Here is a 551,306-nt window from a genome sequence, read left to right as displayed (position 1 = left end):
CAATTGATGTCCCCATGAGAAAACATTTTAAAACGATTTCTTTCCATATCATTTAATAAATTCATGACTGTTAGGTTGTAAGGAGACCTCATTTCAGAAGAAAATTCAACATGTACTAGATTTATTTTTGTACCTCTCTGTTAATTCTTGTTTTGTTCTGATTAACTGATTGCAATTAAAGTCCACTCAGTGTATAAGCTTGAGTTTTATTGCCCTATGTGAGTTTATTTATGTCAGAAAACCATTTTAAAACTTGAAGAAAATCCATTAAACTACTGAACCCAAACAAAAACAAATTCACTACATTTGAGTGGATTCTGACCCTAAAGGACAGGGTAGAACTGCCCTGTGAGTTTCTGAGGCTGTAATTCTCTATGGGAATAGAAAGCCCCATTTTCCTGGTAATGAACGGTCAAGAAGAACTAGAGGAAGCTATTATATAGCATTGATACTACTCAAGGTTTAGAAAGGTGGGTAGATTCTATTTCCTAAAGCTGGTAGCTAGTTCACTCTGAGAGAGATCATATAAAAGGTCGCTGGAATGATTTTAGGAAATATTCACTTGGCTGGTAATGGTTGATGCGTGTAACTTGAGTGTGTCACTGATGTGGCCTGAGCTTCAGTTTATATGTCTGAAAAGTAGGGAAGTTGACTTAGGAGCTAAGATATCTTTTGAGTTCTCTCATTGTACCATTTTGTGTATAAAAATGTGAGTATCTATTTAAACACAGTCCAAAAAGCTAAATGCCAAACAGGACACTTCACCTTCAACCTGGATTTTCAGAGACATGCATGTGTTCACTATGTTATTCTCTCCACATAACTGCTTTCTCTATATGCACTTAGTCTGGTTTTATATCTTCAGAGTATTAAGCATGTCTTCTAAGGATAAGAGGGAAGATGATTCCAGAAGTAAATCAGTACTCATTCTGACCCTGAGAGATAAAACGTCTGCCTTCTTTTAACAATTCTGTGGCGTTGATGATCCCCTCAACAGGAGTACCCACATCTCCTCTCTTTCCCTCAGCTGTACATTACCACACAGTGTGAAGTTCATGAGAAATAGAAATCAGATCAGCAGGATCTAGAGAGAGAGAGAGAGAGAGAGAGCAGCAAGCAAAACCGACCCGACAGTTGCCAAGAATTGACCTCAGAGGCGCCATGGGAGAATCTTGCCGGGTGAATGTGAAAGGTAAAAACAATGGAGTCCATTAGTTGGTGTTTGGAATCCACCCACCCCCCCACCCCCCACCAGCAAAGGCCAGGCTTTTCCATGGCTGCTGGCCCAGTGACGCACTCAAGTGAGAGGTAGCTGTGAGCACGGGAACCCCGGTGTGTGGTGGTTACGCACTGGGCTGCTAACCTCAAAGCCAGTAGTTCAAAACCACCAACCGCCCCACACAAGAAAGATGAGGCTTTCTACTCCCGGAAAGAGTTACAGACTGCAAACCCTGCAGAGGCAGTTCCACTCTGTCTATGAGTAGACAGTCCTGGGGTGCCTGTGAGTCGTATCAGAATTAACTTGGTGCTGTGTTTGGTTCTGGTTTGGTTCTGATTTGGTCAGCCTGGGCACTGGGAGGGCAATTCTTGGTGCAGAGCCCACTGCTGGGTTGAAATCAGCGTTTAATACGCTACTATGTCATGGAGCTCCCTCTCAAGAACCCTGAGAACCCCTCACCTGTTGTGTCAAACATGAGTCCCCGGTATCATGAGGCTCGAGAGTCTATGGGGTGCAAGCATGTGGAGGGGACCTCGAGAAAAGCAGGGATCCCTTAGGAGCCAACACAGCTCCGATGTTTATGGAGAGTAGTAATTGCTGTTACCTCGACAAGTTCACTTCCAACCTCTGGGTGATATAAATGGAAAATGATCTCTGCTAAAAGGTTTGTGGGTTGAGTCTACCTCAGGTGACTAAGAAACCGAACAAGCTCATGGCCATCGAGTCAATTCAGACTCAGAAGCGACCCTACAGACAGAGTAGAACTGCCCGAGAGGGTTCTGAGACTGCAATTCTTTACTGGAGGAGAAAGCCTCATCTTTCTCCCAGGAAGCAGCTGGTGGTGTTGAACTGCTGACCTTGGAGTTAGCAGCCATCACTTAATCATGGCGCTTGTAGCACTGCTTAGAAAAGCCTAGACACACAGCCATTTAACACCGAACGGAGCACAGTTCCATGCTGGTACCCATGGTGTCACCAGGAGTGGTAATCACCTGGCCCAATGGCAACTAGTCACTTAACCTTTGAACCTGCAGTTAGTGCGGAGCATAGCTTTCAAATTTTGGTAATTGTGAGGTGGTGTGTGTGTGTGTGTGTGTGTGTGTGTGAGAGAGAGAGAGAGAGAGAGAGAGAGAGATTGTGTGTGTGAATAGTGCTTGGTGCTGCAGGTTATTGTTTTTGCTGATAGGAAAGTATTTGGATGTAAGAAGGCCATTTTCTTGTCAGAAATTATTCCAAGTCAGTCCTCCAAACAGAAAATATTTTACTAGCGCTTTTCCACATTAGAGGAAAATCGGTTTGTACTTACGAGGTGACTGTTGTCCTTTCTTTTTCCTGTCCACAAAAGCGCTCAGAAATTGCTAACATAGTTGTGGCTTTCATTCTTATTCTTCCAAATAATTCCCAATTTACTTGGATTTTTTTTTCCCTCCAAAGAATGTTTCCTCTGATATCTACTCTGCTATTTTCTATTTTATTTGCTTAATAAAAGCTCTTAGAAGATAAAAGCATTCCTTCCTTTCAGCTTGGAGGTAAGCTGTGTCCACTCTTCACAGATGAGTCCGCCATCCTACCCACTGACTGTTTGTCCTTGCCCTTTTACACCCCCGAACCAGCTGTGTGAGGGCAGCTTCCAGAGCCTCGACCTGTCCTGGTAACATAAAAATCTACAGAGTCCACTCTCTTTACCATTACAGCCAAAAAGAAATAGCAAGATAACCCTGCTGCCTCCCGATCTTCGCCTCTCAACTCTTGCTAACACAACAGCTGTGAAGCCAGAGTGCCGTGGGGTCAGAACCAAAATGTGATGTTTCTTAAGTTATTATAGTGTTCTTTCCTAAAACTTATGAAAATAAGCTCTTTGGTTTCACAGAATACTCCTTTTCTTAGAAGTTGCTCCACGTGGTTCAGGAAAATGAAAATGCTCTCCTTGAGGGCCTAGAAGCCAAATTTCCATATCACACACACACACACACACGCACACACGCACACACACATTACAAGGACCCACAGCAGTGCTGTGGGTTAGGGAGGGCCTGCAGTTTAAACATACCAGCTGCCCTTCAGGAGAAAGATAAGATTAGCTCCTCCAGAAAAAGATTCACAGTCTCAGAAACCCGACACTGGGTCATTCTGAGTTGGAAAAGGTCCAGGTGGTATCATGGAATATGCCGTGAGCTGCTAACTGCAAGGCCAACAGTGGGAAGTCATCACCCACCTTGTGTGGGGTGCTTCCATCCTGTCCTTTAGCATTGGAATTGACTCTATGTCAGTGAGTTAACTGTTTGAGTTTTTTATGAGTCAGAATTGCCTCGATGGTAATGGGTTTGGCATTTGGACGCACATGAAACATAACAGATGTGCTATACAACATATTTCCAAATAGATAGATGCACATGAACCCAACAGTGGAATCGTGAGTGGTGTAAACAGTTAACATCCTGGACAACTACATTGGTTCAGAGAAGAGCTCATGACACACAGAATCCAGGACAGATCAATCCCTCAGGAATAATAATGGGAGTGGTGAGACCATGAGGGTAGGGAGAAGATGGGGGAAGAAAGGGGAAGAAGGAGGAACTGATCTCAATGATCTACGTATAACACACACACCCCCATCCTGAGGGGGGAGGAACAACAGAAACATGGGAAACAGCAAATGGTGCAAGAGATGGAAATAATAATAATTTATAATTTATCAAGGGGTCATAAGGGTGGGGAGGGAGGGAAGAAAAGAGGAGCTGATACCAAGGGTACAAGTAGAAAGAAAATGTTTTGAAAATGATGATGGGAACATTTGCAGAAATGTGCTTGATAAAATTGGTATATGGATTGTTAATAAGAGCTATCAGAACCCCCAATAAAATGATTTATATATTAAAAAAAAATAAGAGTTTCAAGTTCACTCAAAGGCGAAGAAAGGTCTCATCATCTACTTAGGAAAAACCAGCTATTAAACATCCCATGTACCCATGTACCGCAGTTCTGCTGGTGCCTGGATCACCGTGAATGTGACTGGGCAACACTGACATTGTGCAAGGCACATTCCAGGATGGAGTATGATTAACCACTTCATATATGTCTCTTTCTATGCTTGACTCCACCTGGAGTTGGGATCCCTTGATAGGCAAATACTTTTATTAGCATTTCTTAAGGCTTACAAATGAGTCCTGGTGGTGCCATGGAATAAGCATTGGACTGTCAATCACAGATCAGCTGTTCAAATTCACTAGTCACTCTATGGGAGAAAGATGGGGCTGCTATAGACTGAGCATGTCCTAGTGGGCAGTAGGTGGAAAGGGTATCTGGTGGCCATGCAGCGGTGGGTAGAGCGAACCTAGGGTGTGTGGGGTGTCCCAGGAGCCCAGACTGGGTGCAGTAGAATGCTGGGACACTGAGCCCAGTGTCTTGGAGACGTGCAGCATGCTCCAGAGGCTGCACAGGGAGCCCTCATGGGGAAAGACCACTAGTGAACTGGACTCTACCACAGCCCGAAGACTTAAACCAGAAAACACCTGGGGGCTGAAGAGACAGACAGTACCTGTGCTGGAAGTGGTGTGCTGTTGGTTGGTGGACAGACAAGATCGTGCTACATCAGTGCCCTGTGAGCCATATTGAGATGTGTACTATTCTAGCGATCCCATGGCAGCCATTCTGCTATGTTTTGCTTATGCTTGTGTATGTTGGGGTGTGTTACCAAAGCATGCTGCCATTGGGGCGAACCCTCTTAAAACTATGTTATTTGTTTCTCTGTTCTCCAGAGGCATGGGACCTATAGGGAAAGAAAACATAGCAAGGGGTCGGGGGAAGGTGTGACATACAGGGGAAGGGGAGATAAGAAGGAAACGACATCAAGAAGCCCAAGAAGAATAAATATGTTCAAAGACTGGTTATGGAAGCAATGGTACATACAATTAGGTTTGTTATGATTGGACTATAGAATGATATAACATATGTATTAAGGCCCAAGATATAGCAAATTAATAAAAATTAAATAAGCATAGATCCAGGATGGAGCTCTGGGCTGCCATTACATCCTAACTCCGACTTAAGAACAGTTCGTTCTTATATCATGACCCTGCTCAATAATCACTTTCATGAAATGGTCACTGAAGATAAGGGTGCTGTAGTCAAGTGTGGTGAAGAAAGTAGATGGTCCCAGGCTATCAATCAGAATAGCAACTGGGGTCTTAAAGGCTTGTTTTCAAGCAAGCAGCCATGTAAGCGAGGAATCAACTAAGTCCACACAGAAGAAGCACACCAGCTATAGTGTGATCCAAAGATGCCAATTACAAATTTAAATATGGTGAAGAGAAAAGTATCAGAGTTAAAATGACGACTACCCAATTGGTGGACGGCTATGGAGGACACTGGGAGCCCAAAAACACATCTGCAAAGTATATAGTCAGACTCAGCCGCTGGCAGATCTGCTACCGCCATGGCAAGAGTCTTGAACAGCCAGCCCCACTCAGAGCCAGAGACCCTTGTCGCTTTGATTATGCTGGATGGAACTCAATACTTGGCCAATTGATATCCCTGCAATCACATCCTGAATTTGTTCTGGGGGCAATTTTCTCTTAGATGTTCCATGACAAAAACGTCTCCTCTGGCTTCTTGAATGTTGATGGGGTCTTCTCCATCTCATGGATTGTCTTTTTGCCATTCCTACTAACGTTATTGTATCTTTACCACCTTAGTGCTATTTGGTTTTCTTTGTTTTCTGTGAGGTTCCCCAGCCATGAGGCACAGAAGGAGTGGATGTACAATGATAATAACTGATGCAGTGTGTGACAGGAAATGTAAGGGGGGGTGGGGAGGGGAAGGGGAGGAGTTCAGGAGTAAATCATGAATGTGGGAGGGGTGAGGGAGCACCAGAGCCAAAGGTTATGAAACAGCTCACCTAGGGGGCCAGTCAACCATTGGGAGAGGGAATGCCCTAGGACAGATGTGGTGGTGATTGTATAATTCCCCTAGATATGTTTGAATGATTGAACTATTCAATTCTATGATATGTAAATTAAGAGCTAATAAAACTGTTGGGGGAAAATGTATAGTCTTAGCAACTGTACATAGGAATTGAATGGATGGAAATGGGTGAGGCTTAAAAGAGCCAGTGCTACTTTATAGTTTGGGGAGCTAGCTCAACAAGGGCGTATCATGAGAATAGAAGGAAGCCATATGGCCCTGCCACCAAATCCTAACTTCTCTGGACCATGCAACAGGCTTCAGAAAGTTTGTGGGAAAATTAAACTAAAATACAATGGAATTTTCCCATAAAATGTTGAAGCCCTTTTATATTTCTTCTTTATCTTTCCCATCATCATCACAGAGAACTTTCCTTAAGTCAAGAAAATGAATATCAAAATGCCACTAATTTAAAATAAAACCATTAGTAATATCGATGGTCTTCTCTGTGGGATATCCATAATTCAGAGGATGATAGGATGATGTGGAAACAGCAAGGGATTTATTTTTCATAGAAATTTTTGACCATCAAAAATGTATTTTAAGGCTTTCCACAGTCACTGGAAAGCATATTAATCTAAACTTCAGATTTCTTCTCCGTAAAATGAGGCTGAAAATTATGATGACAATTGATGAGTTAACTCACATGAGTGTCAAGATCAATCAAAATACTGCACTTAACATCCACCATACAATCTGTGGAAGAGCATTATGTGATGTGGACGTTGTGTGAACACCACATTATATACAGGCAATCCCTGTATGATGAATGAGCTCTGTTCTTAAATTTTCCTTAAGTCCAATTTACATGTCAATCAGCAGTGACGTGCAATTGAGATCCAATGTCACGCAAATGCTTGTCTTAGTATATACTATACAGTGAACTTTCCACATAAAAAACATTAAGAAGATTCTAAAAAGATAAAATATCTTTAACATAATATAATAATGATAATAATACTATTTTTATGCATGTTGCAACCTGGTACCATTTTGTTGTTACCCACCATTTTAGGTACCTCAGAATTTTTATACAATTGCTTTTAGGGAAGGGGTGGGGCTATGGGCACATATTCGGGTCAGACATTGCCCAAGTCTTCATTAATGCAGCTCATGACGCTCTTTTATCAATGATTAAGCATGATGGCCTGGATTAGCATTGCCATTTTCCTTAGCACAAGTTCTCTATTATAGAATCATGGTCCACACTCTGACCGTGCCTGTTGCCAATGTGACTCTTCAAGACAGTGTCACTCGGGTCTATGTGACGTTATTAGCTTTTCATACAAAAATTTGAACTTAATCTTGGTGAATCTGTAGTTCTAACAAACAAATATTGTCTTTTGGAAACACACTGAAGTTCACCTGGGCGAATAGTTTCTGTTTCAGGCCAAACACACCCTTTGGTTTCCTTCCAAATCCGAGTAAGTCCACTCTCTCTGTTTGCGGCAGCACTCTCAGGAAATTGTTCGGTTTTACCTTCTGTCTGCTTTGGTGGAACTGAAAGAAGAAACGTGTGGTTTGATCAGTGTAGTTTCCTGTTCCTGCTCAAAACCAGTGTCCATGATGCCAGAGACCATCTGGTGCCCTGTGATAGATAGGTGTATTGTACCAACCTGGCCAATAGGAACATATGGGATTAATCAGGTCACAGTTTGATTGGAAGGCAAAGAGATAAATGACTCTGCAAGGCCCGCCCCCTCTCTCTTGCTCTCTGGTGACTGGAGCGTGCTGGAGCATGTGTGCTGCTGCTGCTGTAGCTATTCTCTGCCTCAACCTGTGAGCTACACTACCTGTCTGCCAGGCCAACCCATGGATCATGTTGCTAGAGCTTGAGGCTCCTTTGAGATCTGCTTCACCATGCTTCTGTTGCGTACATCTCTTGAGCTTGAAGGTGGTGGATCCTGTCGTCTTGCTTGCAATATCCAGCTTTGCTAAGCTCCTGAGCTACTGACTGTTGTTGACCCATCTTGCTATTTGCTGCCTGTGAGCAGACCCTGCTTGTCTTGCTAAGGGAAGACTCTGCTGTCTGCTTCCTTGACCCTGGACCACACCCAGCAGCGCATGTGAGTTGAAGGACTTACAGTATATTAACTGTTCCATGGAAGTGAGTTGAAATGAGCCCTCTGCACTGCTTTGTGGACTAATTAGGTGTTATATTCCTTTTTCAATATATATATATATATATATATATATATATATATATATATATATATATATCACAAGTGTCCTAGTTTTGTTTCTCTAGAGAGCACTGCCTAATACATGCCCTCAAAGCCCAGGCTCTCGAACACTAAAGGAAACACGAAATCCCTGCAAAATTCTGTTTCAAAGTGTTAGAGACAAAAACCTAAGTGCATGCTGTCTCCAAGGTTTAGGTTGGATTTTCTTTCAGAAAATGAATTTATAGCTTAAGTTAAAATCATTCAGCATTTCATTTTTGCTCATGGCTGGTTCCTAAGAAGCATTTTAATTGTACTATTTTCAGTGGGATTTCCACATGTCAATAAGATTCACTACCCTGCTCTACCCTGAATCCATCTTTCAATCATTTTAAAAATCACTTTTAAAAATAGTAATCAACTAAAATATGAGAATAACCACAATAATTGTAGAAAAGAGTCTCAACTTAACCCACATAGAACTTTCTATTCGTTTGTAAAATCCTTCTCATCCTGTCAGTCTCACTAGCAAGTACCATAAGCACTAAGCCTGACAAGGACTAGGAGCTTGCTAGAAGCATAACAAGTACTGAGAATTCCTGAAACTGTTGATGTCAGGCAGCTGGAGTGGAACAATATTTTGCATTTTCTTTCTTCTTTGTTTTAGACTTCTGAAGAAACAAAATCCTGTCCTCTGAAAATTATTCAACCAATTTTTATTGAGTATTCCATATCATGTATGCACCAATCCATCCATCACTTATACACCAACTAGATGGTGTCCTAATTCTCAGCTCTAGCTATACCGTATATGCTCGTGTATAAGTCAAGTTTTTCAGCACATTTTTAATGCGGTGTTTGTGGTAAAAATTGTGCCCTGGCTGATATTTGGGTCAGCTTATATGGTACATACTCCCCACTGTCTAGTAAAATGAGTTCTCAAATTTTCTCCCTAGAATTCAAGTTCTCCATAATACACAAATGGCATGATCCAGGGGGGCTGTTTCCTGGACTCCGTCTCATAGTCTCCCTATCTTATCCATCAACGGGAGGTACACTCTCTGGTCTGCTCTACAATGTTCTTTCTCATGCTCTCCCCATTCCAAAGGATCCCTGCTTGGAGTTAAATGTGTGGCTCCATAGTAAACTAGTGGCAATCCTAAACCCTCTACTGAAAACATGACTCTGGAAACAGGGGTTCACTTTTATTTCCCCCTAGTGGGTTGGGTGCTAACGCCAGTTACACCTGCATTCTAAAATGGAGCACCACACAGGACAGAATCTATGTGAAGATGGTAAGCCAGAAACCAAGGGCCACCCATGGCTACCAACAAGGAAGGAATCAACATGACTGAAGTGCGGGTTTGAACTGTGAGCCTTCTGGCCATAAGAAAATAAATTTCTATTTAGCCATCCTCTTGTGGAATTTCCTACTCAGTGAAGTCTTCCTGTCACCAAGCTAATGTCTTAGCGCCACTCATGATACATTAATAGCCTTTTAAAAAGCTTCACCCTTGGTCCTTTTTATTTCACCCTGTATAATAGTAATTTTATGAGCTCATTTGCGCTCATCTATGCAGACTATAAATATCTGCCATGCAGGAACTGAATTTTATGCTTTCATCCACTGAATGTCCAGCTCAGATGCATGTATAATTGTGTATAGAACAGGAACCAGACATGTGGAACCCTGTGCCTGCTTCAGAACTCTAGTTCTATTCCAGATGTGTTTTTGCCTGGTTTGGAACTCTATATAATCTATGATGTGCAACTGAGACACCGTGTAAGAGAAACAGCAGGTGTTTAAGTCAAGAAATCAGCAAATTATCTAACCTACAGCTTAGTTTCTCTTTTCAAAAATCATAATACAATTTGTGTGACGAGCAAGATATATATATGTATATATATGGATGATCCCTGTTTCCAGTAATTACTATTACCATCTCTCATTATCATTTGTTTCCTCATTGACCCACCCATTTTTTATTTGCTCTTGTTTCTATTATCTTCTGTATTCTTGGGGATGGAGGCTTATATGTGTTTTACTTTGTCATTGTTGGAGTTTTGGGTACGTGTTCCTTTATATTAAATCCAGGATAGATCATTCCATAGAGACAGTAGCTAAATTAAAATACCTTAGGGTTGTGGCAGGGGTAGTTTGAGGTGTAAAAGGGAGCTAATCCAAGAATGAAGAAAATACAAATCTGATTAGGCCAGAACATGCACACTGCTACAGATAAGAGTCCGTGACACAGGGAATCCAGGATAGATAAACCCCTCAAGGCCAACAACAAGGAAAGTAGAGAATCCAGGAGGATTAGGGGAGGGGAGGGGAAGAAAAGGGGAATTGATCACAAGAATCAATCTAGAACCCCCTTCCAGGGGGACGAATAATGGAAAAGTGGGTGAGGGGCGACAGAGGACGATGTAAGACATGGAAAAAAATAATCTTCAACTTGTCAAGGATTTGTGAGGGAGGGCAGGCAGGGGAGGGAAGGGGAGGAAATGGGGATCTGATATCAGGGGCTCAAGTGGGAAGAGAATGCTTTGAAAATGATGATGGCGGCATATGTGCAAATGTGCTTGACACACTGGAGGAATGTATGGATGGTGATAAGTAAGAGCCCCCCAATAAAAGTATTTTTAAAAGAGAGAGAGATTTTAAATTATTGCATATTATGGTGTGTGAATTATATGTCAATAAAACTTTTTAAATTAAAAGATTTTTTAATAGTTGCATTAAATAAACTAGAAAAGAAGCAAGGCAAAGTCACTTCGTCCTCCCTTCTGAGAAGCATCCTGGTTGCACTTCTACTAAGGCAGAGCGACGTCGTCTCCGGCGTCCACCGCGTGTCCAGTCTTCTGGGCCAGCATGCAACGGAAATGCGCCAGTTCCTTGGTCTTCTCTTTTCACTTGCATCTGGACAAACGCCTCAAACTACAGCTCTGCCAAGTCGAAGCAACTAAAGCAATTGCCACCAGGCCAGAGAAAATGAACTGAAGAAGGAATAGGTGAGAATACTACACCAGAAAACAGGTTTTAAAATCAATAGCGAAGCACTGTCAACTGTGGAGACTGAACGTGGGCCATGCTTCTTGGCACAAGAAAATTGAGGTGACCAGACCACATTTAATTGACAGCGTTCCTTTCCTCTGGAATGGCACCAATAATCCAAAGGAGGCACTGCCTTCATGCTGCCTCCAAGAGACATATTTCTATTGGGCTAAGTAGAAATACTTGCTACAAGCAGTTTAAAGATTTAAGCAAATATTAGAAATTGGTTGTGTTTGGATAATTACACACAGCCAGAGATAATTCATAGCAATTTCCACTCATTATGCAGAAACGAACTTAGGCACGTTTAAGAAATAATACTCCTACTATGCTGCTGGCCAGGAAGCAATCAAAGCACTTTCATAACTCGCATTTGCCAAACTTAGCCACCTACTCCCTGCTTAATAGCTATTTTGTTCACTGACATTTTGAATTGATGAATTTTGAAAGAATTCTCAAGCACTGTCTCAGATGGCTTGGGGCTCCACTCAGAGCCAGACCAGGGGCTCCCTGTGCACAAACAGATAACAAGGGACACAGCTACACTGCCATAGGAGGCCATCTCTCTCTCATCTGTGATCCCTCTGCCTCACCTTGGAGGGTGCCAGATGGTGGTAGGATAAAGGGAAGAGGCCAGGTGAGGGCCCCAGGTTACTTAAAGGTCAGTGGAGGAAGCAGGAAGAGGGAATGAGGGCAGGGACCATGAAGGGCTACAGCAATGACCAAACTGAGAATGAACGTGGTTCTTGCCCAGGGTGGGAACTGGGAGGTGGCAAGCTACATTCCACCACAACCACCACCACCCATCCCACTCCCCACTCCCACAGGTTCCGTGATTGTGAGAATACAGGGTAGGAAATGGGGGTCCTGCTGTATCAGAAGCATCACAAGACACATCGGGGTTATGTGGTAGGCAGTAGACAGTCTGTGGGGGAGGGAACACCAGGCCTGAAGACCAGGAGTATCCCCTGACTCTCCCATCAGGTTGCCATATGGCTGACTTCACTTAATGGCCTGGTCTTTGGAAACCATAGCCACGTCAATAAATAAGGAGTGGGTATCTCAGTAAAGCTTATCAGAAAATAAGTACATGTGCTAAACTATTACTAGTGATGGTATATGATTAAGTATTAAGTAATAAATAATAAGAATTTTGGATTTCCTTCCTCTAGTAAATGAATATATTTTGTTGAATGATATATGGTAAGTTTCTTACCTCCTTCTTATGACTTATTACAAACCCCCTTGATACTGAAAACCAGTAACTTATACAAAGGGTTATAAGTGAACAGAAGAAGCAGTCAAGGATCTGAGAATCACACACTATCCTGTTAATAAATATCAAACAGACCCTTTAGGACATTGTTTTTAAACGACCAGTATGTTCGCCGCATGGACTACAACGCACAGTCATTGCGTCAATTCTGACTCACAGCGATACCGTAGCACAGGGAAGAACCCTCCCTGTGGATTCCAAGACTGTACTGTTGGTGGGAGAAGAAGACCTCACCTTCCTCCCACCAAAGGACTGGTCACTGTTCAAAACTGACCTTGAGGTTCTAGTTGGTAATTCCCTAAATCTATCTACAAATGTGTTTGTGTAATTATCTTTTAGGAAAGGAAGTGCTTAGACTTTTGCCTATCTTTCATAGAATTGGGTGGTCCTCCCCCAAATTAAGAAAACATTACCTCATCCAATCAATTCGTTTAGTTTTGAATCATACCCATAACACACAGCCTTGTATTGGGGACCTTGTCCTGAGTACATTCCTGGAGAGATTCTGAAGTCAATAAGCGCTAGTTTTCTTTTTTTACAATTTTTCATAATACTACGTGATTATATTGTATCTCAATTGGTTCTGTTTATTTTTTAAATCATATTATCGGGGGCTTGTACAGCTCTTATCACAATCCATCAATCCATCCTCTGTGTCAAGCACATTGGTGCATTTCAAGGAAGCTGTTGGTTCCTAGGAGATGCAGCACTCGATTTTGAACCTCAATTTTGCATGGTTTGGCATATGCTGTTGAAGTATTTAAAGTTCAGGAGGAGTGAGTCATCTGAGCTTGTTTAACAATGTAGCTTTCTTTGTGGTTGTAGGTAGAGAGCAGTTGTGATAGACCCTGTTTCTCTTACATCAGTGCTAACAGATATCTGAAAACTCCAAAAACAAAACTCACTCAGACTCTGAGTTTCTGAGACTGTACATTTTAACGGGAGTCAAAAGCCTCCTCTTTCCCTCACAGACCAACTGGTGGTTTTGAACAGCTGACCTTGTGGTTGACAGCTCAACTCAAAACCCACTACATCACCAGGGCTCATGGACAAATTTCTAAGGAGACCCATCTTCCAAGACAATACCCATAAAATTCAGCTCTGATAAAAAAAAAATAACCCAGTTTAGGATTGCTAAATTTCAATAGCAACCAGATTCCAACTTTAAAGAAATGGACAAACTAATTATTGACTTCACATAGAGAGGAAAGAAACCCAAAATAAGCAAAGAACTTCTTAAGAAGAACAATGTAGAAGGCCTCTCACTTTCTGAACTCAAAACCTATCACAAAACCATGGTAGTTAAACCAGCCTGGAACTGGTACAATGATAGATATGTAAACCAGTGGGCTCAAATCAAACACGTACAAACCACCAATTATCAACAAAAGTCAAAAAATCAAAAGGCAAAACTAGAGTTTCTATCTGAAGAAAAATGAAACAGGACCTGTAGCTCACCTCAAGCACAAAAAATAACTAACAACCTAAATGTAAATCCAAGAACTATAAAGATCATCGATGAGAAAATAGGAACCAACTTCAGGGCCCTAATGGAGGCTACAAACACACTGTAAATATAATGAGGGAAGGACGCTCGGGGGGTGATAAATAGATGGCTGAGACCTACCCAAAACAAGCCACTTCTGTGCATCAAACAGCCTTCATCAAGAGAGTGAAAAAAGAACCCCAGAAGCGAGGGGGGAAAGTGCTGACAACACAGTGGACAAAGGACTAACCTCTAAAATCAATAGAAAACTGCAAAGCTCAGTAAGAGAAAAAATTAGTAACCCAGTGCAGAAGTGGGTAAAGAGCAGAAACAGACAGTGCACCAAAGGAGAGGCCAGGGTGCCAGCAAACGCGTGAGAGCATCTCACCATGCACAGCCATCGGGGCGCAACAATAAAGCACCACCTCACCCGGACAGCAGTGACCGGGTTCCAAACACAGGAACACACTGAGGCTGGAGAGGCCGCTGAGACTGGAACCCTTGGACATTGCCAGTGGGAAGGTGATTGTGTACGACCACTGCACAGTTATTGCTGGGCCTCACCCGACGGGAAATAGACATTCCTGATACCCAGCACTCTCTCAAGAACTAAGATTCTTAACACAGACAGACACGCACTCCTGTGTTCATCACAGTATTGCTCCCGATAGCAAAGAGATGGAAATAGCGTAGACTCCCATGAGAAGAATGGATAAAGGAACGTTGATACATACATGCAGTGGACACACGAAACAACAGGAGAAGCAGTGAAGGAACCACAAAGCACCTGACACCATGCATGGACCTGGAGAGCATTATGCTGAGAGAGGTTATGAAAGAGCATGTGCCATATGAGACCACTGTTATCGGGGTAGAAACAAGTTAAAGACCTCTATCCCCAAGTTTTCCAGGGCAGGGGGGTCGGAGGAAGGACAAGGGAGGGAAGATAATCTATGGGCTGCTGTCACCAGGTGTTAACTGTTACAGGGTGTGAATTGGACAGTGGGGTCTGCAAGAGGGAGGAGAGAGAGAAAGGAGCAGCTCTGTAACAGGTGTGAACTGCTGACTACAAAGTGGATGATCTGAAATGTAAACCCTCACCCAAAGTCAGTAATTTTTAAAAATCCAGTTGCAGAGCCTTTTTGTAAGCCTGACCCCTACTAGTAGATCACTTGTGATGAGAATGTACATTCTTTTTTTTCCAGCCTATAATATTTTATTGTTTGGGGTGAAAATTTGCACATCAAATTAGGTTCCTCCTTTAAGGATTTTTACACAAATTGTTTTGTGCCATTGGTTACAATTTTAATAATATGTTGCATGCTCATTATTTCCATTTCTGTTTCTTCTGTTTCCATTGATCTAGCTTCCCTTCCTCTCTTTGCTTTCCTGTCTTTGCTTTGAGTTAACTGTTGCGTGTTTGATCTCAGATAGTTACTTATTTAAGGAAGCACGTTATTCTTGGATGATATTGCTGGTTTTACAAGTCAATCGATTGGCTGAATGTTAACCTGCAGACATGGTGTCAGTTGCAAGTTCAGAAGATATCTTAGTGCAATAGTCTCAGGAATTCCTTTGGTTTCTATGGGTCTAATTTGTTGTTTTTTTGAAGAATTTGAGTTTTGTTTTACATTATTCTCCCATTCTGAGGCCTTCTATTGTGTCTCTGGTCAGAACAACAGGTAGTGGTAGCAGGGCACCATCTAGTTCTTCTGGTCTCAGTTAGAAACGGAAATACTGCTTCCATTTCTAATTCTTCTCCACAAAATTCTGTGCTTTTTTACTTGCACATCAGAATGGCAGTTTGGGTATTTTGAAGGACTCAGATTGTGTTTCTTTTCAATGTTCTTTAACATTGGGGAGATAAAAACATCTAAAGGGGCAAGATCAGACTGTAAGGTAGATGGAGTAAAGCTTCACAATGACATTCTTGGGGGACATCCTTTGATACCTGTGATGAAAAGACATGTGAATTATGATGGGGATGCGAGGAATTCCTCGATGTAACTCTCCTGGCCTTTTCCTCACCAATGTACATTCTTAAAGGTGTTTCTCCGTTTTTTGATCACCCATTAATGATGCATCCACCCTATAAGACAGAGTAGAACTGCCTCATAGGATTTCCAAAGCCATTGTTTTAATATAACAAGGAGATACTGCATGCTTTAAAGTCACGATAGAAATGCATCAGGGTTGTATTACTTCAGCATACTTATTCAATCAGTATGCTAAGCAAATGGCCCAAGAAATGGGATTATATAAGACAATGGCATTAGGATTGGAGGAAGACTCATCCTCAGTCTTTGATGTATATAAATGACACTTTCCTTGCTGAAAGTAAAGAGCACTTTTAATAGTTGCTAATGAAGATAAATCTTTAGCATGAGTTCACTTCAACATAAAGAACATAAAATTTCTCACAAGAACCAATAAGCAATATCATGATAAACAGTGCGTCAAGCTCCTTATTTTTGGACATTTTTTAGGTGCCTTCAGTCCAGGTCTGACTCAAAATGATCCAATGAACAACAAGACTGTCCAGTCCTGCTGTTCTCTCAGGTATCCCTGTGTTTCAGCCCATCACTGTCTTGCAATCACTGTCTCAAGCCATCTCACTGAGGAAGGATTTAATAGTCTTAAATTTTATATTAGCATAACTATATTACAGCTCTCCTTTCTGCTTCTTATATCCATTTTTCTTAATTTTCATGAATCAATTTCAATGATTAAATCCGTGTTTCCCAAAGTGGACAATATGACCCCCCACCCTCACCCCAGTGAGCACGGGAACAGACCGAAAAACCACACTCAGCTGCCATTGAGTTTGCCGCTGATGCTGATTCAGAGTCATCCTGTAGGACAGGGCAGAACTATTCCATGAGTTTCCAAGACTGAACACTTTTCACGGTGTAGAAAGGCTCGTCTTTCTCCCTGGGAGTGGCTCTTGGTTTCCAGCTGCTGACTTTGTGGTTAGCCTCCCAACTTGTAACCACTACATCCCCAGGGTCCCAGACAACCCAAGTGAGCTGTAAAAGCAGATACCTACGTTTTTCCCATAGGAGAAAGACGGGGCTTTCTACTCAGGTAAATAGTTACAGTCTCGAAAACTCACAGGGGCAGTTCTACCCTGTTTAAGAGGGTCGCTATGGGCTGGCCTTGACTTGTTGACACTGAGTTTGTTTTTTTGGTTTTGATGAGTTATGGTACAGAAGTTTTTAATTGCTTGGTGGGTACTGAGTAGTATCTTTTGTGCAAAAGAGAGAAGTAGGCCCAATAAGTTTGAGAACGTACGCATTCCATCTATTTGAAGGGCAAAGTTCAATGGTATTTGACAAAAATATAAGCCTATGTAGCCACCATCACCAGGATGCCGAACATCACCACGAGCCATCTCACAAGCAGAAGGGAGGAGGGACTCTCACTGCCACCCAGAAAGAAGAGCCACGAGCCACCCCACCCAGCACCCTCCTAGATCCCTGTGCATTGAGCCTCCTGGATCCAGAGAGAGAAAGCTGGGACACCTAGGAGCAGTGGCCCTAGAGCGCCAGACAGAGCTTCCGACCCACAGACTGAGTAAATCTGCCTGCCTTCAGGAAGGAGGCTTGCTTGCAGACTGAGGTGCCTCTGGCATCTAATTAGCCATGGATCGACAGAGCTAAAGGAGCTCTGTAACATTATCAAGGGCTCTGTGCCTGAAAAGTGAAGGACCAAAGAGGAATTTCCCTGTGGACATGGCTGAGAAGAGCCTGTCCTGACCAGAAGAATTGTAGCCTGAGGATTTCTGATCCTAAGTTGTAGCCTGTTAACTCCCCTAATGAACCTTATGGTTGTATGTAATTGGGTTCAGGTGAATTAGTGAACCCAGCTGAGAATTGGAGGGCTGGTGTAAGATTTGACATTAGAGGGCAGGGCCGCCGATGCTGATGATGGTGATCTCTCCACTTTGTGAAACCAGAGAGGGCCAGACCTTGTCCCCCCCCTTCTTAAAAAACAAACAAACCCAGGTATGGATTGTGGATCCAAGTAAATTGTAATCCAACAATGTCAGTGTTTCCTCTGTGTATCATGATACTGCTTACTGATCCAGTGAGGAGGATCTATATTGAAGGCTGAGGGATAGAATTCATACCCAAGGCTTTGATCTTTATCAACAAAGTACTTCAAGTCCTCTTCGCTTTCAATATGTTCTTCAGACTCTCTTAATCTGACTATATAGTCTTAGTAAACAAATACCTCACAGTAGAACGAGATGACCAGTGGGTAAAATGTAAAGTTCATGATGTGTAACACTCGGGCTTTTAAGCCCTGACAGGCCTATTGCCTTCTTTGGCATCATGAAGACAAGATCCTTATATTTTAAGGCCCAAATTGGTGCTGCATGATGGGTGGGAAAATCAGGGCAAATTTATATTAAGTTTTCTTCTTCCGGAGCCTCGAGTAAGATTCTTCCTGGGTCTGTGCTCAAGGGAATGTCAAGTAACCGCATCCTGCCTGGGAAAGACGGCTTGGAAGGTCTTTGATCAGAACCACCGCTGAAATGCTTATCTGATTTCATGCTTTTTGGAGCTCTAGGTTGTCTTGGAGTTGCTCGAGAAAATGCACACTTCTTCGGAGAAAACGGGTTTGTGTGGCAGCACATACCTCACTCCTAAGAAGACAGATTTGCCTACAATAGTTAAGCAATGCATATTTTATCAAACCCCATGGAAAGAAACTGGACATATGAAAGGAGCGCTTACTTTAAAAGGACCAGGCCCCATAGTATATGACAATTGGGATTTTTCACCCCGCCTCTGACTATAGAAGGAACTCCACCAAAGAAAAAGACCTTTACCTCATCTTCAGAGCAAAGTCTCTGAAGTTCCACAAGGAGGCGCCCTGCACCACAGTCTGTTCCTCCAGGTGCACCTAAATTCACCTTCCAGCTTGGCTCTGGTTCTTTTCCAATTCTTTTTTTAAATCATTTTATTGGGGGCTCCTACAATGCTTATCACAATCCACATATACATCCATTGTGTCAAGCACATGTGTACATTTGTTACCCTCATCAGTCTCAAAACATTTTCTTTCTACTTCAGTCATTGGTATCAGCTACTCAATTTTTCCCTCCAGTCCCCACCTACCCTCCCCCATGAACCCTTGATAATTTATAAATTATTATTATTTTTCAAGTCCTACACTGACCGATGTCTCCCTTCACCCACTTTTCTGTTGTCCATCCCTCAGGGAGGGGGTTGTATGTACATCATTGTGATCGGTTCCCCTTTTGTCCCCCACCTTCCCCTTCCCCTCCTGGTATCACTACTCTCATTCTTTGTCCTGAGGGGTTTGTCTGTCTTGGATTCCCTGTGTTCCCAACTCTGATCCGTACCCTTGCACATGCTCTGGTCTAGCCGATTTGTAAGGTAGAATTGGGGTCACAATACTGCCTTGGGGGTGTAGTGATGACCCACTGAGCTGCTACCGCCAATCCTGTCTTTTTACCTGTGGGTGAAGGTACAGGTTCATTTCATTACACACACACCTTAATATAAATGATAGCAGATTAAACACTGTGGAAGCAATGTGAACAAAAAGAATTCGTTTGCCAAAATACAACTGCAATTATTCATGTTGCCAGCAGATGGCGATGCAACATTTATAATGGTTCAGTGGGCTATTCCTGCAGGTTGCATCAGGTACTCCTTCTTTCAGGGTTGATAGACCCATGTCAGAGTGCCTGGAAGGAACAGTTTTGTGCTCACCTGCTAGCCACAATGTGGAGGATCCAACCCATTCAGAGGCACCTCTGAAGACACATCTGTTCATCGACTTCTGAAGATTCCTTGCCTTGAAAACACTATGGAGCAAGTCCCCCAAGTTCCAGAGCTGGAATTTATTTGGAAAACATCAGGTCTATGGACTAAATGCTCATGGAGCTCCTGCTATGTCCCAGTACCTGATTTAGACTCTGAGGTGCATTGTTCAGCAAAACAGACACCAGCTCCACTTGCAGGAAGTCTGCTTCAGGCAAAGTGATGTGGACAAGCAAGAAAAGAGCCTTGTCTCCACCTCTTCGCTTTCCATTTCTTCTCACCCCTCCTGGCTTCCTTGAAAGAGACACGTCGAAGAGAAGACCGCGATGTGACAATGAAGTCAACTAAGAAAGACAAAGCAAACTTTCTTCTCATAAATGAGGAGACTTAAGATAGGTAAAATCATTTGCTCAAGGCACAGCTAGTCATGGTGAGATCCAAATCAGTTGGCCCCACACTGTCTCTCTCCAATATGGGAATGCCTGGATGCTCAAGGTGACAAATCCAGACATGGAGAGTTCTAGACCCTGCTCTGTAACAGACCCTTTATGGTTTCTTAAAGAAGTCATTAGGAGTTCTGGTGATGCTCAGCTGCTGGCCCAAAGGTTGGCGGTCCTAAGTCACCCAGTGGTTCCAAGGGACTAAGACCAGGCAGTCTGCCTTCATGAAAGATGCCACCCCAGAAAACCTGGACGGGCAGTTCTACTCTGTCACCAACAACATAAAACCCACACTCCCTGCAGCAAGTTGATAGCGACCCCATAAGACAGGAAAGGATAGAACTGCCCCCTCGGAATTTCAGAGACTGTAATTGTTGACAGGAGTAGAAACCCCTGTTTTTCTCCCTCAGAGCTGGCTGGGGGTTCTGAACTGCAGACCTTGTGGATCTGGATGGCAGCCCAATGGGTCAGGGCTCCTCAGTCACTATGAGTCAGAATCAACTTGATTACAACTAACCCAACAACAACAGGCCCACGGTTAAGTTTCTTTTAGAAATTAAAGCATTGGACTAGGTAAGTAGGCACAAATATTTTTGCCAGTGGATTCTGTCCCCCACAGATAAAACCTCCCCCAGAAGTTGAAAACATCAGTAAAATGACCTCCTCCACTTGAAGGAATATTGTTCCTCCTGGGGTTCCCCCTTTCTTCCCCTTGAATCTCAGGCCTCCTCAGGGGACAGTTTGGAAACTGCCAGTCTGGGTGTGGCTACAAAGGCCTTCCAGTTCTAAATACTCACTAGCCTTCTAATGCTCTGAGGAGCCCCGGTGGCATAATGGTTATAGCTGCTAATGGCAAAGTCAGCGGTTCAAAACCACTAGCACTTCCTAGGGAGAAACAAGAGGCTGTGTGCTCCCATGAAGGTTGCAGTGGTAGAAACCCACTCAGTAATTCTATGCTATCCTATAGGGTCGCCATGAGTCGGCATCAACTCGATGGCAATGAGTGAATTCTAAGGCATTAAACCAATGGTGAAATAGTTATAACCACCATAGGGCAGCGTTTCTCAACCTGTGGGTTGTGATCCCTTTGGGGGTCGAATAACCCTTTCACAGGGGTCACCCGATTCATAACAGTAGAAAAATTACAGGAATGAAGTAGCAACAAAAACAATTGTATGGTTGGGGCTCACCACACCATGAGGACCTGTATGAGGGGTTGTCGCATGAGGAAGGTTGAGAACCACTGATGTAAAATATTTGGTGGTTGGTAAGTCTAATTTCTGGATGTGGTGGAACTTGGGGTGGCACTCAGGGGCAGCCTGTGGTTAAGAGTTACTGACACTTAAAGTATTTCAACGCACTGTCTATGTTAGGCATATCTTCCTGCCTTACTGTGCACATGAATCCAATCTCTGCTGTGACCTTCCTCTGGCAAATGCTCAGCGACCAGAAGGTTGTCCACCTGAAACACCACCTTCCTTGCATTTAGCAGCAAGCATAGGCTTTGGGTTCCAATCAGCACTCAAAGCCAAGCTCCTGAACCGTGGTGGGCTGGCCCAAAGCGTGCCAGAAAGCACCCCACCATGCAGCCATTGTGGGGGGGGGGGGAGGGAGTGTAACAGGGATGGGGCTTCAGGTCACAGGAACACAGGAGAGGAACTTAGAGGCTAGTCTTCCTGGGTATACCTTCATCTCCTGAGTATCCCTCCTCTTGGAGAAGTCGCTCAGGCTGCTAACTTTTAATTCCGGATAATAATTACCTCCTTCATAAAGATGATAGGGCAGCTAGCCCATCTCTTCCACGGGAATCCTGACTCACCGCCACTCCGTGTGCGTCGGCGCAGAGCTGTGCTTCCACGGGTCTGCACTTGCTAATTTCTCAGATAGAACACTCCAGACCTTCCTCTGGGTGGAGACGACTGTCCACCCTTTAGGGTGATGGCACCGGGAGTCCATCCACTGCACCACCCAGGAAAGGGCAAACAATAGTCCTCCAGTAATAGCATATAGGAATGCCTTCCTGAGCGCCACGATACAGTCTACTGAAAATGGACGTAATGGGATTTGGACGTTGTGCCACCGCGGGCTAAAACTTACAGTCCAGTCATCCTTGTCACTGCTGCTAACGCTGCTGCTGACAGAAACCAGAACTCTAAGTGGCCGTAGCAGACAGAACTGAAGGAAAGGCAGCCAGCAGGGAGGGAGTGGAGGGCCCCCTGCCCAGCCCACTGTTTCCCCCAGCTGAGCAGCGAGCACTGGCCACTACTGCCCTGGTCCAACTACTGAATGGAGCCATGGAGTCTGCGCTCAAAGTCATGTGCTCTAGCTCAGCTGCCTGAATTCCACCAGGGCCCAGTGCTTCAGGAGCGTCTCCCTAACATGCATGCACACACACACACACACATACACAAGCCCATGCCCACGCACGTGCACATGCACACACACATACATGAACACTCACACATATACATGTCCACTCACGCACGCACATGCACATGCAGGCACACATACACACGCACGCATATGCATACTCATGCACGTGCACACACATGCTTGCACATACACACATGTGCACATACATGTACACATGCATACTCTCACACATGCATGCATATGCACACACACATGCACACTCACACAACATACCTTATGGAAAAATGCATGTTTATGTGGTCGGACCCATACATGTACAAAGGTGAGTCTAAAATATTGTTAATCCTAGAAGCATTTAGTAAACAAAATTATCAAAACCTGAAGCTATTGTTTCTTGATTCTTGGTCTATACACTTCTGACGGCAGTGTTTGCACTATCTAACCCCTCCCTGTAGCATTGTATATTACTTTTAATTATTCTATATTAATCTCTATATTAGTGCATGTTACATCGCCAGAATGGACACTTTGGCATCCTTGGGGGACTGCAGCCATGTTCCTTTGGGATGGTCTTTGAGTTTGGAGAACAGAACGTCTGAAGGGATGGGTTTGGGGCTGTAGAGTGGGTTTCCCAGTGGAACTTTCTCAGGAAGGTCCCTTTCTACCCTGAAGAATGACCAGGGGACTGTCTGATAGGAAAATAAATCCTTAGTGCCGCTTTTTGGACCTTTTCTCACTAATGTCATTTCCACTTTTCTTAAAATTTCTCTTTAATAAACCATCATGACTGGCACATCTTATTCAAGAAAACTTAAATTAATCCCATCTCCTAAACACTTTAACTTTCTAAACTGAATTATCTGCCTTGAATTATTATTTGAGGTCCTCTTTACACTCCTTGATACTTTTGATCGATCTACAAATGAGTGCTTTCTGTGGGGCAGCATACCTGTAAGCTTGTTACAAAGTTTCGATGATTTGGGAAGATGTCCACTATAGGGCTTTGACATTAGCCTCGACATGTGATGACAGCTTGGCATTCAGGTGCATGTCTAGAAGCAATGCCCCTTGACTTACCCTCGTCGATGAATGCTGAGTGAAAATCACAAGCATCTCGTGCAGGATTCCTGCAGAAAGAGAAAGGTGTCCTCGCGGCTCCTCTCATAACCTTTCAATCCCTTCTCCACACAATAGACTGAATAGATCAATCAGATCTCATCCCTCTATTATTAAAACCCTTCGGTGGCTGTCTTTTGCCCTGACCTACTCTCCTGGCCTACTCTCCATGCTTAATCTGTCACAGGAACCACCCTGGCCTTGTGACCGCTGTGGCACCGGCCCAGGCCTCCCTGCTCTTCAGAAGGCTGCTGGTAACTCCTTCGTTGCCCAGGATACGAGCATCGCTGTGTATGTCAGTCTCAGCAGACAGTTTTCTTCGCAGAGAGGCTTTCTCTAATGACCGAAGGCAATGTGTAGAGGATGGCATGGGCATTGCTTGGAAATCTTAGGCCTATGGGCCACAACTGGCTCGCCATTTTTTTGTAAATAACGTTTTATGAGAACACAGCTATGCTCATTTTTTGTGATGTGTTGTCCATACCTGCTTTGGTATCGTGATGGCTGAATCAAATAGCTTCACAGCCTAAACTATCTGGTCCCTTACAGGAAGTCTGGCAAGGATATATATATATATATATCCTTGCCAGACTTCCTGTTAGTTCCTGTCCATTTGGTTTCGACTCACAGTGACCCTATGGCATTTGCTGATGATTTACCTAGTAGTTCTACTACTTGTATGGATTCGTTCAACCTTTTCTGTCTTTATCTATTATACCCCAGCTCTTGGTACAGTACTGAGAATAATTTCTGTATATCTTGATGTTGTGAGTTACAGTGTATGCAGAAAAGAAAGAAAAGAATAGAGTGTCTCCATGAGGTACAATATCTAGGATACAATCTTCATTTATGATGCTCTTGTGTGAAGTCACGACTCCAATGACTGACTGCCTGAAATGCAGCTTGTAGGAAAATGGAAATTGAGAAAGCAGCATGACCTCTGAGTAATTGAAGTCATGTCCCCCAAGTCAATAAAACATCTTTGGAGCCAGTCTCTGATGGAGAGGACAAAGTCCCTGCACTGAAAGCCGTTTCTTGAGGGGCAGCCCTGCTTGTGATTCGGAGCACTGCTTTTGACTGAACTGTGTTGAGTCTGGTTTCCAGGCAGGGGCAAAGGTCAGTCGGAGCTGTGAGGAGATGTCCAGGTTTGGAGATGTCCTCTCTGGCTCTTTTTTGTTCTAGGAGCCCCTAACTCTCTTCAGAAGTCATGCTTCCCCCATTTCACTTCTCTGGGTTTTCGCCCCAGAGAGACTCCAGATTTTTCCACTTCCCTACCACTAGCACCCCACCACCATCTCATAATTGGTATTTCCCTTGTTGGTGTCTACTGCTGACCCATGGCAGCACCATGTGCAACAGGGAAACTTATGTCTTCCTACACCTTCTCCACAGTCTGCTATAGACCACCGTGGTCCAAGGGCTTTCACTGGCTGACTTGCCAAAGTCAGTAGATGATCAGGCCTCTCTTCCCATTCCATCTTAGTCTTGAATTTCCAGTGCAATCTGTTTCAGCAGCATAGCAACGCACAAACCTCTACAGGTGGTTGTGCATGAGGTACATTGGCCAGGAATAGAATCCTGGTCTCCTGCATTGAAAGCATTAACTTACCAATGCCAGGTGTGGTTGTTACATAATTTCATGACAACTGAAGATATGAAAGTGAAGGGGTGGAGTTTAGTCTGTCCATCAAAGTGTAGTTTGACCTCATTTGGAGGTGCCACTGAGATAAATGGCTTTCGGGAGGCAGGTTTCTCTCTCTATCTCTATCTATCTCTATCTCTATCTCTACCTTCAGCTTTCTGCTGCTGAGTCACTTGAAAAGCTGCCAGAGTCCTGTGATGCTTCCACTGCCAGTGGATCCACAAGACTTTGTACCCAGCGGCCTGTGAACTTCCTGTGTTCTGCATCATTGCATGTGGCTGCGTGAGGCTGTAGAGGGATGCATGGACTAGAATCAGACTTACCAAGTAGTATTGGACTTATCGACTTGATCTGGACTAGCCTGGGATATTTTCTTGACATTCAATTACTTATAAAGCTCTTTCCTATACATATATGAGTGTCACTGAATTTGTTTCTCTAGTCCACCCCATCTAGCACACCGGGCTAAAGGCTATACAGGTGTTCATTTGTGTTTTGATCTTTCCTTCAAGCAAGGGCGGACTTGCAGCGGAGTCTCGGTTCACCATCCACTACCTCCAGGTGCTTGCTTTTTGTATTGATCGTAAGTCTCATGATGATTTTCATCAGGGAAGGTTATTTCTAGAGACTTAAACCATCATACCCAATAGCTAATCATATTTACCTTAAAAGCTGTCTGATCGTTCCAACATCTGACTCATCTCTACATCTTAGGCTATCCTTTGTTCACTTCTTAACAATGAGACATGTTCTTGGGTTTTTGATAACGAGTTACATAACATAAATATATATTTAGTGTAGCTATAGACCATGGTGTAAAAAAATACTGGAGATGGCATCAGATATCTTCTGCCTTTATAAGATGGGGAGAGCATCAGCATCAGCTGCCCAAGGTCAATTCCTAGGAGACTGAACATACCTCCACCTTCCAACCTTCTTTCCAGCACTGACACTGATACCAACTCTCACCCACAGTGTGCTTTAGCCTTTGAGCTGAGTTTTAGAATTCATTGCAATGGCTGACAGGCCCTCAGACAATGCAATGGTAGAAGTTATTTCAGAAGTTAACAGTTTACAATTTTTGGACAGGACAGCCTCTTTTCTGCCATGGCTACAAGCAAACCTCTCTTCCGCCTGTTAGTCGCACAACCTATTGGGCTCTGCAATCCTATGAAGCTCTTTAAGACTGCCAATAAATGCCCACAGGGTATACTCCCCGACCAAAATCCTCAGTCAGGAAGCACTTGGTGCTAGCCCAGCAGCTCCGCAGATCTAGTTCTTTAAATTGTGGGCCAGAAAGGGCTTCGCTCCACAAGTCAGCCTCCAGCCGGCTTTGCTGGCTCATCCACTGGGAGACCCACGACTCTGTCTTCTTCTCTGGCTTGGTTCTGCTGCCATTCCTGCGCCTCCTGCGGCCTCCCTGCTGTATCTGTTACCCAGGATGTTCAGTGGGCAGAGATATCTTGTTGAGGTTCCAAAACGTGCTCCATTCCTGGTTCTTCTCCCTGGCTCATAGTAAGAGTCCCCACTTCCTGCTTCTGTGATAGCTCCACTTGTACCCAGGAAGCTGGCACTCACAAGTATCCACCTTACAATCACCCACAGGGGAGTCTGCTCCCGCTTTCTCCAACCCAGACCTTTTGGGGAAAACGCGGTGTAGTGAAAGTAGCAAAGAGTGGGGCTGGAAGAACCACGTTAGTTAATATCAAATACTTCACTGCGCTGCTGTCGTTTCTTTTTCTCTTCTTTGGTGTGTGTGTATATGTGTGTGTGTGGTTGTTGTTGTTAATTTTTAATAGCAAATATCGCGTGTAACAGAATTGCAAAAACTAAGGTAATCACCATTTACATTTAGTATGGCCAAAGTGTGGTAGGTTGAGTCAATGTCATTCGTTCTGTACTCCGATTTGTATCTTATGTGACAGCTTAGGTTTCAGACATCTAAGACCCGAACAAAATCATACCCACTGTGAATGGGAGGGAGTGGCATGGGGTGGAGACCCAATGTCCATCCATAGACAATTGAACATCCCCTCACAGAAGGGTCAAAAGAAAGAGATGGACCAGTCAGGGTGCAGTATAGCACCGATGAAACACACAACTTTCCTCTGGTTCTTTAATGCTTCCTTCCCCCCACTATCAAAACCTCAATTCTAATTTACAAATCGGATTAGACCAGAACATGCACACTGCTACAGATAAGAGTTTGCAACACAGGGAATCCAGGATAGATAAACCCCTCAGGGTAAACAGGGAGAGTAGATATACCAGGAGAATTAGGGGAGGGTGGGGGAGAAATGGGGAATATGTCACAAGGATCAACCTTTAACCCCCTCCCTGGGGGACGAATAATGGAAAAGTCAGTGACGGGCAACGGAGTATGGTCTAAGATATAAAAATAATAATCTATAACTTCTCAAGGATTTGTAAGGGGGGAGGGCAGGGGAGGGAAGGGAAAGAAATCGGGAGCTAATATCAGGGGCTCAAGTGGGAAGAGAATGCTTTGAAAATGATGATGGCGGCAAATGTGCTTGACACACTGGAGGAATGTAGGGTTTGTGATAACAAAAGTACGAGCCCCCAACAAAAGTATTTAATAAAAATAAACAAATAATAAAAACCTTCATGAACCACTGTCTTAAGAGTCCTTGGCAGTGAACGTTTGTTACCGTATGTCTCCTAAGAATGGGAACTTGGGAAATGAGCTTCTCTGGGAGTATGGATTTACTTTGTGTGGGGTTTGGTTTAGCGTAATTGTAGCTCATTTAATCTTAGCCTCTTTTATGGCGACTCCTTTTTCCTCCCATGTTCTGGGAGGACGAATGAAAAAAAAATGTTTGTCTCTTTCAAAGGATCTTACCTGATAGGCTTAATAAGTGATTTTGTTCATAAACTGCCTTTTCTCATCCATAGAGTCAGAAGGAGCTCCCAGAAGCAGAGCCCAGAAGCCCACAGCTGACCCCTATAGAGAACTCTGCCCAAGGCACATTGAGAGCTGAAGGGGAGGCAGCTGTTCAACAATGGGGCTTGACGAGGCTTGGGGTCAGCGTCCAGTCCCGTGGCTAACTGCAGTTCCATTCCTCAGCCCTCGGGACTTCCAGCACAAAGACCATCAGGCCAGGGCAAGATGCTGCCATTGCCAACTGCTGCCTGGGACTACAAGGAATGTGTCAAGAAGTAATACCAGCACAATTCTGGACCACTGGCAAATGAGCCCGTGTACGCTGCTAAAAGCCTTCAGATAGGAAATGCCCTTTCAGATGCAAACCTCCGAACACACGCTAAGGACCACGGAGCTCACAATTTATGGGTTGCAGACATTTATCGACACAATCACACCAGTGATAAGCTGAGATCAAGAACTGATCCATTAGGGTTTTGACTTCTCACTTTCTGTGGAGAGTGGGGGTGGGGGGAGGGGTGGGGGGAAGCTCTTTAAATGCACATAAAAAAGTTTCTTCCTCCATGCCTGTCGCCAGCTCTTGCAGATAGATTTACACCCCACACCTGGAGCTGCTAAACACATTACAGCGCTGCATGGCCCCATTAACAAAACCATGTGTGAGGGGGGCAGGGAGTGTGGGTGAGGGAATGTCACCCGGTTTAATGACTTGGTGGTGGGAAAAACTCAAAGTGCTCTGGTCTAAAAGGATCTTCAGGATGTATGGTTGAGAGATGCCTGGGCCCATTGCCTGCTGAGCTTCCCAAGCCTTGACATGCCACAAAGCACCTGTTGTGAAGATGTTTTATAGACTGAGGGGGGCCATTACATCATTGCTGGAAGGTCACTCTGCTTTCTCAGTTTCCACTTTCCTTCAAGTTACATTTCACTCATTCACTTAATGGCCAGTTGGCCACATGACTTTAAGCACGGGCACATCTTAAAGATTCTTTTGCCCCTCAGCTCACGTGGACAAAGAAGCCAGTATGCAGCACTTCCTTAGCTTGTTACGTTTACTGCTTCAGGGGAAAGAAACATTAAATAGTCCTAGCTAACAGCACTCCGTTTTCAACACGGAATTTATACCAAGCCAAGTGGTCAGGGAAAACGGCATGAAATCGAGGTTAGAACATGGATTTTATCTCCATGTGTGCCTCCCTTCCCATTCAAGCTCTGCTGCTTGCAGGGCTGCCCATTCCAGAGCCAATGAGAGGTGCCACCGCCTGCGGGGGTGGGTGGGGGGGGGAGGAGGGTGGAGCTGCAAAGCCACACCCACCCTCATTGCATTGATTTCACCTCCCACAACCCTGTAGACCTGATGACCCTATCGGCCCAATAGAACTGTCTCTTCGGGTTTGTGAACCCCTAAATACAGTGGAACCCCTGGTACTCAGTATTCGACCACATCAGTGCCCCACATAATTGGATTTCAATGCCGAATGTCAAGAAAACTTTGCATCGGAGCTAGAACAAAACATCAGAATCCGACCCAACACACGTGATTTTCATAAGCAAAGGCAATTCGTGTTTCGGTCACTGTGTGTGTGTTGGCGTTGTTAACACGTGTTGTTTAAGCCTTTTGCGGCTGCGTTTCAAGCGTTTTGCTATAATTTTCGTGGCTTTTTGTACTGTTTTTAGATAAAAAAAACAAGGGTCCTAAAAAAGAATATTTTGAAAAGAACCATCATGATAAGGAACTGGCCAACCGTGTTCTCGATGTTGTTGATGGTAATTTGGTAAACCCTTTTAGAAAACAGTTAAGGAGACGCCAACAGCAGACCACGGTAGACAGATTTTTTTATAGAGAAAGCCAGCCAGGTCTTAGTGAAGGAAAGGAAAGAAAAAACTCCTGGAAAGCAGCTGCCAGTTGATTTTATGGAAGAGAATTCCCCTTCCAGACAATGACTCTCTCCGTACCTCCTCTCCACATCCACGTCCACAGAACCAGATCCTCATCAGTCTCAAGGTATGTGCCAAACTGTTGTTATTAAACACTTTTGAATGTTGTGTTTCTTATTTAAATTGTATGATTTGACTCTGAACTTATTTACTTTGAAATTTCTGTGTAATGTTTTGTATAAAAAGGCAAGGTTAGAAGGTAAAAACTTGGTTGAGAATGGATTAATCCATTTTCAGTTAGTTCTTACGGGAAAAAAATGATTCGGAACTGGTCTGCATCACATCTCAATGCTCCTTCTAGAAAGGATTAGCGCCGAGGTCCGGGGTTCTAGTGTAATTACACGAGCACATTTTTATCTTTCTCATGCAGAGGGGCTGGTAGAGTTGAACCTCCGATCTAATGATTCCCATCCCAGCACTTAATCTACTGAGCCACCTATGGTTTTGCTGACTCTTGAGTCACCATGAGTCATAATGAACTAGGGGCAGTGCGTTTGGGGGTAATGTTTTTGTTGAGAACTATGACCCTGAGCAACTTCCTTATCCCTGAAACTTCACTCTCCTCATCTGTATAAGGAGGTTAACTATCTCTCCAACTTGAAGTATTTTTATTGGTTTTTAGAAATAATGTACATAATATTATCAACCTGCCAACGGCTGCATGATGCGTAAGAAATCAAGACAAAGGTTAGATGGACGTGAAAGGGGAAAGCTTGACTCTGTTTGACCAGAGAACATGTTCCACCACCACCACCCCAAAAGGGGGGGAGCATTTCCAATTGTATACTTGTACACCAGGAAACAAGTTGAGGGGATTATGAATGTGTAACATAGTTTTGTGGAGTGGTCATGAATATGCATTGGGGTACATTTATGTTCTTGGCCAGGAAAAGGCACGTCTGTCGGAACCCGCCTTTCTTAATGTCATCTGAGTTGGTTTGGCGACTTATCTCTGGCAACTTTTTGCTCTTGATGAAAGTTACTTTTCCCAGTGTGCACTCCATGTCGACTGCATCAGTCCTTTCTATGTCTGTTTATCAGGCCAGGCCTGGTTATAACTCATATGCACTTGCTGTGGTGGCATCCTGTCCCAGGATGAGAGGGCTCAAAACAAAGGTTACCAGGAAGAAAAGAACTTAATTCTTGTGGATTATATACAGAAGAATATTCTATTTCAATGTCTTTATATCGTTTATATATTAAGGGAGTTTCATCGGACAAGCTGTGGAATTTATAGTGTTATGCAGAGTTGAGTAGGTTGGGAAGTGGTCTCCTGACGTGTCTTGCATGGATGAGGTCCAGGATGGTACAAATGGCTTGAAGGTATGGCTGCTAAACAAAAGGTTGGAAGTTTGAGTCCACCCAGAGGTGCCTTGGAAGAAAGGCGGGGCAATCTACTTCTCCAAAGTCAGATATTGAAACCTTAATGGAACCCAGTGTCACTCTGACACACATGGTGCTGCCATGAGATGGGCTTTAATGGACAGCTACCAGCTATCATTCCAAGAGACCTAGTGGCAGAGTGGTTACATGTTGGGCTGCTAAGCACAGGTCAGCAGTTTGAAACTACCCACAGTGTTAGAAATTCAATATCACCAGTGGCTCTGTGGGAGAAGGCTGAGGCTTTCTGTTCCCCAAAAGAATTACTGTCTCAGAAATTCACGGGGACAGTTCCACCTTGCCCTACAGGGTCTCTATGAGACAGAATCAACTTGATAGCAGTGATTTTCAGTTACTATTATTACTATAACTATTTTGGGGGACGGGAAATGTAGTTTGTCCTTTGATACTTTCCCAAATAAGAATGTTTTAAATATTTGTCAAACCAAGTAGCAAAGGAGGTAGAAGAATTGAGAGGAAATGTTGCAGAAAGATAGAACGCACTGGCATGTTGGAGACCCTGGGTGTACCCCAGTGTAGCCAATTTCAGTGGGAACTGAAAGAGAGAGTCCTGGGCTCTCAGTTTCTTTCTCTGCCAAATGGGGGCACCGTGGACTAGAACTTCAGCTGGGAGGTAGCAGTTCTCTGTTTCCTGGAAGAGGAAGACATCTTGTTGTTTAGGGTCTAATGGTCATCAACTCACCCTTCCCTGTCCCCAAGTGGAAACTTTTTCCCCCTGAAGTCACTTCTCAGCCTGAGGTTTCTCCCACAGGGATTTCTAATCAAGAAGTCCACTCCCAAAGCACCTCCACCTGCAGCAGTCCCTGCATCCAACCTGCACCAATCCAATATGTGTCCCTTGGTTTTGGATATTTTAAAGGAAATGGTGGTGTTTTTGTGCTGTTGGGTTTTAGTCTAGGCTGGTGGAACTTTATTCTTTTTTCTTGTTTTCCTAATTAAGGTGTGTTTAGATTATTGTATTTCCTATCTATTTTAACCCAAAACAAACCAAACTTACTGCTATTGAATCAGTTCCACCTCACGGCAACCTTAGAGGGCAGGGTAGAAATGGCCCTGGGGGTTCTGAGACTACAGAGGGAGTAGGAAGCCTCATTTTCCTTCCACATGAATTTTAACCAGGGTCTGGGCCATGGCTGGCATGAAATAGTGGCTATGCGAGTTGGGCTGCGAATTAGTATCAGCAGTTCAAAACTATCGGCCAGGAGACAGTGGTTTTGGAAGGGCATGACTGCTCATGCGCTCATCTTGTCAATTTTGACTCACAAAGACCCTCTATCACAGGCTGCGCCTTCCCGTCTTTTCTCCTCTGGGTCATTTTATGGGTTTGAACTGCTGATCTTACGGTTAAGTAGCCCAATGCATAATTAACTCCCTAAGCTGCCAGAGCCCTGCACAAAAATGGCTGCAGGGAGCATATAAATCTGGATAAGGGCTGAGACTTCCGTCTGGATGGTTTTCAAACATGCCTATCCAGACGGCAAAGCAGCACCGCGATGCCCACCTTAGGAACCTTTTACGGCGATTTCAGGAGTAAATAACGTGTCACTCTGTAAGGAGGATCGTGCCATCGACTGCAAAGAGAGAACCGGGCTAGAACAGGGAAGTTGTTTTCTGTTTCCAGAACTCAGGGAACAGAACTGAAGTTTCATGCTATGGTCTTTGAGGTCAGCAGCTCTATTTGAATTCCAAGCAATGTGACTTTAATTTTATGCACTTCAGTAACCTCTTCTGTGAAATAATACGACCTCCAACATTTGGAGTGTTTGACATAATGGCTTATAAAATATCGGACCTGCACTCCGTTTTGTCCCTAGCTATGGCTTGTGTCTTTAAGAAGGTGACCCATGATTAATGCTTACCCATGGGCAAGCAAAGGAGCAAGGATGGCAGGACCTCGTCTTACACTTTGGACACGTTGTTGGGAGAGAGCAGTCCCTGGAGGAGGGAGACAGGCTTCATCAAGTGGGAGGGAAGGGAAAAAGAGGAAAGCTCTCAACAAGCTGGGTGGACCCCATGACTGCCACAGTGGGTTCAAAGAGGAACGATGTTGAGGATGGTGGACACGGGCCCGGGCAGTATTTCATTCTGTTGACATAATGTGGCTATGAGTTGGAACCAACTCGATGACACCTAATGAAAAACAACAATAGGCAATGGAGGGGAGTCCCAGTGGTGCAGTTGTTACATTTGGGGCAACTAACCACAAGGTCAGCTGTTCAGAACCACTAGCCACTCCAAGGGAGACAGATGAGGCTTTCTACTCCTGTAAAGAGTTACAGTCTCAGAACCCCAAAGGGGCAATTCTATCTTGCCTTATGGGGTTTCTACGAGTCGCAATTGACTCAATGACAGGGTTTTTTGCAGCCAAAGGAGAGGCAGCTTATTTGGGGGATAAAGGTTGTTCAAAGCAGACTAACTAGGAAACAGCAAAGCGCATCGAAAAAGCGGGTCCGCCATGTTGTTCGTGATTTACCAACAGTAAGCGACCCAACACAACTTGTGCTCATCAGTCAGAAGGACCTTTGTGGTTAACGCTCGATTCTTGCCTGGACCCATGCGCAGGACACAGCCACCCCTTGGTTTCACTGTCGCCACGTACCAGAAATCTATAATTAGGCCACTCAAATGTTCTTTTCCTCTCACTAAACCGTTCAGCTGTGCTTTTACGGAGGAGGAAATCCTTTCTTCTAGGGCACATATTTAGACTAAATATGAGAAAACAGTCACTGTGTCGATCGGTCTCACAGAGTAGCTGCCACAGTGGACACAAGCAGACCGATACTTGTGAGCCTGGCGCAGGACCATGCAGTGTTTCACTCTAGGTACACACAGGGTCGCTGTGATAGAAGCCGACGTGATAGAAGCTAACAACAGCCACGGCATGAGTCAGCTGATTCACCTGGAAGGTAGAGATGAAAAGACGCCCTGTACTATTGCCCCCAAACATGCGAGCTAAAATGTTTTCCCTGTGGCTGGAGGTGGTAGGGCAGCGGCAACAACACCTGCCATTACAGATATGTCCAAATGTTCCCCAGTGAAAAACCCTGCAATATTTTCTCCTGCGGATCATGCTACAAAGGAAACAGTTTTAATTCCCTAACAGGCCAAACCTGGTTCCTAGCAAACAGCTCTGAGAGCACATGGAGAGAGCCCAGGGTTTCTGTGTGGATAATTCAGAAGCCTACAACCGACCATAAAAGGGCCTCAGGAACTGAACTACTCATTCAGTCCAATAATTGCATTCACATGAATTCTAAGCATGAATCCCAAAGCAGAATGCTTCACACGTTTACCCCTGTTCAGGTCACACACCTAACACCTTACAGGTGCTGAGAGTTAGCCGTTTCCCTTATTATTATTATTATTATTTTGGTCTGGACAGTATCTTAATGCTCTTCTTGCCTTTGGAGATCTTTCAGGTATGGGAGAAGCTGACTCCCATTTAGTTGCTGGTTGTTGCTGCTGTTGTTTTATCCCCAGATTCACCACGCTCGAACTATAAATGGATTTAGGGACAAGGAAGGGAAGGGTATGGAGGGAAAGAAGGAAGGAGGGATAAGAGGAATGAGAACTACTCTAGGACTCTGGAGATCTGTGGCAACTCAGCCAGTAACTAGCAGAGAGAGGCCATTGGGCTCTTAAATTTCCTTATTGCAAAACGAGAGCACCCTGGGCTACGCTGGTTGGGAGGCAGTCATCTTTGGGTGTTTAAGTAAAGGAGGATGTTACATTTTCGGCGACACCAATAAGTAGGCAGAGGGCGAGCTCATTAGTTCTTGCAATAGTGACTACAACGCAGGCCATTTCGAGCGTGAGAAAGCCTGGCTTCTCGGGCTGCTTCTGGTATGAAATGCAGTGACATCACCAGGCAGATGCTGGACAGTGATTGTAAACCTCTGTGCCTGTGCTTCCTTGCTAGCCTGCAAGCTGGCAATTAGACCCACTTAGAAGACACCACTCACCAACTGTTTGTTGTAATGTGGTGATTCAAGTGTTGCGGTGAGGCCACACGGATGCACAGCGATTTCAAAAGCCAAAAGGGCCATCAGATGGTGGACAGAGTTTAGTGGCACTTACAGATGACAACACACTGGCAAGGACTTGGTGATATACTTATAAATTTACTGGTTATTGAAAACGTTATGACTCGCAACAGAACTTTGCTACCCGACCAGAGGATGGGCCCCTCAGACTTGAAGGTACACAGAAGCAACTGGGAAAGAGCTGCCTCCTTGATGTAGTGAACATTTTAATGGCATGGGTGGAGTAAAACATTCAAGATCCTCGTATGTGGCCTGACTCAACATGAAAAAAAAAACAAGCCATCAGCTAACAATACCTATTAATAACCATAAGGTAGTATGTATGTAGTATGAGTTTAGGAAAATGACAAGTCATCAAAAATGAAATAGAAAGCATGAGGAAATAAGTCCTAGGCCTTGGTGACTTGCAAAATTATTCAATCTGTATATGGAGCAAACAATCAGAGAAGCTGGATTATCTAAAGAAGAAGGTGGCATCAGGATAAGAGGAAGGCTTATTAACAACCTACCATATGCAGATGCTATAACCTTCTTGCTCAAAGTGAGGAGGATTTAAAACACTTGCTGATGAAGATCAAGGATTACAGCATTCAGTATAGATTATAACTCAATGTAAAGAAGACCAAAATGCTTATAACTGGTCCAATAGTTAACATCATGATATGTGAAAAACAGTGTGGAAATAGTCGAGCATTTTGTTTTGCCTAGATCAATAATCAATGCTCGTGAAACCAATAGTGAAGTGAACCAACAATTCATCACATTGGGTAAATCTGCTGCACAAAACCTCTGTAGATTGCTGAGAAGTAGAGAGGTTGCTTTGAAGACTAAGAAGTGCCATGGTATTTTCAAACACCTCATATGCCTGTCACTGTTGTAAGTTGAATAAGAAAGACAGAAGAAGAATCGATGTGTCTGAATTATGGTGCAGGTGAAGAACACTGAAAGCGCTGTGGAACGCCAAAGGAATAAACATGCCTGTCTTCGAAAAAGTACAGCCAGAGTCCACCTTAAAGGCAGGGATGATAAGACTCTGTCTCAAGTGCTTTGGACATGTTGGCAAGAGAGATCAATCCCTAGAGAAAGACATCGTGCTTGGTAAAGTAGAGGGCCAAAGAAAAAGAGGATGCCCCCCAACAAGATGTATCGACCCAGTGGCTGTAACAATGGACTTGAGCCTGGGAACAATTGTAAGGATGGTGCTGCACCAGGCAGTGTTTCCTTCGGCTGTGCATTGGATTGCCATGGGTCGGAACTGACGTCAGAGAATATAACTACAACAACAACAAAGCAACACTGACTTGCGCTAGATTAGCATTGGCCATTTGAGCCATTCCTAATGGTCTCCTTTGCTGGGAATGACAAATTGAAAAGGAAAGGAAGGGACTACATTAATCCTCAAAAATTACATGTCAAAATCTATCCTGAAGTTTCAACACTGCCAGTGATAAGACACCATCCATATACCTGCAAGAAAGACCTGTTAATATGACTATTCATATTTACTTACCAACCACAATTGTCAAAGATCAAGAAATTGAAGTTTTTCCCTAACTTCTGCAGTGTGACATTGATGAAGCTGACAATCAAGATGCATTGGTAATTGCTGGTGGTTGGAATGCTGTGTTAGTCCCATGGGACTAGAGAAACAAATTCTGGGAGACTAATCTGTATAAGAAAGAGTTTTATATAAAAGAGCAGTTGTATATTGAGAAAACCTTTCAGCCCAGTCCAGATGAAGTCCATAAGTTCAATATTAGTCCATATGTCTGATACTAGTTTATAAATTGATCTTCAGACTTCTTTAACATGTGAAATGGAAGATCACAGGCCTGAGGGTGGAAAGCCTTGTGGATCCAGTGGTAGTGGAAGCATCTTAGCACTGGTGTGTGTCTCCACATGGCTCCTCCATAGCTCCATGTGTCTTGTCAACAGGAAGACGAAGCAAAGAGAGAGAGAGAGAGAGAGAGAGAGACCTCTAATGAGCGATTTATCTCCTTCACAACTCCAAATGAGGCCATGAAGCTGTGACCTGATTGACAGGCTAGACCCCACTCCTTCGCATGTCTTACTTTCAAAATACAACTCTCCTGGCTAAGCTCAATGAAGACCTCCTAGTTGCCAAGGCGAATGGTTGCTTTCATCTTCCTGTGATAGTTACAGGTTGACCACTCTCTCAAGGACGCTCTTCTCCGTGGCTCCTGTGACATCTCATCCTTCATACTTTCTCCTCCGCTGTATGGCCACATTTCTTTCTGTCTTTTAAAAAAATGTTTTATTATGAATTAAGTGAAATACCTTCTAAATCTCTTTTCTCTGGCTTAAAACATTTTTTTATTGTGAATGATGTGCAGATTTGTAGAGCAGATCATGAGCTTGACATTCATCAGCTCATCCAACCTCCCACCATTTCTTGCCCATCATCTTCTTGTTGTGCATTGTCTTTACCTTCACGTACGTTAGCATCTGCCTACGCTCTAGCCTGTGACTTCCCCTCCTTTCTCCTCCCACCCGGTTACTATCAAAGTCAGTTTCTTTTCATGTGAAATCATAGATTTTTAAATTTATTAGCAGTGATCTCATACAATAGCCATCCTTTTGTGTTTGACTAATTTCTCTCAGCACAGTGTCCTTCAGGTTCATCCATGTCATGAGGTGTTTCACAGTCAGGTGGGGTGAGAAAGGGAAGAAAACAAAAGTCAAATAAACAAGCAAGCAAACAGAAGTCGGGGGAGGGGAGGTGGGATTAGGAAAAACAGACCAGAACAAGCAGCTGCTTTCTCTTTGTTAGCCATCAAACCAAAAAACCACACTCACTGCCATCTAGTTGATGCATGCTGACTTACAGCCCATGACTCTAAAGAGCAGGGTAGAATTGCCACTCTGGATTTCCAAGACTGACTCTTTTCAGGAGTGGGACAGTCCTGTCTTTCTCAACAGCTGGTGGTTTCCAATTTCTACCCTTACTGTTAACAACCCATCTCATAATCACTGTGTGTTAGTATCGCTGCATTAAGACAGTTTGCTTCCAAATGATGTGCAGTTTCTCTCAGTCCCAGGGGTCTGTGGGGGAGTGTAGCCACTCCTGTGTATGTGAGCATGGGGGCTGGCAACTTCTCGGATCACCAAGGGTTGTGGGGAACTAGAAATGCTCTAGCTCTTCTTGCATCAGCCTATGGTTGGTCAGTGCTGTGCTCATCAGGTTGGTCTCAACTGATACATCTTTCCATAAGAGTAGGAAGGGGTACCCCCAAAACTGGACTTGTTATGGGCATAGTGGACCTTGTCTCAACTGATACATCTTTCCCTAAGAGTAGGAAGGGGTACCCCCAAAACTGGACTTGTTATGGGCGGAGTGGACCTTGTCTCAACTGATACATCTTTCCCTAAGAGTAGGAAGGGGCACCTCCAAAACTGGACTTTGTATGGGCGGGGTGGACCTTGTCTCAACTGATACATCTTTCCCTAAGAGTATGAAGGGGTACCCCCAAAACTGGACTTGTTATGGGTGGAGTGGACCTTTCAAAGCACGCATTATTCCTGCTAGGTGAGTATCAAGCAACTCACTCTGAGTTAGTACACCCAGTGACATCACCTGGGAAGGTTCTCTCTGGTCGCAGTGAATTGTTTCATAAAAGCAGTTTCACTTGAACCTTGTTTTGTGATGGCTGATTTAAGAGAACAGCATGCAGAACAGCATGTGATGTTGAACACAGCTTACAAGGACAATGCTATGGGAAAAACTCAAGCGCAATGAATGGTTTTCTCATTTCAAAAAAGGTGAAATGTCAATTGATGACAGACCTCATTCTGGATGGCCATCAACCTCCCTAATGGATGAAAATGTCTACTCGTAGTGCATTTGGAGTTCGTTCCACCAGGTCAGACCATTAATCAAGCTTTCTACTTAGCCCTATAACACCTGAATTTTTAATTTCAGGGAAAAATGTTTTGTTTTTATTCTTTACTTTCATAATTATCAATATATTGTGTGTGTGTGTGTGTGTGATGAAAACATCACACTCAGCGTTACAGGGTTAGAGGTTCTGAAAGATAACAGTGTACAACAAAAAAGGCCTAATTTCTGGCAGGATGCTAAATTTAGTGCCTTATTAGTTATGTTTTGGACTACTAACCAGAAGGTCAGTAGTTTAAAACCACGAGCCACTCCAAGAGAGAAAGACAGGAGTTTCTATCCCATAAACAGTCATGGTCTCAGGAACCCAGAGGGGCAGTTTTTTCCTTGTCCTATAGGGTCTCTATGAGTTGACATAAACTCAATGGCAGTGACTTTGAATTTTTTCTGTTTTCTCACATTGTTGTTAAAGAGGTTCTGTGCACTGGATCCAACTTGCTGGAAGAGGAGTTGCATCTTTTCACCATTCTTAATCTCTTAGCTGAGAAAATCATCAGAGAAACTAGCTGATGAACAACATGGCATTAGGATTGGAGGAAAGCTAATTAACAACCTATAATACGTAGATAATATAACCTTGCTTGCTGAAAGCAGAGAGGACGTGACGCACTTAATGGATGAAAGTCAAGGACTAGAGCCTTCAGTATGAATTAACCCTCAACCTTAATAAAAGACAAATCCTCACAACTGGGCCAGTAGGCAATGCCATGATAAATGCAGAAAAGATTGAAGTTTCCAAGGACTTCATTTCAGTTGGATATACAATGACCACCCATGGAAGCAGTAGTCAGGAAATCAAATGAAGTATTGCATCGGGCAAATCTGCTGCACAAGATTTTGTTAAAGATGTCATTTGAGGACCAAAGTATGCCTGAGACAAGTCTTGACTATTTTTTCATTATTAAATACTTTTATTGGGGGCTCTAACATCTCTATCACAATCCATACATTCCTCCATGGTGTCAAGCACATTTGTACATTTGTTGCCATCATCATTTTCAAAGCATTTTCTTTCTACTTGAGCCGTTGATATCAGCTCATCATTTTCCCCTCCCTGCCTCTCCTTCCCTCATGAACCCTTGAAAAGTTATAGATTATTATTTTCATATCTTGCATTGTCTTCTGTCACCCTTCACTCACTTTTCTGTGTTTTGTCCCCCTGGGAGGGGGTTGTATTTGATCCTTGTTATTGATTCCCCCTTTCTCCCCGTACCTTCCCCTTATCCTCCTGGGATCTCTATTCTCATTGTTGGCCCCGAGGGGTTTATCTATCCCTGTGTTCAGGCTCTTATCTGTAGCAGTGTGCATGCTCTGGTTTAATCCGATTTGTAAGGTAGAATTGAGGTCATGATAGTGAGGGGAAGGAAGCATTAAAGAACTAGAGGAAAGTTGTGTGTTTCTTTGGTGCTGTACTGTACCCTAGCTGGTTCATCTCTTCCTTGTGACCCTTCTGTGAGGGGATGTCCAATTGTCTACAGATGGGCTTTGGGTCTCCATTCAACACATCCCCATCCCCCTCTACATTGGGTATGATTTTATTCTGAGTCTTAGATGCCTGATACCTGATCCCATTGACACCTCATGATCACACAGGCTGGTGTGCTTCTTCCATGTGGGCCTTGTTGCTTCTCAGCTAGGTGGCCACTTGTTTATCTTCAAGCCTTTAAACCCCCAGATGCTATATATTTTGATAGCTGGGCACCATCAGTTTTCTTAACCTCGCTTGATTACGTACCCGTTTTGTCTTCAGCAATCATGTCGGGAAGGTGAGCATCACAAAGTGCCAGATTAGTAGAACTAAGTGTTCTTGTGTTGAGGGAGTACTTGAGTCAAGGCCCAATTCTGCAACCTTAATTCTTAACATATAAATACATAGATCTATCCCCCTATCATTATATATAAATATATTTGCCTATGTACATGTCTGTATTTAGACCTCTATAAGTGCCCTTTGCCTCCTACTTCTTTCCTCTATTTCCTTTCACTTTCCTCTTGTCCCACCATCATGTTCAGCCTTCATAAACTAATATGCATGTGAAAACTGGGCAATGAATGAACACAACAATAGAAGTGTTGTCTGTGAGTTTTGGTGTTGGTGAAGACTTTTGTAGATACTGCCAGAGGACTGCCAGAAGAATAAACACTTCTCTCTTGGAAGAAGTACAACCAGAATTCTCCTTCAAAGCTTGTCACATATGTTTTTGGACATGTTATCAGGAAAGATAAGTCCTTGGAGGTGGGCATTGTGTTTGATAGAGGGCCAGAAAATATGAGAATGATGCTTAATAGTAGGGATTGACACATTGCCTACAACAGTGAGCTCAAACACCATGATTATCGTGCTGGTGGTATAAGGCTAAGCAATGTTTCTGTTGTACATAGGGTTGCTATGAATCAGAAAGAATTATATAGCATCTAACAACAAAAAAGATCCCTGGTGGTGTAGTGGGTACCCATTAGACTGTTAACGTCAAGGTCACCAATTCCAAACCATTAGCCGCCCCTGGGGAGAAAGATAGGGCTTTCTACTCTTGTAAAGAGTCACAGTCTTGGAAATTGTCTGGGATGGTTCTAACAAGTCCTATAGGGTCATTGTGAGTCAGAATTGACTCGATGGCAATGAGTTTTGAGTTTTAACAATCAACAGAGACACCTTGGAAGACAGGTCTGGTGGACCCTCTTGGAAAATAACAAAACCTGTTGATCAGTTCAATTCTGCATCCATGGGACTACCATGGTAATAATAGAACAACAGCTTGGGTTCCCATGCCCCTGCATACTTGTAAACTCGTTAACTCAATGAGCTCTATTAGCCAGTATCACTTTCCGGCACATTCTTAGTGGACGGGTTAATTAACATTTCCCACTCCTTGTTTGTCTGGTTTACTCCCACACCTCTTCTTGTCACCTTGACCTCACTTGTACCTCATCAACCATAATTCTAATAACCTGAGTCAAGATAAAATTTGACCCTTTGCAAAGGGATGATTCCTTCTTTCCTTAGAAACCATGTGAATCTCACCTACATGAGGAACAGTAATAATAATAGCCAATATTTATAGAGGATATACCACTTTCTACATATTTTCAAACATATAGGTCTTAAGAAAAAATCTTTATGCTCTACCTGCTCTCATGCCAGTTTTGCTGATTAGGAAATATGCTTAGCGTGGTTACATAACTGTTCTGTGTCACTGGGCCAGTATTTGGTAGAGATAGTGACTGAATCAAATTCAAGTCAGTCTGACTCTAGTTTGAACTCAAACCACTTTACTCCATAGCCTCTTAGGGACTTGGTGAACTGAATTCCACTTCATCCAGAAAATGGGGTCAGGTTAACTAGCCGATCACTATAGAAACATTTCATTTAAGTTTCAGAAGGTGAATAAGCAGAAATTATCGGTACCTAAGGGATTCCTGGAATCATATTCTACAATGATCAAACTATTTATTCTCAAAGAGAATGTGAAAGGCTGAGACACTTAAGTTGCTTTTGTAATTTTAGAAGTAACTCACTTTTTTTTTCTCACACCAACAGCCTTACATCATTTATTGTTAAACTTGATTAGGAAGCAAAAAACCAAGGAATAAACCAGATTATTTGCCAATAGAAGTTCAAGTCATCAGATGGGGACAAAATTTGAGCCTGGGAAAATGCAGCCATGCGTGCCACCCTTCAGGGGGCTCCTTACAGCCCCAGCTTGGTTCTTCTCCAATGTCTTCTCTTGGAGTTGTACCTGATTTTATTACCGGTTTTCATTCGAATCCATTGGGGAATGGGCCGATTCTGCTTCTGTTTCTTGGCCAGGAATCTCTTGATCCTGAAAGTCTTATGAGACGACATGGTGAAGTCGGAGCACCACCGCACTCGGGGTGGCAGAGAAACGGAGAGAATAACTCACTTTTTAAAGATGAGAATATATAGGAAAAAATTGCCCTCTTGTTCAAGGTGACAAGTCCTCTTTCAATAGGTTCACTGGGCAATAAGATTTTGCCAGAACTTGGGGCAGCCTGCTCACAGCATATTCTACCAATTCAAACACTAAAATTCTTCTAATCAACACATTTTCAGTGCCTTAGCAAGTTGTGTTAGCCTGGGTAAACAGGGAAAACAAATCCACAGAAACTTGTATATGTATGAGAGAGTTTTTTTTATATATAGGATAAGAGTACATTAAGAAAGCATCCCAACCCAGTGCTGTCCAAGCCCATAAATCCAACAATAGATCCTATGTCTGACACCAATCTACAAGGTCCTCCTCAATTTCACAAAACACATGCAGTGACGCTGATTGCATGAGGAAAGCTGAATCAGTGAATGTGTAAGCATCTCAGCACTGGCAGGGTTCTCCACATGGGTGCTCCAGCACCCAGGGCTGCATCAGGGTAGGTCCATGTGGCTTCTCCTCAGGGATGTCTTGCAGGAAGTGAGCCTTGCCAGCTAAATCAGGGAACTGGCTAAGGGAGTTTCACTCTGGTACAACTATCGGAAAGCAAGAGACCCGAGAACTAGAAAGGCGAGGATCACTGAGCCATTTCTCTCTCCACCCTTCAATTCACCCCACATGTGTTTATCGGCTAGGTTGGCACAATAAACCGGAACTATCTCACAGGTATTAGGAGTAAGACATGTTTATCTAAAAGCTTATTTCTGATAGAATTGACCTGAATAGCAGAACTGTACTTCTTCCCTATTCAATGATAAGACAGACATGGTAACTCTTATTGTCAAAACCTCTTCCTGGCAATGAGCATACCGGCAGACTCCTATTTCCTCCTTTATAGTAATTTAAAGACTAAATACTGAGGGAATCCTGTAGTAGACATGAGAAATCACCACCAGGATCTGAAGTGATAGTGCTTGAGGAGGTTATTCACCACCTTAAAGACAGTCTGTAAATTTGTGTATCGCGACTCTCTCCAGGGTCTTTGGTGACAGCAAGAAGTCAGAACAATGATGACATTGTGCCCAGGAATGGCCAAGTGCTGTAAATCACAGTAGACTGTCCAGCCATTTCTAGCAGGAGAGAAACCTACTAAGTCCAACTAGTAACTAACAGCCAGTATCTGAGGATGGGGATTTAGGTTCCTATCATCGGTGCATATAAGACTTTGACTAACTCTAGTCAAATTTTCTGAATTTTCCCACTCAGAAACTCTTTATAGTACTCTTGTGTCCAAAACTCAAAAGGATTGCTCAAAATTAATCTACCATATCATGTATTGGAAATATCTTTTATAAAAGAGAATTTGTATAAGCCCCTCAATGATTTTTTCTCAGATCATTAAGGTTTATTTGCCAATCTGGCCGATAAACACATTTGGGGTTAATTGAAGGGGGAAGGATAAATGGCTTCGTGAGCCTCGCCTTTCTAGTTCTTGGGTCTCTTGCTTTCTAATGGTTGGACCAGGGTGGAACTGCCTTAGCAGTTCCCCTGCTTCAGCTGGCAAGGCTCACTTCCTACAAGACATCCCTGAGCAGAAGCCACATGGACCTGCCCCAATGCAGCCCTGGGTGCTGGAGCAGCTGTGTGGAGAACCCTGCCAGTGCTGAGATGCTTACACATTCACTGATTCAGCTTTCCTCATGCAATCAGCATCATTGCATGTGTTTTGTGAAATTGAGGAGGACTTTGTAGATTGGTGTCGGACATAGGGGCTATTGTTGGACTTAAGAGTTTGGAGAACACTGATTAGAATGTTTTCTTAATGTATGCTTACCTTATATCTAAAACTCTCTTATATAATGAGTTTCCATGGATTTGTTTCCCTGCATTACCCAGACTAACACAGTTTCACAGGTTGTTCAGTCAATTCCACATCGGCTGTTCTAGCAGAGCAAGTTTTTAATGCATTCTGCAAGGATAATAGGCCCATCCACGTTGTCTATAAACAGTCTTAGGGCAAACTAATCCATATTCCATTAGAGGAGGTATTTAAACATATCATTGACCTCTAACATTTATGGTCTCTGCATTTTCCTTTGTTAACTTTATCTTTAAAAAGTACTATCATTTTTATTTTTAATGGTCTCTACTGACAATCACTCTTTGCACTCTGCCTTTCCCTATAAGCCCAAAAGGGCTTCTAAGAGGCAACCAAGGCACTTTCATCCCAGAGAGACCTTACCAATGTGCCCCACCCTGGGCTGCTCCAACATCTCCTAGAGCTTTGCTGTGAGAAACAACGGGTGATGACAATGAGGTGACTCGGCTCTCTTGTTAAGGTCAATATTGTTTGACAACCAACCTCGACTCTTTAAAACTAGGTTGACTCCTGATTTTGAAGAAAGGCTCTCAAGTGGCACCGTGGGTTATGCACAAGCTGTTAATCACAAGGTCGGAAATTTGAACCTACCAGGTACTCCTTGGAGGCTGTCTACTCCGGTGATGATGTAAAGCCTCAGAAACCCGAAGGGACGGATCCTCTTGATTTACAGGCTAGTTATGGGTCAGGAATTGACTCACCAAGAGTGAGTTTGATTTGGTTCTTTTAACATTGAAGGTCATAGAAGAATTCAAGTTAGGAAGAACGTTAAGATCAGAAAGTAGCAACTTCCCTAGGATAAGGGGAAAAAATTCTTTTTACTCCTATAATTCTAGTGCCAAACATTAAAATGGTGATAACTAGGGTCAAAAAATCCTGAGCGTGCCATTTATAATGTGACCAAGTCCTTAATTTCTCTGACCTTCAATTTGTATGTTACTTTTCACAGGCTTTCATACATCATATACAATTTTAACACAGGGCTTTAGAAACAGTAGGCATTCACAATGCTGTGTTTAGCTCCAAAAAAAACTCTCCTCAAATTAGATTTTTAAAAATTATTATACCTCTATGTCAAGGGAGAATCTTTGTGGAATAGGCACAGATCACTATCCTCCCCCACCCACCCCCCACACACCATAGGCATATTTACCACGGACAAAGCCATCCCTGTGGGGAAGATAAAGTTTAGTTACATATCACATGCAGCACTTTTTCATTATTTCTCTGGAGTAGGGGCTAGGTTGGTGACTCCTAGGGAGAGCACAGAACAAGGGTCTGATCTTTTTGAAAGGCAAATGTAAACACACTGGTGTTTTTCAGGCTAAGGACTCCAGCCGGAAATAAAGCAATGGTTCTCGGCACCCAGCAGATTCGGTATTGTTTGGATCTTAAAGGAATAAATATGAGTCCCAATTGACCAATTAATATCATGCAGAATACAACAACTGAACAAGTCTAAATCAAAGAAAGAGCACCTGGCTTTTGGGCAATGGAAGGAGGCCAATGCAGTGGGAAATCATTCAGGAAGCCGCAGAGGCATGCCGCTGCATTGCCCTTTGCGAAGGAGGTAATATGCAAGGTCATGCTACCACGCTTAAAAAAAAACTACTGGAGTAAAACCCTCTTTCTACCAACAGTCACAAATCTATTCAATTGAACGCCTACTGTGTGTCTGCCACCTTGGGTGACATTCGCGGGAGTGTACATCAGAATAGTGACAAACACTATTCATGTTAGGTGAACAAAAAATTTAACTGAATTTTATCATTTACCAGTTGTTTGTTTTTACCTTGGGCACCTTTGTTAGTTCAATCCCAACCTCATTCTTTGTCTTCCTTCCTCCTTCCCTGTCTTTTTTCCTCCCCCCTACTGTTCCTACTCCTTTCCTTTCTTCCTCCATAGGAAATGAGCTACAATTTTCATATCAAAAGCTGCAAATATAAGATTGATACATTTTTACATATCGATCAGAGCAATAGATAAAGCACACGCAGCATCCACCCAGTTCCCGATGTCCTTTCCCAAGAAATACTTCCCAGCTGTACTCAGCATTAAAGCTTCAATCTAAGGCGCTTTGTTTGTGGGCAGGTAGAGCCGGCAGCAGGAGCCCCGACTCCATTTTGTCTTGACATAAGGCCAGACACCTTCTGAATTTTTTATGTTACTTCCCCAATCCTTGCTGACCCTTCAAGCTAATAATGTGGCTAGCTTTAAACAAGTCTGGGACAAGCCCAGGAAGGGGCTGTTCCACCTCTGGGGAAAAGTGTGGTTAAAAATAGATTAACTAGTAGAGAGAAAGTACTCAGACAGAATTAGGAAACTTACAGCAACAGTAACTCAAAGTAGCCTGCCAGGCACGTTTTATCCAATTTCAGATCAAGATCGGGGTCTTGATATTTTCTTGTGACCACCTCTAGTTATGGTCCTGGTTGCCTGAATACAAGTCAGACCCGGCCTGACCCATAGCCACTACCCAGATGGTCAAAGCCCCAGAACCAATCATGTAACCTATCCCAGTCATCATGTATACATATGACCATATCCAAAGCATGGCTTTTTCCCTTCTCTCTCACTTGCAATGTCTTTTGTTTTCTGTCGTACATCATTAACATCATTGTTGTGATTCAGCAGATTCTGTAAGCCTCTGTACGTGGTACATGCTTATACAATTTTCCTCATCTGGGCTGATTTTTTGTTCAGAGACTGTACACCTTCAGTGGGGAAGACTATCTCTTTTCTCCTATGGGATGGCAGGTGGCTTTGAACCATGTACCTGGTGGGGAGCAGTCCAACCCCTAACCCAGAGCACCTTTTGTCTTGCTAAGTGCTTACCAGAAGGATCTCCATGCAACATGTTTGTATCTGGGGTCCTCTTTAGACCTATTACAACACTCACTAAGGGAAAATATGATTCTACATTCCTGTCCCTATAAATTAGTTTCACCTATTACTGAATGTCATATAAATGGCTCTCGATCTGGCTCTGCTACTAAACATTATTTTTTGAGGTGAACCTATGTTAGGTAAATAGTGGGGTGGGGGGAGTTGGTTGCTAGTATGCTGTATTATGTTGTTATTATACTACAAATATGTTACAATGTATTTATGCATTGTGTTGCTCATTCACATTTGTGGTTTCCAGTTTGGGATATTATCCAGTTTTTGCCATAATAGACATTCATGCTTAAAGCTCTTGTATTTATAATATCTTACCATAAAGAAACTACAATAAAATGTAGAGTTCTTTTTAAGTTATTAGCAATAAAGTAAGAATCTTTACTGACCCATAGTATGAACTCTTGTCACTGGCTTTACTTGACTCTGAAGAGAGTTTTAGGAAGCAATACAAGTTCCACAAGAATCAGAGGTGAATAAAATGAATAGCTATCAAGCTTTCTACAATATGTGGGAGTGTATGAGGCGTTGGCCTACATGCTAGTGATTGTGAATAAGCCATGGAGGTGTATGCTTGGCTTCAACTACCTTAGAAGGTAAAATCATTAACACAGGAATCAGTGGGAGGGCCTGCTTTTCTTGGATTTTTCTTTTAATAAAGGCATTTAAACAAAAATTATTTCTTATTAGTGTATAAGAAAAAGTAATATATGATCATAACATTATAAAATAGGCATTTTTGCAGTCCTTTTTGCATTTAAAATTCAACATGAATTATTACAGTCTTTAGTCTTCCTTCTCTTCAGAGAAGGAACAGGCTGTCCGTTCCAGAGGAATTAGCCACTGAAAACCTCCGCAGAGCAGCAAAGTATTGTCCGAGACTGAATTCCTCTTAAGTAACCACAAAACATTGTCAGAGATGGTGCCAGAAGATGCTAATAGGACAAGACTCAAATTGAGAAGACATAGTTGCAAATCTATTAATAATGGGAACTTGGGATATACAACGTATGAATCTAGGAAAACTAGAAATTGTCAAAATGAACTGGGGCCCATAAAGATTGATATCCTATGCAAAATGATACTGGGCGGATTCTCCCAGTGATTGTCTAAGTAATGTGTTTTTCCACAAGAGCAGGCCACCCCTCCTTGGCTTACCCACCAACGAAGTAAAATCACCTTCTCAGAGGCAGACATAGCTCTCTCCTCTGGTCAAAAACTCCTCTTGACATTCAGTGATCACCATTATAGAAAGGTCTATTAGTTTGGGGTGACCGTGGAACACTGTTATATGGTAGAATCTCTTCAGTACTGTTCCTCTCCCCCATAAAAAAACCTGATGTATTACAAATTCTTTGTGTTGTATATTATAAATTCTAACCTCTATTTCTGTGGTTATAATTTCATTTGGGGGGGAGCACTCTTCTGCCGGATTAAGGTGGGGTATAATATAAGTCTCCACTTTCAGAGGAAGTGACTCAAGTCATTATCTTTGTTACTTGGGGGTACAGTCTGCTGAAAGACAAACACACCTACCTCTGTGCCCATGCCACTTCTCTGTGCATCGGAGCCATATCAGAAGCACGGAGAGAAGGTCCAGGGACCGTAAAAGAAGACAGCCATCAATGGGGCACATTTGGAGCGGTGAAGGCCCAAACCAGAGAGAAAAGAGGATGCAGTGCAGAAACCATAGGAAAGCGCACAGGAGCCAGGCGGAGACCAGAGGCCAAGGCAAGGAGACTGTGAGACTGCGAGGCAGAACAGTGGGCTGCTTCTTGGCCCATGAAGGCAGAAGTCCAGGAAACACAGGACTGAGCGTCAGGACTAAAGAGAGACTTGGCTACTGGCTGCAGAGAGGTTGCAAATCTATTAGTAATGGGAACTTGGGGTGTACAAAGTATGACTCCTTAATGTTTCATGATCCTGGCTTCTGGTAACAAGTTAATTTCCCTAATGTAGTTATTCAGTGCCAATGAATAGAATTTGATCTGCAGCAGCCTTGTGAACAACAGAATGCAACACTGCCTGGTCCTGTGCCATCCGCACGATTGATCCTATGCTTGTGTCCATTGCTGTGACCAGGGCCTTCCTCTTCTTTGTTCCTCCTTGACGCTTGACCAAGCAGGATGTCCTTTTCCAGGGACTGGTCTCTCCTGATCACATATGCAAAGTATGTAAGACAAAGTCTTGCCATCCTTACTTTGAAGGAGGCAGGTTGATCAAAAGCCTTCCTCTAATCCTGAGGTTGCTCTGCTTCATATACGCCAACTTCCTTCCATTGTAAGTATTCTCTGGAAATTCCGGGTCGTCATTGAAATGACTGATCAAAACCAGCATAGGAGTAGAGTACTGTTGGAGGAATAGGATAAACAAGGATGGAGAGCGGAGGCAGGTCTGAATTCTGCCTCATGGCAGTAGGGAAGCCAGAGGGGTCAGATATGTCCGCCATGTCATTTTCACACCTGTACACTCCAAAATTTCCTCCGCCCCTTTAGCAGCCATTCCTCTGACTTCTTCCCATCCTGGCCAAACATTTTCTGTTAAGACAGAATTGTATGCATCTTCTAGAGTGTTATATAAATGAAAAAAGATATCTTTTATGCCTGCCTTCCTTTACTTAACATAATTCTTTTTGACATTCCCAGTCTTGTGATATGTGCTGATAATTCATTCCTTTTTACTGCTGGATAGTTTTCCACTGTAGGGCTAATAATGATCTGCTTATCTATTCATCAGCAGATGGACATTTGGGTTGCTTCCAGTTTCAGCCTATCATAAATAGGGCTGCTATGAACATCTGTTTATAACACTTTCTATGGGAAAATTCCTTCATTTTCGTATGGGAAAATAATTATCAATCAAATGGATGGATCATATATAATATGTATATATAACTTTTCATAAAATGATTAACTATTTTACAAATGATTAAACCACATTATATTCTCAGCAGCAGTGTGGGCAATTTCCCATCCTCCCATATACAACCTCAACATACCGTGGGATAGTCAGTCTTTTCAATGTAGCCATTCCAAAAGGCATGTAGGCCTGCCAAATTCTGGTTTCAATTTTTATTTCCCTATTGGACACAGGTGCTTTTCAAATATAACGCCAACCTTGCATTCCTCTGCTAAACCACACTTGGTCCTTATAGACATGTATCATCCTTTTTGTTAGAATAATACATATTGCTTAGAAGTCTTCTATCTCGGTTTTTGAGGAATATTGACCTGTAGTTTTGTGATATTTTTCTTCATTTTGTTATCATTTGTTATCACTTTATTAATACTGAGTTCATAGAATAAACTTTCCCTTGTCTCATTTTTATCCAGTGCTGCATTTCACAACTGCTACAAGCAGCTGGCTTTAACAAACAGAAATTTATGTTCTCTCCTTTTTGGAGGCTTGAATTTCAAAGTCGTGGCATTATTTCTGTACAAAGGCTTTCTCCTTCTGTTTAGGAAAAAAAGGTCCTTGTCTTCTGTCAGCATCTGTAGACCTGGAATTCCTTGTCTATCTCCATGTCTCTTCGTATCCATCTTTTCTTATATCTAGAATGTTCTCAGAGCAAGGACCTGAATCCGAAAAACCGCTCCACTCCTCTTGCTTCTTTCTTAGTGATGGTAGGCCCTTCCTCTTTACTCACAACCACCTTGGAAATACGCCTCTGAGAACTTCCCCAATCTAAAATTGAGGGATGGGAGGACAACGGTCACTAAACAGAGTGCTTGGGAGAGACGAGTCTAGAAGATCAAAGTCATACATCTGGCCTGGACAGTTACAACTTTGTCAGTAGATCTCCCCTATGATGAGGGCTGGACCTGATCTGGTTTCTAAAATTTGCTGCATTTTTAGTTTGTATTGTTTTCTTCGATGTTTGCTTCTTCATATTAGAGTCTATCTCAAAGGTTTTATGTCAATGGAGGGCACCTTCTTGAAGTTGTGTAATATGCTTTTCCATTTTTCCGTATATGAAACCCAGGATTGATGAACCTATAGGGACAGCAAGTAGACTAAGGTGGGAAGAGACTACAGTGATGGGGGGAATTAAGAGGGAGTCCAGGGGTTCATGTAGGTAAAGAATGGTTGGAAACTGTGGTAGCATTTGTACAATCCTACTTGATGTGATTGAAATATGGGATGATACGATATATGTATTAAATCCCAGCTAATTAAAAAATTGGTTAACAAAAGTTGCAAGTCACACTTCCAGGAAACTTCCCTTAAATAGGATCAGGGATATGATGGGATTAAGAATTTGCATCCCACCTTTAATCCTTATACAACTGATTGACTTATCACACCAGATCACATTTATAGGAGATTGTTACTAAATCACTGTGAACCAAGTGGTGGTTCCTAGAAGCCATCAAGTAGGTTCTGATCTGTAACAGAATAAAACACTGCCCTGGCCTGTGCCATCCGCACAATCGTTCCTATGTCTGAGCCCTTTGTTGCAGCCACCGGGTCATTCCATCCCACTGAGGATCTTTCGTTTTTTGCTGCCCCTTCACTGTAACAAGCATGGTGTCCTTCTCCAAGGACTAGACTGTCCTGACAGCATATCTAAAGTATGTAAGACAAATCCTGCCATCCTTGCTGCTAAGGAGCACTCTGGCTGTACTTCTAAGACAGATTTGTGTGTCTTTTATCAGTCCATTTTACTGATAATATTTTTCTTAATATTCTTCTCCAGCAGCAAAATTCAAATATAGTTATTCTTCTTTGGTTTTCTTTATTCGGTGTCCAACTTTCACACTGTGAATTATGGCCCAGCCACATTGACACATATTTTATTGAAAACATAATTCAATCCAAGGCATCCTTTTAAATAAGCCAGGATATAAGCAAAAGACAGAGACCACATAGTAATTTGAAAAGGGAAAATTAAATATAGGGCAGGATTAACCATAGGAGATAAAAAGAAAGAGTTGTTTGTTGGAGTCTGTAGCACAAAATGATTAAAAATGAGACTACGTACTAACCAAAAGGTTGCAGTTTTGCTGACCCAGAAGCACCTGGAAGTCAAGTCTGAAGCTCTGCTTGGAAAGGTCCCCATCCTTTAAAACCCTAGAGAGCAGTTCCACTCTGCATACACGAAGCTGTTGCGAATTGTAATCAACGTGAGAGTAACTATTGGCAGCAACACTTAGTCTACAAGGAGTGAAAATCGCAGACAGAAGAAGCAGCCACTGTGCACAGGACACTCACCGAAGCAGTTTGACTTAGAGATTTTAGAGCTTGTGAAATTTCAGAAGAGCGGAAGTAAAAACTAGCTGGAGAAGGCTTACTTTGGCTCCCTGCTGGATAGAGAAGTCACTGTGGTGTTGCACTGGAGAACTGGGTTGAACCTCCAGGGTGCTGGCAAAGCCCTTTAAGGGGAGATATTGCTGAAGCCATTCCTCCCTGAACCACGAGGGGTTTTCAGGGCAAATGGCCAGCTCCTGGATGCTGCTTGCCTAGTGCTTGCAGGATGCTGGTATCACTGAATGCTAGAAACTATCGGTGCTGCAGAAGTGTGGAGACAAAGAAGCCCTTCACATTGTTGGATGAGGGTCTTTTAAAAATATCTACCAAATCACTACTTTACTTTTTGAACATATGACATTCTGTTATCATGATTCATGTCCTTACCTGCTAATTCTAATACCTACATCAACTACGAGGAACCTTGGTGAATTAGTGGTTATGCGTAGGCCTGCAATCACAAGGTTCAAAGTTCAAAATCACCAGCCACTCCTTGGGAGAAAGATATGACTTTCTACTCCTGTTAAGAGTCACAGTCTCAGAAAGTCGCAAGGGCAGTTCTACCCTGTGTAATAGGATCACTGTGAGTTGAGTTGACGTGAACTCAAGGGCAGTAATTCTGAAATCTAAGTGGCCCTGGTGGCGTTAGCAGAAATCAAAGCTGCAGGATCTGACAGAATAGCAATGGAAATATTTCAACAAGCTAAGGAAACATTGGAAGCACTCACTCAGCTGTCAAGAAGTTGTAAAAAAACTACTGGTCAACTGGCTAGTAGAGATCTGTATTTGTATTCATTCCAAAGAAAGGTGACCGAGCAGAATGGAAAAGATTACCAAACAATATGAATGTGACACACAGGAAGATGTTACTGAGGAGCATTCAACAGTAGTTGCAGTGGAACATGCACAGCCGACTTCAAGAAATGCAAGCCAGATTCAGAAGAGGACATGGAAAAAGGGATGTCATTGGCAGTCAGGTAGATCTTGACTGAAAGCAAAGGAAGCAGAGAAAGCCAGAAAGATATTTACTTATATTTTAACACTATGCAAAGACACTTGACTGTTTGGATCATAACCAACAATGATGTTATTGAGAAGAATGAGAAATCCAGAATAGTTAATTATGCTCATGCAGAACTTGTCCATATAGCAGTCGTTGAAACAGAACAAGGGATATTACAGGGCTTAAAATCAGGAAAGCTGTACATCAGACCTGTATCCTTTCACCATATGTATTCAGCCTGAATGCTGAGCAAATAATCTGAGAAAATGGATTATATAAAGAAAGACATCATCAGAATTGGAGGCAGGGTTATTAACAATTTGCTCTATTTAGATGATGCAGTCTTTCTTGCTGCAAGTGGAGACAGCCTGAAGTACTTCCTGGTGAAGGTCAAGGACAGAAGCCTTCACTGTGGATTACAGCTTAATGTAAATAACCCCCAAATCTTCACAATTATATATAACATCAAAATAAACGGAGGAAAAGGTTGTCGTTAAGGGGTTCATCTTGCTTGGATCCACAATCAATGTTCCTGGGAGAAGCAATCAAATCATTGGGCACATCTGCTGCATACGACTTCTTTAAAGTGTTGAAGAGCAAGGATATCACACTGTATACTGAAGATGTACCTGACCCAAGCCGTGGTATTTTCACTGGCCTCATATGGAAGTTGAACACTGAGTGAAGAAGACCAAGGAAACACCAATGCATCTGAGTCATGGTGTTGCTGAAGACTATGAAAGTACTATGGTCAGGGCGGCCCCAATCCCAACTATGTGGACAGCCCCCTCCCCCCGAAGAATTCACTTCAGAGGACAGCGCTGAAGCTACAGCTCAGAGCAGGGGCACATCTGACCAGAGCACATAGGAGCAAATGAAGAGGGAAGGAGAGAGAGAGGAACACATCTTGGCCCACCAAGCACTGAGGACGATATTCCTGCTCAGAGCACTGGATGCACAGAGAGGACCATAGGGCTTGCCCCACCATGAGACAAGACATCCCTCACTGACCCACATCACTATGACGGACAACATTGGGGGCACAGTATAGGAATTGTGCCTAATCTGACCCCACCACACCGGGGTGAAATGCTAAGGGTATGCAACAGAGCAGCACAATGAAGTCCCGGGGAATACCAAAAATAGATTTGGGGGCCAGGGCATGGCACCCCACCAGACTCGACTGGAAAACACTCCTGAAGTTCAACACACAGACCTGGGACTGTTTATAGACATTTCTCTTTTTCTGTCATTGGGTATTTTTGTTGTTTGGTTTTCTTTTGTTGGTTTGTTTTGCTCTACCTAATTTTTGTGCTTATTATTGTCTCTGCATGTTTATCGAGATAATATAGGTGGGACAAACAATCTGGAGGAAAAAAGAATGGAACTGATGATTCAGGAGAGGCGGGGACACTGGAGGGGGGTGCGGGGAAAGGAAGTGGGTGTTAACAAACCCAGGGACAAGACAACAACAAGTGATCTGAAATCAATGACAAGGATGACGCAGGATGCCTGGTAGGGCTTGAACGAGGGCAATGTAACCGAGAGGAATTACTGAAACCCAAATGAAGGCTGAACATGATAGTGGGACAAGAGCAAAGTAAAAGGAAATAGAGCAAAGAACTAGAAGACAAAGGGCATTTATAGAGATCTAAATACAGGCATGTACATATGTAAATATATTTATATATAATGAGGGGAATAGATTTATGTGCATATATGTATACGTATAGTATTAAGGTAGCAGATGGACATTGGGCCTCTACTCAAGTACTTCCTCGCTGCAAGAACACTTTTTTCTATTAAATTGGCATTCCATGATAGTCACCTCCCCAATATGATCACTGAAGACAAAGCTGGTGCATAAGCTAATGTGGTGAAGAAAGCTGTACCCAGCTATCAAAAGATATAGCATCTGGGGTCTTAAAGCTCGAAGATAAACAAGTGGCCATCTGGCTGAGAAGCAACAAAATCCACATGAAAGAAGCACACCAGCCTATGTGATCATGAGATGTCCATAGGATCAGTTATCAGGCATCAAAGACTCAGAACAAAAAAATCATATCAATGTGAATGAGGGGGAGTGCAGAGTAGAGACTCAAAACCCATCTGTAGACAATTGGACATCCCCTTACAGAAGGGTAACAAGGAAAAGACGAGTCAGTCAGGGAGTAGTGTAGCACAGTTAAATCATACAACTTTCCTCTAGTTCTTTAATGCTTTCCCCGCCTCCCCCATTATCATGACTCTAATTCTATCTTACAAATCTGGCTAGACCAGAGCATGTGCAGGGGGACAGATAAGAGCTGGAAACACAGGGAAGCCAGGACAGATAACCCTCTGAGGACCAATAATGAGAGTAGCAAACCAGGAGGGGAAGGGGAAGGTGGGGTAGAAAGGGGGAACTGATCACAATGATCTACAAATAACCCCCTCCCAGGAGAATGGACAACAAAAAAGTGGGTGAAGGGAGACATCAATCAATGTAAGACATGAAGAAATAATAGTTTATGAATTATCAAGAGTTTTTGATGGAAGGTGGAGGAGGGCGGGAGTGAAAAATAAATGAGCTGATTCTAAGGGCTCAAGTAGAAGAAAATGTTTTGAAAATAATTATGGCAACAAAAATTAAAATGTGCTGGACACAATGGATGTATGTTCGGATTATGAAGAGCTATATGAGCCCCCAATAAAATGATTTTTAAAAATTCAGAGACCACCAATAAGGTACCATGGACTGCCAAAGGAACAAATCTGTACAAAGAAGTACACTTAAAGGTGAAGTTGTTCAGACTTCATCTCACATACTTTAGGCATTATCAGGAGAGGCTGGTCCCTAGAAAAGGCCGTTCTGCTTGGTGAAGTAGAGGGGGAGCAAAAAGAGGACGAGCCTGAAGGACTGACACAGTGGCTGCCACAGTAGACTCAAACATAACAATGGTGAGGCTGGTGCACGATCAGGTGGCTCTTCACTCTGCTCAACAGCAGGTCACTGTGAGTCAGAACTGACTGACACCTAACAATCACAAGTCTGTGTATGCTTGGGGTCTTTGTAAGATTCTTATTTATCAACTAAAAGAATGAAGTATCCTGGTGGGTGAAAGACTGTAGGACTGAGTATTTGATTTGTAATTCTCTTAAAGATACTAGATTTCAAGTCCCCAAGTTAGATCATCTATGGGAGGCCTGGTGGTCTCGTGGTTATAAATTGGGCTGCGATCTGCATGGTTGGCTCAGAACCCCCCAGCAGCTCCATGGGAAAAAGACTGGGCTTTGTACTCTCATAAAGTGCTACAGGCTCAGAAACCCAGAGGGGTGCACTATGAGTCTGCATTGACTCAATGGCAGTGAGTTTGGTTTGGGTTTACAGGTGGTATTTAACTTGTTCTGAAATACTGAACAAATGTTGAATGTATTCATCATTTGTGGTATGATATAAAGAAAGAGTGGAAATAAATTTGTTTATACTTTCTCTTGTGACTTCCTCATAAGACACCACTATGAGATACTTTTTTCCATCCCTCTTCTTTTAGAAATTAAGTTCAAAATTCACAGCTAGAAAGTGAACCTAGAATTATGCTGAAGTTTGAACCTAGAATTTCTTGATACCAAAGTCCAGACTCTATATCTAAAAATGAAAATAGGGCTGGTTCTTTAAATCTTCACTGCTTGTTTCCATTTTTAAAGACAGCTAAAACATTGAAACACCCTCTTCATTACAGCATCTTATTAGACTTTCTACAACTTCTTTTGTTCCCAGTTCTCAATTGATGAACTGTCCTCCTACTTCATTTTCAAAATATAAACCAACAGAGAGGAACCCCTTCAGCTTTCCACCAACAAATCTACAAGCCAGCCTGAATCTGTATCTTTATTCCCATTCAAAGATATCAGCAGGAGTGTATGTGATCCCATACTCGGTTACCCCTTCCACTTGTGTTTTCAATCCCATTTCTTTCCCCTACCACTACTCCTTCTCCCCAGTATTGCCTACTTCATCCCTATTATGAAAGTATTCACTTCCGTTTACAGAAATTCTCACTTGACATCTATTAGTAAGTGGTACCATTTGTAACCCAAGACAGTTAAGACATTTACGCCTGCCCTTTCCCTTGTTTCATGTTCTCTTCTGAATCTGGCCTGAACTTCTGGCAGTTCCCCGTCAATGCACTGCTGCAACCATTGTTGGATGATTTTCAGCAAAACAGACTTGCATGTGATATTAAGGATGTTGTTCTATGTTTTTAAAATTCTGTTGGGTCACCATTCTTTGGCATGTGTCCAAATATAGACTTCCTCCAGTCAGCTTGACCAAGTAGCTGTCTTCCAGATTTCCTGGGACAGACAAGTATGCGCTTCCAGTGCTTCATCAGTTTGCTGAAACGTTTCCATTGGTATCCCATCAATTCCTGGAGCCTTGTTTTCAGCTCATTCTTTCAGTGCAACTTCATCTTCCTTCAGCACCACTGGTTCTAGCACAGATGCTACCTCCTAGTTCTTTGGGGGTTGTATCCTCTCACCACACTTGTTCAATCTGGCTACTGAGAAAATGATCAGAGATGCTGCTTCTCTGAAGAAGAAGGTGGCATTAAGAATGGAGGAAAGAAAGAAAAGATCAAAGGGTATGTCACAAGAGACTCTGGAATTTTCTCTTAAGTGTAATGCAGCTAACTTAGCCACATGGAGGAAAGGATGAAGTCAAAGAGTCAAACCAAAAAAAAATTTCAAAGGCCAGCTCGAGAAGACAAAGTGAAATATTATCATGAAATGTGCAAAGACCTAGAGTTAGGAAAACAAGAAGGAAACCACACTCAGCATATCTTAAATGAAAAGACCTGGAGAAAGATTCAAGCCTGGAGCTGCCGTATTATAAGACTCTTTGGGCAAAAGATTGAACGATGTACGAAGCATCAGAAGGAGCTGAAAGAACACGCAGAGTCACTGCACTGGAAAGACCTAGTCAACGTTCAACCTTTCAAGAGATAGCTTATGAGCAGGAACCAATGGTACTGAAGGATGAAGTTCAAGTTGCCCCGAAACTATTAGCCCAAAACGAGGCCGGCTTGAGAAGAGAAGCAAACTCTTCTGATGAAATGGGCAAAGACCTAGAGTTAGGAAACCTAAAGTAACCTTTAGCACCGGGGTATTAAAATTTTCATTTGGATCCTGCCATTCCCTTCTAAATGTTTTTCCAGAAGCTCATTTCCAAGTCAAATCCCATACACTGCAAAACCCCACAAGATGGGCCTCCGGTTCCCCTGTTCCCCACTCTTCCTCCTGTTTGCACTGCCCAGCTGCACTATCTCCTCCGACCATACAAAACGAAAACTCAGTGTCATGGCGCCAACTCCAGCATGCAGAGCTGTCCCTCTGAGACAGGACAACTGCCCTGTATGGATTCCAAGATGATGCTCGGTTTTTCAAACGACTGCCCTTTGGGTTAGCATCTGAGTGATGAATCACCGTGTCACTAATAAAGTCTTTATAATACGGTGTTTTCCTCAGGACCTGTCACAGGACTCTTTCCTTCAAATGTCTTCTCAGATCAGCACATTCTAGCCATGATAGTGAAGTGGTACTCCGTTTTTCTGATCCCCCTGGTCAATAGTTACGTTCTCTGTTTGAATCCAGTCCCCCTCACCCCCATCCCCGTTACATTTCTCCTGTTTGAAATGATTGTGTTCATGGCTCTGTTTCCTTCCTACTTTAACTTTGAAGTCAAGAAGCTTCTTGGGACACATTCTTATTTTCACTCTCTAATCTCCATCATCTGGGAAGGGAGATATAATTAGAACTTTATATTTCTTTTTCTAATGTACTTTGTTCTTATTTTAATTTCAAATCTGCAATAAGGTTAGGTAGTAGAGTACTAAAGTGGAATTTAAATGCCTGATGATTAATGTGTCATCCATGACCAAAGCAGTCACTATCCCTGTTGTCATAACATTTTGGTTTTGCTGAATCCTCCAGAGACAGATCCTCTCAGTGTCATGAAGGCAATTCTCACACGCACCTGCTAGGATAGAATAGAACGGCCCTCTGGGTTTCACGGCTTTCAGTCTTCAAGGGAACAGAAAGCCTAATCTTTGTAGCACAGAGAGACGAGTGGCTTTGAACTCCTGTCCTTGCTGTAGCTGTAGCCCTATTCATACACAACTCACGAGGCCACCACATAGCGTTTGGTCATGAAAATAAGACCGCTTTGAGCAGCAGTTACTGTCCACAGTTATATTGATTTCCTCAGGACTCAGACTAGTGAGGATGTTGATTTTCTCACGATTCCTTATTGACTATAAAGAGCAATACATTTTGATCCTCCTTTTCTGGATATAAGCAAGCCTCCTACTCACTCTCTGACTCCTTATTACTTTAATTAGATTGGGAGCAATGGTAGTTTAGTAGCAGAATTCCACACAGGAGATCAGATTAGATTCTGAGATGCTGTGATTTGCATAATATGACCCTTCTTGCTATTGAACAAAAGACAAATCCAATGCCATTGAGTCAATTATAACTCACGGGAACGTTATAGAACCCTTAGAAACCCTTTAGGTTTTTAAGACTTTAAATGGTTACAGGCGTAGATGGCCTCATCTGTCTTCCTTGGAGCAGCTGCTGGGTTTGAACTTCTGACCTTGTGATTAGCAGCTTAATTCATAACCTACTGTGCCACCTGGGCTCCCTTCCAGCTCTAGTACTCCATTTTGTGATGTGACAAATCCTAGCCTCTGTGGCCATGATACTATTTTGGAGAGTTGTCTGTGGGGTAACTGAGGCAGGATCAGAGTGGAATGCATTTTGGGTCGCCACCATACTAGCGCACATGCATCAAGTCATCACCATTAACCCTGCTTCACATTCTTGACCCACTTCACTCCACTCCAGTGAGGAGAGTTCTCTTGAAAGCATTATCTGCATCCAACATAGATGTGGGGCTTTAAAAATTTGTGGAAATAAATTCACTATGCTTTGGCTGTATTTGTCCACGAGCCTTTTAAAGCCCCTCATACAAATATTCCTCGAGTGTACCTCCTGTATTGCCACGATGTCCATCAGTAGAGGCTTGTACGTTTCGATGGTGCTGAATGGGTTGATTATGTGTCACAAACAGGTCACCAAGAGTTGAGACCTGATTGGATGGCAGTTAACCATAACAACCCTCTGTCGAGAGTTTGAGAGAGAATACAGAACAACAACGTGAGGATATTAGAAAACATCTGATTGTACTCATCCGGGAATTATATACTTAATGAAATGGAGGTCTCGCTCAGCTGCTAATAGATATGATAAAGTTTGGAAATGTATTTAGAATTAGAAATTCCAAAAGATTATGTCCAAATTGTTCATTTAGGAAAAGTAGAGAGATCTGCTTTAAAATATCTATTCCATGAAAATGTTCTTTAATTCAGATTCTCCCCTGTGCCTTCATTTTTCATCACTTTATCCACTTATTTTCTAAAATCACCAAATAAACTGCCCAGCACTATGAGGTACTCGTGTGTCCCTCACAACATTTCTCATTTATGGTTATATATAAATTGTTATCTGTGGAAGAAAATTGAACCCAAGTGCTGCCTAAAAATCATTGAGCTCCAGGACAGCGATTCTTCACTCACTCACTGAAATGCAAGGCTGTTGCAAATATCTCTTTAAAAGGTGCTTAGACGATGCCAACTGCTCTTTTAAACTTGTACACGTATTTCTAAGACTCTTTTTTAAACCTCCATAGACAAAAATAAAGGTAACTTCCTGCCCCCCCCCACCTACCCCCATCTTCATGACTCAATAATTCAATCAAATTTTATTGGCTGTATTCTATTTTATAGACATAAGACATAAATCATGTCATGGTTAAATTTAGAGTCCAAAAGGGATTTCACCCTTATACGCAACATGGCGAAACTTATAATAGGAGCCAGAACACACTGAGCCTTACTGAGGCTGGGGAGGAAGGAAAATCTCTGCAAAAGAGGGAATTTTGAAGGTGCACTGTAAAGGAATTGTGTAAGTTCATCAGAAGGGAATGTAAAATGAGAATAGTTTTGGAGGAGAGAACTCATGAAAACAAAGAAATGGGAAGGACCCCCTGCTGATCATATAGGCATAACAGGGGTAATAAGATGAAGAACGCGAGCCAAGTCTGTTAATCTCCAAATCCTTATTGAATATCCTCTAATTGGATAACTGAGCTCTGTATTATTAGGGGCAAGGTGTCGGCATAAACAGTATCAGTCCTCGAGTGTACATTGTAATGTAATTGAGGAAATGAAACTTAAACACATTCAACATAATCAGTGATTCCAACCAGTAAGACCAAGAAAAGACTTAGTAACTTTCTTGACTACAGAAATTGGTTCTCCATCACTTCATTACTCATTCCTATCAGTAAAAAGTTGTATGGATCCTTCTGTATCTACATTACTCATTCCTATCAGTAAAAAGTTGTATGGATCCTTCTGTATTCTATAAAAAATGAAATTAAAAGATAATGGATTGTCCCATGAACTTGTTGAAGGCCTCGTGTATTGATTAATGCACATGTATTGTTATAGAAATACATTGAAATTAAAACAATAAAAAGTGACCAGATCAGTTGCTGTTGAGTTGAATCTAATTCCTGGCAACCCCATGTGTGTCAGAATAGACCTGTGCTCCATACAGTTTTCAATGGCTGATTTTTTTCAGAAGTGGATCACCAGGTCTCTCTTCTGAGTCCTCTGGGTGGACTCAAGACTCCCAAGTTGTGGTTACACTGGAGGACCTTAATCATTTTTATGACGTTGGGACTCCACGTTAAAATTACTAAAGCTTAATTCTTTGATTGGTGTACAAACAAACAGATATAAATGTTTGATATTTTCCTTTTTCCCAGTGAGTAATATTATAATCCTTATGAGTTCACACATATACTTAGAAGGCCACTAATTTAGAGAGAGTTTCACAGAATATTTTTCTCTTTCACAGCCTGACTTACTGTTATCTCAGAAATAAATGGCATTTTCAAGAAATATCAAAAAGACTACCATATGTAAAACATTTACTAACTAATGGGAATATAAGGTGCTCTAGAAACTGCAAGAAGAAAATAGCTACTATACTTTTAATGAAATGGCCATTATATGAAATTTGGTAGCTCATGTGCTCTGAAGTTGGTTCCAGTAGAGAATGTCTCGAAATCTATTTCAATCCCTATAAGAAGACCAGTCGATAAGACTATTATTCAAATATTCTCCCCCCGCCCACTTTAAAAATCATTTTCTTGGGGGCTCGTACAACTCTTATCACAATCCATAAATACATCAATTGTGTCGAGCACATTTGTACATTCGTTGCCCTCATCATTCTCAAAACATTTGCTCTCCACTTAAGCTCAGGCGTCAGCTCCTCATTTTCCCCACTCCCTTCTCTTCAGTTTCTCACATGTGTGAGACCATGTGATCCTTCCATTGAAAACTTCCTATGATGGTCCTTTGCAACTCACTCATGTTCAGGATATTCGTTCCATTTCATTTTTCACACCTTCCAGTTCTCATTGATGCTTATTTCAAGCATTCCAACTTTTGATGATCAACAAAAGTTTTCAGTGGTTTCGTCTCACTTTGAGATGGTTTTAGAGTGCAAAAGAGACCACAACTCTCATATGCAATTCACAGAGAATATTTGCTAAGTTTTGAACAGGGCAAAGAAGAGACTAAGACACAGGCACATCAACCAGACAAGGTAGACCAGAGCACAAATCATAATAGTACTCAAGGATCCATAGTCACCCAGTCACTGAAACAGGACAGGGAGTATAAAGGAAACTGTAACAAAATCATTCATGGTGGTGGACCAATACATCACACACAGGTGGCATTAGAGACGCAAGAAAGGACCATGATTGGGACACGTGATTTATGTTAGAAGATCTTACAACAGTGTTCTTGGGCCTTCCAAGCATGGCAACCAGGGAGTGGCTCATAAGGCCTTACTTGTGACTGTGTGACTCCTACCACAGGGACACAATCAGGCAAGCCCTTAAGGGAGACCGCCCCTTTCTGGGCTGGCTTCAGGAAGTGGAGCTAATTCACCCTTCAGTGCATTCTGCCTAAGGACGAGACTGTTCACCTCAGCAGTCAATGCCAAAAGGAGTTCACTGGTGTCCTGAGCCACCTGAAGACTCTGCAAGCAGCTGTTGAGCGGTCACTGTCGTCCATCGGCTTTTACAACCCAGGTCCTCAGAATTTTAGCTCAAATACAGAATGTAGCAAATTAGCAGGCGGGAGTCCTAAACGCTTTGTCCTACCCCTGTGGTTAGGTTAAAGTATATGTCATTGGTATTTCAAAGACCAGCACGATCACCCAACGTGAGTAGGTTTCACCAGAGATTCCAGACTGAGCACAAACTATGAAGGAGGAAGAGACTGCTCACTCACCCCTGACAACATACAGAACAGCAGCAGAACATTGTCAGATACAGCAAACCTCATGAATAGCAATGAGCGATATGGCAGCTGTCAGAAAGCGTGACAGAGGAGGAGCCCCTCCAATGGAAGGCAGTCCAACCATGATTGAGGAAGAGCAGCCTGCTGCAAGTCGAGTTGAACATAACGATGTGGACGGAGCCAAGCTCTCAAGACCTTTATGTGCTTGCTGTTGGAGCGGGGCTCAAAGTGAGTCAGAAGTAGTGGGAAATAGCTGTTAGTGATTGTAACCTGGGATGTAGGAAGTATGAATCTAGTAAAACTGGAAATCATTAAAAATAAAATGGGTCACATAAATATTGATGTCCTATGTATTGGTGAGCTGAAATGGACTGGCATTGGCCATTTTCAATCAGACAATCTCACAGTGTACTGTGCAAAGAATGACAAATTCAAGAGGAATGGCATCACTTTTATCAACCAAAAGAACATTTAAAAATACACCTTTTTAAAAATGTTATCTCTGATAGAATGATTTCGATATCCATACAAGAAAATCAAGTCAATACAACTCCTATAACTACTATTCAAATTTATGCACCAATAAACCTGGTGATGAAAAAATTGAAGAATCCTACTAACATACGCAGTCTGAAATTGAACAAAAATACAATCAAAATGCTATGATAGCTATTGTTGATTGGAATGCAAATGTTGGGAACAAAGAAAAAAGAACAGGGTGTGGGAAATATGACTGTGGAGTAGAAACAAAACTGTAGATCGAATGAAAGAGTTCTGCAAAACCATTAACTTCTTCACCTCAAATTCCTTCGTTCACCCACACAAAAGGCAGCTATACACATGAACTTCTCCAGATGGAATACATAGAAATCAAGTTGACAATATCTGTGAGAAAAGACAGAGTTAAATATCACCAGCCAAAATGAGGCCAAGTGCAGACAATTGCTCATGTGAATGTTCAGGTTGAAGTTAAAGAAAATTAAAACAAGTCCACACGAGCCAAAATATGACCTTGAGTGTATTCTACCAGAATTTTAAAACAAGAATATATTTGTTTTAAAGAACTCTAACGGCACTGTGGGAGGACATCAAGAACACTATTCATGAAGAAAGCAAAAGGTGAAAGAGACAAGAAAGAAAAAAGATCAAAATGCATGTCAAAAGAGACTGAAACTTGCTCGCAATCATCGAGTAGCTAAACACGTGGAAGAAATGATGAAGGGAAACAGCTGAACACAAAATTTCGAAAGACAGTTCAGGAAGACACAGTAAAGTGTTATAATGAAATGTGCAAAGGTCTGGAGTTAGAAAACCAAAAATGAAGGGTGTACTCTGTACAGAGCAAGCTGAAGTAACTGGAAAAACAATGAAGACTTCCTTTCATTGTTATGTGTTGCTCAGTTGAGAAGATCGTGCTACCTTCCTCTGCATCCATATATGAAATGCATTCTCTGAGGCAGCCTACATAAAATTATAGTCATCGGTCCTTTTCCCAACAGACTGTGTGCCATGTCTTGTATGAAAGTGGTTTTGAGTCCCTGGGGAAGCTGGTCTTTAGGCACATGAAGATACACTAATAGAGATGCCTGACTAATCGTCTTCTGTAATCATCGTTCATAAGCCTTAATCTGTGGTTGGAAGCATTAGACACATTTTAGAAATTCTGGTACTATTAGATCATTCTTCTATTGAGGCCAACAAAAAGAGATAACTGAAATAGAACCAACATTTCAGATTGTCTTGTTCCATCAGTAGATTTTGTCACGCATTGGAACGTCTAGCTGGTGCAAACATATTCTTTTAGCTTCAGTCTAAAAGAAACCAGATAATGGTTTAGGGTGCTATTCATGATATGGGTTCAATTTATATCCAAATTTCTCCTAACTAAATTGGAACATAGAACTTGCTGGTGTCTCACCTGTTCCATATATTGAAATAACAATTCCTTGAGTAAACAAAACAACTAAATAAGGAATAACAAATTAAAGATATATGTTCTGTTCGGATGGAAATAATATGCTGAACTTCCATAGCATTTTATCTGTCTCTCTCTTGTGGAACCGATCACTTCTCACATGTATCAATGTACCCTTGGACATATGATGGTGCTTCCCAAAGGTCTTATGTGAGTTTATTCATCTTTATAGACTTTGTCATGCCTAATAGGAACTTTAAAAAATAATTCTCAATACATATGTACTTCATAGTACATACGTTTTCAACCCCTAGTCAAGATCGCCCAAGAAAAGCTAGGTTTATAACTCAAAATGAAATGCCAATTTTTATGCCCATTATGACCCTCCAAATTATCCTAAACATGTAACTCTACATCAGTCAAGGTAAACACTCTTCTCCAGTACCTTTCTACTCTTGGTCATCCATTAATACCTTCATTACTATTAATAATATCTAATATTTATTATGCTTCTTTACACCTTTGAAGAAAACTGAGTCTTGATAAGTTTTTAAAAGTACCCAGATGTGTAAGTGGGAAAAGCTAGTGTTTCAAGCTGCACTTGTTGGCTACGAAAGCCCAAGTTGAAGACCATGTGCCCCACTGTTGTTCTTTACCCAGGTAATGCTGGTCTCTGTCTAGTTCCTAAATTTATGTAACAAAAAAATAAATATTTGAACAAAACTGAACTACATTTAGCACGAAGTCATGGTGGGAAAACACATTTGTCAGTTAACCTGTGTATTACATTCGCTGGGAGCGCTGGTGGCCCAGTGGATGATCATTTATTTGGCTGCAAACTGAAAGGTTGGTAGTTTAAACCCGCCAGCTATTGCATGGGAGAAAGATGTAGCAGTCTGCTACCAAAAGATACCATTTTGAAAATCTGATGGGGGCAGTTTTCCTTTGTCCTAGATGATTACTCTGAGTGGGAATTGGTTAGAGAACGATGGGTTTGTTATGTGGGTTTATGAATAAAAGGAGTCGTGCATATTGGCTATATTAGTCAGACATGTGGAAGCATCACTGAATTATTCCACAAACTGAGTACTGAAAATCTCACAAACAATGATCTTTCAAAGTTTGTAAATTCTATGGAGTATAGGTCCAGTATATTTAACCTCAATCATACGTCAGCCATTGCACCATCTTATTTCAGAGATAATAAAACTCTAACTATCTAGGGGCTGATAAGTCTATTTTACATAAGGAAATGCCAAGCCTCAGGGCAGGAGGGTAGATTTCTAGCCAAGTGTCATGATTTGAAGTGATTCTCAAATGTTCCTCCTTTGGAAACCTTACTCTCTCCAGTTCACTCCATTTCTTCCCAAATGCATTCCTTCCTATGTTCAAACTCTTTAAGTTCTCCGGTGCAGAGTACATAAAGATGTTAGAGTGGAACATTTTCTCAGTGAGTTTCCGTTGGAGCTCTTTATTTGTTTCCTTTGAAGAAGCTTGCTAAACCTTGTTTGTACTTTTTCCACTGTAGTTACATCAGCTGCTAAAGACTTCATTCTGACTCATGTTCTATGGAGAACTTTGCCCCATGGGATTTTCAGTGGCTGATTTTTCATAAAGAAACTACCGAGTCTTTCTTCTGAGATACCCCTGGCTGGACTTGAACTGCCCATCTGTTGGTTCGCAGCTGAGCATATTAATCATTTGCACCATCAAGGGACTCCTCGTTTTCTCAAATAGCTATGCATCCAATATCCATGCGAGCACAGTATTCTTGTTCTATTTCATCTTTTTTCCTCTCTGACAGTCTCCGAATATTTATAATTTCATGTTCCTTCATGAATATGCAAATTATTCTATCTTTTATTTTATTTGAAAAAAAAATCCCTTGGCTGCTGAGCCTTTCCTTATTGCATCTCCCTCCCCCAGCCCACCCGTTATTATAAACACATTGAATTCCCTTCAGCACCAATAGCTATAAAACCCGACAGCATGAAATTCATTGATGTGTTTCTCTCCATCACCTGGCTTCTAGAGATGCCCACATTTAACCAAAGTTCACTCTAGGGCTGAAGGAATAGTGATCGAATAAAATCGTAGGTAAACTCCTGCTAGCTCAACATCTTGAGGGAGTTCTAATTTTCCCAAAGGAATTCAAATGTTGTTCAACATGCTCCTCACGGCGAAGAATTTTACTGAATTCTCTTTTCTCTGATTGTGACCAAGAAGAAATGGGGGGGGGGGTTTCTATTTTAGTGCTGATAGAAGCTAAATTGAGAGAGGAAGCTTGTGCTCTAATGGAGTCTAATTTTGGAGATGATTACAGTGGAAACCAAGGAGAGCAAAGATGGAGGACATTAAGTACATAAAATTGAAGATGTTACTTTTATCTGTATGTCAAACAGGGAAACGTGAATGGCAGTGACTGAACACTTCTTCAATGTGGAATTCATTTGGGGAATAGATGACTTCTATACGACAGGCATACAGCACTTGCCTGCTTAAATCCCCCTTCCTACAACAGAAAAAAAAGTGAAGTCTATTTTTTAAACCCATGCTTGCCTTGGAGAAAATGATATATTCTGAGAACATGAATGAACAATAATTCACCACCTGAAAAAACACAGCCACATTGCCACTAAGCCATTTTCAGGAAAGACGCACCCATTGGTCATAAATATTTGTTCCTGACGTGCCTAGAACACCTGTAAATTTCCTAGTCCGGGATGGAAAATAAAAAATGTTTGCCACAGACAGACATTGGGCCACCACTCAAGTACTCCATCAATGCAAGAACACTTTGTTCTAATAACCTGGCATTCCATTATGCTCACCTTCCCTACACAATCACTGAAGAAAAAATGGGTGCATAAGCAAATGTGGTGAAGAAAGCAGATGACTTTCAAAAGATATAGCATCTTGGGTCTTAAAGGTTTGAAGATAAACAAGCGGCCATCTAGCTGAGAAGCAACAAAATCCACATGGAAGAAACACACCAGCCTGTGTGATCACGAGGTGTCTATAGCATCAGGTACCAGGCATCAAAGACTCAGAACAAAAAACTCATATCAATGTGAATGAAGAGGGAAGTGCAGAGTGGAGACCCAAAGTCCCTCTGTAGACAATTGGAGATCCCCTTACAGAAGGGTCACAAGGAAGAGACGAGGCCAGTCAGGGTGCAGTATAGCACAGTTGAAACATACAACTTTCCTCTAGTTCTTTAATGATTCCTCCCCCTCCACTATCCTGACCCCAATTCTGCCTTACAAATCCAGCTAGACCAGAATCTGTACATGGGTACAGAGAAGAGCTGGAAACACAGGGAAGCCAGGACAGATAAATCCTCCAGGACCAATAATGAGAGTAGTTATACTAGGAGAGGAAGAGGAGAGTGAGGGGAGAAAGAGAAAAGTGATCACAGTGATTGATATATAACCCCTCCCAGGGGGACAGACAACAGAAAAGTGGGTGAAAGGAGACACCAGACAGAGTGAGACATGAAAAGAATAATAATAATTTATAAATTATCAAGGATTCAGGAAGGAGGGAGGGTAGGAGATAGAGGGGGGAAATGAGGAACTGATACCAAGGGCTCAAGTAGAAAGAAAATATTTTGAAAATGATGATGGCAACAAATGTATAAATATGCTTGACACAATGGACGGATGTATGGATTGTGATAAGAGTTGTATGAGCCCCAATAAAATGATTTAAAAAAAGAAGAAAATAAAAATGTTTGCCACACCATTGCATATCCCACAAGAAGGATGCTAAGACTGCAGGAACAGCCCTTTATCTATCGAAGAGATTTAACTGTTTTTTTGCCTGTGAAAGGGTGGAGGAATATCCTCTGTGGAAGGTGTTGATGTTGGAGAATTGGATACAAGCAGCTAAAATGCCGGCTGTGTGAGTTCACGGAATGCTTAGCAATTCTTTGTCAATTAGTAGCAGCATTTGTCCTCATCACAAGTGATTTATCTTCACTGTAGATAACTAGAAAACTCAAATATGCAAAAAGGACAAGACTAATCTTCAAGCCTTGCTTTTCAATTCATAACTATCTTCCCCACAAAAAAATATTGGACAGATGATTTATAAGCTGTCTTTTTAAATTAAAATTATTTCATGAACAGCCTTTTACATCTTAGCTATGTAAATTCTGCTAGTCGCTAATTTCAATGGCGATAGAGTATTTGATACACATTGTAATCTCGTCTTGCGGGTTTTATTTCCAGTTTTTCATTATTATAAACAAAGCCATGTGATTATACATTTACCTTTCTATATAAAGGAGATTATAAAATAATAATACCATCATCATCATCATCATCATAAAGGAGATTATCCTCAGTGGAATTGTTCATAAAAAATACTCAACAAACGTCCAGAATTTGAGGCTTCTTTGCATGACATGAAAGCCTCAGTTTGAAATGGACAGTTTTTATGAGCACCCTGTGTAACCTTCCCAAAAGTTTCCACATTGTTTGAATATATTTAATTTTTTAAGGCATAAAGCAGATCTTGGCTTCTGAATATACCTGCCCCAAAGAGGGATTTGTAATTCAGTTATTATTCCCTGGACACCCATGATTTGTGTTTTAGGCTTACACGTGGTGATGCAATCTCTAGGCCAGCAGTTCTCAACCTGTGGGGGGCCGAATGACCCTTTCAGAGGGGTCACCCAATTCATAACAGCAACAAAATGACAGTGATGAAGTAGCAACAAAAATAATTTTATGGTAGGGGTCTTCACCACATGAGGAATTCTATTAAAGGGCCATGTCATTAGGAAGGTTGAGAACTGCTCTAGATCGTACATCATTTCTTATTCTGCTTGCATGGGTATGGCGATAGCTCCTTCTCAGCAGAGGCAATGGTAATAAGGGTTTTTCAAGAGATGGTAACACATGAGGTGGAAAGGCAGACGTGAGTTACTCTAAGTATATCCTGTCCCCATGGCCCAAGCTCTGGCCAAGCGCTCCCCATGGGCACTGGATCCTGTCTTCTCCGATTCTCTCCAACGTGGCATTCTGCTGCTGTTGCTCGCTTGCCACTGTCAATTATTGCTCCTTAACTGCTCATTCCCAGCAACACAAAAACATGCTTTTCCTTCTTTGACCACAAAACAAAAATCCTCTTAGACCCAGTTCTTCTAAGAGCTAACACCCAGGCAGCAGCAGGTCCGGGCTCCTCTACACAGCAATGTCCCTCACAAGTATCAATCATCCTCTCTAACTCCTTTCCTTTAAGTTTTATCTAAACTTCTTTGGCCTACTATTTCCTTTACAAGAAAAAAAAAGTAGTCAGCACCCTCTTGGCAATGAAAAACATTTGTACTATAGCCTATCTAGGAAAGGTGGGTATCCATTTTTGCAGCCCCCGAGATCATTCCAGGACCCCTGAGAGGTGGTATTACCCACTTTGGGAACCACTGATCTGGGCCTTTAAAAATAAACTCAGCATAGCCTCAATTCAGAAAACTCTTTGTGGGCTCTCTGAATCTTGAGGTAGACTTCCTTCTCTGCTTTTTCCCAACTCATAGAGTCTTTGTCCACACCTCTAAGCACTTGGTATGCAATGATCTGCTTTACTGATGGATTCTTATTAAACTGTCAAGACTCCCCTGGACAGATACAATTTCTTATAGGATACTGCGTCTCCAGTTGCTAGCAATGTCTGGAAAAATCCAAATATCCAATAAGTGTTGTGGAATGGACTGAGCCTTCAAATATGAGCAGGCCACTGGGAGTCAAAACATTTCAGGCACAAGGTACAGGATATCCAAGAGTCCAGAGGCTGAAAGGAATGCAGCAGACTGCAGGAACGACACTTCATTCTGTAGAGCAGGAACACAGGGCTCAGATAAAGGAGAGCTAATTAAGCCTGTCCTGAGTCATTAAGAGACTGGACATAATTTTATACATAGCGAGGATTCACTGGAGTTGAGGCTACACATACTCTTTGACCCAGCAATTCTGTTCCTAGGAATAGATATACCTGGAACTTTATTTCTTAACTTGGTGTTATGGAATCAATTTAGTATACCAATCCCAGAAGTTAACAAGAAATATAATAGGATAGGATAACGTAGACAAAAAAGAACAATCTTAGCATACATCTCACTTTTGCTTGAGTTAAATGTGTGGATATATATAATTTTAGTGTGTGCTCGAACAACTCTTATCACAATCCAAGCATACAACATTGTGTCAAGCACTTTTGTACATTTGTTTTCCTCATCCTCAAAATAATTGCTTTCTACTTGAGCCCTTTGTATCAGCTCCTCATTTTCCCCCTCACTCCCCACTCCCCACTCCTCCATGAACCCTTGATAACTTATAAATTGTTATTATTTTGCCATATCTTACACCATCTGATGTCGCCCTTCACCCACTTCTCCGCTGTCCCCGGGGAGGAGGTTATGTGTAGATCCTTGTAATCTGTTCCCCCTTTCTCCCTCACCTTCCTTCCACCCTCCCAGTATCGCCACTCTCACCACTGGTCCTGAGGAGTTCATCTGTCCAGGATTCCCTGGATTTCCAGTTCCAATCTGTACCAGTCTTCATCCTTCAGTCCAGCCAAATTTGTAAGGTAGAATTGCGATCATTATAATGATGGGGGAGGAAACATTCAAGAACAAGAGGAAAATTGTATGTTTCATCATTGCTACACTGTACCGTGATTGGCTCATCTCCCCACTGCGGCTCTTCTGCAAGGGGATGTCCAATTTCCCACAGATGGACCCTGGGTCCCCACTCCGTACTCCCCCTCATTCACAATGCTATGATATTTTTGGTCTTTGATGCCTGATACCTGATCCCTTTGACACAGGCTGGTGTGCTTTTTCCATGTGGGCTTTGTTGTTACTCAGTTAGATGGCCACTTGTTTATCTTCCAGCCTATAGGACCCAACCCCCCAATGCTATATCGTTTGATAGCCAGGCACCATCAGCTTTCCTCACCACATTTGCTTATGCATCTACTTTGTCTTCAGCAATCGTGTTGGGGTAGGCTGGTGCAGCTTCTTCCATGTGGACTTGGTTATTTCTCAGCTAGAAGACTGCCTGTTTATCTTTAAGCCTTTAAGACCCCCAACTCTATATCTTTTGATAGCTGGGCACCATCAGCTTTCTTCAACACATTTGCTTGTGCACCCATTGTCTTCATCGATCATGCCAGGAAGGTGAGCATCTTAGACTGCTGAATTGTTAGAACAAAGTGTTCTTGTGTAAGAGAGTGCTTGAGTAGGGGTTGTGGGCACATATTTATATCTGTTTGCACCTGGGTTTTTAAGTTGTAATGTAATCGTTTTTCATTTAGCCACAGATCTTTGTTAAAACAAGACTGACAACTCGATCCTCACCTTCATGAAATGATCACTGAAGATAAGCATGCTACAGCAAAATGTGGTGAAGAAAGTAGATGGTGCCTCGCTATCAGTCAGAATTATGTCTGGGGTATTAGCAGTTTGTATTTAAGCAAGCACCCATCTACGCGAGGAGACAAATAAGTCCACACAGAAGAAGCACACCAGCTTGTGTGATCCAAAGATGACAATTACAAAATTCAAATATGGTGGGGAAAAAATATCAGAGCTGAAAGTATGAACACTCAGTTGGTGGAAGGCTAGGGAGGACAGTGCAAGTCCAAAACCCATCTGCAGAGTGCCTCGGCAGGCAGCTGCTGGCGGACCTGCTGTAGCAAAAGGCAAGTGTCCCGAGCAGCCTTCCTGTCTGCCAGAGACCATTGATGTCTTGATTATGCTGGCTTTAATTTGGCCAGTTGACCTCTGTGTTAGTCCGGATTGAATTAGAGAAACAAATCCAATGACACTTGTGGGTGTATAAGAATGAGCTTTAGATAAAGAGTAATCTTAAGAAAATAGCCCAGCCCTGTCCAGATCAAGATGAAGTCCATGAATCTGATATTAGCCCACATGTCCAATACCAATCTATAAATTCCTCTTCTGACTCACGCAAAACATGCGATGACTCCAAATGCAGGAAGATCACAGGCCAGTGGGTGGAAAGTCTTGTGGATCCCATGGCGGCAGAAGCATCTTAGTGCTGGCAGGGGTCTCCATGTGGCTTTTCCAGCTCCAGGGCCCTGGCTCCATCAGAGTATCCCCATGTGGCTTGTCAACAGGAATGTCTCACAGGGAGACAAGCAAAGAGTCTGTGTGTATCTGACCTCCTGTGAACTATTTATCTCCATGGCACTTCTAAATGAAGTCATCAATCTATGGCCGAGTGACAGACTAGACTCCACCCCTTCGCAAGTTGACACCAGATTATGTAACTACCACAACCTCCCTCTAAACACAATCTGAATTTGGGTGCAAGTATCTCTTAGATGTTCCATGACTTCTTGAATGTTGATGGGGTCTTCTCCCTTTTAGGCATGATTTGATTTTTGTGTTTATGATCCTATCCATGCTACCTTAGTATGATGTTATCCATACTACCTTAGTGCAATTTGTGCTTTGTGGTCTTCTGTTGCCTTTCCCAGCTGTGGAGTGCAGGAGGAGTGGATATTTAATGATACTAACTGATACAAGGTGTTATGGTGAATGCAGGGGTGGGGGTGAGCGATAGGGACAGAAAGGGGATTTGGGGAATAAATAATGAAGGTGGGCAGGGAGCGGGAACATTAGAACTGATCGAGATTGCACAACTCATTTTAAAGGCAATTTAACCCTGGGGGTTGGGGGGGGGGTTGGAGGAGAAGGAGACTCTCTACGATAGACGTGGAGCTGATTATACAATTCCCCTTGATATGATTAAATGATTGAACTATTATAGTGGTATGATATGTAAATTGTGTGCCTTTAAAACTGTTGGGGAAAATATGATGGTTAAAAAACAAGTCTGAAAACTGTTACCATAGAGCAATTTTCATACACATGATTAAGCAGGTATATATATACAAGAATGTTCATGGAATAATGGTATTTAATAAAGAAAAAAATGGAATGCATATTCATCAAAAATAGAAAAGATAAACATGGCAAATTCATAAGAGTAATATTCAACTAGAAAATATTGAACTTTATTGAATGTATTACATGGATCAACTGGATAAATATTTTTAAAAATACATTGAGTGGAAGACTCAATATCCAAGATGATTTATAAAGCTTTATACCATTTTGTTACATTTTAAAAGTCAAATTAGTGCTTTTCCCAAACATATGACTATTAGTTTCCTTTGGGATGGGACAGAGGGAGGGAAGGAGGGAAGTAGAAGCAGTAGGAGAGTTCAGACTTCTCAGACAACGGATACCAGAAAGAGATGAGAAGAATGGAGCTATCTCTCCTTTAACCAAGGACAATCAGAACCAGACAGGGATGTGCATTGCTCGGTAGATGATTTTCATCAGTCTCAAGAATCTCTGGGACGCTATGCCGTTTCCAAAAGACAGAGCTAAGGGAAGGAGGAGAGCCCAGGGACCACCCAATGTGCTTCAGCTGTGAAGGAGCTGGTGTTCAGCGGAAGGTGGGTGGGAAGAGGCAGAGGTAAGGGAGTCTCTTGGGTTAAGGGAAATGGCTGAATCACAACCCTGGACAGCTAGGCGCTGTAAATTCCTCTTCCCAACTCCTGGTGCTGAGAGGGAGGCAGCTGTTTGTACTCAGGGCACTTCCCCTTCCAGGCTGCAGCTGTGCTGTATTCTGCTGCTCTGAGACACAGGCCAGAAATAGGTTACTGAAGGCATATAATTCTAGGGGGGGGGGGGGGCCGGGGGTAATTTAACTGAGAGGAAAGATGTTCCACTTCCATTCACCCTGTCTGAGACTGTGCAGTTCCAACCAGTTTGAAGTTGCTTAGAAGTGAAGGTCCATAGAGCAGTAGATAACAGAGCTAAGGAATCAATTTGCTCCAAATTATATTTAAGTGCATGTTGTCGACCAGCCCTGGTTCCTGATTAGGGGTGGTAGGGGGAAGAGGGCAGTTTATTAGGTAGAATTTTATAACCTCCTTGGATTGTCATCTTTTAAGAGAGGACTATGTCTGCTTCCGACCAGGAAGAAGACTATTCTGATCTTGTTTTCTCTGGCAGTGGATTGCTGAGGTGGGGGGTGCAGAGAGGTGGGGGGTGCAGAGAGAGGTGGGGGGTGCAGAGAGGTGGGGGTGCAGAGAGGTGGGGGTGCAGAGAGGTGGGGGTGCAGAGAGGTGGGGGGTGCAGAGAGTTGGGGCTCCTTGAAGAGAGGTTGCATTAGCGAACCAGAAGAAAGCACAGGCCAGCAGCACCACCACCACGGCACAAAGGAAGAACTCAAGAAGATGTTTAAGGGGTATTCTTTGGCATCAGCTAATAATTGACTGCTATGACATTGAACTCCCAGTTCATTTCTGTCACAGGGGATTTCTTTTTTTTCTAAAGCTGATGCTTTACAATATTGAATTTTTGTTTTAAGTATTTTATCCTGAACAGGCAAGTACATCTATAAGCAACAGTATCTATATTGATTCAATTTGCCACATTTGGGCACCCTAAAGTTTAGTTCTTGTTGACATATACTGTCAGTGGAAATTATGTTAGGGTGTCATTGAGGGACAGTAAAAAACCCTGTGGGCATAGGAAGAAGTGAAGTGTCGAGAGTGGTTAAGTGTGAAGGAATGACACATACCTCCCCACGATTTCATGGATTTATATTTTTTTTCACAAAGAAAATAAAAACTCCCTTCACACCCCCCAAGAGTCTGCCTACATCTCCCCCTCATCTCTCACTACCTCCTCCTTTTCTTAACCCATCATTCAGGCTCAGGGACACATTGCGTTTCCTCAAATGTGCCATCATTTCTTTCACTTTCCAGCCTCAAGTGTGAATTTCTCCTTCGCAGAACATGCTCTCATGTTTCCAACTCCCACGTGCCCTTCAGAGGCGCTGGTTGGAGCAGTTAATACGCTCGGAGGCACCGTGAAAAGATTGAGGGGGGAGTTCATCCACAAGTGCCTTCAAAGAAGTGTCAGGTAATCTCCCAAAAATAATCTATTGAAAGTCCTATGTAGGCCAGATCGGCTGGGACATGCACGGCGTCACCTGGAGTTGGAGTCAATTCAATAAAAGGAGGCTACTTGCCTTTGCACTTTCCTCTCTGGACAAGAAAAGCCCTAGCAGCCCTACAGTAATGAATTAATGGATGAATGACTGAATGAATGAATGAGTGGATGGATGAATGAACGAATAAATGGATGGATGGATGGATGAGTGTGTGTGTGTGTGTGTGTGTGTGTGGTGGGGGAGGGGTCGGGGGAGAATGCAGGACTGAAAGCAAGACATCATGTTGGAGATGATATGGTTCAAACTAAAGAGCCCTGGTGGTCTAGTGTGTTACAAGTTGGTCTGCTAACCCACGAGGTCAGCTGTTTGAAACCACCCACTGGTCTGCTGGAAAAGATGAGGCTTTCTGCTCCCATAAAGGTGTACAGCTTTGGTCCCTAAAGGGGCAGTTATACCCTGTCCTTTAGGGTCGCTGTGAGTCCGAATTGATTTGAAGGCATTGATGTGCTACAAACTAAAGCGAGTGAAAGAGAAACAGAGAGAAATACTGGATAGGAAGAGAACTACCGGTGGCATAATGGTTAAGTGTTGACTGTTGCTAATGGAAAGGTTGCAGATGAAACCCACCAGCTGCTTTGCTGGATAAAGATGTGGCGGTCTACTTCGGCAGAGAGGTACAACTTTCTAAACACTCCGGGGCAGTTCTACTCTGTGCTGTAGGGTTGCTTTGAGGGTGAGTGGGAAACAACAAGACCACTGATTTGGCTTCTTTGATTTATTGGGCAGTGGGAGTCATGGAGTCAGAGTCCCATGGTGTATCGGTTACATGTTGGACTACTAACCACAAGACCAGCAGTTTGAAACCACCAGCCTCTCTGAGGGATGAAGACAGGGCTTTCTACTCCCATAAAGAGATTACAGTCTGAGAAACGTATAGGGGTAGTTCTACCCTGCCCCAAAGGGTCGCTGTGCATTGGCATACACTCTATGGCAGGGAGTTGGGTTGTGGGGTTGGGAATCATGAGTCCCTACCAAGGATGTGGGTGTTATCTAATCAATAGGTATCTTGTACATGTTTTATCTTTTCTTTCTTACCATATTAGAAATCCCTTAAGGGTACAAACATCATGGCCATGGATTCTCATTCCACAAAGTTCCTTTCATATGACTTCATAAGAATGCAGTAGATAATACACAACTGTTAAAATAATAAAATATATTCATTGGAAAGATGTTTTCACTATCTTTCACTATATATGATCTTACTATCAATTAAATTTGAATTTTGGTGAAGGTTAAGACTACTCCAAGTATCATGGACTGCCAGAAGAGCAGCCAGCATCTTCCTTAGAATTAAGGATGGCAAGACTTCATCTCATGTACTTTGGATATGATACCAAGGAAGATCAGACTTTGGAAAATGGTGTCATGCTTTGGAAAATATAAGTTCCATAAGGAAAAGGAAGATGAATTGACCCGGTGACTGTGGCAATGGACTCAAGCCTAACAATGATTCTGAGGTTGGTACAAGACCTGTCAGGGTTCTGCTGTTGTGCACAGGGTCACATTGAGTCAGAATCAATTGGATGGCACCTAATAATAACAAGAACAACAACAAGTAATGATATTCAGCCTGGATTGGGTTTGGATTTTCCTTGGGAAGGGGGCTTGTTGTTGATGTTTATTTAGTCTTACTTTGAAAATTATTGTTTTGTAATTCGATGCTTTTAGCTCTCCTTTCCATCTTTTATTTTTCTCTTTTATTGTGTCTTGATGTGGGACCTCAGAGAAAGAGCCTGCTCATTCCATGTGCCACTAAGAGCTTAGCATATTTTTGGCACTCATTAACGTTAACATCAACAAGAGCATCATGAATAATGATTGCACAAGAGGGAAGTAAACAGAGAGGCAAGAGTTGGCAAGCATCTAATAGATACACCCACTTCTCCCGAACTCATGATTATAGAAGGTATTTATTTTCTCAGCATATTTAACTCTTTCACTTCTGGGAACAGAGTTAAGCAAACTGCAGGAATCAGTCTTCTAAATGAAGACATGGCACAGAGTCATGTTTTACCTCCTGTAACTAAAGTAGGGAAAAGGAAAATCCAGCACCTTATTTGCCCAAGGATGATTCCAACGAGGCAGAAGTCAGACATGACAACCCACCCGTCAGCCATCTTTACCCCCTTCTGACATCAACTGTCCTTTGCACTATCCTCTCCTTACCTGTTGGGGTCGATGATACATTGCAATGGTCACAAGATTCACAGATAAGACTCGAGAGTTTATTAGGTAAGCTATAAGGCAAAAAATATTAAGGGCATACCGTATGTACTAGTGTAAAAGCTGAGTTTTTCAGCACATTTTAATGCAGTTTTTGAGGTAAAATTAGGTGCCTTGGCTGATATTCAGGTTGGCTTATACTCGAGTATATACGGTAGTTCTTTCATCTTCTACCCACCATTTCTGAGCCATAAAAGCAGGCAAATTTTTCTCTCTGGTCCTGAGCCTCTCAGCCACATAGCCACGGAATCCCTTTGCCACTTCTTTTTTCAGGCAAATAAACCCTTGAAAAAACAACTCTGATAAATACCCTGAAAGCACACAACTCTGCAAGCCAGCCTTCTGTCCAAAGACACTCAGATTTTCAGTGATGTGGAATGCTGGTCTGGCTCACAATCTTGATGCTATTCTTCTGTACCGTTTCATAGTCTGGTCACTGTTCCTCTGCTGCCTCTCCACCCAAGGGGCTCGTACTCCCTTCACTTCTAGTTATTTCTTGCTGTTTGTGGGATTCTGAAATGTGTGCTTCTGAAATGGCTCATTCTATACCCAGCCAAAGGCTAAACGTGACAAACCCTTTCTGCTAGAGTTTCACATCTACTATTTGCATGGTTCCACCCAATAATTCCACCACTTGACTGCCAGTGGGATCCTGGAAACTATATCTCTGGTATTCCAAATACCAGGAGGGTTGCACAGGTGAACAGGTACACCTAGCCACCAGACTCCAAGAGCTCCATATTTCTTCATTCCAAATAAAGATGACCTAACAGAATGTGGAAATCATGGAGCATTATCATTAATATCCCAGGCAAGTAAAAAGTTGCTGAAGATTATCCAATAACAATTCAAGCAGTACATCGACAAGTTGCTGCCAGAAATTTAAGGCAGATTCAGAAGAGGATGTGGTACAAGGGATATAATTGCTGATGTCAGATGGATCTTGGCTAAGAGCAGAGACCACAAAAAGGTGTTTACTTGTTTTTCTTGTCTATAAAAAGGCATTTGACTGTGTACATCATGACAAAATATGAATCTACTTGAAAAGAATGGGAATCCTGGAACACTATTATGCTTATGTGGAATCTATATATGCAAATGGAAGAAATGATGAAGTAAAAGAACTGAACTGAAATTTTCATAGGGCAGCTCTAGAAAAGAAAGTAACGCGTTCTAATGAAATGTACAAATGCACGAGTACAGCTAAGCAGTTTCAACACAGGGAACCCAGGACAGATAAACTCCTCAGGATAAAGGGAGTAGCAATACTAGGAGGGTAAAGGAAGTGGAGGAAGTAAGGAGGAACCAATCACAATGTTCCACATATGGCCCCTCCCAGGGGGATGGACAATAGAAAAGTGGGTAAAGGGAGACATCATCAGTCAGTGTAAGACATGATAATATATATATTATCAAGGGTTCATGGTGGAAGGAGGAGCGGAGAGAGGGAAAAAATGAACTGATACCAAAGGCTCAAGTATAAAGAAAATGTTTTGAAAATGATGGCTGCATATGTACCGATGTGCTTGACACATGGATATATGTATGGATTGTAATAAGAGCTGTACGAGCCCCAATAAAATGATTTTTAAAGGAAAAAAATTACAAATGGATGGAGTTGGAAAACCAAGAGAAAACCATATTGAGCATTTCTCAAGCTGAAAAAAGACCCTGAAGAACAAATTCAAGCATCAAGTTGCAATGTTGCAAGCTCTTGTTTTTCTGAGGTGCCATTGAGTCACGTCTGACTCTTAGTGACCCTCTGTACAACAGAAGTCCCTGTGCAGTCGCTCCTATTGTGTTGTTGAAATCTAAATGATCGAATAACACTATTGATGTATGCATGTAAAATTTTGCTATGCCAGCAATAGACACAAGGAACATCCAGAGATCCAAGCCAGATGCAGAAGTTACATGCAACAAGAAATATAATTGCTGAGGTCTGAAAGCAGTAAATACTACAACTAGGTTATCATGTGGTGTATGGCCTATGCAAAGACCCTTGATTGTGTGGATCAGAACAAAATGTGGACTACATTTTGAAGAGTGGAAATTCCAAATCATTTCATTGTATTTCTATGCAATTTGTAATAGGACAACAAGGCAGTTATTCAAAAAGAATAGGAAACTATGCAGTTTATAAATAGCAAAGGTGTGTGCCCTTCTTTCTGCCATCCTTATCCAATATGTTTTCTGGGAAAACAATCAAAGAATCTGCACTATACGTAAAACACTATAATGCATCAGGATCGGAAGACCTGCTTATTAATAACCTGAGATATGCAAATGTCATAAGCTTGCTTGTTGAAAGCAAAGAAGACTTTAAGCATTTGCTGATGAAGGTCAAATTCTACTATCTTCAATAATTACACTTCAGCATACGCAGAGGAAAACAAACCCACTGTCAATAAGCCCACTCTATCTCACGTCGTCATTGCTGGGTGCTGTCAAGTCGATGCTAACTCGTCGTGAGCTTATATACCACAGGACAAAACACAGCGGTCCCATGCTGTGTTGTAGGCAAACCCACTTGTGTGGTCACTGTTTCAATCTATCTTGTTGAGAGTCTCCCTGTTTTTCACTGACTTCTACTTTACCAAGCATGATGTCTTCTTCCAGGGATTGGTCTCTCCTGACGATCTGACCAACATATGTGAGATGAAGTTTTACCATCCTTGTTTCTTAAAGAGCATAATGGCTGTACTTCTAAGAAAGATTTGTTTGTTCTATTCGTAATCCATGCTACAATATTCTTCCCCAGTGCTCTCACCCAAATGCATCAAATCTTCTTCAGTCTTCCATACTCATGGTCCAACTTACACATGCCTATAGGCCACTGAAAGGACTTGGGTCAGGCACATCTTACGCCTCAAAGTAATATCCTTTTTCTTCAACACTTTAAAGAGAATTTGGGCATCAGATTTATCCAGTGCAACTGTTCTTTGATCTCTTGATTGCTGCTTCCATGATGATTCACTGTGGGTCCAAGTAAGACACAAGTCTCAACAACTTCAATCTTTTCTCTTTTCATGATGCAACCTACTGGTTCAATTGTGAGAACTTTGGTCTTGTTTATACTGAGTCCTCTTGTGAATCAGGCCTGAATTTCTGGTGAATCTGTATACGATCCACTGCAATGCTGTTGTATGATCTTCAGCAAAATTTTACTTGTATGTGATATTAATTTTATTCTATTATTTGTGCATTCTGTTGGGTCATCTTCCATCATGTAGCAAATATGTTCCTGGGATGTTCTTAAAATTCAGGTGGGATAGAATTAAAAGTCATATTTTGGCTCTCATGGACTTGTTTTGAATTTTCTTCACCTTCAACCTGAACTTACATGTGCTCAATTGATGATCTGAACCACAGTTGGTCCAGGGCTGGGTTTAAGGTGCTCATATTGAGCTTGTCCATCTTCTCTTCCCATAGATGTGGTCAATTTGATTTCCTTGTATTTCATCTCAGGAAGCCCATGTGTATAGTAGCCTTTTGTGTTGTTAAAAAACATATTTGTGATGAAGAAGACATTGTACTTGTAAAATTCTGTGTGCTCTCCAGCTTCAATTCTTTCACCAAGTCCATATTTTCCAATGACTGTTCGTCCTTAGTTTCCAATTTTTGCATTCCAATTGTCAATAATTATCAAGGTATCTTGATTGCATGTGTGATCACTTTCAGCCTGAAGACATTGGTAAAAATTCTTTAAATTCTTCACCACTAGTTTTGGAGGTTAGTGCCTACATTTTAATAATTGTATTTATTGGAATTTGTTATATGTGGATAGATATTACCATATCACAAATATCATTGTGCTCCAACATTGATTTTGAAATGTGCTTTTTTTGATGATGACTGCCACTCCATTCCTCTTGATTTCGTCATTCCTGGAAAAGTAGCCCATATTATCGTCTCATGCAAAACTCCCAACTCCAGTTCATTTCAGCTCAATCTATCTTTATGTGGTCCATTTCATTTTTGATGACTTGTAATATTCCTAGATTCGTACCTTATACATTCCAAGTTCCAATTGTTCAGATATGCGTACAGCTGTTTCTTCTCATTTTAAGTCAGCTCCATTGCCAAACGAAGTCTGGTTTTACGCCGTCTGTGGCATGACAATTCACTCTGCTTTGAGAAGGCAGTGTTTCCTCAGTTATCTTTTGATGGTGAGACTTTGTTTCATGTTTTTTAAACATGTTGTCAGGAGAGAATAGTCCCTGCAAAAGACATCATGCTTGATGAAGTTGGGGGTCGGTGAAAAAGAGGAAGACCTTCCAAGAGATGGCTTGGTACACGGGCTGCAACAATGGGTGGAAACAGCGCAAGGATTTTTGAGAATGGTGCTGACCTAGGCGATGTTTCATTCTGTTGTACACAGGGTCCTTCTGAATGGAAACTGACTCAGAGGCACCTAATAACAATCAGGAATTCTTTTTTTTTTTCCATTGCAGAAGCTATTCCAAGAATCATAAAACAAAGTGTGTTCTTTTGAGTGCTCCAAGGTCAGCAACCAACCATCTTGGAGAAAATAGTCCATGCCGCTCCGGTTTTCATTTTCCTTAATAGTGAAAGAACTCCAGAGTGCAGAAGAGCTCTTTGGGGCCAAAGGATTATACCGCTTCTGCTCCATGTGTAACAAAACCTGGGAAATTCCCAAAGTAAGCTCCAACTACCTTATACCTTGTTTCCATCAACAGTTCTGGCCAGATCTGATTCTAATTACGTTTTTTTTTTTTTTTAAATTATATGTCAGCAGAAGTGAGAGCAATGAAGGAAGCATTTTTTTTTTCTTGGCAACAGAGATACTGTTCAGTGGCCAAAAAATATGTGAATGAAGTAAGTTTTTAAGACCTTATGGTCTCTTTGTCGATATGAACCTAACAAATTAAAATTGGAAATATTTTCTGTCATCCCTCTAAGTACTCATCAATCAAAACATGCTTCATTTCTCTTTCCTTCAATTCAAACCCAATGAAGACAGACAGTTGGCCCGCTCTGGGGGTTAAAGTAAGACTCCTGATTCGTTAAGAAGCAGGGCTCTTGCTAAAGGAAGTTTGAAGTGCTAGCTTCAGGTTTCCTTTTTAAATGTGCAAAAGGAAGAGAGATGTTTTTGAAGAGAGGAAGGGGGGCAGGAAGTAAGAAAAACAAAGGCTTTCTGAGTCTTCAAAGTTGGTGTTTGTTGGCATCACAGCTAAGTGTTAGCACAAAAGCCCCAAAGACATGGAAATGGGAGGAATGAATTACAGATTATCCTGAAATCTGCATCCTTCAGTTTGAGTGGCATACAGCACTACCCAGGCATAGAAGGAGATGTTCTCTAAGGATAGAAACGTTTCTGTCTTCCTCAGGAACCTCCCTGGTCTCCAGTGTTGTGAACTCATCTACGTCAACTCTAAATAGCCTCCAGACGCGAAGCCTGGGCTCTGTTTCTGATGGTAGTTTTAAAAGACTAAGGAAATGAAAGATGGTACAAGGCTTTCTATTTCACGTAAAGTTTCCAAGCGCCAACTTGAGGCCAACTAACAATAACCCTAAAAAATAAAGAAAATGAAGAGACTTTCCCATTTGATCATCAAACGATCGGGCATTGAAATCATGAAACTTGCAACATCGTAAGATATTATTACGAGACCTAGGCTAGAGATCATACACTTAACTATTTAGAGATCTTAAAGGAGAGCTGTAGTGTAGTTCCTGGACAACAGTCAGGAATGTGGCAAGGTATAGAGTTGAATTTTTATATCAACGGGGAGCCAAGTTAGAGGTAGCCCCAACTAATATGCCTCTCCTAGGTAGCCAGGTTTCCAGGAATTTCCAGGATATGATGCAGACCTGTAAAAATAAATTCTGATCAATTAGTGTATCAAATGATTAACAATATTTATAAGATAATCTGAGAGACAAATAAAAACAAAGCATTGACTTTCCAATTTACATCCTGTGGCCAGGACAAATAGTTCCTACTCTTTACTCTGAGCCAGCTGGCCTGGCCACTTCTATCGTGCGTGCGTGTGTGTGTGTGTGTGTGTGTGTGTGTGTGTGTGTGTGTGTGAGAGAGAGAGAGAGAGAGAGAGAGAGAGAGAGAGGGTGGGAGGGAGAGAGAAGGTGGGTGTTGGGGGGGAGTTTGTAGATTATAAATCTTAATTTTTTAAGTTATTTTTTATGTCAACTTTTTAAAAAAATACATCATTTTATTGGGGGCTCTTGCAGCTCTTAGAACAATCCATACATCAATTATATCAAACAAATTTGTACATATGTTGCCATCATCATTTACAAAAGATTTTCTTTCTACCTGAACCCTTGATATCAGCTCCTCTTTTTTCCCCTCCCTTCCTCACCCTCCTCCCCTCATGAACTCTTGATAATTTATAAATTTTTATTTTTGTAGTTGACACCTTCTGTTGTCTCCCTTCACCCATGTTTCTGTTGTTTGTCCCTCTTGGAGGGGGGGCTGTGACAATCATTGTGATCAGTTTCCCCTTTCTCCCCCTTATCCTCCCACCTTCCCCTGACCCTCATGGTATCACTACTCTCAATATTGGTCCTGAGGTGTTTATCTGTCTTGGATTCTGTGTGTTGAGAGCTCTTATCTGTAGCAGTCTAGCCAGATTTGCAAGGTAGAACTGAGGTCATGATAGTGTGTGGGGGGAGGGGCAGTAAAGAACTAGAGGAATGGTGTGTGTTTTGTCAGTGCTATGCTGCACCCTGACTGGCCACTCTCTGATTTCCAACAGGAAGGCCATTCTCTAGAAGACCCAGATATAGAATCTGACACGAAGCTGGCATTCACAGCCACAGTAGCATGGCTTTACATCTCACATACAGGTGTGCGTTGAGACGGACAAATCAATGAACATAGGAGGATCTGTTTATTCTTTTGTCTAAAGTAAATCCTCTACCCTCACCTATAAGAAACTCAGAACTGTTTAGATACTGAAGAGAAACAATCGTGTGTGTGTGTTTTAAAAACTCTGCAATGGCCCCATAGGCAACTAGAACTCAAAATCTGGAGTACCTGTATTAGGTAGTCAGAGAGGGGCAGGAGGTTGTCCCTCCCATGGCTCTGTGAGCCCCCTGGAGCAGGTTGGAAGAGAACCAGGCAAGCATCAGTCACCATGAAGACTTTAACAGTTAAAATTTAACTGGTCAGGATCCCATGCAGGCCCTCCACCACCACCCCAAGCCAGATGGGAGTGTCACCTGGGCGGCCCAAACTAGGCCCAGGCTCATGATCCCACCCAGGTGGGCTGAAGACAGGCAATGGGGTTGACCAAGACTGCCAACCACGCCTTCCCACCAGAAGTTCTAAATATCCTGGCAGCAGGAAGGCCGCTCTCATTTTACTCTGCTCCTGGTCAGAGGCAGGGAGGTGGCATTGCCACCTGGGCAGCCCACCTCCGCACCTGCACTGGGTCGATTCGGGGCCCACAGCCTCTCTTCTCCCTTACTCTGCTTGAACCCCACTCCCGGTCAGTAGCAGATTGGAGAGGCTCGCTCCTGCAGCCACTGGGCCGTGCTGTATCTCTCTGTATGCAGGTCACCACGTGCGGGTGTGCAGTCCCACAAGGTTGCCTGTGTTCCGTGGTGGCCCCTGCACAGCTTTCCCTGAGTTTGGCCCACATCCCTTACAGTGTGTACTCTTGTGAGACTGTAAAACCTGAAACTTCTCCTATCCCTTTATAAAAACCCACTTGCGTTACAAACCAGGCTTCTTCGGTGTGAATTCTTTCCTGTGCATAGCCAAAAGCCAAAGTATATCCACTCGAGAAACCAAACACCTAGATGAGCTCTGAACTTGACATTCCATGTCCCAAAGACATCTCTGTTTGGTACATATGTGTGGTGCTCACATAATTTTATGTCAACTTGAGGATACCTAAAGGTGTAGGGGTGGTACCCAACCTGTCAGTCAAGTCACAGTCTGATGGTGACTCCTGGCATTCTCAAAAGGAGGATCCTGGGGCCCTCCCTCCTTGTGCTGCCTTTCCCTTTTCCTACTTGCTGCTGGAGCCTGCAATGTGTCCACTGACCTGAGATCCAAGCAACGTCGCACCCACTGCCCTTTAATTGCCCTGCATTCGGCTTCGTTGCATGTTGGTGCTTGAGGCTGAAGACGGAGTTACACACTTGTACTGGACTTACGGACTTGAGTTGGCCTGGGCTGGATTGCTTTCTTGATATAGAATTACTCCCTATACTGATACATAATTGTTCTTTCTTTCACACATGTGAGTGTCACTGGATTTGTTTTCCTAATCAAGTTGACTTAACACAATATGTCAGCTAGCCAGTGGCGTAATATTGAAGAATTGATGATGAGTAGTTGGTAGAAAGAACATTGGCTGTCGATGAGATTGATATGGATTCAAATTCTGATTCTGCTTTCATGCACCTGTTCTTTTGTCTGCGTTTCGGTTTCCTCGTCTGTAAGATGGAGAAAACAATACTTCACTCCCAGGGTTGTTGGCAGAATAAGCCGGGGAAACAGGCATTCAAAGCCTTGGCCATAACCAACATAACTCACCTTTATATAAGCATCATTACCAAATGGCTACCAAAAAGAAGATCCTTTAAAATTAAAATATACTCATGCAATTTAGTTATGTTCCATGAATCTCAAAAACATGTTTCCAAACTTGCCCTGGCAATCAAAAGTTATTATAGTACAGCTCATAATACAAGATCAAGTGCAAGTATCTGCTTTTACAGAATCCCCCGCCCCACCCCCACCCCCAATCATTCCAGCGCCCCCCGGAAGCAGTATTGCTCACTTTGGGAAGCACTGCTGGAAGCCATCCTCCACATTGTTGCCATATGAGTGTGTGACTTTCTAACACTGCATGTTATTCTCCCCAGCAGCTCTCCACTACATAATGTAGAATGTCCAATCTCCCTAGCGGGACAAAGTCCTGGCTCCACGGTCTTGCCCTTTCCAGCATCCCAGGCTTACTCTCTGCCTTCTTTATTAAGAACCTCCACCCTAACCAACCTGAGCCACATGCTAGTTATTTACATTACCCCTTAAGTGCTGCTGCTTCTCCACTTACCCTCATGGTTTCTGTTGCTGGAGGGACTGGGAGATTCAGGACCCACTTCTTTCAGTCCTCACAAGAAAGTATTCAGACAAGAAAAAAGACGAAGTTTCAAAAGGAACAAGCAACTTTATTTGAGGATTATTTAAGCATGGATTGTACAGACCAGCACCTCGGCTAGTCACGTGTGCTCTACAGGGTGGAAATTTGGATATTTAGACTGCTAATGGCCAGCTCTTTGTGACATAGGTCTCCTTCACAAATGTTGCATACGTATCCAAACGGCATGCTGTCTGCGCTCAGTCAGCCAGGACCCTGGCTATATTCTTCATGGCACTTTTGGGGGTGTTAGGGACATATCCAGTCTACACTGATCTTTTACTGCCTTCTCCTAATTTTGGAAATTCTTTACTTTTGGAAAACTATTGATAAAGCAAATATGTTCTTTTGACCCTTCACTCTGTCGGTGCTGGGATTCCTTCCAGTGTTTCCACTCTCCCCTTGCCCTAGATCTGATCACCTAGCAATTTGGATGACACTGTTCCCAAGGTCCACCTTTTTTAACTCTTTAATGTCAATCTTGTATGACTCTGTTTAAAAACTTCTCTAATGAAGTCATTCCCAACAGCAAGCTGTATAACTGGCTAATCCTTCCTTTGTGGGATTTGTGTGCCTGCCTTATTTACAGAGTGAACCTGTGCTCTGTTTCCCACTGTGCAATTCTGTTTTGTGCACTTGTTACTGTTGTTAAAATCCCTCGCTGGCATGGAGTTGAGGCCGACTCATAGGGTTTATTGTTGTTGGCGGCCATCAAGTTGTTTCTGACTCATAGGGGGCCTTTGTACAGCAGAACCAAGACTGGCCGATCCTGTACGGTCCTCACAGTAGCTGCTGTGTTTGAGCTCATTTTTGTCACCACTGGGTCAACTTGCCTTAGTGAGGTCCTTCATCTTCCTCTCTGACCTAATACTTTCCTAATCAAAATGTCCTTCTCCAGGAGCCCAAGGCCCCTAATGCCATGTTCAAGGTGTGTGAGGCACAGTCTCACTCCTCACCTACAAGGAGCATTAGGTCTGGACTTCTTCCAAGACAGATTGGTTCTTCTGGCACTCTGTGATATAGTCAGTAGTCTTTGCCAATACCATAATTCAAAAGAAATAATTCCTTCTTTCGTCCTCCTTATTCCTACTCGGTGTTCACATGCATAGAAAATGATTACAAATGCCCTGGTCAGGCACACCTTAGTCTTCAAAGTGACATTTTTGCTTATTAACTCTGTAAAGTGATATTTTGCAGCAAATTTAAAGAGATATTTTGCAGCAGATTTAAAGAGATATTTTGCAGCAGATTTGTGCAAACTAGCATCATTTTCTAGGCTACTCCTTCCGTAGATATTGATTGTGGATTCAAACGAAATGAAATTCATGACAACTTCAATCTTTTCTCTGCTGATCATGACCTTAATTATCAGTTCAGTTCTAAGTTTTGGGTTTTCCCCCCCTCTATGTTTGATGTAATCTATATGAAGTGTGCAGTCTTTGATTTTCACAGCAAGTGATCCAAGACCTCTTAGTTTCCGCTAGCAAAGTTGTGTTATCTGTATATCACAAGTTGTTAATGAGTCTTCCTCCAATTTTGATGACAGTGATTATTCAAATGAGAAGCCACACTCTCCCTGTTAGGAGGGAGTATAATTTATGTTCCCCCCCCCCCATACATGATATCTTTAATCTGTGCCAGCAAATCTGTTCTCTAACCTTTTCTACCAAGTGTTTTACCCCCAGGAGACTGACCTATATGGAGTGAACAGAAGACTGTTTACCTCAAGCTTCCAGGTTGGGTGTTTTGATGGAAATATGATAATTAAATTTATGTGTTAGCTTGCCGAGACCCTGAAGCCCAGTGTTTGGTCAAATATGAATCTATATAACTCATCTATATGTCATTAAGAAATATTTACATATGAAAAAATCAATTGGTCTAAAGTAAATAGGTTACTCTCCATAATGTGAGTGGATTCATCCAATCAGCTGAATGCCGTTGAGCAAATACAGAGGCTTCCTGTGGAATTATTCTTGCCTGGACTATCAATAGACATTTTGCCAGAATTCCTCTCACTTCCTTAATGCCTAATTTACCAATTTTGTGGCATAAGATTGCCAGAATGTTCAATCTGTTGTCTGACCTAAAATTTTGAACTTGCCAGCCTCATATCACATAAGACAGTTTCAAAAACAAACAAAAACCTATCTTTTATGCCTGACCTCCTTTCACGTCATTAGGGCGATTCCGTTCATGGCCCCTTGTTTGAGCATTGGCCTCTGACGGAAAGGGCTAGTCCTCCTGGCTGAGCTACTCTGTCTGGTAGTTTCATAGTGTCTGTCCTTTTTAGTGGGTGATTTCTAGTGGGAAGTAACATGCAATACAAATATCTTCACATTTCCATTTTGCTCTAGTAAATCCATACAAAGATGTATGATCTAGAACTTCTTAATCTTGACCACATGGCTACCAATAATTTCCAGTATTTTCTATGATTTTTAAATCTGTATATATTCACACCTACAGTGGAGAATCTTTAGAGATTTTTGTTTGATTTTGAAACCATCTTATGTGTTAGAAAGATTCTGTAGGCAAAATACTGAATGACGGAGGGAACATCAAGAGAGGATGGAAAGAAGATGGAGTCATTGTACAAAAAAGAACTAGTTGACATTCAACATTTCAGGAAGTAGCATATGTTCAAATTGCACTGAATCCATTATCCAGAAAATGAGACTCCAGGAACCGACAGAATACCCAGTGAAATGTTTCAGGAAGCCGAAGAAGCACTGAAAGTACCCCTCGCCTATGCCAGGAAATGTGGAAGACATCTACGTGACTCCCTGACTGGGAGAGTTCCATATGTATGCTGAAGAAAGAAATGCTTATTTGTGGCCAACAGAGTGCTCAAATTATAGAACGATCTCATTGATAACATTGCACACAAATGAAATCTTGCTGAAGATCATCCAACAATGGCTGGAGCACCACGTTGACAGGGCACTGCCAGAGGTTCAGGCCAGATTCTGAAGAGAATGTGGAACAAGGGGTATCGTTGCTCACATCTGATGGATCTTGACTCAAAGAAGAGAATACCAGAAAGATGTTTACGTGTGTCTGTTGACTGTGCAAAGGTCTTGGACTGTGTGAACCATAATAAACTGTGGATAACCTTAAGAACAACAGAAAGTTTAGGGGACGTCATTGTTCTCATAAGGAACTTGTATGAAGATCAAGGGGCAGTGGTGTGAAAAGAGCAAGGGAATGGTGCATGGTTTAAAACCAGGAAATGTGTGCATGAGGGTTGTGTCGTCTCACCACACTTGTTCGTCTGTGTGCTGAGCAAATCCTCAGAGAAGCTGGATTATACGATGAAGAATGCGGCATCGGGATTGGAGGAAGGCTTCTGAACAGTCTGTGGTATGCAGATGACACAGCCTTGCTTGCTGAAAGTGAAGAGGACTTGGAGCATTTGCTGATGAAGATCAAGGATTGTAGTCTACAGTGTGGATTACAACTCTGTGTAAGAAAGACCAAATCCTTTCAACTGAATCCTTACAAAGACCAAAATCCTTACAACTGAATCAACAGGTAGCATCATGATAAATGGGGAAAAGTTTGAAGTTGTTAAGGATTTTGTCTTACTTGGATCCACAATCAATGCTCGTGGAAGCAGCAGCCAAAAGAGCAAAAGATGGTATTATAGAAATCTAATGTACAAGTCCTCTTTAGAGTAGTGGAAAGCAAAGATTACCTTGACAAGTAAGGTGTCCCTGACCCAAACCCTGGTAGTCTCCGCTGCAGCATATGCATGTGGGAGTTGGACATTGAATAAGGAAGATGGCTGAATAGAGGCGTTTGAATTGTAGTGCTGGGGAAGAATATTGAAAGTGCATGAACTGCTAATAGCACAAGCCAATCTGTACTGGAAGAAGTAAGGCTAGAGAGTCCCTCAGGCAAGGTGGCAAAACTTCATCTCATGTGCTATACGCATTGGCAGGAAAGACCAGTCTCTAGAGAATGGCATCATGTTTGGTAAGGTGGAAGGGCAGCCAAAAAGAGGAAAGGTCCTCGACAAGATGATTGCCACAGTGGCTGCAGCAATGGGCTCAGGCCTAGGAACCATTGTGAGGATGGCATAGGATCCTCCAGTGTCTTGTTCTAGTGTGTATAGGGTTGCTATGGGTCAGGGCGGACTCCAGGGTACCTCACAGCAACAGCAGCAGTGGAGGAAGAAGGGCAACAGGGAAAGTAAGAGCGATAGGAGAGGAAAAGGGTAAACTATTGGTTAGTCATAGTAACATTTGATGAATCAGAATTCTGTACCAGGTAAGAATGCCAGACTACTGCACAGTTTCTACTGAAAGTACTGAAAACAGGGGTGTGAAGGGTTTGCAGTTGGCTTCTAACTCCCAGGCTGATGGTTTAGGACCAACCAGAAGAAGAAAGGACATGCCAGTGTGCTTCAGTTGAGATTACAACCAAGAAAATTCTAAGGAGCAGTTGTGCTTTTCAACATAGGGGATGAGCAAGAGGCAGAACTGACCGGAGGGCTATTAACAATAGTGCTCAGAAGAATCTAGAGACACACACAAAATGTTTTACATTTGAAATATTCTGTGGGGTGAATAAATCTGAGATTGAAATTATTTCAAACATTTACATAGCTACGCGCCATTTCTTTTATTTAAATTTCCAGCAACTTAAAAACAGGAAAATAAGAAACAACTTTCTAAGCGGGGGGGAGGGGGGGGAGGGCGCGCGGGCGGGGAGGGAGTAAGTTCCAACAAATTTACATGAATTCAAGAAAAGAAAGATGTTTTCCTTTTCTGTTAATTCCAAGGCAGACAGCCAGAGAGGGGAGTGCCCAGGGAATAGATAAGACTTCCATGCAAGTTGGACACACCTTGACCCTCACTTTTGAGCTCATATTTTAACACAGAATTAGAATCCAGGGAATTCCCACATCCTTAACAAATCCAAGCATTCTAAACAGTTCAGGGTTTTCTTTGAAAAAACTCTCTGGCATTTCCAGCCTTTTCCCCCATTTCAATCACAGCTGCACCTCCTAAATCAAAGTTTTCATCCCTATTAAAAAGCAAAGCTCGGTACAGAGCTAATGAAACTTCCATTTTTTTTTTCAGTAATTTTTACCCTTCACATTCTTAACATTTGTTTGAACACAAAATGCTGGGCCCAGGGACTGGGAGGATGTGTAGCACATCCTCCTGTGAGGGTGTGGCAGACATCCCCCACCTGTTTGAGTCACAAAGTTCATGGACAAATGAATAAAAAGATGGTGGAATTTTGTTCATGAACATTTTCCTCTCCTTGGATAGTAACATCTCCTACTTTTAATGATAACAGGTAAAGGGAATAATGGAAGCATGTCTCAGGGTCAAAGACTCATCCCAGTGTAATGGGAGCATCGGGGTGAGCTCGGAGACTTGACATTTAAACTGAAATCTAAAGAGTACTCAGGAGTAAAGCCCAATGAAAGAGTCAGCCAAGCTGGGAGGGAGGGAGGAGCGGTTTGGAGAGCAGCATAGGGGCAAGTACCAAGAGACTTGGGATCTATCCCAAGGCCAGTAGGAAGCCAATGAAGGGTTTTAACAAGTATTTATTTTTTTTATCTGCTTACTTACAAATTGAGCTGCTAAGCACGTGGTGAGAGGTTTAAACCCAACAGCTGCTCCGAGGCAGGCTTTCTGTTCCCATAAAAAATCTACAGTTTGGGAAAATGAAAGATGCAGTTCTCCTCTGTTCTGTAGGGTCACGGTAAGTTGGGATCAACTCAATGACCACGAATCTTAGAATTTTCTGACTTCCTGCCTCCCTCTCTCCTTTCTCCCCTCCCTTCTTCTCCGTTATTTTTTAAAAGAAAGAAAAACATTAACTGTCCTCTGGAAAATGATTGCATTCAAGAGCTACTTAAAAGGTGGAATTAATAGAACTTGGCCACAATAGATATTGAGCAAGAAGCAGACAAGAAGAAAGGAAAACAGAAAGCCCAGGCTTCTCACATTGTCTATTATAGATTGAATTGTTATTACACACACACACACACAAAAGTTGTGTTGAAATTATAACAACACGCCCTATGAATATGACCCTGTTGGAAAATAGGGTATTTTCTTTGGTTCTGCTGATATAATCAACTCTGAGTAGCATCTAAACCTATGGTAAGCATTTTGCATAGTGTCTTATACAAAGAACAAATTAGACACAGAGACACAGGAGAAATTTACCATGTGAAATTCAAAAACTCACTGCCATCAAATTAGTTCCAACTCACGGTGACCCTGTAAGACAGGTTGGAACCACACCTACTGATTTTTCTCTCTCTCCCCGCCCCCCTCATTTTTAGTTAGCTACCAAATGTATCCCTGGATTTGGTCTGACCCCTGCCATACTACCTGGACCTCACCCCAGGAATGTTTGTGTACGGTAGCTTTATTCCTATGCCCATTTTGCATTTTTTTAAGCTAACCTCAGCGGACTTACGTTGTACTTGTCCTTTTGTGCTTGGCTTACTTCACTTAGCATAATTTCCTCCAGTTCTTCCCATGCAGCAATGTGCTTCATACATACATCACAATTTTTTAGTGATGAATACACCATTGTATGTATGTACCACACTTTTTTAATCCATTTGTCTGTTGATGGAGATTTGGTTTGTTTCCAACCCCGTGCAATTGTGAACTGTGCTGCAGTGAATATTGGAGCGCAGATGTCTGGCCGTGGTTTGTTTCTTGCCTCTTCTGGGTATATGCCCAGTAGGGGGATTGCTGGGTCGTATGGTAGCTCAACGTCTATCTGTTTTAGATATTGCCAGATCGATTTCCATAGTGGTTGTACATGCCAAGAGGTCCGCCAGCAGTGGATGAAAGTTCCTATCCTACCACAGCCCATCCCACAATTGTTGCTTTCTGAGTTTTTGAATTGGGCTATCTTTGAGGGTATTGGGTGGTATCTCGTTGTTGTTTTAATTTGCATTTCTCTGATGATTAATGATCACAAACATTTCCTCATATGTTTATTGGACATTCAGATTTCTGCCCCTGTGAAACCTCTGTTCCAGTCCTTTTCCCACTGCCTCAGTGGGAAATTAGTTTTTTCCTTTTTGGAAGCTAGCAGAGTATTGTGAATTTTGTCTGATGTGTCATTGCGAAAGATGTTTTCCCAGTCTGAGGACTCTCTTATTACTCTCTGAGGGGAATTCTTTCGAAGTACACAGGTGTTTTATCCTCAGCATAGCCCACGTGTCAATTTGTGACTCATCTTATTTGTGTCCTTCCCTATTTCTGATAGCCTATGTAGTCCCTGTACCAAAATTCTGAGGTTTGTCCCAATTCCCTCATTGATGATCCTAGTTGTTTGGGTTTTACCTTGAGTTCTGTGATCCACCTTGAGTTTATTCTTGTGCATGGAGTGAGATAAGGATTGTGCTTAATTGTTCTGCAGGTAGATATCCATTTTTTCCAGCACCATTTGATATTTTGGGGGCCCTTATAAAAGATCAGTTGTCTGCATGCTGATTATTTTATTTCTGGGTTTTCAGTTCTTTTCTGTTAGAGTATCTGTCGTTATACAAATACCATGTGGCTGTATTATATGTGCTAAAGTCAGGTAAAGCAGGCCCTCCTACTGTGTCCTTCTTATTGAGGAGTTCTCTGCTAATTTGGGGCTTCTTCCCTCTCCATATGAAGTTGATAATCAGTGTTTCTATTTCTTTGAAGAAAAATGAGGGTAATTATATTGGGATTGCATTCAATTTATATAGTGCCCTGGGCAGAACTGGCATCTTTACTATGTTGAGTCTTCCAATCCATAAACATGGGATATTCTACCATTTGTTGAGGTCATTCTTGATTTCTTGTGATAGTGTTCTGTAGTTTTACTCATACAATTCTTTTGTTCTTTAAGTCAGGTATATCACTAGATATTTCAATTTGTGCTTGGCTATTGTGAAGGGTACCACTTTTTTATCTCCTCTTCTGTGGTCTTATCCGATGTGTATAGCAGTCTGAGAGACTTCTGTTTGTTGATCTTGTATCCTGCCACTCTGTCATATTCCTCTATTGCTTCCAGTACTGCCCTTGTGGAGCTTTTAGGGTTTTCCATATATAAAATCATATAATCTGCAAATAACAATGGTTTCACTTCTTCCTTCCCCAAATGAATACCTTTGATGTCTTCTCTTTGCCTTGTGTTGTTAGTTAAAACCTCCAGGAGGATGTTAAGTAAGAGTGGGGAAAAGGGGCATCGTTGTCTCGTTCCCTTTTTCAGTGGGATTGTGTTCATCTTTTCTCCATTGACTATCATGTTGACTGTTGGTTTTTCATATACAGCTTTTATTATCTTGAGGAATTTTCCTTCCATTCCTATCTCCTTGAATGTCTTAAACAGGAATTGGTGTTGGTTGTTGTCAAATGCTTTTCCCACATCTATCAATATTATCATGTGGGTCTTATAGTTTTTCATACCAATGTGGCGAATGACACTAATGACCTTTAATATGTTGTACCATCCCTGCATCCCTGATATGAATCCAACTTGGTCAAGGTGAATTATTTGTTTTATATACTTTTGTATTCTATTGACCAGTATTGTGTTAAGGATTTTTGCATTGATGTTCATTAGGGAAATTGGTCTGTAGTTCTCCATTCTTGTGGGATCCTGGCCCAGCTTAAGTATCAGAGTTATACTAGCTTCATAGAAGGCGTTTGGAAGTATATTATCTTTTTCTATGTTCTGGAAGAGTTTGTGTAGGATTGGTGTCAGTTCTTCCCTGAATGCTTGGTAGAATTCTCCTGTGAAGCCATCTGGTCCAGGAGATTTTTTTTGTTGGTAATCCCTTGATAACCTTGTTTATATCTTCTATTGCTATGGGTCTGTTGAAATTTTTTACGTCCATCAAGGATAGTCTAGGGAGGAATTATTGTTTTTCCAAGAATTTGTCCATGTTTTCCAAGTTGTTGAATTCATTGGAGTGCAGTCCTTTGTAGTACTATGTAATTATCCTTTTGATCTCATTAAGTTCTGTTGTAATGTTCCATCTTTCATCCCTCATCCTTGCTATTGAAATTTGTTCCCTCCTTTCTTTGGTGAGGTTTGCCAGCAGTCTGTCGATTCTGTTTATCTTTTCAAAGAACCAACTTTTAGCTGCCTTAATTTTTCCCCATATTTTTCTTAAATTGTTAAAGTTTGCTTGGCTGTCCTCTAGGTCACTGGTGAATTTCTCTGCTTATTCTAGTCGATTGGCGAAGTCCTTGTGTCTGCCACTGGTTTCTGTTATTTCATCCCTAAGCTCTTTTGTTTCCCTTTAGTGTATGGACTTTATCTCCTCTATCATTTCATCCTTTTTTTCTGTATTGTTTCCTTCATATCCTGTATGACTCCAAGCAGAGTTCTGAAAATTTCTTTCTGTGCCAGATCAATGTCTGCTTCTTCTATACATGTCATTGGGTTCAGGATATCTTCTGCAATTGCCTTTTGTTTCTACTGTTTTTTCATTGAGGTCGTTGGGGTGATTGCTGTTTGCGTTGTGTTGCTCTAGAGAAGCCAAATGCCATTTTCCAGGGACTCGATGACCACTAGCTTTCTCTGGGAAACTCATAGGAATGCTTCTTTGAACTGCCTGCAACTAATTTGACTATAGAATTGGCCTACCAATTAATCCTCCTCTGTCTTCACTCTTTCCCTAGTCAACTAGTATTCTGTTATTTGTAGGGCAAGTTGGACGGTGTCGCGCGCTCAGTCTCGCCAGCAAGAAGGACGCGCCACAACAGGATTCTTCCACAGGCGTTTAATGCGGGTTCGATTTGCAGATGCGGAAAAAGACCCCGAAGCCCCAAACTACTGCTGCTTATATGCGCTCTATGGGGACGTGCTGTGCATTGATTGGTGCGTTCGCCAGAACCCTTATTAGCATACTCCAGGGTGGAGTTATGACTACGTCATCTAAGCAGTGCGCATGCTCTAAGTGGTTGTTTACCACTTAACTGGGCCACCGCCCTGACTGCCCGGCGCCATCTTGTAATGGCGGCGAGAGCTACGGCTTCCCACAGGACAGACCTTTCAGGGGATGCTGGTTGGGTAGTGTAGACCCACAAGGATGGTGCTGTACTGGGTGATCTCACAAGAAGCCTTGCTAGTGTGGCCCACAGCAGCTTAGGGCACGACAGAGGGCGTGTGCAGGTGCCTGCTGCAACGGGAGTGCCACAACTGGCTGGTGGCTTTCCCGCTTTGTTGTAGAGCACTGTGAATGGTGTGTGGAACTGCTCTGGTCAGGAAGATCATCGCGGATGTTAGGCAGAGGTTCCCGCAGCAGAGTGGAACCTTGGCGAGTGTTAGCCAAGCTGCCTTAGGCCATGTGAGGCACTATGGCACGTGGGAACAAGTTCCCTCAATCACATGGGACCACAGAGGATGGGTTGGAGTTCCCCCAGCCATGCTGGCAGGATTTCTCTTGGTGGAGGGTGGATGGGCTTGCCCCAACCCTGGGTTATGCTGCAGAAGGTATAGCTCTCTCAGCTGGGTGGAGGGCAGGCATTAGTGCCGTAGGCTAAGGGGAGTGGTTTGGAGGTTGGCAGTGGTGTGTGGGAGAAAAGGGAACAGAAAAAGAAAAAAAACTAAGCCCACTGAGACTGTGGGGTTCAGAGAGAAGGGACGGAAACAAAAATAACAAAATAGCTGAGCCCCAATCCCTAACCATGGGGCTGGAGGGTTTGAATCCCTACCCAGAGGTCTTGGGAAGCTGTGGCTGTGTTGAGATAAAGCCCCGGTGCCAGCTCCAATGATCCCGGCTCCAGCTGAGACAGTAGTGGGGCTAAGATCAAACCCTGGCGAGCCTCCCCTGTGGTAAGCCCAAAAACCCCCAGCTCCTCCAAACCTGGTGGATCTGTGCCTACTTATCCTTATGATGCTCCTCCTGCGACTCGGCAGTGTGGACTTTCCCTCTCAGTAACTCACCTCCACTGATTTCTGCGGAGTCCCTCTGGTATATGATACTCAGTCATCACGCTCCTGGAAGTCCACCTTCTAGTTCTGAACTCAAGATTGTGAATATTGAGGTCTACTAAGAGCTGGTGGTCCATTAGTTCTTAGGACTAATTATTTTCCTTTTTCAGTACTCTTCTTTCCTCTGGATGGTGAGAGCCAAATAACTGCACCTTGCATGGCTATTCATGAGCTTTTAAGACCCTACTCACTTCTCCCCCCTTGTGGGATGCAGGACATTGACTTTGTCTATTATCTCATGTCAGTTGACTTTTGTGTCCCTCAAGACTATGTCCTGATCCCCCAGCCCCAGGAACTCATATCCTCAAGGTATTTGGCTATGTCTAAGAAGTTTTTATAATTTTGCCACTGTGTGCTGTGCTACTTAAGTGGACATATTTGTAGCAAAGTTAAATGCACAATATACAAATCAAAGCAACCAAATGCATGGCCATCAAGCCAGTTCTGACTCACAGTTAGCCTACAGGACAGGGTAGAACGTCCCCTGTATATTTCTGAGACTGTAACTCTTTACAGTAGTAGAAATCCTCATTTAATCCCATGGTGCAGCTGGTGGCTTTCGCCTGGTGGTTTCAACCTCTAGGTTATCAGCCCAACACATAACCACTACACCATAAAAGCTCCTAATATACAAATACGCTCTGTCAAATCAATGTATTTGTGGACATACTCCTACGCTTCCTCTCACACCTGTTCAGCCTGCATTAATATCAAGCTTCTACTCTGAGATAACCACTATGTCAGATTGTGTATATCAGTATTTGCCTCTGTTGCCACTGACTTTTGCCACCTTCTCAGTGTATTATTCCCTGATTCCATCATATTTTTTGTCTTTCTCTTCACCCAGATTAACCCTTGGCTACTTTCGAGCCTGAGACTTTACCTCCCTCCTTCTCTTACCAGACCTGGTAGCCATCAGAATATTTCTTTCAGTATGAAATCTTTTCTTCACTTCTTTGTGATAGTAGTCTCATAAAATATTTGTCCTGTGATTAACTCATTTCACTCAGCATAATGTATTCCAGGATGATCCATATTATGAGGTGTTTTTCAGGTGTATTATTATTCCTTAACATTGCATGGTATTCCATATTGTGTATGTGCTGAAGTTTATCCATTCTTCCACTAATGGGCATTTAGGTAGTTTCTGGGTGCTATTGTGAACAATATTGTGATGAACATAGTGTTCACATATCTGTTCGTATTACAGCTCTCATTTCTCTAGGACAAATACCAAGTAGGGGAATGGCTGGGTCATATGGTTTCTCTGTTCCCTACTTTTGGAGGAACCATACTGAGTTCCATAATGATTGTACCATTTCACAGTGCTAACACAGTGTATGACAGTTCCAGTCTCTCCACACTCTTACCACCATTTGCTGATTCTGGTTTTATTATAATTTTGCTCTTCATGCTGAAATAGAGTATTTTATCATTTACATTTTCTTCTCTTGAATGGCTAATGATCATGAGCATATCTCTATATATTTTTTGGTCTAAATGACTTCTTAATTAAAGTGTTTGTCCATATTTTTGAGTCGTTTTAAAATTAGATTATCTTTTTCTTTTTGAAGGGTTGAAGTTAATATAAATTTTATAGATTAATCCCTCACCCGATATGCCAATCCCTACCTCTACCCCTCACCCCACCAACCTGTAGGTTCTCTTTTTACTCTTCGGTGCACATGGGGTCTAATTATTAGGAGGTCCTGGTCATCAATTTTGTCTTCGGCTGTGTATGTTTTTCATGATATCTGATAGTATATTTCTGCTATGTATCAGGACCTCCAAGTCTGTTCCTCTTATTTCATTGATTATCTTTATAGTTCTAGGTTTTACATTTGGGTTTTTAAAAATAAATTTTCAGTATATATTTGTGTATGATTGGTGTGTTAGTCTGGACAGGCTAGAGAAACAAAGTCAGGGAAACTCATGTGTGTAAGAAAAAGCTTTATATACTCTAGCAGTTGAATATTGAGGAAACATCTTAGCCCCATCCAGATCAAGTCCATAAGTCCAATATCAGCCCATATGTCCAATACCAATCTATAAAATCCCCTTCAGACTCATGAAACACATGCAATGATGCCGAATTCAGGAAGATCACAGGCCAGTGGGTGAGAAATCTTGTGGATGCAGTGGCAGTAGAAGCATCGCAGTACTGGTGTGGTTCTCCATGTGGCCCCTCAAGGTCCAGAGCTCTGCTGCCCTCAGCATAGCCTCCTGTGTCTTGTCAATAAAGAGTCTCTCAGGGAGTGAGCCTAGAGACAGTTTTTTCTGCCTCCAAGGAGGAAATACAGGAGTTCCCAGAATTCTCAGGAGAAGGCCATGGCCACACAGAGGCCTCATTGTCTATGACCCAATTGACAGACTAGACTCCACCCCTTCACTCTTCATCCCCTCAAGTCCCAAATTGATACCAGATTATGTAACTACTACAGTTGGACATATGGATCTTTTTTCATTCTTGTGCAAATGACTATCTAGGTTTAGCAACATGACAGTGAATGGCAGTGATGTTAAAGGACATTCTTTACTGATGCTCTTTCCCAAAAGGAATGCTCTTGTTTTCTCTCCTGGAGGGTATTCGCAGTCATTGATTTTCTTGGACAGTTCGTCAGTGAAGCAGACAGAGCCTGGACTTTTGGGTTGGGAGGTTTTAGTTACGCTATCCATTTCTTCTTTTGCAATGAGGTTGTTCAGATTTTCTACTTTACTCCATGTTAGTTTAGGTGTTTGCCAGGTTAGGTAGGTGGTATATCTCTAGAAATTTGTTCATATTCCAGGTTTTTTAATTTGTTGGACTACAGTTCTTCATAGTATCATGTTATTATTCTTTTTATCTCCATGATTCTGTTGTGCGAGCACCCATTTAATTTTTTATTTGTATTATTTGCTTCTCCTTTCTTGTTATCTTTGATAGTACTGTGTCCATTTGTTAATCCTTTTAAAGAATCAACTTCTTATCCTGATTCTTACTGTTTTTCTGTTTCACTTATTTCTCCCCTACTCTTTACTACTTCCTTCCTTAAGGTGATTGTAGGCTTCTTTTAATGTTCTTTTAGTTATTTTGGCTAGGTGTAGATTTTGGTTTCTTCTTTTTTTGATGTATGCATTTATTGTTTTAAATTGCACTGAAATGACTTCTTTTGCTGTGTTCCAAAGATTTGAGAATATTTTTTTTGATTCAAGGAATTTTAAATTTTCACTTTTTATTTCTTCCATTACCAAATAGTTTTTAAGCATAGTGTTAATCAATTTACAGGCAATTGATCTTTTTTTCCTTCTTGATCTTCATATTATTGAATTCAAATTTTTATAGCATTGTGCTCTGAAAAGATGTTCTGTAATATCTTGATGTTTTAAATTGTGTTGCATCTTGCTTTATGGCCTAACATATGATCTATTCTGGAGAATGTTCTATATGTACTGGGAAGGAATGTATATTGTACTATTGGGTGAAGTGTTGTAGACATATCTGTAAGGCCAAGTTGGTTTTGCTTTTATGTGTTGTTTTCTTCCTGTCTTTGTTGACTTTCTTTCTAGTTTTCTACCAGTGGGGTTTTTTATTAGTGTTTTCTATCTTACCTCTCTGGATTCTGATATTCATTGTGATGGGTACACAGAACTCTAAGACGGTATTCATGTACAAGCTCCTCATGGGCACAATGAGCTGCTGTGGAAGGCCCATTCTTCTGCTCTGTCACGTAGGGATGCTGTGAATTGGAATTTTCTTGATAGGAAAGAAAGACATCTGGGAATCACTCACCTTTGAAAATAAGAGAGAGCTTAATATGGATATTTAAAAGCGTTACATACACGTATTATCTCTTGAAACACCTCGATGTAGCAAGAAGCTATGAAGCTAGAACAGTGATTCACAAAGTGGGTGATGCCACCTTTTGGGAGGATGTAAAACAAGGAAGGGAGCTGCAAAACGGATGCTTATACTTTATCCTCGGTTATGGGCTGTAGTACAAAAGTTTTTAAATGCCAGGAAGTTGCTGGGTAATATTTTTAATGATCTGAAAAGGGGGTGGTAGGACAAGTAAGTGCAACGATTCTTAAGTATTTTCCACTCGTGACCACTTTTCATCCAAGAAATTTGCAACATGGGCAAACACTGTCAAATGCCTCAAATTTGTTGCTATTTGATTTTGCATTACTTTTTCATCATCACATGTTCAGCAACTATTTACCCAAATATTTAATTTGGTCCCTCACCCCCATGTAAAGGGTCCTGACCCACAAGGTTTAAGAAGCTTTGTCTGGAGAAATTACTGTGGTGGGCCAGCTCATTTCCAGACTAGAGGCAAGGAGCCTAGAGCAGCTGGAGAGGTCAGTCAGATTTGGCAGATAGGCAATCACAGTGCAAATATAAGCCTCACTTAGAAGGGATCATCTAGTTAGTGGAGCTGCCTTTATAATGACCCAGAGCATTGTACCCAGATCTTCATTCTACAGCGTACAGATAGATGGAAGAGGAATTCTGGTGATTCACAAAGGCATTTATGGCCAGGTCTTCCATTTTTCTGCAAGGAATGAAGAGTTTCTGAAAGCCCATGTCAGTAGGCGATTGTGGTGCACATACTGTGTGCCTGGCATTGTGTTAGATACTAGACATGTAAATTAGCACCGAGTTAATGACCTCCCTAAAAGAAAATAGAATGGAGGTGGGAGATTTGTGAAATGCTACTGATTTTTCCCCTGCTCATGGTGATAGAATAGGCTTGCTTTTCTCGATGGACCGGTGCCTCCAATAATGCCGTGGAATAGCGGCTATGTGCCTTGTCTGGCATGTGAAAGGAAAGCCTTGTATAGGGGTGGGAAAGGGCGGCAACGTGTCTGCCTCTTGCTGGAGCCAGGGCTCAAGCCAAGTGCACAGGACAGCCATTTACTTCTGGGTCAAATCTAACCAGCCAGAAATACTTCTCGAGCTCCCTCGGGGCTACATTTGGTGCAAGGGGTATCTGGAGGTCCTCCCTTTATTCTTCCTCTTGCTCACATTTCTATTCTGTAATATTACTTTTTCCCCCTCTTTTGCAGACACAGTAGCTTATGGTGAATTTCTTAAGCTTCAAGATTCACTATTTTAACACTGCATTTTTATTTTGGGATGTAAGATTTGTTCAAGGATTGTCCATTAAAGATAGTTTCTTAAAATATTCTGTATACTTTATAGGGCTTTGTACATATTCTTTTATAGCATATTTATAGGGACACAAACTTCCAGTCTTCTTGGGAGACAATATTCTGGGTGGGGAGGGGTTTGGGTGGTGTCTGTGGTAACTGTCACCCATTCCACTACCCCTTGTTGACCGTCATCTGTACTCTGGTACTGGCAGGAGGCTGAAAGAACTGTTCTACACACACACACACACATGCAGCACTCGAGCACGCGCATACACACACGCGCACACATACACGCCCAGGGTGATTTAAGGATAATGTAGCCTTTTTAGTTTGTAGCACCACATCTGAATTCAAAGCATATGGGAGTACGTTCAGATCTTTTTTAAAATAGCCACTTTGTATGCTCATTGTGCACCAAACTGACTTGACTTGACTTTTCAGCTGAAAACGCTGTTTAGTTGTTGCCATCGAGGGACTAAAAGAGAGGAGTTTCAGATGAACACTTGAAGCCCTCTCTCCAAAGGAGGGAAGGAGAACAGGAGGACTCTGCCCTAGCTGGCTGTCATCAATCAACAACTTCACACGCCTGCCTTCTCAACAGACCTTCAACTTGTGCGCAGAATGGGCTGGATGATGAAAAAGGGATCCTTCAGGGTCACCTCGTTTACAGGAACACAATTATGTTTTTATGCATAAATTATCCATGTGTCTTTAGATTAAATGCACCTTCCAAAAAAGAAAAAGAAAATTCCACATCATTATTGAATCACCGTTTCATACACTTAGTCTGAAATTTCCATTCTGTCAGAATCACTCATGTTACCCACAGTTTTAAAAGACTAAAATCATTTTACTGTAACTTTTTTTCCCCTTCCAATTGTGGGCCAAGGATAAATGTGGTTACATCGATTTCTCACAAATGAATCGCAAACCCCTGATTTAAAATGAGAAAAACACTGCCCAGGATCATTTTCAATCTGAGGTAGGCTTCTTGGCATAAAGAAGCATGGCTGGCTCATTTGCAAAGAACTTTTGAGCTCACTTTTGTTTGTGCTACCCAAGAAGCTTGAAAGTACCATAGCCTTTCGTTCCTCTAAGTCTCTCACCCTCGGGGGCTTCTCTTAGAAAGTGGAAGCTACTGGCCTCCTGTTGGTTTCCCCTCTGGGTGCTTCCTCATCTTTGCAGGAGGTTGGTTAGTGATAAGTCATGCCTGGAATGGTCCCGGGTCTGCCACCAGATGAGTGACGTTGGTGTCTCCTCTTCAGATTCAGAAGTGGTTATTAACAGCAGACCTCTTCTCTCTAGAGCCTTCCATTTAGGGAATACTTCTTATGAAGCATTTGTCAATCAGAACCAGTTTTGGTCCACAAAAACATTTCTCTGCCTGAACACCTTTCAAAGTGATCATCTTCTCTGGATCCTTTCTGTTTGTCTGTGAGGGACAATGAAATCTGTGTCCACATCAAAGGGATCATCTCATCTTCCAACTTCTGCTTGGCTTCAGCCAAGAGGCAGTGGCAGGGTAAGAGCTGGCAAGAAGGGTGTGTGGAGGGCCTGTTTCCCAGGATATCACTAGGGAAGCTTGAGAGTTGGTTTGTTTCTTTTCCCTGAATGCCAAGGCACCCTCTGGAAGGCCTCTTTCACAACTATCTTCACTTCCTTTGATGGCCCTGGGTGTTGCCAATGGCTGAGCACTCAAATATCAACTGAAAAATTGGTGGTTCCCATGTACTCTAAGGCACCTCTGAAGATAGGCCTGGCAATGAGCTGTCACAGCCTTGAAAGCCCTAGGGAGTAGTTCATCTTTATGCCCAAGAAATCACCATCCTCTTGATGGCAACGAGCAGTAACCTCCTTCCTCCGTGGGATCCTTGGACTTTTCCCTCCATTGTCTCTTATGGTTGTTGCTGTTAACTCTGTCCCAGTTCCTGCTCCCACTCACTGTGACCCAACAGTTGGCACTATAAGGCCAGTATACTTCACCACCATGTCTTGTTTTCCCTCCAATTAAAACAGAAAATTCACTTAAATTACTTTTGTTTGGTGGGGGTCAACTATCTGTTGGGACGGTGGCTGGAACCTTGTTGTTGTTAGTTGCGCTTGACTCATACCCCCCTGATGGGTGTCGAGTAGAACATAAGGTCTTCAAGTTATGACTTTTTTTTGGAGGCAGATCGCTAGACGTGTCTTCTGAGGTGACAATCTTGGGCTTCTCGTCAAGCACTCTTGTATTTACATAATCTGGTGCTCACTGGAGACTATTAACAGTGAAGGGGTGGGGTTTAGTCTGTCAATCAAGTCACTGCTTGATGACCTCCTTTGGAGGCACTCCAGACATAAATAGCTCACTGGCGGTGGGACAGACACACTCTCTGCTTTGTAGTCCTGATGACAAAACACGTATGGAGCTGTGCTAGAGCCCTGGAGCTGGAGGAGTCATGTGGCGACCCATGTCAGTGCTGAGATCCTTCTACCACCACTGGATCCACAAGACTTTCCACTCACTTGCCTGTGATCTTCCTGCATTCAACATTATTGCATGACTGTGAGTCCAAAGAGGAATTTATGGACATATGGCTAATATTGGACATATGGGCTTGATCTGGATTGGGCTGGGTTTTTCTCAATGTACAATTTCTCTTTTATATAAAGGTCTTTCTTATACGCCTATGAGTGAGTGTCCATGAATTTGTTTCTCTAGTCTACCCAGACTAACACAAAAGCTTAAATTTTTACACTACAAGGGAATCTCAGTGGAACATTACAACAATAGAATGCGTTTTCCTTTACTTATACCTTCCAAGAATAGAGAAGGAATCTAGTATTCACTGAAAGCGGAATCCATTAGTCACTGATAAATACAAGGGTACCTGAGCTGTACGTAAGCAGAGGTGAAGCCAACCATTTCATGTGTGCCTGCTGCTACACTTCCATTCATGCTAATTCCTGATTTTCCATTTAGCCCCAGGCTCTGGGAATAAACCTATCTGTCTGTCTAGATTAGCCTTTCTTCTAAGAAGATTGGGAGATCAATTATTAATGTATGAAAAGTACTCACAATAGAGTTTGAAATTAAAATTTTGAATAAATATAGCTCTTTCAAGAGGCATAAGCATGGATGAGGGGGATATAAAATACCACAAATATCTGCTTTGAGAGATTAGAAAAATTGTATTCATTTTAATGTGGATGTTTCAAGGTAATCCACGAAGTGAGCATTGGAGCAAAAATTGATTTTGATGTTTCATACTCAGAAATCTAGTCAGATCCTAACTTTGACTTGTCATAACTATGCTAATTTGAGCAAATTAGTCTTATAATGAGGACATTAGAATGTAGATTCCTATGATATAGTACAGCTGCCCTGTGTTCTGCTAGAAATTTGCTTCCCTTTATTGAAATCCTAGCTACTCTGACTGTTTGGTGCCCTATCTACATCATAGCTACTAAAATATATGTCCTGGTACCTATCATTTAATATACTTAAGTAATATTTTTTTCTCCTTGAATTAAAAAAAAGTTGCTCAAGAATCGATTCCAGTTCATGCTAATCCTATGGGTGTTAGGCTAGAAGTGAGGTCCATATGGTTTTCAAAGGCTGAGTTTTCAGAAGTAGATCCCCAGGCCTTCCTTTCAAGGTGCCTCTGGGTGAATTCAAATCTCCAATATTTGAATAGAATCTTAGCATGCCCATTTTTTGTTCCATCCAGAAATTTCTCTTCTAGAATGAACCTAAACCTGTTGCCATCAAATTCGTTCTGATTCATGGTAACCCAATGGGAAAGAGAAGAACTGAGCTTCATGGGGTCTTCAAAAGCACTTCACCAAGCCTTTCATCCAAAGAGGCTCAGGATGAATTCAAACTTCCAATGTTTGTTATGAACCAAGCATGTTTGCACTACCCCAAAATCTCTTTTCTGTAAAAAAGAAACAAAACAGAACTCAAACTTGTTGCAGTCAAGTCGATTCTGACTCACAGTGACCCTGTAACAGAGTAGAACTGCCCCATAGGGTTTCCAAGGTTGAAATCTTTACTGAAGCATTACTGCCACATCTTTCTCCCAGGAAACAAACAGTTGGTTAGCAGTTCACAGTTGGTGGCACTTAACCATTGTGTCACCAGGGTTCCATAAATTCAACATTCCTTTTCAAAATCATACCTAAATATCAATTTTCCTGCGTTGATATTTCATCTATTTTCCTCACCAGATCAAGCATCCTTAAATGTGTTAGACAGGGTTCTCGAGAGAGATAAAACCAGATTGCTGATAATTATATATATATATGATAGATATATAACACAATAAATGAACAGTTAAATTGTAAAGCAGCACAAATGGCTCAGTGTAACTCACTTCCATGAGAGAGTTGTGAGACACTGGCAGTCCTTCAAGTCTGGAGGGCCTCCAAGTAGTCCTCTGTAGAGAGAACTAGGCTATCCCAGTACAGGCAGCAAACAGCAAGGCAGGTCACCAACCGTCACCAACTTTATCAGTCCCCAGCTCCAGAGATGTACATTCCAATTCTCTGGCGAGGCAAGTCTTAAAGGGACCTCAAATTACAGTGACACAGTTCACAGGTTAGGTGTCCCACGGGTAGTGTAGCTTGCAAATTGAGGCACAGACAAGCAAGGCAGCCACACACTGGTCCCATGATCAAAGAGCGAGAGACAAGAAAGGCAAGGCTCACAGAGTCATTTATCTCTCCACCCTTCAATTAATCCCACATGTTTTTATCGGCCAGGCTGGCACAATAAACTAACTATCTCAATCTGCCCCTTGCCAACCTGACACCTGTACACAATAAATTCCGGACATTGATGAAATCACACTTATCACCAATCATCTAGCATACATATAAATGAAAACACATTGAGTTCGATTGTATCTGATATATCATACCTGAACAAAGGAAATATATGCAATAAGCACATAAAAAGAAAATACATCGACAATTACAAACCTCACTTTTGCAATTGATCACATGGTCGTAATTGATAGGTAGAACTTCCTTCTTCTACTACCCATTCTGTATTGCCTTTGTCCTCAGCAAGCACCAGCACCTCAGCTGGTTGTGGTTCTTTGTCTGATGGGGTGACCCAGACCTTCATTCCTGAGGGGTCTGGGTCATTATAAGTCCTGTCAGGATTGGGTTGCTGTACTTTACCATTTACTTTAATCACAGGGCATGGTAACACTAAGAGTCGGCCTATGGGATCTCCTGGATTCCAGACATATTCTTCTTTGCCTCCATTATGTAGTACCAATCCAATTTCTCCTTGGTAATCAGGCATACTTCTTCTCTCACACAAATACATTGAGAGTGCATTAAGAGGAGGCAAAACCCAGAGTCTATCAGTGCTCTGAAAATTCAGATTCTCTGTGCTTCTAATAATGATTTATTCCATTCTATGATACACTTTGTCAAAATTATAAGAAAAGATATTCTTTGCAATGAAGAATATGTGAGTGTGGCTCAAACCATTACTTTCCTTCATGAATGCCCATTCAATCCCTTTGAGGACTTTGGAGAAATTATTTTTCTTTTAAAAATCATTTTATTGGGGCTTATACAACTCTTTTGTGGCCTGTCACTGTTTAAGAGCAACTCACATCCTCCTTGAAAGTTTTTGAGAAATGAACTGTTCCATGAGATCCTAGTGTGATTCCCTCTTAAATCAAGATGTGCAGATTACACAATACTGTTGTCATTTTATTAAGGTAGCAATAAAAAGGTGATTTTATTGATTTTTACCATTGAGCAGCATACTGTGTAGAGACAATAAGTTAGCCCATTGTGTAATATGGATATATTTCTTTATAAGCAAGCAAACAAATAAATATAAATGTACATGCTTGGGTGTATAATAGCTAAAGCAAATGGAAGAAATGACCAATAAGAAGAGCTGAGCAGAAGCTTTTAAAGAGCAACTTAAGAAGACAAGGAAAAGTGTTTGGGTGAAAGGTCCAAAGATCTGGAGTCAGAAAACCAAAAGGAAGGAACTTGCTCTGCATTTCTCAAACCAGAATCACCATCACCGAAGAGAATATTCAAGCAAATGGCCCTACCCTGTGTAGCTGGAAGAGGCACCAGTCCCCCCCCCCCCCGTCCCCCCACCTAATCACAGGTTCTATTGGCACAGTTGTATGCTTGAGATATAAAAGTATTATATTAAAGTCACAGAGAGCAAGAGAGATAGAAGAGATAATGAAATAAAGGAGTCAGACACATTTCATGGTAGCAATGTTCACCTCAGCCCTGCTTGGTGGTCCACGTGGAGAGAGGAGGAAGAGCAGGAGGACAAGGGGAAAGGGAACAGGGGAGCGAGGACTGGAGAGGAGAGGGGAACAGACAGAGGTCAAGGGCGATGACCGAAAGATCTTTATTAACCCCTGCCTATATACCTTTGGGGGGCATGCAAGCCCACTAATTACAGGTCAAGACATACGTCACAGGAAGGGGTTGCACTATAGGTTATACAGCAGTGAGAGGGGGACAATCTAGGGACATACATGCAATAGGAAGAGGAGGGCTTGGGGGTATACATGTGACAAGATGGGCTGATCCTAGATTCAGGATGGCAGCCTAATTTTGAATGCCTAAATTTAGATGACCTGTTCCCTGACACCATTATCAGTAGGTTGTAAACTCCATGTACAGGAACCAAATCAATGACTGCAGGCCTCCAGAGAGAAGTAGCCCATTGTCCTTAACAGCAGGGGACAGGCCCACCCATGGTGGGAGGAGACAACAGTCTGGCAGCTGATTGCCTCAAGGGAAGTAGCTTTTACCATTAGCTACAAGCAGTGTCCTAAGTCTGACATATTTGGGGGAGATGACTTGGGAGAACTCTTTGGGTTTCCCATGAAGAAAGACTGCAAACCCCAGTATGGATTACTCTCAAACACGAAGAAAACAAACCTCCTCCCAAGTGGACCAAGAGCAGCAAGCCTCCGCATAGGAAATGGAGAAAGGATCGAATTTGTCAAGAACCTACAATTTACTTGAGTCTGCATCCACACCCATGGAAGCAGCGGTCAAGAAATGAAACATGTTGTGTCTGGAACACCTGCCGCGTAAGGCCTCTTTAAAGTGTTTCAGAGCAAGGAGGTCACGCCGAGGCAGAGGGACCCTGACCCAAGCCAGGATCGTTCCAATCGTCCAACACTGGACACAGAAGATTGGAGGGGAACTGGTGCTTCTGTGACCGGGAGGAGGCTCAGAGTTTTAAGGCTCGCCACTCCTCCGTTGTTGCCCCGTGCCCAAGAAAGACTTTAGGTGAGGAGCAAAATTCAGAGCAGAGTCAGAGAAGAGGTGTGAACTGAGTGAGTTTATTGAAGGGGATACTTCAGAAAGGAAATTGAAAATGGGCCTTAACTGGTCTAAAAGACCTGGAAGAATGGCTTTTGGGCACATCTTCTGATATTGCCTGGTCCGCTGTAAATTAGCTCTCCCTCTCAGGCTTATTGATCCAGTACTACAGAGGTCATGCGGTGCCCTTGTATTAGACCCCAGCTGCACGAATCCATTGAGTCATTGTGAGGGTGTGGGGGACAGTGATGAGATTCAAATAATTTAGCAACCAGTTCACTGACCTAATGATCATTTTAAGCATAAAAAATGATATACTGAAAGGTAGTTTATTATTCCATGCAGTTAATAGTTAAATAAGAACAATACGACTAGATTGTTATAAGAAAGTTTTGAAATATTAATGAAAACATAGTAATACCTGACAAAAACAATAAAACTGCTATTGACAATATTTCCATATTCCTTCTTGATTGGCATCCTTCCTTGCAATATTCTTCGCTTTCATCTGAGCCTCACGGCCTGTGTGACTTCTCGTCAGCCATCTTTTCACTGTAGGGGTAGCCTCTTGTTCCTTTAGCGGTGGGCCAGTGAGGCAATCCTGGTGTTTTATAGACTGGACACAGTTAGGTGACTTCTCTTCTCTGAACATTTTATGTTCAGCTTTGAAAAACCTCTTTCCATTTCTTCGGAACTTACAGCACTTGTTCTGACAGTATTTGTGAGCTCTTTGAACACTTTCTGGAACGGTACAGCCCACTTTTAATATCTCGTGGGGATTTGGGGTGTAACACAAAGCTGAAACGAATGACAACATGGCACCCTCTGGTTGTTTAGCACCTTTTCTCTTTAAGTTACAGGTTTGTTTAGTGATGTAACAAACACAAAGGAATAAAAATATAGTATTTTGTCAAAGATATCATGAGTTTTGTGAAGTGAATAAACAAACGAATAAATAAATGTTACAAGTTAGTTCCATCTAATTTTTTACACCTGTGAATGAAATGAATGTGATTATAGGACTACCCTGCTGTGCAGATGAACGTAAGGGATTTTGTGATTTTCACAGAGAGAAATCTATTTACAAGTGGCCCACTGAAACTCAACAAAAACATTAGATTGTAGTTCTGCCAAGCTGGTGGGAAACAACTAAATCCCACCACTGAATGGGTGGTGTGTGTGGGGAGGGCTGTGTGACTATCCTGTTTTTCTCTACACAGCCGTCACAATTTCCAGTCTCTCCCAGGGATAAGGAAATACATCTTATCTGCCCTTCACCTTCTTTTGTGCTGGAGCGATCAATCTAGATATATGTGGGAGTCTGGCTCTGCCTCTCCTTTGTGTTGGAGTGGTGTCTATGGGTCTCCAGTTCCACCCTCTTTGGTTACAATTTCTCCCAGATTCCTGCCATCACCACCTCTTCTCCCTTTGCCATCAGTGTCTATCTGCCTAACACTTTTGCATTATGATGTTGGTGAAAAATATTAAATATACCGAACAATGGATTGTCAGAAGAATGGACTAATTTGTATAGAAGTGAGGTGGTGGGACTTCTCATCTCCGTTGGACATGTCATCAAGCGTGACCAGTCTTTGGAGAAGAACATCATGTTTTTCTATGAAGAAAAGGATTAGTGGGAAAAAGGGGAAGATTTTTAATGAGATGGATTGATACAGCAGCTGAAAAAAATGGGTTCAAAGATAGCATTTATTGGATGCTTTGATAATGAAAAATAACATAACTCACTATAACTATGTAAAGTAGCCCCTTCTTACCCTCCTTGTTCTATCTTTTCCAAAACCATTTGTATCGTGACCATAATTGAGTTATATATCCATCAAGAAAACTTGTAGAGGAAAGTATTTTTAAAATCCTTATTAGATAGAAGCAATCATTGGGATAAAAATCTCATTTTCTTGTAAATCTGGACCACAAAATAATCTCTGGGCTTTTCCAAGCCATGGATTCATATTGGTTGGATTCAGTTATTAAAATAATGTTCAACACAGATGCTTAAGTCTGAGGAGCCCTGGGGTGCTGCCAGGTAGACACTGGACTGGTCACCTCAAGGTGTGAGTTGGACCCTACAAGCCCCTGCTCAAGAATGAATGAAGCCACTTGCTCCTGGGAAGATTTACAGCCTGGCGAACCCCAAAGGGAAGCTCTACGTCAGAATCGACTCAATAGCAGCAGGTTCGTGAGTTGTACACCATGAATGTGGGCCTTCTAGGCCTGGGTTCCGTAGCTGCTATATATTGTTTCCGCCTTTACAAGCTCATAGCTACGGAACCATTTTGCATGTGAAAGTTGGACATTAAAAGAAATAAAAGAAAAGAGAGACATTGAAGAAGAGGACCAAAGAAGAGTCTTTGCATTTGAATTATGGCGCTGAAGATAATAATGAAAGTTCTGTGCACGGTTAAAAGGACAAACCCGCCTGGAAGCACCTGGAAGAAGTAAGGTCAGAGCGCCCCTGAGAGGCCAGGATGACAAGATTTCACTTGTATACTATGGACACGGTGTCAAGAGAGACCCATCTCTGGGGAAGGGTATCATGTTTGGTAAAGAGGAGGGCAGTGAAAGAGAGGTAGGCCCTCAATGAGATACAGGGTTGACACTGTGGCTGTAACAATGGGCTGGTCCATGGGAACTGTGGTAAGGATGGGGACCCTGCAACATTTTCTTGTGAGGTGCAGAGGGTTGCAATGGTTCAGAACTGACTTGATGGCACCTAACAAACAATAGCCCCTGTTAGAGGGCATTGTCCACTGTGCTGATAGACATGAGTGGGGCTGGATTGAGATCTGACCCTGGTGGAGGGGCTGGGCCGAGGTACTTCCTTTGTTTCCTTGACGGTATGTCTAAGATTCCACCCCAGTACTGGCTGTGAATCAGGTCACACTCTGTTTCCGTCATGATGTCCTTAGGACTCCACCTTAATACCGGATGTGAACCAGGTCACACACTTTGTTTTCCTTGGCTATATAATGTTGCACCATACAGTTCTACATACATGGCTTCACCTGGATAGCCAGACCTCTATTTTCCTGACTTAGCTTTGATAGGAGCAGGAGGACTTGCTGTGGCTGTTGGTCCATTTTGGTTTGGCGCTCTGAACTTGGCACTTGCCTTTCCTCTACCTGACCCTGGGATCGTGGACCGAACAGCATCTGCCACCATGTGAGGCATTTCCTCGAAGTTTCCTAAGTGTGGGTAGGGCATTGTAGAACATGGTAGAACCCAGGGATGGGAAGGAATGCATTCAAGGGAGAAGTAGGAAAGAAATGGGGCAAAGTAGTATCTTTGAAGAATTTGAAAGCTGGAATATTCCCAATCTCCAACTCCTTGGACCTAGTCTCATATTAATTTTTTACAAAAGAAATTATTACCATAGTTTTTTTATTGGCATATGATTCACATATGTAATTCAATAAACAACAACAACAAAAAGCTCACTGCCACTGAGTTGGTGCCAACTCCTAGGGACATTATAGGACAAGGTCGAACTGCCCCTGTGAGTTTCTGAGATGGTAACTCTGTGCAGGAATAGAAAGTTCCCTCTCTCCTGAATCCAATTCAAGAATTCAATCATATTAAGAGGTGTTATGCAATCATCACTACAGTCAATTTGAGAATATTTTGTTTTTTTCTTGTAGTTATTATTGTTTTCCCCCAAATTCCCCACCCCCCAAACTCCCCTGTCATGTCCCTAGGTAATTAATAAAAGAGTTACCGGTTCTATAAATTTGACAACCCTGAATTTCCTACAAAACAAAATCAAGCAACAGACAAACAGCACTGCCAAAATAAAATAGAGAAAAACCTCACTCAAAAATAAAGCAGAAAATATTAAAAACCGGAACAAATCTAAAATGGGTTGAAAACAGCACGTGCCATAATCAGCCTCACAATGCTCTCTGAGCATCACGTCGAGTCATATCTCTGGACTGTGGTCAGAGGCTGAATCCTCGTGGGGACCTGCACATAGATATTGGCTTTCACTGCCATTCGTAGCCTTCCGCAAACTCAAGATTCAGAATTTAAACTCTGACACCACTCCTTCCAAATCTTCCAGATTTGGATTTGATTATTCATAATCTTAGGATCACTCAAACTGGTGTGCTTGTATCATGTGCATGTAGTTGACCCCTCCCTTAGATGACTGCTTGTTTTGAAACAGGCCTGTAAGATCCTACGTGCTATTCGAAATGATAGGTGGGCACCGACACATTTCTTCACCACGCTTTGCTATAGCACTCACATCTCCTTGAGAGCAAGTATCAAGTAAAGTACAGTCATGCCATAAGAATGAATTATTCTGAGATTAGGGCTCTCATAAGTGTGAGTCCAACGTCCTTTCCGGTAGCTATGGTTTATCTGTGTGCCTGGTTCGTTTTAGAGACAGCATTATAATTTTATAATTTTATTGGTGAACCTTATAAATCATGCCCATGGGACAGATGGAGAGTCTATTGATGGTACTAGTGTAGCCAGTGGTATATAATTTAGGACACTGTTGAGTAAAGGAAATTATGCCTGCTCTAGCCAGCTTTTCTACGCCCTAATAAGTAATTGTTGACTTGTACCGATTAAAAGCGTAAGAGACTGGACACTATTACACAAATAGTGAAGGCTGGGGATGGGGCAAACACTCATTCACAAAGGCAGAACCCCACCTACTAGACTAATACATGTCATAAAAGAGCAAAGTGAGCATGGGCATACTAAAGAGGTGGTCGTCCAGGTCACCATACGCGGGGCTCCTTCAGAGGAAGATACTCAAACCCCAATCCGACAAGCACCAGTTCCCAGACCGTGGGGCCGTGCTCATCGGCTCTTTTGACACGCAGCTGCTTCAGCCTGAAGTTGAAGGGAGCATTTCCGTTCCTTCAATCTGCTACAGGGAGGTTGACGGAAAATCCAGCTTTCCGAGTGGAACTTCCAAACTAGACCCTTCTGGTGTGGCTTGTGAAGGGTGTCGTGCACCACAAAAGGGAGAGTCTTATGTCCTAACAACTCAAGTTAAATTCCTGCTGCCTGGTTGGTAAGGCCTTACGTAATCTGGACTCAGGCTAATGCGTATTCAATCTTATTTTCTATCACTTTCTGGTATATGTTTGTCAGGGAGTTCTCCTAATTGTGCGACTCACCACATACATTTTGGTCTTTATTTTATTCTTTTCTTCCCCTCCATGGCCCCCCTCCTTTCCTTCTCCTATTTAACCCCTCTTGGCCCCAACAGGGACTGCCCTTCATGGACCAGTGTCAAGCCCACCTCCTTAGTTTTCTCATACTTCCCTGTTCTCCTTGGTTACTTATTGACAGTATCATGTGATTTAGCACCTCGTTTAGCACCCTCATATTGTTCCTTCATTGTGTCCTACTCTTTGCCTTCTCCAAGTTTAGCACCCTCATATTGTTCCTTGATTGTGTCCTAGTCTTTGCCTTCTCAACCAGACTGTAGTCAGGTACTGTGAAGAAAGTTATTTGTTTATCCATATTCTATGTGTGAGATTACATTTGCTTTAACATATGTTATGCATAAAAATAACTCTGATCTTTAAAAAAAAAAAAGGAAAAGCTAAGCCAGGCGATGAAATCATTCATCTAGTATCAAATGTGAAGATGTCTAAGACTGAAATCAGCGGATGTTGTTAAGCACAGGCATCTGCTAAATAAACTACTTCAGAGTTGAAGAGGAGGGTTTGGTTGCTGGGTACGGCACAAATGATATGAGCTCCACGGCTAGTCAAAACTTGGCAGTTCTAACCCACTGCCAAGGAGCCCTGAGACAGCACTGGGAATCTGCTCCCCACAGATCACAGCCTTGAACACCCTGTGGGTCAATCCTACGCTACATAGATGGATGGCTCTGAGCTGGTACCCTGTTGACAACCACTCACAAGAACAACGAGAGTCATGGACAAAAGCAAGACACTGAGAGTAAGGAAGACTTCTTTTAAAAGAGAAATCATCCATGTAGAAACGTAGTTTTGAGCTAGTAAGATAGGTTACAGGAAAGGGAAACTGCCTACGTCAACAACTAAGCAATAAACACAAGAAGTGGATCTGTGATTGCTGTCATCGTTATGATCCCTAGTGTCAGTTCCGAGTTCTACCACTCCTGTGTACAAGCAGATACTGCCCAGTCCTGTACGATCCACATCGTGCTGTTATGCTTCAGGCCATTGCTCCAGCAGCTGAGTCAATCCCTCTCCCTGAGCGCCGTCAGTTCAATGCTCTGCCCTTCTCATATGCCAAGTGCGATGTCCCTTTTTAGGAACTGGTTCCACCTCACAACATATCCAAAGTACTTGAAATGAAGCTTCACCAGCCTCACTTCAGAAGAGCATTCTGGCTATATCTCTTCCAAATCAGATTTACTCTTGCTCCTTGTAGTCAGGGTACTTTCCTTAAGCACCCATACTTAAAGGGCATCATTCTTATTCTTCAGCTTTTGTGTGCATATGAGGAGATTGAAAGGACCATGGCTTTGGGTCAGGCACACTGTAATCCTAGGACTCTCAGTGGTCTAGCAGTTGAAGCATAGTAATTCCCTATTATATAAACTAACATGATAAAAGTAACTCTCTCATAGGATCTGTTTTGAACAGGCAAGCAGTGTAATAATATTAAGGTAGAGTGAGCATACCCCTTACTTAAGACACAGCCCTGATGCAATAGAAAGGAAACTTCCTTGGGGGGTGGGGGTGGATCTGCTTCCTGTATAAGAAGACATGGTGGGAAAACATGCTTGCTTTTTACTGGGTCTGGTTCTTCATCTAGCTCATCAGCCTCTGAGTTTGGGGACTTCAGTCAATGATGGGCTAAAGTGCCTGCCATCAGCAGGCCATCCAACCTGAAATCTGGCCTGCTGACCGTTGGATTTATTTGCCCCTCCAATTAAAAGTCTTACCTGTTAACCTTAGATCCATTTTCTTCTGCAGCCCGATATCAGCCTATGGTATTCCTGCTGATCTTGGTTTCCTCAGCCCTCCAGTGAGCATCTAACCCTCAGAACTCAGACTGGACATGTGTGTTTCGGCAACAGCATGAGCTATGTCTTGACATGAATTTCTCTCTCTGTTTACATATACTCGTATGTATAAACATATATATACATATACATATATATAGACACACACATTTCTAGACAGCCCAGCCTAACACACACAGACCTTCGTCATTAAAGTGACATCTTTGTTCCTTAACACTGTATAAAGGTGCTGCACAACACATCTGTCCAGTACAATATGTCCTCTGGTTCCTTGCCAGCTGCTCTCCTGAGCATTAATTGTGGATCCAAGTAAAATGAAACTGTTGGCAACTTCAGTCTTTTCTCCATTTATCAAGAAGCTGCTTACTGGTCCGGTGGTGTGGATTTTTGTTTTCTTTATGTTGAGATGTAATCTGTAGTGAAGGCTTTGTCTTTGAACTTCATCAGTTAAATGTTTCAAGTCCTCTTTACTTTTAGCAAATAAATTTGTGTCATCTGCCTGTTGCAGGTTGTGCATGAACCAGCCCTCCAGTCTTGACACCACTTCCTTCTTCATATAGTCCCGCGTCTCTGATTATTTGCTAAGCACATAGATTGAATAATTATGGTGGAAGGATACAAAACTGACGCACACCATCCCTAATTTATACCTAATTAATAAACCTTGTATTATTTCCTTGTTCTGTTTGAACAACTGCATCTTTGTGTGTGTATGGATTTCCCATGAGCACAATTAAGTGTCCTGGAATTTCCATTCTCAGTGTTATCCAAGTTTTTTATGATCCACAGCCTCAGGCATTGGCATAGTCAATAAAACCCAGGTGAGCATCTTCTGGTGTCCTGTGCTTTCCCTCAGAACACTTTTAGCCTGACATCAAAGATAGATATCCTTTGTTCCATGTCTTCTTCTGAATCTAGCTTGGATCTGGCAACTCCTGTCAATGTATTGCTTCAATTGTTTTTGAATTACCTTTAGAAATTTCTACTTTCCTTTTATTTTAATGACATTGTCCAATAATTTTTGCACTTCTGTTGGGTAACCTTTCTCTGCACAAATATGTCTCTCCACCAGTCAGTTGGCCAGAGAGTGGTCTTCCAAATTTCTTGACATCTGCTAGCAAATGCTTTCAGGGTTTCATTAATTTATTGAAGCCTTTCAGCTGTCATCCTCTCAATTCCTTAAGCCTCATTTTTTCCTAATGGTGTCAGTGCTGCTTGTATTTCTCCTTTCAATCGCTGGTGTTATCCACCATATATTTTCTTTTGAAATGGTTGAATGTTGACCAGTTCATTTTGGTGTAGTGACTGTATTTCTTCCATCTTCTTTGAAGCTTCCTGTATTGTACAGATTTTGCCCAAGGAATCATTCAGTATTGAAGCTGTAGGCTCGAAGTTTTTCTTCAGCTTTGGAAATGCTGAGCATGCTCTTCTTTTGGGCTTTCTAACGCCAGGTCTTTGCAAATTTTATCAAAATGTTTTACCTTGTGAGGCAGAAGCTAAGTTCACAAGAAGAAGCACACTGCCTGTGTGACCCAAGCATTATAAATAGTACAACCCACATCTGGAGAAGGGAACAACACTAGAGCGCACATTGTGAATACCCAGTTTGCAGAAGGTGATGCAAGACAGTGAAAGTCCAAAATTCATTTTCAGGTCCCCACATAGAGGAAGCCGTGGGTGAATCCCCACTGACCATAGACCGGTGAGGTAAATAGCTGTCCTATCAGATTGAGTGCATTTTGAGTACAGGTAAACAGATAACACCTTATCATTTGATCTCCCTTTTGATTCATTTTAAATTTGTTCCAGTTTTTAATATTTTCTGCTTTCATTTCTATTGAGATTTTTCTCTGCTTTATTTTTTTCATTGTTGCTGGATTTTGTGTTTTGTCTATTTTTCTGTGTATGAAATCCAGGAAGGTAAATCTATAGAAACAGTGATAGGATTAATAGTTTATTAGGAATATGGCTGGCAGGTTGAGGGAGAATGGGGCAAGAATGAATGGGGAGCTGGTAATAACAATGAGTACAGAAAGAAGAAAATGTTCTAAAATCAGTTGTATGTTTGATTTTACACTCTTTCTAATAAGATGGAATGCTTGACCTGTATGATATAGTATGCCAATACAACTGTTAACAATGTTTCACTTTGTCTTCCTGAGCTGCCATTGGAAAATATCTATTCAGCTTATTGACACCATCATTTCTTCCATTTTATATATAAAAAAAGTAACTAGAAAGTCAAGTCCTCACAAGCTATTGGCAGAAGGGAAACGGGGACAGATGAATAGATGTTGAACACATCATGTGCAGAGTGGCAAAGAAAGAACGGGTCTTCTCTGCGGGAGGCCACACTTCCCTTCAAATCGTGAGCAATACAAAGGGGAGAAATGGAATCATTGTAGATCATCGGGGCTCTCTTTGAGTACAGATTTCAACAGTGGTGTAGGTCAGTTATCAGGTAGGCAAGAAGTCAGACAACCATGTTCATTCCAAAGGCATTTGGGGAGGGTTGATCTCTGGGATGGGGGATAATTCAAGTAGATTATCCTGAAACTCTAAGAGAAAATGAACTGCGGAGCCAGTGGAGAGGGTTTGTCAGTCCTGAAAAAGAAAATATTGCCAGCTCAAAGGAAACAGTGTTGTGTTTCCCATTTCTCAGGATATTACAGCCACGTCTTTACACACAAACAGACTGCCTCCACTAAGAAGCCAGGATCTTGAATAAAATGAACAGTCATACGCACACATTACAATTTCAAAAGGCTTCGGGAAAACTCCATTATCTTTTAATTACATTTTCCCCACAAATTATTTGAAGCATATGCACACACATACATTCAATCATTAAGGGCTATCAGGCAAGAGTTTTAAAAACAGAAATCCCATTGCCACTGAGTCATCTGAATCATGGTGAACCTGTACGACCTAGCAGAACTGTCTCAAATGGTTTCAGAGGTTGATTTAGAAAAAAAAAATGTTTAGACAAGAAAGATGGAATTGTTTTATTTTGTCCCCTCTAAAATATCCATTACATCATGGTCTCACCTATCAAAGAGGAGGAGGAGGAGGAAAAAGCCCTGCCTTATGCCACCGGGCACGTGTATCATGTACCTGTTAGGTAGAGATGGCAGGCTATTTGTTTCTGCAGCTTGTTTGGCTCCGTGTAGGGAGGAACCACTGGGAAAGTGCCGGAAATGGCTTCTGGCTCCATCAGTACACTGTCAGGTAAGCGATAGACGACCAAATGCCATCAGCTCCAAAGGAGAAAGATGAGTAGTCTATTCCTGCAGATTCACAAAGTCTCAGGAACCTGAGACAAGGTCGCAACAGGTTGGAATCCACTTTATGGCTCGAAAGGCCCCAACTCGTTTCCATTGAGTCAATTTTGACTCATGGTGACTTACTGGGCAGACTAGATCTGCCACTGTGCGGCTCCAGGATGAACCCTTTATGGGAATAGAAAGCTTCATCTTCCTCCCGGGGAGAGGTTGGTGCTTTTGGACTACTGACTTTGACGTGAGCGTCTAAATGCATAACCACTAGGCCACCCAGACTCTGGCCATATGGCCAAACCAAAAACCAAACTCACTGCCATCTAGCCAATGGTGCCTCATAGTGACCCCATAGGACAGGATAGACCTGCCCCGATGAGTTTCTGAGACTGTCACTCTTTATGGGAGTAGAAAACCCAGTCTTTCTCCCAAGGAGTAGCTGGTGGTTTCAAAGTGCTGACTTTTATGGATCACAACACAATGTGCAAACACTACACCGCCAGGCATAGTGTTGGTGGAGGGGAAATTAAGATTGTCCATGGAGTTCTAGTATCTCTGAAAAGTTGGGAAATGTGATTAACATATAAATAGCAGCTGAGATATTTTTCTTATTCTGATCATCGCTGAGCACCAGCATGCCATTAAATGCTGGAGCAGCAAGATCGAATATGCAGAACACACTGACTGCTGACAGAGCATGAGTGAGACAGGAAGGGGAAGAGGGTGGGGGAGTCTGAGCAGCTGAATGATAAGCAAAGAACCCCTTTGTTCTTTTCACTCTATGGAATCAAAGGTACTTCAGCTCACTTCCCACACCTGAGATGTTTGTCACTAAATCACTTCCTTCACTCTGAAGTGGTTTTTGACAGTCATTTTGCTGTTCTGAAACTCTTGTCTTATTCTTTTTCTCAAACCCCATCCATGCTTCTCCTAAACCCAAACCCTGTTGCTGAGGAGTAGATTCTGAGTCATGGCGACCCCATGTGTTCTCTATGGTGTTTGGGTCTGGGAAGGATCCTTGGTGGCTCGGTAGTTAAGCAATTGATTGCTAATTCAATAATTGGAAGTTCACACTCAGCTTCCCTGAGGAGCAATCTTGCAGTCTGCTGCCTTAAAGATTACAGCCTAGAAGACTCTCTGGGCATAGTTCTACGCTGTCACCTGTAGTTTCCAGGAGTTGAAACTTGACTGGATGGCCCCTACTGATCAAAACTTTATGGGAACAGATCTGCAGGTGATTCTTCCTGTGAGTGGGATTCAATTGTCAGACTTGCAGGTACTAACTCCACACCCTCGCTGCCACTCCCTCGAGTTGATTCTGACTCACAGCAACCTTGCAGGACACAGTAGAACTGCCCCGGGGGGTGTCCCAGAGTGTAAGACTTTATGGGAGGGGAAAGCCTCATTTTTCCCCAGACGAGATGCTAGTAGTTTCAAACTGCTGGACCTTGTGGTTAGCAGCCCAGTGGATAAGCACTAGGCCATCAGGTAGTAGTCTAACACAAGCCATTTGCACCGCCCAGGGACCTCAAATTCCCAGCTTCCCCCCTCCAGAAATGTCTGTTTTCAGGAGGGCTTGGCCTCTCCCACTGTGTGTCCTTGCACCACAGACCAAAAAAAACAAGGTGGAAAAAAAGTATCTTTCCAATGAAAATGCATAACCTATTTTGCCAGATTTCTGATTTTCACCAGCATAAAGGCAACCAAAGTAAAATGTGTTGTGATTAATGTTGTCGATCCAATTGAGTTTTCCTTAAAGGAAGTCTGTTAATGGAAGCAGACAATGCGGCCGTGCTTTACTGGGATGCTTACCTGACATTTCAGTCACCGGAGGGCATGGCAAGTCAGTGGCTTGTTCATAGTTTCGTCCTCACTTATGATGAGCAGAAGCCTGGTACTTACCTTGGTGCTTTCCCAGTATCTCGATTTCTCTTTCTGTTTCAGCGATGGCAATTCCAATGCTAAGAATGATGGAAAGAATTCTTGCTCATTTTGAAAGTGTTAGGAAATTCTTTTTTAAAAGAATGACTCCTTGTGTTATATAGGAAAGTATGCAGTTTAGTTCAAACAAACACCAGTTTCCACAGAGCAGTTAGTCAAAGGCGCATACTGTTCTGTATCTTGGAACTTACCAGATTGGTGTTATGAGAAGTAGACAATTCAATTAATAAATAATAGCCAAATGAGCTGATAGCATGGGTAATTGCATAACTCCCTTCTGTGGGGTTGAGCAACAGGACTGTATGTGAATGGATAGATTAGACTGTGTAAGATATGTCAATAAACTACTATAACAAATAATAGCAAAGGAGTGCATTAAGGAATTCAAATGATAGATGAGTTTTTTAGAAAATACCCCATTTATTTCCTTAACTTCAAACAAACAGTTCAATTCTTAACCATCTGCTCAGTATGCTTCTATTGTGTTTGGAAATATTTTTATAGGGAAAGAAGTGGATTTTAAATTACTTAAAATAGGAAAAGTGTCAATCCTCACTAAGTAGGTCTAACATTATTGACTTCATGGATCTGAGATTTTAAGGTATCTCTTTACATTCAAATGTATGTAAACAGACAAAATTTTAGTGAGCTGATACTAAATTGTTAAGGGATATAAACACAATTCCAAAAATGCAGAGAAAGGCATATCTTTGAAAAACAACTTCAGGCAAGAGAGTAAAGCTGAGAGATGAGATTGTCTTGATGTCCTTCAAAGACAAAGGACTCCAAAACTGAGAGAAAGAGAGAGAAAGAGAGGGGAAATTACAAACTAAAAATCAACAAGATAAAGGCCGGTGTAAAATAGTCAACGATTTTAAAACAGCGAGAGAGAAGATGAGCAACATAGAGGGAAAAGGGTACAGTCATCAACAAATAGATGCTCCAGAACAAAAGGAAGGTAGTTGATACAAATAGGGAGAAGCATGCAGCTTTCTGTACCCTTGAAGAGTTCATTTCTGGACCCACAAGGCTAATGCTACCCGGTCTTATAGTGTTGCTATGAGATGGAATCAACTATGTAGCAGTGAGTGAGTGAGTGGAATAAACAAAAAATCAAATCCATATTAAAGCTTGCATAAACTTAAAAATTAACTAGAGTCACAAAAATGAAAAGAAAAAAAGGACTCATTATTTTAAAGGCAAATTTACTACCCCCTCAAATTTTTTTAAAATGAAGAACCATGCATACATACCCTGGCTTTTCCTGTTGTTGTTGTTTTTCTAGTTAAACCTGGGGAACAGTGTTACTGAATTTCCCAGGTAAAATGGCTAATATGACAAAGAGAGAGAGAGAGCAAGCTTTATGATACACAGAAACTTGAAAAAATAATTAATTTCAAGAAAAAATTGTAGGTTATCAAAAATGAATAGAAATCAGATTTATCTCCTATTTTTATGCTTCATCATAAAACAGAAATTAATGAAGAAATGAAACATACCATATTGACACATTTGGCAGTTACATACTCTGTCAACTTGAGAAGGGGTGGAGTCTAACCTGTCAATCAGATCACAGCTTGATGACCTCATTTGGAGACAAGAAAGAGATAGCTCCCTGGAGGCCAGACACCCTCTGCTTCATATTCCTGATGACAAGCCACATGGAGTTATGCTGATGGAGCCAGAGCCGTGAAGCTGGAGGAGCCATGTGGAAACCCACACCAGCACTGAGATGCTTCCACTGCCACAGGATCCACAAGAACTTTCCACCCTCTGACCTGTGATCTTCCTGCATTCATCAGCATTGCATGGCTGCATGAGTCTGAAGAGGAATTTGTGAACTAGTATCGACATATGCAGTAATATTAGACTTATGGACTTGATCTGGACTGAGCTTGAGTTATTTCTTAATGTACAATTGCTCTTTGATATAAAGTTCTCTCTTACACACATGAGTGCCTCTGGATTTGTTTCTCTAGTCAACTGGATGAACACAACACATAAATGTTACATGAAGCTCACTGCCATCAAGTTGCTTCTGACTCAGAGTGACCCAACTCCCCTGTGTGTTTACCACTGTACCTCTTTCAGGGAATAGAAAGCCTCGTCTTTCTCCTGGTTTTGAACTGCTGACTTTATGGTTAACAGCCAAACAAATAAACTATTACCCCATGAGTATTAGGGTGCTAAAGCTTCAAGTTCAGCAGTTCAAAACCACTGCAGAGTTACAATTGCAGAAATTCACAGTGGCAGGTCTGTTCTACCCTGTCCTATCATGTCGCTGTGAGTTGTCATGGACTTTATGGCAGTGAGGTTTTAAAATGTTGTATGCATGAATACACCATTTATGCATGTTGTGAGATGTCATCAAGTCACTCCCAATTCATAGTGAAAGTACATACAACAAATATAACATTGCCAGGAACTGTGCCAGCCTCACAATTGTCATGTTAGCCCATCGTAGTCAACCCATCTTATTGAGGATCTTCCTCTTCCTCACTGGCCCTATACCTTGCCAAGCATAGTATCCGTTCCCAGGAATGTTTTCCTTCTGATAAACGCCCAAAGTATGAGAGACAAAGTCTTGCCACCTTCAGTTCTAAGGAGAATTCTAGCTATATTTCTTTCTAGACAGATTTGATTGCTTTTCTGGCAGTCCATGGTACTTTCAATATTCTTTGCCAACATCATAACTCAAATGCATCAATTATTCTTTAGTCTTCTTCATTCAATGTCCAATTTTCATTTGCATACAAGGCAACATAAAACATGGCTTGGGTCAGGAGCAAGTTAATCTTCTAAGTGAACTCCTGGTTCTTCAACACTTTAAAGAGGTCTTGCATAGCTGATTTTCCCAAGGCAATATATCATTTGGTTTCTTGCTGGCTGCTGCCATGAATGTGTTAGGCGGCGTTCTCTAGAGAAACAAAACCAGGACACTTATAATCATATATACATAATATATGAGGTATATATAAAATATATATGTTTATATAGTGAGAAGGAATTTAACAGCTAATTAGTTCACACAGCAGTACAGAGCGCTCATTTCAACACACTTCATGAAACAGTTAATAAACTGGAAGTTGTTCAACTCACATGGGCTGACAGGTCCAAAGTCAAGGAAGAAGACAGCAGAGTCTTCCCCGAAGCAAGGCAGGCAGAGTCTGTCTCCAGGCCGACACCAGGGACAGTCAGTAGCTTGAGAGCTTAACAAAGCAGACCCTAAGGGGATGTTGAACTCAAGCAGGGAGACAGGATCCACCAGCCTCAAGCTCTAGCAATGTACACGCTAGCAGCATGGTTAAGCAGGTCTCAAAGGAGCCTCAAACGCTAGCAACCCGGTCCACAGGTTGGGTTGGCCTATAGGTAGTATAGCACACAGGTTGAGGCAAAGAACTAGCTAAAGCAGCCGCATGTTGTTCTGATCACTAGGAAGCAAGAGGGAGATGGATGCCAGCTGTCTTAATTTATTTTGGTCGTCCTCCAGTGAAGCCACCTGATTAAACTCTGTTCACATGTTCCTACTGGTCTAGTTGTCACAATGAACCTAGCACAAGGAGCATGGACTGTGGAACTCAGCAAGTTGAAATCCTTGACAATTTCAATCTTCTCTCATGCTGCTTTCTCTTGGTCCAGTTGTGAAGAGTTTTGCTCTCTTTACAGTGAGTCATAACCCATATTGAATGACTATGGACTCCTGCAATGTTGCTTGACTATTTCTCAAGGCTTGGATTATATTTTCTAATTTCTACTTGAAATATACTGAGTATGGTCTTTCCAATTCCAGGTGTTTACCTACTTTGTTTTAATCTTTGTCTCCTAGGGCTGCCCATTGAAGACTTCTGATCAGCTCTTTTACTTTATAAGTACTTAGCTACTCTCTGTTCAAGAATAAGTTTCAGTGTCCTCTGACTTCCATTTTGGTCCCTTCTCTCTCGCTCGTGTCTTCATGAATGTTATGCTTTGATGTGATACTAAATTTTACTTCTGTAGATTGTGTCAATATATACTATATATGGAGAAATCATATATTTATAATATTTTATTCCTGAGAAAAAATTAGAGAATTTATATACCCCTGCGCACTAAAATTTGAGTAAAAGTAAAATGCTATATCTGTGAGGTAGCCAATTATGAGGGCCTTCCTAATTCCTTATGTGATGAATGAGAAGGACAAACTGATTTGTCTTGGAAGAAGGCCAGAGTGCTCCTTGGAGGCAAGGATGGCGAGACCTCATCTCACATACTTTGGACACGCTGTCAGGAGAGAGCCGTCCCTGGAGAAGGACGTCATGTTTGGTGAAGAGGAAGGGCAGGGAAAGAGGAAGGCCCTCAAGAAGGTGGATTGACACTTGGGTGCAACAATGGGCTCAAGCCTAAGAACCATTGTGAGAATGACACAGAACCAGGCAGTGTTTGGTTCTGTTGTGCATATGGTTCTAATGGGTCAGAACTGACTCAATGGCACTTATTAATAACAAATCAGTTGCATATCATGGTTTCTTATTCTTTTTGCAGCTTCTTTGATTTTCCAAGATCACTTTCATCATTTTAATTAAGAAGGAACTCATAGCTCTTTTAGTGGGCAGATGCTTGGAAAAGAGGCAGAAAAAAAAAGGATACGTATTCAAGCACAATTCCGAACTGAAATGGAACATCGAGCTTGGGTAGCTTGAATCAGTCTCAGGGCACTAGATGTACAAGAGGGTATAAAAGGTAACTCACATTCCGTTTGGCCAATTTGAGGACATTCCAGTCACTTTTAAAACCAATAGTTGAATTTTCTATTCTCAAATGAATAGACTTATACAGTATTTAATTGCTCTGTTTATGACAAAACTTATTGAAAAGCAATCAGTAATTTAGTTTCTTAAACTGCTAGCCAAAATGAAGTCACTTTCATGTCTGACACCTCTTTTTTATGAATTTAGGAAATGAGATGTAGTGAGAGGAGACTAGTCTCTAAGTTACAGAGAGTTCACAGCTCTAGAGGGAGCGAATAGGAGCCAACTTCCCCTACCTTGAAAAGGAAATGCTTCCCAACACCTACATAAAAAAGAAAAGAAGCTGTACTTTGAGCACTTGAAATAAAAACAACTTGTCAAAATCTGTAGTGTCATGTACTCTCGTTTATTTTCCTATCCTTTCCACATTTTATTTTCTGATAACCAAGGACTTAGTAATTCCCCTGTTCCATCTTCAACTCTGTATTTACTTTGAGTAAGAGTAGTGACTTACCTTTATAAAAATATTATACAAAAAGCTGCTCAAACATTTTCAGAGCCACAAAATGGTCAAGGCTTTTTTCTTTAGTTCAAGAATCAGGATCAAGTGACATAGTTACCTAGTGCTGCTGGTAACAGAAGATATTACCAGTGTGTCGCCTTAAAGAAGAATATTTTCTTTACTGTGTCACGTTAGGATATAAGTGTGATATATCACATTCAGCCTGCGACTCTCGGGTGGAGGTTCTTCCTTGTCCATTTCAATTTCGGCCAGTAATCCTTTGCATTCCTGAACTGCATCTAGGTCGGTCCTCTGTCTGCCTCTTCTTCCTGCCGGGTCACTTGTCTATTGTGCTTTTTTTTTTTTACAGCTCGGAATTTATTAGATACAGGACCTGTTTTATTTTGGTGCAATGTCATTAACAAAACAAAATAACTCCTCTATTTCTAAACCCTCTTGTAAGTTCGGGGTTTAGGTTTTTAAAGTCTTGGCATTCTCCATCCAAAGGGGCATTCGGGCTGTACTTCTTCCAAGACATAGTTATTCTTCTGGCTTCCCATGGTACTTTCAGTATTTTTTTTGCCAGCACTATAATTCATGCATGAATTCTTCAGTCTCCATCAGAGAAGGTGGATTACGAGGGGCATCCCCCCCAAACTGGAATTGTGCTGGGCAGAACAGAGCTTTCATAATGCGCATTGTTCCCACTAGGTGGTCATTGAGCAACTTGCTCTGAGTTAGTGCCCATTGGGTTGAAGTCTGGTCTCTCTTTCCCTGTGGAAACACAAACAATACCTTCCCTGTGGGTGGGTTAGTGCCCTGTGCCCCCCTACCCTTTTCTTTTTTGTTTTAAAGCCCCCTTCCTTTTTAGTTGATTACCATAAGTATCCCTGGATTTGGTCTGGCCCTGGCCACACTACCTGTTCCTCACCTCAGGACACAGTATATTAGATAACCCTCCAACACCATAATTCAAATCCCAGGTCTTCCTTATTAGTTGTCCCGCTTTCACACGCTTAAGCGGTGAGTGAAAATACTATTACTTGGGTCTGGTGCATCTTCGTCAACAAAGTGACATGTTTTGCTTGTAATATTGGAAGAACACTTAAAAGGAACACAATTTGAATCCCTTAAGAATGATAAAACTTTGTTCAGGGTTCATGAGGGTGGGTGATGGGGAAGGGAGGAGAACAAATGAGGAGCTGATACCAAGGGCGCAAGTAGAAAGCAAATGTTTTGAGAATGATGATGGCAACAAATGTACAAATGTGTTTGACACAATGTATGGATGTATGGATTGTGATAAGAGTTGTATGAGCCCCCAATAAAATGATTTTTTTAAATGCTAAAACTACCATTTTGTCATGGTAGAAATCAAAGGATGCAGTAGGTTTGTTTTCTTTGTTGTTATTATTTTATTTGTTAAAAGATCATTTTATTGGGGACTCTTACAACCATGTGGGTGTTGCATACATTGCTTGCATCAGGTGTGTTTATACAAATGTTGCCATCATTCTTTTCTAGACATTTACTTTCTATTGAGCCCTTGGTATCACCTCCTCTTTTCCCCCCATCCACCGCCCCACCATCATAACCACTTGATAGATTATAAATTGGTATTATTTTCATATCGCACAGGACCACTGTCTCCCTTCCCCCTATGTTTTCTGTTGTTCTTCCCCCCTGGAGAGAGGTGTATGATTATGTGTCACTCATTACAACCAGTTCCCCTTTCTTCCTTCCTCTTCAACTTCTTCTGGTATCACTATTCCCACTTCGGTTCCTGGATTCTGTGTGTCATGAGCACCCATCTCTTTCTATGCCTTGTACATGTTCCAGTCTAGTCGGAGTTGAGAAGTAGCCTGGGAGTCAAGGTGAGGAATCCTCAAGAAGCCAAGGAAATAAAGTGTGTTTAATGGATGTTTTGCTGCATCCTGGTTGGCATATCCCTTCCCTGTGGTCCCTCTGTGGGGGGATTGTTCCATTGTTTATAGATGGGCTTCAGATCTCTGCTCCAGCCCCCTTTGTTCTCAACAATATGCTTTTGTTTGTTTGTTTTTTACGTGTCTTCTGATGCCTATTACCCAGGCCCGTTGACTCCTCACGATGTTGTTATGAGATCCCATGTGCTTAGTTCCTATTCTTCGGGACATTACATACAAGAGAATGAGATTTTAGCCCATCCTGCACCATCCTCTGAAGTTTTATCCTTGAGCCCGTTGTTCCAGTCGCTCCATCCTTCTCCTTGAGAGTGTTCCTCCTTGTCACTGCCTTTACTACACCAAACAGGGACTGGTTCCTCTTGATAACATATCCAAATAGAGGGCAGCATTCTAGTCACCCTCCCTTTTAAGAAGCTTTCTGGTTGTGCTTCTTTCGAGACAGATGTAGCAAGTCATGGCCCTTCCAATATCCTTTTCATCACCATAATTCTAAGGACCACTTATTCTTTGGTCACTTTTGCTCATTGTCCAGCTTTCATATGCTTCTGAGATGAACGAAAGTACCATGCTTTGGGTTAAGCACAACCTCATCTCCAAACTGACATCTTTACTCTTTAACATTTCGAGAGTCTTTTGCATTAGATAATCATTTGATTTCTTGACTGCTGCTCCCATGACTATTCTTTGTGGATCCAAGTAAAATGAAGCCCTGGCTAATCTCAATATGACTCGTTTGTCAGGATGCTGCCCACAGCTCCAGTTGTGAGGATTGGAGGACGTTCCCAACCCAACATCCACTGCCATCTAACTGGTTCTGACTTGTAGTGACACTGTAGGTTTCCCAACGGTCACTCTTTATGGACCAGATAGGCTCATCTTTCTTCCCCTGAAGGACTGGTGGGTTTGAACTGCCAACATTCAGTTAGTGGTCCATCGTTTACCTGACAGGGCTACCAGGTTGACTTCGGAGGATTAGAAAGATGGAAATCATCAGAAGTTTATATATCTAGATCGGGGATATCTTGGGGAAATCAGCTTTATATGAATTTGTTGTTGTTCATTAAGGTTTCTAAAACATTTTAGCAATAGTTTTTGACTCACCTTGTATACCAGTTTTATGCAAGTTTACCTGTATGCATGCGTGTGCACTTCCATGTGATCCACACATTATCATGCTTGCAGCAAAACCAGCTGGCTTAAATGAAGAGGATCAATAACTTCTGCAACCTAGTGGTTCAAGCTCAAGAGAATGTCAAGTGAAAACCATTGGATTGCTTGGTTATCATGGAAACAAAACAAAAATAATTAATTCAATTCAAAGTATTAAAGAACCCGAGGTATCCATTTTCAGAACTGAGACCTGAAAATCCAAATTACTTAGCATTCTAGTTGAAGTTTGCCCAAAAGTTTGTCGCCAGATTTGGAAAGAAAATTTTTAACCCCTTACTCATCAATTACTTAGCTCCCGAGGGATTAGTTCTCTCTCTCTCTCTCTCTCTCTCTCTCTCTCTCTCTCTCTCTCTCTCTGTCTCACACACACACACACACACACACACACAATCATATACAGTTATTTCCTACTTAGAATTACCACCTGCTCTCTCTTATTCATGTGTGATCCATGCTTCCTGCTTCAGAAGGTCTCCTCTTCATAAGATCAACACAGCCTCATATTTCTCCTCTTTTTCATTCTTAGAAATATGTAACAGTTATAACAGTGATATAATGCTTTCTTGATGGTTCAGTTTGTCATGGTTTCGAGGAATAGCATTTCTATTTCTCCCCCACTAAATAACAAGCTCCTTAAGATCAGGAAGAGAGAATGTCTTTGACAGCTCTGTCGCTCCCACTTTGTCTTGTATGCAGCAGTCAACGGATGCCAATTTTATGGCCCTCTAGATGCTAAAGGAATCTAAATTCTACAGGAAACAGATCTCTTAGGAAAACAGTCTGTATATCATCCAGAGAAATTAATTTCTTCATGAAAACTTAAGAGAAAATGGTAACGTCTTGTTAGATAACTTTTTTTAGAGATTGTAAACTAATTTTTACAGACATGTTTTACTTGACCCTCAAATATTGTTATTGTTGCTTTTGTTGTATTGAACTTAATTTGCTACCAATCATTGAAAACCAAAAGAATTACTATTACAATACAAACCTACTTTCTCTCAAAAGCAGAAGTTTTGTCAGACCAGGTTCCTATGGTTCAGCATGCCAGTGATTGTCCAGAGTCTAGAGTAACTGCCCCCTTTAGTTTAACACTGACCTTCATTTTACCAAATTCTTTCTATGGCCCCCTGATCCAGTTTGCTTTTACTTACCTGACTTATCTAGAAATCCCTAAGTGGATGGTTTTAAAAAATCATTTCTTTTCTCAAAATTAGGGGGATGAATTCATGGTGCCAGTTATGGGGATAGGCCTTTTCTCTGTGTCAATTCTGAAGGCAAGTCCTTACTTCTGATTACCGGTTCCTTAGAGATTCTGATTACCTGGTTCCTTACCAGTTCCATAGCGTCCTGGCTTCACTCCTCCCCTAGATCTAGAAGAATCTTAGCAGAGGGACCCAGAGTCCAAAGGATATACTCTAATTTCAGCTCTTTTTTCTGGGTGACAGTGAGGCCCATCTCCTCACTGCTGGCTTCCCTTTGCTTTTATCTCTTAGAAGGTAAAGGATAGGACTCTGCATAAGGGTGGGACTTGAATCCCATACTGTTTTAAGGCTATGTTCTGAGGCATGTTCCAAATGGATCCTGCCCCATTCATATATACAGGTTGTAAATTACAACACATTAAATTACTTCTGAGGACAACTCCACAATCCTGGAAATCAAGCTTATCCAAGTTGACACATATTTGGGGGAGGGGAGGGCACAATTCAAGCCAGGACACTACTGCAAATGCTCCTTGGGGTCATTCTGATACAAAGATGATCATTATAGTTAATTTGAGAATAGTTTATTCTCCTTAAAAGCATCTTTCCCACTACAAATCCACCTCTTCTTTCTCATTCTCAGGGCAAGTAAATCATGACTCACATCCCAGTCTACTTATGTTTGAGGTGATCCAAATAAAGGCTAGCATTCCAAGTATCCAAGGAAAGAAACCAAGCTCCCATTTATGCAATGAAATCATAGGATGGCTCAACACAAAAGAGAATATATCATTAGTCAGCTAGACAGAATGCAGGATCCTCAGGAACTGGCAGAAAGTTCACTGAAATTAGAGCGGAGAGGGGAGCACTCACTCACCAAGAGACCCGTAGGGGTTTGGATCCAGCAGGCAGGATTCTAGCCTTGTTCTGAGAACAACTGTTTTTGTTCTCACACTCTGGATACCTAATTTAGAATGCTGTAACGAACCCCAAGTGTCACGTAACTTCTCAGAAACACGGTACTGCATAATGCACTCCAAATGATGCCAGGATTTCAGGAGTTTCTAAAAAGTTGGTTGATTTATCATAAGAATACACCGAAGCTGGGCTCCAAAAAGGCAGAAAGGGAAACAGTGTTCAACCAAGAGAGAAAGGAGAAAAATAATATATTTTAATATCAAAGTAGGAGAGTATATTTCAGGCATTGTGATACATCACGGAGCCCTAGTGGCATGGTGGCTTTATAGTGGACTGCTAACTTCAAGGTCAGCAATTCAAAACCACCAGCCACTCCTGGGAAGAAAGGTGGGGCTTTCTCCTCTTGTAAAGAGTTACAGTCTCAGAAATTCACAGGGGCAGTTCTATTCTGACCTATATGGTCACTACGGGTCAGCATTGACTCAATAATAATGCGGCTTGTTTTGTTTGGGGTTTGGGTACCCATCAAATCCAAGAGACACTTGTCTGCTTACCACTGGAGAAATTGCAAAGATCCGCAGTAAGAATATATTACTAAAGGGTGCATAATCCATTTACTCTAACATCTATCCCCAAACTATGAAGGCATGGCGCTTTAACAAGTTGTTAAGTGAAAGGCTTTACCTGAAAGGATTTTAAAGGCTCTAATTTTCGCATTTTGTAAATCAAGTCCATGAATCCAAACAGGGTCAATGAGATACTGAGGTCATGCAATCAGCCAAGGTTGAACTCTGCCTCTTAATCTGAAAAAGACAAATTAGCCCATCGCTGTACCCAGGACAGAACAGCTTCATAGGAAGAAGCACAAGAAGCAAAACTCAATGTGCGTTAATCAGGTAATTGGAATAAAGCCAGTAGTAGCTATCAGCTCCTTTCTACTGCAGTGTGGCCGATACGGCATGAGGCATTTCGGTCACCTCATTTCTTTCCCCAAGTCTGTAGGTAGACTTGTCTGGACGCAACCGATGCAGTGGCCAAGGTTCAGGAATCAAATAGCTTCGCTCAAGTCAGACATCCGGTGAGTGCAGAGTTTGGTTTTAAATTCAGATCTGACTCCAAAGTCTCAAAGACGAACCCCCAGGAATGTCACCCTCTGTCTTTTGTGTAATCAAATGCAAAGGAAGGTAAAAGGAAAGAAAGCAATCATTTCTATTACAATGATTACATCAAGACTTGTGGTGAGATGACTTTGCAGGTGGCTTTCAGCAGGTACAACTGTGGGTTGAGTTGAGTGCCCGTGGGTGGTGCACTTTGTTGCTCACCAAAAGGTTGGCAATTCCAACCTACCAGATGCACCCTTGGAGAAAATTCTAATCATCTGCTTCTGAAAGGTCACACTGCATGGAGTAAAGCCACTCTCTGGTAAGCACGAGGTGGGCACAGATTGGAAGGGACTCCATGGCATCTAACTGGTTAAAATGAAGAGGCGGGAATGAACAAAAGCAGAGAGGTGATGAAACCTAGGGAACAGGCATTTGCAGGGTGGTGGGAATTCCAGCACACCTGAGTCTGAAGTTTCAGTGTAGAAGTGTAGGGTGAAGCCAAGCAATAGATGCAGATGTTTCCGACTTAAGAGTGGAGACTGTCTTATGGCAATATGGCATTGTGGAAGAGTTTAAGCACTCCAGGTCATAGCTTTTGAAGATCAGTCTGATTGTAAGCAGCCTGGATAAGGGGATAATTGGAGACTAAGAGATAGACGAGGCTGTTGCTGTTGTGAGGTGCCGTCCACTCAGCTCCAAATCATAGCAACCTCTCCTCCAACAGATGGAAACACCGCCCAGTCCTGTGCCTCCCTCACAACTTTTCTTCTGTTTGAACACCTTGCTGCGGTCACTGTGCCAACCCATCTCATTGAGGGATTTCCTCTTCCCCCTGCTCTTCCATGATATCTTCTTCCTGATAACACAGTCAAAGAGCCTGAGACAAAGTCTCCCCATCTTTGCCTCTAGTTATATTTCCTCCAAGACAGATCTGTTTGTTCTTTGAACAATCCATGTTGCTTTCAATATTCTTCACCTATCCATAGTTCAAAGGAATCAATTTTTCTTTGGTCTTCCCAATTCATTGTCGAACTTACACATGCATATGAGCCATTGAAAATACCACAGTTTGTGTCCAGCCCACCTTAGTTCTCAAAGTAATATCCTGGCTTTTCAGGCCTCCGAAGAGATCTTGTGCAGCAAATTTACCTAATGTGACACATCTTTTGATCTCTTGACTGCTGCTTCCATGAGCATTAATTGGGGGCGTAAGCAAGATGAAGTCCTGGACATCAATCTTTACTCCAGTTATCATGATGTTACCAGTTGTGAGGAGTCTGGTCTTCTTTACATTGAGTCCTAATCCACACTGAAGGCTGCAGTCTTTGATCTTCATCAGCAAGGCTTCAAGTCCTACTCACTTTCGCCAAGCAAGGTTCTTTTATTTGCATATTTCAGGTTGTTAATAAGCCTTTCTCCAATCCTGATGCCACATTCTTCTTCATAAAATCTAGCTTTTCTACTAAGTATGGTGAAAGAATACTACCCTGATGCACATCTTTCCTGATTTATACCATGCAGTATTGCCTTGCTCTGCTGGCACAACTGCTTCTTCATATATGTACAAGTTCCCCATGAGCACATGGAAGTGTTCTGGAAATCCCATTCTTCTCAAGGTTCTCCATGGTTCATTATGATTCACACAGACAAATTCCTTTGTAAAATCAATAAAGCACAAGTAAACACCTCTTTGGTATTCTCTGCTTTGAGCCCGGATCCATCTGACATCAGCAATTACATCCTTTGTTCCATGTCCTCATCTGAATCTGGCCTGAACCTCTGTCAGTGTACAGTTGCTACTGTTGTTGGATGATTGTCAGCAAAATTGTACTTATATGTGATATCAATGATATTGTTCTATAATTTGAGCATTCAATTGCGTTTCCTTTGTTTGTAATGGGTATAAATATGAATCTCTTCCCCGCAGTTGGCTAAGTAACTTCCAAATTGTTTGACATAGTCAAATGAGTGCTTCCAATGCTTCAGCTTGGTGAAATATTTGTTGGCATTCCATCAATGCCTGGAATCCTGTTTTTGAACTTCTTCCTTCAGTACCACTGGTTCTTGATCATATACTAACTTTTGAAATGGTGGAATGTTGACTGATGCTTTTGGTACAGCGACTCTGTGTATTCATTCCATCATCTTTGGATGCTTCCTGCATCATTGAAAATTTCTCTCATCTCACTGCCATCAAGTCAGTACTGACTCATAGCAACCCCTCTGTGGGTTTCTGAGACTGTAACTGTTTATGGGAGTAGAAAGCCCCATCTTTCTCCTTCAGATACACAGGTGGTTTCTTTCTTTTTTTTTAAAGATTGTTTTATTGGGGGCTATTACAACTCTTATAACAATCCATACATTAATTGTATCAAGCATATTTTTCTAAACATTTACTTTCTATTTGAGCTCTTAGTATTGGCTCCTCTTTTTTCCCTCCCTTCCCTAACCTTCTACTCTCATGACGCATTGATAAATTATTATTATTTTCATATCTTACACTGACCACTGTCTCCCTTTACCCACATTTCTGTTGTTCATCCCCCTCGGTGGGGAAGGGGTGTATGCATCAATCATTGTGATCAGTTCCCTCTTTATCCCTTCCTCCCCCCACCTTCCTGCTACTCTACTGCATGGCTACTCCAATTTCTATTCCTGAAGGGTTCTACATGTCCTGAGCTCTTATCTGTACCACGGCACATGCTCTGGTCTAGCCAGAACTCAAGGCAGGACGGGGTCATGAGACTAGGGGGTGAGGAAGCCTGAGAGAATCAGAGGAATATTGTGTGTTTCTTTGGTACTATATTGTGCCCTGGTTGACTCATCCCATCCTTGTGACCCTTCTGTGAGGAGATGCCCTAGTGTCTACAGATGGGTTTTGGGTCTCTGCGCTGACACACACACCCCTCAACAATATGTTTTTTGTTTGTTTGTTTGTGGTATTCTGATGCTATTACCTGATCCTGTTGACACCTCATGCTTGCACAGGCTGGTGTACTTCTTCCATATGGGCTTGTTGCTCATCTGCTAGATGGTCGCTGGTTTAACTTCAAGCCTTTAAGACCCCAGATGCTATATCTTTTCATTGCCGGGCACCATCAGCTTTCTCCACTACATTTGTTTATGTACTCATTTTGTCTTCAGCGATTATTCCAGGAAGGTGGGCATCACAGAATATCGGGTTGTTAAAACAAAGTGTTCTTGTGTTGAGGGACAACTTGAGCAGAGGGTCAAAGTCAGTCTACTTTCTCAATGTATTGCCATATAAATATATGTACATAGGCCAATACCTCTATTACACATCTATGTTTGTACCTCTATCCATAGCTTTGCTTCCTAGATGATTCCTCTGTTTCCTTTTACCTTCCTTCTGCCCCACCATCAGGCTCGCCCTACTTCTGCCTCATAGTACTTCCTCTCAGCTAGATTGCTGGTGCTCCAGCACCCTCAGGACCTCTATAATCTCCTCGTTATTGATTTTTATTCCCTAATTGTTCCCCTGTCTATGCCGATGTTTGCCCACCACCCCCTTCTCCCACCTCCTTCTCCTCTCATGTGCCCCCCCCCAGGACCATTGGTCCCATTGCTTTCTCCTCGAGCTTGCTTCCCATGTCTGTCTTATGTAAGTAGGCATGCCAGCAATGGCATAGACCAGACAAAAAACAAACAATTGAAAAAAAAGAAAAGGAGACCAAAAAAATACGTAATTCCAAGTCTGTCGGCTAACTTTTATGATTACATCCCCACTGGTCCTAGGGGAATTCCAGATACTGTACCTCTTAGCTTGAAATCTATTTGGGAGGCTCTTTAGGGGCTTTGTGGCTTGGCTTTGCTCCCATTGCTGATCTATTATGTCCCCTTCTTGGTTTGCCCTGCTGCGGGGGGTTCAGACCGTACTTCGTCCCGGCTGTGTGTCCCCAATATTGTCCTCTGTCACAGTGTGCTCCAGTGAGGGGACATCATGTCATGAGCTGTTGTTGGCCCTACAGCCCTCTCTGTGCCTTACCAGTTCCATGCAGGGACATCGTCCTCCAGGCTTGGTGTGCTGATATGGGGTCTAGGCTGGCCATCCTTTTCTCTTTTTCCTTCTTCACTTGCTTCCGTGTGGGCATGATATACCAGCCCCTTACTCTAACCTGTAGGTTTAGTGTTGTTCTCTGCCTCATGGACTCCTAGGGAGGGGGTCAGTTTCGTTCTGATTGGGGCCAGCCCTGTAGCCCAACCTGTTCATACATTCCTCCTCGTGGTTATGTTGCTCTTATGGTTTGGGCATATGAGCATGGGTCCCCTCAGGAGACTTATGTTGTACTGGGCCTTTTGTGATCGGCTGACTTCACTTAGCATCATTGCCTCCAACTGTTTCCATGAAGTAACATGTTTCATGTGATCATTGGTGCTTTTTAGTGAGGCATAGTGCTCCATTGTGTGTATGTGCCAGAGTTTACTAATCCACTTGTCCATTGATGGAAATTTAGCTTGTTTCCAGCTCTTTGCAATTGTGAATTGTAATTCAATATACATTGGAGTGCAGATGACTGGTTGTGGTCTATTTCTTACCTCTTCTGGATATATGCCCAATAGAGGGATAGTTGGGTCATACAGTAAATCAATTTCCATTTGTTTTAGATAATGCCAGATCGCTTTCCAGAGAAGCTGTATATAACTACACAACCAACAGCAGTGGAAAAGAGTGTTCCTGTCTCACCATAACCCCTCCAACATTTGTTGCTCTCTGATTTAGACTAACCTCAAGGGCATTAGGTGGTATCTCATGGTTGTTTAAATTTGCATCTTTCTGATAGCTAATGATTAGGAGCATTCTCTCATGTTTATTGCCCATAAAGGTCTCCTCCCTAGTGAAGTTTCTTTTCAGTTCCTTTGCCAACTTTCTCAGGAGATTAACTGTTTATCTCCTTTTTTAGGCCATGAGGATATTGTAGATTTTAGTAATAAGCCCTTTGTCCGTTGTGTCATTGATAAAAATCCTCTCCCACTCTGTGGGTTGCCTTGTTACCCTCATGGTGAAATCTTTCGATGCACACAGGTATTTTATCCTTAGTAGATCCCACTTGTCGATATCAGGTTTACCTGTCTGTGTACCTTACCCTATTACAGTCTATGTATTCCCTGGGCCAAGGTTCTTAGGCTTGTCCTGACTCATTCATTGATGATCCTGATAGTTTGGAGTTTTACTTCTAGGTCTGTGATCCACCTTGAGTTTGTTCTTGTGCATGGGGGGAGGTAAACATCTTGTTTCATTTTTCTACATGTGGATATCCATTGTTTCTAGCACCACTTGTGAAACAGGGCATCCACCTCCCACTTGATGCTTTTGGGCCCTTGTCAAAGATCAATTGTCTATATGCTAGTGATTTTATTTCAGGCTTTTCTGTTCTTTTCAATTCATCTAAGTATCTGCCATTATGCCATCACCATGCTATTTTGACCACTGTAGCTGTATTGTGGGTGTGAAAGTCAAGTAAGGTGAGCCATCCAACTTTGTCCTTCTTCTTGAGGACTTCTCTGCTAATTCTGGCCGCCTTCTCTCTTCATATGTAATTGGTTGTCAGTTTTCCTTTGAGGAAGATTGTTGGTATTTAAATTGGGATTACGTTAAACTTATAAAGTGCCTTGGGTAAGATTGACATCTTTACTATGTTGAGTCTTCTAACACATGAGTATGGGATATTTGTGAAGGTTGCTTTTGGTTTCCTATAGTAGGGTTTTGTAGTTTTCCTTGTATAAATCCTTTGGTCTTTTGGTTAAATATATTCCAGAAATGTAATTTGTCTTTGCTATTGTGAAGTGTACTGCCTTCTTGATCTCCTTTCCTGTGGTCTTGTCCGATGTATATAGCAAACCAATTGACTTCTGTTTGCTGATCTTGTATCCTGACACTCTTCCATATTTCTTTATCACTGCCAGTACTCTTGTTGTGGAGCTTTTGGGATTTTCAATGTGCAGAACCATGTCGTCTGCAAATAGTGATAGGTTCACCTCTTCTTTACCCAGTTGGACACCATTAATGTCCTTCCACTGTCTTGTTGTTAGCTAGGATGTCCAGCATGATATTGAATAGAAGTGGGGACAAGGAGAAACCTTATCTGGTCTGCTTTTTCAGTGGGATTGTTTTTGTCCTGTCTCCATTGACTATGATGTTTGCTGTTTACTTTTCATAGATAGCTTGTATTAACTTGAGAATTTTTCATTACATTCCTATCTTCTTAAGAGTCTTAATTAGGAATGGGTATTGGATGTTGTCAAATGTTTTTTTTCTGCATCTATGGATATTATCATGATTCCTATACGTTTTCTTATCAATGTGGTATATAATAATGATGCATTTTTGGATGTTAAACCATATATGCATCCCTAGAATGAATCTTACCTGATCATGATAGATGATATGTTTTATATCCTTTTGTATTTTATTGGCCAATATCTTGTTAAGGACTTTTGCATCTAAGTTCATTAGAGATAGTCTGTAGCGGATCCTTGCCCTGTTGAGTATCAAAGTTACACTGGCTTTATAGAGTGAGTTTGGGAGTTTGCCATCCTTTTCTACACTATGGAATAATTTGTGTAGGATTGGTGTCAGCTCTTCCCTGAATGCTTTGTAAAATTCTCCTGTGAAGCCATCTGGCCCAGGAGTCTTTTTTTGTTGGTAGCTTCTGGATAATGATATCTATTCTTTTACTATGGGTCTGTCAAAGTTCTTGACCTCTATCTGGGATAATTTAGGGAGGATTGTTTTTCCAAGTGTTTTTCCATGTCTTCCGCATTGTTGAATTCATTAGAATACAGACTTTTACTGTACTCTGATTATCCTTTTAATATCAATGGGGTCTGTTGTGATTTCCCTTGTTTCATCCCTCATCCTTGCTATTAATCTAAGTTCCTTCATTTCCTTGGTTAGGTTTTCCAGCGGTCTGTCAATTCTATTGATCCTTTTATAGAACCAGCTTTTTGCTGCATTAATCTTTTTCGTCGTTCTTTTGTCTTCCCACTGGTTTAACTCTAACCTGGTTTTTATTATTTCTTTTCTTTTAGTATTGTGGGGGGAGGGGTTGTTCGGTTGACTCTATCCTATTTGCTGGAGGTTTTGTGATACCGTACCAATCATAAGTCTCTCTTCCTTTTTCATATATGTGCCCATTGCTATCAAGCTACCTCTGAAGATCGCTTTCGCCATATCCCATAAGTTTTGATATGTTGTCTTCTTATTCTCATTAGTTCCTAGAAATTTCCTAAACTCCTCTCTAATCTGGGCCAGTACCCATTCATGTGACAGAAGAACATTATTCATCCTCCAATTGTTCGCCCTTGTTTTTCTGGTCCTCCTTTTATTAATCTCCAGTTTTATGGCATGGAAATCTGAAAAGCTAATCTGAGTAATCACTATCTGTTTGAATTTACTCAGACTTGGCTTTGTCCCAGCATGTAGTCTATTTTCAAAAGTGAGCCATGAGCACTTGAAAAGTGTGAATTGGCCAGGGGGGCGGGGGGATGGAAAACTCTATAGATGTCTGTCAGGACCAGTTGCCTAATTGTGGTGTTCAGCTCCGTAGCCTCCTTGCTGAGCTTCTTCCCAGTGATCTATCTTTCTCTGATAGTAGTGTATTAAAAGCTCCTACTATGATTGTTGACTCTGTGATTTCTTTTTTCATCTTTTGAATAATTTGTTTGACAAATTTCATGGGTCTCTAACTAGGGGTGGATACATTTATTATGCTCACTGGTTCTTGGTTTATTGATACGTTGAGCATTATATAGTGCCCTTTCTTGTCTCTTTTTATGATTTGAACCTTGAGGTCAATTTTGTCAGAGAGTAGGATTGTGACCCCTGTTTTATTTAGGTTGCTACTTGACTGATATATTTTCTGCCTGCCTTTTATTTTTAGTCTGCTTTTGTCTGCACATTTAAAATGTGTCTCCTTCAGACAACAGATTGATGAGTTATGTTTTCTAAGCCCATCTGATAGCCTTTTTATTTTAATGTATGAATTGAAACCATTGCCATTCAGAGTTATTAACAGGATCTGTGGATTCATTACTGTCATCTCTTGTCTTTGTGTTGGGTGTTTTCCTATCTCCCTTCATAGAAGTGTGCTATGTTTGTGTGTGGGGCTTCAGTCTTGCCTTCTTTTCCCTCTGAGGCCATGTTATCTTGGTAATTGTTATAGTGCATTGGCTTCTGGGTGAAGTTAGACTATAGGGTGGTCTCCTGCTTGTGCTTGTTGGATGTTGGTCTTCAGACCATCGTGAGTCAGCAAGGATCTTCTACAGGGTTGGGTGTCTGTGGCATATTCTTTTAGTTTTTCCATGTCCTGGAAGACCCTTATCTCTCCTTCTATCTTAATAATTTTATATGCCACCTCTTAAAACGATTGAATATTGACCCCTTTTTCCAAGGGACCAAAAGTTATTCAGTGTATTCCCTTCATTTTCTTTCAATACTTCATGCATTGTTTATTTTTCTGTCCATAGAATCCTTCAATATTATAACACAATGTTTGAACTTTTTCCTCAGTTATTCCAGTTTGAGCAATGCTGACCATGATCTTCCATTTGGTTTTCTAACTCTAGGTGTTTGTGCATTTCATTTTAAGACTTTGCTATGTCTCCTCAAGCCACCCTTAGAAATCTTCTGTTCCGCTCTTTTACTTCATCAATACTTTCATTTTCTTTAGCTACTCAGTGTTGAGCAAGTTTCAGAGACTTTTTTGATATTCATTTTGAGTCTTTTAATTATTTCATGTCTTTGTAATGGTCTTTTGTTTTCATCATAAACTGTGCTTCAGTATCATCTCATCTAATCATTATTAGTGTTTAGTGTGTCAAATCTATTGTTGAGATGCTTTCTAAATTCAGGAGGGATATACTCAGGTGGGTCTTACTTTGAGTCTAGAAGACTTATTTCAATTTTCTTTAGCTTCAATTTGAACCTGCCTATGAGGTTCAAATGATGATGCATTAGGAGGAAGTCACTGACTTTGCTTAGGCTCATAAAAATGACTTTCTCTATTATCCCATCAAGTCATTTTGCTTGCTAAAAATGTGGAGAACTTCACACCTAACTGATGGAGATAAAAGATTTCAGTCTTCAGTGTGGATTACAACTCAGTGTAAAGAAGACCCAAATCCTCCCAACTGGCCAAAGAGGTAGCATCATGAAAAATGGAACTAAAGTGTCAAGGATTTTGTCTGGCTTATATTTACAACTAAGGTTCATAGAACAACAATCAAGAGATCAAAGGATTTGTTGCATTGGGCAAATCTGCTACACAAAACCTCTTGATAGTGCTAGAAATCAAGGATGTTGCCTTGAAGACCCAAGTCCACCAAACCCAAGTCATGGCATTTTCAAGTGCTTCATGTGCACTTGAAAGTTGGACATTGCATAAGAGAGACTGAGGAAGAATTGATGCACTTGAATAATGGTGCTTGAGAAGAATATTGAAAGGACCATGGACTGCTAAAAGAAGAAAGAAATCTGTCTTAGAAGAAGTACAGCCAGAATGCTCTTTAGAGCAACAGTTCTCAACTTTGGGCTCGCGACCCCTTCGGGGGTCAAATGACCCTTTCGCAGGGGTTGCCTGATTTATAACAGTAGCAAAATTACAGTTATGAAGTAGCAACAAAAATATTTTTATGGTTGTGGGGTCACCACAACATGAACTGTATTAAAGGGTCACAGCATTAGGAAAGTTGAGAACCCGTGATCTAGAGACAAGGATCACAAGACATCATGTCATTTACTATGGATGCGTTGTCAAAAAACTGTCCCTGGAGGACATCATGCTTGGTAAATTGGAGAGGCAATGAAAAAGAGGATAAGTCCCTAAATGATTCTCAATAGTTTGTCAGTCAGGTAATGATGTAGTCACAATGATGTATTGTGATCTGATGTGGTAACTCTTCATTCTGCATGATGCCAGTTTTTGCATAATAACCTAATGATCCCAACAAGTAAAAACTGAGTGTATAGTTGAAGAATATAATTGTATAAAATTCAAATAGCTTGGCTCTCTTATTTGCTCATACGCTGATTAGAAGTTTTAAGCAATGGTCTTAATATGTTACCGGTATTATATTAGTCTATGAATCCATCCATTAGAAAAGAAAGACTTTATAATAGCAGAATAATAGGGGATGTCTTAAAAAAGGAAATATTGGGGAAATAGCATCAGGAAAGAAATTAGTACATAAAGTGTATGCTGGGAACCTCAATTCAGGTGGCTCAAATTTTGGCCTTTTATCTGATGGCATAAAGAGAGGGGAAATGTTTATGTTTCCATAAAATATCAGCAAGTTTGTGATAGAAAATTATAATTTTCCTGATACTGATGGATGGCAAAACTGCTCCAGTGAGTCTTCATGAAAAGAAAACATCGTTGTACTGCACATTTCCTTGACTGTAGACTTCAGTTACGTCTATAAGGAGCTTCTCAGGACAACTTTCTCGGACTTCACTCAAAAAAAGAAACCACCATTGAGTGGATGCTGACTTATAGATGCCCGATAGGCCAGGTGTGAACTGCCCCTGTGGGCTTTTGAGACTGTAGTTCTTTACTGGAGTAGAAAATGGAGCTGGTGGTGGTTTTGAACTACCGACCATAACAGTCCAATGCTTAACCACTTCACTAGCAGGGCTCCAGAAAACATCCCTCAGTGCATTCATATGATCAAAACCAAAATGCATCTCAGTAAAAGCAACGCTAAAGGAGTTAACACTAGTGAACCTAGATCTCTAGTGAATAAATTTAATCAAACTACACAGGTGAACATATATTATGCAAAAAGGCAGAGAGAAAAGAGGAATATTAGACTCAAATAATCAGTGACACTCCAGATTAATAAACAAAACAAAATGTAATAAAATGTTTATTGTTGTAATACTTTTGTAGTCTTTAGTTCTTATTGTGGATTTTAAGTTTGTATTTCTCATATTAACAAACTAATTTTCCTACTTAATTTTTGTTTGCCAAATTAGTTTCCAGCAAGTATTTTTTTGAAGTATACCGTTTATAATTGTGTATAAGCCGAATTTTTCAGCACATTTTTAATGCAGTGTTTGTGGTAAAATTAGGCACCCTGGCATATATTCGGGTCAGCTTGTACTCGAGTATATACAGTATGTAGGGACTAGTGTTTTGCTGAGGATATTTTAATTGAAGCTAGGCTAGAGATATACATCTATGTCAGATTTTTGCCCAAAGCAGAGAAGACCAGAAAGCTGCTTACCAGTGTTTTATCAACTACACACAAAGGCATTCAGAACAAATTATGAATAACGCTGTGAAGAATGGGAACTGCAGAACACATGATTATGTTCGTGTAGGATCTGGCACAGTCATTCAAAGGAAAAGAGGGTGCTGCATGGTTCAAACTTTGAAAACTTGTGTGGTTGAGTTGGATCATTTCGCTTGATTTATTCAGTCTATAAACTGAATGAGTCATCTAAGAGACTGCACAATATAAAGAAGAAGCAAGATTGGAGGAAGACTGATTCTCAATCAGCTCTTTCCAGATAGTACAACTTGCTTGCCAAACATAAGGATGTCACAAATCACTTATTGGTGAAGGTAAAAGACTGCAGTTACAGCAGAATGTGAAACACACAAGTTTGCACATGCTCAAGATAGAGAAAATTGAAGTTGTCGATGATTTCCTTTGATAGCCATGAAAGCATCGGTCAAGAAATAAAATGTCATCTTTTATTGAGCAAATCTTCTACAAAAGACCGCTTTACATTCTAAAAAGCAGTGATAATTTGTATGTATATTTCATCCCCCCCATGGTCATTTCAATTGCCTTGTATGCATGAGAAAGTTGGATGGTGAAGAACAAATAAAGAATAAGAACTGATGCAGTTGAACTGTGGTACTGGCAAAGAATACCATTTATAACAAAAGAGCATATAAATCGGTCTTATAAAAAAATACAACCACAATAGTATGCAGATGAGAGGAGAGCAAGACCTCTGTTTGCTTATAGCCATCAGGAAAAGATCAATTTTTCGAAAGTAGTGAACCAATGAAAACAAGAGAACCCCTGATGATGTGAGTTGACAAATAGCCATGACAATGGACTTAAACATACCAAAAGTCACATGGATGTACAAACCAGAAAACATCCCATTCTATTATATATATGGCAGCCGTGAGTCCAAATCAACTTATGGCAACAAGCCACACAATGTGGTAGGATTCTTGCTAAATTGGGGATTGGGAATGAACTATAGAGGTTCAAGGATAAGAGAAGGTCAAGACCTTTTCCTCCACCAATCACTTTCCTGCATGGGAGGGCTACCTTCATATTGGCTCTACATCAGAAGACCTATATAATTTCTGGTGTGTGTGCTCAGGCAATTAAGTTTCATCCTGGAAAACTAGACTAGTAGATATGTCTGTCTGAAGAAAACCAGGGGAGTTTGAATAAATGTCCATAAATGTGAAGCATTTTTCTCCATGTTAGGAAAAGTTAAAGAATTAGAGACTTTTAAGTGGTTTAAATAAAAAAACATTTTCAATCAGCACCTAACAACAACAAAAGGCTTTAAAAAAAAGACAAATTCAAGACAAACACACTTATCACAGGATAGAAAATTAATTCCAGTGAAAGCAAAGTAACTAACTATGAATATGCACAGTAATCTTGCAGATTCTCAAACTTCAGTGCCCTAAAGCCTTTTGCTTCAAACCAGCTGTCTCAAACAGTAAGAACTGTGAACTCTGTGTTCCTGAATGCCTATTAGGGGTCTCCTGCTTGGCTGCAAAGTTAGTCTGCCAGACTGTCAGTGTGCAGAATGCCCTCGCTCCTCATTTTGATATGCACACATTCTATTACAAGGGGACAGCACACATTAAAGCTTCCCACGATTTTCCACTGCCTGACATATTTTATCCCCGTGTTCAAGGGAAGGGCATCAAGATTAAGCAGCGATTTTCAAAGAAAGAGAAATCATCCATGAGCGTCTTATTAGACATTCTGAGTCACTATTTCTTATCAAGAACATTCCTGTAAGGCTTATTCTTTGTTGTTCCTGGGCGGTGCAAAGAGCGACTGAAAGGTTGAAGATGGGAGCCCGCCCACAGTTGTTTGGGAAGAAAGACGTCAAATGCTATTTTGGGAAATGGGGAGATTCAGTCCATAAAAACTGTAGGGAACCTTCTGAGCTTTGTTTTGGTATAAATGTTGCTATTTTGGTCTCGTATTTTAAATTTTACTCAGGCTTGAACTAGTGTTTCCTGTTACTCTCTCTCTTACAAAAAAAAGAAAGAAAGAGAAAAGAAAGACCTCAAAAACTCACTGTCATCAGGTCAATGCCGACTAAGAGTGACCCTTGTGGGTTTCCAGTTTTCTAACTCTTTGGGGAAGTAGAGTCCAGTCTTTCTCCTGTGGAGAAACCGCTGACACAGCTCAAGCCCACCGCACCACTGCGGCTCCATTATTTATCTCTAGGTGGTCTGTTGTTTGGCGGAAAGTTGATCCTACAGGGGTGAACTTAGTTCCAGACTTGAAGGGCACCTGATCTCTAAAATCTCAGTGGTTCTACCAGACCAGGAAACCTCTACCAGACCAATAAGACTGGTCATTCTAGTTTTCAATTTTGTTCGTTTTTTTACCTCCCTCTCTGTCCGAGACTTTCTATTGTGATCCTGATCAGAGCCATAGGTAGGTAGGCATAGCTAGGTAGCATCTAGTTCTTCTGGTTCTCTAGGTTGGGGAGGTTGTAGTTCAGGTGGCCCAGGAGTCCTTAGGACTAATTGTCCCTTGACATCTTTTGTTTTCTTTACTCCAGAATCGGAACAATCAAGAGTTGTATCTTAGATGGCCCCTTACAAGCTGTTAAGACCCTACTCACTACTCAGAGAACTAGACCATCAACCAATGTCCTTGTGTACTATGTTCTGCCAGAGGACCAAATTTTCCTGAGGTTGTCAGCCTAAGCCACCAAGCCCAGTGACTCTTCCCTTCAAGATGTTTGGTTGTGACTAGAAAGTTCTCAGATGTTTGCAGCCTTTATGTTGTACAATATATATAAGATTGTAGTGCCTACCCTTGTAGAAATATCCTCTGCCAACTCTACATATATTCATAGTTATACGTTCATTCATCGTTATATGCCAATTTGCCTTCTCACATCTGTTCAACTTGCACCCTTACCTATGTATCTACTTGTCGATATTGTTTGTTATGACTATTGTTGTAAAGTTGTGTAAATAATAGTATTTATCTCCACTATCTTTTAAGCTTGATTTCGTTTTAAGTACTGATTTCGTTTGCCATTTGTCATGCTGAGCTGCCTTACCCTTTACTGTATAGTGGTTTCCTTTCATGCCTCTTAAAACACATTTCTCTCTAGTGAACAATAGACTCCCCTTCCCCCTCCCAACCCTGGTAACCATCCAAGAATGTTTCTTTCTCTGTATAAATCTTTTCTTATCATAATACTGGCCTTACTCATACAAGATTTATCCTTCTGTGATGGACTAATTTCATTCAGCTTAATGTCCTCTAAGTTCAGCAATATTAGAAGGTGTTTGGCAAGTTCTTCATTGTCCTTTAACTCTGAGTAGTATCTAGTCATCTGCTGACCAAGTTGCTATCATTTTATTTTGTGAATAAAACTACAATGGGCATAGATGTCCATATGCTCATTCATATTGTGGCTCCTTATTTCTCTGGGATATATGTACATCTTTTGGTGGAATCGCTGGATCAAATGGTGTTTCTATGTCTAACTTTCTAAGGATGTATCATATTATTTTCCTACAGTGGTTGTGCCTTTTAAAATCCCACCAGCAGTGTAAGAGAGTTACAGCGTTCCCACACCTCAGCAGCGTGTATTGTTTTCTGTCTTTTGAACTCTATGGGTATGGCTCTGGTGGCACAGTGGTTACTGGTTGGGCTGTTAGCCTCAAGGTCAACAGTTCGAAACAGCTGCTCCTTGGGAGAAAGATGAGGCTTTCTACTCCCATAAAGATTTACCATCTCAGAAACTCATGAGGGCAATTCTACCCTGTCCTACAGGTCACTGTGAGTTGGAATCCACTCAATGGAAGGAGTTTTGTTTTGTTTTGTTTTGTTTTGTTTTGTTATGACTGACATGGGGAACCTAGGGAAGAGTAAGGATCTTACACTGAGGAGATTGCAACCAGTATCATGAAAGCGAAAGAAAGAAAGAAAGAAAGAAAGAAAGAAAGAAAGAAAGAAAGAAAGAAAGAAAGAAAGAAAGAAAATACTATTTTAAATTATAAGCATAATTAACTTTGTAAACTTTCATGTAAACTACAATCAAAAAGAGAATATCTATAATGGACAACCAAACAAATAAATAAATAGAAAGAAAGATAGATAAAATTAATTATATTAAAAGAAACCCCCAAAAATCTATGGAACACAGTTGCACTCTGATAAGCATGCTGTTGCCATGGTCAGAGTTAATTCCATGGCAACAGAGGCTAATCAGGTTACCTAGGCGAATCCGGTCCCTGTTCTGAAAAGCAGAGGCAGATCCGGCCTACTTCTCACTCACACAGTTCAGAGCTGTTATTTAAAGGCCTCAGGAGAGCTTCATCTGCCCTAAAACGCTTACCCCACTTCCAGTGCCACAATCACCGTACTTGTAGATTGATAATTTCTTTTTGTCAATTGTTGCATTCTATTTTCTTAATAATTTTATTGGGAGCTCTTATAGCTCTTATTACAATCCTTCCATCCATCCATCGTGTCAGCACATTTGTACACATGTTGCTAGATTAATATTTCCCTTAGGGCCTGTCTGAGATAAATTTAAATAAAGTGGATTCCAACTCGATAGTGTGGACTCATTTCTTAGATTTTTTTTTCCCCCCAAAACACAATGGGAAGAGCAGATACTGGTGGAAGAGGTGCCGGAGAGATGCTCTGCCAGCTTTTGGGAAACTAATGGAGTTGACTCAGAGAAAGAGAAACCTAATATTTAGCTAAACCAAAAGCATTGAAATTCTATAAGGGCAGGGAGTATACTATAGGGCAGAAATTAAAATGACCCAAATATATAAAGGGTCAAAGTTAAGACATCAGATATCCATAATCTGACAGGGGAAGATATGTGAGTTGTTTGTAAATATTGATATTGGGTTCGGTGTATAATTGTCGAAGCAGAACTAAAGCGATCTCAAATTCTACACCCACAGTCTTTCTGGCCTCTTCCAAATACAGTAGGTTTAGAGAGGAGTGTAGGATGTGCTGCTTCTTAACAGGCGCTCAGAGCCTGCCACAAATGGCCACATTTGTGTAAGAGGCACGATTAACACATGACTATGGAATCTAGGTCAGTGACCTATAGTGTTTAAGATGACCTGATGTGGACTAGAATCCATCCTTTAACCCTTTACCTGTGGTGGAGACAGGAACCTCAAAGAGAAGTCAGAAAAATCTTGCAACTGCAATACTTGCACTTTGTCAAAGAATACATGAGCGCATTTGCCCTTTATTCATGTTCTAAAGTCGTCCATTGTAAAATATTTCATTATGAGGCTATGTGTTCAAATGCTAGTACATAGAACATCCAACTCTCTGGCCCACTTATTTCTCCGATTGACTATGCTTCCACACCTAAGGACCTTCATTTTTCCATCTCAGACCTTCTGGTTTTACTTACCTCCCTACATACATGAACCAACATCATCTTTGCAATCTTGTCAGAACCTCACGTATCTGATCCCACTTAACCTAGTAAATCCCCTCCTATGAATCAATTGGAGTATGTGTTTTCATTTCGCTTTCTTTGTTGGTTTAGTCTGCACCCTGAACACTCAAATTCCATTACTCAGCTGGTTGTTTATAATACAGAGTAATCATTTATAGTCTTAGTTCATGTCTCAGAAACACACTAATTCATTTTTTTAAAAAAAGAAGCCTATGATTGATTACTATTTTCCCAATCTGTGTGAGGCTGTCAAGTGTGTGTCTAAAGTGCCAAATATTTATTCAAATATGAAAACTAAAGTGTGCTTATGAGATGCTTGAAGTGATTAAGATGCAGTAATTACCTTTTAACCTTTCATTTTACTGTAAGGATGATTACATCTTAGATTCCCTAAGGACACCCCCCAAAACACAAATGTGAACCAGTGCAGAGACTACGTGGCAACAGCCATGAGAGCAACACCAGCGACCCCAAAACTTAAAGAAGGAGCCACTGATTCCCCTTAGGAAGCCTGGGGTCTCCAGCCCCCTTTGGGCTGCCCAGTTTCTGCTGTGATACCAGACTTGCCCTCACCTTTTAACAATACTCTGAGCTAGAAATCCATCCTCCAACTTAATTCCATTTATGATCATGAACAACCACTGTATATTTACTTTATTCCAGGGTGAATATGACACCATTAACAAAATCACTGGCTGTTCTTTTGAATTTCTATCAAACTGGAACTTTATGAGCTCCCTCATTTTACTTTTTAGAATTATCATAAACTTATAAGCAATTTATATAGCCACTGGCCTTGGAAATAAGTGGGTATATTTTTCCTTGGGAAAAAGTAGGAAAATCAGAATAGTGGTACCTTTCCTCAAAAGGATGGGCAAACCTCTAGAGAAATAGAGAGGTGGATATTAACCAAAAATTGAGATTATTATGTAATGTTATCCAGTATTTCTCAGGAAAGAGGACAATGAGTATGTAGTAAGAGGGCGTGCAAGACAGATGGAGACGAGAACTGAAAGGCTTAGGGTTCCACCATCGATGAGGGGAAGGACCAGCTACCAGGAGTGCAGTTTTCAAAGCCTGTCCTGATAACTTAAGCTATTTAACGCACCCTTTCCCAAGATCTGAAAAATAGGTTACCCAAGCTTCAAGCTTGGTCTGTTACCCTCTATTTTTATGCATTAAGAGGATTTTCGTGAAAATATTTGACATTAACAAAAGTATTGACTAATTTTCTTGTCCTTTAAACAGTTTTTGAATCAGGAAATTAGGAAGTCAAAATGAGACTCTCAGACTTACCCTTCATAAAATATCATCATGGGCAAAGTTCTACACAGTACATAGACAGCTGGTGAACAGTGATTAGGGTATTAAAAGTTTGTAATTAGCGATCTCAGTTGTAACTATTGGTCTGTCCTCATCCAGGAAAAGCAAAAGTGAGGTAGTTAGTTTATTGTGCCAACCTGGCTGACATGTGGGTTAATTGAAGGGTGGAGAGATAAATGGCTCGGTGAGACGTGCCTTTCTAGTTCTCTGGTCTCTTGCTTTCTTCTGCTGGTCGGACCAAGGTGCAGCTGCCTTAGTCAGTTCCTGCTTCACCTGGCAAGGCCTACTTCTTGCAAGACATCCCTGAGGAGAAGCCACATGGATCTACCCTGATGCAGCCCTGGATCCTTAAGAAGCTGTATGGGGACCCCTGCCAGCGCTTAGATGCTTACACACTCACCGATTTTGATTTCCTCCTGCAGTTGGCATCATAGTGTGTGTTTTGTGAGATGGAGGAGAACTTTCTGGATTGGTGTCAGACATATGGGTAATGTTGGACTTGCGGGCTTGGGCAGCACTGGGTTGGGATGTTTTCTTGATATGCACTTAATATATATATATATATAAACCCTCTCTCTTACACATATGAGTTTCTGTGGATTTGTTTCTCTAAAGTACCTAGACTAACACCAACGTGAAGAGAATGAAAAACACAAGGAAACAATTAGCCTAAAGAACTAACAGACCATACAAACCGCAACCTCCAGTACTCTGAGGCCCAAAGAACTGGATGTGTCCATCCATCACTACCAACTGCTCTGATAGGATCACAGTAGAAAGTTTTTGGCTGAGTGGTAGAAAAAATGTAGAACCAAATTCAAAATATAAAAGACCAGACTTACTGACCTGATAAAGACTGGTAGAACCGTTGAGACTGTAGCCCTTAGGTACCATTTAAGCCCACCATCAGGGATCAATTCTCAAGCAATATTCCGAGCTATAAAGTAAACCAGAACACCATGAAGAAAATAGTCTACTGAACAATAAACCACAGGGGACCAATAGGAAAACTGCTCAAAAGCCAAGCTCAGAAGGCAGTGCAGAAGAACAAAGGGAAATGGGGAAGCCAGGAGGAAGTGGGAGAATGCTGTTACATCGAGGGGATTGTAACTAACCTATCCAAACAGTGGACCTTCGATCTGTAAGCTTTCACCCAAACAATAATAAAAAGTTAAAATTACAACAATTAGGACTAGGGGGCAGTATGGTGCAATGGCTGCGACCACAGTCTGACATCAGATGATCACCCTATGAATTCCCAATCTGCCATTTTTCAGTTATTTCGTGTTCTATAAATCACTTAACTTTACAATCTGTTTCCTTGCATATAATACCAAATAATTATTGTCCTTACCTTGTAAAATTATTTTGAATAGTAGGTGAAATAACACGTATAAACATTGCTCAATATAATATCCAGTACAATGAAACTCAGAACACAGTGCCAGAGAGTCAATGCTGACTCATAATGACCCTCCAGACGGTAACTGGTCATGAGAGTCGAAAGTCTAGCTTTTCTCCCTTCGATCTGCTGGTGGTTTCAAACTGTTGACCACGAGGAGCTCAACCCAACGCACAATCACTACACCGCCCGAGCTCCTGCGACAGAGAAAGTGTAATGTAAATGGTAGTCATCATTGTTAGACCCGGGACACCCGTGCAGTGTGAGTGAATGCTGTTGTGGACACAAGCAGAATGTTCTCCTCCTTTCAAATTTACAACCATTATGACCAGGCCTTTTTTCCCCCAAGGGAGTCAAAAGTGTTTGTATTTGAGAAAGTGACACCAAGATCTAAACTCGGGGACCAGATGAAACAATTCTGCCTCTTCTGAACACACACACAATGATTTAGCTCTTGGTCCTTTTAAAGCACATCTCTGTTTCACTCCTCCCCCGGTAATCTCATCAATTGTAATAACTTCAGCTATTATCTTTAGAAAACTGCCCTTACATATTTTTCCTTCTGCTCCAGATCTGTAATTCCAATTTTCTGGAAAAACATTTCAGACTAGATGTTCTGCCATGTTAGGCCACTCAATTTCTGTTCTCTTCTTCTTAGTGTCTAATTATTAAACATAATATATTTAAAATATTTGGTTTAAATAGACTGATGTAAATATGCAGACTTGAATAAACATATAAAATTTTAAACAATTCTGCAATTTAGAGTCCTGAGGGATGCAAAGGGTAAACATTCTGGGCTGCTAGCAAAATGGAAGGCGTTTGAGTCTACCCAGAGACATTTGCAGAAGAAAAGCCAGGGATACCAGGGAGTACTCTCCCCTCCAACAGAATATTTATCTTAAAGCTATATATTTTTTAAAATTTTACAAAACAACCTTATTACATTCAAAGTACGCTCCATTACACTTAATACCGGTGATTCCATTTTTGGAAACATTTTTCAAACTTATCTGTTTGGATGGCTGACAGCACCCCCCCTAATTTTTTTCTTCACCTCTAATATGCTGTCAAATCACTGCCCTTTAATGTCCGTCTTCATTCGTGAAAGCATAAAGAAGTCACATGGAGCGAGGTCAGGTGAGTAAGTACATGGGCCACTGAGATGGCTGTGTGAGCAGGTGCATTGTTGTGGTGGCAAACCCAGTCCCCCGTCTGCCACAAATCGGGCCTTTTTTGTCACACACGTATGTTATCTTTTGAAAATCTCTAAATAGAAAACTTGATTAACAGTCTGACCTGGTGGAACAAACTGCAAATGCATCACGAGTCTACATTTTTGTCCGTTTGGGACGTTGACGTATCGATATCTAAAGCAAGGTTTGTCACTAATCGATATTTCACCTTTTTTGAAATGAGAAAACCACTCATACACTGGAGTTTTTCCCATAGCGTTGTCTCTGTAAGCTGTGTTCAACATCACGGCAGTTTCTGCAGCATTTTTCCTGAGCAAGAAACAAAATTTCACAGTTGCATACTGTCCTCTTAAATCGGCCATCACCAACAATGAGGTTTCAGTGACACTGCTTTTACAAAAAAATTCACGATGACCAGAGAGAACCTTCCCAGGAGCTGCCACTGGGTGCACTAACTCAGAGCAAGTTGCTTGACACTCAGCCTGGTGGGAAAAATGAGTGCTAGAACAACTCTGCTTCACCCAGCACAATTCTGTTTTTTTTTTTCCAAAAAAACTATCATTGAAAACCTACCAAGTAAAGTTCTACTCTTGACATACATAGTGTGTTGGTCTGGGTACTTTAGAGAAACAAATCCACAGAAACTCATGTATAAGAGAGAGTTTTATGCAAAGGTTAAGTACACATCAAGAAAACATTCCAACCCAGTGCTGCCCAAGCCCACAAATCCAACATTAACCCATATGTCCAACACCAATCCACAAAGTCCTCCTCCATCTCACAAAACACACACTATGATGCCAACTGCAGGAGGAAATCAAAATCAGTAAGTATGTAAACATCTCAGCGCTGGCAGGGGTCTCCATACAGCTGCTCCAGCACCCAGGGCTACATCAGGGTAGATCCATGTGGCTTCTCCTTGGGGATGTCTTGCAGGAAATGGGCCCTGCCAGCTGACACAGGGAACTGGCTAAGGCAGGTGCACCTTGGTCCAACCATCAGAAAGCAAGAGACCCGAGAACTAGAAAGGCGAGTTTCACCAAGCCATTTATCCCTCTGCCCTTCAGTTAACCCCCATGTGTTTATCAGCCAGGTTGGCACAATAAACTAACTACCTCACATAGTCATCATGACTCAGAATACACTCCACAGCAACTGAAACTTGAAAAATGTTTGATGGTAAATAACCTTTCATTGTTTCAGATCCATAAATTGAAACAAAATGGAGGAAAATAGAATGCTGACTTCTTCCATTTGGATTTTATGTCCAAAGGTGGGATTTAGTGAAGAATCTATCCATCCTGAAAAATCTCAAAGGTTTAGGCAACAAAGGGTAGAATGCAAAGCAAGTCATCAATCTCAGCCACAGGAGATCACAACATGCACCTGTTTAGTGACTTGGCCTAAATGAGAGGAATTTCAGTGATAGAGCATCTAAGTTTAGTACAGATTCAACGCGCTGCAGGCCTAGACTCTTTTCATTAAAAGAAAATAATCTGTGGGCTGTTGTTTTTAGGTGCCATTGAGTTGATTCCACCTCGTGGAGACCCAATGCACAGTAGAACAAAACAATTGTTGGTCTTGTGCCATCGTCATCATTGTTGCTGTGTTTGAACCCATTGTTGCAGCCACTATGACAATCTATCTCATTTCGGGCCGCTGTCCTTTCCATTGACTCTTTGTTTTACTAAGCATGTTGTCCTTTCCCAGAAACTATTCCATCCGGATAGCATGTCCTCTTCAGATTCTAGTTTCCATTTCTGGCAGATCCCTGTCAATATCCTGCTGCAACTGTTTTTGGTTTGTCTTTAGAAAAATTTTACTTTTATGTTATAGTAATGATATTGCTCAACCATTTCTGCATGCTCTTGGGTCAGCTTCCTTTGGAATGGGCACAAAATTCCAGGCAGTGACCAGGTAGCTGTCATTCACTTTTGTTGGCATAGGTGAGTGAGGACCTTAAGTGCTCCACCTGGTGGTTGAAATGTTTCAATTAGTGTTCTGTCAATTCCGGAAACCAGGGCCTTCAGTGTAGCTTGGACTTGATGTTCCATACCATTAATTCTCGAGTTTGTGCTACCTTCTGAAATGGTTGGACATCAACCAGTTCTTATTGGTACAGTGACTCAATGAATTTTTCCTTCATCTTTCGATTCCCTCATTGTTCGTTATTTTGTCTGTAGAATTCAAGTGGAGGCTTGATTTTTTTCCTTCAGGCCTTTTAACTTTATAAATGTCATGTGTGTTCTTCATTTTTTATTTTATAACTCCAAGCCTTTGCATATTTCATGATAATACTTTGTCTTCTTGAGCTACCCTTTGAAATCATCTGTTTAGCTTTCTGCACTTCATTATTTCATCCTTTTGCTTTGACTATTTTGTTTTCAAGAGCAAGTTTCCGACATTCATTTGAGTCTTCTTCATTGTACTTTTAGTGACCTTTTGGTTTCTTCGTGCATGATATATTTTATGTCATCTGACAACTTGCCTTACCTGTTATTAGTGTTCACCTTGCCAAACCTGTTCTTGAGATGATCTCTACAGTCTACAGGCTGTATGTTGTCTCCTTTGGACTGGTTTTAATTTCTTCAGGTTCATCTTGAACCAGCTGATTATATATTTGACCAATTAATAGTGTGGTTCTCAGTTTGCCCCTGTTCTTATTCTGATTGATGAGATTGAGCATATCGGTTGTTTCATTTTGCCTGGACTCACAGTCAATATTCATGGAAGTTAAAGTCAAGAGATCAAATGACGCATTGTGTTGGGCAAATCTGCTCACAAAACCTCTTTAAAGTATTGAAGAGCAAGGTTGTCACTTTGAGAAGTAAATTGAGCCTGACATAAGTCATGGTACTCTCAATCATCCCATATGCATGTGAAAGCTGAACACTGAATTAGGAAGACCCAAAAAGAATGGATGGATTTGAATTATGGTACCGACAAAGAATGTTGAAAGTGACCACAGTTTGCTGATATGAGCAAACAAATTTGGTATAGAAGGAGTATGACTAGAATTCTCCTGGGAGGGAGGATGGAGAGACTTCATTTCATGGACCTTCCACATGTTATCAGAAGAGACAAGTCCCTGGAAAAGAGCATCATGCTTGGTAAAGTGGAAGGAAAGTGTGTGGCAGTTACATAAGGGTGGAGTCTGGCCTGTTAATCAGGTCACTGCTTGGTGACCTCATTTGGAGGTGCGATGGAGATAAATAGCTCACCGGAGGCGGGACACACTCACTCCCTGCAAGGTATTCCTGTTGACAAGTCACATAGAGCTACGCTGAGGGCCACCAGATAAGATGCTTCCACTGACACTGGATCCATAAGACTTTCCACCCTGTGATCTTCCTGCATTCAGCGTCATTGCATGTGTTGTGTGAATCTAAAGAGGAATTTATAGACTGGTATTGGACATGAAGGCTAATGGACTTGATCTGGACTGGGTTGGGATATTTACTTAATGTACAATTGCTCTTTGATATAAAGTTCGCTCTTACGCACATGTGAATGTCTATGAATTTGTTTCTCTAGTGTACCCGGACTAGCACAGGAAGTGAAAAAGAGGAAGACGGAATCAATCAAGGAGATGGCTGCAACCACGGGTTCAAACATAATAACAATTGTGCAGATGGTGCAGGACTGGCCGTGCTTCCTTCTGTTGTACAAAGGTTGGTGTGAGTCATAAGTGACTAGACATTACCAAACAACAACCAAACTGTTTCTTTCCTCAGATGTAGCCAGTTTGATTCCTGAGTATTCTGTTCAGTGAGTTCTATGCATGAAGTCACTATTTGTGTTGCTGGGGGAAAATTACTCGCAATGAATAGGTCACCGACTGTCCAGTTTCTATGATGTGACCCCCAGTGTGCTTTCTATCACTAGGCCCATGTTTTCCAACTGCCTGTGTTTCTTCTTTGCTTCTAACTTTTACATTGCAAGCACCAGTAATTATGAATGTGTCCTTTTGCATATTTAATAAATTTCAGTCTAAAGAAACTGGTAAAACCTTTATTTTCCTCATTTTTAGCATTAGTGTTTTGTGAGTAAACTTGAATAATAACCAGTAGAGTCATTCATGATAGAGAGATTTCAGCTGAGCTTTCAGACTAAGTCAAATTAGGAAGAAAGAAGCTATTCATTTCTGAAAAGATTAACCCCTGAAAACCTTACAAATAGAAATGTAACATTGTTTGATACACTCATAGCGCCCTAAGGTGAGCTCCCAGGTTGGAATGTACCCAAGAGATGATTGGAGGGGGGCTGGATCCTCAAAACAGAGATGACCTTAGTGATATGATGGAAGCTAAGTTGTTGGACCTTTATTTGTTTCCCCATGTTGATGGCTCAAAATGTGGGGTAAACAGGTGCAAGTATCTGCTAATAACTGGAATGTGGAATGTACAAAATAGGATTATAGAAAAAGTTGAAATCATTAACAATGAAAAGGACTGCATAGAGATAGATAGTCTAGGAATGATTGAACAGAAATGGACTGGTATTGGCCATTTTGATGTGCTCTTACTATGCAGAAAAGCATCAATTGAGGACAAATGATATTGCACTTATCATGAGAAACCACACTTGGAGAGCGCTCCTGCAGTACAAAGCTATCAGTGATAGGGTAATCACCACATGCTGAAGGAAACTGGGGGCAAAAATTATGAAGATGGCAGGGGACCAGGACCTAAGCCTTTTCTTTTAAATTCCTCTTTTCTATGTGTATGGCCTTGACCTGGAGAGAAGCATCAGAAACGAATTGAGAAGATGGTTTACAAAAGCGAAAGTTTGGACTAGGAAACTAGAGTCTCCACACTTTCATTTCATTGATTGATTCAAGAAAAAAATTACGAATGCTCACCATATCTTATGCACAATGCTATTTCTTAGATACAAAGCAAGGAATGTGGTAAATATAAATAACCCTGAACATTCCTCTGGGTCAGAATTGACTGGTTCTGACTCAGAGTAACCCAGTAGGATAGAGTCCAACTGTTCCTGTGGGTTCTGAGACTGTAAATCTGTATCAGATCAGAAAGCCTCATTTTTCTCCAGGGAAGTGAATGGTGGCTTTGAACTGCCCACCAAGTGGTTAGTAGCCCAATATATAAACCCACCACTCCACTATGGCTCTTAAGGGGTGTAATAGGAGTGGTGTGTCGGTATCCACACAAATCTACTTTCCTCTGGGGGCAAGTCCCTCTAAAACTTTTAATTTATTTTTAAATCATTTTATTAGGGGCTCATACAACTCTTATCACAATCCATACATACATCAGTTGTATAAAGCACATTTGAACATGCATTGCCCTCATCATTCTCAAAACATTTGCTCTTCACTTAAGCCCCTGGCATCAGCTCCTCATTTTCCCCTTCCCTCCCCTTCCCCCCACCTCATGAACCCTTGATAATTTATAAATTATTATTTTGTTATGTCTTACACTGTCCGACATCTCCCTTCACCCACTTTTCTGCTGTCCATCCCCCAGGGAGGAGGTTATATGTAGATCCTTGTAATCGATTCCTCTTTCCAACCCACCCTCTCTCCACCCTCCTAGTATCGCTACTCTCACCACTGGTCCTGAAGGGATCATCTGCCCCGAATTCTCTCTAACTTTTTTTTTCTCTCTAACTTTTTAAAGTACTATTTTCTCTCTTGCGAATATGCACATGGATCTTGAGGGGACTGAAATCATGGCAAAAGTATGGCAATCATGTGTTCTTTCAAACCATGAAAATTAAGCCACCTGTGAACAGACTGTGACACTATTGCAGAGTACTAAGTACTCTGGATGACACAATGGGTGAGGGGCTGGCGGCCAATGAAAGAGCAGCAGGTGATGTAACTTGTAGGTGCAGGTGTGCACAACCTCGTCTCCGCTCCTACGGAGGGCACTCATGATTCCATAGCTCAGCACAGGACCACCGACGGGCAACTTTGTGTACATTAATATTTACTATGGAATTTTGGTTAAGGAAAGTTCTTACATGAAATGGAAACTATTTGAACAAGGCTTCCTTATTGCCTTGTTCTAGGCTTATAATCACCATCATTAAGATCTGGAACACGAAACATGAGTATAGTGAGGCATTGTGAGTGAGAAGCTAAGAGAACAAATTCTAACCTAGGTTTAGTCAGGGCCTGGCGCAGAGTAGAAATGCAGAGCCTATCATTAAAAGCAAGCAGCAGACATGCCCTTAAAAGTAATGAAACGGAAGCTACTGTGTTTCGTCTGCATCATAATTGTTTTCCATGTTCTATTAACTATCCTGTTTAGTAACTAAATGTTTAAAATGTGAACGATTAGTATGACTTTCAGCATTTATCTTTATACTGGGCTAGGAGAGTTCTAAATGAAAATACAATAGCACTTCACACATATACAGAATCACTGACATAAAAAAATTCCTATGTGTCCTTTTTGTGTTTTGTGCATATGCAGTTATGCAGAAGAATTTTGCTCTTACCAAAACAGTGGAGCTAATGCACCTACCAAACACACGCACTTGTTTCCACATTGGTTCTTCCCTTCATGCTCGCACAGTATGCCAGGACGCTCCGTCTCTGGGCAGGTTAGTCCTGAAAGGGAATGGGTTGCAGATTTTTTCCTCCTGTGCTGTTCTTTTCAGCCACTGGCTAACACAGTGAGAATGGGTATGAGAGAATTCCTTGGTGACTTGTGTTTCTAAGAATGCTATTGCCATTTCTCTTCGCTCAAAGCAAGTTCACCTTGGAACAGAATCGGTAGCTTCCTAGGGCTGTCAGCACTTCCCCACAAATGACCAGGGTGACAGATAACCAGTTGACCTGATCCCCACTCTGAGTCTTGTCGGACTCCCTTATGCCATCAGAATCATGTCTGGACTCATGAACGCCGCACACGCTCTCGGCAAAGAAACTGGCAAGAAACAAGTCACTGCATTCGCCAGCATGCACTTATAAATTCCCAGTTCCAAGTAAAATTACTAATAATTTACAGACAATGGCCACACACTATTGTACAAAGCACGGCCCAGTGTGATTCCTGCGCTCCCATCTGGGCTCTGCTCCTAAGTACCTACATCTTCGAACAAGGGGCTAATCTCCGTGGAAGTTGTTTATCTGGTTTGTGAAAGGAGGAAGCACACATCCACTTAAGCAAGCAAACCTGCCCCCAAAAGTCTGTGCTGTGGAATGAGTTCCGACTCACAGCAACGATATAAGACAGAGGGGAAATGCCCCCGTGCAGTTTCCAAATCTGTCAATCTTTACAGAAATAGTCATCTGATGGTCTCAAAACACTGGCCATTTGGTCACCAGCTGAGTGCTTGTTCACTGCACAAGGACTCTGTACAAGTCCTCATCCCACCTCCCCCCCCCCCATGGATCAGTTCTTTGCAAGACCTTTACTTTCAATATTTTTCATCAAGTACTTATCACCCAGGCCCACTCACAAGTATATAAACTCTCTGAAGGCAATTATTGTTCCCAACTCCATCCACAATGAATACAATTGGACTTAGCATATCATTCTTGTTAGATTCCATTGAGTCAGCCCACAACTCAGGAGGACACCATGCACAATGCAATCGGACAATTGTGGTCCATGAGGTGGTTGTCAGTTGATATTTAGAAGTAGATCACCATGTTTGCCTAGTCAGTCTCTGCCTGGAAACCGCTAACAGATGGGTGATGACTGCACCTCGAACCCCAGTCTCTTACATGAAGGTGGAAATTCTATCTATGCCGAATGTATAGATCGTAATGTATAGAATGTACAGATGGTAATAAACACGTCCTCCCACCACGATGTCTGGTCTTGTCCTCCTTTTCATCTCACCAGATCTAGACACCAGTATTTTAGAGACGTAGTTTGGCTGACCTGTTAAATTAATAGAAATATAGTCAATTGACTTCTATTTTAAATTTGGGTGATATTATAGTGTGATCTAGAGTTCCATTTTCTTGTTTGTTTGTTTTATTAAATCTTCATGAATAGGGTGGTATGTGCGCTCTGGTTTGTCACTGCCGCACTAGGGTGGATTTACATATGTATGTCACTGGCGCAGCCTTCCATCTCGAAATTGGTGATCCTGCTTGAGACAAGCTGGGAAGAAACAAAATTGATGATATTTGTGAGTTCAATTCATAGATACGGCTATGCAGTTTAGAGACAGTTTTTTGTGCTGTTTTGTTTTGTTTGTTGTTGCTGTTGTTTTTTATTTCCTTTATCTCTTATATTTAGAGTTCTCATGCTACCACATTCACCATCAATAGACTTGACTTGATCTCCAGTCTATTCTGATTCACAGACACTCAGTCTGTATGACCGGAACTGTTCTATGTACATATGAAAAGGAAAGGAAAGAGTGGTCACTAAAGAAATACAGGAAGAAATTTTGGACTCATAGTAATTTTTGCATATACATATAACTGAATATACAACAGAGGTGATATTATAAATGAAAAATAAATTTTTCATTTGATAGTCTCTATAGGTTAAGCTCATGCAATAATTTCCATTAAAATGTCAAGATGCCCAATACAAAACCAAACCAAATGCCTCAAAATATATTTTTTTCCAATGGGTGGAAGAGTCAAATTGCTTCATTTGTTTCCCTCCTAAGAAGGCTGCTTATGCCAAGTCCCACATCTTGAGGATTTTACCATTCGTTTTGGAAATCCACTTTAAAATGCAGTCTTTTTCAAACTGCACAAGTAAAAAGGGAAACTGTCTCTCCATATAAAATGAAATTTACATGGGAAAATTAATTTAAAATATAACGCAAAATTAGATCTTTAAAAATATGTTCCAAAGCCCATGCCAAGAAATGGGTGCTTAAATAATTTTATGCCTCACACTTAATTTCTCCTTAAATAAAGAAATTGAAATTTTCATTACTTTTTTTGACTATTAACATAAAAATTCTCATGTCATGAGCCCATCAATTAATGTTATTTTTTCCTGATGGTTGCCTCAGGTTAAATCTCTATTACACGTGTCAGCACTTGCTATTGTTCAGACTAAATTTTTATTTGCTGACTTGTTTTTGTGAAGAGACACAGAGCTCTTGTATCCTTGGCATGGTAATTTCTTTAACTTTCCTCCGAAATCCGGTGAGCCTTTTGGTCCCCACGACTAGTGTGAATACTTGTTCAGAAAACAGCCTTCAAGTTTTGCCAACCTCTTTCTGGGAATGGATCTAGGGACAGGGTGGAGATACACAGCTTTTAGGCCCTTTTGCATCCAATTTTCCCTACCGTAGAGCCTTCTCTTATTTTATGTAGGGCCCCTGCTGACACAAGCAGTCTGAGCTTTAAAACAAACCCAGAGGTTGGGGGCTCAAACCTACCCAGCAGCAGCACGGAAGATCTGCTTCTATAAAGTTTACCCAAGAAACTCCTCTTGGACAATGCTGTGCTGTAATACACGGAGTCACCGTAAGTCAGAATTAGGACAGCATTAGGTCGCAACTAGGAAAATGGCTCTTAGTTGCTGTTTACATGGCTCACAGCATGGAAGAAAGAGTCCTCGTGGCACAGAGATTACAGTGCTTGACTGCTGAAACAAAGGTGTGTGTTTCAAACCCACCAGGTGCTTTGCTGAAGAAAGGTGTGGCAATCGGCTTGTGTGATGGTTGACAATTTTGGAAGTCCGATGGTGAAGTTCTACTCTCTTCTATAGAGTTGCTAGGGATTAGAATCAACTGATAGCAGTGGATTTGGAAGTCCTGCAACTGACACCCATTTCGCACTGGAATGTTAAGTACAGAGCACTGACTTGTGCTCCTGTGGAACATGAACACGACTCAAGAGGCAGTCGCTCAGCTAGAACAAGAGGACACTGTGTGGTTTTAAAGTGGAAAAAGTGTGCAGGAAGACTGTATTGTTTCACCATATGTATTCCATTTATAAGCTGCACAAATAGGCCCCAAAGCGGGACTACACAAAGACGTATGCGGCATCAGGATTAGAGGAAAACTCATTAACCACTTGATTTATACAGAGAACACGATCTTGTCTGCAACAAAAGTGAAGACGGCTTCAAGCACATCTAATGTAAGCAAACACTACAACTTTCAGTGTGTGTTACACTTACACGTGAAGAAAATAAAAACCCTCACAACTAGACTAATAAACAACATTGGATTAAATGGGAACTAAATTGAAGTTGTTATCGATTTCATTCTTCTTGGATCAATCACCAATGCCCAAAGCAACAGCAGTCGCGAAATCAAATGCTATTTTGCAATGGGAAAACCGGCTGCAACAAAACTCTTCAAACTTTTAAAAAGCAGGGCTGTCACCTTGAGGGCTCAGGTGTACCTTGACCTTGACCATGGTCTTTTTAATCGGTCCACATGCGTGTGAAATCTGGACGATGCAGAGGAAAGACTGGAGAAGAATTGACCCACCCCATGTTGATGTCGACAAAGGAAATCAACTATACCACGGAGTACCAGAAGAGGAAAGACAAGATGAGACTGGTGTCTTGCTTACTTTAGACGTGTCTTCAGGATTGCTGGCGAAAGACACTCTGGGTCAACAAAAAGTCTCAGGGAGACGGATTGACACAGGGACTGCACCAATTAGCTCAGACACAGCAATTATCCTGAAGCTAGTGTGGATCGAGCAATGCTTCGTTCTGTTCAATTAAGGTCACCCTGGCTCGGAGCCAACTGACCAGCACCGAGCAGTGGCAGGAACAGCCTCCCCAAAATCCCATTACTACACTAAGTTTTAAGATTACTATCCCTTGAAATAAGCACTTCGGTGATTATGGTGAGAAATTCTTTCCACATTACTTCTTATTATAGGAGTCTTTTGTTTTTGTTTTTTAAAGAAAAACCAAGCACCAAATTCACTGCTATTGAGTGAGTGCCAACTCGCAGCCTCCCTCTAAGACTGGCTAGAACTGCCCCTGTGAGTTTTGGAGACTGGAATTGTTTCTAGGAAGAGAAAGCCCCATCTTTCTCCCCTGTTTTAAGCTAAAGGGGGTATAAATTTATTTTTTCATTTTGCAGAGAGTAAGTTACAAGAGATTAAAACACTGTGCAAAGAAAATGGTCCAGAATTTTATCTTTTAGTTTTAAGCCAAATAATATATACTCTGTCCCATTTTGACCATTGACTCCTTCTATGTAAACCTCTTCCATCCTTTCCTTGCTGACTCACTTGATGCTAGCAGCCAAAGACTGACAGAGAAGACACCCTTTTGACCCAGTCTGGTCTGAGTTTGAATTTGCCGATCTTCCTGACTGTGTGACTAAGACCAGCTAAATGTATCCATCAATTTCCACTGACCTAGTGCTCGGATTGAAGGAGAAAATGCATGCTAGACTGTAAAGTAGGTTTCACAAAAATTACTGCTACTCATTATTATTATTCCTCTTTGTGGACTTTGCTGCTAATAAATAGCTTTTATAAAAGCGCTTTCTGAATTTTCTAAAGCAATTTGAAATTGTCACCTACATAATGTGGATAGAGAATACACACATGATATATATGATCTAAAAGGATATCATATCATATGATTTAATCCTCCTGTTAACCATATGAGATCTATATTTGTGCCCATTCCAGAGAAAGGTGACATAACAGAATGAGGAACTTCTTGAACAGTATCATTAATATCACATACAAGAAAAATTTTGTTGAAGATAATTTAAATATGCTTCTAGCAATACATTGACAAAAGAGCTGCCAGAAGCTCAAGCTGGATTCAGGGATTGGCGTGAGGGATTACACTGCTGATGTCAGATGGATCTTGGCTGAAAGCAAAAAAATACCAAAAAGATGGTTGTGTAAAGTCATTCCTCTGTGTGGATCACAGCAAACTCAGGTAACATTGGGAAGAAGGGGAACTGCAGAACACTTGATTGACTTATTAACAACCTGTAACAGGCAGAAGGCATGGTCCTGCTTGCTGAAAGCAGAGTACTTGAAGCACTGGTTGACTTGACAGCCTTCAGCTTGGACGACAACCCGTTGTTGAGAGAACCCAAATATTCACAAGTGGAATGACAGGCCGCCTCATGATAAACAAGCAGAGAGGGAAGTGCTACAGGATTGAGTTTTCTTTGAATGCACAATCAATACTCATGCACGCAGCATTCACCTAATCACAGAACATATGATATCGGGCATAAGGCCTCCTTGACGTGTTGAAGAGCAGGGATGTCACTGAGTGGACGGAAGGGAGCCTGACGGGAGCCGGTGCTTTCTCTTGCCTCGGGCATCCGAAAGCAGCAATGACCCAGGAAACCTGCAGAAGATCTGGTGCACTGGCATTCTCGTGCTGGGTGGGGAAGAATCCCGAAGGTACGATGGGCTTCCTTAAATAAAACCGATCCCCTTGGGAGAAACACAACCACCACGCCCCTTAGAAGCAAGAATGGCAAGACTTCAGAATCCCACGTCCTTTGGACATGTTATCTGGGGGAACTAAGGTTTCATTCCCTCGGTAAGGTAACAGGAGAAAGCTCTCCAGAGAGACACATTGACACATGACTGGAACCTGGAATGAAAACAACACTTGGGAGGCCAGCCCGGGACCAAGCAGTGAACCATCGCTTCACATCGGCTCTCCGACTCAGAACCAACTGCAAATCAACTAATAACAATAACCACATGAACCTCAGGAGGTAGGTAAATTAGGAAAGACTCTCGTGATATTAAAATGCTAAGGTAGGGAGTTTTTCATTTCTCTAATCCTGGTTTCTTCACTTACAATGTATAAATTATAAACTGTTATATATGAGGAAGCATATGATAGATGAAGAAACCATGGTGAGAGGAATGCAGGAACCACATTTCTTAATTAAAATCACTGATTTCAGAGATGCAGTTGGAGCCAGTGGTTCAGCTGAATGCTCGGTTCTGTGTGCGCACACATTTCTACGACACTAATTTCCTGCTTCTCATGTGATGGATGAGCATATGTTGGGTAACTATAACATGTGGACAGAGTCGACTGGTACATTGTCACATTTCCAAAGAAAAGGGTGTAAGTTAAGAAATAGCCTGTTCTGATTGGATTCCCAGCTCTGCTATATTTCATTTTTTAACAATTTTTTTCACTGTGACTTAGGCGGGGGCACCATTTATGCTTTGAACGCAGCTTCTTGCATCACGGAAGAGGGGTAGAGCCAGTTGAAGCTCTTTTCCTGGAGTAAGTTTTTGACATCAGCAGTCTGAAATTCTGAGCGACTCCCATTTGGTTTGGCTGGTTTTCTTCGGAAATTCAAGCAATTGTAGATTTTTTTTAAAGCTGGAAGACCTTAAAAACGGAGGTCAAGGAAAGCACAAGATGCTGCAAGGAATATTCTGCCTGGCTCAGCCATTTCAAATTATGAATTGGGTCATTGTCTTTCAGAGCAACATTGCTGGGAGTGTAATTATACTTTATAGATGGCATGTCTCATTTAATTGATATCTCCCGGGAGCACTAAAGTGCCCTGTAACTGGCTGGGCCTCCAGTCCCCACCTGGATGATGACAGACATATTAGTGGTTGTCACTTTTGCAACTAACCTGTTTGCACATAGGTGTTCAGTGCACCTCTAGAAAATTAGAATGAATGACTAGATATTGCATGGTTGTCACACTTGTTCTTCATAATCCATGTGAGAAAATGAATATACAGATATAGCTCAACCTTGGAATATAAAGTCCTGGTACCCTAATCATTTAAAATGTCAATTTCCCAAATAAAACACCACCTTTACCTCTGATTTCTGGGTGGTTCCCAGGTAATAGCACTGCCAGGCCTGTTTTCTGGGAGAATCCCACAAAGTTTGGCACTCAGCCTTCACAAGGATTTAATGAAGCATGTATTGAGTGCTTACTGAATGCTCAGAGATGATGGTGCAGTTCCTTCCTTAGGAAGAAAACTGCAGGGCAAGGCAGGAGAGAGAGTCACACCAGCAGTAGCTCTTCCCAGACACATGGCCCTTCCGTTTAGAACCGTATCTTGTGAATAATAAATTCTGTCTCGTTGCTCCAGAGCTCTCCCCAACACTCAAGCATCAGGTCAAAGAGGGGTTCAGAGAGAATCTGTATAGCCAGGTCATTTCTGCCCTGGGTTAGATGGAATTCTTGGGGTGCCTCTATCCTCTTGTCGTTACCTTGACCACTTAAAACGCATTTCTCACTTTCTTTAAAAGTGTGATAACTTCTGCCTCAAGAGATGTAAAAACGCTTATATGGCTTATCTTATTTTTCATCAACTCCCTGAGGAGAGTGAACTGAGAGAAAACTATTGGCCTGTAAAATTTCATTAGAGGTGTGCACGTTTAATGTGAGCGTGACGACGGGGCTCGCCAGTGTGTTCTAAATATTTTTAGACATCCACAGGTATGCATTGCAAACCCGATGTTCAAGCCCTTTGAAGGCATATATCTAGGGAAGAAAATAAAAGCATAAAAATCACACAAACCTATTAACCAGTGAAGCAAAGACAAACGAATCTGGGCAGACCGGGGTGCGCGTGTCCTCAGTTCCCAGGTAAGCAGCTCTAACAGCACCTTAGTGCTCCAGAAAACATCACTTTATGCTACCGAGTCCTCCTGTGTCTCATCTTGACCGTCACCACCTGTTTATAATCACCAAATCACTGGACTTCCACTTCCACTCCGCGAGAGAGAGCGAGCGAGCAGAGTGGTTCTCCTCCTGCCTCCAATTGGAAAAGAGCATGGGATTGGTTAAAGAATTGCTCTTTGATGTCAGACAAAAGACGGTGCAAGGCAGTCCTCTCTGAGAGCACAGAAACAAGTGAGAGGAATCCTATCGCTGCCTCCAACTTCTTGCCTGGAGGAATTTTCCAGATCACAGTACAAGCAGAAGGAGACTGGTGATCTCACTGAGTTTATCATCTAGAGCAGCAGTTCTCAAGCTGTGGGTCGTGACCCCTTTGGGGGTTCACACAACTCTTTCACAGGGCTCGCCTGATTCATAACAGTAGCAAAATGACAGGAAGTAGCAATGAAAATAATTTGATGGTGGGGGTTACCACAACATGAGGAATTGTATTAAAGGGTCACAGCATGAGGAAGGTTGAGAACCACTGGTCTAGAGGACTATTGACAGGCAGGGATGTAGAGGACTTGTGATAAGAGAGGAGTAAGTTATGCAGAGAAAGCAGCCTAGAAATTTGCATGAGGTTCCTGCATGTCTTCTTTCGAATAAACGGTACAGGCATACTTTGAGGCTCCATAATTTGGGGCACAAAACAGCATCTAAATAGAAGCAAATGAACAAAATGAAGCAAGCAAAACAAGGAAGCAGCCAACAAAACATTCCGAGCGTTTACACCGGACTGTGAGCCTTGGGAATCTCACTCAGCCAAAGTAAAGAGCAGTCTTTGAACAGCCAGGATGTTCTGAAGAGACTCAAGAAATTCCAGCTTTGGTAAAAAGACTAATTTTTTTTAGTAGTCCTAGAATGAAGACTACTCTAAACCCAACTAAAAATTTTAAAACTAAGCACTGAAGTGCTGGCGCTTTTCTACAAATAATTTGATTGCCCGCCGCAAGGTTTAAGGACTCCTGACACCAAGGCCAACATTCTGACTCGCAGCAATCCCATGAACGACAGCACAAACCACTGTGCGTGGCCCTGGGCCAGCCTCGCAAGTGAGCCCATTATGGCCGCCACAGGTCCATCCGTCTTACCAGGGGTCTTCCTCTTTCCTGCTGCCCCTCTATGTCACCAAGCATGGCGTCCTTTTCCAGGGACTGGTCTCTACTGGAGATGAAGGCTCTCCACCCTCACTTCTAAGGAGCATCGGGCTGGCTGTTTTTCACTACAGATTTGTTTGTTATTCTAGCCGACCCAAGGACGTTCCATATGGGTCACCAGCACCACAGTTGGAAAGCATCCATTCTTCTTTGCGCATCCTTATTCACTGTCCAACGTTCACATGCTTAGGAGACGAGAGAAAATAAGGTGAACCTTACACCTCAAAGGGACTTCCTTGCTCTTCTCTGCGTTAAAGAGTTCTGCATTTCTTGACTGCTGCTTCCGTAAAGCTTCATGGGAGCAGAAAATAACATCTATTTCCTGTGGAGTGGTGAGTGGATTTGAGGTGCTGACCACGTGGTTAGCATTCCATTGTGTAACCAATGCCACCACTTGGGCTCTAGTACTCCTTGTAAGACAAACCCTGGCATACAATGTAACGATGCGTCATCAGCTACACGACATACAATGTCCAGCAGCTACTCAAAAATCACTACACATATGGAGAAGCATGAAGAAAATGTGACGCACAACCCCCAGAGTAACCAGTCAATGGATACATACCCAGGACAACAAAAACCCAGTCATTGAGGTGATTCCAACCTGAGCTTCTGAAACGCTATGATAAATATATCCCCAAAGTTCTAGCGAAACATAAACATGATCAGAGTACCATGTCAGACAGGAAGGGCTGAAGAAGACACATTTGATGTAAAAAATGTACTGTTGAGGCAGACTAGATGCAGGAGGAAGAAAATGAGTTACCTCAGGATAACAGAAGGGTGCCCAGGGGAGCCATTTGGCAGTATCTAATGATCGTGGTTGCCACAATTGGGGGATAGGTACTAACAATTGGGGGATAGGTACTAACAATTGGTGGGTAGATACTAACAATTGGGGGATAGGTACTAACAATTGGGGGATAGGTACTAACAATTGGGGGATAGGTACTAACATCTAGTGAAAGAAGGTAGGAATGGTTCTAAATACTTACTGTGCACAACACACACATACACACATGCACACAGAGAGAATAGTTATCTAAATAGTTACATAAATAGTTCTGGGGCTTAGAAACTGTCTTAGAATTCTTACAATACAAACTATATAAACTCATACAACACAAACTATTGAAAGAAAAAGGAAAGAATTTCTTTAATGGGCCAAAGATCATGGACTAAGTGGACTCTGAAATAGCATCAAGCAGTCCGACACGTGAGTATTTAGAGACACAGATGGAAAAGGAGTTGAAGATGGTTGCAAAATTAATTAGAATTATAATGACTTCCAAGTTTGATGAAAGTTATAAACTAACAGAGCCAAGAAATCTGATGAACACCAAGCAGGATAAACATAAAGAAAATCCTACCAAGTTCTGTCAAAATTGAATTATTAAAAAGCACTTACAAGGAGCAAAGCATAAAAGCAGCCAAAGAAATAAAATGTATTATATGCAGATGAACCAAGATAAGAATGACCAATCAACAGGATAATACAAGCCAGGAGGAAATCTTTTAAGTATTGAAATTTAAGTAAAGAATGTCAACCTAGAAATAAATATTGAGTCGACAAATAACCGTATGTACTAGAGGTTAAAAAAAAAAAAGAAAAGAAAGTAAGGGTTAAATGGAGAAACGTCCAAACAGGAAAAGCCAAAAAACTTTGTCATCTGGAAACCTGCCCATCCTTTAAGAAATGTTTAAGGAACTTCCTCAGACTGAAGGAAAGTGATACCAAATGGAAACTGCGTTGTAGACAAAGAGCGGAGAGGGAGCGGTGAGTCCGAGGGGGCTCTAAAACGTTTGTGGGAAAATCCCATTATCTTTTCATCACTCTTTTTCACGAGTTTTTTGGAAGACCGGATATCGATAGGAACCCTGGTGGCACAACAATAAAGTCCTCGCCTGTTCACAGAAGGTTAGTAGTTCGAAATCACCCAGAAGCTCCCCGAGAGAAACACCTGGTGGTTTCCCCCGTGAAGATTCCCCTCAAACAGCTGCATGAGCAGTTCTGCTCTCCCTGGATGTCCCCCAACAACAGCTAGGAAGCCTTTTGTTTGCATTTACTGGAGAATGAACTAACTTTCCTGAGCAAAATAATAGTACATCATGAGATTTATAACATACACAGCTGTATACCACATAGCAACAATGTCACAAAAACAAGAAGGGGCCCAGAGAAGTATAATCATTTAGTTTATTGCATTATAAAATACAAGTATTATAAAATGCTAGTAGTAAACTGTGAGACATTAAAGATACATATTGTACACCCAAGGACATCCCCTCTAGAAGAAAGAACAAAGGACAGCTAATCGTCCCCTGGGGGTGATGAAATATTTGGTTAAGTGGAGAGGCGGGAAAGAGAGAGAGGCCCTCAATGGGATGGTTGGACACACTGGCAGCCACAATGGGCTCAAGCATAGGAACGGCTGCAGGGCCTGGCAGTATCCTGTTCTGTTGCACATGGGGTCACTATGGGTCAGAACCAACTCATGGGCACCCGACAACGACAGAGCTCAAATGAAACATTCAGCAAGGCCTGAATCATCCAAAGAAGGCAAGAAAAATGCTAAAAGAGAACAAAGACCAGATGGGGCCTAGAGAACACAGGGCTTTAAATCCTTGAAGATGGTAGATTTAAAACCACACTCTTTAATACATACTCCTGTCACCTCCCATGGCCAAGATTGTCATAGTTACTATAGGGTCCCTGGGGTTTCAGTGGGTTCAGCATTAGGCTACCCATCAGGCTCTCTTGAGGGAGAAAGAGGAAAGTGTTTCAGCAACATATATAGTCCTGGAAACCCTACGGAGCAGCTCTACTCTGGCCTATCTGGTCTTTATGAGTTGGAATGGACTCTGCAGTGGGTTGGGTTGGTTTCTAATCTTTGCCAAAGCAGTTTGCCACCACTTTCCTCTGGAGCAGGAAGTGATTTGACTGGCGACCCTTGGATTAATAGCCATGCCTTTGGCCAGCATGCCACCTCACTCAAACTCATGGCCATCAAGTTGTTACTGACTTTTAGTGACCATACAGGACAGGGTAGAACTGCCCCTGTGGGTTTCCTAGACTGTAACGGTTAATGGGAGTCAAAAGCCTGCCTTTGTTCCACAAAGCACTGCTGGTTTCAAACCACTGACCTGGCAGGTAGCAACCTGCGGAGTAACTATTCTACCACCAGGGCTCCTGAGGTGCCACAGGGCGGCTTCTTTTAATATTTATATTATATGTAATAGCCATGGCTCTTGGCTTCTTATTAGGGGCCATGGAGTTAGTTCACACTGCAAGCAGTCCAATGTGCAACAGAACACAACAATGCCCAGCACTGTACCGTCCTCACAATTGTTTGAGACCCTTGTGGCAGGCACAGTGTCAATTCATCTCACTGAAGATCCTGCTCAGTTTCACTGGCCCTCTGCCTTACCAAAGATGGTGTTCTTGTCCACAGACTGGTCCCTCCTAATATCCTCTCCGAAGCATGCTCTAAAGAGCATTCTGGCTATACTTCTTCAAGACAGATTTGCTTATTTGTGGATGAGCAGGTGACAGTTTGTTCCGGAGTGTGCGTTGGTCTTGTTTTGGCTGAAGACCCTGGGCTTCCTTAGCAGCTCTCTCACAGGTGGAATTGATTCCTATGTATTCCATCTGATGGGCTTCACATAGAGAGTTGCCAATTTTGTTGTTGAAAAAGTTAATTTCTGTAAGTCATCGACCTTGCAAACTTCTCTCCCAGCTTTGTTTCTGTCCCAGCCAGATTTTCCAACCACCGAACCTTCCTTTTGGGTTCCAACTTGTGCATCCCAATCACTAATAAATCTCAATAAAATTTGATTGTACGTTGGCTCAGCTTCAGACTTAAGAAGTGGGTAGAATTCTTCATTGTCTCCATCACTTGCTTGAGCAAGTGGGCGTACATTTGAGTAGTGGCTGTATTAACTCATCTTCCTTGTAGGCACGTGGGTATTTGGCTAACAGGCAGCAGATGCTGCAAGGGAGGTCTTGGAAAGGTCTTTTCCATGATGAACGCGACTCAGTTCATCTCCAACTTTCCCTTCTTGGCCTAGTCAATCATGTAACTATCTGATTCAAAATGGCTAATTCCAATGCACCTCGTCTCTCTGAGACCTGGGATACTGATCTTTCTGTGTTCCAATTCATGCTTGACAATTTCTAATTCGATTAGATTCATACTTCATACCTTCTATACTCTGATTATTCATCCGTGTTTTCAGCTTCTCATTTTGAGTCCTGCCCACTCAGCAAATGAGGGTCTCACAGGCTTTGCTGCATCTGCATCATTCAGGTTACTCTACACTGAGCATCGAGCCCTCACAGTTACGTTCTGAGTCGCTTCCAAATCGATGGACTAAGTTCCTGGCACTATATCAGACAGCCTAGCTCCACCATTGGTAGAATTTTCCATGGCTGATCCGTCAACAGTAGATTGCTGTTTCCTCTTTCCTAGTTTCTTCTTAGTCTGGAAGCTCCTTTGAAGCCTGTCCACCACAGGTGACCCTGATGGTATTTGAATTACCAACGGCATATCTACCTGAATTACTGTGACACACAAGCCACCACACTATGAAAAACGGACCGATGCATCGTAGGGCTTCCACAGAGGATGGAGAAATCTGGCCAGAGTCAAAGACCCACCTTCTAACAAGAAAAATCCAGACAATGTACAAAATCTTATTAGTTACCAAAGCCACACTAATTAACCCGAAATATAAGGCAAGACAAGCACAGGTACTTTCAGAAAAGATGAATGCACGTGTTTACGCATACACCCACATTGACTGTTGTTAACAGCCAGAGTCTAGCAGTCCCCATAGACACCAACACGGAGCGGGTTCACGTTTATTCCCAGTTCACATTTATTCTTCCCAGTTCACATTTATTCTTCTTCACAGACTTCGCTGGGACCTGAAAATAAAGATGGATACAGGGCATCTCCCCTTCTCGGTGCAGGCCTGAGAAGTGTGAACAGTTTTCCAGACCTTATTCGAGTCTCCCCTAGAGACTAAAACCTTAAGTCATTGGGGGAAGGACAATCAAACCTGACTCTTGTATCACCAATTGTCCCCAGCTGTTGGAGCATCAGGAAATGTCAGAGGGAAGTAAGTGATAAAGTTAAGATGGCTGTTTACAGCCAGATTATGAGCTACAAACATGAGATACACATACACACACACTTAGTACACACATGCAAGAATGACTGGATGTCTGTATAGTGAAGTTTGATCGGCATAGAAATCCTGCAGCTGGTCTGCAGTGGATGCCACCCTCCAACTTCACCACACACCTCTATGTTACCTTGTTACGTTCTTGGAACACACCAGGCCTGGCTTTCTGCTATGATGAGCAAGGACAGTATTGCCCAGTACGCGTGCTATTGGTGACTGGGTTAACGCCAACAAGATGCTACACAAGTGTTCGTGTGTGTGTGTGTGTGTGTGTGTGTGATTAGTCTGCCTTTGGTTTGGTTTCTGGCTGTAAACCCTGTGGGGTGTAGTCCGTGGGAAGTCACTGCTTCCTACTGAAGATTGAAGCCAGCAAGTCTCTGTCCGAGCACCGCACATATGACTTCCCCGTGCTCTGGTTTTGGCACATATGACTTCCCCGTTCTCTGGTTTTGGCACATATGACTTCCCCGTTCTCTGGTTTTGGCACATATGACTTCCCCGTTCTCTGGTTTTGGCACATATGACTTCCCCGTGCTCTGGTTTTGGCACATATGACTTCCTTGTTCTCTGGTTTTGGCACATATGACTTCCCGGTTCTCTGGTTTGGGCACATATGCGTGCAGAAAGTCAGCCTGATAATTATCGCCTCTTCCCTCCATCCGTCCAATTCTAAATAGAACCATATGAGTATTATAAAATCTCAACCTTGAACCACCTTCTAATGCAGCCAGGGGCTCAGGCTTATTTGAGCTTTTGAACTTGTCTGAATAAGGAGGGTTTCTCTATCAATATTTAAAAGTGAATAAAAAATAACCCTGAATATAGTTAAATAGTTTTCTGTATCAGCTCATCTCTGGTTTGGCTCCAGTGAAGCTTAAGGAAGTAATTTGATTACAGAAAGATCTGAGAGTCTAGTGACAACTCATGGTTAGTCTTAGTTGAGGTATTTTTTCATTGTGTTTAATATATACCTTGTGTCTAATCTTTTAGGAAGAGTTTTATCATGTGTAACAATCAGGGCTCAACCAGAGAACTATTAGTATATTTGGATCAGTGTATATGTTTTAAGGGATTTATTACAGGGAGTTGACCTTATACAATTATGGAACCTGTCTGTGTCTTCCCAATAGATGCAGAAATTGAAGCCCAAAGAACAGGAAGGTGGAGGTAAAGTGGGGAACACGGAAACAAACTGGACCCCATGTACAGCCTAGAGTACAGTCAACTCGGACAGACCGAAGCCCACGTTAATTTTTCTTGCTGCGGGCAGCTGAAGTGCGAGTCTCCCCCAGAAGTCAGGTCCTTCTTTGTGGAGATAGGTGGACTCTCCTGGCCCAGGAGTTAGAGATGGCGAGGGCAGAAAGGAATAGCAGTTTTAAACTCAATGTTTACTTCACTCAATAAGGTTAATCAGCAACAGTGAATCTGAGCTACAACATAGATTCTGCTTCTCTCTGCCCTACAAATCTCTTGAGAAAACCCCTTGTCACCTATGGGAAACATACAAACAAAGGAATTCTGGGATGTGTGGTTTGCCTAGCCAAGGCGACACAGTGCAAAGCCAACTCATCGTGCAAATAGCTTTAGCTAATTATAAAGCTTTCCTTTATTTAATTAGCATGATCTTGCATGTTATAAACATCAATATCTTTATTTCCTTACATAAAATGATTTTTTTATTATAGTTGAAATAGGTGGAAAATAGAACATTTCTTGATACTATTCTAGAGTTATATCTCTTAAGCTATTTTCTAAAGAGAATTATTTTTATTATGTGGGATGGAACTCAGCACCTCGTGTTAAGAGAATCTCCGAGGTATTTAATCCAGTCTTCTATGTCCAGGCAGGTTTCATTGAGACCCTTTCACACTATACCTCAGCCTTCTCTCTGGGGAAAATGTCCTCACATCGGCTTAGTAACCACTGCATTATTTAACGCCAGGATGAACTCAGTTTCAGTGGGTTATAGTTGGAACACTGAAATAACATAGAGAATCCAGACCTAGTACTCATTACGACTACTCACTGCCATTGAGTCAAAGCGACCATGTAGCACAGCCTAGAACTGTCACTGTGGGTTTATAACTCTTTACAGGAGTAGAGAGTCCCAACGTTCTCCCACTGTATCCACTACTGACATTTCTGGAAGACGGGAACACAGATAGGATGTAGCAATTTCTGAGATTATAGCTGTAATTCTCAGTGTTCACAGAGGTTACTTTTACATTTGGCCAATCGTCACTTTTTTTATTCATCAGTTTATTTGGGGGGGAGGGGCTCTTACAAATCTTACAACAACCCACCATTTAATAGTATTAAGCACACTTGTAAATATGTTGTCATCAACATTTCCCAAACACTTTCTACTTGAGCCCGTGGAAACAGGTTCTCTCGCACGCCCGCCTCCCCCCGCCCCCCTGAACCCTCTTCCTCTCATGAATCCTTGATCAATTATATATTATTGCTGTTATTTCCTGGCTTACACTATCCATTGTTTTCCTTCATCCATCTGTTATTCATCCCTCGAGGCGGTGGTGGGGGCTATATATCCAACCTTTCTTTCCCCTTACCACTCCCCCATCCCGCCTAGTCCCCACCATCCCCCTACCCTCATGATATCGTAACACCCACTACTCTTCCTGAATTCCAAGTGTCCCATGTGTCGAGAGCTCTTATCTGTACCAATGTGTGTACTCCGGTCTAGCTGGATTGGTAAGGTAGAGCTGAATCATGGTAGTGGAGGGGCGGGCGTGGAAACATTCAGGAACTAGAGGAACGATGTGTGTTTCGTTGGTGCTAGACTGCACCCGATTGTCACAGTTACTGGGAACTCCAGAGCTTCTTGACTGCTCTGGTTCCTGGAAGTCTCATCAACCCTCCTTGAGGAACTCTCTTTTATGTTTTGGTGACTCCGGAGACCCTGCCTTTAAGGTGTGGCAGTATATTACCACACTCAACAAAGTCCCTTTCTCTTGCACCTAACCTGAATCCTTTCAACTTCCATGGGTGCCGCTTTGTTTTTCAGTAGAATACAGGGCAGGCTGTCTAGGGCCTCACCCAACTAGTCCTTAGCATCCATGAGGATATTTTGCTACCATGCGGATTTGTCTTCCCTTAACCTCCTCTCCTCCATTTTCAAGCTTTCAAACCTAATTTCCCATTGCCTCTTAAAATATTAGCAAATCCTCTTCCTATGTAGTTGGCTCTCAGATTGAAAGTGGATAAAGGACATTGTGGAAGCTTAACAATGTAAAGATTTGGAGAGAAAACTTGTGCCGTATAATTTTCTTATTTCATACAGCATGAATACCTTCTAAACTGAATTTGGGATAGGAAATAAGCAGTCCTTCAAGTGATTCTCAGCTCTGCAGCTGGCCTCATCCCTTTGTGTTCCCCGGGTCCATGAGCAATTGCAAAAGGCTTACCTACAGAGCACAAATGTAGTTAGGAGACAAGACATCCAGGGAAAGCCCTTCAAAGACAAGTTGGGTTTTCATTCGGCTCACAGCTGCTGTAAACCACAGGCCTTCAAGCGAAGGGACAGTGGACTGTCTCCAGGTGGGTGAGTGGTGTTTGCTAAGCCGTCTGAGACAAGAGTTGTGCAATGGGTTTATGAGAGTACATTCTCACTTGCAGGAGAGAAGACCAAGACTGGGCAATATGTACCATGGTTTTAACCCAGGAAGCCTTATAGGCCAATTCTCCTCTGTTTTTATGGGGTCATTGGGAGGCAGAGCTCATTCAAAAGCACCCGACAACATCAACAGATTACTTCTAAACTTCTCCTATTGTCATTGCTGAAGTTTTAAAACAGGATTAGAGTCTTTTGAGGGAGCCTACACCAGACACTGATTATGCTCATTGCTAACTTATTATGCCTATAATTTTCACAGTTTCTCTGAAGAGCCATTTCCTTCATTTTATTTTCATAACTAGTCTGATTGGTTGATAGGCTAAAATTTTAATATGTGTTTCATTGCCTCCTCCCATAAATGTACAAGCTATTATTATGTGTATCTTCCAGTTTGTCATATTCTAATGGCTTGCATGCTGCTAAAAAATTATGCCACTAGTGTTTCAAATACCAGCAGGGTCAGCAATATGGTAGTCAGGTTTCAGCATAGTTTCCAGACGAAGGCAGATTGGAGGGAAAAGGCACAGGGATCTACAGACCGACTTCAGCGTTATTGTGAGTTTGACCACCACATTAAGGCCAATATGACAATAAAGCCAGTCATTGAAAACTTTGTGTATATGTTTATACTATACTGTAGTGTTCCATTCAGTGTGCAATCGTGAAACATTAAATAAATTGAGAATTATTAAATGTGTCAACATAGGCATAAAGTGAGCCCATGCTATTGGGAAAAAATGGCACTAATTGACATGCTCCAAGTAGAGCTGCCACAACCACAAACCCTTAATTTAGATTTTAAAAAATACATCTGCAGAGCACAAGAAGACAAAGCTCAATAGAAGGATGTGAAGAACCGACAAAAAACCTCAGTTACAACAAGACATTGTCTGACTACCTTGGTTTGGCCCTATCTTTCGGAGAGATCAATTGCTGGGGGAGGACAGGATGTCTGGTGAAGATAGGACAGCGCGAGTGGGCAAGAGCCACCATGTGATGGACTGTGACTGCAAAGATGGCCCAAGCATGCGGCCAATCATGATGGGGATTCGAGGCTGAGCTACCATTTCTTCTGTTGCGCATAAGTCAGAGCTGATTATTTCCACTGACAGTAACCTGCCCACCTGTCTGCGTACCGTCCCGCCTTTCTGTTATGTATGGAGAGGTATGCTTCCACGCACACATTCTGTACACAATGTTCCTCAGAGCAAGTCTTTAGTATCTTTTCACAAACTATTTTTACAGAGAAAGGACTGATTGCGTCATCATTTTCTTTAAGAAAAATAGATGTTGGAGAAAACGCCATTCTGCTCAGGAGACAGTGCCAGCAACTGACAATGGTGATGTTTTTCTTTCAAACACTGTTTAATCCCTTGAAACTATAGCCATGTTCCAACAGGAAGGGAGTGAGGGCAGAAATGACCTCTCACTGCAAATTGGTGCAGGACCTCTGAGGGCCTCAGCCTACCTGTCCAGAGAAGGGTCAGCTCCCCCAGGCCGTCGAACCCAAGGCCTCTCATGCTGGGGAGTCAGCATCACCAGGGTCATCCAGGAGGACAATTTTATGCAAGTCCTTCTCCAAGGATCACTGGATAGCTACCATTCTTGACCTCTTCCTGGTTTTGCTAGATTGATGTCAAAACAGACAAAATGTCTTGATCCAGAAATTGTAGTAGCTGTACAGGTGACATGGTCATTTTGAGGCCCTATTTAAATGAGGACCAAGCACAATAATGTCTAACGACGGTGAGATCGTTGTGGCCACACACTGCATGGGTTTGGCGGAGGATGTGCCTCCAGAACACTTCCTTTACACGTCTTAGGGCCCATTGGGCAGCACAAGTACTATGCTAATATTTCCATTTTAGTGGAAGCCTGGCAGAGTAGTGGGCCATGCATTGGGCTGCTAAACTCAAACCCCAGATGTTTCATGGAAAAACATGAGGCTGCCTGCTCTCATAAAGATGTTAAAGGCTTGTCTTCAAACAAACAACCATGGGTGAAGGTAGATAATGGACAGTGTAAGACACGAAATAATAATATATAATTGATCAAGAATTCACAAGGGTGGGAGGATGGAGGAGAGATGGGCAAAAAAGAGGAGCTGATACCAAGGACCCATGTAGAAAGAAAATGTTTTAGAAATGCTGATGGCAACATATGTACAAGTGTGCTTAATACAGTTGAATGATGGATTGTTAAAAGATTTGTAAGAGCATCCCAATTAAATGATTAATAAAAATAAATAAATGAGATACCAATTAAGTTCACATGAAGAAAGCATATCAGCCTGTGTGATCCAAGGATGGTAAATAATAAAATCCAAATCAAAAGGAGGGGATGGTACCAGAGCTTGAATTCTGAACACCTGTTTTGTGAAAGGCTATGAATGATTGGGGAGCCCAAAATCTATTTGCAGGGTTCCCACATTGATTAAGCCACCAATGAATCCCCTCTGACTATAGTTCATGAGTGTGAACAGCCTTAACATCAGACAGAGAGCATCGTAAGTCAATTCTGGAAGATGTAGTTGGGTTAAAATGGAGCACTTTTCCCACTGATCTCTCTTTCGACCTACGAGGGGGTAAAAAAAAAAGAATTTTTTTTCAAAGTTATATATTTAAAAATTAAAAAAAACCAACCTTATTACTTTCAAAGGGCTCTCCATTACATTTTATACATTTGTCAAATCTGTAATTCTATTCTTGAAAACATTTTTCAAACTCATCTGTTGGGATGGTTGACAGCACCTCCCTCGTTTGTTTTTTCCCTTCACCTCTTCTACCTTGTGAAATCACCATCCTTTCATGCCCATCTTCATTTTTGGAAACATAAAGAAGTCACAAGGAGTGAGGTCATGTGAGTAAGGTACATGGCGCAAGAGAGGCATGCTGGTTTTTGCCAAAAACTGGCACACTGAGATGGCTGCGTGAGCAGGTGCATTGTCATGGTGGCAAAAAGAGTCCCCTGTTTGCCACAAATCAGGCCTTTTTGGTCACACCCTGCTATACAATATTTTCAGGACCTCCAAATAGAAAGTTTTATTAATAGTCAAACCTGGGAGAATGAACTCCAAATACACCATGAGTCGACATTTTCATCTGCTTGGAAAGTTGATGTATGCCCAGAATAAGGTTTGTCATCAATAGACATTTCACCTTTTGTGAAATGAGAAAACCCTTCTTACACTTGAGTTTTCCCCAAAGCGCTATCCTCGTAAGCTGTGTTCAACATCACAGCAGTTTTTGTGGCATTTCTCCCAAGCAGGAAACAAAATTTCACAGCTGCATGCTGCTCTCTTAAATTGGCCATCACAAAAAAATAAAGTTCCAGCAAAACTGCTTTTGTGAAAAAATTCGCTGTGAACCAAGAGAATCTTCCTGAGTGGTGCCACTGAATGCACTGATTCAGAGTGAGTTGCTCAATGCTCGCCTAGCCGGACCAATGCATATGGTGAAAGCTCCACTCCATCCAGCACAATTATGGTTTATTTGGGGCACCCCCTCGTATTTTATAGTTCTTTCAGTTTTTCATCGATAAAGAGAGTAACTGGATTAGAGGCATGACCGGGGAGGTTGAGGAGTAATGGGGAGCTAATAAAAGAAACTGTTCTGAAATTGATTGTGGTAATGATTGCATAACTTCTTAATATGATTAAATGATTCATTGACCTCATATGCGAATTGTATGTCAGTAAAACTATTAAAAATTATAAATACAATGCAAAATAGAAGATTTACATTCACAGAAACTAAGGAGCAATTCTTTCTACTCTGTCCTGTAGGCTGGCTGTGGGTGTTAGAATCAACTCAATGACAGTAGATATAATAAATGTAAGAGTCATTGAAGTTTTAATAAAAAGTAGCTTTGTGAAGGGAAAAAAGTGCCCTCGTTCAGTGCATGGCTGCCAACCAAATGACTGGCTCTCTGACACCACTTAGCCACTCTTTGGCAGAAAGATCTTCAGATCTGCCCCAGTAAAAAGTCACAGGCTAGGAATTCTAAGGGGCAGAGGTACGCTTTCTAATAGATAGCTCTAAATCAGATCAACTCCATGGCACCCAACAAGAGGGAGCAATGTTAGTTTCTTAACACACGTAACAGGGTTCTGTGAGAGTAAGAACATTCATAGGTAAAGGAGACCTCCGTAAATATCATCTGAACATCTAAAAGCTTTCAAAAGTGTTTGCTCAACTATCTATAATGAAAATTGAGTCAGGAGGTGACAATGCCTAAAATTGCCCAGTGATTAAAAGAGATGGATTGATCCAGAGCAGAGAAATGCCTTGAGTAGAGATACACGACCATTCGAGAAGATGACGGACTTCAAACAAGGCACACAGAATACTTTTTATCTTATGTAATATACGGGCATCATGGAGAAGGAAGAGGGGCGGGCATTAAAAACTAAAGGAGGCATCAAACCAACCCTTTGGAATAAATAAAACATCAAATTAATGAAGATTACAAGCAGATTTAACTTAAGTCAATCGATGGGGACAAAATTGCAGGCAAGTTTCACTGTGGGAAAATGACAACTACAGTAACTGCACATGAAACTTGATGGACGTTGGGCTATAATTTATAGCCTCGGTGAAGTTTCATGAGTGCTTGAAGAGTATTCCGACGACATGGTGTTTAAAAATCTTTAATCAACAGGAAGGAACCAAATAAATGCATATATTCCCTAGAGATATTTACCAGGGCTCTGATTTCTATGACACATCTATTAACCTGCATTGCATTTAGACAGGTTTCATATTAATACAGAATGAAGCTGTATATTAATACAGAATGAAGCTGTATATTAATGCGCAAGAAGTAATCAGACTAAACTTTCCATTGAAAATATCTAAAAGTGCCTGAATATATATTTAATGTATTGCTAATGAGCACTTAAAAGCTAGGAATATAGAAAATGAAATCAGAAAGTGAAAGACTTAAAAGAAGCATATTTTCCCACCTGTGAGAAGCTGATATTTAATACTGATGGTTTTACAGATGGTGGACATGAGTCAGAATTTTCGGGTAAACATTGGACTTCTAACCTTGAGGTTGACAGTGCAAACTCAGCAGCTATTCCTCAGGAGAAAATTGAGACTATCTACTCCTGTAAAGGTTTACAGCCTTGGAAAACCTACAAAGGGTTACTTTGAATCAGAGTCAGCTCAGCAAAATGGGAATATAGCAGGTCAACACTGACTCCTCGAGACCTAACATGAATTTCTGAGACTGTAAGTGTTCACAAGAGTAGAAAGTCCAGTCTTTCTCCTATGGAGTGGCTGGTCATTTCAAATTAGCCGTCACGCAGACCTCAGCCCAACGTGTGTGTGTGTGTGTGTGTGTGTGTGTGTGTGACACTCATGGTTTATGGTCAACTACTAATCTGGAAGTTGGCTGTTTTTACCCACTCAGTGGTACAGTGGAAGAAAGCCCCAGTGATCCTACAAACTACAGCCTTGAAAACTCTATGGAGCTCAGGTCTACGCGGCAACACATGTGGTTGCTATGAGTCACGACTAACCCAAAGATGACAGATTTTTTTTTGGCATCGAGGGTGGGGGTCAGGAGTGGCAGCTTAAGAGACGGCATCAATTTCCCAAAACCCTGTATATTCTCTGGGAGAGCAATTTAGGAGTCGAGGATAGCCACTACCAGCACCCTCATAGCACAGCACAAATCTCAGCACTTGAGGGTCAAAAACTCAAATTGAGAATTTAAAGTTTTAGAGAGAGACAATAGAATAGTTTAAAACTCTCCAAAAGCTGAATGTAGAACTGGTTGCCTGGACTTAAATGCTGACAGTGCACTTGCCCTTGGGCAAGTCACTTGCCTCTCTGAGCCTTTATTTTCTCCACTATACAAAGGATGATAATGACATGTCTCTTGGCATTGGCTGAAGGGTTACATACAGCACTTAGGGTAGTGTCTGTCACGGAGTGACATGTACATAACTGGAAATGAGTTTTGGAATGTATTTGAGAATAGGCCCAGGTGTGGGAGCGATTGTGAGGATGGCGCAGGACTATGAAGGGTGTCGTTCTGTTGTGCACACTTAAGGTTTCTATGGGTCAGAACTGACTCGATGGCACCTGACAGCATGTAAGAATGAAAAACTGAAAGGGAGGAGGGGAGTGTGATCAGAGGGACAGGTTGCCAGCAGGCTCTGGGGAGGCTTGATCACAGTGGAAGTTATGTGAAGGCAAACTTTTCTATTTTTTTTAAATTGTGTTTCTGTATGTAAAGAACTTTTCTGTATATGGCTGTATCGAATTTTTAAAATGGGATAAAGCCTATTGTATTTCTCAAACTTTTTCGTCTCGGACACTCTTTATACTCTAAATTTTTTGAGAAATAGTTTCTATTTGTAGATCTATAAATAGAAGAGTATTTATGTTTTATAATTTTGAAACTATAAATGGAAAAATTCAATATTTCCATATCAAAAAGAAAACCCCTTCCCGCTTCAGCTGAACTTACAGCAATTGTTCTAACAACAATTTTAGCTCTTGGAACACTTTCAGGAATTATATAATCCACTCACAATATCTCGTGGGGGTTTGGGGCCTGACGCAAAGCTGAAACAAATGACACTGTGCCAACCTCCGGTTGTTTGGCACTTTTTCTCTTTGTGTTTGTTTACTGAAGTAATAAATGCAAGGAAATAAAATGTAGTATTTCATCAAATGTATAAAAACTTGTATGAAATGAATAAACCAATATTATAAGCATAAAAAAGAAATTCAAAACTCCCCGGCCAAAAAAATAAAACTCCCAAACATGCTAATATAAGTAATAATAATAATAGACTATAAACCCATTACATGTGAATGAGATTAATGTGTTTTGATGAAACTTTGCCACGTTTTCTAAAATTATTGCATTGAATGGCATTTAAAGGTAGAGTAACATTTTAAAGTCTTTTTGGCAAGTCACTTTAATATCTGGCTAATAAAAGCCGGCTGGAGTCTCATATATTCCTATTCACTCAAACTGCTGTTTATGCAGTATGTTGCTTTGGCTAAAATAGTTGAAGAAAACCCCGTCTTACACAGATATCCTTTTGGAAGGAGGCCTTTTCAGAAAACTTTGAATACGTTTCCTAAACCCTGAGTTGTTGATCTATCTACTATAGTTCTGGCACCAGAATGCTGACTAGCCAGCCAGAGAGCAGCCCAGTGTACAAAAGATCAAGCTGCCATCTGTAGACACTGATCTATTTCTTGAACAAATTTTGAAAGGATTTGAGTCTGTATTCTGAAGAATGCCTTCTCTACACATTCTTCCAAGCCTGCACTGAATTCTCACTTGAATTGTACAATAGCATTATGAAAAAGCTTGAAATATTGGGATCACGGAACTGTGGCACAGAGAGACGAAGTGAACACATGTTGTTGGAAGAATGGCACCAATAGAGCTGCTCGACACTGGTTTGTCACAAATCTCAATTTGTTTAAAAAAAAGAAAGAAGGAAACACAGTCTGGGCAGCGCAATACAACACACACCAACTGGGTGTGTCTGTGAGCAATCAAGTCTACAGAAGAGTCATGGGATCTTGGTAATGGTCTTTGGTTCTTCATTCACAAAGGAACTGAGGGAAAGTTGCCTTGTTCTCCATGTGTGTATTGCAGCCAGTCCTTGTTCCCTCAACCCTGCTCGGCAATGAGATCCCAGCACCCCACTTAGCTTCAGTCTGTGCTCCTGGACAAGGAAGGACAGAGCTGCGACTCTCAAGCCTTCTCAGGCGAAGAATGAAGGCTCCAGGTTTCCTTCACAGCCGCAGTGGTCAAGGCCATGTGGCTCAAGAGCAGCTTCTTGCTTAGTGAGAATGTTGGAATAGATCCCACGTTGAGAGTGTACTGACATACCTCCACGGCAGTTAAAATGTCCCCTGGCAACCCTTGAACATTAATGTTTAATCCTTTCACACCCATCAATGTGCAGGCTGCCTTCACTTTTTCTTGATAGCTAAAATTATCATTGAAATTAATGTGAAATACAGGAGAAATCAACTTAAGAATGACCAGAGTCCGGCATATTTATTTATTAAGCTTTTGGGGTTTTGTTTTGTTTTCTTAATAGCTCTGAATCACTCTCATCCCATGATTTTCACCGTAGCTTTAATCCCTTTGGCTCTTTTTCTCAGGCAAAAACAAACACAAACCTCTACACTGTGTGCTTTCCAGTGAGGTAAAGGAGTAGGTGGGAAGAGGGGCAGCTTATCAGAGGCCCCATCGTGCTAAGAAAGGAGAGAAGGGAAGACTCCAAGTTGGATGGAAATGCACCCGTATACACACACAAAGCATTGTGACATCTTCTCTCAGAAGGTCATTGTTAGTTACACCTTTGGTTGAAATCAACCTTGCAAACTGCCTGTCTTGGAATGAACAGATCTCGGTGCGTTTGTCTGACCTGCATTTGGTATTGTTAGCCAAGAGACAGAAAGGAGGAAAAGTCAGAGCCACTGATGCTAGTGTTTGTAATGGGGAGGAGAACTCATCTGAGCTGTGCTGACAGGTGTGGGGTAAGGGGCACTTCCAAAGACTGGGAGAGGGAGCTGGGAGGGAGGGGACAAATGAGGAACTGATTCCAGGCCCTTAGGTGGAGAGCAAATGTTTTGAGAATGATGAGGGCAATGAATGTACAAATGTGCTTTACACAATTGATGTATGTATAGGTTGTGATAAGAGTTGTATGAGCCCCTAATAAAATGATTTAAAAAAAAACTAGAAGAATGGACACGACAAGGACTGTCTGGGCTCTTTACCTCAATGGCAACTCTCTTGAATGAAAAGACTGCTTTCCTTATCTTTATATCCTCAAAACTGAAAGCTGTTACCTCCCAAATGGACTCACTGTTTTGTAACAACACATTTTTTGCTAGTTTTGTGACGAACGTTCTTAAGGGATGATGCGTGGATAGAGATGGCAGTGTTGGTAGTTATAAAAAAAAAAAGAAAAAGTTGGAGAAAGAAAGAAAGAAGAGAAGATCCAGCGCCTAGGTATGGCCCTGAGTCAGGAGAACATTAGGGGGTAAGAGATTTTGTTTTGTAGACTAAAGAGGGAAGACGGGAATTTGCTTATGCCTCTTTAAATGGCTCAAAAGATGAGTGACATTTAATGAAAACAAAAACCACAACCAAGCTAGTTGTCAGCAAGTCAATTCCAACTCATAGACACCCTACTGCTTCAGAGTCGAACTGAAAACTGTAGGGTTTTCAACTGCTCGGAAGATCAACATTACTAGTAGCGGAGCCCTGAAATGTCTGTGCCCCCCAATGGGCCCTCGGTTAGAACAAGAACTCAGAGGATTCTCAAGCATTGAATTCTCCAATTGCCCAATGGCCCAAGTAGTTTACACAATTTTTAACGTGACATTTTGTTCTGAGGATGTTGACATTTCCTGAGGCCATTTTTTTAATTTAAATCATTTTATTAGGGCTCATACAACTCACAATCCATACATACATCAATTGTGTAAAGTACACTTAGACATTCTTAGAATTAGAGCGTGGAGTTTGTGCCTGGGTCTTTTGTTCCAGAGCTCATGCCACTACCCCCTCCCCGCCCCCTGGTGCCCCCCCTGCCCCCAGCTGCTGAATCGCCCCCTGATGGAATACATCTGATGTTCTTTCAGAGGAGCCAGAGACCAAGCGGGATTTATTTAAGACAGGAATCCAGATTTCTCTTGTCTCCTTTCCCCCAAAAGAACAATATCATCTTCAGCCAGTTGTGTGCAGACATCTTCCCTGCCATCCAGAATTCTGAGGAAACAGTCTCCTGCCCATAGCTAATGCTTCCCTTTCTTGGCAAAAGATGGCAGGCAGCCCACAGGAGAGATTTCTCCGGCACAATTCTCCGTTCCTCCTCTCTCAGGTCCCAGAGAAACCACTGGACCATGGAGCCGGCCATCCGGCCTCTGGGAAATGCTGCTCTTGAACCAAACCAGAAAGATTGTTGTAGGCTTTTTTCTTGACCGTCAGATAAGGAAATGCGACTGATCCCTTCAGAGATTCCTCCTGGTCAATCAGGAAGTTGTTCCCAAATGGCACCAGCAGCAAAAATAGAAAGGATAATTATTAACCTTCACATAGGGATTCCAGATGGCAATCTGGCTTTTCATCTCCACTGAAGGGAAATGACAGAGACAGAATTCAAGAGATTAAAAAAATAAAATGGAAGAGGTACCGCCTGTGGGTGCATCAACTTAGCATTTTGATAGCTTGAGAGATGATCGCTATCAGAGAAAATTGAGGCCTCTTCTGGGAAGGTGAACTACATTCCCCACACCCTACCTCCCCATCTCTTAAGCACATGTATGCCAAACGCAGCTCATTACATGAGAAGAATAAGGCAAATAAAATTGCTTCCAATATTTTCTGGATGAATGCTAAGGGAGGCCATTGTGAAACAGAAGCCAGATTTCACACTTCTTTAATTAAAAAAACTAAATGGTATTAAGCCTTTCCACATAATCATATTGACTTAAAATTCATAATGCTATGATTCAAAGTACTTCTTTAAAAACTTTGCAATTGTTAATTTATACTTATTAAAGGAGATGTATTATGCACTGACCTTCTGTGCTTTTTTCCAACTCTCTTGGATTTTAATCGCTGAAAAATAACTAGTGGGCAAAACTTTTGTCCAAGAATCAAAAGCCCAAGGAGTGAGACTCAGCTCCTTGACCATAAGACTTAACTGGGTCAAACTCAATGCTGCACTGCCCTGGACTCACGAGCACTCACCCAGCTAGTCACTCTGACTCCTGCAGGCTTCTTGAACACTGCTTCTACTTTCCCTTCTCCACTAACAATCTTTGGATTTATATAACAATCTCAATAGCTGACGTTTCAGAATCAAGCAGAGATGAGATCCAACTATATGCTAGCCTCTATATACTTGAGCACGTTAACACCCAGCCTCAGTTTACTCATTTGTTAAATAATTGTGCAAGTAATAAACAGGAATACCTCAAAAGAGTTTCACCAGGAATTTATTAGGAATATGATAAATCTAGAGGGTCAGCGCAAAGGAAGACCCTCAACAAGATGGGTGGACACAGTGGTTGCAGCCAAGGACTCAAATAAGAGGGCCCTTGTGAAGACGATGCAGGGCCCGCAGGTGTTGTGTTGCATTGTACATGGGGACACTATTCGAACCAACCCAAAGGTGCCTATCAACAACAACTACAAGTCATATAGTATTTGTTCAACAAATAGTTTGCTTGCATTGCCTTTGTAACCATTATTAATCATTTCCTCATGTTATAAACTTCTTTTACCAAGAGATAAATCATCTTGGCTCTTTTTCCATCTAATATTTTCATTGAAATTCCTTTTATAAGTTGACATTCATGGTATTGTCTCTGGTCCCCTCAGTTGGAAGTGAATTCTCCACAATCTCTAGTCCTATGCTGTGCTTGTATACTTGTTTATAGTATTTGTTTCTTTGAGAATAATCTTATGCTATGATCTTATGCTATAGTTTCTTTTGTTGCTCATGTCAGATCATACTAATTAGAAAAATATCTTCTGGAGGGTAGAAGCAAGATTCCCCCTCCCCCCCACTGAAATGTGTATTGAATGGATGTACTTGCACTCTGGATTCATGCCCAGTATAGTTTTGAATTACTTCATTGAATCTAAATAAAAATGATTAAATTTTCATTTCCCTTTGTCTTGAAATGACGAATCATTAAAATCAAGATGGAAAAATGTTTTTCTGAAAAGTCTCCAGGGCCCTGCAGCTAACAGTCCCTAAAGTGCTCAGGTAGGTATAATTCTTCCCAGCAGGTCAGGGTGGCTGTTGCTAGCTATGGTCAAATTGATCCCAACGCATGGTGACCTTGTCCACAAAAGAACGAAATCCTGCCCCATCCCGTGCCTCCCCCGGGATTGCTGGCAAACTGGATTGTTGTGAGTTTCCTTCGCTGAACTTTAGAGCCTCACACGGTGCTTCCGAGCCTGCCAGACTCTAAGGTTCCCTGAAACCTTTTCAGTGTTTATATGCAAGCCTCCAAGGAGGAACAGCGGGCGCTGCGCATGAGAGGAGTTGTTCAGGAATTGAATCTGAGCTCCCGCTCCTCCTGTTGAGTCACCGAGACCAGGAGAGAGGTGATGTTTTAAAAATAACTAGCAGTACATCCATGTATCCTCAAACAGAGCACATTTTTCTGCTTCCGTTTTCTTTCCTGAAAAAAGGGGGGAACATGAACAGATGGTTTTTAAGAAAATCTCCTTCCCTAAAAGATTTCTCGTTTGTCATTTTTTAAAAACATTTTATTAGGGACTCATACAACTCTTATCACAATCCATACATATATCATTTGTGTAAAGCACATCCATACATTCTTTGCCCTCATCAATTTCAAAACATTTGCTCTCCGTGTAGGCCCTTTGCATCAGGTCCTCTTTTTTCCCCATCCCTCCTCCCTCCCCCCTCCCTCGTGAGCCTTTGATAATTTATAAATTATTATTTTGTCATAACTTTCCCTGTCTGATGTCTCCCTTCACCCCCTTTTCTGTTGTCCATCGCTTTGTAACCGGTTCCCTCTTTCCAACCCACTCACCCTCTACCTTCCCAGTATCACCCCTCATACCCCTGGTCCTGGAGATATCATCCACCCTGGATTCCCTGTGTCTCCAGCTCCTATCTTCACCAGTGTACATCCTCTGCTCTATCCAGACTTGCAAGGTAGAATTCGGATCATGATAGTTGGGTGAGAGAAGCATTTAGGAACTGGTGGAGAGCTGTATTCTTCATCGGTGCTATATCGCACCCTGACTGACTCATCTCCTCCCCTAGACCCCTCTGCAAAGGGATCTCCAGTGGCCAACAAATGGGCTTTGGGTCTCCACTCGGCATTTCCCCCTTCATTCACTATGGTAAGATTTTTTTTTCTGATGATGATGCCTTATACCTGATCTCTTCGACACCTCGTGATTGCTCAGGCTGGTGTGCTCCTTCCATGTGGGCTTTGTTGCTTCTGAGCTAGATGGCTGCTTGTTTACCTTCAAGCCTTTGAGACCCCAGATGCCATCTCTTTTGATAGCCGGGCACCATCAGCTTTCTTCGCCACATTTGCTTATGCACCCATTTGTTTTCAGCGATCGTATCATGGAAGTGTGCACCAATGATATGATTTTTGATGCCTGATAACTGATCCCTTCGGAACTACGTGATCACACAGGTTGATGTGTTCTTCCATGTGGCCTTTGTTCCTTCTGAGCTAGATGGCCACTTGTTTATCTTCACGCCTTTAAGACCCCAGACATTATATCTTTTGATAGCCGGGCACCATCAGCTTTCTTCACCACATTTGCTTGTTCACCTGCTTTGTTGTCAGCGGTTGTGTAGATTTCCTTTCTAAGGTGTGATTCTTTGTTACCTCGCTCTGTCCACCCCCCAACCCCCACTCCCCACAGACTACATAGCATCCCATTAAGAACAGCAAAAGTTAATGTACTAGAAATTTACTAGCTATTTGTGAGTATCCTGGGAGTTCTTGTACATCTGAGAAACATCTTATGGATTCAAAAACAAGCTTTTCTCAACCCCCAAGAATTCCATCACTGCCCTCTATTCTTGCCACGCATGGAGTGGTGCCTGCTTCCAGGCAGCGGACTGTGCTGCTGGATCCTCTGTTTGTAGAACAGGTGTTGTGGTGGTCGTGATTTTCTCATATTTTAAATATGTGATACTCCTCTATCTACTCCGAAGGTCTTATGCAAAGCTGGAGTATCTGAATTTCAGGACGAAGCCCTCCCCCAGGTAGAACTCTCATTCTGTTTAGATGCACAAGATAGTTTATCATGAGAAATCAACTTAACTGAGCAGTTGGCCTAAAAGACATGCTTTTTTGGATTCCCTAAATACAACCAGGGCTGAAGTGAATTGGTCAGTAACTACCGTTACATCAGTCCCTATCATTTCATTAATTGACTGGCATTTGGTATAATCCTTGTTGCAGGATGATGCCTTATATACTGGGAAGCTCTGTGGGGACAGGACCCCAGCTTGTCCTCATTAACCTTGCTTTAGAAGCATATTCTGCCCTCCAGATAAAGACTCGTAGTGACCAAACTCTTACACCAACTGCTTATATCACATTGGGACAATTTTGCATAAAACTCAAATATTTGGGGAAAAATGTTCAGCCAGGTTACCAATGAGAGGAACACTCGGGGATAGAAACAAAAAAGTTATGATGGGTTATTTCGCTTCTCTGTGGAATCCAACTTTACAGAGTTCTGTTTGGGATTTTTCCAGATACAAATTGCCAATAACTGCAAGCATCTTCTTACACTAGGAAAATCATGTTGTTGATGTGTGGGGAAAGGGGTCCTCTTGCCCGCCGAGTGATAAGACCTTACAACTTATGGTTCAAAAGAGGTCCAGTGGGGATGAAGGTATGATCAGTGGAGAGGACAGACCTCTCCAGGTTCTAATCTGGGAGGGAGCTCACTGTTACCTGGAATGCGACTCTTGATCTGTGAGCGGAGGCTGGAGCCCGTAGTACTACCTAGACAATGGTAGCACTAACTCTCTGCTTAATGAACCTGCTGTACTCCTAGGAAAGAAAGAATGATTTCCTTAGATTCCAAAGGAAGAACAAAACAAAAATCAAACTCACCACCATTGACTCGATGCCCACCCATGTCGATCCTACAGGAGAAGGTCGATCAGCCCCTGTGAATTTCCAAGACTGGACCTCTTTAGAGAAATAGAAGGCTCTTTCAAGGAATGGCTGATGGTTCCATTCACAACCCAACACGTAACCACTACGCCACCAACATGCCAGCACAAAGGAAGACCACTTATTTAAAATATGCCCATGCTTTGTGACATCTCTTGGTGGTGACAATGGTGTAGTACTCAACAACTAATCAAAATATTGACAGACCCCAGCCAGCGATGCCTCAAAGGAGGCCTAGCCATGTTGTTTTGAAAGGTCATAGCTTTGAAACAACTATAAAGCACAATTTTAGTTTGCTCCAGATAGGGTTGTGATGAGTCGCAATGACCTCATGGCATCTAGCTTGGGGTTTGGGTGATGTTTTACACAGCTGGCCTTCAGGAAAGTGGATCTCTGCCTTCTTTTGGTAGACCCACTAGTCTTCCATTGGTTTTAAACGAGTCTTTTGGAAGAACAACCTCTCACCACGAAAGCTCTGTGTACTTCTACTCTTGTGTCAAGACAGCCTGAGCAGCTAGCAAGACAGCTTGTTCAGTTTTGAGAGAGATTTAAAATAACAGAGAAATTGCATAAGAAAAGATGAAGCGTTGTGATAGGTAGGTTTGTTGTGCCAACCCGGCCAATGAACACATGTGAGATTCATTGAAGGGCGGAGAGATAAATAGCTGGGCGAGCCTCGCCTCTCTCTTGCTCTTGCTTTTTGATCATCGGATGGGTGTGCGGCTTCTTTGCTTGTTCTGTGCCTCTATTTGCAAGCTACACTACCTGTGGGACACCTAACCCGTGGACTGTGTCGCTGTAACTTGAGGTTCCTTCAAGACCTGCTTCGCCACGCTACTGGAAGGTACATCTCTTGAGCTGAGAACTGTCGGACCCTGTCATCTGGCTGACTCTTGGTGACCTGCTTGCTGTTTGCTGCCTGAACTGCTCCACGGAGGACTACCCTGCGGCCCTCAAGACTTGAAGGACTGCCAGTGGACTAGCTGTTTCATGGAAGTGAGTTGCGCTGAGCCATTTGTACTGCTTTATAGATTAACTATTTATTTCATATATTATCTATCTAAATATATAGATAGATATATTTGGTTTTGTTTTTCTAGAGAACCCTGTCTAACACATTGGTACCAGGAGTGCTTCTGGAGAAATAAAATCATAAATATGGGCTTCTTAAATTGGCTCTCCAGCCTCATTAATCTTAACAGCACTAATAATGCTATTTCTACACCTAAAGGCATTGATAAGTCCGCCACTCTTACTAATCCATAGTGTGAAATTACAAAGCTATATGTACAGTATCACCACCGATAGATGAGGTGCTGGTTAAAGGAAAGGCTCTGAGTGATCATATGTTTGATATTTTCCAGGAGTTTTGTCAGGATGACAAGTATAGGGAAGTTGGTTGGCTGGTCCTTCTTACAATGGAAAGGGTGATTAAGGAGAAGGATGGTCTCAGAGCCTCTGAAGCGTGCTTCAGGTGCAGACTAACGGATTTGAAAACTTCCATCTGTGCTACAAAGAGGAGCCTTCTCTCCTCTGGTAAAAGAGCTGACATTGCTGAGAACCAGGTCCAGGGTCTGTCTCATTATGCGAGTGGCTGAATTACAATATCAGCTGAATTGTAGATTTAGATCAGTGTCTGATACCAAAGTGAGGGCATTGATCAGAAAAAGTTGGGACCCTGAAACATGGGATGGGAACGTGAGCCCTTAGAAACAATTGACCCACCCCAGTCAATAGATCCACCCCTCCCAGCTGAAAGTATTAATTCACAATCCACACCTGAGCAGATTAGCCAAACTATTTAAGTTGATATGCCAGGTGGGGCTACATCAGTAACATTGTCTGAGGGAGATGCCTTACAAGATATTGCTGAGAGCACCCAGGAAACACCCTCACCACCCATTATTTCCGCTAGACCTGTCACAAAATTAAGTCTCAGAAAGCTCGTAAAGGTGAGGTTGAGATGATTACCCAAGGAGAAGCTCACTATACTCACAAAGATCTTGAGTTTGTGAATATGTACAAGCAGAAGCCTGGGGAATATCCCTGGGAATTGTTACTAAGGGTGTGGGATATTGGTGCAAGCAATATCTGAATTCCTGAATATGGGACCCCTAAGCACAGATTCTTCTTTCAGTGTCTCAGTGAAAGAGGCTAAGAGGCTAAGAGAGGATCTGATTCCTAATTTGGTTGGCTCACTGAAGCATGGACTGCCAGATGGCCTAAATTAGACCAATTTGAGGTGCTTGACTTACCTTGGTACACAATAGAAGGCATCCCAAAACTTAGGGAAATTGGTATGTTGGAATGGATCTATCAGCATTCTCCCATAGACCCAAAAAGAGGGTGTCCTGAGGACAATACCCTTCACTACAACCATAAGGAACAAGTTTGTGAAGTGGGCCCTAGCATCTCTGAAGACTCCTGTAATTGCTATTTTATGTGCACCAGGATTAACAGTGGGAACTTCCCTAAGCGAACTCTGACATTTGCCCGCAGTGGGCCTGATTAGGCCTCATGACAGTAGAGGGCAGGTGTCAGCACTGAATCAACAGAGACAGCGTGGACGTGGTTATAATAGACAGCAAGGTTTCTTATGTTATCTATCTATATATCAGTATATGCAAAATTATTAGTGTCCTGGTTTTGTTTCTCTAGAGAACCCTGTCTAACACAAGTATGATGGCCAGCAATTCTGATAGAGTAATTCTAGGAAGTAAGGGGGGGGAATTTAATACCAAGTTGGAAAGATAACTCAGTGATAGAGAAATGGGAGGGACCAGTCCCTGGAGAAGGACATCATGCTTGGTTCTGTAGTGCGGCAGGGGAAACAAGAGGGAGCCCTTTGACACAGTGGATTGACACAGTGGCTGCATCACTAGGTTCAAGCAGAAGAACAAGTGTGCCACAGGGCCAGTAGCATTTTATTCTGTGGTACACAGGGTCGCTAGAAGGCAGAACTGACTCCACAGCACCTTACCAACCACAGCAGAGGAATGTCTGTCCCTCACCTAACTCCTCCCCCCTGTTGCTTCCTATAAGCATTCCTGCTGTGCCCTTCTTCCAGCTTGAAGAGGAAACATCACACTTCAGTCAGTCAAACATTCTTTGAGTCTGCACGGTTGTAGATGTGCTGATAAACGCTGTCCTTGTTCCTTTGAATCATTTCCCCAGGGCATTTGTCATTTGTACACTGAGACCTTCTGACAGCCGCTTGGCACTTGCATTTTGTCATGTTGTAAGGGAGTACATTTCCCTTGCATTCAGTGTTTTTTTTTCTCCAATTACATGCAGTGAATTAAAGCCTTGCTATAGTGAGATCTGTCTGAAACCCTCCCCAGGGCCAACATCTACTAGAGAAACCTACTTTTCTATCTGCCAGTGGGGTCTGCACAGCGCCTGCCTCCTGATTTGAAGAGGAGCTGATTTGATTTGTTCTCTTATTTGAGAGGGAACCAGATCATTTGCATTGTAAATAAAATCCTTTCTTGTCTTTATTTCCATCATTTTTGATTGCTTTTGGCTGCTGAACGTGGATAATTTAATCATAGGCCGTATGAAAGAGAGCAGAGAAAGGTTTTTAAATAAGTTTAGGAATGAGCTCAAAGGAAATCGAAGGCAGTAACAGATGACTAAAGCATTCCTGATTTCAGACTGTGTGAGCAGAATGGGACATGTGAGTTATCATCTCTACTTGTAGCGGTCATGCATTAGGAAATAAAACCTAATGGAGCAGCCTCCTACATCTTCTATGCGAAATGTCTGGGTTGGTATGCTGAGCAAATCATCCCGGAAGCTGACCTGTATGAAGTCGCACACGACATTAGGATTAGAGAGAGATTCGCCGAAAACCTGCAACATGCAGACAACACAGCCTTCCTTGCTAAAACAGAAAAGAACTCGAAACAGCTACTGCTGAAGATCAAAGTCTGCACCTTTCAGTATGGACTACGTCTAAATATAAAGAAAACAAAATCCTCACAACTAAACCAATAAGCAACATCCAGGTAAACAGAGAAAAGGTCTTATTTTACTTAAATCCACAACCAACCCCCTAGAAGAGGGGGAAATCTGTGGAAAAACACCTCTTTATAGTGTTACAGACACAGACACAAATTTCACTTGGAGGACTAAGGCTTGACCCAGGCCAGGGTATTTTCAGTAATATTTGCTGCATGAGAAGCCTGAAGAAAGAAGAAGAAGGAGCCTGAAAAATGGATACCTTTGAATTAGGATGTTAGAGAAGCACGTTAGATATCCACGGACTGCCAGAACCACAAGCAAGCCTTGTCTTGGGAGAAGTACAGCCCGAATGCTCCTTAGATATTTGTCTTCAGCACCTTGACCATGCCATCAGGAAGACCGGTCACTGGGAGAGGGCACCACACGCGTAAAGGTCAAAAGTCAAGAAAAAGGACCCGAAGTGACAGGGATTGGCATGGTAGCTGCCACAGGGGGCTTCAATATAGCATTGACTGAGATGGTGCAGGATCGGGCTTTGTTCTGTTGTACATAGGATCCCTCTGAGTCCTGGCCAACCTGACAAGGCCCATCCACAGCAACCCAAACTCATTGCCGTTCAGTTAATTCTGGTTTACAATGACCCTATAAGGTAAAATAGATCTGCTCCATAGGTTTTCCAAAGCAATCAATCTTCATGGGAGCAGAAGTCCATCGATTTTCCCCATGGAACAGCTAGACGGATTTGAACTGCTGACCTTTGGTTTAGCAGCCAAGTGTGTTAGCCACTGCTTACCCAGGATGGGGGCACAGTGACACCAGTCGGCCAAGGCACCAGATTGTGTGATGCTATGATCCTGAAAGCTTTTCTACTGATATTGCAGGTACCAGCAGGGTTAGTCATCCTACACTGATTTTAAAGGAGCTTTTAGAGGAAGACAGACTAGGAAGAGCCGTTGGACAATTTACCTTCCAAAAATCAGCCAATGGAGATCCCACGGATCACAATTGAAGCTCATCTAGTAGGTGGTGGAAGAAGAGCGCCCAAGGTTGGAAGGCTCCCCAAATACATAATAGCCACAACGATGTGCAAGCACCCCAAGGGGGGTGAAGATGGCACGCAACTGTGTTATTTCATCTTCTTCTGCGTTTTTCTCCATGACATGGATCTGACTCTGGGACAGCTCACAATAACAACTATATATCCGGCAGCATTTCAGAATCCCCTGGTGTTTTTTTTTATTCTTATTACAATCATATCATCTGTCATTGTGAAAGGAAGAGTAGTCTTTTGCATGGTAGTCGGGGGTCTGTTGTGGATTGCACTGTGTCCTCTAAAATATATGTATTGATCCCTCATTTGGGTCCTTGATGTAAGTATGCAATAGGTTGTAAATCCTAACCTCCATAATGCTAATGAGGCAGGACTAGTGACCGTGATGCTAACGAGGTGGCATGTGACCCTCCGGGTTAGATTGTATCCTGAGTAGCTTTCTTTTGAAATATAAGAGATTAACTATGTAAACAGGGATCTGAGTGGCCTCAGAGAGAATAGTGACTGCCAAGAGAGAACAGCTGGGAGCAAATTGTGTCCTTTGGCCCCAGGGTCCGGATGCTGAGAACCTGCTAGACCCAGGGAAAGACTGATGTCAGAACATGTGGAAATCTCCAAGGAATGCCAAGTCCATGGATGGTGAAAGGGCTCAAGGACCTTCGCCAATGCCAACCCAAACAGAAAGCCTTCCCCTACAGACAGCATTGTGAATTTGGACTTCTAAACGGTGGGAAGATACATTTCTATTTGTTAAAGTCCTCCGCTTACAGAATTTCTCTTATATAAGCACTGTGTAAGTAAGACAGGAGAAAGACAAGGCTTTCTACCCCTGTAATGGGTGACCGGCTCAGAAATCCTTGGGGGCTAGTGGTTCTCAACCTGTGGGTTGCAACCCCTTTGGGGGTTGAACGACCCTTTCACAGGGCTCGCCCGGTTCATAACAGTAGCAAAATTGCAGTTATGAAGTAGCAACAAAAATCATTTTATGGTTGAGGGGTCACCACAACATGAGAAACTAACTGTATGAAAGGGTCGCGGCATGAGGAACGTTGAGGAACACTGTATGGGGCAGTTCTACCCTGGTCTATGGGGGGCCCTGTGAGTCAACATTGACATACAGCAGAGTTTGGTTTGTGGTTTTGTGTAAGACAGGCTCTGATGTGAGGGCACCTTCGCTCCCACTCAGAACTTATGTAAGCAGACCCACTGAGCATGACTTATTTCTCACAATAATCTTTATTGGGTCAAGAATGGAAGGAGCAATCCTAATAAATATTTACCTTTTTGTTATAATTCACCAATTTTGAGCGGGCATTCATTTCCCAGAATAGTGAAAAGGAAATTAACTTAAAATAGCCATGAAGATAATTTTGAAGCCTAAATTATTTCTGCTGTGCTTAGTCATTCGATCTGATATTCCCAAGAGCTACAATTATTTCTCCAGAGGATGGGCCTGGAGGATGGGGCCTTCTTAGTGCCCAGCTATGTCTCAGAGAGGACAGAAAAGTTCTTGCCACGTTTTTTGGTTTTGTTTTTAACCCCTTACTTGTTTTGTGTGTGGTGATGGTGAGGGTAGTGAGTAGCAGGTGCTGGGTCAAATACATCTCCCAATCAGAGCAGGGCGGAGACTCACATCCATCTTAGGATGGAAATCTCACCGAGACCCAGCCTATCTCCGGAACATGCAGAGTCCCACCTGCCTCAGCTCACTCCTTCTAGAGACAGCGGATTGCTGCCACCCCGGGAGACTTGCTCTTCTTAGGAAGTGCCAGCACGTCAGGCATAGCGGATGCCTGCCCACACTGGGAGCTGCACCCATGGCATCTACCAGGGGCATCTTGGGTCTAGCCTTCTTGGCAGTTTGTGTCCGGCTAACCGCATCATGACAACCCCCTGTGTTACGGAGTAGAATTGTATCCTGGGGTTTCCTTAGCTGCAGTCTTTATGGAAGCAGATACTCATGCCTTTCGAGAGCAAACTGTTTTCGCCACCCAGACACTGGTAAGAAAGGACTCCAAGGCAGGCTGTTTGGTTTTGTTTGTTTAATCAAACCATGGCACGCCTCTCTTGGCATTAGTGCTCTCATGCTCTCCTCTTTCAACATTTTCTCCTCCTATTGCTTGAACAGCTTCTTTGCTTAGCTCTTATGGATTGATTTGCGTCCCCTACAAACATGTATGGAAGTCCAAACCAGCACTGCAGCGACACTCCAGACTCCGTAGCATGACAAGCTGGCAGACAAGTTGTAGCCATGAAGTCTTAGCCTTGACCAAAGCCCATCATTTCTCTGAGGCTGTCACGTCTCCAGCCAACTCGTAAGTGGAGGTGCCTGACACGTCCAAAGGAAAACATAATTGTTATTATGTAGAAGTTTTATAAAATGTACATTTTATTTCCTCGTTCAATTGTTCAGCTCTCATATTCGGAGATATGTACATATGTGATCGAAGGCTAGCACCACGTCGTTTAAGCAAGTGCATTTAGTGAGTCATAGTAATACCAATCAATTTCATAAAATACGGCCTCTCTGAAGGGAAACAGAAAATAAAATACATCTATATCATTGTATTTTCTAAATTTGATTAAATTATTTTTTAAAGAAACATTTCAACTTCCTTACACGGAAATATGCAAAAATTATGACACGATATAAAAGTAATGTCCTGATAATGTCCCTTGTGGCACTCTTGGCAGATTAATTCAGAAGCACATTTGTTGTTGCAAAACAGAGGCATAGTTTACACAGAAAGTGAATATTTTGATTTTTGTGTTCTCTTAATCTGCCTAAGCTCTCATTTATTAACATATATGGAGTAATATCAAGTACTGAGTCCCACACAGCAGACAATTAAAAAATGAAACTCACTTGATACATGAAAACTTTTCATGTTACATAAATATTTATATTCCCAGTTCTTTTGACCATTTGCTGTGTTAGTATTAAAACCAACAAAACCAAACCAATTGTTCTTGAGTTGATTCTGTCTCATAGCAACCCTCAAGGCCAGAGGCGAGCTGTCCCACTGAGTTTCCGAGGCTGTAACCCTTATGGAAGCTAACTGCCTCATTTGGATCCCCTGAAGCACTTCGGGGTTCCAACCACTGATCTCTGGTTAGTATCACCAAGGCTCCCATGTTAGTAGTATAGTAAATTAAGACTTACATTGGTATTAATGTAGAGGTACTCTAGATTTTGTTTCCAGGTATTCCAAACATATTTTAACGCTAATGTTATATATAGGATTTTTTTTCAAAACAAGACATAACACTATACATAAATGCACTACAGTTAAAAAGTAATTTGAGTGAATGCCTCCCCGTGGTCTGCTAATCCATTTCCCTTGCTTCCGTGCATCATCGGACATTGGAGTTCTTCGTTGTTTACCAGGACGTTCGCAGGAGCATACCCGTGTGTTTGCATCCTGGCAAGAGCACCGCTGGCCCTCCTAGCTGGCAGAGCTGAATCAGCCTATGGTGGTCAATATATGGGATAGTTCTGCCAAAATGGATCAGAGACGTGCTATTGATTGATGCAGGCTGTCCTTGCCTAGTTACCATGGATGTTTGGTCTACTTAAATACTGGGTGACAATAGCAAGAGTTGGGGTCAACAGCCCATGTCCCCACTCATGTTTATTAGGCAAAAAAAATCGTATACTCCCGAGAGACCCAACCATTACTTGAGAAAGATGTCAATGAGCATATTGAGATGCTTAGGGTCTTAGACCTTAGACGGTTTTGTACATGGTTGTCCTTGTGTCTCTGCATGAACTTTATTTCTAGCCAGCAGGTTCCCACCCACTGGTGGTTTTTAGGTGCCATCAAGTCAGCTATGGCCCATAGTGACCCCATGCACCACTGGCGGGCACAGTGCCTGGTCCCGCTCCATCCTCACCTTGCTCCTAGCCTGAGCCCATTGTGTCAGCCACCTATTGTGTCAGAAAAGACGGTCTTCCTCCTTTTCTCTGTCCCGCCACTTCACCAAGCATGATGTCCTTCTCTAGGGACTGGTGTCTCCTGACAACATATGGAAAACATTTGAGATGCACCTTTGCCATCCTTGCCTGTAAGGAGCACTCTGGCTGTAATTCTTCCAAGATCGATCCGTTTGTCCTTTAAACAGTCTACGGCATTTTCAATCTTCTTCCCCACCATCACAAGTTCAGTGCTTTGCTCCTCCTTTGGTCTATGCACACACGGGAGCGGGTATCGGTTTCACTGAGGGACCTGCCAGTTCTGTCCCATGGTGGCATTCTCGCTCCCTGGTGTTAAGCCCTCTTTCCCTGTCTACTGGCTGCTTGGCATTTACAGGTCTTTCCTGTCGACAATCAGTGCCCTAGTTTCATGAGGCCCAGGCATGCGCTTACCTTGCTTATTGGATAATCCATCCCTGTCACCAACGATGAGCATGCTCACTTCGTTCTTATTACAATACTGTATTTTAATCAATACTTGCCCCATATGTAGCATCTCCAGGGCTGTAGACTATTAAGCAGTTTCTTCTTGGCATATAAATTCCTTAAATAATGTTTGAGTTACTCTGCACCAGTCCTCACTCAAAAGCTGCTAATATTGCTTTCAAGACCACATTGCATCTCTCTATATAAATTATAAGACTTCCATGGATGAAGATAACAACCCTCTTCTCACTCACAGAGTCCAGCATTTTGCTCTCTGTTACCCACACTGAGAGGTGGGTAATGGATGTAACCCACTGGTTAGTTTAATTAGCATGAATATTTAGTCACTTTACAAAGCGAATAACATGACATTGACTTTTCTCTTCTTCTCAAAACACAATTTTTTAAAGTTGACAAGCTTGATACTTAAATACATATATAATGCTCATGTGTTCAATTTTAGTTTAACTAATTCACGGGATAACAAGTAGTGTGGTAATATTTATTCCAGGAGCATTTGAGGAACTGAACTTTAAATGTTGTTGTTGCTGCCGTTGAGTGCTGTCAGATCGGCCATGACTCACGGGAGCCCTGTGCTCCACAGAGGAGACGCACCATAGAACACAAGTAAACATCGTCTGGCATTCTCTGCTTTGGGCCAATAGCCACCTGGCATCAGCGATGATAGCCCTTGTTCCATGTCCTCTTCTGAATCCCTCCTGTCTTTCAGGGAGCTCCCTGCCAATGCTCCACTACAACCAGTGTCGAATGTGGACTGATTATTTTTGATACTAGTGTGTTCTCTCCCTCTTTTTTTTTGATGCTTCCTGTGTTCTTTAATATTGAGACTTGAGGCTTGGGTTTTCTTTTCTCTAGTTCGTTCAGTTTAAGACATGCTAAGCATTTTCTTCCCTTTTGGTTTTCTAATTCTGAGTTTTTAACATTTCATTATAACATTTTACTTTGTCATCTAAAACTGATGTTTGAAGTTTCTGTTTAGCTTTTACTTTGTTATTTCTTCCATTTGCCTTAGCTATTCTAAGATTAGAATTTCTTCCAGAAGAGAATCATTTACATCTGTAGCTGTATACAAAATTATTCACACCTATCTGTATACAAAAGTGTACAGAGAAGGTAATAAATAACTTTTAATATTTGGGCTTTGATACGTAGTATATTGAAGGTTAAATAAAGGTGCATTCTCTGCTGGATAATTAAACAACCCTGAGGTAGACCAGTATGATACTGGAAGGACATTCCCCACGCTGAGAGTTCCATACTATGGATATAGTTCCTTAAGAATCTCCCCCTTCAGTATGGATCACAGCTCAAAGTAAAGGAGATTAACATCCTCACAAATAGACCGAGAGTTAGCAGCTTGATCAATGGCAAAAATGTGGAAGTTGTCTAGGATTCTGTCTTGCTTGGATCCACAATCAAGCCTCATGGACACAGCCGTCAAGAGATCAGCAGATAGATTTCATTAGGTAAACATGCTGCACAGGACCTCTTTTGAGTACTGGAAAGCAGGAATGTTATTTTGTGGACTACGGTGTGTGTGCCTGACCCAGCCATCGTATTTCCCATTGCCTCATGCAAGTGGGACATTTAATAAGGAAGACCGAAGAAGAATCATTGCATTGGAATTGTGATGCTGGAGAGGAATATTTAAAATATCATGGACTGCTAAAGGACAAACTGATCTGTCTTGGCAGAAGTATGACCAGCGTGTTCCTTAGTGGCAAGGAAGGAAAGGCTTACTCTTACATACTTTGGACTTGAGATCAGGAGAGACCAGTTTCTGCAGAAAGACCTTGTGCTTGGTAAAGTGGAGGGGCAGTGAAAACAGAGAAAGCCCCTCAAAGCGATGGCTGTACCCCTGGACTTAGGCATAGGAACAATGGTAAGGATGGCACAGGACCGGGCACTGTTTCCTTCTGTGTGCACAGGCTCCTGATAACAACAATCCTCCCTAATCACCAAAGGCTGATTTTATCATGTATTTGGCTTGATTATCTTACATAATTGAAACAAGCTATGCTATTTACCATATACAGTTCTTTATGACCATCAAACCCAGAGTTAGTTTTAGGAATGAACTTATACCCAGAGATGTCATAAATGGACTGGGCGGCTTCAAAATACTCTCTTCACACATTGGTTTTTTGTTCTATGTTCTATTCAGAGGCGATAAGACCAAGTTCTAAAATTTCCTCCACCAGGTTAGGACTCACAGTTAACCTATAGAGGATTTTGACCTCACAGTGACCCGATGCAGGGTTTCCAGCCGCAGATAAATTCGCCTGTCTCACAAGGAGCAGCTGGGGGATTTGAACCAACAACTATGCACTTAACAGTCCAACACTTAGCAACAGCAGCACCAGTAACCCTTTTACCAATGAATATGAATAAATCCTTCTCTTCTAGGGCATCACCAATAACTCTAATGCATTGGATTTACAAAAGAACAACCTCTTAACTATCTGTAGTGCTGACTTCCTGTACGCACAGGGCAGGAATCCATAGAGTTTTCTGGGAAAGATTTATAGAACCCTTGTGGCTTAATTGTCTTGTGAACATAAATGGATTGAGTAAGGTATATTCTAATATATGACATTTCAGGAATGACTTTAATCAATTTACCCAGTTACAATAAGAGGTTGGCATATTACTGAACCTATGCAAATAAGAGCATCACCAGGAAAAATAAAAACACATAGTGTGTCAGACTGGGTTACCTAGAGAAACAAAACCAATTACATTTATATGAAAATATTTTTTGGTTTTGTTTTTAACTTAAATAATTTTATTGGGGCTCTTACAACTCTTATCACATCCATCCATCCATCCATTGTGTCAAGCACATTTGTACATTTGTTGTCATCATCATTCTCAAAACATTTGCTTTCTACTGGAGCCCTTGGTATCAGCTCCATGTTTTCCCCCTCCGTCCCCCAGCCCTTCCCTCATGAACCCTTGATAATTTATAAACTATTATTATTTTATCATATCTTACACTGCCTGACTTCTTACTTCCCCCACTTTTCTGTTGTCCATCCCCAGGGAGGAGGTTGTGTGTAGATCCTTGCAATCAGTTCCCCCTTTCTACCCCACCTTCCCTCCACCCTCCAGGTATCACCACTCTCACTACTGGACCTGAAGGGATCATCTGTCCTGGATTCCCTGTGTTTCCAGTTCATACCTTCTGTACCAGTGTACATCCTCTTGTCTAGCCATATTTTGAAGGTAGAATTGGAATCATCATAGTGGGGTGGGAGGAAGCATTTAAGAACTAGAGAAAAGTTGTAGGTTTGATCATTGCTACACTACACTGACTGGCTCGTCTCCTCCGCATAACCCTTCTGTAAGGGGATGCCCAGCTTGCCTACAGATGAACCTTGGGTCCCCAATCTGCACTCCCCCTCATTCACAATGATATGATTTTTTGTTCTTCAATGTCTGATACCTGATCCCTTCGACACCTCGTGATCACACATATATGAAAAGATTTATATCAAGAAGATTTGGGGGGGTTGATTTTCAAGAATGCATCTAACTTAAATCCATGGATGCTATGCTGGCTGGCACCCTCTTCAGCCTTATGTACCTGCAGGTGAATAACTCAGAAAAGTGTACTGGGATGCAGGCAGATCACAGGCTGGGTGGTACAGAATCAAATGAATCTAAGATCAACGGAAATATGGCAAGGCACCAACAGTTCTCAGGTTTGGACAGGCCACATGGGCTGTCCCTGGAGGCAGGCACAGAGTCCCAGCAAGCAGGAAGGTGAAGGGGCAGAGAAGAAGGTATCCTCAGAGCTCCCTCTTACAAAAAGTCCACACCTCCCAGAAGGCATCATCAAGCTGTGTCCTGATTGACAGTGTGGACTCTACCCTGATGCTTTCAGACAAATTCATACTAAGTAAAACGTTTATTGCTGTATTCTGAGGGTCAGGAAGAAAAGAACATATTTTAAAATGAAGCAAAATAAATAATTGGAGAGTTAGATCATTCACAAATAAGGAGGAAGGGCTTTCTGGAATGCCAGTAAAACACCAAAATCAAAAACTATATTAATATTTCATCATCAACCACAATTCTTTTAACTCCTTATCAATTCTAATTAATTATTTCTTCAATAGATTTCAGATCAGCCATTGCTTTCCTAAAATCATCTCATTCTGGATGGAGAAGACAGCTGGCAAGCGTGAATTTGTCCCCAAGGGCAGTCACAGCTATCTAAGTCATGTCTGTTTGAAGGCCTATTCTCATGGACAAGTTTATCTGGTTCCATCTTTCCCAAGAGATTTTGAAGAAATCTGTCTGTCCTTAGGCAAGCTGGAGGGAAACGTGTAGCTATTTTGCTGATGTTCCGACTGAATGACTATTATTTAACTACAGCAATCCAACATTATCATAGCGTAGGAGATTGAAATCCTAGAAGCAAATAAAATGTAACACTCTCTCATGAGGAGTTGAACTATGTTTCTGCTGAGGGTCAATCCATATCACACGCAGCAAAGGCAGTGACAAATTCCCAGAGCCTTCCAATTCCGCTTGGAAAGTGAAAAATCATTAAAGCCCATTTAGAGTAATAACTTTTTCCCTGTACAAAACTAACCTAGAGAAGGCTGAACTTCTTTATTGGAGAAACGTTCTGATAAAACTCTTACAACGTGGAGCTAGTGAAGAGAGATGGAGCCCAGGAAGAAAGCATCATTGTTTTCATCACTTCTCTTCTGAGAAGGTGAAGGCAAAATCTTTATGATTTTCTAATATATATTTGGAGAGGCTCAAGGAGAGTTTTAGGTGTAAGAGATATCCTGGAATTTATAGTTTCCATTTTTTAAATGTAAGGGGAAGTAAAAATAAAATGTTATTAGAAGATACAGCATCGTTTGGTACAGATTGGACACAAGTGCATAAGAAGTAAGAATGGCTGTGCAGGGACCGGTGGACATTAACTACATGTTAATTTAAGGAACACTATAATATTTTCAAATAAGTATGGAGTAAGAAGCCATGAAATTAGAAGTATTGACAGTTTAGAAGTGAGAAACTTGGATTTGTTGTTTAACCCCAATCAAGGGCATAACAAAGTCATTAGAAAGGACAGAAAGCTATAATTTTGGTGACCTATAAAATCTGCTAGTTGGCAAAATGATCCACGGAGCACAGACTATCTTTTCATGAGTTCTTGTTAAGATCATCGGGATATGCCAAAATTAATTTTTCCTTTTAAGATTGAGAAAATTAAATTTTTGTTGTTTTAACAAAATGTTTATATGAATGAACACTATAGAATTAAATATATTATCCATAACCATTCACTGCCATCGAGTTGATACTGACTCATAGTGACCCTATAGGACAGGGTAGATCTGCCTCTGTGGGTTTCCCAGTCTGCAACTCTTTACAGGAATATAAAGTCCCATCTTTCTGAAACATACAACTTTCCTCTAGTTCCTAAGTGCTTCCTACCCCCCTCTCCCTATTATGATCCTAATTCTACCTTACAAATCTGGCTGGACCATAGGATGTACACTGGTACAGATAGGAACAGGAAACAGGGAATCCAGGGCAGATGATACCTTCAGGACCAGTGGTGTGAGTAGCAATACTGGTAGTGTGGAGGGAGGGTGGGTTGGAAAGGGGGAACCAATTACAACAGATGGGTAGGTGAGGGGAGATGTCGGACAGTGCAAGATATGACAAAATAATTTATAAATTACCAAGGGTTCATGAGGGAGGGGGAAGTGGGGAGGAAGGGGGAAATGAGGAGCTGATGCCAGGGGCTTAAGTGGAAAGCAACTGCTTTGAGAATGATGAAGGCAATGAATGCACAAACGTTCTTTACACGATTAATGTATGCATAGATTGCGATAAGAGTTGTATGAACCCCCAATAAAATGATTAACAGAAAAAGAAAGTCCCATCTTTCTCCTTTAGAGTGGCTGGTGACTTTGAGATGCTGACCTAGCAGTTAGCAGCCCAAGGGGTTATCGTGTCACCATCAGGGATTTATTAAATCATAACGGGCAAAGGCAAAAACAAATCATCTAGAGGCCCTATTACCATCCAAAGGACTCACAGCCACACAGCTAGGTATAGAGCATGACAATTTGTCCAAACAGCGTGATGAATTCATCACAAACAGCAGCAAGAAAGTGGCCGTGATTAGAATGTCTGGGGCCCTCTTCACGTTGGTTAGGGTGTGACTCAAGACTAGAAGACCCTCAAGCTCACTGTCTCCGAGTGACCCTATCCCACAGGGCAGAACGAGTCATAACCACCATTTCTCTGAACGAGATCGACCGGCGGGATCAAGTGGGGTACTAGCTCTTGCTTGCCCGGCCCTTCCACATGCCCGTTCGACCTTAGAGGTCCCTGTGCAGCCCCACTGGCCCTCAAGGACTCTGTGGAGCATGTGTGAAAAGCAGTTATGAAGGTCAGCATTCTTATTTTGAAGATAATAAAATAGAAGGAGTAAAAGTGGCAACGTGGCTGGACTGCTGACAGAAACACGGGTGGCTCGCAAGCACCGGTTTCTCCACGGGAGTCCGCATCCTCAAAGATGACCGCTTTGAAAACCGTTTGAGGCAATTCTGCTCTTACAGGGTCACCCTGAGTTGGGAGCCACTAGATGGCAGTGGGTTTAGGGTTAAGCACCTCCTATGACCCTGAGATTTACTTGTTCTTTTTGAACAGTTATAGCGGCTCCTTAGTCCACTCCTATTAAGAAAACGTGTGCAATCATCGCCACGATCCATTTGAGACCATTGCCTTCTTTTGTGGACTCACTGCTATTAGCTCTTCACTTTCCTCCAAGCGCTCCTGCCATCCCCACGAGAAACCACTGATCCAGTTCCTGCCCCTCTAGATTTACCTCTTTACCTCAAACTCACTTTGCATTTCACATACAAAGAAAAACATAAAGACTCAACAAAATGAAGCAGAGCAAAACCTCAATAGGAAATAGTGAAAACTGTAACAAATTTAAAATGGATTAAAAAGGAGATCAAATAAGAAGGTGTTAAATGTTAACCTCGCTGCATCTGCGATAATCCACTTTGCAGTGTACTCTGCACAAGCATGCTGCACATCCCTAGTCTACAGCCAGGAGGGAGTCACTGAAGGCTTAATCCAAGTGTGTTTCTCCTTCGTTTTTGTTTTCCTTTGTAAACGGAAACAACTTTAAAATGGGTCAAAAGTAAGATCAAATGATAAGGTATTACATCTGAGCATAACTGTATCTGTTGTCATCGACTTTACAATGCCATCTGTCTAATAACAAAGCTCTTCACGTGTCTCAACTGTGGTCAGAGGGGATTCACTGTAGGCTTAGTCTATATGCAGAACTCAGACATGACGTCTGGGCTTCCACTGTCATAACCTTCTGCAAGCCAGAAGTCTCAACTTAAGCTCTGATATCATTCCCTCTTTCCGATTTGGATTTTATTGTTTTCGATCCCTGGATCACACAGTCTGTCGTGCTTCTTTCTGGTGGACTTAGCTGATGCCTCATTTAGATGGCTGCTTGTTTGATGACAAACTTTTAAAACTCAAGCTACTATACTTTCTGGTAGCTGGGCACCACCAGACTACTATACTTTCTCGTTGCTGGGCACCATCTAGCTTCTTCACCACACTTTGCTGTGGCACTCATATCTTCCGTGATCTCTTCATGAGGATAAGCATCAAGCAGGGCCATGTCATAACAACTAAGTGCTCTCAGATTGTGGCTAAAATTAAGTGCTAGTCCCCCAAACCATCGACCTATGGTTTATATTGGCGTTTGGTTCATTTTTGAAACATCATTATCATTTTATGTCAGTGACCATTATCAATCATCCCCCTGGGGCAGAAAGTAATTCTACTGATAATGCCATTAATTTAGCCATTTCTTTTAAGGTACACAACATCCTTCTAGGCCACACTAAAAAGACTCAATGTGGAAACCCCACTAAATGAGTAGAACTTGACCTCAAACTCACCTGTAGCCCTCGGACTTAAGGCTGAAACTCCCTAGTGTGAGAAGAAGCAGATGGCTGCTATCTCAAGGGTACAGAACTGATAGTCGCTGGACTTTAGTTTGGATCTATTGCCTTAAGGGTGCCCAATACTTACTGTTTTAATGCCCTCCTTATTTTATTATGGCATAGATCAATCTGGTAGATATGGTTCTACCATTATGAATGAATATTATTAGAACTTCTGCCCTATCACCAACCCCCACTATTATATAAATAATACACAATTATTTACAAATACATATCAGTCACTTGGGATCTTATATATTATTAATAAATTATTTTATTGGGGCCTCTTACAGCTCTAATTACAATTCATACGTTTGTACATATGTTGCCACCATCATTTTCAAAATATTCTCTTTCTGCTTGAGCCCTTGGTATTAGCCCCTCTTTTTCCCCTTCCTTCCACCCTCATGGATCCCTGATAAGTTATAAATTATTATTTTCATGTCTTATACTTTCCACTGTCTCCCTTTACCTACATTTCTGTTGTCTGTCCCCCTTGGGATGGGGTGTTATATAGCCATCATTGTATTTGGTTCCCCATTTCTCCCTCTTCTCCTCCCACCTTCCCCCTACCCTCATGGTATCACTGTACCTAGGGGTTTATCTGTCTTGGATTCTGTGTGGCTAGATCACTTATCTTTACTGATGGACTTGCTCAGGTCAAGCATCTAATACGACCACCACATCAGTCATCCTCTCTTGCTCACAGACGCTCCTCGAAATGCAGGGAGAGCCCTATTTTCATGTAAATCTATCACAGGTTCTTATGTTTCAAGCCTTGAAAAAGCATACAGAGGGGGCTTTATGTATGTGACTCAAGCCATGGTGTTTTGAAGAGCCTCATGCATGTGAAAGTTGGACATTAAATAAAGATGACTGAAGAAGAATCGATGTTTTTGAATTGTGGCGCTGGAGAGTATTGCAAGGAACATCGTGCTTGGTAAAGTGGAGGCTTCAAAAAGGAAGGCCTTCAAAGAGATGGATGGACACAGTGGCTGCGACTGTGGACTCAGGCACAGGAACACTTGTGAGGATGGAGCAGGACCAGGCAGTGTTTCCTTCTGTCATGCACGGGGTTGCTGTGGGTCGAACAGACTCGGTAGTACCTAAGAACAACTACAACATATGCGTATATCTGTTTGTATGTGAACAAATATGTTCATGTGAGTTTTCTAGTAAATGAAAAAAGCAAAGATGTCGTGGGCGCATAAGACCGAAGGCTTGGATATATTTGCCTCCGTGGCACATTCTGCAGATGTTTCAGGTTCGTTTTGAACATACTGAAGGGGCCCCTTGAAGTTTTTCCTGGAGCTTCAAAGGTCCTTTTTACATCTTTCCATATTCCGTCACTTGATTCCACATCTTGCTCCTTTATCAGTTTATATATTATGTCACCATGCTTCACAGGAAGACAGGTTTTCATCGCCCTTTCAGTGCTTGTCAGCTACGTGAGTAGTGTACTGAGTTGGGCCCAAGCACTGGGGCTCTGGTCTCCGCGAAAAGCAAAGAGCGGGGGGATGCCAGCTAAAGGAAGAAACAGAACCATACTGGTATTGCCTTTGAAAATCCCACACTGATTTCCCCCCAATCAGAGAACTTGCTGGCCTTATCCGATGCTACATCTGATTGCAATTACTTCCGTTTGTTCAGCTGACCAATTTTAGAAACTTGGACAACGTACTTTGTTGCAATCAGATCCGCATTAAAACCCTCAAATGAAACATAAATCAGTTGTTGCCATTGAAATTGTCTGGGTGTATTTTTCCCCAAAAAAGAAATACACTTACTTTGGCAGACCTGAACTTTGATTTGTCCAACTAACTAACAAATCTCCAGGAAAGGAACTCTGGTAGCCTCTCTGGAATGAGGGCATCAGCTCATGAAACTCCAAAGACATGGTGTTCCCACTGTCCTCCCTGATTGCTTTCTGCACTTCTCCCCTGTTGATGTGATACTGTCAGCAGACAGAACATCTTAAAGTGTAAATGACACAGAGAGGGAAAGACGTGGAAGAGCCATAAAGATCTCAGCTTTAGAAAGCAGCCCCCCCCCCACCTGTTCACTGATAAATAGCCAGTTATCATTCCACCAGCCATCCCTGTCCAAGAGGTGGAGTGATTTGGCTGCCTCTTAAAATAATGTGATTCCAGGGGGACAAAAGAGGGATTCTGTGATAGAAAAATCTCCCCTGAAAACTGCCACCGCATCCAAATCCCCACCCTCGCCTTCTGGAGGACTGATCTCAAGAGAGAGGGCTCATTAAAGCGCAGGTGAGTCACCTGGGAATGCAGAATTTAATCCAGGACCTGCTCTCCGGTAGTGTAATTTCCCAAACAGAGCAGCGCCGCAAGGTGCAAGATGGGGCTTTGGGCGGGGAGAGTGAGTCAGGACAGGGTGCACAGCCTCAAGGGAAGCTAATCAAATACTCTTTGGATCCTAAAGGTATATATTTGGGGTTAACAGGAAAGAGCAGGACCAGGAGAAAGACTTTGGCAGGAGCACCCACAGCCCTGTGATGAGAGCCTGCTTTGGAGATGTGGTTTTGTTTCCTTTAACCCTCAAGACAAGCTTGAGAATCGAGACTAGGCTGCGAACAGACAGTTGGAGCCCACCGTCAGCTCTTCAAGAGAAAGAGGCAGGCAGCAGTCTGCTTCTGTAAAGAGTCAGTCCACCAACCTCACGGCCATCGTGTCGATGCTGACTCTTAGTGACCTTACAGTAGGTAAACTTTTATGGGAACCGACAGCCTCCGCTTTATCCTATGGAGCAGCCAGTAGCTTTGAACCAACAACTTTGCACAGAGCAGATTAAACAAACAAAAACCTCACTGTCTTCCAGTGGATGCCGACTCATGGTGACCCCACAGGATAGGGTAAAACTGCCCCTGTGACTTTCTGAGACTGTAACCCTTTATGGGAGTAGGAAGCCCTTTCTCCCTCAGAGCTGCTGGTGGTTTTGAACTGCTGACCTTGTGGATCGCAACTGAACGGTAACCACTCTGCCACCAGGACTCCTCACACTTAGTGGATTACAGCCTAGGAAATCCTATGGCAGCATTCTCAACCTGTGGGTCGTAACCCCTTTTGGGATCAAACGACCTATTCACAGGGATCACCCGATTCATCACAGTAGCAAAATGACAGTGATGAAGCAGCAGGGAAAATAATTCTATGGCTGGGCGGTCACCACCATGTGAGGAACTGTATGAAAGGGTCGCGGCATCAGGAAGGTTGAGAACCACTATGGGGTAGTTCTACCCTGTCCTACACCAAATGGTTTGGTACACCGTTAGAGAAGAGGTCCTGATGGTGCAACTAAGCATTCAGCTATGAATTAGATAGTTAGTGGTTCAAACCCACTAGTGGATCTGCAGGGCAAAGACGAGGCAAGTTGTCGACAAAAAGATGACAACCAAAAACGTCCTGTGGAACCGTCTACTCTGTAAGACATGGGGGCACAATGAGTTGAAACGGACTCAACAGCACCTAGCAACAACATGCCCACTGGGGCATCCCGGGCACCACCATCCGGATCTCCATTGTTAACCAAAAATCTGGGATCTGAGTTCATCGAAAGCCTTAGAAAATACCTGGGTTCTATGTCTCTAAAGTCCCACCACTGAAAACCCTGTGGCGCACAGTTCCACGCTGGCATGGGCGTCGGGGAGTGTGGTCGGGGGCAAGGCCACCATCAGCTGCAATCAGCTGGAAAGCTCCATTTCCATGCTCGCTGCTATCAGGTCACTGCTGACTCGTCGTGATCCAGAAAACCAGGGTAGCCCTGCCCCGGTGGGCTTTTGAGGTGGTAACTGTTTACGAGAATAGAAAGTGGCATTTTTCTCCTGAGGAATGGAGGGTGGTTTGAACTGCTGACCTTATGGTTGGCAGTCTAGTGGGTAACCCGCTCCACCGCCAGGGCAGCTGGGTCTTTAGAATAATTTTTAAAAGCAAATGAAGTACATAGTGCAAATTCACAGAACTATTGACCATTGTTGTCTGGATTTGAAATCACCATCCAAAAGCTTTGTTCTTTCACTGAGGAAAGGAGAAAGGAAAATGGGTGCAGCATGTCAACCTCCCACCAGCGAGGGCGACTGAGAGGCAACGTGCCCACCCCACAGCCCTGCCGCTCGTCCTGTCTGCTGTGGGAAACCGAAGTGGCACCTGATACCAAAACCTTATGCCTCGTGACAGGATCTGATCAATTCCTCATGCTTAGGAAGAGAAGCGGGCATATGACCCTGGGAAGAACCTTCTTATGAAAGTGCTGGGGGGCAGGAGGAAGGTCAACTCTCGAATGGTTTCCTTGGGCTGTGCTACAGCAGGGCGAACACCCCCGTCTGGGGAGAAATGTCCTTCCCACCCGCCCCTGTGCATTCATGACTGGCCTCCATAGTTCACAGGTCTCTTCATTTGCAGTTGTCCTTTCAGCCTTAGCAATATTTAGGTACAAGATCCCGAGCTGTTTTATCTGTCTATGCTGCAGTGTTTCATCGCTCATATAGAAATAATCATTTTACTGTATCCATCCTCACCAATCGACTCACTGATTACAGCTTGCTTTCCGTGGCACGACTTTATATATCTGCTTCCTGGTTGTGCTCTTGGGTGAGCATTGGGCCGCTAACCCAAGGTCAGAGGTTCTAACCCACCCACTCCCCTGCAGGAGAAAGGCAAGGCTGTCGGCTCCGATAAAGATTTACAGCCTCTGAAACCATATACAGGGTCATCTGGGTCAAAATCAATTGATGGTGGTAGTTTGGTTTGCTTAAGGTTTTGAGCCTCTATATTTTGTCTAAACTATCCACCCTTGCAAGCATCTACTCACATGCCTCTCTGGTGGCCAGTGGCAGATGACTAACTGTTCCCTTTTCTTTCTGTTTCCCACGGCAACTTAGCTCTGTTGTTGCCAAGTTGGAATCAACCCCATGGCAATGAGTTGGATTTTTTTTTTTAACTGGGAAACCCAGTTTAGGACTGAACCCAATATTCTTTGGAGCTCAGTGTGGCCATATGGATAAGGGCTGGCCCATGGGAAGCAAGTTTAATTGTAGTAGACAGGGTATAACATGCTGAGTTAGCTAGTTTATTGTGCCAGCCTGGCCGATAAACACATGTAGGGTTAATTGAAGGGCGGAGGGAAAATGGCTCAGTGAGCCTCCCCTTTCCAGTTCTCAGGTCCCTTGCTTTGTGATGGTCGGACCAGGGTACAGCTGCCTTAGCAGTTCCCTTCTTCAGCTTGCAAGGCTGACTTCCTACAAGACATCCCCAAGGAAAAGCCACATGGACCTACCCCGATGCAGCCCTGGGTGCTGGGGCACTGGTGTGGAGACCCCTGCCAGCGCTGAGATGCTTACACATTCACTGACTCAGCTATCCTCCTACAGTCAGCATCATAGGGTGTTTTGTGAAATGGAGGAGGATCTTGTGGACTGTGTTGGACATATGGGTTAAGGTTGGACTTGTGGGCTTGGGCATCACTGGGTTGGGATGTTTTCTTGGTGCGCAGATAACCTTCATACAAAACCCTCTCTTATGATGAGTTTCTGTGTATTTGTTTCTCTAAAGTACCCAGAGTAATACACATGCCATTACGAAAGAAAGGGTATGCCTCTACTCTGTTGACTGATGTGTGATGTGCAGACACCCTGGGAAGAAGTACAATGTCCATCTGAGACCACAGGATGGAAGCCCAGTGGTGAGGATCACAGGAAGATGACAGAATGAGGCTGAGTCTGCAGACGAATTCATAGAGCAAAGCCATCACATTTGAACCAAAGCCGCAGGCTGGCTGTGCTCTCTCACAAAGTATCCTTTCCCATTGGATACCTTTGCTGTTAGTGATCCATTAGAACTTGTACGAGGCACCAGCATAGCTATGCAAATAATTAGTCCGCAGTTTACAAAACTTACCATATTGAAAGGTCTTAATGTAAAATCTTATCAAATCCTTCCTCAAATCAATGGAAAACAAATATATTCAGGCAGGCTGTGTCCCTTTCCTTTGTTGTTCTCTTGCTAATGAATATTAAATCCTATTTCCTTTGCTTGATAATCAGCACAAATAGAAAAAATTTTAGCTCCCTAGACTAAATCATTTTTATAAAAATCTATTAGTTAAATTTTGCCATGACTTATCTATTGTTCCAAAGATTCATAGGGCCAGTTTATGTCTGTTGGGCCACAGAATCGTCTTCCCTCTTTTCTGAATGTCTGTTACCACATATCTGAACTTCTGTGTATAAAACTTTGTCTCGTGAATCCCAGATTCGACAGAATCAATTTTGTGTCATTTTTCAAACAGTGTTAATTTAGTTTAAACATACTTCTCTCATTATCTTATTGCCAGGGTCCGCTTCTTTTATCCCATCTCATGTTCTAGTCTATCCTAGATCTAATTCTTATTTAATTACTTATCTAATGCTTATTTAATTTACTATTGGGGAGACTGTTTCAAAAAAATTGGATGTCACTTCTTTCCTTCTGTCAAGTCTTATAGTGGGCTGCGGAAGAAAAAGGGTATTTATTTCAATAGATAACAAAATGCCTACTGCTTGGAAAATATCTTTCCTGCACTCCTTTTTATCTGTAGAACAGTTTCCTTTGTAGCAGATTTCACAATGCAAGTTTACTTATCCCCAAGTCCAGAAAAATTGCATCACAGAGCAAAAATTTCATAACCACCTCCACTCTTCCTCATGTTGAGAATATGGAAAAAAGGAATATGGAAATCTTTACAATGTATCCCTTTTTGCAAAGCTCTTAGGAATTCCCCTTAGAGCCAGTTTTCATGAGGGAAGCCATCTCTAATCTAGTTTTTGTTGTTTCATGAACTGTAATCATGGTTACCACTTTACATCTCTTCATTTAGTTCGTGTGATAGGTTTTGTGTCAACTTGGCTTATAGTTTAGCAGTTGAAGCCTGCCCCAAGATGTTATTTTCTTAATGTAGACAGACAGTTGCATGATGGAATCCTCTGTGAGCGGCACTTTGTAAAAGGATGAGGGAGTCATGCGGCTTCCTTTCTGAGGTCACAGACCTACTGCAATTGAAAGCAAATTTCTCTGGGTTGTGGCCAACTCCTATGTAACCAGACTCGGTGGGAAGGCCTGTCCCTCTATCTTTGCTGGTCTTGACTCTGAATCTGGCTCATAGACACGCCGCATTGCCTGCCAGCCCTGGGAGCTATCAGTGGTCTGCCTTATTACCTACTGCCTCTGTGGCCACAGCCTTGCTGGCTACTTGACCTTCCTGCTTCCCAGTCCATCAGTCCCCCCAGCTACGTAAGTCAGGGAAAGCTTCCACCTCTGCAACGATGTGAGCGACTTTCTGGCATAAAATCCTTTCTTTAAATAAATATGAGTGTCGCTGGTTTTGCATTTTTAGAGAATCCAGTCCAACACAGTATGTATTTTGCAGTATCACTCAATCAACAACATATATTTATTGATTTGCAGTTAAAAGAAAGGTTTGATCTTGATAAGACATAGAAGAACAGGCATAATTTATGCCCTTAAGGAGTTGCCAGTCTAATAACAGAAACTAACACAAATCCCTAGGTTTTCAGTAGGTAAGGGGTGACAGAGGATGATGTTAAGATAGGAATAATCTATAACTTATCAAGGGTTCGTGAGGGAGGGAAGCGGGGGAGGGAGGGGAAAGAAATGGGGAGCTGATATCAGGGGCTCAAGTGGGAAGAGAACGCCTTGAAGATGATGATGGCGGCACATGTGCAACTGTGCTTGACACACTGGATGATGCATGGATTGCGATAGAAGGTGTAAGAGCCCCCAATAAAAGCATTTAATTTTTTTTAAAAAAGAAAAGCAGTCATCCTCCCTGGTGTATTGTAAATGTGTCCCGGGGGGAAATAGCATTCGTCCTTGAATGTTCAAGTCTATTGTGGTTGTAATTATCTCAATTGAGTCTGAAAAAAAAATCCTCTGAACCAAATTCACTGCTGTTACATTGATTCCAAATCAAAGTGACCCCTAGGACACAGTAGTGCTGCCCCTGTGGATTTCCAAGGCGATAAACCATTATGGGAGCAGCCAGCCCCATCGTTCTCTTTTTGAATCGTTGGTGGGTTGGAGCTGATGAACTCTCAGTTATGAGTCCAATACATATGTGATTGTACAACCAGGGGTTTGTACAGGTTTTTAAAATCTTCAGGAAATTGAAATATAAGAGGAAAATGTTTCTTATAAATTATATTTTATCATTGCTAACTTTACACACAAAATACACTCATGAGTGAATGAGTAAACTTTTCATATGAGCACGATCTTACACTGCATTCTCTAGACCAGGGGTCCTCAAGCTATGGCCCATGGACCACAGGCGGCCCACCAAGGACATTTATCCGGCCCACTGGGTGTTTTTACCCTGTCTGTTTTTTAACTTCAGAATAAAATATGTGCAGTATGCATAGGAATTTGTTCATCGTTTTTTTTAAACTATAATCCAGCCCTCCAACGGATCTGAGGGACAGTGAACTGGCCCCCTGTTTAAAAAGTTTGAGGACCCCTGCTCTAGACAAACAGAACAAGAAATAGCTGATGTTGTGGAGGTTGTGAAATCCTAAGTCAGTGGTTCAGCTGTCAGGCTGCAGGGTTCTCTTGACTCCCAGAGCTTCAGATACTGACAAGCCCCAGATTGGCAGATCAGAAGGCAGGCGGCTGACTCACCTGTCGTAGAGGCTAAGGATTCGCAGGACCAGAAGGAAATGCAGTCAGGCTCCTGGCTCAAATTTAAGAAATTGGAAGTCAGATGATGAGGAGCCAGATGCAGGATCCAGATCCAGCAAAAAGCAAGTGAGCTTTGCTAGAACATCTATCTATCTCTCTCTCTATCTATCTATTTCTCGATCGATCAATCGATCGATTGGTCAACTGTATCTCTGTCTCTCTATCAAGTAGTTCGCACTCCTGGGGAAACTCAATTGATTGCTCACAGGAGATATCATGTAGGAGATGATTACATCGCCTCACTTCTTACTGTGAATAATTACATCATATTTGCTAAACTACTGAAAACCATGTCCCAGTCAAATTGACATACAACCTTAGCCACAAATCACAAGTATAGATGCAGTTTACAACCTTATCTAATTTGTTTACAGGTCTACATCAGGGCCTTGTGGCAGAGTAATTTTATATGCCCAACAGTCTGAATATCTCGTTCACTTATGCATACAAATCTTCAATAAATATGTATTGAGATCTCAGCACATTATTTTAGGTGCTGAGAATAATAGTAGAATCAATATTTTTAATTCCCTAATGCAGCTTTCATTTTAGGATGAGAGTAATATCAAGGAAATGATTTATAGTAAATGAAGAGCCCATGAGAGAAAGACAGGAGAGTGTGCCAATTTCTGTTTGGGCTTCCAGCTAAATAGAACGTGTTTACTCACACTTTATAAAATGCACAACTGCAAAACAATGGCTTTCATTTTACAAGTGGATGAAACTTTAAAAGTAGAAATTGAAAACTATTACAGTTCTAATTTACCTAATTTTTACATAGATCAGATAGACATTTTAAAAATAAACTAAAATGAAAATGTACCCCCCAAAAGAAATAGCTTTCTGTAAGTTGAACAAAATTATGCCGTGAGCTTTAGCTATTCTTTCTCTAATTAATGTGCTATCCTCTCCTTAATTCCTCCTGTCTCTTTAACACTCTTTACCGATGCATTAATTTCTTCATTAAAATTCTCATAAGCGGGAGAAAACTGACAAGATGCCCAATTTTAAAAAGTACTCATTATGTAATCTTACATAGACTACATAAGAAATGAGTCTTTTTTTTAAAGTTAACATTTTTTCATTTTAAGTATTTACAGCATCATAATTGTGAATATCTGAATCATAGATTCAACCTGTTGCGCTGGAAACAACTAGATATCTATAATGGTAATTTCAAAGTTTGTTCATCTTGCTGGAGAAGAGAAATATATCCACCTACATCAGAGTTCCTTAGTTTTTAGAAAGTTTGACTCTTAAGATTTTTCTTGTGCATTCGTCACTAGAATCATCATCAGCAACAAAAACCCTGAATGAAGAACTAAGTGAAGCAAAGATAAAAAGTCGGAAGTCATTCAGAATCTTGAGGTCAGTTAGCAGCAATCCAGCGCTGACCCCAGAGAGAATTAGGCGTTACAGCTACTTGGAACTACTCCCTAGTTAGTCATTTGATGAGCTGATAAACAGTTGGAAGTAAAGCCTTTGGTGGTGGGTTAGGGGGGATGGGGGGGAACGGACCAGAAAGGCTATTCTCAAAGGTATCAGAGACATATTATACTTAAATATAGCATGAAAAAAAACATACAGAACAAATGTCTAGTTATATCAGTTAGAATATTCTTTTTTTTTGCCTTTTATTTTTTACTTTCTTTTTTTTAAATTTTTTTTTATTTTAACAATTTATTGGGGCTGATACAATTCTTTTCACAGTTCATACATATACATACATCAATTGTATAAAGCACATCTGTACAGTCTTTGCCCTAATCATTTTTTTCTCTTTTCTTCTTTTACATTTTATTAGGGACTCAAACAACTCTTACCACAATCCATACATATACATACATCAATTGTATAAAGCACATCCATACATTCCCTGCCCCAATCATTCTCAAGGCATTTGCTCTCCACTTAAGCCCCTTGCATCAGGTCCTCTTTTTTTTTCCCCCTCCCTCCCCATTCCCCCCTCCCTCATATGCCCTTGGTAATTTATACATCGTTATTTTGTCATATCTTGCCCTATCCGGAGTCTCCCTTCCCCCCTTCTCTGCTGTCCCTCTCCCAGGGAAGAGGTCACATGTGGATCCTTGTAATCAGTTCCCCCTTTCCAACCCACTCACCCTCCACTCTCCCAGCATCGTCCCTCACACCCTTGGTCCTGAAGGTGTCATCCACCCTGGATTCCCTGTACCTCCAACCCTCATATGTACCAGTGTACAGCCTCTGTCCTATCCAGCCCTGCAAGGTAGAATTCGGATCATGGTAGTTGGGGGGAGGAAGCATCCAGGATCTGGGGGAAAGCTGTGTTCTTCATCGGTACTACCTCACACCCTAATTAACCCATCTCCTCTCCTAAACCCCTCTATGAGGGGATCTCCATTGGCCGACACTTGGGCCTTGGGTCTCCACTCTGCACTTCTCCCTTCATTTAATATGATATATATACATATATACACATACATATATACATATACACATATATACACATACATACACACACTTATATCTTTTTTTTTTTGCATGATGCCTTATACCTGGTCCCTTGGGCACCTCGTGATCGCACTGGCCGGTGTGCTTCTTCCATGTGGGCTTTTTTGCTTCTGAGCTAGATGGCCGCTTGTTCACCTTCAAGCCTTTAAGACCCCAGACACTATCTCTTTTGATAGCCGGGCACCATCAGCTTTCTTCACCACATTTGCTTATGCACCCATTTGTCTTCAGCGATCCTATCATGGAGGTGTGCAGTCAATGATATGATTTTTTGTTCTTTGATGCCTGGTAACTGATCCCTTTGGGACCACTCGATCACACAGGCTGGTGTGTTCTTCCATGTGGACTTTGTTGCTTCTGAGCTAGATGGCCGCTTGTTTATCTTCAAGCCTTTAAGACCCCAGTCACGATCTCTTTTGATAGCCGGGCACCATCAGCTTTCTTCACCACATTTACTTGTTCACCCACTTTGGTTCCAGCCGTTGTGTCGGGAGAGTGAGCATCATAGAGTTCCAATTTAATAAAAGAAGGTATTCATGCATTGAGGGAGTGTTTGAGTAGAGGCCCAAGGTCCTTCCGCCACCTTAATACTTGACCTATAAATATAGACACATAGATCTATTTCCCCATCCTCCTATATATATTTGCATGTACATGTCTTTGTCTAGACCTCCATGAATGCCCTTTGACTCCTAGCTCTTTCCTCCATCTCCCTTGACTTTCCTCCTGCCCTACTACCATGCTTCATCGCCACCTGGGCTAGAGTATACCTCTTCTCTAAGCAACCTTACCCTTGATCATTTCCCACCAGGCCTGCCACTCCCCCTTCTCTACCATTTGGGGTCCCATGTTTTTCCCTTGTCCCTGGGTTTGTTAACACCATTTCCTTACCCCCCTACCCCCCCACCCCAAGTCCCCCCGGAACTGTCGGTCCCGTTGTTTTTCCTCCAGATAGTTCATCCAGCCTGTCCTATTCAGACAGACCTGTGGAGTCACTAACATGCACGAAAACAAGACAGAGGAAAACAAAGCAACAGTATACAACCAGACAACAAAACAACAAAAACAAACCACTGAAAAAGAACAGAACAAAACAGTTCACAAGAGAAAAGTTTGTAGTTAGTTCAGGGATCGTTTGCTGGCCCTTAGGAGCGTTTTCCAGTCCAGTCTGTTGGGGCACCACAGTCAGGCACAAAAGGACAAGTACAACATGAGTCCGCTGAGGTAAGAATTTAAAAAAAAAATTTTTTTTTAAAGCAAAAGTGGCATAGGGAAAAAAGCTACTGTATACAAACATTTTAGGGGTGAAGACGGTGTAGTATGGAAGAGACCAGACCAAAACCAGGGATGTACATGGTAGACAATGGTGGAGGAGGTGGGGAAAGGAAAACAAAAGGAAGAATACAAGGAAGAAAAGGGTAGTGGGGTCATGGGGCATTAATCCACCCAAGGGGAGGGTATTGTTTAGAATATTCTTTTAAGAGCGAACGCTTACAAAAAACCTGAATATCTACAGTTTAAAATGAGATGAAATAATTATGAAACATCCAAACATGAAACTAATCTGTCTCTCCTCATAAAGAGATAGACTTGGATTTTAGACAAATACATTCAACTTTACTATAATCCTTTGGGTCTGCTTTTTGTAATGCCCTGTGTCAAGTGCTGAACCTACAAACGCCTTGTCCTAAGGCCCTCACAGTCCCACGAAGACTGCTTAGAGTGGCCAGGTTGAACTGAGCAGAGGACTCGGAGAGGGAGACCAAGTCCCCTTCTCCCTAGACAACATAGGCCCTGCTGCACAGCTAGAGAAATAAATATATTTGTGCATAAGGGGAAGTCCGAGTTTGGATTTGCAGTGTAAAATACCAAGGAAATTAAAATGTAAACTGCTGTTACATAATGGAGGTAAAGTAGGACACTATGTCTATAATACAGAAGATCTTGTTGTGTGTCTCTTTACACTTGCATACTCTCAGATTACAGTCAACCCAGTTTATAAAGGGCTACTAATGGTCCAGACCTTCAGAAATAATCATGTGGGTCACCCCAAAAGGCAAAGAACCACAGCCAATTGAGGTGCCTATTGACAGGTACCTACTAGCATGGAGTGTGGAGTGCAAGAAAGAATCCCAGCTCCAACTACTGTGTGCCTAGTTGAAGAAACAAACACCATAATTATCAGTATTTCCTCATATTGTTATAAATATGTTTTGGGTGTGTGTGCATGTGTTCATTTGTGTAGAGTTATCTTTATTTTCTTCTCTCTCGTCCTATTAAAGCAAAACGGAAAAGCAGCAGCACTTACCTATATACTCGAGTATAAGCTGACCCGAATATCAGCTGAGGCACCTAATTTTACCACAAAAACTGCATTAAAAATGCTGAAGAAACGTGGCTTATACATGACTGTATATGGAATGTAGATTCTATCTTGACACTTACAGGAAGAGCAGAGTTGCCCGCAGGGCTTCCAAGGGTGACATCCTCATGGAACAGAGCCGCAGTTTTCACCCACAGAAAGGCTGGGGGGTTTGAAGCACTGATCCTTTGATGAGCAGCTTCCCAAAGCTCCTTTCTTCTCCTATTACTTTCATGAAACATAAGCCATGAAAAGGATTAGTACATTGTCAGTTGTGCTCACATTTAGCTGTGTTATGCTAGGCAGATGCATGACTTTGTTACTGTTGTTATTTGGAGCTTACATCTAATTCAAGGATGTGTACATGTATGCAAACATTGGGGAAGATAGACTGAACAAGAATCAATACCTTTGAATTATGTTGCTGACAAAATATGAAATATGCCATGGGTTACCAGAAGAGTGTACACATCTGTCTTGGAAGAAGTACAGCTAGAATGCTCCTGGAAATGAGAAATATGAAACTTGATCACACATATGCTATCCCCAGGAACTAGCTCCGGAAATGGACATCATGCTTGGGAGGAGGTCAGGAAAAAAAAGGATGCTCTATGAGATGACTTGACAGTGGATTCAACAATGGACTCAAATATAACGGTTGTGAGCCTGCTGCAGGCGTGTGCAGTATTTCTTTCCATTGTGCTCATGGGCTCGCTTTGAATCCACTGGATGACATGGAGCAACAGCAATGATATGGGTGCCCAGTTGACACATAAAAATAACCATCACAAACCATGTTGTATATTTCATAGCTTTTCTTTTGAAAATAATACATGTATACATAATGTATATATACAATATACATATACATAAATATAGGTATATATACATATAATATGTGTATAATATACACATAATTACATACACATAAATGTCAGTTATAGTTTTATTCATGCCTACACATCTTAATGGTTAAGACATTTGAAATTAAGTTTCCCCATTTCCTTCAGATCCCCTATTCGACCCTGTGTTAGGCTTCTCAGTGCTGAAATCCTAGGCCAGTTCGAGAGGCTATCGTAAGCAGGGGTGAAGATGGCATTCCTCCAGCCACACACCAAGCGCTAGGCCCACTCGGAAGGAATGAGTGGGAGGGGGAGGAATGAAAGAGAAGAAGACTGGTATCTGTGGCAGCAGAGCCTGAGGCTCACACATTTCTTTTTTGTTCTTCTCGATTGAGAAATCAGCCCATTCCCTAGCTGCTGCTTAGTTCAGAGGGGCCAAGACACTCATTTGTGATCAATGAGATCAACCATATATACTTGTGTATCAGCCAAATTTTTCAGCACATTTTTAATGAAATTTTTTTTGGTGAAATTAGGTGGCTCAATTGATATTTGGGTTTCAGGTTATACTCAAGTATATACAGTAAGTATGGCTAGGTGATGTTTATCACCACTGGGCTTAACTCAACAAACCTGCACCAGTGAAACATCCCTAACTCTGCCCTCCCAAGCAGAGGATTGCGCAAAAAAGACTGACTTGGGCCCTAAGGGACACAGAGCTGAAAGATGGCATGAGCCCAGGCCCCTGAATGACAAAAGAGCAGGAGACCATTTGCTTTGATCAGAAGATGAGAGTAAGAACTAAGTTCTTGTACTGCTCCACTAGGGGTTTCTAGGCAGTGCAAACCGTTAATGTGCTCAGCTGCTGATTAAAAAAAAAAAAAGTTGAAAGTTTGAATCTATCCCAAAGTGTCTAGTAAGAAAGACTTGGTGAGCTATGTCTGAAAGAAAGACAAAACAAAACCCCTAAAAACCCCAGGGAACACAGTTCTTCACTGACACCCAAAGGGTTGCCATGCCTTAGAATTGACTCAACAGCAACTGGTCAACTGGTTAGTCGGTTGGTCAGTTGGTTGGTTGGTTGGTTAGTTATTACATCAATGAGGTTCAGGCTTGTTCCTTATAGTAGTAGCCTTCTATGACTAATAGAGTCTTTAAAGAAATGAAATGCTAATGACAAGATTAATTTCTTCCTCTAACCCTGTGAAGCTTTTACCCTCACCAACCAAGCTGGTGTGCAGTTATGGCTTCTCTTATGAGGAAAAGAGCCATTAGAAGCAGCTCTAAGGCCACTGGACAAGAGGTGCGCCCTGTGTGGTAAACCCCCCAAGGGAAACACTGTTGCCTAGAAGCGAATGTGAATGTTTTGCTGTGCCCTCTTGATGGTGAACGGGGTCTTTATTCCTTGTGGCGAGAGGGGAAGAATCCCGGAGCAGGAATGTTCAAGTTCACTGGCATGTGAAGCAAATTTGGCAAATCTAGTGAGCCTTTTGGTGGTGATTTATACCCAGTCAGGGAGAAATGACATCTGCGTTGTCTGATTTATTCACTAGCAGAAATGCTGGCTGAACCTAAAATAAGAAAATCGAGATTTCTATAACAGATTGTAGAGCCTTCATCTGAGAGTGGTGTGGAAACCAGCAGTCCCTCCACAGCACAGCTCTGCTTGGAATCACATGCTGCAAGTTAATATTACCTTTCTCAGAGTTTGCAGCCACATGTTGAGAACTGGGACATTCAATACCTGAATCTTTTCAAGATGACTGTTTTCATACCCAAATAAGCTCTGGCATTGAGTTCCATGTCGATTGCCATAAAGAAGCAAATGACCGAAAAGGAATTTTACAGACAGTTACAGTCTATTGTAATTCCACTTAGAAACTCACAAGCTACTTTCTGTTTATCTTCATGCCAAGGGAGCATGGAAAATCCTGGTTCTTAATAAGTAAGGGATTCTGCTCCCTCTATTAGACTCCATCTGAAATCAGTATCAGAATTATTTCCTGTTTAAAACCTGACAACGTTTTTCTAAGATATACTCAAGGTTGTGAGTTCCAATTTCTCGCTGGTCTCGGGCCCCACCCAGGATGTACTTCTCCTGAGCCACCAGTTTCATCCTGGGGATACAAAGTCATGTAATAAGATCCTGCTTCCTGCTAGGCATTGGCTAGAAGAATACTCAGAGGCAAAACCGGTCCCTTCTTGAGCATGCTGAGAACTCCCAGCAGAAGTGAGGTTTACTCGCGCGATTCTCCACTCCTGTCTGTCAGCCCGCTGTTGCTCTCGTGTTGCTGTGATGTTGGAATCTACAGCACCGCTATCTCAAATACCAGCAGGGTCACACAAAGTAGGCAGGTTTCAGTGGAGCTTCTTCACAAAGCCTCACTAGGATCACAGGCCTGGTGTTTCACTTCTGAAAATTAGCCACTGAAAAGCCTATGGATGATAATGGAATAATTTGTGACACAGTACCAGAAGATGGGTTTCCGCGGTTGGAAGGCACTACAATTACCAGGAAGATGGATTCAAACACACGGCAATCATGAAGGTGACACATCCCCAGGAAGCAGTCTGCCCTGTTATGTGTGAGCTGACCGGGAGATGGAGCTCATTGGGTCTCAATTCACCATCACAACCCCCTACTTTTGGCGTCTCCTTACACGACTCTTTTCCCTGCCATGGTGTCCCATGTTCTCATCTATGTACCAGCAACATAGTTATCATGCAATCTGGCTGAAATTCTTTCTGAACGAGGTGTGGCTATCTAGAGAAAGAACAATGATAACAAATGAGAGAAGCATGGGGGTGGGGGGTGAAAGGGGAAAGGAAACACGGAGAACAAGGACTCCCAGAGGAAAAGGGTTACATAATCACACCGCTGGCTCAGAGAAGGACCAATGGAATAGAGGGAGAAAAGGATAGAGGGGTTCCAGCTATGTTTGCATCTGGGTGCACGTGGGAAGGGAACGGTGATTACTTGGATGAAAGATCACTGTTGTTAAGAGGCATCCAGGCCGAGCCCCCAGAAAGCAAAGGAGAACCATTCCCAGAGTGTTTTAAGCTTAAACAAGTGTCCTGAGCAAGCTTAACCTTGGCTAACCTTGGTAAACCAGCCAGCCTGATTCATTGCCTGCTAGAGATTCTGCCTTCTGTTGGAGGCAGACCATCAAGAATTTCTACAAACCATAGTTTCCTATCTTTACACCCTTCACTCTGGGCAGCATTGGCCCTGGATAAATGAGGGAATAATGGATGCCCATCTCCCTCTTCTCTCTCTGAACTTGGCCCTTTAGCAGGGCAGGGAGGTCCCACCTTTCGCTTGGCCATTTTCCTCTGTTAAGGCCCATGATCAGGACTTAATTGCCTCTCTCACCAAAATCCAATGTTTTCTTCTCTTTGCTTGCAAAGAATTTAATAAGTGACTTCCCACTTTCATTCCAAGTTAAGTGACAGATGGGTAGACCTTTGAACTACAGAACTGGCCCATAGTTAGTCTTAAAAGAAATCATGACCTAAACTGCCAGGCAGGTGAGCAGAAAGCAGAGCCTTCCAGTGTATATGCCAGTGAAGATGAACTGTGTGCAGTCCTTGGGGGTCTTTTCCTTGGGAATTTGAATCATAGTGGAATAACTTCTTCCAGGGATATTGTGCAAATAACAAAAATAACATATTTTGCTAAAAGAGTGTGGGTCTCTCGAGAAACAAAACCAGTGACACACACACACACACACACACACATTCACTTATATGTAATGTATATAGAAGAAATTTATAACTAAAAACGCGCTCACATGTTTGTAAAAGTTGGCACATCTAGTCTAAAGTACATTGGTCAGATGTTAAGCTAGACTTGTTAAGTTACCCTGATGGGCATTTTCAGGGGTTGATGAACTCGGGATTGGCAAGAACCCCATAGGCTACCGAGGCAAATTAATCCAAGGTCAAAAGGTCAGATGGTGAGCTGTTGATGGCTTCTGGATTGAGCAGGCAATATGATAAACCATTGGCTCAAGTCCAAAGAACTAGGGAAACCATCAAACAGATGCAAGATCCAGACCCAACCAAAAGCAGCAACCTTTCCACAGTGACTACAGATAGAGGAAGTAGGCTACCTCGAAAGAAAATCCTTCTCAGTTGCATCAGAGCTGTGCTCTGAATAAGAGGGTTGATTATACATCACCATAATATTGTTACAACTGTGTGGCTGCTCACAGCAGATCTTATTATGGATGGAGTTTATTATATTCGGTAACACCACAGGGTTTACTAGCCCTTAACTGTCAAACCACTGAGAACCTTGGCCCTGCCTAGTTAACACAAAGCTGATGGAATCTATGATGGCTATGACATGTAGTCCAAAAAGCTAAAGTAATAAAAAATAATAATTGTTTTCAAATAGCACATGTATTTCTTTGCCTGTCTGCTCCTAGTTCACCTTTCTCCAAGACCAAAGTAGTAAAGAATTCAATCGTTATCATTTCTTGTTGTGTTTAGTTGCCATTGACTTCTTTCTGACTCGTGAGAAACCGACGCATACACGATAGCGCTGCTGTGTAAGGGCTTTCAAGGCTGCGATCTTTCAGAGGTTGATCAACAGACCTGTCTGCTGAGGCTTCTCTGGTAGGTTCAGCCCACCAGGGTTTGTCTAGCATCCGAGTGGCCGACATTTTGCACCATGCATTGTTAGAACCCTGTCCCCACCTCCCAGCCATGTAACATTTGCATGTACCTGACTTTGTTGGGAGAGGATCTCTGTTCATATGTGGTCATCACTGGTCCATTAGTTACCTAAATCTGCCAGGTCCCTTGAAGGCAGGGAACTCCTCACTACCATGTCAGACTTGGTTTCCCAGGCACTCAACTTGATGCACAGCCCACTCTCCATCCTCCTGAACAACCTCATTCTAGAATTCTGTGATTAGCTATGGAGTGGGAGGCAGTAGCTGATGCTCTCTTGGGCTTCTTCCTTTTCAGCCTTGTCTCTTCTATCTCTTGAACTTCAAGCAGTGTAACTCATCAGTCACTGCTCTGCCAGGACCATTCAATGTAACAAGGTCATTTCATAAATGGACAATAAACATGGAAAAAGCAGAGCCTTCTCCAGCTGGCAGCTCTTGTTTTTCCTTGTGCCATGCACGCTCCCAATATAACAAAGGGCAGAGACCAGGACATAGGATCTAATCAAATTAAATCAAAAATCCCTCCGCAAATTATCATAGATGGAGTTAGGAACATCCTGTGAAGCTAAAGTAGGAGGAAAGTTCTCTCCTTGTCCCACCACTGGGGAAGTCGCACCGACCACACATACTTGGGGAGAAAGGAAGAAAGCTGGCACTGAGAAGACCCTAGTCAGAAAGAGAACAGAACTTAAGGGAAAATTGGGTTGGTTTGAATATGGGGGTCTATCCTTTAGAGCAGTGGTTCTCAACCTTCCTAATGCCCCGACCCTTTAATACAGTTCCTCATGTTGTGGTGATGCCCCAACCATAAAATTATTTTCTTCGCTACTTTATCACTGTAATTTTGCCGCTGTTATGAATCAGGTGACTCCAGTGAAAGGGTCATTCAAACCCCACCCCCAAAGGGGTCGCAACCCACAGGTTGAGAACCGCTGCTTTAGAGCTTAGGTGACATTGTGCAAATTAATTCTCTAGTGTGTGTCTTATGTTTATATGGTTGTCTTCATTGTCTCCCCAAGAAAAAACATTAAAATAATTTAATTAGTGATTTTAATTTAATAATTGTGAATGTGACCTTCTTTAGAATTAAGGTCTTTGAGAAAGCCAAGATAACCAGTAAGTGAGCTTATTAAAAGAAGAGGAGAGAGAGAGAGAGAGATTGACACCATAGCTCACCCCTATGGAGACAAAGGCAGGGCCTGATGCAATTCATCTATAAACCATGAAGCACTATGAAGCTGGGAAGAGGTCAGGAGCATCTACTTCTAGAGCATGGCCCTGTGGATAGCTTGATTTTGAACTTCCTAACTTTCAGAACTCGGAGACAATTAACTGATCGTGTTTGAAGCCCTCCGCTTGGCTGGGGCGCTCCTAGGAAATGACGCAGTAGGGCTGCATTTCATTGTTTTCACTTGTATACAACAGCATAGGAACACCTTCCCTGAAAACTACCCACGAGGAGGCTCTGGTAGGTTCCCAGCCTTCTCAACCTCTCTTCGAATTACGAGGGCTGGTTAATGGCTGAACCCCAGCAGAAACATCGCCACAAATCTTCAAAGACTTGCTTCTCCAACCAAATTCATTCTCTGGAAGGTCCGCATGCTGGATCGTGGAGGGAGGCAGAGATATCCTGGGAATGCTACTTCTCTTTTTCTAAGCCATTTCTTTGTCCTCCCATGAGCCAGTTGGTGATCCTGTCCCATAGAGTGTCATGGATAAACTCTTCTGCCTTTGGTTTAGAATCTGGATTTTAATCCCAACTTCATCATGTGTGGGTTGAGTGAACCTCCTGATGTATGAAATGGGACAACCTTACTTATACTACATAGCTAATAACGGGGGGAATGAGATAAAGTACAAAAAGTTTGTCCCAGTACCTGGCAATAATCGTATTGCTCCTATTAGTTTCATTACCATTACTGCTAATTTCTCTAATCCACTCATTAAATAACCATTCAAGAAACATCCCAGTTACTCAGCATCTTCCTCTTCCCGCTTGCTTTGTGGATTTTTGTCCCCAAACCAGTGACTCCACCTCTTTCGTATTGCCTTGATTCTGTACGGATGTCCTTAGTCCACGTGTTTGCAACCCTGAAAATTATCAGCCGGTCCCAAACTGCTGCAACTGGCAAGCGCCCGCTACCAGACCGCCGCTTCCATGAGGGGAGGAGTGCGCATCCTAACCGCATGGCAAAGCAAAGCGCAAGCGCACGCCTGTACACAGTTGCCCCTTCACCCAGGATACCACCCTTCGTCCTATGATCCCTCTCAGTTTCCCTCTGGAGTCCAGACTCGTTGTACCAGGTGTTTCCTTCTCACATACCAAAACAAAGCCTCTTCCAAACGTCCGTCTTTTGCGCTCCTGTGCCAGGCTGCTGGAGCCAGCCACCATGTCACGCACTCCGATGAAAGCCAGGCTGAGGGTGGTGGCTCTTGTTTCAGGAACTGGGGTTCCCTTCCTGGAGAATAATCACTGTATTTAATCCCAATAAATAGACTAGGCAGGAGGCAGCCACCAAAAAGAGATGTTACCTTCAGGTACGATGGTAGTAAAATGTGATGTTATGATTGTTGTTGTTAGTTGCCATTGGGTAAGCGCTGACTAATGGCTGCCCCTGTGTGGAACAGGACACAGTGCTGCCTGATCCTGCCCTGCCGTCGTGATCATTGGTATGTTTTGAGTCCATTGTTGGGGCTGGAGATAAAATGTATCATCAAATTAAGCATAGCTATCAGGCGTTTTCGTGACATAGTAGGTTATGCCTTGAACTGCTAACTAAAAAGTCAGTGGTTCGAACCCACCAGCCGCTCTGTGGGAGAAAGATGAGGCTGTCTACTTCTGTAAAGACTTAAAGTCTCAGAAATCCACAGGGACAATTCTACACTGTCCTGTAGGGTCACTATGAGTCTAAATCAACTCAGTGGCAATGAGGTGTTTGGGTTTGGTTTGGTTTTGATACAGCAGAATGTATCTCTATGTTCAAAACCAAACTCTGCCATTGAATGGATGGGGACTCTGGTCAGAGCTGCAGGGACTGATGTCTGCATAACGCAGACTAGAAGGAAAGATCATTTTCTTAAAGGTACAGTCATTTGTTTAGTTGTATTTTTGTATTGTTTTTCAAGTAAGTGTCCCAAGCAGTTCTTAATCAGGGCTGCTGAGTCATAGTTTTTATTGAATTCATTGAAGTTCATAACACATATTAAGTAATATTTTTAAAAATAACTTTATTGGGGGCTCATACAACTCTTATCACAATCCATACATATATCCATTGTGTCACGTAAATTTGTACATTTGTTGCCATGATCATTTTCAAAACAGTTTCTTACTACTTTAACCCTTGTTATCAGCTCCTCATTTTTCCCCTCCCTCTTCCTTTCTCCTTCATGAATCCTTGATAATTTAGAAATTATTATTATTTCTCCATGTCTTTCACTATCCGATCTCTCCTTTTACCCCCTTATCTGTTGTGCATCCCCTGGGAGGGGGTTATAGATAGGTCATTGTGATCAGTTTCCCCTTTCTCCCCCAACTTTCCCCATATCCTCCAGGTATGGCTACTCTCAATATTGATTCCGAGGAGTTTATCTGTCCTGTATCCCCTGCATTTCCAACTCATTTCTGTACCCATGTATAGGCTCTGATCTAACCAGATTTGTAAGGTATAATTAGGATCATGATAGCAGGGGTGAGGAAGTATTAAAGAACCAGAGGAGATACGTATGTTTCGATGTTATACTGCACCTGCCTGACCTGTCTTATCCCCATGACCCTTCAGTAATGAGATGTCCAATTGCCTACAGATTGGCTTTGGGCCTCCGCTCTGCACTTCCTTCCCCCCCACCCCCATTCACATTGACATATTTTGTTGTGTGTCTTTGATGACTGATGCCTGATCCCATCAACACCTCATGATCAAACAGGCTGGTGTGCTTCTTCCATGTGGGGTTTATTGCTTCTCAGCTAGATGGTCACTTGTTTATCTTCAAGCCTTTAAGATCCCAGATGTTGCATCTTTTGATAGCCAGACACCATCCACTTTCTTCACCACATTTGCTTTTGCACCCATTTGTCTTCAGTGATCATATCAGGAAGGTGAGCATCTCAGAGTGTGGGATTATTAGAACAAAGTATTCTTGTGTTGAGGGAATACTTGAGTAGAGGCCCAATGTCCATCTGCTTCCTTAATATTAAACCTGTGAATATATGCACATAGATCTATTTCACCATCGTCATATATAAATATATTTACATATGCACATGCCTGTATTTAGATCTCTGTAAATGCCCTTTGCCTCCTACTTCTTTCTTCTATTTCCTTTAACTCTCCTCTTGTCCCACTGTTATGCTCAGCCTTCGTTTGAGTTTCAGTAATTCCTCTCTGCTACCTTGCCCTTGACTAATTCCTGCCAGACTTCCTACACCCTTCTCACCATCAATTTTTTTCAGTCACTTGTTATTTCCTTGTCCCTGGGTTTGTTAACACCCACTTCCTTTCCCTTGCCTCCCCTTCTCCCATGTCCCCCCAGAACTGTTGCCCCGTTGTTTTCTCCTGCAGCTTATTTATCCTGTCTGTCTTATCCAGATAGACATGCAGAGATAATCATATGCACAAACACAAGGCTAAGTCATATTTTTTATTTAATCCATTGAGTGACTGTTTACAAGCACCTTCTACAGTCCAGATGCTGGGCATACATGAGAGAGAAAACAATGAAGTACGCTAATGTTATGGAGTTGATGTTCTAGGAAAGACCAACCATAAACAAGGGGCACCCAAAGTTGATGAACAGTTAGGACCCTGGAACTTTGTCCTTTGTCACCTTTCACCAGATACCTCAAGAGGACATCCCTGGTCCTATGTCAGAGATTTGCTGGAGGGCAGTAAATGACTAGTCGTGACGAGGCTCCGCGCAATGACTGGGGCAGGGAAGCCTTAGCTAAGTGCTCTTGTACTTGGTACTTAGTGCTTCTAGTGCTTCCTGCTGCGCTGGTTTCACCTGTGCGTTGGGTCACTGTGGGTCCGAACAGACCTGATGCCACCTAACACCAACACCAACTGAAATGAGAGTTCGAAAAATAGGACTTTCCTGTCAATTTTGTTACTACCTTATGCCCAGTACCTTAACTAAATAGGTACTCGGTACATGCTTTTAATGACCGAGACGTGGGTAAATCGTAGGCTGAGGTCCATGCTGTGGGAGAAATGACCAGGGCTTCTGAAAGAGGGCAGGAGGCGGGGAGATCTTGGGACAGGCTGCCCGGTTGTGGGCAGAAAGGCTCGCGGTGTTTGTTCAGAATGGACTGTTTCCTAGTACTCCGTCCTGGCTGAGGTTGCCCAGGTTGTACCCTGCAGTGTCTCTATTGTTTATTGTCTGCCATTTCCCCCTCCTTTTCTCTTGGGGACGTATTCCATTGCATTATGAGTTCTCTGTATTTGACACATACCTCCCTTGATTTAATCATTTCTTATTTTGAATATAACAGTGTTGAGACATGGGGGAAGGATGAAAAGAAGGAACAAGTATGTCTCAAATATTTCAGCTCCCTGTAGCCTCTGGAGAACCTGGCTAGCTGCCTTGTGATCCCCTGGAGTTCCAGACACCCTCACTATTTATTTCCATATTTTGAACCTGTACCTGGGGACACTTGACATCTCAGAATAGCCATGATTTATCCTTGGGCGCTTCGGTGGACAGGTTGGGTACGTCTGATAAACCTGTACTCCCGTAAGGGGTTTCCATCACCTGTGTTTTCACACTTAGGGCATCAAAAGTCTTCTCGAAAAGACCTGTCGCTGTGGCTTAAGAAATGCTTGTCTTGGTTCAAAAGAGAAAGTGGTATTATTGTCTCATAATAAATAACAAAGGAGATGCCTGGTCTGACAGTGAGATCTCATGTAACCTGGAAGGCTTTGCCTCTGACCAGAAAGAAATGGAGGAAAGAGAACCTTGGATTACTCCTCCAATGTATCCATCCAGACAGTGGGGCGCCCCAGCTTCCATCAAACTGCCTCCATACGCGCATTGTCAGCCTACTTGTGTTGGCTGCTTTCCACCATGTCAAGGGAAGGAACAAGGACTGGGTGAAAGGATGCAGTTGCTTTGCCTCAAGTCGCTAGTTTAGAGGCAGGAGTACAAGAACATCCAAACACGTTTGCTGCTGCTGCTGCTTGTGGTTCTGTGATATCCAGGATGCGTCAGCCGAATGTTTACGCTACACAGTATTTTACTAACCCAAAATTCAATTGAGTTCTCCCTTGCTTTTTGTATCAGGGGCCATCTGGCATCCTTGTAAGGGCATATGCACAGGGGCTGAAGCCCAGGATTCTGGGCCTAGGAGTGACTGGCAGTCCCCTTGGGCCTACAGCCTTCTCACCTGTAACATGGAAAGGTTCGGTGCCATCGATTCCAGCCTTCAGTGGCTCGACTGCACAAACGGGGACTGGCGGAGGGTCACATGGCACGGCCAAGGTGGAACTTGTCTCGTGGAGGCACCATTAACTAAGAAGCACTGCTTCTCTCGTCTCGGCCCAGTGCAAACCCCAATAGTTTGCTTACAAATATCACTGAGACATAGCTACCTAGATTGGGGATTTTTCTTGCAGTAAACTGCTACAGGTAGGATTCGTTTTGCTTTTGATTTTCTATATCTATAGTTATGCATCTATGTCTGCATTCAATTTGCCAAACTGATCTATAGAACCAAGTATGTACGTTTTAGCAGCATGATGTTTATACATTAAAATCAAGTGTGATTGCAACTGACATCCAGATATAGCCACAGGACGGTTTGTTGTATGGCTGCCCATCTCCCCTCACAAAGGTAGTGACAAAAAGCTTTAGCCAGATACCTCCACGGTCAATAGTTCCATCGTGGTCCTGTTCTTATCTTCCTTTTGTAAGGCACGTTCAGATCAGAGCAGGGATCCCCTTGTGTGTGACCTTCTTTATGTATCGGCTTTAAAGAATTCTTGGTGTCTTCTATGATTTCACAGCATTCACACGTTGAAGTTCAAAGTCTTCATCAGTTGTCTTTATATAACTCTAGTAATTTCTGTTCCTACTTGTGAATGCACAGGTTCATGCAAGGGCAAGGACTATGGGAAGCATAGTGTGTCCCCAAGGTCCCCTCTACAACATAAAAGTGCTGCCGAGCACTAGCTACAAACTACCGCCTTGGCCCTGTTCCACAGGCACGGGAGGCCTTTTGGAGCCCACCTGACTCTTGGCAAGCAAAAAATGTTTAAAGGGAGAGTCCCCTGTAAAATTCTGCCCCCACTGTGAGGAAGCCATGACCTCAAGGTTATGTGCTGAGTCTCACCAAATTATGTCCTCCAAAGTTAGCAGGTGTGAATAAAGGCCTGAATGTTCTGGTCACAGAGGTCTTGCTGTTTGATCCCACATCTACCACCCACTGCCACCTTCCCTTATGATGGCAGCTTGTGTGGTGCTACGCCACTGGCGCTTCTAATGTCAGCAGGGCCACCGACGTGGGACGGAATTCAACAGCGCTCCTAGACTAAGATGGACTAAGGAGAAAGGACTGATTCTCTACTTTCACAAGTGCACAATGGAAGTCCAGTGAAGCACGGTGGAACCTGAGAGATTGCTAGATGAACTCCCTAGCTCAGAACGCTCTCAAAAGCCAGTGGCCACACCATGAATGCAGGCACGCCAGGGAGAGTGAAGACAGCACTGAGGCAGACCACAGTCCACTCTGTGCCATGTGGGTGACTACACATTGCAGTCAACTCAGGGTCAGCGGTGCCAACCTAGTCTCCATCGGTTGGCATGGATTTCCCCCCTTGAGCTTCATGTCTTCAGAGCTCACGGTTCATGTCCTGCCGTCGGTGATGGGCATTTATTGAGAACTACAGGATAGGAAGCTCAGTAAAGCTTCCTTCCAAAAGTTGGCCCACGATTATGTGAGTGGGTTGCGATGAATAGTGGAAACAGATGATGTTAATGCGTCTCATCTGTCCATTACCTACAATGCAGATGCATGTGTTTGTGAAAGATGTTGCACACATTCCATGTGCCTTGGACCGTATTACGTGACCCCTTTAGAGAAGCAGGGCGCCTGGCATTCCCATTCACAGAAAACCGTCCATGAGGGCCAATCAAAAAGTATTGTTATAAAAACCATCGAACCCAAACTATCAACGTGTCTAGTGGTCGGTTCTCAACAGATCCTCTCTCTAGGACTATACACTTGTCAACACAATAGTGACTGTCCTCCAGTCCTTCCCCCAAAGAAGTTGGGGCTTTTTGGCTTTGCACAAAATCAGAATGGCAGGTTTGGTTCCTCAGCAGTTCCTTTTCAATGTTCTTTGGGATTTAGGAACAGAAAGAAGTCTGAAGAGGTGACATCAGACCTGAAAGTTGAGTGAGAAAAAGGTTTCTCAATGAGGGTTTCATATTAACTATCGTCAAAGAATGAGAAAGCGCATTGTTGCAATGGGGAAACAGTCCTCTGGACAAGTCCTTCGGGGGAGAGGGGGGACAGGAGGCTGAGGTCAGTGGTCCCCATCGCCTTCAGAAATAACTTCTCTTCATTGAATTCAGCAGATGCTCCTAAGGCACTGTTTTGATGGGATAGTCTTTAGGAGGTCCCTAAGGTAAGACAAGTGAGTTACTTAGAGAACTGTCTCCAGGCGGCCACTGATATTTAGAATCATGATTCAGCACGTTTTGTTTGGGATAAGACCACGCAGGTAGGAACTGGATCACATGTAGCAATACTTTTTGACTTGTCCACATAACATCTCAGCATCCCTGAAATCCATTCCTGGGCTTTTCATGTAAACACCAAATATACAGACATTATCCTAAAACTTTGAAAGCCACTTCTCATTCCTATGAAGAAACTAACTTAAGGAACTGGGCTTTCTTCTCAGCACCTCCTTGCAATGCCTCCCCGGGCCCACTCCCCTCAAAGTGTGTGAACGTTCAAGAAGCAAAAGCCAAATGCGCTTTGAACAATTCATGAGTTGCATCCTCTTGATTGGTCAGAGTTTGTTTCCCTGCCCAGATTGTCCCACACGAGTAAAACCCTCCCCACCGTGCGTAAGAGACACAGAGCCACTGCTTAGTAGCAAACAGAATCTAGCACTGCACACTGGAAACGTGGCCTGGAAACTGCTGTGAGTTTCGGCGTCACACGCTCGGAGGCATGCAGAAGTGTTCAAACAGAGATTCCTCCGTGTTTGCTTGCTCCAAGAACAATATCAAAAGCACCAGAGGGGGAAAATGTTGCTAAATGTGAACACCTGACAGCCTGTGTTGACTCCTGCTGATGGTTGGCCTGCGTGTCTGATATCTGGGAGAGGTGTTTTCTTTACACCATCAAAGTTCCCGGTGGTTATCGAAGTGGACTTTCACCTTGTCTGAGACCCACGACAAGACACCCCTCTGTCTGGTTCCTCTGTGATCTCTGCCAAAGTGCTCACCTCAAACATCACACCAGCCAGTCTTCCCACTGCTATTTCCAAGTGCAACCCACATGTGAGAAGGGGCCGGTGGCAAGCCGTTCAGAGTATTAAAACCTGACTCACTGCCAGACGGGGAAAAAGTGTTCTCTACACAGAAATTCAGCAGCATGGTATTGCTAAAATTAAAAATGAAAAAAAAGCTCTCAAAACAGCCCTGCTAGAAATTTTTGTACCAATGATGAAATTACAACATCAATTGGGGGGGGGGTGGATCTCTAAGTTTCCAGTGAATTCATGGAAGAAGATAAGATAATACCAACTGGCAGCAGAGAAATGGAGATACTCCATTAAAAATACCTCTTGAAATGAATGAAGTCATCGAGTTATAAGGGGAAGGAAAGGCTGGCTTCCCTGGCAAAATACAAGAGAGCATTTAAACGAAGTTTGGAAGTAATTTCAAAAAGAATTACCATCCCACCAAAAAATGCATCCATCATATAATTTTCAACCACAGTTATTTTGTATCCAAGATGGAGATTCCCACCCCCACCCACACCACCACCACCCTCTCTGCTGGCATTACATGGTCACTCACAGTAATCACAGGCCCTGCGTTGCATGTGGTTCACAGACAAAAGAAATCCATCTGATGGGTAGAAAACGCCAGATCCATTTGTGTTTCCATAATGTCAAAACAGGTTAGGAAGTGAAGGTTTCATTTCGTCTCGGTTCTTTGTATCTGTGGTGCAGATACTTGACTATTTGGGAGCTCAGGTGGTCCCTTTGGGTGCTTCAGAGCCAGAGTGGGACATTGGAAGAACGATGAGCAAACACTTACTTAAAGGAGTATAAACACTTGAGAAAGATCTATAGAAGCCTCAGGGTGGAGGCTGCAATACAGGGGGGGAAAGATTTTAAGCAGCTCCATATTCTGGGAGCATTTGTAAGGACACCACTCAGAGTCAAGGAACTCTGACAGATGTTTGCTTCCGAAGTCACAGCTAGTGACAGGCAGCCCACTTCCAGAGAGTCAGGAGCTCGTGTGAAGTGTTATAGCCATACATAGCCCAGGTGTATGTGTGTGTGTGGGGGAGCCCTTTGGAAGCTTTAAGATTATGCATAATTTAAGCACAGGATAATTAAACAATTGATGTTAACCACATTCTTTGCTTGGCAGGTTCATAGGGAAAAAGCTTCTTGATAAAGCACAACGAGATGGGTCTGACAAAGGTGGGAAGTCGGTGTTGGGTTTGTGTTTTGGGTCTTGTTGAAGTCGTCATCCCGCTATACTTTCTATGATAATGTAGATGCTTTTCATATTGTTCACAAATAAAAATCAGGAGGGGGGATTAGACATGACACAGGAAATTATCTCCACAGACTGGGACAATGATCTAGATGTCGTCTTTCAGGTTTTACGCCAAATTTATTCATCAAGTTCTCCCCCCGGCCTTGTGACGTAAGGTTCTGTATGTCCTTCTCTGCTCCGCGTCCTCTCTTTTTTGCAGATTGTAAGTTTGTCGAGGGCCTGGAAATGGCTGTTGTGTCCTTTCCTCGTTGTAACCCATAGCAGGTCCCCGCATGTCTCGGGGGCTCAGTAACGCTTGTTGGATTAGGGAAAGAATATACAAAAGGTGTGTGCTCAGGCTCGGTGCAGCGCGGTGGCGGGCGTCAAGGTGGTGAATGCACCTAAGCAGGAGAAGGCGTGAGAGCGAGATAGTGAAGACTTGATATGTCAGACATCCGTCCAACAGTGAATACAATCTCAAAGATCACATCAGGCCAGAACACCACCCAACGAACATGATAACTTTGTTCTGATCCTCCCCGGAATGTTGCATCTAGTTCTGGGAATGATGACACACACCCAAAACAAAAGATCCTGATTCAAAGGAGCTCCGTGGTGATAGGAGGGCCTCAGAGCTGTGACAGGAGCGTAGAGAGCTGACGCAGACCAACGCTAACCAACAATAAGGTCACGAAAGCCCGCGTATTTGAGAAGCCTTCTGAAAAAGAAGGTTGAGAGCGTGTAAAGAATGTAGCTCCACGGGGAAGAGAAAGGACTAATGAAGGGAAATGAGGAAGACGTAAGTTTTGACTTGCAGAGAAACCCGAACAATTATCGATTGAAATGAGATATGCAAATCAGATATGCTTATTCCACCTTTCACGTGGAAAAATACGCTATGCCAAAGGATGACACCAGCTAGTTCTAAAATGTGGATTGTATCTTTAAACGTGTTCATACTATTGAATTGTATGATATAGAAATTACATGTGAACGAAACTGTTGGGGAAAAGTGTTCGTATGCACACACACGCGCACGGCAGGAAAATTCGAGGTCCCTTGTATGACTATTAAATCAGAAGGCTATTGGGTGCTTTTGTATGTTGTTTGCTAAACTTGATGGCGTAAACATGAATTGCTTTACTCGTGACAGTAGGAAGATAGTTGCTGGCGACGTGCGAGCAATGCAGCACTGCTGTTGGTGAAATCCACAGTCATGCCAAAGAAGAGAGCCCAGAGCACCAAAGAAGACGCCTGCTGCCATTCCTCACTTGTCTCCTGCCTTCGGATTCTGAGAGTTTATTGTACTAACGGTTCATTTTTAAAAGCTCAGAGATGCTCAACTATGTCAATACAAACAGTTGTTTTAAAACCCTGTAAGCAAAACAAACAAACAAACAAAATTATAGGCTGAAAACAGAAAAGGAAGGTCCTCAATTAGATGGCTTTCCAGAGTGGCAGCAACAAGGGGCCGAAGCTTGGGCACAGTGTGAGGATGGTGTGGGAGGAGGCAGTGTTTTGTTCAGGGAGGTTGGAACCAACACGACAGCCCCTAACAGCAACCTAGCAGTTACATGCGAGTAGGTGATTCCCTGTGCCCCAGAACACACGTTTCCACACTGCCTACTTCAATGTGATCTACGTTGGTAGGTAAGAGACATACCCGGCCTCAAAATGTCCAGCGTGCTGTTACAGGAAGCCAGCATCCTATCTTCTTTTCTGTAAATGTGAGATGATGACGTGTACTCAGTCCTGTGGCATTTTAACTCCTCTCTGATTTTTTTAAATAAATCTTTTTATTGGGGCTCATACAACTCTTATCACAATCCATACATACATCGATTGAGTAAAGCACCCTTATACATTCGTTGCCCTCATCATTCTCAAAATTCGCCTTCCACTTGGGTTCCTGGAATCAGCTCGGTTTCCTTTTTTCCCCTCCCTCTCCCTCACCACTCCCCCCTTCCCCCTGCTCCCTTAATAGTTTCTAAATAATTATTTTATCTTACACTGCCCGGCGTCTCCCCTCACCCACCTTCCCATTGCCCATCTCCCAGAGAGGAGGTTACACATACATCTACAAGATCGGTTCTCCCTTTCTACACCCCGTTGCCTCCTGGTGTCGCCACTCCCACCGCTGGTGTTGAGGGGTTCATCCGTCCTAGATTCCCTGTGTTTCCAGATCCCTACTGCAGCGCTGTACATCCTCTGGTATAACCAGGTCTGCAAGGTAGAATTGGGGTCATGATAATTGGGAGGGGAAGAAGCGTTCAAGAACTAGAGGAAGGTTTTGAGTTTCATTGTTGCGACACTGAACCCTGAGTGATTCATCTCCTCCCCACTACCCCTCTGCAAGGGATGTCCAGCTGTCTACAGATGGGCATTGGGTCCCCATCACGCACTCCCCCTCATTCTCGGTGATGTGATTCCCCCCCGCCCCTGCCTTTGTTGTTTGAGACCTGGTCTCCTCTGCCCTTCACGATCACCCATGTTGGTGTGCTGCTTCCGTGTGGGCTTTGTTGCTTCTGGGCTAGATGGCCACTTGTTTGCTTTCAAGCCTTTAAGTCCCCAGACGCTATATCTCTCAGTAGCCGGGAACCATCAGCCTTCTTCACCACACTTGCTTATGCACACCTTCGTCTTCAGCATTTATGTGAGGACGGTGATCATACAATGATTGTTTTTGTTCCTTCATGTCTGCTACCTGGTCCATTCAACACCTTGTATTCACTTAGGCTGTGTGCTTCTTCTCTGTGGGCTTTGTTGCTTCTGAGCTAGATGGTTGCTTGTTTGCCTTCAAGCCTTTAAGACCCCAGACACTCTATCTTTTTGATAGCCGGGCACCATCAGCTTTCTTCACCACGTTTGCTTACACACACGTCTGTCTTCAGTGATCATGTCGGGAAGGTGGGTATCATGCAATGACCGTTTAGCTGGGCGAGGTGCTATTGTATTGAGGGAGTGTGCGTGAGGAGGCCCAATGTCCATCTGCTACCCTACTAGTGAACCTGTAAATATATGCACATAAGTCTATTTTCCCCAGAATCATAAATATGTTTACATATGTACATGTCTGTATTTAGGCTTCTCTGTATGCACTTTGCCTCCTACTCCTTTTCTCTATTTCCTTTCGCTTTCCTCCTGTCCCACTACCATGTTCAGCCTTCATTCTGGTTTCAGTAATTCCTCTCAGTTATCTTGCCCTTGGTCACTCCCTACCAGTCCTTCCAGCCCCTCCCTCCTCTGGTTTTGAACCACCCGCTGTTCCCTTGTCCCTGTGTTGGCCAACACCTCCTCCCTTCCCCTACTTCTCACGCTCTCATGTCACTCCAGGACCATTGGTCCCGTTATTTTCTTCTCTCATTGTTTGTCCAGCCTATCTTGTCTAAGTGGACCTGCTGATATAGTAATATGTGCATACAAATGCAGATGACTTTGACAGCACCCAAGTGGCACATAAGAACATGGCTTTGACAGCAGCAACACCAACACGCTGATAAGCAGAAAAGTCACTAACTACATACAAAGAGGCTGGACCATACGCTGGCCCAATCCAGAATTAGGCCGACCCCCACACTCGAAGGTAATACCACAGAAAATGAAAATAGATCGTCTGTTGTGGGAAAGGAACTGACCCACCACACCACATCCAGAAGGAAGCTGAAGGAGAAAGGACGTAGTGAAGTACACCTGGGCCCACCAAGCTCAAAAGACGATAGCCCAGCTCGGAGGGCCCATGGTACAGAGGGGACCATACAGTTGGTCACACTGCGAGATGTGACATCCTGCACCAACCCAAGGCCCTACACGGGACAGCACTTGAGACACAGTGGGGGATGTGTGACTGAGCTGACTCCACCACACTGAGGCAAACACTGGGGGTGTGCAATGGAGCAGCAGGGGAAGCAGGGCAAAGAGATCCGGAGGGAGTATAAAGGATGGACTTTGGGGCCAGGACGTGGCACCACACACATTTCATCTGGAAAACACTCCTAAAGGCCAACAATTTTTTTTCTTTTTGCTATCTTTTTGTTTTGTCTTTTTTTTTAACCTTGTAAATTTTATATGTTAGGGCTTTTCTCCTCTCTGATCTTTGAGAAGTAAAATCAAGATGAGTCCTTGCTTGCTCTTTTATCATCTTTTTCTTGGCCTGTCAATATGATCCTTGATTTACTTCAGTGTATGCCTCTAGCTCTGTCTGCTCTTTCCTCGGGCTCTGTTAACAGGGCCTTCATTTTGCTGTTTCTGTGCTCGAAATGCCTATCCATTTTTATGTGGTGTGATTTTAAAATCTAAACCTAAGTAGAATTCAAAGCAGGATGTAGCACAAGGATTACAACCCACTTGTCAATCTGTCTTACTGTGGTCGCGTGTTCTCCTAGGGTGCTGGCAGCTGTGCCCCCAGCCTGTCAAATATCATCAGGGTCACCGGAATGGACAAAAGGATCCAGTCAGGTTTCCAGATTCAGTTAGACTAGACAGGAAGGCTTGGCAACATGCTTCTGAGAATGATGTTGATGACAACTCTGTCAATCAGAATAGAACATTGTCCACCTCCTCTTAAATGTGCCCGGAAGCATGAAGCTGTTGACGGCCCAGGCAAGATTCCATTTGGTTATGCATAAGGTGGGGATGAGTAGAAGGCAGTCACTGTACACCAACCAACAATAACAACTCCACGGAAAGCTTTGGGTAAAAATTTGAAGTCTCGCATCAATTTGTTTCCCTGCTCTTGGAGGTCCAGATTCACCTTGATTTCCTCTCAGTACTGCTTTCAGGTCCCACTGCCTCTCCAGCCTCTCTTTTCTCTGTGACCCCAGAATCAAAATTCCATTTCAGGAAAGGGAAGCTGATATTTTTTCAAACCACCGTCTACCTAAAGAATCTGATGAAAGTCATTTCTCCAGTGTCTCTGATCTGACCCGAATGTCAAAGAGCCCCGTGGAAGATACAAAGTGTCATAAGGCAGCCCTGTCAAGACCCCGCTGAGAATTTAGTTGGAAAATAAAACAAACTCATAAAAGCTCAGGGACCATGTAGCCATGAACAATCCAGGGCGGTACACCTTATATGCTGTTGGCCAATGCTGTTTAAATTCGGGGGAGACATGGTTTTGTGCCGACACAGGGGCAGTGCTACCAAATGAATGCAGAGTGATTACACCGGGTGGCAGCAGGGGTAATGGGAGAGCTGGTGGACACAAGAGCACTTCAGAGCACCGCAGAACAGCCAGGCTAGGAGGGAGGACCAATCTGCCCATCAGACTCCTCAAAGTGCGAGTAAACGTGTCCGCTGGGTCGGCGCACGTCCATGCCCTTGGGAGCTGGTTAGAAACGCAGCATCAGGAACCTCACCCAGCCCCATGGAAATCATCCGTCTATATTTGGACGAGATCCCCAGATGATTCATGTGCATATTAAAGTTTGAGCTGCCTGATGTAACAAGTGGCGACTCTGCTCAATTACGTTGCACTTTTGTCCTGGGTGTGACAGCAACACTGCCTCTGTGTTAAAAACAAGAACTTATGTGTAGACTGCAGTTGTTGCCCTTTCAAACCTAGCTCCCTACCTAACCTTCCTCCTCCTCGCGTCTATTTCCCCATCAAGAGCTCCTTATTCTTACTCCGCAAAGAGTGATTAAGAATGGCTGACACATTTTCCACCTCAACCCGGTACCAAGGAACTACCCCGTGTCCTACACTAGGGGGTGCATGAGGACTAAAGATTCAGGAGCCTCTCCCGGGCATCTTCTCCAGGGCCATTCCTGGCAGCTACTGCCCCCTTTCCTCAGAACTGGGTTTCCAGGGGCATTCGTTGGTAGAATAAATAGTTACTAGAAATCTCCTGCAAACTGCCCATTTCCTCACCAACCACTGTGTCCCCCCTCTCCACTGCGAAGCCCGGGCGGAGGAGCACACGGGCCCCGGCCCAGGAAGGTGGCAGCACAGGGAGAAGCAGGGATTGCTTCCACCTCAAGGTCGAAGCAGAGCCTTTGGGCCCATATTGCCACTTGCTTTTCGAATGTGTTGCTTGCTTGTTCGATCGGGTCATTTGGACTGACCACCTTGGACCGCTCTGCTTTCTTCAAACTCTCATATTCTGAATATTTCAGAAGGCCAGGGCTTTTTATGGTCTCATTTGGTAAAACCTCCTTTCCATTCTGTTCTTTTAGTGAAAGATGTTAAGAGCCCTCCAGACAGAAAGTAGCTACCACTTAGTGAGGATGAGGAATTGAAAATGGTGCTGTGAATTCTCTGGTGAGGTCCTCACGGGCTCCTTGCCACAAAACATCACTGAAATAACTAATGTTTCATCCCTTTAAGAAGTCCCTGCCCTTCTCCAGTGCAACCCAACACACTCTCTCTCTCTCTCTCTCTCTCTCTCTCTCTCTCTCTCTCTCTCTCTCACTCACTCACTCACTCACTCTCTGGGGGTCTATTTTAGAAGGCATTGAGGGGAGCTCATTCAGGGAATCCACTGCTCATCATTGCATATACAAAGTGCTCCCAGCACTTTGGCGGCACCTAGCTCACACGTGTGTTTGGGAAATGACAATGAACTTTTCAGGGTTGTGGGAGTCCTTTGCCTTCTAAAATATGTTTTGTCCTAGCAAAACACCTTTTTAAAACATCTTTTAATTCTTACTTTTACATGATGCTCTGAAGTCCTTGGGTGGTGGAAGGAGTTCGTTCCGGACTGTGAACCTGAAGGACGGGGATTCGAACTCACCCAGTGGTCCCATGAAAGAAAGGCCCGGAAATCGACTTCTACAAGGATGACAGCCATGGAGAACCTCTGGAGCAGTGAGACTACATCACAGGTGGGTCCAAATCAGTCAGGATTGACGTACGGAGGTAAGGATTGGGCTTGGGTTTCGGTGAAGAGTGTATTTCAGACTTCACAACTTATGACCATTTGCATCAATATGCCATCTCACATGGAAACAAAGTGGAGCCCACTCCCAACATAAAATTAAAATGCTTTCAAGTAATGACAGGAAAAAAAATCATTTTCTTGGCAGAGTATTACAGGAAAGCAGAAGGAATCGACAAGAAATCCAGGGGAGAGAGAAAGCAATGAAAGACCTTCTCCATATGTGTGGCCCATTAAAAAAAAGAAAGTTATGAAGCTTCCTGATGGTGCTTGTGCAGGATAGGACACGAGACCGCAATAAAAATTCTCTTTGACATCCCTAGGGTTATGAGAAAACACTATCTTATAAAGCAAAAATAAACTAAAGGGAAGTTAAAAAAAAAAAGACCCAGGGCTAAACAGGACACCCAGTTGACACTAAGTCAGTTCAAGTTCATGAACATGATGGCTGTAAATACTTCGGCGGCACAGGATAGGGCGTGTGCTTCTTTGGCAAAGGTTTAGAAAGGCAGAGGTTGCTTTCTTAGGCTTGTGGTTATAAATTACATGTGAAATGCTTTTTGGCAAGGCCCTGTGGGTCTGACAATTCTCTGTCCTTTTCCACATGTAGCTAGCCTTTTCCTTGCCGCTTTAGACCAGCACCAAGGGGAACTAGCATTTCCAAAGTTACCTTTTCTCTAGATGGGTAAGCAGCCGTTTGTTGGGCCCTTCCCCCTATTAATATGCTCTCATTTCATCGTATCGCTTACTGGTATTGAGAAAGAAATTAGACGTGTATTCATCTTTGAGAGAACCCTGGCACTATATTAACTCCCCTGGACTCCTCGACACCCCTCATCTTTGTCATGGTTCCATCGAGATAGAGAACCAATGATGTACACATGCATACGTACAGAGAGAGGAAGAGACGAAGATTTACGTCAAAAGATTAGCTCGTGCAGTTATAGGACTGGCAAATCCAGACTCCATTGGTCAAATGACGGGCAAACTTGCACCCCAAGAATCGGTAGGTCAGCCGATGAAAACCGTAGAGCCTAGAGAGGGAGCTCTGCCAAAATATCTACCATATATTCTCGAGTATAAGCCGATCCGAATATCAGCCGAGGCACCTAATTTTACCTCAAAAACTGCATTAAAAGTGTGCTGGAAAACTCGGCTCAGACTCGAGTATATACGGTATTTATCATCTGAGGGCAGATTACACCCTGCGGAAACTCCCCTTTCAAGGGACTGCTTTTAACCTCCTAGGTTACATTATGGAAGGCATTACATTGTAAAGCGAGTCTCGTATTGGACGACTGGAAACCGAAGCCTAGCGAAGTTGACACATAACCTCAATCATCACGCCCCTTCAGTCTTCTTTGGGATCTCTTCCCGTGTGTGCAAAGACACAAGCACACTCACATTTAGTGTGCTCGCTTCCTCGGGCATTTAGATCTGTTTCATGGACTGTAATTTATAGCTGTATGTTGCACCCACATTTTGTTTAGCTGATTATTTTTAAACTATAATATAAATATTGGCCGAGATCAGATACGGAGCTGGTCACAGCAAAGGCATGCAGTTATCAGTGATGTGCTTCACCAATAGTCGCTTTGGAGACTGTAACCATTTCCCTCTCTGCCCCATAAAGTAGTGGTCAGAAATCCTCCTTTTCAGCAAAACCAGCCCAAAATGCATCTAGTGTCTTATTTAGATGTCTCCTTGGTCGAGAGGAGAAGAAAGCATACAGAGCTTCGGAACAACCCCGGTCAAAGCAGGAGGTAGAGGGTTGAGTAAGAATTTCAGAACATGGTTACAGCATCCTGCTTGTAGCCTGCTGGTATATTTCAATCCTTAATGACATCATCTTGATAGCAGGAAGAAACGGGGGAGGGGGTGAATACAGGGAATTTCGGTCTTGCTCCTAGGGATGGGGACAGTGTAGGGGACACCTAGGATGGCCACTGTGGGGATGGCACCAGAGAAGGGTGGTCTGGGCGAGGAGGAACAGGAAGAGGTCTTGACACAGATCTGGCCACGGCAGCTTGAACTGGATCAAGTTTCAGAGCCTTCAGAGACCCGTGTGGGATTGCTCTTTAGAGCAGCTCCGAACCTCACAGGTGTGCTGACTTTCACTTCAGCTTGAAGCCGGGTGTGGGGTTTGAAAGAGCTAAGCAACCCCCGAAACATGGAAGGAAGCATTTGTGTTCAGATCTCCCCATTCACCAAAGATGTCCCAGGGACTGAAGTGATGCTTAGGACGGGGCTTCCTGTCTAGAGGCAGAATGGCCATCCCTCCCTCCGCTGTGCCAGGAATCTGAGCCTGGTCCGGCGGAAAGTCCCTGCTGGGATCTTGGGGGGAGTTCGATGCCAGGAAGCTCTTCAGGCTCGCCACAGCCTCTTTTCCACCACCCCAAGGAACACCAACTCCCCCCGCCCTCTCCCTGCCTGCCAGAGTCTCCAGATTTGTTCTGTTTTGCAGTTGGTTGCATGAAGCCACGCTCAGTCCCCGGCCTAGCAGAAGGCATACATTAGCATTTCATTATGTGTACTTGTGAGGGTCTCTGAAAGTAGACATGCAAATTGGAGGCACTCCGAGTAAATCTGGGCATACCCAGAGCAACTGAAAAGAAACCAGGTGGCCCTGGCCAGACCCTTGGAAAGCAGGCCCTCACTCAGCTGTCGCGGGACAGGTCCTCACCTAGCTCCGGCCCCCAGTTGCTGACCATGGCCCGCGGCCATTTCCTGCCCCACTTGACACCCTCATTCACCCTGCCCACTGCCATCCACTCACAGGAGTCCTGGTCAACATGCATTTACAAGGAACCAATCCCACCCGCAGCTGTGGGTGCGCCTTTTATGGGCCTCTGGGCTTCCTCCAGGGAGCAGCTGGACAAACACCTTTGCTGTGGTCCTTCCACGGGGACCTGGCTATTTTGAGACTGTCCTTTCGTCAACTCTTCCTATCCCTGTGCCTTTAATTCCAGTTTATAGCCCTTAAAACCTTATATAACAGGGTCTCTGCCCTAGAGGACAGCTTGATGTGGCATGGCTATCAGGGAGGAATCGTGCAAAAGTGGGAGGAAGTCCTTGATATGTCACTCCAGCGCTAACTGGTTAAATCGACCCATTGTCCTGAGATATTTCTATCCATCGATTGCTGCGAAATGCATTTGCATATGTCTCTGGAGATGGACGGTGACAGGTAGATGGAGGAAAGAGGAAGAAGCCCTCTTCCCCGTTGCCGCTGGACCATTTGCATTTCCCTGAGGTTTCCCTTGTCATGTCCATCAGGATATGTGTCTCCCTTCTCGCGAGCTGGGGTGGACAGTCCCACACCACCAGAGAAGGCAGTGAAGGAAACCACCGAGTCTGTCCATCGACATGGAGGTGGTCTTGTGCTATCTTTGTGCGCAGCCGGTGTTGACCAGGTTTTAGGCTGGCGTCTCCCTGCATTACAAGTTGGGGGCCTCCTTGGCGGAGTTCTCACCTTCCAGGGGGGAGTCCCCGGTGTCCTTCCTGGCCTGTGTCACTCACACAGTCCCCTGGGCTGTGAGCGGTCGTTGTGGGTGGCTGCGCTGCCAGGCAAGTTTCAGCAGAGCTTTCAGAGTCGGGCGGAATAGGCAGAAGGCCTGGGGATCTCCTTTCCCACAAGCAGCCGCTGAAATGCTCTAGGTATAATGGTTTGATACAGCACCGATGGTGGGGATGGCGCCGAGGCGTAGCCGTGGTTTGCTCCATTGTGCAGGAGGTTGTCCGGAGTTGGGGCTTATTCAACAAGTAGCTAAAAGCAGCATTCTGAGAGGTTAAATCCACAGGCAAATTCAAGTCCGTCTTGCATTGTGAGAGTGCCTAGAGATGGCTCAGAGATTCCGGTAGCTGTGCTTCCAGGTGAAGCCTACCTGGCTCCCCCTAACCCTGTGGCACTCATGTAGCTGATGTGCTTTTTTTGCATGCTACACCCCCCTAGGGCTCCAGCCTTGCTTGTGACTTTGATGCCTGAATCTTACGCTTTTTAACCTGCCTCCTGTCTTCTCCCACCTCTGCTCCAGCTTCCCAGCTCCCCTGCTTCCTTCCCCTTCCTGTTTCGCTCCGTTTCTCTTCTTAGCATCTCATTTCACCTTCCTGCTCTGCAGAGAGCTATGTGTGGTTCTTACCAACCCCACCTCCCTCCCCACGCACCCCCCCATGGCATTTAAAGTGTTTCTTAGTGCAAAACATCCTATTCATTGCCATAGAAACAGGAAGCTCAGTGTGGAAAAAAAAGAAGTCTCAGACTCTGAGGCTTTGCAATTCTGTTATTTTGCCCAAATCCATAAATGGCAACATGCTGGGAGTTCTGCAGAAGCCTACCCACGGCTGGAACGAGAGATGGAAGGGCCTCCCATTCCCAGGAGACGGTTCACAGGTTGTGAGCTAGCCCTTCAAAGAACCAGTGCTCGGTGAAAAGGCTCTCAACTGAGTCCGGGGAAGTCAGATCATCAGACTCCTAACCCAAGAGAGAGACAAGCCTGAATTCTATGTTCTATTCTGCTTCTTAGATCTTAGAACACTTTGGATCCTTCGCTTATCCCCTCCCCACCTCCTCAGCTGTAGACTAAGCACACCAGCCTTGCATGTGCCTCGCCGGCTCCTGTAAGGAGCCGATGAAATTATGAAGAACGGTGGCTTCCCTGCACCCCTTAGTGGGATGCCCGTCTACTCATCACACCCTTGAACAGTATGGCAATTGTGTTATAGTCCTCACCTGGAAATGCCACCCAATCACCACCCCAGAACATAAAGCCAAGAACTTTGCATTTACATAATTCCTAAGATGAGGGAGCCAACCAATAACAGCTCAGTAACATGTGCTTAAATTTTACATCATCCGGCCAAACCTCGCATGCAGTCTGTCTATTCCCAAACATTAAGTCTGAACTGTTATCTGCTTATTCTCAAGAATGCCCTGTTTTCTATGTGCCCCCGCCTCATAGAGGCCATTGTGCTTAAAGCGAGAATGGGCAAGTCCAATATCTAGATTTGGGCCTCAAGCTCTAAGGAGAAGTTTGATACTTCTATCTCCATGGAGATCGGTGTGTTTCCTGAGGCTGTCTGTATTCCATTTCCAGAAGCACACTGTGCTGCAAACAGCTCGGTGCTGGGACAATGGTCACATCAGCTTCAAGGGAGCGAGACTTTCATTCCATGCACGTCACCTCTACGGAAGAACGTCCTGGGGCTGATTTGTTGGTGCTGGTTCAAGAGCCTCTTTGTCTATAAAGAGGGTGTCATATGTCCCATTGTGCCTCAGTGTCCCACTTTAAACCCGTCAACCCGATGGCGATTATAAATAGTGCCCTTGTTCACTCTCAAAGAAGTCCTAGTTTGGGATATATCAGTCATATAGTTACCCTAATATAAAAGATAGCAAATGAATTCCTAATTAAAGAAGTGAATGTTTTCAGTACTAAACACTTATTGCAACTTAATCATTTGGATCCATATTTCTTTTCTGAGGAAAGGTCTAAATGGAAGATAGAGGGTTTCTAAAGATGCAACTGTTTGTCTTCACACAATAGGTAGAAGGTTAACGAGGAAATGCTACAGACTGAAGTGTGTATACAGGTCAGAGCAATGACTCATGGGAATTGAGAAGATGGTAGCATAGCTTTGTTCGCCTTGACTGAAACACCACTCAAGGGGAGGAGTCACTAAGCAATTCAGTTCTTCTAACACGTCTACGTTTTTAATATTTGGTTTTTTAGATGAGATATAGGCATTCAGTACAATGACACATATATTAATTTTGTCTCTAATATATACTGGACACCTTACTAAGTGCTAGGAGCCCTGGTGGCATAGTGGGTACCCATTGGGCTGTGATCCGCAAGGTCAGCAGTTTGAAACCACCAGCTGAGAAAGGGCTTTCTAGTCCTGTGAAGAGTTGTAGTCTCAGAAACCCACAGAGGCAGTTGACCCTGTCCTATAGGGTCGCGATGAGTCAGCATCGACTCCAGAGCCATGAGTTTGGGGTTTGCTTAGTTTACTAAGTGCTGGGGATAATAATCAGCTTTAGTCCTTGCCTTCACACATGGGAGTTCTTCAGAAGGTACAAACATGGGTTGATAAAGGCTTCTCTAAGAGCATCCAGGAACCCTGGCGGCATGGTGGCCAAGTAGTTCAAACCCACCAGCTGGTTGGAGGGAGAGCTGAGGCTGCTTTCATTAAAATTTTAGCTCTGGGCACCCCGTGGGGAAGTTCTCTGTCCTATGGGGTCATTATGACTTGGAATCAACTTACCCCCACTTGGATTTTTGGTATCTAAGAGCAGTGGGGCTTACTCTAGTCCTGAGGGCTACAAACGAGCTCCACAACTGAAACCTGAGTTGACTTGTTAGGAGATAAGAGAAGAAGGCATTCTAGGACGGTGGGAGTTGGAGCCCAGTGGTGTGCTGTAAGGTACTCAGCGGATTAACCCCCAGTTGCTATGAACTCACTCAATAGTTCCTAGGGAAAAGGCTTGTTGATAGGTCGATGTAGCACTTGCAGCCTGGACAGCCACATGGTGTTGCTGTTAGTTGAAAGTTGACTCTACAGTATCTGATGACAAGAAGTACTAGTTGAGTCAAGAGGCCTCCTCATTGGTGCAAGTGCTACTTCTGAAAGGTTGCAACCATTGATAACCCCATGAAACAGTTACATTTGGACACATGTTGGGTTGGCATAAGTCAATCAACTGATGTAAACTGGCTTGGTTTAGCTTTGGTTTAAGGTTCAGTAGTTGCACCAGGGAGGGAGAAAATCATTGCCTGAAATCCTGGGAGCTAAAGGGCAGAGTCTGAGGTGAATTAAACATTGTAAATAAACCTATTGCAATTGAGTCGGTTCTGACTCATATTGACCCTGCAGGGCACAGTGGAAGTGTCCCCTAGGGTGACTGTAAATCTTTACAAAAGCACACTGTTACACCTTTCTGCTCTACAGTGGCTGGTGGGTTCAAACCACTGACCTTTAGGGTGGCAGCTGAACACTCACCACTGCATCACCCTTTTACACATCATCTCATGTTGCCATGGAAACAACTCACCAAGAGAAGGATCATATTACCCCTCCGCCCCTCTGTTTCATGCTGAAAATGATGCTTGGGAAGGCTGTCTGATGACAGTCTGTATCAAGCAGGAGAGAGAGGAGAGAGAGAGAGAGAACTAGTGATTACTTCAATGCTAAAGAACATCTGGATTTAAGTCCTTGCATTTCTTGACTTGGAGAAATGAGGAACATTATGGACAGCCAGTAAGAAAAATTACTAAAATTGAAATATGAGAGAAGTGATTATGAATGCTCGTAATTTTCAACCCATCCCTGGACCACCCACATTCTTCCTCGGGTGCCAAGACTGATATTTGCCCTTACAATTGCCAGCCTCTGTTGCCGAGAGGAAAAGGCTCAGCTGCCTCCCAGGGACAACCTCATCACCATTCTCCCAGGGAAGTCTGTTGGAGGTTGTTTTTAATCAAGTCCTTAGCAAATCTGTGACATGCAGCTGCACTGTCTGTGATGGCATGTACGTCAATGAGAAAAACTCATGATTTAGGAATGCATTTGAAATATGCTTTGCTTTCCTATTCCCTGCTCAGATGTAGGGGTGTTTTGGTCCTCAACCTAGTTATAAATAAAGAGCCAACTTTGAAGTTTTGCTGAAGAAACCCAAGGCTGAAGGAGCAAATCTTCTTAGTTGTCTGACTCACACAACGTTTTTGGCATGAAATCTCATTCTCTCCAGGCAAAGAGGGCTCTTCTGAAAGGAACTGTATGATATTAGCCTGTGCTTTGTTTACAAAATGTAAAGGCAAAGTATATTCACATTTATTTTGCCCTATAAAGTCACCTTATGGAGAGAAGAGGGGATTTTAGTGGGATTCCACAACTAAGCTTTTCCTTTTTTATTTCATAGATAAACACAATTAAAATACCGTAAGCATCTTGTAAATCAGAATCGCGGTCTCTTAGACACAGCAAAAGAGTCGAGGGAACAGTGCCTGGCACTAAGGAATAAATGCCTTGCACAGCCTTCAGGAGCCATGCATGGGAGCCTCAGCATGGTGTTGGAATAGCGTCCCTTATTTGGGATCGATTTCTGTACAATTACCTAGCACTAAACACATTTTTCTATTATGTTGCTTATTATCCTGGCACTGACATGTGAATGCCATTTTCATAAACACATTGGTATTAAAGGTATACATAAAAGATATCTTAGTGATAGTTAATTGGCAAAATATTTACCCACTGAGACCCATTAGAGCTTTTTGCGCACTTGAGATCCTGCATCTAGTTCATCACCCTCTGACCTTGAGTTCTTGGTACTTGAGCCAGCAGCCTGCTGGTGTTGGGTTCATCAGTGTCCACAGCCAATAAGCCAAAAGACTGTCATCTGACTTGCTGATCTTGAGTTTGCTAACCCCTGCAGCTACCTGAATCTGGAGAGGCTTTGAGACACTGGCCGGGGAATTAGGAATTGCCAGTTGCACCAATCATGAAGCCCCATAAATTTGTAAGGTTCTTATACTGTTGTGTCGTATGTGGTACTGTAATCCTGAAGGTATTCCACCAGTATTTCAAATACCAGTAGGTATTTGAAATGGTGGATAGGTTTCAGCTACCCTTCCAGATGAAAAAGAAAGAGGCATTCTTGTGAACAATGAGCCATTGAAAAAAATCTCATGAAACACAGCAGAACATTGTTGGAAATACCATAGAAGACAAGCTTTTCATGTTGAAAGATTTTCAAAATATGACTGGGCGCCTCAAAGTAAAGTCAATCTGAATGGAAATGGATAGTCTGACATGGATAGAGTAAAGCTTTCACAGCCTTCGGTTATTGAGGGTACACGACTCAAAATGAGGATAAACAGCTACAAACATGCATTGATATTCAGAACGTGGGATGTAAATTAACCTAGGAACATTGGAAGATGTCAAAGTGAAATAAAACACATAAAGGTCAATATCCTAGGCATTAGAGAGCTGAAATGGACTGGTGTTGGAGACCTTTAATCTAGTACGCATATGGCTTACTATGTCAGGAATGACAGCTTGAAGAGGAATGGTGTCATATTTGTCATTCGAAAGAACATTTCATGGTCTATTCTGAGAGATAAAGCTGTCGTGATAGGAAAATATCTATATGCCTCAAAGAAGACTGATTTGTACAAATATTCTAATGTACACATTAACCACTAAACCTACAAATGAATCAATTGAAATTTCTGCCTTCTTCTAAATTTGAATGTGAAAATCTAAAATTGAATGTGAAAGTTGGAACAAGAAGATGAATTGGAAACTACAGCCTTAGTGACAGAAATCATGCCAGATCTTACATGATGCATTTTGCAAAACCAATGGTTCATTCAGCACAAGTACCTTTTTTCAATAACAGATAGAAACTACACAACTGAGAAGGATGGGCCAATATGCTTCTGCAAAGATCAATACTCTCAGAAACCCAAAGGGTCACTTTTGCTTTTCCTACAAGGCCACTAAGACTCAGAATGGACCCAGTGAGGCTCTGAGCTTGCATATGGACCTCTCTAAATGAAGTACACAGGAAGCAAAGTCACTGCATCTGTGAAAGAGGTGAGGGAGAAGCCCAATACCACCAGTCAGAACAAGGAAGGGGGCACCTGTGGGAAAGGCCATCAATATTTACATCCAATTTCAAGGTGACGTTAAAGAAAGTGAAAGCAAATCCACAAGAGGCAAAAATGCAAGCTGAGTATCTTTCATCTGCATCTCAAGAATAGCCTGAACACTAATGACTGACCACCAGACATGAAGAAATTAAAAGGTCATTAAAAAGAGGGGAAGGAAAAAATTGCCACTAAAAAGACAGAAGAGACTATGAAACCTGTCCTATGGACAGATTTCACATAGAATATAAAGTGAAAGGAAGAAAGGAAGTAACATGCTGAACAGAAGCTTTCAAAGCACAGATAAAGAAGACAAAGCCAAGCTTTACCATGGCATGTATGCAAAGACCTGGAGTTAGAAAACCAAAGGGGAAGAACCTGTTGGGCATTTTCTCAAGCTGAAGAAGTGGAAGAAAAAAGGCACGCGCTAGTTGCAATCTCGGATTCTATGAGGAAATACTGCAAAACGTAGGAGACATCACGAGAAGATGGAAGGAATACGCAATCACTACACCGAAAAGAATGGGTTGATGTTCAACCATTTAAAACCCAGCGGTGGTGAAGGAAGAAGTCCAAGCCACATTTAAGGCACTGGCACAAAATAAGACGCATGGAGTTGACAGAATACTGGTTGAAATACTTCAACACATGGAGGCAATGCTGGAGGGACTTACTTATCTTCCATGAAATTTGGAAGACAGATACCTGGACAACTGACTGGAAGAAATACATAGTTGTGCCCATTCAAAAGATAGGTGATTCAATCAAACCCAGAAACTATTGAAAAATGTCATTAATGTCACATGCTTAAAATTTTGCTGCAAATAATTTTTTAAAAGGATGAAGCAATGCAGAGACATGGAATTGCAAGAAATTCAAACCAGATTTAGAAGAGGGAGGTTATGGCGTATGTGATACCACTGTTGATATCAGATCAATTGTGTCTTATAACAGAAAGTACCAGAAAGATATTTACCTCTGTTGCATTGACTGCGCAAAGGCATTTGACTATGTGGATCATAACAAATGATGGGTAACTTTTCAAAGAACGTAAATTCCAGAACACTTCCTCATGCTCACAGACCAAGGCAGTTGTTCAAACAGAATAAGGTTTAAAGTCAGAACAGGTATGCTGTATCCTTTCACAATACATAGACAATCTGTATGCTGAGCAAATCATCCAAAATGCCAGACTCGATGTGAAAAGAACAAGGTGTAATATGCAAATGACATGACTGTGCTGGCTGAAAGGGAAGAGGAGTTGCAGCCCATCTTGAAGAGTAAACCCCACAACCATCCGCACAGGTTACACCTCGGCCCAAAGAGGGGTGGGGGAGTCCTCACAAACCGACCAATAAGCATCATCAGGAAAAATGGAGAGAAGACTCAAGGTACCTAGGATTCTCTTTATTTTACTTGAATGCACAATCGACTTGCATGCAGGTAGCAATCAGGAAAGCAAACAATATGTTTCATTGTGCAAATCACTGCCAAAGAACCCAGACTAATACATGGATTCTTTACCCTGTCCATAATGAATAGATCACTTTGAAGGTTAAGATTCCCATGACCCAACTCATAGCACCTCCCATCGCCTTACAGGCATGTGGAAGGTAGACAATGAATGAGGAACACTGACGACTTGGTGCCTTTGACTTCTAGTGCTGCAAAAGCATATTCAAATAGACATGGACTGAAGGACAACAGAGTGCTTTGGAAGTGAGGAAGGGGAGATTTCAGCTCAGCTACGTTGGACACATTATCAGAAGAGACCAGTCCTTGAATCGGGACATTGTGCTTGGTAAAGCAGAGAGTCCTGGAAAAAGAGGAAGGTTCTTCAGGAGGTGTACTGATACAGCGGCTTCAGCAGTGGCCTTAAGCATAACAATGGCAAGCCGCATGTTTTCCTGTTGCCCCAGGGTCGCCATGAGTCTGGGCTGACCAAACAGCACCTACCCGCCACCATGAAGAGCCAAAAGGATGAACAAACCTGCATTTGAAGAAGCAGAGCCAGAATGCTCCTAGAAAGTGAGGAGGATGAGCCTTCAACTCACTTACCAATTCTTGGAGAAAGATGTCTTGCTTGGTCTAGTAGAATGTGGGCGAAAAAGAGGGCACACTCAAGGAGCTGTACTGCACAGTGAGTGACAAATTGAGCCCAAATGTTGTTTCTGTCTTTAGGTACCATTGAGTCAGTTCCGACCCATAGAGAACTTATGCACAAGAGGAGCAAACGCTGCCCAGTCTTGTGGGATTTCTTACAGTCAGTCATTCCTGTGCTTGAGCCCAGTGTCACAGCCACGGGGTCAATCACTCTCCTTAAGACTTCCTTTTATTTGCTGCCCCTCTACTTTACCAAGCAGGATGCCCTTCTCCTGGGCCTGGATTCTCTTGACAGCATGTCCAAAGTATGTAAGATGAAGCCTCACCATCCTTACCTGGGGATACTCTACATACAAATTGGGCTGCTAAAAGCAAGGTTGGCAGTTCAAAACCACCAACTACTCCATGGGAGAAAGACAAGGCTTTCTACTCCTGTAAAGAGCTACAGTCTCAGCAACTTACAGAGGCAGTTCTCCCCTGTCCTAGAGGGTTCCTGTGAGGCTGCATTGAGTCAGGGGGAGTTTGTGTTTGTTTGTGTGTGTGTTTGTATTTGGTGTGGCCTTCCAGAATCAGAAAAACCACCAGACCTCGCCTCTGTGGCACCTCTGGGTGAATGCAAATAGCCATCCTTTTTGTCAGTGGTGGAGAACCTATCATTTGTGTCACTCAGTGATTTCAAAGGTCATCAGGAGGGTGTAACACACAAATGCTGAGTTCTCTGTCCACAAGGCTCTAAGAGGGACTCCTGTGGCGGTCACTGTCCAAACCACCCCACACTCTTCTCTAGGGGAAGCTCAACAGAGCTGGACAAAAGCAATGAAATAGAGACACTGATTAGTAGTTCTCTGTAAAACTTATGCAAAAAAAAACAAGTTTCATTTCACTTTTTCTCTCAAGAACTTTTATCATTTTTTTCCCAGTGCAAGGCAGACAGAATTTTAGTCAGTGGAATCTATGAATATACCACCTACCATGGCCAATGGGACTGTGAGATATGATTAAGTTTAAATATCTGGAAATAGAATGATTATCATGGCTTATAAAAGGTGGAAGCAATCTAATCACATGAGTCCTGAAAAGTAGAAAACTTGTCCTCGCTGGTCTAAGAGGAATAGGTAATCCAGGTGCAACATGACTGGTTTGGGAAATGGAGAAAAGAGGCCAATGACCAAGAAATGCAGGAAGCCTCTAGAACAGGGGTGGAGAATGGTCAGCCCATGGGGCCATCGGTGGCCTACAAGATCATCAGTATCAACTAACACCACACACCTCTCCCAAGAGAAGCAGTCCCAGCCATCACATTAGGGGTGAGCTAATGAACTGTTGACCAGTTTGGCCTACAAATGATGTTAAAGACACCCAAATGCCCATCGGCAGACAAAAGTTTCCTCACCCTGCAAATGCAAGAAGATGGATTTTCCCCAGGAGCCTCCATAAGGAAGCGGTCCTGTTGGCATATTGATCTCCAGCCCCAGAGAACCTTTGTCAGACCGCTGGCCTCCAGAGCCGGGAGAAAATATGTTTGTGTTGTTTTAAACCGCTAAGTCTTGGTGATTTGTTGAGGCTGAAAAAAGGGAGAATAAACAATCTGAGGCCCTTGCCTTCTCAGAGCCACGTTAGACTGGACACCATGGAAGGGCTCCCTCTCTATGGGCAGTTGCCTCTCAGCAGGCTATCGTTAGAGCAAAGGGGAAACAACAACAAGGTCTCTTGTTGGCAAACTGGATTTGCTGTCTTTCTCCAGGAGACTCGGCATGAGAAATTTGGGGGTTAGAGTTGGAAGAAACAAACAACGTAAAAGCCAGTACTATTCAGGCTACCTAGTAATATAGGTTGCTGCCCTTTGGGAAGGAGCTATGCTGTTCTTGTGCTTTTTCCTTAATCATTTTATTAGGGGCTCATACAACTCTTATCACAATCCATGCATGCATCAATTGTGTAAAGCACATTTGTACATTCATTGCTCTCATAATTTCTCAAAACTTTTGCTCTCCATGTAAGCCCCTCACATCAGGTCCTCATTTTTTCCCCTCCCTCCCCACTCCTCCTTCCCTCATGAACCCTTGATAAATTATACATTATTATTTTGTCATATCTTGCCCTGTTCGACGTCTCCCTTCACCCACTTTTCTGTTGTCCATCCCCCAGGGAGGAGGTCACATGTAGATCCTTGTAATCGGTTCCCCCTTTCCAACCCACCCTCCCTCTCTGCTCCCAGTATTGCCACTCACACCACTGGTCCTGAAGGGTCATCCGCCCTGGATTCCCTGTTTCCAGCTCCTATCTGTACCAGTGTACATCCTCTGGTCTAGCCAGACTTGCAAGGAAGAATTTGGAACATGATAGTGGGGTTGGCGGCGGGGTGAGTGAGCATTTAGGAACTAGAGGAAAGTTGTATGTTTCATTGTTGCTGCACTGCACTCTGACTGGCTCCTCTCCTCCCCACGACCCTTCCGTAAGGGGATGTCCAGTTGCCTACAGATGTGCATTAGGTCCCCACTCTGCACTCCCCTCATTCACAATGATGTGATTTTTAGTTCTTTGATGCCTGATATCTCATCCCTTCGACACCTCATGATCGCACAGGCTGCTGTGCTTCTTCCATGTGGGCTCTCTTGCTTCTGAGCTAGATGGCCGCTTGTTTACCTTCAAGCCTTTAAGACCCCATAAACTATATCTTTTGATAGCCAGACACCATCAGCTTTCTTCACCACATTTGCTTATGCACCCATTTATCTTCAGCGATTGTATCATGGAGGTGAGCACACAATGATATGATTTTTTTGTTCTTTGATGCCTGATAACTGATCCCTTCAGCACCTTGTGATCACACAGACTGGTGTGCTTCTTCCATGTGGGCTTTGTTGCTATTCTATATTAGCACCTGAGTTAAACTTTTAATGGAACCTTCTTTTTGATGGCAAAGTGAGCACTTTGCAGAGTTCCATATTTTGCTGTCTCATGTTAGGAAGATGATTAGAGCCTCTGAGATACTCTGGAGTCAGGGCTTCCTGGTTATTCTCAACTCACTGTCGAGGCCAAAGAACTTGCCTGCAGATCAGACAGCATCCAGTTGAAATTGTGCAAGCCCCAGTCAACAAACCCTTCAGGCCAAGAACATTTCAAGCAAGTTTCAAGGTAATTGATACTTGCCATCATAGTATATGCTTTATCGTGTGATCTTTCCCAATATGAAAAAACGTGAAATTCCTTCCATACACATCCCCTACTTCAACCTTGAACTTAATCTTGGAAAAGGGCATCAATTTCTTCTTGCTACTTCCTTATTTTTGGAGGGGGAAGGGACTTAAGGAAAATAGAATGAGTAATATTACCATTTACTGGATACGTCTAGGGTGCCATGCATTGTCATTTACCATCTCTAGTAATCTCTCAATCAAAGACTATTATTCCCATTCTTTAGATGAAGAACCTGAGCCTCGAAATGCTTTAAAGGATTAGTTCAGCTTCAAGAGGCAAGGGATGCCAAATGCCAGAACACTTGCCCTACTCCAGGGCCCGCTTGCTTACGTTTATTATTCACTCTGCTTTTTGAGTGTGAAAAGTCTTGAAAGATAACAAGATGAGCCAAATACAACAGCTACAGAGGTAGCAAGTCCAAGGGTGAGCATGAGCCCATCCTCCTCAACCTAACCTTGAGTTAGTTCAGTTGGTAATTGAATTAGAATCTCAGGCTACATGTCAAAGGAAAGGGTGAGCCTTTCTGAGGGGGGATTAGAGAAGTCATCGCCACAACCATTCTTCAACCACAATGCTCTGAATTCAGTCAAAAATTACATTCATATTAATAGAAAGGACAATCTGGGGGGGGATGTGTGTTTATCCTAACAGATATGTTTGATATATACGATAGGCAGATACGCCAGCTCTAGAAATTTTAAGTGAAACAATTATATGATCAACAAAACATAATTAGTTATCTCTATAATACCAGGGATCCCTCACAATATAAGATACAATCATAGGCACCCAGACACCAAGAGTGGTGCCAACACCACTGTCACCTCAGAAAGGAACAGCAGACAAAGAGGTTCCACGGGAGCTTGTACACTAGAAACCCATCATTGTTTCCATATGCTTCTCCATCAGCTTACCCAAATCATCCCATCTTGTTTGTAGTTTCTTTCTTTTTTCTTCCTTTTCAAACATCTTTCAGCAAATTTTCAGGGAAAAGGCCCAGGCCCTTCCTAGGAATTGGCATAAAGATGGCCTGAGATTGTCTTCTACCCTACCCAGCATTCCTTTGTCTGACTCATGCCTCTCGTCAGCCCCACCGACCTCTCGCCTGCTCACCCGCAGCATTCCACTGTAGTGCCTGGATGTATGGTTGTTTCTGCTGCGAGCTATCAAGTCAATTCCAACCCATGGTGAATCTCAAGGACAAAGTAAAACTCACTGCCCCGTAGAGTTCCCCCGGCTGCAATGATAACAGGTGCAGTGTGTCACATCTCTCTCCCTCCAAGTGGCGGGTGGTTTCAAACCACCCCTCTTCGGTTAGCAGCCGAGAGCACAACCCTTGTGCTTCAGAGCTTCCTGGCCACAGTTGAATACCACTAATTTCTCAGCAGGAGAAGGCTGCTGCTTGCTTTAAAACTTCTCAGAGTAGGCACACTCAAATATAGCGCCGTCCCTGCTCTGCACGTCCACCAGTGAGTATCCTGAATCAAGAAACGTGGGCCCCTGGGTGCAGTAGACAAGCCTAGACACCAGTGCGTTGGAAAATGAGGGCCTTTCAAGACACATTCATAAGTGCCCCCCTGATTGCTTCTTTACTTTGCCTCAATCATTTAGGTCCTCACTAAAGCAAGCCTCCGAGGGAGTAATTAATGGCTTGAACGCTGTTGGTTTGTTTAATTGTTGTTTTTATGGGGTGCCGGGCACTGTATTGGACACCGGTGACTAATTTCTCACTTATTTTAACGACACTAATTTTCATTGGTTTCGTAAGGTGAATGGCACGGGTCACCTACAAACAACAAAGTATGATTAATATAAAGCTTCTTAACGAAAGAGTTCTGGGGTTGACTTTGATTTTATTTAAAAGCATAGCATGAAAGGCAAGCCTTTTTTTTCACCCCCCTTTCACAGAGAAGAGAGATTATCAGCCTCTTCATTTGGGATTAGAGGAACGCCAAGAGCTTTAAAATAAGATCTAAGATTCAGCATTTTTTTTTGCTCCTTAAAGTTATCCATGTCTGCTTTACAGTAATGGGCTTCTTTAACTCAAGAAACACCTTTATTTTCTGAAACCCTTTCTGAGTTGAGTGTGGACTTTGTGCTTGGCTAAGAGAGACCAATATCTTAGTGAATAACTAGCGACCGACCCTCAGGGAAATGGAGATTGAGTCAAAATACCAAACCAAACTCACTGCCATAAAAAAATGTGGCAAACTATTTTATTCCCGATTATAAATGATTTCTAATGACTTGTTTGGGAATTACCAAAGGGATATGACAATAACTGGATTACATAAGCAAAAGATCTCTTTTGGACCAATCGGTTTGAAGCTTCTATCCAAGATAAGTAAATAACTCTGGATCCAATCTTTATTTGCATAGCAAGTTCTGCCTTCGAACATGTTTTACAGGGAAACAGAATGAAGCCCTTAGTTAGAGGGTTTTCATTCAATGATCAAACTTAACTAATGAACAAAGGTCAAAGGAAGAACAGATCTATGATGTCTTTTTGGCATAGAGAGAAGTGCTTTGGCTTGCTATTTGAAAGGTCAGCAGGTCAAATCCAGCAAGCTTTTCTCAGGAGAAAAAGCAGGTTCTCTGCTTTGGTGAAGACTCCCAGCCTTGGAAACCCTCGGGGGCAGTTCCTCTCCGCTCTGTGCGAGTGAGGATTTGAGTTGGAATGCACCGAATGACAGTGAGTTGGATGTTTGGGTCTTGGTCTGTGTTATAGCAGGTTTTATGTCAACTTGACTGGGCCTGGATTCCAGACTTGGCAGTTGAGCATAGTAGTCCCCAGGATGTGACCCAGCGTAGTATAATCAACTCCACGATGGGATCTACTGTGAGCAACCAAGCAGTTGTGGAAAGTTTCCTCAGGGCGTGTCTACTGATATACATCCTGTATAGTCACTGTGGAAAAGCTTGCTTGTTTTTTTCTGGATCTAGATCCCGCATCTGGCTTATCAACCTCTCGGGGTTTTTTTTGGAATTAAACCAAGGGCCTACCATATTGCCTGCCATCTGACCTGCTGACCTTGAATTAGTTTGCCTCTGCAGCCTGTAGTGTTCCTGCCAATCCTAGGTCCAACAACCCCTGAAGCGACTAAAGTTAAGGGAGCCTCCATCTTAGCACCTGACCCATAAACTTGACTAGACTGGATTTACCTACTGTAATAACTGCGTTAGCCATTTCTACAATTCAAATGTCCCCCTTTCTATAAAAAAGCATGAGTTGTTTGACTTCTCCATAGAACCAAACCTAACATACATTCCTTTGGTGAACACAGTTCATTTGAAATGTGAAACCTAACACTTGAAGATATCATATCCCTCATTATTTGAATCTGTCCTACTTGACTTCTGGCTTCCCATAACAAGAGAGGAGGGAGAGGAACTGTCAGTAGCCTGGATTCTAGCTAACAAACGGCATCATGACTATCCAGAATCCTTCAGTTTTATATAATGTATAACAAAACTAATCATCGATGAGGTAATCTATGAAAATTACAGCTAAGGAAAATTACAGCTAACCTGGGATAGCCTGGTGTTATATTATTCGAGTCAGTATAATGTACCAAATCCATTGCTATCAAGACCATACATGTTTACGGGAGTAGAAAGCCACATCTTTCTCCCTCAGTGTGACTGGTGAGTTCAAATTGCGGACATCGCAGTCAACAGCCCAACCCACAACCCACTAGAATGCAGCACTCCTTGTGCTAATGTACAATTGATGAAAATGAGTCTGTTCTCGACATCCCCTGAGTGATTCTGACTCATAACAAACGTGTAGGCCAGATTAGACTGTCCTATAGATTGTCTATGGTGATAATCTTTACAGAAGCAAATGGTCATATCTTTATTCCACAGAATGACTGGTGGGTTCAAATCACCAAATAGTCTGCTCACACCCCTGCACTTTAACCTCGGTTCCACTAGGATGCTTTCACCTGGATATATTAGTAATAAAACAATTTGAATATTTATATACCGATTTATAGTCACAGCTCAGAACCCCCGAGATACCACCACCTCCACCACTTACCCTGCCCTGGCAGTTGTAGCCCTTCACTGGGCTTCCCCAAACAACCTTCCTGAAATGCAACCATCGAACATTTAAAAGCTAGCATATCAGCTGCCTCCAAAATCTCCCGAGAACCCTAAGTCTCGAAAAAAGCAAACCAAGCCTTCGCCTTCCACTACATCTGACTCAGAGTGATTGTGAGGATTGTGCCGAGTTATAAGAATGGCCTTATGGGTCTGTCTAGATGATTCCTGGCCAGTTTCTCTCTCCTCTTTCCTCTCATCCTTTCCCCACTTCCCGGTCTACCCCCACCCCAACACGCACACACACACACCACACCCCCCACACCCCCACTAGGCTTCTCCCTGGTCCAGACTCTGAGATCATCTTGTCCTGAATCAGCGCCACATCAGGCTCATTGCTTATGTCCCACTGACTTTGCCCATCTTCTGTGATTTGGCTGCTCATTCATTTCTGCGCGTCAGTCTTACCTTGCTCCCCAGTTAAAAGGATGGCATCATAATTTCCATTCACTGTGTAGTGGGTGAACACTGTATGCAGAGTCCCTGGTGATACAAACGGTTAACTCACTTGGCTACTAACTAGAAGGTTGAAGGTTCAAATCTACCCACAAGTACCTTGAAAGAAAGATCTAGCAAACCAGCCATTGTAAGCTCACCGTCCTACGGTGACACGCATCGGGCGGATCTACTCAATGGCAACTGGTGGCTATCCCACCCTGGATCTGTGCCGGTGTTGGGGACCGCTGCCTGGGGGCTGAGATGATAAGGAATTTGGAATCTGCTGCATACAGTTCTGATTTGAAAATTTCTCAACACCTTAATATTCTTCTTTGATTGTATGTGTTCTTTTAAGTTCTAACCTTTCCACCTGACTCTCAGTCAAGTTGTTGTTGTTGTTAGTTGCTGTCAAGTCCATTCTGACTCCTTGAAACCCTCTGCTCAGGAGAATGAAAGCCTGCTGGTCCTGGGCCATCCTCAAAACTGTTGCTAAGTATGATTCCGTTGCTGCAGCCACTGCGTTAATGCATCTCCTCGAAGTTGTCCTCTGTTTCACTGATCTTCTACTTTACCAAGCAGGATGCCCTCCTCCAGGGACCAGTTTCTCTTCATAACGTGTCCAAAGTACTGGAGACAGAGTCCCATCATCCCCACTTCCAAGAAGTAGGCTGGGTATATTTCTTTCAAGACAGATTTGTTTGTCCTTCTGGAAATCTATCCATTATGTTTTCAACATTCTTTTCCAGTACCAGAATTCAAATTAATCAATTCTTCTTAGGTCTTCCTCTCATCCAAGTACTAACCAGGCACAGCTCTGTTTAGCTTCTGAGACCAGGCAAGATCAGGCATGTTCAGGGTGGTATGGCCATAGACAAGTCTTCCTTATCATTGTCCAAATTTCACATGCATGTGAGACAATTGAACATACCATGGCTTACATGAGACCAACCTTAGTCTTCAAAGTGATACCCTTGCTCTTCAACGTTTTAAAGAGTTCTTGTACAGTAGATTTTCCCAATGCAATGTATAATTTAGGATGGGGATTTTTTTGACAGTTGCTTCCAGGAGCACCCATTGTGGACCTAAATGAGATTAAATAGTTGACAACGTCAGGATCTATCATCTTGTGGTTGGTTCGTTTGTGAAGTTTGGGTTTTCTTTTCCCTGAGTTGCAATCGTCCTGCTGGCAGCCATGCCTCATCTTCATCGGCAAGGGCTTCGAGTCCTCGCCTCCAGCCGGCCACATCGTGCCACCTGCATTCCACAGTTGGCACCACTGACTTTTTATAATCCTGCTTTGTTTTGTATGTAGCTTCTTGATAAGTTATGAATTTATGCGGCCTAAGGGTAAAATTTATAAGTGAAGAAGTTATGGGATAAAAGGAGGATACATTTTTAAGAGAAAGTGTAAGAACCTAGAAAACTGTCAAAGACTCCTCCTGATGGGGGATTCCTTCTGACATGAAATTACCCATGAAACAGTACTCTGGCAACTCATCCAAAAAATAAAAATAAACGATTAAAAATGGAAGCCTACAGGAATCAAATTATATTCAGAAACTTTCCAGGTTGCAGTTCAACTCATTAGAAGATGAAAGGTTGCAGGGCTATGTTTAGTAGGACAGAAATTTAGAATATATAGGCCAGAAGTTCTGTGGCGAATACCTTATTCTTCTTTTACCTGGTAAACTCGAAACAACAGCCTGTCTGGAAGAGGGATCCTGGGCTCTGGGGATTTCCAATAAGTAGATTTCCTAAGGAGCCCCTGCTGTCTCCATTCCGATCCTCAGGGATTTCTTTCCAGACTCCTATCACAAAGTAACCACAATTAAGCTGCCAACTAGCCACCAGATGCTAAACACCCAGACCACATAGAAGCCAGGTCAAACACCATGGACGGTCCCAAAGCAGATACAGTGCCCCGCTGGTCCCTATTGCCTGGAATTGTGTTTAGTTTCTGAGTCCTGATCCCTCCAAGCCTGGTCCTGATGATCAACCTTGGTGTGCTTGAAGATAGATGGACACAAATTTTACATACAGACTTTTAGCATAAGCTTGCTTTGGGGGGAAAAAGGTGCTCTCCTAAAAGGCGGGGAGGGATCAAAACCAACAGATATAGTGTAACCCTTTTTGTTTTGCAAATGAACCAATCAAGGGGGACAACAGGGTGATGGTTCCACAGTCGCATGGCTATGTACACAGTTGGGGCTAGAAAGGAAGAGCTTGATTTCCCACTTGTGTTGTGTTCCCTGCACCACACCACGGGGGAAGAAAAACAAATGTGCGTGTGTTTGTCACATGCCTCGATAAGTAGGCTATGGACGGGAACATGGGGTTTAAATGGCAACCAGACTGCGAAACTGGAATCCTATAATGTGTCTCTAGAAATCCTCAGCAAATCAGAGGAGAGCCAAGGGGTGAAACGTGGATGAAGGACAATTTGGAAATAGATGTGGTCCCCCCACAGCCTGCATTTGCATAGCATGTCATGGCACCGCAACTTCTGCATAGTCCTTCTGAGACACTTTCTGTCGGGAACACCATGATGGAAATGCCCCCCACAGAATAGTCGCTTGCATTTCGGGCATTGGGAGCGGTGTTCAGAGCATTCTGCTGAGGCTCCTGAGCCGAATACTAACTGCATCTTATCAAGAAGACTCTAGAGGCTGAGGCTGCTGATTAGAATGGTCTTTTTATATCTATATATACACATGCACCTTTGGAATTAAATTTGGAAGATTCTGCTGCATTTCATTTAAATCTCCATTTGGGCTACAGCAGGGGTTGTCAATCAGGGGTTCACATTTGAATCACATGCAGGACCTTAAACAGAGCAATGCCAGACTCACTCCCAGAAGAGGAAAGAATCTGTACGGGCAAAGCCTGGCAGCAGAATTATTATTGTTATATTCGGGTGTCGTGGTTTATGCGTTGGGCTGCTCACCACCAGGTCAGCAGTTCAAATCTGCCAGCCATTTCTTGAGAGAGAAATGAGACTTTCTACTGCTGTAAAGAGGTACAGGGGAAGTTCGACTCTGGCATATAGCGCCACTATGCGTTGGAATCGACTCAATAACAGAGTTTCTGAAGTGAGTTTAATACATAACCAAGATCAAAAGCACTGAATCAGAGGATGCCAAAGGACCCAAAGAGGAAGAGGAAGAAGCAGAGAAAAAGGAAGGTCTGGTGTCTCCTCTGCTCTCAGGGGCCGATGCCACAGAGGCACGCTGGGGGCACATGTGGCTACCACACTGCCCCCTGGAAGTCTCCCTCACCCAGTGCTGGGCTCTCTGAGGAGTGAAGCGGCCTCTGAACTCTGCCGGAAGTACAACCCTTCAACTCGCAGTCTGGACTTTCCAGAACTGCTGCCTTTGCCTCCCAGCTCCCGGGAACCATCCGCGTCTCATGCGCTACACGCATCACCCTTCCCGCTCTGTGGAGCCGAGATGCCGCCCAGTGAGCTTCGTGGTGGTGGTGGTGGGGTTATGTTTTTGTTTGGGGGAGTCCTTATGGATCAGTTAGTCTGGGTGGACTAGAGAAACAAATTCCTAGACACACATATGTGTATAAAGAAGAGGTTTATATACAAGAGCAATTGTACTTTAAGAAAACTTCCCAACCCAGTCCAGTCCAAGGCCATAAGTCTCATATTAGCCCATGTGTCCAATACCAATCTATAAAGTCCTCTTCTGACTTACAAAACACATGCAATGAAGCCAAAGGCAGGACGATCACAAGCCAGTGGGCAGAAAGTCTTTGGGTCCAATGGTGTTGTAAATATCTCTGCGCTGGCAGGGGTCTCTCTGTGGCTTCTCTGGCTTCCGAGGTCTGGTTGCGTCCATGTGGCTTGTCTTCTGCAATGTCTCCCAGGGAGTGGCAGAGAGAGAGAAGTGCCTTCCACCTTCAAGGAAGCAGTACCAGATTCCCCAGAATTCTCAGGAGAAGGCCATGCCCACACAGAGGTCTCATTGGCTATCTCCAGATTGACAGCCTAGACTCCACCCCTTCACTCTTACTCCTTAAATTGACACCGGAGGAGGTGACTGCCACATGGATGTTTGGGCTCATCCCACAGCCTCTTTCCTTTCGAAAAGAGAAGGAAAATCCTTCTAACAACAAACTTGCTTCCTCACCGAGTCCACTTCCCCCCAGTTTTACCGGCATCTAACTCACACATCCTACCAGTCAGTCGCTCAGTCACATCGAAGCACGTGTACAATCATCACCACAATCCGTTTCACACACGGTCTTCATTCCTGTGCTCTTCCTTATTAACACCCCATGTGCCCACACCTCACTGCCAGACGCCCAAGGAACCATGCATCGTTACTGCCTCTGCCAATTGATCTATCCTGGATTTCATATACCAAAAAATTTTAAACAAAACAAGAGTAAAACAGATTAAAAACCTCAATCGAAAAGAAAGAAAATGTCAAAAACTAGAGCAAATTTAAGTGGATCATAAGAAAGATCAAATAATACGGTGCTAAAGTTTACCAATCTAGTTTCCCATGCATTCTGGGTGTGAGCAAGGGCATTCTATTCCCACGCCGGGTCTGTGGTCAGAGGGGCTAAATCCATTTTTAACCCTTGCTTTACCCCAAAGATGTAGCTGCTCAAAAAAGCTCCCACAGTCGAGATGCTCCCCAAAGACCTCTGCCAGCTCCAAGGAGTGCCCAGTGCTGCTGCCCATCCCCTGGGCAGTCTCAGGATCCGCGTCTGCACACAGCCCCCAAAGCAACTCCTGTGCAAGCATGCTCCTCGTGTTCTTGGAAGAGCCCGCCGCTGCCTGCAGCCCCCAGGTTCCAAGAGCTCCTTGGGTCTCTGGGGGGCACAAAAGACTTGCCACTGGAATCCGCTCAGCAGTGCCAAAGACTAAACGCCTGGAGATCTGCTTACACAAGATCGCAGCCATTCCACATCACATGGAGCCAGGGGTTGGAGTCCACTCAGAACAACCAAGACATTGAGTAATCCAGAGGCAGCCCTCCACCCAGCCTCCATATGTTCGAGGCTAACAGGTCTCAATAATCTTGGTATGTAGGGTCCACGTAGTCATGACGACTCCGAGGTCCTGGGGTGCAGGATTGTTTTGTCAGTGAAGGAACATGACTCACATTACTTAGAGAAGCAACAAAGTCAGTCTCTCTCCTCTCTTTCTTGCTCATTCCTGGAGCTTAACTTGGTTCTATCAGGGACTGCTTAACCTTCTGTTTCCAGAGATGCTCTCTGGGGTTGAAATTCTGGTTCTAAAAGGGAGGCTGTGGTGTTCTGATGGAGGAGAATGTGAAATGGAGCTGTTCCTTTATGGATATTCTGTCCTTGACACCTGTGTTGTCAGGATCCTCTGCCTCTGTCTTCCTCCCTCCCTGCCTCCCTCCTGCCCTCCTTCTTTGCAGGGGGGAGGCCAGTGGAGCACTGTTTAAACATCAGTCATTATGGCCTCTGCTATCTGCGTCATCACGAGCGTGCAGGCCCAAGGGCACACAGTTCACTGGAAGGCATGGCCACATTGCCAACGCAGCGTGACCACTGAGGATGGCACCATGGAAGTGACAAGGCCGTGACATTTCCAGGACTGGAAATGTGATTACAAGACTAAATGGAGCACGGAGGAAATGGCTTACAATGAATTACAGACTAGTCTATACAAAATAAGGAAGCGTCGTCTTTGACACCAATTAAAAGAGGGGCTTACGAGTCTAAGAGTCAGGGTTGCCCAAGTTCATGAGGAAACCACTCTGATAACCATGGGGGTCAGTCGATGCAGCCATCAGAATTGGACGGGCCCCATTATCGGAACAGGCTGAGCCTCCGCTCCCATATGCTGTATCTGTGCGCTGTGCATCGCCTCCCCCCAGCCTTCTTGTCAGAATTACTCAGAATGCCCCGATCTTGGAGAACCGAGCTGATTTGCATCTAACAACTTGGCTCCTAGTTTGGATCCCAGAGGAAATGAAATTCCAAAGGGAGCGTGAGGCCAAATGAAGCCCCCGCAGGAAAAGCGTGTGGGGTGCCAGCTCCTGCTTTGCTGAGCACCCACTGTGACGCTGAGAACGGCAGGCAACCATCAAGAGGAGACAGGGAGCCAAATGCATTTCACAGATAAATTCACACTGTGAACGGGCTGCGAAAGTCTGAAGACACCGCTGACAGCCCAGCCTGCTTCTCCGCAGCCCAGGAAGCCCGATCAACCGGCCGGAGAGGAGACATCCTCCGCGTCCCGCTCGGCGCAGACAGGGAAACCCACAATGTGTCCTCATTCCAAATGTCTTTTCCTCCTCGGGGAACTGGGGACCGGCACGCGGGGAGCTTTCCTGGGACGGACAGAAGGACGGGGTCTGTTCGTGTTCACACCTCTCGTTCCATTCACGCACACTTCAGAAGGCTGCAACTTCTGTTCACATTTTTAGCTCTTTTCTTCTCAAATCCACACTGAGGCTGGCACCAGCCCGCCCGCGTCCCAGGTACGATCTCTAGCTCCTCGCAGCTGCCCACTTCCAAGTCTTGCTACCAAGCACGCCACTCACATTCTCCTACTTTCCACCCCATCCTCAGGTCCCCCCCCCCACGCGTGACATGGGTGTTGGCTGCGCTAAACTTGGAGAGAGTCCCCAACCCCGGCTCTTCCTTTTGAATGTCCCACTTCTCACGCCACTGCCTTCTCTGGTTCCCATGAAGCCGCTTCCTTCCTGTTGTGTATCAAGCAGGTGCCCATCAGAGGGGCCCACCACCCTTCTGCCGGCTTGTCTTCCTGTGGTGACTTGTGTGTTGCTAGGCGAGCAGATGCCAGGCGACCAGTATTTTAAAGAGCGCAGTCACCCCCGAGTGGTTGTCAGCAGTTTCCCAACTAAAACAGACGCTGAAGAAAGGTTACCTCCAAAGTTAACCCATGAAAATCCGATGTATCACGCTAGACTGTTGTCCAATGTAGTGCTGGAGGATGGATCCCGTGGGTAGGAAGACACTCCGCATGCATTTCAATGAGTGCCTCCAATCGCGGACTAGAGCGGCCGAAGGTCCTCAAGTTGGCACACATCATGCGGCATTACCTTTTCTTGTACGTGGTGGAGCCAGGGGCTAGACCCAACTCGAAAAGCAGCTCACAGCAACGTGGTTGAGGTCTTGGAGATCAACAGTTAGACTCCATGTCCTAGGTCTATTTGGGAATCTAAAGAGTGTTTCTGTTGACCTTTCCTTTCCCATGAAGATGAAGTAACCCATAGGGGCATTTCAAGTTCCTTGAAATGAGGAATACCTGTTGGTCTGTGGCCACTCTGTGAGATAAAGGGCCAGTTGTGAAAATGACTGAGTTAGTTAAAGTTTATTGTGCCAACCTGGCTGATAAACGCATGCGGGTTAATTGAAGGATGGGGGGATAAATGGTTCGGTGAGCCGCGCCTTTCTAGTTCTTGGGTCTTTTGCTTTGTGATGGTCGGACCAGGGTGCAGCTTCCTTAGCCAGTGCCCTGCTTCAGCTGGCGAGGCTTACTTCCTGTAAGACATCCCCAAGGAGAAGCCACAGGGACCTACCCTGATGTAGCCCTGGGTGCTGTAGCAGCTGTCTGGAGACCCCTGCCTGCGCTGAGATGCTTACACATTCACTGACTCAGCTTTCATCCTTCATGTGTTTGTGTGAGATGGAGGAGGACTTTGTGGATTGGTGTTGGACATATGAGCTAATGTTGGACTTGTGCGCTTGGGCAGCACGGGATTGGGGTGTTTTCTTGATGTGTACTTATCCTTTGTATCAAACTCTCTTATACATATGAGTTTCCATGGATTTGTTTCTCTAAGGTACCCAGACTAACACAATGACGTTCTCGGAAGACTGCTGTTTCAATTTCTCCCCTAACATTTTACTGCTTACAGAACATTCCAAGGCCAGGCATTGGTGAGCACATTCAGCTTAGACGTGTGCTTCCATCTCTCACTACTTTGGGAGTTTGACCAGCTGTTCATACTTGGAGAGGCTGTTTCCCAATAGAGCGTTCTTCCACTTGAACACCATACTCTTTTGGTTTACTTAAACATGGAACAACCTCCCAGCCTTTTAAAACGTTTTTTTTTTACTTTGACATCTTTGCAGAATCCAGTTACCTTAGAGAATAGCCAACATTCTGAATTTGTCTTTTGTTTCCTAATTATAATGCTAGATCTCAAATCCTTGGTCAAAATATTACAAAGGTGATATACCCTCGTCATTTTATTTCATCAGGTGACGTGTAGTGCTTTTTACAGGAGTCTCGGAAACCAACAACCACAGTGAAATTTTATGTTCTCTAGTGCTGTGTTTCCTTATATTTCTTAAAATACTGTTGAGACTTATGCTGGTGCACATCTAAAGTACATGGTACCAGTTGAATCTTCTGAGGTTTTCTATTAAATGCTCTTGGGGTGAGTCAAAACTAGCATTTCTTCTAAGACTAAGTTGTCCTCATTATAAAGATAATATCCTTATACGGCCTCTACCCAATGTCTCATGTGTGATGAAGTTTCTCCTTACTGGCTGGTAACACATAAACTCCTCCCAGTCCCGCGTGAGCTGTAGGAATCAGGCAGACCCTGCTTCCAGAGGGTCATCCTGAACTCTGGGCATTTGCTTCTCAAGCATGCAGAGACCATACTCTGCAAAGCCACAGCCAGGAAGAGAGGACTGGCAAAGCTCTGAAGCCCCCTCTCTGTGCAGTTGAGTCCTGTTTTCTGACCTAAAACCTGGGACTACCTTGCCTCCCCAATTCTGATTTCCTTTGATGATAGAGTAATGTCCATCTAATTAAAAAAACACCTTTTATTGGCACCTCTTACAACTCTTATCACAATCCATACATTCATCCAGTGTATCAAGCACATTTGCCCATATGCTGCCATCATTTTCAAAGCATTCACTTGAGCCCCTAATACCTGCTCCCCATTTTCCCCCCTTCCCAGCCCTCCCTCCCTCCTGAACCCTTGATAAGTTATAGATTATTATTTTCATATCTTCCATCATCCTCCATCACCCCTCACCCACTTTTCCATTGATCTCCCCCCCTGGGAGGGGGTTCTAGGTTGATCCTTGTGATGGGTTCTCCCTTTCTCCCTCCATCCTCCCCTAATCCTCTTGGTATCTGTAATCTCCTTGTTGGCCCTGAGGGGTTTATCTATCCTGGATTCCCTGGGTTGAGGGCTCTTACCTGTAGCAGTGTGCCTGTTCTTGTCTACTCCGATTTGAAGGTAGAATTGAGGCCATGATAGTGGGGGGAAGAAAGCGCCAAACAACTAAAGGAGAGCTGTGTGTTTCATCGGTGCTGTACTGCACCCTGACTGGCTCATCTATTCCCTGTGACCCCTCTGTGAGGGGATGTCCAATTGTCTATAGATGAGCTTTGGGTCTCTACTCCATGCCATCCCACCAACCATTCATCTTGGGAATGGTTTTATTCTGGGTCGTAGATGCCTGATACCTAAACCCATTGACACCTCATGATCACACAGGCTGGTGTGCTTCTTCTATGTGGACGTTGTTGCTTCTCAGCTAAATGGCTGCTACTTAATCTTCAAGCCTTTAAGACCCCAGATGCTATAACTTTTGATACCTGGCCACCATCAACTTTCTTCACCACTTTTGCTTATGCATCTATTTTGTCTTCAGTTATCATGTCAGGAAGGTGAGCATCACAGAATGTCAGATTATTAGAACAAAGTGTTCTTGTATTGAGGGAGCACTTGAGTCGAGGTCCAATGTCCATCTGCAACCTTAATTCATAACATATAGCTATGAGTACATAGTTCTATTCCCCTCTCATTTTATATATATTTACATATGTGCATACCTGTATTTAAACCTCTATGAATGTCCTTTGCCTCCTGGTTCCTTCCTCTATTTCCTTTTTTATCCCCTGGGAACCATTGGTCCCATTCTTTTCATCTCTGAATAATTTATCCCACCCATCTTATCTAGATAGACATGCAGATACATTAATAAGCACAAAAACCAGGCAAAGCTAAACGAAACAACTAAGGAAGTCAAGACCAACAAAACAATAAAACAACAACCATAAAAAAGCCACTGACAAAAATGGAAACGCCTATAAATAGTTCAAGGTCTCTTTGTTGGCCTTTATGAGTGTTTTCCAGTTGAGTCTGATGAGGTGCCACATTCTGTATCCAAGTCTATTTTTGGTATTCCCTGGGGATTTCATCATTTTGCTGTCCTTGCTGCTCTGTTGCATGCCCTCAGTGTTTAGCCCCAGCATGATGGGGTCAGATTGTGCACAATTCCTGCACTGTCTCCAGTGTTGTCCCCCACAGCACTATGGTTTAGTGAGGGACATTGTGTCTCATGCGGAGCTGGCCCCATGGTCCTCTCTGTGCATTGTCTGATCCGAGCAGGAATATCATCCGGTGGGCCAGGATGTCTTCCCCTCCTTCTCCATCCCTCTTCATTTCTCCCATGTGCTGTAATCAGATATGGCCCTCCCCCAAGCTGTAGCCCCAGTGCTGTCCTCTGAAGTGCATTCTTCTGAGGGGCTGGGGGTGTCCACATAGTTGGGATTGGGGCTGGCCCCACAGACCTCTCTATTGGTTTCCTGGTACATGCTGGTTTGTTTTGTTCACATCCTGGTATATCAGTTTGAAGCCTAGTCTCGCTCTCTCTCTCCTGTAGAGAGAGAAACAATACCCTCCCCTTGGGTGGGTTAGTCTCTGCTCCATCCTACCCATGTCTTTTTTTTCTCTCTCCCCCCTTCTTATTTAGTTGTCTGCTGTATGTATCCCTGGATTGGTTTGGCCCCTGCCATAGTTGCTGGACCTCACCCCAGGGATATATGTATATAGTAGCTTTTCCCCTATGCCCCATTTGTTTGTTTTTTTTAAGATTACCTCAGTGGACTCATGTTGTACTTGTTCTTTTGTGCTTGGCTTACTTCAGTTAGCCTGATTTCCTCCAGTTCTTCCCATACGGCAATGGCAATGCGTCCATCGCTGCTTTTTAGGGAAGCGTCGCATTCCATGGTATGCATGTACCACAGTTTTTTGATCCATTCATCAGTCGATGGAAATTTGCGCTGTTTCTAACTCCTTGCAGTTTGAACTGTGCCGCAATGAACATTGGAGCACAGATGTCTGGCCTTGGTTTGATTCTTGCCTCTTCTGGGTATATGCCCAGTAGGGGGATTGCTATATCATATAGTAGCTCAATTTCCATCTGTTTTAGATATCACCAAATTTATTTGCATAATGGCTGTACATACCTACAGGTCCACCAGCAGTGGATGAGAGTTCCTATCTCACCACAGCCCTTCCAACACTTGTTACTTTCTGATTTTTTGAATTGGGCTATCTTTGAGAGTGTTAGGTGGTATCTCATAGTTGTTTTAATTTGTATTTCTCTTATGGCTAATGATTGGGAACATTTTCTCATATGTTTATTGGACATTCAGATTTCTGCTCCTGTGAAACTTCTGTGCAGGACCTTTTTCCACCTCCTTAGTGGGCAGTTAGTTTTTTCGTATTGTAAGCTTGCAAAGTATTGTAGATTTTAGTAATAAAGCCTTTGTCTGATGTGTCATTGCTAAAGATGTTTTCCCCATCTGTGGGCTCTCTTAATACTCCCTTGGTGAGTTCTTTTGATGTACACAGGTGACTTATCTTCAGTATATCCCACTTGTCAATTTGTGACTCCTCTGTATTTGTGTCCTTCCCTATTTCCGATAGCCTATGTGTTCCCTGTGCCAAGGTTCTGAGGTTTGTCCCAATTCCCTCATTAATGGAATGGCCGTCTAATTTATCATGTTCTTAAATGACTATAAAACTGGGAAGGAATGCATGATATAACAGTGTTTAGACAGTGAGCAATACACATTGCAGGATTATGATTCCTGAGAAAAGACAACAAATAAAATTAACCCTACAATTGATCCAGTTTGTTACCTAAAGAAAGGTTCTAGGCTGCACGATAGAAAAGATGAATCCAAACAGAGACAGGGACAGAGATAGAGACAGGGGTAGAGATCGATGAAGATATATCCCTGTCCATGCATGTATATCCCTGTGTGTGTGTGTATATATATATATATATATATATATATATATATATATATATATATATATATATATATATATATATATCCCTGTACATGAGTATATATACTGCACATAAATATATCTCTGCATATACATAGATATGCATTCATATATATTTGTATACACACATGTAAAAATACATATAATTGGAAAAGTAGAAGCGTGGCTAAAAGGAGGAATGCCCTATGATTTGGAACCAGCTTGAGCACACCTCACAGCAATATAGGCTCACTGACAGTCAGAATGAACTCAATGGCAGTGAGCTTGTTGGTTTTTACATTAATATGTACATACACCAAGGGGACTTCAAAAAGTCCATGGGAAACAGAATTGAAGGGTCTATAATTTATGAAACCCTCACACTCATACATGTGAAAGTAAGTAACAAAGTATTGCTACTGAGGTTCCAGTATTTGTGTGCACAAGTTTATTCTCAATAAAACATGTCTCTGTGATCAGTAGATGCTGTAAACAAGGCCTCTCTTCATCTCATTAACCCACCCACCAAACCCATGGCCCTCAAGTGTTTTCCAACGTACAGTGACCTTATGCAGGGTTTCTGAGGCTGTAACTCCTGATGGTGGAAGAAAGTCTAATCTTTCTCCCCTCGAGTGGTTGTGTGTTCAAACCGACGGCCATGAGGCTGGCAGCACTGTGTGTAACTAACTACGTCACCAGGGCTCCTGTTAGTCTCACCAGGGCGCATGGAAATGGATTGTTCGGGGTCATGGGAAAAACGTTTGAGGTCAGAGCTAGTTTCGACTTTGCAGCAAGACTCAGTGGACTCCTCAGATCACTGAAGCCTTACGACAAGTAGCCGTGCGACAGGTGTCTGGAAATGAGGTCCCGGGTGAAACAACTCTGAGATGACTCAAGTATTTTAAGAAAGGTCAAGAATGCCTCAGATTAGCAAGACTGAGAGGTCAGCTCAGAAGATCAATGAAAGCGGTTGGTGGGGGGGTGGTCCAAAGGGATCACTGTGATAGATGTTCTCTAGGGACACAGAACAATCACTGGAGCTTATCATGAAAACATTCTAAGAAAATTGAAAACTGTATTGTTGAGGAAAAGGTCAGAAATGCCCTGGCGAGCGATGTTTTCTTACGTCAGGATGCTTGACCCGCTCATTCTTCGAGGGCTACAAGAGCTGTCTTGCTGCGATTCCACTGGGAAATCTTACCCCAGGCACGCTCCCACTCTACTCTTGCCCCTTCACACTTCTTTTTGTTCCCCAACTCCAAGGACGTGTCAGAAGAACACAATTTGAGTCCCCTGGGGATGCACAAAGTGGCATTTTGTCTGGTGTAAATCAGAGCGAATTCTTTAAGGACAGGCTAGAGGGATGGAAACACCACTCTCAGAAAGGTGTAGATCTAGGTGAAAGATAAATCAGGAAACAGCAGTTTCAAATTTAGAGACTTCATTTGATAAAAGTTTCTATGATTTTGTAGTACTGCTCTTTGACTTACCCTTGCGTGTGTATGTGTGTACACATAAGAGGGCTTCAAGAAATTTGTGAGAAAAATAATCCCATTGTCTTTTTGTTTTTTAACATTTTGTTGTGAACTAGGTAAAGGTTTACAGAACAGGTCATTGGTTTTACATTCAGCAATTCATGTGTCTTCTGCTTCATCTCCTACGCTGAAATGCCTTCAGTGTAACATCACCGAACCCACCTCCTCTCTCTGTTTTCCAGTTCTGAGCCCCGCTTTTCCTAAGCTTTCTGAGCTTTGCCCTTGGAAACATGCCCCTTAGATCCTAAATAGTCACTTATCCTCCAGTTTGTGCACCTTGGTGGTGCTATCGGTCCCCTTACAGACATGCCTATGGTTTGGCTGAAAACTGAGCCACAGACACAAGTTCAGTTCAAGGCCCAAAGAGTGGCTGAGGGCTTCAGTGGTCTCTTTTGTGATTTTATTCCACATTGTCCTTTTACTCAATTTAAGACAATCCTTCAAATACAAACCTTTATGGAGAAGTGGCAACAGGGCACCATTTACTTCTTCTGGTTTTGGGTGGTTCGTGAGTCCATTGGACTGCTCATTTAATGTGTCTTTGATTTTTCCCCCACTCTCCTTTCCTTCAGACACAGATAGACCAATAGTTGCATGTTAGATGTCTGTTCACGAGCTTTAAAAACTCTGGAGGCTGGTCACCGAAATAGGAAGTAGACTTTGTGAACTATATTACACACTCCATTCTCATTTCATCATGAACTTTTTCGAAATTCCCTCGTATATACTTATTCCTTTGTCCATTTGTACTTAGCAATAAAGAATGTGATACATGTGTAATGTATTGATGGGCACTGTGTTTTATGCAAATAATGCACACTGTCTACATTGTTTGCATACTATGTGCAATCTCTATGAATTATCTTTATAAACATGCTAAATCAAAAATTTTTACATGCTGATTTCTTCAACTTAACTCTCTCCACTCGTCCACCTGATGTACTATGAAGCCTTGTCTCGTCTTGGTGCCTGTTCCCAGGGAAGTTTGGATCTAGAAGCAGGCCCTCGCCATCCTACCCTCGAGTTTCTAAACAGTCCCTCTCCCAGTTGGACCCTTCTCTGCACACCACTTTCTCCCAAGCAGGAAGAGCTCACCTTTCTGCCTCAGAGCGAGCCCTGACGAGAGTGGCTGACCCCCGCCGAGGGCTGCCTTACTGGGGGCCCTTTGAGTCTCCTGCTCACAGTGATGCTGCAGGACAGACACGCGTGCTGTGGAACAGAAGGGCCTCGTGCGCCTCATGTGCACTAAACAGGTTGAACTGACCACCTGGGGGCCCTGTGGGGCAGTCGTGGTACTCACCCACACCCACACCTTCCTGCCAATTAGCTTCACAAAGAGCAGCATCCAGAGGCCTGGTCACATGTGTACAGTAGCCCCCACCCACCACAGGACCAGCCTCAAGTGCAGCCCGCTACCTGGCCCTCCCCACATTCTGGTGCAACCTACCGACCTGGGATTGGCAAGGAGCTCCACCCAGCTAGCAACTGCCCCAAGGCAAACAGAGTTTATTTTCCAGTTGCCAGGATACGACCAAACTCAATCCATAACTTTTGGCCACAACATCCTTTTACTGCACAAAAACAATCAAATGAACCATTTGGGGACTATTAAATAAGGGTGAACGAGGCCAAAACTGACCCCCCCGCTTTTTAAACATAAATTCATCGTGTCCTCCAGTTATACATGTGTACGCTCTAGTTATCCGGGTGCATTATTTAGGGGGAAATATTGGAATCCAATTGTAAATATCAAGTAGGTACATTGGACCTGTAAATAGGGAAGGATAGAGTATTCAAGATTTCTTCCTAATAATATTTTTAGTCAATTGTTTACACATGCTTTCTTTTCTTTTTACCCTGCCAGTTATCCAGTGATATTTGGTTCTGGTTTTGTTCAAATTAACTTCCCTTGAAATCTCTTGTAGTCAACTTGAAGACAAAAATCCACGTTCTCTAAAGCTTATGTGTAGAAAATACACTTTATCCTGGCATATCGGAAGCTATTACCCTCTGAGCCTTGACCCCACTTCTAAACCTCAGTTTTCTCCTTTGGGAACTTTCCTTGTTAAGAAGAGTCTGCTTCTTTGGGGGAGGTTCCTGAATATAATGTCCATTCAGATTCAGGTTCCTTGGTTCCTTCCCAAAGGCCCGGTCACTTTGAATTCTCTATTGACTCTACAGGCAGATTATCATGGAAGCCAACCTCATACTGCGGGCAAGGAAAGGTTTCTGGTGTTTTATTCATTAGAATGGTCTTAGTGCAAAAGCAATATTTGCTGAAGAATGGACACGAAAATATATTTCTGGCATGAAACGTTAGGTATACAGATATTAATAAATCTAATAGACTGAGAGCACTTCTGGGCCATAACCTTTCCAGTCTTTCAAAAATGCAATACTACTGAGTGGAAGGCACTACTCAAGGTGGGGAGCAATAATTATACTTAACTGAATCAGGACTAGAGAGAAACCTTGGATGACCAGCTCCCATAAAGATTTCAGAAAGTCAAGCCCACGCTCATCCAGTCAATTCCACCGGAAACAACCCTATGTACCAGAGCAGAACTTCGCCTTTGGGTTTTCAAGACTGTAACTCATGGGAACAGACAGTCTTGCTTTTTTCCAGTAGAGGGACTGGTGGGTTTGAATTACTGACCTATGTTCATGTTAGCAGGCTGACCCAAGACACCTACCACCTAGAAAAGCATGTGGGGCAAGTCACATGGGATCACTGTGAGTCCAGAATCAACTTGACAATCAAACAGAAAAACAAACTCACTGCCATTGAGTCAATGAGCACTCATGCTACCCTGCAGGATGGGATTGAGCCACCTTGTACCAAGACATAACCACCACACCACCATGAGGTTTTTACAGGTGAACAGATGGGTCTATTTTTATGACAGTATGGCATACTCTGTGTTATCACAAAAAGAGCTCGAAGAAAAAGCAGTGAGAGTTCAGTAACAGGAACATGGATTCTGATGGAGGAATTGGATAAACTTCTTTCAAGAGGTAGAATTTCATCTGATCTGTTGAAGGCTGAGCAGGCCAATGAATAAGAGTTGGTTTGGATGCGGGTTAAAGAGACCTCCTATTGCAGGTCGCTTTAAGGGTTGAAAGAGCGAATGTCATAAACTTGAACCAATGTTTTCAGTGGGGTTGGTGGGGACAAAAAGATCCTTTAAACGGGATTTGGAAAATGTTATGATCTCACTTTCTACATATGGTGGGGAGGTGGTTCAAATAAAGATTCATACCTTGAAGGAGCTCAGAAACAAAATGAATTTTCTGATGGATCTGTTCCACTTTCCTCCCAGTGCTGTCTTGCTAGCTACTGATAGAGTGGATGCGTGCGTGTGTGTATGTGTGTGATGCGTCCTTGTTGTTTTTACTAACAGAAAGAACAACAATAATTAGGCTATTTCAGGATTTCTTTTCTCCTTTTGAGTCCAGGATTCCTGGAAGGAAAGAGAAGCCACAGGTTGTAGAAAATCATTGTGCTACAGGTTTCAAATTAAACTATTTGTAGTCGTTGGAGTTTGATTTGGCTTCTACAATGGCAGAAATTCCAACAGGGCTTCCAAGCTAATTTTTTTAAAGCAGGAAAAAGACTTGTTTGTTTTTGTTTCTTAATGAGAAAGGAATGTGTCAGACAGTTGTGCTCACTCCAAGATTGCAGAGTGGTGGTTGTAATCTGAAAGTGTCAGGGCTCTCCACGCCCCTCCTCCTCAGGGGCAAGTGCAAAGTAGCTGGGATGTGAAGAGCCTAATCCCATGACCCCCTCCAGCCTCTTCTGCCCTGTGCAGGGCAGATGGTCTCAGTGGGCAAATCTGTCTCTTCCTGCTTCTGAGATGGCTCACTTGCAGGGCAATGGCAAAACTGACCAATCCTCTCTCTTAGTGTTCCACACACTATTTCCATGGCCTCTCCCCACTGTTTAGAAGGAGTTACAAAGACATGGCTAGAAGACACAGACTAAGCAACTTCCCTTCATCACAATAACCTAGCATAGTCACTTTTTTTTTTAACGAATGTATGTATCAAATCACCACTTGAGGTTTTATGATTATCCCCATCATACTGGTGGTAAACTGAGGCAGAGATGATTAAGTTCTCCAAAATTAAGTAGATAACATGTGGTATGACTAAGATTTAAAAACAGGTTATGAGCCCTGGGGACACGGGCTTTAAGAGCTCAGCTGCTGACTGAAAGGTCAGTGCTTTGAAACCTGCAGCCACTTCCCAGGAGGAGGGTCTGGCAGTCTGCTTCTGTGAAGATCTACAACCTCAAAGACCCCCTGCAGCAGTTCCACTCTACCCCTTAGGGTCCTGGTAAGTTGGAATTCACTTCATGGGAAGGGGTAACAGGTAAAGTGGCTTTGAGCTTCTGAGTTTTAACCAGCATGTACTTGGCCACCCACAGTCCATTTTTAGAAAAACAATGTTCGTGGATGAACTTTCTGGTGAACGTTGACACAGCAAGTTGGGACCGCAGATAACAGTTGTGGAATGGCACTCGTTACACTTGTAACAATGTCTCTGCATTCCCTTTCTTTGCGAGCCCTCTGTTCCATTTCCAGTCCTCTAGTTTCCCTGTCTCCTGACCTTCCCATGTGTGGGCCTGAATCAGTGTTGACCCTTTGGTCTCATACGGGTGACTCTTACGTGGAACACCAATCTTACAAGCAGCATTCTCTATTTTGTGTATGGCTCTGCTGTTTCACTAAAAGGGGCTCTCAGGGCAGTGTACGGAGTGTCTCAACGTGTCAGTCTCAGAGAGTCATTTGTCTTTCCTGTTATCACTTGTCTGGTTTATTTTATTTTAGTTTAGTTTGAGTTCTGCTCCTTAGTTTTCTCCCACTCTGTTCAGGACCATCCACTGGGAGCCAAGTTAGGACAAAGCAGAGGCGGTAGGCTGGCACCACTAGTTCTTCTAGTTTCTAGATACATGACGTCTTGGCTCATATAGACTTTCTTCTCTCAGCTCTTGATTGCCTTCTGACTACTGTGCTCCTGGTGAGTAGCGATCAATAATTTTGTCTTAGATGGTCGTGCATAAGTCACGAAGAGCCCAGGTGTTGCTCACTCCACAGTCTAGACCATGAGTTTTTGAAATATGTTTTGCCGGTTGACTGAGATATTCCATCGTTGTCCCCCTATGGTCCAAAGATTTGAAATCCAGAAAGCCAACCTTGGAAGGCGTTTTCTTGCACCTACATATTTGTCTTTACAGGTACCTATAGATACTTCTATCTGTTCTCACCTATATAGCTCTCCCTACCCCTGTACTACCACTTGTCTGTCAGTCTGCCTTACTGCAGTGGCTGGCATGTTGCTGTGATGCTGAAAGGTATGTCACTTGTATTTTCAAGTACCCAACATGAACAGGGTTTCCATAAGTGGAGAGATTTTAGTGAGCTTCCAGACCAAGCACAACTACAAGAAGAAACAAGCTTTATCCTTCCGAGGAATTAAGCACTGACAAATCTTATGGAGAGCATGAAAACATTGTCAGATACTGAGAGCTTCACAAGTGACACCAGAGCAGTGTCTAATGCAGTGCCCGAAGATGAGCTCCTCCCGTCAGAAAGCACTCAGACAATGGTGGAAGAGGAGCTCCCTTCTCAAAGAAAGTGTTGTTGTTAAGTGCTGTCGAGTCCGTTCCGACCCATAGTGACCCTAGGTGCAGCAGAACAGAACACTGCCCGGTCCTAAGCCGTGCTTACAACCATTCCTTTGCTTGAGTCCATTGTGAAGCCACTGTGTTCCTCCGTCTCACTGAGAGCCTTCCTCTGGTTCATTGGTCCTCCACTTTACGAAGCTTGGTGTCCTTCTCTAGGAATTGGTCTTTCTTGACAATATGTCCAAAGTATGTAAGACGAAGTCTCACTATCCTTGCCTCTAAGGAGCATTCTTGGCAAAATAGAGAAGCTTGTCCTTGTAGTAGTCCATGGTACTTTCAATATTCTTCCCCAGCACTACAATTGAAAGGCACCTATTCTTCTAAGAATCTCAAAATAGACTTGACCATAATTACATGAATGGAGTAATGCCTACATGATTAAGGCCTTCAATATCATCAGTTGCTGATGTGGCATGACTCAAAATGAGAAGAAATGGCTACATACATCTATGAATAATTAGAACTTGGAATGTATGAAGTATGAATCTAGAAAAATTGGAAGTTGTCAAATAAGAAATGGAATGTACAAAGATGGATATCCTAGTCATTAGTGAACTGACATGGACTGGTTTGGGCTACTTTGGATCAGAAAATCATATGGTTGACTATCACACGAATGACAGATTTGGGAAGAATTGTGTTGCAGACATCATCAAAAAGGACATTTCATGATATATCTTGACATAAAATACTAATAGGATTATATCGATCCTCAATCAAGGAAATCTAGGCAATGCAACTATTATTCAAATGTATGCACTAACCACTAAAGCTAGTGATGAAAGCAGAATAGAGAGTGAGCATGACAGTGGGATAGGAGGAAGGTGAAAGGAAATAAAGGAAAGAAATAGAAGGTAAAAGTTATTTATAGAAGTATAGCTATAAGCATGTATATATGTAAATGTATCAATTTATAGTGAAAGGGATACAGGCTAATGTACCTATATTTATGTGTTAAGTATTAAGATAGCAGACCAATTTTGGACCTCTACTCAAGGCCTTCCTTAGCACAAGAACACTTTGTTCTGATAATTCAGCATTCTTTGATCCTCACCTTCCCGACATGGGCGCTGAAGACAAAATGGGTACATAAGCAAATGTGGTGAAGAGAGAAGATGGTGCTCAGCTATCAAAAGATATAGCATGTGGGGTCTTAAAGGCTTGAGGATACACAAGTAGCCATCAAGCAGGGATGCAAATAAGTCCACATGAAAGAAGGACACCAGTCTGTGTGATCATGAGATGTTAACAGGATCAGGGATCAGGTATGAAAAGATCCAAAACAAACAATTATATCAAGGTGAACGAGGAGCATTGAAGTGGACACTCAAAGCCCATCTGTATACAATTGAATATCCCTCCACAAAAGGGTTATAAGGAGGGAATGATTCAACCGAGGTGTAGTCTAGCACCGATGAATCACACATCATTCCTCTAGTTTAGCAGTTCTCGACTTGTGGGTCGCGGCCCTTTCACAGGGGTTACCCGATTCATAACAGTAGCAAAATTACAGTTATTAAGTAGCAACAAAAATTATTTTATGGTTGGGGGTCACCACAACATGAGGAATTGTATTAAAAGGATGCGGTATTAGGAAGGTTGAGAACCACTGCTCTAGTTCCTGAATGCTTCCTCCCCACCACTACCATGACTCAATTCTACCTTACAAATCTGTATAGACCGGAGAACACACATTGGTACAGATAAGGGCTCTTGACACATGGAATTCAGGACAGATAAATCCCTTAGGAATAGTAGTGGGAGTAGCAGTATCATGAGGGGAGGGGGATAATTGGGGAGGGGAAGGGAGAGAAAGGGGGAACACATCACAAGGTTGAATATATAGTGCTTCCCCAAGGAGACTAATAGCAGAAATCTGGGTGAAGGAAGACAACATACAGTTAAGATACAAAATAATAATAACAATATATAACTGATCAAGGATTCAAGAGGAGGGGAGAGGTGGAGGGAGGGGAATAAAGAGGAGCTTATACCAAGGATTCAAGTCAAAAATGTTTTGGAAATGATGCTGGCAACATATGTACAATTATGCTTGATACAATCGATGTATGGAATATTATAAGAACTGTAAGAGCCCCCAATAAAAATGATTTTTTAAAAAGTTGCCACTGTATGAATTAAAAAAGGGAATTGTGAATGGTTTAAAATCTATAAAGTTGTGTGTCAGGGTTGTAGCCTCTCACCATACTAGTTAATCTGTATACTGAGAAAATAATCTGAGATGCCTGGTTATATAAAGAAGAATGCAATAACAGGATTAGAGAAATGCGTATTAAAAACCTACAATGTGCAGATGACGCAGCTGTAAAAAGCCTTGTCTTTCTCCTGTGGTGGCTTCAAATGCCTGATCTTGTGGTTATCACTCAATGAGGAACCGCTGTGCCACTCGGGCTCCTTACAGGTACATACCCTAGAGTCCTAAAACTAATGGCACAAGCTGGGATAAGGTACACAAGCAGGTACCCCTCCACCCCCCCCCAAAAAAAAAACCCAAAGCAAAACCAGAACACATTTTTCATGCAAGGCAAACATCAAGCAACCTCTCTGCTTTAGGGCACTCAGTGGCGTCACCTGGAAAGGTTCTCTTTCGACCCAGTGCATTTTTTTGGTAAAAGCAATTTTGCTTGATCCTCATTTTTTTGTGATGGCTGATTTAAGAGAATAGAGTGAGGCTGTGAAATTTTGTTTCCTGCTTGGGAAAAATGCCGCAGAAACTGTTGTGATATTGAACACAGGTTACACGGACAGCACTGTGGGGAAAACTCAAGTGTACGAGTGGTTTTCTCATTTCAAAAAAGGTGCAATGTTGATGGACGACAACCTTTTTCTGGATGCCTGTTTGTCAACTTCCCAAGCCGATGAAAACATCCATTCACAGTGAATTTGGAATTCATTCCACCAGGTCAGACTGTTAATCAGGCTTTCTATTTAGAGGTTCTGAAAAGACTGCATTCAGTATGTGACCAAAAAAATGCCTGATTCATGGAAGACAGGGGACTGGTTTTGCCACCACGGCAATGCACCTGCTCAAAAACCATCATGCCTCTCTTACCCCATACATCTTACTCATCTGACCTCACCCCATGTGACTTCATTTTGTTTCCACAAATGAAGAGGGACATGAAAGGAGAGTGATTTGACAACCATAGATGAGTTTGAAACATGTTTCCAAGAATGGAATGGCTGATTTGGCAAAGGTATCAAGTGTAATGGAGAGGATTTTGAAGGTGACCAGGTTGTTTTATAAAAAAAAACTAAATAAATACATAGTTTTTGGAAATAAATCTGTTTTGGGGGGTGTACACCCTCATTTGTGCACCTATAATCGTTACTGTTTTATTCACAATAGCAAATACATGGAAGCAACAAAAATAACTATCAAGAGATAAATGGGTAAGGAAATCATGGGACATATATACAATGAAGTATTACCCAATCCTATCAAACAATTGTGAGTCCCTGAAACACATTATAACATAGATAGATGGGTCTGGAGTGAAATAAGTGCAGCCTGTAAGGAGAAAGATGCTAGGCAAATGCTTACTGAAAGTGAGGGGGACTTGAAGTACTGCTGTTGAAGACCAAGGAGCGCAGCCTTCAATATGGATTGCCTCTCAATTAAAAAAAGCCACAGTGCTCACCACAAGACCAGTGATAACATCCTAATCAATGGAGAGAAGATGGAAGTTGTCACAGACGTTGAGGTCATCTCTGCTCCCAGGCCTCCTCTTGCCGCCGTGGAGTACAGTTGACTGATGGAGAGACTTCCTTCTCCTCGCTTCTCACAGGCGCAGCCGTGGTGCCCTGCTGCAGACTGTGAGCCAGCCATTCTCTTCGGTGTTCCTGTCCCTTGGCCTGCTCTTCTTACCATCCCTGCCAGTCCTAGTGCCCTTCTGTCCCTGGTCTCAGTGAGATTAAGAGCACTCTCTTATAGCGCCCAGTCTTCCCCCTCCCCCTCTTAACTAGGAGGTCTCTGAATTCCCATAGCCAATCCGTGCTGCCTTGTTAATTCAAGCTCCGGCTCCCTTAGGTTAGTTCTCCTGTATGGTCCTTGTTTCGAGTCCTCTCCAGCTCTATCTCGAAATGGTTGTGAGGATCTTGTGCTTCATATGATAACAAGTAGGTTTGCCCAGGCTCTCTGCTGTCCGCCACCCCGCTTCTACTCTTCTGAACTCACCCTTGACTCTCCAGCACCTTGAGTCCCCCCAGCTCTGCCCATGATGATTTGTTTTCATTGTCCGGTGGATTCGTTGCTCAGGGAGTCAGTGGGAACATCCACTCATGTTGCTCTTTTATGTGGCTCTCCTTCTGCAGTACATTTTAAGAGTTAAAAATAGAAGGCGTCTACAACTGATTAGAGCATACCTAGATATGGGGTAAAGCGAGAAGGACAACTGTCTTGGCCAGAGGAGAACGCAAGGTGGGTGACCTGTGTTTGAGTGACAGCTCTGTCCCTGACTCAGGTTGTGACTCGAGGTGAGCCACGTTGCATTTGCTTGCCTTAGTTTCTTCATCTGCAAAATGGGAATGAAAGAAACCCAGCCCCTGCGGTTGTGACGAGGCCCACTGAAACCACGACATATGAAAAACCCACAGTTCGTGTTGGGCACAAAAACATACTAAATTATTACTACATGTAAAAGTTTACCTACCAGGCGGCTCCTCTGAAGTATAGTTTGGATGCTCAGGAGGGATTAATTATTCACGGGTGACAGATAGTTCTCTCCCAGCAAGTGAACGATTTGAATATAAGAGGAATTAGGGGGTGGAGGGTTGAGGAATTGAAGGCCCACCTCAGAGGAGACTCAAGCCTCCCTTATGGGTTCACCAGCCATGGCTTTGAAGTGGCTTCCTTTCTGCTTGGCCTCCACCATCACTTCTTGCCGCCCTGGGATCAAATCTCCAGACTGAGGTTCATTCTCAGCCACAGAGCATCGTAGCTGCATGAGGCTTCCTCATGGCCCATTCCTCCCTCTTAGGAAAGGGTCCAGAGACCAGTCCCTGGAGAAAGAGGTCGTGTTTGGTAGAGAAGGGGGGCAGTGAAAAAAGAAGGTGGCCTTCGACAAGCTGCACTGACACAGCGGCTGCAACAATGGGCTGAGCTTGGGAAGGAACGATTGTGAGGACGGCGCAGGACTTGGCCGTGTTTGGTTCTGTGGTCCGTGGGGCATGGTGGGTTGGAACCGATTTGGTGGCACAGAAGAACAACAAGAGAAAGAAGAGACTAGCTGAGCGTGTTTATAACTGAGAACAGGAACGTCTAACCAGATCTGGTTCCAACTCCTCACATAATAAGAGGAATCTGAGAAACTGGGGAAGTGAATGAGGAAATTGAAAACTGAACAAGTGATTTGCCAATGATCACTACTCGGTGTTGAGTAGAACCAGGAAGGGGCAGATTCTGGTGCAATGGTCTTTTTGCTTTTCCCCACTGTGCTTCTGAAACACCAGGGATTCTCTTACGCCCTACAACAACTTTTGAGGGCAAAGAGAGTAAGGAGACTTCAGGACACGTCCCGAAACAGGGCGTCTCTAGTGATATGGTTTCCATGTGGACTTTGTAACTAAGAGTAGTTTTAGAAGGTTCTGTAGAAGAACATGCAGGACCCAGTCTTAGGTGCTGTTCTTTCACAAAACATTCATTCAATAACTTCCAGAACGCAAAGTGGGCGTTTTCCTCAAATGTCTAATCTGTCGGTAAACATGACAGGAAACCCCGAGACTAAACAGTCATGCAAAAGGCTATTTGTAGATGTTCAGCTTGTCCTGGAATAAAGGAAAGGAAAACAAGCTTTATGTTTTCTGTGCTGCGTTTTTCATAAATTATATTATGTTTTCAAATTTATTGTAAAATATATTTCTGGATTGATAACTGGTTTTAAGTTCCATCAAGTTGCTCCCACCCCACAGGGAGCCTGTGCACAACAGAAGGAAGCCCTGCTCGGCCCTGCACCATCCTCACACACGTTCCTGTGCTGAGCCCATTGTTTCGGCCACTGTGTCCATCCATCTCCTTCAGGGCTTTCCTCTTTTTTTGCTGTCCCTCAACTTTCCCAAACAGGATGTCCTTCTCCAGGGACTGGTCTTTCCTGACAACATGTCCAAAGTGTGTGAGACAAAGTCTCCCCATCCCTAGTTTCTAAAAGAAGCATTCTGGCTGTACTTCTTCCAAGATGGACTGGTGTGTCCTTTTGGCAGTCCGTGGTATTTTGAATATTCTTCACCAGCGCCACAACTCAACTGCATCAATTCTTCCTTCATCTTCCTCATTCACCATCCAATTTCCACATGCATGTTAAGTAAGTTAAAATACCAAGCTTTGGGTCAGGTTACAACTGAGTTCTCAAAGTAGCATCCTTGCTTTACAACACTCTAAAGAGGTCTTGTGCAGCAGGTTGACCCAATGCAACATACTTTTGATCTCTGGACTGCTGCTTCCATGAGCATGATTGTGATTTTTCTGGGCAGGACACATATTTTAATAGCAATGAAGATCATCTCTCAAACACATGTTTTTCAAGCGCCTGTTCTGTTTGCCTCAAGCTTTGCTTGAAGCCTCAATAAAGGGATCATCCATATGTGCTATTGTTTTCAAAATACATCCAGATGTTTTTATTTTAAAACACTTTCATACATTATTAATTTATCACAACTTTCAGTTATTGTAATTTTGTCATTCAATATTTACCTCATTAAAAGATCAACACATATTTTTACATGAACAAGGCATTTTCACATGCGAAAAAATTAAGAACACTGGTTAGATCACAAGACAGGAATTATCACTGAGTAATACATTCTGTTGTGCCATCAATGTAAGTCTAGAGAAAACGTTCTGAGAATTTCTAGATTATTTCAAGTCCTCACATGTTTTCTCTTAGTTTTGCAATACCGCTGTGACACAAATACCACAAGTGGGTGAGTTTAAAGAATATACATTTTATTGTCTCACAGTTCTAGAGGCTAAATGTTCACATCAGGGTCTGGGCCATGTGGATTCCTTCTTTGTAGGAAATACCAGGGGATTCTTGGTCTCTTGGTTCATAGATTATCTCCGTCTGACATAGTGCTCCCCCCACCAACCCGCCCTCACCATGTATGAGCATGTGCATCTGTAGGGCGCACCTGCTCTTTTCCTCATTCAGAAATGATTCATTTTAGAACCTTTCCTCCTTGAGTATGACCTAATTGGTATGTTAAAGACAGTATTCTTTCCAAACAGTATAACATTCACAAGTAAAGGGGTTAGTGAAAGTTGGACATTGAAAACGGAAGAGAATTGGATGTATTTGAATTATAGGGTTGGTGAAGACTGCCAAAGAATAAGCAGATCTTCCTTGGAAGATGTACCTCCAGAATGCCCTGAGAGGCAAGGATGGGGACCCTTTCTCTCATGGACTTTAGATATGGCATCAGGAGAGACCAGTCCCTGGAGAAGGACATCGTGCTCCGGAGAGTAGAAGGAGAAAGGCCTTCAACCAAATGAATTCACACTGTGGCTGCCATGAGCGGCTCGGACATAAGACCGATTGTCAGGGCGGCACAGGGCCAGGCAGTGTTTTGTTCTGTTGTGCACACGGTTGCTAAGAGGAGGAAGCAGCTCTATGGCACCGAACAACAACCACAGCAACTTCTGACACATTTTGGAGGGGGCCCAATTAAGTCCACAACATTACATATAACTGCCAGTCGTGAATTATGGCTCGGATTCGACAAAATCTCACGAGAAGGAAATAGAAGAAGCTTGAATGAGATGGTGACATGTGTGTGGGCTTTTTAAAATAAGATCTTTGGGGGAAAAGGAAGCAAGGAGAAGTGCAATGTAACTTTTCATTTCTCCCTGAGCTGAACAGCCCGACAGAGAAAAGAGATCACTTCTTTTAAGATAAAAGCTGATGACCAAAAAAAAAGGCAATCACAGCAGAAAAACCAGCTAATCATTTCTCATAATTACTAGCAAGACGGGGCAGTGGGGTGGAGCAGGCTGAGAAAACTAGATGAAAGGCAAACTGCCTACTCAATGTTCATTTGGTGACTGGAGAAAAACCACAGCTGGCTTGGTTGTGATGACATCCGAAATAGCAAGGACATTGCTATAGAGCAACCTCAGAAATAGCGTGAAGACTGGGCAAGCAATATACGTGTGTGTGTGGGGGGGGGGCGTTACAATATACACAGCAAAACACTCTTCATACCACCTCACAACAGCACTGACAGCAACATAGAGAACAGCAAATGCTGGCGAGGATGTGAAGAGGCACCGCTGCTGGGCTTACGAAAGTGTGCAAAGGTATCTAAAGCTGTATGGTGCTTGCTTTGATCATAGTGCATAGGGTCCCATATAACCCAGCAGTCCCTCTACTCCGGATGCACCCCAAGGAAGAAAGAACAAACCTGAGCAGACATATACACACCCCCACGTTCCTCTTGGCGCTATCGACACTAGTCAAAAGATGGATATGTCTGTAGAGCAAAGGATACATAAACTCTGGTGCGCCCTTACTAAAGACACAGCCCTAAAGAACAAGGACAAAACGGTCAAACATCTCATGATGTGGATGGCTGTGGAAGACACGTTGCTCAGCAAAGGTTTTCAATCCTATAAAGGCAAATGCCGTGTGACACCACTATTGGTTTAAAAAAATCAAGGAAAATGAATTTCATAACCAAATAAGCAGATGTTGAGGGGTACGTTGAGGGTGGGAGTGGAGAGAAGAAAATGTGTGTGGGGGGAGGGCAATAAATAAAATGTTTAAAAAGAGACATACAGTGAGTGGAGGGTACCCTTGTTAGGTGCCGTCAAGTAGATTCCAACCCATAGCGACCCTGTGTACAACAGAATGAACCTTGCCTGGTCCTGTCTTCACCTAATCCTTATTCCTGAGCCCACTGTTACAGTCATGGAGTCAGTCTATCTGGTTGGGGGTCGTCCTCCTGCCCCCCCCACCCCACATAAGAAAATGAAATAGTAACACACATAGATAGATAGATACATCAAAAGTAACAGCAACACAGATATATCGATAACCATATAGTAACAGAGACATAGTATGCACACATACAAAACAGTTACAGTAGATAACAGTAGATACACACACACCACTAGATACATAGTATTGAAAATAATCTCCCAGAAAAAAAGGGCTGGTCTTTTGTAAATGGCCTTAATAACACAGAAATACCAGGGCTGAGTGTTTTTACCATCTTCATTTTCCCCAGTGTGGTTTTATTATTATTATCTCTTAGCTTCAGTGAATCTAATATGTATAGACATATTGTATGTGTGTATATGTATACATGTGTGCATATACATATACATATACAAACATTATATTAGTTGTACAACCATTTTAGATTTCCTTTTCCAAATCATTCCACCACCACACATGCCAACTCAATGGCCCTAAACAAAATCTTCCTTTTCCCTCTACTCTCCACCATTAGTGATTATTAATAATTAGGACACAAGTAATAATAAAGACATTTCAAAAGTGATCTTAAAGTACAATGTTGTCTGTGATAGGATAATGTTGAACTGCATACAAACAAATCCAATCAATACAACGATTATCCAGATGCATGTACCCACCACTAAAGCTAGTGATGAAGAAATTGAAGATTTTACCAACACCTTCAATCTGAAATTTAACTTTGATCAAACATGCAATAAAAATACATCGATAACACAACCCCTTGCCCCCCCTCAAATTTATGTCTGGGTGTCTTTGTTTTTAGGTTGTTTCGTGGGGTTATTTCAAGTTCGTATGCAGAAGACTGCATTGGAGAGACTACATCAGCTCCGTTTTCTTAAATATGGTTGAATTTATAACATTTTAGGCTGTTCTTTAAAAGCTCTCCTCTGCAGAATTGGGATGTTAAAACACACTTTCTTATTTGAACGGGAAATTTATGTATTGAAAATACCCACATTTGGGGGTGTGAATGAAGATCATTGTTTCACAACTATTCATCGACTTCTTTCCCCATAATGCTCTCTGTCTTGTACCCATTCCTCTGTCTGTGAACGACTGAAGCTCTTGGAGGATCAGTCATGTATGTCTGCTGTTGCAGAAGATAAAGTGTGGGCAGTGACAAGGATTTCCAAACAGCTACACGCAGTGAAAGTTTTGACCAGAAGAAATGGAGTGACTTGGGCAGGGGCTTAAATCTGTCAAAGGGGTCTTCTGAATGGCTTGCTTCCAGACTAAAGGAAGAGAATGTGCTTCGTCCTGGAACAAAACTTACACTCTATCCAGGGAGAGAAAAGGTCTTGCTGCTATTCTCTACTGAAGACAACCACTCGGTATTCCGCACTGACTTCAGAAGACTCTGCAAGAAAATGAGTCTTTCAAATATAACCCAAGTCAGTGGCATCCTTTCATCGCCAGTTCAAAATGTAGTTTGAAATGTGTTCTTTTACATAATAGCAGCAAATTTAGTTCTCCAATCGGTCACTCCACCAGGATGAAAGATGAGTACAAGGCCATCTCTTTAGTCTGGGCAAAGATAATTGACCAAGAACACCAATGGGTAGTTTGTGTAAATTTGAAGATGGTTAATTTCTTCTTGGTCAACAAAATGGTACACAAGGGATCTTTGATTTTTACGTCTTTGGGATAGTAGAACCAAACCTAAATGCCAGGCAAGAAAAGATTGACCTCTGGGGGAATATATGATGGTTGAAACAAAATGTAATCAATGAATCTTTGGTAGCATGCAATAGAATCATACTTCTACCATTACATATAAAGGTAGGCTTGATTAAATAATTTGTAGATTGAATAAAGTCTTTAAAAATACATTGATGACATAATTAGTTACTTGGATTTACCATAGAAAAACTGAAGGCAAGAATTTTCAATAGTCCACAGATAAGACAACTTGTATGTGACCCACATTTCGGAGTATCAATGAATGAAATCAAATCGTGAGTGGTGTATGGCATGTGTTCTGTGTCTCAAAAGCTGGAGCTGGTAGGGAAAACGTTTTTTGGAATTAGCAGATCAACTATATCCAGAAACAAGCCCAACATTTGAGGCACCAAAACATGTGTTGGCTACATAATCTTAAGTTTTGATATACTTCCTCATTTCATTTACGTGACATCACACCATAGGTGTCTTTTGTGGTGACTGGATTTTTTTTAGCATGATTTTTTCAAGGTTCATTTATGCTGTGACAGGCACCAGTACTTCATATCTCTCTATGACTGAGTTATGAGTTGGGCTACCATTCGCAAGGTTTGCTGTTCAAAACTGTGAGGCGCTCTGAGGGAGCTTTCCACTGTGTAAAGAGTCTGGGAAGCCCACAGGGGCCGTTCGACCCTGCCCTTTAGGGTCTCCGGGAGCCAGAATTGACTAGATGGCAGTGAGATTGGTGTGGGTGTGTGTAGTCTATTGTGAAAGCAATATTGTCCCTTGGTGATTCTTGCCCTTCCCAAGTTTCCTTCAGACTCTGGATACTGACGCTGAGGCCAGCTGCAGCTCAGAGGACCCCCGTCCTAGGGGTAGGTACAGCGGTCCTGGAGTAAAGGTAGTCAGCCTCCATTGTGAGATGATAAAAGAATAGCCTGTGATGTGGCGTGAGGGACAAAGGCACCGCAGAAACGCTGTGTGTCAGCACAGGGCATCCCCTCTGCCTCTGGATTCCCCACTCGTGAAACAACACACACCTGCAGACTGAGCTTCCTAGAGAGTGAGTCACACACTCTGCTTCTTCTATTGGATTTTGAACAAACACCACGATGTCAGGGACGTGCCCAACTCTTCTCACCGAGAGCAACTAAACTATTCTACTGATCTTGACCTCTGCGTCATCCTAGCTGCTCTGGGTGTTTCGGTTCCCCAGGAACAGATGCTTATTTGTCGTGCTATTGAATTCAACGCTCCGCACAGCTCCTTCCAGGATTTGCTCGACTGGCACAGCACAGGGGCAGGGCACGGGACTCTTGATGATACGATGGTATCTATTACTCTTTATTTATTTTCCCTGTTACCTTGAAAGGGCTTCTTGAAAATAGATGGAGATATGTGAAAAGCTCTCAAAAGAGTCCCACAGCTCTTGGAAATCAAGGGCTAAGCACGGTGGGGATTGGAGGGTGTGAGCTCATGCTAGCTCATTTCTCTCGGTCAGGGAGTGTATAAAGGGATCTTCGAAAACTCAACAGAAAAGAATTGTACCCAGCTGGATTAACTGGGTCTTCTCAAGTGAGGGCAAGCCCGGAACAAGGAAGGATTGTGGCCTCCAGTCCTTGTAACAAATTGCAGAAGACGGATTTAGCAGCATTGCCAGTCAGCACCTCACTCTGAACAGCTACTAGGGAATGGCGAGCAAAATCCCATGGAAAGAATAAATCAATTAATGGAGCAGTGAAAGGAGCCGAGCTTCAAGTTAGGGACCCCTGGTGGCACCATGGGCGAGGCCATGGTCTGCTAACTGCACAGTTGGTAGTTCAAACTCACCAGCTGCTCTGTAGGAGAAAGACGAGGCAGTCTGCTTCCATAATGATAGACAGCCTCAGAAGCCCCAGGGAGAAATTCTGGGTATAGGACCTCTCTGAGCTGAATTCACTGGCTAGAAGTGGGAGGGAGGATGGACTTACAAGGTGAAGCCCACTTCCCCAGTGTACAGATTTACTTTTGATTCCGAGATGTATGCTCTCTGCCGAACTTGGAGGTTCACACTTTGATCTTTCATGTCACCCGGGGGGGGGGGGGGGGAGGATGCACCTGGGCAGAGAACAGAGCTGTAATGGGAACGTGGACTTGAAGTCACATTCTTGCCACAGAGGTGGCTGTGTTCAAACAGTTGGCCCTGAGGTTTTGTGCGGTTTCCTTTGCCCCACCTCCCGCCTTCTATTAGCAGCCCCCAGTCATGTTTCTCAAGTGAGCGAAAGCCAATACCTTCAGGAGCTCCTCCCTGTCAAAAGCGTTGGTCTTTCCGTTGCCTTGGGGAGTGCCTGAGGACCCGAACATCTCGGCGAACAGAGGCAGGGAGGAGCCACGCAGGCTGTAGAGACTGAATGACCTGTAAGCTATAGTATGAAGCGTCTTAAATAAATGGTATTCGCTGTGTTTCCTCCTCATGCCATGCAGGAAGTGCCGTTTCCCCAGGCTCCTGTGCTCTCAGAGATAAGGAAGGTTCAGCCCTGCTCGAGTTTCCAGAGAGGCCACTGGAATTTTACACAAGATACGGAGAACACCGTACTAGACATTCCAGATGGGACCCTGCTCTTAAGGTGTCGTCACCCACTGGAATTGTCGATCAGGGCCTGGGAATCTCAGATAGCTGGGATTCCTCTGTCTACTCCATGTAGGCTGCTGTACATGTGTGTAGATAAAATGTTATCCAAGTGCAGATCTAGATCTTGCCGTGGCATATCATTCATGCGAGCCACGGGCACAGGAGATGTATATGAAACTGCTCGGCAGGTCTGCATACAAAAGCAACTATAGTTTGACAGCCCAGTGTCTGGTCAGAGGACCCAATGAAACCAGTGGTAAGTGATTAATCATTTTGCTTTGTGTGGCTGGAAACAATGTTCCCACCCCCAAAGCAAGCCAGGGAATCCGCCATGAGGAAAAGCATGATCAGGAGACGAGTGATGTCTACATCCCAGAGGCCTTTGTGTGGAGGGCTATTGTGTGTCTGTCTGTGCCTGGGTGGAAAGAGTCAGTATCTACATTTTGAAAAGACAGCATGAATAATCCCAAGCAAGAGACAGTCAGAAATGTCAAAATGCTTCAGTTGTCATTTTCAAGAGGAATACAAGAAAAATACAGGATGAAAAAACTTTGTCAATTTTGCCACGATGACTTCAAAGAAACTGTGTCTATTAACCTGGCTTGGAAGAAATATACAGTGATGAAGACAGTTACCATCTGGATAGAGTGAGCCCCCGCCCCTGCCTCCACCCCATCCCCACCCCCACCCCCATCCCCACCCATCACTAACATGCTCGCCTCCAGGTCCCAGTGGGTCTGTGCTCTTGGGAAGTATCTCAGCAATGTCACTCAAAGTTCTGCCTCGTGAGTCAGACCCATTGCTCACATTAAATCTTTAGGAATAATAGGTAGCTTATTTCTTTTTCTTACCTACCTTTTTCTGTCTTCACAGTCAAATCTAGATCTTAAAAAAATTATTTTGAGGTGACTATTGCTCATTCATGATTCCTCTCATCATCATCTGAGTCTGTGCCCCCATCTCCTTTCCTGGACGGCCAGTGAACAATGGCCCCCGAGCGGTGTCTCTGCTGCTACAGTTGGCCGGATTAGAGTGCATTCTCTGGAGAATAGGCAGAATGATCTTTTCAAATATTATTATTTTTGCTAAAGAAAAGAGAGACTCTTGAAAAGAAGAATGGAAATGGGGGATATTGATGTAGACTCATGCTTACTAAAATGTATGTATATGTTTATATGCACATTTGTGTGTGTGTCCATAATCATGTAGGTCTAGATGTGTTGCACATCCACCCACACTCCAAAGCTCTGTCTGTGGAAAGAACCAGAAGCAATACCACGCTCAGTAAGTGAGCAAGCACATCTTGCACTCAGACCTTGACCTCTGACACCATCCTCCACAAAGGGAGCCAGAGCTCCTCAGAGGAAGGACAGCATCCAGGACTGGGGGAAGTGCAATGTAGTACTGTGAATGTTTTATACAAAAAGGTAGAGCAGGGGATAAACACGCCATTGCCAGTTATGAGAGTTTGTCATCAAAACAGAGGAAACAACACTAGGGGCCCTCTGCTGACCAAATCTGGGACAGTCTGAGCAAATACATGAATCGCAGTCACTAATGCATGCTACTGAAAGTCAGGCACTCAGAAGTCCACGTGGATGCTCTGCTACAAAGTAAAGACCAGAGAAGACAGGAAGGGCCTCCCACTTACATCATCTAAATGTAGTGGGAACCCCGCAGATGAAAAGCATCTTCAAGAGATGCTCACAATTGGGGCTGTAGGCAAGAGTCATCAGAGATGACCCGTAAGAGCAGAGTACAGCTGCTCCCCGGTGACTTCTAAGACCACGACAGTTTGCAGGAGTGGGACACCACATCTTTCTCCCAAGGGGCAGCTGGTGGTTTTGAACTGCTGACCTTGCAGTTAGCAGCCCAACAAGTAACCACTACACCACTAGGACTCCTAATGAGTTGGTATCGACTCGATGGCAGTGAGTATTTGGGGGGTGTAGGTACGAAAATATGCATGATTTCTTATTACATAAAACAAGAAATACAAAAACATTTGCCATCCTGTTGACTCTCTGGTTGTCAAGGAGATTCTTGCTCCACCAGGTTTTCACTGGCTGACTTGGGGGAGGTAGATCACCAGGCCTTTCTTCCAAGATGCCCCCAGGTGGCCTGGCTCCTCCAGCATCACTCTCATGAGGTGAACCCATTGATCGTTTGTACCACCTTGGGATTGCATTGTTTTACTTACAAGGATTAAACAGTAGCTGTGCAGTAAAAGAAGAAGAAGAATTTAAGTCAGACATCTTATCCAGGTGATGAAAATTCATATTTCAAGCCAAGAGCAGATGCCCACCACATGCCTCCAGAGGTGATGTCCCGAGAAAAGCAACCATAGCTTTTGTTTCACTCCTAACAAGAATGTATAACCAAAATCTAATTGTGCGGAAACGTCAAGCTGCAAGTGAGCAATCTTGGTCTAAAGCGGGTGGAAGGGAGGTATATTTCAAAGTCGATAACCATAAAATCAAAAGCAATAGCACAAAAAGGCTGAGGAATTGTTCCAGAATAAATGGAAGAGGCAACGCAGCATGCGACCTTAGCCTGAATTTTGTATGTAAGAGAAAAGCAAAATGTTATACAAGGCTTTATTCAAGTAATTGGAATACAGCGAGTAAATTGGATACAAGTTTCAAATTAATGTTAATTTCATGTTAAATTTTACTTAAGATAATAACTCCTCAGTGGTTATGTAAGGAGAGAGCTTGAGTCATGAATACACCTGGAACTAGCTGGAGAGTTAAAAACATCAATGTGCAACACTCACTATAAAAGAGTTCAGGTACGTTTTAGGTATAAATACAGATGTAGCAAATGAGAAAGCATATTGGAAAAAATGTGCACTGTGGGTGAACCTGGGAAAAGGTTCTTCGGCTATTATTTGTTCTTATCACTTATCTTTTGTGAAAATTATTTCCTTTACAGTTTTGCCAAATTTTCTCCCTGCCCCCAACTAGCTTCCCTTGGTTTGCAGGCTGTGAATACATTGACCTTTTCCTACTTTTCCCATCCCCTGCCCGAGTCATCTGTCCACACAGAACCCCAGTCTCCTGGCCCTGTTCTGGTCCAGTTCATCTCCACCAAGGAAATTACATGCTTGCTGTGTCCTTGGGCTCAATCCCCTTCCCCAGGTCTTCACCAAGACCCCCTTTCTCATTGCTCAGCCTGCTTGTCAACGTCACTGCCCCCAAGAAGCCTCCATAAACCTCAGTCTAAAGAAGCGCAGCTTTGGTACTTTCTAAGATTACTTCCTGGACTCGCTCCCTTCTTTATTTCTCCCATTCCTTACTGGCATCCCCCTTTCGGAGCGTGTTCTTATCGTGATATCGCCGTTAGTCGAAGTTCTATCCGAGTTTTTCAAACTGTTGTCATTGGGCGGAAACTGGGCAAAAGATAGGCCAGCGTGTCTCTTTACACCTTCCTGTGAATCCAGAATGGTCTCAATAAACATCTTAAGGAAGAAACGCCAAAGAACACCTTTCTTGGAATTTGGCGTGTTCTGATGAAGAACTGTTTTTAAACAAAGGGACGAAGTTGCTCTAGCTCCTAAATCTTTAACATTAAAAGTTAATCAAATGATCAGTGAGTTGTCTTACATTCACATCGATGGGCTCGTTTAGCCAGAGCAAAGGCGTCCTGTCGGTGTAAGAATAAAGAGCCTGGCTACTCAATGAAAGGATAGTGGTTCAAACCCACCCAGGAGCTCTGTGGGACAAAGACTTGGTGGGTGGGTTCCACAGTCAAGAAAGCCCTGTGGGGCAGGGTCTCTTCTGGGGGGATTCTGCACACAGGGCACCAGGAGTCAAAACACACGCCAAAGCACAACAATGGTTGTGGCAAGAATCTTTACCCTCAATATTATAAGGTTACCGGAGGTTACAGGGAACCGCTTTTCATGGAGAAGCTACGAGGCCAGTGTGGTGGAGTGAATTTTATTTGTTTCCAAGGAGTTCTGATGGCCTGAAAATGTAACAAGGTTGACCTAGATAGTAAGGAAAAACAACAACAACAACAACACCCCGGCATCATACTAACAAGAAAAGCCACTAGGAAAAACCTTGCATTGAAAACCTGGAAAAGTATCTGAAAAACCATAAAGGATTGGTACATGCTTAATAAACAGCGGAAATAACCTATCAATAGTTCACATTCAGGTCACTCCAGGCAAAGTGGAAAGAATTGACGAGGCGTGCAGATTCTTCTTGGCTCAAACTAGAAACGGAGCTCATTAGAGTCCCAGAAAAAGGTCTCTGAGACAGGAGAGGAACCACATTCAAAATAACAATCTCAGCATCAGCCTCGGGAGAGTTGCCACCTTCTTAACATGCGTGTTGTGTTTCCTGGTTTGTTTTTTTGCACCTCTGCTTCGATCGGTGACTCACGCGTCCCAAGAAGCCATATGTTGCTGCAGACGGCCTTTAGCTCGCGGCATTCACTGTGGCTGAGAGCCAAGCAAGTATAATAAAACCACTTTCTAACCCCTCCAAAATAAAAATGGCATTCCATTTGCAGCCAGATTTAATTAGCAGGCTAGAAGTCACATCGGCGTTGAAAGCCTCCTCTCCCCTAAGTTGTTCTAGACGGATTTTCACCTTCAAACTCCATTGTGATGTTGGACTTGTCATACCGTTTACTGGCTTTCTCTTCACATTTTCAGAAAACGTGCATTGTTTTTCTCTGTGCGGGGCTTTGGGCCGTCTCTGGGAGATTCTTTTTGGATGAATTCTCTGGCCCGTCTGCCTCCCGTTTGTCCCGCTCTTTGGCATGCATACCGTGCCTCTTGGAGAAGGACAATGTTTGCTGCAGGGGTAACTAAGCTTGTTTGCAATTCGTGTTTAAACTTGAAGTTGTCGTTTGAATATAGTCATGTGCAGTCAATGGCTGTGGGGCCATATCTGACCTCCTCTGGCTTCCCTATGGCCATGAGGCGGGGGTCAGCTAGGCCTTTGTCCTCTATCCTCTTTTATCCTCTTTCAACACTAGCCATTCCTCCCAGGGCACTCTGTTCAGTGATTCATTACAATAATTCAGACAAGACTCATGATTAAGGGGGTCTGTTAGGGAAGTTAACAGGGTAGGATCAGTAAACAGGAAGGATACAGTAAGGATCATTGGGCCACAGCCCCATCTCTCCTCAGCAAGTAACCAAGTCGCTCTCTGGTCCTCAGCCTCTCACCCATGTGGACCCTTAACTTTGGACATGCTACCTCGTAGTCCCAAAGTCTTGGTGCTTCTCTATTATAACATCTCCATGACCCCGTCTCTGGTGCCACTGGCCTTGAACTCCATCACATCAGACTGAAATCTGGGACCAACGCTTCCTGTGATCCTGAGATTTCTCTCTGGGTCCAAGATGGTTCTAGTACACCAAGGAATGGCTTTGATGGAGGTGTGGTTTTTGTCTTTTAGTCAACCATACCCCCAAGGAAAATAAAAGATGATGCCTTAAGTCACATCCTGTAGTAAAGTAATTTAAAAGATGCATTCCACCCTACTCCTAAAACAGACACCAAACTCAAAGCTCACTGCCACTGAGTTGATTCTGACTCATAGCAACCCTATAGGACAGGATGGGACTGAAGAAAAAAAATTCAAATCTCAAATATGTCGTATTGAGGGGTTCTGTGGCTAGTCTATTGAATTACGTGGGAAGCATCAAAAGATGATAGAAGGACCACACGGTCACTGCACCAAAGAGATCAGTATTCTACCACTTCAAGAGATAGCACGTAACCAAGAGACAGTAATATAAAGGGAAGAAGTCTTAACTGTTCTGGTGGCATTCGCAGAAGCACAAGCGTACCACTGGAAGGGCTCATCTGCAGCCATCCGCTGATTGCGGGGACATGTTTGAACACATTTTATTTGGGATACACCCTGTTAGGTATTGACTTATCAAGGGATACACCCTGTTACATATTGACTTATCTTTAAAAAAAAGTAGGCCTCATTTGCATATCATAAATGTTATTGCCTTAATATACACTTCTCTGAGTTTTGACAAAAGCATACAGTGTGTAACCACTGACACAATCACAATATAGGGCGGTTTCAACACCTCTCCTCCCAATGATAAATGTCCCTGTGTCAAGTTCTCCCTGCCCTCCCCCGCCCCACCCCCCCAACCCCCCCAGTCACTAGCAAGCATTGATCAATCCATTCTTTGCACACGAGCACCTTCATTCTGTTCATGACGCCTCACTCCCTTGCTTGACTAAAGGTAGCACTTAATAGAAAGGATTAAAAACCCCAAAGGAAATGTTATTTTCAGCAAGGGGAAAAAAGAAAATTAATAATGATGCCTTTACATTTGTTTCCATCCTACCTGATTTTAGATCTTGTTCTCGGTCTCCAGTTACCGATATGGAGGACTCTTTTGGTAATACATAAGGAAAATGGCATATGCCATTACAGACACTTTGTAATAAGGGTAAGATTGCTACACAGACCCTCTCCAACTAGAACACGAGAGATTCAATGAAGCAAACACGGAAGATAATCCTGGAAAACAGAGCTTTAAATGAATGGATAGAACAGTCATTTGAATATTAACTAGGAGAACAACTTGAACGAAAGTGGCCAGAGAATGGACAGATGTGGTGAATGTCAGCTGGCCTGACAGCCCAGCCACCTTGAAAGCGAAGCATTCGAGAGCCATTTGTGACCTCCTCTGACTTCTCTATCGCCACTCCATCTCTCCCCCCACGCCACGCAACACCTACACGGAGTTTGATAATTCCTCGCAACAGTCACACCCAGAACTCACGGCCAATGCGCATCAGTAAGGGGGTTCATAAAGGAAGGTAACGCTCTTGTTGGTTGCCTTTGTGCTGGCTCCATGTCATAGTGGCCTTATTTATGTACAACGGAATGAAACAACTCTGATCCCACACCATCCTCACTCTTGTGCTTATGCTTTAGTCCTATGTCTAATGGACTCGTCCATAAAGGGATATTAATAGATTATCAAAAGTTAGGACCAGCAAACAGTAAAGACACAGTCATTGGTGTCTTCAGCCAGCAACCAGTCTCTCTGGTTCTTAGCCTCTCAGCCAGGTTGTAGCCTAGTCCCTCACTAGTTCTCAGCCTGCAAGCCATGCAATAGACCAATCTCTCTCTAGCTTTTTGTCTCTCAGCCACGTGGTCCCTTTCTCTTTGCCTCCACCAGCCAAGAACTCTTCCCACCTGCCATTCTGTCCCATAATTCTATCACCTTGGGTCAGATAAGGAAAATATCACCCATAGTTTCAGCTCTGAGTCTGACAAGCATCTCGTCTCAGCTGCCTCCACCACTTCAGACAGAGATCTAGAATGTGCAATTCCAAGGTCCTCTGGGTTTCTCTTTTGTCTTCAAAGATGGCTCATCCCTTGTACACTGGTACAGATAGAAAGTGGAAACAGGGAATCCAGGACAGATGATCCCTTCAGGATCAGTGCTGAGAGTGGCAATATCGGGAGGGTGGAGGAAGGGTAGAGTGGAAAGGGAGAACCCTATCGGAAGGGTGGAGGGAGGGTAAAGTGGAAAGGGGGAACTGATTACAAGGATCTACATATAACCTCCTCCCTGGGGGATGGCCAACAGAAAATTGGGTGAAGGGAGATGTTGGACAGTGTAAGATATGACAAAATAACTAATTTATAAATTATCAAGGGTTCATGAGAAGGGGGGAGAAGTGAAGGAAAAGGAAAAAATGAGGAGCTGATCCCAAGGGCTGAAGCAGAAAGCAAATGTTTTGAGAATGATGATGGCAACAAATGTGCAAATGTGCTTGACACAATGGATGTATGCATGGATTCTGATAAGAGTTGTACAAGCCCCCAATAAAAGGATAGATATATAAAAAATAGATGGCTCATTCTTAAAGCCAAGGGAATGGTAATGAAAACTTACAAATCCCCTCTCCTAGTGTTACACACACCCTATAGTCCCTCCCAGTCAACTAGTGGGTGTTACTGAGTTGTGGGTAGAAGAGCTAGATTAAGAAATTTCATTCCAGCACAGTAGTGACCTGACAGTACAACCACACACTGGTGGCTGAAAATGAGAAAGGTGGGATAGTCCCTTGTTTCCCATGTCCTCCTGAGGATCAGAAGCATGCCTAGCTCTCATCCCCACTCACCCAGTGGTTGGCAGCATCCCCCTACACAGCCTCCCCTCTACTTGAGGTTGAGACTCTGCCCACGTGGATCAGGCACCAGGTGCACCATGCCAACAGAACTCCTCAGTGCTAGACGAGAAGCCTGTCTCCAGCCATCATCTTCCGTAAGCAGCTACCCTGTCCCTGGCTGCTCTAGGACCAAAACACCCTGACCACAAACATTCTCTAAGTCTACTTGAACTGATTCCAGATCAGGTCCCCTGATCTCAGATGTCTGAGCCTGACCCCACCCATAGAGTTTTGTCCGTTCTCGGTTCTGCCCTTGCCCTACTTACACCTTTCCTTTTCCCCCCTTATTCACTATTTCCCCCTCGTAGTTCCTTTTTAAAACTTATTAGCTGCTTTCTCTTCTAATTATCTCTGCTTCTACATTATTCATTTTCTTTTTCATGAGAGGGGTAGGAAATAATAATCAGTCACATCATTAATGAAAAAAATGCAGAGATCACCACAAAATGTCTTTTTTACATTCTTGAAATGGGAGAGATCTCAGAATTAAAATATCTACTTTGGGGCTGAACAGTAACTATAAACACCCATATAAACAAACCCTATCGTGTGGGGCAGAAAGACAAGCAAAAGCAGAAGTGGTAGTTTAGAATGCCAATTTATTTCTTACCACATTTGTGCCAGGAGACCTGCCAATGTTTCAGGTACACTGTACCAACGATTATGAAGCTGGCAGAGAACCAGGCTCCATCTCTGGGTAGAAGGTCCCCTTGAGTTGGACTCAAATTCAAGGTAACTAACAACAACTTCAATAACACACAAGCCAACACTCCGGACTTGGGCATGAACAGAATAATCTGCACTATGCTCTTCTCCCTTCAATTTTCACGTTCAGTATAGTTTCCTTGGTCATGTTAAATTATATATAAAACAATTTTAGTCCAATATAGATCCTGGAAAGTAAAACCATAGCCAGGTTTTAGATGTCTCTCCGTGCCAATGCTCCCAGCAGGAGTACAGTATGCTTCAGGAGCTACATGGACTTGGACATTAGTATATATAAATATTATATATATGCAAATTATATATATATCGATGACATTTCCTTACTAGGATCACCCAAATGATTTTTAAAAAATTATTTATTGGACCAATGGGATCCATAGAGCTTTTTGTTCTTTCTTTACTTATTTTTACATTATGAAGATTTAAAACATTAAACTGCCTATATTTTGAAGTGTAAAAATTGGTCAGTTTTCTAAAAACTTCTGTGAGAACATAATCTGTTGATCAGTTTTACCTTCGACAAATCATACACAGTTGTTTCTCTCATTCATTGCATTCCCCTCGATGTAACATAATTTATCCCACTTCCTCCCTGTGATTCCTGCTTCCAGTCCTTCTTGTTTCCCTACCCTTCAGAACTCTGTTCTTGGGTAAATGTAGGCTTTGATCTCAAATAATCGATTTTTCTAAGGTTTATGCATCTAACTAGTGTGATTGTTTCCCCTATAGACCTGTCTATAGTTTGGCTGAAACTTGAGCCACAGAAGCGTATCATTTCTAGATGTGAAGGGTAACAAGGGCCATCTCTTGGGATTCCCACCAGTCTCTATCCAACCAGTAAGCCTGGTCTCTTGTGATTTTGAGTTCTGTACTACATTTTTCTCCCTCTCTACCCAGGACCTTCTAATGTGATCCTTCTCAGCGCAGAAAATGATGGTATTAGGGCATCATCTAGCTTTTCGGGTCTCCGGATTATGGAGACTGATGTTTGAGTGGCTGTTAATGAAGTGAGCTGTTTCCATGTGTGTTTGATATTCATCATTCCTCTTTGGTCCAGCTTCCTCCTAGATAGCTGCTCACACGCGCTTACAGTCAGAGTCACCACTCGCCACTGTAGGATGTAGACTATTGTCTTTGTGGAATATGGTGTACCCTAAGACTATGATCCTGAGCCCCAGGCCTAGAAATTCACTCTCTCAAAGTGTTTGGTTATGTCTACATTGTTTTCAAACTTTGTCCCCCACATTCATGCACCCATTTGCAGCAATGATAAATATCCCTGTATTAACATCCTCTGTCAAACCAATATACATTTGTGGGTACACACTCGGTCTCCCTTCCACACACGTTCAACCTACATGTCTCCTTATGCATCTACTACAGATAACCATTATTGCAGGATTGTGTACACCACAGCATTTACCACTGTTTCCTTAACTCAAGCTTTCCTCCCAGGATCTTTCCCTGCCTTCATCATTTTGACTGATCCCCCTTATTTACTTCCAAAATTAACATGTGTAAGTCTGCTTACCTTTCTCTTCATTTACAAGTTTTATAACTTTACTATAGACAGCCTCTTTTCTTTTGCAATTATCTTTGTTACAAATTGATATCTATGGTTCTCTATTTCTAGTCCTGTAGATTTGTTTTACTGAGGAGACTTCTATATGTGAGTTGACTTCTGGGTGCTATAGACAGGTATGTTAATCTCAGGTTGTTTTTTTACTGTTGTTGGTTCTATGTACAAAGAATTCCTTTAGTCTTTATTGTAAAGGTGCTCTAGTTTCTGGAAATTCCTTTTATTTCTGTTTATCTGAAAATGTCCTGATTTGGCCATCGTATTTGGAGGACAATTTTGCTGGGTATATGATTCCTAGTTGGCTTTTTTCCCCCCTAACTCCAGGTTTTTAACATGTATCATCTCTTTGTCTACTTGCCTGCATGTTTTCTGCTGAAAAATCAGAACTTAGCCTTATTGCAGGTAACATTTTGTTTTTCCTAAGTTTCTCTCATAATTAGATCCTTTTCTTTGGATTTGGAAAGTAGGTTTGTGATATGTGGTTTTCTTCTGAGGGATGTTCTATTTGTGGTTTGTCCATCTCCTTGAGTGTATATTTCCTTCTTTCACATTATAAGGAATTTTCTTGCAACAATGATCAATTTTCTCTATGCTTTTTATTCCTCTGTGATCTCCCATACAATTTTAAAGAATTTAAAATTTTTGGTTCTTTTTAGGATTGTACCTTTATCAGATTAGTATTGAGAAATTTGTCATCAAGCTCACTAATCTGGCCTTTGTTGAAAAAAATTCGACTTCTTTACCTTAAGAAATATACATATTATCTCTTTCTGAGAGGAAGCCTGGTGGCCTGGTGGGTTATGCACTGGGCTGGTAATTGCAAGATCAGCAGTTGACAGCTACCAGCTGTCGTGCAGGAGAAAGAAGAGGCTTTCTATTCCTGGAAAGAGTTACAGTCTCAGAAACCCACAGCAGCAGTTCTACCCTGTTCTATTGGGTCACTGTGAGTCACAATTGACTCAATGGCACTGAGAATTATTTTTTGTATCTTTTTCTAAAATCCTAGTATTTATCTTCTGAATTTCTATTTACTATTCTTGTATGGTTTCAAAATTTCATTATTTTTCGTTTTCTTCTGAGTTCTTTTAAGTATATTTCCTTTGTTTTACCTTGATTTCTTTAGTAATTTCCTCCATTTTTCTCCCATTTCATTGAAAATACCTGAATATCATTCTTTTGACTTCCTTATTAGATAGTTCAAATATTATTTCTTTCTCAGGATGTTCTTCTAGGTTTATATTTTGGTCACTTGCTTAAACCATTCTATATTATTTCTTTGCCTGTACTGCAATGGTTTGTTGGCTCTGAGGCTCTGAGGTGTAATGCTTGCATGTGACTGGCGATTTTATGGTTGTGAGTTCTAGGTACTCACCACCCTTCTCCTGGTGGGTGTGACAGAGACTGGGTGGGTGCTTGGAGTTCACTGTTCATGTAAGTAGCAATGCTGGTGCAGTGGGAGAAGCATTGAGCACAGATCTTCATTCAAAACCCACTGTTGTTTGGGGAGAGAAAGATGAGACTGTCTTCTTCCAGGTTTACAGTCTAGGATCCCCTCATCAGGCCGATAGAAGCTGGAATCTTGATAGCAATGGGATTTTTGTCTGTCTGTTTGTTTTTTTACACAGTAGTGCTGTACATTCTTTTAGGCCTAGATCTCTGATTGGAGATTGCTTGGTAGCTTAAAGAAGCCTAACCACAATGCCTTGTCTATATTCCTAATTCTTTTTATTTAAAGACAACTGAAATTTTAAAGGCATTCAAGAATTAAATGGAGGGAAGAGTCATCCTCAATTTTATTAGATTTTTCTAATCCTTTACATTTATGTAACCCACATACAATTTGATGACAATTTTTAAAGGGTTCATCTTTATGAAGTGGCTCTAAAACATCTAACAAGGTAGTCATTAAAACTACTGTTTCCTTTTTGTATTTATATTGCATAGATTTATTTAGGGTTTTAGTGGCATAACTAAAATCATCAATAAACTTGCATAAACTAGTCTGGAGACAAATGCAACTGGACTCTTCTTAAACCAACTGTATGGACACACCTCAAGTGCTCAGCATAACTGAATAATGAAATGAAGAAATATAATTAGTTCTACAAGTCTATGAGTTAGAATTTGAAGAGCTTTGGGAATGTATACAGTGATCTCTGTATGTTTAATAAAGCCTGTATGTATCCTACCATGTAAATGAACATGATATTGGGCACTCTGCTTGGTGTCATGGACACAGATTTGGACATGTTCATCACAGTAACAGTAACGACTCAACCTGTTCAGCCCACCCAAATCCCAGACTTACTGCATTGAGTTACTTGTGACTCATCACGGCTCATGAGGAAAGCAGCTCTTACAATTACTGTCCTTAAATGGACTTAAATAGTAGCGGTCTTCTCTGCATTCTGTGGGTAGATACATCCAAGCACACAGCATATTCAGCTGTCCTTAGAGACACTGTCAGATTTCAAACCGTTTTGAAATCCCCATTGTAAGACTCCTCAAAATGTTTGATTCGATGATATTGAGACTGAGCTGTTTGGAAGATAAGCAAATAATTTTTTATCCATCTATCTCCTTTCCCTGTCTTCACACAGGCAGGTGGTTCTCAACTGAGGCGGTATCACCTCACCCTCACCCCTCTAGGGCACTTTGGAAATTTATGGAGACTTCCTGAGTGGGGCCAATGAGTACAGGATACTACTGGCATTTAGTGGAATGTAGGCAATGGTCAGAGTAACTGAACTGATGAATGCTCCCCCGAACGAGCCCCTCCCCTGGGTTTAACTTTGTAGTGAAAAAGACTTCATTGGTAATTCATTATTCACTGCCATCTAGTCAGTGCTGACTTATAGAGACCCCCTGTGGGTTTCCAAGATTGTGATTGTTTATAGGAGTAAACAGCTCAGTCTTTCTCCCTTGGAGCTGCTGGTGGTTTTGAACTGCAGACCATGCAGGTAGCAGCCTAACTTGTTGCCAATACACCACCAGGGCTCTGGGCTTCTACTCATGTAAACAGTTATAGTCTCAGAACCCCCCAGGGAGTCGCTATGAGTCAGCATTGTTGAGTTTGTTGAGTATAGTTTTAATCTATTTTCCTTCATCTTGTCCACTACCATGTATTTCAGGCCAATGTCATCTCCTTCAGAGATTGTGGAAATAGTTTCCTGTTAGGGTTGGATTGTATCCCCCTTGAAAGATATGTTGACTTTCTAGCCTGTGGTCCCTGTGGCTGTGAACTTATTTAGAAAGGCGCTCTTTGCAGAGGTGGTTAGGTTAGTATGAAGCCCTACTGCAGTAGTAAGAAGAAATGACGAGATAAAGAGACAGACACAGAGAGAGGACCACTTACAAACGGAGACAGAGACTGAGTGGTGTATGTACAAGCCAAAGAACACCTGGGACCACCAGCAGCTAGGAAAAGGCAAGGACAGATTGTGCTGTGAATCACACAGGACGTCTTGCTGATAGTTTCATTTCGGACTTCTGTCCTTCAAAACGGTGCTTGGCATACATTTCTGTTGTTTTAACAAACCCAGTTTGCCGTACTTCCTACATCAGCCATAGGACACTACTGGAACTCCCCCGCAATTCAAGGTCATTTTCACCTCCTCAGACTTATTCTTGCACACCTACCAGCGGAAATAGAATGTGAGCCACATGTGATTACCAGTTTCATGGTATTCATACTTTTAAAAAGTGAAATTACTGTTATAGCATGTTGTACATTGAATATAGCAAAATATCATCATTTAATGCATAGCCAATATAAAATAATTAATGAGATCTTTTGTATCCTCTTTGGACATGTCCAGGATGCCTGGTGGTACAGTATATTATGCAATGGGCTACTAACTCAAAGGTGTGTAGTTCAAAGCCAGCAGGTGCACCAAGGGAGAAAGATGAGGTAAACTATTTCAATAAATACTTACGACCTCAGAAACCCTTTGGAAGAGCTCTGCTTTGTCCTATAGGGTCTCTCTGTCAGAGCGAATCGATTCAAGGGCAATGGATTGTACTGTGACTCCCAAACCCGGCATCTGGTTCATACTTAGAGCACATGTAAGTTTGGACCAGCTATAGCTCAAGGGCTCTCGAGACCTGTGTGGCCATGGCTCCTCTACTGGACACCTCATTCAAGCTCGGTGTTATCAAGTCACTTCCAACTCATGAGTGACTCAAGAAAGCGGAGAACTGCCTGCCCGGGTCTCTGAGGCTATGAATTTTCACCAGAGAAGAAGGGGTCCTTTTTCTCTCATTAGCAGCTCAGCATATAACTCACTCATCCACTTTCTGAGTTGCTCTTAGGTGAAAATCTAATCGACGGTCTTCTTCTTTCTCACGGGCCTCCGTTAGCAATCATCATGCCTTTTCTCTGGGACTGGTCTCCCCGGATAACATGCTCAGAGTACACGAGATGGAGTCTCACCACCCTTGCTTCTGGGGAGCATTCTGGCTGTGCTTCTTCCAAGACACATTGGATTTTGCTTCTGGCGTTCCAGAAGGAAATTTCAATTTTCTTCCCCAACACCATAATTCACATACATCAGTTCCTCTGTGGCCTTGCTTTGGAATCGTCCCAAGTCTCACATGCATATGAGGTGAATGAAATATCCTGGCTTGGTCAGGGACACAGGCACACATTAGTCTTCAAAGTGACAAATTTCCTCTTCTGGACTGTAAAGAGGTTTTGTGCCGTGGATGTGCAAAACATCATTTGATTTGTTGACTGTTGCTTCGATGAGTATTGATTGTGGATCCAAGCAAGATGGAATCCTTAGAAACTTAAATCTTTTCTCCATTTATCATGATGTCCTCTATTGGGTGAGTTGCAATCCACATTGAGGGCTATAGCCATTGATCTTCATCAACAAGTATTTCAAGTCCTCCTCACGTTCAGCCAGCAAGGTTGTGTCATCTGCATATCTCAGATTGTTAATAATCTATCATCCAATCCTGATACCACATTTTTCTTTGTATAGTCCAGAGCCTTGGCTTATTTGCTCAGCGTTGAGATTGAATAAATAAGGTGAAGGGAGACAGCCCAGAGGCACACCTTTTCTGACTGTCAACCATGCAGTAGTCACTACCTCGTGGTCCATTTGTACAGGTTCTTCATGAACACAGTGAGGTGGAATTCTTCTTCTTATCAATATTATTTATCATTTTTTAAGACTCAAATAGTCAAATGCCTTTGCATAGTTAAAAAAACACAAGTAAATATCTTTCTGGTATTCTCTACTTTCAGCCAAGATCCCTCTGATATCAATAATTATATCCCTCTTACCACATCCTTTTCTGAATCCAGTTTGAATTTCTGGCAGCTTCCTGTTCATGTTCGGCTGCAATCAATGTTGACAGATCATCACCAAATCGTTACTTTCATGTCATATTGTTAGATAATTTTCACATACTGTGGGTGACCTCTTCATGGAATGGGTACAAATATGGACCGGTCCCATTTGTTTGGCCAGATTGCTGTGCTTCAAATCCCAGGGCATAAATGAGAATGCGCTTCCAGTGCTTCACAGTGTGTGGAACATTTCCATCGGAGCTCTGTCAATCGCTGGCACTCTTTTCCCTGATGCTTTCAGTGCACCTGGACTTCTTCCTTCAGAATCAAATGCCGCCTATCGAACTGGATGAACGGCCATCAGTTCTTGGTACACTGACTCTGTAGCTCTACTGTTTCTTTATGCACCCTACATCATTCAGTATTTGGTCCATAGAATCCTTCAATATTACAGCCAAGACTTGAATTTTTCTCCAGTTCTTTCATTTTAAGGTATAGGGAACATATTCTTCCTTTTTAGTTTTATAACACCGAGCCTGCACATTTAAGCATGATGCTCTACTTTGACTCCGTGAGCTGCCCTTTGAGATGTTCTCTTCCGTTCTTTTATGCTTCATCTCTTCCACTTGCTTTCGCTACTCCAGGTTTGGGAACAGGTTTCAGATACTTTTCTGACATCCGCTTTGCTATTTTCTTTTTTTTTTTTTAAATTATTGGGGTCTTGTAAAACTCTTATCACAATCCATACATACCTTCATTGTGTCAAGTACATTTGTTACCATCATTATTCTCAAAACATTTGCTTTCTACTTAACCCCTTGGTATTGGCTCCTCATTTTTCCCCTCCCTCATGAACCCTTGATAATTTATAAATTATTACTATTTTTCATGTTTTATACTATCCAACACCTCCCTTTACCCACTTTTCTGTTGTGTGTCCCCCAGGGAGGGGGTTATATATAGATCAGTGTGATCAGTTCCCCCTTTCTATCCCAGCTCTCCTTACCCTCCTGGTATCACTTTTGTACATTCTCTGGTCTCGCTGGATTTATAAGGTAGAACTTGGATCATGATAGTGGTGCGGGGAGAGGAAGCATTAAAGACCTAGAGGAAAGTTTTATGTTTCATCATTGCTGTACTGCACCTTAACTGGCTCGTCTCCTCCCCGTGACCTTTCTGTAAGGGGATGTCCAGGTGCCTACGGATGGACTTTGGGTGATATTTTCTTTTAAAGACCTTTTGTTTTCATCCTGTCGAATGTTCTTGATGACATTCCATAGTTAATTGGGTCTTCTGTCATTTGCATTTAGAGTCAAATCTATTCTGAAGATGTTCTTTCTCAAAATTCAGGTGGTATATTCTCAAGATTGTATTTTGGTTCTCATGAACTTATTTTAATTATCTTTAACTTCAACTTGAACTTACTATAGATGAGCAATTGATGGTCTGTTCCACCATCAGACATGGCCTCATTTTGGCTGATGATATGGAGTTTCTCCATTATCTCCTCCCATAGATGTCATCAGTTTGATTCTGTTTGGAGAAGTCCATATGTACAGTAGTTGTTGTTGTTATTGAAATTAAGGCATTTGTAATGAAGAAAACTTGAAAAGTTGGTCTTTAAAACTTCTACCATGTGATCACCAGTTTAATGTGGTCACCAAGACCATCTTTCTCAACTACTGTTCCTTCCTCTTTGTTTCCAACTCTCACTTTCCACTCACTAAAAATCAGCAAGGCATCTTGAGTACATATTTGATCAATTTCAGATGGAAGACACTGCGAGACTTCTGCACTTTATCCTGAACTCAAGCGATTGGTGTATAAGTTTGAATAATCGTTGAATTAAGTGGAACTCCTTGGAAGTGTCTAGATATTATCCTATCACAGAAAGCATTGTAATTCAAGAAAACATTCTTTGGGGCAATGAACTCCATGCCATTCCTTTGGACATTGTCATTCCCGGCACAATAATCATGTGACTGTTTCAAAATGGCCAATGCCAACCCATGCCAGTCTACTAATTTCTAGGGGTCCATTTTTATGAGGCTAATCCCACTTTGATGGCATCCAGCTTTCCTGGAGCCATGCTTTGTACATTCCACGTTCCACTGAGAGTTGTTTGCAGCCATTCTCACTTTGAGTCATTTTTCCATCAACCAAGTGAAGATCCTCAAAGCTCTAGTCCACTCCCCTTATGATGCTAACCCGGCTTTCAGGAGGTAGCTCTTCCTTGGTCTCCCAACCGGAAGGGCTAATCTTTGGGCATTATTGGCAATATTCTCTGGTTATCCTTAAGGTTTTCAGGGGCTAATCCTTCTTGGTCGGTTCGTAATCTGGAAGCTGGTCCCCGTGAGTGGCCCTGCTGGTATTGGAGTACTGCTTACATAGGTCCCAGCATGGCAGCAGCACACCGCCACCATCGTATGACAACTGACAGACAAGCGGTGGATGGACTTAATTATGTATTTTAAATTCTAAGCTCTATGGGTGAGAAGCCTTAGGAGTGCTGCGTAATAAAGTGTGGGTTTGCCTAGAGTGATTCAGACCACCAGCAAGTCTGGGGGAGAAAGCTGAGCATGTCTGCTTTGACAAAGATTAGCCATCTCAGATACCCTCTTGAAGCCCCATAGAGGTCACTATGAGTAGACATTGACGGGACAGCAGCAGGTGGATGCCTGGGGAGATTATTCTGTTTGGGTGTGGGTTGTCTATGTTAATAAACAGGAGTAGTGCAGGACGTATCTGAGTTGGTCGATCCCTTTTGTGTCGTAAGCAGAGATCAAACAGTAGTAGAATTAAATATGATGCCAGGACACATGGTAATCTCCAAGAAACCCAGAAAGAGATTCTGAGAAGACCAGAACCTTGCTCTAGAGCCAACACAGAGAGAAAGCCTCCTCACAGAGCCAGCTCCCAGAATTCACACCTACAGCCTCACAAGCTGTGAGGAAATCCACATCTGTTTCTGGAAACCATCCACTTGCATTGTTTCAGCAATACCAGGTACCTTAGCACGGGTAAACTTAGCATTTGTGGATTTAAATGAATGAATTTTAGAATAACAACTAGTACATGGTTCTTATCATTATTGACTACAAATGCCCTCAAATACAAGGAGTTTAGTATAGTGTTTTCTACATGGCACAATTAACCCTAAGAGGCTGTCTCTATGGATAATATTAGTGAATGTCTAAAGGCACTGCCTGGAGTTTCTGATAGGTTTAAACAGTTAACAAACCAAGTTGATAAATCAAAAGGTTGGAGGTCTAAGTCTGTCCACAAAAAAGTCAAACTCACTGTTTTTGAGTTGACTTTAGTTTATATCAACTCCATAGGACAGAGTAGAACTGTAAGCTTCTGAGGCTGTAAATCTTCACAGGAGCAGAAAGCTCTAACTCTCTTCCTGGTGAATCCAACTGCTGACGTGGTGGGTAGTATTCCAATGTGTAGCCCATCATGCCACCAAAGCTCCTTGATGAAAACCACCACCTAACCTCCAATCATGGCAAAGAATATTCTCAGAGTCAAGGAATGGTGTCCTATAATCAGACCTGAACCTCAAGACAAGTTCTCCCTTGGGCTTGTTGTTAGCTGCCATCAAGTGACCTCTGACCCACATCAGCCTAGATGACATAAGATCTGGTGCCATCTTCATCATTGTTAGTGCTGAGTCCTATGTTGTGTCCATTGGGTCATCTCATTGAAAGATTCCCTAATTTTCAATAATCCTCTATTTTATTAAATATTATTCCTCCTCCTCGTCATGAGTCTAAACCCAGCAACTCACTGCCGTTGAGTTGGTTCTGACTGCTAACAGCTCTGCGGGACAGAATCTCATTTTTCTCCTTCGATGCTTCAGGTGGATTCAAACTGCTGACTTGTGCTTAACAGCACAGTATATAGCTCACTACTACCCCGTGGGTCCTTAGTGACTGGCTTATACATCTGTAAAAGTAGAGCTAGATAAGGATCTTTGTAGCCTGGAAGGAGCCCTGGGGGCATAGTAGATTATACAGTGGGCTACTTACTAACCACAAGATCAGCACATCAAGCCTGTCAGCCTCTCCTAAGAAGAAAGGGAAACTTTCTGCTGCTGGAAAGACTTAGATTTGAAAACCCAAAGAGGTAGGTCCAGTCTGGTCTGTAGGCTCAGGATGAGTCACAATTGATTTGAAAGCAGTTACTTTGTTCGGGGGGTTGGTGGCCCTGGCAAGACACAGAACTGCACTGAAAACTAAAGAAAAGTGAAGCCTGTCCAAGTCAATATCAAGTCATGGCAACACCATGTGTTTGTTACAGAGTAGAACTCTGCCGTAGCACCTTCCTGCAGGTCACCTTTCCTAAGGCCCCTCCCCAGGTCTTCAGCAGCACCCCTGCATGTGCCAGTAACCTTGCTGGTGCCCTTGCCCACTCATGGAACAGACTCAAAATTCCCACTTCTACCTCTCTTGGTGCATTTTGGGGAGTTTATTCCAAATCAGAACCCTCAGCTATGAAGAACTGACAAACCAATCTCTGGTTCGGGTCTTCCTTGTTTAAGATCAGTCTCCTCAATTTGAATGGATTTAATGAATCCAAGGCAGCTCATATGTTCTCCTGCACCACATTCAAATTCACTTTTTCATTCCTTAGCCTTATCACCTTTACTCCACTACCTGAGCTAAATCTCTAACTCCTCCGCTTCATCATCCCCAAACCAAGTATGGTGCTGGTATCAGCTCTGCCTCATGAACTAGAATTTGCGCTTCTGTATCGAGGTCTCCACCTGCTATTATTTGGATTGTTGCTGCTCAGATCCCCATGGAAATGGCATCGTTTTCTAATTCCCCTAACTGAGATCCGTACCTCTTCTTTTGTTCCCTCGTATATATTTCCCCCAAGTGGCTGTCATACTGATTTTTTTTTACGGCAAAAAAAAGAAAAACTGGTCACTTCATTGTTTCAATCTCTCCAGGATTCCTGTGGCATACAGAGCTAGATTTGAGCTCAAATCTGGAGAGAAAAATTAGACATGAATTTATGTATCTTTCTAGCTTTTCCATGAACCACACACCACAAACCCAGGGGTCCAAGTGTATCTTGCTCTTTATCCATTCACTGTTTTACGCATCCTAGATCCTCTTCCTAATGTATTATTTCCCTTCCCTCCTTTTGTACACCCCTCCCTGCCCCTGGTCCCCACTTAAGTGTATAAACTCTATGAAAACAAAAGATTCTGTTTTGTGCATCACTGTACACCTAACACAAAAAGAATGATCCCGGACATTGCCTGAATGCCACTGGTATTTCAGATACTATCATGGTCACAAAGGTGAGCAGGTTTTCAGCAAAGCTTTCAGACTAAGATTGGGTAGGAAGAAGAAATAAATTGTCCACTTAGAAGAGATTAGACACTGAAAACTTTAAGGGTGGAAGGCATTCAAATTACAATGAAGGGAATGCTGCCTCAGTGTAGAATCAACAATTTCAAAATGAAGTGGAACAACTGCATGCAGCCATTACCAATCAGAAAGCGGACTGCCTGACATATTAAACTAGGAAAGTTGGAAGTCTTCAAAATGAAATAGAATGCACCAAAGGCATCAGTGACCTAAAGTATTTATCATTTTTAATAAAACAATCTGTTGTCAGAAATGACCAATTAGAAAAAAAATGGTATCACATTCATCTTCAAAAAGAGCATTTTAAGTTCTATCTTAGAGGTCTGGCTCATAGTGATCATTTAGGACAGGGTGGAACTTTTCTGTGGGATTCTGGTACTGTAACTTGTTTTTTTTTTTGACACTGTAACTCCTTAAGGAATAGAAAGCCCCCTCTTTCTCCCATGGGGTGACTGGTGGTTTTGAACTACTAACTTTGCAGTTAGCAGGCCAACTCATAATCTATTACTCAGGGTAACTATGAGTCAGAATCGCCTCAATGGTAGTATGTGCTGAATATGGTGGGATAATAACTATGTGCCTACAAGAGAAAGCAGATAATACAACTATAATACAATGTTATGCACCAACCACTAAAGCTAGTGATGCAGGAAATATCACTATGAAATTGATCAAATATGTAATCAAGATATATTGATGATCACTGGTTATTGGGTGTGAAGGTTGGAAACAAAGAAGGCTCAGTAGATGGAAAATATGTCCTTAGTTAGTTTGCCTGATAGAAGTTTGCATGACTAATGACTTTTTCTGTTCAAATATCTTGTTGCTTCTACAACATAGTGACTATACACATGGACCTTACCAGATAGAATATATAGGAACCAAATTGATGACATCTGTGGGAATAGATAATAGAAAAGTTCAATAACATTAGCTAAAACAAGGTTAAGGGGGCTATAGAACTGACCATCTGTTGCACATGTGTCAGTTCAGGTCGAAACTGAAGAAAAAAAATCAAGTCCAAAATGCAGTCTTGAATATATGCCACCTGAATTTTGAGACTCTCTCAAGAACAGGTTTGACACATTGAACATCAATGACGGAAGACTTGATGAGCAGTGGGATGCCAAATGTCCCTAAAAAGACAGAAGAGAAAGAAAAGGCCAAAGTGGATGTCAGAAGAGACTCTGAAACTTGCACTTGAATGTCCAGTAGCTAAGGCAGATGGAAGAAATGGAGTAAAGGAGCTCAACAGAAAACTTCAAAGGTCAGCTTGGGAAGACAAAATAAAGCATTATAATTATATGTGAAAAGAGCTGGAGAAAGCCAAAAAGAACACAGTCAGCACATCTCAAGGTAAAAGAGTTGAAGGGGGAAAAAAATCAAGCCTTGAGTTGCAATATGTAAGGATTCTATGTGTAAATTATTGAATGATGGAGGAAGCATAGAGTCACTGTACCTAAAACAATTGCTGATGTGCAACCATTTCAAAGGGTCACATATGATCAAGAACTAATGGCAGTGAAGGGAGATGCCCAAGCTGCACTGAAGGCAATAAAGAAAAGCATGGCTCCAGGTATTGATTAAATACCAGTTGAAATGTGTCAACAAGCTGATGCAGCACTGGAAGCACCCATTAGTCTAGGCCAAGAAACTTGGAAAAACAGCTACCTGGCTAACCAACTGGAAGAGACCGGTATTTGTGCCAATTCTAAAGAAAGGTACCCCAACAGAATGACATTACAGACTCTCATGAATATCACATGCAAGTAAGTTTTCTGGAGTTAATTTGGACAATGGTTGTAGCAGTTCCTCAACAGGGAGTTGCCGGGAATCCCTGTTGGATTCAGGAACATTGAGGAATGAAGGAGAGCATCGCTGCCACAAGATGGATCTCGGCTGAAATAGGAGAAACCAAATCGATGTTTACCTGTGTTTAACTGGCCATGTAACTGTATTCATCTATGTGGATCATAAAGTTAACTATGGAGACGCATTGTGATGAGTGGGAATCCCCTAACACTTAATCGTGCTTACGAGGCATGCGTACCTAGACCAAGAGGCAGGCTTTCGAATAAGGAACACTGCGTTGTTTGAAGTAAGGAAACCGTTAAGGGTTGTGTCCGTTCACCATGCTTATTCAATCTACGCTGAGCGCGTCATCTGAAAATCCGGATGATATGAAGAAGAATGTGGCACTGGACTTGGTAGAAGACTCATGAACAACCTACTAAGTGCAGATGACACTCACTAAAAGCAAGTAGGCACTTGTTGATGATCAAATACCGCAGCCTTCAGTATGGATTGCAACGCAATGTGAAGAACACAAAAATCCTCACTACTGAACCCACAGACTACACATCATGTTAAGAGGAAGACTTTTGGACAAGACAGTTGACACTGGCTGCAACAATGAGCTCAAACGTAACAATGATGCGGATGGCGTAGGCAAGAACTGTTTCTTTCTGTGGGACATGTGGTCACTGTGAGTTAGAACCGACTCAATGGCACCTGCTTACAACAAACCTAGTTGCTAAAAAACCACCTGCAGAATGAGTAAGTCAAAATATTGTCTCAAGGATCTGTCCTAAGGCCACCTCCTTCCTCTTCCTATGCTGAGCACATAATGGGCCTCTCCACTGAGTTTCTAACACACAGCAAATATGTAAATACCTCGATATTTATAACATTATACCTTTTTATTCACCCATGCATTTTTCTTATTTAGTGAGCTCTTTGATGGACAGAACGCCATCTTAACCGCCCTATGGTGTTGCTAGTTGCAACAAGACAATGCTAACTCATGGCGACCATGTGTGCAGAGTAAGATTGTTCTGTAGGGGTTTCCAGGCCGTTCACAGGCAGATTTCTAAGGCTCTCTTTAGAGAAGCCTCTAAATGGGGTCAACTAGTAGTTGAGCAACTGGCGCTGGTACCATGGGGACCTATTCACCCTACAGTGTCCATATTGCACCTAACGATGGGGAGCGCTCGAAGATGTTTTTGACTAGATCAATTAGTGACTACATGAGCGATGTGTTGTACTTGTCAGGAGGAAGGACCAAAAAGAACGATTTAGTCTGGGATCTCTCGCACACACATAAATGTCAATGGGAAGTAAGATACGCGAACCACCTACATGTTCAAAACGTTTCAAGGACTTGGCTGGGCAGGAGCCAGCTATTATGCAGGCAGGCAGTGTTGACCTTTAATTCACCTTTGTAAAACATAGGCTAAAAAGGCTTTCTGGCTCATAAAATAAACTAGGTAAGTTGTAAACCCCTCAATTTGAAATTTTTATAATGGAACTTCTGATAGGTTTTGACCTTTAATGGGCTTCTCTTTTTATTATACACTTATTATAAAAGAAGGTTCTACTCTTTTATAACAAAAGAACTGCAGTGTGTGGATATTTTACGGCAAGTTTCAGTTGCTTTTTGCCTTGAGTCACCTCAAAAGAAATAACAGAGGTTTCCCAGGGGAATTTTGAATAAATATGCACGCTGAGAGGGAAGCAGAAGGGAAAATGCTCACGGGCTCCATTCAGGACTCCTTTCAGATGCAATGCTGGGCTGCCCTGCCAGGCTTGCAGGAGAACCCACACTTTTGAGTGACCACTGTCTGGTGGTGACGGGAGGCCAGAGAACGCCTTCTCGCTTGCTGCAGGTAAGCCTCCGCAGCACTGCCTGGGGACGGCTGAAGCCTAGGCAGTAGGTCCACAGATGATGTGTTGGAAGCATCAAACTGTCTTTAGAAACAAAACTGGTAAATTTGCATGTGGAGCCACACATAAAAACTAGACACCTCAAGCATGTCATTGTATATTTATTTCTCTTTTTAAAGAACACTCCTTAATGTAATTCAGTATACAAACTTGGTTTCACAGAAGCATCCACTAGATAGCACAAAGACAACCCAGGTTGTGTGTGCGTGTGCACACATGTGCGAGCACGTGCACACGTGGCGACACCCTTGCCCTCTTCCACTCGAGACCTGCGACCAAAGGCTCCCCCCCTTCAGACACCCATCAAAAGCCATTCTGAATGTCATGTACAGAACACGTCCCCTTCCCACCGCAAGCGTTGAATCTCTCGAGAGCTTCTTTCCCCCATTTCCCCTGAGGTAGCCAGGAGTGTGACACTCTTCCCCATTCAGAAGGGCAAAGTGGCTTCCCCTAAAGCTGATGCCAACCCTGTTACCATGTGGACTAGCTGACAGGAAGAGTTGGTGAGCAGGTCTCCACCCCGCACCCCTGCTTCCACACCCCGCCCTCAAGTCCAAGCACAATCCCTCTGTAGCAGCCTTAGCTCCAGTCACCGTCTCGTGCAGCAAGGACCAAGCCGACTGCAAGCCCATGTCTTTTCCAAGGGCAGCGCACAGCACTGCCTGCCAGGCCCCCGGGCCGGCCAATAACCAAACTTTACACAGTCCCATGTGCTTTGTCACTTTAATTTTTAAAGACACTCTAGCATAGGTCTGTGGCAACCTAGTGTCCAACTGAGTTACATAAAATTGTACCAGTGATGCACTTGTACATATTTACATGGGGCGGAATGTTTTCCCATAGTTTCAGATGCGCATATAGATCAGCATGTTCACAGAAGACCAAATACTTTTAATATTATTTATAACTGATTTAGAAAGCTTTGGAACAACTCACAATAGCACATTGTTTACTTTAATGCTTTACGGTACTATCAGTTTAAAATCACAATCAGCACTTAAGTTATAGTCAATCCAGCAAACAAGAGACAAAAAATTTACAAGAGTTAAGAACTGACTGATAACATCCTTTATCTTTTTTTCAACTAATGCATAAGTGCAGAATAAGATACTCTAGTTTAAATATCTTGTTTACAATATACATTTTTGTTCTAGTTACGCAACAGTAAATCCCATGCTTCACATAGAAAAGCAGTCCACAACATTAAGAAAAATGTACAATTTATGAAACAAAGTAAATAAATATTAGTATTACAGAATCAGAGCTGTACATAAAAGCTGTTCAGTTTTTAATCATATAAAAATATGTTTTAGTGCAACCTCACATATATATTGATGCTGTTTTGCTTTACATCATTTAGATCCAAGTGTCCAAAAAATGGAAAGAAATTACATTTATTACAAAGCAGATACACAAATTCTAAAATATGTACAAATTACTGCTAAAAAATGCTTATAAGAATATAAGCAAAGTAAAGAAAAGGCACAAACATCTGTACAATTTTAAAAGTACCAGACCCAATAGGTTAATTTCAAATTTTGTTTTGGTCAGGCTCATGATGACTTGTTATGTTTACCTAATTCTCTTGATATAACAAAAGTATATATAAGAGCAAACTACTGTAACTTAGGACAGGCATGCTATCAACTTGGTTACCTCTATCTCTAGGAAAAACCAAACCCCCCCCCTAAAAAAAAGGGGGGAAAATGTGTCAGTGAAAGTCTCCATGCATCTTAGATCAATGTAATCGACTCTTTTCTGACGAAGGTTCCTGGCCTTCCTCTGTGCTTGAGGACTCCTTGCTGCTCTGAAGGCCCAGCTGTTGGTCATTCACACCCTTGCTGTAAAACGTGGAATGAGCGACGGTGGGCTGCGATGTGCCAGAAGTGTCCTTTTCACAGGCCTGCAAGTCGGGGTGGGTCGCTGCGGTGCAGGTCGCTGCGGTGCAGGGCCGCGCAGGCTCGGGGCCACTGAAGGGCCTAACACTTCCGGCAGGAACGTTTTCCGCGGGGTTCTGATCGGTCCCCAGCAGCGCGGCCTCTTCGGTGGCAATCCGCAGCGAGGCGATGGCTTTTGTACACGTCTGGATGTTCTCCTCCTGCTCCCGCTCGGTGGCACTGCAGCTGTCTTCCGACGTGCTCTGTTTCATCAAGAGCAGAGGAGACGAGGGCGCGCTGGGCGGGAAGATGGGCGGCATCCGCTTCTCGTGCCGCCTGGCCATCACGGACTCGCCCGAAGCCGCTGGCTTCTCCTGGGCGCCCTCCGTGGGCAGAGGCAGAGTGGGGGGCGGGTGTAACCCGGAAAGGGCCGGGGGCATGGAGTGAACCATTTGGATCCCGCCAACGGGCACCATGGGGATAGGAGCGCGCACTTGTTGCTGAGAGTGGAGTGGAAGATGGCTGAAGACATAGTCATTAGGAGCCTCGGGGAAAAGGCTGGAGCCGTGATGTTCATAAGCACCTTCTGGGTCTCCGTAGAGACTGAAGTAAGGACTCTGGGGTAATCCTCTTCCTAAATTCTGCACAGAGAAACAGAGCACACGATTCAGAAGCCAGGACTCTGACACCTTCTCACTCTTTCATTCCTTCAAAACACCTGCTAGCCACCTTATCTTTTCCCCATCCTCTCCCCCACCCCTTTTCAGGACCCCAAAGACTTCCCAGTGGCTGTCCACACCCCAGGAACGGCCTTGGCAGCCTGGGCAGGCTCCTTAGGTTTTGAACAGCAATGTGCTAGACCATCCCGTGTGGTCTCCTCTAGCTAAGAGGCACTTAAAAAAAAGTGTTTGTTTTCATGAATGAGGTCAATATAAAATAATGGATAACTACTTTAAACAGTTTAGACTAATCATGAACTGGGTAATTTATACTCTAACAGCCCCAACTAAGTAAACATGTACCCATGTGTTTTAGAAACAAACAAAAACATCTGTTTTTATACCGGCAGATTTTTAAGTATTTTTCTTAAGTGTTGTTATCATTGGTTTGACAAGATGGAAATATTGGTGCTTTCTTTTCATTTTCTATAGAAAGTGAAGTCAAAATGGGGGTGATGCCCCATGGATTTGGAGCTCCATTGTGGAAATAATGGCTTAAAGCAGTGGTTCTCAACCTTCCTAATGCCGTGACCCTTTCATACAGTTCCTCGTGGTGTGGTGACCCCCAACCGACCATAACTATAACTTTGCCACTATTATGAATCGGGTGACCCGTGAAGGGTCATTTAACCCCCAAAGGGGTCGCAACCCACAGGTTGAGAACTGCTGGCTTGAAGGAATACACTCTTGCTCAAGTAACACTTCATGCTGAAGGGCAGTTCAAATCACGAGTCAGAGTTATTTAAATTCTTATATCAATGGGCCTTATCTCCATCAGAACAGTATTCACATACAGTTTTTCAAATAATTGCAACTCATATTCAACTACATAGTTGCCAACTGAAGGTGATTGTGTTTGCATTCTTTTTATGTTATGCTCATTTAAATATCATCTTAACGATTGCTGAATTAAAGATAACTTAAAAATCTGGGCCAGTGTTCCAGATTGCCTGATGCAGTCTTAAAAAGACTGAACAAACTGTCTACACTTGGTTGCCCACAGTTTAGAAACACACAATCAGATTATTATGTTTTAATGACTGAGATCTGTTCTTTTAATAGATGGGCACACAAAAGGGATAAGTAAATAAGTTTATTTACTTATTTTGAGAACTTAAAAGAAAGCAAATATAAACCTGAGAGAAACGTTTTTTATGCATTTCACTTCTATAACTCACAGTGTGCTTTATAGTATTAATGAAACATTCATCCACCTCTAGTCAGATTTTGAAACTGGTTCAGGAACTATACATTATGCATGATCTCTGATACTCTGTACCACATTTGGCATTTACAGTGCTTTGGGCAATACTGTATTTGACTAGAAACAAATTACTTCTTTAGAAGGGTAGGCGAAATGATGCATTCATCATTTCTGTAATCATAAGTAGCTTGTAATTTAGGAAAGACTGGGTAGAGGTTTATGATACCAGAAAGAATGGGTTAAATACTATAAAAGTTCACTGCCGCTTCACTCTGGCTAGAAAAGGTACATCTCCTTTGTCAAACACCAGTTATTTGAAGATAAATTAATCTTTTAAAAATCAATTATCAATGCTTCAATATTAAACATTAAATATAGCTTTGTGATTTTGTGTTTGGTTGCTATGGAGTGATGCCTTACCCCATAGACCTCATCCGGATGGCTATCCAGGAGGAAAGCCTGAGAGTGAGCTAGCACCAGTTAAGAGAAAGATGTTCTATTACATGAAGATACTTGAGATCCCTCAATCAAAAGCTGGCAAGGAGTGATAAATTGGCCTCTAGAACTAGAATATATTCACTATATTCCAAACTCCATATCATTTTATTTGTGTTAAGAATAAAGTTTCATATTTAGATCTCTAGTGATCAGCAATCAAATGATTACAACCACAGAGATAAGTAGACATGTACAATCTCCATCCTTAGCCAATTCTACTCTTTCCTTTTTTTCCCCCCAGGTTACGTTTTTGTTTTTTAATCATTTTATTGGAGGCTGGTACAACTCTTATCACAGTCCATACATGCATCCCTTGTGTCAAGCACATTTGGACATTTGTTGCCATCATCATTCTCAAAATATTTTCTTTCTACTTGAGCCCTTGGTATCAGTTCCTCGTTTCCCCCCTCCCTCCTCCACGAACTCTTGATAATTTATAAATTATCATCTTATCATTTCTTACACTGTCTGATGTCTCCCTTTACCCACTTTTCTGTTGTCCGTCCCCCAGGGAGGGGATTGTAGATCATTGTGATTGATTCCCCCTTTCTCCCCCACCTTCCCCTTCCTCTCCTGGTATCTCTGCTCTTATTACTGATCCTGAGTGGTTTATCTGTCCTGGATTCCCTGTGTTTCCAGCTCTGATCTGTCCCAGTGTACATCCTCTGGTCTAGGTAGAATTGGGATCATGATGTGGGGGGGAGAGCGAGGGGGGAGGAGGAAGCATTAAAGAACTAGAGGAAAGTTGTATGTTTCATTGGTGCTGTACTGCACCCTGACTGGCTGGTCTCCTCCCTGAAACCCTTCTGTAAGGGGATGTCCAGTTGCCTACAGATGGGCTTTGGGTCTCTACTCTGCACTCCTCCTCATTCACAATATGATTTCTTGTCCTTTGATGCCTGATACCTGATCCTATGGACACCTTGTGATCACACAGGCTGGCGTGCTTCTTCCATGTGGGCTTTGTTGCTTCTCAGCTAGATACCTGCCTGTATTTAGACCTCTATAATACTCTTTGCCTCCCAGTTCCTTCCTCTATTTCCTTTTACTTTGCTCTTGTCCCACTATCATGTTCAGCCTTCATTTGGGTTTCAGTAATTCCTTTTGGGGTTACATTGCCTTCAGTCAAGCCCTGCCAGGCCTCCTACACCCTCCTTGCCATCCATTTTAGATCACTTGTTATTTCCTTGTCCCTGGTTTTGTGAACACCCACTTCCTTTCTCCTGCCTCCCTTCTTCCATGTCCCCCTAGAACTGTTGGTCCTGTTGTTTTCTCCTCCAGTTGGTTTATCCTGCCTATCTTATCTAGATAGACCTGCAGAGATATTAATATGAACAAAAAACAAGACAGAGCAAAACAAACCAACAGAAGAAAACAACTCTTTCCTATACCACCTCTTTTCTCCCACTCACTCCCTCTCTCCACCTTGTGAATGAATTCTCAATGCCTTCTCTTTACTTTGGTGTTTACTCCATTTGTAACCCTATTCCATCCTGTAACTTGGGTCTTATCATGTGATGAACAAATTCCTTATCTTGCATAAACCTGTGTAAGAAAAGTCTTGATGTTGAAATTGGGAGAGTAAGTTCACTGAGGAGTGCACTGAAAGCTCATCGGATAAAGTTCTCACTGCCATCAGGCCAATTCTGATTCATAGCAAGTCTACCAGACAGTCAACTTGCCCCTGGGGGCTTCAAGCTTTATCTTTCTCTTGAGACAGGATAGTGGTTTCAATCAAATGACTTTGAGATGAACAGCCAAACACGTAACCCGTAATGTCATTACTAGGGCCATCATGAGTCAAAATCACCTCAATAGAGGTATCTGTAGCCATGTTATGACTGCTAGAGGCCATGGAGGTTGGCGGCCACTAATTCTATACAACGGAATGCAACACTTGGGCATCTTCAAAATTGGTTGAGGATGGAACCATTGTGTTCTATAGGGTATTCATTGATTGATTTTCCAACGTAGATCTTCAAGCCTTTTTCCCTAGTCTGCCTTAGTCTGAAAGCACTGCTGAAACCTGCTCAGAGTCATAGCAACATGGAATCCCCTGCCAGCCACAGGTGGTGACTGCCTACGAGATGCACTGTTTGGGAATCAACGCCAGGACTCCATCATGGAAAGTGAGAATGGTACCAAATTAGCCTTGTCTTGCATGTCCACCCAAGTCCTACAGAGCATCTCCACTACAGTAGAGAAAGCCTGTTACTCTCTAGACACGGGAGCATCCAACGTAAGGAATGGACAGGCCTCTGTCCCAATGGCAGAAACAACAAAAGGTACCTGTTTTGAAGCAACAGCACCACGAAGGCTGAGGTCATCCTAGATTTGAGGAAAGAGCGCACTGGGGACAGGTGAGTGGGTGCAGCAGGGAGCTCTCCTAAACCTTAGAAAATGACAACTTAAGCTTAGGATGCAGGCCGGTGAAAGGAAGGGAGCCACATGGCCACCCAAGTAGTTATGATGGATTCTCTGCAGCCCGGGGCTGCGAAAGAGAGCAATGTTCCACTTGACAGAAATCCAGGGGAAGGAAAGCACAAGAAAGAGTGGAGCCTGAGGGAATCGCACCTTCAAAGCAACCAGTCAAAAGGAATCATTCTGTATGCCAAGTGTCTGCTTTATTCATGAAAATAAAAAATCTAAACACAGTGAAAGAGATCTCGAAGTATGCTCTGCCATGGAGCGTGCCTTTCTATGGATGTGCATGAAACCTACTGCTTCCGAGGATTCCACAGCAGCTACCAGCCTCTCAGTGCTAAGGAAGCCCGATCACCCGCATCTCCTCTGCACTTGGCCCCATTCACTCTCACTCTGCTGTCCCCCCAGCAAGTTCTCTTGGTATCAGCCATGGGGCGGGAATGCAGGAACCCCAGATAGGTTCATGACTTTGAGTTGCGAACACAATCCCTTCCTCACTAGGTTCATGCATCCACTTGTGGGTAAGGAAATAGTGTATATATAAAAAAAAAACAAAGTGTGAAAGTCGAGGCTAATGATTGAGTCAGTATCTTTACCTGGCATCAAAGGTATATCAATGCCACCTAAGTTGGCCCTGTGAGTGTCTGTGCACACAAGCAGTTCCAAAGGCTTTACTCTGTTCATCATATGAAGGCTTCGGTTCACGTCTGTAATTATTTAAGCTTAGGAAGCGTTTATGAAGGCCTGACTTGTTACCAGCTGGAAGTGCACTGAGCTCTGATGAAAGACCCTACTTGTTAAAAGCCCATTCAATTCACAAAAGCATGTGATTAAAATGTTTTTGTTTTTTAAGGAACCAATTTGATGCCTCACCATAAGAAATATCTCGGCTGTAATGTATTCCACCTGTTGGCTTATAGATTAAAAAGAGAAAATTGAGGATACTTACAGGAGGCCCCAGTACAATTGGCTCTGCATGCAAATACTGCCCCATGGACAATGGAGCATTGTGGTATAAAGCCCTTCTGGGCGATGGTGCTCGTATGGTGGTCAGGTGTCTTCTCTCTCTCCTTGGGGAGAGGTCCCTTCTGGCACTGATATCTTTCCCAGGGGAGAGCGGCCTCCTTGGGGACAAATGTCTCCTTGGTGATGCATCCCTTTGTGACATGTCTCTTCTCAAGGCGGCTTCCTTTCTTGGTGAAAGATGCCTCATGGGTGACAGGTCTCTCCGAGGGGACAAATGTCTTCTGGGCGAAAACTCTCCTTTGGGTATCAGATACCTCTTTGGTGAATAATCTTGACAAGGGGAAGAATCATATCCCGGGGAGGAGTGGCGGCTTGATGGGGAGAAGTCCCTTGGTGAGGAGCTGGGGTCTGAAGACAGCATGTAGTCTTCTTCCATGCAGCTAGGTATGTCTAACCTGTCTTTGTCTGGCTCCGAGTCTGTACTTTTGCTCTGGAATAACCGTTGGTATTCTGTCATCTGGGTATCTTCACACGAGTCGCCTGGTGTCATAAGCTGGGTAACCTGAATGCTCGGCAGAGTAACCAAATAACTGATCAATGAGGAATGTCCCAGGGAGCCATCTGAAGGAACTCCATGAGGCACAGCGCCAACATTCACAGGCAACGAGGAGAATCGAGGAGGCTGGGGGCTGGTGCTTCTTGATCTTGTTTTGGGTGTCAAATCTCCCTGGTCATCAAAATCTTCGTCATCGTCATCGTCGTCATCATTATCATCTCCATCCTCACCATCTGATTCCTCGGCATCGGAGAACTGGTGATCGGTTGAAATACTAGACATGCTACTCTTCTCGGCTGCTTTGTGCAAATCTTCCATATTTTCTGAAACAATTGGATAAAGATAGTGAAGATGAAGATCCAAATACGATAGTGAGAAGCCCATCGCTTTCCTAAAACGTGCCTAACCCTCCAGCTCCCGGCGGCAATCTCTCTGTGTAACCTTACATTGGTCTTTGTCTTTCTGACTGGTATCACCCCCAACCTACAATAAGATCCTACAGTATGATCTAATATCTCAGCCCGTCACTCTGCCCATAGAAAACCCTCAACAAACGGATACACTGGATGTTGTTAATGATGACAGTAGAGGAAGAATAAGAGCAACAAGCTGTCTTACAGCTAGAGGTAGAGAGCTATTTGTATATAAAAAAAACTAAACCAAGTCCCTGATCATGACTCAATTCTGACCTGTGTCAGCCCCATGTGCTGCAGACTAGAACTGCTCCAGAGGGCTTTCTTGGCTATAATTGGTACGGAGGTTGATTGCTAGACCATTCTTCTGTGGTGCTACTGGATGGGTTTGAACCAGCAACCTTTAGGTTAGCAGTCCACCCTGAACCATACAGAAATGGTCTCTATCGGGAGATTGGGTGGGTCCCTGGTTTTCTCTTCATGTCTATGATGGATTATTTCCTACCAGGTTTCCTCTTAATAGGAATAATGAATTACATACTAAAGTGATTTTAAAAATTTCCCCCAAATGCCAAAAAATTAAATCCCCCTCAGAATGCAAGTGGAATTAGATTTTCTTCATGGGTGTAGATGAAAGGGATTTTTCATAAGGCCACACAGTGTCTCCCTCAAGCACAACTGAAGTCTATTTCTTTCTCCTCAACAGATTTCAAGCAATTCAATGTATCAGATTTATTTTCTATATTTTTAGTCTTTACTACAATCAAATCTTATCTGTGTCAAAAAAATAGCTGTCCCCTCAGCCATCGAGCTCCAGTGTGGCCAGTGGACACTCTGACATACCTGCTTCCTCTGTTTCTGTGTCATCCACTGATGTCATTGAGACTCCCAGTTCCAGGCATTTTTTCATGTGTGCTTTAGATTTCATATGCTTTGTTAAGTTTCCTAGTAAACATAGCCAGAGAGAGAGAAATGGTCACATAAATGTAATCATCTGTCCAACATTCAGTGCTGAAATGAACTTGGAATGACAGAGGCGAGGGTCACAGATTACTGCCTGAGCATGGACCATGTGACATCTTTGTTTTTCCTGACCATGGTTGTCTTCATATAAACAGGGCCATATGTGCTGGGTCACATACCAGAGAAACTTTGCAATGCATATTCTCATCCACACACCCACTCAGCCCCAAACCTCCAGGTGCCAGTCAGACATGCATTAAGCTTCACAGCTCCTCACTGGCCAGGGGAAACAACATGGAAACTAATGTGAGGAACAGTGTTGCAAATGAACGCAAGTATCATTGCAAATACTCCGCTAACTACTTTCAGGGAGCTTTATTTCCACACTTCACAATGAATGTTGTACAACAAAACTATTCCCTATTTGTTTGAAGACTTGCCATCCTCAGAAAATGGAAATGTTTTATTTCAAATATTTATGCCGATACTGATATACAGCTACACACACACACACACACACACACACGTGCATGTGCTGATCAAATCACATCTGACTCAAGATCTACAAATGCATTCTATGCCACAGAATGAATGAAAACAGATCCAAGAACTAATTCCACAGTTAAGCCCTTGTATCCACTCCGATATTATTGGTGTCATTTGATAATACTTTTCCGATGTTTTAAATATTTAAAAGCAGGCTCTCTGAAATCTAAGTGGAAACATTTACTCTGCTCAAATACTGCGTCGGGCTGCTTGGCTCAGAACCTGTTGCTGTTAGGTGCCATCATGTCACTTCTGACTCATAGACACTCCGCACAGCAGAGCGAAATACTGCCTGGCTCTGCGTGAGCCTCACACTTGTTCTTACGTTAGAACCCACTATTTTAGCTCCTGTTTCAATCCGTCTCAACCAAGGTATTCTCTTTTTAACTCTCCCCATACTGCACCAAGCATGATTTACTTTTCCAGGGGTTGGACTCTCCTGAATTCTCACCATCCTCACTTCTCAGGAGCATTCTTGTTTCATGACAGATTTGTTTGTCCTTTGGTAGTCAAAGTATCTTCAAAATTCTTCACTGATGCCATCATTCAAGTGCATCAATTCTCCTTTCATACATGTTCTTCATTTCCCAGGTCTCATATGTATCTGTTGATGTGAGGTGCCATGGAGCTGGTTCCGACCCACAAAGACCTTGTGGACAACAGAATGAAACAGGACACTGTCCTGCACCATCCTCACATAGACATCGGAAGTCATTGCAAACACCAGGGCTTGAGTCAGGCCCATCTTAGTCCTCAAAGTGGTACCCCTGCTCTTCAGCACGGTTACTTTCCTGAGTGTTGATTATGGATCTAAGCAAAATTAAATCCCTGACCACTTCAATCTTGTTCCATGTATCATGATGTTGTCTATCAGCCAGTTATGAGGACTTTTGTTTTCTTCTGTGGTTGCAAATCACACTGAAGACACCAGTCCTTGATCTGATCTTCATCAGTAAGTGCTTCAAGTCCTCCTTGCTGTCAGCAAGCAGGCTTGTGTTATCTGAATACTGAGGGTTGTTAATAAGCCTTCCTCCAATCCTGATGCTGAGTTATTCATATAATCCAGCTCCTCAGATTATCTGCTCAGCATACAGATGGAGTAAGTATGGTAAAAGAATCCCTAATACACTCCCTTCCTGATTTTAAACCATGTAGTATTCCCTTGTTCTGGTCAAACCACCTTGAGCTATGTTCATGAGCACAACCAAGTGTTCTTGAATTCCCATTTTCATCAATGTTATATAGAGTTTGTTATGATCCATACAGTTGAACGCCTTTGTATAGTCCATTAAACACAAGTAACCATCTTTCTGCTATTCTATGCTTTCAGTTAAGATCCATCTGATGTCAGCAATTATATCCCGCTTACTACATCCTCTTCTGAATCTAACTTGAATTTCTGGCAGCTCCTGGTAAAAGTACTGCTGCAACTGCTGTTGAATGATCTTCACCAAATTTTACTTTTATGTGAGTTTTATATTGTTCTTTAATTTCGACTTTCTGTTGAACCACCTTAATTTGGAATGAGGACAAATGTAACTCTCTTCCAGTCAGTTCGCCAGGTCTTCCAACTTTCTTGGCATAAGAGAGTGAATACTTTCAGTGCTTTGTTAACTTGTTGAAACATTTCAATTATTAGTACCCTATCAATTCCTGGAGATTTGTTTTATGTTAATGCCTTCATTGCAGTTTGGACTTCTTCCTTCAGTACCATTGGTTCTTGATCATAGGCTACCTCTTGAAATAGTTTAGCACCGACCAACTGGTATTTTGATACAGTGACTCTATTCCATCTTTTGATGCTCCCTGCATCATTCCATATTTGTCCATAAAATCCTGCGGTATGACAACTTGAGATCTGTTTGTTTCCCCCCTCAATTCTTTTGGCTTAAGGTAAGCTGAGCATGCTCTTTCTTTTTGGTTTCCTAACTCCAGGTCTTTGCGCAAAGTTGCACATATGCCGGCGTCATCATTTTCAAAGCATTCTCTTCCCACTTGAGACCCTGCTATTGGCTTCCCAATTCTTTCCCTCCTTTCCCAGGCCACACTCCCTCATGAACCCTTGATAAGTTATAGATTATTTTTTTCCATATCTAACATTGTCCTCCATTGCCCCTCATCCACTTTTCTGTTATTCATTCCCCTGGGAGGGGTTCTAGATTGATCCTTGTGATCGGTTCCCTCTTTCTCCCCCCACCCTCCCCTAATCCTCCTGGTATCTCTGCTCTCCTTGTTGGCCCTGAGGGGCATATCTATCCTGGATTCTCCGTGTTGTGGGCTCTTATCTGTAGCAGTGGGCATGTTCTGAATCAGATTTGTAAGATAGAATTGAGGGCATGATAGTGGGGTGAAGGAAGCACCAAAGAACTAGAAGAAACGTGTGTTTCATTGGTGCTATACTGCACCCTGGCTTTCTCATCTCTTCCCGTGACCGCTCTGTGAAGGATATCCAATTATCTACAGATGGGCTTTTGGTCTCTACTCCATGCCCACCCCCCACCCCTGTTCACCTTGGGTATGGTTTTATTCTGGGTCTTAGATGCCTGATACCAGATCCCATCGACACCTCATGACCACACCGGCTGGTGTGCTTTTTCCATGGGGGCTTTATTGCTTTTCAGCTAGATGGCTGCTTGTTTATCTTCAAGCCTTTAAAACCCCAGATGCTATATCTTTTGATAGCCTCGTACCATCAGCTTTATTCACATTTGCTTATGCACCCATTTTGTCTTCAGTGATCATGTTGGGAAGGTGTGCATCACAGAATGCCGGATTATTAGAACAAAGTGTTCTTGTGTTGAGGGAATACTTGAGTCAGGTCCAATATCCATCTGCAACCTTAATTGTTAACATAGATATAAGTTCATAGTTCTATTCCCCTCTCTTTTTATATAATATTTACATATGTTCATACCTGTATTTAGACTCTATAAATGTCCTTTGCCTGCTGGTTCTTTCCCCTATTTCCTTTTACTTTCCTTTTGTCATTGACTTGTTTTAATTTCCTTCAACTTCAACCTGACATGAGCAATCAGTGGTCTGTTCCACAGTCAGTCTCTGGCCTCCATTTGGCTGCTGGCATTGAGCTTCTCCATGGTCTCTTCCCACAAATGTAGTCAATTTGGTTATTGTGTATTCCATTTTGTGAAGGCCACATGTATGTTGCCAAAAAAGGAAATTTGCTCTGAAGAAATTCTATCATGAGATAGAAATCTCCAGTTTCATGTCTATCACTCAGGCCATATTTTCAACTACTGTTCCTTCCTCTTTGTTTCCAACTTTAATATTCCAGTGGCAAATAATTATCAATCTTGATAACAAGTTTGATCAATTTCAGATGGAAGAACCCACTGATCTGTAAGTTGACACTGAGGCATTGTTGCTTATTTACTTTTATTACCTACTTAATATTTTATGTTTACATTATACACATAGGAAGCTGCACTAATTTGATATACCAAAGAATAAACCCACTGCTATGAATCAGTAGCGACCCTGTAGGAAAGAATAGAGGTTCTCCATAGGGTTACTAAGGTGGTAGAGCTTTGTAGGAGCAGCCTGACCATCAGTCTCCCACAGAGCAGCTCATGGGTTTCCATTACTGACCTTTTGTTTAGTAGCTAACATTTAACCACTTAACCCATGGGTCAATAGAGCTCTTCCGTGATAGGTCAAAGACGTACAGCGTTTTTAGGTTGCCAGTGGGCTGGGTGTTGAGGTGCTAACAGCTGACAGCAATGCCAGTGGTTCAAACTCACCTGGCATTTCCCAGGAGAAAGACAAGGCTGTCTGTTTCCATCAAGATTTATAGTCTTGGAAACCATATATGGTCACTAAGAATAGGGATCAACTCAATGGCTGTGGAGTTGGTTTTGATTTTTTGGAATACACTCTTATCAAAAATTATATGCACAATTTTTTAAGGAGCTCAAGAATTCTTATGGGTACATCATTAAGAATTTTTAAATCTGTAAACTACTGATATTAATTAACCCACTCATTGCTACTGAGTCAATTCTAACTCCTGGCGACCCCACATTTGACCCAGCAAGACTATGTTCCATAAGGGTTTCAATAAGTGATTCTTCAGAGGCATATGGGGGTGGGGGGTGGGCTTGAGCTTCCAATCTTGGATCAGCAGCTGAGCATGTTAACGACTTGCACCACCCAGGGACTCTTGACATGATCATGCACACCTTGATGCGTAAAAATTGTCTTCTGCAAGGATGCAAGTAAGCTGCATCCTGTGCACAGGTGTTTACGGTGGGTGTTGGGATCATTCATTTGGATCTTAATATCTATTTCTTTTCCTATCTTTTTCTCTCTATTTAGGCAGGTAGTCTGGCTGTGAGCTCCCATCTGCAGAGTATGTTTTTGTCTCGAAACAGAATCCTAAGTGGCTGTGGTTCTTTACAGTTATGAGCTTCTGGAGGGATGAGGGCAAGAGGGCATGAGGAAGGCAGCAAAAGGAGGGACCTTCAGGAAGTGGTTGGGGGGGGGGGAAGCAAGGGCTGTGGACCGCAAGAAAGGGGTGAATATGGACATAGGCAACCCCCTACCAGCCCAGTCCCCTCTCCCCACACACACACCAGGGCTTCAGACCATGTAGGTTTGGACCACACACGTTCCCCGGATCTGAACACCAGCAGAACTTCCCTGGGCCTGGGCATTGCTCACGTTTGAGATTTTGAGGTGAGACCTTGGCACATTCCTACAGGGTGCCAAAGAAACTCCAATAATGACCAGGAGTAAATTCTTTCCAGCTAAATTTCCAGGACAATGGGTTAGAGCCCAACTTAATTTGGTTTTTAAAATGATGTCAAACGTGCAATGTCTTGTTGATTCCAGTTCTCCACAGCTGTACCCAAGTCAAAGCAGCCCTGGTGGCCTAGTGAGTGCAAGTTGGGCTGTGATCTGACTAGTCAGCAGATCAAAACCATCAGCCACTCCTCTGGAGAAAAATAGGGCTTTCTTCTCTCATAAAGGGTTATGGAAGCCCATAGGGACACTTCTACCCTAGGTCCACACTGACTCGATGGCAGTGAGGTTGAAGATACCCAACTCACAGGCCCAGTGTAGATACAGCTCTTGCAGCAACTGGGAAATTTGTAATATTTCCTTGCAACCAAAGTCCCCGTTTTCTCATCTCCCAGGGGCGATTATAGTAACGATCCACACACGCAGCATGATTGTTGAAAGGTAGGTGGTATTTTTAATTTTTTTATATTTATTTTTTATGAGCTAGATAACCCCCTCCTCTTCCTTGGCTCAAAAAGAGGCAAGTCTTAATATAGACAACCTTTGCAATAATTAAAAAAAAATGAATCAGAAGGCAGAGGTAACACATTGACCCTCCTGACAGACCAGTGAAGCCATTTAGGACTTTCTGGTCCAACTGCAGTTTCGGAAGTGGTGGGAGATAGATGCTGAGATGCCTGTAGCATCCCCTAATGCTAAGGCAAACATATAACTTCTACAAAAGTCAAGCTATCTTGATCCATTCCTTTTTGTATTCTGAAAACAGCGAGTTCATGGACATTCTCATAATTTCAGAGAGGGAGGAAATACAACCAGAGCATCTTTCTGATGCAAAATATGCGTATATAAATTGATATAAATTACTTGACATAGATCCTCTCCTGAAAAAGTGGTGGAATATTCCAAGGCAAGTCTTAAATTTTATGAGATTAACAGCGTGGCTTCAGAGTAAGAAATTGTCTCCTTGTGGATAAATACACGGGAACTCAAGCTATCAAATATCTATGCATAATTAATGTTGCTGTGGATGGAGTGGCCCACCTGGGAGTCTGTGGATCTCTACATTATTTATGAACTTGAAACTGACCATGGGCATGTTTTCTTCCCAGCTGCTGCCTTGCTTTTCTAATGCCTCTGCATGCACTGTCGGCCTGTAGCATTGAGAGGCTGGTGCCAAGAGACCACATAGCATTTCCAACATGAAGTAATAGCTACCCAGGCAATTCTTAGCCACTTCCTTCGGAGACGACCGGCCTAGACATAAGCCTATAGCTCTTAATTAAGTCATAAAAGGAGCCTCACAGTCTCACATACGTCCTTTGATCGCTTTGTTGAGGGAGAAAATACATTTGGTGGAGTCATATTTTCGCGAACCAAACCATCTTCCTGCCAATGGATGTTAGATACAAAACAGTACTCAGAATCCTAAGTGGCCAGAGTGCTAGCCTTTTCCTGTCTTCTCCCCCCACCCTACCCCTCTCTCTCACTTGCACACACACATACCACCACCACCACCACCACCCCTCTGCCAAGTACCTTTTGTTTTGAAGGCGAAGTTACATAACTTGCAGACATAAGGCCGGACATCAGTATGAGTACGGATATGCTTTTTGAGCATGCTTGGCTTCTTACAGCGAATCCCACATTCCTCACAAATGTACTTTCCACGTCCACGTCCTCTAACATAGACATAGTCTTCATTTGATTTATACCTGGTAAGAAACAAGGAGAGGGGCATAAACACTTTCGGGTGGCACATAGCAATCCAAAAGCCAATCATTCATATCTAACTTTACTTCTGCGAAGCCCACAAACTTCATTTAGGAAGTACCCGAAAGAACCAGATAGCTAGGCACTTCAAACAGAAGGCCCTTCTCACTACCAGTGTCCTTGTGCTAAGCCATTGCCTCCCCCAGAAAAACAGGGTACCCGGGTTCTTCTAGGAAGTGTTTTAAGTATATGGACTCAGAATATAGATATTAAAATGAGATCATTGCCCTAAATGAGTTGCAGTTGTCGGCAACGTTTGGCTTTTAGTGTAATCTCCAGTCAAGAGATCTCAAAAGGCATCCCCTCACACATTTGAATCATCACACATTCTTTATTAGTATTTTATCATTTAAGATGTGAACGTACAACACACACCTCTAGATCTGATCAAATAGATGTGACTGACAGCAGGATACTTCACTGTGCTTTTTAAATACTTTTTAAGTACACTTTTATATACTCTGCTTTCTTATATTCTTGACATGAGAACCCCTCAGACAATGTTTCGCTTACACAGACTGATTGTGCCTACCGATATCAGCGGCTCTTCCCAGGACCCTGAATCTGCTCTAAACTGGAGTCTAAATTTCAACTGGCTTCCTGGAGGTCCATAAGGAAACTAGCAAGTCTATTTTTTCCATCTAATTTGCATTTCTTTGCAGAATTATTTCATAGAGTGTTCTGAGAGAATGTCTGAGGTCGTCCGAAAGCCAAATCAAACACATTGTGCCTTCTGAGTGTACTCTGATTCATAGTGACCCTGTAGGACAGAGTAGACCGGCCCCAGAGGGTTTCCAAAATCATAAACCTTTATGGAAACTGACTGCCATGTCTTTCTCTCACTGGGGAGGCTGCTGTTTCAAACCACCAACCTTCCAGTTAGCAAATGAGTGCTTAACCAATGCACCACCAGGCTCCTCTTTTTAAGTCATCTATTGTAGTCAAATCAATTGGATAAATACATTCTTAATTCTTTATTGAAATACCAAGGCAATTACCTACTCCTTGCTCAACCGCCATATGATCTATCATAGATTGATGTAGCATACAACTGACTAACTTACTGATGATCCTAATACCTTAAATCATGGCTAATTGGGAATTATGGATCTAGTATCATTCTTGGAGAGAGAATTCTTTGGAGGAGTTCTTTTCCCTTATTTTAAAAAGTAAAACGTATAGCAGGATGTCCTAATTCACTGTGGATTTACCAAAAGACACTCGACTAGCTCACTGCCATTGAGTCGAGTCTTACTCATGAAAACCTATAGGACATGGGAGAGCAGCCCCCGTGTGTTCCCAAGGCTGTTCCAAGACAGTCTCATCTTTCTCCTTCAGAGCAGCTGGTGAGTTCAAACTACCAACCTTGTGGTGAAGAGCCAAATGCATAATCACCAGAGCTCCTTTAAAAGGCACTTATACTTCATAATTTAAAAAAAAATTCAAGAGCAGTAGCAACGTCTTTACTTTGTCTCAGCAAATTCATCATCAGAAATAAAAGCAAGCTCAATTTCAATAACTTGATCCATTGAAAGAGTGTTAAGGGAGGACGTATAATTAGGTGAACTGCTAGCTCTGTTATGGATGCTATTTAACCAGAAAATTTGTCAAAATAATTAAAATATAAGTTTAGCTACGTGACTACATCTATACATGAGATAATGCATAGAATGCATACTTAATAAAATCAAGGTCAGCAGAACTTCAATTGTTCACAGAAATTAGGTGAATGCAAGCAGGAGGATGAGGGGTGGTGACAGGCTGCTTGGAACGAACTTCTGGCCAATCCCAGGTGGACGGTGGATCTTAGATTAAGCAATGGGTGGGAGCTGGCCCCTGTCAGTGCCAGGAGGAGGGAATGAAACATGGCCGCACTCCTTTGGCACCATCAAAACCCAGCAATAACATATTCACACATGCTTTTTCACTTGTGTCCTTCCTTAGTGGTCCTGGAGACGGCTCCCCAAAGCACACAGTAACTGTGAGGATCTCGCTAATCTAGTGGTACAAATGCACTGCTAGGGAGAAGCTGCTGAGGGTCAGAGTGCTGGTTCAGTCACAGGGACCTCTCAGTCTCTGGGGAAAGATAAAAGCTCTATTTCTCTCATTTGTGTTAGAAGATGAGGGATGACAAAAACTATCCATCGAGACAAGCTTCACAGACTACATCCAAAGGTGGTTTGTAGGATGAAAGCAATAGGTCCTTGAAGGGGGCAACACCTAACAGGGGTGGGGGGGACTTTAGCATCCATCTCCAACTGGATAATATTCTATGATAAAGTGGTACTTTATATCACGAAATAGTCAACGTCATATAGGCAAGCAAGTAATGTTGTCCTCCAGATATAAATAGAACCATCTCATGCTCGAAAACACGGGTTTGTTGTAGAGCTAAGGCCAACTATCTCATAATCCTCCAAATGAGGCTAATGTGTTTTAACATTTAAAATTTTAAAAGCCTATCATTGGGCTTCTACTTCCACGGGGCTGCGTTTACATCAGAACGAAACCTGCAAGGTACTGAGCAGGTATGTAATTTTTCTTAAGGTACACAGATAGCTAAGCTACTGGACCTCGTACTTGAGTTCTATACATCTGAACTCAACATTAAAGAAGAAATTCACACAGACTGAGGAACAGTCAAAACCAGAGGAGACTGGAGAGGCTTGAGAGTCACTGGATATACCCGTGTATAAACTGAGTTGTTCAGCACATCTTTAATGCAGTTTTTGTGGTAAAATTAGGTGCCTCGGCTGATTTTCGGGTCGGCTTATCCTCGAGTATATACGGTAAGTTCCAAGGGATCCTGGAACAGAGGAGAGTGATGGGCAAACTGGTGATATGCTAATGAGGTCTCAAGTGCAGGTAATAATCTAAGCAAATAGGCAGATGAGCTCACTCCTATGATTACACCTGATTTCATCTGGGTAAGCACAGCATAAAAACATGTCGTAAACACACCAAATGGCCCTAAAATATCATTAAGTAATGGACAAACAGAGGACATGAAGAGCCGAGCAATTTAGTTGATTGTGAGCTAAATACGAAGGGCGAAAATTTAAGGGCGAAGACCAAACCCCATAGAACAGGGGTATTTTCAATACAAGCCAGTTATCAATGAAAGGACACGATCACAGTACCTGTTACCAGCCAGACTTCTGAAATGTTCAGAGAAAGGGAACTCCCTTTAAGCATCCAACCAGAGGATATGTTACGCTTTCCATGCAGATACCCACTGCCACTCACTCTGACTTATAGCTGAACACTGTACATGTCTTTGCACTTATGGTTTCTTACCCTCCTTCAAAAATTTTAATTCGGATTGGCTCAGCTTGTTTGGATCCGATATCTTTGTCGCCATGGCTATCTCCTTTCCCTCTTTCCTTTAAGATATTTCCCACTAGTTTCCTTTCTAATTTGCTGCCAAATAAAAATGATGCATCAGGTTTCATCTGTAGGACAGAAAGAGAGAATCATTTAACATGCTTGCTTTAAGGCAAAAGATCAAGAGCAGCTCCCACACCCCATACCCGACTCTTCCCTCATCTCTGAAATTAAGTCAAAAGCCCATGCAAAAGGCCATGTTCTGGTTACAGAAAATACAGGACCAACCTAAACCCATGTCATCAAGTCCGGTTGGACTCAGAAGCCCTACCTAGGTCACACTAAAACTGTGAATTACTGACAGGAGCCTCATCTTTCTCCTATGCTCCAGCTAGGGGCTTTGAACAGCTGTTCTTGTGGTTAGCAGTGCAGAGCCTGATTGGGATAGATTCAGAATGTGGCACTATCCATCGAATACATTTCATTACAAAGATAACCGGGTACCACTTAATCTGGGAAAGCTAAGGAAAACCTGAAATACATACTGTATATCTTGAAATCCATATTATTTAAGGAAATACTCTCAAAAATCACTTAAGGGAAAACACATTTGCAAATTCTCCAATGGCTTCATTCACAATTTAGCATACATTTCAAAGTACCCTTTATAAATATTTTTACTACATTACCTGCAAAGTATCAGTTATTCACGGCAGAACAAGTCAGATATTTTTTTAAAAGATAGCTTGGTGGAGGGAGAGTTTTGAAAGATATATAGAAAATCAATGCCAGGGGAAAATTACCAACAAGGAGAACAAGCCCTCCAAAGTTCTCCAAGTTCAGTCCAGACACCTCCATGCTTCCTTCCTGCTTTCTTCTCAGTGTCCAATCCCTGGTACTACAGCCCTGAGTTCCTACCAGTCCCTGAGTTCCTAACATCCCAATACATTTCCTGGGACCCCAGCCCAGGCCAGAAAGGAGGAGAACCCAGAGGTGTTCTCCCCAGGGTAGAATTTCCTGGCTCTCAGGCAAAGGAAATCCCGAGTCTTTGGCGTTTCCTCTGGGCCGTCCTAAGGACGTGTGCCTCAGTGGTCTCGTTCACCCACCATAAGGGTACTGCTCGGGCTTCGCTCTTACTGGTATGTCTGAAACCTGAGATGCTTCACTTAGCAATCATCGGCCTAGCAATCAAGTCCACAACCCAGGGTGCCTTCCAAAAAGAGAGTTTGTTACCTGAGCAAACGGTTTCCACGCACTGGATGATGTCAGCTTGCCGGTTCCAGGTCTATGCATAGCAGCCAGAGTATAGATTTCGGTGGTAATTTTTTGCTTCGACCTCAGAAGTGCCAGCGTGGTCTTGGTGGTCAATCCCGAGGGGTTGGGGTTACAGGAACTAATGCACCATGAAGCATACACTGAGGATTTGAAGGTGGCTTGTTGCACATAACTGGGTTTTGTATAATTCAAGAAGCACCAACTCACAGTAGTTGTTGTCCGCAGACTGGGGAACTGAAGAATTTGCTGGAAATCTGCCACATCCGTGAAAAGAAGGGTTGAGTTTGACACTTTCCCACTTGGGCCAGCCGACATCTGGACCAGTAGCTTCTGGCCTCTGCCTTGGCCTTCAGTCTGGCCATCTCCTGGCGGCAAGGAAGAACTCTGTGGACTCATGCTCATTTCAGATGCTGTCTCGTCAATCTCTAACTCATCAGATGACTCTCTGCTTTCCGAAGGCCCACTGGACCTCTGCCTGGCAGGTGGTGCCCTGGAACCAGACCGCATCTCCCTGCTGGCTGGGAATGGCTCCCCAGAAGGCGTGCCAACAGACGGGTGGTCTTGTGATGAGGAAGGAGACAGCGAGGAGAAGGAAGATGACCTTGACTGGGAGCCATCCTTGGGCTCAGAAGCACAGCCTTGCCGAACCAACTGTGGCTTCTGTGGGCGGGAGAGGTCTTTTTTGATATCGGAGCTGGTCAGCTCCACGGCACTGAGCTCCTCCACGATCTGTCCGTACATCTTTTCCTCCTTCACCCTTTTCTGCTGCTTGGTTTCCATGAAGAGCTCTAAGCTGCTGGCTGGCGAAAGCATGCGCTTGCTACCGCCAAGGGTGGCCACGCTGTCGGAGGTGGACGGTAAACACAAGGGGATTGAGGATTCTAAGCCCAGGGGCAAGGTCTGAGGTACTTTCCAAATGGGGTATTTTTCCAAGCCTGCGTGCTGCCCTAACACCTGGGCGATGTTGAGTCCGATCCCCTGCATGGCTGCGTTAGTTACCAGGGTTCTTTGTGTCATGTTCTCGTCAACTTTGCAGATGACAATCGCTGGGCTGTTCTGCCCAAGTATCTGCGAAATGCTTGTGTACATGACGCTCCCGTACGAGGGTACGTGGGTCTGGATCCTAACGGGAACCACGGTCCCTGGTAAGGACTGTAAGGGCCCACTGCTGGCCGCGGCAAACTCCTCTGGGAAAAGCGGCTCGGAGGGAGCGTCTGTTGACTTCGTGCTGGAGTCGGAGGGCAACTTTGGAAGGCTCTTTGAGTGTAGCCCCGGTGTCCCCGAATAACACGGGTAAGCCTGCTCTTTCGCGTGCGCATAATCCGCAGATTTCTTTCCAGTGTGCTCTGAGACGTGCTCTAAGGGGTAGCTCGAATGGATTTCTGCCTGGAAAGGGGGTTTGCCATAGCTCTTCTGAGGGTGTGGAGCAAAGGGGGGTGGGAAATGAGCCTGCCACCAGGGAGGCTGCTGAGCGGGCAGATGAACCATGCAGACAGTCGGATACTGGAACTGAAACAGGGCGCTCTGGAGCGGAGAATACGGGATCGTCTCTGGACGTGGAAGCAAATGCGGCGGCTCGGACACGTGCTTGCTGGCGATGTAGGACGTGGGCGGCCCCAAGGGGCTTCTCAGAGACTCCTGGCTGTCCACGTGCATGATCTGGTGCTGGCCCAGGTGCAGGGACCCAGAACTCAGCGGGGCACTGGGGCCCAGGGCCTGCTTCCCGGCGTCCTCGGCTGGCAGGGGCGGAAGCAGGGCAGATGGGCCGTGGTGCCACGCGGACCGGAGGCCGGCGTGCAGGTGCTCCATCTGCTCCTGCTTCACGCCTTGATCGGCACCAGCCTCACCCTGGGCGATCTCCGGGGACCCGCTGAAGGACGCCTGCCGGACCAAGAAGCATTTCTTCCTCTCCCGGGACGGCGACAACACTGCGGCCGAGGACACGCCGGCCACAGGTGCGTGCGACAAGTTTCCGTAATCGAAGGATTTGCTGCGGATCTCTGGGACCTCGGCTGGGTGCGGGCACGGCATCTGCTCGGAGGAGCAGCGCCGCATCTCTTTCTGGTGGGGGGGCCCAGGCACGGACAAAGAGTAGGCGCCCGCGGGGACGGTCAGGAACTCCGGATGCTTCGCCAGCTCGTCGGGCCTGGCCGGCGCCCCCAGCTTAATGCTCTCGTCTCTTTCAAAGGACACGGAGAAGCTGGAGCAGCGTGACAAGTTGCTTTCCTGGCTGGGGCTGCGGGAGAGGCCGGTGCCCGTGGACTCGAAGCTGGACTCGCCCGAGGAGTGTTCCATGTCTGCGAGGCGCAGGCGCTTCTTTTTGGGGGGCAGCTTCTCGGCTGGCAGCTGGGAAAGGGTCTCGCTTCGCTGCGGCCACTGGAATTCCTCCACGGGCTTGTCCGGTTCCTTACTGTGCGCTTCCTTCTCCTTGTCGGGCTTATCAGGCTCTTCGGTCACCCGGATCTCGGGGACCTGAATGTTGTGCTGGCGAACCAGCCGGGGCTGCGCGTGGTAGGACTGCTGCTGCCCGCGCTGAGACGGCGACGGCTTGCCCCCGCTCTCGGCGCTTTCCCCCAGGGGCGCCCACTCGGGGCTCACGGGCGCCTCGGAAACCTCGCTGTCACCGGCCTCGGAGGGTGACGAGGCTTTATCGGGGGCGGAGGCCACGAGCTCGGCCGACTCGGACCTTTCAAAGGAGTTGGGCCGGCTCAGCGAGTTCGTGTGCTGAATCACCGAAATCACATTTCCCGGAGGCTTGCGGCCGCCTGGGTCGGCCGCCTTGTCCGCATCGGCGGCCGAGGGGGACTCCTCGCACCCCAGGGAGAGACTGGCCGACGGCAGCGGGGGGCCGCCGGCGTCAAAGCGCTCGGGATGGCCGAGAGGAGGGTTCTCGAGGCCGACCCCGGCAAAGCCACTCCTGCCTCCTTCCTGCACTTGCAGTTTGGGGTCATAATCTGACGTCAGGATGCCCAGGGGGGTGCTCCCGACTCCGCTGCAAATCATGGGCGTGTCTTCCTCATCGCCCACGCTCTTCTCCTTGCGGCGCTTTCTGGTTTCACACATCGGCCCAAACAGGGTGGGGACGCCTGGCAGCGGCCCCGAGGACTCCATGAAATACTCGCTGCCGTGTTTTAAGGAACCCGAGCAGGCGACGTCCCTGGAGCTGTGCTTTGGCGTCTCCGAGTCCTCCCACCTCTTGTAGGCATAGTCGTACCCAGGAATCAGTTTCTTCTCCTTGGAGGACGAGCCTGGGAGCCCTTTGGCCATCCTGACATGGTGCTCTACCTCCAGGTGCCCCTCCTGTACCGAAGGCAGCTCAAAGGCTGCCTGTCTTCTTAGCATGCGCTGCGGGGGGATGCCCACCGTGCCCGGGTAGAAGACGTCATCGGATCCCGTCATCCTTTCATCGAAAGAGTGGCTGCCTCTCAAAGAAGGGGGAATACTTAGATTCGTTGCTGAAGAAGTGGGCATTGAATTGCTTCTGATAAGAGGTGACGAGTCCACAGGTGCATCTAAGAGGATTGGGTTGCCGCCCTGGAAATTTGCTGAATAGAGTTTTCCTTCGTTCCTGATAGAGGACGCCATCAGCTGGGAAGGCCTGGTCTCGCTATTGAATTTGGGAGCTTTCAGCATGCCTGCTTGACTGGGGTCCATGTCGCCTCTGCCTGGGATCAGCTGAGATACAGGGTCTTCGAACATCTTGACGTCTAACCTGGTGTTTACGTGAGGTAATGATTCCATTAGGCCCTTCCTACCCAAGGCCGAGCTGTCCTGACTGGTGGGTGTAACACTGAGTGTATTTCTCGGACTGAGCCGACAGTATTTTCCGAAGATGATTTCTTCATAAGACTTTGCATTTGTGTTTGGAGGGCTTATTTGCTGCTCTGCGCTTTCTGAGCGTGAAAAGTAACCAGAATCTGTGCTTCCTTTACTGTGCGGGCTCAGAAGGTTTAGAGATGGCTCAGAATCGTGTCCTTTCTTCTCTGACAGTCTTAGTGCAAGTTTCTGTTTCACTGTGTGCGAGTCATCGGCTTTAACATTTAGAGACGGATTCGCTAGCATATCAGGACTCATGTACGGAGAGCTTTCACTCGACAATGGAATCCCACTTTTGGGGATAATCAGGATCGGCACCTTTATGGGCCCTCCCAAGGACTCTTCCAGCGACCCACGGTAGCTGCCCCTGCCAGCTATGTCCAACGGGAGCGGTGGGCCCGGGCTCATTTTCTCCGAAGCCTCAACAAATAAGGAACTCTCCTCGTCCGTGTCTGTACTCTGCTCACCATCTGAATGTATTTCTGCCTCTACGTCAATAAAACCAGCCTCTAGGTCCAATTTAGATACCGCCGACTCTGTGAACGGCACCAACCCGGCCTTAATGGCATGGGCATGGGACTTTCTGTGCTTGTACAAATTGCTTTTTGTCTTGAAGGAGAAGCCGCACGGAATGCACGGGTATGGCCGCTCACCAGTATGGGACCTGATATGCTTTTTCAGTACGCTTGGTTTGGCACACGCCCTGCTGCAGTAAGGGCAAATGTACTTGCCGGGCCTTTTGGCTTTGTGCTCCTTCTTGTGAGCCTCTTCAGACTGGTCGATACTTTTCTGGGAGTATTGGCTGTACGCAGGGTTCAGAGTGGGTATCTTTTTTCGGGGATAGCCACCACCGTGGCCGTGTAGCGGAAACGAAAGTAAGTCCTCGGAGGCCACCGATTGCAAATGGCCAGGAAAGAGCCACGGAGGGCCTTCTAGGCTCTGATGGGGCTTGTGGCTGTGCATGACCCCGTGTGGCAATGCGTGCTGAGGAAAGGGGAGCGAGTGTTGGCATGAATAAGCACTCGGATGGTGCGGGGGATATTGCTTCTCTGGGGCTTGCTGGGCCACTTCACTGGGTGAGGGCAGTTTCCCAGAACCGAAGAGTTGTGCTGACGCCGCGTTTCCGATTTGCTCTGGATCGATTTGCGGTTGCCGCTGCTGTCCTTCTTGACTGCCAAAAGTGCTCATCTTCACAGCTGATGGCTCCTGTCTCCATCTACCTGACGCTTTCTCAGTTTCTCCAGACCTTGAGGTAGCTTTGTGTCCTAGAGCGGTGTCCCCACTGTCCATTTTGTTACACAAGGTCTTAATTGCTAATTCACGTGCAAGCCCTGCAGCCTCATGTAGCGTCTCCCGGTGCTGTGCTTTAGGAAAGCTTGGGTGCGTCCATGTTCCGGGGTGTCTGCAGACGGGTTGATTGTTCTTCCTCTTTGGAAACTTCCACTCTCACATGGGAGTCTCTGGGCCTTAGATGATCATGTCCTTGAACGGGGGCTGTAACACAGTTCTCTCCATTACAGAAGTGTCCATCTGAAAGCTAAGTGCAAATCTATAAAGACTTCTTATGACATTTGAATCTTTTTGACTAGGATGAAGTGGGAATGAATAGTCTGGAAGGAGTTTTGCCCATCAACTAGAGTAAAGTTGGATTGCCAGTTTCACTGAGATGCAATGACCTGCAGAAAAAGAAAATACAAAGAGACGGTCATAAGAGTTATCAACCCGGAATTCAAAATCAATCTGAAATAACCAGGCAGGCACTGGGTAAACTGAAAGTGTTTTGTACTTCAAAGACACTTTATGAGGCCATTAAACTAGTTATGCTGCTGTATTGTCATTGTTGTCTGCCACTGATTTAATTCTGACTCACAGGGACACAATAGGGCAGAGTATACTTGCCTCCACCAAATTTCCTAGGCTGAAACCTTTGCAGGAGCAGACTACCGGATGGCTAGTGAGCTTGAGTGGCCACACTTTCGGTTAGCAGCCAAGTGCTCAACCAGGCTGGCACTCCTGGCACTGCTAGATTATATGGATTTCAAACTTAGTGTTAAATCCAAAGCATACATTTCTCCTTGCCTCTTTTAGAGAGTGCTCAATTTTGGTACAAAAAAGTAATTTAGAGGAAGCCTTTTTCTAAAGGTTTTTTATTTTTTAAAATTGTATAACTTTAATTAAAGTACTCCCAGGACTACTTTGAACCAAGGTTTTTGACTTGCACAGTAAAGTCCACCTGCTATATTGTATGGTTTAAAAGCAGTGAACAGTACAGCCCGATCAGGGCCACAGAATCAAGGATTATTGGGGAATTTTGGAAAAGGCAAAAGAACACATCTGAAGAAAACAATTCGGAAGCCTCTCAAATTCAGGAAACAAAACATAGCCAAAGGGACAGCTTAAAAATGAAATGATAACTCTCTCAAATGATAGAGACACCAATTTCTAAGCCTAAGGGATCTGTGGTCTATGGTCCCCGGGAACACCAAAGTCAACTACCATCACACAGTTCACAGACAATGTCCTACACGTAATAGGAGGAGGAGTAACTAGGGTCTTAAAAATCCCTTGGAGCAGCATCTAAGGTGCAACTGCTGGCTTTTCCCTGTGCAGAGGGAAGAAGATTGATGAAAATCAAGACATATGGAGAGGATTATTGCAGTGGACTCATAAACCATTCAAGCCAAGTCTCCACACAGGGTACAGAAGAACTAGACAGTATCGAGCTACCACGACCAACGGCTCTGCAACGGATCACACTGGAAGGTCTGGACATAAAGGGGGGGCAACGTGGAACCAAACTCCCCCCAAGTTATAAAAGAAGCCAAGCTTTCTGATCAGATAAGAGAGAATGGTGAGACACTACTACCCCCTCCCCCAGACTATGGTCCTTACCCTTTGGCCTGGAGCTGAATGCCCTTTACATTAGAATAATCAACCATTTTAAGATTACAATTTTTAGCCGGGGACAAGTTTAGCTGGTTGGAAAAGAAAGAGGAATGATGGAAAAAGGGAAACACAAGGAAAAAGTAAGATAAAATCCATTGCAGTGGATGAGTCGAATCAAAATGTGTTTAAATTGATGAATGTAGAACTTTGATCTGCTCTGTGAGCCTTCAACATATCCTCGAAAAAAAGTTTTAAAAAGTAATAAGCAAAAACAAAAATGAAATTATTACCTGAACGATCTAGAGTTCTCATGGGCATGATTGTCCTGACGCTTCCTGGGAACAAAATGAATGTAGTTAGGAGAAATTGTCCATTAAGATTGCTAGATAGATTAGTAAGTCAGAGTATTGCTCTAAAATCATAGAAATCTTTATTCAACAAAAATATTAACTAATAAAAAATATTAGTATGTATCAACATATCTTGTCTGTACACTTCTAAAGGCAGTATTTTCATCTCTTTAACCATTTACCCCCAAATTCTGAATTCTGTAATGTACACCAAATCAAAAGAGCCATTTTGGTTTCCTCCAAGGACTGACATTGCGTCAGGTAGGTAGAAGCAGAAACCAGGAGTTGTCCCTCCATATGCCAAGCCCCCTCCCCCTTACAGGAAGTTGGAAGCCAAAAGAGGCTGGAGGGCATGTGCAAATTCAGGCCCTTGAGACAGGAAGCCAGTATTTGGGTGGGCCCCAGTCTAGGCTAAGAGGGCTTACTTCAGCTATTGGGGTCAACCAGTACAGTTGACCACCCACGCCTTCCAGCAGAGGGCCCTGGAGCCCACCACCCTCTTTTCTATTTAGTCACCTGCTGTGCTGTGGTTTCTCCAGCCTCAGGTTGCCACTTGTGGGTGTGAAGTGCCCTGAAGGCGGCTGTGTAAAACCGAAACTTCTCCCATCCTTTATAAAAACTCACTTGGATCACCAACCAGGCTTCTGCGTGAATTCTTTCCTGCATGAAGCCAAGGACCGAGGTATTTGCCACCTGAGGAATCTGACCTTTCTTTGAGATGTTCTTTGAGTTTAGGGAACATTAAAGTTTTAAGGGTCTGATGATTATAGTTTATGTCAACTTGGATAAGAGTACAGGGGTAGAGTGCAACCTATGAATGAGACCGCATCCTGATGGAGCCTCCGTGGGGGAGAGGTATGTTCGATCTTTTTATAAGAGAGACACTGGGAACCTCTCTCTCTCTTGCCCTTAGCCTTCCTATTTGCTCAGTTCCTGTGTCTGCCTTCAGGGGGTGGGGGGATTATTTGTGGGCCACCGACCCTGGGGGCTGTCAGGATCCAGCCATGTTCCTGCAGCGACAGACCTATGATCACCTCCTTCCTGTGTGACCTTTCTGCTTCATCATCCTGCCACTAGCCTCCGACCCATCGACTTGAGTTGGACTAGGTTGAGATGCATTCTTGATATAAAATTGCTTCTGGTTATAAACTTTTTTCATATACATTTATGAGTGTCACTGGTGTTTCTCTAGACAATTCGGCCTAATGCAAGGGGCAAGATTGAGGCTGCCAGGTAGATTGAGTAAGGTTTCCCAATGAAATTCTTACAGGATAACCTTGCATCTCTAGAAAGACAGGCAGGTACATTGTTACAATGGGGGAGGGGGAAGGGAATTATTAAAACTTCTTAATAATCATTCCCTATGATCGTTTTAAAAAAAAATCTTCAGGATTATACGTTTGGGACCACCCCCCCAATAAAAAAAAGGCAAAACAAATTTTTAAAATCACCACAAACTTCTACCTTGACTCTAAACTAACTAGCTTAGCAGATACCCCCTGAAGTCACTGTTTTGATTTGAACTATAGTATCAATACTTTGGGACTCACTCTTGTAAGTTTCCATTTTAAATTCGTTACACATAGAGTTCAAAACCTTGTGTCATAACACAAATCAAAGACGAAAAGTTAAACCAACTGCTATGAGGTCAATAACGACCCACTACAGGGTTTCCTAGACTAATAATCTTTATAGGTGCAGACAGCCTCGTCTTGCTCCCTTAGAGCACCAGGTGGGTTTGAACCACTGATTCTAGTTATCAGCCCAAAATCACAACCCACAACACAACAACCAAGAACTGTTTATGAATACATTACTCCAAAACTATAGACCATATACTGACCCTGTGTCCAAAAATGATTCAGAGAAAAATATGAAAATGTAATGATATTTCCTAGGAGAAATGATTGTTATGTCTAGACACCTCTTGGTGATATTAAAAATGGTGAGAATCGTGGGTTTTGATTGAACTTGTAGAGTTTAACATTTAAAAGAATTTTATTCTCAGGAAATTTACATCAGAGAAAAATGATTACACCAAATGCCAGCAAATGGCTGAGGAAAACCTGACAATTCAGTAACTATTAGACTGTATGTGAATGTTCAACGTCTACAGCGGAATGGTCTCAGCAGCCTACCCAGAGTGACCTTAACAGTCCCTGCTAAATCGTATCAATTATGATGAAAATTAAAGTGTGTCCGTAGTGGGTATTAGAGCAATGCCTATCAAAATAAGAATATGCCTGCCCTTTGTACCAGAAATCCCATCAAAAGCACAATATATATGTACAAGGATTATTGAAACAAATTATGGTTCGACCATAAAACTTAAGTCTGTTTTTTTAACGAAGTACTACTATAAGTACTAGTTTAAAAAATCTATTCAGGATAAGAAGGCATGTATGTATGCAGATAGCAATTTCATTTCTGTAAAAGCAAGTCATCACATTTCTAAGCAAGGATTCTAAACAGCTGTTAACAGTACTTACATTACAGACGTGGGACCAGGGCATCAAAGGAAAGGGACAGAAGGGATTTCTACTTCACAGTGTTTTTTTCTCTTTTTTTAACAAAAGCGTGTATCCCAAACCAAAACCAAACCAAGATAGCCAGAGCTTATTTCAACTCAGAGCAACACTACCAGACAGAGCAGAGCAGAAAGATTCCTCTGGGTTTTCAAGACTCTGAAAATGAGCAGATGACCCAGTGGGTGTGAACTGCCAACCCTGCAGACAAACGCTTAAACCACATTACTGCCACATAGACTTTTGTAATAATACATAGGTTAGTCAAAAGATGGGACCAGGCACATCAGTTACAGACTACTAAGCCCAAACACAGGTCGTCATTAAATCTTAACTTTCACGTACAATTCTTTCTCCCTACTCTAAAACTCTGCAATGATGATAAGATAGTAATTGCATTTACAAAGGAAAAAGACTGCAGAAGTCCCCCAGGAATAGTACCTTCTTGGGGATGAGAAATCAGGAGTCCCCAGCTTTCTGCTGTGTGCTCCCTGGAATCAACCCCACCTCTGGCAATAGGCAGGAAGCACACCAGAATGGTAAGGCAGCTTGCCAGGAAAAGGAAACAAGCAGGAGAACTTCAGTTGGGCAGAATGGTTTCCTATTCAGTTCTATTTGCCACCCTTACCCCATCTCACCCCCCACCGCACCCCGGCCTTGAGGATGTTCTCTAAGCATCCTCTATAGAAAATGAGGTAGAGACTGCAGGGACTCAGTTAACTTCAATGCGTTCTTGTAGGGCCACCCCATCGATTCCAGTGACCATGTCAACCAGAGCACACAATGGCAAACTTAAATTAGCTGCATTTAGAATTTTTTAACTAAATATTTTAAGTTCTTAGAGAAACCTCTAATTTTTACACGTAGATACAGAGAAACAACCTTTAATTTTTACCCGTAGATACCAAGCACAAGACCAAGACCACCTCTCAGCCCGAAAATACACAAAGTTGCCATTCAGTCCTGCTGACTCACGGAGACCCCACTGAGTCGGTGGAGAACTGACTGCTTTCTTAGCTGTGACCCTTATAGGCACAGGCCGCCTGTTCTTTCTTCAGAGCTGCCACTGGGTGGACTCCAATAGCTAGCTAACTTCTGGGATGGTGGCTCAGCACTTAACATACAATGTCCTTTAAAAAGGGATCAAAGTGCACTTCTGATTCACGACAGGAACATGTGTGAGCCTTTCCTTAAGTAGGGCTTAGTGACTGAACTGCATAATTTGTTACTTTCCAGATCTTGTACTTGATCATGTTTTGATCTTTCTGTTGTTAATAATAATCATAATGGCTATCATTTACTGAGCATTTACTATGTACCAAATATTTTGTGGAGCTTCATGCACATTCTCTTATTTGGTCTTCATGACAATCCATGTAATAAACCAGACAACACATCCGTGTTCTTCAGTTGATTCGAACCCCTGGTACCGCACTGAGACCCAGGAGAACAACGCCAAAGGTTCCCAAGACGGGGGCAATTTATGGAAGCAGACTCGGGAGTGGTGGGTGTGTTTGAATCACTGATAATTCAATTATTAGTCAAAGTGCTTTAAACATTGTGCCACCAGGGACCCTTGCCCTCTGCAGTGGACATTATTTTGCATATTTTACAGTTGAGGATTACATCAAGGGAGACTGGGTGACAGAAAGATTTTAAATCCAAGTATGGCAGAGTACCAAGTTAAGGTGTGTGTGTGTGTGTGTGTGTGTGTGTGTGTGTGTGTGTGTGTGTGTGTGTATGTGTGTCTCGGGGGAAAGGCAGGGTGGGGGTGTCTCTGTCCCACCTCAATTTATCACAACTTAAGAAAATACACCTTCAAAAAATAAACAAAAAAGGAACTATCTGGAGGAAAAACAATGGGACCAACAGTTCCGGGGGACAAGGGATAAGGGGAGGTGGGGGGTAAGAAAGTGTTAACAAACCCAGGGAAAGGGAACAACGAGGGATCCAAAGTGGTGGTGCAGTGGGTGTGGCAGGCCTGGTAGGGAATGATCAAGAGTAAGGTAACGAAGAGGTATAGCTGTAACCCAGGTGGAGACAGAGCATGGTAGTAGTGCAGGAGGAAAGTCAAGGGAAATAGAGGAAAGAGCTACGAGGCAAAGGGCATTTATAGAGGTCTAGACAAAGACATGTAATATGCAAATAATATATATGAGGATGTGGAAATAGATCTATGTGCCTATATTTATAGGGTTAATATTAAGGTGGCAGAAGGATCTTGGGCTTCTACTCAAGTCTTCCTTCAATGCATGAATACTTTCTTCTATTAAATTGGCATTCTATGATGCTCACCCTCCCGACACAACTGCTGAAGCCAAAGCGGATGAACAAGCAAATGTGGTGAAGAAAGCTGATGGTGCCCGGCTATCAAAAGAGAGAGCATCTGGGGTCTTAAAGGCTTGAAGATAAACAAGCGGCCATCTAGCTCAGAAGCAACAAAGCACACGTGGAAGAAAGCACCCGCCTGTGTGATCACGTGGTTCTGAAGGGATCAGTTATCAGGCATCAAAGACCAAAAAAATCATATCATTGGGTGTACACCTCCATGATACGATTGCTGAGGACCAACGGGTACATAAGCAAATCTGGCGAAGAAAGCTGATGGTGCCTGGCTATCAAAAGAGATAGTGTCTGGGGTCTTAAAGGCTTGAAGGTAAACAAGCGGCCATCTAGCTCAGAAGCAACAAAGCCCACATAGAAGAAGCACACCAGCCTGTACGATCATGAGGTGTCAAAGGGATCAGGTATAAGGCATCATCAGGAAAAAAAAAAATCTTACCATAGTGAATGAAGGGGGAAGTGCAGTGGAGACCCAAAGCCCATTTGTCGGCCACTGAAGATCCCCTTGCAGAGGGGTCTAGGGGAGGAGATGAGTCAGTCAGAGTGCGATGTAGCACCGATGAAGAATACAGCTTTCCTCCGGTTCCTAAATGCTTCCTCCCCCCCCCAACTATCATGATCTGAATTCTACCTTGCAAGTCTGGATAGAGCAGAGGATGTACACTGGTGCAGATAGGAGCTGGAGGCACAGGGAATCTGGGATGGATGATACCTTCAGGACCAGGGGTGTGAGGGGTGATACTGGGAGGGTAGAGGCTGAGTGGGTTGGAAAGAGGGAACTGATTACAAGGGTCTACATGTGACCTCCTCCCTGGGGGACGGACAACAGAAAAGGGGGTGATGGAGACGTCAGACAGGGCAAGAAATGACAAAATAATACTTTATAAATTATCAAGGGCTCATGAGGGAGGGGAGAGAGGGGAGCGGGGAGGGAGGGGGAAAAAGGAGGACCTGATGCAAGGGCTTAAGTGGAGAGTGAGTGCTTTGAGAATGATGAGGACAGAGAATGTACAGGTGTGCTTTACACAACTGATGTATTGTGGATTGTGATAAGAGTTGTATGAGTCCCTAATAAAATGATTAAAAAATAAAGTAGACCAGGGACATATATAAACCACAGACATATGAATGGATTTTGAGCTTGTACTTAATTGTAAATTCTAAGAAAAATTAGTTCTTATGAAAATAAAGAAAATACACATTCGATATTGTTTTTCCATAAATGTTTTCACTTAACCTCCTTATTTTTTAAAATCACTTTATTGGGGGCTTGTTTAACTCTTATCACAATCCATACATCCATCCATTGTGTCCAGCACATTTGTACATATGTTGGCATCATTTTCAAAACATTTTCTTTCTACTTGAGCCCTCGGTATCAGTTCCTCATTTTCTCCTCCTTCCCCTACCCTCCCTTTATCCCGAACCCTTGATAATTTATAAATTATTATTATTTTCTCATATCTTACAGTGACTGATGTCTCCCTTTACCCACTTTTCTGTTACCCATCCCCCCCAGGGAGGGAGTTATATGTAGAACCCTCATTATTTAAGATGCCTGGATTTTTCAGTTATTCTGAGGGAACATAAATGAGCTGTGTATGGTTACAGTACATAAAATGGCCCAAAAGGCCATTTCCTAGAAATCAAATGAGTCTATAGTTTAAATGATGTTAAAAGTCTATACATTGAAGTATTCATGAAGATGTTTCTTTGTGCCTCCAATAAATACATTGTCTTGACAAACAATTGATCTCTATTGTTTAAAAGGCCTTGTTTTTAAGGCATTTGGGGAAAAAAGGAACCTTTTAAGTGAAAATTAGACAGCCACTTCTTATGTGCTCGTTTGCACAGTCCTAATTTTGCTTAAAACCTGAATTTCAATTTGAATAAAGACAAACAGTTTTATGAAAAACAGGCCTAGAAAATGGATTTAATAAATTATTCAGTAGAATATAATGCTTTCAATTAGCAATGCTGCCAGACCTTTGTAAGTCAGACAGATTTGATGTTTATGATTTACAGTAATAAATTACACGATATTACCTGATAAATGAGACATACACAATTCTGATTCACTAAGGACATAGCATAAAATAGATGCACCGAGTAAAATTCAAACAAGGATAATTATATTTTCTTATTAGAGAACAAATAAAAAAGTGGAAAAAAGTGATTTACCTAAAGTTCCTAAGTAGGTGTGTAGAGGCCAGAGCAAAAATTATCTTTAACACTCAGTTAACTGTTGCTGGGTTTAACTTTTAGAAGAGAGCTAATTGGGGGTGGGATGGGGGTCATCTATATTATTTTATTAAGAATTCCCAGTAGCACAATGAGTAAGTGCTTGGCCACTAACCAGAAGGCTGGTGATTTCAACCCACCCACAGGTTTCACTTGAGAATGGGCTGGGGGCAGCCTTCCTTAAAGATTACAGCCAAGAATGTCCTGTGGGGCAGTTCTATTCTGTCACATGGGGTGGCTATGTGTCACAACCAATTCAGTGGATCCCAACAATTCTTTTAATTGAAAATAAAAATCAGTTTTGCAAAGGCTAAAGTAGAGTCAGCCTGTATTTCTATCACAACTTATTATCTACAGAAAAAATCCAATTCAAACTTTGCCAGTTAGAAAAAAATACATGAGCTCAATTATACAGATAGCTACAGGAAAGTCTCCTGCCTTTAAACTTCAACGACAGCCTCGTAGAGCTGTCCCGCCATTTTATCCTAAGACTAGATGGCAGTCAAATCATCTTCTCTACTCCTAAGTCCTCTGGGAAGAGCTGCTGCCTCGCATGCGAGCTACAGGACCCACCAGGGCAGGGCTCTCACGAGATCACAGGTCGCACTAAGTCACACATCACTCAAAGTCTTAAGAATATGAAGAGGAAGCTGAGACTCATTCCTATGTCCTATGATCTTAAACTATTTGGCAACATATTATCTGCTCCCAAACTATCCTGGGGGTGGTTTTCAACTTCCTACCCACAAAATCACTTTCTTTCTTGGCGTTTATGAGACATAGAAAGTGAGGCAGGGGAAGAAAATGAGTGAGGGGCTCTTCTGGGAATTTGCTGGTCATAGTCACGATCTATTCAGCTGTGGACTCTTCTCATGTGTCTACAGCTGCTTTGTCCTGCAGACAGACAAAGATTCTGCAGCACACCCACTCGCCCCGGTGGTGAGCAACATGTGTGCATTGTATTTCTGTTACTGTGCATGCTGGGTCTTTCTTTTCAAAGCCATCAGCATCTGGGCATCTTCAACCTTTGCTGCTCTTCGCTTTTACCTTATACTTGGACGAAGGCGTTCATTCAATGTAGCTGAGAGAAAGTACTGAGAGTCATATGAAGGTCGAACATGACAGTTGGACCGGAGGAAAGTAAAAAGAAATAGAAGAAAGCATTAGGTGGCATAAGACGTTCACAGAGGTACAACTATAGGCACGCACATATGTAAATATATAAATAAGGATATAGATCTATGTACACATACTTAAATGTTCAGTATTAAGGTAGCAGATGGACATTGGGTCACTACTCAAGTTCGCCGTCAACACAAGAACACGTTCTAATAACCTGGCATTCTGTGATGCTCACCCTCCCAACACGATCACTGAAGTAAAAATGGGTGCATAAGCAAATATGGAAGGAAGTTGATCGTCCATGGCTATTAAAAGATGTAGCACCTGCGGTCTTCAAGGCTTGAAGTTAAACAAGTGTCCATCTAGCAGAGAAGCAACAAGCTCACATGGAAGAAGCACACCAACCTATGTGATCATGAGGTGTCAATGGGATCAGGTATCAGGCATTAGAAGACCCCAAACAAACAAATATATTGGTGCAAATGATGGGGGTCAGAGTGGAGACCCAAAGCCCATCTATAGACAATTGTACATTTCCTCACAGATGAGTCACAAGGAAGGAACAAGTCAGCCAGGGAGCAGCATAGCACCAGTGCAACACACAACAATCCTCCAGCTCTTTAATGCTTCCTTCCCCCATCCCCCATCTTCCCCCCTACCCCACTATCATGATTCCAGTTCCACCTTACAAATCTGGCTAGACCAGAGCATGTACACTGGTACAGTTACAAGCTCCTGACACATGGGATCCAGGACAGATAAACCCCTCAGGAACAGTAATGGGAGTAGCGATACCATGAGAGTAGGGGGAAGGTGGGGGAGAAGGAGGAGAAACAGGAAACTGACTACAATGACCAACGTATAACTCCACCACACCCAGGGGGGACGAACAAGAGAAACGTGGTGAAGGGAGACAGCAGATGGTGTAAGATATGAAAATAATAATAATTTATCATTTACTGGAGGTCCATGAGGGTAGGAGGGGGAAAATGAGCAAAGACCAAGGGCTCAAGCAGAAAGAAAATGTTTTGGGAATGATGATGGCAACCTATGTACACATGTGTTTGATAGAATGGATGTATGGATTGTTAGAAGAGCTGTAAGGGCCCCCAATAAAATGATTTAGTAAAAAAGAAAACTGTAAGGCTTTCAAGATGGAATCTACGTTTGATACGAACGCTTGGCCTTTTCTTGAGGGGCGATACTTCTAGTCATCCACTTAGCTCTTCCAACAATGATACGTATTCTCAATTTGTATTTTATTACATTTGGAGGGGGGAGCTGTTGCCATTTGCATTGATCCTGACTGGAGACTGCCCCTCATTATAGAGTAGAACAGCTCTGTGGGGTGTTCTTGACTAATCTTTACCAACGTAGATTGCCAGATCTTTCTTCTGCAGCACAGAGGGATAGGTTCAAGTATTCAACTTTGAGGTTAGTGGTGGAAGGCAAATCACTTGCCACCTAGCTTTATTATTTAAATGCCGGTGGTAACATTGTCAGCACGTTACAGGAGGAAATCTACATTAAATGCATCACTGAGTGTATGAAAATACGTTCTTTGAACCCCAGGACCCCAAATATAGGCACCGGTTTTTCCCAAGGCAGATGTACTTGGATCTATAAAGATCTATACTAACATTAATTATTGTGACATTACTTTCCAATGATCAGGTGGACTCAACTCACTTTTCATACTGTTCCCTTGCGCTTTCAAAATGAGTGAATCCCACTGGGTTCCCAATCGACTGATAAGTTAAAAACTGCAATAAGAGCAAGTCTCTAAGAAAAGAAAATAACTCGTTATTTTATTCGCTGAAATTCCTTTTTAAGGTAAGCAAGCCCAAGCAAAAGCATTCTTGGCACCCCCTGCTAACAAAGGAGCTGTACTCCAAACAGGGTCTCACATTCACGGGCAAGGTTTCCCCCACCCCCCAGGCCCTGGCTTTGGATGGTGCTACCGACCATCCGAGTCCTCTTGGCAGCAGAGCGAGACCAGCCGTGGCCCGCAGGCCCTTCACGGTTCTCAGAGTGGGCAGTGCTGAAAAGGAGACTCCACTCTGCGTGGCTACTTCCGCAGTAATGGACTGCAGGGCAGGCAGTGAAAAGAAAAAGATACTTCACAGGAGCGCTGCCATCTCCCTAAAACATGTGCCCTCTACTTGGCCTCTCCTCAAAGGCCCACTCAAATAAAGTTGGCACTCAGTTAAATCATTTCCTCAGACAGGCTCTGAAGGAAAGGCCCAGAAACAGCCTCCCGATGCACCCTTCAGAAAGGTCTCCTCAGGATACCAGCTGGGTGGGATTGGCAGGAAGGCAGGCTTGCTCTGCAGACGAATAAAAGGCTGCAATGTTCAGGGCTGTCCATCGGGGAGCTTCCCTCAGAAAAACACTACCTTGTGGGGTCTGTGTGAGGCGTTCACCTCAGGAAAGTAATCCTTACTGGCGTGGTGGCATTCAATCGTAACATCGTGAATAACGGTATCAGATGCATGCAACAAAACACTGCTCTGTTGGAGAATTTCAATAATAAAACACTTGAATAAACTGATCTTGGGAGGGGATTTTTAGAAGAATGTGATGGTATTAACACTTAACAAGCAAAATCTCCACCTTTGGTCGTAACCACTAAACAAAGGCTTTAAAGATGATTTTCCTCCATTTGGTTTTTAGATGTCCTAAACCAATCACTCCTCCCCATATGGACTCTATAGAACGGAGCGCACCTTCCACGGGGGTGGGTGGGGGGGAAGCTAGGCGTCATCTTTATGGGAGAGAGCTGCCCGGTCTTTGCCCCCAGAGTTTTCTGCCCGTGGGATCACCGGTAAGCTCCCAGCGTGAACCTTGCAGTTAGTATTGGAGTATCTCACTGTCCTGGGTCACTATGAGTCAGAGCCAATCCACGATGCACATCATCATCATCAACAACAAACCAGTGACAAAACATTTTAGGAACATTTCCTGGGCATCTCAGGAGACTCTTGTTTTAACAGGGAGTGAGCTACTGTCCCGAGAGGCCCCGCTGCTCACTGCTCAGTGTGCATTCGAGGACCGGAGGAGGGGGAGAGAAAGACCCGCCAAAAACGCATAATCAGCGCCGGAGTCCAGCTGAATACAAACTTATTTCCACAGGATGGTTTTAAAAAGGCACCTTCTTGAGAGCCAAATTCATTATAAATGCCCCTTTTATTAGTAAAATCCCCCTAACAACCTCGGTTCTCTCCCAGATGCACACGTCGCCAATCTGAGGAGAATACTGTCGGTTTTGTTAAGGAGCCTTGCCGAGCAACTCAGAGAACCTCGGGAGAAAAAGCAGAAACGTTGGCATGATCATGCTCCACGTGACCATGACCTACCTTAAGACGGAACTGGATCCCGGAAACCTAATGGAAATCTGAACCGTCCTTCTCTATCTGCCTCCTCGGAGGACAGCACTGCAGATGCGTGCGCCGCCTGCCTACCTGGCCGAGACATTTTGACTGGCACGCGCCCCTTTTAATAATGCCTTCTGTGGAGCCGCCATCCTTATGGGGACGTCGCCTTTCCAACGTGTGCCCATTCCGTGGCCAGTTCCCAGGGTTTCCTACGTGTGGGGTCACAGTCAAGTGCCCTAGGTCAAAAAGAAGGGAGGTGAGGACCCCGATCGGAGAGATTATAAGGCAAACCAGCCTCTTAGGGGAAACCAACCACATCAGAACTTCAGAGTGCTCTCCTCTCTAAATGTGCATGTAAACAATGCGTTGTTTTCTCCCAGATTTGATGACAACAGTCACTGCTGCATTACAGGCACTCAGTATCTTTCAAGGTAAAAGTGAAAGTGGTGGGGGTAGAAGAGTACGTTTTTATTATTAACCTGTGATCCTCATATCACAAAACTGCATCACAACCGTGTCTGCTTTGCAAGATGCCAAGTCCCCCCTCTGGAACTCCTGTGCAACTTCTGGGGATCGAAAAATGAACAAGAAGGTACAGAAGATGATGACGTTGTGGATTTCATTAGCATGCTTCTTATTCACCCACCCGACCGGTCTTCCCCGGGCTGGAGGCCTTTGCTCTCCTCCCGATGAAGAACAGTGTGTCTGTCTGTCTCTCTGTCTCTCTCTCCCTCTCTCTCTCTTATAGGAGGGGGTACCCCGAAAACACCTCAGGATTTTTTTCAAAGCTATGTGTTTAAATTTTTATAAAACGACTTGATCACCTTCAAAGCACTCTCTCTATTATGCTGTAATACATTTGTCAAATCTGCAATTCCATTCTTGGAAACATTTTTTCAACTCATCTGTTTGCGTGGCTGAAAGCACTTCTTTTTTTTCCCCCATGACCTCTTCTACTTCATCAAATCACTGTCCTTTCCTGCCCCTCTTCATTCATGGAAACAAAAAGCAGTCTCATGGAGCTAGTTCAGGTGAGTAAGGTGCGTGGGGCAAGAGAGGCGTGCTGTTTTTACCAAAAACTGTGTGCTGAGATGGCTGCATGAGTAGATGCATTGTTGTGGGGCAAAGCCAGTAACCACCACCATATCTGCACAAATAAGGCCTTTTTTGTTATACACTGTGTGTTGGACAGGGTTCTCTAGAGAGACAAACCAGATTTCTAGTAATTATATATGAATATATTTATAAAGATAGATATATAATACAATAAATGAACCATTAAATTAAATACAGATAGATAATACAAGACATTAACAGTTAAATTATAAAGCAGTGAGACACTAGCAGTCCTTTAAGGCTTGAGAGCCGCCATTTGCCAGTCCCCTTCTGTAGAGAGAGCTGGGCTATATATATCCAGGCAGCAAACAGCAAGGCAGGTCCCCAACTGTCATCAGCTGTCGGGCCCCAGCTCCAGAAATGAACATTCCAATCGTGTGGGCTTAAAGGGACCTCAACTTACAGCGACACAGTCCACAGGCTAGGCATCCCACAGGTATTGTACCCCTTTAAATTGAGACACGGAACAGCAAGGCGAGGCTCACCTAGCCATTTATCCCTCTGCCCTTCAGTTAATCCTACTTGTGTTGATCGGCCAGGCTGGCACAATAAACTATCGCACACTGTGATGCAATCTTTTCAGAACTTCTAAATAGAAAGCTATTTAACAGTCTGACCTACAGGAATAAACTCCAAATGTACTATCACCTCACATAAACACAAAACAAATGAGCATTGGTTTTCTGGGGGTACTCCCTCCCTTGTATGTTCTGAGTAAATATTTGTAATAGCTGGAAATTTCCTGTAAGAGTTAAGACAGGAGCAATTACAAAAATAATGTAGAGTAAAACTTAATGTATTACAGCTAGATACTATGTTATTGATATCTAAGACAGTGGTGTGCCTACGAGCCGAGAGTCCACTACTGACTGCCATAGGCTGAAGTCTCAGAAAACCTTGCAGTGAGCCCTTCTCTGTGTTCATTTATTTCAGTCAAGCTGTGTTCCATGTTAGTAGCCATTTTTGTGCGTGCCTGATTGGAAACCAAAATTAGCCAAAGTAAAACCCTGGAACTTCACAAACTCTGGTAAGTCACGAAGAAAGAGATGTCCTCATATTTAGAACCAAAGTCTGATGTACAGAAACACATGGAAGACCTCTCAAACTACCTACATCAATTAGTCAACCAATCATCTTCAAATGTATGGTCTTCCAACAAGACCTATGACTATAGTGCCCTTCGATGCGTAGGGCAGATTGCTCAAGTAAAGACAAAAACGAGCATTTCTCACTTTGTCCCACAAGTCATTATGTAAACCTGGTAGAAAGGACAAGAGAGTTAAAATAGGTCTTTCTCCAATGTGTGAGCACTAACAACGCTGACCAATGGTAGCTAGCCTTAATTTCCTCCCTCCTGTCAGCACGTCACTGCAGTACGTCAGGACATCGTGTGCACTTTGAGACAGGAATCATTTTAATCCTATAACGCCGAGCATGTTTTCGTAACATTTAATTAAAATGTTTATATTAATATATATATATATATTGATAACTGTGAAAGTAAAGAATAAAAACAGTATTTTTTCCTGAAATTAAAAACTCAGGCATTATAGGGATAAGGAGGTCCACCTGAATTATCAAAAGCCACAAAAAGGGCTGAAGGAGCTTTTACAAGGCAAGCAAGGACCGTGTCAGCAGCCAAATGCATGTGACAGGCAGATAAGGGCTTGTTGGCACAAAGGACACATTATTAAGCAAATGTTGGATTTGTTTTCTTTTTGAGCAGCGTTTTTTCTTGCCTCAAAATGACATCTGGCAAGCTATAGTCTCAAAATTGAATTCTTCATCAAGTTCAAGACCATAATGGATTAAACACTGGAGAGTGGTGATCTCCTTTTAACAAAAGTTTTACAAAATATTTGATTACAGGGCTGTTTTTTAACAGACTTAAATATCACCACATTACCTCGTCAGACCTGCATATACATTCTTTCTGTGTTCCAAGTAACAGGGCTTTTTTTTGGGAGGGGTGCGGGTGGAAGCCTGTAACTTAACATGGTTAACTAAACTCAACTACAGTGTCTGCTAGTACAATATGCAAATCCATCACTGGGTGCTTCTACCTCGCACACTGACCAGAACCAATCCACGAATGAATGGACCGAGATCCTGTAGCTGCTGCTACTTGTGGAGATACTTAGCTCGCAGGATGGTGACCCCGTGATTGGTAACCCCACAGTCCAGTCCGTGAACTAAGAGTACCAAGAGTTGGCGTGCTCGATCCTTGGTTGGCCAGTGTGGACACTCACTTTGTACAGCCATGCTGCAGTGAGCAGAAATCCACCCCTAACCCAAAATAGACTCCATCCAAATAAGAGTTTCCATGGGCAAAATGGAGCAAATGAATCCCTAGACAAATGCGATGCCGGCCATGCTCCCGGCTCTGCTTTCCAGTCTTACTTTCAGGAAGTGGGACTCTGGGAAATGGGAAAATTGGCTTCAGGACAGAGGCATACATCTGGGAATTTAGAAGATAGGAATTATGAACTCCATGAAGAATTTATCATGCATGACCTTTTTTAACTTTGGGGATTTCCCATGAAACAGGAAAGTACTTATATTTTGCCTCCCAGAATCCTCCAAATAATTAGTATGATAAAGCCAAGATCCAAACTATAGTAACAGACTTCATGAACACTGCAAAGACGGCTCTGTTGCAACTTGGAATCAGCAATGGCGTCTATAAGGGAGGTAATCTTTGTTACTATTAACATAAAGACCAGTGGAGAGCCAGCTCAGAAAACTAAGTTTACACTAATCTTAATTTTATGCCTCAGTGTCATCATCAAACTGAAAGAAAATCATTCCTGAAAATTTCTCTTGAAAACAGGGGACGGCAACTCATGCTTCCATAAAAATCAACTCCTTAAAAGTCGACACTTCGGAAAGTATACCATGTAAACAACAGAATCAAAGAAAAAGGGAGATGTCAATTTCTTTCAATCTACTCTTAAGTTATTAAAGTCATTTTTAAAAATCACCGTGTAAAGAACACTTAATATCTAATTAAATCAACAAGTGGTCAGAGAAGAGTGCTAGTAAATATCCCCACGTCACGTAAAATCCATTCCTAACTATGAAGTGAAAATGATCTTTCACTTGATAGCAAGGTGCAGACCTATTTTTCTGGAGGCCCGAGGTTTGTGAAACAGATCCTTGAACATATTTTCCAATCCTTTCACTCCTACTTGTTAAAAAAAAGTTGGAACATTTGAGTACTATTGCTTTTTATTCCAGCGTTTCTCAGCCTATCTACTCTTTTTTAAAAATTGAATTCTTAGCATTAGATACTTAAAAAAATAATTTTATTCGGGGCTCATACAACTCTTGTCACAATCCATACATACATCAATTGTGTAAACCACATTTGTAAATTTGTTGCCCTCATCATTCTCAAAACATTTGCTCTCCACTTAAGCCCTTGGCATCAGCTCCTCATTTTTCTCCCTCCCTCCCTCCCTCCTTCATGAACCCTTGATAATTTATAAATTATTATTTTGTCCTGTCTTACACTGTCCAATGTCTCCCTTCACCCACTTTTCTGTTGTCTGTCCCCCAGGGAGGAGGTTATATGCAGATCTCTGTAATCAGTCCCCCCTCTCTACTCCACCTTCCCGGTATCGCCACTCTCACCACTGGTCCTGAAGGGATCATCCGCCCTGGATTCCCAGTGTTTCCAGTTCCTGTCTGTACCAGTGTGCATCCTCTGGTCTAGCCAGATTTGTAAGGTGGAATTGGGATCATGACAGTGGGGGTGGGGAGGAGGAAGCTTTTAGGAACTGGGGGAAAGTCGTGTGTTTCGTCATCTTGGCATTAGATACTTCTCCTTTCGTGTTTACAGGTTATTATCTTTATTGTAAGTGACCATCATTTTAGTCAAATTGTAGGTAAAAAGAGAGAAGACAGACAATTTTCAAATATACATATTTTTAAAGGCTATATTACTTCCACTGTCGTTTTCTTAGTTATTATCAAGCAAGTTAGTATTTTGTTTTATTGCTTTGTTGTTGTTGTTGTTTGCTTTTGCTTTTTTAAGGCAATTCTTGAATGGTTTCACTGGCATATCACTGGGGCAATTATAAACACCTCACATCTCCCTTGCCTTTTCTGAGGCTCCGTATGGGCAAACTAGACAATACTTTTAGTAAATGAGCTTATATAACAAACCATTAATCAGGGGAAAGAGATTTGTCAGAGTTGCAAACAGTCATTATTTCAAGAAAGCTACAGACCACTGACAATATGACCTGTAGACCAGGTACGTTCGCTATATTTCCCAGTTAAAAAAGCTTGGCTTCAAAGAGCCAGTGTTACTCTCCCTGCACTATAGACGCCTTTATTTTAGAGCAGGCGGTTAAAGAAAGTCAGAGTCAGCGGCTACAGGAAGCAGAAAGCACTGAAAGAGAAATGAGTGTGTGAGAGAAACTCCACCAATTTCACGTTTCCCACAGAGGGCTACCTTTAAAAAAAGTAAGAGGTTCTAAAATTGCTCCATTGTTCTATGGAGGAGTCTCGAGGATGATGTCGGAAGGAGGTTGGAGTTAGTAGTGAAGGCAGACGGAGCTTGGAAAGATAGAGAACCAAACCAATTCAAGAACTTTGGTTAAGTATGATAACTATACGCTTGGATCTCTAGAAAGTTTCCAATGAAGGGAAGGGTTGGAGTATGGACCATGAAGAAGATAAACAGGGAAGAAGGATATAAGCAGGGTGGGGGATAGTAATGTGGGAACATAGTCTAATTCATTTCTGGGATCCAGTGTAGAAGAGGGCTTTGGTACGTCCAGAAGGCTTTCAGATAAGAGGGACTCTCACAGAACTAACACAAGCGGATATGTGGGCAAACAGTGGCAGAAGTAATGTACTTCACAAGTTCTTCTGGGTTCTGGTCTTAGAGAATGCCTGAGTAGTCAAAACTGGTGCACAGAAAGGCTAGGAAATGAACTCATCACCATCAAATCAATTCTGACTCATAGTGACCCTATAGGGCAGGGTAGAACTGCTTCTGTGGGTTTCTGAGACTGCAACTGTTTACGAGAGTAGAAAGCAAGAGATTTGTATACATTAAAACTACATTCAAATAATTTAAAAGGAAGCATGTGAGAATTAGTGATTGGAAAATAAGCCAATAGAGGGTTATGCCATCTTTGTATATTTACTGAGTGTCTACAGAGAGGCCACAAAGCGGGCTAAGGTTATAGAAGACAACAGAGAATGTATGGCAGGCACTGCAGCAAGGAGCTCAGCACCCAGGAGGGAGAGATTCGTGAACAAGTGAACTGAATAAATTCCATGGTTGGACATAAATATAAACACGATACACAGGGACACAGGGACCACAGACGTATGATCAATTCTACCAGCGAATTAGGAAAGGCTTTTTATGAAGACAATGATACTGAGCGACATTTTTAATGAAAACCTAGTGGCACAGTGGTTAAGAGTTTGGCCGAACCCATCTGCCACTCCTTACAGGAAAGATGTGGAAGTTTGATCGCATAGAAGCCCAGCCTCAGAAACCCAGTGGTGCAGTTCTACCCTGTGCTACACAGTCCCCGTGAGCTGGAATCAACTCAATGGCCTCAAGTTTGGGGTTTATGTGGGCTAATACAACCTGTACTGCTTTCTTTGTTAATATTTAGAAATACATTTTTCCAACGAAATAAAGATGCAAGACCATTATTCGAGCTTCTCGGCAGTTTTGAATATGCTAAGTGTGGTGAGAAGCTGGTTCATGGGGAATAAGGTGTTCCAATTTTACAACCTTATAGTTAGGTAAAGACCACAGAGAAAATTATTTTTGTTTTAACATCTGCTAGTGATTGTTTCTAAAAGCGCATTAGCCTTCTCCTCGAGTTAATTACAGTATATGGAACATAATTTAATCTTTCTTTGATGATTCAGGATCATGCACTGCCCTCTAGTCAACATTCAACATCTCGGTTGTGATTGTCTGGTATTGGCGAGGCTTACTTTCCCCCACATGTGGCCTTAAACATAAGTCATCATTGCACTGATCATGTTTTCCGAGATCACAGTTATAACTGAGGTTTGTTTCCGGACCACATCCTTGACATCAAAAAAGACATATAACTAATATGCTGGGAAAGCAAATGTAAACTAGAAACTTCTCTCACCGTTGAATTTTTTACCTTATCTCAAATTAAAATTGCATTTTTAGTACTGTAAAAGAACTTCAACTTCACTAAAGCCGCAATTGTCTAACAGATGGGAAAACAACAATAACAAAAACAAAAATCCTGACAACCAGAAGTCGAAAGTTTTACTTAAGAACCCACAGCTTATTGTGGTGGATCTGGGCTACGGGTTAGTGCTTCAAAGGTTCAAGCCGATTTCCCCAGGATTCATAGTACTCACCCTAAAGGAAGTTCACTCATCTGATCCTACAGTAGAAACGAATTGTATGATTAAAAGAGTGAAAAATGAAACACAAATTATATTGATCACCGAATGAACAAAGATGCTTATGATCCAAGCTTTAAAGTTGATCAGTCAGACAGACACAAAATTGCAGTAACTAAAAACACTACCACCAACAAAAACCGAACTGGTTATAAATAAATTCAATGGAAAAAAAGAAGAATTGTTCCCAAATGAATAAATGGTAGCAAAATTACGTATCAGAGGAACAATCTGTTTTTATAAGTAGTGCATTGTTTAGGGTCAAACATAAAATAATTTATGCACAGCCATTTCCAAGCATAAGTTATATTCCTTTATTAGACTTCTTATGCTTTCTTATGGTAAAAAATGTATATTACATATTTTAAGTAGGATCACAAGATCACCTTCCCCAAAGTAGGGACAACTCTTTCACTGCAGTCACTGGAGCTGAGCTGATGGCTCACAACACCCATTTCCAGAGAGAAGGCCTATCAAAAGAGGAAGAGCCTGTGAGCTAGGCCGGAGTGGGCCTGCACACTGGTGTATGCCTGCAGTGTTTCTGACAAAGGGAAGGGCCAATGAGAGGAGTCCTCTCATTAAAATGTTTTTTTTATTCTTCTCACTTCTGATTCACCTTCTCATTTTCCTTGCCCCATTTTCTGTCCCTGAACTACTGCATGTCAATCCACCTTAACAATTTACTGTTGAACCAAATATTCGGCTGGTCTTGTGGTGAAATGGCGACCATTATGACACCAGGGCTAACCTTATATCTACTGGTGGAATAAAATAAAATCGTGTATGTGTGACATGTATGTCACATATATATGACACACACACATTATATGACAACATGCTTGGTAATGTGGTCTGCTGCCTGGTCCTGTACCATCCTGATGACTGTTTGAACCTAATTTTGCAGTGACTGTGTCATCTATCTTGATATGGTATTTCAGAAAACTCAAATTTACATCCTATGTTTTGGATAAACTTCTGCAAAAGTGTAGCCTGAAAAAGAATCAAGCTTGAGGGGAAGTTCGTTTTATGACAAAGGGGCTAGGAAGCTTAAGGAGGAAAAGATGTCTGAGATAAGCTAATTAATGGAATCAACTCCTGGAAATGTGGGGAGGAAAAGAGAACTCAAAATCTAGATCAAAGGGTTAGTTTCAGAAGAAAGAAAACTTTTTTTTTTGTTTCGGACTAGAGGGAAGGAGGAAAGACAGGAAGCAGGACAGCCTTTCAGATAAAGAGCAGCGGAGCTGAGGGGCTCTGTTAGATGCGCTTATCTTTTCAGTCCTTGAGAGCAAGACCTTGAGAGCTGGTTGGACGTGCTTGATGAGATGAACCAGCCATTTTCCCTGGACTTCACAGGCTTGGGAAGAAGAGTCTGTCGCATGAAGTTATTTAAGAGAGTAGTTACATCAGGACGTCCGCTAAATCAGTAAGTATATACCAGCAATTTGATAGCATACCCCCAAAAATGATCATAAAATAAACCAAGACTTCAGAAGTCTAGAAATACATTTGGGACACATTTTAAAAACTTGATACATATTGTTCCTTTAAGGGTGCAACTGAGGACATCTTTGTTGGACTGTAAATGTGAAAAATGGCCTATTCTTAAGTTATAGAAGTATAAATTATTGGTTAATATTTGGAAAATTGATTCCTTACATTATTTAGATGTGTGTATATATTCAGTGTATATACATATATCCATATATCTATATAGACAGACATCCATAAAACATAGGTAACTGGCTGGTAAAGAAGGTACTGTCACAGAGATTTGTGGGTTAAATGACTAGATGAATAAATAAATAGTAAATGTGAATAAATGAACTTATGACTAAGCATGCATAAACCACACGGGGAAGAAACTGTTCTTGCATGAAGACAACACATCACAAAGCGTCCGTTCTGGAAGGTGGAAGGGGTCTTGGCCACACAGATTCCAGCCACAGCAACAGAGGGAATGGAAGCCCATGGGATTTCGTCATCAGCCTAATTTGATTTCTGGGAAGTTGTGCATCCCAAAATGTCAGAACAGGATCAATGTTAGAACTTCTAGCGCTTCTTTGGCCATAAAAGATAAGGACAAGTTATTTTCTCAATGCTGAGAACTAAGTAGGTAAATTCTGTTGGAAATGCGGGTCTTAGAAAAAGTAGTAGAAATGCATACTTCAACAAATGTGGGCAAAAAGCGTGGCATGGATGAGGGGCTTCAAAAAGTTCGTGGAAAATGGAGTTAACCAAAGCTAAGGAATTTCCCCCTAAGCTCTCTGAAGTCCCCCGGTACCTTACATGCTTTGGTCACTAGCATCATTACCAGCTTCAGCCTCCATTTTGACCTTTGGTTCCTGTCATTTCATATTCACAGATTTATGAAGCTATACACACAAACACACAAGAATGGGGACCACTACCAAAGATCCAACCAATATTGCTAGGGATTGTCTGGAGAACTGGATCTACTTATGTATTTCAATCGTGTTTTCAGCAACACACCTGTGGAAAGCCAATTGGCTCCAGGTATACACATTAAGGCAGACATTCCTTGAGCATCTGTTTTTCCTTCAGCCTCCAACTGTATTGATTCCCTGTAAAGAAAGGACTTCCTACACACAACAGAAACGGGATGTATAACACAACTCGATGGAAATACTAATGATTCTCTCTCAGATGAGTCATATGGAAATGACACGGCTAAATTCTATTATCTTTCAGACAGGGTCAAATTTCCAGTGACTGTCAAAGCTCAGCAGCTCACAGGGTAACCGCACCTGACATCCTCCGGGACAGATTACTGCAGAAACAAGTCCCTCACACAAATCCCGGGGAGTCTAGTCCCGAGGTTGGGTTGTTCGAACATACAAGGGGTATTCAATCAGATGCAGAAACGTCAACTGTAAGCTCACTGGAATCCATTTGATAGGAAGACCTTTCCCATCTCAAGCCACAGTCTACTTTTAAGGTATAAGCATCAACTATCCTGGTGGGATCCGGAGTAAAACGAGGCTTTCTGTTTCTGCGATCAGTGGCAGTCTCGGAACCCACACAGGCAGCTCCACTGTGCTCCCGAGGGCTGCCGTGTGGTCAGAATGGACTCCGTGGTAGTGGGTTTGGTTTGGGGTTTATCCTGTTGTTACTGTTGTGTGCCAGAGAGTCAAATCTGGGTTACACACTGTGGTGCTAACCACAAGGTCAGCAGCTCAAACCTGCCAGTCACTCCCTGAGAGATTAAGCATCATTAGAAATGGAAACTGAGGCACAGAAAGGTTAAAAGAGGCTTCCTGCTTCGGTGAGGACTTGTACCGTATAGCCTCAGAAATGCCCAGGGGCAGTTCTACTCGACTCTGTGGGATCACTGTATGTCAGAATTGATTCCATGGTAATGAGTTTGGTCCTTTGGTTTAATCTTTACCTAAGCCCACTGCTAGGTCGATTCTTCCAAAGGGTGACGGGTGGGCTTGAACCCGCAACCTATCATTTGCCAGCTGAGCCATTAACGTATGCTCCTAGGACCCCGCTCAGCAATACTGAATCTTATTAAAATTATTAGATTACTTTAAATTGCATTGAATGTTATAAAATTTTTAAACTGCATGAAGGGGCCTGTAATCCATTTTTTGGTGTAATTTCAATTAACCAACCATCTATGTGACTTGACTTGATCTTTGTTTTGTTTTTTTTAATACCATATGCCTGAGAATGTGTTTGGAATTTTCCTATCTGAGTTCTCGTCAAGATTGATCAATATCTAATATGGGTATATTGGTTCAATTTCTATTCTCCTTACAGCCATACAGACACTTTGGGGAACAAAATTTAAACAATGCAAACAAAACTAACTCACCCTGATTCTTTTTTTAATAAGAAAGGAAAACAATGATTTTGTTTCAGCTTTCATCACAATTTGCTGAAAATCTTCAAGCCCACAAGTGATCTCAATTTACACACTATTCTATGTTTCCTGATGTTTGGGGGGGATTTATCAGAAAGATTCAGTTTATAAACAGTCTTATTAAGACTGTCCTGGATGCTTCCTCCCCCCAACTACCATGATCCGAATTCTACCTTGCAGGGCTGGATAGGGCAGAGGATGTACACTGGTGCATATGGGGGCTGGAGGCACAGGGAATCCAGGGTGGATGATACCTTCAGGACCAGGGGTGTGAGGGGCGATGCTGGGAGAGCGGAGGGCGAGTGGGTTGGAAAGGGGGAACTGATTACAGGGGTCCATGTGTGACCTCCTCACTGGGAGAGGGACAGCAGAGAAGGGAGGGGAGGGAGACTCCGAATAGGGCAAGATATGACAAAATAACTATGTATAAATTAACAAGGGCACATTGGGAGGAGGGAGCAGGGGGGGGGGAAGAGGACCTGATGCAAAGGGCTTACTTAAGTGGAGAGCGAATGCTTTGAGAATGATTGGGGCGGGGAATGTATGGATGTGCTTTATACAACCGATGTATGGATTGTGATACGAGTTGTGTGAGTCCCTAATAAAGTGTAAAAAAGAATGACGAGGGCAACAAATGTATAAGGGTGCTTTGCTCAATTGATGTATGTATGGATTGTGATAAGAGTTGTATGAGCCCCAATAAAAATATTTATTAATTTAAAAAAAAGACTTCTACCTCAGCACAGTCTCATAAAACAAACAAAAGTTTTTTTAAAAAAGTAAAAACAAAAAATACAAAGGAGATTAGAAGCTAAGAATTTCATCATTTTGCCTAATTTCTACCCGGGTTGCTCTGGTTTTATTGAGGGCCTTAGACAAGGTGCCAGAACTAATTTTATTGCTGCATCTGTTCTGTGATTTTTAAATGGGTATAAATTATTTGCACAAGTAGATTATAACATTTCTAATTCATAACCAGCAAAAGAAGGTATTATAATAATGTCTTTCATGGGTAATTATTTTATTTTCAAAGGCTATCATTTCTGCCTGTGACACCTTTGGATAAGCTTTGGACCCTTAACGGCAAGATTAGCAGCTCAAACCTATCAGCTACTTTTTGAGAAAAAGATGAGGCTCTAGGCTTTTGTAAGGTTTCTCATTCCCTCTCTGTCATTGAGTTGATTCCATCCACTTGATGGCAGTGGGTTTAAGGTACTATAAGAAGAGTAAGCATTACTAGAGGTGAGGAAACTGAGGCACAGAAAGGTTAAACAATTACTCAAAGATAGCACGGTCCGTGGGGAGCCCTTCTCCTCCCCCATCACCACACACAGCTATTTCCATAGAGCCAGGTGGATCCTATGCTCCAGTGGTAGGAGAACATCATGCAATTGGTGGTTGGGAGACATGGGTTGGAAATTCTGCCTCATGAATGTGAGCCGGAGGGAAGTGTCCTTCTGTGTAAAAATCATATAGCTGTTGCTCCCTCTTCACCACAACTCAACTCCAGAAAACCAAACCAAACACCGGCCATCGAGTCAGTTCAGCTTCACTGCGACCCTGCGTCGGGTTCCTGAAGCTGGACACTTAGTGGGAGCAAACAGCCTCGTCTTTCTCTGGCTGGCGGGTTTGAACCTTGCAGTTAGTAATCTACTGCTTACCCAACGGAACCACATGACCTAATCGATCTGTTTTAAATTGCTCACTAGCAATGGTGGTGGTAGTTGGTTTTAACCATTGAGGTCATTTTACTTTATCCTGACATTGTTGAAGAGTCTACCACAGAAGGTAGGAACAGGTCCAACTAATACATCCTCTTGGACTGAGGGCCCAGAGTAAGTACTGTCCACAAAGTCAGAAAGCGTAAATGTAATGGATTAATAGGACTACTCTATCGTTTATCCAGGTCAGCTAAAACCTTCTTGTGCTCACACTTATCAGCAAACTTTTCTCATTTTCGTCACTCAATGGGACTCAATGATTTTAGTATTCATCCAGCTAGGGGTTTCCATTGAAGCCAAGAAAGACTAGGCACGTGAACGCTACTAAGTATCTGGTGCAGGTGGAGTCCCTGAATGGCATAAACGACTGGGCTCATGACTTAACCAAAAGGTTAGCAGTTCGAATCCACACAGAGGCTTCTAGAAAGAAATGCCTGGCAACCAGCAGACAAAAGGTCACAACATTGAAATCCCCATAGAGCGCAGTTCCACTCTGAGACACATGGGGTCACTATGAATTTGGATCGACTTGATGGCCACTGGTTCTAGCACAAACATTGCAACAGGTTCAACCCAGAAGCTAAAAAAAAGACATTGTTTCAGCAGTGCCTGGCACAGTCTCCAGGACACATTAGCCTGTAGTAAACAAGAGGGTAGAGGTATGAAAAACAACAACAAACAACAAAGACAACACCAAGATCATTTGTGTTTTTTTGGTTCTGTTCTTTTTAATTTAGGAGGAAAACTACTGACATCCTGAAAAACACACCTTTACATTTCCCCATGCATCCTTGTGGATAAAAAGGAGCCTGGTGGCATAGTGGTTCCATTCTGGGTTGCTAACCACCAGGTCAGCATTTCGAAACCACCAGTCTCTCATTGGTAGAATGGTGAGGCCTTCTACTCCCCTAAAGAGTTAGACTTGAAATCCACAAGGGCAGTTCTTTCCTGTCCCAAAGGGTTGCTCTGAGTTGAAATTAACTCCATGGCTCTGAGTTTTGACCATAAAAGTGACAGGGCTCTGCCTCTGGGATCACATGGCAATTCACACGTGTGGCTCTGCATGTGCCCCTTCAACATGCGAGCAATAAACCCGCTGTTCCCATGCTGGAGAGAAGTGGACAGAAGATAGAAGAGACGAAACAGTATAAGAAATAGGCCCGTGGGAAAGCTTACCTAATCTGGGACGTGATTCATAAAATATATCTTCCTTTCTCCAAGCGGGAAAGGGAGGGCAGAGGGTGCAAGTCCAAGGGCATAAAAACACAAGCGGGAAAGAAACAACATAGACACAGTACTCAGAACCTAAAAATATACGTGCATCATATGGAAAACAAGTTCAAGAAGACCCTCCTTACCCACAGTTTATGCTAAATGGAGTGATTCTCTGTTATTGTCAGCTTATTCACCCTGCCCCCCCCAACACACAATGTGTCTCAAATTTTTAAGTGACTCTATCACTAGTTGGTTTAATTTTCATGAAGGACAATGGGGTTAGATTAGAAGAGAGTCCCACTCCAAAAGTCCTGTATGGGAAATTTTATTTGTAAGTATCAATTAAACTTGATCTACACAAGTAGAGTCCAAACTGAATTAAAATGCTTCATTCTAAATTGTTTTACAGCCCTTTTCTACAGGAACAAAGGAAACGCTTAAAGCTCATCAAATGTAATAAATCGGGACATTTCTCCTCGAGGATGCAGCAATTAGAACTTCAAGCTAATAGGAAAGCAAATTATTTAGTGAATGGAGGCAAGGGCACTCCAAATGATAAACACCAAGTTATCCCTCCTCAATACCAGTTTCTCTTCTCCGTGTGTATGGCTGTGGTTGCTGTACTCACATAGAAGACACGCACGTCTCGACAAACCCGCCTTTGTGGCCAAGAGCCATTCATGTCAACACAGAGAATCAAACGTCATTCTGAATTGGGCTTCTGGGTGACAGTGGTGAGCTGCCCGCCCCACACGAAGGAGGAAGTCCTAAGGAAATCTCTTCCTCTGATTTATGAGGTGGGGGTGGGTGCTGCTGCCCTTCCTGCCTTCCAGTCAGTTCTGACGCACCAGGATCCCCCATACAACCGAAGGAACCACTGCCTGGTTCCCAGCCATGCTCACAATGGCTGCAGGAGGAAGTCCGAGACTGCTCCTGGTATTGTGACAACCATGCTGGGAGCCAGCTTGAGGATGCGTGTGATATACACAGAGGACACAAGCAAAGGGATCTGAACAAAAGAAACCAGCTCCTGAGGACATCACCCGCCTCTGGATCAAGCTGTGCCTGAAAGCTCGCTCCCCCCCTTAGACTGTGGAGGATTACAAGCTAATAGCTGTCTCATGTTGTTTTCTTTTTTGCCTAGTTTGGGTCAGGCTCCCTGTTTTCTCTGGAAGCAAAGACACCAGACTCATGCTAGGATGAGCATGCTTTTGGGAAAACAAATTTGATTTTTATTTCCTCCTTGCTAGATCTGCTTTTATGCCCACATGGAAAGCAGGATCCCAAGCGTCATTTATCTGCTTAACTTGCTTCCTCAAAACGAGAAGCAATTTTGCTTCGAATTGCCCAAGGTCAAGAGTGACCCCATAAGAAGAATGCCAAGGTGATGAAGTCACTGGATTTGGGGGTTAACAGAATTGGGTCTTAATTCTAAAACATCATTTATGAGTAAAGAGACTTTGTTTGGTTAAATCTCCTCCAAATGTCTGCTTCTTCACAATAAATCTGAGATAACAGTAATTTTATGCTAACACATTGTTGCAAGTACTAAGAGAGATATAAACATAACAGGACAATGGATGGGTTTTTTTCCCTTCAGCTTCTTTAATTATCTTGCTTGTCTTTTTTTTTTTTAAACGTTTTATTGTGGACTCCTACAACCCTTACCACAATCCACACATGCATCAATTGTGTAAAGCACATTTGTACATTCATTGCCTTCATCATTCTCAAAATATTTGCTCCCCACTTAAGCCCCTGGCATCAGCTCCTCATTTTTACCTCAAGGAGAAGATCAGTTATTTATTTCTTCCCTGTCACCTCTGAGTGGGCTCAGGCTGCCTACCTTTTGGTTAGGAACTGAGGGCATTGACCATTTATGTGTACCATCCAGAGTCTGATCACCGGAGGAGGTGTTGCTAGGTGCTGTCCAATCAGTGTCAACTCATAGTGAACCTAAGAACAAGCGAAAGCAGCACAGCTCGGGGCTGGGCCCTGCTCACGAGGGTTTGTAGCTGAAGCCAATGTCGCAGCCACTGCTGCGGCCAGACTTTCTGGGGGTCTATCTCTCTGTTGCAGGGCCTCTGCTTTACCCAACACAACGGCCTTCTCCAAAATCTGTCCAGACTGCTCCATGTCAAAAGCACATGAGGGGACGGTTCCCCAGCCCTGATTCTAAGGAGCATTTTGAGTGTACTTCTTCCATGACAGAGTAGTTCCTTCTTCGGGTAGTCATGGCATATCCGGTATTCTTCACCAACATCGTAGTTCAAATGCATCGGTTCATCTCATCTTCCTAATCCATTTCACATGCAAAGGAGAGGACCAGCCCGTGGCTTGGGTCAGGCACACTCTAATCCTCCAAGTGATATTTTTGCTTGTAACACCTTCATGAGGTATTTTGCAGATGTGCCTAGTGTAGTATATATTTTGATTTCTTGACTGCTGCTTCTATGGGCTTTCATGGCAATCCTTACAACTTCAATTTTTTTCTCCATTTGTCCCTGTTGCTTACTGGCGCCGTGGTGAGGAACATATATGTAAATTACTCAGTGCAGCACTGTACGCCCACTATGATACTTATTCTAGAAAAAGGATAATTTCCAGCAGGCAAGGAAATAAGTGACTAGTTATAAAAAATAGGTATCTGATTCCTGGTCTTTGAGCTACAAGCATAACAAGTGCATCTTATTAATTGAGAATGGTTATCTGATATGCACGGTGCAGGCATTCAGAATGTGCGGGTTTCTGTCTGCAAATTTTGGTCTTTTAGTGCAGGAATAAGGTGGCCACACCAAAGCATGGACACATTAAAGAGAAACTCTTTCTTGTATTTCATAAAAGCAAAATGCAAGGAAGTAGCAATTTTGCTAGTTTTTGTAGCCATGAACTATGTTTTATTTCTTGGCTTATCAGAGGAAAGTATCAATTGGGCCCAGCACTGTCCATGGTACCATGTTATGAGAGAACCCGGTTAACGTCGGGAAGGTGAGCCGTCTACTCAGCTCACTCTGGGCCCCGAGGAGTCAAAATCGACTTGAGGACCGTGGAGCTTGCTGTTATTTTAAAGGTCGGGGGGAGCCATTTCTCTGCAGGGAGCTAAAGCACCAAGGGTGGTGGTGGGGAATCAAGAAGAATCACCCTTTCCTGGAAGAATTTGAGATTTATACTGTTATTGTTTGCTCTGAACTTCTAGGGGGAAAAAAGGATGAAAAATTCGTGAATTCCTGATCCGCAGCTGTTCAGCAGCTTCAAAATCAACAAATTATTTGAAAACTTAACCCTCACTGCAAGTACTAACCACCCTTGCCTTCAATATTATTAAAGTGCCAAGCTTAGAGTTCTGTCCACTGACTTGTATCATGAAACCTGATACTCTAATTAAAGTTCAAGGTCGGCCAGCTGCAAACTCATGACATCAGAAAGCAGGGAAGCCTCTGGGCCCAGGTCCAGCTCGTCGGCCACAACAGGCCCTTCGCGGGGCCAGCAACCAACGATACGGCAAGCTTCACCGCGCGACAGTGGCAGCATCAGTTTGGCATTCACCATACTCACCAGTAGAACTGCATGTATCGGTCAGTGCAAACGGCTAACAGGCTTTCTTCAAATCAGGGATAAATTGCTGAAATCTTCTCCCCGCCCCCCCCCCCCCTAGCATTTTGGAAAAGCTCACTTTTGTCCCAGATCAAGCAGCAAATCATTCCAAATTGCTCCAGACTTTGTGTCTGGTATGGCTGGGCGGCAGCAAACACACACACAAATGTCTGCATGTGATGGGTGTGGAAGACATTGCTTAATCACTCGACAAATATCAGAGGAGAGACTTCTACCAAATCTAAAGGAGAGGGCCAGCATTTTTTTCTGTGCCACGCGGCATGTTGGTTATGGCAAGTTTTGAATGGAAGACTTCTGTCCATTTGATGACCATCCACGATCTGACATTAGTCATTATTAACATTTCTTGAGATAGAATTTCTACCTCCGCTCTGCTAAGTACAGAATTCGAGTTCAGTAAGGTGAGACTCTCAATGCCAGCTTGAAATTTCACCTGATTTATGACTCTTTCTCTACTATCGAATCAAATCACTCAAATGTCTAAGAATTATGGCAACCCGTGACCTTTCGTGTCCCTACGTGTCTAATATGCTGAGAAACAAGACATAGATGGCGGTTCATACTGAGTGAATTTATGCGTAAAATTTATGAATAGAAAATACCTCTCTTTAGAACGATAAGAATCTATTTAATGAGAAAGGTGGCAATTGGTGGAGGTGGGGAGGGGAGATACTTAAAACCAGAAGATGCAGTCTTCGACAAGGCCTCCTGTTAGGACTCTGAGGGAGGGATGGTAGAAGATAGAAAGAACAGGGAAGAATATGGGAAACCGAGGAGGAAAGGAAGGAGGAGGAAGCCCCGGAGACGCACGGAACATATTGATGTCTCTGGAATCCAATCAAAGAATGGTTCTTTGGTTAAAACTGGAAATGCCCTGTGATGGTGTTGGCTGTTTCCTCCCTGGGCTCACTACCTGCCTTCCAAACAGCTCAGGAAAGTGGTGCGCTATCAGGGACAACAGGTCCAGCCAGAGACATCCTACTTTGCTCTGGCTGTTTTTTTCTGTTGATGGGTAAGGAGTGGCATTGCTTGACACAGGTTGCCTCGTCAAGGGCACGGACCCCTTGTTGCTGAGATGAGGACACAAACACCCTGGATTTTAAGCAGATGCGTACTCGAGGGGTGCCCCCACCGTCTGGTTCAGAAACACCACGCGCTCAGAGGCTGTGCGGGGTGAAAGAGGGCCAGGTGCTCACACAACAGCTCAGCTCGGCCCTTCCATAGTGCTTTCCATCTGTCTGCAGGTGAGGACAGAGAAGGCCTTTCCCCAGGTTCTCACCAAGCCACGGCCAATATAATCATTACAAAAAGCGGGACAAGAGCACCCAGAAGGATCCGAGACTGGTGAGCGGTCCTGTGAGAGCACGCGAGGAACCCGGCAAAGGACTGAAGCACCCGTGTTCTGAAAATGAGCTCTTCCATTAAATTTCCCTGAGACCAAAAACCACCCAGAGAGTAATGCCAGCCACGGGATTCGAACCTACTTCTCCTTGGCCCTAACGCTCTAAATCTTTGCACTTGCCCATGCCCCCTTTCCTTCAACATCTGAATCCAATCTTCTTGACTATGTGTCTGTTGATACATCATTTAAACGGAGTGGGCTGCGGTTTCCTGATCTATCAAGTGGACATAATAGGCCCTGCCAAGCAACGTCTCGGGGCTGCTGTAAGGACAAAGTGAATCTGTCTAAGAGGGGGGCTAAGAGCATCGCGACAAAGTCCCTGGGAACCGCGCTGAAACACAAAACAGCACAAAGAGAAAAAGGACCGTTCCTCAACATACCCTTCACTATCGTCCACTGAGTGCCGAAATATTTAAAGATGCTTTGTTTGAAGCAGAACCCATTTATGTAGGAAATGAGCTGCATAGTTTTCGACTTGTCCCTGTATGAGATAACAGCAATGGAAGTGCCTAGTGCGGTGTAAGATGCAATGCATGATCCGAGAGCCTTTATTCACACGTTTATCGAAATCTCTACACGGGCTTTGTGTGTCATGACTCAGGTTCTAACTGGGAATCCTCATCCTTTCACAGGCCCAGGAAGCCATGTGGTTGATTCTGATTCACCTTGAAGTCTAAGCACCACCTTCCCCTCCAATGCTTTCCCCAAGGACAGGCATCTCCTCAGCACTTTATCACCTGGGCCACAAAGACCGACTTCTATCCGACACTAGAGTATAAAGTCCTTGGGAGCAGGCACCCCATTTGCTCCTCAATGTAACCAGCGCCCTTTAAAATGCAGCAGACTCTTCCAGAACACTGTTGTTGGTCAGCTGCATCTGCGCCAACAATGCCCCTTACATATAAGAAAACGGAAAGCTGCCTCGTCCCCATCGCCATGGGGTGCCTGAGTTCAGGGTGGAAGCAAAGCTGTCCTTCCATCGCACGGAGGCTTCTCCTCATTTTCCCTGACATGTCTTTGGCTAGCGATGGGTCTTTCCTGACGCCAAGTCCAAAGTGCAGTCTTGCCTGCAGGGTGTTTCTTAGACGGGAAGACGGCAGGACCTCAGCTTGCTGACTTTGGACAAGCCGCAACGGCAGTCTGAAATGAGTGTCGTGATAACTGGGTAGCTCCCGCCTAAAGGACATTCCAGAGCCCTGACTCCTTGAGACACAAAGCATCGCCATCTGTTTGAGAGGCGCAAAGCCACCACAATTCTGGTTTCCTGGGTCACTCGGGCAGAAATGGACCTCAGGGAGGGTCCTTACTGTGCTCCGTGGGATTTTAGTAGTTTGGGGCTTTTTTGTTTTTAAAATAAGCACCTTTTAGGTAAACTCAAGTTTCCAATCTTTTCCTTAGCGGCTGGGCATGGGAACCATTAGCAACACGCAAAACCCAAACCAAACTCACTGCCATGGAGTTGATGCCGACTCATAGTGGTCACAGGGTAGCCTAGAACTGTCCCTGTGGGTTTCAAAGACTGTGACTCTTTAAGGGGGTAGAAAGACCCATCTTTCTACAGCAGAGCAGCTGGTGGTTTCAAAAATCTGACCTGCTGGTCAGCAGCCCAATGCAAAACCACTAGGCTGCCAGGGCTCCGTGCAACATGCGGAAACTCCCCCTAATACATCAGAATCCCGTGTGAAAGCTAGACAGCCAAACTGTCTGAGAAAAACATACAGGGAATGCATAAAAAGCTGTGTTAGTCTGGGTTGACTGGAGAAACAAATTCACCGACACCCGTATGTGTATAGGAAAGAGCTTTATATCAAAGAGTAATTGTATATTAAGAAAACATTTAAGCCCACTCCAGATCAAGTCCATAAGTCTGATATTAGCCCATATGTCCACAAATTCCTCTTCAGGATCACGCAATATATGCAATGACACCGAATGTAGAAAGATCACAGGCCAGTGGGTGGAAAATCTTGTGGATCCAGTGATGGTGGAAGCACCTCAGCACTGGTGTGGGTCTCTACGTGGCTCCTCCAGCACTAGTGTGGGTCTCTACGTGGGCTCTGGCTGTATCAGCATAGCTCCATGTGGCTTGTCAACAGGAATGCCTCCCAGGGAAACAAAGCAGAGATTGTATCTGGCTTCCAGTGAGCTGTTTATCTCCTTTGCATCTCCAAACGAGGTCATCAAGGTGCGACCTGATAGACAGGTTGGATCCGCCCCTTCGCAAGTTGACAGGAGGTTATGTAACTGCCAAACAAGCAAAGCCCAATATCTTCAAAGAAAATTGCCTCCTAATAAGTCAGTGGTTCCCAACCTTCCCTTCCTAAGGCCGTGACCCTTTCATACAGTTCCTCCTGTTGTGGTGACCCCCAACCGTAAAATTTTCATTGCTACTTCATCACTGCAATTTTGTGACTGTTATGAATCAGGCAACCCCTGTGAAAGGGTCGTTCAACCCCAAAAGGGGTCATGACCCACCGGTTGAGAATCGCTGTAACAAGGGCTTATCACACAGGAGCGAATCAGAAGCAATACGTAAGGGAGGGAGAACATGGCAGAATCTACTTGTGCAATTTACTTTAAAATTGAACGCGTTTACAATGCTAAGAGCTGGATCCTGTCATGTTTTGGTAATTAAGTTTGACTTCACTTCATAAAGCTCTGCTTTTGAGGCTTTACTAGTTAACTGGTTTAAAATCAACTGACTTCAGAGATGGATCAAACTAAAGGACGAAAAAGGCGCTCTGAGTTTTGAGGCTAACTAAGCAGGGCTCGCGTGTTTTTCCAGGGCATCATATAAAGCTTTGTGATACGTAATTTTGGAAAAGTCATGTCTGAGCAGGTCAAGATGGCTAGTGCATTTAACTTTTGCTGAAAGGAATCTGTCAAGTGTGAACGCAAGCTCAAATTAAGAAGTAAGTGCCTGTACCCGTGTTTCATCATCACCTGGATGTTTCACCCGATGGAGAGGTGTGATGTTAAATGCTCCAGAGCCCAAAGCATCTTTTGAATTCAGTGGAATTTGCTTCACCACAGGAGCTCTGGAAATAAGCCTATTCCTGCGATTTTTCTGACTATATTTTAGAAAAGAGATGACATCGGATTTACAAATGCTGGTGAAATGATTACAGATGCATAGGCAAGGCATATAATTAGTAGAAGAAGGAGTTAAAAAAAGACCTCACCTCCACCACACAGGCACAAGGACAGGATTAACAACTGAGAGCCGACTGCAGTCTGTATCTTTCACAGCCATAACCAACATACAGAGGAAACACACACACACACACACACTCAGCTGCTAACTGAAAGGTGGGTAATTCAAAGCAACCAGCTGCTCCACCGAATCGGTCACTTCCACAAATATTAGCTCATTGCCTTCAAGTTCATTCCGACACATACTGATCACGTAGGCTGGAACAGAACTTCCCATAGGGTTTACATGCCATCATCTCCATGGAAGAGGTTTGTCACATTATTCTCCTACAGAGTATCCGGTGGGTTGAAACCACTGACTTTTGCGTTATCAGCCAAGGCACCGTGAAACCAAATGAGATAAATCTACTATATCCTCCAAGGGTGCCATGAGCCCAAATCAACTCAACAGCATTGGATTCTTGCTTTGGTTTGTATGTTTCTGTATATCTATGCAAAATCCTGGGGTGCTGTGATTGGTTAACGTGCTTAACCCACTATGTGATGGAGGCTGTAAGCATAAACACATATTTTCAAAATCCCATTTAATGATTTTATGAAGCACGCGGGCAAGTTTACAATGATACAGTGTGACCACCTTCAATTCAAATCTAATTATACATAGAAGCACAATGCCAATGAAGTTTTACACAATGTGTATAAATTGTAATTAGAAGAATTTGCTCATAGCTTAAAGAGTCGCTCTGTAGTTGTGAAGAGCTCAACGGACTTGCGAATAATTATATGTGGCACGCCAGCTCCTCTAATTTCAGACGACAGCCTACAGTGGCAAGCTTACTGTCCCAGGAAGGAAGGCAAGGTTTGTGGAAAGCATTTTCTACATCAAGGCTCATATGCTGCTGATCCAACTTGAGATTAGGAGTGGTTCGGAATATCAACTTTCACCACTTAGATACCTTCATTACTAGGCAGGTAATGGGAATGGGTGGCGTCCCTTGGTGAAGACAACAGAAGAAAGAACATCTTGCCTTCATGCAAACTAAACTGTTGGAAACACAGTGGTGGACACATGTTCAACTTTGGACATCCTGACTTTAGATCCCTGCTTGAAGGGACAAAGAGATTCATCTCGTCTGACCTTTGGAGAAGATATTAGGCAAAAATAAGAACTTACAAATTGTTGTACCTGGTGAGCATTGAAGTATAGAGAATCTAATTTATCAATGAAATTTGGACCGCAGGGATGGTTGGCAGGAGAAAGGTATGGCTGACATTCTTTCAAGTTAATATTACACCCTGAGAATGACAGGTGCCTGAAGATAAGGCCATAACACCCCCACTTGGAAAAAGCTGAAAAGAAATCTTGAATTTAAATATCATATGATGACACCCCCCCTCAAAGAAATTGTGGTACAATGAATTGCTTTTATATGGCTTTTCTCATCATGGTCTTAAAACTCCCACAAACTGATTGGTTGTGGCTATGTAAATTAAGCGACTTACAGTCTACGGAGGGGAGCTAACAGCAGACGCGCTGGAGGCGCTGTGCAGGGGTCTTCGTACTAAAGAGGCAAGAGCCGTCCATCGAAGGCCAGAGGCAGAACAGCAGCCTTAGCCAGAGCATGGTGGTGACTAGAGTCAGCACCTGACTTGAACCTCCATGCCTGCCTGCCTGCCCTGTGACATGAGAATGAACACGGGCAATTTGGGGAAGAGGCAGCGCTTCTCTTTTAGGGACCTGTTGTTATGTCTCCCATTTGCTTTCTATAAACGAGCACAAAGCTTTCACTTGGCCAACACTGTGTAGACTCTCGAGTGTCTGGTTTGACCGCAGATGAAGGTGGCGCCAATAAATTGATTGATAACCGTGGGCATATGTGTGTCTCCTTTCCGGCAGTCTTGCTTGAGGCAAAGCCCGTCTACATGTGCCACAGAGATAGATATGCATACAGAAATATTTGTAAAATGTTTATAATAGTTACAGCACTGTAACAGGATCTTAATAAGGAAATGAGGTCCCATCTTTGACCATTTAACTTATTTGCAGAGAAGAACAGATGCAAAAAGAGTTAATACTTTCTGAACAAATGCCATGTGATGCCTGTCATCTGTATTATCTCATTTAACCATCAAAAGCACCACAGAAAGATAAAGAGTATCACTCCCATTTTACAGATGCGGTTTATATAGTGCCTACTTGTTCAAAACCACATGTGTGTAAGATGCTGACACTGGGACCCAGCACATCCCATTGCCATGCCCTAGATCTAATATTTGTAACAAATGTTGGAAGAATGATTCAGAAGAAAAGAGATGTATTTCTGGCTTGAATATCAAGGATCATTCAATTGGGAATCGAAGTATTAGCTACAGACCTTGAAGAGTTTACTCACGGCCATTTAGTCGATTCTGACTCACAGCACCCTGTAGGATAGGGTGGAACTGCCCCTGTGGGTTCCATGACTGTAACTCTTTAGACAAACAGAAAGCCTCATCTCCCCTGGAAGAGCTACAAGGATTTGAAAAGGTGGATATTAGCGGGCAAGGACAGGTAGAGGATTAGAGCAATGGTCTAACAGCCTAGAGATGAGAAAGGTAAGGACAAGTCAACTTGGCTTGTATTTTGTAATTCGTGTAAATGGGCCTGGGAAATAAAAGCTCCACTTTCCCTTATTTGTTTAATGTAAGCAAATAGGACACCGAGTTTGTATGGCCCGAGTGGGCTCTGGGTTTAATTTGCATTGAGGCCAAGCAGGGCATCCAGATCAAGATGTCTCAAAGTGGAGTATACCTCACAGGGCTGAGCTGAAGGGCATAGCTCAGAGGAGGACATGCAGACCCAGGTGCCATGCAAAGACGGATGGCAACTCGTGGCTGGCTGCAGCCCTGGGAAAAGTCAATGGTGGCTACAGAGATGCAAATCAAATCTTATGTTTCCAGAGAGAGAATATTATAACTTCATATCAATTGCTAGCTACACTATTCTAATACAAATAGACAGACATGCATACAGAAATATTTGCCATATTCAAGGTAGTATATTCGGATCCTGATTAGATAAATAAGACCCAACCTTTGACCTCAAACTTATTATTTGCAAAGGAAAAAAATGATGCAACGAGAGCCAATGCTTTCTGAACAGATACCATGTGACAACCCTATGCATTATTTCATTTAATCACCCAAACACTACAATTTTCCAGTAAAGTGTGTTTGCTAAAATCAAAGCCTTCCGAGTGTAAAGTGCATGTAAAGAAACAGGGAAGCACCATACCATGTTCAGATATTTCCATCATGAATGGACTGGAGCAATCCCAGGAGATCAAGCCTTTGCTGTACTTGAAGCAACAGTGGGCCCAAAGGAGCCCCGAGACACCATGCACATGGCCAAGAAGTTCACCAGTTGAAGGACAAGGAAAAGGCTCACTGGTCCAAATTCCATGAAGACAAGTCTTTGGCAAACTGACAGGAGTAATTAAGGCCGGCCACAGGGAGTCCTCTTACCTTTAGGCTGAGACCACATCAAATTAGCCCACACATCACGGCCGCTAGGTGCAGTTTCTTAAAGCAGTATCTGTGATCTTCTCATTTACTTGCTCAAAAGCTCCCACTGCCTGCCAAGTTTCAAACCCTAGAATCTGCCATTCATGGTCTTCTAAAATCTTCCTGTCCAATTTATCTTGCCGTACAGCTACCGTGACCTCTATCTGGCACATCTTCCTTGTCGCTTTTTATCATTCGTGATTACCAGAACCTACCTAGACATCAGATCTGGCTCATGTGCCAGCTGTTTCATAACTGCTGGTAGATAATAACTAGTGGATGGACAGAAGGAACTCTGGTGGCATTGTGGTTACAAGGTCAGCAGTTCCAACCAGCCAGCTGCTCCACAGAAGAAAGATGAGGCTTTCTGCTTCTCTAAAGACGTACAGCCTGGGAAACTCAAAGAGGCAGGCAGTTTTGTCTACTCTGTCTTATAGGACAGCTGTGATTCGGAATAGACTCAGGGGCAGTGGATTTGGCTTTCTGAGTGGATGGATGAATGTCATAATGAATCTCAGCCGGTAGTGACCTTTCCCTCATCAGTGTACCATATTGCACTGCTGTTCCATTTATGAAGTTGATTGTCTAGTCCCTTCATTCCTAAGCCTATGTACATAGTCCTACTCTTCTTATTAAATGAGACTCTTGAGGGCTGACCATTGGCATCTTTATTGCCCCAAGCTCCCAGTGCAAGTCCATTCATTCACAGAGCATATGCTCAAGGTCACAAAAATAAAGGAATACGGCACACCTGGCAGCAGGTGGTCAATGCGCATCACAATTAGCTTGCCTTAATGTATGTAAGGGGTAGATTCCAGATATCGCCGATGGATGTGCTTGAGTTGGCTGTAACTGTTCCAGACAAAGGTTGAGTGTCTAATCTGAATTTGCTGTGCCAAACATAGTCAAGGCCAACCCCACCAGCTACTCTTTGATCACTCATCCCCAGCGACATCTTTCCCTTGCAGCCTTCTAAGAAGATTCTCCATGACTCGCCCCTCCTGTCCTTGCTCTTTTTTCAGAGTGCACACACATTCCTTTCAGTAATAGGGCCTAGTGCACATCCCTTCTTGCATATCTCTTTGGAGAAGAGTCAGCATTGTTCATCTCTGTAATCAACACCCCAAGAACAGTACCTGCCGTATAGTTGGTTCTAAATTCATCCTTCTTGGTGATATTTTAATTTAGAAGCATTAAGCTAACTTTCAGGCATTTTTTCCCTACTATATCAGAAGGCGTCAAAAAGTTCTGGTAAGAAATGGAATTAAAGATAATGGAATTTACCCACAAGTTTTCTTTGAAGGCCCCTGGCACAATCATTGTTGTTATTAAAGTCGAGATACTTTGCAAAATCTCTGATGGTGTTGTGGCAGTAACATAATCTTTCAACTTGGGAAGGGGTGGAGTCTAGTCTGTCAATCAGGCCGTCACCAATAAGGCCTCTTTGTGGGCATGGCCTTCTCCTGAGAATTGTGGCACCTCCTGTATTCCTCTCTGGAGACAGGAGATGCTGTCTGCTTGGTATTCCTGATGACAATACACATGGAGCTACGCTAGCGTCCTGGAGCTGCAGCAGCCACACGTGGAGACCCACGCCAGTGCTGAGATGCTTCTACCACCACTGGATCCGCAAGTGAAGGGTTGGCAGTTCAAAAGCACCCAGGGGGCAGCCCGAAAAAAGAGCTGGCGACCTATTTCCAAAAGGTCACAACCATGATAACCCGATGGAGTGCAGCTCTGCTCTATACACACTGGGTCACCAGGAGTTGGTGCTTCATTAAAAGAAATTAACAAATTCAATGGAGATGAAGGATGATGCTGTCTCAACATCCTTTAAGAACATTCCATATTGTTCATCAATCTCCATGCCTCCCAAATATTAAATATGAAAGCAACACATGTGTACATCATACTGGGAAACCATGTGGAAATATGTTTCTCACATGTGTCTAAAGAAAAGAATCCAGTGTCTAGCTTCCTCTGTAAACAAATGTCATCACCTTCAAAGAACATTATGAAATTCTCTGGGAAATATGGATGTTTCCAGAGAGAGAGAGAGAGAGAGAGAGATGCCAGCATCCCACCATAGAATGATCTCAAAAGCACTGGAGGACACATTATTAAAAATGCAATACAAGTAAATACTCCTTCATTGCAGACACACAGGGATTCCAAACCAATAACAACTCATTGTCCTGGAGCTGTTCACGATGCATGGAGACGCTCAAGTACAGAGGAGAACTGCACCACTGGCTTCCACGGCTGTCATCTCTAGGAAGCAGACTGCCACATCTTTCTCCCACGGAGCAACTGATGGGTTTGAACCAACAACCTTTTAGTTAACAGTCAACCACTTGATCTCTGCCACCAAGGGCCCTGCAGAAAGGTTAGTGAAGCAAAGTGATCCCTTAAGATCCATTTCAGAAACCTCACTTCTTACAAATAGGAGTCAGTAGATGGAATGGTCCAAACCACACTACTTACATTTTCTGGACTCTATCACCCTGGGCAATGGCTAAAATCTCATCCATCTTACAAGCTTTTCTCCTCTTCTCCTGTCATATAATGTGGACACTTTTAAAAAATAATAATGATTTATAAATTATCAAGGGTTCATGAGGGAGTGGGGAGGGAGGGGAAAATAAGGAGCTGATATCAAGTGCTCAAGTAGAACGCAAATGTTTTGAGAATGATGATGGCAACAAATGTACAAATGTGCTTAACACAGTGGATGGATGGATGGATGGATGGATGGATGGATGGATGGATTGTGATAAGAGTTATACGAGCCCCCAATTCTTTTATTTTCTTCTTTTTTTTAAGAATAAGCTGAAAAAGGAGTCATTATTTGGAAGTTTCACAAATTCACATCTGAATTTAAAAATCAGAAAACTTTAGTATTTAACAATGAATACATGGTTTAGAAACATGATACGAAATGTTTTCCAACACATTATTCCCCTCTGGATTATACAGATCTCTCTAGGTTACATATGGACATGAAATTAAATTTTTTACTTAAAAATTATCCTGATAGTTTCCTGGATTCAAAGGCTAATTAATCTGACACGGGTCAATAAATATCAACATAGTTGACCCTAACACTGGCTTGGATTAATATGGAGAAACAGAAATTAGATGTATTCCCATGCTTAACGACAACTCAAAAACTGGACAATACATATGAAACAATGGCTCTCAGAAATACTGGATACCTGACAACAAAGGGTGGTGAAACCTGAGCGAGGGAAAACAAGAGGTGAGCTCTCCATCTGCCTCAGCGGACCACCTAGAGAGGCTTTCAGGGTCTGGCACAAGAGGGGAGACTGAGGAGGGGCCAGTGGCATCCGTGAGTTGATAGCATAGAGCTAGAAGTCCAGTGAAGGTAAGGCCAAGGACCAGGGAGGAGCGTGCTGGAGAGAGAACCCAGGAGCTCCGCAGATGCAGGATGCAGTTGATACTGATCAGCACATACCTATGAGGAACTACTTAAGACAAGGGGAAGAAACATTTTAAAAGAACCTGAGCTAGCAGGGTCCAGTGATCACAAATGCCCGTCCCCAACAGCCAGACAGAAAACTCCATGCACACCCTGGGCATCGGTTCAAGGATTAAGACGAGTCTTGCCTTGGGAGAGGGGACACCACCCTGACGGTACACTGTCCTGGACCTACCTAACCAAGCCCACAAGGAAGACCCAAAAGGATCCAACTAGTTTCCCAGCGTCTCGCAACAGAGCGCAAGGGCAGTTTTAGGAATATGTGGGTTTCTAGTGACCAACAATGTAAACATTCTAGCGTGCATTAAAATGACAAGCCATGATAAGGGGACTCAAATAAGGAGAAAAAATAATCACTCTAAGCTGACCCCAAAATAGAGGAACAGGACATTAACCCCGTTACTTCATTGTACTACACATGTTCCATGAGCATGCTAAGCAAGAGAAATATGGAATATATATATTTTTAAAAGACCCCTAAAGACTTTCTAGAGAGGAAAACCTCAAAATCTGAGATGGAAAGGACCCTGGATTGCAGGGTTAGACAGACGTAGATGGCAACTGACGTACATCCTGCAGGTTTCCAGATGTGCGAACATGAGACATAGTAATAGAAGCTATTCAAAATGAACCAACGCCCTTGGTCCTAGTCCAAGTTGACAACTACAAACGTCCGTAAACGTCTGTGTGAAATTTGAATGAGGTCGTTTTCCTGAGGAAAACAATGCGCTCAACTTAATAATGAAATAGAAGTTTATTCTTTTATTAATTAAAGTAAATGACTTTATTATAGGAATGTCTAAGCTTCCCAGGCAGTGATGGCTACACACAGTTTACAAGGCCTGTCACTATAATCGAAGCAAAAACCAGACACCAAACTCACTGCCCGAGTCAATTCCATCTCATCTGGACTCCAGGCAGCTTTTTCTGCTCTTTACAGGAGTAGAAAGCCTCATCTTTCACTCAAAGAGCAGCTGATGGTTTCAAACTGCTTATCTTGTAGTTAGCAGCCCAATGTGTAACGCATAATGCTCCCTGGGCTCCTTATCATGATTATAGACACTCTAAAATGAGAACTAACACTTTGACTTCGCTCTCCACCATCTGATCATCTATCTGTACTAATAAAAGTCCAAGGTCAAGAATCTATTTTTAAATAACCAGACTAAATTTTCTTATATTAATGCAATTAATGGTGTTTTAAAAGCTTATTTCATTTCAATGATAAATATTTATCTTTCTGATCTAGTTTTTAAATGTTCCACATTTTTCTGTACCCCTTCTTTCTGCTGTTAAATCTTCTGGATTCTAAGAAAGCATTATGCATGCTCAAGATTCCATTAGCATCATTGCAGAATGATGCTGACATTTAATATTTCCTTAAATTTGTCCCATTGGTGTTGTAAGAAGTAAACAATAGCTAACTTTGGTAACCGGTAAACTACAAAACAATTAAATATGACTGCTTCATCATAATTTCAGAATATATATATTCAGTTGCTCTCCCAGGGTTATGCTGAGCACTGAAAATATAATTATTCATCATTATATTTTCTGTGGCCAACTATAGACCTCTAAACTAAACTCCCTACCACCGATCAATTCCAACTCCTGGCGGCACTGTGAGGACAGGGTAGAACTGTCCCTGTGGGCTCCGGAGACTATCACTTGCTATGTCTTTCACCCATAGAGCAGCTAGTGGCTTTGAATTGCTGACCCTGCAGTGAACAGTCCCACATGTAAGCCACGGCGCCACCACAACTGCTGGAAACACAGACCTGGTGGGTATTTAATCCTGGAAGCACTCTTGGAGCCGAAGCGACAATTTGGCTACCTTCTGGGGTGCTGCATGTGCCAGAAGAGGAGTGGAGTGGATCTCGAGCTATCCTTGATGTCTTGAAGTAGGTGCAGAAGTTCCAGGGACAGAGTCAACACTCAGTATCTTTAAATCATGTATTGCTGCCTACAGAGCTTTGAGCTGCACAGTAGGGAAGATACATTTTTTACACTATCTGATTTGAAGACATGCATGTTAAAAATTAAATTACAGCTCTCTGTAGAAATTAAGGGCTGCTACATTTATCATAGTACAGCGCTACACCAGCACAGTAGAGGAGAAGTAGCATGAGCTGGTGTGGGGAAGAAATATTTATGCAGCTGGTAGAAGTTAAATAAGGGCTTGAAAATTCTGACAAGCAGAAACAAGGCTTTCCAGGAGGTAGAAATGCCCGAGAAATGGTTGTGTGGCTCCTGAGAGCCAGGGGCTGATGGCCAATGATCGATTGAGAGAAAAACGTTAACTTTACAATTCTTTGCTCCCAAACTCAGCCCAACTCCAACATGCATAACTGACCCTTGAACAACATGAGTTTGAACTGTGCAACATGGATTTTAAAACATGAAACCTACTCGTACATATGATCCACGTAATAAGCAACTCCTTATGAACATTCCATCTAGTAACTGTGTCGCAATAAGACAGTCAGCTTCCTCTTCTCACGTGGTTTTTAGCACGTTTAGTGCAATACCATAGACTTTGAATGCGAACAGGAGGCACATGCAAAGTGCCTCTAGTGGTGATGTGAGTGCTCCCAAGAAGCGGAGGAAAGCCGTGACGTCACAGGAGAAAAGTGAAGTGCTTAATATGGATCAAGGATTGGAGCATGCAGCTGCCCCTAATTCCAAAATAAATGACACCAGAATGAAATGTTTAAAAAATTATAGTAAATTATAGTAAAGCCACAACTGCAGCTGCCCCCAGCATGCAGGAAAACCTTACACTTTCTGCAACATGTTTTTTCCCTTTTTAGTGGTGCAAACATAAAACAAGTAACATACAGAATGTGTGTTAACTTGTCGTGCCATCCGTAAAGCTCCTGGACGGCAGTAGTTAATTTTGGGGGGGGTCCAAGTTCTATGCAAATTTTGACTTTACGGGGGTTGGCACTCCTAACCACACACCTGGCTGAGTTGTTCAAGGGTCAGCTATTATTCTTTTCTTCCCCTAAATCTTCTAAATTCTTCTCCCTATCTACAGTTCAGAAGCATAGCCTCTCTGTTTATAGCCCATGTCAACGGGGGCACATCAACTCCTCCCCTCTATCTCCTCTGTGGATCTTCCATTCCACTTCTGCGGTCTATCCCACTGACCTGGCCCCCTGTGCCCTCCTCCTCTAGTACTCTGCACATAGAACTATTAGCTCCGCCCCATTTGCCCAAAAGGGGTCCTGGTGGCATAGTGGTTATGCTTTAACCTGAGATCCACAAAGTCAGCAGTTTAATATAACCAGCCGGTCATCTGGAGAAAGATGGGGCTTTCCAATAAAGAGTTACAGTTTTGGGAAATCACAGGGGAAAATTCTATCCTGTCCTATAGGGTCATCATGAATTCCCATTGACAGAAGGGCAGTGAGTTTGGCTTTTTGGTTTATTCAACAAAGACCTTCTCCAGACTACCAGATATCTTCCTTTATGTCCCCCCATTTTTCTTTCCCTGTTCTAACTCTTTGCTGCTTTTCCCACACAAATCTATGCCAACTCCATGCTTCCATCTTCCAAGATTTTGCTGGCTCAAAGTCACCCTTTATGCTCAAGACCCTAAACCAGAGCTTACTGCTTGGAAACCAGTATTCATATTCATAAAGAGCAGAGTGTACTGCCACTGAGATATTCAAGTACTAAGACAATCTGGCTTAATGTATAGCTTTTTGTTTAAATGGCCCAAAAGTATACAGTTGGTGTGTATATATATTAAATGGCCCAAAGGTGTACAGTTGGTATATATATGTATATGTATACACACACACACACACACACACACACATGAATCCACACACCACACACACAGAGTACGTGAGTGGAAGACAAAGGAGTTAAGGAATGACAGGTCCTTGAGGGCAGGCCCATTTATGTTCAACTCACATTCAGCAGTCTTAGCAAAGGCATGTGGGGCGTTAAGAAACAATTTGCAGAAAGGCAGACTAGTATGTCCTTCATTTAACCTCAGATCCTAAATTTTAAAATACAAACGAAGGCTTGGCAAATCCAAATTCCCTTCTGAGACTCTGATATTAAGTTTGTTTAGATATTCTGGAAAATAAATGGTTTCTTCTTTCTGGGGGTGGGGGTGCGGGGCTGTTAATCATTTGGTGATCAATCTGACTGAAGCACTTGCTAAAATACTGTGGCTTTAAAGGCAAGGCTAGAAAATATCACATACGCTTTTATGGGCGCTTACTGGGCGAGCTCAATTCTCCTACATTGCAATTGGTTATAAAGTGGAAATTTGGCCTTTTCAGCTAGTTGTCGCAAAAAGAGGATCCCAATTATTTCATCTTTATTAATCATTAGCATATTAATATATAATAAACAGGACATGTCTCTAAGCATTATGCTAAACACACAGTTGGTACAGACTAAATAAACATTACTGATAAAGATTTTACACAATCCTCAAAGCTCACACCTTGAGATAGCACTGAATGAGAACACAAACCTAAGAGCAGAGTTTACAAAGCAATACGGAACATAAACAGGAAAGAGGAACAAGCATCCACATCTGCCTTGCAGAGTCGCAAAGGGATGTGCAAGAAGGTGGGGTTTAAGGCTGGGGTCAGAGGAGGCACGGACAGCAAGCGAGCAAAGGTCTCCATTCAGCATGGACTATCTGCCAGCCTGGCGGCACAGTGGTTACTTGTGAGGCTTTGATCCACAAGGCCAGCCATCTGAAACCACCAGCCACTCTGCCTTCTACTCCTGTGATCTTGGAAACCCACATGGGCCAACTCTACCTCATCCCATGGGTCACGAGGAGTCAGCATTGCCTCCCTGGCAGAGAGTTTGTTATTGTTGTTTTGTTTTTATTTATCTACCAGTCACTAGCTACCCAACTTCACTGTTGCCAAAATCTCACAGAGGAGGAAGCTGAGGCAGGACACTAAAGCCAATGGCCAGAATGTGGCAGGGCCAGTGTCACAGCCAGTTCTGTGCATTGTGGGAAGATATAAACTCCCTTCCAAGGACCAGGAAGCACTTGCCAAGTGAAAGGGGGAAAGGGTTACTCCTGCTACAGTCAAAACGCCTCTTAGAAAATCTTTACTTAAGATGAATTCATGCTTTACTTTATATTTGTAGCTATCATTTCCTATCTGCAAAAAAAAAGTTGCCTATTTTAAGCTTTTAAAATAACGTCTTATAAAAGATATCCAGGGTCTAAGCCTAAGACCCTAGGGTCACTGAACCAAGTTGCAAAACTGGCAAAAGTATATGCAAATGCTGTATCTCAATAGATAAAATATATAAAATGATACACATTATGTGTTATATATGTGTTATATATAGTTATATATAAATACACACATGCATATAAATACACACAAAGGGCTTCAATATGCTCATGGAAAAATTCCATTATCTTTTCATTTAATTTTTCCTTAAACTTTCTGAAGCCGTGTGTGTGTGTGTGTGTGTGTGTGTGTGTGTGTGTGTACTAGTACTTTTTTTATGGGGAAAGAACCAGGAAATTTTATCAGAGTCCTCACCACCACCACCATCACCAAGCAGAGCAAAGAACTACTGATCTACTGAGAGGAGAGATCTGTTTGGCTTTCTTTTTTAAGAGTGAAAAATGCATATATAATGTAATTGAGCTTTATATGGAAGGAAACACATTTCCTGTCTAATAAGGAAGTGTTTTAGTATATCTTATTAATAATGTAACAGACTGATAATGCATCGAAGAGACCCTTTCCCATGTTTCTTAGAACTACTCAGGATGCTCACAGTGAAAGGATCATTTAAAAAGCTAATTTCCTTCTCATTGGGCTTGGTAAGTGTTGACTTTAATTCACATCCTGTGTGACCCGATGGGAAAATTTTTAACTAATACTGGGGAAAATCCCATAGGGTTACACAGGATGTGAACCAGGCTTGCAGTGAGCTACCTTCAGCTTTAAAAAATAAAATCTGATAGGTGAGTTTCACTTTCTGTTTGTCATACGTTCCACGTTCCGGCTCCAGCGTCCAGAGCCATAGCATCTCCATGAAGATGACATACCACCAGGAGAACAATTCCCAAACCCTCGCTCTCTCTGCAAGGAATCGTTTCTGTCTTGCTGAGCAGTGGGCTTGCTGCAGAAAATGCAGATCTGCAGTGCCAAGCGGAGGAGAGGCAGGCTGGGTGCTGGGAGACAGAGAGCTGCCTCCGTACCTGTGCGAACACCCAGCTCAGCCCTCGTTTTCCATTTCCTATGGAGAACACACGTCATACCTCTTCCCCTATAGAAAAAAGAAAAGCGTCCGGCTTAATGGCAACACGGTCATACTTTCCACTGGCCAAGCTCGAAACCATTACTGATCTAACCTTCATTAATTTTTCCACAACAATTTGCAGAACTGTCAGGAAGCAGCTGCACAAGGCTGATTAATTATTCTTATCACTGTAAGTCCACCAGGGGATGGATGCAATATCTACGTTTATATGTATAATAGACATAAATATCGTTTTCCCCCTTACTTAAAAATAAAATTTGGACTTCTTCTGTTGTGGTCGGTGTGGTAGTGATGCATCTTGTTCTGAAAAGCCCAGGTGTAATTCTGAGATCTTCCCATCACGCAAGCAATTTCTAGCAGGAAAAGACTCCACCAAGTTTGGAACAGCATCCGTGGAGGAAAAGATTGGCTCCTGCCTATTACTCAGCTGTAGCTGCTAAAACAGACGTTAACAAATCCAAGCTTCATACATAGTCAGGTTGCATCTACGAGTCAATGACAGAAGTTAAAAAAAAAAAAAAAAAACCCTATCTGAATGTGAATTTGAAAATCCAACACCCTATTTTTTCTAACTTTTTCTCCCTGTTGCTTTTCTCCCTCATCATTTAAGTTTGAGCGATACCATCTGTCTCAACCTATCAACTACTGTACTGTATGGGCCTGGCAAAAACTAGTGGTGAATAAAGCAACTCCCAATCCCATATATGCAACCACTGAGAAGCCATCACTGGTACAAAACAGGCTCCAGCCATCTGGGGAGGCCCCGGTAGTGCAAACTTAGCTTCTCAGCCAACACTCAGAGGTGCAGACTTTTCACTAGTTGGCAAAACATCAACTAGTGTTCAAGAAGAGAAACATGAACAAACATATTTTTCCCCAAAACACAAAAATTCAGATAGAACTTTTGAGAGATGAAGTCCTTGCCAATGTTGCTTGGCGAGAAGACTTCAAAAGCAGAGATCAAGGCACGGGCACATGCTTGAGATGAAGACCGAGTCAAGCCAACTGTAGCATTTTGCAACACTACGCAACGTTTTGGAGTCGAATGTGTTTTTCTTTCTCCATGTTGCCTGAAGATGCACAAATAAGGGATGAGAGGCGAGCAGACTTTGAACCAAACGGCACAATCCATTTCAGTAGCAGTTCTCAGCGTCTAAGACAAGGACTTCATCTAAATCAGCCAATGGCTTCCTCCATCCCAGATCCATTACTTCCTAGCCCCAAAGAGACTGGACAACCCTGGCTTAAAAAATAGGTGTACGTGAGGCCAAGAGACCCAAGCATGACCTTGAGCACCGGCTTTCAAAGCCCATCTCTGCCAATTTTTCCAAACATATGAATAGCACAGGAAAGTTATTTGGCTTCTGTGCCTCAGTTTTTGCATCTGTAAAATGGAGGTATTATTCACGTTAGCATTAGCAAGAGAATTCTACAATGATTACAAATAGTAGGAGGGAATGAACTATAAATGGTGGGTATTCATTCTGTTTCTTGATATTTCATTAAAATTTTTTCGGCTTCTTTTATTTACTTATTTTACTTTTTTCATTTCTTCTTTTTAAAAAAAATTATAAACCATTTCATTGGGAGCTCTTACGGATATCATGGCATTTCATAGTTCACTCACATCAAGCCGCATTGTACAATTGCTATCATAATCAGTTTCAAAACATTTTCTTCCTTCTTGAACTCCTTGATATCAGCTCCCCATTAACCCCTCCCTAACCCACCCCCACACAGGAAACTTTTTTATTCCCCTTATAATAGTGTGTGTGCGCATGTGCCATATCTTACACAATCCAATATATCCATTCACATACAATTCTGTTGTTCCATCCCATTGAGTGGGGTTATACAGTCATCAATGCTGTCACCTCCCTAGCCCCCCCTTACCCCCCCTACTCTTCACATAACCTCAATGAACATTATTCCTATTGCTGTTTTTAAAGGATATCTATCTTGGCTTTCATGTACTGAATGATCTTAAATATACAAATGAACATTTGTAAATGTAACATGATGGATGAGGTAAAACAAATAAAAACAAGAGAGTAAGGTGAGAAAATATTTAAGAACCAGAGGATAATTATGTGGCTCCTCAGTGCTATAATCCACCCTGGATTTATCATCCCTTCCATGTGGCCCTTCTGAGAGGGACTGTAAAATGATCTTACAGGTTGAGTCTGGGTCCCCGCTACATCCATGTCCCTTCACGTGTATTTGGTTGCTTGTTTTTAAACTTCTGATGCCTCTTCCTGTGGACACCTCAAGATCACATAGGCTGGTGTGCTTCTTCCAAGTGGGCTTTGCTGCTTCCCCGCTAGATGGCTACTGTTTAACTTCAAGCCTTTAAGATCCCAGATGCTGTATCTTTTAATAGCCAGGCACCAACAGCATTCTTTATCCCATTTGCTCATGCACACACTTGTCTTCAGTGATCGTCAGGAAAGTGAGTAACATACAATGCTACATTATTAGAACAAGCCATTCTTATAGTGAGGTAAGATTTAAGCAGCGGCCCAAAGTCCTGCTGCTTCCTTGTTCCCTTTGTATATACAAACATATATAAACAAGTACATATGTATGTGTACATATATATATACATATACAATTTTAGAATACTTGCTATTCCCTGTCCTCATCACTATTGGCTCCCTGCTCACCTCGCCCCACCTCCCGTCCCATGAACCCCAGGAACAGTCAGACTAGTCGCTGTCTCTCTAAGATTGCCTACTCTGCCTATCTTGTACGGAAAAATACCCCAAACAGAAAACATACAGATAGTCACAAGACTAGCAGGGATCCTAACACAGAGCAGAAGACTTATCTCTCTGTTAAATAGAGAGGACAGGTTATAAACCATGCGTCCAGTCCCCTTTCTTCCAGAGCAGCTAATCCCAAATATTTCATTTTAAAAAATAAGTCAAATTCACTGCCATCAAATCATTCCAATGCACGTTGACCCCATAGAACGAAAGAGCGCTGCCCCACAGAATTTCCAAAGCTACATCTTTTAAAAGCAGCCAGATTTCTCCACCAAGCAACTGGTAGGTTGGAACTGCCGATCTTTTGGTTAACAGTGGAGTGCTTTTAACCAGAGCTTCTATTTCAGGCATACATTAGTCTAAAATCAGAGAGAAAAATAATGTCATGCAAGTTCCTGAATTATTTTAAGAGAGTCTTCTGGGTACCTGAAAAATTCCTAACAGTTGAGGATCCTCATTGCTTGGGATGCCAATCTGTAAGAGAGGGTCAAGCGAGGGTGGTTAACCCTCATTAGGTTGAGCTCTCAGGTATCCTGGACAGTGTGCTGTGTGCTGTCACAAGGTCAAGGGGCAAGCATTGCTAGAGCTGACCACACATCACCCGCAAGCTTACCAATACCACCAGGCCCGGAGAGGCACCAGGCCAGGGAAGGCCACCAGACGCCAGAGACATGCACACAAGGAAGGAAACCTCTTTCAGCTTCCTCATTCTGACTCAGCCTTCATGTCATCAATGAAGAGGCTGAAGAAGACAAAGACGCCATTCCCCCAAGCACTCTCATCTGGATAGAGGTGCCAAGTAGCCACACAGTGCAGAGGACACTACTTGCTCCAGTGTGTGACCTGAAGTAATTCGTGAATGCTCCAAAGCCTTGCTCCTCTGCAGTAAAACATGGAATGACCTTGCGTTTAGAACTTCTCTATCTTTTTACCACCATGACTCCTTTGGGAGACAGTGGAACCTATGGATTCCTTCTTGAGCTACATAAAATACACAGGGTTTCAAAGAAAACAAATGATAATGAAATATAGTTATCTCAAAATTGTAAAAGAAACCGTGATAGGACTATATGTGATTATTGGTCCATAATTAAAATTACGTTCCATATATACTCAAGTATCAGCCGACCCGAAATTTACTTTGAAAATTCCGTATTGCCTTACACTGCAGTATATAGGTATACTGCCGGTCTGAAAACCACCATAATTTTGAGTAGTGCTGAGCATAAAGATATTTCAAGATATTAGCCACAAGAGTAATATGATATAAAAATACCTGTGATTTCTAGTGGTGACAGTGTCATAGATACAATATTAAAAACCACTGTGGTCAAGCCATTTCCACTCATCATGACCTGACAGAAAAGAACAGAGCTGTGCCACGGTTTCTGAAACTGTAAATCTTTACGGGAGCAGGCAGTCTCATCTTTCTGCTGTGGGGCCGCTGGATGGTTTGAACTGCTAACCTGGTGGTTAGTAGCATAATGATAAGCCCACTAACTCATCAGGGCTCCCTGATACGAGACTACTACTTTTTTCTCCTTCTTCTTTTTGCTTCATTAATAATTGAAGGAAAGGCAAAAGTACAGTGAAAGGTGAATGAAATCATATGTCCATCAGTCCTTAGTCCCTTTGAATTCTGTCCATTCATAAGCCCCGTTGTTGCAGATCACGGTTTAAGCCTATTTTGACTCAGGGAAACCCCATGTGTGTCAGAGAAGAATTGCTCCATGTAGTTTTCTTACCTGTTGAAAAGCAATGTTACTTTAAGAACGAAGATGAGCCCGACCCAAGTCAGTTGTCTCATAAGCATGTGTAATTTGGATACCACATAAGGAAGACTACAGAAGAACCCATGCATGTGAATTATGATGCTGACAAAGAATATTGAAAGTCCCATGCACAGCCAAAAGAACCAACACATCTGTCTTTGAAGAAGGACAGCCAGAATGCTCCCTAGAGGCAAGGAAGGTGAGATTTGAACTTGTTATTAGGAGAAATCAGTCCTTGGAGAAGGTAAAGGGACAGCAAAAAAGAGGAAGGGCTTCCACAAGATGGACTGGCACAGTGACTATCAATGGGTCCAAGCACAGGAAGAATCGTGAGAATGGCGCAGACCAGGCAGCATTTCTCTCTGTTGTACTAGGAGAAGGTTGCTATGAGTAGGAACCAACTTGTCACCTAACGACAATCTTAACAGAAGCAGATAACCAGGCCTGTTCTTCTGTGACACTGCTGAAAACCAAAAACCAAACTCACTTCCATCCAGTCGATTCTGACTCCTAGCGACCCTATAGAGCAGGGTAGGGCAGCCCCTGTGGGTTACCAAGACTGTAACTGTGGGAGAGAATGAAGCCTCCTCTTTCTCCAATAGAGTAACTGGTGGTTTCAAACTGCTGGTCTTATGGTTAGCAGCAAATGGGTAGCCCACTACACCGTATTTCTGGGAAGGTTCAAATCGCCAATCTTGAAGACAGATGTTGAATACAAATCATTTGTAGCACCTACAAACCTATCAGGGAGTCCTGGTGATGTAGTGGTTACACATTGGACTGTTAAGTACAAGGTCACCAATTTGAAACCACCAGCTGCTCCATGGGAGAAAGACCAAGTTTTCAACTCCCATAAAGAATTAGTCTCGGACACTCTGAGCGGCATTTCTACCCTGTCCTATAGGGCTGCTGTGAGTCAGGATTGACTGGCTGACAGTGAGAGGGACCTTTAGGCAAACACCAAATCTCTTTACAATTCCTGTGTTGGAGGATCAATAAAGATACCCCTACCTTCTCCAAATATGTGAAGTTTACAAGATAGTTATCTTCCCTCACCACTACCAAGAGAAGAGGCAGGCACTTGCTGGATTGGAAAGGAGTTACCCAAACACCACCACCCTGCCCAGCTACAGGAATCAAAATATGAAGTGCCATTATAGCATCAGTTGCATGCAGTTCTTGTTCCAGCCGCAGCTGCTCCAACGGGACCTCCAGCTCCCCTTGAAGAATTCCAAGCAACTACTTCTGGGATTCCATCAAGGGAGACTTACAAGAACCCACGGATAATCTGTCAGTCAGTCACAGCACCAACTGCCATTTCTTCATTCCTGTACCAGCTCCTTCTAGTGTTAATGGCCGCACTTGCAGATGGGGCCAGTACTGAGGATAACTGTGCCCACGACTTCCACCGCCAGCACAGTCCACGCATCCAGCAAGGAGGGTTTGGGTCTAGGACACCTGCTTTAGAAACCCCTACAGATCATAAAACTCAGTAGCCAGCAAGTCAACTCTGACAGGTGATGGCCTCATTGGTGGCAAGAGTAGAAATGCGTCATTCGTGTGTTTAATGGCTGGTTTTAAAATATATGTTTGACAGAAGATCACCGGGCCTTTCTTCTGCGATGCCCCTAAGTGGATTGAAACCTCTAAGCTTTCAGTTCTGCAGCCAAGCATGTTCATCACACGCACCACCTGGGTTCGCCATGAACCAAGAAACCAACCTTGAGAACCCTCTATAAGATACCACGATACACAATAGATATTTATCAAGAAAAACATGGTCAACTGTGGCATTGGCTTTGGTTACCAGATGACTGGTAACCCTCGCTACAACTGTTGAGGTCCCAAAGAAATTCTTCTCCACATGTCATGCCGATCTCTTTGTCCAATCAGGAGTTGGAATGCCCTGACGCTTTGTAGGCTGTGTCACTGCCAAGCGTTGAACTATCCAATATTTTCATTAAGCTTAGAATCATTGATTTTTAAATTAAAGATAAAATAGAGGAACTACTTGTCCAATCATTCCTCACAAATGGCCTGTACATGTTAGATTCTTCTATTAAAAACATATATTACAAATGTTAAGCGTTCTTGTTCTAACTTCTCTACAGCTGTGATCAGTGATTCCAGAACTCTTAGCAAACTAGGGTAGTAACTGGAACAATTGCACCTGACACCTGAGCATTTTCCATTTAGACAGCTCTCATTCTTCATAATTTGTAAGGATGGAAACGTGCATGAAATGTGATGTTTACTCTTTACCTTAGCATTTAAGTGGACACTGAATACCACGCCTGTAAATAGTGTTACTTTCATAAGAAAATGTTGAATATCATTAGATTAAATTTTTAAAAATACTGGAAGGTTTCAGCTTTACTTAAACAATTTTGTTTTTAAACTGTTTCATTCATCCATTATAAGATATATTTGCCTTTTAATTTCAATATGCAACTCTGGGTATTTTGAAAGAAAGACAACTTTGAAAAACAGCACAAAGAGCCACATGCAAACATTTTTATACTGAAACAACCATTATTTTTATGAAAACAGATTGATCATCAATAGACTACAAATAAAATTAGATTTTATTTGAAAATCCTGTTAGCTGTTGAATGTGTACAAATTGCTATCCTAATATATGTGACTTTTCCAGAGTGCAAAAATTGAAAAGGCTGTGAGGGGAAAAAAAATACAAAACAAAAATTAAAAATCCCCACAATATAAAAAAACAAGTTTGTCTGCTTAAATGTTTAGAGCTGGAAACAATGAAAGTTAGCAGACTTTTGTCAAGCAGGACCCATATAAAATTCACTAAATGACAATTTCATTATAGTTCATGAAAAAAATCATACAACTGAGCCAGAAAAAAAGTAGTCTCTCTAATCCATAATTTGTACTGGTCAGATGAAATCTCTGGAGTTTCCTAGTCTTTACAAGCAAAGATTTAATTGCTGATCGAATTAATAAAGATGTGTGTGGGCTGAGCTCCGTAACTAGTGGTGGCAAAAGGCTTTCCGCAGTCGGATGTCGGAAAGGCCCTCAAGGCAGTCCTGCCTGACAGAGCTCCAACGGAGTCTTGCCTCCACGACTCTTTAGATTTGCACCTAGTTCATCACGTCAACCTTGGACCATATCAGGTAAACAGCTCAGATGCAGGCCCAGGAGCGAGCCAAAGCAGCAGCTGCTAGCCCCTCCACTGTCCACTTCAGCCAGCTCCAAGCACACAGTGGGAGCCAGAGAAAAGCGCCACACTGCACGCAAAAGAGGAGGAGAGAGCTCTGCAGATGGAGGCTGGTCGACCCCATACCCTCATAGACCGAGTCATCCATTCGGGTGACTTCACTTCAATTTGATTGCCTTCTCCTTCGCTCCAGGGCTCTCAGCTGTCAGGTACTCACTCCTCACCTCCACACCATGAGTGCCGTTCCCTCCCAGCAGTCCTGGTGAAGGCCCAGTAAAAAGAAGAATGGCAGCCAAGGCCCACCACGAAGGAAGCAGACCTCAGAAAAGAGTCCTGTCACAACTGTCCTCATCATCCAGGTCTTCAACTGGAAGGACAAATCGCAATAACAAGTTTTCTGTCAACAACTGACATGAGCCCAGTGAGTGTCTGGAACAGAGTTGTCCCTCCCACACTTAGAAGTTTCAAGGGATAATGTTTCCTGTACAACAGACTCTTGTAATAATTTTTGTTAAGCGTCTGTACAAAAAGAAAAAAAGCGGCTGTACAGAGTCTTGATGTTCATGTTGCACACTGAGACTCTCAGAGCGTTGGAAGAAAGTTTGTTGTTGTTGTCGTTTAAAACCCCGAGCATTCCCAGGAGATGAGCAGTGGGGAGGGAGTGGGTTGAGGGACTGGTTTACGGCCAGGAACCCCAGTTTCCTGCCACTTCAACCAGGGGTCTTTCTAGTTCAAGTTAATCACTGCCCTCCCCCATCTCACACACAGTGAACCACTCCCATCATATTCCTTTGTTGCCTTGCAATGTAGGAATCATTCAATAAAAGATCCAGTTATCAAAGGTTTGGGTGAGGTTAGAAACTAAAATTCAGAAATCTTGGCCTATCGAGTCATCTCCCATATAAGTAATTTTCCATATCATTAATAAATGTCAACTCAAGTCTAATCTTAATGAAGGTATAAGAAGTATACAGAATGTTTCCCAATTTAACTCTCTAAGACATCTAACAGAGCATTTTAGTAGTGAGCATTTAGTATGAATAAAATTAAGTTCCTCAGAAAATGCTAACTAATTGTATCTGTTCGGAGAAGTAATTTACAGTGCTAACCTTAAAAGGGAATGAATTTAATTTTTCATTGGATTTTCAAAATGCATCAAATACATGCATGTAACATAGAGCACATGGAAAATAAGTGATTAAGTGATTAAATTGTAGCAATGGTGATCAAAAATAAAATATGACTATCTTTAAACTAAATGATTAAATTATTTCCATCCATTAAATTGCTTCTATAAATCAAAAACAAAAACCCAAACTCACTGCCTTCAAGTTGATTCCAACTCAAAGTGATCTTGTAGGACAGAGCAAAGCTGCTCCCTGAGATTTCCAAGGCTGTAAATCTTTATGGAAACAGGTCTTTCTCCACATCTTTCTCCTGACGAGCTAGTGGTAGGTTCAACCTCACACCTCTTGGTGAGCAGTCAAGTTCTTAATGAAATGAGCTATTTCAATCAGCTAGAAATTCAAGGCAAAATTTTAATGAACAAATAGATCTAGGTTCTATATGGTGCACCAGCCAACCAACCTGTTTGCATAAGCACATACCGGGACATTCCTTTTCAAAATCTAAAATGTCTACTATATATAATTCTTAGTTTACAAGGTATCTCATATTGTTTAAAAAGAGCAGCTTATATGAGGACTCTATTCAAATAGCTCCATTTTCTTTTACTAGCGGGGAAAATTTTGATAACCAAAGTATTTCAAATCTTATTCCTCTCAACTAGTAAAAGCTCATAGTTGACAAATTTTAAATTACATTAAGAGATCTAGATCATTTTAAAACACTGTTTTACCTATGAGTGATCAAAATTGACCTATGAAATGATCAAAGGGAACACAATAATTGCTCCATCAAAAATGTATCATAGTGTTCTTATATACTCCATCAATCTACAACAACCTTAAGTTTCCATGTGCTGTTAAGTACCCGCTATTAATACCAAATCTGGAAGATAAGAATGTCTGCCTTGCATTTATGTGAACCAGAATGAAAAATACAAGTTATTCACCAACATCCTTCTATATTTATCTTAAATGAAGGAGTAAATGACTGGAATATCTAGATGCACACAACAGACCTGAACTAATCTTGTCCTTGCCAACAAAGTGACAGACTTCAAGTGAAAAAGGAGCATGTGCCAGCAGGCTTCCAGAAGTTCATGGGAAAACGCAGTTACCTTTCTTTCCATTCCACTTTTCCACAAACACTTTTAGTTCCCCTTGTAGATGCTTATGTAGGCAAAAAACGTATACTCTGTAGAAAACAGTACCCAAGTGAAATTAACTACATTTTCTCTCTAGAATTTAAAAATCAGCATATAACATTTTGTCTTAAAATATGCAAGCATAATAGTATCCAAATTGATATATTATTCAATTCAGATATTTTAGTAAAAAACATTTTAATGTTGAACATCACCCCAAACTCTACATTTTTATTTTGAAATTATGAAAATGATTGCCATATCATTGTTGCTGGGGGCCTTTGAGTCGATTCTGACTCATAGACACTTTGTGTACAACCGAATGAGCCACCACCTGGCCCTGCACCAACCTCACAACTGTTCTTATGCCTGAGCCCATTGTTGCAGCCACTGTGTCCATCCAGCTTGTCAGGGGCCTGCCTCTCTTTCCCTTACTATCTACTTTACCAAGTCTGATGTCCTTTTCCAGGGAATGGCCTCTCCTCATACTATGTCCAAAGAACACAAGACAAAGTCTCACCAAATACAGCATTCTGGATGTATTTCTTCTAAGAAAGATTTGTTTGTTCTTCTGGCAGTCCATGGTACTATCAATATTCTTTATCAACACCATAATTCAAATGCCTCAATTCTTCTTCGGTCTTTTAATGTCCAACATTCACATGCATTTGAGGTGATTAAAAATACCATGGTTTGGTTAGGGGTCCCCTGAATCCTCAAAGTAACAACCTTACTTTTCAGCAATTTGCTTTAGAAATGAAAAAGTTCAAGACTACCAGTTGTATCAAAAAGATCCCACCAGTTTAAGACACGTTATAATTATTTTACTATTTATATGGTAGCATGTTACTCTTCATGAGAACACTTTGAATACATGCTGCAAAGCAATTGGAGTGGGGAGAAGCAATGCCTTGTTGTCCCAAGCTGAAATAAAAATAAGATAAACCATGTAAGACAAACCCATCAGCCACAGCTGCCAGGTGGAAGGAAACTAGAAAACAAGAAAGGAGATCAGGAAAAGAAACAAAAAAGTAAAATAAAAAAAAAGCAATGCCTGGCAAGGGAGGTCGCTCCACATTCTCAGGTTTATAAGTTTGGAATCCTTCGGTGCTACAAATGATGAACACACAACATGCTGCCTAAAAGGTTGGAGGTTCAAGTCTACCCAGAGGTGCCTCCGAAGAAATGTCTAGTGATACTTCTGGAAAATCACCCCCAAAACAGAAAATCTTGAGGAGCACAATTTTACTGTCACACAAAAGGCCACCAGGCTGAAGACACTATTTTATTTGTAAGAGACTAGTTTACGTTTCCCAAATTCAATGGTTCTAAAAGTGGGCAAACCAATCTGATGGGACTTAACAACAACAGTGGATGATGGAACCCTTACTGAGCTTCATCACTGGTTGAAAAGATCTTGCCAGAATCTCCAAAGGTCTAAGACGGAGTTAAATTTGGGAATTCCATAAGGATATCTAAAGTACACGCAAACTGTCATACTGTTTGTATCGGTCCCAGGACTTCTGATGAGACTAGGGAAAATATCTTCCCAATTCAAATCTGAGAGAGAGAGGATCCTAACCCTGCATTGGGTCACACCTGGGGAGACTGCAAGGCGATCCCTTCAGGAGTTCTTCAGAGCTGCGGAACCACAAATCTAAAAGCTGGGTGACAGCTCTGTTCCAGCTGGAGGTATAATGGAGCTCAAACTGGAGGGGACCTACCTCGGAGGGTAGAACATTCGTGTATAATGTTTACCACACGAATGAACTTGTAAAGCAGCGTCCATAAAGTCAAGAAACATACTTCTATTGCTTAGTTTCCAAGATGAAAGGTATTTTCAGATACAATTTTGCATGTCTTTGGCTCAGCCAAATTTCCCAGGCTTCAGCCTAAGGTAAAATCAAACTCCAGACACATTGGCTGACTGAGCAATCAAGCGAATGAAAGATTGCAAACACACTCATACTTCTACCATGTCACGCGTTAGTATAGTTTGTACTGTTAAGACGCAATCCCTTCTTCTTCCACTTTACTCTACCTTTTTACTTCTCTTTTATTTCCTTTTCCTAGTTTTTTGCTTTGTTCTGTTTTTAAATACGTTTATGGGGGGCTCTTACATCTCTTATCACAATCCATACATTCATCCAATGTGTCAAGCACATTTGCACATATGCCGCCATCATCATTTTCAAAGCATTCTCTTCCTACTTAAGACACTGATATCCGCTCCCCATTTCTTTCCCCTCCCTCCCCCGCCCACCCTCCCTCATGAACCCTCGGTAAGCTATAGATTATTTTTTTCCATATATCGTCCTCCATCGCCCCTCACCCACTTTTCCATTATTCATCCCCCTGGGAGGGGGTTGATCCTTGTGATACGTTCCTCCTCTCTCCCCCGCCTGCCCCTAATCTTTCTGGTAGCTCTACTCTCCTTGTTGGCCCTGAGGGGTTTCTCTCTCCTGGATTCCCTGTGTTTCAGGCTCCTATCTGTAGCAGTGTGCATGCTCTGGTGTAATCCGATTTGTAAGGTAAAATTGAGGTCATGATAGTGGGGGGAAGAAAGCACCAAACAACAAGAGGAAAGTTTTGTTCTACACTGTACACTGATTGGCTCCTCTCTTCCCTGAGACTCCTCTGTGAGGGGGTGTCCAAATGTCTACAGATGGGCATTGGGTCTCCACTCCATGCCACCACCACCACAGCTCCACTGCCCCCTACATTCACCTTGTGTATGGTTTTATTTGGAGTCTTAGATGCCTGATACCTGATCCCAAGGACACCTCATGATCACATGGGCTGGTGTGCTTCTTCCATGTGGGCTTTGTTGCTTCTCAGCTAGCTGGCCACTTGCTTATCTTCAAGTCATTAAGACGCCAGATGCTATATCTTTTGATAGCCGGGCACCAGCAGCTTTCTCCACCACATTTGCTTATGCACCCATTTTGTATTCAGCAACTGTGTCCAGAAGGTGAGCATAACAGAATGCCAGATTGTTAGAATAAAGTGTTCTTGTGTTAAGGGTGTACTTGAGTTGAGCCCCAATATCCATCTGTTTTGTTTTTTAATGGGTAAAATAATCATTATAGGATAGTCTGACATAATTACAATTCAAAGTATCCTTTAGTAATAACACAGGTACCTCTGTGAATGCTCTTTTATTACACCAAATTTTCTGTAATAACTGCTTAAAATAAAACAATTATAAGAATCTACTTAATGTAGCTTCAGTATAAGCATCCCCCTTTCCATGTCTACAGGAATAGGCTCTCCATCATGGCAAAGCAAATTTCACTTTTCTCTTCAGCAAGTTCTGTCATTATTCTTAAATGTTAAATTATTAACAGTAACCCTCTTGCTACAATACAATACTGAGTTCTTATCCGATGGTTGCTTGGTGTGTGTGTGTCACAATATGCTAAATACCACTGTATATTTTGTCTGTTTATTGGCACATCTATATCCCTGAGGTCAGGAAAAGACTGTGTATGTGTGTGTGCATGTGTGCGTGCACTTCCCTGGATTGTTCTTCATGGAAACCTCCCTCCATATGGGAAAAGAGCCAAGGAGAGCCCGGGGACTTCCCTGACCCTGAGCCAAGGGTGTGGCAAATGCACTTGCCATTACCCGCTGGGTGCCAGAGAAGGAGCAGGAAGGAGGAAGCAGAGAGGAGGAGGGTAACTGGAAGGAAGTGTTGATCTTCAATTTGTGACAAATAATCCTGGAATTTGACATTTCTGCAGTATCTGATAGTGAGCAACGACTTCTCAGGACTAGCACATTCTTAAACGGTCCCTTCTAAGACTAGCTAGAGCTGTTGCTGCTGTTGTTGTTAGGGGCTGTTGAGTTGGCTTGAACTCTTAGGGACACTCAGCGAGCACAAGAGAAAGACGCACAGCAGCACCATCCTCGGGACCATGTTTAATGCCCCACTACCGCTACTGTACTGAACATAATTTAGACACCATCAAAGATCTTTGACTTTAGAAATCGCTTGATCACATCACTAATGAAAAATTTGCAGAATTTTACAGGTTAAATATACCCTCATTGACATGACGTCCCTCACTGACCCATAGCCCTACAGGGGACAACACTGGAGACATAGTGAGGGAATTGCACCCAATCGGATCCAGCCACACGGAGGCAAAACATTATGGGGGTGCAACAGAACAGCAAGGGAATGGAGCGGTGAGGTCTCCAGGGAATGCTGAAGGTGTACTTTGGGGCCAGGTCATGGTGCCCCAACAGACTGGACTTGAAAACACTCCTAAAGACCAACAAACAATCCCAGAACTAACTACAAGCTTTTATTTATTGTTGTGTTTTGTTTTGTATTGTTTTGTTGTATATTGTTGCTTGGTTGTGCTGTCTTGTTTTTGTGCATGTTATTATCTCTGTCAAAATAAGACAGGCTGGATGAACAACTGGAGGAGAAAACAACGGAACCGATAGTTTCGTGAGGACATGGGAGACAGGGAGGTGGGGGGAAAGTAGTGGTGTTAATAAACCTAGGGACAAGGGAACGAGCAGCAATCCAAATCGATGGTGAGGAGGGTGTGGGAGGCCTGGTTGGGCATGATCAAGGGTAATGTAACTAAGAGGAATTGCTGAAACCCTGGTGGAGACTGAGCATGATAGGGAAGTCAAAGGAAATAGAGGAAAGAGCTAGGAGGCCGAGGGTATTTATAGAGGTCTAGATAAAGACATGTATGTATGCAAATATATTTATACACGAGAATGGGGAAATAGATCTATATGGATATATTTATAAGGTTAGTATTAAGGTAGCAGAGGGACATTGGACCTCCACTCAAGTACTCCCTCAATGCAAGAACACTTTTTTTTTATTACATTGGCATTCTATGATGCTCACCTTCCCGACACAACCACTGAAGACAAAGTAGGTGAACAACTAAATGTGGTGAAGAAAGCTGATGGTACCCAGCTATCAAAAGAGATAGTGTCTGGGGTCTTAAAGGCTTGAAGGTAAACAGGCGGCCATCTAGCTCAGAAGCAACAAAGCCTACATGGAAAAAGCACACCAGCCTGTGCGATCACAAGGTGTCAAGGGATCAGGTATCAGGCATCATCAGAGCAAAAATATCTTATGATAGTGAATGAATGGGGAGTGTGGAATGGAGACCCAAAGCCCATTTGTAGGCCACTGGACATCCCCTTACAGAAGGGTCTTGGGAAGGATACAAGACAAAGTGTGATGTAGCAACAATGAAAAAATACAACTTCCCTCTAGTTCCTGGGTGCTTCCTCCCCACCCCCCTCCCAATGTCATTGTCTGAATCCTACATTGCAGGTCTGACTAGACCAGGGGATGTACACTGGTGCAGAATGGAACTGGAAATGCAGGGAAGCCAGGGCAGATGATCCCCTCAGGACCAGTGGTGTGAGTGGCGATATTGGGAGGGCGGGTTGCAAAGGGGGAACCTTTCAAGGATCTACATGTGAACTCCTCCCTGGGGGACATACAACAGAAAAGTGGGGGAAGGGAGACGTGGGACAGAGCAAGATATGACAAAATAATAATTTATAAATTATCAAGGGTTCATGATGGAGGAGGGAGGGAGGGGGTAAAATGAAGACCTGATGCCAGGGACTTGGGTGGAGAGCAAATGTTTTGAGAATGATGAGGACAATGAATGTACAAATGTGCTTTACACAATTGATGTATGTATGGATTGTAATAGGAGTTGTATGAGCCCCTAATAAAATGGCATAGATCTCCCATTTTCAGCTCTGGGGACAACAGTCATGCTCATTTGCCCCCACCCCCACCCCTCTAGCACAAAGCCTGGCTCGCTTTCCATTAATGTTGGGTAAATAAAATCTTTCATAAAGGTATCAGTTTGAATATCTGACTGTTTCTTGTTTCGAGCCCTTCTTAGCCAACCATGTGCCAACACCTGGAGTTAATTTACTTAGAGTTCTCCCCCCTCCGTCATTTCTCTTGTACTCTTATTAAAATCACCTCAGTTCAGAGCCCCTTTACTTTTCACAGAGACTATGTCAATGGCATCCGACCTTGCCTACCACCAGATGTTCCAACTATGATGCGAGATACTACCTTTGCAGATAGGCCCATCTTTCCAAAATATCATTCAATCATGCTGCTCCTTAGATTTTAAAAATTGGGTACAGGTTCCCCAATGCCTAGCTGTTAAGTTAATTACACCCGGAGAACGCTGCACTCTCTAGGTAGCCAGGTATTATTTTTCTTCCGCTTCACATACAAACAGGGATGGTGAGACTTCATCTCACATAGACATGTTGTCAGGCTAGATCAGTCCCTGGAGAAAGGCATCATGCTTGGTAAAGTAGCACGAAGCAAAAAAAAAAAAAAGGCTATCCTTTGACAAGATGGACTGACACAGTGGCTGGCTGCATGGATGGGATAGAACATAAGAACAATTGTGAGGATGGCACAGGGCTGCACAGACTCACTGTGGGTTGGCACTTACAAATGTTATGTTCAAAGCACACCAGCTTCTTCTTTTACTGGCTTGCACAATACCTATCCCATCTCTTTGCCTATACGCATGTCACACTACCCACTGTCAAAGGTATACCCATCTTGAAATCTTTTCTGAAGAAACACTGCTGGACGCCATCACTCTCCTCCTCGCCTACCTAACTCACAGGCACAGGACGTCTCCCTCCTCTGTGTCAGCATCACCATTCTTTCGACATCTCAGAGAGCACCGATCACATTTCTTATATCCAAGACAGGCAGGTACTAATCCAGCTCTCTTTCACGTGCCTAAGCCACGTGAAGGCTGAGATGTTGACTTGGTCATCATGGAATTCCTCCACAGCACAGAAGAACTACATTGTACATGGCAGAAATGCCATAAATATTCATTGAATGTAACCACACCAGAGCTTTCACAAATAACAATAATAAGATACAGAAACCTCATGTAAGAAGGATGGAAGCTGAAGCCAAGCGAGGGCTGGCGTCTGTGGTGATTGATGTTCACAAAGTTGCCAGTTAAGACTGATGACAGAATCGAGCTCTGCTAAAGTCAATGAATAATTTATTTGTGCACAAAACATTCTGTTAATGGAAATCTTTTTATGGCTCGGGATCTAAAATATAGTTACTGCCCTATGGTTATTAAATGTGTGCTTTGATCATTAGCACACAAGGTAATCACGAATGATAATTACGGGATCATTATATACCCTTAACCGAATTTAATCAAGAGTGTGTCTTCTGAAATTCAAACACTGCCTAGTGGAAGGTGATGGGGGTGGAGCACATTGGAGCTGCCCAATGCACCCAAGTGTCCCACTGAAAGGCCCTCGGGTTCTGTTGTTAGAAACATTACTGATGGAACCCACAACTGTCGCTCTAAACGTCTAGTCCTGTTTTAGATCCTTGTGCTCACTTAACACCTACCCACCCTGCCTCCCACCTGCCTGCAGTAGACCGTCTCAGTCAAGTGCATCCTAGGGAAGGAGACGTGCATGTGTTTGTGCGTTCCTGGATTTCCCAGCCTCCAATGTTCCTTTGCTGTGCGATTTCAGCAAGTCGTGAGATGGCAAGGACCGTGCTCCTCCAAAGGAAAAGATAGCTAATTCCCCATCTGTTTTTCTGTCAGGGGCTTCCTAGGCACATGTCTGGCTGGGGCACACACTCTGACAAGCACGCGGGTTCCTGAGGAGCTGGATCTGGGGGATGCCGGCAGGGGCGAGGTCGAGAAAACCGAAAACCATCCTAAGCTCTTGAGATATATTTAAGGAGCTAGGAGAACAGCAACCAAGAGGAAGGAGACTCAAGTCTTCCGGTAAATTCCTGTTTCTAACTATAAACCCTCACGGACAGAGGGAGGGGGAGGACAGCAAGCAAAGTTACATGACTTACGTGCTTTTCATCCCCTTTTATCTCAAACTTGACTGGTAAACAATAAAAGTAATCACACTGCTACTAAAATCCGCTCCTCTCTGGACTTCCTCTTTCTATTAAAAGTAATGAACAAACTCTCAGGCTCGAAGGCCAGTGTCATCACTGCCCACTTCCTCCTCCTGCTCCCCGCCCAAAAGCAAATCACACACACACACACACACACACACACACACACACACACACACACACCTTCTACACCCAGTGAGAGAGTCCCATGGGAGTTGGTTACCATCAACTTCCCCTCATCACCTTGGTCTACCATCCTTCCCCATTGCTACACTTGAATCCAGGCTCCTTCCTATCACCTGTCTGATCTCCCACCTCACAATGTCAGGAGATCATAGGGCATTCGGGATCCAACTGGCACGCTTTCAAAGGGCAGGGCAGGGCACAGTGCCCTTGGCTACACAGAATCCAGGGACAATTACCAATGACCTATTGACTTGCCAAGAGACTATTAAGGAAAACAATTTGAGCAGAAATTAGCCACAAGGGCACCGTGATGCAAAACGAGACAAGTAAGGAACTGAGGGGGAAGACTGGAGGAAGTGAAAGCCGAAAGCACTCCCTGAACCTGCGGCTCAAGCACTCACAGTGTCTTTGTGTGATGTAAGTGTGGGAGGAGACTTAAAGGGCTCACCGTGAGGTGACAGCTCGCTTGTGAATTAATATAAGTGCCTCTAAGTGGCTCTGCACCTGCAGTGAGTTCTTCGCCCACTCAGCCCCACCCTCACCTCCACCCCGCATGCCATCCAACACAAGCCTGCCAGATGTCTCTTCCCAAAGTGCAGGCCGGATTGAATCGCTCTTCTCAACAAAAACTCCCTGCGACTGCCGAGCGCAGGCAGGACAAGGACTGCTGTGTCCCCCGTGAGCACCGTAGCGCTCCCTCTCTCTCCAGGAACACGTCTTCTGATCAAGAAGCCAGAGACTGGTTTCTGCTACTCAACTCTTCTCGCAGGAGTCCTGATTGCACAGGGATTAACCATTTGGTTGCTATGGAGAAGGGAGGCACCTTGAACCCCTGAGCCGTTCTGTGGGAGAAAAGACGCGGTGATCTACTTCTATACAGAATGTAGCCCAGACACACACACCAAGGCTATGGGAAATGTCAAGGTCAATCTACACACTATAATCCATAAAGACATTGTTCTATATTCTTCTTTAGTGAGTATTGGCTGGGGTCTTAAAAGCTTGTGAGATCTTTCATGGTCTGGAGCTAGGATGAGTCAACACCAACAAAGATACACTGAAACAATTAGTCCAAAAGACTAACGCAAACCTGCACTGCCATGACCCTGACCTGCGAAGAACTAGACAGTGCCCAACTAGCCCTGCTGACTGCTCAGAAATGGATCACCATATAAGGTCCCAGATAGTCGGAGAAAAAAACAAACACTTAAGAGTATTTTTTAAAATATGTTTACTAGTCTAACATAGACTGAGACTCTGTCCCTTAGTCACTATTCAGGCCTGGAATTGAATGTGCACCTATGCCTCAACTTTTACCCAAACGGCAGACAGGCTATGGGGGGACACTAGTGCCAGTGAGGTACACACTTCTTAGACCAATCATAGGGTAGACCGTTCCCCCCAAATGACCCCCAGATGCCCAACAAGCATGAAGAAATGCTCACAATCATGAGTATCATCAGGAAGATACATATCAAAACAGACTGTCTTACACCAACATAGAGAGCCAAGTCTAATAAAACAGAACATCACAAATGCTGAAGAGGCTGCAGAGACTGGGACCCTCACATACTCCTGAGGGGCTGGTAACTATGTCCAACCACTGTTCAATGTGGTATGGCTCCACCTTGAATGACTGGGAGTAGAAATGCCACAGATCTAGAAATCCCTCTGCTGGGTCTCCGTCCTAAAGCAATGAAAGTCGTAAAGGCACAGGCGTAGCCATGTTCACAATAACAAGAAGACGGAAACAACCCAAATGCCCGACAAGAGAGACCCGGGTAGGCACACTCAGTGGAGCACATGCATGGCTCAAACTTGATGACGAAACCACGAAGCACCGGATGGCATGGATGAACCTGGAGAATATCATGCTGAGTGAAATTAGTCAATCACAAAAGGGCAAATATTATATGGATATATAAAAACCAAGGCAAAGACGAAAGGGAGGAGACTTGGGAGAGTGCAAGGCTAGAAGAGAAAGTAACTAGACTGGATGGGTGTTACATTGGGAGTAAGGGATAGCAGTGGACCACAGGATGGGAGAAGGGAAGTCAAGGAGCAAGAGGATGAAGTGTAAACTCCTGGAAGGGTTGATGAGTATTTAAACTGGCTGGCCATCTGAAATGTAAACACACATACCCCCCACTCAATTTACAGTAAAAAAGTGGAGGGGTTGAAAAAAAGACCAACCAGAGGAGATCAAAAGGACACAGTTTGCTCAAGAAAAAAGCCCAGAGGCAAGTGGGGACAGGAAGGCAGGAGGAGCAAGCGGAAATCACAGGCAGGAAGTCAGAAGAGCAATGTTACATTGCTCTTCACGACGATCAATGTCCAGAAACAAACGTGTGTAGATTGTTGAATGGGAAACCAACATGCTCTGGAAACTTTCACTCAAATTACAATAAAAAGTTAAAAGTTGCAGGCAAGAATAAAATGTCCTGGTCACTGAAATATAAAGGGACTTGCTTGTTTGGTTGGTTTTCTATTGCTAAGGAGGTGGTGGTGCTCTTTTACTCTCAGAAGAATTTTTCACATTCAAGAACATGCTTAAAAAATTTTTTTAACATTTTCTCAGAGCTCTGAGCTCTTTATTTAATAAGTATCAGGCTTGCTCTGCTCACGAGTATGATTAAGAGAAAAATCTAAATTAAAGTCCATTTTCAGAAATCAGTTTACAGCCTCCAAAAGGAATTTTAAAAGAAAACTAACAACAAAGTACTTTCCGTAAATTGATCAAAACTTTATTAAAAACCTATTTTTTTCACTATTGTTTTCAAGACTGCAAAGGATATTAACAAAATAAAGACATGAGTTGTTGGTTTCTTTGTTTTTCCTCTTCATAAAGAGTGCAGCCATGTAATTAACCTGTGCTTACAGGCAGTGAGTGGAAAGGACAAAATTATGTTTAAAAATACCAACGTGGGCACCCGTGCATGCACTGCACATTCCCCATGGCATTTCCACGAGTGGGCTTTCAACACAGTAACCATCATTTGGTAATAGTCCAAGACGGCTACTTTGGATCATATTTGCAGAATCACAGTAAAGCAACGGGCAAGGTATCATGGGTCAAGTTGGGTAGGCCTCGGCCATAGGAAAATAAGCAATTGAAATTGTTAGTTTATTCTTGGGACTTGAGAGAGGTGGAGTTCCTTGTAGCCCATCCAAGCCCAGGGTGGGGGGGTTGGGGTGGGGGGGGTAAGAGGCAGGCAGAGGACTATGTGTGGGTATGCCATAGTGGGTCCTGCATTGCTGACCCCATAGGAAGACCCACGGAAGGATGACGTGGGTGCGGGCAGGCTCTCCCAACCCCATGGGGCCCCCAGGTGGTCCTGAGCCCTGTCTTATTCAAGAGAAAGACGTCTGACCTTTTGTGTCCCTGGTTCTCATGCCACCTCATGGCATCTGCTCTGAGATTCAAATCGGCCAGCCAGATTACGGGGTGGAGTGGACACCACTTGGGCATGCCAGCCTAGCCCACTCGAAGTGGCTTTCTTGCCCAAGGTGTGCTGGCCACCAAAGTGGGGCATGTTTCAGGGGCAGACAACCTGATTTCTCCTTGCATTGAAGAAAGAGGTTTGCAGAGCAGGGCAGGAGTACTGACAAGAGAGAGGTGGCTTTCTATACTGGAGGGTCAGCTGGTGACAGTCTGCTGCCGGGAAGCAAACCTCTGTGCCAACAGGCGCACAAACACAGGTTTAATATTCAATCCGTTGGGGGTGAGGGGGCAATTAAATCATCAATGTGGAAAAATATTGATATAGCTCACTTATGAAAATAATGTGTGGAGGTTACACGGTAGGCAAACATATAACACATGTATTACTGGTGTAAAAAATATGGGTGTCTTTGGCCTCAAGCAGGTAGCAGTGAGAGGATATTGAACCTGCACAGAAATCACTTCATGTAAAATACAAGCACAAAAACACACGTGAAAAGTGACATGCAGCAAGTATTAAGTGTTAAGGAGATTCTAACATCATATGAGATAATTAGTAGTACAAAAATAAAACAATTAGCTATACTCTGTTACCAGTAAAGTGTATTAACCATTAATGCAAATAATGGAGGAGGCAAAAAATTCAATTAACAGTGTCAATTTGTCTTTTGGCAATTCATGACGGAGAAGTCAATGTGCTGTATTGGGTTCAAAATAAAGAACTGTCAGTGAGTGTCATTTGTTCAATATCCAATTTAGTAATTTACAAGGAAGGTTCTAACTGCCAAACGCACTGCCATTGAGTGGTTATCGATTCATAATGACCCAATAGGGCAGAGTCGACCTGCCTCTGCGGGCTTCCCAGGATGTCAGTCTCACAGGAGCAGAAAGCCTCTTCTTTCTCCCAAGGAGCAGCTGTGTGCTCACACTGCTGACCTTGTCGTTAGCAGCCCCCATTTCCAAGGCTCTCGAGGAAGCCCAAATTCCAAAGACCATTCTTGTTCTGTCAGGATGTGGCTCGAACACCATGGGCGTCTCAGAGCAGAAGTGTCTGGGTGATTGTAACCGTGTCAGGGAGCTTCAATTTCTGTCTAGAAGATGGGAATGCCTGGCATAGGTCTGGAAGATGCTTGAGCCCCAGTACTTTCTTTCTTGAGAAGAAGGTGGAAGTGTACTGCTTCCAACGTTCTCTGAAATTATGAGACCTGACTCTTCCTCGAAATGGCAGCATGGCTTCTATTTAATTAGAAGAATCATACTAAACAGAAAATTGGTATGACCACAGCAAAGTTCACCAGAAAAACTAGATCAGAGACCTGGCAACGAAGGACAAGATATGTGAAGATGGGAGAAACATCTGTCGCCAGCAATTCTGACTCACAGTGACCTCGTGTGTTTTGGATGATAACTGTACTTCATAGGGATTCTGAGAGTCCTGGTGGCACAGTGATTACACATTGGGTTTCCATCTCAAGGTCAACAGTTTGAAACCCCCAGCAGCTCCATGGGAAAAAGTCAGGGCTTTCAACTCCTGTAAAGAGTTACTGTCTCTGAAACTCACAGGGGCATTCTACCCTGTCCCGTAGGGGCACTATGAGTTGGCATCAACTCAATGGCAGTCAGATTTTTTTTTCCATGTGGCTTATCGATAGCTCATCTTTCAAAGGTAGATCACCACACTATTCTTCCCAGGGGTTCATGGGTGAACTTGAACGTGTAACTGGGAAAACCTAAGGTGGAATTCTGACTCTGTGACTTGCTAGTGTTCTTCCTTAATGGTGGGTGACCTTCTGTGCCTCCATTTTCTCACACACAGTCATTGCCTTAATGCACGGTGTAGCCTTGTGTCAGTATATTACTCAACTGCTAAGTCTTAACACAGAAATAGTGCGTATGACCACTACGTTCTACTGTATAGGTTTTATGTGGAGAATGAAGGATGACCTCAAAGCTGCGGCAAAGACAAAAGAGGACTGGACATAAAGAAACACAATGAAATTAGATGAGAAAGATCCTTCACCAGGGTTCCCGATGGCTAACAGAATGTTCGTGGAAGAAAATTCGCAACACTCATACTACTGGCATACAACACTCATACTACTGGCATTACAACACTCATACTACTGGCATACAACACTCATACTACTGGCATACAACACTCATACTACTGGCATACAACACTCATACTACTGGCATACAACACTCATACGAATGCTTGTTGACTGACAGAATGAAAGTACTGCTATAGGAAATGCTTGCAGAACAAAACTCCAAGCAGTACAGAAGAATATAAGAAAATTATTTTTGGATACATGAAAACATGTAGCCCAAGAACAATCATAGACTGCCAGAAGACCAAACAAATATGCCTTGGAAGCTATACAGCCAGAAGGCTCCTTAGAAGCAAGGACGGCGAGACTTCATCTCCTACACTTTTGGACACATTAGCAGAAGAGGCTGGTCCCCGGAGAGGAGTTCATACTTTGGAAAGTAGAAGATCGTATGAAAGAGGAACACTTTCATCAAGATGGATGGACGCCGTGGCTGCAGCAATGGGCCCAAGCCAAACAATGGGGAAGATGGCAAAACACTTCCATTCTGTTGGGCACAGGGCTGCTATGAGTTGGGGCTGACTGGACGGTCAGCTATCAAACTATAAGAGGAATTTTTTTGTAGACGCTCACAAGGTCTACCTACCGTGAATTTTAATTGATGATAGAAATAGAAAAGATCCATTTTGCCCCATATTCAATCTTTAGAAGACCTGCTAAATGTGATGAAATGGAATAAGTTTAAAGTATTCCTTCTTTTTATTTTCCTTATTGGTGAAATTAATGACAAGGGAAAACACACACACATAAAGGCGTGTCAAAAGGAGCAGATGGATGCATGAAGAATGGGTCTGAGAAAAGTATAAAGTACAATGTTACACCTGAACTACTATGTTATATTTTTTCACTTCTTAACTTAAAATAAGATTTCAGTAACATTTGACTTCAAAACTTGCTAACTGTAACTACTGTTTCCCCACAAATTATTGTCCTAAAATTCGATTTCCTGAAATGAAAAAGGGATTCTTTACTCTTACTTAAGATTCTAAAAAGAGAGAAAACACGCCGCCAAATCCTGGCTTCCAGAAATTAACCAATGTTGGTTTAATGATATTTATCTCCCTCGTATCTTTCCTTAAAGAAGAAATAGCATAGGTGCAGTTCCTAAATAAGTCCATCTGGCACAGTGAGAGAGTGGGAGGGAGTGGGAGTGGGTGGTTAGAACCCATAGTTCACCCCAGATTACATTAACATGAATGATGTCAAGATAGGTCTTGAAGCACTGGCTTGTGAAGGAAGGTGGCAGGACATGGAAAGCATCCTTTTCTAAAGATAAGACAATCTGTGTTTATCTTTTACAAAAAGTACCATAAAAGGGAAACCATTCTAATGGTGAAGTTTTCTTTCATTTTACAGCAAATTGTTGTCTAATTACTACCAACTGGAGCAGGAGGAATGGACAAATATTTAAACGCCATCATTTGAACAGAAGTTCTCTCTCCAGCAGATGGACTTAGCCAGGATCACTGCTAACGTCACCAAGAGGCTGTTGAGTATTCCTAAACTGCCCATTATGAAAAAAGCTTTCCAATGCCTTGTGACCTGTTCCGAACCACAAGAATGTCTTCCTCAATGGAGAAAACTGTATCCATTTCTATGAGTTATGTCCATGTCGGTGAGTGTGATCAGTCACAAGATTAATAAAAATACTAATTATCATGCTAAGACAGTGATTGCAGCTACCTATCAGCACAACTGATCACCGTCATCGTTGTGACTGCCTGCCTACTACCTGCCAGGTGTTTAGTCCTCACAAACCCATCTGAATTAAATACACCTTCATCTCCCTCTCCCGGAGGAAAAACAATGAGTAGTCATAACTATACCAACTGTCAATATCATAAACCAGGTACTAATAAATAATTGTGAGGTATAGGGGGAAGAGAGTAATAAACAGTACCTCCAAAACAACAAAAATGTTTACAAATATTTTTAAAGTAATGATAATAGAGGATTATATTTTTTGTTTTTAACTTTTACTACTTACCTAATTCAAAAAATCATAATTATTCTTAAACGTATTCTTAAACATCCCATGGCTGGCTTACCCAGAAGCCTGGAAGCCACACAGTGCAATACACAAGGAGAAAGCTAGCTGTACTCCACGTTCAGGTCATGTCCATTCTTAGGAGGCCCTTACAGAACAGTGTCCTAAGCACAATTTAAACTAGTTTCCACCTACTGAAGTTTAACTTAGCCTTGCTGGCTACTCTGGGAAGCACTGTAAAAGCCAACCATGGGGGTAAATGGAAAATCAAACGTGGCAGACACAAGCATTTAAGTTAGTGGTTGAGAGTGTTCGTTTTCATCTTCTAGCATCTATTATAACCACTGAAGAAATTAAGACTTTGCTTTTGAAACCGTTTTAGCATCTCTCTTCCTGATGGGTTTTTCCAGCTGACTACCTGACATTCGTTAATTATCCCAAAATTTCCCAAATGGCACCACGTGCACAGAACAATGGACATTATCGGTCACAGATAAATGCTGGGACTTGAACCATGCAGGTAGAATGAACAGATCCCCTGTATGCTTCCATAGTTGGTCTATCTCCATTCACGGTATATTTCAAAGCTACATTAAAAATCAAATTCCAAAGCAGTTGTCTTAAAAGAAGTGTTTTGTATGAAGTTGAGGGGACGTGTCGGCATTGCATAAACGATGCGACAGTTCACTGACTGGAAACACACGTCTTGTCTTAAAACGCCCACCGGTAAAGCCAACCCCGCCCTATGGATCGGAAAGCTGCTCCCCAGATGTACACACACGTACTTCCCTTATCCATTGTCATCCACCAGGTTTCATCACACTCTCATTTACTTAGAAATGGGAGAGGAAAGAACAAGCAATGAATAAAATTAGGAATTTCAGAAACTTGAATCTTTCACCTCTCTGCTGTGGTTCGGTGCCCCTCAGTGGGCTCTTGGTCACCGTGAACCCACAGCCAACAAAACACAACACTGCCCAGTCCTGAGCCACCCCCACAGTAGTTGTGTGAGCCCACTGTTGCAGCCACTTGCCAATCAATCCGCCCCCCTGGAGCGCCTTTCTCTTTTTCACTGTCTACTTCACTAAGCAGGTACCCCATTCCAGGGGCTGGTCTCTCCTAACTAACTGCCCAAAGATGTCCCCTGAGGGGACATCTCGCCCATCCTTGCTTCCAAGGGGCAATCTGGTTGTATTTCAGCCTAAACTAGGGACAGTAAAGTGTTCCACACTTTCCGTAACTATGTAAAGGGTTAATTAAAAGCATGAGTTTGGCTGGATTGGAGGGAAAAAAATTACCAAGCCTTAAACTCAGTATCATTTAGATTTCTAATGCCAAGAAATCTGTCTGACAGAGCAGGCTTTAGCTACACTGACATTTTACCAGTAGCCAAAGTCCTTTTCCCACTAAGTTCTGTCTTGGCAGAACCAGTAATTTGCTCAAAGCCTGAACTCCTCCTGGTTAAGAGTTCTCTAACTCAGGAGCCAGAAACCAAGTGTAATGGGGGAGTTGAATTGAGCAAGTCCTTATGATTTCTATTCTCACCACAGAAACCAAGCATACTGCAAAATGAGAATGATTTAACACAAGGAGACTTGCTAATTTATCCAAAATGTCCACGATACCATACATGGTACAATACTGTACAATTCCACATATCAATCTCGGAGAAAAATCTGATCTGACCGTATCACCTCAAGATTGCAACAAGCAATCCATCGTTAAAAGAGTAAATAAAAGGATCTGGTTTCAAACTGTAAATGACAAAATTTTCCAGTGTTCAGCTAAAATCAGGCTATTTCCAGAAATGTGGTGAAGACTTACAAACATTCTCATTTAAATAATCCTCCAGTTATCTACCATGGGTTTTGAGGACCTCAAACCACTACTGTCAAAAGTTCACATACAGCTTAATATTGGGCTCGAGACGGCGTCCCAATAATTTTTAAACGAAACCAAGTAGAGGCACTTGGATCCACTTACCTAGAGAATGAACGTTAAAGAACTGGTAAAAGTATATTCCAACCAAATCAATCCGCTTAATTTTTCAAGTAGATCTGATTACTGTCGTTTTTTATAAAGTCCAAAGACTCCACCTAAGGAGGAAAAAACAAAGAACAAGGTTTAAATCAGAGCAGCATGATATGCTTTCCACACCACTGACACAGAAATAACATCAAAACCATTGTGGATCTCTTCCTAGATCACTATGCTATTTAAAACGGTAAAGTGACAAACGCATCAGGTAGCTAGATTAAGATTTCCAGTTGAGGGTAAACTAAATGGTCAAACCACAGAGAACACAGTAAGCCCATCAATGGGGGGAAGGAAGAGATTTGCGAGACAAGACAGGAGTCAAGGCCGTATAACGTCAGGTATTTAAAATGAAGGGCTTTCTTATGTAACTGGATGTTTTGGAATTCTACTTGATTTTTATTAATTTAATGCTATAATAAAATTTTGTTGGCCAATAGTTCTTTAAAGCTGTTCAATCCTAGCTACATTCCATCAAAAGGTCTTAGAGATATAGTTCACTAGGATGAGTTTCCAAATTACCCTAAGCATGTTATACTTTGCGCACATGTTAGAATTTATACACAATTTCTGTTTATTCTATTCATTTTTCCAGTGAGAAACACATTTTCTGAAGCCCAAATAGTAAATGATCTGAGCGCCAAGAGGATTAAGAAAAGGCAAGCCATAATTCATTTGGAGAGTCTAAAATAAAGAGAAGAGAACGAGAGAGAGAGAGAGAGAGAGAGAGAGAGAGAGAGAGAGAGAGAGAGAGAGAGAGAGATGCTTGGAGATTGAGCAGAAGAGTAAGAGAGAAAACTGAACAGTTCCTGGCTACTCTCAAATCTGGTCTTCCCAGCATAGATTCAGTACTACAATACCATGTACAACCACATTCAACAACCTACTCCAAAGCATGAGAAGGTATCAAAAAGTTCATAGGAAAATTATATATTCTTTTAAATCCCACTTTCCTTGAATGTTTTTGAAGCCCCCTCATAAATGCTTTTTAAAATACAAACACATACAATTTGGGATACCTTACAATTTGGATGCCATTCTCCCAACTATTATACACATTAGCAAAATTAATTGAAAATCATTCATCTCAGTATCAAAACTGAAGGCAGAAATCAACCTGCTTTCTACTGTACACACATGGGTTTGCCGTGAATCGGGACAAACTCACTGACGATTGAAAGCAACAATGACCAAGTACGGGAGAGAAGGTACATGCTGAGAAAGGAAAACAAAAGCCAGTTGCTAACAGTGGAGCAGACAAGGAGCAATGATTATGTAGCAAGTACAAATCTGCAGTCCGCATTGGGGACTTCTAATAAAATCTGTGTCTATTATTGCTATTCACGAAAGAGTGATCTAGGAAACTCATTTGGATATGGTCTCAAAAGACTTCTTCATTAACAGAAATAAATAGTCTTAATTATTATTCTAGGGTTCTTGCCATAAATATAGCAAGACAACTGTCAATTGGCTTGGTGATTTTAAATTGCACTGGATTCAGGAGACGAGCATGTAAATGATGAATGACAAAAAGGTGAAATTACACACGTGTTTCACCTGTGAACAACTACAGATGGTTTTGCATTTTCCAAGGCATTGCAGGCAGGCGGGACAATGGTTCCTGGTAGCTAGATTCATAATATCATCTCTGAATACTTGCCAGGATGGATTTGTACAGAAGCTAATAGACTTCAATAATCTGTTTCTGTTAGTCGCCTTCAAGTAAGGGCTAGGATGATTCCCCTCCTGGTGCACAACGAACTCCAGCATGGGCTAAAGTTCAGAATCTCTGTTTGTTTTTTACAAAATTAGTGCGATATAGGCCTGTAGAAAAGCCCCACCCGGCATCCTTATTTTCTACCCTAGTTCATTTGTTAAACGCAGGTCTGTTTCCTTACATCGTGTACACCTGGCCTTAGATCAGACATGAATTTCCTGAGCGTGGCTAGGCATTAAGCTAACATCTCAAAGTAGGTTTTCTCTCTATAAGGCAGCAAGCCTGTTCTATTTTCAGTCTTCCTATCCACGTAGGTCAGATTTTTAAATAAAATTGCCGGCATTCATGGCGTGCCTACTAAGTAGTGGTATACGAGGACCCCATATCTAATTTCAAAAGCAGTAAATAAGAAATATGTTGCCCCCTCCCATGAATGATTCCATGAAGTGACTGCTCCTAATTAACATAGAAGATGCAAGGCTGTTACTTCTGTGACAGGCAAGTCTCACGTTCACAAACCCCACTGCAGTACTCCCTTAGAAATGGACAGCTGAGCTATGAGCTTAGTTTCCACCAACTGCTGCACAACACATTTGTGTAGCATAGAAAGTAATTTTATAACCCAATTAAGGCAGTTGAATATATATCTCCATAGTGGCAGTTTTTCTGTAGTGCTTGCCTTCCCACCCATTCCTACTGCCATTAAGCCAATTCAGATTCATAGTGACCCTACTAATGGTTTCTGAGAGTGTGATTTTTTTCATAAGAGCAGACCGCCCCATCTTTCTTCCAGGGAGAGGCCGGTGCGCTGAAAACACCGGTGAAGCAGTTAGCAGCCCAACACCTTACCACATCGCCACCAGGACTCCGTACCGCACTAGAATTAAACCAAAGGCAACGCCATAAACCTCAAGGGTATTTTGACTCCATCAGAAATACTGAGTCCATGAGAACTTTCTGCTGCACTTAAGGAACGCTATGGCAGTCCGGGAGAGAGATGAGGCCGTGGGCTCCCGTGAGGATTTATAACCCCGGAAGCCCACAGGGGCCGTTCTACTCTGTTCTACAGGGTTGCTATGAGTCAGAACTGACTCAAACACACTGAGTGAATGAGTAGTATAGTGGGTTCTGTGCTGAGCTGTTGGAATTCACGGGGCTGTCTGCAGGAGAATGGTGATACAATGCGCACCCTTAAAGAGCCCTAGCCTTGGAAGCCCTAGAGAGCAGGTCTAGTCTGCCCTATTGGGTCACTGTGAATTGATACTTGTTTTTGCTTTGTACTTGACTTCCATGTCCATACAATGGAGTAATGTATCACTAGTTAATATTTGATTGCGGTTGTCAGTAATTGGCTTATTTCTGTTTCTGTGTATAATAAATCAGATGTACCTAAAATGTGGACATGGAGCAGTTTTTTCCAGTTGACTGGTCAACCTCATGGAAGACACAGGGACCATGATCTGCCCTGCCCATCCCGTTCCCCCTCCCGGGGAGCACTTTATGTAGTTGAATGCCTGACCTTCCACTCACGCCTCTCCCTCCACTCAGCCAATGTCTGTCTGTAGTTCTGCTATGTTCGATTTGGTTTCCAAAGACAGGAGAAAATGCAAAATGCAAATAACTCAAAATTATCATTAAATATTATAGGCTTAAATTTGATTGAGAATAGCCTATATATTGTTGAGATTAGTCTACATCATTAAATCCATATGTTCTCTTCCTTAGTATGTGGAGCCTAGCTACTCTCAAGGAAGATATATATCTTTTATACATGGCACATGAACAATTAAGGGAAGTGAAGAACAAATGACATGAATATCTGTATGAAAGGAGACAAACAGGGGAAGAAGCCATTTTCCATTCAGACTTAGAAAGTGTAATACAGTTTAAAAAATATATAGTACAGTTAATTATGGTCTTTTGAGGATAATCTTTATGCTCCCACACAATGAATGGGTGGGACTATGCAAATACGGTATATAGACCCTGCATTGGTTAAGGTTGTGTGTCAAGATCGCCAGGCGATGATCACTGATCTTTAGGAACATCCTTGTTATTAAAGATGGTGGGACAGTAGTTTAGAAAAGGTGGGTACTTGCTGCATGTTTCACTTCTGCTTCACAGGAACCAGCTTTTGGCTGATCCTTGTTGTAAAAATGAGTCGTTCTATTGGTGGCAGTGTACAAGGAGCCCCAAAAGGTCTCTAACCCAGTCCCAGGTCACTGTACCCACTCAAACGCCTAGATGGCTTTGGGTCTGCACCTGAGGACTACAACAGAAGAGTGCAGACCCTTCCTCAAGCCTTGTCTTGAGTAACTAACTGAGCCTCAGTTTCCAATGGTCCCAGATGGGACCTTTCATCACTGAATCCCCCGCCCGGGGTGAAGGAAGACCCTCCTGATGGCATAATTTCGTTGCTACTTCATCACTGTAATCTTGCTACTGTTATGAATCAGGCCACCCCTGTGAAAGGGTCATTTGACCCCCAAAGGGGTGGCAACCCACAGGCTGAGAACCGCTGGCATAATGGGCTTTGCCTTGGGCTGCTGACCACACACGCAGCAGCGTGAATGGGGAGAAAGAAGAGGCTTTCTGCTCCCCTAAAATTATAGCCTCAAAGGGGGAGATTCCACTCTCTGCTACTGGGTCTGAGTTGGAAGGACAAGAGCACAATGAGAGTCTCATTCTGAGTGGGGTGGGGAGGATGAACTTGGTTGGCGCTCTTGAACATGTACCCAGCATGCGTTCCTGTGGACCACTCAACTCTCCTGCCTGCGGCCTCAGAACATTGCTCTCAGTCGGTCACAACGACATTCATCCCACGCCTTAGTTGCCATCTAAACATCTCCCTCCAGCAATTGTGTCGGGCGGGTGAGCATCTCAGACTGCCGATCTATTAGAACAAAGTGTTCTTGTATCAAGGGAGGGTATGAGCCAAGGCCGGAAGTCCATCCATTACCATAGTGTATTGCCATAGAAATATATGTACAAAGGCCACTACCTCTATTTTTGTGGATTAATGTATTTATATATATATATACACACCTATGCTTATACCTGTATCCATTGCTTTGCTTCCTAGGTCCTTCTTCTGTTTCCTTTTACCTTCCTCCTGCCCCACCATCTCTTTCCCCCTATTTCCTCCTCTTAGAATTTCCTCTTAACTAGTTTGCTGACTTCCTCTTACCTAGTTTGTATAAGCAAATGTGGTGAAGAATGTGGAGGATGCCTGGCTGTTAAAAGATACAGCATCGGGGGTCTTAAAGGCTTGAAGGTAAACAAACGGCCATTGAGCAGAAAAGCAGCAAGCCCTCATGGAAGAAGCACAGCTCGGTGCCATCACGAGGAGTCATCAGGACCAGGTAATAGAGGCAGCAGAAGACACATAAACAAAAAACAAACCATACTGTGGAGAACTGCGGGGGGGGGGGGGGTGCGTCGGAGCAGAGACCCAAAGTCCATCTGTAGACAATGGAACAATTCCCCCACAGAAGGGTCACAGGGAAGGGATGGTTCAACCAGGATGCAGTAAAGCATCGATGAAACACTATATTCCCCTGGTTCCTCGAGGCCTCCTCACCCCCCACTACCAGGACCTCAGTACTGCTTCTCAATTCAGACTAGATCGGAACATGTACACAGGTATAGCTAAGAGATGGGAGCTCACGACACACAGAATCCAAGAACAGGTGTGGGAATAGTGATACCAGAAGGGTAGGGATAAAGGAAGGGAGGGGAGGGGAGGGGGAGGGAGAGAGGAGGAACGGATCATCATGATCAACACATAACCATGCGTCCCTCTCCAGGGAGAAAGAACAACAGAAAACACGGGGGAAGGGAGATAGCGGTCGGGGTAAGATATGTAAATAATAATTTATAATCTACCAAGGGGGCATGGGGGGGAATGTTAGGGAAGAGGGAAAAATGAACAGCTGATACCAAGGGCTCAATAGAAAGTACATATGTACAAACATGCCTGATGCAATCAATGTATGGATTATAACAAGAGATGTAAGAGTGCCCAACAAAATCATTTTTTAAAAAATCTCCCTCCTGCTGGGTTGTTCGTTCCCCTTCTTCTAAGCGTCATCGTCACGTTTCTGGCATCAGTCAGACCCACACAGGGAAGATGGGTCAACAGGTCTGACAAGGCTTCTCGGATGGTCCTTTGTTTCACGCCAGCAAGATTACACGGATGCCCGTGAAGAAGGGTCTCCCTGGATTACGTATCTGCCATGACTTGCGTAAGGGGGCAGTCGCTGAAGGAATATCCTGTGTTTGCATAAGCAACACATTAGCTGCTTCCTCTGGAAGGTTCCACTGGTTATTTACAGGGGGTTGACGGGTAGTTTCCCTTCTCAGAATAAACAAATCTCACTGCAAATTTTATCTCGTCCACTGTTGCTCTTCCCCCCAAGTGAACCTGTTGAGCAACTGGGTCTGGAGTCATCCTGTGTGACGGTTCCTTAGGGAGCCATGTGTCCTATACCAGCCCAACTTCCTCGTCCCTTACACAGTGTTCAGAATGACGATACTGCTACTAAGCCAGTCGTTTTCACGACCCATTTGAGTAAGGGTTCCTGGGGCAGTTGATGATTCTGAGAGCGGGCAAGTGACCAGAGGTGGAAATTTAGACAGAGCATGTGTGGACTACGTGACAGTAGCTCAGGGTTACATTTCTCAGAACCCCTTGCTAGAGAGCAAAGGTGGAGATCTGAACGGACCTTGCAGGCAGTCCATGAAAATATCTTGGGCCTACATCTCCCAAAGTCCCGAGTTACCCCTTTTGGAAATTCCCAGTCCGTAAAAGTTAGGGACAAATGTGCTTCACGCAATGGATGGATATATGGATTGTGATCAGAACCGTAAGAGCCCCCAATAAAATGATTGAAAATGAAAAAACAAAAGTAGACCCTCCTACATGTGACCTTTTAAAAACCCCCAGTCTGCCTGCGGGAGATCACACACACTGAGGCCAGTGACTGGCTGGGAAGGATTTCTTCCTCCTAGGAGTTTCTTAATAAAATTCTCTTGAGATGCGCTATGGCTTCCAAGAGTAAATCTCTCTTTGGAAAACAAGAACCTGAATTCCCACAGCAATATCTAATCTACAAATGGAAGCTACGGCGCTGCGCGATGCCCTCTGGTTGCCATAGTTTCTGCATTTCGCCTGTGTCTCCCACGATATTCCCCACGACCAGCGGCTGCAGAGGTGCTTCCTGTTGTTCCAACAAGACTGTTCCTTTGGGGTAGGGCCTGCGCCCAGCGGTCAGTCCCAACCAGCCTGGCCCTGCTTCAGGGAGACAATCGGCCCTACATTCTTTTTCCCTGCCATTGTAGCTATTCCTGATAACAGAAACCATGGAATTATAGGCCTCACACCCTTTCCTTATCACTGTGTTTCCATGTACATCCAACCCGCCAATTCTTGAAGAGTGACATCTACCACTCCAAATCCTCATGAATACCTTTTGCCTCGGGAGGCCACAAAACTGCTGCTTCAACCATCTATGTGTTTTCTCCCACCCAGAAATCTTAGGTTTCTTCTTTACCCTTTGAGCTGCTTTGCCCAATACCTGGTGTTTAGAAAGGCCACACTAAATGATTCACCATGCTGCAGACAGTCGCAGGGCTGTGTCATGTTAACCAGAAGCCTGAGCGACAGACCTCTCCGCTTTCCTGAAGAATGAAGCACAGAAACTGTGGCAAATTATTAAGCTAAGCCGTGTTTCCTGAAAGACTGCAAGATGCCCACAAATTCTCTTTCCCAGAGTTCAAAATAGCATGCTGAGTGGGTGTAAGCACTTCAAGTGCAAAGGGGGAAGAAAAAAAGAGAGGAGAGAGAGAGAGAGTTCACTACGGAAAAGGAAATCATGCGCTGGCTTCTCGGTCTGCGAACCAGAAGTGGCCATTTAAAGAGACGACGATGATTTGGAGCCAATGGTGATCCTCATCCAGCCACTTTCACTCTGGCGCAACCAGGTGCCGAAATCACACCCTACAACGCAACGCGGAATGTTCCTGGGGTTTCGACGCCTCCAAAGGCACGAGACTCCCTTCAACGATGCTTCTGAAATGGGAACGTGCGCATGACCCTCAAGAGGAGCTTGCTAAAATGTAGATTCGTGACTGTTTTCTCAGGGCCCAGGATTCTGAATGTCTTAACAAGTCACGAGTGCTGATGGGCTGGTCTAAGGTCCACTTTTGGGGAAGCAAGTCACCAGACAGAAGACTCAACCAATTAAACCGTTTGCTAGTGCCCACCACAGGGCTAGTTTTTATAGGCATTCATAACTAGCACCCTGAACTGATATATAAAATATATTTTTTTATAACAAGCTATTGAGTGCCAAATGCCCAGATGTGTGATCTCGGTCCTAACGATAACAGAAGTCGAGAACAGGAAGACTCCAGTCGATGTTGCGGTAGTTAGTCATAAATCCATTCCCAGAGTAGGTAGGATCAGAGCAGACCCTAGGTTAGGAAAGGTTTAGAGAAGAAATGTTATCCTTCTGTGGCCTTGCCTCGATTCCCACACACAGGGACCCCATGTGAAAGAGAAGAACTGATGGGTTTTCTTGGCTGGCGTCCCAGCTGAAGCTGTTTGTCAGTCTTTCTCCGGTGGAGCCCCTGGGTGGGTATGAACTGCCGTCCTTTCCGTTAGGAAACCAGGACTCCACTATGACACCACCAGGGCTCCTCGAGAAAGGAATCAGATTGACCCACTCCTATGAGTCAATCCCCACTCACAGCTACCCTACAGGATAAAGTAGAATTGCGCTCCAGGGTCACCTCGTCCTCCCATGGAGCACCTGCTGAGTTCAAGCTGCCTGCCTTTTGGTTAGCTCCTGGGCACTTCCATCACTGCACCATCACCGCTCCTCAGAGAACAAACACCAAAACCAAGGCAAACTCCCTGCCGTCTAGTGGGCTCATAGTGGCTCCACATTGATCTTTAGAGGCAGAAGATCTTCACAAGAACAGCTAGCCTCATCTTTCTCTCAAGGAGCAGCTGAAAGGCTTGAACTGCCCACCTTGAGATTCACAGTCCAAAGCTTACCCAGCAGCACTGCCAGAGCTCCTTAGGAAGGAATAGGTCAAAAGAAAAGCAATTGTGTCAGGGAGGATGACCCAGAGCTCCAATAAGAGAAAACCAGAGTGCGCCTGCTTTTTGGTGGTAAGTATTATCACTTGACACTGTTAATAAAAATGTGCTGAGTTGAAGGGAGCTTCTAACCTTGCTTAAAACGTGTCGCTATTATTGCTAGGTGCCCTGAGCTCTGACTCAGAGCAGCCGTATGGACAACAGAATGAAGCAACAGGCCGGCCCCATCCTCCCACTCTGCAATGTATGAACCCGCCCTCGGCTCAAGGACGGTCTTCCTGTCTGTCACTAACTCTCCACCAAGGGGGATGCTCGTTCTCCAGGGACTGGTCTTTGCTGATAACTAGTCCAAAGTCCGTGGAAACAAGTCTTCTCAACCTTTCTAAGGTACATTCTGGCTATTACATTTTGCAACTCAGATGTGCTTACTTTTCTAGCAGTCCATGATATGTTCATCACCAACACCATGCTTTAAAGACATCATTTCTTCACTGGTCTGCCTTCTTCTTTGTCCAGCTTTCTTCTGTATGCGAGAGGCAAGTGAAAATACCTTGCCTTGGGTCGGGGCACCGTGGGTCTTAAAGGTTCCCTTTCACACTTAGAGTGGGTCTTTTGCAACAGATTTTCCCAATGCAATCAGTCCTTCGACTTCTTAACTGCTGCGCCCATGGCACTGCCAGGCGATTCAAGTATATAAAATCCTTGACCAGCTCAATCTTTGTTATTTATCGTGGTGTTGCTTATTGGCCCAGTTGTGTTTCTGGTTTCTTTAGGTTAAAGTTTAATCCATACTGATCTTCATCAGGAAATGCTGCTCACCCACTTGGCTGTCAGCAGTCAAGTATCAGCTGCTTACGGCAATATGTAAACACCGACACAGACCATTCCCTAGTTTTATACCACACAGTCTGCCCGGTTCTGTTCAGATGGCTGACTCTTGGTCTTTGTACAGGTTCCACCTGAGCACCACTTAAGTTCCCCTTCTTCACAATATTTTCCATCCTTTGCAATGATCCACCCAGTCAAATGTCTTTACATAGTCAATACAGATAAACATCATCTCGGTATCACCTGCTTTAGTCAAGGTCCATCTGACATAAGAGAAATAGTCATGGAAAATTATAGTCCTGGTGATCTGTTTCCATTAAGATTACAACCACGAAAAATCTATGGAGTGGTTCCACTCTGTAACCTATGACTTTACCAAGTGTGGAAATCAACTAGATGAGGAACGAAAAGTAACAATGCCATTGTAGAACAGTAAAGAAGTGGGCAGTCTGGTCTTATTTGTCTTATTCTTGTGCAAATCTTATCCACTGACAATAGCAACAGTGGTATGAGTGACGTTCTGAGCTTAAGCCTGGAGCACACAAGCCCTTACTGATGAACAACTTTAACAACATGAACATCATCATGTTCCACTGTGAGAGTAGAATAATCTTTGGTTAGTATAAGCCATCCTGGTGGCACTCTCTGTTGTTGGTGTTTACTGTTAACCCCCAGTGCAGTGGTTGAAACCCACCACCAGCCACAAATCCTAAGGCAGATGAAGTGGCCTGCTCCCAGACAGATTTGCTGTTTCAGAAACTTTATCTCCGGGCCACTCACTGCGGGTTACAATCAGCTAGATGGCAGTGGGTCTTGATGTTTGTTAGAATGTTTGGGTTTTACTTTTCATACAAAAATAAGCACTGATTTCTCCTATAAAGTACTTTTCAGTGGCACGTACCCACAAAACACCCTCGGCCCCAGCACTGTTCTTCCCTTTCCTCCCACGCTCGTTGACAATGGGAAGGAAACCCATCCGGAAACAGAAGGAAAATTGTTAATGATTATAACTGTGCTTATTTTTCCTTTAAATCTCCTTGAGAATGCTTTTTCTGTCAAGCCACCATGGTGTGGACATCATGCACAATGGAATCGGCAGAGAAGCAGTGGAGACCTCCAGAGACCAACTAAAACACGAATCCTATTTCTAAACTAAGAAACTAAATAAATAAAGGGAATCACAGGGGAGGGAGAAACCTGCACAGTTCAAAATGGGAAGAAAAGCTTTCGGAAAAGAAATGGTAGGTTTTAACATCCCTAGTCCTGGTCAACAGTTCCATCTTCCAGCCCTTGGCACTCCCTAGCTTAGCACCTTATAACAAGCATTAGGAAGGGACTTGGAATGTTTGCAAATATGCTGCATTTCCATGTGAAGTTTCTGTGACAGCCAGGCTACTAAGCTCTCCATGTTCCTACCCCACCCACCAAATTCCCCTGCACTTCCTGCTCCTATTAAGGAAGTTGGAATTTAGACCAAGAGTTACAACAAAACTACAACTTCAAAACATCTATGCTCGGGCAGTGTGAAAAACGTGCATCACTATATCCAAACAAGATCCGTTACTGTTGGGTTCCTCCTGACTTGTGAAGGCCCTAGCAAACCACAACCAAAGTTAACACCATCGAGCCAATGCCCACTCAGAGACACCCTGTAGGACAGGGTAGAACTGCCCCTGTGAGTTTCCCAGACACAACTTTTTACAGGGGTGGAAAGACTCGTATTTCTCCTGTAAATTTACCTCCATTGACAATAGCAACAGGGACATTAGTGACAAAATAAGCTGGTGGTTTCGAACGGCTGACCTCTCAGAGAGCAGCCCACTGAATGACTGCCTGACCACCACCACAAAGGCTGTCCTCTCTGTGGGAGTAGACCGCCACATTTCTGCCCAGAGGTGGCCGGTGGACTGGAAGAGCAGACCTTCGGATGGACAGTTGAGTGCTAACAACTAACCCAGCAGAGAGCTACTGCATCACACAGCAAATCCTAGAGGCGCTCCGAGGTTGTACATCCTTAGACTGAGCGCCTCCTCCGGCTAGCTAGCTCCCTAGTGCGTTTGCGCAGCTGCCCTTCCGCTTCCCTGTCCAACGCCTCCCCACAGCGCACCCCCAGCCCCTAACATTCAGTTGTTGCAATTTACTGAACAATGTCTGTGGGGTTTGAGAGTTTACTTTTATTCAAGATTCACCAAGGCATCTGCTTCTCCCTCTCCCTATCCACCAAATCCAACACACACACACACACACACACACACACACAAACACACTCATTAATGATAAGAAAAAGATATTAACATGAAGCTGCTAAATGAATCACTGGCCATGAATGAGTGCCAAACAAGAAAGAGTTTGTAAGCAGGCATGCCCCAAGATGGTGAAGTGTACCTTCTACAAATCTCTTCCCCTTTCTATTCTGATCCATTTCCGGGTGTCCTCCTCTAACTGGGTCATGGGAGAGTGCAGCCTGTACCTCCCACCTACTGGAAAAAAAAAAGTGCTAGTGCCCTTTCACCCCAGACTGCTAAAAATGTAGTGTTCTCATTATTAAGAAACTTGGCTTTGGAGGGGGGGGGGAAGACGCAACAAAACTGGGGGGCATTAGAAAACTTAATACAAAGAAATAAACCAGTGTCTGAGAAATTTGGGGGGGATAGGGGTTTACTAGGGCAGAGGCAAGAAACCCCCACCCCACCTCCTTGGTGGTCCGGGCTATTACTAGTCCTGATAAGACACAAGGCCAACTTCGTAGCACAAATACTGTCACAAGATGTGCGCCGTGTCAGTGCTCCAGGGCCGTTTCTACCTGAATTGACCTGGCTCCTCTGAAGACAGCTCATTAATGAATAGGGCAGCCACCCGTTCATATTCTCCCCACCCGCCCTCTCTCCCTGATTAGGCTAGCTATGTCTTTTGGTCAGTTGTAAGACATCGCCTCATTTTTCTCCCCTTTCTCAGTGTCCACCTGTTTTGGTGTGTCCAGCTGCTTTGAGGATCACCGACAGATCTTACCAGACATTGTAAGAGCTACGTTTGCAATGAAGCAGGCTCCTAACTGGCAGCCTGGAGCACGTAAAGTTTGGTTCAGAAAGTTGCCCTGAGCCGGCGGTCTCTCCTCACTCGCGGTCTCTCCTCACTCGCCGGGCTGCCAATCTTGGAGCAAATGAAGGTCGCCGCAAAGTCCCCAGAGCAAGCTGTTCAACTCGCTGGGTCGGTTCCCCTGAGCCCTGCCAAAGAGGCCCTTCAGAGTGACAGCAGGCCTGGCAGCTCTGGTGTCCTCCCCCAGGCAGAGAGCCCTCCCCTCTGTGACAAGCTCTGTGTGAACCCCACCTTCAGCAGACACCAAAACAAAGGGTGGAGCAGAGTGATTGGGGACAGACACTTGTGGCTGACAAAAGGACCAGCTCCCTGTGCAGCGGGTGGATTAGGAAGCTCTGACCATCACTGGGGCTGTCGAAAGTATACTGCAAGACAGGACATCCCTCCTGGCACTGGGGCTGAGGCCAGGCCACAGCAGCAACAGCCTGCTTTGAGGACTGCCTGAGCCCCACTTCAAAGCCAGAGGCCCAGGGAGGCTGGCGAGCAGCCAAAGACGCAGAAGCCCGGCAGGGGAGTGTGTTGCCTTAGGACAATAGAAAACTGGGACAGGGTAGAGTCTGAATTCCAAGCACTGGGGAGGTCTTCTCAGAGATTTCACCCTCTCCAGTCAGGGCTGTGATTTAATTGCCTTTGAAGGAAGGGGAGGGGAGGGGAGGGGAAGCAAAGAATATACATTCTCAAACCTCTGTCTGTAAAGGAGGATACCACAATGCAAGCTAATGGACTCGGAGTCCTTCTCAGACTACAGCCACTGTCTGAAACACCATAGCTAAGTGAGATGTGACAGTCTCCTGCTCATCTTAATAGGACATTATGCTGAAGGGGTAATTAAGATCATTTCAATGCAAGCCTCACTATTCCATTGCTAATATCCTCCCAGATAGTTCCCATCAATTCTGTTTAATTAGAGTCGCATCGCGCATTCATCACAACCTGACACTTTTATGTATTTGGCAGGGGCTTGGATCTAGTCTCATCTTAGGTACCCAGGACTCAGTGTGAGCATCACAATCTCAGAGATCACCAATAGGCTCTCGGACCAAAAGATTCTACACAGAGAGGCTCAATAGAAACAGAGGTAGCTTGGGAATTATCTTCTGTACTCTTCGTTCAGTTTGAGAGATTCTGGGTGGTGCAAATGGGTAATGTCCTCAGCTGCTCAGCAAAAGGTTGGTGGTTCAAGTCTACCCAGAGGTACCTTGGGCAACAAAAAAGGCTTGATGGCTGACTTTCCAAAAATCAGCCACAGAAATCCCTCCAGAGCACAGGTCTACTCTGACACCATGAATTCTGCTCTCACAGGACAAGGGGCACCATAAGTTGCAATCAACTAAATGGCTATTGTTTGGTTTGGGGTTCATTTTACAGATTTGGTGGTGGGCAGGAAATGGTAAGAGGGTAAAAGAAAAATCAATCCCTCTGTCTTCCAGAGCATTCCTCTGAGGTCCCTAGAGACCAGAATGTAGTGTTATGAAGTCCTTTCTTGGGAAGCAAGCATCAAGCAGAAGCATGGTCCACTTAGGCTACGGATGTGCCTGGGGTCCATCATAAGAAGCATGCTACATAAATTTCCATTAGGACAGACAGGGGCTTGTTCATATTTCTTGCAGAGGAAATGAATATAAGTTGAGGTCTCAACTCTAATCCACCCTGAACATCAGGGGTGGTACTTCTAGCAGCACACGGTCCATTAGCCAGCAGTTTGTCACAGCCCAGCGTGTCATCCGTAATGGCATGCTGGGGGTGGAGTAACTTCCAGCTCCCTGCTAATCCGGTGTGGGGAATGCCAAGGTACAGAGTTTTACTTGATTGCATAAAATGGAGAGTTATTTCCAGCTTCTGAATCATCCTTCTGGCTCTTTCACCAGTCCTAAAGCCATATTACAAGCCCTGAAAAATATCTTTCTTACTCGATTTTCATTTACTTTATTTTTAAAATAAACACTTTACATGATCACCCTCTGCCACCAAAATCTACAACTATGAAATAGAAGCCCAAAACAAGATGAAATTTCCTTCTACAAGAGTCACTACAGCCAAAGCCATGGTCAATGGCCATTCCTATATTTCCTTCTGATTATCTTCTAGCTCTTTACAGAATGTCTGGATAATTATTAATTATTAGGACCTCAGGGCCTGAGGACACAAATACATTTTTTTTTTGGTCACACTTGTAAAAAAAAAACAAAAACACCTTCGAAGAGAAGCATTAAAAAGTGGAAATAAACAGCTACTGACTGGTATAGGAAGAACCTTAGCTATTTCTGTAATAACTCCACTGGGAATGGTGCTGAATATTATAAAAACAGGATGTCTTGTTTGTTGTTCCACATAAAAGATTACCGAGACAGCATCAGACTCCAAACTAGATGAAAACTTCAAATCTATGTGAAGCCTGCTAGCATTAAAAACGCAAATGGCATTTTTATTCAAGAACTGAATATTTCTGTTCAATGAGGGATGGCCTCAGGAAACAGGCTTCTTGTCTTTATGAATGCCAGAGGTAAAAATAAAAGAGAGCGAGAAAGTGATGTAACCAAAGTCAACGATGATCAAGTGCAGAAAGCGAATTCTGAATCAGAAGAGAGTCACAGATGGGGCTATACTGTTAAAACCCAGCTTAAAGGAATGAGTGTGGATTAACCTAAGGGAGACTGGGGGTGTGTTGGTGGGGGTGGGAGAGAAACAACTAAGAGTGCTCGAAGCTTCCATCAGGAATGACCAATGTGTACAAACCCCAAATCATCATGTGGAGCCCAGTGGAAGGTCAGTGAAAAGGAGGGAAGCCCTTGTGGATTGGAACACTAGCACCAAACGGACTGAAGCGTAGCAACGGTCACTGGGCATCACTTTGTTGTCCTCCACGAGGTCGCCATGAGCCCAGGCCAGCTGGACAGCAGGCAACAACCGGACAACTGCTCCGTTTTGCTAGAAGCTACCACCCGCTAAGGATCCCTACAACACTTGCTTGTTTGTTTAAATGTAGGGTGAGAAAGCTACTGTCCCCGTAGATGGCCTTAATACTAGTGGCTTTGATGATGCGTTTCAATGGGCTACCAATAAAATCTTACTCCTGTAAAGAGCTAGTCTTGGAAACCCAAAGGGGGAGATCTTCCCTATCCTGTACAGCAGCGGTTCTCACCCTTCCTCAGACAACGACCCTTTAATATGGTTCCTCAAGTGGTGGTGACCCCCAGCCATAAAATGATTTTCATCGCTACCTCATAACTGTAACTTTGCTATTGTGATGAATCAAGCAACCCCTGTGAAAGGGTCGTTCGACCCCCAGAGGGGTCTTGACCCACAGGTTGAGAACGGCTGCTGTGCAGTCACTTTACATGGGAATCAATGCAAGAGCAGTGATGTGGGGCTGAGGCAAGGAGGCATTTAATCAGCTCTGTAAATAAAATCTTAATTGCCCACCATAACAAAAGTAGGCACATCATCTAAGATGTAAGTGTACCTAAAAACCACCCCCACCCACCCCACCAAGTTGGTAAGGTGCTTTTGAAATCAGTGAAATGGCACTTAAAACCTGCACTGGCTTCGCCCCATGGGTGGCGGTCTACATGAACCAAGTGAAAGCATCATTTGGCCCCCACGTCTGGGAGCGGAAATAAGTGCCTCAAGCCTCTTCTGAAATCCAACATCTAATTCATATGCTTAAAGGTTTCACTTTGTCACAGGACTCTGAACATCTGCCCACTTACAAAATTTCTTACCTGGTAAAAAATTGTGTTTCCAATCTCAATTGATCACTCCAATCTACAATTGATCATTGCTGCCATCTGCTAGCCTACTCAACCACCACCTACAAAATACCTGCATCACACATCAGGCCCTGTGCTGTGTTAGAAACTACACAAACAAAATCAGAGGACACCGGGCTGGTAGGCAGTATGTGCTTGAGCAAATGCTACGGATGGGCCCACGGGAGGGAGAGGGGACTGCGTGTCCAGGAAGACCTGTGAGTAAAAGAAAACAGAAGCTGGTGGGATAGGAAGGCAAGGAGAGGACCCAATGGGGGAGAAAATGACTATATCTGGTTTGGGGATAAACTTTTGGGGTACCTTCAGAACATGAAGGGAGACGTGGATGGCAGGCCTCCTGGTTGGCAGTTGGGGAGATAGAGATGAAATGTACAGGGGACCTGAAGATGCAGTCTGGGGGACCAGAGCCCAGTAAAGCAGCTAGCTGGCAGGGAGAGTTAGTGCCTGGAGGTGGAGGGCTGCAACAGTGGGCCTGGGAAAGGGAGGGTATGCAAAAGACCTCAAGGCTGAACCCTGAGGCAAACCACAAAGACTGAGCAGATGGGGAACCTAAGAGAGACTGGGGTTCCAGGCCTTGGCATCCCTCCCCCGCCCCCATCATTTACATGATAGAGTCAAAAGTAAATCAAGTGAATCAGTCAAAGCAACAGCACTCAAAAAAAGATTTCCCTGAATTTCAAAATGAAGATTTCCCCAATCACTTGCTAAGGCTAGTGGTCAAAAGTGTCCAAAGTGATGTAGCTGAGACATGTAAAGCACTTTTTGGGGAAGTATCTTGACCATGAAAGATGGGGTGGGTGTGTGTGGGGGGGTGGGTGTGTCACACACACAGCATTGTAACTAAAAAGGCCAGCAGTTATTGAGTCTCTTAATTGTTTGCTTGTTTGTTTTTAAGATAGCAAAGATCTGAACATCTATATTCTAACTTGAGAGGCTTTTAATAGCTCTAGAAGGGGGCAGCATGGGGGTGGGGAGTGGAGAGGGAGAGAGAAGAAAGGTCCTTAACATGATTTTACTGGATTAAATTTTGGCCACAGTAGAGAGAGATAATTATGACTTGATTGTGTTAAAGTAAAATTTCAATTCCTCAACAATTAACTAGCCACAAACACTGACTGATTGACCCGAGGAGCTTTTAATTGAAGGGCTACGCTACTCGGCCCTAAAAGCCATCATACAAAATCACAGTGACTTCTTAAAGGTACAATTACCAAATGGCAAAGGTAAGACATGATCATAGAATTTGCATGTTGGTGAATCTTCACAGGTTATTTCCTTCAAAGACCATGTTTTAAAATACATTTAAAAATCATTTAAAAATAACGACTTCCACTGAGAAATAACAAAACCAACTTTAAATTGTGCAGGATGAAATAAGCTGTTCATGACAGAGGGTGCACCAACTGCCCTTGTGTCTGAATCAAGACAACGAAATCATTCCAACCCACAGTGACCCCATAGGGCAGGGTTGAACTGCCTCAGGTGTCCAGGGCTGTGTATAAACGTTTAGGGAGGCACACTGGCACCTCTTTCTCTTGTTTCTAAGTTTGAACGGCAAAACTTTCGGTTATCAGTCCAAAATTTAATCACTCTACCACCAAGACTCCTGGAATTCCTGAACCTGTACTTACTACATCACAGGTGGGAGCACCAAGCTAATTTTTTGAATCAGTGTCTGAAAGAATCCCCTGGGGGCCAGGGGGAGATCCCCTGAGGGCTTCCCTCCACAGTACCCAGCAACCAGCTCACCCTGTTCCCACAGAATCCCACCCTGAAAACAGCTTAACTGGCTACTTGAAACAAACATTCCCACCGCAGACAGTACATAAGAAGCATAGCAACTCAAAAAAGATTTGATTTCAGCATGGTGGTATGTCCAGTAGAATTATGACTGAAAACCTAGTTGATTCACGGGATGCAAATTTCAGAAAAAGAATGCTTGCTTGCTTGCTTGCTTTCAACTTTGAGAAACCGATTGTCAAATCGGTTTCTGGGAAATATTAGAGTAACAGAAGTGTCCTGGTACTTTCCTTAACATGTTTAATTTCTAGTTTTCCAACTGTCTTTGACTTTCTGCTTTACCTCTGAGATAATTCAATGTGTAATGCAGTAAAAATAGGAGATATGTATGTGTCTATCAACATGAAGAATTAGGCATATATATATATATGTATGTGTGTGTATGTATGTATACACACACATATACAGAAGGTGACATCATGTTATGGGATTTGAACGAAGACCTGGTAAAACAATGTTTTGGGACTCAGCTGCTCATAGTAAGGTCTGTGGTTGAATTCCACCAGTTGCTCCATGGGAAAGATCTGGTGCTGTGTTCCCGTAAATATTACAGCCTAGGAAACTCTGTGGGGCAATTCTGCTGTGTCCTATGAGATCACTACGAGTCAGAATCAGCTCCACCGCCCCCAACAACCATGTATTTGACCACGCATTCAGCTCACCCATAGCTCCCAGCTGAGAGGGGGGTGAAATGTCCTCAGTCTGGCAAGCCTCAGCCTTGTGGTTCCTTCACAAACAGGCACACACACATACTCAGTCTTGTCTAATTTATCTCTACGATACGGCAGATCTTTTTAGCAACCTAGACTCTGTTTAGACTGCTCCGATTTCCGTAAAGAAAAAAATGAACATTTGAGCTTATGATGCAAAGCATTAAGATAGGGGAAAGAGGGGGGAAAAGACCTAGAGATAGCAATGGATTTTGAAACAATCACCTAAAACAATACAAACACCCAACATTTACCAAGTCCTTGTGTCCCAGGCAATGTCTTCAGTGATGTATGCATATTTTCCCATTTACTTGCTTAAGAAGCAGCCGATGTTGTTACCCTCTTGACAGAGAACTGGAGGCCCCACAAGTTTAAGGAACCGGTCCATGACCTGGCAGTCGTGCTGAATCTGGTTCTTTAATCTTTGGAGTCTGACTCTAAACCAGTGCTCCTGGAAACATACAGACGGTGGGCATGGGCATGCCACCGTCACTCACACCCAATTTTCCATTCTGTCATAGGATTATGACCTGGCAAATGGGCTACCAGCCAAGCTAGAGAAAGTTAAGTGTATTGATTACTCAATCTCCGAATTGGTTTGACTGAGCCACATGGCAGAAGAGTTTCAGGTCAGCCAGCCAAGTCCTGACACAACCTGATGGAACACTTTCACACTTAGAATGAAGGTCATTTGCTCTAAATTTGGCAACAAAATCAAAATCTTTCTTATACAGCTCAAGAGTATTCTTTTACCCAGATCATTGTCCTAATTTACTTTGGCACTGAAAAGTGTTTGTTACTTTAAAGTAAGACTAAAATTGATGGGTTAGGAGGCCTCTCCACACCCATGTTCCACTAGATTAATCTTGAGGGTAGGCTGTGCTTTCCTTTTCTGGAAAATACAGTATTTCTTTGTTCTGAAATAAGTCACAAATTTCCAGAGACACAAAACTTCACTGCATGATATGCTTTCAAATTTTGCTTTAACTTCATTATTGGGCAACATCTTTATTTAACTTTCTATCAAAAATAGGATTATGCTTTCCTTATAAAATATTCATGATGAATTTGCTCCCCCCCCACCATCTAATCAATTATTTAGTCAACAAACAACAGTTCTATGCTGCACCCGCGCCGCCCCCGCCCCCGCGCCATGATTCTTGTCCCCATAGAGCTTTGGGATGAAAGGCAGACACTGAAAACAGATTGGTACTATGATACTCCCGCAACAGAAAGCTCAATAATGGTATCCCGAGAAGGCAGTTTGAGTCGGGGGCTGAAAATCCACATAACCGAAGACTTAATCCAAGAGGTGACTGAAATAGACAGAATTGAACAAAATCCACAAGCACACGTTCTTTCAACAACTACCAGCTATCTCAGAGCGCCTAGAGCCCAATTTTGAAATCACCAGTATACCTGTTCCAGAAACTTCCGAAAAGAAGTCACTGGCCCACCCAACTTACATTTTTTTTCTTGTGTAGATGTATCATTCAACCTAAAATACGAATTTGGGAAATTTGACCAATTTAGAGAAAAATAGGGATGGGGAGGGGTACATAATTAGACAGGAAGTCTCACATACCAGTCTTTTCCAGTGTTTTTTCCACATCTAGAGATAAACATGGCTATTATTGACCTCGTATGATTTCTATAAAGGAAGATATTTCTGTTCTTCATTGTTCATTTAAGCTCCCCTGAGGTGAGCTCTATTTGGGTAAAGTGCTCAGCTGCTAAGAGAAAGACTAGAGCTTCATGTCCACCCACAGGGAACTTGAAAGAAAGTCTTTGGAAAACCTCAGCCACTGGAGCCCCGATCGGGCACAGCGCTGCACTGAGTCACCATCAGCTAAGCAGCCACTGGTTTTTGTAAAAGTTCCCTTTCTCTTCGTCTTGCTCTTGACTTTGCTCAGCTGGTCTCCCAATTCGAGAACAAGGTGTTCTTTTCCTAGCTCAGCAGATAACGGGCATTTGGGAAAAGCTACACACAAGAGCATGTCTGAGGGGAATTCAAGGAGATCACCAGATGTCTATCCCCTCCCACATCAGAGAGGCAAGCCACGTTGGCCCAGCTTATCTGTCTTCCAAGTCCGAGAATTTAGGGTGGGTGGATACAGTACTAGTGGCCCCAAAACCATTCCCACTGAGGCCATTTGGATCCACGGCAACCCTACAGGGCAGAGGAGAACTACCACGAATGTTGTCCAAGGTTGAAAGTCCACGGAGAAGCAGACGGCCACAGGGCTCTCTTGCAGAGAGAGAGGTGAATTCAAATCAACCACAGTCAATACTCCAGAGTGCTGTGGCTGGTGCACCCCAGATCTCCTGTTCATGGCTTAGCAGCCGTCCACACAGCCTACCCCTTGTGGTTTGGGTGAGGAAATCACTTGAAAGCGTTGCAAGCTGAGTTAGGACACCTGCTCTCCTGGCCTTCCTAATGGGTCCGCACGTTGTACAAAGTCAAGCTATCAACGTTTGCTTTTAAGTCTACTATTTGAAATGTGGAATGTTCCTTCCCGGAACCAGTGCCCTACAGAGTGACTGGCTTCCCAGGCTTTCCTGCAAAACTCAATTTAGAATGAGCCCCAGGAAAGATGGAAAGAGTACAGTAGATTCTTCCTGCCATGTCTGCACAGTCTCTATTAGAGGGGGGAAATCCAACTAAAAACTTCAATGATAGGACAGAATCCTGCGCTTTGCCTCTTTCTACAAAATCATTAAAATCTAGGAAGCATTCCCAGAATAAATAATGGAGAGCGACCAGAAAGACAAGGCACTGTCCAGGGCCAACATGATGGGCCAGGGACCTCCACAGAGGCATCTCAGTGGCTGTAGACAATGGCGGCCGGTAGCCACAGTGGTGGCAGAGGGAGGAGTGGGGAGAGAAGAGAGGGCACAGAAAAGAAGTTAACCATAAGTGGGGACAGGCTGTTCAAAGGGAGTGTCCTGGCCGTTGAGGGCAGTGGGAAGAGAGAGGGAATTCCTACCACAAGCCAGCAGGGAAATCCCCTGGTTGGGTTGCCATTCCCACAGGACGAGGAACATTCACTATGTAGAAAGGCACCCATCCTGGCTTACTTCACTTGTGCTTGAGAAGCTCAAGCTGTGTATTGTTCATGGAGATCTAGGGCACCGCTGCTCCAGTGCAGTCTTCTTCAGGTGAACTGTGCGTGTGCCGAGGTCCTCAACGACAGTGATTTTGTACTCTGCCTCCAGGGGAACTTGGGCCTTTGTGGGACTATTTCTCCTTGTCACCACTTACTGGGGATGCAAGCAGTACCTGGTGAGCACAAGCCGGGGAAGTGGCTAAACCTCCTACCATGCTCAGGGCAGCCCTCAACAGTAAAGAATTGTGCGGCCCCAAATGCCAACAGTGTCAACTTTGAGACACCCTAACATCCGAGTTGTGCTGTGGGTAACTTCTTGGAGCAGGTTGCCATGCTCCTGAGAAGCTTAAACAGATAATCACATCACAGACCCTACAGATTCATACAGATCCAAGCAGAGAGTCTACAACCAAGCATCAATTTTCTTTGCAATTACAACGAATGCCATTCATCTTTTCACTGAAGATACAGACTCAAGACAGCTAGCCTTTGGGCAGCTGGCTGAAGAAGATGACAGGAACTCAGGAGCCACTGGATCCAACTGAGCTGGTGTCTGGCAGGGTGCTGTGCGTAACCCCCATGTGAATGCGAACCCCGCCACAGTTGCCACATCCTGCTTCTTTAGCATTTCTATAAACAGCAGCTGTATTCCTCACCCAGCATCAAATGGCAACCCAGGAGCATCAATACAGTGTCTGCAATTGCTCACCCTGAAGCAGAATTAAAGCAATGGCTTCACCTAGGAGAAGCACTCAGGGGCCGTCTGGAGGCAGGGGTTGGGTTTTGAGAATGAGAATACAGATGCCAGGTCCTCTCAGCCACCATGGACTCCACGACCTGGACACTTGGACACTGACATGACCTCACTCTGGCCCATTCTTTCCTCAACCAAAAAGAGAGAGTTTGACTTCCTCATCTCCAGCATTCCTTTCTGTTCTCACCACAGTGATTGTTCAAGTGCACGGGTCTACCCCACAGAGAGAAGAGAGCCAGGCCTTGAAAGACCTTCACAGGAAGGCCCTCCAATTGTTCTGGCCGACTGTAGACTGTGGCGGCCAAACCACCCAGGCGACAAGCCACGGCAGAAGAGAAACTTCTTTGCGCAAAGATGAAAGATGGCACCAAGCTTCATCGGACCACTTTCCACTTAGCTCCAGGCTGTCCCTGAAAGAGTGACTGTGAGAAAACAAGGAACAATCTTCCCGTGTGCTCAGCAGGGAAGGGACTCATCATGACACACTGGCCTCTTTAGTCACAGCCTCCTGCACAGATAGCCATCGCTCCCCAGCACCATTTTCTCATTAGGAAGGACAGAAGCAGAGTACAGTACGCTGTTGTGTCTTTGTAACAAAAATAGAAAGCAAAAACAGAAGGGGAGGTCAAGAACCATGCCAGGTTCAGGAACCTTTATTTATCAGATCCCAACATTGCATGCAGATGTCCATCATTTGCCAGGTACTCAAATGAGTTCTCCAGAATCTCCCAGCAACTCCCGAGCTACCGAGGGGAAGGGAAACTTTTTCCTGAGACTCTTCCGGGGAATGTTTCAGACAGTGCTGAGGTGCACACGCTTGGTGGGAGAGACAGGACCGCAAAGGTCTAATGTACACACTCAGGGCTCTCCCAAGCATCCAATGTTGAACATGCTATTGCCTGTCCCCAAGATGGTTTAAATCTACGTGAAATACTTGTTTTAAAAAAATGCACCCGGATGGGGTTATCCATAAGAATGCATGTAATAGAAACTCATTTTTCTGACATCTCAGAACTTTATCACAACTTCCCAGACCTAGGTTTTTGCCTGCTGAAATATGAGGATTTGCCTGCGCGGTTTAAAATATGAGATTTTGTTTGTTTTTTTTTTTCTTTCTTGATGAAGCATATCTGCTGGCCCTCTTATTTTGCCGGAAGAGCTGGGAATCCTGAACACATCTGCAGGTGTATCTGATACCTTGACAAACATTCTCCCATTACTTTTTACACCACATCCTGGTGAGGGAGAGAGGGCAGCTACCCTGAGTCCGTATCACTAAGAAACGGGCAGCAAGGGGTTACAAAGTGACACACACCACCACTCCACCCCCTTCCAAGTTTCACCTCAGGCTCCTTATAATACCTGAGATTTTCCCCTCTAACAAGCTATCCCCCTCCCCCCAAAGGAGGGGGTAAAGAATCCCCTTTAGCTTGTTTTCGGCCTTGGGTGAACCTGAAGACTCCAGGTACCGCTTGGGTGAACCTGAAGACTCCAGGTACCGTGCTTTTGCCTGAAGCTAAAAGGCCAATGCCAGGTGTTGACTTCCTCTCATTGCAAAGAAGTGCAACATGTTTGCGCGCCGCAAACAGCAATGGCATCCTGAGAGCCTTTGGTGGAGCTGCCTGGGCGGCTGGCTGTAGCAGGGGCTTCGCTAAGCTCAGGTACACTACCCTCCACCAGCCTTCACAACAGAGAAGCGTGAGTAATTTACTTACCAAAGAGATAACTGAAAAGCCTGAGACCAACAGACAAGCCTCCAACACACAGACCAACACAGGATGCAAGAAACCAGGAAATCCAGGTTGTGTTACTCTCCTGGCAAAAGTCTCAGGGCCCCTTCTGGGCTTAGAAAGATGACATCGCCAGGGCACCCGGAGACTGCCTGCATGGGAGAGCTCTAGTTTCTAGGGGTTCACGGATTACCCGAAACCCACAGCAGGAAGTTGAGGGGAAACCTCAGCGAAGAGTCTGATACGAAGTCATCTTCAGTCCCAGGCTACAGTGCAGATATAAGACATTAGTAGCCTCCTCTTGGCTCCAAAGCATCTTACATTATTCAAAAGGGCAGAGATGCAATCAGTAATCGCTCCAGCAAGCCTTCCTGTGATCATTTTCCCGAGGTTGTGCGAAACCTCTGTAGAAATGGTGTCTTTTCGAGATTTTGAGAACCAGCAAGGTCTTAACACCACTGCGCCATCAATTTTGCGGGCTCAATCATGAGTTAATTGCCACCAGCCAGTATATATAATCAAAATAGATCCAAGACACTTGTGCTAGAGAGTGCAGCTGGGGTTCAAGAGTAAATTAGGTAAAAACAAACTGTTAGGGCTCTTGCCATCAAAAGTCCGTCGAATATATATACACACAGACACACACACACACATATACATATATACATCCAATAGACCCCGGAGGTCAAACGGCGTTACAATAAGCTATTGTATGGCTTAAAGACCTGGGTCACTCCTGGAACCAACTGCACATTGGCCAAGCGCTCTTATTTTGTAGTTTCTCACGGCTTTCAGTATTTGTGCAAATTGTTTCCCAAGCACCATCCGGCCATAATGACCAGGTTACCACCGCTAATTATGCTTGCGGGCCTATAGGTTCCCCCGCTCAAGACCCCCGCCCCGCCTGCATAAGGAGCACGCTGGCACAGCTGCGCTCACCACAACGCATTAGGCAAACAACCCCCTGGCAATAACCAGTTCTGGGCATCACTGGTTAAAAAAGACTAGTTTCCTGTTTTGCTCAAAAAGCTCAAGAGTGTGGGTACTGCTATTTTTTACTCCACCCACACTTTTTCTTTTTAATTGTTGAAGCTGAGGTGCTGTAAACACCGAATCATGGGCTGCTGCTTTTTTCCCCTCCAGATTAGAACTCCAAGTTTAATTTTAGGTCCACGGTGCCCTTTCCTGGCCTGGCTTCCCCTTGGCTGGGGCGGAGGGGGCGCCGGATGCTGGCAGGGCCTGGGGGCAGCCCGGACGCGGCCGGCAGGGTGGGGTGGAGGTGGGGGAACCTAGGCCCTGCGCGGGGCGGGGCCGGGAGCCTCCGGGGCCCCACTTCCTCGAGCCCGAGCCACCCTGACAGCTGCCTGGGCCTTGCTGCCGCCCTGACCCTCTGGGCGGCCTCCAGGGTCGCTGCAGTTGACCCTGGGGACCGAGGCGGGCTGTCCTTTAGGAAAAGAGGGTAGCATTCCGGGCTCCGCCAATACCCCGCAAGCCCACTTCCAAGGCTAAGGCCAACGCCAGGGTACCTCCAGGGGTCCTGACCCCACAGACCTACCCCTGACAAGAAGCACACAACCTGGCCTAGCATCTCGGGTGCACCCTAAAATCCCTCTTCCTCACTTCCCAGGGGGCGGTTTTTAAATATGAGGGGCTTCCAGGAGTTCATGGAAAAACCCTATTATCTTTCTAGTCTGTTTTTTTTTAAGGTCCCTCCCAAGTAGGGCGCAGCGGTTAAGCACTCCGCTGCTAGCAGAAAGGCCTGGGGTTTGAAGCAAGCCGGAGGCGTCAATGGACGATGGAGGGGCAGTTTCACTGTCCCGTGGGGGACTAGGGCTGACAATCCGCTGGAGACCCACGGCAATACGTAGTGGGCTTCCTGAGCGGCCAGGGCTTTTGCCAGGGCTGGTTTGTCAGGAGACCCCTTTCCCTCCGTTCAGGTCCTGGTGCAAATGCCCCCCCTCCTCGTGGCCCGTCTCCTAGTCAGCTAGTAATCACACCACATATCTACCTCCAGGAGAAGCTTCGGACGGAAGGTGACCTGCTCTTTCCCCCTGGAGCGCCAGCCCCTTGAAACGTGCCTGGAAATTGGCAGGTGCTGGGTTAACATGTCATCCAGTGCCCACCCCTCCCCCACGCTGTGACTCATTTCCTCCTTCCTCTCACCTCAGGTGCTTGGGGCAGCCTCTGTGGGAACCCTGGGCGACTGTGCTGCAGCCTGTTGACATCTGGCTTTCTCACCGACCCAGAGCTCCTGGAGGTGGGGAGCTGTGCTCGGCGCCAGGCCTGAGCCCTGGCACAGAACAGGTGCTCCGAGAAGCCTTTCACTGGGTTGTGGTCAATGGGTCATTGGTTTGTTTGCCTACCTTAGGGCTATCTACAAGCAAACAAAGGAGTGACCCACAGACTCCTGTCAGATTCCATTTTCAATCTTCACCACGGCTGCAAGTTGGGTCACTGAAAGAAAAGTCGGTGGTGTTAGCAACCGACAGCACCTGTTCAAAGGCAGAGCGAGCCGCATGAGTTAACCTACGCACGTGTGTCCAGAGAAAGACCTTTTTGAAAGCGAGTCGGATACATGAAATGTTTAGTGCTGTGGTGCCATGCTCGAGGTTGCAATGATATCCTTTGGCAGTTACCAGAGGTTAGGACTCTAAGGCTTTGTTTTGGTTCACGTTTACAATGGGGGGGGGGGGAGCTCATGCTTTCTTTCCCTAAGTTCAATATATATGCCTTGCTTCCATCCTACCCGCCAACCCCCCCTACCCCTACATGTATTGATTTCACATGCATTGATGTGAAATCAATACAAGTGATTTCACATGGGTCCCACTGACATCAAGGAGCACACTAGGGATAGAAGCTTAGAGGAGTCCCTGACATATTTGTAAGTCCTCATATTATGAGAATTTGGAAAGTTGCTTATGTGCATGTTCATGTTATGAATCTCAACAAGGTTCCCATTACCAAAGTCACTTCTGGTGCTAAATTAGTCCGATTGCTGATGCGTTTTGTTGTACGGCTGTTTAAAATGAGGTGCTTTTTAACTCCTGTGTGCTCCATTAACTATGGAAGAACTGAGTGGGACAGAAGCCAATCCCTATTCCATAGGCGGCTGGATCTATTTTCGTGGATGGGGTAACTGGAAACACCTGGGCATCACCACGTGACAGATGAAAGCAATACAATCAGAATATCCAAATCTGAGGAAACTATGGGTTAGAATCACAGAGCCTCTTTGCCTCTGCATCTATTATCGGCTAATGTTTGATTACAAAGTAGCCACACATTTCCCCATGTATTGGCAGGTCAATTACAACAGCCTCCCTCAGGATTAATACTCACATTATTGATCTATAAGTAGCAATTTTACTAATAATGAGCAGCTCTGGCCCGAACACTTGAGGTGAATAAGGCACACTCTGTCTGTAAAGGGGAAAAGGACAGGCCACGTCCCAGGTGCCCCACAGACCTGATGCAACAGCACTGTCTGGACGATGGCAGCAGAGACAGCCCAACTATGTGCGGCAGCCCTTGGACGCAGGAGAACAGGTCGTACAACTCGCAGGAATTAAAGAACAACAAAGGCACAGCACCCCGTTTGCATTCAAACTGATGCAAAACGCAATGAGGAGGAGAAGGTAGCCTCCCAAAGTGAAGGCTTCAAAAAATAGATCGGCTTGGGCTGTCTTTCCAAGTCAGCCATAAATCCCCCTGAAATGCGTCCTCTCCCTCTGGACAACAGAAGGTCCTCCTGGATTCGAAGCCCTCTGGACAGCGGAATGTCCTCTGCGATTCGGAGCCGTCAGTCCTACACTCTCAAAAGACAGGAAAGTCCCATGTCTGGAGCGGCCAACTAGAAAAGGATCCCATTTCAAAGAGGGCCCCTCTTTGAGTAAGTAGACCAGGCCTTGCAGCAGTGCGCCTGGAGATTAGTGCCGCCCACCTGCAGCAGCAGATGGTGACTCTGGACAGCTGCAGGAAGATGGGGGAAATTGCTGGAGAGCTATTGATTTTCTGTAATGATTCAAAAACAAAAGCAACAGTGAAGCAGCGTTTAAGTTTTCAAAGTGTTACTTGAAATTTGTTTTCCCAAGGCATTTTAGACTTATTCAAGTTAGAATGGCGCATTAACCTGACGGAGGATTCGTGTTAGCCACAGCTCACTCCTGAATCTTTGTGCCCCTCCATGTTCTCTTTCCCCATCACACACATCTCTGTGACAGGAAGCACTGGTCATTGAAGAGTGTGTTCAATAAGAGAATCAGTAGAAGGATGAGCAAACCCACTGTACCGCATGTGAAAGGGAAGTGGGATTTCTTCCTCAATGTTGACCACATCCAATGGGGTGGGGGTGGGGGTTGGAGAGATTGAACTAATGGATTTGCTAAGAATGTATTCTTTCATAATACAAATTCTCTCTTCATGGCTCCATAACACACAAGACAATTTAATATGAAGCCTCTGACAGTAGACCTATATGGTTAAACAAATGCTACATTATAGTGACTTGTCTGTCTTTAATGTAAGTTCTGGATGTAAGCACAATCTTTCCTCTGCCTTGTCAATGTTCCTGATATGAACCAACACAATGTGTCTTTCCTGAAAAACTTGAGATCCTTTTGAAAATTCTGATGGCACGTCTTTAGATTCTAAATGACCATCCATAGACACTATGCATAAAGCAATCTTTCTGAAATATCACATTCTGGAGATTGGGAAAGCACACAGGAGATGCTATTACAAAACAGTTTCAGAGACAGTACACGGTAAGCATCACCTGAGTAATCCTTTCTGCAGATTGATTTGGGTTTCAGAAATCCAGGAGAACTACAATAATGTTGTAGAAATTATTTCCCTAAAAGATTTCCACTTCAATAGCATTTGTATCATGGCAGCTTGAAAGCACTGGACACATATCAAATCGGAGTTCCCAGGAGATCCCCCATCTCCACACTGCTCCCAGGCCTCTGTTCCAGATTCATCTCTGGGACAGGTGTTAGAGTCTTAAAATAAGTAAGATATATTCCTTTCTACGGCAAAGCGCACACTCCAGTGATTACACCGTACACAGATACTGTTTAAGTACGGGTGTAGTGTCATCATCAATACATCACATACTGATTTATTGTATCTATATTAAAAATACTCAACTCACTTCCATCAAGCTAGTTCCAACTCACAAGGGCCCCAGGAAGGCAGGGTGCTCTGATTTACAGTACAGACAGGCATAGGGATCGGTAGACTATGCTGAGCCCGAAAGCATATAGGAAAGCAAATCCTTCATTAAATTCACACTCACGGACATCGAGTTGAATCTGACTACTCACAGCAACCCGACATAAGGTTTTGAGAATATAAATCTTTACAGGAGCAAACGGCCTTATCTTTCTCGGCTGGGACAGCTGGTGGGTTTAAACCACTAACCACGACTAACCTTGCAGTTAGCAGTCTAATGGTTAACTGATAGTGCCGCCCGAGCACCAATCCAATGTCATCAAGTTGCATCTGACTCATATCGACCTCGAGATAGAGTTTCCGAAGCTGTAGACAGCCGCATCGTTGCCTGCCAAGCAGCTGGTGGGTTTAAACCACAGAACTTGCAGTTAGCAGCTCCAAGCTTACCCAGCTTATTTTATTTATCTTTTGTTCCATAGCAGTATGGATGCCGCTATGCACATCTCAAGGGTTATAGTAAAAAGGATAGAGATGTGTTATTAGCAACTTGTAGATTACACTTAAATCATTTGCCTTTGGACGGACCACCAACGAAGCATGGTTAACCCTTGGGAGAAGGGTGGGGTCCCTTTTTCTCTGCTACCCTGTGGATGTGTCCAGTCCTTTCTCAATCCTACAGCCTAGTACAGGAACCTCCTCATAACTCTCTTTACTGTCGGCTTCCCAGCCTATGGGGCCATCGACTAGACTAGAGTCTCACTCGACTAGAGCCCTGATGTTCCTGTAATCAAGAACTCAAAAGCAGCCTAGAAACTAAGTCAGAGAGACACATGGCTCCCACAAAAGCAGAAACAGTGTTTCCCGGACATCACAGTGTCACTCCTAATGAATTTTTCCAGAGAACTAAGCCTTTGTGAACCAAGAGAATGCCCAAACTATAGAACATCATTGATATCACACACAAGTACAAGTTTACCTCCCATCACCCAACAATGGTTACAGCAGCACATTGACAGGGAACTATCGATTTCAGGCCCGATTTTGAACAGGACGTGGAATAAGGGATATTATCATTGCTTGTGTCAGATGGCTTTTGGCCGACAGCAGAGAATCCCAAAAAGATGTTTACTTGTTTGTGCCTCAGGGACTATGCAAAGGTATCTGGCTGTGTGGATAATAATAAACTATGGATAGGATCACCTTGAGAAGAATGGGAATTCCAGAACAATTCATTGTGCTCATGAGGAACTTGTACATGGATCAAGAGGCAGTTGTGAGAACAGAACAAGGGAATACTACATGGTTTAATATCAGGAAAGATGTGCGTCAGGGCTGTATCCTCTCACCGTACTTGCTCAATCTATATGCTAAGTAAGTCATCAGAGAAGCTGGATTATATGAGAACCAGAGTGGCATCAGGACTGGAGGCAGGCTTACCAACCTGCAGTATATGCAGGTAACACAAGTCTGCTTGCTGAAAGTGAGGAGGACTTGAAGCACTTGCTGATGAAGTTCAAGGATTGTAGCCTTCAGTGTGGATGACAACTCAATGTATAGAAGACCAAAATCCTCACAACAGGACCAATAGGCAACAGGATGAATGGAGAAAAGGTTGAGGGGGGTCTAGGATTTTGTCTCACTTGGATCGACAATCAATGCTCAGGGAAACAGTTGTCAAGAGGTCAAAAGATAAGTTGTATCAGGTGAATCTGCTGCACAAGTCCTCGTTAGAGTACCGATGAGCAAGGGCAGTACTTTGAGGACTAAGGTGCGCCTGGGCTAAGCCATAGCTTCATGTCCGTGGGAAAGTTGGACCCTGAGTAAGGAAGACAGAAGAATCGATGCATTTGGACTGTGGGGGGGGGAAGAACATGGGAAGCACCATGGACTGCTAGAAGGACAGACAGCTCTGTATTGGAAGGAGTACGGTCAGAGTCCTCCTTCGAGGCAATAAGGGCAAGACTTTGCACAGACTTTGGACATGTTGTCAGGAGACACTAGTCCCTGGAAAGGGACACCATGTTTGGTAAAGTAGAGGGACGGTGAAAAAGAGCAAGGCCCTCGACGAGGTGGATGACGCGGCGGCTGCATCAATGGGCTCAGGCATCAGAACAACTGTGAGGATGGCACAGGACCGTGCAGTGTTTTGTTCTGTTGTGCACAGCGTCGCTATGAGTCGGAGCCGACTCGATGGCCGAACAACACCACATTGTCATTGTCTTATAAGCATACAGACCGGCAAAGAAAACCAGGGTCTTTACACATGGCTCTTGTTTCCTGAGTAATCTTCAGAGCATCTAGTAAAACGTCCAAGATAAAGCAACTCGCTGCCATCGAGTCAATTCCAACTCACAGTCACTCTTGAGGACAGGGTAGAACTGCCCCCGTTCATTTCAGAGACTGTAACTCTTTATGGAGCAGAAAGCCCTGTCTTTCGGCCTAGGAGCGGCTGGTGGTTTTGAACTGCCGGCCTTTCAGTGAGCAGTCCATAGGGTAACCCCTATGCCACCAGGGATCCCTCAGTAATGCTATTACACACCTCATGGGGCCCTGGTGGTGTGGTGAGCATGCGTGGGGCTGCTAACTGAAAGACCAACAGTTTGAAAACACCAGTCAGCTCCTTCAGAGAAAGCCTTTCTACCTACTCCCCCTCTGGGAAGTAGAAAGTTATACTCTTGGAATGAGTTACACTCTCGGAAACTCACCGGGCAATTCCCCCCGTGCTGTGGGTCTGGGTGAGAACTGACTTGGCAGGGAGTTTGGTTGTTTTTGTTATGATGATGCACCTCCACAAAATGTTTTTATTCTATTACCTAAACACAAACAAGGGGAAATTCTCAGAGATGACACTTGATGACGTCCCTTAGTACTCCCCTTTCTGTGAGAGGTCAAACCTCTATGAACAAATACAGCCTACCCATGAAAAACTGCAATTACTTCTCAAGGAGCTCAAAGACCTGCCTTCAGCCAGCTGTTCTCATGTGCTCAATGGTATCTGTATACACAGGTGCACCGAACTACACACACGCGTGCTGGAGCTCAGAACTGAACAATTCTTGACTCTTTCTAACCATCCTTTCCTCCAACAAGAGTTTTACTACGGCCTATTTTATTAGGCCCTATGAGTACTGATTTTTGTATATGTTTTCTTTAATCATTCTCTAATAAGAAAGCAGGCCTTTTGACAATCACCGTTGTGCTAAGAAAACAAAATCTCTTCTGAATGATTCCAAGTATCCAATATGCCGCCATCTTTAAAATCTAAGCACCCCAGTAATTGTATTGAACCCAGGAATTCAAGTGTTTTCAACTATATTTCAAATTGCTTAAGGAGTGGGGGTGTGGCACACTGTGTGTTTATGCTCTCCAGAATATTATAGGAAAATACTAGGAGTGAGAGACAAGAGAATCCTAGTTTCATTAAAATCTAACCAAAAAGAGGCATTAGAGCCATGCCTCTAATTAGTGATGACCTCATATAATTATGCTGACAGAGGCAGCAGAGAGAGACCGAAAAAACGTAGTGTTAGCCTTGACTTCTCTCTTCCACTTGGTTCAAAATCCCTGCATAATTAATACCGTAATACTTAATAAATGCATATGAACCTACCACCTCTCTTCTCTTACAGTGTAATTAGGTGATTGACTTCAGGCACACTATAAATTACAATGACAATTTAATTACTTTTTTAATGTGCACACTTAAAAGATTTATAAACAGGAATAGCAGAGCCCGGTACCTTGAAAAGTGGCACCTTGGATGAACTGAGGCACAAACCGGGCTGCTGACCCACAGAGGACTTCCCTAAGAGGGAGTCGAACCAGGAGGGCTTTTTGCATGCTTCAGGAAACAGCTGCTTGCCTGCTTTCTGAGGAACCAGGAGCCACCTGCGCAGGTGCCTTTCTGCCCTTTGCCTGTCATTACAAAGAAGCAGCTGGATCTCCCATGTTTTTATGTCAGGTCTACCTCTGAGTCTACCCAGGAAGGAGCCCCTTTAAGAGGCTCAGATCTTGGTTTAAATCCTTCCACTGCTATTTGCTAGCTGGGTGACTGCAATAAAAATTACCCTCTCTGGGCTTTAATTTCCTCACTCATCTGTGAGGGAGGAGAAAAAAACAACGAAGAAAGTATCAATCTTGCAGGGCTCTTGTGGGAATTAAATGAGATGAGCGGAATGGCATCATGGTTAAGAAGGAGGCTTTAAGGCTTCCTGGAATCAAATCCTCTCTTTGCCTCCCACTTGTGCCAGGTATTTGTTCTTGTGCCTCTTCGCCTGTGGAATGAATGGTGAGCAGAGCAGGGGTGGCCATCTCAAGCGCAAACCAGACTCACCACCATCCAAGCCATGCGGACTCCTAGCCACCCTGGCACTGCCCTGCCACTGTGAGTTTCGGAAACGTCACTCTTCACGGGAGTAGAATGCCCCATCTTTCTCCCTCAGAGCACCTGGTGGTTTGGAAATGCTCACCTTGCAGTTAGCAGCCCAATGCAAAACCACTACGCCACCAGGGCTCCTCCATGATCATCGTGACTACCTCGAAACCTTGTTGGAGGATTAAAGGGGTTAATACACACAGCACTCAATAAACCCTAGCTAGTAACAATTCATGCTCAGCAGCAAACTTAAAAGTTGGAGGTTCACGTCCACCCGGAGGCACCCCAGAAGAGTGGCCTGGTAATCCACTTCTGAAACATCAGCCGTGGAAGACCCAGCAGTGAGTAAGAATCCACTCCATGGCAACTGGTCTTTCACTGGTAAATCACTTCCCTGCTGTTGTCAAGGTGACTGGCTCGTGATGACCGTCTGGGGCAGTGTAGAACTGCCCCCACATCTGAAGAGATAACCTTGATGGACGCAAACTGTCCCATCTTTCTCCCAGGGAGGGTTCAAATCCCTAACGTTTCAGGCAGCAGCGCAGTGCTTAAACCACTGTGCTACCAGGGATCCTTCACCCAGACAGTAGGTACTCAATTATGATGAATTTTTTTTTCTTTTTGCCCAACTTTCCAGCCACAGTTATTTTTTTCCCATGAAGAAACAGATTATGAAATTCCACTCCTGTCTTGGCGCTTTCTTGGGCCACTGGGAAGACCTTTCTAATCTCTCTTTCCTGTGTATGCGCCCTCCGTCCAAAGCGCCTGTCTCTGAGCTTCCACTTAGAGAAAGCAACTATTTAGGCGGGGAGGTTCTCGCCACAGGATACCTAAAACAGCCCCGTCTCCTTGATATGACCAAATTGTATGCTATGTGTATAAAGTGCCAATAGAACTGCTTGAAAAAAAAAATCACAACCCCAAAGCAAGCTGCATGGGGAGGTTAAGAATAAGGAGACTTTTAGGGGAAGGAGGTTCTGTAAAAGGGTTTTCTTTCTAGCTCTAAAAACGCTGTGGTTTTTGTTGGGCGCCTACAAGTTGATTCTCAGCTCACAGGGACCCCATGTGACACAGCTGCACCGCCCCATGGGCTGACATCTTCAAGAGCCCAGATCAGCAGGTCTTTCTTCCTTGGAGCCATGAGTGAGTTTGGACTCTCCACCTGTCAGGTGACAGCCCAGCGATTAGTTATTGTGCCGCATGACTCCTTCTCTTTAAGGTAAACTGACTGACTGACTGCCAACCAGTGGATGCTATGAGTTGATTTTGACTCACAGAGACCCTATTTCAGGACAGGGCCGAACTTCCCTGTGAGTGTCTGAGACTGACTCTTTTTGGGCGTGGAGAGCCCATCTTCCTCCCTCAGAACAGTTGGTGGTTTCAAACTGCTGACCTAGCAGTTAGCAGCCCAACTTATAACCACTGCCTCACAAGGTCTCCTCGATGTGATGTGACCACATCAGAATTTTCCTGTACCCTACTACAGTTACAGTGAAATGAAACCCAGTTCAAGCATGCTTGGTGATCCTTTGGCTAATAATTGCGAACAATCCTCCTTTCCCTTGAACTGTCTTTATACAAAGTAAAAAGAAGATGAAAAGTGAGTCTCAATTTGTGATGGGATAGTTAGCTCCATCATCCCCAAGGACAAACTGGTAAGTGGGAGAAGCGAGGCAAAGGCTAGGTCCCAAGGTTTATGAGAAATTTTGGGTAGCGATGGACTGACTCCAGTGTTTTTAACCCACTCAGCTAAGTGTGGGGTTAGTATTCCTCTTCTAAGTAACTAGACATGTGCTTCCCAATAAATATTTATTTTCATTGAAAATGCACTTGATTAGAAAGCATCGCTGCCTGCTTATATCAGAACGCTAACATTGTTCTTCTTCTGATATATGTTTTCATTTGTCTTTCTTTGGCATGCTACTAAAAACCAAAGTTTGTGTTAATCAGTTTACAAAAATGAACCAATACTACATAGGAACAAGAAGCTCTTACTAGACAAATGCAGGCAATCCTATGGCCTCAAGGAGCTTTTTTAACTATCAATCAGTGGCACTTAGCACTGTGGCATTCAATCTACTGTACACTTGGTGAAAGAAAAAACAACTATGTGGCTTGAACTGCCTTCGACAAGCCAGTTGTTATCATCACAGATTGATTGCAACAGATAGCCTGTTGTTACCAGAGAGGACCTGCGCACATCACCTCCGACTCTCCTCCACCCACGCCCGTGACAGCTTTGGTCAGCAACAGCTGCAGCTGATACATGACTCTACTTGTTAAAGAAAGTGGCATAAATATCGAGATTGGATGGCACAAAGCTGTGAATATTGGACATCGCCCTTCGAAAGTTTTCCAGAGCTAGCAAAAAACAAACATGTGATCAAAGATTTTTACAAGCCATCAGTTACTTAGAAAGTTTATAAACAAATACAATCTTTTAATAACAAATTAGTATTAGTGAAGAGGCCTCCTGTGAGAATTTGGAAAGCAGTCTCCGGGTTTTACGACAGTAGAAATCCCAGTTGGATGTACGTGAAATTCTTGGAATGTCATGCGGCAGCAGATTAAGTTATGTTTGTGTGTGCTCTTCTCATGTAACTAACAAGAAACACCCACCAGTCTCATGGTCACCCACCCATAACACACCTTCAAATCCACTCGATTAATCTTGTCTCACTCTCCTCTGGCACAGGTTAGCTGCAGCAAAGGAAGCCTGTGCCTATAATCTTGAAACTAGAAAGACATCCCATTTCAGGACTGCTGCGTCAGTCATTTCCGCCTGCAAGAGTTACACAAGACTTCAACAATAGTCATCCGATGGAGCGACAGCTCAGCCAGACCCACAGGCCAGCTGATGATTGATGAGGGGTCAAGAGGGGAGCAGACTTTGGGTGCACAACACTTCCATCCTTTATCAAACATGGCAAGGGGCCACGCACTACAATGACTGAGCAAATACTTCCGCTTACTGTACACCAGAACCCTCCCCCTTTGGTGAAAGCGTCAGCCCATCACTCATCAGGATAAGAATGTGGTCTATCGTTAGCAAGACGTGTTTTGAAGAGTGGTCGCTTCATTCCTGAGCCAAGTGAAATATCTGCAGTGAACCCAGTTATCCTCTCTCCTCTTACAGCTGTCCACAACAAACAAACAAAAAGCCCGTTGCCACTGAGTTGGTTCTGATGCGTGTATCACAGCCCCCGTGTATTGTAGAAATGTTTCAGAGGTTTCCTGAATGTATAATCATTGCAAAAGCAAATGGCCAGGCCTCTCTTACATAGTACCTTTGGATGGGTTCAAAGCACCGACCTTTCTTTCAGCCACTGAGCCAAAACTGTCGTTCCAACCAGAGATCTTGCGACCTGATGTTCAAAAACTCACAACTGAAACTCCTGGAACGCAACCTCAGCACCTTGTCCACGGAGGCACACGGCCACCAGCCAAGGGACTGAAACGTTTCTGCCTATGCAAGGGGAACGCAGCGAACATGCTAGTCCGAGAGAGCCGTTCAGATGTGCCACACCATACTCTTTACTCCCATTTCTTTTTGAGGTATTAAAACCAACACACACACACACACACACACACACACACTATCAAATCACTCATAAGCCAGCTCAGAATGGGGAGGCGATATCTAGTATGTAGAAAACAAGATGAAGCATGATGACCTGTTTGCCATTTTGTTTCACCAAATCGGGGTGAAAATCCAACGTTCACCATGAAACACTCATCCCAGCTCAGATTCTTGGAAATCTTATGTGTTTTAAAAACTAATGGATAACATCAACAGCATGATGATTCTGACCACCTATCCAAAATTATAAGGTAACATAACGGTCAGTGATGGAAAAGGACTGCATATCTGTAAAGTCCCAGCTCCATGATTCCCGACCAGCGATGAGCTGTCCCCTCGGGACATCTGGCGGTGTCGGGAGAGTTTTGATCACCATGACTGAGAAGGAGTACTGCTGGCGTCTACTGGGCAGCAGTCAGCGATATGGCTGACCACCCTTCTGTACGCAGGGCGGCCCTCCCACCGCCCCACAGTGCAGGAGTGCCATTCTGTACAACACTGGCGTAGACGTTGCTCTTTACAAAAAAGCATACGCACCATCCTGCTTTCTTGTCACCCACCTCCTTCTCTAGAAAATAAAGTGCATGTAGTCAGTTTTTTAAAGTGATACTATGCTTAATCAAATTTTTACCCCATAAAAATGAAGCCTTTGCTTTGACAAACACATGTTGGACCAACTACACATAACTTTCCGATTCAGCGTACAAAATGGTTTCATAAAAATAGCGTATTCAAATGCAGCACCAAAATTCATTCCAGTTTTACCCATTAGCATGCACTAAATAGCTCTTCCCATTTTAAAAAGTCTTCTCGCTATTTTTAAAAAGCTTAAAAGGACCACATCAAAATTTCTCTGATCCCTTCCCTATATCTTAACTCATTTGATTTGTATTATGACAAGCAGGATAGCCAGGAGAGGGAGAGAATCCAACCTCTTGGGTTCTCTTAGGCCTTAAAAAACCACCAGATGACATTATATAACAGCCAGCATTTAACATGTACAGTATGCTTAAATCACAATCACAGTACCTAATGAGAGCAGACCAAGGTGTAGATTATATACACTTCAATTTGACTGCATAAAATGACTGACGTACTTACCACAGAGTGGCCCAGACAAAAAGTCTGAATTACAAGTATACGACGACTACTAATCTTATATATTCTGTGTCCGACCACTCCATAAATGTTCATGACCTTCCTTCCCGGACAAAAGGCGAGACTGGGCCTTAATTCCTTCCAGAGAACACTGACCTGAAATGGCATTTTACAGAAGGTAACCGTCTTCCCAGAGAGGCCATGGTGGGACAGGGTGCTCCTCGGGCCTTCCTGAACAGCTGTGGGAGGGCCGCCTGTGCTCTCAGGATCTCAGAAGGAAGTTCCCGGAGCCCCACCAATTCCCAATTGGGTTGGCGGGAGCACGTGACCCTCAGCTCCTTTGGGATTCAGCACCAAAGGTCAGAGTAAAGGTGAAATTTTTTTCTAAAGCATTGAAGGACCAGAGAATTGGGAGGAAGGAAATGATGGCTAGAATCCAGGCAGTCAGTCTGGTTGCGGAACCTGACTTCGCCACTCCCTAGCCATGTGCCTGTGGGTGAGCAAGCCAGGCCGTCTCTGAGGGGCAGTTTCCATGACAGTGCTATATAGTGGTGGGGTTGGTGTGATGGTTAAGTGAAAGGACACATATAACAGAAGTATATAAACTGCCAAGGGCTGTAAAACACGGGTGTTTATTCCTTCCAAGAGTCCTCGTGAGACCATCTCTTTCTGATCTCCCAAGTGAATCCTCCTACTCTCTCTGGAGACCCCTCCCTGCTCCTTTTCTCTTCCTTGCAAGAGAAAGGTCATCGGTCTACCCAAATCCCACCAGAGGACCAGAGACAATACTGCTGTAGATGTTTATGGGGACACCATGCACAAGGGGCTCTGACCATTGGAATCCACAGGGATTTCATTGGCTGACTTACAGAGGCAAACCACCAGGCCTTCCTTCCTAGCCTTAGTCCGGAAGCTCTGTTGACCGCTCACCAGCATCACCGCACAACATACGCATCCAATGGTGGGGGAGAGGGCCAAGAATGAAACCCAGCGTTCCCACATGGAGGGTGAGAATTCAACCCCAGACCCCTCTCTGGCCTCCTCAGACCAGGAGAGGGGGGTAAATGGTGCATCACTCCAAAGCAGAGCTGGAGTGCTCCTCTCCCTAGATCCAGCCTCATCTGCTCTCGACACAATACTGCGCCGAAGCCTCTCAACAGCCCGCCACAGAGTCACAATCCTCCCCAATAGCGGGAAAACGAAGCCCTAAGGAGACTGATAACGTACCCTCCTCTGCAGCCGTAAGTGGGGGAGGTAATTTTCAAATGTTGGATGGAAAAGGCAAGTCAACGGGTTCGAAAAAAACAAGGAAATTTAGTGTCTTAAATTTCCAAGATCCTTGTTTATCCTGCTACGGACACTGCAATTGCAGAGCTAAAGACTAGATATTAACTCTTATTTAGGACTTCGATCTAATTACTATTTTCTTTCGTGTTTTATTTTGTTTTCACAATTTAGAGATTTTCATTAACTTAAATTGACCAGCCTAATTTTGTCTGCCATGTCCTTAGTAAATATTCCTTCATTTGATACAGACCTATGGGTGTTTCTTAATAATACAGCAGAATCATGAAGACTTGTAGCTATCAATGTTTCATAGTGATTAAAACAATGTTCAAATAATTAAATCATTCTCTTTTTTAAATTGTGGTAAATACATGTGTAACAGAACACTTGCCATTTGATTTTACCATCCCTTCACATGTACATTTCAGTGATATTAATAGCATTCACCTCATGGCTCATTGCTTCCTTCTTAAAGATGACAATGAAACTTAGAAGAAAAATAATTCCATCCACATTTTCACATTACAAAATAATTCCATCCACATTTTCACATTTACAAAAAAAAACAGCCTACTAAAATGAAATTTTTACTTCATTATGGGAATGGATACATAACCTAAATATCATGGAAATATATATGTACTATATATATAATATCATATGTTTTACCCATTTTCCCACCACCCCCTTTCACCTCTTATCTCCTTAATCACTACTATCTTAGCCAACAGCTATTGATGACTTCTTTTGCTTGGCTCTCCATAAATCTAGCATTGGGGTTTGTACATACTGGGGGCATATGTATGGTTAATTGATGGGAATATTAGGTTACTTATCCACAACTCTGAAACCAGTGACCTGTTGGCAGCATGCAGTTGGGCAACCCTAAATTCAATTGAAGCCCAACCCTGGGAAAAAGTGAACGTGAGATTTAATGGCAAAACAAAACAACCAAAATGTTCGCTTAAGAATCTGACAGCTCCCAGCCATTCCGGCCTCGAGTAGTCCTCTGCAGGTTCTTCTGAATCACTGCCATCATCTGAGAAAACCCAGGAAGTGGTTGGGTTGAGTAGCTGGACAAACGCACAGGTGTTAGCTGAGGTCTCTCAAACAAGTAAACAGGAGTTGGTGACAATGGGGACATTGTGAACCCTGGAATAGCCAGCACTTATTTTCAGTTGTTTGGAAAATCATTTCTAATCCAGTGAGTACGTAACTTAGGACCAAGGCTAATTATTCACCAGGAGTTTAGTAATTAATCTGTTTGGGACCAAGTATCATAGAGGCTGAATAACATAAGGCTGTTCAATGTCTGGAACAATGAGTCTTTAGGACCACATCCATAAGCAGTCGTCTTTTCCTGGACAGCATGGCCAACCAATAAGAGAGCCTATGTGCAGGCAGCTACTGGCCCAAACCAAGCAAAAATGGACAGTGATCTCATAAAATGGTTCACATTCGTTTTATTTTAAAATATGAAGTGGTGTCATCTCTCCTTGGCTCAAGCAAATGGTCGGTGCAAATCACAGTACAACTTGAAACGTCAGCTGCTGGTGCATCTGGCCGATGGTGAGCCTGGGAGCTCACTGTGAGGGAAACTGCAGAATATCACAGAGACAGTCCTCATGGATGCACAGCTTTAGGCCGAAACAAAAGGGAAAGGCAACCTACAAACCAAAACTAAGCGGTACGGCCACTCACCTTAATTTGCCCATCGCTACTGGTTCAATCCCAACACGCAGTGGCCCTTAAGTGCAGAGGAGAACTGCCTCTAGCGTTTCCAAGACTTTAAATCTTTAAGGGGCCAGAACAGACAGCCTCATTTTTACCCTCCGAGTGACCTGTGGGGTTCAGACCTGTGACTTTTCGGTTCATCGTAGTTTCAGGTATAACCTATAACCCATTGCACCAATCGGAATCACCTAAACGTTGTTCTAGATGAAATTGTTATCATTTTCCTACAATCCATGAGCCTTTTTAAGGTCAAGGAAGAGCCAATACATGTTGGTTTTCTGTATTAAACCAATTAATTTCCCCCCTTTATAGTTTTTCAGTATATTACCCCAGGGGTTAACCTAGAATCTGTAGTATTAATTCTCCAATGGATTTAACAAGGTCATACCAGCACCACATGACACAACGGTCCCATCACCCATATCTTCCATATTCCCCATGCCAGAAAACATTCACAATATCCATTGTAAGCACTACACAGCAAACCTTTCTTACTGACACCACACAGAACGAGCCTGCTGCACAGATACACAGAATAAGAGTCACCTGCTGTCAACGCTCAGGAGGCTGGCTCCCAAGTAGTCTCCCAGATCTTCCCTGCAAAACTATACCAATGTTGTTTGAAGTCCTTATTTATTTAAACGCATAAAGCAATGCGCTTTAGTTGTTTGTGTATTGTTGTCATTTTAATTCAGTAGAAAAATTAGATATTTTTACAGAATCTAAATGGGATATTTGTCAAAGAGCCTTTCTCTCATATCAACTCTGAAAAGAAGTGGATGACTAGAAAACAAGTCGCTTATTCGAAGCAGCAAATTCTGGGATGAAATGAGTATCCAATCTCTGGCATTATCAAGATTACCAATGCTATCTACCAAAATAGATACGCACAATGATTATTACCATGCGCCTGACAGTGTTCGTGTTATTGTTTTTTTCAAATGTTGACTGAATGCTTTGAAAGCTAGTAATCCATGAATGAACTATGTGATTATGCTCAATTAGTGGACACTATGAATTGAGAAGAATTTAATATTGGTTCATCAAGAATTAAGCGTGGTCATGTAGCATTCAGTTCACACAGTGAGTGAAGAAGCAAGCTCATGACTCTTTAACATTAGGGCTTCCTGCCTTGGTGCATGTAAATAATAAGAAGAACCCCTAAGGAGATGATCGTAATTCAATATGTTTGGAATAAGCACACTCAATAAGGTGTTCCCCAGTGCCTGATTTTTTTTTAACTTGGCCAATAAGTGTTCTAATTGTATAAAGAATAAGCAACGTCCTTCTAAAATACTGAGTTTTCAGAAATCTGATAAGCCTCAAAAAGAAAGCATATTTGAACCAATCCAGGAGCTGTTAGCCTGACTTCTTTTTGGAATGGGAGGACACACTGTACTTAAATTTACCCACTACAAATGGTTCCCCTCCACTTAGCCATTTGCTATTAAAAGAAGCAAGCTGTTCTGAAGATAAGCAGGAAGAGGATATTCAAGATGTGTAGGAGGGATATTTTCATAGAGCTTTGCTAAATTCCAAATACCCGAACTAACGGAACCAAATTAAAAGCCCAGCTCAAGCTTGAACCTGAGTTAGTAATAAAAAACAACATACATGTCCCTTTTCAGTAATCTGTGAATTGAATTTTTTTATGGAACACAAAATAAAATAAAAGTCTATGTCAAAATTCTGGAGAAGATTGCTTTCAAATTTTTGCCAAATACAACATCATCGAATGTCTAAATTTTCCATTTTCCTATTTTTTCCTCCAGTTCTGGCCTATAAGACATACCTGGGTTGTTGGTTTTGTTGCTGTTGTTATTGTTGTTGTTTTAAACATTTTGTCCCATGTAAAAAGTCTCGCGTTAAGAAAAGGGCAAATCCTGGGGTCTTAAAGGTTTGAAGGTAAACAAGCAGCCATCTAGCTGAGAAGAAACAAAATCCACATGGAAGAAGCACACTACCCTGTGTGATCACAAGGTGTTGAAGGGATCAGGTAGCAGGTATCAAAGAACAAAAAAATCATCATTGTGTGCTCACCTTCCCCAATAAATGGTGAGGACAAATGTGTGCATAAGCAAGTGTGGTGGAAAAGGCTGATGGTGCTCAGCTATCAAAAGATATAGCATCTGGGGTCTTAAAAGCTTGAAAGTAAACAAGCAGCCATCTAGCCCAGAAGCAACAAAGCCCACATAGAAGCACACCTTCCTGTGTGACCACAAGGTGTTGAAGGGATCAGGTATCAAGCACCAAAGAACAAAAAATCCTATCATCGTGAATGAGGGAAGTGCAGGATAGGGACCCAAGGCCCATCTGTAGGCAACTGGACATCCCCTTTGCAGAGGGGTGGCAGGGAGGAGGCGAGTCACTCAGGGTGCAGCGTAGCATCGATGAAACACACAACTTTCCTCTAATTCTTAAATGTTCCTTCCCACCCCCCACTCCCCCCACCCACTATCATGATCCCAATTCTACCTTACAAACCTGGCTAGACCAGAGGATGTACACTGGTATAGATAGGAACTGGAAACACAGGGAATCCAGGACAGATTGACCCCTCAGGATCAGTGGTGAGAGTGGCGATACCAGGAGGGTGGAGGGAAGGTGGGGTGGAAAAGGGGAACAGATTACAACAATCTGCATCTAACCTTCTCCCTGGGGGATGGACAACAGTAAAGTGGGTGAAAGGAGATGTTGGACAGTGTGAGATATGATAAAATAATAATAATTTATAAATTATCAAAGGTTCATGAGGGAGGGTGGAACGGGGGGAGAGGTAAAAATGAGGAGCTGATGCCAAGGGATCACGTGGAAAGCAAATGTTTTGAGAATGATGAGTGCAACAAATGTACAAATGTGCTTGACACAATGGGTGTATATATGGATTGGATTGCAATACGAGTTGTGTGAGCCCCCAATAAAATGATGGGAAAAAAAGAAAAGGGAAAATATCACCTTTGAGATGCAACTGTGTGGTAAGGTCCAGCATGAATTCAATCCCCACATGGTGGGATGGATCCAGTCTCCCTTCCTGGTGCCCCATCGTCCTCATCAGCGATCCATCCGCGTATTTGGTGACCTTACAAAAGCTGAGTTAGCAGGACTTATCCTTCAGATCAGCAAACCCCACAGCTCTTCTCCGACCAAAGCCACATAGAGCTTGGTCCGAACTCACAAGTTAAAAGTCCAATTAGACAGACATCAAACCCTGCAGGTTCCCAGTGCCCTTTTTGGTTCAATAATCTGCTAGGATGTGTCACTAAATTCACGAAGACTACCCCACGTTTATGACAAAAGATGTATTACAATCTAAAGGATACCAAAAAGAGAAAGAGACATATAGGGTGATGTCTAGGAGAGTCCCCAATGCCCCTAGGATATGTCCCCAAGAATATGTAACCCTCCCAAGAAGAGAAACCGTAGACTTGTCCCAGCCTCCATTCATATTACTCTAAATTAAATTCTTAAAAATCACTTGCCCACATGATTGTGTTACAAGACCTCTACTGTGTCCCTATGCCACCACAATGTTAACGGAGTAGAAAGCACAGCCCCAGGTTTAGATTCTAACAATCTAGTATGGCAGGTAAGACATGTATGCATAAAATAAATTTGCACAGTCCAATAAGCATTGCAAGGTCAGTAGTTCAAGCCCACCAGCCCCTCTGAGGAAGAAAGACGTAGACAGCCTCCAAAACTCTGGGAGCAGAGAGTCGACTTGATGGCAGTGCGTTGGATTAGGAGGTATCCGGGGTCCCTGGATAGCACAGCAGTAAACGTGTTCAGCTAAAGAGCCAAAACGTTGGAGGTGCACGTCCTCAGAAGCACCTCTGAAGGAAGATCTGAGAGGATGCCAGAACACCAGCAGTTAAAAACGGTGTGACATGCATGGGATCATCTTGGAGCAAAACTGTCACCATAGCAACTAGTTAACTGATTCGAGGCTATTCCAGGGAGGAATTTCTATGACTTATACTAATGGGTGACCCTGGGGAGAGTGCAGTCTGGGAAAGGAAGGTAGAATTTTAGCTGCACTAGCCTGATACCCGGAGTCCTGGTGGCATAGTAGTTCCACAGCAAGGTCAGTGGTTCAAAATCACCAGTCACTTCAGTAGAGAAAGATGAGGGCTTCTACTCCCATGAAGAGTTATGGGCTGGGAAACCCACAGGGGCAGTCCTCCCTTGCCCTACAGGTCTCTTAGGAACCAGGATTGACTTGCAGGTGCTGAGCGAGACTGATACGAGCAGCCTCAACTGACTATTACCCAGAGGTTTTAAGTAAATATCAGTCAGCGTATAGTTCCATAAAACCTTACTGCCATCAACTCGATTCTGACTCTCGGCAACCCTGTAGCACTGGGAATAATTGCCCCTGTGGGACTGTCCCTTTTGGTGCCTCCTTACAGGAGTAGAAAGTCTCATCCTTCTCTGCAGCTGGTGCCTTCAAACTGCTAGCCTTCTTGTTCGCAGCCCAACTCAGGAAACCCACTAAGAGAGCTAAAATGGGCCGTGGAAAGTAGGAGACACCGAATGAATTCTGGATAGTTGCCCTTAGAATAAGGGGCATGGATGGTTTCTTTGAAGAAGCAGGGAAGGTTGGGAAGCAAGCTGTAGCAGGGAAACTGATATCTATCTCCATTTTAGCTATATTAGTTTGGGGGTGTCTACTGGGCTGCCCAGTGAACAGAATGAGGAGAAGTTGGGACTTGTGGGGAAGATCCATTTGGGAACTATAATTTTCAAAATTATCAACATACTGGCTATAGTGAGTTTAGGTTAAAGAGATAAGTACTGAACTCTAAGGGACACAAATAATTCAAAGATGGTCAATAAAAGAGACTGAGGTGGTCGGGTGAGAACAAAAATCACTTAAGTGTTCGTCATGGAAGCTGAGAGAACCAAGCATTTCACGAAGCATTTAAACCAACAGCTAGGAGAAGTTGCAGGGATGATAATGTCTTTAAAAAGATGTGTGGAAGGCTGCTATAGCAAACCGTGGTCAAGAAACCAGACGGTGCCCAGCTATTGGGAAAAATATATCTGGGGTCTTAGAGACTTGCTGTAAAACAAACAACCATCGAAGTGAGGCTTCAGTTACGTTCCGCGTGGAAGAAACGCAGCAACCTCTGTGATCCAATGATTGTAAACAATAAAAGCCAAATTTAGATGAGGGAACAGTATTAGAGAGTAAATTCTGAACCCCTGGTTTTACAGAAGGTTATGGGTGATGATGAAAGCCCAAAATCTATTTAAAGGGTCCCCATGTGGGACCCCCCAGTGACCTCCCTGTGACTATGGACTAGGGGTGGGAATGGCCTTGCCGTCAGACAGAATGCATTTCAGGGTGAATTACCATAGATGTAATTAGGTTAAAAGGTGACACATTTGATCTCCCTTTGGACGCACTGTACATTACTTCCAGTTTTTAACACTTTCTGCTTCCTTTTCACCTGAAGTTTTTCTTTAGTCATTACTGTTGGGTTTTCGTTTGCTTGCTTGTTTGTCTTGGTTTTGCATGCTTTTCTGCATATGAAATTCAGAACTGGTCAATCTATAGAAACCGGATTAAGTTTCCTACAAGCATAGCATGGGAGAAAGATGAGGCTTTCTACTCCCATAAAAGAAGCACCATCTCAAAAGCCATAGGGTGGTCCTAGTCTGTCCTACATGGTCACTGTGAGTGAGAATTGATGATTGAGTATGGTTTGGTTTGGAGGGGCAGGGGAGCCAATGGCAATGAGTACAGAAGCAAGAAAATGTACTAAAATTGATTGTGGTTGAGTACTGCACAACTCTTTTTTAATAGGATTGAACCATTGGATTATATGATAGATGAATCCTATGTCAATAAAACTGTTTGATACCAAGACATGTAGGAGATAAAGAACTGAGACAATAGAGCAGTGGTTCTAAACCTTCCTTATGCCACGACCCTTTAATACAGTTCCTCATGATGTGGTGGTGACCCCCCCCCACCATACAATTTTTTTTGTTGCTACTTCATAACTGTAATTTTCCAACTGTTATAAATCGGGCAACCCCTGTGAAAGGGTCGTTGAACCCCCAAAGGGGTCACGACCCACAGGTTGAGAACCACTGCAATAGAGACATGTAAGTCAGAGGAGTGTTGATTGGTCACAAAGCAAGTTAGAGGCAAAACAATCGAAAGGTTGATCTGTGAAGTCTACCTGCAGCGCCATATCTGCGGCTTGAAGATGTCTGTCAATTTTGTGAGCAATTAAGATCTCCCGAAGGAACTGGGGCAGCAAGGAGGGTCCTGTGAGAAGGGTATTTGTCCAACTCATCTGAGAGGAAGGTCGCAGTTCAATTAGAAGTATGAAGGACCATGGCCAACGGAGGCAGAGCAAGGAGCGTCTGCACTTGTGGGGACAAGACTGGAGATAAGCAGATGACAGAGGCACCTTTAAAAAGACCCCGGTCAGAAAATGCTAGCACACCACAGTCCCCCAACTCCCACAGTAAGGTAGAGGGCAATGCGGTGAAAAACAAAAAGGCTAGATTTTCTTCTTTTTTTTAACTTGATGGCACCCTAGGTCATGTGGTATCTTTATTACAAAAGACCCAGAGCTCAGCTCCAGAGAAACTATGCCTCTAGGGGGAGGGGGATGTACCACGATGCAGGGCAAAAAATAATGAGAATCATAAAACTGGGGTATAAAAGTATTGCAACAATTCTTTCTTGGCAACCGCTTATTAGAAAGAAAAAAGGCTTTATCTTAGAAACGCAACTTAAAGGACGACGTTACAGTCTCCAAAGAGGTGTTGGGGCTTGTCTGTGGCTCACCATGGATAAGTCACGGGAGCACAGACGAATATGCTACCCAACTAATGCTCACACAGACTTAGCCCTTGCATCAGTTTGACAGGCATGGAGGCAATTCTTAATCATTGGCAGCCATATTTCTGATATCATTTAAACTTCTGATGCAGTAAATTGTTCTCCAAAAACTGTCAAAATCCAAATGACATTGGCTTCCATAAGATGAGAAAATGATGGAAACAGAGTGTACTCTACAATCCTGTGAACACAAACTCATTAATCACTGCCTTGCTAACACATGTTCCCAATTTTAACAAGTAGCTTAAAACACAGCTCTAGCAAACCAAACCGGGTTCGCTGCCACTGAGCCAATTCCAACTCATGGCAAACCAAAGGACAGAGTAGAGCGGGCCCTCCGTCATCTTAAAGGTAGGAGACTGCCACACGGCAGACATTTCCATCAGCGCCTGAACACTGTCCCGCTGCCCCACCCGGGCTTCTGAGCGCAGCTCTATGCCCTTGGATATACAGAAGTTTCATTTGTTTATAGATCAGCAGTTCTCAACCTGTGGGTCGCGACCCCCGGGGGGAGAGGGTGGGGTCCTACGACCCTTTCACTGGGGTCTCCCGATTCATAACAGTAGCAAAATGACAGTTATGAAGTAGCAACAAAAATCATTGTATGGTTGGAGGGTCACCACAACATGAGGAACTGTATCAAAGAGTCGTGACATGAGCAAGGTTGAGAGCCACCGTTGTGGGTGGTTACAAAGAGTTACAGTGATGCACACTCGTTGATATACTAACTGAACCAGAAGACTCCGGTGATAATTCACAGTGTGGGAGAGAGGCTCACACTGTTGGACATCCCCATCAGCATCAAAAGCCATCCTCCAAACACATGCAGAGTCAAGGACAGCCCGCTCCAGGTTGCCCATGAGCGAAACAGCCAGTGGGAATGACGTCCCGGAAGGGCCGTGTTTGTTTGTGCTGCCTCCCCAGATGTCCTGGCAGGAGGGTGGCTTTTCCCAACCTCAAGGAAAGCCAGTCAGGGCACGTGTCTCCATTGACAACCCTAAATCATAAGTAACTGAGCTGTGACAGACCAGTGCCTGCAGGAGCGCCACCAGGGCTCCCTGCTGTCCTGTTGGAACTGAAGTCACATCCCTTCGTCATTCTAATTATAGGGCTCGCTGTCAAGGTGAGGCCCTTGTGGGGCACAAAGTTCTTGGCCCTGAACTCAAAAGTCCTGAACTCTGTTCATCACCCTACCACTCAAGGCCAGGGTCATCCTGGGCATGCCACTTAACCCGCCTGATCCACTGGTGCATTGTTTATAAACTGAACAGGAGATCAAGACGGCCAATCCACAGGACAGGGTTCAGAAGAGCTCCATGAGCGTTGGTAGATAAAAGCCTTTGGTCTACTGGAATGTTCTGTGAAAATGGAGGGTCTCGTGGCATGGAGGAGTACCGGAGGAGGACACTAGGCTTGGTAGGGTAAAAGCTTCGCCAAAAAGAGGAAGACCCTCAGCCTGATGGTTTGGACAGTGGCTCAAACATAGGCGGGACTGTGACATTGACCTGGGTCCAGAGTGCTTCCTTCCGTCTGCTGTACAGGGGGTCGCTCTGAGTGGAAGCTGACTCAAGAGCACCTAACAGCCTACTTTCAAATGTATGTGATTGGTAGAAAGCAGAGGTTTTAGGTTTGTATAGAACCTGTTGAAATTGCAGTTTTAGAAGGGTCTTGTAGTGGGATATGGATAATAAGCAGAGGCATTTGAGACCACCACCCAAGAGCAGGTAGCAGACCCGCTGTGAAGTAGTAGAGCCCTTCCTGAGCCATGGATGCTGAGTTAGGAAGTGTGTCAGGGTAGGGTGGGTATGGGTATTGTTTTAGTTATTCGATTTAAGGAATATACAACGGTGAGCAGTAGGGGCAATGAATTAGAGAAAACTACCACATTAGCTACCATTGCAATAAACCCTATCGCCCACCCTATGAAGTCTTGTTCTAAACGTGAGCTCAGTGCCCCTTCAATCCTCAGTTTCTTCTCTGGCCATTTGCAAGGCCACACTCCTTCCTCTCCATGTTTTCCACTTCTTTGCAACTGCTGAAGCAGCTCCTTGTCCTCATGTTGACTTCTAGTCGCTTCATCTCACCCTACTCAGGCCATCTGACATTAGCTATTTTAGCACCCATCAACCACATGCTCAGTGGCAGCCTCAGTGCCTGCTTCGATCTCTGCTGACAGCCCTCCATATGATGTCCCTTCCATGTAACTGACTCACCTGCCAGGGTCCTTTCTCTGTTTGGTTGGATTGAGCTGCAATGCCAAGAAGAATCACACAGTAGGGGGACCTAGCCACCCACCTATTCATCTCTCAGCTTGTTATTCTGTGGTGCCTGAGACACGCCAGCAAGAAAGATCAATTGCTGAAGGAGGACATCGAGGGCCACTGGGGTGTGGGAGACTCTCAGGGAGATGAGTTAGTGTAGCAGATGCAGTGATGTCCTCAAACATGATGAAGGTCTTGAAGATGAGAAAGGACAAGGCAATAACTCACTCTGCTGTACTCCAGGAAGCCATGAGTTTCAGTCAACTTGACAGCAGTTTATCTCTCTACCTACCTACCTACCTACACCATGCTACCTGAGCCCACTATAAACTGTGATCTGTGACTTCAAATGTATTCTTTGAGGACAAAGAATAATCGGGCTCATTATTGTACCCACAGGTACACATTGAAGATTCTTAATATACATTTAATGAATGCGCAAATGAAACCGATAATATTTGGAAATCTTAAAAACAATTGGAAATTTTATAATACTGCATCCCTCTCCTTCTAGCATGTTTGTCTTCCACCTACCTACTCCCTCATTAATCTTCTTGGTGTCCTTGAATAGAATCTATCTCTCTTCCTGTCTCCAAATGAGACAACCCGCCAAGCTTCATAAATTCCCTTTTGGTTCTCTCCACACCGGACGTCAGTTTTAGCCAACGAACTGAGTTACACATCAATATATTTCATAGCAGTCATCTTCATTCTACCGAGGACCCTAAATTCAACTTGAACCCCCACCTCCAGGAGGTGACGCGGCACAAAAGAGTGGCTCCAATGAGGTGGAACAAGAGTCAGAGAGGAATCAGATGCTCCCAGTGGGGACAGGAGAGCCTCAAGCAGGCCTGACAGGAAGCCTGTGCCACCAGGCACGGTCAGCAACCTGTCCTACATTCATGACAAAGGAGCTTCTTTTCTCAGGGATCAGTCCTTGTCTTTAAAGGTCTGGGCTCGCTGAGGCCTGGGAGCTGGACACCTTTAAAGGCGTTTGAAAGACACCTTCACTGGGTGCTCTTCCTTTCCTACTATGTCTTCACACAGAATAGAGAAAGCCGCACTTCAGCACTTCATTGCAAATGGAGAAAACGGAGCCACATGGCTGAGACCCTGGGCCGAAGCTGCCCCTTCAGCCTCCCCAGCTATGACTTTTACTGAACAAGTCGCCGTGCAAAGCCGCTCTGGCTCTACCTTGTCCTTCCTGCTCCCCAGTGCCTGTGATTTACCTCAAGGCCACAGTCACAACCACGGGCTCTTATCAGCAGAAACCCAAACCAAGCCAAAAGCCCTCAAGTCGATTCCAGCTCATGGTCACTCTGCTTTTCAGAGTAGAAACCCTGCTCCCAAAGGATTTCAGGGTCTGTGACGGATCAGAACTGGAGCACCAAGGCTTTCTCCACAGCAAGCATCGCCGGGTGGATTGGAACCCCTCACCTTGTAGTTAGTACTCAAGCACTTTACGATTGGACTCCTAAAGACCTGGGGCCCCAAAAGGTTCAGAGAACTCTATACAATCAAACTTGCTTCTCCCCAGTGGTGTGATTGGAACTTCCATCCCGTCAGTCACTGAGGACTCAGACCCCAGTCAGACCTGTTTAGGGCTGAGTTTGGATCAAACATGCCACATAAGTTCTTTCCTCCTCAGACTAAATTGAGATTTTGGACAGAGGTGTTTATCTGATGCTTAGAGTATAATGCACACGTGTTTTCCCATAATCAGTACTTTCTATGTATCTCTAGTGTTTCTTAAATGTATCCTCTCAGGAGAGTGATAGATTCTTCACTGGACTCTGCCATATAAACTCCGCCACCCACACGCCACTAACCTAGTAACAGAGGGACGGCTTTCAATATGCTATGACCCAATTCAACAGGAGGCAGACTGTGATTTTGCAGAAAATGAGGCACCCATGGATGATTAATCCTTGAAGTAAATGTAAATCTCCATGTCAGGAATATTTTAATGTCTGACTAAAAAATCATAATCACAAACGAAAGGTCTGCGGAAGAGACGATATTTTAAAATGAAATTCTGAAGCTAGAGAATTCTGAGATTGGTACAGGTGACAGCAGCAAGCTGTGCAAGAAACAGCAAAAGCGCCCTCGATGTGGTCTGAGAGCGCAGCCCTGTCCCTTCGAGTCTTGATACGATCAGATTTCCTCTTGTCGCTCCAGTTCAGTTGAAGGAGGACTTCTGAAGGCAGCTCATGGATCTCACGACCATCATGCAGGTCTTGCTTCCAGCCCTGAGCTGGTCTGCCCAGTCAGCATGTTCTGTCTAATGCACCCTTGATCTTCTTCCACGCTGCATGCAGAGGAAGATGTAATACTTTGGAAAGAAACACAGTCACCTGCCTCCAATATTCACATGATGACGTGCAGCCTTGAAACCTGCACCATTCTGCTCTGTGAAAGCCCTCCCACCATTCCGCGTGTGCTTCTAACCCTACCCACCCCCACCCCTGCTGCCTCAACTGATAGCACCTTGTTGTAGAAATCTGAGAACCTGGGTGGATCTACACACCAGTCACTGAAGAACACTGCCAAGCGCGGCCCCAGGAAGACTCAGACAGCACAGTCAGAGCTGCAGACGCTGCCTCACTACTGAGGAGGGGTCTGCCGCTTCCTTATCAGGGCTTCCCGGCGTCATGGGTGCTCCCAATATCATGCATCCGTAAGGAGAGGCGCACCGTCAGCCCCAAAGAGCCGCACATCAGCTCTCATAGGACCCACTTGTCTTTTATCCACCGTCAGTGCAATACATAGTTCCAGTTTACGCCCATCAACTTCATATGCCTCACTGTCCTCATCTCAAAGACAATGGCGGTGAAATAGTAGTGTATCAAAACTTAACTAATCAATGAACAGGGGGCGTCAACTTAAAGAGCTTTCAATGCTGACAGCTCCCCAGTTCCACAGGACCCTGGTCAGTGGGGTATTTGATTGTTCGGACACTGTCAATCAGGGATCACCCTAATTCCGAGTAAGTGAGGTGGAGGGTGTCTGGCTCTGCTTGTGTGAAGCTGGGAAGGGGCATCTTACTACATCAAGTGCGTAAGAAGCAGTGTCCCATCATCTCAGTATACAGCCACGTTTCGCGTGCTGGAAGCACTCCCCCAAGCCAGCTAACGCAACAGGAACCTCGGGGGTGGCTGTGTGACCTGCCCAGCCAGCACTCACCCCTGAAGTCAATCCAAACTCTCCATAGATAGAAGGGTTTCCATCAAAACCCAACAGACCTGGCATCTGCTCACAGTGAGAGATCCATCCTAACAAAAATGGCCTCACTTCAGGTTTACACATCATCATACTTAACTTTGATATGCCCTGCACCTTTGGAATTTCACAGTCTTAGAGATGAACACTGTCCCCGTCCCGCCCCCACCCCACAAAAAGAGAGAAAGGGAAAAAGAGAGAAAGAAAAAATAAAAAGGCAGGAGTGAGAGTTGGGAGGGAGGGAAAACTGCATATGTAGTTATAAAAATACCAAAGCAGATTCCATGCTAGGCTCTGCCAAAAAAAGAACAATTACTGTTGCCCATCAGCACGCTGCCTTGAAATTATATTCTCTTTCCCAAGCAGCAGCAGTAGTCATCAGAAGATCAAAATGAGGTTATCCTGCCTCAACTCAAATAGTTCTTACATGCAATAAGCACAATGCAGTCAACAGACAGGCACTTATTTCCCTCCCACACAAACTATAATCTTTGGTGAAATATATTTTTAATGAAGAATACATCACCCTCCTACAGGTTTGGTTCCGCTCACACATGCTCCCACATTAAAAGCAGAGATGCATTTTAAAGAGAGGGAGAAGAATTTTATAGCTTCTAATAACATCCCCTGCAATGCAGGGCAGGAAGAAGGTTCAGCATCTGAACAGAGCCCCAACGGTGTCTTTTTCTCATTCTTAGGGAGTGCAGCTAGCAATGAAACAAGCATAAACAATGAAATTCACCACGATTTTAATGATTTCTTTCTAATTAGAGGCATTATGCAGATTTCACTCCCTTAACTGCTAATGGCTCAAACTCATGGAGCTCAGAATTTTAATATTTCACAAATTTCAAATTATAAATTGCTTGTCAGTACCTACACTAATTATTCAAGGCACTTTTTTTTAGAAGAGACAACTGAGATGTTTGGGGGTTTATTTTATTTTGGGGGTAGGTGAAGTTTACAATGACACTTTTTTTGCTTTCCCCTTCCATCATCTGAATCTTAAACAGCTAATACTGAGGCAAGATAGCAATAATAATTAACATACATACTTTTACCACTGGGATAGTTAATTTGAAATGAGGCTATTAAGATAATTACGACTGTCCATGCGACTCAATGGAATTTTAAGAAGCTGAGAGAGGAAGAGAATCTCGTTTCCACTCAGGCTTTTCTATGACCACAATGCATGTGTTTGAGGACACATCTCTGGAATGTGCTATAGAATTCTGTTCCTAAGAGGTAAAATATAAAGACAGTACTTTGCATGAAAAATACCTGGGTTGTGTTCATTCAGGAGATAATTCACTGGAAATGTTCATTCAGGGGCTAGACCTTAGTGCTTGTTTAAGCCAAGTTAACAAATGATCAGAAACCCAATTCTGTCTAACTGCTTCCAGGATGTAACTGTATTACATTAAAAGTAGTTTGAGTTTGTACAATCATCATTTAAGAAGGTAAACTGACTAACTACTGAGAACATCGCCACACACAGACAAACCCAAGGTAAGCTTTTGATTCACCTTGCTTGACTTATCCATCTTAAGACCTTGTCCCTGCACTCAGCAAGAGCTCAAGAACTACTTCTGCAAACAATGAGGCATAAGGGAAAAGGGGGGGGGGGCGACGTAAGGAGCTGGGAACACAGCAAGACTGCCAGCAAAGTTTCAGAAAGAGACATCCTTATCCATGAGCAAAGCAAGCAGCAAAATGCTGGTGACTAAAATTCACAGTGGTTCAGGCATCATACCACTATGAGACAGAGACACAGACAGAGAGAGAGAGACAGAGAGAATGAGGAAACATTGCTTTTGAATTCAGTTCTGCACAAATTCAATGCTCTATTCCCCAAAGCAGGTCAACATTTGTACAACTTAACTTTACAAATTACCTCTGGACAGATATACCACATTCCTATACCTCTAAATGCAAAATTCCTGTTTTTATCCATTCTTGTAGTCCAGCCACTGGTGGGTAAATCTGACTGACAAACAGATTCAAAACAAAACAACAACAGCGAGAAACATTAACGAGAGAGATGGCAAGGTTTCCCCTGAGACCAAACCACACCGAGTGCCCGGGTGCCCCCTGGGCAAGGTCCCTCCTGTCCACCCTCTCAGGTTCTCCAAGAGCACCCCTGCTCCCACACAGCCGCCCAGGGCTGGGAACCAGCCTAGCCAGAACTGCCGCTGTTCACAAAAGGAATTCCCCCCTCCCTTCCCCTCCTTCTCGCTCCGGCTCCTCTCTCTTCCCTCCCCCAGTCACCACTCTTGCTACCTGCCTGGATCAACACCATGAACATTCAGTGAATGTAGCAGCCTGGAAATTCCTGTTGTCCGTGCGCTGAGGTCACAGATAAAGCTAAACAACAGCGTGGTTCCCATCAATCATAAGTCACTCACTGGCTGATAGAATGTATGGTAGGAGACCTGATGTAAGCGAGCCACCAGAGAAAATACCCACTGATGACGCATATCCAGGCATAAAAATAGTGACAGGGCCCTCAGAGGGATTATTCAACAGCCTACATTCAGACTTTCTTAGAGGAGACCTGCAGTCAACATACTGTAGGCAAATGGCTGGAGAGATTTTGAGCTTAAGCTTCCTCAACAGACATAACCAGGAATCGCCGGTCCAAAATAAGTTCTCGCACAGTAACAAGCGGCTTGGTAAAACATGAGGTAATTTTATAAGCAGGAGGCAGTGCCACCAACTACTTACAAAATGCCACCAGTCTTGCATTTTATTACTCTTACCCCCTCCCTCTTTCTGGAAGAGCGACCCCTAGACCTGAATGCTTCCTCAGTGAAAAGAGAGATCCGTATTAGTCAGTTTCCGATCAAATTCTAGGAAAGCAATACCAATCAGTCCTGCAATTAAATATATTTTTACAGTTTTTTTTAAACTAAGTAAAACTTAATGCAATTCTTCACCAAAAAAATGGCATTTTGTAAATAGGTCCTCCCACCTCAAATGGATTTATTCTTTAATTACATTTAGAAATAATTCAAACATCATCATTAGGTAAACCTACTACGGCATCTTACACATGGTAGGGACTTATTTTTATTTGAAAAATGAATAAAAGGCTCCATCAATAAAGTGCCGTGTGCAAGTATTTCAACTGAGTGACAACCAAGTGAAATGCACGGTTTTCATAAGGAGGGGAGAAACTTCTTACATGTGTAGCAAAGTTAATAGTTTCTTGAGACATCTGCTCTCTTTTTCCTTCCACTCACGCATATGTACAGCTACCCTGCAAGGCAGGTCTTTCACAGAACTTTCATATTAGAAAATGTGGGATTTTTTGCACATTTTACATTTGAATATCTAAACATGTTCCCTTCCCAGTTTCCGTTCAGCAAACGAGCAGCGGAAACAGTGGTGAAGGTAATCTGGACATGGCAGACCCAAAAAATCTGCCTCAAAACTTGGATGCTTCTTGTTTGCATGCCTAATTTATTACACTTCATGCCCCACCCTTTCCTCGGGCCTACGAGTGGACAGATGTTCAACTCCAAGATCGCGGGATGCAATGTATCTCAGCACTGAGTGATAGTAGCTCTTCTGCCTACACAAAGGGCACTAGCAGCAACCCTATGGTAGGTTTTGCCTAGCCTATCACGAGCTTCACGGTGGAGGGCAGGACCTAAAGCGATGGGTATGCTGTATTTTTTCCACCAGCAGCAATGGGATGACATTTTCCTTCCTGCCCTGGTAAGTTCTACATCACTTTCTTCAAGTGTGATAGCGCTGCTATAAATACAGGTGAAAATTATTTTTAGTACTGAGATTTCGCATCACACTCACGTTTCTCTCCTGTGCATATGTGTCAACAGTCTGTGGCCTAGTTTAAAGAATCTAAATGGAAATATTCACTGGGGCCCCTGGCTGGTCGTTGTTCTGCGGCAGACTAAAGACACTCATCCAATCCTCCGCCACATCATTCAACGATGTTACACAAAATCCTTCCAAAAGAAAAGCAAACTCACTTCTACTCCTTCGACTCTTACTCATAGTGCCCCTATGGGGCATGGTCGAACTGCCCTTGTGGCTTTCTGTGGCTGTAACTCTGTATGAGGGTAGAAAGCCTCATCTTTCTCCCCAAGAGCGGCTGGTGGTTTCAAACAGCTGCCCTTGAAGTTAGCCGCCCAATCTGTAAGCACCGTGACACCAGGGCCCCTCACTCAAAGTCCCAAGTCATCTGAAAACCACTCTGCAGTTGATTCCTGACATGAAGTTGTGGTAATCAAACAAATTCCATTGAGAGTCCCTTATTTCAGATAGTTTTATTCATCCTTTTCTGAACAAATAATTAAAAGGGGGGGGGAGAAATGGGGATGAAGGGGGAGAGCAACATAAAGAGATAATATTCCGATTGGGAGAGAGGAGAGACTTCAAAGTTAACTCAGAAAGCAAAAAGGTTTCGCTAATTTTATAGACGTGCATGGTTTTGCACAACTCCCAACTAGCCAAGGCACGCAGAAATAAGCACATACATCAGACAGCTTTCTGTCACAATGGCTGATGTACGTGAAGTTAGAATTGAGAAAGCTCAGGTAGTTTTAAAGCAATGGCCATCGCATGTTAGCTATGAACCCAGAGAAACAGAGACCGAGCGCCATACAAAATGATCTCCATCAGCACTTCTGGTTCTTAGTAGCCCTATGCTATCGAAACACAAACAAACAAACAAACATGGATGAAAGGCAGAGACAGAAAAGAGGACTTTCTTAGCCTGGAAGAGAATATATACATAGGTTGGTTGCTAAACGTCTTTGGCCTATTCCTACTGCTCCCTTAAAAAAATATTAGCCAGGCCCTCCCTCTGCCAACAATTAAAGACGTTTGTATTACAGCCAATCATCGAGGATAACGTATAAGTGTCTGCTTTTGCAGTGCCCTTGGATCGTTCTAGCACCCTCAAGGTGGTATCCCCCACTTTTGGAAACGCTGGCCTAAAAGATCATTACAATAATTTTAATTTTCATGATTACTTCCTACAGTTTCTGCTGCTATAGAGAAGTCAAACAAATCATGACTTAAAATTAAGAGATCCCAATAGAGTTCTAAAAGGGACTTGAAGATGATAGATAGATGATTGATAGATTGATAGATAGATAGATAGGCAGACAGACAGAGATAGATAAACAACATAATTACTTGGTCACTACATTTAAGACCAGATTATTTAGTTGTATGGGGAAATACCAAAAACAATTTAGAAAGAAATCTACTTTTTCTACATTAGGCTTTCTAAAAAAAAAAAAAATTAAATTCACCCTCTATATCATTAATAAATGACCACCATAAAAGCTGTTGACATGTTTTGCCTATATGTCTACATGTCAAGATTCTATATCGAACCAAGAGCAGATCTAACACATTTAGACTATAAAATTAATCATCTTTTCAGTCTCAATAACCTCAGTATAATCGTGAGATTCTCTATTTTTTTCCTCTGAAAAAAAATTACAAACTTAAAGTGACCTCTTCCATTTGATAAATAAGATTGCTTCCTGGACTTTAAAAAAACAAAAACAAGGCAATGCCCTGGAGCCAATTCCAAGACGATAAATCTCTACAGGAGCACTGGGCCTTGTTTTTCTGCCACGGGAAGGCGCGGGATTGGAGCTTCAGAGTTTACAGTTAGCAGCCTAAGACCTACAGCGCCAACAGGGCTCCATCTGATGGGCTGATGGTCAATTCAATCCTCATCTTCACCCTTTCCGATCCGGCGGTGTACACACACACACACACACACACACACACATACGCACGCGCATGGGATACATGGACAACCTTTCACATCTAACATCTTTGGATGAAACCAAACACTGGCCAAGTACGCACTCAAGGGAAATACGTGGGAGTCATCCTTAACTCTTTAATCTCAACTTCCGCATCTAATCCTTTGCTGTCCTTAAGAGCCATAGAAGTGGTTCTGGCTCATAGTGACCCTGGGTACAACAGAGCAAAAATGCTGACCAGCTGTGGGCCATCTTCATACACCACTAAAGTGTGAACAGTCTATGCAGGCCCTGCGCCAATCTATCTCATTGGAAGTTTTCTTTATTCCAAAACCTTGACAATTTTACCAGGTTGCCTATCTTCTCTTGAACATCCTTCCCGCAACCTTAGCGTAAGCCCTCCCCATCGTTTTACTTAGGTAAATGCAACAAGTGCTTGTTGGTTTTTCCTTTGACTCTCAAACTAAGCATTACATGACCCCAAGTGGGTTTAATAAAGCACATATCTCACAAAGACACTAATTTTATTAAAACCTTTCAACGACTCCTGGAAGCACCACACAAAGCCTTGTTTAACCTGACCCCTAGCCACCTCTTCTACCTGCCCCTTCAACCATGTACTCCAGAAATTCCCAACTCCATGTACATTCCCAGCATATATGCTTGCATGTCTCTATGTTTTTTTCTATGCACATCACGTGCACACACACCAGTCGACCTCTGCCGTCTTTCAAAACTTCCTGTGAGTCATCTCCCAGGTAAAGCATGCCTTACTCCTCCCTCCCTTGTGATCAGGAGCGACACTCACAGCGCCAGGGCATGAAAGGGGGGGGGTGCTCTTACCTGACCTGCCCTCCTCACCTGGGCTGCCACAGTTCCTCCTTGGGGATGAGGGGTGCTTGTTGGTTTTGATGGCTTTTGATAGATCCTTAACTTTTAATTGTCAAAGAAACAGCACATGTAAACCAGGTTGATGGGAAAGGCAGGTCCCTGGAAAGGGGTGAACTTGACTTAAGGCCACTTCTAAACGTGGCCCAAACAAGAACCTTCCCACCGTGAAGAAGGGGGCAAGTGCAGAAGAAGTGATAGTATGGGGGCTGACACGAGCTGGCCGTGGCGGGGACTCAGGAGAGCAGAGCCACACACACTTCCTCTTCTAGCAAACCAAGCTCTTCCCACACCCAGAGAAATAAGCAACTTGACCCCAGAAGAGTGTGTTTGGAGCGAGGCAGTAACCCGACCTGCCCTCGGTTATTTTTTGCTGATAGCTAGAGGTTCTTAAAGGGACATGTTCTAAGTACACACAACCAGACTCAGAAGTGATGCAGAGGGCAATTGTGTTTGTGTGTGTGCATATCAATAAACTTTCATTTATAAGCAGATTAACAAAAGCAGCTATCAATGAGAAGATATAAATAGCACTTAAATGCTCTTTCAAAGCATTCAATCATCATATCCTATGGCATAATGTCATCAGTTTTAAAACTGAGAAAGTCGAATATAGAGAATTCCACTGGTCCAAAAGGTCTGTGAATTTCTCTGTCTCTCTCTGTCTGTCTCTTACACACACGCACACACACAAATACCCTGAGATTGATTCTCTGCTCAGGACAGGATTGCTACTGAAGAAGAATGTGGAGAATAGAGGTGAGAGAAGAGATCAGAGAGGGAGGTGGAATGCCAGGACAAAGGCCTACAAACATTGTTCCACGGATTTCTTTACAATACCAAGAATGGGATCGTGCCTGTTCATGAAGCAGAAGACGGAGCTCAGCGAGGCTTCCTGGCATGGCCGGAGCCTCACAGCAGAAGGGGGCAGACCCTCTCCAATATTGTCCACACAAGTGGCAAAGATTCTGGAAGCTACTATCCATTCAAGAGCAATTATCTTTAGAGAATGATGAGGGCAATGAATGTATAAGGGCGCTTTACTCAATTGATGTATGTATGGATTGTGATAGAGTTGTATGAGCCCCAATAAAATGATTTATTAAAAAAAAAAAAGCAAATCTCATGAAACAACTCATCCTTTACGTCTCTATATTGCATTCCTACCCTGGCCTGAGAGGAACTGGAATTAGCCAGTTGACTAGGGGAGGGGGAGCTGAACTAAGAATGGCGATGTTTGAATCGTGCCCTTGGGCAAGTTGGTTCCCCTGCTGGGTCCTCAATGGGGGTGACAGTTATACCTAAATCATCAGGTTGTTTTGGAGATGAAATAAAATCATTGCATTTGGATAGTGCCCGGCATGGTTGCTGTTATCAATTGCACTTGTACTCATGTTCTGCAGGTACATAATTTAATTTGCCGTGATATTTGACATGGTATAATCATAAGGACAATCAGACAGCAGCTTGTTGCTGTGCAGGTGTTTCAGAGGCATAAACGCAGTGCTTAGCGTGGTTCTGCTGCCCTTTCAGAGCAGGCAATGGGGTCCACGGTGGGGGGGGGGGGTGTTAGTAATGTGCCCAAGTTGCACACTAAGAAATGAAGAAATGGCAGAGCGGGAATTTTAACTCAGGTCTGAACTGAAGGCTGGCACCTCTCCATTCAACTGAGAAATAGCCAGGGGATGGTATGAACAGAAGAAGCCACCAGAATCACTTCCCATTCTTCCACTCGTGTGACCTAGGTCAGTCACAAAGCGGCCTGCCCTGTTTCACTTGCCCCCTATGATGGTTCTTGCTGCAAGTTCCACATCCAAGATGAATCTAGAAGTAACTTTACAGCGAATAGTAAGCACATCCTCTGCACCCCTATTATCCCTATTTTAGTTGGGTCGACTTTTGACTCATGGTGACCCCCACGTGATAGAGAAGAATTGCCCCCAAAGGAGTTTCTGAGCTGTAATCTTAATGGAGCGGACCACCATATCTCTATCACACAGGGCCACAAGGTAGCTTTAACTCACCAATCTTTCAGTTATCAGAAAGCAATCGTGCCACCAGGGCTCCTTATTAGTCCAATCAACAAAACTATGCCCGTGCAAGCCAGCTTGGAATTAATGAAGCATTTCCCCAAAGCTAATTTCAATCAATTCAACAAGGTAGGTTTTCACTTGCTTCTCAAGTGAAGAAACAGCATAGTTTAAGTCCACAGTCAACAGTCACAGAATCAGCTCTTGAAGACCCAGGTTTACTGCTATCACAATCTATGATCCATCCATTCTCCTGAGGCTGGCTCTAGAAAAACCGCACCCCCCCCCCCCCCCGTTCTTCATGCCGTCTTACTTCTGCTGAAAAATTCAGTTCTGTCCTGTTTCCCCACAGAGCATAAAACTGACCAAGAAAAGCAAGTTAATAGGGTAACTTCTAAAGCTCAAATGTTCAAAGGAAAGGATTACATCTTACTCATATTTGTAAAACTGCTCAGAATAGAAAGTAGACAATTATTTGAGTTGAGTAAGACTCAAGAGAATGAAAACTTTACAAAGCATATGCCCTCCCCCAAGTTAATGTGCAGAGAACGCACAGTTTTCAGAGATCTCAAGTCTTAGAGACCTTGACGACAGAAGGTCTATTTCAGAATAACGATTATTGAGTTGTTCACAGTAAGTCTTATGCTGTTCCAAGAGCTTCCAATTAACTGATGATACTTATTACTGGCAATATTTCTATGGTCAAACATTTATTATTTTAGTATTGTTGTTGTTGTTGTTTTACAAGTGATGAAACGGACTCAAGATAATGTGCCCAAAGGTGTAGAGCTAGTTAGTAGCGAAGCAGTTATTTGAACCCAAGAAATAAGTATCCAGCGTTTACCATCATAATCTTTCTGCTACACTATCTTCACCGTTTGCATTTGTTCACTAAGAATGCAGAAGGCAAGATGGAACCTAAAATGTGACCCATGTTGAGAGGCCATTTGCTGAAGTGTGTGATTAGTTTGTGTAAAATCTTACAGACAGTTCAGACCAATAGGGTTCAAGAGGACAGGCTACTCTGGTCCATCCAGTCACATCACCTCATCTGTCCCTCTCTTTTCCTCCAACCTCCCAGAGGCTCCTCAAAACCAAGTACGTCAAACTGCCATCAAGTCAATGCCAATTCATAGTAACCCTACAAGACATAGAAGAACTGCCCCCGGAGGGTTCTGGGATTGTATCTTTGTGAGAGTAGAAAGACTCACCTTTCTCCTGAGGAGCGACTGATGGTTTTGAACTCCCAACCTTGCAGTGAGCACCCCAATGAGTAACCACTCTGTCACCCTCTTTTACTCCTCTTCTTCCTTCTCCTCCTACTCTTCCTCCCACTCCTTCTGGTCTTCCTTGTGCTGTAAGCTCTCCTCACGAGCCTGTCTACATGCCACTGGGAATGATCCCAATTCTTCTTGTCAGCCTGACCTTCAGTATATCCCTCCCCCGCACCCCTCATCACACTTTTTCTGTTCCTATACCACCTCCTGGGAGAGGCTGAGGAAAACCAGAGACAGACCGCTTCTGCTAAGTCTTCTGAATGTCAGTGATTCCCCGGTGCTCCAGTCAGATCAGGGCCCAGTGTCCTCCAAGGAAGACTCCGTCTGGTCCACCGTTGTCCTCAACAGCATCCACTCTCCTTTAGACAAGTGACTCTGACATCTGCTCTGCAAACCAACAGTGTTTGGAGGCAAGCATTTCTGTGATACAGAATCCCTACCAATACACATGGGAGCAAGTGTCCTGACCACGCCCTCCTTCAGCCTTGATCAGCCCTTCCTAGCGCCCAGCACACGCTGCTGCCCCAGGACTCCGATGGGCTAATTCCGTCTGCCTTTTGTATCTGCTTTTTCCTATCCACTGGCTCTTTCTTGTCAGCATCTAAGCAGACTCACCTCAATATAAACATGTCCTCCGACCCTGCATCTTTCTCTGTCTAAACAGCACCCAACTCCTCTGGTGCAGAGGTGAGCTTTGAAAAGAGCAGTCTAGATAATATACTTTGTGAGGTCAACAGGTGTGGCTGTGTCACTCTCTGACTCTCTTTCTAGCATGCTTCTTGGTAGATCCTTAAAACATAATAGATATTGTTGACGATGCAGAGTCCAACAGAAAAGTGGAACACACAGTGTAACACCCACTTTACAAAAGGAGATAGCCAATGGCCAAAAACACATGAAAAGTGTCGAACTTCATTTTATTGGGGGCTCGTACAGCTCTGATCACAACCCATGCATCCATCGTGTCAGGCACAACTGTACATCTGTTGCCATCGTCATTTTCAACACATTTTCTTTCTACTTGAGCCCCTGGAATCAGCTCATTTAGCCCCTCCCACACACTTCTTTCCCCATGAACCCTTGATAATTTATCTTTTTTTTTTTCATGTCTCTCCCTTCACCCATTTTTCTGTTGTCCATCCCCCAGGGAGGGGGTCATATATAGATCATTGTGATGGGTTCCCCTTTCTCTCCCCACCTTCCCCTTTCCCTCCTGATATCACTACTCTCATTATTGATCCTGAGGGGTTTATCTGTGCTGGATTCCCTGTTTCCAGCTGTTATCTGTACAAGTGTACATGCTCTATCTAGCCAGTTAGCCAGACTTGTAAGGTAGAATTGGGGTCATGATAGTGGGGGGTAGGAAGCATTAAAGAACTAGAGGAAAGTTGTAGGTTTCATTGATATTATACTGCACCCTGACTGTCTGGTCTCTTCATTGTGACCCCTCTGTAAGGGGATGACCAATTGTCTACAGATGGTCTTTGGGTCTCGGGCTCCGCACTCGCACTCATTCACAATGATAGGATTTTTTGTTCGGTCTTTGATGCCAGATACTTAATCCTATCAACACCGCATGATCACACAGGCTGGTGTCTTTCTTCCACATGGGCTTTGTTGCTTCTCAGCTAGATGGCCACTTGTTTATCTTTAAGCCTTTAAGACCCCAGGTGCTATACCTTTGGAAAGCCAGGTTCCAACAGGTTTCTTCACATTTTCTTATGCACCCATTTTGTCTTCAGTGATCTTGTCAGGGAGGATGAGCATCACAGAATGCCAGGTTCTTAGAAAAAAAATGTTTTTGCTTTGAGGGAAGCCTTGAGTAGAGGCCCAATGTCCATTCGCTACTTTAATACTTAACATATAAATATCTGTACATTGATCTATCCCCCTATCATTATATAGAAATATATTTACATATGTACATTTAGACCTCTATAAATGCCCGTTGCCTCCTAGTTCTTTCCTCTATTTCCTTTTACTTTCCTCTTGTCCCACTATCATGTTCAGTCTTCACTTGGGTTTCAGTAATTCCTTTTGGCTACATTGCCATTGATCAAGGATCAACTGACATCCTAAGGCAACTAGGACTCTTGTTGTAGGGAATATATACACACACACACAGTGTGACCACTTTGGAAAAGCATGAGGCAGTTAACTCCTAAAACCAAATATATGCACGTCCAATGTTCCAATAACTCACCCCGAGTTGTATACCCAAGAGACAAGCACCATACATTCATAGCAGAACCATTTCTAACAGCTCAAAACAAAAGAGCACCATCACGGGAGGCAGAATAAAGAAACTATAGTGCATTCAGACAGCACAAGAGTAGACAACAAGAGGAATGGCTGTTACATGCAGCAACATGAATGAATCTCACTAGCATACTGTCCCGCGAAAGACGCAAGTCTCAAAGAAGAGGGTATGACCCCACACACTAAAATAAGACAAAAGTCGACAAAATCAAGACATGGTATTAAGTATTAGGACAGCAATTATCTTTAGGTTGTATTCTAAGGGGAAGAGGACTGAACATGCTTTTTGATTTGTTACTTAGTTTGTAAAATAAATTCACGTTGTATAGATCCAATAGATGAGGAGACCTGGTGTAGTAGTGGTTAAGCGTTGGGCTGGTATTCACAAGGTCAGCAATTCAAAACCACGAGAAGCTCCACAGGAAAAAGACTGGGCTTTTTCCTCTCGTGAACAGAGACAGCCTTGGAAACCCACAGGGGGTTGCTTTGAGTGGGCACTGACTCAATGACAGTGAGTTTGGTGTGGGGGTTTTTTCTACCGGGATATTATTATATTCATATAGTTTAAAAGAGCATATTGCTTTGCCCCAAACCTCTTATTCAAATCACTCTTGATTTCTTCTCTGACTCTCTTTATAGACTCAAGATCTAAGAGGTCAAGAGCTCAACAGTGTCCATCGGGCTCCCTAGTCCCTGCACAGAGCTTGGCACACAGTACATGGTTCTGGATAAATGCATGAACCTGCTCTCTCGCCCCCCCCTTACAGATCCTATTCTCATACCTCCTGGACCCCAAGTGTGCCTGTTCAGCCTCTCTGCTGAACTCCACACCCCCAGATAGAGCACTGCAGCGATAATCATCTGCCTTCTAAATGAGCGCTGGCTTTGGGTCAGGAGCTTCAGCAGATTATCTCCTTTACCCATCACAAACAGGCTGCAAGCTAGCAATCATGATCCTCCTTTTACAGACAAGGAAATTAAGGATCACAGAGGTCAAGTAATTTACCTAAGAATGTCCAGGTAACCAGATGGAGAGGTAAGATTTTAATTGAGGTATTTTCTCACCCTAGAGCAAAGGATCTTCCACAGACCACACATGGTCTCAGGTACAACATGACCACAGAGGCAACAAACTTTCTCAAAAGGAGCCCTGGTGCCTGAAGGGCAGCAGTTTGAACCCACTTGGAGAAGCCTGAGGCTGTGTGCGGCAGCAAAGACGGACTCCATGTAAACCCTGCGTAGAGTCACTCTGAGTCAGAAGGAACTTCTCAAAGGCCCGCTCACCTTCCCCATTCGTTATCCTGGGCAAGGCCAGTGCTGCTTGCCTGGAGTCCTAGGAATTGGCTCCTGTTCGCCTCTCCTTCCCTCCACACTACGTCACTAAGTACTGCTTCCCAAGTTTGGTAATCCATCCTGTGCTCACTGTTTTGAAGATCACAGAATTATAGTTTGAGTTTTTCTTCTTCTTTTGAAGATTACTGTAATTGTCTTCAAACCATGTCTTCCCACTCTGGCTTGATCCCAGTTCTCCCCCTGAAACCGCCTCAGAGATCTTTGTGAAACGCAGATATGACCTTCTCTGTCCTCATTGCCTACAGGTCCAAACACACTGGGTCTGGCCACTCTCTAGAGCAGCGGCTCTCAACCTTCCTGATGCCGCGACCCTTGCATGCAGTTCCTCATGCTGTGGTGACCCCCAGCCATAACATTATTTTCGTTGCTACTTCATCACTGTAATTTTGCTACTGTTACGAATCATAATGTAAATACCTGATATGCAGGATGTCTTTTCATTGTTACAAATAAACATAATTAAAGCATAGTGATTAATCACAAAACAATATATAATCATATATTGTGAAATATTTATTTCTAATTACAAATAAATGAAATTTTGTCTTGAAGCGTGCTGTAGCATGGGTAACAGTCTTCACGCCTAGTACTCTTATGTGGGCCTATCTGCACTTGGGCAGACCCGCCTGGAGACGGATAGAGGAGTGGTGTCTCAGCTCCTAAGACCATCAGAAATATGTGTTTTCTGATGGTCTTAGGTGACCCCTGTGAAAGGGTCGTTAAACCCCCCAAAGAGGTCCCGGCCCACAGGTTGAGAACCACTGCTCTAGACTCTTCCTTTTTCGTCTCCACCATTCTTTTTCTGCTACACCCTGCTCCAGGCCTGTGAAGGATTGTAGCTCACAAACACAGTCTTTCTTGCGGTTCCCCTGCCTCTGGGCCTTGGCCCGCTTTCCCTGTCCTCCATGCCAAACACCTCCCTGCTCATCTTGCAAGAGGGAACTCGAGAATTTCCTCCTGTGCAGGCCTCGGGCGGAGCTGAGCACGTCTCTGCGCTGCAGCCACATCTGAACCCATTGCACAATGGTTTGCGCCGGTCTGCAGCCTGCACCTTTGGCTTCTAGATCGCTGGCTCCTACCTGCCTGTTCATGTCTTCAGATTCAGTTTGGGACATGACCACAAGCCCAGAATATCGGAACAAACAAATGAATATAGGAAACCTAGATATATGTAATCTTAGTAGTAGAGCATGTCTTTGAAAAAGAGAGACAACTCAGAAAGAAGGTTCCAAGCTGAAGCGCTGGGGAGCTCTCATAGGATAGCTCAAATTTTAGCGGAAAACAACATGCAGTTTTGTGTAAGTATCTTCAAGGGCACAAAATCCCGCCTTCCTCTTCTGCCCTGGAGCCATCTAGGAGATTGGCTATCACCTAAGTGTGTGGGTGTGATGATTAGGGTTTATGTCAACTAGGGATCCCTGGGTAAAGGTTGGGGCGGAGCCCAATCTATCAACTAGGTCACACCCTGATGACAGCTCCTTGGTGTCCTAATCCTTTTGGTGAATGAGCAAGACCCAGCAGAGTCTTATCCTCTTTGTCCCTTCACCTTCCAGTGGAGCTGAATCTTGTGTCTGGTTCCTTCATCTCCTGTTGCATTGCCTGCCGATCCAAGAGCAAGACGTACAGTGGAATCATTCAGCTGATTTTGGACCTCTGCATCCACCAGCCTGTGCATCCCACCCCACCCTACCCTTCCTGATCATCAGCTTCCATGAGTAAGGAAAAGTCTAGCTTGAACCGGGCTGAATTTAACCTAGTTCTACAACTGTGTAAGCCATGTCATCATAGAAATCTCTTTCCAGTTCCAAATACATACAAAGGTCACTGGTTTGGGTTCTCTGGAGAACCCAACCTAATTCAGTGGGTGGATAGAAAGAAGATCGATGTTGAAGATAGTATTTCTTGGATCTTTAATTCCTGTCAGCCTTAAGTTTTAGGTGCAACTAAAATCAAGGCCCCAGTGGTTCAACAATAAAGTGTTAGGCTGTTCATTGAAAGGTGGGTGGTTCAAATCCACCCAACGGTGTCTGATGATCTTCTGAAAGACCACAGCCCTTGACGGGATACAGTTCCGACTCTGAAAATGCCTGGGAACGCCTGAGTAGCAATCCCCACCACACCAACTGATTTTTCTCTTGGAGACTATTGAAAATATGAGTGACTGTTCTCAGAGTTAACCAGGACCGAGAAGGCCATACAGCTCACCTCCCAGAGCAGCTAAACTGCAGTGGACGTACAGCAAAAGTCCCCATAGGGCATATTAGTCCACCCTTTCTAAGGTGCAGGACAGACACACGGGTCTGTACTCCATAGTCAAGTCATGAGGCTGTATCTCCAGAGTGAAGGGGCTCACACAGGGGCTGGCGGTAGTGATGGGGATGAGCCTGGCTAATAAGTGTGAATGAGGGAAAACCCTTCAGTGTCCAATGAGAGCCAGAGGCTCGGGAACTGTGGGCAGGAATGCTTAATTCCCTGATCAATAAAGCTAAGAGGGTCAGCATGGTCCTCAAATCAGAAAGAGGCCATCCAGGGACAGACAGAAAGCCCTCCTTTCCCAGAGGAAGGCCTGCTTCCAGCTCTCTGGAGCCCCTTCCACAACATGAAGACTACAATTTAAAGCCTCTCTCTAGAAAAAGAGTGTACACAGCGGCAGCAGAAAGCCCCCAGAGATGCGCAGAAAAGCGAAACCTATGGTGCCGTTCCCAAAAGACCAGGAGACGAGCATTTTCGTCACAGCCGTATTCTCTAATTGCCTTTCCTTGCCTGCTCTCTGGCAGGAGAAGAGAGGTGGGTGATGGCGGGAGAGCACATGAAAGACCAGAGGGCAGCTGACACGGACTTCTAGCTGGTCTCCTTGCACAAAGGCCGTATTATCACGCACACATCAAAATGTGTGGGCAGGGCTTGGAGCTTGGTGCTTTTATTTTTCACCCCCAAACTCACTCCCAACCCCGCCCCGTGCTTTGAATGCATTTGTGTGTGTATACACACCCTCTGACAGGATAGGTTCTCCGTGTTGCTATGGAGCTGAAATCTGTAGTGGAGATGAGGACTCGCACTGTTTTTATGCTCCCCCAAGCAGAGGTAGGAAGCACTGCATAATATTTACTCCTCTTGTGTTTCCGATTTTCACTTGCTTCTCTTTGAGTTCTGCATGAACACTTCCCCACCCCCCGCCCTTTCTCTCTCTCTCTCTCTCTCTCTCTCTCTCTCTCTCTCTCTCTCTCTCTCTCTCTCTCTCTCTCTTAGCATGTTCCTTGTGAGACAACCATGATAGAAGGTGCTGGCAAACATTCTTGTTTGAGTGAAATCAGGATGCTGAAACTTGAGCAAGGCTGTTATCTGCGAGCTTTTACCTTCCCCACTCCCCCTTTCTCACAGGGAGAGTTCATGGCCTGATCACATCTCAGGGAAGTAGAGAAGAAACACAAAATGTAAATCAGTCCATATCTAACAGATAGGCTATGAAATATGCAAAACACACTGTAATCAGTAGCAAACTGCTCCGAGATGGCACGTCTTCGTAGTTTACAATCCGACGCGTATTTTTCAAGCAGGTTCCAACCATCAAAGTCCCACCGAGATACGATGACCAGCTACTGTATCCTATCGTCTGGATGCCAAATGAACAGGGATGCAGTGTGATTTCCACCTGCAGCCTCCACAACAATGCTGTGCCCGCTCTTTGGATTGTACATTTCCTAACAAAATCAGGGTTTGACTTCTATCACATCAAATGCAGAAGAGTTCAAGAAAATGAATATGATATCCTACCTGGAAACCTGCTTTCGGTCCGAGTCATAGTCTCATAATCTTGAGTCTCAGTTTCTCAGGTAAATTCGCCAATCTGTTGACAAGAAGTTTCATAACATCACTTCTCCTTACACGGTGCATACACGAAAACTGGACAACAAAAATGACCTGAAGTGTTAACCAGATAAGCAAAATGAGCCTATTGGTTAGAGGAATGAGAACGTGTATGTGAACAAAGATTGTTTTAAAAAACCTGTTTGAAGGGGTATTAAAGCCTGTTGTATCAAGCTAGATGCAATACTAAAGCTCAGAGAAAGGTCAAACTTAAAAGAAAAAGGTTTACGAGCACTAATGAGGACCCTGGGTGATAATCGAAAGAACAGAATAATTGCCCATGAGCCCATACCAATAATAAATGAATGGCTAAATAAATAAGTAAAATAAAAGTACACTTTCCTTGCAAGAGGAAAAGTTGAATATCTCCTTTCTAAATATGTACTGCCTTCCAAAGGACAGAGTACACACGAGAAGAGAGTACCTTTCCAATGCAAAGACGTGCATTGACCAGAGCCAAACAATCATGGTTTGCATCACCAATGCTGTTTTATTGACATGGCAACGCCCTATACAATGTGGAAGGAGTCCTCACCATGTTATTAGTCTCCTGGGAGCCATAAACCGAGACTGTCACTCTTCAGCTATGCCAATCCCTTCAGAGGTAAGTGAAGGATAATAGGTTATGTTACTGTATGTGCTATTATATTTTACATTAGCCACTTAAATATTTTAAGTAGATACACATTTCAAACTACAGGAATTTCTCAGGTGAACAAGACCAGTCATTTTTTATAGTTTTGTTTTTGTGTTAATTTTTCCTATTTGAAATATTATTACTATTATAATTATTATTGTTATTTTCATGCAGGATTTTGAACCAGTTCAGTCGTGATTATGGATAGTAAGCCTGGCATGAGATCATCACAAGCGGAACGGTAAGCTCTTTCGGGAGCTGGAGTTGAGATTTGAGGAGTGCCATTAGTGCCAGGGAAAGTAGCTTAACCCACATTCAGCCGCCACGTGGGAGCCGGGAACTGTTGTCTCTTACTCTGCCAGTCAGGAGATTTGGTTGCTATGCAACACACTCGGGCTGCCCTTGTTTTATAGAAGGGAGATTCAATTTCTATACCGACGATGAACCTATACTTTTTCCCATTCTAGTCAACATTCTAATACACTCACATTTTACAAATTTGGGTCCATCCTGGTTTTGCTTCATTGGTTATGACTGAGCTGGGAAGAACCCGTCAATGCCTTGTAATGATGCTTCTACAACACATCAGAATGACACCTCCAGGTGACACGGACTTTAGAGTTTATTCTTACTAGAAACTATGGATCTGCTCACTATGACTAGCAAAATATACTTGCTATTGACGACCTGACAACTCTTAAGCAGATTACATCTGTATTTCAGTAGACAACAATGTCGACAGCTCAATGTCAACCAGTTACAGGATCTCAACACCCAACCCAGATGCCCCACTCTCTCTGCCTGTGGAGAGAAAGTAGCCAACCCTCTTGGAAACTCAGAGGGCCCACAAGATGGATGGAAAAGTGACCAATAAAATGATAAATATTTGTGATGAAACAGGATGTTGGGGGGGGGCAGAATATCATAGCTACTGAAGCTCTTTGGGAACCTTAACAGTGATCCCTTGTCGTAAAATTGAGAGGAGCACAGAGTTTTCTCGGGTGCTTCCCCTTCAATTGTGCATAACTTGCAGAATGATGAGTGTCCAACACATCAACCACAGAGCGGAACGCTAAGCTGCGTAACTGTAAGCACTGCACTCACGCAAACACGGCAGATGCCCACTGACGATAACTCAAACACTGTTTAAGTCTCCATACAGTATCTTCAAACCCTAAAATGCATTTTCAACAAATCCGACTTTCCTGTCGATTGAATGCATACTATAAACTATCATTAGCCCTCGCACCGATGCCACTTAAAACCAACCATAGTAGCAATTCAGACTCATTCATGAGCCCTCTTGGGAAAGAAAATCTGGAACAAAAGAATAGTACTTCACTGGTCTGGGGTCTCCACTCAGAACTTCCTGACCTGGGTTCTCAATGTCCTCAGAACAATGACCCAAATGGTTCCCACGTATTCATACACTGATTCTGATAGCTCATTTTCACACTGAAACAAAACAGGAAGATGAAAGCATTGCTTCCGCAGCATCTTTGTGGATTCATTTTTAAAACAGGTGACCACCAATGATGCTTCTTCCCAAGCCCACTATAATCATCGTTCTTGTCGACTTCCCTCCTGCTGTTTTATGGTTGTCTACTCCACCAAAACAACGTAAAAATTATCCGAAGCGAACGCACGTCTAAAGAACAATTTGCCACTTTCGGTGGGTCTCTGAAGACTTCTTCCACTGAAAGCATTCGGACACTTCTCAATCACTTTGCTGTATCTACAAGAAGACGGACTGGTAGTGCAGTGACGGTGAACGAAGACACTCACTCACTTTACACAAAGATCAGTATAAAACATGAACTTAGAGTAGATTTTCGGTCCGATTCGCCCCACACAGATTTCCATTTGACAAGAACTTCCAGATAAAAAAGAAGGAAATTACATAGATGAATCTGAGGACACATGTTCTACTGTAGTTTTCATTGGCTGTCCCAATTAGCTTCCCAAATGATTTACCAATCAGTTATTATAAACTTCTCTTTACAAGCCATTGTCAGGGAAACAAGCATCCTAACTTTCAATCTTCCTGAGAACCTGTTGTTCTTGCAGAATAATCAGGCATCATGCTTGAAAACGTGAAAAAAAGGTTATGAGGCATTCCCACAGATGCAGAACCAATGGTGAACAATGTGACATTTTACTCCAATCTCTCTCTCTCTCTCTCTCTCTCTCTCTCTCTCTCATACACACATACACACCCACACACCTGAAGTTTTCCCTTAATGTTAGTCGCCATCAAGTTGGTGCCTACTCCTGGTGTTATCACTTATAACAGTGAAGCACTGCCTGGTCTGTCCTTAGGTCTGAACTATAACTCAGCAGGCACAGTAGTTCATCCCTATCTTCTTAATGGACACAGGGCAACACACAGACAAATAGCCTTCTCCCATTCGTCAAGAGTGTAATTAAATTCCATACATGAGGACAACTCTACCAATAGTGACGATAATTAAACATAAAGCCATACCTTGAGGTTTATTATCCATTACTTCCTATTTTTCAGCCCCAGGTTGCCCCAATAGTCATTATTAGCCTCTACAACTGCACTGGCTCAATTTAATTATTATTTACCAGTTAAGTAACCAGGAGCAACTATCGTTTGCCCAACCAGCAACTGCTTTGTCATGAACACACAATAATATGACTCTTCCCTCTTTATGGTTTATTAAAATCAACTGAATTGAATTTTCTTAATAATGGTTTTAACCATGTTTACCCTTTTCTTGATGCTATTTTTGATACAATAATTTATTACTATATCCTATACTAGACAAAGCCTACAAGAACCCAACCCAGTTGACAGAACAGCAAGAAACAGCATGAATACTGATAACCACAGTGAACACCACAATCTTTAATCTGCATCTTCTTTTTAATTTAAAAAATAGTCATCAAAAATGAGCCAGGAGCCTATGCATCAGATAAGAAGATTATGTTAAATTGTTAATGTATAAAATAAAAGAACCAATGAAAACGAAGTCACCCTGGGAAATGTGAGAAATAAGTACTAGTAACAAAAACATCAAGTATTTACACCAAAAATTCAGAAAAATACATTTTTTAATCCAGACTGTAAGAAATCAGAAAGAAAATAATATATATATAACAAAGCGCTTCAGAAGATGACATACAATGACAAAACCACCTTTCCAGTTAAACATAGATTAACGAAAGCAGCCAGCAGTGAATTTTTTTTTTACTTCATTGTGGCTGTGTTAAAAATGAAAAGTGATGTGAAATAGGGGACATGGGTTTTTTCACAGGAAAATTTTAAGATTCAGAAATGAAGGAATTCTAAGAAAACTGAGATCATTAATTAGAATGAAGTTACTCAGCCATTAAAATTAGAATATGAAAATTAGCAAACAGGAAAAACATTTATGAACATATAATTTTGAAAATTATTACCTTGATCTTAGTTATATCTATTTCATATGTGCGAATATGAATAAAGATTAGGAAAGCGCTGTATTTTTCACACATGATGCACCCAAGCAAATAATGCACACACCATAAACAAGTACAGTGCTCACAGGACACTATCCTTCCAGGGAGGTGCAAGATGAGAACACATGGTATACAGGGAACAATAAAGCCAATAAATAGCAAACACGATCAGATGGTTTTCTGACTTTCTTTGCAACATTAAATGGTTTTGTGATAAATAAGGATCCCTGGTGGTGCAGAGGTTAAGCACTCCGCTGCTAACTGCAAGCTCAGCAGTTCAAATCAATCTATAGGTTTGAACTGATCCATCTATAGAAGAAAGGTGTGTTACTCTGCTGCCGCAGAGACTTCCAGCCTTCAGTGCCCTTTCGAGCAGTTCAACTCTTCTGTAGGGTCGTTCTGAATCGGACTCAATTCAGTAAAAGTGGAAGTGAGATGGAAAAAGAGTGTATGAATTAAAGTAACCTAGTCAGCCTCAAAATAATCTCCCAAGATGCATCAAGAAGAAGCTCCCCTCAAACAATGGTTACGGTGACACAGGGAAGTTAAGCCACTGCCGGAGCGCTAAGCGAAGCAAAACTCACATGAAATGAGTGGTGAAAGATGAAGATAACGGAGCCATATTCTCTGAGTCTAGACTTAAAAAGCAAAGACCTATCATGTGATTTTAGAGATAGTTCATTTTTCTCCTTTTAATTGTTCCACACTCTTATCCAAGAGGAGCTCATCACACACCCCCAAATCACGCTGTTTGAACGCAGGCAGCTCTCGACTGACAAACACCTGACAAAGCCAAAAATAAAACCAGCTGCTGCAGTCCTTGGTTTGTCACTTTCTAGCACCGCCACCATTCTTGCTGTTACCCCGAGTGGCTCAGCTGTTGTGAAAAATCTAAAGCTTCTTAGAAAATTTGGAGAGAGAAAACGTCAATAAAGTAAAAGTAGGAAAAGCTAGGGAGACCAAAGCTGGTGCTTATAACTATGGAAGAATGCGATCGTCCTGTGCAGAATGAATGAATGTCCATTTTCAGACCTGTAATATGAGCCTCATTGCTTCGTCCCAACTTACAGATGCCACCAGTAGTCTGATAACCCTGATTAGATGCTCAAGGAAGCAGTCAAAGCCCAGAAATCAATGTGATCCACTGAGCAGCTCAAAGGAGTCTTGGATCAACCCAAAACGAGGAGAGCAAAAGTACAAACAGCGAGCACATGCCACAGAGAGGAGAAATTATGCACGTGGTGGCAGAAGTTGAAAGAGGAAAGGCTAGCGAAGTTTACTAGTAAGCGTATTAACAGAATGTCCATTTGAGAGGTTGGAGCAATGAAGTCTTGGTATTAAATGGAAGAAGTGAATATCCGGCCAGGGTGGACCTGATACTGGTTGGGGCTAATCATGGGACCCCAGAAAACAATCAGATGGATTCGGCCAACTTTGCTTTGATGGTCTTACAGAAGCGGAACTACTTTAAATACATCTCAAGTCTGGGAATTTCTCAGTTCATTTCACTCTATTCAGTCCGAACTAATCCTTCATCTTCTAAAATTTCAAGTAACATTATGGCTCAAAAATCGTCAGCATCCTCTTCCCAAAAAAAATCACAGACACTCAAAATTATGGAACCTTCAATTATGTTTGTTACAACAACCCAATAAAAGGGATAAAACAACTTCCTTCTTCCATTCAAAACCCATCACAATATGGATGTTGCTGTTAAGAGTCCCTAGGTGGTACACACAGTTCAGCTCTGGGTTGGCAGTTAGAACTCACCCACAGGTGCCTGAAAATCAAGGTCTGGCGATCAGCTCATAAGCGGTCCCAGCCCCGGACACCTCTACAGAGCACTGCTGTACACTGAAACGCGGGGCGTCTCATGAGTTGGAATCACCTCCACAGTCACTGGTGGTCGTGCTGTGCTAACTGCGATTCTCTGATCCTGCCCCCGTGCATTTCCTGCCTCCTGGCTTTTACTCATTCCACTGTGGCCCTACACAACCAAACTACTCCTAGCGACCCCTGTGGGTTTCCAAGACTGTAACTGTGGACTCGAACTACTATAATCCTCAACAACCCTTAACACTCCTCAGCTCTTCGAACGCCATCTGGGTGGTCCTGCTTTCAAGTCTGATATCTCCTCGGGAAGTGACATAGATGACCCCATTTCTGCTTCTGAGGAGGCTGACCATCCTTCAAGGTCCACACCCTCCACGAAACCTTACTGGCTTCCTACAACCAGCTGTAATATTTTTCTCAAATGGCATGTCATTTGGTTATGGCTCTGTAATGCGTGCTCTGTCTCCCAGTGTCATCCCTTAGCCGGGCACGCATCTTGTTTCCAGGGCGAGGTCGTCCACGCTCCGAGAGTAAGAACAGCACAGGAGTCGCCATTCCCACTATCCAGTTCCTAGGCCTGGCCAACTTCACACCAGGCACTTTTAATGATTGTGGGTTGGGACTTTGATTGGGTAGGAAATAGAGATGAGTCAAAGACCAAGGCCAGGTTCGGGAGCAGTTGAGGCTAGAATAGACTAGAGCCATCAGACAGCGGGCTATGCGTTGATAGCTTAATGCCTCAGGCTCACGAAGGGGTAAGAGGAAGTCCTGAAGGGTTGGATGTCAATATCATGGACATACTTGTCCCTATTTCATTATGTTCGCTAAGATTAAATGTGTACCTTTGGGGGAAGGGGAGGGGAGAAGGAGGCTTCCCTTATCTCTCCCCGCTTCCTGTAAGGCAAGATCTCTGGAGGAAATTAATTACAAATGGGACGCAGTATAAAGTAACCAAACACAATTTAACTTATTTTGTACAAAACCAAGTTTTCCCTTTCAGTTAACAAAATCTACTGAAAAAGAAAGACTGGAGAACCCAAACCAGAAACATGGGCAGAGCAGGCACCATTTTAACCCAGGCCACCACCGTCCAGGCAATTCCACCTCCCTGCCCTACTGACAGATGCCCCATAGGTTTTCCAAGGCTATAAATGTGCTCCACACAGACCATTCCCAAGAGGGCTGCCTGGAGGCTTCAAACGCAGTCTCTCCTCAGCTGAGGACTTAACCTGGCACCACCTCGCAGCACCATATGCACTGCCTGCCAGTCACTTCTGACTCCTAGCAGCCCTACAGGACAGGACAGGACAGACGGACCCCGTGGGTTTCTAAGGCTGTGTATCTTTGGGGAGCACAAACCCCATTTCTCCCAAGGATCTGCTAGTGAGTTCAAACTTCTAGCCTTGCAGCCCAAAGCACAACCACTATGCGATCAAGAATGCCCAGGGCACCACACAGGCTCTAAATAAAGGTTCTATTAGGTGTCTGCCTAATACCTATGCATTTCTTCATTAGGAGACATGTCGGAATATCTATCTGCAGAGATGTAGCATGGTGTTTGGAACCACTGTCATCTATTAAAGGGTGACTAAAGCAGTGAACAAAAAGTGGCATCTTCCAAATAATATACGCAGATTTCCTATCTATACCTACTATTGGAATTCTTTGGAGATTTTATATACACTGTGCTGATGTGACATGGATATGGTATATATTGATTACTCAAAGTACATGATTATATATAAGTACATATATACAAGTGCATGCATACACAGATACATACATACATACCCATCTAATACAATTTTTGGTGTATGGAGTGGCTACGCTGGGAACACATGAAATATTAAGAATGTAGAGTAAGCCTCCACACACCAGAGTTTGGTATTATATCTGTGTGTGTGCGTGCATGTGCGTGCGTGTGTGTGTGTGTGTGTGTGTGTGTACATAGTGGTGGGATTCAGCCAGTTCGCACCAGTCACCACTACCTTTTTATTTTGCTGAGTTCAGGGAACCAGCTGTTAAACTGGCACTTGGAATCAGAGTTCTCTCTAAGGCGGCGTGTGGGCAGTCACCAATGTGGAAATCACACATTCATATTCCTTGCTCTTTCTTACCAATCATCTGTGCAAGAGCACATTCGAAGTGCCCATAGGAATGTTCGCTCCATCCACAGATATAACTAGGTGCAACTATTCTTGCTAATATTTATTTATTCATTGCATACAACTTGTTGTACTTTTGATGAAAGACTACTACATTTTTATTGCCATACATTAGTTACTTCAGTAAACAAATATGTAACTTAATGAAGTGCTAAACAACCAGAGGCTGAGACACTGCCATTCATTTCACCCTGTGTTAGGCCCAAAATTCCATGTGCTATTAAGAGTGATTATGTCAGTCCTGAAAGTGCTCAAAGATCTAAAAATATTGTCAGAAAAATTGCAGTAAGCTCAGCAGACATGGAAAAGGGTTTTTCAAAGATGAGCATATTATGTTCAGAGCACAGAAGTCCCCTGTTTCTTATGTACCAAACCCAGTGACTATTGTGTAAAGGGACCTACCTTTAAAGGAATAGGATTCTACTCCTATGTGAAAAATTGATAAACCACACAGCCACTGATAACTCTGGTAAAAGCAACGAACATTGCAAGTAAGGATGCCAACCAAGAAGCAATATGGAAACATCTTTTTAAAGTTTTCTTGTTTGGGGCATTACTAATTTTTCATTCATATTTTTAAAATCTTATCACAACGTCTAGCTCCTGTTCCTCTTTTATAGTTCCTATTTGAGTATTACCTGGATGTAGGAAATGATAAACTACCGGCAGCTCTCAGGGTATCTTGTGCACACACATGTTCGTCTTGCATGTGCTGTTTGCTGTTTCACATGTTCTAGAGGTCTTCAGTGGCAGCCCCAGGACTGTGGGACTGGCGGTTACTGGGCCGTGGGCAGAACCCCTGGCTTGGTGGGTGTCCAAGGGAAAGAGACACACAATCACCATATAGGGAGTGCCTCGGTCCTCCCCTTGCATTGTTATGACAGGTGTCAATCTGTTGGCCAGGGACCTGCCCTTGTAAGAATGGACACAGAAAGTGTTCACCTACCACCAAGCCCCATGCTCAGTGTCAGCAGAGCTCAATCCACTAGGGGAGTGATCTGTGCAGGGCAACTACTCAGGGGCTGAGGCTCCCAGTTGAACTGTACAGAAACAGGCTTTGCATATTGACAGTGTCTTGAGTTCTGTGTCATTGGAAAAATTGCTAATGTTATCAATACAATCTCCATATATCCAGGGAAATGACTGACAATGTTTTTATTCTCTTTTGTTTCTTGGGTTTTTTTGCTTTTCTGCCCTTTTATTTTTTCTTGTTTTTGTTTTTTGTTCTTGATGCTGTTGGTCTTAGAGGTTTTTCTTTTTGTTATAATAAGATCGCCAAAGTAAAACAGAAACATAACCCGGGGCAAGTAGAAGGATCCTAGGCTCCCACTTAACTCTAGTCCCAATCAAAGAACAGCTAGTTCGGATACGATGGACCTCCTTGATACTCGCCTTCATGGACTGATCCCTGGAGATAGGGGGGCTACAGCAAAGTGTGGTGAAGAAAGCAGATACAGCTATCCATCGGAATAGTTTCTGGGGTCTTACAGGCTTGTGTTTAAAAAAGCAGCCATCTAAGTGAGGAGTCGGTCAACTAAGTCCGCAAGGAAGAAGCACCCAGCCGGTGTGATCCAAAGATGACAATAGCAAAATGCCAACATGACAAAAGGAAAAAGTACCGGCGCTTAAATTGAGAAGACCTAATTTGTAGAAAACTATGGAGGGCAGTGGGAGTGGAAAATCCACCTGCAGAGTATAGTCAGATTAAACCTCTGGCAGACCCCCTCTAGCCACAGGCAAGGGATAGCTTTACTATCAGAGATTATTGTAACCTTGATTATGGTGGATCAAACACGGTATAATTTGATACTTGGTCAATGGACCTCACTCTTGACCCAACCTGAATTTTTTCTAGGCTCAAGTATCCTTGCTTGTTACACAACAACAATTTCTTCCTTGGCTTTTTAAATATCGATGGCGGTCTTTTCTTTCTTATTCTTTATTTGTATTTTTATCTTTATATTATTATTATTTTCTTCTTGCCATTTTATTTTTTCTGCTGGGTTCCCCAGTTTGTGAAGCACAGTAGATGCATATGGTTTCTCGGGGATGGAAAGGGGGGGGGGGTTGGGGGCGGTTTGGGGAGCAAACAATGAATGTGAAAGGAGGGAGGAGCACTAGAACCAATTGTGATGATGTATATGCACCTCATTTTAAAAGCTACTAACAGTGGAAGTGTATGATAGATGAAGACTCTATCAAGAAAACGACGCCTGGCTGTGTTAGTAAGGGGATTCCAGTTCATAGTGAGCCTATGAAACAGAGAAGAACTGTTCTCCTGGGCTTTGTGGGGACAGGTCACCAGGTCCTCTCCTCCATGAGGAGCAGCTCCTGACTTCTAACTACTGTGTGTTCATCAGCCAAGTACTTAACCATTGTCCAGTCAGGGATCCTGCTAAACTTTGAATCAAAGCCTAAGCCCACTGCCACCCAGTGGATTCTGACTCTGGTGACCCTGTAACAATCACACAGGGCAGAGAAGAACTGTGACCTACGGTTTCCAAGGCTGTGACTCTTTCTTCGTGGCAGCATAAAACCTTGTCTTTCTCCCCTGAAGCAGCTGGTGGCTTCGAACTGCCAACCTAGCAGTTAGCAGCCCAACACGTAAGCCATTCAAGCCACTAGAGTTCCTTGCTAAAATCACAGTGAGTCTATAAGTTCTGAAAAGGGCTGAACTAAGTAATGAACCAAATCTAGTTAGGCCACACAAGGGCAGCCTTTCAGGGCGAGTTTGGGGTCGAATTTCCAGGCGTGGATCCTGGAAGACACGGGACAGCTGGGGGAGAGCGGCACACTTGTGCATCTCTGGGAAGCAGCGTCAACCCAGAGAGAAACGGACTGCTGCGCAAGGGTGAAAGCTGAGATCGTGGTTTGGCAAAATCTCCCTGGGAAGACATTTTCTCAAATAGGTCTTGTTTTGTAAGACAGGGAATTGAGGAATTGGCTGAGATCTGTTTGCAGTATTCTTATTGGCCCTGCAGGTGCCTTCTTCCCTCCCATCTGACGCTCTGCAGAGCCCGCCTCACATTGCCCCCAGGAGAAGAATCACTAAATCATTCCAAAAAGCAAGCCATTTAAAAGTCTCTTTTATTCCAAAAACCAGGGGTGGGGGGTGGAAATGTGTAGGCATGGAGGGGTGCACACACACATGCAGGATTGAGTGTGTAAACGTGCTGTGTCACTGAACGTATTAGCTAACCACTTGTTCAGTCTGAATTAATGAAGTACTACATTTTTATATTCATGTGAATGTTTCATTGATGGCGAATTGTGCTAAAATGTAAAAGTCAATCAAAGCCTCTTTAATCTGTGATAACAATCATCACCCAAAATTGCCACTCTGAGCAGGTATGACTTCAGCATGCTCTGGCTGTCCAGTTCAATATGGCATCTGAGCGTCAATGTGGCTCTGTATATTACATTTAGATTCATTAAAACCCAGTAAAGTTAAACAAGTTAGGTTCTCAGTTGCTCCAGCCACATGCCACTTGCCCCACAGCCATGTATGACTGGTGGCTGCCACAGTGGCCAGCACAGATACAAAACATTCCCATTGCCACCAAGTTCAAGTTTATCACCCTGTCCTGGGGCATCACTTTCTGGAATTACAAGCACAGCTCCCAATATGTACAACTGACATGTACATCAAGTTCCAGACACATGCGAGGTAATAGTGATCAGACGTCGGTCTCTTCCATTAAGGTTTTTCAAACCTCTCTAATAAAAATTCCTGTTTTTCTGGATACCCCCTTACAGAAGGGTCACGGGGAGGAGATGAGCCAGTCAGGGTGCAGGGTAGCAATGACGAAACATACAACTTTCCTCTAGTTCTTAAATACTTCCTCCCCCAACAACTATCATGAGCCGAATTCTACCTTACAAATCTGGCTAGACCAGAGGATGTACACTGGTACAGGAACTGGAAACACAGGGAATCCAGGACAGATGATCCCTTCAGGACCAGTGGTGAGAGTGGCAATACTGGGAGGGTAGAGAGAAGGTGGGGTAGAAAGGGGGTACCAATGACAAGGATCTACATATGACCTCCTCTCTGGGGGATGGACAGCAGAAAAGTGGGTGAAGGGAAACGTTGGGCAATGTCAGTTATGATAAAATAATAATTTATAAATTATCAAGGATTCATGAGGGAGGGGGGAGCGGAGCGAGGGAGGAAATGTGGAGCTGATACCAAGAGCTCAAGTAGAAAGCAAATGTTTTGAGAATGATGATGGCAACAAATGTACAAATGTGCTTGACACAGTGGATGGATGTGATAAGAAGTGTACAAGCCCCCAAGAAAATGATGTTTTTATTTAATTCCTATTTTCTTCCTCGCCACGCCTTGATCTCTTAGCATGCTTTTCCGTTCTTGGTTGTTTCATTTAGTCTGGTATCATGTGCATAATCCACTCCTGATTTCTAACTGCTGACTATGTTTAGCAGCCAAACACTTAACCATTGTCCAGCGAGGGATCCTGCTAAACTCTGCATCAAAACGTTAGGTTAGCTTCCCATTTCTAGCAACAACTATCCTATTGAGTGCCCATCATCACTTAGCCAGGAAACCACTGCTACCAAGTCTATAAATCTATACGATGCTCTAGAATGCAGTGGGGCTGGTCCCACCTCCCACCTCTAGTTTCTTGGACTGTAAACCTTGACAGCAGTGGTTCTCCACTTGTGGGTCGCAACCCCTTTGGGGGGGGGTGTCAAATGACCCTTTCACAGAGGTAACCCGATTCATAACTGTAGCAAAATGACAGTGATGAAGTAGCAACGAAAATAAATTTATGGTTGGGGGTCACCACAACTTGAGGAACTGTATGAAAGGGTCGCGGCATGAGGAAGGTTGAGAACCACTGCCTTATAGGAGCAGACTGCCCCTTCGTTTTCCCGAGGCCTGGCTGGTGGGTTCAAAAAGCTGACCTCGCAGGTAGTAGTCCAACACATAAGCCAGTAGGGAAGCATTCCATCCTGAAAATCCAGGGCAGCTTCTAAATTGGGGACAGTCATGGTTCACCGGTCAAATTTCTCGTCTTCAATGTAGAACACTCAGATTCTGCTTCTGGCCTAAGCACTTCAGACAAAGCCACATCCACCGGTCAACAGACGCGTGCCTGCTCCAGGATGCTGAACGCATTGCATCAAAACTCTCCCACTAGGACAGGTGAAGAAGAAACACCTGGAGACGTGCCTCCCCAAAATCAGCAAATAAAAACTGCATGGATCACAAAGATGACAATAACAAAAGTAACAGCATATTCTTTACGAAAAGATGGTAAGGTAGACCTTATCACTATAGAAACATGGCCCTTGTTGCCTCTAGTCTGCGTGGACTCCTATGGGCCCGTGTGCAGAGTAGCTCTGTGTACCAGTGGGTTCTCAAAGCTGTGACCGCCCCAGAGCCAACCACCCAGCCTATCTGCGCAAGGACCTCTTGGTGAGTTCCAATCACCGATTTTTCACCTAGTGGTGGAGCACTTAACGATGTACACCATCCAGGAGCTCCTATGGCAAAAAGAAATATAGACATAAAGCGTAAAAGAAAGCAGAAGTGTTCCCAAAGAATGATACGGTTTTATGATCTTTCCCAAGAGACAAATGCCTAAGTGGAAATACTGCTTGCGCTGCAGGTTTAGATGGAGAGGGGAAAAATCAGATTATTTCAGATGTGAGTCCAAAAATGAACTCAGCTGGCAGAAATGAGAGGAGTGCTGGGCTTTGCCCTAGGACACTGTCCTCGGGCAGCCCACAGAGTCTGGCCCATTGCCCCGGTGCAGGGAGCAGAATCAGGACTCACAGGGACCTCAGGGAATTGATCTGTTCAGCTTCCAACAAGCTTTTGTACATGGCCTGAGATCCAAGTGAGAGTTTCCACTTTCACTCTGAGAACGACTTCTGGTGGACTTTAAAAAAAATAGTAATAAATTCCCTTCATATTATCGTAGTGCTCATTCCAAAGAGTGTGAAGGTACCAGAAATCTAAACAATATTTGATTTTCTTTTTAAAAATGTGTGGGAGGAGGCGGCCTTGAGTGTGTCCATGCAGGAGAAAAGCACTGACAGGGAGAGCAGAGTTGCTGCGTTTGTCCCTAGTGGCCCACTGTCGCCTCGAGCCAACTTTGCCGCACTCTCTCCAGTCTCACCACGTTTCTGGACTCTTTCCCACAAGCCCTGGGAGCGAGTTATCCCTCCAGGGCCACCTGAGGACAGAGCAAGGGTAAATTCACAGAAAATGAAACCCAGCACCATGGACGGCAGCCAGCAGATCCGTGATAACATGGAGGGGGTGCCCAGTGTGGCCTTCGGAGGAAATGAACCTTTGAATGGGGGCTCAGGACACAGCATGTTCCACAAGGGGAGATCTCCACCCTTGGACTTCCTTCAACAGCGCCTCTGTTTCCCTGCACATCATTACGGCCTGCCTTGACCATGAACACACTTCAGCGGTTCTCAACCTGGGGGTGGAACAACCCTTTCACAGAGGTGGCCCGTTTCATAACAGTGGCAAAATGACAGTGATGAAGTAGCAACAAAAATAACTTAATGGCTGGGGGTCACCACAACATGAGGGACTGTCTCAAAGGGTCACGACCTTAGGAAGGTTGCGCACCCCTGCACTAGATGGATAAAAAGTGAGAAAGATGGTAGGAGTCCTTCATCATCCAACTCCTCACCCAGCAAGAATGTCGCCTCCACACCACGTTCTCTTCCAGCCCTCTGCTAGGAAGGAGCACGGCACGCTGTCCACATCAGAGAGGAGGCGCTGGAGATGGTCTCCAATGTTGCAGTCGTGGTACAGATGGTGGAGGAGGATGGCTAAGAGACCAAAAGAGACTGCCTGCTGCTGGGTTAGAATCTGGGCTCTGCTATGTATCGGCCCATAAGCTAGGGCAGGCTATTAAGGTGATGCCATTTCCTCATCTGCAAAAATGACAGCTGTCATATGCCATCAGACGTAACAGACCTGCCCATTCTAAGCCATCCCCCCCACCCCTGAACATATTTTAACATCTCTGAAATCAGAATGTGCCTTACTGTCTTTCAATTCATTGATGATACTATTTTGCTTGTGTACATCAAATGCCTTGGAGCCTATGGGAGCGCCTACGTCATTGGGTGGGGTAAAGAGTAAATTAGTTAGCTTAGGAAGAGCATTTAAAACAATGCTCTAACTTGAACCAGCGGCTCAACTGTTGTGAGCTACCATTATTCAATATATGACTAAAAAATGGAAGCAGACATAAGATAGTTTTACCCATAAAATGTGCGTTAAAGCGATGGTTGATGTGAAGATATCAAAGTGAGTTACTGGAACACAGTGCCTGACACATAGTCAAGTTCTCAATAAATATTTGTTCCCTGCCCTATCCGTACCAATAAGACCCCCATAACACACAGAAACGAGATCTCATGTCCCCTTCTGCATGAAGGCAGACCAATAGGTACACGGCTCTTCTGTAGGAGGTTTCAGACAAGTCCCTGCTGTTCATACAGCAAGTTCATACATCAAGTCCCTGCTTTTAAAGGCTGGGTCCACTTTCCTAGATGAAGACTTTACCGAGGTTTCTCCCCTGCATCCTCCTCTCCACCTCACCTTTCCACAAATTTGAATCCTGGATCCCGTCCAAAAGGTCCAATTCAAATATCACCTTCCCTAATAAATGCTTTCTGATTTTTCTGCCCCCACTAGGCATTCTTCCCATCACTACTCTTCACGCGTATCTTGATTCCCACACATATTTATTAGGACAGCTCTGAACCCAACAACACTGTCTCCTTGTATGCAGATGTTGTGTAAGTTGTTTTGAAGCTTAGCCTCATAGGTGCATCAGTCTATTGGCCTAACAAAATGTTTAGTGCTTCTGTCACATCTCCTAGTTTGTGACATTGTGCCTAGAGCCTTACAAGCTTGCAAATGGCCACCAGAACAGGTTAACTGGTCTTTAGTCACTCGGAGCCACAGAGGAGAATATGAAATGTAACGGCAGTTACTGCCTCCTTTACTATGTGACCAGAAGGACGGCTGAATAATGCACGGTGATCATTACTAAACACTTTGATCAAAATTCTAGACTAATCCTGGCCATAGGGGAACAATGCAGAGTAAAATTTCAAATTCTCATGAAATCCAGATATCAAGGATTAACAGAGCCTAGATGACTGCCTCACACTAGGGCCATGAAATAATCTCCTAAACCCCATGCATCCCTTGACGTCTTCTTAACAACAATCGGCAGTTTAAGTTAACTAGTAAAACATGTCTGTCTCGGGATGGTCATTTAAGAACTATCTATATGCAATAAACGTGATAATACAGCAACTTAAAAGATGACATAGTAATCTTAGAGCAGCAGTTCTCAACCTGTGGGTCATGCCCCCTTGGGGGTCAGACGACTCTTTCGCGGGGGTCACCTGATTCATCACAGTAGCAAAATGACAGTTATGAAGCAGCAAAGAAAATAATTTTATGGTTGGGGGGGTCACCACAACATGAGGAACTGTATGAAAGGGTCGCAGCATTAGGAAGGTTGAGAACAACTGCCTTAGAAGAAAGTAAGTCTATGTTAATGAGGGATGAACAACTCTGAAGAGGTGGATAAAAATGGTTTCACAGCTGCAGAATGTAGTCAACGTGCTGAATTGTACATACAAAAATGGTTGCAGTGGTGTGTGCTTTGAAGTTCATAGCAACAATAACAACAAAACAAAATTCAAGAAATATTACTAATATGGCTAGGTGTCCTCAAGTCAGTCCTGACTAAGTCATCTTACGTACAACGGAGCGGAACAATGTCAGGTACTGCCCATCCTCACAAGCCTGTTTGAGATCATTGTCCCCGTCACTGCTTCAGTCTATTTGTTGAGAGTCTTCCTCTTTTCCACTGTCCTTCCATTCTCACAAGCACAACGTCATTTTCCAGGGGCGAGTCCCTCCTAGTAACATGGTCAAGGGACAGAAGAGGAAGGCTCACCATCCTCCCTTCTAAAGATCACGAAAGCTGCCCTCCCCGCAGGGCAGCTGGGCTCACTTGGTGGCAGTCCATGGCATATCCAACATCTCTCACCAACACCCTAATTCAAAGGCATCAATTCATCTTCAGTCTGCCTGATTCATGGTCCCATGTTCACATGCACACGCAGTGGTAGCAAATAGCATGACTTGGGTGGGTGGTATCTCTGAGGAACCTTCCATAAATTCATGGGAAAATTCCATTTATCTTGTACATCAAACACATTTTCTCAAGTAGCTTAAAACTCTCTTAAAAGCGTTAAGATTTGGCTATAATTTTAATAAGAGCAATGTTAGTAACTAAAAGGAACCACAACTATCTAGCATCCTCAACAGCGTCTTTCTTCGACCCTTCCTGCTCCATCCTCCTGTCTCTTTTCCAGTCAACTCAGAGTAAAACTGCAGTAGTACAGGTCACATATCCATGGGTGAGGATGCAGTGTCCTTCAAGCTACGTCCTCTCAGTCTCCACCTTAACCCAGTCCTATCACCTTTTCCTACAAATTTGAATTTGGCTGCTAATGGAATGTGACCATTCTGATTAGCATTTCAACTCTACAGGCCTCTGGCTGCTGTGGAATTGTCCCCCAAGACTCAGGTCCGTGACCCCTTCAGAATGCTTATTAAGCCAGCAACAGCATAATGTTCTTTGAATTTTCCACAATTCTCACCTTTATACGTGTGTAATTATAGATACAAGGTCCCATAAAGGGATGTAATGAATGATCTTCACATATGTAAATGTGTTTTCCCATGACCAAGCACCATATAGATTCTGGAACATTACAGGTTCCAAGAACTAAAGAAATGGTAATGACATGAAAGTGATTTCTCTGGGAGAGCCTGAGGTCTAGAATGAATCATGCCCATCAGCATTTTGGGGGGGTGGTGTAAACATCTGTAGTTAACACGTCTTTCTTTGTAATCTATGATTCCTTACAGATTATTTTATTTGTACATAATACAATTTAGGTTGTTTGAAAATATATCCATCTGCTTGGATTTAAATGTCTTTTGCTAACGCCAGTGGTCTTCCTAGCTTAATAGCACTTTCATTCACTCACACTGGCTTTTAGACGCTCACTGTAGTTTCAGGTATTCACCATTTAGGCTTAAAGAGAAGCTCTCAAACGCTGATGGCGACCACGCGGGCGAGCTGCCGTAACACTCTTCTGTTAAAGAGACAGCCTCTCAATCAAGCAAATAAGAAGTAGAAAAAAATGCTGTTCGGTGCCTTTTATATAAAATAGCCCTGTTTTCTGATGATAAATGTGGTTTCCCTATCCAGAGGTGCAGGTTTTAATATTCGAGCCAACATTGTGTTTTCAAAAACTTCATTTTTAATGAATCTTATTATATTATCATTGGGTAGGTCAGAAATATGCTCTAAGTCACAGTTCACATCAGGAAAGACCTACAAGTATCTACATGGCAAATCTAGGACACAACGGTCGTGGGATCGGTGCACAGGCAAATATTCCCTGCACAAAACCTCTATAAAGGGGGAAGACATCACTTAGAGGACTGTGTGGGCTTGACTGGCGCCATGGTATTCTCAATCACTTTATACGCAAGCAAGAGCTGGACAATCAAGAAGGGCGGCCAGAGAATCGATGCCTTTGACATGGGTGCCGGTGAAGAATACTAAATACACCACGGGCTGCCAGAAGCTGGAGCAAATGCGTCTGGAAAAGAGTACAACCAGAGTGTTCGTCAGAAGTGAAAATGGCAAGACTCGTTCTCACATACATTGGACACGTGTGCAGCTCAGAGGGACCAGACCCTGGAAAGGGACACGGGTGTTCGGTAAAGTAGAGGGTCGGGGGTGGGGGGAGGAAAACCGTAGATGAGATGGATTGACACAGTGGCTGTAACAATGGGCTCAAGCATCGCAGTAATTGTACCAATGGTGCAGGCCCGGGCTTTGTTCCATTCTACTGGGGCCGTGCTCACCAGTCACAGCCAACTGAAGGATGCCTATTAACATGCAAGAAGATAACACTTTAATGTATTGGTAGTTTCGCTTATTTCATTAAAAAAAAAAGAAACTTTGACAAGAATCTCACTCTCTTTCACATTTAGTGTGATTATTCTCAAGGAATACTAATAACGTGTAAATAATATATGTCAACTCTACACTGGGCTCAGTATCTCAGCAAAGATTCTCAATCCTCATAAAAAGGGGAAAACGACTCTCAGAATCACCACTCGCAAGATGGAAGTGCAGATGAAAAACTCACCACATTGTCCTTAAAACGGAAAGCTGAAAAGAGTGATCTCAAAAGTCATTTTTATGCCCTGAGGCAAGAAATTCAAAAGTATTTCGACAGTAGCGAAGTTAGTTTCAGTAAACAACGGTACTCTATGCGCAGGAAGGACACACTAGCTCGATCTTTCTGTGAACCCAGCAACGGTTTCCTTTACCGTCTCTTTCCAAAGATCTGAATTATGGCCATGTTTTGCATAAATTCTACATAAGGTCACAGCCTATAGCTCAAAAGAAGTCACAAACTCACAAATAATGTCCCTTCTGTCGTGTTCTGCTACTTAATTGCCACTTGGTTATCTTGGTATCTCAAATCGGGGCTTCCAAAGGTCAGCGCCCCCAGAGCTGGCCCTGGTCCAGTCTTCCATCAGATGGTGAATGGCCCAGGGCTTTTCTATGCTGTGCCCATCCCCCACCAGGGGTGTGCCCCCACCCCTGCCCTTTCGCTGTCCAGCTAACAGGTTTCTGTTATGGACATCAACCTCAACAAAGACCCCATAACACACAAGAGGATGGAATGCTCATTTGGCCATTCTCCAAAGACCAGAAATTAAATCACCAAATATCTCTTAAAACTTCAAGAATTTAGCTGCAGGATTATTCTCTGGGTAACAAAAGAATAAATGTCCCTTTTAACATGATACCAGTGCCTAAAACATTGACAAAATTATATATATATAACGATGAATGAATTCATTCATCTGTGTATACAGGTAATATCTAGTGATCTACAGCGAGGAGCAAGAGATGAAGTCATAATAGAGGAGGCTAGGTTTGAAATTCAGAAGGACTGGGTTTGGCCTTGACTTCAAAACCTATTATCTCCGACTTTGAATGTACCTCAGGGCACAAATAGTTAACACTTCCTGAAGAATCAGCCACTGAAAACCCTGGGGAGTAGAAGTCCAGTCTGACACATGGGAAGCCTCCTTCAGTTAGAAATGATCCACAGCAAATCTGGCTTGGAACGCCTTAAATTATAACGCATCAAATAATTCAGCTTTAAGAGATGAGACTTGAATTAACTAACACACATGCAGTGCCTAGAACCATGCCTCACAATCTTGTTCTGTGTGGAATTATCATTATGAATTTAAAACTCTCATCTGAAGTTACATGCCTCTTGCCTATAGACCCCAGGTAGCACTGACAAGTAAGCGTGAGACCGGCTAACCAGAAGGTCAGCAGTTCAAACCCCCAGCCACTTCTCAGGAGTCATGGACACCCAACAGGGTCACTATAACTCGGAATCCACAGGATGGCAGGTTAGGTTGATGGGTTTTGTCCTTTCTCCACTCCCGAAGGATTACAATGAGTGGCTTTAACTAGTCTGAAAGAATTCTAGAGCAATGGCTTGCAAGACTTCTTTTGGTAATTCTAGGTCTTACACTCTCCTGTCCCTCTCATTTTTAATTTCATTGTCATTTGAATGAAAGGTTAGTCACTAAATGGGCTTTCAATTCAACAAGCCACACTCATTTTCTTTCCTGACATTGACTATAATCCCCACAATGTAAGCGCAGTCTCCTTCCTTCCCCCAAGTTTCCATTCCATGACCGTTTCCATTCCTCCTTCTGGGCTTGAGCCCAGGGGAAATGCTGCCCTTTGATATCTCCTGGAGGACTGTCCAAAGGACAGACACCCAGCCAGTCAGAAACTTTTCCTTCGAATTCTAATGTCTCTCTAAGGTTACAAATCCTCAGAGTTTAAATCGCATTACGCTAAATAGCCAATGGCAGATATCAACAAATGCCTGCCAGCCACCTCCCGATCATTCAATCACTTTTCAGTTGCCTTACATTTAGCCCCCATCGCAGTTGGTATTAAAACAAACATTCTCTACTCAATCTCCCTAGTCACCACTTCATAACGTGGCCTCGGTTTACATCGCGACCTCACTTTTCATGACCATCTACTAGGTGTTCCCCCAAATCCACAAGCTTTCTCACGCCTCCACTGAGCTGACTGGATGCTCCCTGACCCTTCAGAGGAGGCTGAGCGAGCATCCTACCCCTTCTAGGTGTCCTATCTCTCTGTCCCCATCTGCTTTAGCACTTACCCCGAAATAGCCTCATTCTTGGATTGCAAATCAACTCCTCCACTAGTCCATGATGTCTTTGTGGGGAGCAATGTAAATTCCACTGTTGTCTTCGGAACCCCACCCTGTACGGCACAGAATCAGTCCGGAAGGCTTTCCTGGCTCCATCTTTCTTCGGCAGCGTGACAAGGCTAGGCTAGGACTGTTAGTGATAAGGTTTGAACTGGGGGTACACTGCATTTGAATCCAAAACCAAAGTCGCTCAGGTTCAAAACCACTAGCTGCTGTGAGGGAGAAAGACCAAGTTTTCTACTCCCACCAGGAGTTACAGTTTCAGACACCCACGGACAGCGCTACTCTGCCCTACAAGGTCACTATGAGCACGTGATTAGCATTTGCTAAAGAGTAACTAAGTAACATGAGTATGTAGTTGTTTTGTTTCTCCTTTAAAATTAGATCCAGGTGTTTTTTTCACTGGGTAGCACCTCAGTGAGGCCAGGAAAACCGAGTTTGCAATCAAAACTGATGTTTTCAGGAGCAAAAAGCAAAACCTGAAATTCTGCAGCCAAGTCACCGCATTTGTCACATCTATTTTTGTGCTCCACGGTCACCTACATAAACCACGGGGCCCAGTGCACAAGGAAAACCCAGGGCCAGGGACAGCACCGCATTAAACCAAGGGTGGGCCTTAAAATCCGGCCTGTTGAGCCCTCGATTCTATTGTCAAGCATCATTATGGCAGGTGTGCATCGTGCTAGTGGTACTGAAATGGCATTGTAACCCCCAACCCGTTTCCACTAGGGCTCCAAAGCAGCATCAAAGATCCTGTCAGGCAAAGGAGAGTTGGAAAGTGAAAGAATCCTTGAGCTCCAGCTTCTTCAGAGGACCTTAGGGTTAAGTGCTAATTAAAAAGGGTCAAATTCAAGGGCGCTGCCCTTTAGCCTTCTTTAATGTCTTCTTTTGTAAATCAATATACCAATGAGCCTTCTAAAATACGGATTGTATTACAAGGGAATCCTAAATTGGAGACAATTAAAATAGTAAACAGAGCCCCGGGATTACAGTATTCCAGTCACGTTTCTTACGGTATTTTTCAGTGTATAAACTTTTTGTACCCACAATATATATCTCCATGGCGCTGAAGAAATCTCAAAGAAGCCATGGTGGCTTTGTCAATGAGGAGTAGGCCTACTTAACTGTAAAGAGTGGTTCAAACGCACCAGCAGCTCCAGAGGAGAAAAGCCAGGCTGTCGGCTCCCAGGAAGATTTAGTCATGAAGTATGGTGAAGAAAGCAGATGATGTCCACCCATCAGGAAGAAAACCGTCTGGGGCCTTCAAGGCTTGTCTTAAAGCAAGCCACCATCTAAAAGCTGCATCGGCTAAGTCCACATGGAACAAGCACACCAACATGTGTGACTCAAGAACTCTGAATAATATAAAATCCAAACCTGGAGGAGGGAGCAGTATCAGAACTTAAATACTGAACACCTGGTTTGCAGATGGCCGTGGAAGACAGTGAAGACCCAAAACCCACGCACGTGCAGGGTCCTGCCTGGGAATTAGGCCACTGGTGACTCCCCTCTGACTATGGACTAGATATGGGAAAGACCTGGCTGACGAGAGTAAACTGCAAGGTCGACGACTTCAACTGTTGTTAGGTCAAGATATGACGCTCTGTCAGTCATCTCCCTCTTGATCCAATGGAATTGCTCCATGTTTTCAGATTCTCTGCTTTGTTATCGATTAAGGTTTTCCTTTTGTTTCACTATGTCTGTGTTTGGGGGCTGTTTGTATTCTTTCTTGATTTGTATGATTTTCTGTATATGAAACCCAGATTACGTAAACCTATAGAGACAACAACTGTATAGATAGAGTCAAAGGACATGAAGATGGGGGGAAGCTGACAGGAAATAAAGAGCTAACAACAAGACAAGGAAGAAGAAATGTGTGAAAACTGAGTGGAGTGCGGGATGCACAACTTTTAAGAATGTGACTGAACTATCAAAACGTTCATATGTTAACTGTATGTCAGTGAAATTATTAAGAATAAATTCTTTTTTTACCCAGGAAGCCCTATGTAAGGCTGCTGTGCAACAGGATCTACTGGACGGCTGTGGGTACGCTTTGGAACAATCAGTGAGTCCCACTTTTGCTGAACTTAAACCAAAGAGAATTCTAAAGGTCTGGTTCAAGCCTATGAAAGTCATAGTCTGTGTGTGTGTGTGTGTGTGTGTGTGTGTGTGTGTGTGTGTGTGTGTGTGAGAGAGAGAGAGAGAGACTGTCTCACTCACTCATTCACTGTCACTGAGTCCATGTCAACTCACAGAAACCCCTAGAACTGCCCCTGTGGGTTTCCATGACTGTAATTCTTTAAAAGGAGTCGAAAGTCTCATCTTTCACCCAAGGAATGGCTAGTGGTTTCAAACTCTGACCTTGTAATTAGCAGTCCAAGGTCACCAGTTACACCATCAGGGCACCTGACATAGGGAAGAGCATCAAAAATTGGAAGGGATACGGCACCATCTTCACATCTTCATCATACTGCTACAGAAGAGCTAATAGCTGCAGAAAAGGACTCTTCTTAGACTGGGGACTAAAGGTGATCCTGTGGCCTCCCTGGGTCCCCCCATCAGGGCAGCCAGGCAACAGACAAGAGCCTCTATAACCACATTGTTGCTGTTACTGTTGTTGTTTTAAGGTGTGATTCCAAGAAACAATGAAGGGTGTGTACCGATTCTAGAGCTTGAAGGATTTGCATTGATTCTAGGTTCTCCCTTGAAGCAGTAGAAACTTTTCGGCAAAGAGGTAAAAGAAAGTCTGCCCACCTCACCAGAACGGAGGTTTGGGGACACTACAAAGGGACCAAAATTAACCCCACAGCATAAAATGACTCTCCCAACCAATGTGGAGGACATCAAACTTATTAGGCACAAGTCAATCAAATTACATATGTTTAGGCCATAATTATAGATGAGGTGTTGGATTTGCGGCAATGTTCAAAAAATGCATATAAAGGGCTGCTCACACAACAGTTTTCATGAAGCAGCATGCTAATCTCTGGGTTGTTGTGAGATTTAATTAAAATGTCTAAGGATCCTACTTAGCACCACTAACAAAATGCTGCATAAAAACGGAGGATTACTATTCTTACAGATCTGGAGTAATTGATCCCTGTAATACTACTACTAAATAAATGCTTCCACACCAGCAGGGTGACACATGGCCAAGCTGGGTTTTAAAGCAGCTGCCTGATTATAGAGCAAACCAGCTCAGGGCTGGAGACCGAACATCTACAGCCCTGCTCTCCTGGCCTGTCACCTGTCCCGGCGGTATCATTTAACAAGAGAAGAGGCCAGAGAAGCACATAGAAAATTAATCTTGTACTAATACCCTGCTTTCCGGTTTCAGAAGATAGCTTCACTCACATCTGCCCAATGCCACCTGAATCTCTTCAACTACTGAGTTTTTAATATGGAGTCGACACGGTCACCATACCACAGTCACAGCTTCCCCGCGGTCTTCACTTTCGGTGAACCCCTGGCAGTATCTGCACATGGAAGCCTGCACACGTCAAAGGTGCAGATCTTTGTTCTGCCTTCTGCGAAAAGAAAAATAACTATCCAAAAAAGAGATATAATTTCAAAAGCAATCTATAGCTCAGAAACCCTATTAAAAAAGGTTTCTGAGATTATCAATCTTGATGGGAATAGAAAACTTCATCTTTCTCCCATGGAGCAACGGGTGGGTTTGAACTGCCAACCTCTACCCCACGGCAGCCCAAGGGCTCCTTCAGCTTACCAAGGTGGTAACACCCAGAGACTCACTCCCCAGAACAATCAATCATAGGAGGCCAAGAGAGCAGCATATGGCGCCAAACCCAAGTTCAGAAGGCATGCAGGGACAGGAGAGAAAGATGAGCAGAAACTGGAACCTCCAGGAAGAAGTAGGGAGAGGGCTCTTCCATCCAAATGACTGCATCTGATGTCAGCAAACAAACTATGCCTAAGTTGGCGAATGGGGAACTCCTTTGGTCTATACACAAGCCACAAGAAGATGTTCAAACAAAAACAACCCCCTCCTCACTCCACCCAAAATTAAATGAAAAGCTATGGCTCTTACTCTTAGTGTACTCAAATAACCTTTCATTTCTGACTGTCTAAATCCGCTGTACAGTTTCCCAGGAGAGTTCACATTGAACTATATACACATCTAATGACTCTACCTGGAGGGTTTGTTTTTTTTTTAAAGAAAATATTTAGGCAACCATTATAAAAGCATGGAAGGTTAGCTTCATGACTCAACTCAAACACGTGCCCATAGTTTATAGTCCAATTAGGGGTAACGTTCTAGGTCTATGAAAAGCCTCATGGCATAGTTATGCATTGGGCTGCTAACTTCAAGGTTGGTAGTTCAAAACCACTAGCTGCTCCTCAGGAGAAAAATGAGGCTTTCTACTCCGGTAAAGAGTTAATCTCAGAAACCTACAGGGACAGTTCTACTCTGACCTAAAGGGCCACTATGAGTTGGTATTGACTTGAAGACAGTGAGTGTGTTTGTTTTCTCTAGATCTACAATGGACTGCTGAGTTAGATTTTCATCCACTAAACCTCTTCTCTGTAAAGTCTTTGGGATAGGAAACTTTAGCAGACCTTCCAGTGAACTTTGGCATTTGGGCTGTTTGGCCAAAAGGGCGATCTAACCATTACAAAGCCTATTCATGAGCCAACCAGAGAGGCAGTCATCACAGTCACTGTCTGCTGAGGGTGCTTGTGGGCATCAAGTATGAAAGACACACACAATTCATGCTACTATAGAATTCTATACTAAACATCAATCTTGAATTGTGATCTTAAAGCTGGTTCAGTGCAAATTAAAAACCCTACTTTAAATAAACCCTGAATTGATTTGGTGGTCTTCAATTTTTAAAGCTCCCTATAGCAAGCAATAAAATAAAATAACAGTAAAATTCTATCACTCACTTGAGGGCAATTAATCCAGGGTCACAGTCCTCAGTTCAGTTTTGGGGTCCTCTTGCCCTCCCCCCACCTCTTTTCCCCACCCACCAGGATTGGGTGCATTCCCTAAGGAACCACGATTAAAACCATGAACACTCAGCTGAGCTGCCGGTAATGATTTGCGCCTTCAAAGTATGTAGCAGTGCTTGCGCCTTACACCCAGCACGCATGCCCTGCCCTTTCCTTCGACAACAAAGCAGAAGGGAGAAAAAGCAAGAAAGTGGCAATTAGGAGGGTTGAGGAGGTTTCCTGCCAGGGCTGGGTGACTCCAAAGCTGTGCATTCCCTGGAGGAGCCGCGCCGTGCGCTCGGCCTGCAGCCGGCATTAATCGGCACCCCTGGGCACGGTTTCCCAGCGTCGGTGCCCGCCTGACCGCGGGTCCCCTCTGCTCTGCAGGTGACGTGGTCTCCCGGAGCACGGCCCCTCCCTGGGAGGCGGCCCTGGGCGCCCAGCGGCGTGCCCCGGGTCGCTCCGCGCAGGGGGTCCTAGCAGCGATCACTGCCCGCTGCCGGTCTGCGCCCCTCGGAGCCGGAACGAGGGGAGCGGCGAGCCCCACTTTCTCCGGCAGGAAGGGGGCAGGCCGCGAGCGTTTCCTGTTGTGCAGCTGAGACCTGCGGAGACGTCATCGCAGCCACGCTCCCCAGGGTGTCAGCTAGCTCGGGCCAAAGTTCAGGCGCTTCCAGGGCGCGCCAGGCGGGGCCCCGGGGCGCAGGAAGGGCGCCCCCGCTCCTCGCCCGCTTCCGGAGGGACGCCCCGTGCCCGGCGACCACGCCGCCGGGGGCCGGCATCGGGGCCCCCCGGCCCCGCGGGGAGGCAGCAGCCATTCCCAGCAGTGCCCCCGCGCGCCCTGGGCCAGCGGCGGCCAGGGCCCCTAGTGCTCCCAGGAAGCGCTCTCCTGCGCAGGCTTTTGAGCTGGGTTTTTAAGGTAATTTCCCTAAAGGCCCCTGTTCTTTTCTTTCTCCTTCTTCCCTCCCCTAACCTCCCCCCACTCACCCCCACCCACCCCCCATAGTAGTAGGACTGTTTTAAAATAACCAAAAGTGAAAAATCGGTTCAATGATGTTGCAATTATGTTTCCCCCTCGTTTCCTCTCCTCTCTAATTTTAGGTTCTTTAAGGTGCTGTAGGCGGACCAACAACAACAAAACCTTTCTGCACTCACAGCATCCGGAGGTCAAAGGCAACCGTGATGTGTTAGAATGTATCAGATTGTGTTTTCATTATTAACACACCCTTCCCAGCATCCACACTTTTACCTACGAGGTCAGTAGTTGATCACATTCAGATAGATAAAAAGTCAGCCTCTTCGGGATCCCTCAGCCTTGTGTTTGTTTATCCAGTTTAAGGACAATACTCTGGCCAGAATGTTGTCAAATGCAACTGACTCATTAATATAAAATTAAGGGTGATTTTTAAAGTTTCCTTTATCCTACATTCTCAACCTTCCACTTAGTGTAAATTCATAAACCAGAAAATAACCATGTGTAATTCCAGAGAAGCAATGGCCTAAGGATAACAATGATTAAAAAGAAGACCATCCGGTATTCTAGAATCATTTTAAAATAAAAAACAAGTAATTTCTATCAAATGACAGAGCCTGCTCTTCTCATGGTAAACCAGCATTACAGATGCTACATCCTGATGATGTCTGTAGCCGCTAAACAAGGATTTCGTTAAACTCATTATCCAAGTTTACCCCCAGGTTATTACGAAGTTTCATTTGCAGGTTACTGGAAATTTTGCTTCACAGGACAAACTCACATCATTGAGACTTCACGATGAAATAAAAATATGAACTTCCCCTCTCTAGTGCCCCATTTCCCATCTGTTGGTTGAAGCACCAGTTCTGGAGTCCTAGTCTACCTCAAGAACCTTCATGTTTCCTGAGATGTTAAAGTCTATTATAGGCGAGGAGCCCTGGAGACACTGGAGGCTAGGCAGTGAGCTGGTAACCACTAGCCACCCGAGGGGAGGAAAAATGAAGCTATCTGATCCTGTAAAGCTTAGCCGCTTGGAAATCCCATGTAGGGTCACTGTGAGTCAGAACCAAGTGATGCTCCTGAGATTCCTGTACCTAGATCATGAGATAAGGCTGACCTGTCTTGAAGTTGGCATCTTCTCTAAAAATAAAAATAATCAGATACGCATAGTAAGCTTTTCTTTTCCTCTCTTATTATTCAATATTATTGTTCTCCACAAGTGACCATTCACCAACATTTGTCTCTTTTTGTTGTCCATGTTCCCCTAGAAAACTGTCATTGCAAAGACATGCAATGACGAGCACCAGGGCGTCTTCTTTCTCGGCTCCCATCCCATTCACACCACATGTCGTAAGGGCGCATGCTTTCTCCAGAGCCAGTGCTGTCCCTGAAGCACAGTCATGTGGACACAGCTTCCGAGGGACCAGATATTTACAAGGATGCTAAGAAGTGCATTCCTCCACAGGAAGTCGGCTGACTCACAGGGACCCTTACGGACAACAGAATGAAACACATCCTCCCAAGTGTTCTCCTGTTTGAACCCATCATACAGCCACTGTCTGAATCCATCTTGTCCAAGTTCTTCCTCTTTTTCCCTGCCCCAGCACTTTTCCAAGCATGATGTCCTTCGCCAGAGATTGGCCTCTCCTAACAACATGTCCAAAGTATGTGAGACAAAGTCCTTGGCTCTAAGGAGTCTTCTAGCTGCACTTCTTCCAAGACAGATGTTTGTTCTTTTGGAAGTCCATGGTACTTCCAATAATGTTTGCCAGTACCATAATTAAAATGCATCAATTATTATTCTGGCTTTCTTATGCAATGTTCAACTTTCACATGCATACCAGGCAATTGAAATATGGCTTGAGTTAGGTGAACCTTAGTCCTAAAAGTGGTACAGTACCCTTGCTCTTCAACATTTTAAAGAGCAACCAATTTGCCAAATACATGGCTTGGTGTCTTGAGTGCTATTTCTATGATCATTTATTGTGAAACCAAGCGAAAGGAGATGCTGGATAACTTCAGTCTTTTCTGCTTAGCATGATGTTGCAGCCGGCCCAGTGGTGATTACTGTGGTGTTCTTTACACTGAGTTCAAGCCACACTGACGGCGGTAGTCTTTGCTTTTCATCAAGTGCTTCACAGACTTTAGAATAAGCCCTACGAAAGGCTAAATAAAAGTGCTCAAATTGTCCATAATCAAGAATGTGATCAAAACATCAGTGTTCTCACATGTATTAACTGGAAGCTAAAGATCTATACAACAACCACCATAAACTATTGAAGAGCCAGGAAGCCACACTGAGGATTCAGGTGCTTCCGACCATGTGCTTTTTCAATCACTTCATATGAATGTGAAAGTTGGACAGGGAACAAAAAAAGACCAAAGAAGAACGGATGCATTTAAATTGTGCTGTTGGTGAGGAAAATTGAAGACTCCTATGGACTGCCAGAAGAACCGACAAATCTGTCTTGGAAGACACACAGACAGAATTTTTATTGGTGAGGCTCTATAAAAGGGCATCATGCTCGATAACGTAAAGGGCCACTGAAGAAGATGACCCTATCTCTCAAGAAGATAGATCGACACAGTGGCTCCAACAATGCTCTCAAACAGAACAGCTGTGGAGACGGACCAAGACTGGCGGTGTTCATTTTGGATGTGCTGAGTCTGGTCAGGACCCACTTGATAACATCTAACAATATACGTTATTTTATTGCAATACAGTACTTTTTATACTCTGCTCGTCTCTCCATAAAAAGCCCTGTGTGTGTCTCCAAATATTAAAAGTATGACTACCAATAAATCTAAGTAAGTTAATTTCCATAGTGGTTAATAAAGAGAGAGCGAACTGCTTTTTTGTTTTTGAATGTGCTCCTCCATCTGAAATCCTGGGTAGGTAAATCTACGGAGACAGTAACTGGAGTAATGGTTCCTTGGGAACACAGCAAGGGAGATTTGGGGGAGGGGGGAATGGGGAGCTCATTACAAGAACAAGAATTAAGAAAATGTTCTAAAACTGATTGTGGTGATGATTATGCAGCTCTTCTTGATGTGACTGGATTAGTGGATTGTATGACATGTGAATTATATACCAACAAAACTGGAAAAAATGCACATAAATTGGAAAAAAACAACAACACTGATCTGGATGTCCAAACCAAGGCAATAAAAAATAAATAAATTATATGACGTTAAAAAAAAAGAACTCCCAAATCATAGCCATTTTCTCCAGAAATAATAAAATCCAACTTTGTTTCAGTATCACATAATCGTTACTAACCTTAGCATGAAATGGATCACTGATCCTCTCTTCTGCATACAAGCGCATTTGTTCTATGAAATCGGTATCTATTTAAACACATCTGCATCGTCTTTACTCTCTTAAGCCCTTGTTGCCACAGAAGGTTGGGCACTGGACTGCTAATCTGGCGGCGACAGTTCTAGCCTCCCACCACTCCTCAGCGGCTGCCTGTGCTGGCCACACAGAGCTTTACAGTCTCGGAAACCCTCCGGCGCACTTCCACTCCACCCTGGAGGATCACTGGGAGTTGAGTCACAGCAGTGGGGTTTTCTCATACTCATTGTGTGGATTGCACATAGTCCAAGGACGTTTCCTCACAAATACAAAGGCAGTCAATCTGAGAATACTAATAAGAAAGCAGGACAAAGTTCTGTATACCATGTGGGTGCTCTATGGATGATATTCTTATGAATCATATTACGACCTGCACAGAAGTGCTTGGTAACATTTTATGTGCCCATTTTTAATCAGCCAAAAAATACGAATTGAGGAAAGATTGTTCATTTTACCCTACGATGACAGTCATTGGAGTTAAACCAATGATCCAATGGCATGTTGCTTCTGTGGCCAAAGAATGTGCAACACAGTGAAGGAATAAATGAGCAAGCACAGGTTTCAATATAGCATTACCTCTTCTGACACTAAATTTCATTTCCCTTCAGGATTAGTCATTATCCCTGGTATTATGGGATTTTCACAACAATGACAGCAATAGTATGTTAAGTCAAAGTCAATCCACGTTACACACGAATGCATCATCTTATTTATAAGTGCAAATGAATTTTCTACATAGCAATGTTCATAAGTATATCTTGTGAGTGTGTTTGTAAAGTTATGGATTTGTCAAATTCAAGTACCAAACTTTCCCAAGATGACAGCTACTGCTAGCTAAGAGTTGGGTACAAATTCCTCAGGGTAGAGCGCAACACCAAAGACTGCACAGCCCAGCAGTCCAGCCATTTCACAATACTCCCTTCCTGTACATTTCATGCTGCCAAAAGATCAGGGGCTTCTCTGAAAATACTCCCAGGTGAATGCATTTGTTCACTCTGCCTCTCAAAACAAGAACTATCAAAGCATCCCCTTTGCCACGAAACGACTCCCGATCTTCACTATGCTTCTTCCATGGCACTTTAATTCGTGTTTTTAAACTAGACTTGCATGTGTAAACGCTTTCCCTCAATATAGTAGACTGTAAGGCTTTGATGATGAGGCAGTGAGTGATTCGCTATTCTTTATATGAGTATTTCCCATACATCTTGCACATTCTAGCATCTCAAAATTACACTTGTTGACAATCACTAACTGATAATGCCATTGAGTCAATGCTGACTCAGTGACACCCTGTGGGATTCCAAGACTATAACTGTTGACAGAAATCAAAAGGCCAGTCTTTCTCCGAAGAAGCTCCTGGTGGTGTTGAACTGCTGGCCATGCAGATTGCAGCCCAACACATAACCACTATACCACGAAGGATCATCTTAATTTAGAAGAAGGGAAAGGCAATATGGGGACGATCAGCCAAATACCATGAAAGAGAAGAAGGATGTGGAGAAGCCCACAAGCGTTGCAATCAACAAAGGTAAATAAAAACTAATACATACAGGATCCTGCATTTTCGGTGATATAAATTTTATTCTCCAAGTGGATATGTAGGCGGACAAGTAAGATGAACAGGAACAAGTAGACAGTGGTAGGCAAAGGAGATGATTTTCCTAATTACATTTGTTCAAATGAGTGTGCATTACACTTCCATCGCCTACAACTCTGGTCCACTGGTATCTATCTACAGGAGCTCAGCAAGTATGTCTAGGACTCTTTTATAAAATGTTTTTGAACAGGCCATCTTCAGGGGAACAAGAAGAGATGAGGGATTTGTTTTTGAGGATCTGTAAAACACCAAGAGCCAGAACATGATCAACCTTTTCCCCACAGAAATTAATATAAATAAAAATATTACTCTGGAGAAAATCATAGTGAAAGTGAATATGATGACTATCATTAAATAATTGTAAAAAACTGTGACTAAACTCATTCTGTTTAGTAGCAAAGGCTCCAACTGCTGGTAGATTAAAAAGTCTAAGAGGACAGTAGCCCACGTTAAGAAAGAAAAACATGTTTAATCAGAGACCGAATGCAGGTGGTCCTGGGGGGCAGATTTCCCTCTATTGTGGGCGCAAAGATGCCTCCCGTAGCCTTGACTCACCTTACGATTCTCTGAAAGGCGTCACATTGCAAAGCGTGTCCTACCACCATTTTACAAGTCAAAATCAATACATTGGAACCTCAACTCTAAGCAAAGTAAGCAGCATAATTTCAATAAGTCATCACTGGCAGGCCTCCAAATTGCCCCTGAATGGCAAGAATGAAAACGTCTCACAAAATGCCTAACCAATCCTGAAGATGCGACTTGCTCAAAATCAAGGTCTGACCCACCTGGAAAAAAAGCAACGAGGAAGAGGTCACACTGAGTAAGGTTGCCAGCTGCCTGCCTATTTCAGGACACCATCAAAATCCGGGTCCCTCGGTCCTTCATTCCTTCTCACGACTTCTCATTTTAGGGGGAAGGGTACGAGGGGAGCTATTTACCCATCAACATAAAGCTAGTAATTTGATCTACATCACTGTGTGGCGCATGCACAGTTTTGAGACAAAACTTTAGCCCAAATCCACTGATCTCAAGATCATAAATGCCCTATGTACTTCGAGGCATCGTTTGCTTTCCCCGCTATAATATTTAGCGGGGAAATCTTATAAATCTTATACTATAAGATTTAGTATAACTAGAGTAAGCTGTAAGGAACCTGGGTGGTGTAGTGGGTTATGCATTGCGCTGCTAACCCCAGGTCAGAAGTTCAAGTCCACTAGCTGCTCTATGAGAAAGAAATATGGGCGCCTATTCTCATAAAAATGTACAGTCTCAGAGCCAAAAGGCACAGTATTCTACCTACAGGATCACTATCAGTGGGTACCAACTCTGTGGCAAACGTTGTAATGTCACACCAAGTTTGTTGGCAACGTCTTCTATTTGATCACCATGAAGCAGAAGACAGGGAAAGGCGGCAGGGTAATTTCCGCACAGTGTAATTCCAGGAGTAATCTGAGAAGACGTACAAGTTTTCCAAATCAACTAATGCCCATCAGGGCTATTTTCAGATTTCTTCAGATTGAGCATTTGCGAACTCCCACCGAACATGGCCAAAAACCAACAGATGACTGAACAAAATTGGAGTTTGTCCATTAGTAAATGTAATCTCCAACACTCAGTGTCCAATTATTTGTTCTATCCTATACCCTCTGATGATTCATTTTTAAAAGGTCATTTACAAAAATCTCAGCCATTTGGCCCAGTTCAAAAATTACACTTGATTAAATTTGGGCACCGGGTTCATCAAGAATAGTACTGGGGTCACTGGAAGAAGGAAACAGGTACCGAAGCCTTTATGTCATTCCTTTTCTTCTAGTTGAACATGGCTGTGGCTAGCTCAATATATTTTTTACACACAAGCAAAGATGATCTACGCCAAGTGGGCATCCATCAGGGGCTATGACAGCAAGCTATGTTGTTACTGACCATTATCCTGCTGAAAACAATTGCACATGCGTGTAATAAATTACATCAATAGCAGGCAATTATCTCAAGAACACTCTACTCACCCTGTCACAACTGCATTGTTGTGTATCAGAGGTTTTTTTCAACAATTGAATTATTCTCAAAATGTAGTGTTACTTCACATGCTAAAAATAGCTACTCCAATTCTCTTGTGTTACCCTGCTTTATTCCCAGGAGATACGGCTGTGCTATAAACAATGCATCATTCTCAAAGAGGAAGAAATAATGAAATATAATACAGGTACAGCCACTTGGCCTGAACCATTCTGAAAATCAATAACGAGGCAAGCATGAAACCAGTGGGAGTCAGTGTTCTCTTAGTGCCCAAGTCGGGTGTCCTTTACAGCGTCGGTCCAACTGAGTACATCTCACAACGTGCACAACGTGGGGAGAAAGAAAGAAACCTCTCGTTTTCGCCCAGCATACACTTTGACACATGGCCCAAGGTTGAGTGTGTATCACCCAGGGTTTCTACATGTGGAGGAGAAGGAATTATTCAACATGTAAGCATCAGGAAAAGAAAGGAAAATAAAGTTTGGTCATTGTTCATGGGTAATTAGAAGCTGAACTGTACATGACCTACCCATAAAGTATTGTACCAACCTCAGGACTGTCCCTCCGGGCACTGCTGCATTGCCAAAAGGGAAGATTTCATCACCAGCTTTGCATGAGAGGAAGCCAGCAGATTCCCTCCCAGCCTGCCCTCATTCATGGGTCTGTGTCGGCAGTGACTGTCCGCAGGGAGGTGGGAGGGAGGAAGACACTCCACTCCCTCCTTGACATCTAACTCACCCAAGCAGGCTCAGCAGAAAAACCACTCCTGCTGGCACCTCAAACCCAAGAGCCCTGATCGCCTTGCTAGAACTTTCTCTACTCAGAACTGCGAGGGAAACATGGCGGAGCAATCTGTCCAACATGGTAGAATCCCAGTCCAAGGGTAAACCTCCTCCCCAAGAGGAGGGAGTGGAGCACCTCAACAGGGCTTCCGCTGTGCTCTTGCTGCAAAAACAAAGGGTAAAGGCAGAGCCCAGGAAGCTCACTTTGCAGGGAGATGGGAGATCGGTGGAAGCAAGAAGCACTTTAAGGGTGGGCAGGTTGGTGGACTTGGCCATTGGAGCAGAGGTGAGCGAGGGCTTAATTCCCACTGGGAACTGCCCTCATTGGGCTCAGATGATCCCCATCCTAGCGTGTGTCAAATGACTTTTCTCATCATGGACGTGTGCCAAGATTACATGTCTACCTCACAATCTTGAGCACACATTTATGAACATCTAAACCATCCTAACCCAACAGAAATTAGGTAATAAGAATTTTCAGGAAGAAATGGAAATGCTCTTATTAAATGAGATTAAAATGATAAATTCCAAATATGATTTGTGGTGACCACATCACTTTAACCAACACATAAATGCACTCTGTGTCACTCGTAAACATTTGTTTTTTTTCTTTGCCCGGAAAAATAATCGGGATCTGATTGCACAAGGAAGAAGAGGTGCACTGTGACTCACTTTCAACAAATTTTTAAAATAACAAAACTTTCCTAATATTTCATTATGTAAAATCAGTACCTTTCAAACACTTTTTACTATAACTCTATAATAAACAGCATGCTCATTAGTGATGAGTACATTTTAAAAATCTTTTTTAACTGCTATTTGGGTTGAGCGAGACCCCTCAATAAAGAAGTAGGCGTTCCTAAGAACACTATTCAATCTGTTTTGAATTAATTAATCCATTCGAATGTCAATTCAGACTCACAGCAATGCTATAGGACAGAATAAAATCAGCCCTGGGATGTTTATTTATTTACTTATTTACACGATTTTGTTCATGATGAATCCCTGGAGTCTAAGACAACGCCTCGCCAAATCAGACACTTAATAAATATTAATAAGTGAGAATATTAACATCGATATTAATTGAGAACATGCCAGTTTTACCTCATAAGCAGATGCAAGGTTCTTCAAGTTAACTTTAGTTCTCTGGTTTACACGATCTGTGTAGATTCTCAAGCGGGGGTGGTTGCGATCCCAAAGTCTATCCTTAGATAGACCTCAAACGTCAAAAAGATTATCCACAAAGAAACAATGAATGTAGGTTGCATCATCACTGTAGCACTGGCTGTGCTGAATGAGAAAACTGCCAAATTTCAATCGGCTGTTCCATGTAGTACATGTTGAAAAACATGTGCATGCCAAGCAGGTGCCTGAAATCCTCTCAGGCAAGCCTTTCAGAGCCCATGACATGTTTAAATAGCGTTTTACTGTCACCAATATTTGTTCCAGTCCTTGTGTTTTTTAGTCTAATCCCTTCCTAATAATAAGAATAAGAGCTACATTAAATGTTTACTACGTGGTCCTTGAAACGAGTAGACACATTCTCATAAAACATTTCACAGTGGCCTTACACTAGGTGCTCTCATGCTCATTCTATAGCCTCAGAGAAGTTGGCTTCCGAAATTTCTCCAGCCAGTGGCAGAGCAAGAAGGCACACCTGTCTGAGTTCAAATGTCCCATGCGTGTAACCCCGACCTACCTTTCTCCCTGACTGGAGTTGCTGTTAGGTGCCACCTGGTCAGTTCCCAATCCTAAAGCACTCACGTACCAGAGACCAAGACACTGCCTGGTCCTGCACCTTCCTGACATTTGTTATCATGTTCTGCCGCCATCCATGAGGTTTTCAGTAACTGACAACGTTTCTGAGCTAACCATAAAGTTTTCAAAGGCTACTTCCTCTGACATGGCCAGCCCATTCCTCCTACGTAGTCACTTCTTAATCTGGAAGTTCTGATGAATGAAACCTGCTCACTGTGGTGACCCTGCTGGCGCTTGAAATACCAGTGACACAGCTTCCAGCATCACAGCCACACACAGCCACCACAGGACAACCCATAAAGCTGGGGCAGAAGGGGGTGGGGGACAGAGGCAAAGGGGAACAAGTGTATTATTATGCTAAATAGGTAAAATGGCCTTAAAATTTCCTTTCAACTTTTGAAATACATATTTACTGTGGGTCATCCTTGCTGCTGCATGGTGTGGTGTAAAAGACTAGCCGTACTTTCATAGTCAAATAGCCATGGGTTTAAATCCAGCTTCGCCCCAAACTATCAGAGAATTCTTGTAAAATTAATTTAATCTGAGCTTGTTTCCTTAAATGTCACCTGGAAGTTAATCCCAGTTCCACACTGGGTTGTTTTGAAGAGTAAGTGAACGAATGTACAAGAGGATTTCTCCCACAAACTTCTGGAGTTTGCCTGGTATGTGAGTGTGCCTGTATGGAGCCTGGCACACCGTATAAATCAGTGCTCCATAAGCCTAAATTCCCTTCCTTCAACAGGATTTGCTAAAATGGCACTGTGCTGGTTTTTTTAAGTGGTTAGTTCATCCTTATAATACCATAATTATAGAATATAATGACATTGTCTTCTTTATAACTATAAAACAGAATTTATAAACTGGGAGAATATGAGCTGGATGAGGCTTGGGAGACCATCTGTTCCAACCCCTTCCATTTCCAAATGAGGTCCGGAGAGCTTAAATGACTTGCTTCCAAGTTTTCCCAGAAAGTGTAATGCAGAGACCTTATGCCCTTCCCACCCCCACCCTCGCTACACCCCCAGTTCTTGCCTCACAATACACAAGCACAGTAACGCATGTAATTTTCAGACAATTAAGCAGTATAAAATAACCTCAATTTAATTGCATCCAATTAACCAGCCAAATTAGCATTTCATATGTACACTATTAAACTAGTTGTCTGGCTTCCAAAAGAAATAAAACAGTTTCAAATGAATCCAGAATTTTGGAGAACAAAGGTACTTACAATTTAAATTACCTTTTCTATAATCTCCTTAATATGGAATTAGGCACAATCCCCATTTCAAAAGAAACACTTTCTGCTATGATCAGGGGGGGAACCTAGGCTGTGTGTTAAGCATCAAAATGTTCTCTCTCACTGAACACACGTGCTTCCCTATGATGGGTATATGTGTGAGTGCACGTGTGCACGCCTGTCTACCCATGGGAGGGAGCCTGCCTACAGGTCTCCAAGCAAATACAGATGGAGGAGTGTCTAAAATTCGCTGCTGCCTAATTTCAAAAGCCCTGCATTTTTCACTGGGCCGCTGAAATCAAGTGACTCTACCACAAATAATAAGTGCTTCCCTAATCTGCTCCTTCAGAGAAAAAAAATGAAACCACCAAGTAAATCTTGGCCGAACAAAGCCCTCGATTGCACCCACGCTCCACTATCTGCCCAGCCCAGGGAGCCCAGACTTAGGCCCCTTCAACACTGCCTTTCCAAGTTTTTTTTGCACATTTTATCATTACAAACAGGTACTGCATACAATGTCACAACATGCCATTTGCTGACATTACCAATCCCAGATGTTCACTTGCAGATGTTAACCAATCAGATTTATATAAAGATACTGATAATGGAATAATAATCATAGTTGCTCTGTTTTTTAAAAAGAAGAGGTATCCAGATTCTGTCCGCATCATCTTATGATGGCGTCATCAGAGAGAACCCTGCTGTAAGTCAGGGACTACCTGTATGGTCATAGTTTAGGGGCAATTTCTGTTACTGTCATTCGCCACTGTCCAGCCAGCCTGACTCCTGGGACTCCATTGCACGACGTTATCAACTAAAGGTAGATATTCCAATCAATCCTTAAATAAATCACTTATTCATTCTCGGGTGCTTATCCTCATGATGTTCATACCGTGAAACGGCAAGTATAAATACTTTTTACAAGTTGGCGTCTGAAAAGTCAGCCTTCACTGTTAACATTTATGAGTACTTTCCACAATACAGCTTTTACAGTATGTGAAAATCATCATAGAAGACTTTGCATTCACTTGCCGCTAAAACTGACAAATGTGTCGCCGAGTCTAAGGTTGCCAAATATACTGCCCACGTTTAACACAGCATTTTAGTCTCCTTGCTATTTACTATTATTTCCCTTTTTTTTAATTTATTTGTATAAAGGTGGTGTTAAGATGTCCATTAAGGGGGAAAATGTCCATTAAATAGGTAAACAGAATCCTATTACGGCCTCTGCAGTATCAACCTTTATTGCTTCTCTTTAGAACATTCTAACAACATACTTGATTTCTTATCTCTGGGTACATGTCCCACGTGGCCTTTGTAATCTTTCTTAAGACACACGTTACAGAGCATCACTCCCAGCTCAAAAATCTTAATGGAAACCCCACTTCCTCCGCAGAGCTTTGTGGTAACACAGTTTGGAGGCATGGTCTTTTCTAAATTCACCTACCCCTCCCTCTCCGAGGACTGACCTTATAGCCCCACCATCCACCAAAAGAGCACGCTGACACCTCACCATTCCCTCTCTACTTCCCAAAATTTTACTCTACATTTAAGACCCGGCTCCAAAATAAAACCCTTCCCCAACAGCCCTCTGATCTTTCCAGCTGCCAATGACCACACAGTCATTGAAACTTTGATGGCAAGTTTTAAAGAAGACCTTAGAGGTAGCAGTGAGCACGTTAGCTGTTTGTCCACCCAGGATCTACTGACAACTCACTGCCATCGAGTCAAAGCCAACTCACGACTCTGAGGACAGGGTGGAACTGCCCCTGTGAGTTTCCGAGATTGTAACTCTTTGCTAGAGGAGGAAGCCCTATTTTTCTCTCTTGGAGCAACTTGGGGTATCAAACTGCTGACCTTGTGGTTAGCAGCCCAACACAACCAGAGCTGCCAATGAACACAAAGTCTCAATAAAATGTCCAGGAGGTTAGGGACTCCCATGGAGACACGTGGTGAGTGCACCTCCTCCCTCTAGCTTCTAGATTCAGCGCCCAGAATCCCCTCTCCAGTGATCAGTCTCTGGCACAGCCCAACAGTGGGCTGGTGGAATGTCCTGAATTGCTAAGGGAAGTCCCTTGAAAGTCACTCTCCAAAGAACCCCGGTTTGAAGGATCACTGACTCAGTCAGCCTGCCTTGAAGGGCTCATCTTGCATCACCTCTCTGGTTCTCTGACCTCCAACCCCACTGGCTGACTCTCAAAGCTGGGAAACACAGTGCCTCCCCCAGCCTCGGGTCATGGAGTAGTTCTCTTTAGTTTCCCACTTTCCCTCCACCCACTCACCTATCCATCCACCTTACAGTCTCTTCACCCACTGTCTGCCCCCTCCCCGGTCTCATGCACACTTTTGCTTCTTCCATCGCACTTGGTAGCACATGTTTGTTGTTAGCTGCCCACTGGACACACACACACACACACACACACACACACACACACATATACACACATTTTCACAGCACCCCAAGCACAACAGGGTTCAGACCTTTTAGTCCATGGGTTCGCATTAGCTAATTTTCTTCACCTGGCCTTTCTTGCTAGTCTGTCTGAGTTGGGAAGCTCCCCTAAACTCCTTCAGTATCACATCATCACTAATAGATGATGGTCACCTGGTGGCTGGGTGGGAGACACGTTGAGCCTGAGGCTCCCACAGGAAGGCAAGAAAACCCTCTGAGCTGCCCTCAGAACAAACACGGGGGTTTACGCAACGCGACCAAGATCTGCCAACCCTTCTCTGGTTTGGGTCATCGTTGAAGAGAGACTCCTTTTAGGACATGACATGCAGTAAGAACTTGAAGGAATTGCATGAATCGATGAAATACCTGCTGTCGTACTCTAGAGAGGACTAAATATTGTGAACAGGTGAGAAACATGCCAAACATGCTGGCTCTGAGTCCTTCCTGAACTTGAATGCAATTATCCTGTGACCCCCAAACGACAGCCTGGGCTTGATGGGAAACAGCCCCACCTGCTTTCTGCCTAAAACTGCCCTCAGACACACAAGCATCCTTTTTTTTTTTTCCTTCTTTACCTCTTCTGGCTGAAGGACTGAGGTTCTCCTATTTTTCCCAAAGTTACACTCCCAAACTTTAAGCTGATAGGAAACCCAGTTATGAACATTTGTAAAATAGGTCACATGTCATAGTCAATGCCTCAGATGATTACTGGTAGGTGTATATGTGAAGATCAGTCCATGTTTGGCCCAGAACAATTGTGACCCAAATAGCAGGCAGTTCTGGTTCTATTCTAAATGCACCTGTGAAACGAACACAGGTCTGTCTGTGTCTATCTTAACCCTGTAGTCCACGGTCCATCTCAGAAAAGCAAGACTGCACAGACCAAGTAAACTAAGCTAGAAGATTGTGGAATTGAGTCACAAGGGAGAAGATGCTGAGAACCACTTTCCCAAATTACTTAGAACCATATCACCACGACAAATACTGATTTACACGCTCGTTTGTTTTAGTTTCTCTATTAACACTACACAGGAAGCAATGTTGTGGATTGCAGAAAGCAAGCAATTAATACGAACACATAGGAAAGTATTCCACGTCTCATAGTTCCCATCAAAGAAGCACAATCTGATTTCCATAAAGTTTCCCCCAAGTTTCTTTCAGTTTGTGTGTTGGTCCCCAGCTTTAAACATTGCGGCAGGCTTTGCGACCAGTCTTCATTAGGATACTGACTATTGCCTTACTCAATTTCAAAGAAGGGTCTGCCTATGTGGTTAAAGCAAACACACATATTCTGGAAGGTTTGAAGTTCCTGCTGAAACCTGAAGACCATTAGGTTAACTTCTTTTTCCTTTTATTTTTAATATCACTATAAAAACTCTGAGACTCACATGCCAAAATTTGGCCAAACTATTCATTCATGTATTAATTAATGAACTAGAAGCTTATTTGGGGGGGAGGATGAAGATGTACTACATATCCCATGATTTTTTCATCTACAAGACTAACTTACAGACCACAAGCCCCCAAGCTGATTTGGCCTCCTGTGCCCTTATCAGAAAATAAGTAAATAAATACATAACTCAGTGTCTCCCTAGCAATTAAAAACTTTTGTACTGTCGCCATAATTCAAGATAAAACGTAGGTATCTGCTTTTGCAGCCCCCCTTAATCATGCCAGCGATCCCCAGGGGGCAGTATCAATCACTTTAGGAAACCCTGGAGACCAACAGATTTTACAGGATGCTGATTTTGCACCAAAAAGTGACTATTTACCATTAACAGCTGTAGATTAGTAGCCTGTGTGATCCCAAGCCATAAATTGAACCGATCTTCCATGATGTTAGTCCAAGTATTAGGTGCTAAATTATGATATACTCTAGGAGACTTCAATTCACGCCAAATAAGCTGCTCTTGCGATAGAAAACCCAAAATCCCGTTGCTATGGAGTCCTTACTGACTCGTCGTGACCCTATAGGACAGACGAGAACTATCCCGTTGTGCTTCTGAGACTGTAAACTTTTGCCAGCCTCATTTTTCTCGCTGGGAAAGCTGCAGGTGGGACCTCAGGGTCCCCAGCCACTGCGCAACCCACTGTGCCACCGGGGCTCCTCCTGTGCTCTACAGATGCTTTCGAGTTAATTTCAGCTAATTATTGTAAAAATGTTTGAGATATCTAGAATCTACCCAAATAAAGTACTTCTTATTCATAGTTACTGCTGCTGAATTAGGATCTGGTTTCTAAACACACACACACATACACCAAATTTCTAAGTAAAATTCTTTGAAACTGAATCCGCACCAAAGATTGAACCTGGTTTTCTGAATAGTGACAAAGTGCCAAAAGCGCAAGCAGACACACGTAGCCTTATTCCACAAGGAATGCCTGCATGCATGTTGTCCTCTGTTTTGTTTTCATAGTAACAAGTTTTATAAACACATCTCATGTAAAAGGAAACTGATCAATCAAAAGGCCCTGCTGTCTAATCCTTCAGGGTCGTCAAGCAACACAGCTTCATTGTGTGTTCACATATGCATAGCAAATGGGCTTTTCTGCTCCTTATAAATAGAAGTATACACATCCTTCCTCTGCTTTAAAGATTTTATTACAACTATCTCCACTTGGATCTAATCAGTCAAATATCAGTCAAATTTCATATTTCAAATTCCACTAATACACTACCATTCCCACAATTATCTCCAAATCAAGCTCGCCTAATTTGATGTGAAGTATCCTCATAGAAATACAAGCAGCCTCTGAAAAGGCCAATCACATAGAATACAATCGCCGGTACAGAAATATAGAGGCCAACATTTGCTAATTTCCTGTTTTATACCTTGTTCAGTAGAAGAAATGGTCTCGGTTAATTTTCAGAAGATTCACCATGGCAATGTAACCATTTTCTGCATATAAGAAATAAACTGCATTGTTCAAACCTAGCGGCCAAAAGGTATTATGACATCTACAGTACATGTAGTCATTGGATTTTTCTAAACATCTTTCATTTTAAAAAAATTAAGTGTAATTTTTATTTGGCACCAGGGTTTCTAACTGTTTCATATGAATTTCCCCCTAAGAATTGAAATGATATTCACTTTACTCATAGGGGGTACATTTGTGTTTTGATAAACTATTTGGCCTAAATCCTAAAATCAAACCCAATCTACTGCTCACACCATCTACTTGGTTAAACATTTATCACTCTTAAGGTAACAAAGTAATCAGTCTATGGCAAAGTCATACATTTATGTCCATATATACAGGCATCTACACATACATGTATGTGCAAATACTTAAATGACTTAGTTTCCTCAAGGGCAAGAATCACCAACCATTACTATAGCGCTGAAAGAAATATTTCTCCAAAAGTTAAATGGCCTTTATCTAGAATGACAGATTATTGCAAATCCAATTAAAATGAATTTTGTTAATATTTCAAGTGATTTCTCGGCTTGCTTATGCACTACACAAGACACAACTCCACTGAAGAGAAAAATCAATATCCCTTGACTAGTGCTCTGAGTTTATTAGAAAAACACAATTGAGGCCTTGCCTTTTTTTGAGAAGGTGGGGGAACGGGAAGGGGGGCTACCCATATTTATTTGGAGACCAACAGAGTTACTTTTAAAATGGCAGAAAAGGAAGAAGAAAAATCAACTCAATTTTTCCATTATAATGAAAGTGCCGGAAACAAGCCTTTAACTGTTCATGTTAGGCCCAAATAACTGTGCAGACAAAAAAAAGGATTTCGCAATGTCAGTTGCACATGCAGTTTCCTGTGTGAATTCTAAGCCATTACAGGTGTTCTAAGGCCTCTAGAGAAACCTATTATCAGGGTCCCCTCGGAGCCCAGCCTTCCTCTCTGCCCCCAGCTCCCCGCACATCACTGCTGTCTGCGGCTGCAGTGCCTTTTGCCCAGGACCTGCCTCTTTCCGGCGCCCCCACGCCCACTCCGCTGCGGTGCAAGTCCCCACTTGGCCCCCGCTTAGCACGTCAAAGTCCGCCCGTTAGAGGAGACTAGTTCCTGCAGCCCTCCAGTTAGATGCCTTCAAGTCAGACAGGAGCTGGAAGCAGCACTGGAAGCAAACCCTCCTTCCCCTCCTCTTCCCGTCCCCCGGGGAGCCCAGTCCCTGAAGGACAACAGACGCGCCTGACCTTCCTTCCCCCTGCCCCAATTTGGGCTCCCGGGGTTGGGGGTCGCATATTCCCGTATCCTTCCCTGCACTGGAGGTGTTATGTAAGAGGGACCAACCGCGGAGGCACATGCGTATAGAACGCACCCATCTGCGATAACAGCTGGGGTGGCAGAGCTGATCTGGAGTCTACCCCACCATGTACGACAGACACCACACACATACATCCCCCCCCCGCCCGTGCACACACAGACACACAAGGCAATGTTTTCCTGTCTCACCCCTACCGGTCACAGACGCATAGAATGGGGAGGCGGGGGGGGGGGGGGTGAAGGGAGGTGAGCGAGGAGGAGGAGCGGCGGCAGCACATCTGCTTTGATAGCAGCCGGCAGAGCCGCCGCGGCAGAGAGCCCCTCGTTAACCCCCTTCCTGTGGCGGCACCACGTCATGGAACATTCCCGGAACGGGCCAACGTTCCACCCACTTCAGGGAACAGACATAAAGGCGCAGCCCCAGCTCCCCACAGTGCACAGCCCAAACACACATGTCCTTCCCGGGCCACGACCGGACGCACAGACAAACACGCGTGCAAACCGCCCCCACCCGTCTCCACGCGCCCCCGTCCAGCTGGCGGCGACGGGAGCCGCGGTGAGGCCGGTGCACCCGCACAGGCGAGGGCGCCTCCGCGGAACCTTCCGGGGAGACGGTCCCCTCCGTGCTTGCTGGCTTCCTTCTCGCCTTCCTCCTTCCTTCCTTCCTTGGGACCAGGACCCAAGTCACTGACATGCCCACCGCCCGCGCCCGCCCCGCGCGCCCTCGGCCTCGGCCGGCCGCCGGCCCTCCCGCCGCGCCGCCGCTCGCCCCCGGCCCCCGCTACCTGACCACGGGCCGCCGGCGGCCGCGGCAGCCGCAGCGGTGGCGGGCCGTGCGCGCCGGTGCACGTCGCTCCGAAGCACCCGGGCGCATTCCTGCCTCCAGCGCTCCCGCGCGCCCCCTCCCCCCAGGACATTACGCACAGCAGCCTGCGCTCATCTGCATAGCGCCGCGGCCGGGGTATTCCCCACGCTGCCCCGAGACGCGCCGCCCCGCCGACCCTCGCCCGCCGGGCGGGGGGCGCGCGCGCTGCGGACGCGGAGCGCGGCGGCGGCGGCGGCGGCGGCGGCGATTTCGGGCTAAAGTGAAACAAGCGAATCCTGCTCGCGGAGGCAGGACCAGCCGCGCCGGGGCCACTTACCGAGCCGAGGAGGAACCTACATTCCCGCCGCTCCGTTCCCCAAGGGTCGGGTCACCTCGCGCGCACCCCGGGGCTGCCCCCAGCACCCCCGAGCAGAGACGTGGAGGACGGTGCCTCCCAAGCCCCGGAGACCCGCCAAGTTGCTCCCCGCGCCCGGGAGCGTCCGCGTCCAGGACACAACTTGGCCAATACTTGTGCCGCCGCCCCCGGAGGATGGTTCCGGGAGACCCTCCTCCGGCGGAGAGACCGCGCTCGCCGGCGCCCGCTCGCCGCCTCTCCACCCCCTCACCTCCCGCCCGCCCCCCGCCCGCCCGCCCGCCTCCGGGCCACCAGCCCCCCGGGCGGCTGTCAGCTCCGGGCCACCGCGGCTGACAGCGGCGGGAGGAGGGCGCGACGCGGCGGGCTGAGCCCGGGCGGGCGAGGGGGATCCTCGCAGCCGCTCACCTGGAGAGTCACCGCTGAGCAGGAGGAGGAGGAGGAGGAGGACGGAGAGGAGGAGCAGGAGGGAGAGCGAGAGGAAACCCCCCCTGGTGCCCTTGTTCTCGCTGCCGCGGCGGCCGCTCCTCGCCCGGGCTGAGCGTGTCTGGTGGGGGGTGTCTGCTAGCATTTCCTTAAGGACAGAGGGAGGGCGGGCGGGAGGGAGGGAGCGATCCCGACCGCCGAGGCCGGGCTCCTCTTCCCTTTATTTATTTTTCTGACACTGTGCGGAGAGGGACGGTGGGCAGCAGCCGCGGGCTCCGGGGGGCGCCGAGAGGCCCGAGCCGCAGTTGGCTACTTGCGGAGCCGCAGCGGCCGCTCCCCGCCCGGCCGTGGACGCCGGGGTTGTTCCTGGCAGCGCCTCCCCGAACAGAAGTTACTAGGGGGAGGGGAGGGAGGGCCGGCGAGGGAGGAGGAAGAGGGAGCGACTCAGCCAGCGACGTCATCGGATCCCCCAGCGCGTCCCAGGGAGGGAGGCTGAACCAGAAAAACCAGTCTGGAGCCTCGGCGGGCGGGCGAGGGATGTGCCGTGCGCGGGGCCACGGGGGAGGGAGGCGGCCGCGAGGGCGAGGCCGGGCCGGGCGGGGAGATCGCGGCCGCGCTCCGCTCGCGGGGAGCCGGGAACTCCCCGGAGAGCCGGTCTCTGCTTGTCGAGCAACACTTGGGCGTCTCCACGAGCCTGAGAATTTCCTTTCCGGACGGAAACCTCTACGCGCGCCCCCTCCCCCGTCCATCTCCCCCATTTCCCACCCAGTCTTCCCGTCCCCGCGGGAATTATATAATCATCAGTGTGGTCATTGTCATGTTGGCTGTGAACTCCTGGTCCCTTTTCGGCCCCGCGCCCCCAGTCCCGACTCACAATCAGGTTACTGGTCAGGAAAAATAAAATCAGACCGTAGCTCCCCGCTGGCGCTTGGCAGCGCGTTTCCCAGCACTTTTCCGTGCCCCTTCCAGCAGGGAGGCGGAAGCGGGAACTTCCCTCCCCGCCCCCCGCGCTCGAAATGCCCCAGCTGCCTTCCCAGGGGTCACCCACCCGGCCCCCGGGGCGCGCCCAGCCGGAGAGCCGCGGCCCGCCCTCGCCGCGTCTTCCGATGGCTTGGGCAGAGGGGAAGCAGCTGCCCGGCCGGGTGCCCGGTGCACCGCGCACGGATGGGGGCGAGAGGCGGCAGGGCGAGCCGCGACCGCCTGCGGGTCGAGCCCCTCTCCTCGGCAGAGAAGAGGGGACGCACGGTGGCCCACGAGAGCGGCCCCCGGGGCTGGGGGAATCCCAGGCCAGTGGCCGCCTGGGCTCTTGGCTTCCTCCCCGGCCCGGCAACCCCCGGGGGACACCGGGGCTCCCTCCGGCCGTTACCCGGCGTGTGTGCACTCGAGTGCACCCTCGGGGGAGGCTCTAGAAGAGGTGGCGGCCGCCGAGAGGGGTTGGTAGCTCGCAGGCTGATGCCCGGAGCTCCTCCTTGGGGTGGTCCCCTGGTTGACCCGGACGGTGCACCGCCCCTCTGGGCACCCGAGAGCCCGCGGAGGCGAGCGCCCTGGGCGCGCGGGCCGAAGCCGCCCTCCCCCTGCCGGTCCGCGCCGCCGCCGGGCTGGGGCGGAGTAAACAAGACACATGCAAGATTTGACCTGGCGCGACCCGGCTTTCTGGCTGGGGTTCCCCCAGAGCAGGTGACTCCGTGGGAGGGGTGGAAATTAGTCTCTGGAATTCCGGGTTCTGCTTTTAAGTCCGGTATTCACCAACTGCGGGGGAAAGAGACCAACTGTGGAGACATAGAAAAGATTCCTTCCCCTTTTCTTTAAAAATGGATACATTAAAAGGGAAGGCCGTCCTCTTAATGACTGCGGGAATATCGCTGCTGCTTTCGGTTTTGTTTTGCTTTTCCTTTCGACTTATAATCAGTATTTCGTCGGCAGTCCCCGTGGAATGGCCACACCACTTTGAAACGCGCAACTCTGCGAAAATAAAGCGCGGGGTGGGAGGTGGGGTGAGGGGGCTTCATTGTTTTTCAACTGACTTTTTTTTCCCCAGAGGAGAAAAATCTAAATGGTTTGGAGGACGTTGTAGTTTGCCCTTCTTCGAGGTTGATGTCGTTTAAATTAACTCCCTACTTCCACTTAAGGAGCCCCTCCTTTCATCACAGAAGTTCTGGAATATTCAGCCTTTCCTGACTTGGTGACCCACACTTACTAAAACCTCCTCCTCTTCATTTCTCTCTTAACTGTACGCAGTT

General features: G+C 43.5%; 1 protein-coding gene across 5 annotated transcripts; it reads right to left on the bottom strand.

Moving 5' to 3' along the window:
- Window positions 1-328,238: 328,238 nt before the first annotated feature.
- HIVEP2 (HIVEP zinc finger 2) lies at window positions 328,239-549,461 on the bottom strand. 5 transcript variants are annotated; one of them, XM_075554451.1, is made up of 10 exons: window positions 549,049-549,461; window positions 502,539-502,611; window positions 430,949-431,061; window positions 355,815-355,859; window positions 348,781-354,314; window positions 347,521-347,675; window positions 343,990-344,165; window positions 337,030-337,131; window positions 335,201-336,096; window positions 328,239-330,047 (listed from the first exon to the last, which is right to left on the bottom strand). In XM_075554451.1, the coding sequence occupies exons 5-10, from the start codon at window positions 353,926-353,928 to the stop codon at window positions 329,268-329,270; spliced, it is 7,257 nt and encodes a 2,418-aa protein (XP_075410566.1). In that variant the 5' UTR covers window positions 353,929-354,314; window positions 355,815-355,859; window positions 430,949-431,061; window positions 502,539-502,611; window positions 549,049-549,461; the 3' UTR covers window positions 328,239-329,267. The 5 variants fall into 5 exon arrangements, with proteins under 5 accessions (XP_075410566.1, XP_075410569.1, XP_075410567.1 ...); XM_075554454.1 differs by lacking the exon at window positions 549,049-549,461 and adding an exon at window positions 548,605-548,806; XM_075554452.1 differs by lacking the exon at window positions 549,049-549,461 and adding an exon at window positions 503,167-503,261.
- Window positions 549,462-551,306: the final 1,845 nt, after the last annotated feature.

This window comes from Tenrec ecaudatus, chromosome 7 (assembly GCF_050624435.1).
Source record: "Tenrec ecaudatus isolate mTenEca1 chromosome 7, mTenEca1.hap1, whole genome shotgun sequence".
NCBI lineage: Eukaryota > Metazoa > Chordata > Mammalia > Afrosoricida > Tenrecidae > Tenrec > Tenrec ecaudatus.
This window is presented reverse-complemented; position numbering and strand designations above follow the sequence as displayed.

Bases quoted from the DNA above. Each gene is read 5' to 3' on its own strand.
- HIVEP2 (XM_075554451.1), bottom strand. From the start codon at position 353,928: ATGGACAGTGGGGACACCGCTCTAGGACACAAAGCTACCTCAAGGTCT. The intron at 347,676-348,780 runs GTAACAAACTCT...TCTGTCCTACAG, and splicing joins CGTGGAAACCGTTTGCTCAG to ATGAAACCTGATGCATCATT. The intron at 337,132-343,989 runs GTACTTGGCAGA...TATGTTTACTAG, and splicing joins CTTCGCCTTCAAAACAAAAG to GAAACTTAACAAAGCATATG.